The sequence below is a fragment of the Lepisosteus platostomus genome, chromosome 22 (assembly GCF_059453375.1).
Source record: "Lepisosteus platostomus isolate fLepPlt1 chromosome 22, fLepPlt1.hap1, whole genome shotgun sequence".
NCBI lineage: Eukaryota > Metazoa > Chordata > Actinopteri > Semionotiformes > Lepisosteidae > Lepisosteus > Lepisosteus platostomus.
The window spans coordinates 16,612,828-17,082,699 of NC_142632.1; the positions used below are offsets into that span (position 1 = coordinate 16,612,828).

The following is a 469,872-nucleotide window of genomic DNA, read 5'->3' on the forward strand; positions in this document are numbered from 1 at the left end:
CTGTAAATATGGTTTCCTCTAGAGGCAAATAGAAGTCACTTGGCATGTCATCTGCGAGAAAATATCTGTGGCTGTGGCTTTGCAGTTATTGGTTTTGAGATGTGCTGAGTATCCCTTTGCAATCTAGTGGAAACTACAAGAGTGGGCATTGGTTTCCTTCAACAAAGGAGTGAAAACTGCACTTTAATTATTTAATTATATATTCCCTTTCTTAAAGTTTATCATCAGGCACTGCTGAGGTATTGTCCTAGTCTTCTCTCTCATACTACTGTAAAGTTTTTGATCTAGTCTCAAAGGTTGCTGTTGTAGGGATGCATGAAGTCATAGTAGTTCAGTGCAGTTTGAAACAAGTTTATTATGAAGGTCTCTAGAGAGCTGAGCAGAAAGAAACCAGCACGTCTTTATTCCTTATCTCTAATGAGGAAGAGTGCATTTTATAAATGAGACACGGCACTGAACACAGCCATCTTCTGTTACCATAAATATTGCATTAGAAAACAAGACACACAAGACACCCTTTGTTAAGAACCTATGTATTTAAACATCAACACATAAAAAGAAAGGGATCATACAATAATGATAATATAAATTTAAATCCTAAGACAGAGTGTGAATTCGAATGTGCAGTTTCATAGTCAGCTAAATACAGGTCCCATGTTTTTTAAAGATAAAGGAATTAAGTACAGTATAACTGAATTCTACTTTCTGTATACAGTGGTATTGTCCACCACGTGAACTTTTAGAATATAAATCCAGATGTGACCCAGTGAGGAATTTAATAGAGTGTTGTTGCTTTAGGCAAATGCTTTATTTAAGTCTTGTCAGGATGAATCACACTGTGATTATTTACTGTGAACTGTGATCCTGGCATACAATCAAATCATGCTTGACACCAAAAGTAAAAGAATCAGTCTTTGTGAGATAGTTTCCCTGGCTCAGATTAATTTCAGATGCTGTATCTATAAGAGCAAACTTCACTGCCATATTTCGTGTTTTATATGATAATTTTGAAAATTAAAAGTGCTACAGTATGTGGGAGGTGTGAAAAACAGTACATTTTTCTGACACTTATTAAAGGTAGGTCAGAAAGAATAACTTTATAATACAGAATGCAATTGGATTGTTTTTGAACGTAGTAATTTGCAGTGTAAAGTACTTTAGTTTTTTTTTCTCCTGAAGGGATTGCTTGTCATTTCAAGATTATTAAGTCTCTGAACGTGACATTTTTGAGTTATGGTTTTGACTATTTTCAAGAAACAAGCACAAAAAAAACATTTTTAATATCTAAATGTATCCTTTTTCTTATTTTCATTTTAATTCATTTTCAGTTAAAGTCTCCATAATATATTTGAAAATGAAAATACGGAGTTTATAACTGAAGTTTTAGGAGGTTAGATCCCAATCTTGCACACTTCTGCTCACTGATGTATGTAAATCTCGCACCCGGAACATCCTTACGTGCATCTCTTTCTCATTCCCCCACCACCTCTGCATCTACACCCTCACAGCAGCTCCCTAGTTCATTCCTTGCAATGGAGGGGGGTTTGGGCAGCATTATCCTCATAACTAGGCTGCCATTCCCTAAGCTAGCAGAGTCTCACTAAATACTTTTATTGTGTTCATTAAGATACAACTAAACTACTGAAATTAACATTAGCAAAATATTTGTGTCAATGGGGTTAGATAAATATTTAGTCTTTTCTTGAAAGCTTAAGTTTTTTCAACGCGTGCTTATACACAGTGTGTAGTCAGATTTTCTGTATAGAATGTTTAACCATTATATTGAAGGAAGACTTCAATGAGATTCTCTGTGGGACATTGGGATCATTCCTTTTTTTTAGAGAACAGCCCAAGAAATACATTTCAGAAAGCATCAGCTTTTATTTTTATAACATGCATATCTTTGTTGCATTGTGTCAAAAAAGCTTTCTTATTTGTTTTCAAAATGACTGCAGAAGCAGGATTTGCAAATGCCTGGAACTATTTATAATATATGACACAAAGTTAGTGCCAACAAAACAGCTGAAATACTCAAGGGCAGAAGCTTGGTCACTGACAGTAGAGTCTGATCTAAAAAAAACACAGATACAATCATGTCTGTCAGATAAATATCATTCACCACCTGTGTTGGGAAAATGTTACAGATGGGCTTTATTTTAAACTTTTTATGTCAGTTTTACAATATGAAAAAAAATTAAAAAAGATTAACATGAATGTCAGATTTTCATTTCTTTTGCATACAAACATGATAAAAGTAGAAGTTAATTGTCAAGGGAGAGCAATTATCTAGGCCAGGCTAAGGTTACCCTATTTCAATTAATTTGAATGTAATGCAGCATTTACTTATCCAGTATGAAATGTCTTTAAAGTGCAGGGGAGTTATTGGCTAGCAATTGGTCTTCTCTGCAACCTGAACCACAATTATTTTTACTTCAAAAAAATCTGGAGGCGTATTCAGATTGTTTTTGTACCCTTTTTTATTTTCCCTATAACCTTATGTTACAATGAAATCAGGTTTCTACATATTAGGGGGCACCGGCCCTGATGAAGGCACGTTCTCCCTGTATAAATTGGTTGGTATCCATACAAACATTGGTGGTGCCTGATTGTGCATTTTGTCATCTGCAGAGTTTGTTAGAACATAAGAACAAAAGAAAGTTGCAAACAAGAGGCGATCATTAGACCTTGGCTTCTCCTTCACTGTGGTTCGGTGTCAGAGTTTATCTCAAATGTCTTGTTTCATCTCTGTGTCTGGAGTGATGTCCTTGGTTGACCATAACTATCCCCCTTAGAATTTTATATACCTGGACAAATTCATCTGTGAATCTCTCCAGCCTCCTCTAATAACAGGAATCAAACTTGTTGGCCTTCTTTGAACTCTTCATAAAGCTACTGTATAAAATCTAAAATAGTATTGACAATGTGTATGACAGAAATAGTTTAATAATAATAATAATAATAATAATAATAATAATAATAATAATGAAATAATAAATACATATTAAATGGAAGCCAGTCTGGACTACAGAAAATCTTCACTTGTTTTAATTAAATAAAATTCCACTCTGTAACTTATAGTCATTTTTCTTACATGCAATTTCCTCCTCTGATTGTTTTTTACTTTACAGAGTAAAAATAAACGTATTTACATCTTGCAGTACAGCCAAAATTAAGTGTACAGTCTTCATTTTTCACATGTGGCTTCACTCTAAACTCTGTGCAGTCATGCAATGGTGCATTAAAGATTTGTCTGTACAAACGAATTGCTTGCAGTTCTTGTCTCTCCATACTTCTTTGCTGCTGCAAACAAAGTTAACACCTTCTGCTGGGTTCATCCCTGAGGATCGAACTTCAGACAGAGTAAAACATTTGGCTTTCTATTAGGAGTACGTCTTGCAGCATGAGAATCTCCTTTATTGTCCACATACAGTGAATACGTTCCTTTGGCTTTACTGAGAGAGCAAATGCAGAATACATAAAACATCCAATGGAAACCACACTGCTTATAAATGGGATAGTGTTTACTCTCAGATCATTGCCTATATCTTATGAATGCAACCTGGTCTTAATAAAGAGTCTGGGTAGTTAGAATTTAGCAAGGGCAGCAGTGATACAGAGCCCATAAAATTATATAGGAGTACTTGGCGTGTACAGTCTTGCTTTTAAAATATCTGTCTTCTGACTAGTGTGGAAAAAAAGTACCAATGCCCTTGTAATTTTCTGTGCTCTATGGGTTTGTTCTGAACAAATTATAAAACTGCAAGTGTATCAACATTTTTGAATAGTGAAACAACAATACAGGACAGAACAGAAGGGGCAAGCATATAGGTATTAGTGCTCCTTATACAGTATATAGTAGTGCTTGAGACAGTTGCATTGATCATTTGTAAGTCATTTAGTATTGCTCCAAAATGTGAAAACTTGAAAAAGCAACACGGGCAGGGATGCAAGAATTCACACTTGAATATAAGTTTATTACGAAGGCCTTCAGAGGGCAAAATCAACTGTCAAGTGTTTTTCGAGATCAGCTGTAGTTAAACAACAATTTGTGTCACCATATAAAGAAGAGAATGCTGGTAAAGAATATTCGCAGAATGATGAACTACACAAAATGGATATGTTGACACACTGCCCAAAATGGACACTAGGATGCATGCTTCACTGACTGTCCGTCTGTCAGAATGGGAGGTCTGGCCCCCAGAGTTACTGTACAAAACGCAACACATACGCTACACATAGAACAGTAGCAGAAAATGGATTTAAGTGGTTAAAAATTCAATAATAATATTTAAAAACCTTGCTGGTTAAACACTATTGATTACTTTTAGCCCATTTTCATTTTCTCCTGACTGGTTCCCAGCAGGTATTTGCCTTTAAGGTGTCAATTCACCATAGTGACTATCTGCAGTGAAGTCCTTCTGAACTTCGTAACTTAGCAACATGGTCTGATTCATTTCACATGGTAAGAAAATGTTTAATATAATTTTACTTCTTGTGCTCTAGATAAGCTCCCAAAAATATTTATTTTAATTATTTTGCATGATTATTTTATTTTATTTTAGCAGGACCTAAATCTAAAATAAGTCTCTGTCTAATATTATGTGTTTATATTACAGTAGATTCAAATGATGATAGAAATAGCTTTAGAGAACTAAATAATAAGTAATTATATTTAGTTTCTGTGAGGTAAATTATCACGAATTCAGAGGTCAGGTGCAGTTTTAAATAAAAATAAAAAATGAGTTATTTTTGAGGGAACGAACATGAAGGAAATGTGAAATGGATGTTATTTTTAGATGTATTTATATGTTAATGTGCACTAACATTTGACCAGAGGTCACACAGCTAATGCTCAGAATATTTATTGGTCAGTGCATATGATTTCAGATCCAGGGTGATGATAATATAGCACTTTTAGGTATGTAATGAAACTAGGGTGTACCGCTCTAGTCCTGGAGAACAAGCAGGAAAGTAGGGGACTGACATATACAAATTCGTTGACAAAGATGTTCAAGTCTGAAAGTTCAGTAGGAAAAATCATGCCGATGATATTTGATCATCTTTTGGCTTCAATGGTTAAGAAGCTGTAACTATCTCTTCCTGAACGTAAAGACTTATTTTCTGCAGTTAATATGAAAGCTTTGTACTGAGGTGGAACACATCTGTACTGGACATAATGTTAAAAAGCAGACACAATGTCAAGACTGTGAATAAGTCCTTTGTGTCCCTCTTTACCTATATTACTCCATGCATTTGCAGCTTCAGAAAACAAGCACATTTGACGAACCATTGAGAGAGTCATCAAAGTTTTCTTGATTGCAAAGTTATTCTTTTGGAACATAAACTATTTGATATGTTTCCTTTCATTGCAGGAGGTTGGTAATTAAACTTGTCCAGCAGCTGTCATAAATCTCTCCCAAAGTGCTTGTTTTTTTTTAAATCTGATGGTAATGTGCTCAGTAAAGTATAAATCATTATTTTCCAATTACAGCTTCATTTTCTCTCCAGCTCTGGCTTGCAAGAGAGCCTTGCAAAAGGTTTTTTTTGGGGGGTTCTGTATTTCTAATTAGACTAACAATGAAATTTCCATCTTCAAATTCAACTATTCTGTCTGTAATATCGAGGTTTATACTGTATATAAAGAATTAACATTTAAAAAAATAGATCATTAGGTACGGTGTGCTTAATTGGACCTTTTCCACAAAGATCTAAATGTAGGATTTTATTTTATTTCACATATTTTGCTTTTTCGTAATTGTACTTTTTCCCTTTCTGAAGTCAGTCTCCAGGGAATGCAGTCTGACTTCTTGATTAGCAGTACTGTAGGCAAGTTTGTGTCCACATGACACTTGCACACCCTTGGAATTGTTTCAGCACCAAAAAGAGTATGCTGTTATATGAGTCTGTATCATTCTGTTATTTACACAGAAAATGAAGTATGTTAGAATATTTAAGGACTATAGGACAGGTTGGTGGAAAGACTGATCCAGAGAGCACAAGAGTAGAAGTGCTTTTAAAACTAAAAAAGGAGGCACTTCTTTACACAAGGGTTGTGGGAGTGTGGAACAAGATACCCAGACATGTTGTTGAAATGGCAGAGGATTTTAAATTTTAAATCCTAGATTATCTGAAATTTAATGTAATCATTTCAACCCTGAATGAATCCTGAGACTGGGCCAAATTGACCTCAATGAGAAGTGTGTTATAGACACTCTCCTCTCTTTCTGTGAAGAAGAGTTTCTTCTTCTCCATCCTAAAAAATCTCCTTTTAGCTTCCAATGGTGCTCTCACGTCCTTGTTCCTCTACTGAGTGTGAAATAGTGCCCAGGTTTACCCATTAGGATAGTATATACTTTGATCAAACCACCTCTCAATTGTATTGGTTCTCTGTTTTTTTTAAGAGGTTTAACCCTTTTAACAAAGAAGGTAAAATAGCATCATGTAAAATTGTTGAAAAAGGCTTAAAAATCTGCATTCATTAAATCATTCATTTACACTCATTAAATCTGTGATATAAATGAGTGTACATAGTCTACAGATCTTAATTCTCCTCAATGGGTTTTTTAGCTTTCCTTGGTGCCTCTCGTTTGCAATCATCACTGAGAAGCATTTTCCAGAAGTCACTCTTCCATGAACAGGCAGTTAGTGCAGTAAATTATATTCTAAGAGGATAATATACCAGAGAACAAGAGGGTCAAGGAATGTAGCAGGACTGAAAAAGGGAAACATAGACAAGGGAAACCACTTCTTTCAGAGCTAAAATGGCTTTGAAAGTCAGAGAGTTTCTGTGGGCGATAGGCTAAGTCTCTGATTCACTGTGGTAAATGTTTAAAAGATAGCAGATGTCAGGAAGACAAAACAGGAAAAAAAGAAAAACAAAAAAAGCTTAGCAAATTGAAATTTAGTTTAGGGGATAAAATGCACAACATTTACAAATTTAACTCTTCATTTTTTTCCCATTACAGACACTGACTGGGAAAAAGTCCCACTGGCTCTCTGCAATGAGTGATTCTGTGAGGCTCTAGCCAGCAGATGGAAGTAGGTGAGGCTCTTGCAGTGTCCACATGTTGTCCACCTGTCTCTACTCTGATCCCACCGTGCATGACCTGCGTGACTGCTCTGACACCAGTTCTGTACTGTTTCATCGGGGAGCTATTAGTAGTCTCTGAGTGCCAGAAAGACAGCATGTTGAAATGTAGAAAGATGATCTTTGGTCCTTGAAGTCGTTCAAGAGAGAGAGATGAGAAGATGGGAAAGGAAGGAGCCTTCCTATTATTGATTTATGAATCATGTTAATAAAATATCAAAACTATCAGGATCTTACATCATGCAAGACAGCTGTAGTATCCACTACATGGTCTGTCAATCCATCACTGTTCTCTTCACCACATGGAGAGGCTTTTAGAAATGAATAATACTTTCTCAGGATCACTCCGTCATGATATAATAGCTGGGAACTCTACCAAATGTCATTTTATGCATTAAATTAAAATTGGTATTCCTCTTGGTGCACATGAGTTTGTGGCATAGTTAGATCATTCTTTGAAAAAAAAACTGTTTTCTCCAACTTTGCTGATAGTGTTAATCCTTAAACATTAAAGATGGTGCATCTTTTATACCCAGTATTTTCAGCCTTTTGAACAAAAAGCTCATCGTAAACAGGAATCTAGAGCATGTATCACTAGAGGGAAAAGGAGAATTTTGAATTAGATTGCAAACCTGAACTTTGGCAAGTTACTTTTCAACTTGGAAATGGTTTGAAACTTGTTCATTTCAATGTTTTTTTATTGCCAACCAACAATGTGAACCACTGCAACACCGTGCCATCTCATAGTGTTATCAGCTAACCCAAAATGTATTATCACACACTTGAAGAAGGTTCCACATCTGAAATGTTGTATTTCTAAAACTTTATTTTTATTTCTCTTGGTGGAATTAATCTCCTTTGCACCTTGAACACGCAGTTCTGTAGTTTAATCGCTTAAGTATTAGTTGCTGAATCATGCTATTGATTCCCATTTAATTCTATACAGTAGGTTCTTGGCAAAGGTAGCATATTCTCAGTAATTTCAATAAATTCTCACTTTAACACAATCTTGGGATTGTAAAAAACATGACGTTGACTTGGTACTGACAGTACTGCACTGATCAGCCACAGTCATGCTGCTGTGCCTGATGTTCCTTGTGGAATCAATCTTGTTAAATATTGAATTACATCACATGAGGTGTACTTCTAGTAAATAGACAGGCATTTACTCAAACTAGGTAAATATAACAATCACTAAATCTAGCAGAACAACTCTCATGTTAATTCAGGAAGAAGTAATTGGTTTTGTAAATGAATGTGAAGAATCTTATAAAGCTTCCTCTTAGCCAATTTCCTATAAAATTTGATATCTAATCACCACTACACCACACTACCACTGCTTCCTGCTCTGCTGTCTGCAAATTAGCTACAGGCAGTTTGCCAATGTTTAGTCACAGATACTGTAGCTCTGCTTCAAGGAGCTTAACATGGAGAAGCAATACAAAGGAAAAAAAGAATCGGTGGTTAGCCATCAGTTAATTCACAGTAGTGCTGTGTCAAAATGGACTGGGGTAACAGAACTGCCTAAACCAACACCCTCCTCTCTCCCTACCCACTACAGATCACAGAAATACTTGCCTCAGGGATCTGTCATCGCATTCATGACAATGAGCTCACTTTTGAACCATGCTACACCTAAATAATCCACACAGACACCAGTCCATCGCAGATCACACACAGATACAGACACACACACTCACACCACAGCCAACTTCCTCAGACGCTAGTTAACCTACCAGTATGCCTTTGGACTGGGGAAGAAACCCAAGGTTCTCGTAAGGAGACGATCTCAGCAAGCAACAGGCTCAAGGTGGGATACGCCCTGGACGGGACACCTGTCCATCACAGGGCATTCACACACATACACACACACTTACACCAGGGCCAGTTAACTTAATCGTGAGTCTGTGGACTGTAGTAGAAAACTAAAGCATCTGGAGGAAACCCATGTGTAACGAACAGTTCTTTCCGGACCCTATGTGGACGACACAGTCCGACGGAGTGGGGGAACACTGGGGAAACGTCATGCAGGAAAACGGGGCTGAAGACAGGGGGGCGTGTCCAAGGTGCGCTGGTGCACGGGGGAGGCGTGGCCGAGGCGAACAATCCGAGAGAGTAGTCCTTAGGGAATATCCAAAAACACACGAGTAAGTCAAAAACCAGGAGATCCATCAGAACAAGAAATTAAAACCACGAAGGCCGGGTCGGAACCGGCGGAGAAGGAACAGGAACGGGAACAGAGATTAAAACCTTAACGGGACCAGGCGCTTCCTGGTCCCGGACTCGCACGATATGGAAATCAAATGCAGAGCCCGGATGAGCGTCAGCGCCTGGCTTTTAAGGTGGGCTGGGAATGGGAAACAGGTGCAGAGAATAAAGTGAAAGGGCTGGAGCACCCTTAAGGAGGGGGAACTATAATCGTGACACCATGTGAACAAGTCCACATGGATAGCACCTCAGGTCCAGAATTGAACCCAGGGCCCCAGTGCTGACAGGCAGCTATGCTGACCACTGTGCCACTATGCCCTTCAGATTCCATGTGTCTGTTCATTTTTTTTATGCCTGATCATGGTAGATAATAAATCATAAATACATAAATAATACAATAAATACAAATGAGCACTGCAATAAGGATGCACTTTCAAAAATGATTCTCCTTGGCAGCCAGGAGCAAAGTGAAGGGTTTTTGAAATGCCGTAAGGTGAGGAATTCTCAACCCATGACGGTGATATTTGAAACAAGCAAATCTGCAGTTTTACAACTACTGTACTGTGCTTATCCATAATGCTCAAAATTGATTCCCCTTTGTAACTAGTACAGAGAAAGCCACTGTCTCAGTATTTCAGAGGTCATTCATAAGTATGAGCATTATTTTCCAAAAAGAAAGTAGTTCTCTTCCCTGAAACTGTTTTGCCATTAGACGTTTCCTGATGATTCTCTCTCAATTTGTCTGACGCAGTAAGCTAGCAATCTGCCTCAGAAAATGTCAACAGGGTTTTTTTGGAAACGTTTTCACACAAGTCATTATACAATATTTACTGGTTGATGGAACTACTTTTTTACTTATTTTCATATGTGTGTTAAGCCCTGGAGATGACCTTATTTGGGAAAATTCTGGTGCAGGAATTTGCACTGTGATTCGGAGCATGTCATTTGCTACACCAAGGGTGTAAACATATTCAACAATGTCCTGCTTGTTTTCACAACAGTTGTCTTTTTTTAACATCTGCATTGTAGTTAGAATAATTCCTCTTGGGCTCATTCTAAGCACACATAGAACTGGTTCAATTAAAGTCTTGAATGAAAAGCCATTTTGTGTACATTTCGTAAAGCGGCTGTAACAGAGTGCAGTCTGCAACAGCTAAAAGCAGCATCTATGTTAGATAACAGGCCAGTTCTGCCTGGCTGCCACACATTGCCCAGTCTGCACATGGACAGAATTAATACCAATTGGAATGACACTGGATTGAAGCAATCATTGTAAGCTTGAGGTCCATTTATTTTTAAGTAGCAGCCTTTGGATTTAAGGAGCTTAATCTAATGTAAAAGTTATTTTTTGGCAGGTATTCCAGTTTTTCATTTTTAATGATCTAAAGAGCTGAGGTGCTAGCCGTTTCCTCACTGCACTTTGTAGTTATACTCTGTGTGTTTAAAAAAAAAAATAGTCCCAGAGATTTCTCAAAAGGATAATATATAGAGAATATAAGGTCTGGATATTGGCAGGGCTTATTCGTGGGATCCATTGAATAGGTTCCATTAAATTCTTGCATGAAAAGCCCTGTTTTTGTACATCCAGCACAGCGGGCATAGCAAATGGCTCTCTGCCAGAGCTAAAGGTGGCATTTTGACTATAACAGCTAGTGTTAAAATTCTTTCAGATGGCTGAGAAATTCATAGAGCCAGAGCTCATCCAGGTTCTAAAGCATTAATCAGACTGAGGTGCGGTACTGCACTTGGACAGGACACTAGTTCATCATAACCATTGTGACTATAATAGAATCTTTAAATATGCTGATTTAAAGATTTGAACAGACACATTTTGTAGACACAAAACTAGCCAAAATTAAATGAACGTCCACTTAGTTTCCTTTTATTCTTCTTTCACTGTTGATATTGAAGAGCTCTGACTTTTCAGAGTTCTGAGTACTTCAACCAAGAGGGGGTGAAAGAGTTATTTTGGGGTACCCAACATGAGCCCAGGTTCTTTTTGGAGGTCAAGTGAATTCAAAGTTGTGGGAGAACTGGAGCAGGCACACGGACAGATGCCAGCCCGTCTCAGAGCACACACTCACACAGGGTCCAATCTTCACAGAAGCCAATTAACCTACAGTATCAGCAAGGCTATGAACTGTGGGAGGAAACCAGAGCAACCAGAGAAAACCCATGCAACCACAGGCAGACCACACAAACTCCACACAGACAGTACAGTACAGACAGAACCAGAATTGAACCCAGGGCCCCAGCGCTACGAGGCAGCAATGCTCACGACTGTGCCACCAAGTCACCCTTATTTTTCACAATAAGTTATTTTTCTTAGCATCACATCATAGATAACTTTCTGCTGAAACTCATGTCACTTGTAGTCCAGGCTGGTGTTAATCAAAAGATGAAAAGAGTGAACACTGCTGGATTGAGCTTCTTTGCTGCTTGTTTAATTATTGATACCATGACTGCAGTTTGTAACTAAAGGCTGAGGAATCCACAGACATTACCCTTCACTGTTTTGCAGGAGGTGTAGTTACACCGTAGAATCGCTAATTAGACTGTGGTCATCCACCTTTTAGCTACAGTGCTGTGGGCTGCAGTGCTTGTTTAGAGCTAACCAAGAGGGAACTTGTGAAAGCAGGGATGGCACCAGCAGAATTTTTCTTTTTTTCTAAAAAAAAGTTATCTTTGATGCTTAGTGTCGCTCTCAGGAAATTTCCCCAGGCTGACTCTGAGTTGCATAACTTCAATCATGAACTCTAAATAGCTTTAAAGTCAACATATTCATTTTTTATGAGCCACGCTTTCCAAAGTTAAATGTCCACCCCCACCCCACTCCCATCACCCCACTGAACGCTCTGTTCAGGTTTCAGGTCAGGGCTTTGAAGTCACGCTTAAGTGAGGAAGCTGGAAGGCAGATGAGGGCAATTTCTACCTGTTTTCCCTCGGTACCTGTTCCTGCAAGTGCTTGAGGCATGATAAGGAGAATTAAATGTAGCCGTGTTTTTTTTTTCCCAAAGGATTACAAGTGCTTCTTTTTGCTCAGCAGACATTGCCAGTCAGCAGTGAAACACAAACCACAGGATGAAAGAAGTTACATTGGGAAAGTGCTTTTATAACTAAATACTGTTAAACACAAAGCATTGTGGGAGCTTGGAACAAGCAGTGCGGCCATGTTGTGGAAGCCCATGTTCTGGATTCTTCAAGAGACAGCTGGATGAGATCGTCAAGTCCATTAGCTACTAGCAGCTACACACACGACATGAACAGAATGGCCCGCTCCAATTTGTAACTTTTCGGAAGTTCTGCCCATGCTCTCAGAACTAGTGCTTACACAGGAAAACCAGGAAAGGTGCAATTGAACAAAAACACCTCTTGAATGAATTGCAAGCAGGCGATTTCACTCAAATGAAATTGGTGCGCAGCACCATAGTTTGGGCCACAATGGACGAGAAACCACTGAGACCAGGCTAGTAACTGCTGTAATCATACCATGTCTCAATGCTGCTTACATTATGTATAGGCAGTTACCTACAAACATGAAATACCACAGATTTCAGATAAAAATACTTCCCTGTCCTCCCTCTTTTCTTTTTCCAGGATCCTCATTTAATCTAATATATATCATTAATATAACATCACTTGCTTAGAGAGAGATATACAGAAGAGCTTCCACCAAAGACAAGCATGTTGTGCAAAAATAGCAAAGTTACTATAAAATTAAGTTCAGAATAGCAGGAGTAACAATCACTGGAAACCAGAAATAGAACGCCCCATTTAAGTTTGGCCACAACATCAGCACCAGACAAGAGGCCTCCCCCTGTACATCACAGGGTGGTCTAACCCCATTTCTCTGTCAATACTCTGTCAAAAAATTGGTCTTGGTGTATGCTGCCTTGTGCCTGTTGCTTGCTGGAAGGTCACTCAAAAGCCAGTATTGGATGAAAAGGTTAGAAAACGAACGAATGAATGGATGGATGGATTATTGCATGCAGAATGCAAGATCACATCACTTGGGAAATCTCAATGCATTACAACTTTCGTTGTGAAGGTACCTTGTTTATGTATTTCTTATGGATTATTTTTACTATTTAGCTCTGCCGGCATATTATATGCCCAAAGGGGGAAACTAGTGGAAATGAGAAGCTGAACAAAATGGGCCTAAGAAAATGAACAAAAATACAAAATTCTTGTAGCTTACCTAGCAACAGGAATTTTCTGGCTGTAGGTTATTTCATCCAAAAATTGGCATTTTCCCTGCCTGCTAATGCTAATTAAAGATGTCGTCTCTACTAAAAGTTTCAGGTCTGCCAGCACCAACAAATTAAGCCCTCCAGCAGTGCAAGTTTGGGATTGATTAGTGGCTGAGATGGGAACAGCTGTTCACTGTGGAATGCACCTGTCACCCTGTCATTACTGATTCACATGCCGTATTCACGCCGTGTGAAGTGGGGGTGCTGGGCAGGGAGAGAGGGGGTCAGAAAGGTGAGTTAACTTGCGATGCTTTTAAACGCCAGCCATGGAATAGATTATTGCATTAATTAGGCTGTCTGTTAACGACTGACCCATAGTGTTCTGCCATCTGGGTTGCATGCAGTTGACAGGTTTGCACAGTACAGAAGTAGCCATTGGGGCCAAAAGATCACTCGCCCAAACATGCTTTTTTCATCGTGCTCACAGAGTACTCTTGCATGAGCAAATGACCTGTGCTGATTTAGACTAATGGGCTCATCTCGAGGAACAGCCTCTTCCAAGTAAGTGGAAGACAAGTGGATGCTCTATAGGGAATCATTGCAGCTCCAAAGCAAAATTAGGTTGGTAATTAAGTTTTGCTGGTTGCTAACTATGTCAGCTGTCATCTTCCATTTGATTTAATTTAATATTTTTGTTTTCAGCTGAGAAATGTTTATCATTGTGTTGTTCAGAACATGAAAGAGAACAACATGAGAAACAGCATGTACAAATAATGAATTGTCAAACAAACAAGAGATCTGTTTTATACCAATATTTAATGATGACTTTAGGCTAATTAAGGCAGCACAGTGGTATAGCTGTAAGCAGTGATGCCTCACAGAGCTGGAGCCCTGGGTTCGATTCCGGAGCTGGTGTGCTATCTGAGTGGCGTTTATATGTTCTCCCTGTGTTTGTGTGGGTTTCATCCAGGTGCTCCAGTTTCCTTCCACATTCCAAAAATATACTGCTAGGTTAACTCCCTCTGGGAAAATTGGCCCTGGTGTGAGTGTGTGCCCTGCGATGGACTGGCGTCCTGTGTAGGGTGTTTCCTGCGATGGACTGGCGTCCTGTGTAGCATGTTTCCTGCGATAGACTGGCGATGGACTTCTCTTCCTAATGTGACTGAGGTGTTTCAGCCTATTGCAAGTTTTCCTTTGTCGTTCCATTGTGCTCTGGGCCTACTGCTTGCTCTCTCTCCATGATGAGTGAGGGTGTTAGTGCCTGCAGAAACCTCCCAGGCTTTTCCTGCTGTCTTTATGCAAGTTCAACTCTGTGTGGAGTGTGGAACCAGCTGTTTGTCTCTATCTCTCTTTTTGCAAACATTGCAAATTAGTTTCCAGTCTTTCAATAAGGTCTGGCCCACTGGTTAATTCCTTACACTCTATTACACTTGTTCACCTTCTTTTAGCCTGGAGTTTTAAGGAGGCCAGCTTTTCTACACCCACAGTGTAATTTTTCCAGGACACCAGGGTTAACACCCCAACTCTTCTGATCAGGGCCATGGGATCTTTATTGACCGCACTGCCTTGGTTTAGTGTTTCATCTGAGAACGGTGCCCCCTGCAGCACAGTCACTCTGAGGCATTTGTTTAAAGTGGGTCCAGAAGGCAGAGCAAGATCTACTGCTGCAACTACGCCACTAACACCTACTGTACAGCACTTACCTGCCAGGCCTGTTTAAGTCCAGCCTTGATAGGCTATCCTGATAAAATCAAGGTGGTAATACTGCTGCCGCAGTGGAGTTCACTGAAAGATTTCAAATCTTCCTTCTAATATTTAAGACTGATAAGCATATCTTTACATCTCTTTAGCACCTGTACTATGGAACTGCCCTTCAAAGATAAGAGACAGTGAGACTGTGAGCACCTTCCACTGTAAGCTGAACACCTGCTTTTGTATGGTGGTTTTTATTAACTGACCTGTTAATGTTTGTTGTTATCCTGTTATTTATTGTTGCACAGTATGTGTCACTTTTGTTATACTGAGCTCAATTGCATTGTGTTTTATCTGGTATTTTCAGGTGTTGCACATGAAAGGTCCTATATAATATGAACACTATCATTATATAAACTACAAATCCAGCTCATTTAAAGACACAAGTGGAGGGGTTTATTGTTAATAAGTGTGCGTCTACAGAATAAGGTTATAATTATCTAATAGCATTGCCATAGTCTCACACTCTGTGCTTACATTTTTTTCACTCCCAGCATGACATGATTTACCTGATTAAGCATTTTAATGATTTTGAGACAATTCTCAGATGTAATTGGTTTTTCATGCAGGTCTGTAGTTTATTCTGTATTTTCCACACAATCCTGGACTGTTTGTCAGCATGAGCTCACAGTATATTAGGTGTTTTTTTTTCTCTTTATAGTTGGTGCTTCACTTTCAGGCACAAGCTAAGCCTGAAAGATTAACTCCCCCGGACAGCAAGGTATTTTATCTTCTGCCACATTGCTTCTGTGCTGGTAATTACCTCCATCTGTAAACACTGTTCCCAAGAGTATGTCCATCGCCCTGTTGTTGAACTCTTTCCTAAACAAATGGCTTCCAGAATACCAGGCAATATTGTGTAGCAGCACACTGGCTAACCACTTCATTAGAACTGCTTGACTAAGTGATTGGTCACTCTTCTCTTCTTCAACTGGTCTTGAAGATGATTTCTCCTCTCGGCAGGTTAAAGCCTGTGGAAGCAGGAGTGGTTACAGGAAGTGATGGAAGTGAGAGAACTGAGGATTTAAAAGGAATCTTGAAATGGGGAAGGTATGGGGTAGACCTCCCTATTTGCTTTAAGCACATCTGTCAAGTACACTACTCACATGGAGCGATTTGAGACGCCATGTCCCTGCCCTCTCCTTTCTTCTTGCCTCTAGCTACAGTACATGACAAACCGATGACTAATGGAGAACAGTTGAGGCTGATCATTCACTTGAGCATCCGAACCACAGCAGCAACTGGCCAGTGATGCAAAGCATGCTAGAGTTAAACAGATTGTTTCTCTGGATCAGGCCTTGTTCCTCTAGCTTGCACATGGAGATGTTTTCTGGCCAGAAACCATCAAGTGTTTCAATGTAGAATGGTAATTGAAATTCCTTGATAGATTTACTTAATAATATTTCCTTGCCTTTATATAGCTCCCTTCATCCCAAATGATATCAAACTATTTACACTTATTTTACAACACAAAAACTTAATTTAGCCAGGCTTTAACATCCCTACAGTATGTACACTATCAGTGATCCATTGAAACCTCAGGCTGAGAATTTTTACACTCTTAAAACACTGTCCGCCTTGATTACAAGAAGATTAGCTTTTGTATTATGGTGGCCAGCTCCTAATTCCTAACCCTATTCCTGCTCAACCAGGCCTGTTAATGTGAACGAATTCAGACAACTTTATGGAATAATTGTACCAATAAACACAGATATAAAAGATTCAGAAATACATCTGTCCTTTAGCTATGCAAAATATACCATTTTTAATGTGAGCAGGAAAAAATAATGAAAAATAAAGTAAACCTAAAAAATATGTTTGTTCTTTGTACTGTATATTCCAAAGCATGATGTGGATAAGGGCATTGTTATTTGGTTTAAACAGGGTCACATCAGTTTTAATTGGACCTTGAGGCAATAGGATAGACTTACTTTATTTGCTGAGGTCTCTCTCAAATGAATTATTTGAATTTCAATGTCATCCTAGCCACCAAGCCATACAAGAAAGCATAAAATGAATGATACAAAATTTGACAGCATGCCGCCATTTATAATGATATCCCAGAGTTCTTAATAGCATGTCTTGGGAAACATAATAACACTCCACAGTTATAGCGGTAATGTGGACTCCAAAGTGTTTAGAAATTGAACACATGAAGTATGAGTGATAATTGTAGCAGAGTGTCCTGGGTGTCTGTCATGAAATGTGCTGTCAGTGTAACTCTGGGGACCTAGACTGAATCATTCTCCATTCTGCAGGAAGTATATGGAAATCTCAAGCCAGTCAGTACTGAAAAAGACAGACTTGGCTACAGTTGCAATATATCTTAGCAAATTCAATCATTCCTCATCTTTCAGCAGTGCATAAAATACATAAAAGGGTTGCTTCTCGGTTTTCTCCTGCTTTAAAATGACCTTGTAAAAGTTCTTGTAAAATTGCTCTTCAGTCTCTCACCTTTTAAGAACATGGTCCCACTGAATATTGTATTCTATAATAATACAATTTTATTTATGAGAGCTCTTTTAAAGAATTTCAAGGTGCAGTACAATAGCACACATACGATGCACAACAGAAGCGGAACGAAAGTGGGAGGCTGTCAAGCAAATTGATTCACTGAAACATTTAAAGCTGTGGTGAAAAGACAGCTTTGACATTGCCAACAGATGCCAAGTCTCTAATGTGTCTGGTCAGTGCGTTTAGAAGTACATGAAAGCTGAATATACAGTAAGAAGGCACTATCACTATCTGTGGGACGCCTGGGCTTCAGCACAAGAAGGTATGAATCACAAGATTAAGAGTTGGATTATATTCCAATATATTATATATATATTAAACATATAGTGCTGTTATATAGAATTATTTATTGAATTCTGGACTTTCTTATTGGGCACTGTGGAAGAGATCCTGGTAAGTAAGGGATTACACTCTTTTCATCTTGACAAAAAAAGGCATGTATCAATATTTCTCCAGCAAATCCTTCATCAGGGGTACTTTGAATAATGTTATGCCCATGGAAGACAGGCACCCCTGTGGTGTTCCAATCTAGTACTTTAATCATAAAAAAGGGTAAAAAGTAACAACACTTTTTCTGCTTCCATCAGACATGTCGCTTCAGCACTGTCAACAGCACTAAAGTCACAAACTTTGCAAGACTGATGCTGGGTGCCTATGACCAGTACTCCAGTCTTCTTACAGTGTGTCCAGATCTTTATAGTACCTGTTTTGGTCAACGAACTAATTTGGGTGTTATCAGAGTCGTGGGGCCTGTTTTTTATTTGTAGTATGCTTGGGCCCTCTGCAAAAATACCTCTGGCGTACAGTAAGGTACAGGTTTCAATTTTCCTTCCCGTGCTGGAAGGACAAGAAAGAGTTTACTACTTCTAAATGGTTTAGGAGTTGCCCTTTTATTTTGATAGCTACTCCCCTTTGTCAGCACTATGAAAGGGAAACTTTTGCATACATTTGCAGCTAACAATGAAATTGCAATTGACTAATCACTTTCCTCACCAATAATGCATACAGTATATAATGTTTTTGTGTGTCTTATATTTTCTTGAAAGATTCGATTAAGCAAATATTTTTATTTATGGATAAAGGTTTTACACCAGTGTATTTAACTAAATGGCAAGACCACCCCCCTCCAGGCCAGAAGAGGGCAGTATGAAAGCACTGTGGTTCCTGCTTCCCAGACTATATCTTTGGGCCAGACCTTGTGTGTGGTTTTGGCCTAAAGTCCAGGTGAGTGAAATGTTTGCTGCAGTCTTAGAAACCAGAATAAAAAAAATATCTTAAGTTTTTTGTTTTATGATTTTGTGTTAAAACAGTTTATTTATTTCCTTTAACCTCCCCCATTGAGGACTGCATCCTGTAAGTGCATGGATCTCCTGGTAACAGGTAAAAGCATTTTTTTAATCACTTGCTTCGGTTTATGTTTTGGCCTGTGGAGAAGACCATGTGAGGCTCCCCATTAGTATAATCGTACAATTGTCCACGGTCCTGAGTGATGTCATCAAAAGACAAGATTTATACAGTACAAAGTAAAGGTCCTGCACAGAACCCTGTGGAACATTCTGAGAAAGTGGGTGGCATTACAATTAAAACACCCAGTAGTTACAGATTGACCCTGGTAATCAGTTAGGAGCTAAACCAACAAAGGGATCCCTAGATCATTTTCCAGGGTATCCAGAAGGATGCAGTTATTCAGTATGAAAAGCTACACTTAGAACTTGAAGAAAACTGCTATTAAGGGACCCCGAATCAGACACTAACTAATCATTAACTTAACAAGGGCTGTTTTCAGTGTGTTGTCTCTGTCTTGGAGCTCCTGGTTTTTAAAACACAGGTCTAATAATGGAAGATCAAGCCTTTATAAGCCTACAAGTACCATCCAATAACATACAGAGACAGACCAGTAAACTTTGGGTAAGGGCTGTAAAAGAGAGGTTCTTGCCTCAGTTGCATTCTCCAGACATCAGTGAGGAATTACCTGTTTACCTTTGTCATATGACTAGTCAGATGAAGACAAATGGCCAGGTGACAATTTAAAAACCACGGTGCAGAGGCTTTCAGTTCTATGCATCTGCCATTGGGAAACACTGAGACAAACTGCATTAGTGGATGAAAGAACAGATCAAGAAACCGCTGAACAAGCTGTACAAGGAACTGAGCAAATCTGTGTGCACTGGGCTGTGAACTTTAGGATTACAAACTGGACTGTGACAGCATTGGATTGGTTATAGCCTTAAGCAGCTTAGTTGTCTAGCACTAAGTAGAAGAAAGAGTTCAGTCTGCACACTTAAAACTTAAGTTTTTGACTTTCTGATCTGTATTCTCCAAAATCACTGTAAAATAAGCATTTTCCATGCTAGTTTTCTGGTTGTGTGATGCAACATCTAGGGTCCAGAACAAAAGGAGTAGGTCTCATTTTAGCTTCAGTTACACTGGCAGCTTTCATGGCATTGAAATGAGAGAAACTCACACCTGTAAAAGAAGGATAGATCATGGTTACCTGTCTGCAGGAGGTGAGGTCTGCAACTTGTTATGGATATATATATATATTACTAATATGGCTTTTCCTGTGATAAAATTGTATGAATTTAATATTCATTTGCAGAGCTAGGGTAAACAGACTTATCGACTTTCTTCAATCATTTTAACGATGGGTGAACAAAGACTGAAACACCTGCACCTAAAATGGTGCTACAAATAGCGCCTGCTGCTGTAGGTACATTTAGCAAATCTCTCACCCTGTTTCCCTCTTCCTTTTCTGTGTGTGTGTGTATATATATACTGTATATACAAAAAATACAATCCTAGATTGTCTTATTTGTTTCAGCCCCTTATGCTAAAGAGAATAAGGGAGAGAATTCTTTAGAAATGTGTATCATAGTACAGAGCATGAACAATATTGTATACTTGTGTAAAAAGCTTTTGTTTAATAATTGTTGATGCGCAAATATGCACTTTCATTTGGATAACGTTTGCAGTGACTGGAGCTCTGATCCAAAGAACAATGATTTCTTTGAATCACTTATTATTTGCTTAATATTGTATGCACAATGAGATAAATATTTGGATGCTGGTTTACAAATGCTTGCTAGATCCCTTATACATATGAATAAGATGATTTAAAAAGTCAGCTGGAATATGGAAATTATTTTAAGATTTCTAAGTATGCAGTGTGTATATGGTGCTATGACTATCTCAGATAAACGTATAGACCAGAGCCAGGGTAATTTTCTTTGTTAACACATTTAGCATCCAAGCTATGACATGTGAATCATTACCCTCTCATTAAGCACAACTTTAGTTTGTTCAAAAACTAGGTCACTGTATAACTTAAATTTTTTAGCCTGTGATGTGGAGTATCAGAAGTGAACTGTCAAACCCCACTGAGGGAAACTCTATGATCTTTATCTTGAATATGTTCAGCAGGGAGAAAGAGGAAAAAATAAAAAGGCAAGAATAATTTCCACAAAAATCCAGCTCAGCACCCCATTGGGCTACTGGCTCAATGTGTTGTCTGTTTCAGTAAGCTGCAAATCATGCTGAAGGCTGGCGTTTTACATTCCAAAGACCCAGATCAATTGTTACTTAATTAAAATGCTCAATTAAGGTGGATTTAGAAAAGGATAAAGGGAAAGATCTTTCAAGTAGGAGGCCTTGGAGAATAAAAAAGGCTAAGCTTAGAGGCCTGCAAGTCTGGATTTTAAATGCACACTGCATCAGCTACTAAATGATGGATCTTCTTTAGCTAATGTTTAGAGATGGAGAGTCTGGCTTGTAGGTAGGAGTTGTTCAGGCTTTTAAATTCCAAACCCATAATCTGAAGCACCTCAGGAAGGAAATAAGGAGATTATATCAGATGAGATGGAACTAAAAGACTTTGGTTTGCTAATTCCCTCTTTCATTTGACTCTCCTCTTTGGTATTTCACAAGAACTGGAATGTCATTCTGCATGACCTTTGCCATGTCTTCAGTGAAATTATATATTGTTAGCCTACAGCAAAGTTCAATATGCATCAGTGTTTTTCATACCTGATTTCTCTTCTCCTTCAGCATAAGCGTAACATGCATCTTAAGCTTCCTAAATGCATTTTTTCAATTGGTTACGTACTGGTTTTCAAAGAACATGCAAAATGTTTGACTTTCAGCAGAGTGTCATTAAAACAAGCCTTTAGCAGTCTCCTGCTGTGACCATGGTTTAACTAATCATCAGTGTCCTTGGGCATACACCTTTCCACTGAAAATCCATGACAACTAGAGAGTCAGAATAGCAGTCAGCCAATGCCTCTGCTCTTCCTGCCATTTTTCATGCAAAGAGAAGGATATGTTTCCACTTGTTCCTTCCTTATCATCCTTGAAAGGATCTCACTGAAGAACAGGATTATTATTCCCTTCCTTCGAAGAAGTAAACTGAAATGGCACTGCTTCCTAACCAGAAGACAAATTGCCTGATTCCTTGGACAGGACAGGAGAGGTGATAATTGAAGAGCAGCCAAGTTTCTTTCGGGACAATTAATCAATGGAGGCTGATGGGAGGAGAAGGCTGCATTGATTTTTGTAGTCTCACTTGGGAAACGCCACTAGCCAGAGAGGAAAGCAACAGCCATTCAGATCGTTGGCTCAAAGACATCACACAATAATAGAATCCTTCTATCATTCCTGCTGCAATGGAGAGAAAACTAAACAGAAACAAAATAATTTTGTTTAATGAACTGGACATTCACCTCTGAATCTCATGTCCAAGCTCAAACTATACTGTATATTGATGTACTTTCTGCCTTGATCTCACACCCATTACAGGACAAACACACACTCACACCAAGGTCAATTTGCCAGAAAGTGGCATCCCACTAAATCTTCTAGTTTTTTTTCCAGCGGTGTTGCCTTTAAAACGGGCATCGTGAAAACTGTTTCAGGAGAGCCCATATCCTGCAAGCTTTATTGGAGGCCATTAAATCATTACTTTCTAAAGATCTAAGACAATTTAACACTGATAAGTGCTGATTTTTTAAATAAAGCAATTAAGAGATCACTTAAGACCAAATTCTGAAGACCATTCAACTCTTAAGGCCCATAGTTTCCTTAACCAAACTATATTGCTGGGATTGTAGTTGCAAGATGGGGAAACAGATAGATGTCAATGTCCAATGTAGCACCATCCCTGGAATTTTCCATTCTGAGGTTCCTGTAGTCATTTTTAGGACTATTTTGCATCCAGAAATATTTGATTATTCCATTCCTGACCATAATCATAAATCCAATAAATGCCATTTTGAACACTTAAACAATGAATGAAAGGAAAATTTGTATAGACGTTCCTGTGAATAATAAGGTATAATGCACATACTCTAGGCTGATGGCTAGAGATTGATTGGCTGTGGGTTAATTGACACATGTTGTCTTCAAACGTAAAAATATGTGAATTGTGAAAATAGCATGATGAAATACAGATACTTAAGCAATGAAGAAAGCAGCAGCATATGTTGAGAAAGCTGGACTGACATAATCTCTGAGTCATCTTATTTTCTGATTCCAATAGTGATGCGTAAACATAACAGTCAAAGTTTTACATCAATAGCTCATTGGGTATGATACATAATGTGACATTTTAAATAGAGATTAAAAGAGGTTTGTTTATTGCCTGAGTAGTATTCTTCCTTGGGATAACAAATAACTAAGTTCATGACAGATGCAGAGTTCATTAAGTGTCAGATGTTTGCAAGTTGAGTTAAAATTGCCACAATTCCTCCTGCCCCTCCTCTCTCCCAGATTTTGTTCTCATCTTCCTCATACCTGAAGAAGGCTCCACGACCAAAACGTTGTGTTTCCTTTCTTCTCTTTTCAGCGTGGAATAAATCTATTACTTGTTCCTTTACAACATCATATGCTCATTTTTTGTCTTTCACTGCAGTTTCCTGTTCAAAACGTCCTGCTTCTTGTCTAAATTGGTTAGGGAAGGCCTACTGTACCTTTTCTTAAACCATGTTAATTTTCCTCTAAAATATAAACACGAAGCTGTAGTTCAGCTCTAATGATCACTTCTATCACAGGGTAAACCAAAACTTTTTTCTCTTTAACCTCTCTCTCATACAAATAAAAGAAAACACACAAACTTCCACAACATGACAATTTTCTCTTTTTTTTGCGAACTAAACAGTTCTATACACATATAATACCGGTGTGGCTCTGTTACTGTGGCTCTGTTGCACTATACTTACGGCTTATCAGTGTATAATTACTAGATTCAGTTTTGTCATCCTTTTGGATGGATGGGTGTTAAATCTGCAGTTATACTGTCAATGGGTATTAACACTGTCTTGCCTGACTAATGGAAGAGTTTTTCTATCAGAAAATAAATAAGAATAATCTTGATTCTTGAGCCGATCATTGCATTTGTTTTGAGAGGGCTTTAATAAAGACAAAATTGCAATCACGTAGTGTTCTATAAATAGCTTAGTTTGAAGTGCACGGCTCTACAGCAAATAAATAATACGCAGATGCAGTCAAGCCAAATAATGTTTCAGCCTTTGCAGGGGTTGACTGCAGATTGTTCTATAATTCAGAGCAGCTCAAGCAAACCCCCTGGGGAGATTAACAAAAAAAGTAATTAAATATTCTTCATGGAAGGAGATTGTAAGGTCAAATGATAATTTCTCGTTTTGTCTTTTGTTAACTTTTAAATTTTGTTTTATTTCTTGTTGTTGTTTTAATATCTCCTTTAAATAGTGTTGAATCATTTACTGAATTTATAGAACAATGTAAAAAAGTAGATACTTAATTAGCTTTTTCTGGAGAAAAGTATCTTTTTGATCTTAGTACCTCAACAAGCCTACTTCAGAGTCTGTTTATGAGAACATTTTTTCTTGTAAGGAATGTTCATTTTCAAGAGCCTCTACTTTTTCCATCCCAAATCTGCCACATTTCAGAAATGCAAACAGGCATTCGAGCCACTGTAACAGGAAACAGAACAAGACTGATCACTTTGAAATGCATTTTTTTCTTAAAGGAAACGGCAAATGAACAAATATTAGTGGAGTGCCCTCCTTGGGCTATGAAAGATTTGACATACCTAAATTCAGCTTCACCTACAAGAAAATCCTCCCATCGCTCCCATAATAAAATTCTTGAGCTAGGGAAAGTCTGGAGTTTGATACTGTCTGTAAAGAGTGCGTAGTGCAGTGCGTTCATGAATGCATACATGAATAGTGTGGCGTAAGAGTAGCGCAGACCACCTGCACCCAGCTGGCCTCTTTATGCTCAGCTTTGTTCTCACTCATGTGTGGTATCCTTGGTGTATTGTCTCTTTCTCCAAAGTTTCATTTAGTATTTCCTGTTTATTTTATTCTTATTTCTGGTGATTTATGCTATATGTACAGTTTAACTATTTCTTATGACAGGGTTTTTAAACTCTTTGTATTACTCAACTGGTTTATTATAATGAATGGTAATTCATATAACGGGCAGCATGGTGGCAAACTGGTTTGCATTGCAGCCTCCCAGCCGAGGAATTGGGTTCAGTTCCAGACCCGGGGTCCGGTCTGCGTGGAGTTTGTATGTTCTCCCTGTGTCTTTGTGGGTTAGCTCTTGGTGCTCGTTTCCTCCAGCCATCCAAAGACTTACCGGTGGGTTAATTGGCTTCTGGGTGAGTTGGCCCTGGTGTGAGTGTGTGCGTCTCTGTGTTTCTGTCTGTCTGCGCTGCAGTGGGCTGGTGTCCTGTCCACGGTAATCCTGGTTGCAGCCATTGCTTGCTGGGGCAGTCTCTGGCTCCCCCATCGGCCTGTATTGGATACACCGGTTACAAAATGGATAGATGGTAATTCATGTACAGTATGTGTTCACAGAACTTCTAAGAAAGATTGCTTCTGACTTGTGTATGTTAAACTCGAGTTGCATACAAATTGGAAAGCTGAACCTTTGCAGAATCAGGGAGTGGGTGTATCTTTATGTGTTACAGTGTGTACAATCTACAGTAGCTCCAATAAGTATTTACAGTATTGCTCTGTTGTTCGGGGTTTATTAGAGTAGGTGTATGCCATTAAAATAATACTAGGTTTAGCTTTATGTGTGCCATCTTAAATGAATATTTCAAACGTATCTTCTGTACTGAAAAGGTTTAAATCTTTAATTAATACTTCTACTTTTATGGATTATTCTTTTATTTAGTATAAATGCAAGAGTCAGGATATTCATCATTATGCCTAAAATGTCACGTTTTAGTTTGGATCATATAAGGACATCCAACCTTGAAGGAACAGCTGTTCCTTAAAATAACTTCTTCAAATTTAGATGATAAATGACTTGCTCATGTTTTTGGTCCTTTTCTAGATAATCCCCAGAGTTACCAACCCATAATATGGTCCTGAAAATCTCCATATCTTGACAATAAATCAATCATAGTCTCTCAACACCTTTCACTTGTTGCTCTGAAGATCTGGTTTTTATGTAGTGGTTTGTGGAATTTGCTACCTACAATAAGCTGGTGTTGCAATACAAGAAAATGTCCCAAGAAACTTGCCTGACATCTCATGCTGTGATAAAATACCGAAGAATTCAGAATGAGTATCTCCATGTTATTGTTTGCATCATATCTCTGCAGAGAAAAAAATAAAACTAGAACTATGGTATTTCGAGAGTAATAACTAAACATTAAACAGAGTGTAATTAAAAGATAAACTCTGGAGGACTCTGAAGACTGCCTCTGCTATTCATACACTCAGGTCTTTAATAGATCATTATCATTGTTTTCATAAAAGACCACATTCCTTGTGAAAAACGTATTAATACTAAAATATTTAATCCCCACAGCAACACAATCTATCAATGACAGTTTTACACAACAGATTACCGGCGGGTGATGATAAAGAGTGATATAAAATGATGAATAAATTAACATTTTGAAAAAACAGAGATCTGGGAGATGGATTTTAGAGTGAGTGTACAATTCCTGGAAGCTGCCAGCTACAGTATATCTGTTTATCTAAGGAAATAACTGAAGGGCATCAGGGGGCTTTTGTTTACAAAGCAGGTGAATGGATATTCAAGTTGCCAGTCTATTCAAATGTTCAATTTGAAAGTATTTATTCCATCATGTGGCAGGCATGGTGGCAAAATGGTTAGCATTGCGGTCTCCAAGAACTGGAGCCCTGAGAACAATTGCTGGGGTGCCAGGAGTCTCACCCCATGTTTGCATGGGTTTCCTCCAGATCCTCTGGTTTCCTCCTACAGTACAAACTCTGGTGTGTGTTTATTTGTGCCCGGAGATGGTTTGGCGTCCCATCTAGGGTGTACCCCGCCTGGCACCTCTTGCTTTCCGAAAGCTCATCTTCGACCACGAGTTGGATGAAGTGGTTAGAAAATGGATCGATGAAATCACTTCATTTACATTCCGTCATGCTCACCCCACTGGAGCTCTGTGAAGCAGGCTAGCTTCTCTTCTTACCTGACAGTCAGTACTAGTTGCTGATCAAACAAGAAGCCTGTACCACCTGCCTGTGCACAATTTACTGCCTTCACTGATGGAACAGAGAACTTGGCAGTGCTCCGGGCTCTGTTGTAAAAAGTGTTTGCTCTGGGCCTCCTCCTGCCCCTTAGTTCTCTTTTTCCCTGCCTTCTGTTTTGCCTTGGATTCTCTACCTTTGCTTTGTCTCCTGGAATTTCCCTTGTACCTCTGAACTGTGATTGACTTGGCTACGTACCAGGCTGGCTTGTCTCGACCCTGCTTTTGGATAACCTTTATTGCTTTCTAGTGTGATGCTCCTGGCTTGCAGACCTCCTGGCGATGACTACGAAGCTGGACTGTGTCTTGTTTGTTATTGCTTGTGCTTGCTCGTTTGCCTATTCTGCTCAGCACTGGGGTTCTTCTCATGACCCCTGGACTGCTGCTTTACTCCAGCTTATTCAGTGGCCATTATGGTACGACAGAGCACTGCCAAAGCATACTTACAGTAAGTGGCCCATTCCACCTGAGATGAGAGTGGAAGTAAGTCGAGTACAGGTGGAATAGGCTTCCTGTCTAATCATGTAACCACCAGAACCAGTGCTGACAGACGGGCAAGAAGAGGTGTGACCAGCAGCCATGGCGGCCATTGCTCTGCAGCACTCCAGCAGGGGTGAGCATGACATGTTCATTAGATCTTGAGAGAGTTACAATTTTCTGTAACAGGTCTGTAAAGTAAGATCTGATTAGTACAGTTACTCCAAAGGGTCCCGAAACTTTCCTCAGCCTAGAAACAAGCCTTTTGGCTTTATGGGTTTCCCTGCTGTTTGTTTGGACTTTGTGGATCAGGGTAATTACTTTACTTTACACTAAGGCTTCTAAAACTGTACACCTTTTGATTAATCACCCCATCAATCTGGATGAGCACAGCATATTTGTGGGATTGCTGAAATATAATAACAATTGCTATAATCTCTCTAAGTTTAAGTTTATTTTGTTATGTTAGGATGTCAGAGAAAATTAAGTTTAAATACTGTTTTCTTTGCATGTTTGGTACAAAAGCAAATTCTCTAGGGCTTGCCTGGCAGACTGTACTCTGCTCAGCTTGTGTTATTACAGAGCCAATACACAGTCACTGCACTCTGTTCAAAGACTTGTGCATGTTTGAAGTGCACAGCACGAGGGGGCAAAATTTTCTTCTCTCCCGGTGACTTACTTTGTTTATCTGTGTTAGCCTGTTTACTCCCTAACAGCAGAATCTTTTGTTTGATGTTGTCTGTTTCAGTTGCTGTGCACTGACGCGCTGCCACAATTCTGCCATTTCAAGTGTGCTCACAGTGCACAGCTGGCTTTTTTGTAGGCTCTTTAAAGACTTCATCTCTTTTTTTTCACTCCCTTTTTACAACCTTCAACTGACTTTCACATCATGATGTGGCTCACACCATTGACTAATGGCTCAGCTCATCTGAGCCTTTGTGTATGTTTTGCTCAAAGGCATGGGAAGAAGAAAAACAAAAGGTAGTGACCACCTTTGCCAGTTCTTTGTTTGTTTGTTTGTTTGTTTGTTTGTTTGTTTGTTTTTACTGGATAAAGTTGCATTCTAATTTTAGTCTAAATTTAGACATTTTTTAACAGATGGTGTTTTTAAACAGATGTCCAAGAGAAGGTGAAATGATAATTTCTCACTTCTGGATCTCCTATAAAACACTCGCTGGCTCCTCACAACACATCCCCACAACACATCTTTTTTACCCCTCCCTCCTCCTTATCTGCACCTTTGGAGCAGCTCCCTGGTTCATTCCTCTAAATGAGGAGGGTTGTGACAGTCTTCACTTCAAAACAGAGGTCAAGAGAAGATGCTGATTGGGGTGGACGAAGGATGCATGGTGAAGGGTGACTCTTAAACTGTGTTTGAAAAGAAAATTGAAAAGTTTTGGGCTGGTGCAGTACCCAAAAGTGAGACAGACGGCAGAGACCCTGAAGAGGACGTTTGCATCAATGTGCATAACCTTAAAAGCATTAGGATTATTGGTTTTTCAGGCCAAGTGTTTTTATCTATCATTTTTGAGCAGGTGCATACAGTAGCATGCTCTAAAAGCATATACTGTAACATGAAGTAGAGAGAATCTGGAAGTAGGGATTAAGCTATTCGTGCAAGGAGTGAAAGAATTATGTGGAGTTGAGAGATCAAAGACAAGATCCTCTTTCTCTGAATATTTTCAGATGGCTATACCAAAGGCTAATTCAGAACTGGGCAAAGGGAGGAAGGAGAATGAGAGAATAAACTGGTCAGGAAACCCTGTTTAGCTTCTTTAAGGAGTCAAGAGTCCAGGGTAGAGAGATTGCAGTTTGCTGATTGCAGATTATTGCAGGTAACTGAAGAGGAGTAAAGTTTGATCAGATCCAGAGAAAATTTTAAAGAGCAGCTGTTTAAAAGAAAACAAATGGAAGGGGTGTAAGGGTGTGAGGACAGCTTGAAATCCAATATAAGAATATTTCTGGGTGTGTAGAGGAAATGCAGTACTCATTTTGGGGTAGAGCTAAAGAGGTATAAATGAAAGATGATCATTGGGGGCATATGGAGCAAGCATGAGCACTTCTGAAAAAGCTGCGGATTGTGAAGGTACCTGCAGCTGGGACTTCTGCATCCTATGGAACTGAAATGAATGCAGATCTGTCTTGTTCCTGCAAAAATAGAGCAACCCCTGGAATTCTGCCGAAGATGCAAAAACCAGATTTGGGGAAGGGATGAAGAGCTCTGTAGGAGAGGCTGGAGGCTAGTGGAGTCGAAGATTCAGAGAGCGAATGCTGCAGAGATGAATGTAAATGGAAGCCAAAAGTAATGCAAGTTGCCAAATAAGCATGTTTATGAAGCACCCTCCAGTACTGTAGATACAGGGGTTCCACTGGTACAACCGCTTGGCTGCATGAGCAGTTACAGTAGGTCTAGGATGGTATGCAAACAATCATCCGATTTGTGTCTTCGGTCAGGGAATGCAGACATAAGATATCCCTACGATATATTTGGGAAAAAGAATTCAATATAGTAAGGCACAGATGAGAGTGCTAATCTTGTGAGGCTGGAAGCCATTGAGAAGCCATTGCTGATTGCAACACTCAAGGGAGGAGATAGAAGTCTGTCTCTTGCTCATCAAGACAGTTGATTGGACTGGGGAAATCCTAATACCTTGGTCAGTATGTGTTTTTATGCATATGCAAAAGGTACCTCTTTGTTACTTGTTTTGTTACATACAGTACTATTTGGAGTTGAAAGGTTTTCAGTTCTTTTGATCCCGATCCTATAATCTCTAAAATAATATATGGAATTTTCAAGGTTCAAAAATGCATACACTCCTTAAGATTGTACTTAAGGGTATTCTTTAATAGAAACACGTTTGATTTCACTGTAATGTCATATTTTTATCTAATCTTGCAGTAAAAGATCAGTTCAATCTAATACGTCTGCTGAATCAGATATATTCATTTGAAAGATGAAGCCAATTAGAGGAAAATATTACTGGAACAAATTATAGGTTCCCTCCAGCCCTGATTGTATCCTAATCTTTCTTCAGTCGTTTTCCCAGATTCCCAGATGTTTTTTTTCCTGTTTTCACTGGTGATGCACAACATGCTGTGGTTTCCTTTTTCAATCTTCCTTTTTATTTTTTTTCTGTGTGTTTGGTTTTTCACACTCTGTTGCATCAGTGATTTACTGAAAATCCTCTCTTCTGGTTGTTTCATGTTGAAACAACAAATTACAAGGTAAAACAATGAAGAGCACACAAAGAAAGTAAGCAATTGAACACAAGGTGTGTACTCGTCTTTGAACTCCTCGAAGACAGGTCATCTTCGCAAGTGGGAGACCATAGCTTTAAAGTGTATTCCAAAAGTTTTAATTTAGTCTTTAGTCAGCCTTTTAGTCTTTAGTCTTAGTCTTGCAGGTCTTGTGTTAAAAAAATGTGATTGAAATTTGGGCACAGTTTTGAGACAGAAGAGGAAGGAAGGCTTTTTTCTAAGAATTCTGAGATTCAAATTTATTTGTGGAGGCTGTGTGGGGTGTCTAGAGAAAACAGTGCAGAGTCTGGTACACCCTGGGTTATTAGATTTGCCTTATACATATTTTATGAGTCTGACACTAAAGAGTGGAATGTTTTGCATTAAAACATAGAAGCTGAGCACATCAATTTTTAATGTTGAGTTGAACAAACCAGGCTTGTTTGTATTGTCTTTTGTCATTAACAACTTGCTGTAAGATGGTTGAGAACAGAGATGAATCTTTAAGTGCTTGTCAGGCCTTGTGTTAATCATGGTGCAAGGATGGGTCTGCTCTTAGTCCTGGCATTCCCAATTCCCCACCCCATGCCCAGGGATTCATTATAGCCCCCACCACCACCATCCTGGTAGATGAGAAAATAGTTAAAATTGCTTCATCCATCTGCTTGCTAACTGCACCTTCCAATGCAGACTAGCGGGGAAGTCCGAGCCTATCCTGGCAAGCAACAGGCACAAGGCAGGGTACACACCCAGAGCACACAGCAGCAAGGCAGACAGGCATCCACACCCTGGCCAGTTCTGCCAGAAGCTAATTATCCTACCAGTATGTTATTGGACTGTGGGAGGAAACAGGAGAATCCAGAGAAAACCCGCATTAACTCAGGAGCAACATACAAACTTTGCACAGACAGCACCCCAGGAATTAAACCCAGGGCCTCAGAGCTGCAAGGTAGCAGTGCTACCCACCACACCACAAATAGTGTAAACTTACCCTCTCTCTTTGAGTCTGGAAGACCCTGCCCCCTTAAAAAGAAAGTGTGCTCACCTGGTCAGCCCTCTTAGCAAATCAACTGTATGGCGCTGTAGCTCTTACAGAACTGCAGCCTCACAGTCTACTCAGCATGTGCAGCTCTGTTAATCACATAACACTCATCATTTCTCAAGATTTTGCACTATTTATATCAGCTGTTATTTAATTCTTTATTGTAAAATGGGGTGCTTTTAACAGACTCCAGACATTTCTGCCATTCTTTTTAAAAGCTAAGCTCTTTTTTCTTTTGTCTGAAACACAAGATGTGTAAAACAAGTTGCTGTAAGGAAGACAGAGCAGCAGGTGTAACTGTTTGAAGAGGTATAATATGCCATTATCCCAAGGTTACAGAGACCTGAAGAAACTCATTCTCACTCATTCAAACTGGCATTTACTGTATGTTAGACACTGTTTTTACTGCATTGCACTGACCTTGCATTTTATAATGGTGCTAATATGTTTAATACATATTACAGGGTCATTTTATTCAACCTTTCCTATTCAAAAGGTTATTAGTATTATAGTATTAGTGGTTATTAGTATTTATTTGATGTTCTTCACATCAAATAAATAATGAAAGTATGCACTGGTGGGACGTGAATGGCCTCCTTTATCTGCAGAGAGTCCTGTCTGTGAAGCAGCTCTGTTCAGGACACGATGCATGTGTGAGAAGAGCTCAGTAGAATCAAGTGTGGCTCTTTTCTTGATGTTTATATTAAAGGTTTAAGGCAGACTCCACGGGTATTTCTGGGATGTTGAAATGCATCTGCAGTTCTTTGTCAAAGTTTAGGTTAATCAGGACCTGTCATGAATTACCCATTTTCTAAAAATGAGAAAGATTACCTTATAGATTTTTACCTAATCTCTGGAGTCGCAACCAGAGTTCCCTTCTGAATACAGATTAATTTTCCTATTTTATTACCGTGGATGTTTCTGTCTGGAGCATGCTGGCTGCTGCTCAGAGGGACTCAATGAGTGCTCAGTTACCCAAGTATCAATTTGTCTCTTGCTGCAGTGAGTCAGGGCTCGGTGCATGATGACCCTTTTGAGGAAAGTTTTCAGGTTTTGAACGCACAATAGTTTAAAAAAATGTTTAAGCTTCCAAGAATATATCATTCTAAAGAGCAGACTGTGGAGTTCCTTGTCAGCAATCCTGCTCAGTTCCCAGTTTTTTTTAATTAGTTTAATTTTTTTTCATTTTTAAAAAAAGTTTTGAAACAATAGTGTCAAAATCGATTTTTGCTTCATCTGGTTCTGTTCCAGATCTGTTAAAAGAGAGCTGGTATTTCCATACAGCTCACTCCCTTTGTTTCTTGTATCATAGCTTTCCAGACAATTTCCATGTGATACATTACAGTAACAGACTGCAGTAGCTGAGAGGGAAGATGGAGTGTGACTCTTGCTTTCTCCGTTTGGTTAATAATTTCTGAATTTTAAAATATAAAAGAAAGCATAAGACTTTTTTCAGGATTAAAAACTGCTCTAAAATAATAAATTGGTAACTGGAAAATGTTACCAATCCATACTGACAGAACGTAGAACCTAAACCAAAAACAAGACCACACATTTTGAAAAAACATGATTAGAATGGTAAGTGCATCTTTCCTATTCTGGAGACTTTCAGTTAACTGGAATCAGGAGAAAAAAAAATAGCTTAAACTTTAACCCCATAATGTGCTCATGATATCCATTGTATATTGTACCCATTGTACCCAATGTACAAAATTCACACAATATTCCTAATGTTCCCAATGTAGTTTCACACCTGGTGGCACAAAGGCATCTCTCAGATGGGAGAAAGCCTTTTGTTATTAGAGGATATTTAAGTTCATTTGCCCCTGTTATTTTGCTACTTATTTTCACTAATTTTTCCAACCTATTACAGTAAATAGTTTTTCCGAGATCTACTTCGGCACGTAGAAATATGGTGGTGAAATTGCCCATGTTGAGCAAGCAAACCCAATAGGACATAACTCTTACAGGAAATAATCTAAAGTCATTTGGATTTGAAGTTCTTTTCTGTTTTGAAGGCCAAATATGATTATTTTCTAAGCAGCTGCTACACAACCCCAGAGGCTCGATCAGTCCCCTCAAAAAAACAGAACCTGTGTACGAATTACCAAAGTAGACCTTTAATCATCGAAAAAACCTGCACGACAATTAGCAAAAACAATCCTCTCAAGTCCATGGTGACAGATTTCCCGTTTGCTGAACGCTGAGGCCTGGAGCATCAGAGATTGCATCCATGAAAAATTCATACAAATGAGTTGAGCGAGCGTTCTTTGTAAAAGCAAGGTGATTAAACTAATGCCAAGGGTGCCTTTATGATAGAAATGGTACACACACTTTTTTTGTTAACTGACAGCTCTAGATTGAGTTCAATTTTCTTTCTTTTTCCTGTTATTTGATGTCAAGAGTGTAAATCTCACTACGGCTTTCAAAATAGCCTGGGATGAGAATAAATGGGAGAAACAATTTGAAGGCTTGCTTGTGTAATTAGGGAAAAATATTCTAGTTCACTGTGTCTTTAAAAAATTAAACTAATCATCAATATGCTGACCTGACTCATCCCGTCATCTTGGGGACTTGAGTCGGGCTAGAACCCGTGATTCCAGAGCTCGGCCTGGGCTCAGCTGAGCACGTTTATTGCATGAATCCTGAGACAACCCCTGACACTAACAGAAATGCCATTAATGTTGTGAGCAGGAACGAAGAGAGGAGCAGAGCCAGCAGCGGTTAATACCCTTCTGAACACAACTTTCTTTCTGCTTTTCAGCATGGAACTGGCAAGAATCGTTGCCAGGCAAGGAGGACATTGAGCTCATGTACAGCATTGTGTTCATTCGCAGCTAGCTTGCTGATCCAAGGACTTTTCTCTTGGTGTAAACACCTACTCCCTTATGTGTACTTCTAAATTTGCTAGCCCTTTATTTCTCTCCTTGTCCTCTGGGCCAGGCTTTAGTGTTGAGATTAAAGTACATCACTCTGTGCTGACTTTGCAAACCACTTTCAGAGTTTTTGAGCACTTCAGTCAAATCTCCACACTCTCTGTATTGGTTCTGTACCAAAGGTTATCTCAGAGGGAGAAGCACTATTCACATTTTTCATAATCAGGCAAAAGTAATTTTAAAAAAGGGGAGTCTGGATCCCAGGCTTTGGAAATTCAAGGAATTCCGAAATGCAAAAAATACATTTGCTTAAAAAATTAATAAAATGAATGCTAAATCAGTTAATTAGGCACTGCACACGAATTAACACAGCCTCCAGTCCAGTTTTGCTTTTCTGGACATAAAATGGCACATTTAATTTGCTCATATTAAAATGTGTTGAATGCAGATGATTTATCTCTCTCAAACTCAGCCAACTAATGATAATGGGTTCCTAATCTTGCTAGAGATAAATATTCATAGGTGCCAAAAAAAGACAATGAATAACATTAGAAGGTAAAAGACTTGAAATGCATTTTTTTTTGTTCCAGCTGGAAAAGTACAGAGAAAAAGTTAATAAAACTAAGTAAAGGGCAAAAGGGACAGAAGGATAAAGCATTAACAAGAGATCGCTGAGAAGAAGCTGGGTCCTGTTTATCTTAGATGGTAATTAGGATAGCACAATGGTGCAAAGGTTAGCTTTGCTGCCTTTCAGAGTAGGGGTCTGGACCTGGGTGCAGTCTGTATGGAGTTTGCATGTTTTCCCCTTATTCACATGGGTTTCGGGTCTCTGGTTTTCTCCCACCGTCCAAAGACATACTGGAAAGTTAAATATGCGTCTGGGAAAACTGGCCCTGTGTCTGTCCTCCCTGCGTCTCGTCCAGGGTGTACCCTGCTCTGAGCCCCTTGCTAGCTGAGATAGGCTCTGGCTCTCCCACAATGCTGAAATAGATTAAGCTGTTAGAAAATTGATGGATGCTTATTAATTATTCAAGGGAATTTAAGCAGTTCTGCATACAATTACAATTTGCAATGATACTGGCCAGATACGCACTATTGCATACAAAGTAGATCTATAGTATCTCATTGTTTGATCCGCTAATTGGTGGCGTTTTCTACTTCTGTGGTCTTAATTGCAGTAACTGAATATCAACAGTGCAAAATCAACACCTTCATTGGTGTACAGTTAATCACAAAGTAACATGTTTCTTACTTGGAGCTCATCTGGAACTTGTACAAAGCAAAAAATCTCGTCCCGTTGTTCAGCACTTGGCCCTCCAAGCGAAGACTGGCCAGTCCATAGTCTGGAACAAAAGTAACAAAACATAACTAGTCATAGTCACTGCTACAATGTCAAGAAATCAATCATTTGCATTTAAAGGGAAAATTCTGCTTTCTGAACAAGGAATCGGAACTCCTAACTTGTTCAGTCAATGTGAAAACCCTCATCAAACCCTTAGAAACCAGCCTATAGCAGAAGGACTCAGAAGAATACGAGTGCTGTTTCATATCATCTTGATTATTAGGTTCTTAAGTGGATACCAGCAAAATAGTGTGGTAAACATTTGCTTTAAACTGGGCATAAGGTGTGTGGGTGTGCGTGTCAGCATGTGGAGGTGCGTGCATGCCTGTACATGTGTATGTTTGGATGTGTGCGTACACACAGTATCTGCATGTATGCGAGTACGAGTGCATACTCATACCCACTGTTTAAGTGTGTGTAACTATAGGTGTGGTGGGGGGCCCCCTTTCTTACAAATCGCATCACCCTATCACTTTCACCTCTTGAGGTGGTAAACCAGTATGTGATTACACGTTCTGAAATACATTTTGAAACAGTTAAAATGCCTGCATACCACTTACAGTACACAAGGCACTGAAAACCCTGAAAATCTTTCATCCCCACTGCAATATCTCCCTCACGCAATGTAAAATAACTCTCTCAATTCCTGTAACACTATTTTACCATCTTCTCTGCTGGTAATGTGTGTCTTGATTGCTGCATTGTTGTACTGGGCTGTTTTGTAAAACACATTTCCCCCAGAGAATAATAAAGCCCTAATTGAAACGAATGAAATAGAAGGCAAAGTTAAACTTTCATGTGCAGCTCAATGCAGATTTGAATTCCTAACCCCACTTCAAGAGGCACAGCAGACCGAAGGGTTTATGGCTTTCTGAATCCCCGGTCAGTAGGAAGGCAGGAGAAGAAGGAGACATTCTCCAACGCCGAGGGGACAGTTGCAAATGAACTGAGAACAATGGGGAGTCAGCAGTTTCTTCCCCGCACAGCATCCAAACTGACACAAAGCTGGCAAGGAACAGCAATTAAGGAGCCCAGGCGTGCCGCGGATCTCATCACCTTGCCACGGTGTTGCCCACTCCTGCCAGGCTGCCACCTGCCCTGGGAGGAGATGGATGACTGGATCTCGGGCTCCAGGCGTGAGGGGCTCCTGCCCTCCCCTCGCGGCCAGCTGGCTGGGTCACAGAGAGACCAGGGAGTCCGCTGTGAGCCCAGCTGTGGGAAGGCAGCTCGAGCATCGGAGAGGAGCGACTCACCGGCTGCCCCGAAGGGCTTTTCCCATTTGTTTTATACTGTGTTTGTGGTTCTCACCACAGCATTTTCTTCTGGATCTTCAGATGTTGCAAGGAGCCCCGTGTGGATGCACTTTACTTAACCGGGCAAAACGTCAGAATCTTAATTAAAGGCATGTTATTTTTTTTTGTATTTCTTAATGAAATACATTTTCTTTAAAAAAGTGATTAAACTTAAGTCTGACTTGAAAGATAGATGTAATTAATCAAAACCCCACAAATAAAGACATTTTAAATTGGTAGGTATGGAGTAATAAATTGAGATCGGGTCCCTAAAATTCCAAGAAGTACCAGACAATTTTTTTTTATCCTGCCAAGGATTTATAAGCTTTTTGCTCCCGGAATTAAATGGTGCAATGCAGGCGAAGAAACATCTGACTGGAAGTGCCGTACTGTATGTGTGGAAGCTGCTTGGCAAGGACTTGCTGGTTTGATACAGTTTTAATTGCTAAAACTGAAATATTTATTTCAAATAAAAGTTGAACTGGAGACAGTCCAACCCCAAGGATTAGAAATGTAATTAAATCATGCATGGTTACTAATTTGTAAAGAAGTTTGCTTAAAGAGGTCTTCTTATTATTCCATGCTTGGTCTAATGCCTTATTCTCACTGGGGTATTATGTCTTGCTCTTTCCCATGGGCTACAGTCTTGATTTTAAAAACAGGGATGGTGTGCAAAAATTAGTTTAAGCTCTGTCAGAGGGCTAGCAGGAAATAAACTGAAGCACACTTTTTTTTTATTTTGAATCCTGGTATTAATCTGGCTGTGCTTGAGCAGACATTTCCAGTGCAATGGTGTGTGACTGTTCCAGAGTCTAGCCATGCCATCCTGTTTCAATATTCTTTAGAGTTGAAACCTGTGTACAAGCTAAGCCTCCCTCCTTTGGATCTGATTTCACAAAAACAAAAGAATCTTGACTTCAAAGCAAACTCTCCCTTGCAAAACAGCAAACCATTAGTTATTCTTGACAGATTCAACTTGTCTCGAAAGCAGAAAATTTTATTTTCCTGTTTTTTTCTTCCAATCACAACCCCTCGCTTTTCGTCCAGATGAGCTTCTTCGAAAATCTAAGTTGTTGTGTGTTTCTGTTCTTCACTTAATGAAATATTCTGTGAGAGCCCAGCTTGGAGGGATTTTAATATAAGAATGTGTGTGTCTGGGGGAGACAGATAAATAAAATATATATAAAAAAAAAACAGATGACTGTTATGACGGGATGATTTATCTTCTGAATTTATGAAGCCGAACGTAAAAAGGGAATAAAAATTTAACGGACAGGAACAGATTTGGAAGAGTTTGGAGAGAACTGGCAGAACCTGCTGAGACTAGCAGATCAGCTTTCAAGCATTGAGTAAACAATAGACTTCAAGCACAGCAATCAATGGAGTAAGGAGTCTGAAGGAGTCAATTGTGCTGTATGTGCAGCACAGGCTAAACTGGGAGCTCACATAAAACATCAGGATTAACTCCTGTTTAACAGAGCCCTGTCCTGAGCTCCCTAATGTTTGGTAAGGTAACCCTAGATCTGTCATAGCATGTGGGCTCATTCAACAAACACTGAAGGTTTGAGCCTCAATGGGTTTATTCAGACTGGACAGGAAGACAGAAATCAGATGGCATACAGTAAATGGAAACACTGTGGAAGTGCATTAAAAACCAAGAACACAGAAACACGTCCTGGGCTCCCTGTAAACGTCCACATCTCCCGAAGATGTGATCAGCAACGCTACACTCCAGTGCGGAGCGAAGAATGGAGCTGCAAGCGTCTCCTCACAATCATTGGAATGTGCTCCATGCAGGAAAGTTAAAAAAAAGAAAAATTCTTCTTGTTTCACATTCCCCTCCAGAATTATTCTCGCGTTCGATGCTTTATTTTCCTATGTGTGGACTGAGCTTCGAACAACAAGCAAGCAGAAGAAAAGCAGAGAGAACAAAGAAAAAGAAATATGTCACTGTTCTCTGGCTTCTCACAAACCTGTTTAATTGAAATGCTCTTAAAGCTTTTTTTACTCTCTGTGACGTTCATAAATAAACTGTGGTTATTCAGCATGCTTCTGCATCTGCTGATGTAGTCGCTCAGCAGACAGCAAGACAGAAGGACCCTTGAGCCACCATCGCTGCAAATCCCAGGACCATCTGTTCTACCTGCTCCCTGTGTTTTTTCTTCTTTCAGCATTCCTGCTCAGTCTCTATCCGTTCTTCTTCGTTCTGCTTCCCCTTGTTATCTTTATTACCCTGTCTAAACCCACTGCCCTGAATCTCAGGCCTCACGGTGCCCCTTTTCTCCTCCGCTCTCTCATGTCTCTATCCCTGACATCCGATTCCGCCCCGGAATCATTCTTCTTGTCCTCTGCTGCTCCTGGTGCCTCTCCTCGACGACGGTTCTGCTTTCGTTTGACCTGATTTCATGCATGGAGCTCCAAGTCAGTGCAGCACCTTCTCATTTACAGCTTTGCAGCTTGAGCCCAGAACCAGTGCCCATACTTGATAAAATGCCCAGCTACCTGGAGGCGGGCATCCATTGTGTCAGGACCCCGAGAGGTTTATCTCCTCCCAATGGGACTTCCTGTTTTCCTCCCCACAGTGCCCACATGGTCATAGTCCTACACTGTCAACTTCTCAATAATTCGTAATGTGTTCAGTCCAGGTTAGCCATCAGCCAAGTGGGTTTGACTAAACATTCCATAATCTTTTAAGTACACTTAATTCCTGGATGTTGTTTGTCTCAGAGAAGTGTTTTTTTTTTATATTGGAACAGGTGTACTAAACTTTATACCACATTAAAATTTAGCCTTTTTTGTAATGGCCATTAAAACCTTACAATTTTCAATTGCATCATAAGTACAGCAATGCATCTGGTGTAAACCATGCTCAGACCTGCCAACAGCAAGCAGGTTTGTATTAATAAAACAAATGAATGTTTAACATTTTACAGTATATCACTCCACACAATATGTGTTTTTTTTTTTTGCTTGGCCTTGTCCTCATCTTACCTGCATGAACTTAATCTAAGTCTGGAAAAATTTAATTAAATCCATTTCAATCAGCACATTTTCTGAAACATACAAGGAATGTTTGAATGTGTTTGCAGATTTCTTGAAGTATTCTGACCTTGGTAATTCTGTGAAGATGACACTGGATGTCAGACACCCTCATGAAAAATTTTGCTTTTACGTTTTTGCTATTTCAGTGTCTATAACATTAAGGTTGATGGATTGTATATTCCTGTTTCTGTTGTTGTTTAAAGAAATTGAGCGAAAAAACTCTTCTTTACGATGAGCTCATTCAGTCTAGAATTATGGCCACACACAGTGGCAGAGACATCAAATGTAGACAAGAAAGGATAAGACAATACTATCTGAAAATAGATTTAAATCTCATATACAGGTCAGAGGTAACTTTAAAGCAGCCTTAATTGAAATCATAGCTTAGATTGTTTCTCGTTTCTGAACCTTTTTTTGTGTAAGGTTTTTTTCTCATTTTCGATTCAATGTCATGTAACATAACTCTGAGACACAAAAACAACTCCTGTAAACACTTCTCAAAGCTAATTTGAAGGAATTTTTTAATCCAATTTGCTTGCATTTCTTTGTGTTTTTGAACACAGTGTAGTCTCTGGAGGCTATGAGTGGGCTACACTGATTAGTTCAGGTGGGTAGCTGCGTCAGCATGTGTAGGTTGCAAAGGAACAAGAAATAAGTTTATTCCGTGCTGAAAAGAGAAGAAAGAAAGCACAACGTTTGGGCTGTGGAGCCTTCTTCGGCTCATGGTTATTAATGGTTATTAGTTCAACTCCTCATAGAAACATTCTCTGATGGCAGCCTTTCCCATCCTGTCACTTCCGATCCAACCTTGTAAAGACAATTTTGCAGGCTGTTTTGTGAGGCAGTGGTGACTAAACAAGACAGATAATAGATAAAATATCTAACTCACGTTGTCCCACTCTAAACTTCAAATCCAAAGAATTTTCTTTTTTATTCTAATTCTCTCATCAGATCTGAAATAATTTAAATTACAACTGAAGCCACAAAAAGACATTTACTCTGCACCAAAACTTCATACAGGCATGGCAATTATATTGCATTCAACGTGGGAATAAAATCTGTAAAAAAATACATTCAAAGCAAATTTTGAATACCATTGATGATAACGGACTTTTAAAATATTTTTTTATTTAAAAACAATGGAAGGTATAGCAATCCGCTTAGCATAATAAAAAGCACTCTGCTCTCTTTGAGTCAAAATAATAAAACAATGTAGTTGGCATGCAAGAAAAATAACTTCAAGATAATTACTCATTTTGCCATAAAATACATAAACTTACAGAGGAGTCTGCGTGGAGTTTGTATGGTCTTTCTATGTTTATGTGTGTTTCCTCCAGGTACTCTGGCTAACTCCCACAGTTCCAAAGACATACTGGCAGGTTAATTGGCTAATGGGAAAAATGGCCCTGGTGTGAGTGTGTGTCTGTGTCCACCCTGTGATGGACTGGTGTCCCGTCCATGGTGTGTCCTGCCTCTTCCTGTTGCTTGCTGGGATAGGCTCTGGCTCAGTGCTGTATTGGATAAAACGGTTAGAGAATGGATGGATGGTTGAGATTAGAAAGAACGTAACCTAGACAAAGAAGAAGGAAATAGAGATACAGAGTGTTTGTTTGATCGGTGTCAATTGCTTTAAGAAGGAAAAGTCTTGCAGGAAGACAAGGAAAATCAGACAAGTAATCAAGATTAGAATGGACGTGTGTTGGATCCTACCTATTTTTAAATAAAAATATTGTTTTCAGTTTTACACAGATACCTGGCAAATATAAGTTCTGTGCAGTTTTCCATAGAGGCCTCTAAATTCTCATTTTGACATATTCTATCAGTTGAAAGCTAAAAGCGAGATGATTTTCAGTTTAAAAAAGTCACCATTGCTGCACGGTTCTATGGAAACTGTGGCCAATTTTCTTCTTTCACTGTTAAGAAGTCAATTTACAGAAGCAATTCTAACATAATAACTCCATTTGAAATTAACTGCTTTTCTGTGTGGGCAGTTATAATCAGTAATCGACCTAAAAGCTGTTCAGCAGTCTTCCATCGGCAAGTCTGGGGCGTGAATTTTTCTGTATTTTTAGCAGCACGTATCAAATGTGCACAAATCCCTAAGTGAAATTTTCACTTCAATTGAAATCTAAATTTTACTTTCAAACGAGGTGATTTTTTTCAACTGGAGATCTGTGAAGGCACTTAATCGAGACTGGCAGGAAGGCTGCATGACACTGCCTGACGCAATAGGCTCTTGTGAAATGAAAGAGGTGGAATGAGGATGGCTGAGATTTTTTATATGATTCTGACGCAGTTCTTAGATGCAATGTGAAGGTTCATCCACGGCTTTAAAATAAACAAGCATATCATAATAATGGTGGTGTATTTAGAGTGCTAGTGATAGATGATAAGTCCAGGGTTCGATAGTGGCCCGGGGCACCTCCAGTGTGGCGTTTTCATCTCATCCCCTCAGCCTCATGGATGTTCTCTGGGTGCTTCTAGTTTTCTCCCACAGTCTGAGCTGGTGTCTGTTCATCCAGGAAGAAACTATGTCCTCGAGCGCCATTACATTACATTGACCAGGGTGAGATCAGGACTGGTATGGACTTGACCTTCAGCTGTGCTTAGTGCCTGCAAATTGCCCCTTCAGCAGTGAGGCTGAACTTCATATTTCACCTTCAATCAACGCAGCTGTCCTGAGCTTCTCTTTACCCAATGCTGGCAAGGGACACGTTCACTTGACCTCGTCCAAAACATGACATCTGAGTGCTTATCAATCTCCCGAGTGTTCCGGATTGCAAAAACGGAATGGTTTTTCAATAATAAAGACTGAACTAACAAAACTAGGAGAATCAGACAGACCTATTGTCCCCAGTCACTCTTTCTTATGTTCTCTGCTCTCTCACTTAAAATACCTGGGCCAGATGCCCAAAGCCGAACTTAGTGTCCCTGTTTCATCCTGTCCATCCCACCATTCATCCACTGTTTGGGTAATCATCATTCATGATGGCAGAAACTGAACCAACAGGGGTGACTTCTGAATGAGACTGAAAGTATTTAATTAGACAATCACACCTACAAATAAAACCTTCAAAACTAATAATTTGGTAGTGTAAGCAAGCCAAATTACACTTTAACACACATCAAACCATTATACATAACATTTAAAAGGAGAGAAAATTAGAATAAAACTAAATTAAAACACCGAGTCATGACAGCAGCACTGTGAATCAAATGGTACATAGATGAGAATTCCAAGAGAATAGTAGGATCAATTTCAGCAAAACCCTTCTGAAGGAGAAAGGCTGTATATCAGATGGAGCTACTGCAATATACATGAGAGAGAAAAGGTGACAGAAGGTGGTAGGATCCAGCGTCTTTTAACAATTAACAAGAAGAGGGGTGGGCGGAAGATGTTAATGGTGATCTCAGTCAGATTAATTCCACTGTCATGCCTTTTAATTGGTTTTTAATTGATCTTTTTCCTCTCCCTCTTCTTCTTCTATGGGTCGTTGTGGTTCTCACAGCCTTCGGCTACTGGTTTCTGGAAATGTTGAGTCTCACTCCTGGTCCTAGAGCGCTATCAGCCTGTAGGTTTTATGGGTAGTGTAATGTCCTCTGGTGCTCAACACTTGGAAATAGTCTAACATATAGATCAATAAAATTACTGATCAACTTAAATAAGTCATTAAGAGCTCAGGTGGATTAAAACCAGAAGTCCCTTTGTCCCCACAGGATGAGAAATGAGCAACACATCTTAGAAATACTAAAATTATTGTAGCTCAAGGGTGTCATAGTAATGAACAACAATAGGGCAATTCTCAGAAAAGTTCAGATCCCTGAACTCTATTCTATCTTATTTATTCAATAGACAAACCCTGTAGGTTTCTTTGAAAAAGTCAGCTAATACATTAACAACATGATACGAAACATTATTCTGTTGGCTGAATATGTGCAATTCATGTTTGTTGATTCCTATTTCTTTTGTCAATAGATATTTCATGAGTACTAGAATATTTTCCACAATTAATGTTTTCCATGCCTTTTTCCCTTCCTGTTTTTGCCAGGAAATACAGTAAAGATACCATGTTCATTTGGAACAGAATAATAATGTTGCTGCAGGATTGTGGTGTTACTGTCAGACTTGAGCCTCTGTGTGGATTCTCTCAGCTGCCCTCTCAAGCTTAATTACTATTCCCAAGGAAAGAGACACCTCTTCCCCTGCTAAGTGAGGAATGCAGCTCTCCCACAGATAGGCTTTTTGCAGGATTGCAGCAATTAAATGTGTGTAATTGCTCATTAAATGGCCAACGCAGTCACCAGCACCAGTGAATTATGTATCCCCTGATAAGAATTGCGGCCATTCTAAGGAACGGACAAAATATTTCTCTGAGAGCACAGTTGCACGATTGGTTTTTGGGGTTTTGTTTAGCCTTCGGTTTGGTTATTTAATACTAATGAAATAGTTGCAAAACCTCTCCTGACAATAACCAACCTAATCCTTGAAACAGAAAAGAACGAGGCTCTTCCAAAATATATAATTACATAGTTACATTATAAATGTTGATATACAATGATGTAAAATTGTGTACTATAAAGCAGAATAAAACAAGCTTCATCATATTCTTACTTCCTGGCATTTTATCCCTATTGATCTTGTTCTGAACTGATCAGTCACTGATCAGTGTATTTTCTTTATTCTAGATGTAGTTTCTGCTTCCCCTCCCATTCTTTCTTTTTATTTGATAGTCAAGGTCTTGTCTAGATGTCTATACATTGCGTTCTCAATGATAATGTCATCCATCTAGTCATTTTCTAACTCCTTCCATCAATTCACGGTTGTGGGGGAGCCTGAGCCTTTCCCAGCAAGCAACAGGCACAAGGCAGGATACACCCTGGAAGGGACACCAGTCAATCACAGGGCAGACAAAGACACACACACACTCACACCACGGTCAGTTTTCACAGAAACAGATTAACCAACCGGCATGTTTTTGGACTCTGGGAGGAAGCTGAAGCACCCAGAGGAAACCCATGTGAAAATAAGGAGCACATGCAAACTCCATGCAGACAGCATCCTGGTTCTGGAATTGAAGGGCCCCCAATGCTGTGCAGCAGCAAGGCTAACCTCTGCGCCACTATGCAGCCCTGGATGATGTCAGTACACATGAAACACAATAAACAGATGGCTTTTTATTAGCTTTGAGTAATATTTATTGAATTTGTAACATATCACTGAAACGAGGAGGGTAAGGAACAAATCAAATATCTTGATATCTACATGTTTCTTTGCAAAACTGAGACGGGCAGAGCATAAATTTACTTCTGGGGACCTGGGAGAGAATTTTTATGGCCTGCTGCTACGTGAGGAATTTTATGCTTTACAAATTAACTACATAAACTTTTATTAAATATTTGTGACTCGTTTGCTGCTAATGATAACTGATTTGCAGTCATGTTAATATCTTCTCATTTCCAGATTATTTATTGCTCTTCAAAGACTTTGTATTTTGTAAACATACAACAGAAGTCTTCTTAACATATATTTAAATAACACATATAATGAGCTGTTCCTGAACTGTTTGTATGACCTTCGACGTGTTAGCTTGAGCAGTTCCAAGGAGTTATTTTTTTGCTGTAAATAACCAAAGAGGCTTTGTATTATGTTAACAGACACACTTAAATCCACTCAATCAGTTTATCAGTATTACAGCTCATAGTCTTTATCATTATAGTTGTGGAATTTTATATTCTGTTGTATTATTATGTCATCATCCATCATAATTATCTTTATCATTGTTGTTGTCACTAGTCTGAAATGTAACCCGTAGAGTCCAAATATATGCATGTTGTCAATAACTGAAAGTAAAAAAATAAAGTTAAAATAACACACTATTCAATCACCGGCTTCAATTTTACCCACTGTCAGATTTCCTGCACACCCTAATCACAGAGGAAAGATTAAACTGAGCACAGAAACTATAAGTATAATGCAAAACACCACTGACTGAAAGTTCTGCAAAATACAACAAAGGTCACTAGTAAATAATGAGGTGGCTTGAGCTTCAGGATTTTCCCAAATCACTGCAGAGTTGGATGACAGAGTGTGGGCACACAGATACTTCAGGGGGCTCCTCTAGGACATGGTGGCCAATTTGAATTCCTGAAATCTGGTCTGAGTTGTTCTGAGTGGCCTGAGGAACCTTGGGGTTGCAGTTCTCAGAGCTGCTACCAGCCACACCAAAGCAAAACATCGTTTAAAAAAATCATCAAAGACGAACAGGTAAATAAATTTTCGGAGTTACTGAACGCAAGTCACGTCCACAGCTGCCCTCGATGCACAATCAAACGATTTCAGCTCAGAGAAACCAATTTAATGCATGGATGCCTCCCAACTCATGGGTTTTTAGGGGAGAGCAGAAAATCGCTTTTCTCGAGGGGAGACCGGAGCCTAAATAATTTAAGTTAAGAGAGCACGCTCAAGCCCATCTTGTGTTTCCGTGCTGCTCGTTAATTGGTGCACATGATCGAGGTAGTGCAGCCCAGCCTGCCCCTTCACCTGGCTCCTTGTAGATGACAGGGGCACCTGGGAACAGTGCAGACGAGCAGGGAGATCGGAGTATCCTGCAGCTGTGGGTCACTGGCTTTTTAATCCATCGCCACACAAACGCACAAAGCAGAGAACCAGAAGAAAGGAGCTGCGTGAGTAGAAGCCATCAGGCCCACAAAAGTCCTCTTTTTCTCATTAATTTATTGATCCTTCAGCTCACTGCCTTGAAAAATTAGCACATAATGAATTTTATCTATCACAATTTCAAGACAAGAAAACAAGAGTAGTTGTATTATTGGTGCAGTAACATGTCTGCACTCTTTTACATTTTGAGTAACATTTTCAGAGCATACAGTACACTAGGTTTCTTAAGTGAAGAAAGAAGCAGTTGGAGGAATGCAATCATGCAAAGGGTTTTTACTAACAATTTGAAACAGATCTGGATGTGGCTAAATGTTTTGTCCTCACCCCTCACATAGTGGGAAGATTCCTTATTGTTTGTTTGTTTAGGCCATAAAAGCAATAATAAATGGAGGGCTTTCATAAATTGATAGCCAGAGGCAGCTGCCCCTTCAGCTATCAGTTCCGAAGAACCCAATTACAGAACATGCCAGATAACTTGAAGTGGTGTGTTTTGAAGAGCCATTAGCTGACATGCAGAGAAAACAGAATGCAGAGGATAAAAGGGAAAAAAAGACCTTGGATCGATAAGCTACCACCAGCAGGATGAATATGATGGGTCAAATTGCATTCTGTCATTCATGACTCGTTTGTTATTACTGTTGTTATTTTCTGTCTTCTTCTCGTGCAAGTAGAGAAATGTGGCAGGAAGTTAAAAAAAAAACACCCCTGAAGGAAAATAAAGGAGAAAACACAGACTGGAGTCAGTTCAGAGCACCTGCAACAAAAATGGAAGGAGTTATAACAGCTTCATCTCCTATCTCTGTCACTTTTTTCTCTAACATATCCATCCAAACATGCTGCTCCTTCCTCAGAAAATAAAAATGTGGTGTCCTTAACTTTTTAGGGAAGTAAAAAAAGAAATCCAAATCCATTTCAGTGTTTATGAGCTCCTGTTGATGTCAACACAAGATGCTAGATATTTCAAACTCATACTCTTCCATCCATCCATTTTCTAAACCTCTTTATCCAAAACTGGAGGGAGTCAGAGCCCGAACTTGCTGAACGCACACTCGCACCAGGGCCAGTTTTCTAGTGGTGTAGGGATGCAGTGGTTAGCATTGCTTCCTCAAGGCACAGGGCTGGGGCCCCAGGTTCAGTTCCTTGGGTGCTAACTGTGTGGAGCTTGTTCGTTTGTGGGTTTCTCTCCAGGCGCTCTGGTTTCCTCTCACAGTCCAAAGACATGCTAGTTGATTCATTGGCTTCTGGGAAATGTGGTGCCGGTATGAGTGATGTCTGTATCCGCCCTACAATGAACTGGCATCTCGTGCAGTGTGCGTCCTGCCTTGTGCCCATTTTGTGCCGGAATTGGCTGTGACTCCCCCTGCACTCCTGTGTTGGTGAGAAAAGGGGTGGGTGATCCTACAGCAAGAACTCTGCAACTTGAGCCTGGTTTTCTTCCCTTGTGTTCCCTTGAAGACGCAGCCCCAACGGCCGGTGCTGTCTATTTCCTCCTGCCCTTTACCCATGCTACTGTAGCTCCTGCCCATGCTTCACTAAGTATGAACGTGAGAGAACATTAATATAAAGAAGAAGGCTTTTTGATTTCATCTCACACCCACGTTATTGCAGTTTCCTTTGCAGCTCATCTGTGAAAAACTTCTTCAGAAGGTCAGTATCACACAAATAAATCTACCTTTCATTAACGTTTCGGCGTTTTCACCTCTTTGTGAGTCTGATAGGTTCAATTGGCCTTAGATGAGCAAAACTGGTACAGTATAATATTATTATTATTGTTGTTTAAACTGCAACTGGTTTATTTCCCCATTCTGTCATCTGGTCCTGAGCAGGCGTAATGTTAGCTTGGCTGTGTCTTTTTGTTCTGTTTTCTTCCAAATTGCAAACCCCAGCAGCCCACTTTTGGATCATGGGTATCTGGTGCCCTCGAGTGGCTAGTAAAAGAAGAACAGGAAATACAGAAGACGATCTGAGGTGAAAAGACACAAGCTTGCAAGGTGGCAATTCAGTTCCCATTCCTATCCACCCATTCATTTTGTAACACCTTTACCCAGTACAGGTCACAGGGGAGCCGGAGTCTATCCAAGCAAGCAGTGAGTGCATGGCACAATACAGCCCAGACAGGGAGCCAGTCTATCACAGGGCACACACAGACACTCACACCAGGGCCAGTTTTCCCCAAAAGCCAATTAACCTGCCAGTATGTCTTTGGACTGTGGGAGGAAACTGGACTTGTCTTTGGCTTTTGCTTTCCCCCTCTCCACCTGTACATCCACACCTTCCACTATCTTCTCTTTCTGTCCTGATCAATCCCTTTTTTCTCTCCATCTTTTTCACCTTGATGTTTCCCTCTGTCTCTCATACTTTCTGCCCTGTTCCTGTCTCTACTGTGCTCCATCTTTCCTCAGCCACATTTTTCTCTTTGTCCTCTAACAGTCTTTCTTGTTATCTGACACAGTCTCTGCAAATTCGAGTCTATCTCCTGCTCTTTAGTCTTTCTCTCCCCTTGCTGTCGATTCTTTCTCACTGCGCTCATTTCACTTGCTGTTTCAGGCCATCTGTACTTCACCCTGCCTCTCTCCGACTCTCTTTCAGCTGCTCTCACAGTCTGACAGTTCCCAATGTATTCTGCTGTGCTCTGGCAGAGATGTGTCATTTCCTGTTAATTGAAGCTGATCGGATCTAAAACAGCAATGGAACGCTCCATTCTCCATCACTGCCTGCCAACCTAGACACCCTGGAGAGCACTCTTCTGGTAAAAGTTTGCTCTAATCAGCTAATTGAGTGACTCCTTTTACAACAACAAAGTAATATTTTTCAGGCTAGGTCGAACAGCATAAAATGAATGTAGTTGCAGACATACAGTAAGAACTGTGTATATGAAAAAGGCTGCTCTCAAATGAAGCATAATTAAGTGTATGCTTTGTCTAAGTAAAATAAAGCTACTGCTGTCAGTGGTATTGACTGACCGGTAGAAGGCATTCTTCTTTCTGGACCAGAGTTTCCAAACTAATATCCTGCTGTGGTGACAAGAGTCCCTTTACTGTAGATTTTCTGTCCTCTGGATGAGACACTAAACCAAGATCCTGACTACTTGGTCATTAAAGTTCTCATGGCTCTTTTCATAATAGTAGGGATGTTACCACAGTGCTCTGGCTAAATTATACACATTGTTTGTGCAATTTGATCTCCCTAAAGTTCTTTATTAAATTGTTTTCGGTGCTGTCTTGATTTGCTTCTTTGTTTTAGATTTTCACAAACTGTCCTGGACTGTATTGTCCCCTAGTCAGAGCAGTGAGGTTGTCTCTGCTAAAACATAGATAAGTGATCTGCTGAAGCACTCAGGCTTTGATGTCTGTTGCGAGGAATTACTGCAGTGCTTCTCTGTGCACTTCCTCTCGTTTTGCACTGCGAAGTGATTACCTACAGTAAGCATGTGTTTGCTACAATGGTAAAAAAATAAGAGGCAAATAACAGTACAAACAGATATGACATTGATATTCATTGAAAATAACCTGCCTTGGGTGAGAGATGAAATAACAGACAATGTCATGCACTTCGTTAATGTTCTTCTTCCGAAATGTTTAAGACTCTCAGTGGGGAGGAGAGAGGAGTGATGAAGCCAGTTCAGAGATAGGGATTATTAGGAGGCCATGACTGGTAAAGGCAGGGGGGAGATTTGGCCAGGACACTCTTTTCGAGAACCACCCTGGGATTTTTAATGACCACGGACAATCAGGATGGGGCTTTTTTTTACAGTAGAGTGTCCCCAACACAATACTGGGGGATTAGGACCTACAGACTGCAGGGTGAGTGCCCCCTATCCAGGTACTGACCAGCCTCACACCTGCTTTGCTTCAGTGGGCTGCCATTTGTGAGTCACAGAGTGATATAGCTGCTGGCTATATCTTTGTATACTTTAATGAAGTGGTAGGTTTTTATACTGGTTAAGGGAATCTCTTAATCTGTCTCTGGAGACATCTGCAGTGCCATTTGTAATGGTGCTCAGGAGATCAGACGACACCCACTAATCTGCAGTCCCAACCAGGATGGAATACAGCCATGACAAGGCAGTACAAAGCTTGACAAGGCAGCCGGGTATTCAGAACCAGGGCGAGTGAGAGCATATATTGCTTCCAGTGTTGCTGGGAAAGAAGCAAATAAACTGTAATGACCTGTACTACCTGTGCAAAACTAATTAGAGCTGACATTTCTGAGCGCTCTCGGCAGATGTTGTGCTGTAATTTTAAAGTGTACTTTCTGCCCAATGCCAAATACAAGCTGCGCCTTCCTCTGTTAATAACCTCTTAAAAAAACACATTAACAAGATCGAAAGAACGGGCCCAGATGAAACAAACTTGTTAGCCTTTCACTCTGCTGAACCAGGGAGTGTCAGCTTGCTTAGGCGTTGCAGCCTTCACCAATGTGTGCCTGCATACAAACCAGGGTAATATATTAAGATTCCCCATGACTTATTAATAATGAGGCCTGCTGATATGGTACAAGTCATCTGTGCATACTCACAGGACAACAGAGCTTGTTAACGCGGTATAGCCTTTCATCTAATGAGTATTTTCTTCAACCTCTCATGCTGACACTGTGGTCTTGCTGATGTCATCATGCTAGACTACCACATCCACTGGGGATCTCAGAGGAATCTTATCTGCTGCCTACAGCCTGCTTTTATTAAGTTGCCTTCTTATTCTATGCGTCATTCTTAATGATCTGTCTCTGCTGGAGCTTAGTTGCCATTAGAGGTATTAGAGATAGTCACCTCTGCTGTGTTTTTCGGACCTTGGGTTTCGATGGTACTTCCAGCTAATATATGGAGACTTTTACCTTCTTTCACCTAGTAATCACAAAATTATATTTGAGTCATGATGCTTTGATTCTAGATGCATCTTTCAGGCTGAAATGTACTGCATGTGTGTAAGTAGTTCAAGTGGGGAGCTGTGTCAGCATGCATAGGCTGCGAAGGAACAAGTAGAGGTTTAATCCATGCTGAAAAGAGAAGAAAAGAAGCACAACGTTTTGGCTGTGGAGCCTTCCTGGGGTGTGAGAGAGGGGAGAATGGGCAGTTGGAACTGGGAGTGGAAGGGAGGTGGGAGCAGGACAGACGCAGAGTGGACACTCAGGTGGTGTGAAGTCAAAAGCTGCAGAGGAATAGAGACGATTAGAGGGAAACGAGTCTGTCGTTGAGAGAATAGGGAAGGTGTGATCCTAGTTCCAGGATGATTTTGGTTTTGGATGTCTTATGCGGGTATGCAGGTACTGTATGCATGTACAGTATGTGTATATACTGTGCCTATAGAAAATCTACACAACCTTTCCAAAGTAACACATTTAGTGGCCTCAAGGCCTGCTTATTTTCTTGTTTCTACTCCATTAGCAAGAGCAGGGAGGATGCATACAACTTGAAGTTTTAATGCAGCTCTTCTAAAATCCGAGGGATGGTGAAAACTTAGTAACAAAATAAAGCTTTTCAAATATTTTATGTAGGACTGATTTTAGCAATTTTTTTATTCATGACATGCTTGCCAAGTGCATAACAGTTCACAAGCTGTTTTCTTTGTTTCCTAGCTTTTCCAGCAAAACAGAAGTGCTTGGACAATGAGCACTCAGCTATGGAGTGTACAGCAATTACATTTTAATTAATGTACACATGCTTAGAAATAGATGCAAAAGTACAGGCAGGTAGTTATTCACAACAGTCAGAGCATCTGGTCTCTGAATATATCAGAGAGCAATTCTTATTTGCTTTCTATCTTCTGTTTCTGATGTCTCTAAAAGAAAAGTATGCTTTGATCGTTTGTGTGGGCTCAGGTGGTGAGGTCAGGTGGATGGAGAGATGCAGTTTGTACTCCCAGGGCCCTATAAAGAGCGAACATGTCAGTGTTTACAGAGCCAAGTGTTTACTGGCTGGTTAATGGAGTGCCCACACCAGCCCTTCAGTGACCTCTGCATTTTCCCTCAGCATAAGCCTCATTGATGTCAGCATTTCTTGCATGGCAGTAGATGAAAATTCACAGTCTCATAGGGTTTACATAATATCAGGCAGACCACTTTTCTGTATGTCATTTCCTTCTGCCTAGCGAGTTACCCCCAGTAAAGCTCCCTAATTGAATCACACACCTTCTCCACCTTCGTTAGGGTTTGACCAAACTACTGAAATGAGTTTTAAGCAGAAGTTCAGGAGTAGGTCAAACTCTGATCTCACCCACTTCCATCTACCTTCGAACTATATAAATATCATGTTTCTTTCCTCACACCACATCTTCCCTCTTTCAGTAGCTACCTGGCTTATTCCTCCTTAACAGATGGGAGGTCAGACAGCCCTTTCCTTACAGACCGGTTGCCGGTCTCCTCAGTCACCCCAAAAAAGCTCACTGTGCAGATCATGCTTCTTCTCCACCTTGATTAGGACTTGACTGATCTACTGAAATACAATTGTTGTGAATCATTTGGTGATCTGAGTATTTACTGGCATACTGAATATTATTTCATATGTGTTCCTGCCAGTATGTCTTTGGACTAGAACACCTGGAAGAAACCAATGTGAGCACAGGGAGAACATACTGTACAAACTCCACACCTATAGCACCCCAGGTTTGGAAATGAACACTGGGCTCCAGTACTGTGAGGCAGCAATGCTAACCACTGCATTACTGTGCTGCCCACAAGATGAAGCTTATCCTGATTAATTACTCCTATACAGGACATAATATAGAGTGTGGGAATTGAGCAGTATGCCTCGAGGAACTCCATGGGCTCACATCCGTAGATAAATGAATAAGGAAGAGCTTGGAATGTCTGAAGCGCACACAGCTGTTTGCTTACTGAGATAACCACAGTGGTGTGTATTCCCTGCGGTGACCATTGTGCGGAAACAAGTGATTGCTGGTTAAATGAGAAACATTATGAAAACTGTGTAAAAACAAATCGGTTTGAGTTTGATATGTTGCTCTGTGAAATGCCGGAGCATAAATACATAAGGGAAAAGAGAACTGAAGCACAGGTGTACTGCCTCATACTAGCAATAAACTGGTACATCACGATTGCAGTTATAGGGTCAGACAGAGGGCTTCTGGAGAACCCAGTAATTGCTTTGTGTGACCTGTAGCAGGTGCATTTTCCAGCAGCTTATCACAACTATGTTAATTTAAATTATTGTTCTGATTTTTGCTACTAATGACCTAAAGCTATTGATGGGTTCAGGGAAGGATGAAAAGTTGCATTATGACCACCAGGACACGGCCTTCATCCCTCCTAGCTCCATGAAGGTTTTAAACGGTCCTTCGATTAAGAGAAACTGGGGCTTCTGAAATCCTCCCTGGTGGATTGGTGAAATCCTCCCTGGTGTCAGAAACCCAGTCGTTTTCCGACAGTTCCTGTCGTTTTTGTGAATGGTCCCAGTCTCTTCATGCTGGCTTTGTTTTCATGACCCGTGTTGCTTTTGTTAGAAGGCCGTGCTGTGTGGAACAGGTCTGAGCGATCGCCAAGGCCAGATGGCATCTTTGCATGAGCAAAAGTTTGAGGAAACCCAGCAGAACCAATGGCTGCCGAAATGCGATACCAACAGAAAAACCCTTCGGAATTCCGTGCAAATAAAAGAAATATTCCAGCTGCATATTCCAGCTAAGGGCATTTTGATTTGAAATATCGTACTGTAGCTTGTTGTTAAATTGTACATCTTCTGAGTCTGAGGTTTGAAAGGAAACATCGAAATGTCAAAGTACTACTAGGGAAAGACAAGGAAGCACAGCAGTAAGTTACCAGTGACAGAGGATTAGTGAGAAATCTATACAGTATATACTGTACAGTATGTGTTTTATGGCTGTATATTATAATTAACAATGCTTAATGATGTGTAACACTGTTGTTATTTCATTAAAGTACCGATTCATTTCATGCAACTCATTTCACATTTGATAATTTCCTTTCTGTACTTAAATTTAGTTTCAGTGCATGACTTGCAGAAAACAAAGTCATGCTTTGAAAAATCTTGACAGTTCTGTTTAGTTCTGCACAGATGTCGCCTCCTTTCCAGCTGTGATGAATTCATGCTGGTTACTGTATGTCCATTTGGAAATGTCACATCCTGCTTAATTTGACCCTGAAGGAGTGTTTGCTGAATGTGTACCACACAGGCCAAAACCTGAAAGCCGATGGGCCAAAATGGATTTTGAAGCTTGTGTTACTTTCCTGGGGTGGCATTATGACTTGTTGAACAGTTAAGGGACATTTCTCCTCTAAAGTAAACATAACTTAAAAGGGCATAGCAGAGGACTGTACATATTAACAAATAACAAAAAGTATTTATCAATCCTTAGGCCACAGACTATATAATATAGACATAAAATTGATTAGTATCCTAAATGTTAAAGACATAAATTTACAAGACAGGTAACCTAACACATACAGAGTGGCACCCCACACAGAACCCCAATAAATCATGAGGTACATGGCAGGACAGCACCCCGATCATGGCGCCCGTACCCCATGGGGCACGCTGAAGAACAATGCCCTAGGCAGGGTGCCATGGGGGATAGTGAAAGTTGCAGTGAAAAAAAATTGTTGAAAACAAGAATAACCTTCCAAAAAGGAATGAGAAAAGGTTCTCCATCACCTGATGGAGGGGAAAGTTTATAAGTATATAACAGCAATATTAATACTGTGATTTAATGCATTTTGTCTTGTTAGGTGACCATTTTCCTAGGTTTTACATTTGGTTGGCTTTGAAAAACCTTTGCAGGCTGCACTTTCAAGACCTGCCTGCCTCAGCCCGGCCCCAGAGCAGCAGTAAATTCTGCAAGACAGCGAAGAAAGTGAGGAGATTGCTTGTTGCCACAGCGGCTCATCACAGAGTTAATCAGCAGGACGGAGTCTCAGGGGGGCTCTGTGGATGCCAGGTGTGCTAAATTGGAAATCAAACGATTTAAACACAACCTTGTGGCGCCAGAGCTTCATTCCAATTTTCAGACGCTGGTTTTTGGAAAGCCTCCACCAGATTCTTCACTGAGTCACTGCTGTTGATCAATGGCGGGAGAGAAAAAAAGAGACAGAGGCAGCACAAAAAATTTCAGATTAAATGCCTTGACATTTTGGTGGGCGGCAATTGAGGGCAATAACAATGATGCAATATGTATTTCTGTCAGCTGAAAACAGAGATATGTGCATCCGCCTTACGGCCAAATGAATTAGGAAAGCCAACATGTTCATTATTCAGAGACTTACCAGGTGAGTGTAATGTTCCAATGAGTATTATTTATTAATACACTCCAGGAGAGTGGCTTTCTAGGAAATTTAATTTTTCTTATCTTAAAAATTAGAAAAAAAATATATTTGCAGATAAAGAGAATTGTTGTTAGGGGCAACAGGATTGGATCACTAAACAACATTCTTCACTGTAGCTTTCAAACATTTTGAATTAAAATGGACTTAAAGGGACTAAAGACCACTTTTCATAAGTCTGTTTTTTCTCTAGTAGTGAACTTGTGTGACAAAACCAGTCACTACAGCACTGTGAATTAATATATTAATATATTTTGCCTAAGTGTGTGTCTATTGCATAACCAAATGAAGTCTGTAAACCTGCACAACTCAAAGATTTGTATTTGAACAGCAACCCCCAAAACTATTTTTAAAGCAAGGGGATGTTCTGTAGGGCTGCTGCAGATCATAACTGACATATTTTCTTTTTATCATAAGTGTTTGCTTCTCCTCCTGCTTTCTGTTGCTCTATTTGTTGAAATGAAGGGCTCACACCAAGGTCTTTGAGTAGAATTCTTAATGGTACTGGAGAGACAGATTCTATTTTTACTCTAGGCCTTATCAGCAGAGCTGGTCATTAAATTAATTAGTCATTTACATAGCAACCCTGTCACTTGCTCAATTATTACATCTGTCTTCATCTGACTTGAGATGACATTTGGAGAATGGATCATTAAAATGAATTACATACTGTACATAGCCACCCATTGTGTGTGGGGAGAACAGGGTTAGGATTAGAGCCATCAAAGATAGTTAGGACAATTGTCCAGGGCTGCAAGCTACAAAGAGCACAGAATATGAGAAAAAGAATACTGTACATGTACAAATGTAATAGAACTGGCGCACTACTGCAGCTGTTCATAACCTTTAAAAGTCATACTGAAAATTCTCTCTCTTCTTTCATCTACAGGGCCACACAGCATATCCTGTAGTATAAGGTGAAGCTCATTACTAAACCATCCATCCATGTTCGAACCACAGTACAATACAGGGCCATGGGGGAGACAGAACCAGACCTGACAAGCAACAGGCACAAGATGAGATACACCCTGGGTGGTCTGCCAGTCCATTGCAGGGGACACACACACACAGACACAAACACTCACACTCACACCAAGGCCAATTTCATAGAAGCCAATTAACTTCCAAATACACCATTGGACAGCAGGAGGAAACCCACACAAACACACGACTACTGCTTTTTCTTACGTCTCCTGGGAGCAGAAGCACCTAGAACGTACAGTGTTTACTAACAGAGAAAGAAGCTGAAACAACTCTCCCAGCACTGCAAGTTTTCTAAACCTTTGAACAATTAGTTCAGCTTGTATTTTATGAGTGCAAAGAAGCACTGAAAGTGATCAGTGATGTAGATGAAGTGGCATTTTAACCTCTTTAATTAATGCTGCAAAATAAAACAAAGAACTTTACTAGCAAAGAAAAGAATATTGCTCTTGTGCCTGGGAAAGTGATCTGTGTCCTGGGCACTTTGACAGATTTCCAAATCAAATCTGGCTTCAATTTGCCGTGTGAGGGCTTTTGGAGTCACGTTTCTTCAAGTAATGGGGCTCAAACAACTGCAAGACTTCATTTTCTTGTGTTTAACTGTTAATCGTGGAGCAGCAACCATTGAATGCCAGGTTACTTAATTAAGTTTCCCCACCTCGTGGGACCACTACCTCATTGGCAGGCTCTCTAATTGAGTTTGGAAATGTATCACAGTCTTTTCACTTCCTTCAAAGAGAGGAGAGTGAAAGTGAGACATGGTCAAAATCAATTCGCCTTTTGTGTCTTTGGTAAACTTATTTCTGGAATTTTTCCTTGAAGGAGTTACTTGTAAACGTGAGAAAAATATGAATCTAGTCAAGTCAAGTCAAGTTCAGGTATTCAGGTAGGTGACTGAAAAAAAAAGTGTTCCTCTGAGATGCATCCTGTTACAGTGGTTGTGATATCTGTTAGCCACTCACATCTTGAAAGTTCACATCTCAGAAAAATGTTTGCAGTTCTCTGCAAATGGATTAATTGCTCTTTCACCAGGACTGTGCCAGAGAATAAACAAAGCATGTGCCAAAACTCATGTGCCACAACTGCGTACTCCTTGTGTTAATGTATTTTATTTTAATTATTTTATTGCCCACTTTCTATTATCTATACCTCCTATCTGTAACAATAGCAAAATTATGACGTTTTTTTTTCAGTTTCTGCACATAAATATATCATTTAAAAGGTTCCTTCCCACATCATCAGAAAGCCACTTATTCCTGGTAATGCCCAGAGTCTTTTCTGCAAGTATAGGGCACTTGCCCGGAGACACTCATTCATACACAGATAAATCAAAGACATAAATGAATCTCTAGGAGGTGGGAGGAAACCAGGGAGCTCAGAAAAAAACCTTTTTTAAAACATCTCCCTCTAAACCAAAATTTAATTGCTTGTCTATGTGAAGCGAGACAGGCTATCAGTGACCTGATTGATCTTCTACTTTAATCTGACCTGACATAGAGATACAGTAGATAGGATGAAGAAAGGAGTTATCCTGATGGCAGGCTATTGCGTATCTCCAAAAAATAATAAATTCAATTAGACTAGCATTTGAATTGTTAAATCCCCATATATCAACTGATGCACATGCTATCATCTGTGAATTGAGGCCTTTGTCATTACATTTCCTGAGCGACTGCTGAAGAAGAATTGTGGCAGGTGGCAGCAAAACTCCTTGCTGAACACCAGAGGGCGTGCAGTGCACTAGAAAAGGCCTTGTTGTTCCAAACTCAAATAAGACCTAATAACTTGCTTATGTTCAGTCCCCCCACAAGTAATTTCCAGAAAACAAACTGCAGCTTTAGGTGTTAATTGTTACCTGTAACCCTGGATTTTTTTCTCTCTGTGTAGCATATGAATACATACCATGGCCTGGTGTGTTACGTATAGTTACATTCTCTGCTTCTTGAGATGAGGAATGACAGGTAACGAACCTGGCTTAGCTTTTCTACAAGGACTTCAGTGATAAAACCTCACTTTTTGATATTTCCCTCATTGCAATGTAACAGAAGCAGGTATACTGTTGCCAAATGAAAGCACTGACATTTAATACTGTTAGGAAACAATAAAAGTTTTTATATCTGATCTGTAACTTAAGAGTCCATGGTGCAGAAAAAAAGCCCCATAACAGAAGTCTTCCTGGGGCAAAATAAATCGAGGGCTTCTGTATAAAGGAGTGGGGAAGATAATGCCCTCAGTCAGGATTTCAGATGGATGGATATCGGAGGTATCGTCTGACTGGCTTCTTGAAGCTTGGTTTCTTTTTCTACGTTTAGGGCACATGCTTTCTTCAATGTGGGCTTAGCCAGTTCTTCAGTCTCTTGGGTCCAATCACATTGGAAAAGGCAATAGACAGTCACTGTTTGGTTGTGTGATGGTGGGGTGCATGTAGAAAAGAAATACAATGCCAGTTTCTTTTTTGGATCATGAAGAAGCGTGCTTCTGTGGAGTCTTATGACAAAACAGATCTCCAGTGAAAGAGCGATGCTTCCATCTAGAGGACAAGGCGAATATTGAAACCTCACCGCTGACCAAACCTGAAAAAAGGCTTTCATAAAAAAACAAAAGTCTCAGACCTTTACACAGATATCTGGGAGGATCTGGAGTAAACTGCTCAAACACATTGCGGCTAGCTTCTTTCAAAAAAAGCCTGAATGATCCTTTGATCAATGACCTACCCGTAATCACATGAGCTAGCCTAGATAAATAGCCCCATTTCGATTATAAACCTTCTTATGTTATATTCGCTGTATGCTGTAACTATGGCAGTCATAATTACAGCAGCTTTGCGACAGTGTAGTAATAATTAAAGAAACAAGATTTATAGTTCACTGTTTAATAGCTTTACAGTTATTTTTAAAGATATACCCCGGCACGGCTTACACCTGAATTTCTGTCGGCATAAAACTTTTAACTGTCGCACATGCGCACTGTGGGATATGACAGGAAACAAAAGGGGAACGTGGCTGGTGTTTAAAGGGGAAATCTCACATTGAAAATAACACACTACAGTGGAGAAAATGATAAGTACAAAAATAGCACAAACACATCTGTAACAAACGAATAACACCGGTAAGCATGGTCTTAAGCATTTTTATTGTAAAGTGCATTTTACATAAGGTTCCTGATTTTTTCCGTGGCGTTGGGAAATTAAAATGTCTGTTTTAGCTGTGGTCGAGCACGGCACAGTGGATTCTAAAAGCGAAAGACATTTTACTGGGAACTTGTGCGTTACAGCAAACAGCAAACTCGAAGTGGTGGGAAATTAAGGCCATCTATAATCTATCTGTTCTTTAATTAAGCCATTTTTGTGTTTTCACACAATACTAAAATCGGTCAAGTTGAAGAAAGTGTGCTTTGCACTACGAATTTTATTTTTTAATTTAAAAGCCGAATAGAGTGGACAAAAATGTTGATGACATAACTATTTCAGCTTGAAACCACGTAAAGTGTATATGATTATTAGCCATGAAGGGTGATAATCTTAGAATATCTTCATTTGCCTGGTACAGTATAATATCATAATTTAAGACTATCCTGCATGGTGCAACATTGTAGTCATACAGAGATTAAGGAAACAGGCTGCCTTCTGTTAGAATGTTGCTTAATGAAAAAAAAACATCTGTTCTCGCGGAGCCGATTTCTTTTGCCACAAGATATTTTGTAGAATAGCATCTGCATTTAAGGGGACTTTGCCGAGTTTTTTTTTAATCAACTGCACCCAATTCACAACTTCGGTCAAAAAGCCCAGGCTCACGCTGAAACTAAACTCATGAAGGAAAAGCGTTGTTTTCTGGGCACTCTTCTTGATAAAGACAGAAAAAAACTAGTTAATCGAATCCGCTATGGCGCGACCTGGAAATAGCTCCAGGAGAAGTTCTCCATTGCTCACTTTTCTGTGAAAGGCGTTTATCTGCTGATTCTCCATGCTTTCTTCCCCCTCAGGTGTTAAAGTGATGAGCTAGGTATGCTTCATGCTTAAACTCTGCACCCACCAAACAAGCAGAGCACTTTTCAGCACACTGCTGCTCAAACTGTTCCAGAATCGGGCTTCTGCCAGCGAATCCGCTCAGTCCTTCAACTTCCACCGGAGTGCCACGTGTGCGGCCTATAGCTCCCGGTCCCAGGCCTTCCTCGGCAAGCCTTGGCACGCCTGTGCCCGGACCCCAGCGTCTCGAGCTTTCCACCTGTCCTGGTCCCCGTGTGGCGGCGGCGGCGGCGAGCGCGAGGCCATGCCCGAGCAACGGTACTGCGTGGAGTACGCCAAGCGCGGCACAGCCGGCTGCAAGAAGTGCAAGGAGAAGATCGTCAAGGGGCTGGTGCGCATCGGCAAGATCGTGCCCAACCCCTTCAGCGAGTCCGCGGGCGACATGAAGGAGTGGTACCACGTCAAGTGCATGTTCGAGAAGCTGGAGCGCGCCCGGATCACCACCCGGAGGATCGAGGACATAACGGACCTGGAGGGCTGGGAGGAGGTGCAGGATGAGGATAAGGAGCTCATCAACAAGCACATTGCAGGTGGGGAGGGGGGGGGGGGGTGCTTCTGTTTCAGTTAGTCAATGTGGGAATGGGAGTTCTGAATCCATGACACTGGCTCCCCAGTCCTGCTGGTCCTGATTCTGGACCGCGGGTTGCCCAAGTCTCTTCAGAGCCATGATTCCCAATGCTGGCCCTGGAGAAACACTGTCTCGTCTGTTTTCCTTCTTGTAGTTGAGTTATTCAGCACTGGCTAATTGATTTCAGTTTTCTAATGGGGCGTGTTAGAAAAATTTCCTCTCAGCTCACCAATGGGATTTGCAATTGGTATTGGCCTGGAATGTAACCAGTTGGACATCTGCAAAATCTTAATTTGGGTGTGTCTGATACAGTGCCACTCCTACCTAAGTCTGTTCATTGCCAGGTGATGAATTTGTAAGAGCTGTTTACTCTAAAATAAAGGAAAGGTTATGTGTGTAAGTTCTATATGATGATGCAGTACCCTTGTCACTCAGGACTGACCTAAACAAGTAAAAACAAGCAAGAATAAGTCAGCATTAAACATTTGAGATTTAGAGCTCAGCTGGACTGACATATAGGATCATATAGTGTTCCTCCAGGACCAAGACTGGGAACCACAGCCTTAGAGCAGCAGCTGAAGAGCCAGGAGAAGATGCTAAACTGGTCTAATAAAGACAAGAATGTTCTGATTTAGGTTATTATGAGCTCAGCTGTAGTGAAAACCTATAGACACACCGACCCTTCAGGTCCAAGATTGGGAACCAGTGTGCTTTTATATGACTGAAAAAGAAAAAAAGTTGGGAACCATTAATTCTTGAGATGGATAATGCTTAAGAAGACAGCAGGCAAAACACTTATTCATGAATCATTCTCACAGATTTTACCATGAGAATGTTTATTAAAATTAATCTGGAAACATATCTTTCTGTTATGTATTGTCCACTTATTCTTTAGGAATTTTGAAATTGGGATTTATTGTAACTCTTATGTTGCTATGCGTAATTAAAAATGTATTTCTTAAAGGGGCAGGGTACAAACTAACAGGACACTGTTTTTTGTGTGTGGTTGCTTGGCTAGATCTGGCTGCGAAGACTAACCACAGCCCTAAGAAGAAGGTTCAGACTGGCCTGGCTGACCTGTCCCCTGTGACGCCACGCAAGTTCTCTGGATTCACTGGTAAGAAGGTGCTGCCGCTCTCTCAGCCTTCTTCATTGTCACAGTTTGCTCTTTCCTGTCCTGTACTGTAGCCGACTGAAAGCCACGAGCAGCAGGAAGAAATAGTCAAAGTTTCTCCAATCTGCCTAAGTCAACCTTTTTTAGAGCACAGTTTTAATCAGTTGATGTGTAAACTGAAGTAAAGAGAACAGGCAAAATGATCCACTAAAAGATCACGTGACATCGCGGGAGTATTTCCAGTTAATAAAAATGGGGATGACTGCGATGGACTGGCGTCCTGTCCAGGGTGTATCCTGCCTTGCGTCTATTGCCTTCTGGGATTGGCTCCAGCTACCCCATGGCCTTGGATGGTATTGGTTAAGATGGTTAGAAACTGGATGACTGGTCATTTCTTCTGCGCCCATGGGTAACCCTGTCGATTGTGACTGACAGCCGCCAAGCCTGGCACCTCCAGCTCTCCTGGGGGCTCCAGCAGCCTGTCGGCCCAGCTGTCTGACCCCAGCCACAAGGACTGCCTGTTGCGGGAGTTCCGCAAGCTGTGCGCCATGGTGGCGGAGAAGGCCAGTTACAACGTCAAGACGCAGATAATCCAGGACTTCCTGAAGAAGGGCTCCAGTGGGGGTGAGTGCCCGCCCGTGAACAAAGGGTCAGTTAATACAGGCTAATGTTGCATTCGGCAGCTCACGTCAGCAAAGTCTCGAGCTGATCGTAGGTAAAAATTGTCGTGCCTTTGTCTTCCGCATGAAGGAGAACTCATTTAAAATAATTCAGGTGGGTAGCTGCGTTGGCATGTGTACGCTGTGAAGGAACAAGTTATAGGTTTATTCCATGCTGAAAAGAGAAGAAAACACAACGTTTCGGCTGTGGAGCCCTCTTCAGATGTCATACCTGAAGAACCCACCTGAAGAAGGCTCCATGGCCGAAACGATGTGTTTTCTTCTCTTTTCAGCATGGAATCAACCTATTACTTGTTCATTTAAACAAATGTGACCATTTGAAAATCATCGCCAGCCGTAAACGTTTTTACAGTTTTCTATTGCTTGCAGGCTATATGCAAAACACGTAACACTCTGAAGCTCAAAGTGATAAAATCACACACAGTTTGATTTTAACCATTGTGCATTGACGCTTAGAAATCGAGGGTTTTACTTTATCTTATTAAAACAGCAATTCGCTGTTTCAGAACACCATTGATGCTTTGAGTCGAAAAGAAAGGCCTGTGGTTTTATTGAGTTGCTCGGTGTTTATGCAGTTTTTAAGTGTAGAATGCAGAATTTTCATCCTTAATTTATGCAGAACAGTGAACAGACCCCTTCCGTTTTTGAATCCAGGTGACGGCAGGCCTGGGCACAGTTGTTCGTACTCCGAGACCCCACCCCTGGAAAAGGCCGCTGCCCCAGTGTTAACCCCCTTGTATCTGTGTTCCCGCCCCCCGGCTCGTTGCAGACGGTTTCCGCGGAGACCTGTACCTGACCGTGAAGCTGCTGCTCCCGGGGGTGATCAAGAGCGTGTACAACCTGAACGACAAGCAGATCGTCAAGCTGTTCAGCCGCATCTTCAACAGCAGCCAGGACGACATGGTGCGGGACCTTGAGCAGGTCAGGCCCTCCTCCTCCTCCTCCTCCTCCTCCTCGTGTCTCCGCCGCTCCGCCTGCACGCTGATCTCGGCAGCAGGCCCTGGATTGGGAGGCACTGGCGAAAATATTTTATCAGGAAAAACGGGAAGATTTGTGCTCTGTGTCGAGCAATTGTTTTCGAAACAAGGTACGGGGCTTGCTGATCTTCCACAGAACTAGATCCTGGGTAAACGGAATAGAAGGGGGGAGGATTTATTCTGCTGTGGAAAAGATTTTCAGTGAGTTTTGCAAATGCTTCACCAAATTCAGCACAGACCTTTTGTATTGCGGTACAGTTTCTGATATGTATTAGCGTTATATACTATTTTTCGCTTCTAACATGAGATACAAACTGAGAAAAAAGTCATTTGTGCTGTACAGTATTTCTGCTCCAGCCTTTCTTAGTATGCGCTTGAAATGCAGTCTTAATTTGTTACATTTTGGTGTATTAATTTCTGTGTCAGATGAAGCATTCATGTTATTTCAGTGTTAACACATTTTAAATAAAATATGTAGAGGAAAACTGAAGGATGATTAGTTTCTAAGAGCATTATGCTTTGAAGTATGTAGCCTGATGTAGCCAGCATTTTCAAACTTAATCTGTATTTTCCCAACATGCATTATAATACTTCTCAAACCTGTTAGAGGTAACTTATTTTGCTAGTTATTATACCTGTATACACTTGATGTATGAGTAAATAATGATGAAATTGCAGTTTGCTTGTCCTTTGCTTCAATTTAAACCCCCTGAGGTGTGGAAGGACATAATAAAAATAAAAATAATAAAAGCAGAGTTCAAATCCAAACACCTGCGTGAGAGGTTGAACAGTGCTTCAAGGTCAAGTGATGTTTGTGGCTTGTCTGTAAGCCCTTCCTGCTCCCCTTTTATCCCAAACCAAACTGTAACATCCCTGACATCTCTGTTGCAATTTAGAAAAATGTAATATTGTTTTTTTCTCTTCTTGGTGAACAGGGTGATGTCTCGGAGACAGTGCGGATATTTTTTGAGGCAAGCAAATCTTTCCCCCCAGCGGCCAAGAGTTTGCTGACAATCCAGGAGGTGGATGGCTTCCTGACCCGCATGTCGTGGCTGACCAGAGAGGACGAGCAGCAGAAAGCGCTGGAGGAGATATCAAAAAAGTAAGATGCTGTCAAGAAGTTAGCTGGTCTCTGGCTTACTTCTTTTTGACAGAGTCACAGTTGTCTGCAGCATTGTTATCATGTATTCCAATCTCATAAAACCTTAGGATCTCTTATACGGTTGTATGTGGCAGCACTGGGACGGGAGAACTTTTAAAGGTTGCTGCTGTATGGTATTGGAGGCAAGGCGCTGTGCTTCAGAAGAGATGATAAACTCAGGCAGTGATTAGGTCATCAAGTGTATGCAGCAGTGTGGAGCAGTGATCAAGTTTGTGGGTTCACATCCCAGGTGAGACTGGTGTTGTGCTTCACCTGAATCGTTTCAGTAAAGTATTCTGCTATATACGAGGGTGCAATTATAATTCTCTTTGGATAAAAGTGCCAGCCAAAAAAATATAATAAATTATGTGAGGATCAGGTCAGTACTGGGATGGGTGGTGGAAAGAGAAGGAATTAGGAATTGGAAGGAATATTCAAAAACATGCTCTGACGTGGTGTTTTGCTGCTGTAAAATGACTGAATTCATTTTTATAGTGTCTCCTATCCAGATTGTGATAAAACCCAAGTGTGGTTTATAGGAGGGAGCTATGTGATAACGTTCTTGTTTTTGTTCTAGGTCTACAGCTAACGACCTGAAGTGTATCATTAGGCTCATCAAACACGACTTGAAAATGAATGCCGGTGCCAAACATGTGTAAGTGTTTTTGAAAAAACACGTGAAGTGTCAAAACAAAATTGAAACTTGCATTTAACTTTAAAGTTCTTCACAAATAACTTTGTTGTTCCACAGTTTGCTCTGTTTGTTTATTTTTTTTCTACCTAAGAAACAATAGAAGAGAATTAGTGGGAAAGAACTCACATATTTCTTTATTTTCCATTAGGAGTGATTAAAGGAATCTTCAGTCGTTAGAATTAAGTCATTGTAGTATGTCAGTTTAGTGCATTAGACCGCTTGAAATATCCTTTATGGCTTCTAAAGATTTTAGTAAGAATATGCAAACATTCTCCAAGTTACTTACAAGGTCTTAATACAATATGATATTTGCAGCATAGCAGAGCTATTAACTTAGCAAATACAATAAAATAAATTTAATGAAGCTGAACACATTTTAAAGATCTTTATATTTACACAAAGCTGCTGTAAATGCTGTTCAGTAAGTGCCATACAAAACCAGCTGTGAAGGAAGATTACAACCACAATTAGTTTTCTCGTTTGCACATACCATTTTAATAAAAAGAACAAATGTCAGATAGAATGAGCTTTGTGACTTTAAAACCTGTAGCGGCAGTCAACTGGCAGAACCCAGTGTAAACTGAAAAGGCTAAATGACTAAGTAAATGCCCAACAGTTTTTAATTATTTTTTGGGGGGTTTCTTAACATTTTTCAAAAACATGCAGGAGATAACTAGGGTCAAGTCTTTCAGACTGAATACAAGGCATTCAGAAAAAGTTGTTTTCCTCCTTAAGTAAGTCTGCGTGTTTTTTTTTATATTTTGAAAGCTTTCAACCCAAGTATGGACATGAATATTGCAATATTACAATGTAGTTAGAGCCTTTGAAGGGTGTTTAGAACATCCATCCACCCATCCAGGCTTTTTTCAGAAGCCAGTTAACCTGCCAGTATGCTTTTGGACTGTGAGAGGAAACCCACTCAAACGCAGGGAGAACATGCAAACTCCATGCAGATAGCAACCTCTGGCCCAGATCTGAACAGCATTGCAAGGCAACAATGCTAACCACTGTGCCACCCTGCTTCCCCCTTCTGAGAATATGAACCGCACCTAACTGTAACTGCAAAGACATAATTCTTTCTGTTTTTATGCGTCTTGCGTATAAAGAGCGTGTTTCTTGTCCCTGTACAGCCTGGATGCTGTGGATCCCAATGCCTACGATGCCTTCAAGGCCTCGCGGAACCTCGCCGATGTCATCGAGAGGGTGCTCCGCAACCAGCAGGACTCGGCCAATGGCTCCGGCCCCAGGAAGACCCTGAGCGTAGAAGCCTCCCTCATGACCCCCGTGCAGCCCATGCTGGTGAGTAACCCACACCAGACAGCCTGCAGCGACTGAGGCGCTTTGACAATGTGCTGCATGTATTCCAAAACCAGGTTCCCCGAGCTGCCTACAGTATGACCTCGGTGTTCGCAAGGATCCGGTATCTTGAAGTCTCCACTAACGGTGAATTTGCTAGCACGGGACTTAATACGCTGTGACTGTGAAACAAGCATTTACAAGATTAAAAATGCAGCTCGTGTAGATCGGCTTTAAGACTGAACTGGGGCTCTCCGGGTTCAAGGCGGTAAGGAGCCAGTTCAGCGTTGCATCGAAGGGGAGGTGGGGGTTAGCTTGTTTTGAAGATGGTGTGCTGTGTCGCTCGCAGGCAGAGGCATGCAAGTCCGTGGAGTACGCCATGAAGAAGTGCCCCAATGGGATGTACTCCGAGATCAAGTACGACGGGGAGAGGGTGCAGGTCCACAAGAACGGAGACCACTTCAGCTACTTCAGTCGCAGCCTCAAGCCTGTGCTGCCACACAAGGTGAGGGGCCGCACAGAGAGACCGGCCTTCCTGAGGAATCACAGCTGAGATCAGTGCTGAATGGCACCTCAGACCAACTTCTACCGTTCTTTAAGATTTCAGATTTCCATATTGTATCCACCTAAACCATGTTTACTATTCCATGAGTTTATTTAACTCAATCTAGTTCTTGTTTGGAAATATTTACTGTCCGAGGTTTTATTTTTGACCAGTCTTATTTATTCCAAATACTGGATCTAACTTTAAAGACACAATTCTTTGTTTTTTATCTGTCTTGTATATAAAGAGCTAGTTTTAAAGTTAATTTTCTTGCACGTTGCATTTTTAAAAAACGTCTAAATTACGTTTAGACATGGGCTAACCACTAACCACTCCATCTCTGATGCCTCTTTGTTTAGGTGGCCCATTTCAAAGAGTATATTCCCCAGGCTTTTCCTGGAGGCCACAGCATGATTCTGGATGCGGAGGTATTGCTGATTGATACCAAAACCAGCAAACCCTTGCCCTTCGGGACCCTGGGGGTACACAAGGTGGGGATCCCTATCTTACACCATGTACTAGTATGGTTTCAGCTTGCACCTGAGTGAAGCATTGCTGTCAGGTCTACTGAAGACAGACGTCACTCCTCCATTTAACTAAAAATCACCATCTGAAATCCCGTCACATCCAGGTCAAATGGTTTAATACCTTGTGTTTTTTTTATCTTGACTGAAGATTAAGAAAGTGGGAAGTGAAAGTGAAAACCTGATCATTTTCAGCAGCTCTCCTAATTGACCACAGCAACCTAGGAGAGACAATTAAGAGAGTCCAGATGTAGAACTGAAAATAGTCCAGTTGTCTTAGTGAAGAAATCACAGGCACCTCTATGAAATGAGAGAATAATGGATTGGGAAATAGGAAGAAGTAGTTTCCTAGATCAGCACGTTTTCTGAAATATACGAAGTTGATTCCTTTTAAACTTGTTAGATTTAAATATTCTACAATTCTGGTACAGTATGACCTGGAGAAAATGACCGGTTCTCTTTGATTTTAGCAGCACCTGCTGCTGAAATGCTGAAACAAGGAGGCTCAGCTCACCCGATCTCTTTCTGACCTCATTTGGTGTCTGCTCTGTGGGCTGTTTCTGTGGCGCTTTTACGGAAAGTGTTCAGCATAGACTCTAAATCTTCACACTCGTGTCACTTGTATGAATTACATGGTTTTTCTTCTAAGGGCTCCAATGTTTTCATTTCAGAAAGCGGCCTTCCAAGATGCCAAGGTCTGCTTGTTTGTGTTTGACTGTATTTACTTCAATGGAGTGAGTCTCATGGAGAGGTATGTTTATTTTTATCATCTCAAAAATGTTTTCCAGAAAGTAGAATCCAATCTACAAGTGAACTAGAAATTCAGAACATATATTTTTTAAATTAAGAATACAAATTAGAACAAAAGTTGCTCAAATTCCTCTTTAGTTAGAAACATTCAGATGTGTAAAGCAAGGCTGAGCTCTTCTGTACTGAGATGCCACTCTTCCTTCTGCACTGGACTTTCACACCAGTGCCCCAGTGTGGTAACCAGGACCTGCTGCAGAAGCTGTCATCCTTTGAATAGCACACTAAACCGAGGTCCTGACTACATGGTCATGAAATAGTTCATGGCCCACTGCAAGAGTAATGGTGCTAACCCTGGTGTCCTGGCTAAATTCTCTTCTGGGTTTCTCCTGTCTGTCCTTTTCAAAGTTCCCCTTTAATTCAGTGAAGAATATTCTGTCTTCCACATGATCGTCTCTATTTTGCTGGTGCCGCAAAATAAAAAAAAGTGCCGCACTTAAAGAAGTGCTTTGCCATCCATTCAGATGAAAAGAGCATTATTATTATTAGTTTCTGTGATTTATCTTATGTGGTTTTTAGTTTATTGTGAGAAATTTAAAAATAAAATTTAAAAATGCTTTTTACTTCCAGCAGTATTCGTAAATCAGTGTACCTTAATTTCGGTTGTAAATGCATTTTTCTCCTGAATGATGGATGAATTTGAATTTGCGATCTTTGAATAATGTTTTTCGTTTTTTTTTTCTCATGGTATTATAGATGTACAGTAGGAAGCAGGCTGCACTTTATTTTAATTTCATGCCTTTTCTGGCTGGATGTGTTTTCCAGGCCACTGTGTGAGCGAAAGAAATTCCTCCAAGATAATATGGTTGAGGTCCCCAACAGGATCCTCCTCTCTGAAATGAAGCACGTCACTGTAAGTGAATACGTCTTAAAAAAATTCAGAGGTATCCCCAGAGGTGGGGGATATTGAAGCAAATGGCTTCTTTGGAAAAGCCCACAACCAGAGTGTAGGAGTTGGACAACCTGCTGTTGTAAAGGGACCTGCTGTATGCTTGCAGCAACGTTTTTAATTTCCTGGCTGGTACGAGCTTGAGCTTGCAGTGCAAAAAAATTAACAGCTCATTAAGAAGGCTGCTCAGCCCTGTGATGACATTAATGTTCCTCTGTCAGTGCGGGAGTGCAGTAAAGTGTGAGAGAAATAGAGAAATTGGTGATCCTGAAACATTGGATAAGGGATCACACTAAGTAATTCCTTGTTGGTACACAGGGTACATTACATATTGTAGATGCACACTTTTTGGAGCACTAAATGAGAACAACCTCTGCAGTTAATACTGATTAATACTGAAAATGCCTGCATACACTGGACAAAACTATATGTCTACCTTTAATGATACACTAACAAATCCTGTTTTTTTGGCTTGCTGTGGAGTTTAAGCTTAGTCATAGGTGTGTGCACACCCTTAGAAAATGCTCTGAACATTTACAGACATTGTCATAAACATCATTCTTGGACAAAGCAGAATGTGTCATATGTTGCTCCCTTTGGTAAAATGCAGTAAAAAATGTTGTTCTTTGCCTTTCTTTTTGTGTTTACTTGTGGTATTCTTTGTTTGCAGAAAGCAGCTGACCTGGCAGATATGATCACCCGCGTGATCAGAGAGGGGTTGGAGGGCCTGGTGCTGAAAGATTTGAAGGTCAGTCTTTTTTAAAAGGTGCTGAACTGCTGTAGAGTAAAAGTCTCTCCAAGCATCTTACATATGAATAATATACAGTGTTGCAAAGACAGAATGACTTCAGTAGCAAGACATTGCTGTCTCCAGAATCAAATTTTCCTTTTCTTTTGAAAACACTTAAGACCTCATATTACATCTTGTCCTAGAGGAGGTTCGATTATAAATGGCTAAAAGCTGATGTGTGAAAGATAATGCTAAGCACCATGTGTGGTAGCCTGTGGTTACCTGTGATGGTTGTGTTCATTATGAAACAGAAGATTTTCTGCTTTCAGTTACAGTGTAACTGTTTACATCCACATTTAAAAGAACTTTAAAAAATACACCCCAAAATGTATTATGTAGAAACAATTCCTTTTAATACTTAAACTTGTGCAATAATGTTTAATGCTGTGCAAAAGTGTAAGTATTTAATGTGGACATTTCAGGAAACATTATGCAGGTGCCTGCGTTGAAAGTGTTTGTTTCTCTGTGTCATTCAGAGCCACTATGAGCCAGGAAAGCGCCACTGGCTGAAGGTGAAGAAGGATTATCTGAACGAAGGGGCCATGGCCGACACTGCAGACCTGGTGGTTTTGGGGGCGTACTACGGGAAAGGGTCAAATGGTCAGGATGCATGAAATCACTATCTCCCTGAGGGGTTACATGGTGGTGTGGTGGTTTGCACTGTTTCGCCATTTTCCCTGGGTGCTCCAGTTCTCTCCCACACTACAGCACATGCAGGCTGGATCTCCTAAGTGCTCCCGTGTGTTTGTCCATGAAGAGCTGTGGTTCTGTCCATGTTGGATTCCTCCATTATACTCTGGGCTTCCAGGATAGGCTCCAATTTGTCCCAGCCCTTATGACAGATGTACGGCAGGAAAAATCCCCTTGAAATAACCTTTTTCGCCATTAACTTATTATTTCTTAATCAAACAATAAAGTGCTTGTATTATTGTGATGTACTATTCAGTTCCAATAGAATATATTGATGTATTTCATGAAGTTGAATGACTAAGTTTAAGAATGACGTATCCTTGATGTTATTTACTAGTTTGAATTGCTTGTTCTAGCCTTCATCCTGAAACGGGGTCTTGGTCAGGATGCGTGTGAACTGTTACTGCACCTGGGCTTGTCTTTGCATTTGCAGGTGGGATGATGTCTAGTTTCCTCATGGGCTGCTATGACCCGGAGTCGAAGCAGTGGTGCACCGTGACTAAGTGTTCTGGCGGGTACGACGATGCCACACTGGCGAGGCTGCAGAATGAGCTGGATGTGGTCAAAATCAGCAAGGTACACGCACAAAGGTGCACAACACCTGAGCAGAACGGAGGCCTGGGGCCTGAGGCTTATTCTCATAGCATCTCATTCTGTCTGGTGCAGTTCCTGCCAAAACAGAATCAGGCAGCATGCATACAGAGAAGAGTCCGTGGGGGAAATCCAGATCCCTTTAATGCACCTGTCTTTATTTTCCAAAACACAATTGATTGCAGTTTCTGACGTGGGCGTTGCAAGTTTCTGCTTTAAACCTTTGTTCAGGAGGAATTTGGTCTTCTCGATTGTTACTTGTTTGCAACTCCACTCCCTCAGGCGTGCTGTGGCCTTTCTTTGGAGTGAATCAGAGATTGTTATTTCAGCTGTTTTTGGAGTTGGCAAAACAATGAGTTTGTCTGAAAAATGTGTTTATTAGATGTGACTTTCCCTAAAAGAGCAGCATCCAATTACTGTGAGACATAACAAAGGCTGCACAACTAAGTAGGCTTTTTAAACTCAGTTCAAATCAGTTATATAATATGATTAGGTTCACAAAAGTCAGATGCGTAACATTGAAATAACATTGTTTATCTTTACTTAAAAAATGAAAATGAGAAATTCTTATGTGCTGAGACTAAAACAAAAATGTATAAAGTAAGCGCATTGTCTTTTTCTGTTCATGTGCTGCCTGTATGTTATCGGTTTATTAAAATGTGAAGAATTTCTTTTTTGCTTACAGGATCCAAGCAAAATCCCCAGCTGGCTGAAAATCAACAAGATCTACCACCCTGATTTTATTGCCCGAGATCCAGAAGTGAGTTTCTAGTGTCGTGTGAAAACTATTAAAAAAATAATAGAACATATTATTATAGTAATAAAAATAATACAAACAGAAATCCAGGCCGAACGATCGGTTTTCCAGCTTAACCTGACAAATTTGGTTTTGTGAAAGTCCTAGGTTTGTGTAACGCAGTTTTTGGCAAGTTTATAATGACAAAAGTGTTGTCTGCTCTTGCATAGTTATCGACAGTGATCATGTGAAATCTTTTTTCCAGAAGAGCAGTGTGTACTTGGTGAAATAAAGATTAATGCTTAAATATGATGACTGTGATCACTGTGGTGAAAACCGAGTGCTGGTGAGGCCCAGGCCTGGCAGCAAGGCTGATCCAGTCCGTGTGCGTCCGTGTGTGTGCGCGCGTGTCACTGACCTCGCTCTGTGTCCTGGCAGAAAGCGCCGGTGTGGGAGATCACCGGCGCGGAGTTCTCCAAGGCCGAGGCCCACACCGCGGATGGCATCTCCATCCGTTTCCCCCGCTGCACCCGTATCCGTGACGACAAGGACTGGCAGACGGCCACCAACCTGCCCCAGCTGAGGGTACGCTGCCCGTTTCACTCTGCTTCCCCCAGCTCGCGTCCTGGCTGCTGCATGTGCTCAGCGCCGCACGCCAATCAAGAGAGTAAAGACCTGGAGCGCCTCAGTGCGTGAATCACCTTAATAGTTTTCCCACGCAGGTGGAACCTCCATTCTCTGTTGTAACATTTCCTTTTTCGCTTTCCCCGTGCGGAAGGAGCTGTTTCGGATATCGAAGGAGCGGTGCGATTTTGAGTTGACTGCCGGGCTCTCGAAGTTCAGCAGCGATAAGGGCTCCTCGGGGGGAGACAGCGGGAGTAACTCCCCGTCCTCGACTCCGCGCAGGCCGTCCACCCCCAGCAAGCCCAGCACAGCCAGTGAGTGACGAGCTGTCGGCCTTCACCACAGTCGCCAGGCCGCCACGGCCATCAGCAGGGTCCAGGCTGATCTTATAACAAGTCTCTGGAACTTCTGTCTAATGATGTATAGTTATTACACCAAGCAATTCAAATTTAGTGTTCAGATCTTGTACCGTTGACCTGCAGGACGGTGGCTGTGGATGTGTCATACTTGTGTTGCATTGTTTAAGAGAAAGTGCTGCTCAGCATTAGTTTGAATTATCTCTTCCTCACTGCAGCTTGGAACAAACTGAGCTCTGTTTGGCTTTAATTCATTGCCACATCAAGCTAGTCTGATTCCCTGGGTGTTTTAAAAGCACAATGGGAATTAAGGAAGCCAGCTGGGGGATTTCATACCTCCTTCATCCTGGGTCTGGTGGCAAGTGTTCTGTAAGCCCTGATTTTCCTTTGAAATGTTCATTTTGTGCAGATTTACAATATGTATAAACGCCTGTGAAAAACGCCTATATAATTGTTGTGTATGTCCAGAAACAACAAAAAATGGTTGTTTAGCATATCCCCTGGTACTATCTACAGGCAGTAGCAGTGCATCCAAAGCCTCCTGCCTGCCCAAGACTGAGACGCCTTCTCCAGGAAAGGCTGTGAAGAGGAGACTGCCAGCAGATGAGCATGGTGGGAAAAAAGTAAGTCCCCAGTCCTTTTCCACACACCATTACTTTTCATGTGCTGCTTGCAAGCATGACTCCTTGGGGACCTGCTTAGAAGAAGCAGGAGTCAGAACCATTCAGCAGAGGGCTATATTCCCTCACGGAGAAAGTATTGACAGCTGTTAGTGAAACTATTGGAACGTCCGTATCCCCAGTTAGAACAAAACTGATCTTTTCTAGAAGAACTCTAAATATTTCCTTAGAGGTTTCTCTGTGAAGAAGTATCTTTGAAATCTGCGATCCTTGCCAAAAACTCAGCATAGGTTTTTTTCCTCTGCTTTAGAAGTCACTCCTTTCTGTTTAAAGCTTGTTCCATCATTTTGTCGTTTTGCCACATCAAAATGTTTCCTAGCAGAAAAAGGCCGAAGCTGTGCACAGTAACGGGGAGAGCAAACTGAAAACGGTTTCTTCTCAACCAGCAGAGCCCAAGCAAGACAAGGTTAGTATTTCTCTGACCTTTGTTTTGGGAAGCTTATATCGTTCCTTATACTGTAACAGTTGCAGTGTGCTAAATTCACAGCCTCAGTAGATAAAGCTCCACTTTGCCACGTTAAACACATAACGGCTTGTCTAGTCTTCTGATGCTTCCACATCTAGTTCATTCCATCTCTATTAATAAGGCATGTGCATCCTGCGGTGAAAGGGGAAGCATCAGAAATTCCAAACCTGTGAAGGACAAAAGCTGTTTGTTTCTGGGGGTGTGTCATCATTCCACAAAGCATGGCTTTCACATGATGTTGGCAGGTCGAAATGAAATTTGAACAGTGACGTGTCTGCTCCGTTAGACGCTGCTGGACATATTCACTGGTGTGAAGCTGTACCTTCCTGAGACCGTCCAGGATTACGGCAAGCTCCGGCGCTACTTCATCGCTTACGACGGAGACCTCGTCCCGAAGTATGATGTCGCCACAGCAACGCACGCCATCGGAGATCTGGAAGAAGAGAGCCAGGCCCAGCGCGTGTCCGCGGAGTGGATCTGGAAGTGCATACGAAAACGGAGGGTTGTCCCTCCGTGCTGAAGTTCCAGGAGCTCAGAGCAGTGGCACACTGACAGCACAGCTGCAGACTTACAGGGGACCGGGGGTACCATGTGTGAACACTATTCCGCAGAGACGTTTGCATGATGAAGGCACAGTAAATCCATTCGTATAGGCATGAGAAATTGTAAAAATAGCATAGTTTAGGTTTGGACAGTTACATTTGCCAGACAAATAGATGAAATGTCTTGCATTCACAAGTAAAGGTCGTATGACCGCTTACAAATTTCCAGCAGTGTTTATATGAAAATGGTGAATACCGGATGATTATGATTCTTAGGTGGGGAACATGCTGTGTGGTATGTTGTGATTTGCATACTTTTGACTTTTTTAACATTTTAACTACATTTACTCACTGTTTTGCATATCAAAATGCTTATGTCACAGCACTGTATTTAGTACAGTGCCCATTAACTTTGCATACGTGCATATTAACTTGTCTGTTACTGTTTTCAGTTGAAGCAGAGGTGGTAATAGGTAGCTGTACATATAGCTCACCATATTCCATGAAGTTTCTTGTGTGCCAAACTGAAAAATAAGATAATGACTCTTAAATCATACCAGAATCAGTTGTCTAGACACATTTTATTGAACAACTGTAACATTTTTAAATAATATTCTTTGCTCCTAGGATAAATAATTGAAACCAGCAAAGTTAGGCTATGAAATTTGGTAGGTCTTTCAAATCTCCTGTATATTTGTTTCTGTATCTAATGTTTAACATTTCCTTGTTCTTTCTTTACAGAACCCTATTAGCTCTCATTTATACTTTGGTTACCACTACTACTTCACAGAATAAGCTTGGTAAAACTCCAGAATCACAAGACTAAGTTTTTTTTAATTGAAAAGTTACTGATTTACATAAAGAAAAGAGTTGTTGCTGTATAAACTTATCAGAAAAAATGTGTATGAACATAGAATGTCGGGGTTGAAGAACATAGTACAGATTAGCAACTATGCTTTATGTTTAGATTATTTGGAAAAATGTATTTTTGTTTCTTGTCAGGGGGGCGATTTGAAGTTTGGTCAGTGTCTCAAAGTAAAAAAAAATTGGAAAAAAATCAGAATCCTGTTTTTTTAACCTGAGTAAAATGTTTTGCTGTGATATAAATCATTTCTTGCATTTCCTCAACTGGTTCGCACTCGCTTGTGATTCCGAAGAAATCTTCAGGTTCTTGCTTGTAATGCTTGTAAGTGAAGGAAAAGCGAGCAATGGGACAAACCTATGTACTTCATAAATGGCTGTAATTGAGCATCTGCCGCTGGGAGAAAAGTTTGCACACTTGGGTATCTAGGGTTAAGGGTTAAGGGTTAAGGGTTATGCCTGTGGGTTAAGTGCATGCCTTTGCACAGATGAGAAGCTCAGTATCTTGCTGGAGCTGGAACTCTTCTCCAGAAGATAGTAGAAGGTTAAAAGCCATCCCTGCCCTAATGTTGCAAGGGGGTTAGCTGGGTTAAGTTTGTTTTAAGCAACACCCACAGAGCAGTCTGAGCAGTCTGGTGGGCACTGAAAGTGAAGACCGGGAGCGGTGAATCCTGGCTCTGGAAGACCCCCGGTTTTGTTTCAACCGAGCTTAATCTCAAACTCGTTTATTACAATTTTCTGTTTGAGACCCTTTTTTAAAAAAAATGCTTTCAGGTCCTAGGAAGCTCTATTAGCCCTGTGCTAATTAGTGAGTTTCCATACTGTCCTCATTGGGGTGTGCTAGCTGAAATATAGCTAACTGTACTTAATAATAAGTGAAAATAGAAGAAAACAAAATGACTCTTTCTCACCTGTCTGTGCATTATAACATGGTCTCCTACTAAGAGTGGTTTAGCTAGAAATAGAAAATAAAATTAATTAGCGAGTTGAGGAGAAACTGCATAAAGTTCTGTGTGCTGGTGTTCCTGGAAATAATGCATTTTAACAAGGGTCTTTTTCACAACCAAGGTCTGAGTGCAGAAAAAAGTCTCAACCAGCAAACAGATGGGTTATACGCCTCAATTAGCGCTGGTGATTAAGGGTCCATTTGGAACAAAAGAACTAGCTAGCAGGTATTCAGAACAAGGACTGAGAGCCACTGGCCTAAGATGCTCATTGAAAAAATCTAAGCTTATGTTGTACTTTTGTGGGTAAATCGTTCTTTTTAAATTTATTGTGGGGCTGCATGCCAGGAGCGGGGTTTCTGGCCGCTGCCTGAGACGAACACCACTTCTCTACTCATACTGCAGGTCTGCAACGTGCTCTCTGATGAAGGACATCAAGTGGGGAACGCTGGAGTAATAGCCCATAAAATTGCCTTCGCCGCATTTATCATTCCTGCCAAAACTGACAATGCCAACCTGGTAAAGAGAGAACAGCCATGAAACAGGAGGAGGACACCGCTGTGTCCCGAGGAACAAAACCTCAGGACTATCACCCTCGGTAAAATACATTCACTGCCTGCCGCGTTTAAAATCTGGAGTGATTGTTCTGGTTTCTTTGCCACTGTCACACAATCCGTTAAAGCACAGAGAAGAAACATGTTTCTCTAGGTTAAAAGATGATGTAGCTCTACACATACTTCTTTATCATAGTCTTATTACTCAACTGGAACTGTAAACAGAAAGCTTAACAGTCCTGTAGTGGAAAAATTGAGGCAGATGTAAAAGTGCACGCACTACAAAGTTTTCAGTCTTCCGTTCACTCTCCTTACTAAATTCTGGAAATGTTCAAGCCTTTCACTGTATTTTTTCTTCTGTTATTGAAGCAAAACATCATTAATGAGAATTGTTGTGGAATAAATGAAAAGAGAATTTCAGTGAGATCGGTTAGTAGGATTATTAGAGCGTGAGAATGAGTGATGGAGGTGATTTTCACGGAAGAGAAAAATTAAACCTGTCAGGCATGCAGACAGCGAGGCTGAGGACTCGAACGTCTATATATAAGAAGGGTGGAGAAAGAGCTTCGGAGACCAAGTTGAATCAAATAATATAATGGAGGGAGGGGAAGCCATCAATATGGCTAGCTTAATGGGAAAAAAATACTAGCATCTCCGTTAGAAATGCAGCCTAATTTAAGTATTAGGTTCAGAAGGCCTGGGCCTTGTTTTGGTTAACAAAGAAATATAGCGCTGGTTTCTCAGCAGGTAGCTGGGCGCTGTAGCCCTGGTACCTCGGCAGGTGGCAGAGTATTATCCTAAAGGGGCGAAGCTATACTGCATTTAACCTGAGAAGAGGTTAGGGAAGCCAGGACCAAGAACAGCCAGGTAGTGGACAAGGAGACGGCTTCGTTCTTTAAAGGGCTGCAAATTTAACGTCTGGTCACTGAGCCTGGTGAAACTGCAAGCAAAGGAATTAGAGATTGAACAATGAGTTAACACTCAGGTGGAGTGAATTGGGTTGCTAACGAATCTTCCCTGCTTGGTCAACTGTTGCCACACGAGCCTAGTTTTATTGGTAGCCGAAATCTCTCCTTGGAGGGGAACTATACCGACACAACTCTCAGGGGAGAGTCACACGGTCATGTAGACAGGATACCATCTCCCAGAGCACCATACAGTACGTGCACAGGTTAGGGTGAAGCTGGGTGTCCAGTCCTGGAGAACGCAGACTCCAGGGAAGGCACAGTGACTTTAGGTATAGTTTCACCAGAGCTGCACAAACTACCCTGCCTTGCGCCCGTTGTTTGCTGGGATAGGCTCCGGCTTTGGTGTGACCCTGAATCGGTTAGTAAATGGATGGCCTGATAACGACGAGGACAGGATAAAAGTGATCAAGTCTATTTTACTTCAAATAAGCAATGAACCCACCTGTATCCACTGTTCCTTTCTGTTCATAACGAGTGGTCCCCCTGAGTCCCCTAACATGAACAGAAGAGCATCGTCAGTCATTTCAAAACCAGAAAGTCAACAAGGTATGGAAACTCGTTATTGAATTTAAAAACTTTTTAAAAAGGGCCTTGATTTCCAATACCATTATTATTTATGGATTGGCATAAATTATTTTGAACTTCCCATATAGCATGAGGCAAAAATATAGCACAAATCTATTAATATGATAAAAACAAAGTAGTTCTTTAAACTTGATCAACAGTTGAATCATCATGGGGTTTTTTCATTAAGTGAACTATAAGAAATGAATGGGGTAATTTTTTTCAGCTCTCTTTGGAAGACAGCAGGAATATGGCAACATTAGTAAATAACAGAATCAGTCTGTTTGATGGGGATAATCATATCATCAGAATACATACACACAGTATTATGGATAACGGCTGATTGCAAAACAAATTGCACAGGAAGCATTTTCTAGATTTCTGCACCGCGTGTGGGTGCCCATCTGTCAGTGAGGTTTGGTGGCACACTCACCACGGCAAGAATCACTTTCTTCTCCCCTGGCACAGAACATGCGGTCAGTGAACACAATATTCGGCAACGAGATGCCCAGGCATTCCCTGCGGCGCTGAGGTAAAGAAGACAAGCTCATCGGGTGTCCTTTCACACTGCCTCCCAGTACATTTCCCATGCAGTGTGAGAGCCATTTTGTTATGAGGCACAACTGTGTGGAATACAGTCCCTTGGGACAGGCGAGGTAGAGAAGATTTATGTGGTGAATGGGATCTCAGCAGAACAGCCCAGTAGCTCTAGTGGCAGAGCTTCAGTCGGGCATGTACACTATGTGAGCTCATCTTCTAGTGATTGTAATGACAATGTCATTCTCCATTACACCCTGCTCACAGGATCACTGAGCACCACTCAGATTTCAGCTCCAAAATGCCCTTTAGTAGGAGAAGCTAACAAATTTGCCCACATGAGACATGTAAATGAGAATCAGATATATCATGTTTTAGGAGCCTAAAAAAGCAGAGGTCATTAAATGCCTTTCACAGAAGAATAAGTGTAGTTTAATTTAACCATCGCACCATTTCTAATCGCTTATTCCAATTTGGGGTCAAGGGAAGCCAGAGCCTATCCCAGCAAGGAACGGGCCCGGGTTCAAGATTGAACCACAGTCAATCTTGTAGCACTGCAAGGCAGAAATGCTAACCACTGTGGTGCCGTGTTGCCTGCTTATTGTAACCAAATGTTTTAATGTAAAATGTTTCAAAGCAAATCATTTGCAGTCTATACTTATTCACAGACACTGTACAAGCACAAGCAATTAGTTACTGGGCTTATAATTAGTAAAGGGGAGTGTTATGCATGTTAGTACAGAAGGTTCATGCTATGTTCTGCACTCTGTTTGGTAACTATGGTTACAATTTCTCTTTATAATTTTACAGTTTACAGTTGCATATAATGCAATAATTGTTCACTTTCAATCCACATTGAACAAAAATGTCATCCAGACATTTTATAAAGGCACATTACAATGACAATCGTATGCAATTTACAGCGGTTTGATTAGACAGCATCTTACACTGTCTTGCCAAAACTTTCCACCCCTGCATCAAAATGTTGCATCAAAATGAATGTGAGCTTCTCCCCCAGCCATAGAGAACAAGCATGCTAGGACATGGAGCAGGTAAACATTTATGCATCAGGGTAATGGAGATACCAAGTAGTCTTTTATGAAACCTAAGCATCATCTATCAGATATTTCCAGTTTAACCGTAGCAATTTACCGCAATGCTGACGCGAGTATGTTGCAGTGAAACGCTTCCGATTCTTTTATTTTTATCATAGTATCCCCATCCTGCCACGTAGCCTGACAGAAGTCTCCCACTGTCATCGCCCCCTGCGTAGGTCAGCCTGGTCTCTGAAATGAACAAGAACAGCAGCTGCGTGACTGAGATTTCAGGAAAGACACAGCCCTTGTCCTGGGCTGCGGGTGTACAGCACAGTACCTTGGTAGCTGCAAGTCTGTGCCCAGTTCTCCATCGGCGAGGGGATCAGGTCTTGTACATCTTTGGTGCAAGGCAGGCACACCCGCCTGAGCCAAGACATTGGGAGGAGATCAGAAACTCAGTCTAATACTGCCATGCATTGTTTTGTGTTTAATTTAATGAAATATGAAGACAACACTGAGACCCTGGCTCAGCTCAAACAATGGAAGGCCGTGCTTTTGTTTTTCATTTAGTCAGCCTTTTCCTTTAAATGCACGTTGTTTGCTGATGTTTGGGAGGGATACCAACGACGTCTATCTCACCCAGCTGTACCTAATTGCCATCATAATAAAATAAGCTATAGTGTAAACACCAAACTCAAGCGCCTCCCAGCATTGCTCCTGCTCCCCATCACCTCACAGCTGCCCGTGGTCACTCTTTCTGGCTGGGGTCCGAGCCTCCTCGTTCTGTGGCCTGGAGGCTGCCTCTTAACCAAGCAGGACAGGCCATACCTGCCTCACCAAGTACTCCAAACACTCGCAATGCATTCAGCTCTTTGACGTTTTTGTCCACAGTGAAATATGTTTTGTATCTACTAAGGTCACAGCTTGCCTTTAACATGAGAAAACACAAAGTACACAAGCTAATGATGTCTCTCCCAGAAGGAATTTTAACTGACAAATTACTTCTTTATTTTTTGTTAGAAATGCAAAGGTTTTAATTTGTTTTTTTCAAATAACATGACTTAGTTTATAAAGACCCGTTCTGTTACCTCACTGTTTCTCGGTACTGGATGTCTTTCCTCAGCTTCAGCAAGGCAATGTCATAGTCGAAATACTTATTGTACTCTGGATGAACTATCACCTTCTCCACCATAACTTTCTCTCCTTCAATTCTTGTGTTGGATCCTAATGGGAAAACATTGAAAGTTTCTATAAAACACTGGAATGTTCCTGAGGGAATATCAAAAGAAAGTAAAAATATAAAAAGGGCTAGACGTGTTGACGTTGTTGGAAAGAATAAATTCACAGTGAATAATGTCTTAAGTCCAGACATGGAATTAAAGTAAGCATGCAAACACAAATGCCTTGGTCAAAAAATACACAGTCCTACAGCAAATAAATCATTAAAATTGCACTGGGGTTTGAACATTAATACACAACTCCAATCCTCATGAGTGGTAGTCTGACATAACCCACAGTACTTAGAAGCAGGTTTTCTAGATTTGTTTCAATCAGAAGCATGTGAAATGTGACATTGTTCCAGTTAAGCTCAGAATGAGCTCCGTTGCATCATTAACAGCTGAATGAAAATATCAACACACGGCAGCATTCTAGCAGTGGAGCTGTGTGCTACTGCTTTGAAGTTCTAAGCATTTTTATTAACATTTACGCTAGTTATCACTTTATTTTAAATTAAATAAGTTTAAGAACACATAGCAAAAATCATGGCAGAGACACACTGTACCAGTTTACTAGCAGTCGACTAGCTGAGATCAGTCTATATTCTAAGCAAGTGAAAGTACATAGAAATTGCTGTTATCTCACTTAACGGCATGCATCGTACTTAAGATAAAAACATGTTTGCAAGGTTGGATTTGAGACTCAGGAACTGTGCTTGTCAAACTGTCCTTATTCCTCTGATTGTTAGGGAAAGAGAGTGGTGCTCACCTATTACTACATGGACTTCAGTGTCTTCTGTGGTATCACTGAAGCAGTGGGCTGCAGTTAAAATCCACCTTCGAGAAATGATGGAGCCGCCACAAGTCTCTTTATCTGTGTTTCTGGTCTGAGGTAGAAAGCAAAGGCAAAAGACATTGAAAGGGGCTGCAATCCAGAGTAACCCATGCAAGAGCATGAATGGACATTGCTGCTGTAGTTATGCCATATGTGTTGTATTTCAATCAAACCCTTGAGGATTGCTTGCACCTGTTAGGAGTGGTTGATCAATCACATCTGCCCTCCCTCTCTTACTGTTGGCATACTGTATGCATTACTTCTGTTCCTTAGGGGGAGCTTAGGTTTATGTCCCTGTGGCCACTTTGTAAAGCAAGCCTAAGTGGCAGACACACTCACCTTGCTGTTTCTGACGATGTTCACCTGCCAGGGCCAGTCTCCTTTGTTAGACTCCTTCCCTCTGAAGACGCGAAGTACCACACGCTGCGTCGGTCTGCTTTTCATCCGCACGCCGCATAGCGAGAACGCTTTGTCGTCTGCCCCAAAGAATAATATCTGTAATGGCCTTCCTCTGCAGCGCGCACCCTATACAGCTAACTGCATACTTCACAGCAGTGGTTCCCAGCAGTCCTGGTCCTGGTGACCTTCACACCTGCTGGGGTTTTTCTAGCTGAGCCCCCAGTTACATAAACAAACCTTCATTGACTTAATATCAATAATAAGATTAGTTTGAACTGTTCGTTCCCCACTCTTAAACATGTTGGAGCTTTAAGTGTTGTATTTTATAAGTGAAATAAAATTGCAAACTTGTGACCAGAAACTAAATGCAAATATTACATTGAAGCAAAATCCTGGATCTAACAAAGGTGGGGTGGAGTGCAAACTAGCAGGTGTGTGGGTCACCAGGACCAGGATTGGGAACCACTGCTTCACTTTCAGGGTGAAAAAAATGGAGTTACAAAATTAAATTTCAAGAGACAAAACCCCCTTCCACTGCCGGATCTCCCTCCTCTGGCCTAAACGATCCCTTCTGTCACTGGGTGTTGGTACCCTTACATCTCAGCCCCTGTCCTGATAGCAGCCCAGCGGAACGCTCCCCTCTCGAACAAGCAGGTTCAAGTCAAAGAATAATGGAATCATTCTTGCCCATTCTCCCTCTACCCATTCTCTTAACACCAGTGTCTGCCTGTGTATGAGCGCAGACAGGTAAGGAAGATGTTCTTGAATTAAGAGGGCAACTTAATTAGCAGGTCGAGATAATGAAGCTGAAGAGATCTCCTCATGTCTCGAGTTAGGATACGACTGGAGCAGTGCAAATGTGTCAGTTCAATTAAGCGAAGCAAATCTAATTCATCCATCCATTTTCTAACCGCCTCTTCCAACGCAGTTGTGAGGGAGCCGGAGCCTGTCCCAACAAGTAATGGGCACAAGTCAGGCTACTCTCTGGATGGGACGTCAGTCCTTCACAGGGCAGACAGACATAAACACACACACACTCTCACATCTGAGCCAATTTTCCCAGAAGCCAAAACTAGTATATCTCTGGATGGCAGGAGGAAACCTAAGCAAACAAAGGGAGAACATACAAACTCCTAACAGATAGCACCCTAGGCCCAGAAGTGACCCCAGAGCCCCAGCACTGCAAGTCACTTATCTAATTAAGGGCCTTAATTAGGAGCTCACTTACCTTCCCAGTCAGGCACATCGTCAACCTCTTTCAGCGAGTCATAGCTTGGTAAGAGGAATGTGTAGTGGCGCCCACTTTCAGGCACATGTTTCTTGGGCACGATGCGTTCCAGTTGTTCTCTCTGCACAGAACCTAGACCTACTGCAAAAACATCTGGAGACAAAGAGGAGCAAATGTATCTAAGAGCAAGTACCGCAAAATATGACCTAAATAAAAAAAACACTGTTAAGTCTGTTAAGACAGTAGAATCTCAGTGCAACTTCACTGCTTTAAAGCATCAATTGAACTCTCAATGTCTTTACTAGTACCTCAGATATAATAAAGTGATATTTTAAAAATAAGTATTCACCCACTTTTATGTACTCACAACATGCAGCTACAACAAAATAGGTCCCAGGAAAGATCCTGGATGAATTATCATAACAAAAAAAAAACAGTCTAGCTATGAAAATATATGATTGATTAGCAAACTAATCCATTACAAAGTATCTCATATAACTCAAGAGCTATCAACCAGTATTTACAGTAGTTAATATTCCAGAAGAATCGGATCACTCCACAGTGTTAGGAAAACAGAAAGTACAAATCGTAACTGGTCTGAATGAAACACGTCCACATTGCTGAGCCCTTTTCAGAAAAACCCATCACTATAGTGTGCCTGGGTAGCTTTCATAATAAATTGTTAAATTTATAAACACATCAACATAACAGGAAAGAAAAAAAAACTAAAAACCAGAAATAAACAAAATGGAAAAGCAAAGCCTTTACTTTTTAAAAAAATAAACAAAACATATTCTTCAAATAAGTAGTTCAGGTGGGTATCTGCGTCAGCATGCGTAGGCTGCAAAGGAACAAGTAATAGGTTTATTCCATGCTGAAAAGAGAAGAAAAAAAAAAGAAAAAAAATCTTCAAATAACCTACCAAAGTAAATGTCTGCATCATGGATGTGTTCTTCTATCTCCTTTATTGAATTGGGTAGGGAGAAACCTCCAAATTTTCTCCCTGACAATACCAAGCATACAATAATACAAATAATTAGATGACTGTTTTTTTACCATTTTGAAAGATCTAGATCTAACATGTTTAAATAAATCCAAAATGTTTACTTATGAAAAGGTGCTCTAGATACAACAGGTCTGTCTGTATGAAAGTGTACCACTATAAATATAAATATAAGTTATGTTTTGTAGACTCCCTGTGTTTTTAAAATGCTCAAACTTTGCACTTTCATCATAATAAGATCAATTTCACCATAATGAACTTACGTTTTGCACGTTAAGAACAAGAATCACAAATTGCTTTACCATTCCTCTTCATGCCTTAATTACTACGATTTCACTAGATTCTATTACCAGAATCAACTTTGACCTTGCCTTTCACAATGCTCTGTGTCAAAATGACATGCTCACCCATTACAAAGAGTGTCCACTTTGCTGCTTCCTTTTCAGCAAAAATCATCTTCTTTGCCTCTGCAAGACCTTCCTCCAGGTTCGCTTCTGTGTGCTGGGAAAAGTCTGCAGCACAAACCACAGACAACTGCAAGTCACTCCATGAGGCACTTGAGCCCCCCCAAGCTACCCCTCTGGCATGGCGATGGGATAGCACTGTCGTGTGGGCTCCGCCGGGCTCCGCTGGGCTCAGACTAATCGACTTAAACTCTCCTGAGGTCACTCCACGCTTGCATTGTGTGAAACCACAAATAGCTCTGATAAGTGCACAGTTCAGAAAGAGGGGTATGTTGTCCATCCCTTCATTTTCTAACTACCTTACCCGATTCAGGGTCGAGGGCTGCCGGGGCCAATACCGGCAGGCAATAAGCACAAGATGGGACACCAATCCATCCCGGGGCAGACACACACACTCACAAGAAGGCAACTGACCTACAAGTATGTTTTTGTACCATGGGAGGAAACCCATGGAAACACAGGGAGAACATGCAGACTCCACACAGACAGCACGCCATGTCTGGAATTGAACCCAGGGCCCCGGGACTGTGTGGCAGCAATGCTGAACACTGAGCCACCCTGATACCCCCCAGGTGTGCTCACCTCAGCCCCTATATGCTCTTATCATAAGTTTGAACCGTTAGAAGAAAAAAATTAAATGGCGATGCCAAATTTAGGAAAAGGAAAAGTCAGACATTCCGCTGCTTCTAAAGCCAAGAGCTTTCGATGAGTCACTGCTTACCATCTGAGCTTGTAGAAAAATAGCTATCACCTTTACAATCTACAGTCTGGGCCAGAAGTCTGGGCTCGTCTTTATTGGGGTCCGCAGTGATGTTTATGGTCTTCACATGAGAGTAGTCAAAGAAAAGCACTTTGACTGACACTTTCGGGACCTTCCAAATCTAGGAGAGAGGAAGAACCCTTTATAACAAAAAAGACTGGCTAAATTTAAAAAAGAAAACAAACTATAGGAAAACATCCAATAATCGCAAGGCAGAGCCTCTCTAACCCGCTTGACGAAGCTGTCAATGAACTCCAGCCCCTTCTGGAAGTTGTAACAGCCAACACTCCCAGAGGAGTCCATCAGAAAGAAGATGTGCTGTCTTCTCTGGCTCTGAGGATTCAAGTCTGCTTCAGAGGCAGGGAGCACTGAGGTCGGGGAGACAAACTGAAATTAAGAAGCTGCAGAACAAAGGTCATATTTAATTGGATAGGTAAGTTTGGATATTGCTACCATACCAATGATAATGTGTTGGTCATTTTCACTCCTTCATTATAAGAACACAGGAAAAAAGGAGTGCCCTTTGAAAGGTTTGATGGGTTAATAAACCCAGAAATGTGCTGAGTAATTATTTGCAAAAGGTGTCACCCATGTATTTAACGAGTTCCACTCCAGAGGCCCTAAATCTGATCCTGTTGTACACAAGAACATGAGAATTTAAGAAAGGCTCCAAATGAAACACCCATTTCAGCTTCAATAACAGAGCTGGGCAGTTTGTTCTAGACCCCACAACTCTTTGTGTAAACAGAGTGCTTCCTGATGTAAGTCCACAGTGCATTCCCTCTTATTTCCTGCTGTTGCCTGTGGTACATAATCCACTGTTGGTAATGAAATAGCTCAGCGATTTGACCTATAGTAAGTATTAAAATGATCAACAGGGGCATTAATGACACAGATATAAAAAAACTATTCTTACCAAATGCAGTGTATTTTCAGTTTTTTTATTTGTTCACAGTAGTACATGCACAGGATAATACAGTGTCTGACCTACTGCTTTCCTTCCTGTAGAAAGTATACAAGAGTATTCTACTTACCTGCCATTTCGATTTGAGATTTCACAATCATCATTTCACTGGCAAGGTCCTCTACATCATCAAAGGTGTATCTAGCTGTGGGCAAGTAAATGTATTAAAACCCAAAGCAGATAATAGAATCGACACAGTTGCTGAGGTCAGATTCACAGTTCATGTTCAGGCCCATGTCTGTAGGCCATAATGATCACGTCTGATGTATTTACTGATTCCTAGTTGACAAATTAATGATTCACTAAACCCTTTCTGATATCAACCTCAATGTTAAACCAAAATGATAAATAGATTACAATTAATCTGAAGTTATAAAGTTTCAGCATATACCACTGTTAAGGAACAAGTAATAGGTTAATTCCATGCTGAAAAAAAGAAGAAAGAGAACACAACGTTTCGGCCGTGGAGCCTGAACCAACATACACCAATGTTGTCTATTATATGAATCTTTTTGAAATCTTGAAGACCTGAATCTTCCCATCAGACAACATTTGAAAGCTACTTCTTTTTTTATAGTGGAGAAAACTATCTTTCCTTCTTAAGAGTTTCTAATAAAGCTCTGTGTCCTTTTTCAACAAGTACAAAGCAGTACAGTGCAGTATTCTCTATAACCTGCAAACTAATGTATACAGCTCCTGGACTTTCTGTGTATAAATAAAAATTAAATCAATAAATGTCCTTTTTCATCTGATTTGCAACAGCTCCTATGTTATAACATGAACCCCCTTTAATTCACAAAACCCCCACACTTCATATTAATCCTCAGCCTACCCTGAACTGCATTTGCATTACACTTTCCAAGCACCTTTTGAGATGAACAAACACTCCCTTATAACACAGTCTGAAGATAAACAGACTCTTCACATTTATCAAACCAATGCAGACACAGGTACTGGCACCCTGTATGTTCAGCTACTTAATTTACCAAATAATCATAACTACCACTAACTAGGATGAATGAATGATCAATAAACTTAGAAGGAGTTTCACTGACAATCACTGACTATACATATTAAAGGGTTTGTCCTTTATAAGAGGGTGTTCCACAGAAAAACAACAACTTTTTAATCTGCCCCTGAGCTCATAGCAGAGAAAGTCTAGGTGGAAATGCATACTTTCACACGTGGGCTCCTCTCCCGACCACACGCCCGTCTGCAGACACAGGCGCTCCGACGAGCCGCGCAGCACCAGGTTACTCTGGCAACTGTATTTCACCGTGAACCCATTGCCGAAGAAGTCGCCGTATCTTGCGCCCCCAAATGGGATGCCAGGGTTTGGGCAATAGTTTTCTGCAATAGAAATGTGTACCACTTACCAAGCGTGCCCTGACTAATTCACTCTCAGTCTGTCCTGTTCCTTCCCAACATTGTAAACGCAGGGGAGTTTACTGCAAGCAGGCTCATTGTGATTGGACATATCAGGCTCGGCAGAGGCCCTTGTGCATGGACAATTAACAGCATCAATCACACTAAACCCCTCATTACTGGAACATCCATCCCTCTGTCGTCTAGCCACTTTATCCATTCCTGGGTCTCCGGGGAGCTGGAGCCTATCCTGGCGAGCCACGGACACAAGGCAGGATACACCCTGGATTGGACACCAGACATCACAGACACTCACACCAGGGCCAGTTTACCCAGACCCAGCATGTCTTTGGATTGTCACACAAAGAGGGAACAAGAAAACTCCACACCGACATCACCCCAGGTCCAGCGGCAAGCCTAACTGCTGCTCCACTGTCTCCCACTTAAATTACTGGAATACACACTGTAACTCAGAATTCCTATCATATTCTTGCGCTTGTAGGAGAACCACTCATTGTAAAAACTACTTTACAATGAAACCATTTTACCTATCTGGAAACATAATAATATATAATACTATCGGCATGACTAATTATATCATAGCCTTCAGTGTCCGGAATGGTACCGCTCCCGAGTGTGATAAATGGGCGATGAGCGATGCGCATTTTAGGAAAACATGCCGTTAGTGTTGATTTAAAAGTTTTGTAGGCAAAGTGTGACCGCTGTGACAGCGGGTTTAAAAATCATCCCCAAAAAAACGGAGAGAGAATGAGAGGGCAAGAAGAAGCAGCGGGCGAGAGAGTACAGAGCAGGCCGCGGCGGTCGCTGGCGCCGAGCGAGGCAGAGCAGGAAGGGGAGGGGAGGGGAGGAAGAGGACGGCCCGCACCTGCGCTGTCGCACACTGGCAGCCTGCCGCTCCACTGGCCGTTGGCCAGGCAGGTGCGCCGGGCGGACCCCAGCAGCAGGAAGCCCGAGTAGCAGGAGAAGCTGACGGTGTCGTTCCAGCCGTACTTCTGGAGTATGGGAATCATGGATCCGAAGGCGGGGGCCGAGGGGGGCACACATGTGACTGCTGCAGAGGCACGGCGCAAGATCAGAGCCACAGGATTAGCCGATCTACCAAAGGGCCATCAAGATATTACATTTACTGCGCCAAGCAGCGCACTTCTAATCTTCATTTGGCCCCCTAATCTAGACAGCTCCATTGTTTATCCTCTGCAATCTTAGCATTTTCTTTGAAGCACAGTATCTCTGCTGGTTATCTAACGTCATTTAGCATTACTGATAACCATGAAATACCAAAGGATGATCGGCCTTTACAGTTCATCTGACATTTTAGAGTCCCTTTTACTTGAAGGACAGTTACCCGTTTGTTGACTTATTACAGTTTGGCTTAGGCGGTGTCCTAGAAACCTTAGAAGCACAGCAGGAACAGAAGAAATAATTTAGTGGGACCTCATTCATAGTTAATGTCTTGCACTCATGAATAACAGTCATGCATTTCGGTCTTGGTTTATGAAATCTGCGTGGTCATTGTACACAATTCTAAAAGTCTTATTTTAAAAAGTCAGTTTTCATTGGAATCTAGTTACCGTCACACCTAGTAGAAATGTCGTGGTTTTCGAGATCTGCGTCTACTTACGTCTGCAGGTAACCTTTTTGGCACTCTCTCCATAGGAGTTCCTCAGCAGGCTCCATCGCCCCCGAAAGCAAACCCTCCAGGCCACCGGATAGGCGTAGCTGCCCAGCGGACACTGGTAGTGCATCACGCTCCCGGCAACACGCTGCTCCGGCCACCGGATGGTGCCCCCCTCAACCTCCTCCTTGTCGCTACAGACTGCGTCCGCCAGACGGTTGCGGACCCTCTGGTCAGCCTTCCCTTCTGCCGCTGCTGGACCACCTGAGTCAGCCAGAGAAACGGCACCCCTGGGAGTTTGCAAGGGTGAGCCTAACGAGACAAGAGCAGTCAGAATGAGCTTTGAGAAGCGGAACACCGACAGGACAGCTCCATGGGTCCCACTGGCTCGAGATCTGCATTACACCATCATCTGGGTCACGAGACTTGACGTGACAGGGAAGATGGCGCAGTGTAGATAGGGAGAGGTTGAATTTGTGTCTGGCTTAGCAATCTCTAAAGATTGTGGGTATTGTCCAGTGGCATTCTGGACTTTGTTCTGATAGATTTAGTCCTAAATTGATATGGTGTATGCAGACAGTACGGTGGCACAGTGGTTAGCGGTACTATCAAATACAGGGTTGTGGGGCAGCCCATCCTTGCAAGCAAGAGTCCATCATAGGGCACACACAGACAAACACACTCACACCTGGGCCAATTTTCCTAGAAGCAAATTAACCTACCAGCCTGGGCTGTGGGAGGAAACCAGAATACCAAGAGGGAAACCCATGCAAACGGGAGGAGAACATGCAACCTCCACACAGATAGCAACCCAGGTCTGAAATTGCACCCTAGGCCCCAGAACTGTGAGGCAACAATGCTAACCACTGCACCACCCTGATAGCCAGAGCCTATCCTTGCAAGCAGAAGTCCATCATAGGACACACACAGACACTCACACCTGGGCCAATCTACCAATTCAATCATTAATAATGATTACTGGATGAACTCATGATCTTACACAGTACTTGCTATACTTTAAAGCTAACATTGTTCAACACATAATCCCTTTTCCTGTATTTTGGATTTTACTGATCTTTATCCAGCAGCGTTGGTCGACGCACAGTCCTCGTTGTGTTGTACTGTGCTGGCTGCTCAAGTAGCAGTAGTTGTATTTTGACATCTGATGTTTTTACAGCAAGCCGCTGTTATCATGGATATCTGATATCTGAAACAAGAGGCACTGCCCCTTACTAACCATTGAGGCTCCTGTCTGTTGCTGTGATAAAACTAGTTAACAAGTGACTGTCAAAGATAACAATCCTGAGGCAAAATACTGTATTACACAAAACATGCTTGACATACTGTAAACAGAATCATATTCCCCAAAGAATGCTTACCTTCCAGGAGTCTCAGGTGCACCAGGATCACAACTAAAAAAACAGCAAAATCCATCTGCTAACCTACAGAAGTTGCCTGTTATCCACCGATCACTTTCTGATCTGTTCAACACAGAGTGGAGGTTTCGCCAACACAAAGGTGTTCCAAAACGTGCTCTTGTCTCTCACGGGCCTAGACAAAAGTCAGAAAAACAAGAAGAATGAAATCCCAGCTTGTTCAAGGAAAAGAAAAATGAAATAGAACAAAAGGAAATTTAACAATACAGTACATAAAACACTGATCAATTGTGAAACAAGCTGGGTAAAGTCCAAAACAGTGGCGGTTTTCCCGGCACAGCCAGTCTGAGTTCATCGTAAACAACATGAGGTCAAAGACTACCGACACAGAAGCAAGACTCTGCAGGCACATGTCCAATGACAGGGAACACTCTTCATCTCACTCTTTACAAGGTAAACAAACTGGCAGTTTAAGGGATTACAATATTTTTCAGCATTCCAAAGGTTAAAATGATTATTTTATTATTAAATATACAGTAATTAATGTATTTAATTCTTATTAATTAGGTAAAAAAGGCAGACAACATCATTGCAAAAACAAATGACTTGGCACGGGTGCAAGTATGTAGTGTACTGTGCACCGTGCCCAAACATACTCCGTCCTCCACACGATGTGCAGCCAAGCAGTGCTGAAAATGTACAGCAATACAAATACATTTTTATTCTGTGTCTCCTTGCTTTTACAAACCTTTTACAAAAACAAGTCTTTTGATACAAGCCTTCTTCGGGTGTGTTGTGTTTTCTTTCTTCTCTTTTCAGCATGAAATAGACCTATTGTTCCTTTGCAAACGGTATATGCTTTATATACTGTACAGTTATCTGATAGTTTAACCAGTGAAAAGCTTATTGTGAAAAGCCAAGTTCTCAGCATGTCTTATGCCTCCAGGACCTCCAGACAGAGAACAGCTTGATCTTATGCTTGTTCTTCGTTCTTCCAATTGCATCGTAACGTAGGTTTCTTCTCACTTTCATTCTGATTTAGGGGAAGTCTCGTATTATCCAATATCAGCAAAGCCCTCCTTCCTCTCAGTGAATCACATTTGAACCATGCATGTACAGGGAGCCAGGGTAGGGTAGCTTGCTTACCCAAGTAAGTAAAAGATCAAGACCTACTTCAAGATAAGATCAAGGTTCTAAGCATGATTATTAGAATTAAAAAACATTTTTTCAAAAAAAATTACTTTAAATTCTTTGTCCCACAAACTACGTGTCAGGATTCATTCACAAGATTTTAGCTTTCATTTCTTCTGGTTATACATTAACGCTGCCCTCCATAAGTATTGGGACAGTGAAGTAAAAAAAGTTAAGATAAAAAAGAGACATACTTTAAAGTTATAGAATACCACTTTTTGTGTTCAATTCCACCATTTTAGGTGAGCTTACGTATTGGGGAAAAATTAACTTAAACGTAAATTAAAGTAGTATAAAACTCAATAACTACATCAATCCCAAGACCCACTGACATCACCAAGCTCCTGGTTTGTTCTGGTGAAATGCTTTGCCAAGCCTTTTCTAGAGCTATTTTTAGTTCCTGGAGAGTTTCTGACTTCAGTCTCCTTTTTAACAAATGAAACACATTTTCAATTAGATTTAAATCAGAAGGTTGACTTTTTTTCCCCCCCCTTGATGAACTCCTTGATTGCGCTGGCAGTCAGTTTTGCTGCTTGATGAAACCCCAGCCAATAAGTCTGGAGGCATTTTCTTGTAACACAGGCAGACAAGATGTTTCTGTGCACTTCTGAAGTCATTCTACTGACTCCAAACACAGACACCAAAGGGAAGAGCAAAAACTAAATCCAACACTACCCACTAATACTGTAGCTCTTTCACGTTAGTACTGTAGCAGGAAAACACCTGACCAACAAGAAACACCTGGCAGCGAATTGTCCCAATAGTTATCCTCACCTGAAATGTGGGGATTGAACACAAAAATGTTATTATTCTACACAGCACAAAATCTAAGTATAAAATTACTCCGAAACAGAAGTGATATTCTGTACTTTTGCTTCATATTCATCTTTTCATCTGAAACCACACACAAATATATAGGACTATGTAACACAGGGCTTTTAGCGTTCCTATTCGTACAGTACAGGACTTGAATTCGCATCACATCTACAACTCACATTATAATTCTCTTCCTAACTTATGTGAATGCTCTAGATTCTGGCACCAGTAGTAAATTAGTCAAGGAATGCCATTTTAAAATTGTACAATGCACTTGTAAGACCCCATTTAGAATATTATTAAAACTTTTAGTCACCGCATTATAAAAATATATTGCTTCTCTGAAATCAGTCCAAATAATCATATTCTTCCCACATTTAAAGAAATGTTAAGACAGACTACAAAAACCTGCAACATCTATAAAGAAAAGGTTGTGGAAGTCTTAAATAAGCGACCTAGCTATGTTTAGAAGTCGATATCCTGACTTACTTCACAAAAAAGCTGGATGAGATCAATTAGCTACTGGCAATCAAAAGAGGTAGATCAGCCAAAAGACTTTAATCCTTTTTATTTCCTTACAGTCAGCACAGTTAAATAAATGATTCACATCCAGCGTTCCTGAACAATTAACAGACAAAAGGAGAGACAAATGATCTCCTTCAGGAGTTGGACTGTCACAGAAAAGGAATTTCCAAAAGGAACATCTTGGTGAAAATCCTGTTTCTGTTCACAATCAAGGGTGGAGGAAAGTCACAGCATTATCAGTTGTTTTTTTTTTGTGTGAGGTTCTGTGCCACTCCTGAAGCTTAGACTCGAAGCCTGAAGCCCAGACCTCAGTCAGAACATTCTTCACAAGCTTGCACAGTGCTTGCAATACATCTCCCAGTGTACCCTCCTCAGGAGTCATGCTTAAAAACATCCTCCTGCTCCCTTCGCTGCAGATGATCAGGATGGGAATCTGCAGGCTGTCCCCCAGATCCCAAGTCAAACTGCTGTTTCTGATGGCAAGGCTGCAACACACAACGACAACAACACTGTTACATCCCAGCAAATGCAGCTGACTGACAGCCTTTACTAACACTTCTCCCTGTGTCTGCATGGGTTTCCTCTGAGTGCTCTGGTTTCCTCCCAGAGTCCAAGGACTGGCTTCTGGGAAAACTGGCCCTGCTACAGTATGTAGCCTATGTGTGCCCTGCCTTGGACTGGTGTCCCGTCCAGGGTGTATCCTGCCTTGCACCTACTGCTGGGTGGTATAGGCTCCAGCATCTCAGTGACCCAGTACTGGATGAAGAGGTTGGAAAGTGGATGGATATGCGCAATATATTTTTTACATTAAATAAAGTGGTTTTCAAAATCAACTGAAACAGTGAAAGTTTCAACCAGGCTAAGTGATTAGCCTGAATTTGTACTGCAGTCTGCTTTACTGTTTACAATTCAAGGTCATTCTGAAAATAAACCCCACTGGTCTTGTCCTGTGGCTGATGAAAGCTGGCACCACTCCAGAGGCACAGGTCACCCAAAACAGGTCATTTTGCTCGTTAACTCTGTGATTAACATTGCTAAAGTTCAGTTTCAGAAAAGGATAAAGCAGTGGGGCTCGTGGTCTTTGCATCGATCATTTCATACTGGAGTGTTTGGCTCCCAGGTGTGTACTGTAGAAGAAGACTGCAGAAGTAAATAAGATCACAATAAAGGTTACAGACAGTGAGAGACCATACGGCACATCTAGCCCATTCTGCAGTTAATTAATCAAAGGGAGCTCATCCAGCTGTTTCTTGAAAAAGATCAGGGTATCGGCCTCAACAACATGGCTGGGCTAAAATGAAAACCTCACTTAAGCAACTTGAAGATTCATGTATACAGAAGAACATTTACAAGGAGAAGCTGAATGAAGTACAAGTCAAGGAAACGTCAGCATTCTGCCTGGGATTTAAACCCATTGCCCTCTGTCTGGAGTCCAGAGCCCTAACCGCTGTGCTACACTTACACTGTCTGTACTGCACGTTTGTGAACCCACCTTTAAAGCACAGATAAAGCACGTGGCACAAAATGAAACACCTGACAAATAATAAGTTACCCCTGTAACTGAGGTTTGTCATGCTCCCCAAAATCGAGTAATTAAGCGATTTTCTTCTTCAGCAGTTCCTCCAATCTCAATGCGCTGCTTGAAATTACAGGTCAGTCAGGTGCACATTATGGTAGTCATCTATCATGCCAGTGAATTATTTTTCTCACTTGCACAACTCTTCAGCCTTCCATAACCCTCTCCTGTGTCCTTCGAAATTGCAACCTAGGACCCTGTATTTCATAAAAGGCAACAAGCTACACAATGACCACATGAAAAATATCATCCAGCAGGGCTGAGCCCAGGGGCTGAGAGGCCTCTAAGGACAACCAGAGATGCTGGTGGACCAGTAGGTGGTGCTCTTCTCCTGGGACCAGAATGTCCAAATCAGTGTCCTAATATGGTGACCAGGCACACTGTGCTGTAGGAGGTGCTGTCCATTGCATGAGAGGGTAAACACAGGTCCATGACAGATCGCATGGCACTAATCAAAAGAGTAGTGGTGTTAACCCCTGTTTCCTGGCTAAATTCTCCTCCAGGAGAAAAGTTGCCTTTAATTCAACTAATGAAGCACCCAAGTGGGTCCCGTCCTATATGAAAAGAGCTTTGGGATCCTTCAGGATGTAAAGTGCTGTATCAACGCAATAAATTGTAATAATTAATATTTCACTGCTTCCACCTGGTAGCTGGTTGCCCATTAAGGTATCCATGATAGAACAGAAATCACACAGAGAGGATCGAGAGGCAGATCTGATGTCGGCATTCAAAGGCAGCGCGAAAGCCGTACCTGTCGTGAGGACTTGAGCAGGGTCGCCCAGCGCAGTCCGCTGTGCCGCGCCTGGGGCCCGTCCACACGCTGCAGGAGCACCCGGGTGCGGGGCACATGGCTCCACGACTGCCCCAGCCCAGCTTTCAGCACCCCGTTTCCATCTCTCGTCACGTGATTGGTCACCTGGCAAAAGAACAGCATGAATCTGTACAGCACAGATCCTACTGCGCACAGCTTTCGGATGCAGCACACACAAGGATCTCAGAGTACACGCTGTTGCAGCAAGGGATGAAATTGTGTTTTCTACTCCTGGCAAGAAATCCTACAAAGTTGCCCAATCGAGGTGCAAACCTTAAAGATTGCTAAATTATCAGTGCATGCATATCCCATCCAGAGCACCATTTTGATTTATTGCCTACATCCTTTATTGCTTTATGCCTGGAATAGTCTAGATTGCCACACCCCTTAACAAGAAAACATGGCTTTCTGCTTAACAACCATAAGGGTAATGATAATAGCTAAGGCTTTTTCCACCTGTTCTTCCACATGAAGCCCACAGTTACAGCAATGTTCGTGGATGCATTTTAGCCCTACTCACCAGAACGGCAACATTGAGATCTTTGGCTATCAACCTGAGTGCCCCTGCCACCTGCATCATGAGAGACATACCTGCAGCAGCACAGAAGCACACTGAAATAAGTCAAGGCTGAATGTGTCAGTGGTTTCCCAGAGAGACTTCATCTGCATTCATCTGAAGACTATTCTTCATCAACTACAATCCTTATAAGATCACTACCTAGCTTCTTTATTAAAGCACTTTAGAGCAACTGACGGGTTAAGCACAGCAGATTACTGTCTGTTCTCTATTAGTCAATTTTTTTTAGTTGCAGTATGAACATAACTCCAGCACACAGCACATGGACCAGATGGGGTACGAAAGCTAAGCTGTTTTTTGAAAATGAGGGTAAGTCTGGCTGCTCCCAGGCAGAACAGAACAGATATTAGGAAACTTCCTCTCAGATTGCTGATTAATTCAAAGAATTAACAAGCTCCCTACCCTCCGTCTGCCTGCCTCCCAGCATGTGAGAGAGGACTGCAGTCACCGAGTCCACTAGAACCGCTCTGATTGGGCCATTCCTCACAGAAGCCTTAGAGGAGACAAGAAACAAAGTACTATTGGCAGGTGTTACTTGCTTCCTCAAGGCAGCTGGGAAAGAAAGAGCGTGGAGTTTCCTACAAGTACTATTTCTTCATCTTTTTCATGCTGGACCCTCTGTGAAATCCAAAGCATTATGTTATACAGTATAACAGCACTGAACTACTGACATGCATAGCATGGTGCAGCAGGCTATTGTAACCGGATACACAGCCTATAAAATTGGAATTTTATTCACTTCCTGCAAAACTGTAGGCATACTGTGTGAGTAATCTATGGGTAATTTGCCCAGATGGTAAATTGTGTTTTATTCGGATGTAAACATTGTTAAAAACATTTGTAAAAACTATTCAAAAAGACATGGTTTTCATTTCTCTGTTGAAATCATTTATCTGTTGCTTTAACGTGCCAACACTGGGAAACAATGAAGTATCTCTAACTGTTTAAAAGGATAGATTGGGAAAGTACACAGCACGTCTTTGAATGTCTCAGATAAACCCACTGATGTAAAAACTAGTGTCAGTGTGCTTTCAGCTGATTGTACAAAGTCTGAATATTTCAAAAAGTTGGAAGCACAAAAAATATTGGCATCTCTTGTTTTGGTCAAGGAGAATGTTCTTTAATACAACTAGCAATTTTAATACAGTCTGTCACAAAATGTGCAAAAGGGCTCCGTTAACACAAAGTGGCATCTGTGGACGTCCTACCCTCCATGGAAAAGAAAACCTCACCTGCTCCAATCCACCACTTCTCAGACTGTGGAGAGTTTCCAGCAAGGAGAAGACATCAAACACCCGGCACACCAGGATCCTGTTTAGAGCTTCCACCTGGAACACGCACACATGCTCGAGTCAGCCTTTATCGTTATTATTCACTCAGCAGACACCTTTCTAAAGTAAATTATTACATAAAGTAAATACAAAATAATTCAAAGAAACAAATGTAAAAATGGCAAAAAGAGTGAGGCAGGCGCATGTTAGAAATGTCATTACGGTGCAGCACATGTCCATTGATCCATAATAACGTGCAGATAAGGAATCAATAATTACAGTTAAGAAGGACGGCTGCTGAGGAGAGTATGGGTAGCAGGTAAAAGTACACGATAATGTGAGAGAGATCACAGTTTCTTCCTTTCTGTCAGCTCAGAACACAAACAAGTACAGTATGCTTTGTGTTTAAAACGCATTAAATCAAACTAAAAATAGAAGCATCCCAAATAATAAGAGGGCTGTGATTTAAGGTAGAATAGATTTAAGCATTAAGAAAGGCAATATCTGATGTTGGAAACAGATTGATTTGCAGTTGAAGGACCGTAATTTAAAAATGTAACAGAGAGACCATGACTGAAGAGCCACAATGTAGAATACTGAATTGAAGAGACCTAGCATGGAGATGGATATGCACATATTCTATTTAGATGGATTACTCATAAAATAAATGGTTTACTCATATCAGAAACCCAGACAGGACTGTTCTACCTGCTCCTCCATATTGCTGGTCTTGGACTGCACCATCTGGAGCAGGCGAGAGGCAGACAGGCCCCCATTCGTGTCAATATATAGGACAGTCCGCTTCAGAACACAGGATATGTTCACTGCCACACCCAGGCAAACCTGATGGAGAAGGCAATGCAGTGAAAAACTAACGAGGGATTATGTGCACATGCCATGAAAAAGACAATTCACTTCCTATGCTTAATAGTGTAACTATTTACAGCTGACATATTTTACCCTGGGAATATACTCTTCCCAAATAAGCGGTAGGGCCATCAGATAGCAGGAACTGCTGGTTTGCTCTTAGCTATACTAAAAGGTCCTCCTCATCCATGCCCCAAACAAATGAGAAGTGAGGAAAGCGGGCCGTGTGCCTGTCAGAAGCTGTAGCCAGCTCACCTGTGTCTTCCCACTGCCCGGGCCCCCAGCCAGCTCTGTCACCTCCCCTGTGTACAGCCCAGCGTCCAGCAGCACGTCCAGACTGAAACAAGAGGACAGCGCAGCCACAGAAACTTGGTGAAAGATGGGCCGGAGCTGGGACTGTCCAGCGACTGTCTCATAGGGACATAAGAAAGGTAACAAACAACTGGAGACTGTTCAGACTGAGTGATTGTTAGCAGCTAATTGATTCAAGGGTCTCTTCTTAAAAGAAGCCATCGGCTCCAATAGTCCAGTGCATAGCTCAGCTATTACTCAGCAATGTTATTTTTGCAAACTCATAAGCTTATATTCATTTCTTGCTAACTGAATATATATGAGGCAATACCTTATGAAAATTGGGAGTAACAGGCTGTGCTAGATGCCAGGTGACCCCCCCTGGCATTGTCGTCTGGCTGGTATGTAACCTGGGTGAATCCCCTCGCTGTTGAAATTCTCCACTGGGTAAAAGCCGCGGAGAAAGGGCCCAGAAAGAGAAAGGGCCCCTCACCTCTCATTTCCTGTGGACAGGATCGCCATGGAGCTCAGCAGCTCCTCGTAGAGATCAGCTCCCGAGACAGGAAAGCCAGTGTGCTGAGTAAGGAGGACACGGCGTATAGCTGCCAGCGCCTAAAACACAAGGGGAAGAGCCATGTAAAATGAGGTTATAAAGCCACATTGATTTTACCACGGACACGTAACACACTTAAAAAAGCAGTGATTAACCATATGTGCAGCATGGCGGTGCAGTAGTTAACATTTGCTCCAGATGTTTTTGCAGTAGGCCTAGGTGCTGTGCAGGGAGAACAACTGGAACGCATCATGCCCAAGAAACATGTGCCTGAAAGTGGGCGCCACTACACATTCGTCCTAGCAAGCTACGACTCGCTGAAAGAGGTTGACGATGTGCCTGACTAGGAAGGTAAATTAGCTCCTAATTAAGGCACTTAATTAGATAAGCAGACGGCCCAGTGGCACAGTGGTTAGCATTGTTCGTGTTCAATTCCTGGGGTGCTATTTGCCTGAGGCTTGTATGTTCTCCCCATGTTTGCGTAGTTTGCGTATTTTTTGCTGGGTGCTTCGCTTTCCTCCCACAGTTCAAAGACAAGCTGCCAGGTTCACTGGCCCCTGGGAAAACTGGCCCTGGTGTGAGCGTGTGCACAGCTCTGCACAATTAAGCAGCACTGGCGGGAAATAAACCTGTAGGTTATAGGTTTTGAGGAGAAACATGTTTTTTCCTACCTTGTAGGATATGGAGCACTTCTGAGCAAGTTCCTCAAGTTCTGATGAGACCAGGTCTTCCACTGAATGTAAATTGTGTCAACTTAGATTCGGTTGCTAATACATATTCAAAATAAATATACTCTGTTGACTGATCCCCAAGACTATTTAAAAAGCTTTTATCGGTCTGGACATATACAATGCATGTTTTGGTTGTCTGTGGGAGTCACAAAGATCTACCTGCTCCACTAGTATAGCTAGCACAGATACCTTAATATCAAAATGTGCTTTTTACAAGTGTAGGATCTACTTTTTCATTGCAGTATAAAATGTTTTTAAGGTTTATTAAACACGAAACAATACAAAGGAGAAAAGGCGGCCAAAAAGATCAAACAAAAAAATACAATGATACAGATAATAACAAATCTGAACACAATAAGTTAATATTTTTACATACATCAGTTGTGTTTTTTTCCTGGTTATATTCCAGGTTTTTAATGGAATTTAAACTCAATGTTGCATTTTCACCTTATAATCATTAAAGGAAGGGATATAATTATATAATTATACATATATATATTTGTGTATGTGATATTTACCCATTATGAATAACAGATTAATTATAAATAAAAGTTCCTTTCCATGATACTGTACATCTTGCAAAGGACAGTATAACATAACATCAGTTAAAATGTTCCTGGCAATACTGTCTCAGTGCCCAGCCATGTGATCAATATCCTGACCTGTCCTGATCTCTTGGGTCCGCAGTGCCTGTATCACTTCTTCAGTCAAGCCAGGACACAGGCCCTCTCTGAGGAAGACCATGGCTCCTGGCAGCTGTGCATGAGTTAGAAGCCATTAAAAAGATTAATTTGTACAAATCATTAAATAGATGACACATTGCATCCACTGCAAGTTCAGAGCTGTTCCATAATATGGTTTATAAAGTGAAGCGTAAAAAAAACACAGTACCATTAGGTTATCGAAACTGTGGATATTTTTGTTAATGAAAAATCATGGTAATATTAGTACTCTTTTCAGCGAGGTTCTTGAAAAGAGAATCGACATCAGGCTAGATGCAGAACCAGATTCACAGCGTTTCAAACTTTTCAAGTTTCAAACTTCCCATGTGCCACAGGCGGAGAGGGGAATGCTTTCTGAAATGCAGGCTCGTACTACTGTACCGTGAATATAAACTCATAACTTTAAATTGTCTAAAGCTGTTTGCAGAGTGGGTCAAGGGATGTTGTTTTGCGAAGCACAAAAGATTGAACGTGGTCTGTCTGCTATCCTTACCAACTGGGCAACGTCCGGCTTTGCGCTTCACCCTCTAGCAGAGAAAAGAGAGTTTCCCTCCCAGAAGAATTCAGGTTTTAATGGCAGTTTAGTGTGCTAATGCCTTTAGCGCTTTAATTCCCTGTGTCGATGTCAGTACCAGTTAAGTCGACATGCCCTCCTAAGCGTTTCTCCTGCTTGAAAGTGAGAGTTTGACGTCATCCCGGAAAGAAAAACTCCGTAAACAAGAGGGGCGTGTGTAATCGACTAAAGCGGCGCGGGTTTGGCGTAGCGGTGCGGGGGACGACGACAAGGGACGATTCCTACGTAGAGTCCGCAGGGGCGTTTCGCGAATAGGGCCGGAGATGGCGTACGCCTGCGCAGTGGCGACGAAGCCGTCAGCTCAGTAAATAGAGGCAAGGCTCGGCAGGCAGTAGGTGCGAGAAGAGTAAAAACAACATCCTTGAGTAATAAAGGAAAGTGAACTGGGAACCGAGGCTGGCAGGGACGGGCAGATAATGGGACAGGAGGCAAGCGGCCCTTCCAGTGCTATAAGCTCCGACTGTCCCGTGAGGCCGAAATTTACTCTCCGGATCTAATATCGACTCGCAAGCCGCGGCTCACAAGGAAAGAAAAATGGTGAGTAATTGTCTTCATGGCAAATCAGCAATCCGCCTCCGACAGGTATTTGAGGTTGCGAGCTGTTCGCTTTGAAACGCGCTGCTCGAATAAGCCCACCAATTGGGAGGGGGGGGAAAAACTTTTTTTTTCCCTCCCTTCCCCACGGTTGTTGAAACGCATTAAAGGAGTAAATAAGGCCGGGCTGCTGTGTGTTCGCCAGCAAGCTGGCTGGAAGTGCAGGATGTTGTAGATAATAAATATGACGTATTTCACTGATGCACAAATAACAACAACTGACTGTGGCGCTTTACAAATACCCGTCATAATGCCCGTAGTCGTAAATTGATCGAGAAACTTCATGGATAAACTGATATCGTGTTGTTGTTGTTTTTTGGTGGCGTCGCACTCCCTCGAAAACAACCCCTAAGCGTGACATTCACATACGTGCTCATTCCTCACAGAGGAAGAAAACCATACGTGTCTTCACTGGGGTCTCCGTCTGTGTATTGACGTGTTAATGGTGATGTGCGCAGTGGTTTGACTGTGCTCACTTTTGTCTTGAGCTTTAACGTTGTTGACAGCATTGGTTGCGTCAGGGTCGCACCTTGCCGGTGTACATGAGCAGAGGTTGTTTAGATCACCTAGGATTTAAATGCAGGCAGGTACGCCACACTTAGTGAGCAGCCTGGCCATTTTGTAGTTGTGCCTTTGTAAACGGTAGTTATCGTCAGCTGTCGGGAGACCTTTTGACCAGGTGGCGCTCAGAGGAAGGTACTGCGAGATCTGCGTGGTTTGTTTTTAGAAAACGTGGGGGGAAAATGTATTATTTAGCTTTGAATTGTCATTAGGAAGAAAATATCGCAAGACAGACTAAAAGGCAAGTCCACGGGTGTTATGACAGTTGACTTTTAATTGTAGGCTCTTGACAGGAGCCAACACATCGGTGTCAGTCTTTTTTATTTACTGTGAACGAAAGACACGCGTGGAAGTTTGCACTCAGTGCCTAGTGTGTGGAAATTATGACTGTGAACGAAGGATTTTGTATTTTTTTTTAATACAAAGCTATTTCTGTTAAAATCTTTGGCCCTCCGGTGTTACAGTGCAAGACGGAATGACCTGTAATCTAGGAAGTACGACTGCCTGCTATTGTGTTTTACAGTTGTTATTGGGCATTTGTTTTATTGTGATGGCAGTCTTTCTTCTGTAATGCCTATACCCATTTTTTCTATTTTTCAAGGGTTCTTTTATTTCTCTATATAAAGATGTGTGGACCCGTGTCTTCATGTTCTTGCGTAGTTTTAGTTGTTCTCTATTTCCTGCGTCTAGCGTACCTTTCTGCTGTAGCTTTGCCACTGTACTGACCAGACAGCTCTGCAGGGCGGTTCAGTTGCTGTTGCAGGTGAAAGCTTTCTTTTTCAAAGAATGCATTCTGTGGCTGCTTAATTGTTTTGTTATTTTTAGCATTGTTTCCTCAGCATTTGCTTACAAATGCTTAGGAACGTCTATTAGTCTAAAGCCATCCTCCATTTGCAGAGATATGAGTTAAAATAGTCTCTTCAGTACCAGATTAAGAGTCAACTACCACTGGACAGAAAATCTGACATTTAAAGCTTCTGTGGTTTCTTCAATGTCCACCACACACTTGTATGTTCAGTCATGTAGGTGCATTTCCTTTCCTTTGAAAAGTGTTTTTTTCTTCAGCAGAGCAGGCCCCTTAAGTAAATGTTTGTGCAGTGGAGCTCTGTAGGTCTTCAGTGAATTTTGTCACCATCCAGTATATCTTAGCAGTAAATAGTTCATTTTAGTTGGTCCAGTCAGTTTACAATAGACAACAGTCAAAGAAGCTCTCATGTAATAACATGTAAATTAAGTGCAAATTCTGAATTTTGTGGAATCTGTCCTTGTAGGCAGTAAAGGAACAGGTTTCATTGCATGGCGAAAGGTAAAGAAATGAAGCACAAGGTTTCGACTGAGGAGCCTTCATCAGGTGTAACAGAGAGAGGGGAACTAGCAGATAAATAAGGCAGAGAAGAAAAGACAGAGTAGTTAAGTAGGGGTGGTTGTGAAGCAGGTGAGAATGAGTGTCCAAACTCAGTGAGAACAGGAGGAGAGGTGTGAAAAGCCGAATTCTGCAAATGGATTTAGAAGGAGATGAGTCTGTCGTTAAGAAAAGGGGGAAGAAGTGGTCCATGTTTCTGGATCATTTGGGTTTCAGATGTCGTTCTGCAATACGAGTTCCGAAACCCCTCTGTGAGGATGCAGATAGAGCGTGGCCATTAGTGATAGAATTGGGAACTATCGGGTTGGAAAGATCTTTGATCCTCACAAGCAGCAGTTTATTTTGCTGCTTTGCTTTGGTGAGCACTGGTGTGAACTGACTGTCTTTGTGTTTGCAGGTGTATTTGACAGGAGCAATGCTCAGCATCAATCCCCTGGAGAATCTGAAGACCTACATCAGTAGCCGGCCTCCACTGGTCATTTTTATGGTCAGTGTAAGTGCTGTGGCCATTGCCTTCCTCACTATCGGCTACTTCTTCAAAATTAAGGAGATCAAATCCCCAGAGATGACTGAGGTGGGAGGATTCCCCGTTGCTTCTTCAGTAAAACATTCATTGGCATATTTAGCAATAAATGATTCACTGTCAGTTTTATTTTAATTGGTTGCATACTCTTGTCTAAGTTCACTTGTTACTGAGCTCCTCTTGCTAAAGGTAGATGCTAGACATCTTTTCAGATGAAATAAAAGGATGTAAAAGTGGTTTGCAGGGATTCTCACTGGTTCTTTTGGCATGGGCCTGTGCCTGGGAGTACAAAACAGGGCCCAGAGCTGGGAGATTGCCAGATCAGACCCAGGCAGCACCACTTGTACTAGCACATTCTGGCTCAAGTAATGGATTGTTTTTTTTTTCTCCTTTGGAATTCACAGAATTCTTGACGGCAATCTTAAAGAGCTTTCAAGCTGAAAGTGTCAAAAAACGGTTACAAAACCACGTTACCTCACTGATGTGATGCACACTCAAGAAACCGGCTGCAGAGTGATTTCTGTAACTAATCAGCCCCCAGATTGGCCCTTCTAGTTTTTGTTTTTCAGAACGTTAACATTTGAACCTTGGAAGTTATCAGTTATCATCCAACATTTGACAGATCCACTATACACGAATTATTCTGAGCTTTAAAAGATACATAACCTTTGAAAAAAAATGCAAAGCACTACCAGCTTTTTGTCGTTGGTGCACTTCCAGTTTGATATAGGCAAATTTGCTATGCTTATTAACGTTTGTCATTAACATAGCGGGAAGCTCGTGGAGCAGGGGTTAACATTGTTTCCTTACAGCGTTGGGGCCCTTAGTTCAATTCCTGGGGTGTTATTTCTGTGGAGTTTGTGTGAAAATAGGCCCTGGTATGAGTGTGCGTGTTTGTGTCTGGGTGTGCCCTGTGATAGACTGGCGTCCCATCCAGGGTGTATCCTGCCTTGTCCCTGTTGCTTGCCAGGATAGGCTCCAGCTCCACCGCAAACATGAATTGGATGAAGTGGTTAGGACATGGATGCATGGATTAACACATGGTGTACTCTGAAATCCACAGGCTAGTAGTATGACCACAGTCAGAAGCAATACAAGCTTGTATGTCTGTCTTGCATGTTTTGCACTATGTTGCATATACTGTCTTGTGGGATTCTGCTCCATTCCTCTTACAGCCTTAAGAACATGCCTGTTGATTGCTCTTTGTACCCTTGATGCCACATATTGTCCCAGCTTGTCCACAGATGTTCAGTCGTACTGAAGTCTGGCAAGAAGATATCCACAGCATAACTGTCACATTCTCATCTTCCAATTCTGCTGTCGCTACAGGAGCAGCATGAGAGCGTGCCTTTGTGCTGCTGGCATGTTGTCCCATCAGGGTGAGCCCACAGGATGGGCTTCAAGTGAGGTTCCCAGTCTTGATCAGTGTAACGATGTCCTGTTAGGTCATCTTCAATCAGCTGTGGCTACCTGGCGTTCCTGATGCGGCGGAATGTGAAAAAGTGACTCAGAGCGTGGAAATGTCAATCTCGGCAGAGTGTTGCGACATCTCGTATAGTTTAACTGCTAGACCTTATTTGGCTGTAACATGTTGCAATGATAGAAATTGCTGGCTTGGAGTATGCCAGTGGTGCTCCTACTTATTCCAACCCCCAGCATTCCAATGGCATAAAGATATTGTTCTCTTGATAAGCCAGGCATGTGGATTGCTTTCTGTATTGATCCAGAATGCTTGAAGTTCAACAGGTTAATTCATTTCATTACATGGCCCCAATCAGCTTTCACTAATGAGGTTGTTAATTGCTTATTCAAAGTCACTCAAGTTAGTCGTGAGTGATCAGTTAATCCAAATGACACTTGATCCATTGATTCAGTATCCAAAATTTGTCTGCTCTATTTTTCGGAAAGCATGCATGCAGAAATTGAGTATTTATTTTGATGCTCCGTATACTTTTTGCTGAGCCGGATTGTTCATTTCCACGTATGTTTAAAACCTTTTATGCGTGTATAGAAAGTGAGACGTTTTAGGAGGAAAAGCATTGATTTAAATTTTAAGTTTCAATTGAAAGTAAAAATCAAAACATCATGCCCTTTAAAACTGTGACAGTGAGAGCGTTGTTGAACTGTGATCTGCGTGGATTGAAAAGCAGGCATGCACTAGCATTTATGCCTTTAAAATTTGCAAGGACTGGAACACCTTCCTGCTGCGCTTCAACGAGCTGGATTTCTGTATCTCGGAGAACGAGACCCTGAAGCATGGGCTGAATGAGTCGACTACGCCGGAGAGCACCGTGACCAGCGGCCAGGCCCGGCTCAACACTCAGGCCCCCCCCCTGCTGGAGGACTCGGGTCCCATCAACATCTCCGTCCCCATCACCCTCACGCTTGACCCCCTGCGCCCGTTCGGGGGTTACTCCCGCAACATCACCCATCTCTACGCCACAGTGCTGGGCCAGCAGGTCGGCCTTTCAGGTGAGCCCCAGAGTGTGCACCTGTGTTAAAATACAACAGTGTACTAGGAGGATCGCAGCTAGAACTGTGTGCAGTTTTGGTTTGCACCTTACAAAAAAAAATACACTCCTGTTCTAGAATCAGGCTGAGGAAAATTGAGCAAATACATTCCTGGGCTCAAAGAAACGCCCCACCTTGACAAGCTGAAAGAACTCTTTTGGTCTTGATTACAAGATTACGAGATCTGATCCGAGTATTCAGATTCCTCAAAGGCATTAACAAAGTCAGCCCTGCAGACGTCTCCAGAATCAACAGTGAATGCAGACCAGAGGACCCAGTTGGACACTATGAAGAAGTGCTTTTAAAACTGAGACCAAGAGGCCCTTTTTTGCACAAAGGGCTTCAGGGGTCTGGAGCTAGCAGTGCTGTTAAAAGCGCATCTTCAGCTTTTTTTTTTTTTGAGAAACTGCTGGAGGAGTTAGGTAACAAACACACTGGATGAACTGAATTGCCTCTTCTTTGTAACCTTTCTTATATTTAAGCTTTTGGTGAGTACTAAAATAATTTGGGCAATTTCATAAGCTGCTGCTTTTTTCTTGGCAAACATCTGGACTAATTGGTATTTGCAGCCTCTCGTAGTCATTTCTGTGTTGTGAATATTATCTTGGAGTGTGTGAGTTGGTGTAGTTCCCTGACAAGTTTCTCTCTTGTCTTGTCTGGTTAGGCAGGGAAGCCCATGAAGAGATGAACATCACCTTCACCCTTCCTGCGTCCTGGAATTCGGATGACTGCGTTCTGCATGGGCACTGTGAGCAGATGGTGTTCATCAGCTGCATGACCATCACAGCAGCCAGCAACGTCTTCCCAGTCACAGTGTGAGTCCTCACGGTGCTCTGCGGAGGCCGCCTGCACTCCCACGCAGACACAGCAGGCTGAGATTGTAACATATTTGGTTGGAGGCTGCATGCTTTTGCTCAAAGATCTTTTTTTTTTTTTCCAAAGAAAGAAAGCTTTCCTTAAAACCCTTTTAATTACTGGCTTGTAGCCAGCTGGTACAATGTTTTATAAACCTTTCTTAGGGCACCGAACAATGCTTAGCATTCATGTGCTTTTATGCTGTTATTTATCAACCGTTTGCTAACCATGTTTGCACAGTAAATTGGCGTGGTGTGAGTGGGCGTGTCTGTCTGTGTGTGCCCTGCGATGGACTGGCGGCCCATCCAGCGTCTGCCCTGCCTTGCGCCCATTGCTTGCTGGGATAGGTCCTGGCTCTCCTGTGATCCTGCATTGGATAAAGCTGTTAGAAAATGGAAGGATGTTTAAACTCCTAATTTCCTAATCCATCAAATGCATATCTGTGTAATGGTCATCTACAAATCGGTTATCACGCTGTTTCTTTTCCTGTTTTTAAGTAATTGTTATCCTTGCTTTGCAGGCAGCCACCACACTGTGTTCCTGAGACCTACACCAATGCCACATCCTGGTACAAGATCTTCACCACAGCCAGAGACTCCAACACCAAATACTCGCAGGACTACAACCCCTTCTGGTGTTACAAAGGAGCTGTGGGCAAGGTGTATCATGCTTTAAACCCCAAGCTCACTGTCATTGTCCCAGACGTGAGTATATCAGTTTGCATTAAAGAAACACTATTTTATTCAGTGCCACACACCAGGGGGTAGACTATTAAGAGACACCAGAGCAGTATGAGCTGTTTTTGTACTGTGATTTCTAATGTTTCCCGAGGATCGTCCTCTCCTCGTGTTTTAACTAGTAGTTGAAGTGTTCTTGAACCACACTGAAATTATCAAAACATCCTGTAATCAGCTTTCCCTGTGCAGCAGAAAGGGCAGTGATTCAATTAGGAAAGGGGCAGCACCTGACAGTCTTACTGTTTTTTTTTTTTACTGGTGCAGTCCAGTAAATAAATGAAATCTGCCCCCCTTTCAAGAAAGCTGCAGCAGTAATAACAGCGAAAACCTTCACTTTCAGTCAACTACGTTTTGGACTAGCAGAATATATTTTCCATCAGTGTCAACGTGATTAAAACCCATGCGTCTTTCTTTATAAATTCAATTCCTTTTCAGTGTGAGGGGCCACACGTTTTATTACAGTGGTAAGCTTCTTTTATTTAATAAGATTTTGGCTGTGGCAGAAGCGCGTTATTGAATGGGAGTTTAAACAAATGGAATACTGTGTGATGAAAGTGAAGAGCTGACAACACAGTAGCTTTCTACGTGTTGTCTGATCATCAGAGTGTCAGTCAGTATTAGCTGAACATCTGGGTGAGAATGGTTAGATGACCTTGCAGTCAGTTGAATCTAGTTTATGGTTGTAGATTGATGTACATATGTAAAGCAGATAAAACTGTAGAGCATATTTTAAGTAATTAATAAGCAGCACATTGGCACAGTGGTTGGCATTGCTGCCTAACAGCACCGGGGCCCTGGGTTCAATTCCGGACCTGGGGTGCTGTCTGTTCGGAGTTTGCGTCTTCTGCCCAGTGTTCCTTTGGATTTTCTCTGGGTGCCCTGGTTTCCTTCCACAATACAAAGACGTAGTGGTAGGTTAATTGGCTCTGGTGTGAGAGTGCGTGTCTGTTTGTCCGGCAGGGGACTCTTGTCCTGTCCGGGGTCTGTGCTGCTTTGCTCCCTGAATTGCACATTAAGTGGACAGAAAATGGATGGATATTTTAATTATTGTATATCAATATATTTGTTGTTGAAGGCATGCTAAAGTGCTTTTTATTACTCACACCCACCATAAAATATCAAATCTATATACTCGACTATAATTCCTAATATATCAAACTAATTTGCCACAAGATGTTGCAATATTCAAGCAGTCATGTCATTACATGTTGTTACTTTTTTGTAAATAAACTTTAAGTACAGGTATGTGTAGTTTATTGAACGTACTGTAAATCTGTGTTAAAAAAACATTTTTTATGTAAAGTTTTACATAATTGCATATTGATCATTATTGTAGCAAGTTAAAAGATAGTCTGTTTCTATTGGATTAGGCCCTGTGTGTATTTGCTTTTCAATCCAAAGTTTGTTTGATGCCTGCTTGAAGATGACTAGTATTGCTTTTAAGTGTATATTGTTTTGAGACTAATATACCTGAAACAAAGGCTCAGGTTTGACCATTGTCAAAATGTAAGCTTATTTATTGTCCATGACTTCCACAGTCAGTTACAAAGTTGACAGTCTTTGTGTTTTGGAAATTTTAGAGGTGCTGAATAATGTTTTAATGATTCATTTTTGTGGCAGTGAACTTCTTAAATTTGTTGCTAGAGAGGAATCACTCACTGCTTCATTCTCTGCTGCTTGTGTCATGAACTTAAGCTGTTGTCGGCTGTTCCCATAGAGCTTCAGTTCTTTATGTTTGTCTCTTCTCAGGATGATCGCTCGCTGATAAACCTGCATCTCATGCACACCAGTTACTTCCTGTTCGTGATGGTGATCACGATGTTCTGCTATGCAGTCATCAAAGGCCGGCCAGGAAAATTACGTCCGAATAGTGCAGACTTCTGCCCTGAAAAGGTAATTGCGATTAAATGTCTTCCTTGAATATTCTGCCTCTTTTGGTTTGTGCTTCTTCACGCATCAAGGACAATAAACAGTGTGGGAAGGGTTGTGACTGTGAGCTTACATGTTAATGTGAAGTATGGACTTCTGCTTTTCACTGTAACAACAGTGCATCAAGTTCCCAAGCATACGTGTGCTTTAACTTAGACAGTCTTTAACTAAGATTGTTAGCTCTGTACAGCAATATCCTGGTGCCATGAGATAAAAAAAATAAAACATTTAAAACTTATACGTAGGACTTTTTTTCTCCAAATTAGGATCTTTCATCTCCTAATTTTTAACAAATTAAAAAAAACAAAAAATAGCATTATGCGGTGGTGTTCACCATACCACAGATTTGTCCAAGCGTCATTGGACTAGCTGCCTATCAAGTTTTGAGTTGACTTTGAAATCCTCATGCTCACTTATAAGGAGGCTCTACATGGCTTGGCACTTCAGCACCTGTCTGACTTATCTTCCTACTCACCATCTCTGGTTTCCTGTTTGTCCCCCAAGCCCGTCTACATGCTGTTGGTGACAGGGCATTCTCTTATTATACCCCAAACCATATCAGAGAGTCGCCTTCGCTGAGCACTTTCAAACCCAGACGTTTTCAGAAAGGCTTTGAATAAATTGATGTCTGTGTCTGCCCCTTTGCATCTTCTACGGCATTGGAAAGCTTCGGTTTTAATTGTTCAAATTCTCCTCCTTTTTTCCTTACTGTAAAACGCTGTGAGAGGCGCTCTATGAAATAAAGATTCTTCTTCTTCTTATTATTATTATTTATTATAAATCTTATACAGCTCACACGTTTTAAATGGCTGCATCAGTCGTGCTGCTGAATGGCTTCCTCTTGTTTGTAACCCTTCTTATGTAACATCTCGGAGAAATCAACTTTATCTCTAAGGTTATATTCCGATCTATAGAGTCTTTTGCACAGGCAATGTTTACAATGCACTATGAGGGTATTGCTGAAGCCTTGAAAAAGCACATTCCTCAAATGCTTTCACTCCTGTTACATAATCTTGTTATGCCTGTTTGAGAATTTCTTTTATTTAGATCTGATTTCACACTGGGCTTTGAGCCACCCTCATGCAAAGACTTTCTGAAGTTTCAAATACAAAGAAGAAGATTACCCAGGAGCTAAAATGCCTGAGGAACTGAGTATTTCCAGTGTCAGTCCAGACCTTTTAAAAATGGACTGAGTGTAGAGGCTGAGCTCTCTATTCTGATTGGTGAAAATGTTGCACATCTTTTGACGTGACTTTCAACAAACAAGGCTGTTCTTATTATGTAGCTTCATTTGGGTGTTCTTTAATATTTAAATATTTTAATATCGCTATATGTGAATTTATCTTGGCTTCAGTAATATCACCTTTTGCTCACTCACGTGCAGTGCTTTTCCAACGTGTGGCAAGCAAAGCTCAACCTGTGAGAAAAGGCCTTGCCTTGCTTGAAAGAGCCCAGCGTGTGGAAGCAGTGAACAGGCCTTTGTACCCACGCCTTCTTTCCCCTAATCAGTTTCCAGATGTCTTGCTATGAATGAATGATGTACAGATAACACAGTCTTTTAAAAGAGGATTAAATCTTACCCCCATGATACCAGTGATAGATATATAATATCTTATGTATTTTCAGACATGCATTATTTAGAAGATTTTGTTTGACTAATGATTACCACCTAGATGTTGTTGAAGCCCATACTGTTCAACATAATGTGCTACAAAAGTGTGTTTCTTACATTTGATTTGGGGGGGGACCTGTTTCTGATTTTAAAAGAACACTTTATATACACCCTTATCACTAAAAGTGCTGCATTTGTTTAAGAAGCTTCTACATTATTAAGGTTCATTTCCAAGTGATTCTGTTTGTCACTCATGTGAGCTTCTATAATGCTTTTAACTGTGTTAATGTTAACTGTGATATGATTGCTTTGAACTCACTAGGTCTTCTGTCTTGCTTATGAGAGTAAACTAAGTAGAAGTCAAATAAGTAGGACAAAGTGACTTCTCTTCAACGAGATGAATAACGTTGTTCCTTTTTGTTCATTCATTTTAGGTGGCTCTGTCTGAAGGATAAGAAGTATTGGAAATCTGAAATGAGAATGAACCTTAAAAAGAAAAATAATTAAAAAAAACTGATAACTGATTTTACTAGTTGCCTACTGAACCCAGACAAGGGTGAAAAGCTCTGTGAATGCATTTTTCTGCAACGTTGGGTTACTCCAACCAAAGACATTTTAAGTGCCTGTATCTACTGTGTAAATATTTGTAGGGTTCTTTAATTCAATGCAGAAGTTGTCAGCTGGTGCGCCGGTGCCATCTTTGATGAAGCCTGACTTGACGTTGGACAGCTGTGGATATTCCAGAGGTGGTGAATGGGAATTGCACTTCTACATACTTCTCTTCTTTTTTAATTGTTGTTGTCTAAAGAAACTGAGCCCTGGGAAACTGAAGAATGCATCCTGAAAAAAAATCTGGGACAGTTCTGCCCTTGTCTGATACTGAAGTTGTGCAATGTGAATATCAGGATTTGGGTTTCTCCAAGACAACATTATCCAAGTTTATCCCACAGCAGCCTTTGGGTTAGAATTAATATTTACATTTTCTTTTTTTAAAGTCCTCAAACAGGAGTTTTCTGCTGTTTAATCATGTGAAGATCCTTGCTCCCTGATCCTATGAAGCTGCTCTGTGGATCAAACCGGAGCTGCAATGTTTGCTAACAGACTAGGCCTCACCCAGACAGTCTGAGTTAAGCATCCCCACCATGCAGCTAAATGCTACAAGCCTTCTGACAGACTTATAAATCAATTCAGCATGGATATCCAAACACTTCTGAACGTCTCTGAAAAAGACTGCCTGCTGAATTCTTCCCATTCGTGAGATGGGCTCAAGTCCTCCTTATAGCAAAGAAGACACAAACCTAATTTTGATCTATGTTGGTTTGATAAAAAAGTCCATATCTTTGAGAGCTTGACCTAGAAGACCATTTATTTTAATTTGAATCCCCCATACACATACAAACTGTGCTGTAAATTGTTCTTAACCTCCTGGTGCTTCCATAAAATAGTTGTGTACTGTGCAAAGATGCTTGTATGGTGCAACTTCCATAGGCCTTTCTGCAGACCTGAAAAGAATTGCCAGTTGAACTCCATCCATTCATAGGCAGGTTGAAAGTATAACATTGGTAACTTTTTTCGTAATAAGGTTTTGCATTAACTGTCTAGCCTGCAAGGGACTGTTGGCTTATCGCTTGGTTCCATTAAGGAAATCATTTTTTACAAATCCAAATATGACTTCAACACTGATCTAAATTTTAAACGGGTTGCTGCGTATGATTCCAAGAAGGTGACATATTACAGCAAAAACAAGTTTGATTGAATGTACTATTCTGAGGTAGTAGCTGCAGATGATTGACACAAGCTCTTAAAGAGAAAATGTGAGAATCCAGTGTATGTGTGTCGGTTCCAGTTTAAAATATTCTAAATTTAATATTTTGAGTGAAACAATATACTTGTCCTCAATGTAGACCTTTGTGTTTTTTCATATTTGAGCTTTCTTAAACTCTTAAACTCTTAAGAATGCTGCCTGTCATTCTTTTGATGTCTCTTGCTTCTCCATAGTTTCCAGAATTAGTTAACTAAACGCCCTTTTTTCCCAAAACTTTCTTATCCTCATCAGACTATTTACTTACCTTTTATTTCTGTTAACAATATAATAATATGGAAGTAATTCTGTCATTTTGTCCAGCTGTGATACGACATTACTTTTAGAACTTACGTTAGGAACTTGAGACCTTGTTAGCTAATACAACAATCTTCTCTTTGTAGTGTGAGAAACTGGCACAGCTGCCCTGCTCTGCTCACTCCTGTGAGATGGTGTTACCCACCTGCTAGATATTTTTATATTTGCCCCCTCGCTTCTGTCTTCTGTATTTTAATGAATGCTTTTGTGTGAAACTGTTAGTACATTGGAAACTGACATTTTTGTGTATGTCCCTAGGACAGGTGTCGAAGGGAGTAGTATAACACTACCTAACCAGCGTGCCTCAGTCTTCCTCCACCTGGAGACTGTATTTTTGACTCTTTGCCTTTTGTCTTGAAAGTAAGATGTTTTTTTTTTATTACACAGTCAAATGTGTCAGAACAGTTAAATTGAGTTTCCTCATTAGAGGACTGTCTTGGTTTAAAATATGTGTATCATTTTTGTCTGTATTGTCTTCTATTTGATTTACATTTATTGCAGTCCTCACAGTCAGCAATTTTTAGCTGTAAAGGTGGTTTTATCAGAAACAGTATAGGCACTTCAGATGAATTATTTTTTTCTGCACAATCCCTTAATGGACTGTGGTAGTTTTTACTCTTAAGACATGACTGAGTGTAATTTTTAAAGCAAACATCTCTTGTGTTGTGCTATATACCATATAATTGAAGATGGTGATTTCTTTTCAAAATTAAGTTTTGGGGCAGATTCTTCTTTCCATGTTAGGTTTGGCTTTTAGCTTGCTAGACCTTTACCTCCTGCAATTTAGAGCCTTACATCGGTTAAGAAATCCAGACTAATCTAATAGGTTGTGACAAGACATCCCAGACACATTAATTTACATTTCTAGAATCTGCAGTTCTCGGAGAGTTCTGCTTCTGTTGCTGGCAGAATTTAATTTGCTTGCGATTGCTGTACGTTTGAGTGAGGATCCAGGGCTGGTGCTTGAAGTTTTTGCACCAGATTTGGGTATGATTTTAAAGAGGGGTGTCAAACTGGAGGGCCTCAGCGTCTGATAACTTTGTTGTACTTAGTTGCTTAATTAATGTTAAGTTTTTAGGATGTGTATATATATTTATTTTAACAGTTGATTACAATGCATTTGATTTAATTTTCAGTATCAGTATCCTTAGAACCTGAAGCATGACGAGAGAAACAGCACTATTATACCTATTAAGTTTATTACATAATTGGCCTCAAACCCAGACTCTCAACCCCCATCCCCATGTTTTAAAACGTAAATAAAACTTTGTGCTGGAACGGCTGTTTAAGACCAACAAACAAGTTGGCTGTGATAGTTTGTCAAACAGGTCATGTAAGGAAATTACCATAAAACAAGGTGTTGGAAGTTTTAACTTCTCTTTCAAGAGACCGTTGATGAGATGTGGGCAGAAGTTGTATCATTTATTCATGAAGTTGTGAATTGAGTGTTGCAGTTCCTTCATTTTATTAAAACAAAAATGATGTATTCCTTTAAAGTTGCACCAAGCTTTTAAGTCTAATTGTTCAAAGAGTGCCATCAGGAACCTGGCATTTGTCATTGCTTTGTTTGGGAACCAGCTGGGGTGCTGGTTTGTGCACCCTACAGCTGAGAAGCTCCAATGCCTTGCACGCTAAACAGCAATGTTCTGGCCTTGTAAATAGCCCTTTAGTTTGAAAAGTGTTTGCAAGTCAGAGAAGCTGACCGAATATCTTCCTCAATAAAACATTAATTATCCAATGTGAGAGAAATGCCTCCTTTTGTTTACCTGCTTCAAGTGTATTTATAAAAAACATTTCTCTACTACATTAAATTGGATAAACCCGTGGTTCCAGAGTGCAATATGAAAGCTGAACTTTTTGTGGGTACTTTAGTAATTACAGTAACTCCACAAATGGGCAAAATGTTTGAAGATGCAAAATTCTACATTGTGTAAAGCTGGGCTGCTTTTTGGATGGTGTACAAGATCACAATAACTGCAAAAATTAAAAAATAATAGCAGCTTTTTAAATTTGTATGTTTTTTTCCACTTAATCTCATGCTTTATATACAAAGGTAGACAAGGTTTCTTCGATAGAAACTGCAATTTAATATTTGTTTGCTTGGATTTGATGACATGGGTGCCTGATTCTCTTAAAGATTTTTATTACATCAGTTTTAGTTCAGAAGTTTCAACTTCAGCAAATGAACTTTTAATGGAATGTTTCTTACATAGATCTTCATTTTATATCCTTTCTCTTTTCCTCCTCGGAATACACATTGCAATCAATCCAGCTCCAGGCTGCAGGAGACAGGTCTGTAATTGATAGTAATAGGCAATAGCTAACACTTTCATTCTTTGTCACAGCTTCTAATTATACAATGTCAAGAATACCTTATAGAGACGCTGTTTGCTTTCATTATTCAGATGAGTGAATATGTTCTCATTATCCAGTAACATAAACTTATGCAGAATGACCATAAGATGGAGAAAACCTATTACAAAACATACCTAGTCACTGGTGTTCAATAAGTGGATAGGACATTTTGAAACCACAGTACATGCTGTCTTAACTGGGACAATTTAAGAAAAATGCTAGTCTCTTTCTATTATTACCACTCATTCCTGATTTAAAAGCACCTTTAAAATTTAAACTTTAATGCAAATTCAGTGCATTCAAATGCAATACATTTTTCCTCTAAATCTTTTGGTCACTTTTTTTTCTTCTGTTCTCAGTTTTCCCCCATCGTTCCCACTCCCCAAAATCCACATTTCTTTTCATTGTCGCCCAAGTATAGTACTGTGTGCTCTGTCCAGCTCTCCAGTACTGCCTGTTTTCCATATGTGAACAATGCTTAATCAAAACAATACTTAATCAGCCTGACATGATGATCACTCAGTTATCCCAGGATAAGATAAGAGCGGGGTTTTGTACAGGAGAGCATTGAGTGTTTCATTTAAAGGTGGTGTTGATAAAAAAACAAAACCTAATGAGTAGTGGAGACATTAAAATAGACGACCCGTATGGATGTGTTGACCTTCTCCTGTTTGCATCAGCTCTGTCTGCTCAAGCAGTAAACAGCTTGAAAGCGAGAGTTTGACATCTAGAGGTGCTGTAAACATTAGGAGCTAAACACGACTCATTTCTAAGTCTGCAAACCTAGTTTACCACTAGCAGCCCACAATGTGATTCTTGATTCCACAGGGCTGTCATTTCAGTTTTTCCACCCTACAAGATTTGTTGAATGTGAAGTATGATTTCTGACAGCAAGATCGTTCGGTGTTACATAAGTCAAAATGATTCTAAATAACGTAAATCTTGGCATGCAGCTCACATTCAGATCACATTGATCTTTTATTTTTCTATTTTAGTTTGATTTGAATATTTGGTGTAAATGCTGTTTCACCATTGAAGGGTGTGATGGGTCGGGTGTGTTTTGCTGTGTTTATTTAGGGGAGGCCTGACCTGTGTTCTTTAAATTAATCCAGACAGGCAGAGGAAGAAGGAGTGCGAGAGAGAGAGCTCTGTCATAGTTGCTGTTTCACTTGTCTTGTTGCATGATTGTAAATGTTAATAACAGCTGATCTGTTCCAATAATGACAATCTCTCGCCGATTGGGTTTCTGTGCAGTTTGTAAAATGTGCATATGCTTTGCTGAATAAAAAAATATAGATATTCAGTGGTTCTCCCTTTTATTACCCCTTTTTTTCTGTTTTCATTGTGTGCAATCATATCATTCAGTAAAGAACTCGCATTTCTGACTTGTGAATCCTTAACAGACCTACAGAATTTGTACTTTGTGCTTGGATGGGGAAAACACTTGTTAATTCTGTGGACACTTTACACTCAAAATATAGTTATAATCTGTTTCTGTGCGTTTTTATACTGTTTTGACATATCAGTCAAGAATTATACACTGTTGGTCAAATGTGAAAGCAGCAAAAAATGAAGACAGGGACACTTAATTCAATTGAACGCTGATGAATTACACTCATTAATGTAATGCATTTCTTTGTTGTCCTTTAACCCATACCTATCTCTCCTTTCAGATTCTTATTTAGTGCATTGATGGAGAAATTAAAACTAAATGGCAACTCTATTCCTTTATTGTTCCATGAAGAATGCAGCTGGAAGGCATTAATATGTACTGAGACAGACTTCAAGTACAAATTAAATATATTTCTGTCAACAAGTGTTTCCTCCTTTAATTTAAGTATAAAATCCCTGGACATCATGCTTTTTCCAAGAGAAAGTGAAACATATTGATCTGCCATTTAGTTTGAGGCAACATTAGTGGTTTGAGTTTCTCACTAAACAGTATTCTTGTGATCTGAAAAATGAGAGGATAATTTTCCAAGTAAGCACATCCTCTGTGTATTGATGAAGTGCCTTATTCTGATGCCATGGAGATCATGTGAACCCCCATGCATTCGCTCTGCTCTGCACAGGATTAGAGTTGACCTACTGAGACAAAAGAGACATAGGAAAGCCTTGTGGAAGCAGAAATTGCCAGACCATCTGAACAAGCCAATAGGAGAAGAGCCAACGTCTACCCACAGGTATCAAAATGCATCCTGAGCCACCCAGAGCCTATTATTTAGAATTTAATCATTTCCAATCACAGGTAAAAAGGGTGTGGTAAAAGACCAATAAGACAGAGGCTAAATCTAATAATAAAATGTTCTTTCAGTATTACAAATGTAAAGAAACAGGCAAGGATGAAGTTAAATCTGGGATAACAACAGAAACATGCTAGACACTGAAAAAGAAATGGCTGATATATTGTAGGACTATAACGCTCAGATGTTTACCAAGAAAGAACTCAACCGCATGTCTCAGGCAGCGGTGAATAACTTTGGCATAGAAGTGACAGACAGTTTCCGAATGTTAGAAGCACTTAAGAATTAAAAAAATAAACATGGCTGTTTACCAATTATACTTGGGGAAACGAGATGATATTCATAGGCTATCAAGACTATCACCACCATTGAAAAGATTGAAAACTGATCCAACAAATTACCAACAGTAAGTGTGACAATAACATAATATTATGGAAAGAATAAAACTAGAAGAATAAGATCCCTTGAAGACAGTCACACTTGCCTTACTTGTTAGAGTTTTTTTTAACAAACTCCAAGAGTAATGGACATACTGTAGCATTTGTTCTTGCCCTCATTTAAAATGTATGTTTTTGAATGTACTGAAAATGATTGCTGGGCAGCAGAATCTCAGACAGAGAGAAGCACTGGTTTAAAATCATCAGAGTTCGGAATAATGAAAAGAGCAGGGGGGCTGTGAACTCACAGGGAAACTTTATGTTTTAGTCAGCTGAGCATGGCTAATTCTCTTTCCAGTCAATAAGGATTTCCAAGGCTGTCTGAACCGGTTTACCTGAGAAACAGGAGATCTGACATTCTCCCCCCGTTTCCCGATTTTGTCAGCTGCAATGAATTATACAGCAGGCAGATCCACTCACAGGCCTGACAGCGCTGGCAATCAGAAGCACAGATTAGAAGCACCTGCATGAAGGTGTTTGCAACAACAAATACAAAGAGATTAGTAAGGTGCTATTGAAGGGCTTTATCTATTTAATTACTTCCTTGCAATACATACATTTTTTTCTCTTCATCATAAATCATTAATCTCACAGCTCGATGTGTTTTTATCTGTTCTTTGGTTCAAACACATAAGAGCAGCTGTACGCAGGTCCTTGTGAGGATTTCAGAGAAAATTGTTTGAAAAAGCAAATGTTTAAGGTCTTTATTACTATTACTCCCCTTCCTACAGCCTCAAATATTTTGTGTAATTTTGTATTTTGTATTTAAAACAACTTGAGAGATATCCCCAAATTGTATTTTTAGTTACATTGTAAGCTCATGAACGTCCTGCAGACACTTTGAATCCTCTGTTTTGTGAGCTTCCTGTAGGTCCCAAAACCTGTTGATCCTGTCTTGTTTGTTTTTTTTTAATTGTTTTCAAGTAAAGGCGACAGTACTCATTACAGAAAGAAAGTTAAGAACAAAAAGGTACCGTAACTGGTACAAGATCAATACTCGATAAATCCATACTATAACCCCACATTTTTTGAGAGCACAGGCTGGTAAATCAGGAATGAAAATACCTATAAATGTTGAATTTCTTTCTCCAGCAGTGATGTGCTTCCAGTTTTTGCAGATGTATAAGATATAACATTCAGGAGCACTTTTTTTCTGGGTTTGAACATTCCTTGATAATGTCTTTTGTTGGCTGTGAACCAGGATATCCTATCCATGTGCAAGATTTTATTACTGAGAGTTCCACCTAAAAGCTTAAAGATGATTCCCTTTGAACTTTGATTTCTTTTTCATTAAGGTGTTATCTATTCTTCTATGAAAACCCCCTCAGACCTCCTGCAACACCAGTGCACAAAAATATCAGGTGTGCCCAATGGCTTGCTCACAAGCCTCAAAGGCTTTAGCCCATACACATTTTTAAAAAGCACTTCACTCTAGAATTTAGTTTTGTTGTTGATATACAGTATGTGTTTTCATAGCATCCATGAAAAAAAAAATCTATCGACTAATAGAACGTGGTAAATAAGGAAAGAAAAGCATGGGTATGTCTGTATTGTTACATTGTACTGTAGCGGTGATATCAAACACAATCCCCTCATTCAAACTGTTTTTTCTTTGTGTGTCAAGTGGCACAGATGTAAAGCAGACTGGAAAACGACCTTCGCAGGATTCTAGTCCCTTTTGAAGAGCAGCGCTCCAGCGAACCGCAGGTTGCTAAGGAATGGGTGAAAAAAAGAAGCCGAAGGCCACCGCGTAATTATTGCGCACCAGGGCCGCCTGGCCTCTCCAGCTGCCTTGAATGAACTGACGCACTTCAAATTTCTTGTCGGTGACAAAGTAATATAACAAGACAAAAAGGGACGAAGGGCCGGGTCAAATAAACTCAAGTTGGGTTTTTATTTTTCCCCAATTCGTCTTCCATCAGCTACAAGAGACGAGAGAGTTAAAGGTTGAAAACATAATGTGAAAAGGGCTCTCTCTTCTTTTTTGTAGGCAAGGGAGACCTGGTCACTTGTGTTTCGCAATATGACAGGCAACCATAGCGAATTATCGATGTCAGGTCGAGGAGGACTGTTTCTACTGTCATTATAAATTGGACATTTTTAGATAAACGAAACAATTCCCTTCGGGAGGCTGCGGGTGCCTTTGACGTTTGATGTGATCCATTACTGTTTTTCAGCACCACACCCCTCACTAATATGTGACCCTGTGTAATCTAATATGTGACCCTGAGTGTTGACCTTTCGTTACCTCTCGACTCGCCCTGGACAGGTGATGCCAATAAGCGAAGATGATGTTGTTGATGCTTCACGTACGACGAAATCGAATCTTAAATAGTTTGGCTACTTGGGCATTATTGAGAGCTCCATTCAAAAAGGATCTATATACATTATCGTCAGAAATCGCTTGTTCCTGGTAAGAGTCGTGGCGCTCACATTATATGCTTATACTTCCTAAAAATTAGACTTCATGTTGTAATATTGTACCGGTTAAGTTCCGTAATTATTCCCCATGTATACAGTACAGATGCATTTGCTTTATAGAAGTCTAACGTTTGCATGTACGCTGCAAATTTTAAGTTTTTTCAGCACAATCTAGAGTTCCATTCAAACCAAAGACCTTATCGTCATGTAAACAGATTTTTAATTTCAGAGGAGAATGAAACTTTAAAAGATGCTGAACCGTACAGAGTATCGTTAATTTCGGGGAAACATGATTCATGAATTATTTAATAGGGGTATTACATATTCAAAGTAGCGTGCCGCTCTAATTTACAAATATACGAAACGCACTACCGATCAAACCGAGATTAAATATGATCTTTTTTTTTTGCTGAAGTACAGTTCCCAAATCTTAATGCCCAGTAGCCATGAAAACTCTGGTTGTTATGCTGTGGGAATAGCTATTGATTCCAGAGGTCCAGACCTCAAAGCAGCTGAGCATGACAGATGTTCTTGCGACGGATCCTCTGATGCACAGTGACAGCAATAGGCTGCTCTTTTAACTCTCAGCTCAGTGTTTAGAGACCTGCCGTTTGCGCCTTTTACTTGTGTGTGGGCGCTGTTATTTTATTGCTGTTTTATTAGTATTTAAAGGGGTAGGTGGGTAGGATCGTATACAGTATATCTAAATTTAAAAACGTGCTGCATTCAGAACTGAAGCCACCGAGCCTCGGAGCTATAGCTTTTGTGTGGTGTTGCTAAGAGACTTCTGAAAGCAGAACACGTTAACCTTTTTGTGTCGAGGTAGTTAAGAGCCTGGCATTTAATATGCCAGTAAGATAAACACAGGTTACTTGGCTGGGGTACTGTAAGCATCATGGTGCGTAAAGTTACCTGTATTACTTTTTTATTACTTTTAATACAGCTTTTTCATTTATTTTTTCTCACCCAATCTAAAATACTTTGAAAGTAACTAATTGGGTTTCTGCTTATAAGTTTTAAGAAAATCACTAGGTTTGTATATGTATCATTGTTTCAGAATTTCTCCTTGCAGAAGGAAAACTGATGCTTTTCTAATATTACCTTGCATTCCTCATAGGGAAGCCCATCGATTAGGGGAACTAATTTCAATCACCCTTAGAACCATTTGTTTTTTACTTTCCAAGCAATGTATTACACCTGCATAAAAAATACTAAAATTAGCATTACTGTTGTTGCATACATACAGTAGGTGAGCGTTCTCGTTTGTGTCTGTAGCAACGAGGGTTCTGGGAAAAAGAATCACCGGACCCGTGGAACACTGTCATGTGGACTGACTTGTTCTTCACGAAATGTTCGGTTAGTTTGTATCCTTGGTGATACTGGCTCCTATGCTTTACATGTTGGTCCGGCAATGTAGGCTTGCCAATTGGTGTAGTAGTTTCTTTTTAATAATTTGGGAAATGCCCCAGGATCTGGAACTTTAAAAAACGCATCCCTTCAGCTCAAGGGTGGTCCGGTTCTGGTGCTGGAGAGTTGGGTCCTGTTTTAACTCAGCTCTGAACCAGTATTGGGTCAGTAATGGCTTAATTGGATCAATTTATCAACTTTGGAGCGCTCGCCCTGCAGTCTGTGTGGGTCCTAATGTCCCAGTATGGTGACAGGTACGCTATACTGTAAAAAGGTGCCATCCTTCAAACCGAGGTCCTAACTTTCTGTGGTCATTAAAAATCCCAGGGCGTTTCTCGAAAAGAGTAGGGGTGTTACCCCGGCATTCTGGCCAAATTTAGCCCTGGCCTTTACCAATCATAGCCTCCTAATAATCCCCATCTCTGAATTGGCTTCATCACTCTGTTCTCCTCCCCACTGAGAGCTGGTGTGTGGGGAGAGTACTGGCGCATCATCCAGGTGGGACTGCACACTGGTGGTGGAGGAGGAGAGTCCAGAGTTTCCGGAGTGTCCAGAAAAGCACTATATAAGTGTAAGGAATCATCATTATTAAAATGTTGATTGATACTTCCTAGCAATAATGAACTTGTCCATTTAAACCACTAAACAAATATCTCCCACTACATTGCGTCATTCAGTCTTGCAGCTGATGCTGGGAAAACTAGAACAAAGACTATTTTGCTGCTTCTGGAGTTTGTTTTTTTTTTCAGAAAAGAGGGTCTGTCACTGGCTGTTGCCTGGTATTGTGAAGCTGAATCTGGTCACTCTTCAGAGCCTCATCCCCGCAGAGCACTGCCAAGACAGCAGCAGTGTTCAGCTTGGAGAAGCCTTGTGTTGTGGAGGGACTGTCAGTGGACCGGGCTGTTTGTCTCTCAGAGAGCACGTGGGGAGCACAGCTTCTGAAAAGTCAACAATGAATGACCTCAGCCTTATGCTTATCCACAAAGCCAAGATAATAAGAGGGGGAGGGTAAAAGCATTAAACTACAGTGCGGCTGTTTGCTCTGGGAAATGAGAGCTCACTTTGTTCTGGCAAAGACGACTGAGAGGATCTTTCACTGCTTCTTTGCCACAGTGACACACGGGGCTGCAAACTACGCTGTGAGGGTTATTTTTCAAACTGAGGTGCACAATACGGAAGTCCTTGTAGAATGTTTTTCTTTTTTTTTCTGGGAGGGACTTATGCAGGTGCCCTTAATGATTACAGCTGCTAAAGAAGAGTGCTTGCAGATGTGAATACAAAGGTAGGCACCACTGACTTATTTAATATTATCTCGTCTGTGACGTTCCAAATAACGGGCAGTATTTGAACACCACTGAGAGACTGTGAAACTGCAAAATGCTGGTTTAATTTAACCATAGACTTGGCTCTATACAGTTGCCAGTAATATTTATTTAAAAAGAACAGTGTTGTGAAAAAAATGTAGCTTTTTGTTGTCTCAGATTCAAATAGTTTTGGAGAGGCAGTACATTTATTCACTGAGTTTTTCCTTTCCGATTACTTACATCTTTCCGCATGATGGAAAGAGTATGTTTTTCCTTTAGTTTTTAGTTTAGTTTTTTTTCCTTTTATCATTGGGTTTAGCTGTCTATGTTTTAATGAGCTGTTCTTTCAATATGTGCTGAAAATATGCAATGTGGAGCTGCAGAAGGTGTTCTTTATATATCCATCCAACATGCATTTCCTGGTAATAACGTTATAATGCACAATATTTCTTTGTGTCGAGGTTAACTCACTTTGTGCACTTTAGAACTGAATGTAGCTGAAACTTTTTTTTCCCAGTTCCATCTCTAAGCTGGGGCTTTGCTGACCCTAGCATCTGCTGGTTTTCTTCCCATTGAGGTCCTGATTGTTTAATTGACCCCTTAAGTGAACGAAATTCAATTAAGCAAACAGGGGTCTAGCTGGAAAGAAACCCAAAAGACAATGATGAGGTTCAGAATCTAGAGCCTTGTTTTAGATTATAGAACACAGAAAAATACTCTTGCTGTGTAATCTGTCTTAACACTTGCTCGACAACTTTCTGATCCTCTAAAATACTTTTTAAGGTGACAGAAGATCGCAAAAAGAATGTGTATTTGCATAAATCTTTTGCAACCTCACATCCCATACTAATGGTCACCTAATGACATGATTGATTGAAATGACCCATCTTGAGGTCATTTCATGAATGCATCCAGGTCCTGCAGGACTGCTAAACACTGGAGAGCAGTTTGCTCAGGTAGGAAGGTAAAACCATACAAATTGGAACATTAGCAGCTTCATGTATCGTCTAAACCCAGGTCAGCAGGTCGCTCTAGTGACTCACTGTCATGCCTTCTCCTGTTCAGAGCAGCAGGAGTAGGCATGCTGTGCTGACAAAGTGGATGATTCTTTCTCCCTGCAACAGCATACTTTGAAGATGCACCCTACTAAAAATGTACAGTGATGCATGGACAAGCTGAGCATCCGTAGACACAAGACTCTTCTCCATAAAACAAGAAAAGCTAAGTGCCTAGAGTAATGCAAAAATCTACATAGGCAAGCCTTTTAAGTTCTTTGACAATATTCTATGTTCTCATGAGTCATAAATTGATTAGTTTTCTAAGCAAAAGCCAAAGGTCATGTCAAGAAGAGAAGCCTACAATGAAAAGGTTATCTGCTGTACATCATGAAAAGGGATGGCTTTATCTCCAGGACTGGTAACAGCCATGGGATTTAAGGAAATATAAAGTGAGCAAAATAGAATAAAAAAGAACAGACTATAGAAGGTGGCGGGTGTCTGGAACAAACTACATAGCTGTGTGGTTGATGCTTTCATGAAACCATTGAATGAGTTGCTCAGATTAAATGTAATCAATCAAGCCAGGAAGCATGAATGTTCTCATTTCGAAGCATTCAATCAGTGTTTTATAAGCTTAATGTCTGAAGCTTCATCTGTGACTCAACTGGCATTAAGGGAGGCCACAGGAGTCATAGAAATAATCAGGAAGCAATAATAAAGTGCAAAACCAGTGTCCATTTGCTTAAGTGCTCTCGGTGCAAAACAAATATTTACAAAAGAAGAAAGCAACTCTGATTATGGAAAAACGGGCAAACTGTACTGTACCTTTCTGAGGAATTCCTCCCTAACAGGGTTTTAAGTATAGATGGTTTATTATTATTAATATTAATATTAATAATAATAATTAATAATATTTATTTATTTAGATCAGTCAAATACATATTCTTTCATTTGAATGTGTTCTGGCATGATGGAGGATTGTGAACTCGGTCAGTGACGATGATGAACGAGTGTGTGAATTGTGAACATGAAAGTCCTGGTACGAGGTCATCAGAGGAAGGCGTACAACAGAGGAGAGTATTGCCAAGACAGCCAGGTGATGTCCACAGGAGTGATCAAACTGCTGGGCTGCTCAGCCCTGTCACCTGTCCTGCAGTATTATGGTTGGGTGGGATATGTGCCAGTATGCCAATGCACTCGTGGTACAAGAGATAAGTATTCAAAAAAGGGAAAACATTTTCTAGGACAGATGCAAACTTCTACAGAGCCAGTGAAAGCTATAATACATCAGCCTGTTATAGAGGTAAAGGCAGAACACACTTACATTAAAATGATTAACCGTAAGGAGAGGGTTTTTGGAAGTAAAAGGAAGAAACTTAGAAAAACTCAGAGAGCATAGAAACGGCATCAATCCAAGAATTTTGTTTATTGTGGCAAAAACATCACTGACTGTTATTCAAGTCATTATTAAAAATGGTAACTAAGTTTATTTTTGGTTTGTGCTTTGCATTAAATTCAATTTCAGCTAGGTAATTATTCGAATCTGAGTTCAGCATCTCAAGTGCTCCTGATGCATAACACTGCTGCCTTCTGTACCCATGAATGTGACTCATAAGAAATGTATCAGATAACATGAACAGAGCACTGCATGGAGTATTCGGAGCAGTGTGAGGACTCCATAATGTCCCAACATTCTCACTTTTCCTTTAAAAAATCCAGGCAGCTTCCCCTTGAGGAACAGGATGTTTCAGAAAGAATTGTTTCTAGTCACGTGAGCAGCCTGCCTGCTAGCCAGCAGACAGAATCCACTAGCTTAGCCAGAGTTCTGTACAGTAGCTCACTTTATCAGGACTTATCTGACATTATCGCTTCTTACTTGTTGTTTTCAGGTTCAGCCCAAAGCAACAGCAGTGTTTATATTCCCTCCACACTTGGAGTTTCTGAAGGTAAGCACTGCCTTTATTTCTTCTGTTTGCCTCACACACACTGGCTTTTGTGTGGTTTCTTCCTCCTTGATGACTCTTGAACTGGAGCCAAAGTCTGTTTCACGGTTTAAAGAAGAGGAATGACTGGTCAGCACACCTTTTTTTTTTTGTCATGGTAACTACCATAACAGGTACAGGGTTTTTTTTTTTTGGAATGGCAATGAAAATGAAAAGGTGGGACAGTGGAAGAATCTAATCCTGGGAAACAGAGCTGTAATGTCTGGCAGCTCGCAGGTCTCAGGTCATGTCTTTTCCAGTCTGTTAATGACATGCCACCTGACAGAAGGGCTTAAAATAAGAAAGTGAATCATGCCACAGTGAGCCTCTGCATCTTAATGTGTAAAGACCTTTTTGAACCATTTTAAATTAAATCTGTTGACAAAGCAAGTAAAGCCCCACTCCAAGAGGCATGATTCAAGAACAGAATGAAATTTATTCCTAGAAAAGGAAAGGTTGACTGTGATGACTTTTTTTGACATTGGGATACAAGAGTGTATGTGGAAAACAATTGTTAATGGAGGTGATTTTTATTTTTTTTTAGTTTTTGCTTAGCTTGTTTAAACTGTGATTAAAATCTTCTACTGTACATAAAGATGACACAAACTTGGCAATAATTAGCATTATAGTCCGTTTGTCCTTGACACCAGTTTTTCACACCACTCCTGAGTTTGATTGTGGGATGTGTCATGAGAAATTGTAAATGACTAAAATTAGACGTTATCTTTTGATTTATTGTGGAATGTTGATGCTGTCATCTGTGACAATGCAAAAGCCATGTTGTTTTTTTGTTTATTTTATTACGCTGTGCAGTCCAGATTAGCTACAGTACATCCTTCCTTAGTAGATTGTCAGCAGCCGACTTTGTCCCTTTATTTTGGATGAAATTTGTTTTAATAAAATATCACCGCTGCTTTTACAGTATTACCAGTACATATGGCTCTCATGGCCTGTTTCCATGAAAATGTGATTAGAGTTCTATGATTCATTAAAGCATGCATCTCAAAAAGGACAAAACGATACATTTCTGGTATAACTATGAGATGCTTAAAACATTTAGAAGGTCCTAAAAATGCATCCACAATCTGAAATCTTTCTGTCCAGACATGTAATAAACTTGGTGTGATTTAGTTTTGCAGTGCGGTTACCTTGTCAAGTTCACATTTGTGCATATGATGTGATTTTCATGAAACACTTTCTTATGGCTGCAAGCGCATGGCTGGTGCCCTGGAAGCCATCGGCTCGACTGTGACGGGGGAGGACACTCGTGTCTTGTCTGTAATGCAGAGCATCTGGCTTCACATTGGTTCTGGAGCACTTGGGTGTGACGTCTGTCCCTGTGCAAGTCATAGCCATTAAAACACTTGGTGTCGGGGATCTCTGACAGCAGACACCTCATGTTGATGAACACCAGCTTTTACAAGACCCATCCTTCCCCTCGCTCCTATCAGAGCACTGCTGATGCTGTGAACACCAGTGACATGATCTTGTAAGAGCAATAAACCCCATTTTTTATGCGCTTTGTAATTTATAACCTCAGTTATACAAATGCACGCCTTACTCTGTAAGCTTTCTCTTTGGCATTGTACTGTGTTTGCTATTGCTAGATTCAAATATTATAGTACTTTAGTTGCTTCCTTAGAGATTGTCAGGCAACAGAGCATTTATATTAGCTTAAGCCTCTGAATATTGACAAAATATCATCTGTAAAAGAGGGGATTATTAATTACTTCTTTCAGAATGGCTGACAGACCGACATCTGCATTCTCTACTAATTACATGTACGTGTAGGAATTGCTTAAATAAACCTCACCAATTGCAAGAGTAAGTCTGGCTCTTGAATTCTGTGCGGTTAATGCTGTCACTTGTCGAAGGGGTGTTAGTTAATAAAGACAGCAGTGCGCAAAACTAGAGTTCAACAGGTCTAATTAAAACACCAAGGTAGTGCTATAAAGATATACAAGTATGTGGTATATATAAAAGTCAGTTGCATGGGTACAAATTGACACATTTGGGTGAGAAGAAACTGGTCCTATGCTATGCTCCTGCTTCTAACCATTAAATCCCACAGGGACTGTCTGGTTCTGAATAAAGGTGTGTACTTCATTCAGTTTTTTTTTTGCTTTAGTACAAAGTGATACTGTATTTAAAGCTGCTCTTTCCATTTCCTTTCAGTTTGAGGGGTTTTCTTTGATGCTGTTAACACCCAATTTCTCAATTTGACACTTATGAGAACACTTTTCTCATTTTGTCTTATCTTTCATGGGACTGCCTCATTGCATTTGACTGAATGATGGTTTTATATCCTGACTATACTGCAACAGATTCTGCTCCTCTGCTTCTGGTGTTCCCTGGGCTTGGTCAGATATTTTAATGGTGTTTCTGGACTGATAGCTTTGCCTATCATGTTTCATTCCCTTCACGTCATAAAATGAACATGCCTCATTGTTTATTTCTGTGATTTGTACGTTAAGATGAGTGGTGAAACAGTGTGTAACCCATTGACCGTTTCATTTTTCTGTGGGTACATAATTAAAACACAATCCGCCTCTTCAGTGTTTGGAGTGGTGAAGCCTTAATGCTGTGTTATATTGTACCTGCATGTAAATGAGCCTTTATGTTTGGCTTTGTGTATTTGCTGTCCCTTCTGTATCGGTGCCGCCACGCTGTTGCCATGCCATCTTCCTGATTTTGCCCTTAATCCTGCTGATTAAATGTTTTTGTTTTTAAGCAAGCAGGAAAAATTAACAATATACTTTTAATGTGCAGATAAAAAATGTAAAGAGCACAAAGCCACTGTTGTAAATAGAAGAAGATGGGTAGGAGGAGGGGTGAGAGTGGGAACTAGTTTAGGGAAAGTGTGTGTTGAGGGCACATATGGGCATTTAGTGTCACGGCCTTAGAGATCCCTAAACGTTCAGATCAGCATGTCTTGAACTTCACACACCAGTTCACCCTATTTATCAAGATTCAGGAAGATGTGACTCTTAAAGAGGAAATAGGCCTGTGTTAATTAGGAGTCACAGACCTCTCTCATATTACACTTTGTAATTTACAAGTAAATGCAAGGTTTTCCACTGCTCAAAGTAGTTCCTGGAGGACCTAGTATATCCTGGTTCTTAATCCAACCTGAGCTCTCAGGTAGTAAGTCCAATTCATTAATTTAATTAATGGCATAATTTTAATACTTGTTACTTGGCTCTTAGATGTATAAGGAACTGTACCTTTAATGAAGTGAGTATTTTATGTACTTAGCTGTAAAAGGTTTTTAAAATCTTTTAAAAATATTTATCCCTGGAAAAAAGAAAATAATCGGGTTAATTGTTTTATTGAGAAGAGTCTTATTAAGTTTTATTAAGAAGAGTCTTATGGCTTTATTCAATTCAGGAAGTGACCTTTACACCTCTGCTTTAAACCCATTCTGTAAATCACTGTGTGTTTTTGGAACCAGGCTGATTTGGTATAATACTTAACTCCCTACAACCCTGCTGAGCTGTAAAGATGTTAAATAACCTCTGGTCTTTTGGCTCACTGGATGTGCTCACTAGCCTTTGCATCATATGGCTTTGAGGGTCTAGGAGATAATGGTTAAAAATCCCCCCAAAAAAACCCTATTGATACTTAACTTGTATTGAGATCAGAATTCTGTCTTGGGGAAAAGTCTTGAGCATTACTACCTAGTAGCTTTGGCGGTATATTTCTAGGTCTGAGCTCCTGAAATGTGGTGTCTATTATCTTTTGGCAGTGTTTCTGAATGTTGTATTCGTGCACATACGCTGTACAGCCTTCAGATCAGTGCTCTGCAGGAGGAACAGCTATCCTCTGCATGTCAGGGGACAGGGAGCGAGGGATTCAGCATGGATTCCTGGAATGATTCACTGAGGAGTGCGGCTGTGGCAGCTGTTTTTTCTAAGCTAAGTGTATATTTACAGGCCAGGCACATTACTGCATCTAAACAAGAACGTCTGCTGCAGGGTGTAGGTGGCTTTTAGCTTCAGTCTCCTTTTGATCACTGCTATTTGAGATAATGGGATTTTATTGATTCGAAGCAGAAATCCTGCTCCATAAAACTCAGTTTTCAGAGAACATGAGGATGTTCTGTTCTTTACCTAGTGTCAATTAGCTTTTCCATCAGAAGATCTACACAGAGGACATCTTGTTGCTGTAGAGATTTTGTAATAGCTGCTTAAGCATGACTAATAAGACACCTTGTAGCTCTACCTACAGTACATGACATTTGGACACAGTTACATTTTCCAAATTATATTCTTCAACCTGTTAATTTATTAACTCATTACAGTTCTTCCCTATATAACTGTTATAACTTTGTACTTTATTTTGTAATGTTGTGAAATGCTCCAGCTTCTCTCTTGGTTCTGTTCTAGTGAAAAAGCTAGTGTTTCCAGTTAAGTTCAGGATATTACCATACAAAAAACTGTTATTTTCTCTGGTAGATGTCGTTTTATGCTTCTATCTGATTTTCAGTAAAATGAGTCTCTGAGTAGTGTCAGCAGTTTTGAACAGTAGCATGCAGAAGGATAGAAAGAGAGTCTGTCACATCATAACTGTGACAAAAAATTAATAATTTGCACAATTTTGCTCTTTTAATGTACTGAAAATTTGAATCCTGATACAATCTATTCACAGATATAATAGAGCATTTCACCGGTCAGACATGGGGTCAGATGTATTAAAATGCAAATTATGCAATGTTTTTTTTAGAAAAGAATTTGCAAATGTGATGCATTCACTACCAAAACTAAATATAAATGCTAATCGGTACCTATACAAAATGCATTTCAAATGCTCTTCCATGCCACAGACCTAAACTGGGCTAACACAAGTATAGTTTGTTTTATTAATTTAGCAGATGCTTTTATGCAAGGTAAACACTGTCAATGTAATCATAGCTGATGGTAACTGCCAGGTACTGTATCTACCAAGAAAGGACTCAAGTTATAGAATGATACCGCATTGCTCTGCTGTATTGCTATACAAGTGAGCCTTCTAACATTGTTCAGAGCTGGTGATTTGCAATGAAGAGCAAAGGTAATTGAACATTTGCAATCGCATACTTTTGCTGAACTGTCTACCCTCATACGTTACATAGCAGGCTGAGACGTTTGTGCACAGGTGACTTTGAACTGAGTTTACATCAACCAAGAGAGACTGGAAATTCTGATCTCATTTTAGCGCTTTCAGGTTTTAACTATTGAATGGGATCTCAACTGTGGGTTTTCTCTTGCCCTCCAAAGACTGGTGATGTGATCCCACTGTCATAGCCAGTTTTGTGATAACGTGAGAGCGATCAGCCGCAGCTGGTCTCTGCACAGAACATGAGGCCTTCATTTTTTCCCTCATGTTACTGTATTTCAGATATGCAGCACTTAATCTTCTTCTGATGGTTTTAGAAATGTTTTAAGATGGACATCTTTACGAGGTCTTGAAACCAGGTGCATTGCCTTCATTTGGTATACCGTTCAGGCCTGAAATATAGTAGACCTTTTTGAGGTAGTTTTGATTAGGATTAATTAATAAGATGTTTATATGCTGATTCCAGGCCATACAAAGCACGATGACCCTCCAGATAGCTGTATTGTTGTGTAGGAAGCATGTTCCTCAAAGGGTTGAGGTCACACTGTCCTGATTTTTGTTTGCCAAGGCCATGCAACTATTCAGAACCGATTCTGCTCTTTCACTCGAATGCTAAACATTACTGGTAAAATAGAATAAAAATAAACTACTACATGTTTAATCAGAGTTCTAACAGAGGTAGTAGTTCTTAAATAGTCCACATCCTACCCTTATTCCTGCTGTCCTCACCCATGCTCCTTTCTCTGTACTTATAATACAATATATAGCTAAAATATATATATATATCTAAAAACTGCTGCTCTTTTCAATAAAGATTCAAGCTTCTTCCTTTTTAGGAACTGATGCACAGTCTGCTATGATGTCAAGTCCACATTACATCTGAGACATTGCCAGTTCTAACAAGCATGTCCTTACTCCCTAGCCTCCATACGCAATAGCCCTTTCTGTTTCAGGGGGCATTGTATCAGATCAACAAGACTGTAACATCAGATCTGTCAGTTCAGTTCATTTGTGAAGTGAGCTTTATACAATAAAGCACAGCTATCTTAAAGGCTGGTTTAAACCATGCTTACATTGAGTCCCCCTCGAGAATAATTTAATTTTGCCTTGCCTGAGCTTTCAAGTATAACAAGGGTTCATCTTTGTCCAAAAGCTCAAAAAGCTTAACACTGGCAGGCTTCTTTATTTTTACCGACAAAAGTTGCTGCTGATTCTACCTGTAGTAAAGGTGGCAGCTGCTCACATTAGTCAGTTCCACAAGCTGTGTGTTGCCTCAGGCTTCAGGATGTATGCAGGCTGTCACCAGGAAACACGGGTATTTTTATTCTAGCTTTCACCAGAGAAGCATACAGGTTTATTTTTTAATTAGCTCTTTTGTTTAGTCTGCTGAGCGCCTGTTCAAGCCTAAGGGAGGGGGAATGAGGGGAGCCGAGACTGAGCTTGATGGACAGAAAGCCATTCACATGCAGGGGAGAAACGAATGGTTTGATGCAAAGGAGAAAGCCTAGACAAAAATAGGGTATTTATTTATTTTTTGGTGGGGAAAATATATACAGTAAGCTAGTCGCTGGAATAGATTTCAATAATACTTCTTTAGAAACTAAAATAAGACATGTTCGTTCCTGTACAAATTTCTGGTAAAGGTTTTGGAACTTTGTTTTGCGGTTAACTTATTTAAATGTCACAGGATTTCAAATCCGTTAAAAAGAAATGTTCATATTCCTATTATATGTAGATAAAAAGGGAGATGTGTCCCAGTTTAGACACGAGTATTCTGGTCCAAATGTCAAAATTCCCTTTCAAGATAAAAGTTTAATTTAAAATGACAAAGCGTCACATGAACCCTGATTGTATATGTTTGGGGTTTCATTAATAAACACTGGATATCCCTCCTGAACTGAAAAGCTGTAAATGAAACTTCAAAGAAAGATTTTCTGATTTCCTATTGCTCTCATATCCTTAAGTTCTCATAGGCCATATAAATGCTAAATCAGAAGCAATACTTTTCAATTCTTTTAATTTTTTTTTTACTCATCACTGATGGATCACATAGCTGTTATTATGTAGTAGGTAGTTTTGTGATTGCAGGCAATTCTATGGAGTTTCTGCTAGATACTGTAATACCTAATGTACAAAGCATATGCAGCTGCATTAATACTGTGGAGTTTATGAGGAGGTTTCAGTTCCAGGGTGTGGTTGAGAAACAGTGATGAAATATTTTGGTTGGCATGGGCAGTAAAAGAAACTGTGAGAAATAGTTTTTACAATTTTCTACATCCTAGGCCTCCCATCTTCATTTCTCTCTTTATAGGCCTCCCTGAAGCCCTGTTCTCATCCGAGATGACAGAAGCTATATTTAGCAATGGAACGGACCAGTGGGTCTGTCCCAATGACAGACAGCTTGCTCTCAGAGCCAAGTAAGTATCAGCGACTGAGGTTAACTGTCTTCTGTGAGGTTGGCATGCATGTTTTACCAGGACAGACACAACTGGTTCATGTTATCTTAATGAGCAGGCACCCTTCAGTTTCGCCTCGTTTAGCCTTCCAACACCTGCAGATTTTGTTTCAGACGGCCTAAGATGACAACATGGAGTACAACCCCATTTCAGATTACATGGTTATTACGAACTGTGAAAAGGCAGTTTTTCCATGAATGAGTCAACTTTGTCACGCTCCTTTACAGAAGCTTTAATTTAAAAAAGATTAATCCATTCACCTAATTAAACCAATTAAAATCTCTTCAAGATCCAATTAACTTCTTTAAGTGAAAGTCAACTTTAAGCAATTCAACCCATCTGCACCAGACCAAATGCTGTTCCATTGCAGAAAAACATGCAAATATTGCTTTGGGTCTGCTTAGAACATTTGGATAATGTAATATAACTGGAAAAAATCACATTTATGGAACTTATTGCAGAATATATAAATATTTCAGTACATTATCATTGTATTAGTATTAAACACATAGGCTTCGAGTTTTTACAAAGCTGTATTCTGTTTAAATTCATTTATAATTTATATTTCTAGTTGATTTAAATCTGTTTTTGTCTGAATAATGGTTAGTTGATTGCATTTATTTCTGCATTCATGAATGCCCAATGTGGCTCAAGCAATGATTAAGTAAAAATGCACAGAATAAAGTAAAAGAGTAAATACCCTCTGTGGCCATTTTAAATGGGGTATTTTTGTACTATTTTCAGGTAGCAGAAAAATAGAAAAAAAAACAGTTGTGGATGTTCCTGCTGGTTTTGTTGATCTTGGTTTGTAAGTGAAGATGTCGGCAACCGTACCCACACAGTCTGTGATTGCGTTTCCAGGCTGCAGACGGGTTGGTCAGTCCACACGTTCCGCACAGACAAGCAGCGCAAGAGCCAGGCCCTGAGCGAAGGCGAGATGGAAGTCATCCTCGGCGTCATCCGCCGGGCTGAGCTGCTGGAGCAGGCGGAGCAGCGCAGGATCGGGTACGAGAGCCAAGGGTTACTGGGCGCCGACAGCGATGGCTGCCGTCATTCCTAGAATATGGAAAGTGGTTGCATCATGCTTTTGATCTGTAACGTGGCAATTTTCACAAAAGGTGTTGCAGATATAGTAAATCAAGGTAACCGCAGTTATTAAATGTAGTTATTATTACATTCCCTGGTTTTACAGTATCTATCAACAGGTTAGATGATTGTCTGTTTGTCCTGTGCATTGGCTTAGCATATTTATAGCATATGTAGAATATTTGTTAGTTTCCCATATCAAAAAAATTAATAAAACAACTGAGCAATGCCATGTAACAGTCTCATCACTTTTGTATACCTCAAGAGGATGCTCAGAGATGAAAGACTGGTAATTCTTGCTCAGAACTGAGAAATGTAGTACACAGCCATGCACCAATGGCAAAAGCAAAAGCAAGTGCCAAGATAGTCTGGTTGTTTTCCATTATTAGGTGTTTATTGTAAAGATTTTCAGATGCAACAATTTGTGCAATAACAGTAGAACATTTTTCAGAGCTGCAGATAACCTCTCTTCCCCAGGGAATTCATACTGTAACTCGCAGGCTCTCCTGTGTAAAAGCGTGTTTGCTGTGTCGCAGGAGGCTTGTGGAGCGCCTGGAGAACATGAGGAAGAGTGCGATGGGGAACGGCCTGTCCCAGTGCCTGCTGTGTGGGGAGCTGCTGGGGCTGCTGGGCACCTCCTCTGTCTTCTGCCAGGACTGCCGCAAGGTAGGTCCACACAGCAGGCTAGCGAGCTGGGCCAAGAGCCTCGGGGCCTCTTAGAGCACTTACGGCCCCTTCAGCCAGTGGTTCAGGCCGGTGGGGGAAGAATGACCACCCTCCCACCAGGGTGTGAGATAAACCTGCACTGAGGTGCCCTTTCTCGTTCAAAACTCGCTAACAAGGCTGTTTGTAGTTGGCTGATTTGACTTCTTCTGGTTCTTTCCCTTAACTATTAGAGAACTGTGCTGCTGGTTAAAGTTAAAGGTACTGTCATCTCTCCAGCAGAGCCCAGAGTGTCTTTCTCACACCCCTCCTGAAGGGAGCCCCAGTAGCTGTTGGCTGTCACGGCAGTAACTATCGATAGCTCTGTCCTCTCGGGCGATCCTGAGCTGACAGCCCGTCACATCCATCTTTATTCAATTTTTTATTACCCACCCAGTCTGGAATCTCCAGTCATTTTAAGACTCGGCTCACTGCCAGTAGCACCAGCGCCCACCTGGGAGTGAATGAGACCTGGAGAGATACTCCTTTAACTTGAACAGGTACAGACACAGCATTTCTAATTTGACACATTGTAAGCTCCACGACACCTCGCAATAGACATGGAGTAGCACTGGTTGGAGCAGCTGGGTGTCTCTAACTGATTTGTAGGCACCTGTCAAGTCACTGGAGTCGCTGTGTGTTGATAAATCACTATTCCCACCCCTGCCCCTGGTAGCAATCAGTCAATTATGTGCCACCTCTTAGAGTATCCAGGCTAGGAATATGACCTGATTTCCATTTAGCAATATCTGCATAATAGACATTATCCAACACCTATACTGGTTAGGTATTACTCTTATTCTCTTTTTGCTTTAAGGCCAAGTAGATATTTGCCATCGCAGTGTGTGGGTTAGATTTAGCTGCAGGTGGGTGGGATGCAGCACTGTTAAATTCATAGTTTACAATTTTGATATGAAGACTTTTTTACCAATAAAGAAGGTGCTGTTGTAATCCGCAATGAAACACTCTTTTTTAGCCAATGAAGCGTTATAAAAAATTCTCAACAAGAATTTATCCCACAGCCTTTAAAAAGTTTTTAATATACTGAGAGACCTTCCAAAACAAAATGAGTATCAAAACCAATATCGTCTGTTGCGTTTTTAATGCCTTTCAATACAGTATAATGGCCATTTAATTCTAAACTAAATGTGCTTTGATTTGTTTAGAAGTTTATCTTCATGTGAAACTGTATATTAAAACCTGAAATTAGCTTAACTAATTTAGGTTTACTGGCTGCTGTGGCATTAATTGTGAACTGAAATGTAAGTTGTTTTACTAAAACAATATTTCACATTCTATCTGATAAAATCAATAACCACTAATAATGTACATGCAATACGGAATTAAAACTTCAAAAATAATACTGAAAAATATATAGATTGAATCACGATTGATAAAATTCAAGTCTTTGTATCTTCTTTTTCAACCAGAGTGTAGCATTAATTAGCACTTTTACAGTAGCTTGCTAAACTGACAATGAAATATTTAGGTGTCTTGGTGATTTAGAATTTGGATAAACAATCTGGACCTTCCTGTAGTCATTAGTCATTGTGTTTTGAACAAAGTCTGGAGACACGGGAAGACAGATTGCTTACAGCTTAGTCCATCGGATTTGTCACTTTTAGACCTGCCTCAGGATGGCTGTATAGCAACAGGATATAGGAACAGATTGCAATGAAAACTTAAAATCATTTGAAAGATTGGTTTAACTGAGTTTTTTTTAGACTGAAAAACATCTGTGCAGAGCTTAAACATTTTTCTTATGCCTTGCAATTTCCATTAGTTTTCTTTGTGCTGCTAAGTGCATGCTGTAACCTTGTCCGAAGTTCATGACCATACCTCTTCTTTAATTTGTAGCAAAACAAACTGTTTTGAACTCAGATTATTTTAAAAAGTGCAGCCTTTAAGAACTATAACTTTTTCAAATTCTATATATTTCCAGAGCTGCTTCTAAAGATCCTTTCAGTGTGTGTCAATGACATACTTCCAAAATTCTTCAGATAGGTTGGAGAATCGACATTTGCAGAGAAACAGGGTTGCAGTGCACAGGCTTTGCCAGAAGGTTGCAGCAAAGCCCTGTGACAACCGGATTAACGTTAGTCACAGAGGCTACGTGTGCAATAAAAGCAGAGTTGCTGCAGAACAAATAAAGATTGACAGCCAGGGAATCTGCATTTTAAATATCAGACTCTTCTTTTTAAAGATATATTATTCTAAACGAGTCTGAAATGTTAGTATAATACATGTACTGTAATAGTCAATAGTGTGAAACAAGGAATTTACTGTAACCTGCAGAGAAGCACTTGAATCTTTCATTATCTAAACTCTCTTGAGGGTTACAGGACCAGCTACCTTGCCATGTTGTGGCTACTTACACATTTCTGGGTGGTTTTGACATAAGTTTATTTCTGAAAGGCTTTCGAGAGAGCAAGTACAGAGAGACATTGTGTTCTACAGCTGAGGAATGAGAACACGATCACTTCGACGTGTATTTTATAAACCAGGCACTGCCTCATCAGCCTCTTATGTTTTCATAAATTGTACATTTAAGAACAAGAACACAAAAGTTTTAATCATAGAATGCAAAAGGGCAGACACAGTATTGAAATATTTTTAAATGCCAACACGGAATGTACAGTATGTTGAGAACATCACACGTTCATACATTGTCACTGCCAGAGTCACACAACAGGTGTGCTACCTGTTGTAACAGTTTAACTGAATTCTACAGAATATTCTCCTCTTGTTTGTACCTGTCCTTGTGTTGTGTGTCCTCTCTACCTTCATTCCCACAGCTCCCTGGCTAACAGCTCATTGCCAGTCTGAAACAAAAGTTATTAAGCTTCGCTTAAAAAAGGATGTTCAAAATCTATTTGACAAATCTGCTTCAAAAACACACCATTGTTTTACCCATGAGTGCAACTGTGGATTTTCAAAAATATTTGTTGAAAAATCTGTGCTGTCATCCTTACTTTAAAACCCCAAAGCTGTTTTTTTGTAAGTATCAAACATGCAGAATTTGCATTGTAGTGTCCAGTTATATTAAGTTATGTGGTAAAAAATGAGGTTATTAGCATTCTTGACAGTATTAATAATTAAGCACAGGAGCTATCCTAACTAGCGGAGTGGTTCCATTTATTCTCTGGCTGTCCTTATAGCTACCTCCAGAGGGCAGTGCACTCTCTTTGACAAAAGGACAGAGGGAAGTGAAATTCTACTGTTCATCTAAAGAAAAATGCACTTCTTTAATGCAATTAAAGATTTATGAAAGCTAAGAATCAATCTTAGGGTTTCCAACACATATCCATTAAAGACATCAAGTAGAGGAATTTTAACTGAAGAAATAACATTAAATGTTTATTGTGCAGGCGGAACAGGGACAGTGGCTGGACAGTTGATGGTTGATAGCATAGTGTTGTCCTGACTGACTTGTTAGATCAGCTGACAGGTGGTGAGGGAGAGGCTGTGACACAGCACAGACCAGTGACACTGCCCATGTGCTGAGTAAGGGATGGACAGTTTGAGAAAAAAACATGTTCTATACGAATATTACTGAGGATGTAAGCTTACATTCAGTTCCCACTGAGTTTACTGTAGTTCAGAGTGCTCTAAGTAAACACATTTCAGGGGGTACTCTGAAATATTTTCTTACTTTTTGTTAGGGGAAGTAACTAATGCTTATTGCACAAGCAGCTGCTGTATTTGTTTCATTGATCAGTTTTACTTTAAATGTAGAGTTTTTGCTCATGGTTTGGGCCTGGGCCATGTCACTAGCTGACCATGACTGGGATTGCTGGTTTACAGTATTTGGCTGACTGTCAAAGCGACTTACTTTTGCACCTATTTAAACAGGTGAGTACTGAAGCAAATTAGGGTTAAGTGCCTTGCTCAAGAGTCCAACAGCAGTGACCTACAGTAACTGGGATTTAAATCAACAGCCGTTCCACACTGCTGTCCCAAATCCCCTGTAGGATTGCCCTAGCAGCTGAGCATGACTGGCGGGACACAGCCACATAAAACGTGTGTCAACTCCCTATGGGCCTTGGTGAAGTGGTGAATCCTTGGACCTGCCAGGCACCTGCAAACCTGCAGTGACTGAGAGATGTACTGTACTACTTCTACTGCAAAGCATTGTGGGTTTGTACCTGACTGTCTTCAGTGGAGCATGTCTTTATAATTCTCATAACAGCACTACAGCAGATGTAGCCATGCAGTAAATCCAAATCTTAAATGAAGATTCCACATCTATTTGGGTGGGGGCATATTACAACATTTCTAGTGAGTTCAAATTTAAGGAAGTGCTTCTTCTCCCATTGTCTTACTCTGATAAGGAGGCCCTCGCTGAATATTATGTTAACGTCAGTCCAGGAGAGCTCCCTTTTCATCCTGCATCACTGTTCTAGCTGTTCAAATTATTCCTTGAATTGAATTGCAGCAAAGAGTTATTCCGCAAACCTATGTTCCATAAACTAGAGACAGAGTCGCACAGCAGTTGAAATTGTGGCAATTTACAACAGGATCCTGCTGTGGGGTGCTTAGAAGTAACAGGGAAATGACTGAATTGCTGTAGTGAAGTGTAGTGCTGTATTTCAGGCTAAATATAAAACTCACTCTGCAGTCAAAGAGGTAATTACAACTACTTTCTTCAGACTTTAATGATTTTTTATTTACAGCAGGGCAATTGACTGTCACTTCCTTTGCCTTTTTATAGTGTTATCCTGAACTCAAGTAAATTATGTAAATTGTTGCTTTTAAAGTTTTTTTTCTTTTTTTTTGGCTGCTTTTAAGTATAAATGTTCGTGCATGGGCAGCGTAGGCTTAAGATTATTGAAAGTGCTTTGAGCTTCCTATATTTTACTTTTTTTTTAAATTGCTCTCCATGACTGATGTTGACCTTTTTACATTTGTGAAGTTTTCATCTTTAAAATTGGGTATTGTGAGATGTTCTGAAAAGAAGGTGAACTTTGATAAGCCATCTCCGACACATCTGACAGCTCTGTAAGCTTGCATAAGGTGCAATAGAAATACCACATCACCTCTGGCTCTTGTGGCAAAACTGGCAAACACTGAGGATGCATATGAGAATGAGTGTGCATGATCTAATGTAAGCGATGTGCATTTGTGTGTGTACAGTATATGTACTATATAACATCAGAGGTTTTGCTTGGCCCAGGAGATGCATAAACAAGTATGAAATGATGAAATGATGTGCCCCAGGGAAGAAGTTGGGAATCTTTGATGAAAGCAAGGAAATGTCGGAGGTATTATGGTAAATTTGAAAGTTTACCAAGGAAGGGAAAGGCAATGTGCCTCAGGTTGAGGAAAGACAATGTAAATAATAACAATATTAAATAACATTGGCAATAAACAAATCTCCAGGGGCCGATGGCATTTTAGCAGTGGAAACATGATGCTATTTATAGGCCAATCAAAAAGCTCTTCCAGTGGTCTCTTGATGGAAGGGTTCATCCACACAAGGGGTGACGAAACAGGACCCTGTAATAATAGTCCATAAACTCTTACTTCTATTACATGGCAGTCTATGAAAACCATAATTAATACTAACTTCGATGCCCATCGCTGTGGTAGTAAGATTGATTTATAATGTTTAAAACCTTTAACAATACTGTAACATCAGGCCAGAGCGGCGTGCTTTAATTATGCACATTTCAGTATTTGCCAGATACTTAAATCCTTCTCCTGCAGATGGGTGAACAGCCACCACAATTAACTACGAAGGTCCCAGTGGCAGGGAAGCACATGTCCTGAGGCCGTTTGGCTGCATTTTACTCTTCTTTGTCTCTTTTCAGAAAGTGTGCACAAAGTGTGGGATAGAAACTCTGTGCAGTCAGAAGAGATCGCTGTGGCTGTGCAAGATCTGCAGTGAGCAGAGAGAGGTAGGCTGGCACTGGGTTTTGTAGCACATTAATGGCGTGTGGGATACCTGTGTTTTACAGCGGAATGAAGTCTCACATCCTCATATCTCATTTCTTTAGGCTATCACTGCCCTATCTAACATCCAGTTTCTATCTGAGAATGTAGCACGCTAGATTTAGGTTCTTAGCATGATGGCTTTGTCTCTAAACTAACAGTCCTTTAAATTATTATAATCTGCCGACTATTTACAGAAATTGGTCAACTTAGTGTCTGACGTGCAATTTAAAGCCTAATAAAATGTGGGCTCTCCTAATTTGTAGAGTTTAGAAGAAGTATTTGACGTCTGTGGAATTTGTTGTGCAAATGTTTCATATGATACAATGTCCTTGGTCACAAGCCAGTCCCATTTCCTGACGCTTCAATGAAGGAAGCTGTTGATTGGCAGGGGTGTTGGCTGAACTGGCTGCCAAGGTGGGCAGTGAACATACAGTATGTGGTTTCAGGGTTCAATTGCTGTAATAAAACCTGATTTTTTAACAAATGTATATACTTTTTTAAAACAGTTCAGGTAGGTACAGTAGCTGTGTCTTCATGTGTAGGCTGGAAAGGAACAAATAAAGGTTTATTCCATGCTGAAGAGAAAAAGAGTTTCATGTGTGGTAAAGTGTGACACTTAAAGGAGGCTGCACAGCCAAAACCTTTACGTATTTCTTTTTAAAACATACTGTTGCTGCAAGACATCAAAATCAATTTCCTGTCAATTCTGTAATTTTCACTATGGATCTCGTCTTAATGAAATCGGGAGCTTGATTCCGATCCCCAAAGTTTGCATGTGTGCAAATTCCTGTTTGACAAAGGTGGAATGTTAGACCTGATTGCAGAGATGAGTGGGCTCCGTGTTAATTTAATAAACTCTCAACTAATCTCCCAGATACATTAAAACCATCTGGAATCTGCCAGCAATTCTGGGAATTAATATTCCCTTCACATACAGTAGCTACAAAAAACTGCTTGTACTGTGTATCATAGACTGAAATGAGATATGTGCATCTCTGTTGTCCGAAGTGGAATTGAATATCTGTAAGGAATTAAGAGTTATTAAATTAAAAAAGAAGGGTAACTTCCATTAGGCTAGCCATGTATATAAAATCAAAAAGTCAGCCTTGTGTAATTGTGTGTCAGTGGTCTCTGGCTTCCAGTTCTTCTGGTTATTCAGAACTCCAGATGTTGCTTACACATAATTTTTTATTGTACATGCACACTTTGCTGTTTTTTGTATTTATTCATACTGAAAACATTTCAGTTGTTTGATGGATGACATGATGAAGTACTGTCCCAGCCCTTTCAACTATTCTGAGATATATTCTTATTCATTTTTTTTTAAATCAATCTGCTAGCAGAGATCTTTTTTAGCATTCTGCAGAATGGATAGTGCATCTGAAATTACTTGGGTTCAAGGCTGTTTGGTTGTTTATGAAAGTCTCAAATGAGAAAACAGGCTCTAGGGTTAAAGTCAGCTTGCTATTATTTCATGTTCTTGCTGTATTGCTGTTTCGATTAAAATACTGTTTTGGGAGACAGAGTAGTTTGCAATATTTGCATATGAACAGAGAGAGCAGGAAGGAGGTCCGATGAAGAAATAATTTAGGTAGGTTCTGTTGGTAAGCATAGGGCACCATGTACTGTAAATGATTTAGAAATATTTTCAAAACGGCCTTCGCACAAAATATATAATGTGGGCTTGTCTTGATCTTTGTGAAATAAGAGTTTTAAAATGGCTTACTGCAGGGAAAGGAATTATAAATGCTCCTTATCAAACATTTATGCTGATGAAAGTATTTCTGTCTAAAACAGTGTCTTGTCATGGCTTGGGGAAAAAAACAACTGGCAGACATTTGTGTCTGCTTTAGTGGAACTTTCTGGTGCTGTGTGAAATTTCTTCTGGACTTAAGGTGCCTTTATGAGCATTTTGGTATAGACTATGAAGACTGGGCATTAGTAAGAGAAATACTGTAGTACTATAAAAAGATAGCAAGGTAAAGTTAAACGTGCTCTTCGTGTTAGAAAATGTCTCTTTTGCCTAAATGTCTATAGACAACTGTCAGGTTATTCAGATCTTTTTTTTTCATGACCTGAATAGCTTTGAAAGTGAATTAAAAATGTTTTACTTAATGTTATATCTTGTCTTGGTCACTCCTGCCGAATGAAAGATTATTCTCAGCTAGCCTGTTGATGTTAAAGGTTTATGTGTTGTTGCCCTGTGTGGCTTTTGACAAGAAAACGGCATTGATTCAGATTCTGTCGTATGAAAGGTGCTGTGCCAGTAGAAATTGCTGTTGTCGGGAAGTGAATAGGCAGCCGGCTGGAAGATCAGAAGCTTGGAGAATCGACAGTCCTTTCATTGGAAATGCTTTGTGCAGCTGAATTGGCTTTTTCTAGCCTAGAGTCCACACTGAAATGTAGGCGTGCGGTATGGCCATAAGGCTTTCTTCAATTTGACCTCGATACGTGTGGGTACAACAAATCCCAGACGGATCTGGATTCATGCTTCAAATTACATTAAGCAAATGCATTTACTGAATAAAAGCTCCAGCCTATCAAATATTCTTATTTTCTTGATTTTTTTTGTCCATTTTTGAATCTGGGACTGCTGTTTTCTACATTATTTTTTCTCTTGAATGTTGTTGCTTATGTTCAGTGGGTAATGCATATCTCAATTACATAATAACATATATCTTGTGGCTATGAACAGCAACTAAGCAGTATTAATGTGTTTCAGGTATAAGGCTAAATAAACCCAAATAATTCTCTAGTGGGTCCAGGTTCTGAATGAGGATTTTGCTGTTGCTTACGTAGTGTCGAATTTACATGAAAGTGTTTTTTCTTCAGTGATCGTAAACAGTCGAGTCCTGGAACAGCACAGCATCAGTTCATCTACCACTCTGAGGCCAGTAGAAACAATGTTGTTTTTGAGTTTTGTTTCTTATTACACGTAGAATGTACTACTTTGATAAATTGTAGGGTGCTGAGCAAAAATTTCACAACATTGCTTGCTGCCTGATTCCTCAGATGTACTGTATAAAACAGGAATGCAAGCTGCAGTTTCTAAACAATAGTGTATGATCATGTACAAACCCTCAAAATTAGGTCTTCTATTGATCTGTGTGGTGCAGTGTAGGCATGGTGCATGACCACAGATTTCTTGTAAATGAAAGTTTGAGCCAGTGACTTTCAAACAAGCTTATTTTTTTTTGCCTAGTCTAGATTGCTACCATTCCCAAAACAGCACAGAATAATTGCAGTGTGCAACATATGGGTCCTAAGATGGTATGAAATAATTTTTCCCACCCTTGGTTTATTTTTCTTTGAAGGACTTTCCTAGAAATAACATTACGGTAGTCCAAGATTACAGCTGATTGAGACCTGCTGGGATTAAAGCCCTTGTTTAATTCAGCTACTGTGTGATGATCAGAGAAATCTCTGCTGCACATCAGAGAAGTGATTCCATTTCAGTATGAGCCCCTGCAGCCATGAACTGGGAGAAATGTGCCTTGTAATTGGTTATCGTACTTCCAGACTGTTGTACTGTACTGTCCTTCTGCTCTGTTTCTGTCTTAGGTTGCAATGGTACTGAAGCTATCAAGTCACTTCTGACTCACCGGTTTGAAAAGCCCTAACTAGATATTATTACCAAAGAGGAAGATTTTATTAAATATACAAAATAGCTTTAAAAGTGCAACTAATGAGTATTAGAATTAACTTACATTTTAATGTCTCTTAGTTTATCTTTAATAATCATCCTTGTGAAAATCTGTCCTCAATATCACTGTTTGCAAAATTTAAAACAGTATGAAAATTGCTTATGAATGTATCCAAATCATCGGATTTTAAATATCAGTTCATGACGAGGTTTAGAGTTAAAATTAGGAACAGAAATCTTTTATGATGCGGCTAGCCGATGAGACAGCCGTGTCTTGCTGACAGGCTGGAGAAGCCAAGCGCTATACTGTAGCTCATTGAGGGCTTGGAGAAAGCCCACATGGATAGGCTGATGCACATTGCTGGGCAGACAATCTTTTGGTGATGTGGGTTAGTATTGCTCAGTGCCCTATCTAGGTCAGAAGGCAGCTCAATGACAGAGCGTTGGATCAGTGGCGGTGCAGGATTTAATGCAGGGCTGATGAATGCAGCAACCATTAATTGGTGAAAGGAGGCTGGGACAATTGGCCTGCATGAGCCTGAATACCCATGGAAAACTGGGAGCTGCGAGCACTGGCCTGGCCAGGCATAACATGATTTTGGCACGAGTTTCTCACTTTCACTTTTTCATTTTAAAGGGCACAAGGAAGAGAAAGTTGTAAATTGCATTTAACAATGAAGGCAGCTCTTCAAAGTTTAATTGTTTTTTATGGAGTGTTGGGACTACAATACTTTGCTCTGCTTTCACCCTAAAACCCTTCAGGAGCTACACAGTGCTTTTCTTTACACGTGACACAATAGCTCCCCTGGTCCTTTTGAGTACATTAATCCATTACTGTGCTGAAGAATTCTTGTTCTCTTTAAACAACAGCGAAATAAGTCGTCATTCTGTTCCCTGAAGTTTCTACATGACATGACATAAAACTGTACAGTGAGTGACTTGATGCAAGTTTCCCTGGAATTGGCAAAAGAGAACTATACAGTACAATGTTTCTTAAAAGGTTACCTCAGAATTATTAAATATTTTATCTGTAGCTATGAGCAGGTGGCTGCAGGATAGGATATTAGTAGTGTTATACAGGAATGTCTCTGATATACTGTAAAATAGTCTTAACTCTACTCTTGTACATTTTCAAGACCTGCATTAATTTCAATATTAAGACCACAACTCTATTGTTGCATGAAAAGCTGGTATAATGTAATGCTGGGAAAATATGGTTTGACCTCAGCCATTTGATTTCTCATACACCCTGATGTGCACCCCCTGTATTCAAAGGCATTCAATTAAATGGGGGGGAAAACAGTCGTACTCATCTGTTAAGAGTAACAGTAGGTCATTAAGTGCCTCTGTGGACAGGAAAGCCGCTCGAAGCGGAGGTGTAAATGACTGTGATGGCTTCGGCTGCCTCTGCTTCTCCTCGTGTGGCTGTTTCCCATCCCACACCTTCCTTAGAAATGTTACAATTTCCATACATTACCATAATCACCCTCTGCGGGGCCCTGTCTCCGGTAGAGCCTGCACTGCGGAGGGAAAGTCATTTTTTTTAATTCCGTTTTTTTGCCGTTCTGATACTTGTGCCAGATGTGAAGGCGAGCAATGTTGGCGCCAGCAGGCACCGGCGCTCCCAGAGCTGCCATTGTCTTTACCTGCAATGCCCGCTGACACTGTGGGGGGCGCTGGCACATGGTCTCGGGTTACAGCACACATGGGCCTCACCAGTGGGCATCCGTGGATCCTCACGTGAGAAGACTGTTCTGAAATTGTTTGATAATAGGAAGGGTAGGGATTTCATTAAACGGCGATTATATTGGATGGATTAGGCAGTTCTAGAACTAAGAAAGCTATGAGGAAAACTGAGGAATGAACGATACCTGAAAATTACAGATGATATAAATGATTCTATTTAAATATTCCTTTTTTGTTTTATGCATAAAACAGCAGTTAAAACTTAGTTTTTACTGTGAGTTTTGACAGATGTTTGAGGACTGCGGGGATTCTTTTTAACCCCTTGCCATTACCTTTAACGCATGTTCTTGGTGCTTCTGTTATTTATAATTGTAGTATTAAATGTGTGTATTACACTCATGTCTGGGGACTGGAAATTGGAAATTATGATTGGAAAGCTGATGTTTTAGCTATTTTATACAATATCCACAGACACCGTAGTTTACAAAATGGTATCTTGTTTAAAAAAAGGGATTCGGTTAAGTTTAACATCCTTTTCCCCACTGCCAAGATGGAAAGAGAAACATCTCGTGTGATTTTATACCTGGCTGTGCTTTTGTCACTAAAATCTGATTACTTGTATCAGTTACTTAGGTCACTGTAGTACTGAACAAAATGAAATTTTTCCTGTTGTAGGATTTAAACCTTTTCGTGAAATGGGGAAAGGCGGAATGCATGAAGTGACACTTCAGAAAAGGATTATGAACAGACGATGAATGGGTTAACTCTCCTGTGCTGCATTCTGGTTTCATCCCAACAGAGCCCTGGGCAGCCTGGAGAGGGTCTTCTTCTTTCCCCTGTAGTTTAACAGATGTAAGGTTCAGCTCAGAAGAAAAATTGGCAAAAAGCTGTGTTGCAGAACAACATGTGTGCAGAAGTCCTGTCCTGGCTGGAAGCTCTGGGCACGCCCCCTGTGTCTTATCTCTGCTCTCTAAGCCTACAGCATCAGCTGTGGGACCCAATTGTCTCCTGTTTCAGGAGGCTTGCAAACACATTCAGCTGGCGTTCGCTATCTAGTGTGATACAGTGTTCCCACTTGATAAAAGAAGAGTCCAGGGCTTATTTGTTTAGCATGACAAACCGCACTGTGTGTGCGTTTATCTCTGGTCCTCAGTGCTGATCTGCTGGGCTGGCAGTTTCGGTCCCTTGCCCATCTATCCCAGGGCATCTGGAGCTCCTAACTACGACCCGAGGTCAGCTTCTTCAAGGAGACCAGCATCTCTACAGGCTGGTCCCTTTTTTGTCAGTTTAAAAAGCAAACAAATTACGATAGGAACATTAGAACGGTTACAGACTAGTGGCGGATATTCAGTCGGTTTGGTGGTTAGCAGGCAATTGATCCAAGGAGCTCGTCCAGATGTTCCTGGAAAGAAATTGGGGTTTTGACTTCAAGACATGGCTGTGTTGCCTGTCCTATTATCCTGCATCCCCGAGAATTGCTAGGTTTTCCTTTTTTCCTTTGTCGCCTGCAACACAGTAACTGAGGCTTCAAGCAGCAAAGGCTCAAGCCGTCATCTACGATCGCGAGGTCATACGCAGGTCATGGCACTGGCCGACTGTGACCACTATCCCCCCAGTGGTGACGCTCACGCGCGCTGGGGTGGGATGAGCCCTCCAGGGCTCCCCTGGCCCTTGCAGCCCCCCAGGCATGTGGCGCTGGCAGTGAGGGTCTTGCCTCTCCCCCAGTTGGCGCTGGCCCTACGGCACAGAGCTGTACTGTCTGGGATGTGGTAAAAGACAAGGAGCTTGAAGGTGGGCTGCTGGGAGGAGTTCTTCATTCCCCTCTGGTGTGGGGGGGGGCTGTGATGGGGTTCTGAGAGGTGCAGGCTGTGACTTGAAAAACACACAATCGGGTACTGGATGTATAACACAAATTCTATGTCATAATAGCATCTGATGGAGTGACACCTACTGTATATCCACCATCTCACTTTTGAGTTGCTTATTTTTAAGTACCACAGTTAGTACCACAGTGGTGTTGGAACCTTCCCACTGTAAAGGAAGCAACGGGTGTTCTTGCAATCCAAACTGTGCACTCTGCAGTCTGCATGTCTCTGCAGTCATACCTATTAAGAGGCAATATTAGGAAAACCCACTTTGCATAACTATGTAGCTGTGCAGGCTTTATCCTAACTGCAGCTCTGTGTAAATATCCTCTAATCATGCTAACAGGCCTGAAAATTGCAGGGGGAGTTTTAGTATTCCAGTTGAGATCTTCCTAATGAAGTTGCAGTTATATAATTCATTGCTACATTATTCCCAATAGCCTTTAGGACTTTAAATTGAGTCTTTTCGACAATCTAATTTGGATTTCTAAATAGTATGGATGCAAAAAAAGGCTTTTTAAAGGAACAGTAACACAGCACTGCAGTGCTTCTTATTTAAAAATACAAAATGTTGCTCTATGTGTATATATATATATGCATCTTTGCATGTTTCTTAAAAGATAACATGTACAGTAGGAATTCAGCTCTGTATTTCCTATTCATTTAGAATTTTATTTAATTTCTATGATACAGTTAATACAAATATTTGTGTAACATCAGAATGAAGCATCCCACTAACAACAATACAGTTATTTTTAATGGAGTACGGTGAAAGAGGTTATTAGTTGTAGGCAGAGTTGTGCTTCATCAGTAGGACTCTAAACTTATTCTTTAAGGTATTCATTGTAAATGAGGGCACCGTAAATGGACTGGCAGCATTAATACAATAATTAGCCTTTCTGCTCTTCAGAAAGCATTTCTAACTGTGAAGTGTGTGACCTATCTCCAGGGCTCTAATTATGATTCATAAGAAAAATCAAATGCAGATACATATGCATGTCTGTTAGTCTCTCATGTATTATTTTCCATATATAGGTGTATTTCCTTTCATAATGTAAAACAAGAAACCAATCTTTTATTGAGACCATAATGATCCATACAGCAGTTGCCCAGAGAGACCGAGGGCAGTTTGTCAAAACTTGCTGCTGTTTTTTTCTTATTTCATATTTTATAAAATGTGTATATAGTCCCAGGTTCAAATCCTACCTACTGTAGGAGATGCTGCCTCTCACACGTCCATTTCTTCACATGGAAATGCTGTATTTAAAATTTTTCTTCAGTTGGATTCTTCAGGATGCTTGTGGATTACACTGTGTACTCTCTTCTTGCCTGTATTCTCTGACAAGGTGTCACATGAGATTCAAATGGATTTTAATTAACTTCCAAAGCCAGCCATCATTTTTGCTCTTCATTCTACTGCTTTTTAAATTATTATTATTATTATTAATTGCTTACACTTATATAGCGCTTTTCTGGACACTCCACTCAAAGCGCTTTACAGGTAATGGGGACTCCCCTCCACCACCACCAATGTGCAGCATCCACCTGGATGAATTAACCAATTAAAGGTGGTTTCACAAAACATTCCAACTTAAGAGTTAATGCCTTTAATCTTGTTTCTAATTCTAAGTGCCTTTGAAACTAACATATCAATGTACCGTTTTATTGTTGAAATCAGGCAATTATGCCCCTATCCTCCCCAAGACACTCCAAGACTTGGCTTGTGACACATGGTTCTGTTTGGAAATGTACAGGTATTGAGTTAGGAACCAAGGACATCTCCATAGTGATTTCACGTCCCTTCCCAGAAAAGGGGATCTGTTCATTCATTACCAGATTGAACTACTGTAAGTACTGACCAGCTATGGGATCCAGAATGTGCAGTATTTCACCATGCTGCTGTTGAAGTGATCTCAGATGTGGCGTTGAATTAGTCTTCGTGGCATTTCAGTAGTTCTGTCTCTGTTGCAGCTGACACTTTACCCTCAGCTGGCTTCCTCTGAGCCGGCAGACCTGGTTCTGACCCGTTTCCCTCCCAGAATGACTTCTGTCTTTGATGACCCTGCAGTCTACTTTCTAGCGCTGATGGTGGCCCTAATTCTCCAGTCCCCTGTCGCCTGGATTTCAGACAAAAGCCAGCCTCCAACGGTCTTGCCCGCAGCCCCGGAAAACCAATTTCACGAGACGCTGCCTCTCGCATGTAAATTAGCAATGCTATCATTGCGCTAATTAAAACGCCAAAGGAAATGTTACTGTAGAGATTTGCAATTCGGTTGACGCGTCCAGATCTGTCAAGGAGGCAGCTAGGGGTCCTACAATAGTGCAAGGGGTCTGAGGGTTAGTATTGGAGACCAGAATGCTGTGTAATCTGTAGAAGAGCTGGGTTAAATGGTCTTAGTTTACTTTGTTTTATTTAATTTGGCTTTTAAAATGTTGTTCATTACCTGCATGGAATGGCTTAATGTGTTTTAAAGTACTCCAAAAACGGCTGGCTGAGTTTGCTGGAAAGGGAAAAAAGAAACATTTAGTAATACCATCTGTACTGCTTCCTTTGTCTTAAGTATTAATTGGGAGCATTTGGAAAAAGAACTCGGGAATGTAAGGAAATTTGTTAATGGGAGATACGTGGGCTTTGAAAATACACAGTGGAAACTTCAGATGTAAACATTTTTTACTATACTTGTGGTTCCCTGTCCAAAACAAAGAGAGGGAACCATTTTAATCTTAACTTAATGAAATATTTAAGATGGGAAAGCTGTGGGCAGGTTGACTGTAGAACGGAGAAAGGGAACTTACTCGAAGAGATCATAGCCAGGTCAGATTCCATCAGCCTGTACTGGATTTGTCTGTGATACTAATAGAGAAGGTGAACTAAAATGATACTTTTTTAAAAAATACAGAGAGTTCTGGCAGCTGAGAAGGAGGTCATTAAGATAAACGCTGCAGGAGGTTCATATGGAAGTGGGATGATAACCTCAGAGTTTAGTATCGGCCACCAACGTTAACTTCCAGCCCTGCTTCTGAGACTTGGTCTATAAGCTGCAGTAGTCATTTGCTTCTTTCTCTGGAATTCCTCCTTTGTGGATGGGTTTTGCCCTCATTAATAGTGACTGACGTTCAGGGATCACTTCCCAAGTTAAAGAACTTCTGTGGAACGTCTTTGCATGGTGATCTGACAGTTCCAAGTGACAATCCTCTAAAGCAGTTTAGGATGAACTGTCTGTGTGTCTCCACGGGCTAAAGTGTCAAAATTACCTCCATCAAGCTCCATGGCTTTATCTTTATTAGATTGAGTGAGGAAGAGGGCTGCTAAAGACATCCATCTTGGCCTTAACAACCCGGTTAAAGGAACAACAGAAGTGGTCCTTAAAACAACAAAATGGTGGGAATTGGTACAGAGGAGAGTACCTTTGGGAAATACCGGGACTCATAGATCTATGTACCGTATTACAAGGTGTAAATCTCAATAGAAATGACGGAGTCTACACGACTATCTTTTTTGTGTTATTTCATTTCCTACAGTATGTTTTAATATCTTTCTGTATGGTCTTAAAGGTTCTCTATCATTTCTCTTCTATAACTGTCTGTATACAGTATAACTGTACCAATGTTAGTGACCTGAATGTAGTAAGATTTCTTAAAAACATTAATCCAAAGCAACAGCAGGATATCATGTACAAGTTTTGCTTATTGTGAAAATGCACAGGAAAAAAAAGAAGGAAACGGTGTCTCGGAAAAGCTTTTGCTCGCTCCTGGTCCTGGTCCAGTTGAAAACTCAGTGAGCCATGTTTAAAAAAAAAAAAGCTTTTGCTGTATAACTTAAGGGGTTTCTAAAAGCAGTTGTTGCAGGTTTCTGGATAGCTGAGGCCTTTTGCCATTTCATGTTGGGATGAACACTGCCCAGTGTCCCATGCAGAGCAGCTCCCTTGCCTGATAGAAAACCTTTCCTTTGGACCCAAGTTCAAATCCTACCGACGGATAAGGAGCCAGTTCTTAACAAGTAGCATTTCTCTAGGTGGCCAACAGCCTTAGGGATATGACCTTCCACGAGCCCCCGGCTGAGTGTGAGAGTAACGATGAATCAGACCAAGATTCATAGCTGAGGAAAGCAACGTTTCTCTTTAGCATTGAGACATTCTACTCAATTTTCTATTACAAACAAGAATAAACCTTTTTGAGAACTTATCTGCCAGTAAGACCCTTTTTAGGATTCAGAAAGGCTTCCTAAATTAGATCTTTTGTATCTCAGGATGATACAGAATGGCTGAACCATGCACTTATTTTGTGTACACAAGATTATTGTATTGCTTTGTTTGCAGATATTCAGTCAAGTTTGTGAAGAAAAGATGTTTTAACGAGAAGGGAAAAAAATTCTCGTCACCAGTTTTAGCTTGATTCATCTGACCGAAAGTTTGCCTTGATGAAAACTTTACTTAATTTCTCTATGAAGTTCTCTTTTGTTTTGGATTGTTTACTTTGTCCTGGGTCTAAATGTTCCTAAGAAGCAGTTGCAAAGCAGTCTTTGTGAACAGAGACATTTAAAGCTGTCACCTGAGTCATATTGTAGAATCCTATGTAAGCTGTGATTAAACACTAACTTGAAAACCTTTCTGAGTTTGTCTAAGCAAAGTTTCAAAGCAAACTTTAAAAAAAATTATGAGTTACCTAATTTAACATTTTTCTAATTGTGTGAATTAAGTTGCTCAGAGCACTGAGCCCTCATCGATACAATTAAAACCTAAAGTATATCAAACATAGTAAAGTAATAAAACATGGAAATCCGGTTGAATGTCAGATGAGCTCAGTGACATTTTTATCAGGTCGCATGAGTATTAGTTTTTGTACACATTATATTATAAAGGGCTTTAGGAGCTTCTTCTCAGTATACTTTATCAGAGAAGGGTTTTTTAATTGAGGTTTGTAGCTGCGGTTACTTATATTTTGTAAGAGGGTAGTACTGTAGGTAGAGACGGGATGGCAGATCTTGTTGAATCCACGTTCCCCAGATAACTGTGGGGAATGACCAGCCATCCTCTGTCAACTGACCGATTGGAGTGAAGACAACTGGGTGGGTGACCGTTAAAAAGCAGGAATTTCTTAATTAGGGCACATTTCAACTGTACTCTTTTTAGCTGATACTTGTCTCATGGGTGAAAACGTCTGTGTTGTACCATAACTGTTTAGATTCATTAATTGTTCATCACGGGTACCACTACTGCTCCTGAGCTGGTACGGAGTGAAGGGGAATCTTCCGACATGTTCACTGGGCTCGCCACTCACTCTTTGATAGGCTGAGTCTCATGGCCGGTTGGTGGAACAAGGCGTCTCACTGACTACAAGCTCATGGGTACCTGGCAAGTCCCAGAGGTTGATGTTGCACAGCAAGATGAGGTTGTAGGGTGCTCTTTAGGAACTCACAGTCACCATCATCATGAACCAGTGATACCTGATGTGATGGGCAGAGCCACTTATCATTTGCAGTCTTCCGACATGTTCACTGGGCTTTTTTTTTTAAATTCTGGTGTTGTCAAGGAATGTTCGCTTTGGACTTGCTTGATGATAAAATTCTAAAACTAAAACTCTACCAGCACTCTACTGGTACATCACATCATGATCACTAAAAATAACTCCTAGAAAGCCCCAGTCCAGCAGGTTTTGTAAATCATCATTAAATGTCTAAAGATATTGAACATACCGAGATCTGTTAAAGAAGTGATTTGTTCCATTGAGTAATTTAGAGATCATACAGGACAAAAATCTAAGTACTTGTCTGTCCTCAAGGACCAGTGTTCTCTTAAATGCTTGATTCATAATTTGGATACAGTTTTTTTCCCAATCTTATTACCTATAACACTAACTGGACTGGAGCTCTCCAGGACCAGGGTTGGAGATACCTGATTTAGATTACTATAACTATTTTCTTGTTCTTTATAATCTAGTATTTTTTATTATTTTATAGTATCTTTATTTGTGGTTATATTGTATACTGTAGGTGACAGTGATTCATGCAAATGACATGGCTGCAGAACTTGCAATTTGCCTGTTAACATTTTGAATTCCGTGAAGTGCACCACTGAAGTCAGCAGGAAAAATGAAAACCAGACAATTAACTTCCATTTCAGAGAGCAGAATGATCATTTCCTCAGATGCCTGTTTTAAGCAGATTGACAAGCCTCTTCTGCTCTTCATTACGCTGTAGGCCTACTTGTTCAAGCTCCATCTATTAAAAACAACAAGCAAACAAAAGAGGGAAGCGCATTTTTCCATGTTTACATAAGTAGCCGAGCAAAAGGCATCAAATTACATGGTGCAATGGACACAATACAAATTGAAGCTCTTGAATATAAATGAAGCTCGCAGGCAAAATGAGACAAAATCATGTTCTGCTCAGGCATTTTCTCTTTGGAGTTCTAGTGTGCTTCTTGTTTTTTGTGACTCACAGCACAGTGGCTGGATTGTTCTGACTCAGCATACCCACAGGTGTCAAAAGTGGAACTTTCTCATCCCCAGTTCTTTGTGGCGTCCAGGGTTTTGTTAAACTGTGGAAATTAGTCAGTGGCAAAAGCAGCCTCACAACTCTCTTGAAACAAGAAATATTGGGGGTTTTGTTTATACCCTTGAAATACAATGAAGAGACCTACAGTAACTGCACTCCTGTGTAGATCTGAGAAGGCACAATGTTACCTTCCTCAGAGCAATTTAAAGAATTTTATTTGAGTGCTTTTCGGGCAGCTCCAAGGACTGTGTTACAAGACACACGATACACATAACAGAAGTGATCTGAAAGGGGGAAAAGCACAGCAATTCGTTTTGTAAAACCAAGTTGAAAATGAAATTATACCTCTGAAGATTCCATATTTATTCTAACGAAGAATGAGTCTGAGACGGAAGTTGAGTGACATTTCTGGGGCTTACGACCTCACTGAACCAGATGAGAGCCTGACTCTTCAAAGATAAAGCTTTGAAGGGGCAAGTGGAAGCTTACTTTTTCACTTAAGCTTTTCTTTTTTGTTTTTCAAATACTGTATAAATTTGTATACAAACAAACCACATGCAAAAGTGCTTGTTCTGCAAAAATAAAGCATCGGGTTGTGTTGGCCATGAACCCTAAAACTGTAAGGCAGCAGGTTTGTGAGGGTCACTGAGAAACTATCTGTGTGCTCTTGTTTGTGTCCTTGAATATAATAAAGGTGCTGTCTTGGTGCTGTTCCAAGTGGCTTTTTTTTCCCCTTAGGCCTTCATTACACTTTAACAATCTCATCTCTCGCAAGCACAGTTTTCCCTGTTCTTTTTTTGCTTCTTCACAATTATTTTTCCCCCTTTTTGTACCAAATTGGTAATTGAGATTTACACCTGAGTTGTCACTGTTACTTCCCGCTGCCCTCCTGACAAATGAGCCCTTCAGAACACATTGCTGGCCAGGCAGATCTCCCTGCATCTGGAAAAGTATTTATGAACCTTTGGGTATTTAGCCTGTTTAGTCAGAAACTGCTAGTAAGCACCAGCTAGCTCTGCGGGTCCTGCTGGCCCTCCATGAGCCTCAGGAATAAGGATTTGAAATCCCTCTTGATCCTGGTGGTGCCCAGCCAATCCACCACTGGTGCTTGGCTGCCTGTGCAGCCTGGACTCCATCACTCCGATTCCAGGCTTCATCGTTCAGCACCAGAACCTCATGCACCACTAGAAATGGAGAATGAGAATGAAAATGAAGGCATGTCATTTCTTTTTTTAGTTTTTAGCCAGTGTTACAAAATTTCCACCATGGGAACAGATCATTCAATCTGAGTGAGAGTCAGATGGATTAAAAAAAAAAACAACATTTTTGTTTTTGGTGACCTTGCAGTGCTGTTAATGCTGTTCTGAGTGAGAGTCCATGTGATAGCATGGGGCTGAATACCACCAATATGGGCAGTCAAAAAAGCTTCAAATTCCTGCACTTATGTGCAGTATGATGCAGAAGCATAACGCATTTAATGAAGCTCTCAGCCTTGAATGCTGTGGTCTTCCTGACAACATACTTTCACAGTGCTATTTGAAACCAGTTTGAATGGGTCTAATACAAACCTAAGACCACAAATTACTGAAGGTCAGTATTTAGGATCCTGACCTATTTATTTTCTGTACATTTCCCCCCTCAACCCAAATTGATGTTTCTGACACATAGTATGTTCTGCCTTTGCTGCAAACCTTTCTGTTTCAGACATGGCAGGTATTTTCTGTCTTTCGAAGTGGATTTCCTGTGATTTTCTTTCACGGAACATTGAAAAAACACCCAGCTCCAGCCTTGTTATCTCTCTCATCCTTGCTCCTCAGAAGACAGAGTGGGATGTATTTTTTAGCAGTAAACTACACAGGATCTCACCAGAGCTTCCTGGCAGATTTAGATAACATTCAGTTGTTAGGCTTTTATCCACTGTCATCCCCTTCATTATTAATTTCACTTGTATGGTATATTCAAGAGAGCTGCTTTCAAATCATTGCAGGAATGGCAGAGTTAGACTGTGCTTTTGTTATCATTGTTCTTTAAAGAACACAGCTTTAAAGGGTGTTAAATGAGAAAATGGTTTTGGTTCTGTTAAATATTATTATTGACTTAATTACTAGTTCAGCTGAGCATTGTCAAATCTCTTTTTAATTGGAGGTATTGAACATCTCTAACCCCCATCTAACATTTACAAGCATACAGTAAATTGCTGCTCTGGAAGGTTAATTCACCAGAATTCAATCAAGCCTGCTTTGTCATCACAGACGTACTGTAGGTGCTGCACTGTCTTTAAGCGTTAAAAACCAAACTAGTGTATTTTGGATCATTCCTTATGCTCTTCTATTTAGGTAGCCCATTATGCTCAGTTGGTTCCCAGTAGTGGATTGATCTGAGAATCTTGTCCAAACAGTTCTTAAAGGATCCCAGGATCTGTTTGGCAGGAGCAATAGCACAGTGGGACAGTTCTTTTCCCATCCCCCTTTTATTCTTTGGGTGAAGAAGCTCTTCCTGAATTAGCCCTAAGTACACACTCGCTGCAGTTCAGAAGGAAAAGATTTGTGATTTTAATGTAAAGTCCCTAATACTCACATATTCTGTTTCTTATGATTTGAAAAGCAGTGATGACTGTTTGGTTTGCATATTGAGGGTTTTCACTATCCATATTTATTTAGTATTCAGATGTGTTTCTTTTTCATTTGCATTTTATTCACCTGCAAATTGATAAAAAAAAATGTTTGCACAGCTATTGCTAGATATCTCATACTATTGACAAGTATTTGCATAATGAAAGTGCTTTTTTGCAAACGTGGAGACAAGCACGAGCTTTATGATAGACTGCCTGTCGCACTTGAGTACATTGTAATGACTTCTTGAAACTTGTCTTCTTAGTCTCGTTCTTTCCTGTGGCAGCGAAGAAGGAACAGAACTTGAACTGAGTTCCTTGTACAGCTAATTTCCTTTTGTGTTAAACCACCCAGGCGTGAAGTGTGTGCTATCAAGGAAATCGTCTGACAATTAATTTGCTCTCCTACAAAATCGTGGAGCACAGCAGAAGCTGTGTTTGGAAGAGAATTATTTTTTAGTGTGTGGGGCTTCGTGGTGCGCTCTGTGTTCATCTCACTGACACACACTTCAGCAACTTTTCATCATTAGTCAATCCAAGCAGACTAATTTGAAATGACTTTCTCTATTTCCACACTTATCTTTTTAAAAATGGACAGAAATACATTCTTTTTTGCATTTCCACTTTGCTTGTTGGCCAAATGCAAATGAAACTCCTTCTCACTCATTTTAATAGAAGCTAATCCTTTCATTAATTCGTTTGAAAGCACAATCATTTGGTATTATTTTTGTGTGCCTTCTGTTGCATGACAGTATGTAAGACACTAATTCACCATGCCTTTTACCAGCTAGAACAGATGGCCAGCTATACTAAAATAGGACATTGCAATACTGAAGAAGACATGCTAGTGGATAAAATGTTATCACAGTAATTTTAAACAATACAAATATTCAAATTTATAATAGTTGCTAGAGGATATAACAGGTATCTCCAGTGCAAGACCTGGAGAACCCCAATCCTGATAGTCTCATACTGTAGGTCACCTGCTTACAGTATATTTTCAATACCTGTAAGCCATTGATAAATCACTCTTCAGTTAAGGGAACATAAATGCAAAATAGTCCATCATTTTTAGTTCTAAATGATATCTTAATTACTTACCAAATCACCTGTTCGACTGATCACAATGGAATTATCCCAGATGTTTGATATTGATAATTTACATGATAATGTAGAAAACCTGCTGCATGGGTGCTCCATCTGCTGTACAGGGGTTAAACAGATACTGCCAACTGAAATTAACTTCAGACAAATACCGGAGACTGATTTCTTCAGTTTCCCCAGGCTAACCAAAGCTGAGCCTGGTTACTACTGGGACTACAGTAACACAAAAATTGGGTTGTGCCGATATTTAATAAGTTCGGTGCCCTGCCATAATGAAAAAGAGCCCCCCCCCCACACACAAACAAATAGAGTGGGGTCATCCAGGTTTCCCAAAGCCCTCTATTGCCCAAGGTACAATATAAGGCTGCAGCAAAGCAAAGCTGCAAGGTACTCTTGTGTGCCTGCCTGCTGTTTTATTCTGTGCTTGGTTTCAGAAATCCTTATCCTCTGCCTGGCGCATCATCACAGTTTGATATGGCAGGCCTCTGTGTGATCCCCGCAAGCTTGCTGATGTCCGCGCCAATGCATCTTTTTCTTCATTTCAGGTGTGGAAGCGTTCGGGGGCCTGGTTCTACAAAGCCCTGCCCAAGTTTGTGCGTCCGGTGAAGGAAGCAAGCAGGGCACTGGAAACGAACCCGCCAGTGACCGAACGGGGTGTGCTGCAGCTGAGCAGGAGTGTGCCGGCGGGCCGCACCTACAGCTGGGCGCGTAGCAAAGGTCAGTCACTTGCCTGCCTCTGATGCGATGACCCTCGTCTTCACCTGTACCAACAATTGCTTCAAATGGACATGGTAGTAATTCGGGCGGCTCAGTGGTCAGCATTACTGTCTCGCAGTGCTGGGGCCCTGGGTTCAATTCCTGGAGTTTTGCCTACAGTACATGGAGTTTGTATGTTCTCCCGTGCTCATGTGGGTTTCTTCTAGGTGCTCTGGTTTCCTCCCACAATCCAGAGGCATACTGGTAGGTTAATTGGCTTCAGGGAACATTGGCCCTGGTGTGTGTGTGTGTGTGTGTGTGTGTGTGTGTGTGTGTGTGTGTGTGTGTGTGTGTGTGTGTGTGTGTGTGTGTGTGTGTGTGTGTGTGTGTGTGTGTGTGTGTTTTCAAACACTTGGAAAATGGATGGATATGCCTCACAGCTGACCAGGGGAAGAAACTGCTTCACCAGTTTTAATTTGAGGGTGAGGTCAGATTGAGTAATCCTTACAAAGAATTTCACCACATCACCGAGGTTAACAATCTAACTTTTTATTAGTAAGAGTGCAAAGGGATCTTTAATCACAGTGTAGTCAGGACCTAAATTTAACATCAGATTTTTAAATGACAGCACTTACTGCAGCACTGTTTCCTCTGTCCCCACGGTAAAGCATTGGTTTGAAATTTTGCTCCAAAGCGAAGTGTGACACCAACTGGTCCATCAGCAGCAAGCTGGTTGTTCTGACCAGGCCCAACCTTGCTAAGAACTGAGAGATTTCATGAGAACGTTTCATATCTATGAGAGTTTTCGGACTGCTCCACCCTACATTTCTGTGTGGTTTGAACACAGCGGTTAGAAAATGATGGATGGGTAGAATGAAATAAAAGAAAATGTTTGTTGCGGTTTTTAAAGAGCTCCACTGTTATTTTTTAGAGAATAGAACAGTAGGTACAGTAGGAAACAGTTCCTTCTTCATGTAATCTTGACAGAATGAACTTTTCAAATCTCTGGTGTATTTTTAAGGTTTAGTCACAAAGGAGGTTTTAATGCTGCAGGTCAGGTACTTTTGTAACATGCTCTAGCACTGAATGAAAATACTGTATAACAAGAGCACCCTGTTCTTAATCCAAACCACTTGAGTTGCCTGGTGTGAACTTTACTTTCTGCTTGAGTCCACTGTTTGATCACAAGTATGTAAATCATTCATTATTATTTAATCCTACAGTATCTTAAAAAATTCACATGCGCTCTGAATTCCTTAAGCCCACATCCTGTAAAGATACTGTGTGTGAGTCTTTTTCCTCATCTGCCTTCTCTGTTGAATCCATTATTATTCTGTTAATAATTATCCTTAAACAGGGTGTTTCTGCTGAACAGGTCAGTTTTGTAGTTTCGTGCCTCACCAGGTAGATCTGAGTTTCTTCCTTGTAAGTTTTTATGCGAAGACTCTTATCTAATTCCTTCAGTCAGTCGTGTTAAAAGTGCACAGTGTCAAAATAGTATAACATTAATAAACTCCCATTGCAGCCCATCCCTGATTCATTTCTTGTACAGGTTGTGTCTGTATAAACACTGCCGTAACATGGTCATCATTCACAGATAATCATATACAGTATATTCATAAATCATATACATTGTAAATTTAGTAGGGGTGTAAGTTCGGTCTCCAGATTTTTCCCCTGGATCAGAATATCAGAATTGCAGAAAGGCCATAGGTAGTTCCAGGCAAGTAGTCTTCTGGTTCTCAGTCTTGGTCTTGGGGAGCACTGTGTCCACTGGTGTTCATCCCAGAGCTCTTAAAGCATTGGTTTTAATAGATGCCTATGATTGTGCAAACTTCTGCATTTTTATAATAGGTGATCATTTTATGAAATTTCTCACCTATAAGATATCAATTCATTGTGATGAATCAGTCAGTTGATGGTGATCATATATTGATTACCATAAGAGATGGATGAAATCACCTCTTGTGGATGAAACTTTTCTATAAAGATGGTACTTTTTTCTTTTTTCCTGAAGTCCCATTGGTGACATTTGAGACAACGCACCTGAATCTGAAACTGGCTCAGGGCTGATACCAATTACAAATCCCAATCAGCTTTTTAGCTACCGAAAGCAATTTTATACACATGCCATTTAATGAATTACTTCGTGAAATTAATGAGCTTTTGATTAAGTTGCATTACAAACACGATAATGTGAATAATCGGATGAATCCACCATGCTGTCATTTGTAGGTTGAAAGATACGAGTAAAAAGTCTCAGAATACCTTCTTGTAGATTTGATTTCAGTCATGTGGGCATGACACATGAGACCAACATCCCTGAAGTCATTTCATTTGTAAGGGATCAATAAAGCAATCGAGATACAAGTGACTGCTTTTGCGCAACTTCGATGTTTTAGATGTTAATACAATAAGAGCCCATCTTGCAACCTAGATCTTTAGACCCTTTTCCTTGGGGAAAGGAAAAAACCCAGAGCTATTTTCCATTTTTTAAGAAGCACCTTGCTCTTTGAACCCTCTCTCCCCTGCCTCCCATTCAGTGCTTTTTAGAAGATGAAAGGTCAATGTCCTTTATCTAAGTATCCCAGGTGAGTATCCAAAATGCTTCTCTCCCCTGCACAGCAAGAGTTCGGGACAGAGCATATTGTGTTCAGTTCTCTGATTCCTGGCGCTTTGTTTAGTCAGTGTTTCCTGATTTATTTACAGCAGTGCTTTGTGATGATCTTATGCTGTATAAACCAAGCACGCAAGTGGCTTATTAAAATGTCTATTTGTGCGTTTCTCTCACTTATGCAATCCCTCCAGTTTATGTTTGTTCCACTAATCCAGAAGTGATGCCTTAGTCCTTAGCTATTCTGTGCCCTGTGTGAGGTTTATGCAATGAAGGCAATTATGTAAACATTTTTGAACCTTTACTATGATAATCAAAAAAATCTAAGAATGTTATATTTTAAGATGGCAAAATAGATTAGCAGAGCTTTTGGACAAGAGAGCCTTTACTCTCACATGCTAGGGCTAACACAAGCAATTATAATACAAATCATTTCACTTTATTTTGTTTTATTCATTGTGGAAGTAAAAAGTGTTCTCCATTCACAGAGCAAAGCTATGGATTATAGGGCTTTGCATGATGGGTCCATCTTTGTATGATGAAACTGTGCTTTGCATTTTTCGTGTTTGTAGTTTTTCTCGTTCCTGTTTCAGTAGTAGGTAATCGTTTTTTGGTATTGTTCTTTATGATTGTTTATTTTAGAAAACTTCCACGCCTCTGCCTCAGATCAACTGAATTTAGAAATAATTTGGATTTTGAATTTGCTCACTCTGGATTACTCTGTGCTGGTGGCTGATTCACAGTGGAACATTTATTCAAAGCACCTCTTCAGTTGTCTTTCCCAAGCAGAGCTCAGATTGCACGCACAGCTGTGCACCTGCAGGGCTGGTGTTAATCTTGTTCGATGACTTTTTCATTTCTATACATTTAAGATAATCGGTATTGATGTGTTATAAATTCTCTTTTAATGTGTGCCAGTCTGTCCTGATCATATTATTATTTACTGCTGGTGTGCCAGTGGATGTATGCAATCCTTGTCTCATAATACACAATTAAATTTGGATTACTGTGGCTGTAAGGCTGGTACTCTGCAGAATCTGCACGTGCTTCATCAGATTCATGTGGATGCTTTCACTGCAATACAAGATTTGAAACCGGACGCAACATAGAGCATGTTATTGCTTAAACTTGTTTACAAGATAAAATCATCACTTGTGTTAGTGTGGTGTGACGCACCAGGTGAATTAAGAATCAAATTGAATTGTTGGTCGAAAACCTTTTAATTGTAAAATTTCTAATTGCTTTCTTCTTTATATTGGTATCCATTTTCTTTGCAATACACTGCATCCTGAAACTGAATTGTTGCAATTCCACAAAACCAGGAAAAGTTCTTCAATTCACCTAGAACTGCTTTTGTTACTAGTTACGTGTCTTTGCATCCCTCCAGAGTCTACCTAGGAAGGCAATATCAATGATTCAGTAACATCACCAGAAGCATTTCTGATGTCACTTCTGTGATTTCTGGACGTTGCTCACTTTTGTCAGTGTGATCTCGTTGCTTTTTGTCATCGGTTCTGGTTTGTTACACAAATTCCAATTTATAAGGTAGAGCTAGAGCACGTGGTTTAACAGAAGCAGTATCATGAAAGTTGTTTTAATGTCCGTGAGCTCTAAAAATAGTTTTCCCTTTTGGTCTTAATATCAGAGAAAATATTTGCTTGCATTTCTAAAACATCACAGGAGTCACTGAACTCTGAATAAGCAAGTCATTCATTGTTGAACTATTGAGAAGATATTCTTTTTTATTCATAAGATGTAAATAGCTTTACTATCAATGCAGGCTACATAACCCAAAATAGCAAGCATAATGGAACAAGAAAACCAAGACAGTCTGAAGTGATTTATTACCGTCTTTACAAATATGTAGAGCAGTGCTGATATAACAGTTTTGCTCAGGCAATAACTTTGCTTTGAATTTGCATACGTAAATCTGTTCATGACTTCATTTGTTTTTAATACTGATTTGACATGTGATGCTGAAAGATGAACCATCCTTCATTGTGTATTCAGAACCAACAGTCACATTAATCCATCTCACGCTAAGAACATTGCATTTTCTTTTCTATTAACGAAGCTGTTGAGTGTGTTGTGCTGGATTTTCTGCTGTTTTTTGTGTTTTATTTACTTGGCTTAATGACAGTTACAGGATGTATACTTTGCCACATATTAGGAGGGCCCTGGTGAGTATCTGTCTATTCAAACTGTATTTTGAGACAGAAAAGGTGATCACTTTTCGGTGTTTAACATTTACCCTCATTGTATCATTTGCTTTTCCTGCATAAATACCAGGAATTCAGATTTGTGAAGTACCTACAAAATGTGCTTCACAGGTGGAGGAATCAATATTATCCTCTGACACAGCTCCAGAAGGTCATAGATGTCCTGGTTCGTTAGATGACGTTAGATGCTGTGACACAGCAACTGATGTATGTGGGGCCTGTGTGTCACCCATGGAAGATATGGTTAAGGTTCTGGTACAGTCAGTGGCAACTCAGCAGGAGGCTATTTGAGTGCAATAACTGGCACAGCAGAATAGATTACTGCCCACCACAAGTGTGCCTATATTCGCCAGAGGGCAATGAAGGTCCAGACCCAATATCTGCAAACCCAGATTGAGTTGGTGCTGGCTGTTTGACAGATTTGTGGAATGCTTGGGCAGTGCTGGGCAGTCTACTGTAGTTCCATGAAGAGTTTCAGCAGTGGTGTGCAGGGACCGACTGCACATAGCCTGTTGTACAGAAGATAGCACCTCAAGATTATGTGGAAACGTACTTAAAAGCTTTTGAAAAAAAAACAGCGGAACACCTACAGGTACATTTGGATTGCTGCAACTTTTCATCATTGAGTAACTTCCCCAGCTCCTGGATGCCTGGTGACAGGATCCCTCTGAAGTACTGTAATTGAGCAGACAGGTCCTGTCAGTTACACATCTCCCAACCAGGTTGGAAGAAGAAGGGGCAAATGTATGATGCAGATCTCTAACAAACAGCGAGATGAACGTGTTCCTGCCGACGTGGGCTGTTGTTCCCTTTCTTGCAGTAGACGGTACAAGATTTGTTAAAGCAGTGGGAGAGAGAGAGAGCTTATCACTGATGGTTTTTCAGATTTACATGGGAGACATTGGGACACCCCCCCATCGGTGTTGTTATTCACGAACCACCAGACGGAGTACCAGAGACAGACAAGGAGGCATTTGATATCGCTGCGGAAAGTATCAGCCCCTCTTCCTGCTACATTATACTTAATCCCAAAACCAGATGGGACTTGGAGCTTTTGTAAGACTTTTGTAAGACTTCACATGGTCTCTACATTTAATGCTTGTTCAAGCACCTTATGATGATCCTGTACTAACGGGGTCCAATTGTAATGAGTGCCTCTTTTTGAAGACTGATGCTTCAGAAAAAGGAATGGAAGCAGTTTTTTCACAGAGAAAAAAAGCACAGATCATTCTCTTCCCTACCTCAGCAGGAAAGTGTTGCCAAGAGAATACAGCTATGCAGTGGTTGATAAAGAATATCTTGAGAATTTACCTTGTTAACTGACCGCAGCCCTTTATCACACATGAAATCGAAGAGGGGGAAAAATGCCTGCATTACAAGATGGATGATCTGGTCATTCTTTTCATTTTCCAATAGTGGTGGCACTAAGATAGCACTATGAAAAATAATACTTGAAACTTCTTTTCCTGAGTTCCAAACCTTGGAGCTGCCCTACTGAAAAAGTTCTGATCCTTCACCTACAGAGGGAAGCTATATTGAACACTTAGAGAGAAGGGGGCTCATCTTCATTATCACCATCATCATGTCTTTTTTGGTCACCCAATCCATGTGTCTCAACTGTTCCCTCAGTTCTCTCAGCTGTACCCCTCAGCTGATCTCTGTTTGCAAGTTCTTGGATCTACATGATCACAGCGAATGTGTTTGTCTGGGTAATTTCAGATGGGATGATTAATCATCAGGAATTGACAGGCTGAGAAAGGAAAGCGATGTGGCCATAACCCTGGTCCCAAGCTTTATAATGGTACTGGCCATGATTAAAACAACTGCTAGAAGTACGAGCTAGGGCTTGACAAAATATAATTGTTGGGCAAAGCATGATGGCAACATGCCCAGATTCTCTTTCATAATAAAAGCAAAATTAAAATCATCCTTTCCTATATGTTTCGCCCAATACAGAGCAGCTGGAAGCAGTTTGCTGAACCTCGCAAAAAGCATTTTTGAACAAAGGGAAGATTTGTGTAAAATAAATTCAGTGTGACAAGACTAAAGCTTAACCATCTGCTATTTATGATAAGTATTTAACTGGAGAGCAAAGAGCACTTCTGCTGTGCTGCATATATAGGCGTCTCCTGCTTGACAGCCATTCTGCTCAAGTGTGCTGCACATCTCCAAAAAGACACCTAACGAGCAGGAAACAGTTGTGGGACTTGAGCTCTCTGTTAATGATCATCTTTGTATTTGATGTGAATTGTCAATTATCGCTCTCTTTTACTGCCTTGTAAATGATTCTCTATTTAAGGTGATTCATAAGCTACTGCAAAATTGGCCGCGTCCTATGTGAAGTGCCATCCGTGTACGTTTTCTTGCTGTTTGTCATCATGCCGGTAATTTGTTTGAATCAGCAGGTTTATGCAACTGATCTGACCACGCTTTCAAAAGCTTTACCAAAAGCTTCTCTAATTCAGCAGCAGCCCCGACTCCCTATTTGTTTCCACTCCCTAGACTTGGATTCCTTGTAAGGAATCCAAATGGACAGAGCGTATCATTAGCAGTCCATTTGTTGGTTCATTATTCTGCCCACGATGTCCGTATTGTTACCGAACACATAAAGTTTGAAGGATGAATAAAGAAAGTGCTTGATATTGAGCAATTTCCACAGCAGTTATGGCTATATTCAATGTTCACATTTTATCCATTTCCTTTCAGATTCAGGGCTTCTCTGTTGATCGGTGCGCTGTCAGAAAAATTGAACCGATTGGCACATTCAGAATTCTTTTTTTTTTCCATAACCACAGGAAATGCATTCATTGTTTGGACATCTGTATGTGTCAGAATATGAAGGAGAAATTAGTGTTTGAGAAATGGTGTTGTCACTGCCCAGCCTGTTTCCAGTGTGCCTGCGAAAGGAATGACTCATATAGCAAGCCACTCAGCCAAGGTTGTTCAGCACAGCTGTAACCTCCAGGTTCCATGTGCTTTTCTGGAGCTGACAAATCTATTGCCCAAGGGGCACATGTCATGCTTGGAGCCAGATGACTTTTCCAATCACCCCAATCTCGGCTCTTCTAAGTTTCAGAATACTAAAAGGTCCTGGAGGGTCAAGGCTTGGTGCTCGGATACATTGATGAGATCTCTGTGGCTATTAAAGCAGTCAAGATAAGACAAAGGCTTGGTAAAAGCCTGTAGCAGTCGTGCTTGCGGACATGGAGGCTGCTGGGCTGCAGGTTTTGTTCGTTGTGGTGTGATGTTTCGCGTCCGGCTCCTCTAGAAGTTCCCTCTCCTGTTGTGCATTGCCCCCTCCTCCGAGGAGGTCTGTAAAACAGGGATGCCCGTGTTTTTTCAGATGATGTCCATTGCTGTGGATCTCTGTTCAAGCCATCCTTTGTGCAGGTAGTTTCAAGAGATTCTGTTCCTTTAACCTGTATTTGACATTACAGTACAGTTACAGTATGCTGGTTGCTTTTTGAGCTCTGTGTCATTGCATGTGGTGTCCTTTTAGTAGTGTGGTGACCTACTAAAGCATACGTAGTATTCTAAGCAATTGGTGTCTTAATAATTTTAAGATTAAATCATTTGATTTGTATTCTTGTCTTTTCATTATATGGTCTAGCATTTAGGTGGCAAATAACAGTTCTTCCACAAATGTCCACCTGTGGATGTTTGTTATTTGCACTACTAGACTATGCTCAGAAGAAAGTTTTTTGTGAAACAGAATTGAGATGGGAATGTATTTTAAGAGCATAGTCAGCATTTTTCCCATGTATGAGAAATGTTTTAAGACTTTATAACCTAATATAACAATTCATGATTTACCATGCTGTTTATTAAAAACCAATTTAATATGTTGCATATTTTTCCCAGATTGCACTTACAGGCCTGCTTGTTTAGGAAGTAATTTTATTGTATCTGAGTACCAAAGTTAATTTCATCCAAGTGTTTGTTCTGCAGGTGAAACAGGTCCAGTACAAAGAGGCCACTCCACTTTTCATTGTCAGTTGTATCTGGTGAAAAGGAGTGTTGATCATAAATGAACTGGCACTGAAAATTGCAAGGTAAATATAGACTGCTTTTCCTGTGCTCCATAGGGTCTGGTTAAACTCTTAACAAGACAAATAGTGGAATTATTCTTGGCAATCAGCCATTTACTGGTTCTCACCTGTCCTGTTTTACTTTGTTTTATTCTCCTGTTTCCTACAAATATGCAGGTAGTACATTATTTTTAAAATATATATGTAATACTGATATAATTGGGAAGGAGTGAGCTTCTGTTGCCTGTCTCCTGTGATCTGTCTAATGGTTCAATCAATCAATCAAAGTCTATTTATCAAATGCACAAGAATACAGCGTGCAGCAGTAATTGCTGGCAATGCAATGTCTTTTCTGAGAGTAAAAATAAAAATCACAAAATTAAAAGTTACAGTATAAAGTTGCATAATAATAGTGCCATAAAAAATAAATAAAAAAAACTTAAACTCAATATAAATAGAACTGCTACATGTCCAGGGTGTATGCAATACATTATGTCTAAATAGTGCAATATGCAATGTGCCAAATACAATGAAAACTGTATGTCCATGTAACCTAACCATTTCACAAAGACCCTTGGGGTGGTTGCTGAAAGTGGCAGCAGCTTGGCTGTTTAGCAGTGTTATTGCCTGGAGGTAGAAATGTACTGTAGTCTGTTGGTCTTTGACTGAATGCTTCGATACGGTTTACCGGACTGTAGGAGAGAAAACAGTTTATGACTTGGATGACTGGGGTCCTTAAGAATAGACCTTGCCTTCTTAAGACATCTAGCTGAGTAGATATTTTGGATGTTTGGTAGCTCACAGATGGCGATGAGCTGCGCTGACTTCACCACCCTCTGCGGTACTTTGTGATCCCGGGCGGAGCAGCTCCCATACCAGGGAGTGATGCAGCCAGTCAGGAAACAGTCATTAGTGCACCTGTAGAAGCTGGTCTGGATATGTGATGGCATGCCAAACTTCTTTAGCCTGCGGAGAAAGAATAGGCGCTGCTGTGCTGTTTTAACCACGATGTTGGTGTGATGAGACCAGGTTAAGTCCTCTGAGATGTTAACTCCCAGGAACTTAAAACTGCTGACCCTCTCCACTGCAGTCCCGTTGATCTACAGTAGATAGGTGTGTGACCTCCTCCCTGATGTTTCCTATAATCCACAATCATCTCTTTAGTCTTTCTGATGTTTAGAGAGAGGTTTGTAAAGAGCAAAACACTTTTGTAATTCTTATTGCAGTCTGGCATTTGTGCATTATTTTAAATGGGCACAAATTGAACATTTATAGCACAAAACAACATAACACAAGCAGGAAGTAACCCTTATTACTGTACATGCCAGAGTTATGCATTAATAAATTCAGACACTATTTGACTGTTTGTCAGGAGCAGTAATGAATCCAATCAGCTTAGCCAATGGTAAAGCATATAGATTTGTTAATGATGGAAGATAGTTTCAGGAGTAATTATGTCATAAACTGCATTTATCATCCTAATAAGATTAAGATTAAGATCACTTTATTGGCCATATAGAATTTCTTGCATTTTGAATTTGTCTTTTCACATACCCCAACTTGCTCTCCATGAGACACACAGACAGGGAAAGAGGCCTGGGGTCAGAGCGCAGGGTCAGCCATTTATATGCACCCCTGGAGCAGTTGGGGTTAAGGGCCTTACTCAGGGGCCTAACGGAGTAGGATTCCTCTGCCGGCTGCGGGATATGAACCAGCAACCTTCCAGCCACAGGTGCAGATCCTTAGCCACAGACATATTTGCAGTGACCATGCATCATAAGGCGAAAAAAGTGTTGAGTGCTTCTGCTCACTAATGCCTGCTAATCCACACCACAGTGGGAAAGGGATTTGGCAGCTGTTCTCTGTTGTACACACTTGTACAAATTCATAGAAACAAACACAAAACAAAAGCACATGTTTAACTGCACTGGGGAAATTAGCTTTTAGGAAGTCAAGCAAATAAATAAGTACAGTTTCAGCTTGCTTGGCTGGGAGTTTGTCTCAATACATTTTGTAAGCTTGTCAAGCTTGGAAAAAACATACTGTACAGAGACATACTGCTAGTAATTAACACTGTTGTAACATTAATGTTCTTGAGATGTTCAGTACATTGGCTCTTATGAATGTCTTTTAAAGTTTTTGTAAATATTAAACACGTTTGCTATTGGAATATCCTAAGACATGTACAGTATAGACGTTTTAGGCCTTCTGCTGTGACCTTGGTTCTCCTGTGGGTCCTTCTCCCCATAATCATTTTATTCCAAAACTGACATAAAATACTGGCCTCTGGGAGCACCTGACTGACACAAGCAATTAAGAGGCTCACTCAGAGTGCAGGTGGAGTGCTATAGCCCTCACAGTGGTAGTTTAAAGCAGGTCATTTCACAAGCTGACTGTGACCAGTACAGAATATAAGTGGCAAACACACAGTGGCTGAGTGCCTCAGAAGTGGCATTGTGAGAGTCAGCCAAGGCTTGCAGTGTTGTCAGTGAGGGAGGTGTCATTCATCCAGATGGCACTAACTCTCCTGTAAGAAACTGTGGAGCTTGCAGACGAGCATGACAGACTAAACTTGTGTGTCTAAAGGTCACCAAAGCAAGCAGCCCAGGAGCTACAGTTACTGTATAGAAGCCAAACTGCACTTCAAATCAATAGGCATATTAAAATAAAAAGAATTGGGAATGTCATTTGTTAAAATGGAGTGCAGGACCTTGTGGCCTCTACACTGTCATCACTTTGGCAGTATATCAGCCACGACAGGAGCATTTCCTTGGAGTACAAACAAATCAGCCCATTCTGTGAGTGCAGCCCTCAGCACAGGCCTCAGTGGTCTTTGGAAATGCAGTGTTCTGAAGCCTATCAGTTAGCTTTCAAGCCCTGAGCCTCACAAAGATGATCCATAAAAATATCAGAAACTGCTTACTGTTTGCTGATCTGTCAGTGAGTACTGATTGAAAATGCAGTATAGTGTCTTATAGAAAGTGCTTACTTTTGAGGATTTTGGTCAGAATTCCCCCAACACAGGGCAACTATGCAGTAGATTCTGTTTGCATTTACTACAGTATATCTGTAAGTTCACTGAGCTCTGGGAGCGTGTTTTTGCAGTTTCAGCAGGTTTTGACATCTGATAAAGAGCATTTAACTCTATGGGGAAGTCCCTCAGAACCTTTATTTATTGCCTATTCTTCGGTTTGCTTAGCTTTTGAATTTATACTGGCATAATTGTAAAAGACGCTTCACAGCTTAATGTCTTTTTTCTCAAAATCAGGCATAAGCATCCAAAATTAAGTGTAAAATAAGCAAATCAACAAAATAAAACTGCATAGCCTCATACTTTTTATTCCTAGGTACTCAACAAAAAAATCAAGGTTTTATGCCTATGCACTTTAAAAGTCTGGTCTTAGAGCTTAACAGCTTAGCAGCACTTAAGGCTTGTATTTAAAATCTCAATCTGCAGCATTGTTGTGTGTTTTGTGTCTGTTGTCTTCCAGGATGCTTTGTTGGGTATTTCCAGACAAGTGGACAAAGATTGAATGATTTGAGTTCATAACAAAAGTGCAGTAAGAGGACAAACCAAAGATCCTGCTATTCATTGGGTCTAGGGTAACAGGTCACTAGGCCGATATTTCCCAAAATGTCTCAAAAAGTTGCACCAGTCAGTTCTCCACTGTCCCCTTCTTCCTGGGATTTGATAATCCAATTTGCTGATACAAACTTGCAAAACTGCAGGTGTCCTTAATCTGACGGAAGGCAATGTTGTTTTTAGAGAGCAGTGGTTTCTTCCTGGCCATCCTACCTTGAAAACCTTACCCATCCTTTTCCTAATGGTTGAGGCATGAGCACTGACATTAGCCTGTGAGATTGTTAAATGCTGCTCTGGGATTCTTTGTGACTTCCTTTCCAAAATCAATCAAGCCTAACCACCGAAATCTAATTGCCTCCTTAGTCGTGCTAAGTAAACGAGGGATTGTATTATTATTTCAGATACAATGATTGTTATTTTTAGAGGCATGGCAGTCATTGTGTGCCAACAGACCCACAGCACAGCAGATCACGAGAGAAAGTAAGAAATTGTCTCACCAAGTGAATGAAGGATGAAGTTAAGGGAGGCCACCACCATCCCCAACTCCTCTCTATTAATTGATTAGGGGTGAGCTTTCTGATTTCATCATCTATAGAGTCCCCTGGACTGTGCAGTTTTGTCCAAATTTGAGTACTCATTTTGTAATCACCATTGTGGAGTTTGAATCTTCTGGACAGAATTTGAGAGAGTGTATTTTCTGTAGTCACAGGCATCTGTATGTGAAACAGCAGTGAGAAAGAAACAATGGGAAAAGTTGTAATGTTGTAATATTGATCAAATAAGAATAAAATCACAATTACATTGCTTTTATGATATTGAGAAGATGTACAATATACAATGACCAAATAAATAAATTACCTCAAAAACAGATTGTTGAGTACATGTAGGAAACCATTTTTGTTTTAAAATATTAGCAGAAAACTCAAACCACACAAAAATACAGAAGATAAAATGTTGATAAAAGTCAGTGTGATATGTCTTTCACAGTCTTGTTCTTAAATGCAATTAGATGTTCCTTAATAAGCTAGATTTGAGCTGCAGAACTGGTACTTGTGATTAAGACAATACACGAGGCAGATGTGCAGTGCCCTGAGTCAGCTGGATCCTCTCACAAAAGGTGATGGGAAATGAATTGGTGGTTTCTGACAGGATCTGCTTTAAACACATATCAATTTTGGGGGGAATTAATATTCCTGGGTTAATAAGGAGCGATTTATGTTAATTTCTGGAAAGAGATTATAAATAATATGGGAAATGCTGTATTCAACGGTTGTAGTGGATTATGTGCAGTAATCCCAGAGGCAGCTCTGAGAGAGACAATAAGGTCAATTGGAGATTATTCCCTGCTGGGGGTGGAGGGGGTGGGTGAGGGTGCCTATTCCCAGGACAATTGGCTATGTTTATCTTCCAGCTACAGCAGACTTCTGGCATGCAGTGGATATTATTCTGCTGCTGTTCAGGTCTTGTGTTGGACTGCCCTTCACTTATATCTTAGCAGGCTATTAAGCAGGCCTTGTCTTTTTTTGATGAGGAGTCTCTTAATTGTTTCACCAAACCAAAAAATTTGCTATGAGTTGTGAGCAATGGGGGTCAGCAATATAACTTAATTTTAATTCTATGATTGTCTGAATTTAATTTAGCAAATAAATGTGGTTACTATGTTATAAACAATTCACATCTTAGCTTTTTCTTAACTTTTCTTTATTGCTCTTGGTTTAATTTGACAGAATTATATTTTAATAACTACAATAAACCCACCCATCAAAAACCCTTATTCCTGGTGAGTAGGTGACACGCCTACCCTGGATGATTAGGGTTAAGGTTGTACTGCAGTGCAGACAAGATGCCAGATCATTACAGGGCATGAACACAGACACACACACCAGCACGCAGACACACACACCAGCACGCAGACACACAAACCAGCACGCAGACACACACACCAGCACGCAGAAGCATCAACATGCAGTGGATGAGAATTATTTAGCACACCTGAATTGAAGCAGAACAGTTTTTATTGACACTCTACCCTAGAATGTAATTCTCTGTAATGCAATAATACCGATTTATATCCTCCTTGAGGGAGTAAAGAAAGGGTGGCCAATAGCGATGGAGGCTTTAATAGAGCAAGTTGACCCTCTCTGGGAAGTGACTGAAAGGGTCGGCACATTTCTTTAATGTTCTAGAACAGCAGAGGATTCCCTTTCGTTGAGAACGAAATAGCTACAGTAGCTCTAGGTTATTGAATTCTGCAATAAGTGACTCAAAACATTCCCCAACTGTTAGATGACTTGTTTTTTTTTGTGCTGACAAATCAAATCACAAGTGTTCGCACACAAAAACATTCCTCGCGAGAATAATCATTGATTATTTTTTCTTTGAACATGTACTCAATTGTGTGGTCCTAAAAATTGTATTTTTGTTAGAAACAAATGAATACCCAGTTAACTTTTTCCCATTTGTAATCTCAGTTTGGCATTGGCTAAACTAGGCTAGGGCCACACAAGACAGATGAAACTGCAGCTTAATATGTATTTCAGCTTCACAAAGCACTCAGCATTTTTGGAAGTCCTGTCTCAGCTTTCTGGTCACAGCATTGATGTCCTCCTAATCATTAAATCAAAGTTTGCCACCCAGCCTTGTGGAACATTCTGTCAATGCATGGAAAGTACTGTACTTGTTTATTGCCTAAATGACCTCAGAATGGTCTTTTACACTACTGCAGTGGAAGAGTGCCATAATTTGGAAAAATTACAGGAAATTCACAAAAGTACATTGTGTAATTAAAATATGTCAGTGTATATTTTGAGCCCTTCATATTGCCATGCAAAACTCATTATAGCTGTGTGCAACATAAAAAATCACTACAATTACATTCTACACATTGTATAATGGTCTATGACACAAAATAATTAAGTACCCTTTACTCTCACTCAGTGTGCACTTTATTGTTTTTTGTCCAGTGTAGCAGTCACGGATATTAAAACTCATTAGCATTGCTTCACTGTGGCTTAAGAGGTTGTCATAGATACTAAGTAGTTTATGTCCAAATTCCAGGAGTCTTGGTGGCAATTTGTGAATAATTAGAAATGCTTGAAAACATTAGGACAAAAAGCCCTGGGACTTCTAAAGCATTCTTGGCACTGAGAAAGGTTATTGTCAGTTCTTTGGGAAGAATATTACCTTATGTGGAACATAACCACTGTCAGTGTTGAGAAACAATTTTTCCAGGCTTTTTCCATGTAAATTAGAACATTAAATCAAAAAGTCTAAAAGATTATTTTGTAAAACCTTGATTGCTTTTTTCAATTCTCATGCTTTATTTCTCATTTCAGTTGTTGGATATGCTTGTTGGATGCCCAACACAGGCATAGCAGGCTTTTAATTCTCCTGTAATTTAGTCTGAATTCGTATACCATAATTTGAAAGAGTCACAGTCAAAGTATTTCATGCTCTTGGGTGGCTATAAAATGGTACAAGCCTTCCCTCTGAGAGCAGAATGAGTTTTCATAGCCCTGAGATAGTCAGCTTAAATCCTAGCTAGGCCATTGGCTAAATGGGGTCATATATTCTCAGGGTGCAGCACACAACTGACCTAGTGAATATCAGTTTTTCAGTCTGTATTGTTATTGATATTTTGCATGAATCCTAACAGTCTTTACTATTTTCAATCCCTCTTAAATGCAGAAGTTTCCAAAGTGGTTTCCTTACAGGTTTCACTGTCAACATCAAACAGTGCTTGAAACCTAAGAACAGGAAGTGGAGAGACAGCTTGACAGATCATTTGTACGTTCAAGAGCAAGAATTAAATTAATAAATGGTGCATTGCCACTGCAGATTTGAGGATTGGGAGTTTAGAGTTAATAGACAGAAGGAATAGCATGATATAATCTGCTCTGATAGTGAAAAATGGGAAGAAACTTGGAATCTTTCAAGAATGGCAATTATGTAAATTGCCCTTTTGAAAGCACAGTTCCCGTTTTAAAATGATTAATAAAACACAGAGAAGAGGTCCCCAATGATATTTGTCGTTAAACCCATAGCTGGCTGTCTACTAAATTTGTGTGGACAGAAACAGGTCTAGATTAAAAACTGTCCCCGATGAGGTTTAAGCGATTTCGTTCTCATTGGCACATGAAATAAAAATCTGAAGATGGCCTATAATTCATAAAGCTAGCACCACTGCAGTCCTTGTGGGAAAACGACCATTTGAAAATGTTTATTTGCCTCAGTGTCTTTTAATGTTGTTTTGATGGCTGAGTGTTTGAAATGGATAATGACTTCGTACCCACAGTCTGACCTGTTTTATTGCTCCGTAGAGTGCCTGAACAGACATTGATTCACAAATTAAGCATTATTGCTAAACTGTGCCAGAAAAGTAACTTTGGAAATGAAAGCACTTCCTGAGGGATCTGAGAAGCTGTGCTCCTCAGTCAACTCTGGTAAAGGGAGAAGGCCACAGGACTTGGCAGCAATCAAATTGAAGGCAAGGGCAATAAATCAGTATCTTATGGATACTTCTGAATAGCATTATACTGTTTTTGAAATATTATTTATGGACCTGATAGTTAATACCGTGATTGACCAAATGTAGATGCACTCATGTTCTTTTTTAACATTTTTGTAACTTAACGTTAGAACCAAGTAATGAAATAAAACAAATATACCCAGGATGGCGGGCATCAGGCCTCTCACAGTGCAAGCTCTGATTGTTTGTTTTGCACTTTTGCCTTTTGACCTTATGCTTACAAAAATATGATCGTCTGGAATGGCTATCCATATTTACAATTGTGTTTACTACATGTCCGTTAAGGTTAATATTTCCGTATGCATGTGATCATGATTGTGTCCTGTTTCTCTTTTCATTTCAATTTGTTTTTAATGTTGTATGTTGTTGTATATCTGCTCCGTCAGTGTTCTCTTGCCATACTGAAAGCACATCCCACCAACTATTGTTGTGTGCCAATAAAAAATAAAGAATAAAATGTTTTACACACTGTAACACTGAGGAGTGCGTCACCTGTGTTCTTCTAGGGAGATGGATGGTCTTGGGGTACAAAACATGGGGGCCCAGCATTTTTTTACACAGCCAAGCTCAACACAGTTGAAAAAGGAAAGGCCTCTGGAGATCTAACTGAACTTCTTGTAGTTCTAACTACAGTCGTGCAGCAACAGTAAGTTGCTTAACCATTTTAAAAGGTTTTTTAAAAGTATTCAAAGTGTACCCATACTATTCAGAAGAAGTTCATCATCCACCCTTTTCTTCTTGAAAGTCAGTTCTAGGTCTATAGCTCCTGCATGCTCTGTTAGCACGTCCCCCTATCCATTGCCTCTGCCATTGCTTGTGCTTGTCTAAAGCAGGCCCAGTGAATAAACTCAGGTGCACCTAATTACATTGAATACAGCCATTCCATGTTGCCAAGCATTGTTTGATCTTGATAGCTTTCCCCTGTGTTCTGACACTTAACTTATATTGTCCTTTGTTGATGAATAAGGCATGTAGGTTTCTTACTTCAATCTGTTTTAGTTTTTGCACTTCTCTAATAGATTTAAGAAAAGAAAGGAGAGACTGGTTGCATTGTTTTGGAACTGCCAGGGCTGTTAAACATGATTGAGATGGTGAAATTAAGACTCAAATGAAGCACAAATTTCAACCCATCTGTATTCCCAACAGTACTTGATATTGTGTGCTTGTTTGGATCCAGATTTTAGTTTCATTTCAGTCTAATGGTATTAGATTAATACTTCCTGTTGTTTGATTTTGGGGCAGAAGTCATCCTGGCTTTGGAATAAAAAGGATTGAAAGAGTTGTACAGTACAGTACGTCCACAATTTTCTCGGTACTGATATTTTGCTGCCCGTTATTAGAATCCCTAACTCAAAAAAAGCATCGCTCTTCCTTGCATCGTCATGATCAGATCCCAAACCAGCTGTAGTTGCCATCTGGTTAAATAATTAAGGGAAAAAATGACACAAGCCAGGCTTTGCAGTTCATTACAAATCAACAATTTTAATTGTTTGTAATCCGATCAATGCAGTGACTGTTAGCACTTTTACTCTTTTATAAGCAGGACATTAACCTAATAAAAGTGTACTCATTGAATACGGTATTAACAAAATACAGTAGCTGCTCGTCAATTTTTGTTTTTTAAAGAATGAGTGTAGACATTTTTCTGACTTAATTTTTCATTTCTTTTACTTTCCTGGTGAAAATAAATAGCAAAAAAATGTTTTCTCTCTCTTCAATATAGGGTGTGGGTCATTGAAACTTGATGGAAACGAGTTTCAGAGGATAATTTTCTCTAGCAGTTTGAGGATACATCCTGACCAGGATGCAGGCAGGCAGACAGACAGACACAGACAGACGCGCTCACACTACGGCCAGTTTTCACAGTGGCCAGTTAACTGACCGCTATGTCTTTGGACTGAGGGACTGAGGAAGGAAACTGGAGCACCTGGCAAACAGCTATGCAAACATAGGGAGAACATGGCAACTCCACACAGATAGCACCCCAAGTCCAGAATTGAAGCCAGGACCCCAGTACTGTGAGGCAGCAGTTCTAGCCGTGCTGCCCAGTGCTTATCTAATAAAATGAAAAGTTATTGATCAATAGAAAGTAAGCACATTGGAAGGGACATTTGCTGGTGCATGCCTTGCTAATATTACCTCTATTCAATCATCTCAAGCTGCTCCAATACCAGACCAAGCAAACCAACTCGAGAGGCAGAAACGAATGCCAGTGGCAACCGTCATTTTCTTGTGTGGGTTTTAATGTTACATTTGTAAACTTGTGGGCTTAAAGTTTAAAAAAGCACACATTTAAACAAAATGCCCACAGGCAGTCCTGGAAGATTGAAATGTCTGTCAAGGCAAGTAATTTATGATGAAAAGGATGTGTGGAAATTGGCCACATGGTAGACAAGAATAAGTTAAAGAACATGAAAATACAACTAAAAAAAATCTTCTAACTGTGTTACATTACAATATAGACTGGGGGCTTCTTTTTAATTATCCTCAATTTCCTCTCCCCTTTCAGTTCAGCTTCTGCAGTTTTGTATTTAATTAATTGTAAGAAAAAAAAATCCCAAACAAACCTGCAAGAGAGATGGTGTAGATCAATGCAGAAGTTGACTAACTGAACTAGGATTTATTTTTAGCTTTGATTTTTTTGCAGAGTGGAGAATTAGTGAGTTTTCAGAGATAATGGAGCTCAATAGTATTGGACCTCCCCTTTCTCAGGATAAGAGGATGTGTTTGGGATCATTATTTTCTGTTCGTGTATCTTGTCTGAATCTGCAACTGTAGGAAATACAGTAAAAGTACCAATTCGTGTAACATGGCATGTATTCTAAATCTTCCAATGCTACCTAAATCAACATTTTAGAAGTATTAAATTGAGACTGTTAGGATTAGTTCTGGATGATTTTTTAACATCTAAAAATGTTTTATATATGTTGTCATCCAGCTGTTATAATAACAAGAATTGGATATTGTGCATAAAAGCTTTTAACTGAACTGTTCAGTTGTTTTTTTAACACCAATATACTCATATAATAAAAAAAATACAAAGATATTGCAGAACGTTCAGATAATCTACTTGGACATCATAGCTGGGTAATGTGTTGTTCCAGACATTTTATTTTATCTAAAGTAATGCCACAGGTTTTCAGATCTAAATACTCCCTTTCGTACTTTAATTTGTGTCCACAGATCCTTATTTCACTGTTGGTTCGAAGCATTTCTCTGGGTTGACTTCACCTGTGTCTTTTAAGACTAGACATATTTGGTGTGGATGACAGAATTGGGGGGAGCTGTGTGTGACTAGTACTGTGTTTCATTACAGAGCACTGGTCTTCATCTATAGTGCCATCACTACAGATCTTTCATAGGAAAGCTCAGTTCTATCAAAGCAAAGTTACCTGCGCACTAATAAATTATTAAGAGCATGTAATCTTTCCCAAAAATTGTGTTTATTGAATAATAATAATGCTCTATATTCTATTTTCTTCCACTTGCTAGATATAAAACAGTGCTATTCCTATAAAAGTGATTTACTGTAGTTTACTTTTAGCTGCATGTCTCCAGAAATGTTCATTTGTTTTAGAAATGCATCCAGTAATGTTAATATCTACTGTATTAACAGTGCTTTTTTTTTCTGGGCAGCATACTACTAACTAGAAAATAAAACCACACGCCTGATTTAAAAGAGAACATGTTCACAAAATTGAAACATTGAAAAAACACACAGATGATACCCTGATGCTAGCAGGCCAGTTAAAACCCCTTTGTCCTGACAGGATGACTTGGAACAGTGATGTAGAGAAAGTGGGGAATGTGGTGTGTGATTAGGGTAAGGAATAGCACGGCGGATGTGAAATACCTGAGTAACAAGATAAAGAGGTTGAGGCTTCTGTGGTGTCAGCAATTTCTTTTTCAAGTAGTTTGGGTTTTTTTTCCTTTTTTCTATTCAGTAGATTCTTGCGATTCCAGAGGCTGGATTGGACATGACAAGCACTTACTGTGCCCTTGACAGGCCGAGAAGATGCGGAATTGGTTTGCATTTCGCTGAGACGCTCCACTTGTTCTTGCGTCGCTTCCAATCGCCTGTAAATCCCACCAGCGGTGAGCGGTGCAATCCATCTGCTCTCCCCCGGGATCGAGCTGGGGCTGGGCCCTTTTCAAGTCTAGCCCTGCTCTTACCTTGCTGAGGGCACAGGATCAACTCCGAATGGACTGCAGGGCGGAAGGAACGCACAGACTCAAGCAAAGCAGCGGAAATGAGTATCGTTGATTCAGTTCCTTCTCGCTGTTAAAGATTCCGAATGGTAATTCTTAAGATGAAGCAAAGTAAATCCAGCCATCCCTTTTCCAACTGCATTATCCGCTACAGGGCTGAGGGAAGCCAGAATTCCAACATGCAGCAGGTGCAAGGCGGGATGTATCCTGGACAGGATGTGTTCCGTCCCAGAACACACACAAACACAAACACTCCCGTCAGGGCCAAATTCCCTAGATGCCAGTTAACCTACCAGTGTGTCTTTGGACTGTTGGAGGAAACAGGAGCATCCAGAGGAAACCCATGAAAATATGGGGAGAACATGCAAGCTCCACAGGGTAGATAGATCCCCAGGAACTGAACCCAGGGCTCCAGCACTGTGAGGCAGCAATGCTGGCCACTGCGCCACCTTTGTGCCCGTGCAAGGTCAATAAGAATATGACTTCAATCACCGTGAATTTCAGTGTAACAAAGACATCTGCCACTTTGGAGAGTAATTGTGAATTACTGTAGCTAAAAATTGCAAAGATTAACAGTAAAAGCCTTTACCCAGAGACTTGTGTGCAAGGTGATCATTGACTTACAATAATCCATCAGCGAAAGAACTAGAATTAATATATTGTATTGTTGTATCAGCAGAACCAGTTAATACAATACTGTAGTTCAACATAAAACAATAATGTGAAACAAACCATGCGTCGTACAGAGATATTGCAATTGAATTGGAAGCTCTGTAGGTACAGTTTACAGTAAATGAATTGAAAGTGATACGATATGAGAGCGGATTTAGCAGCAATACAGAGGTTGCAGCACTGCAGGATTTAAAGGTGCAGCCGGAACAGGTGGTTTTGGAGTAGGTGCGTGTTATCCAGATAGTGTTGGGCAACGGGAACCTGGTCAGACCCTGTGGGATAGTTCAGCGTAGCCAATCAGACCTGACCTGCATGTCATGGGGGGAAAACTGAGCATCTGGACAAACCCCATGTGGACCCAAGGGTTTAATTAGTATTAATTAGTTGGTAGCGGAGGAGAAACTCCACACAAAATGTTCGCCAGCGCTGTGAAGCAGCTGCTCTGCCACACCACCATGTCTCCCACAGACATTATGAAGCTTAGTTGTTCAACCAAAGAAATGAATGTAAAACTCTACGGCATGTAAAGCAAAAGACAATTTACAGAAATGTATTTATTTTCTCCTTCTGCTAAATGAAAAGGAACATTCATTATGACAGTAATGAAGTAGGAGTTTTTGTCAGAAAATCTTGCCGCTTTCACTTTCTGCTTGTTTAGGGGAAGGAGCTTGAAGGTTGGTCAAACTTCAGTCTGTTTATAAAATGTTAACTGCTTCCCCAAGGGTTTGCTGGAGAATTCGCAATATTGTATTGTATAAACATCTACCTCATGTACAATAATATGAGTATTTGGGCTCCTGATAAAAATCCACTCTTCAGACCTTTCACCTGTTTTGTATCGTGCAAACCCAAGAGTTTTCCTATCACCTGTTGAACAGTTTATTTCTTTAAATCTTTCTCCAGAAGTTAAGGGAGAGAAAATGGAGAGAAGGATATGAAAAACTGATAAGCATTATGGATTTCTTTTAAGCTTTGGACCCATGTAACAGTGTGCAAACGTGCGGGCAGCATAGTGATCCTATAAGATAAAAAGAATTGAAATAGTTTATCTGTCATTTCATGAGGCAGCAGAGAATGTGCAGTCTTAGTCTTGTCAGAGAATATCCTCAAGACTTTCAAGCCTTAGTGTGTGAAACCACACTTTAAAATTGTCAGAGGACACATCCCACATGCATTATTTATGTGGACAAAGAAAGTTAGCAAATTGTAGGTGTTTTGTCTGCCGCTGTTGATCAGCAGTAAACTCGTAAGACATGATTCACATTTCAGAGAAGTTTAATCAAAACTCAAAGTCAGCAAAAGCTCCACAGCCCTACACTTGACATGTGACAGTTCTCCACACCATTGATGCAATGTAGCTGAAAAATAATTTTAGCAAAACAAAAGACAACATTGAAAAATTATAAGACTGGAGTTTATAAAAATTAAATTATTAAAAACAATTGCAGATTTTTCTAAATATACGGTGATCACAATTTCTCACATCCCAGCAATCAGTATTTCATTAATCCTGCTTTGATTTTGATAACACAGAGAAGGCATTTCCTGTAGCCTAGTAGTAAGCAAACCCACCCTTCACAGAAGAGATTACATTATTATTTTTTTTTAAATCATGCAGCTGATAAAACTGCCCAAAAACTCAATTTTGTTTCATCCATATTGGACGAGTTGACCTGGGAGTCGATTTGTTGCTGCTTGGAAGACTCGTGTCTATTCCTGTGATGTTGTCATGGAGCCGCAGACACCAGGTTCATGAGGTCAACCTTGGCCTGTAGCATTGGAGCCAGTGGGACCTGACTCTGCCAGAATTTGTGAAGATTGCTGAGCAATAAGTTTGAATCAGCCTCCTAATTCTGACTGCACGTGATTGAAACATACAGTATGTCCTCTTCCTGGTCCAGTGGCAACTGTTCAAATAGCCTAGAGCTTCTGGGCAATGGATGCAAAGCCATCACTAGAGTCACGGAGGTAAAGCTTTTACCATAGATCTGGAGATATTTCTCCAACTTGTTCCATTGTGACATATTTCTGAGTGTTTTACCTCTGTGCTCAGCCTCCTTTGATATCTAGTGGATATCACAGTTGCTTTCAGTTGTTTCTGTAAACATTACAATGTGACTAGAAAACATGAGTACTGTAGATAAACAGCCATTATTTTCAACATATTATACATGCTATAAACGGATTTGATCATTGTGTATTCAGTACAATATTCCGTTATTTGGATGTTTATTTGCACTGCTGATAGTCTTAGTTTTTTTTTTGTTTTTGTATATGCAACAAATTCAGAATGTACACTTTCATACTTTTTCGGTTGTTTTGCACTTTTAGTTTCATTGTATCGGAAGGCTGAATGCATTTGAAATCGTTCAAACCCTCTGAGGTGCTGGATTTCTTTCTCCAGCTCAAGTCGAATTTTCATTTGATTTGATTTTCATCTGTGATGTGTTGACAGGTTTAAATTATTAACGGACTGTGAATTAACGTTAAAGCATAATGTATGTTGTTCCTTAGGGAGCTGGCAACACAAGGAAAAAAACTAATGAAACATAATCAATGAGAAGCTAGAGAAACAAGAAACGTATGGTTCTAATACTAATATATAACAATGGAAAACAATGGAGCAGCCTGGGGAAATGAGTGACATCAAGCTTACTGAAACAAGGGCTTCCACACAGGTGTGGCTCATGTGTTAATGAGGTCTAAAAATGCTGGGCAGGCCTGGATGCCTACTGTATAATTACGATGAGCATGCCTACTGGAGACTTCAGTGAGTGTGAAAGACAGCCCTGAGTGCTTGGTTCGGTCAGTGAAGGATTCTGGTGGGCCTGTAATATGGTGGAGTGCTTGGGTACACTCATTCCCCCAGAATTAATTACTTTTTTCAATTATAGTGGTGTTAAGAAACAGAATTTCTGGAATTACACACCCTTATCAATTGGGCATTACAGATTGGATTCCCTAACCTACAGTAAGTGGTTGACTTGATTTTGAAATGTGGTGTTATACTGTAATTACTGTAAAATGGTGATCTGGCCACAGATCACTTCATCCCAGCTGGACAAAGCAGTTGTGCAATGTTAACATTTCCTTAGGTGCATGAGTCATGTAACAAGTGAACTGCGGAAGTGATCCTTTAAGCAAGACGAGCATCCAGATGCATCCCCGTGCTTAAGAGTTGGCATTATTTTACACAATAAGAGATCTAAATTACTTTAATCTTGAATAGAGACTGTAAGGAGACCTGAATTAAGTATTCATAAACTCAAAGTCATTGTACTTCTTCAGAATCAGAAACAGCCAGAAATGAAAAAATAAGTCCCAGCCATGAGGGTGAAGCTCATATCCTGGCTTCTCTCAAGAACCAGATGAAAGATATCCTCAGATCAATCAGGTGTTAGCAACTGAAGGAGCTACATAGATGAGTCAAGTGGACTGCTATTGCTTGTAACGATTTGATGCTCTGTGTCTCTCTGTCCAGTGGTTTCCAGCGACAGTGACAGCGACTCTGAGCGGAGCTCCTCCAGCCTGGAGGACAAGGCCTCCACCAGCTCCAAGGGCACCCAGAGTGGCAGGCAGCCTGACGACCCAGGTGAGCCGACCTGCAGCAGAGGCTGTTCTGCGACACAGTGGGCCTCAGGCAGTAACACAGTGCCTGTGTACAGCGGGCCCTTTCAAACAAGGTTTCATTTACAGCTAATTCATTTTAATTAAATAATTACAGTGAAGAGGATACCGCAAATCTTTTTGAGGTCAGGATATATACCCTCCGTTCGGACCTTAAAGGTGTATTTATCTTTTCCCTGCATTGTCTGTTCCTTTTCATAAGCTAGAGTATTTACCGATTTCCTTCTGTGTTCCTGTTTCCTGCATAAATGTGATATATTTAGTCACATATACTTATCAGTTTATCTGTTGGGCTCTCAGTGCAACTGAAACCATTTGTCATTTTTGGCATCACACTCTCCAGCCCACACAGAGAACTCTGTATCATGTACATACTGTACTGTATATACAGTAGCAAATGTTTTTAAATTAAACCAGCGAGCTATATGGACTTAATTGTCTCCTCTTGTTTGTAGACTTTATTTTACTGCAATGTACTATTTACTACATAAATATTTGCAGGGTGAGAGCTAACAGGTTGTTTCATTGCAGTGTCCAGTGGAGGTGTGACCGCAACACCCACTAGCTTGACCGGCAAGTTGCTGGGCAGCCTCCTCTCCAGCCACACCCTCTCTGAGAGCCGCTCCAGCCTGGCGAGTGACCGCAGTGGGATCCTGGGAAGCACAGACACTGGCCAAAGAGACACCTGTCCTGAAGACTATGACACGGACTACAGCAGGCCCTCTCTGAGTGAGTGCAGCTTCCTGTCTTCATTCCAGCTTCCTGTCTTCATTCCAGCATGAGCTCTGACGCCTGTTTAACGAACATGCTCAAGTTTTATTGATGGAAATTAGAGGAGTAAACTCAGAGGAGTAAGCCTCTTTGCCTTAAATCTGATCTTTCTGCCAGACGTATTTTGAGCAATGAATGTGCACAGGCACACCAGATTCAGGTAATCAATTCACCAGTGGGTTTGCAGTTTCAGTTTTCTTCAATGAAACAATAAAGCATTTCTAGGTTGTACCTTTGTTTACTTAAGTCTTCTAACAGTGTGATCATTTTTGTGAATGGTTGATTCTGAAGTTAAAGTTATGATACCATATTTAGGTGGTAATTTATTCTGTTGTGGATTTGGTGTTACAATTCTCAGTCCTTTTTTAATATAATGTGATAATTCACATCAATGGATCCTCATGTCACTAAACAGTGTATACTATTCTCTCCCAGCCATCCACAATTATAGGAATAGCTGCAGAGCAAATACCTTTCCTCACATGCATTCATTTCCACATGACATAGCTTGTGTCATGTTACTTCCCTTAACATATCTGTTCCAATTGAACTGCTCTTCATCAGGTTCCTCCAGGAGTAAAAGCACTTTAAACCTGTGAAAGCCAAGTTGTACATGTTTTGGAGAGACACAGACATGTGTACTGATTCAATCTTTCCCACTTGCTCTTTAAGTACCTCATTGATTCTGACCTTCCTTAAGAGTTTGTATGTCCTTTCCAAACGTATTATGCAATGCTATAGCTTCCCAGTTTTCTTTGGCTTCCAAGATGCTCATAGTATTTGTCAGAGAGACCTGAGGACAATCAGTTTTAGGAAGGTCAAAGCTCTGTTCTATAGTGTCGTGACCTTGTATGCCAAGCGTCCACGGTCAGTAAATACAGGCTGCTATATTCTCTGTCCTGTGGTCATTTTGTGTACATTAGGCTTTTGTTAAGAGGTTCTCACCCTAATTAATGTCCTGTAAAGCCACTCAAAAGCTCATTTGTAATCTGTGAAGTCTTGTTATTCATTAATGGTCACTCCTGAAGCCCTACAGGTCTCCTACTCCCACTCCTGAAGGAGTGAATTCCTTGGCACTCACTCACAGACAATACAGACCACAGCAGAAGCCTTTTAAATCTACAGACCTCTCTCAGTAGTATTGCACCTGTCTGTGGTTCATGTAATCTGTGCTGCAGGTGCTTCAGAACCGAAAGAAAACTATTTTCAGCACAATTTTGTTTGGCCTGGATAGCACAAACCTGGCTGTGCTGGGTACCAGAGTTCTTAATTACAGCCTCCCTGTCAGTGTTGACAAGCCTTCTGATTACAGGCTATCACAGGGAGGTTGTATTTTTAAATATTGCGCTTCCTCAGCTGTGTTTTCCGCAGACCCTCTTTTCACAGCTTTCAGGAGAGAAGGCTCTGTCTGCCACCCAGACGGCCAATTAGTCCTCATTTGCACAGTCAGAGCTGGTGAACCAGGGCGCCTGTGCCCAATTTGTTCAGTTTGTCTTTTGATAGGTGCCTTGACATGCTTGTTTTAAGGAAATATTTCTTACCTGTGACCAGAATCTTTATTACTTTACTGGGAATGTCAGTTTGACTTTTTATTCTTTGTTTCTTTATTGTCTTCTCAGTCACAATAAAATGGGCACTTGCACCAGCACATCCATCTTCTAAGCATAGTTTTTCCTTATTTTTTATTAATATTATAATATATAAGTTAATCATCTGTTTTTTTATGGTCGAACCACTTGATTGATAGTATCAGACTGTCCTCTGAGCCCAGAGCAGTTCTTCTGAGAGATGCAGTGTTCTGTTTAATATTATAGTGTGGAGGTACTGTAAGTTAATGTACTTTACTTTTGGTACCTAATGATAAACATCAGTATTGAATTTTATTATCTTTTTACTTTATTTTCCATGGTTTCTGCTTAGAACATTATGCTCAGTGTGCTCTAACTGCTCAAAGAAAACCTGCTTCTCTGTGAAACGGTGAATTGATAACGAAATAAGAAAGGTTAACCCTTACCAGCCTGCGTACGAACCAATACAGATTGGTTTAGGGCAGTGCACACATCCAAAGAATGAAGTTTTGTTCTGTTCTTTCAAAATTAGCCAATGTGATCTGTGAAAATTACCTATGAAAAACTTAATATAAATGTCTTTTGTTACACTATAAGCATTACAGCCTCCTATTTAAACAAATGGTAACTGTGTGCCGTTTTTGAGTATAAAACCAAAGACCGGCCGTCAGTTGACTGTATAATTATACAGAACAAAGAGGGGAAACAGGTTTCTTGTAGTTCTAAATGATTTATTACACTTATAGCTATAGCCTGTTATTAATCAACAGATAATGAGGTTTGCCCTGCTCCTAGGTGATGTCTCACTGGTCAATAATTTATTTTCAATATGCTGTTTTTCCCCTAACCTTTGGAGATTAATCACGGCGCTCATTTATTTAGTTCTAATATTTTTCTTTTCCTTTTTCGACATGTGAACCACTTAAATTGACATGTTGCTTGTACATTTGGGATGTGTCTTGATGGTATTTAATTCCAGTCATGCAGTTTAGTTCATACACTTAGTATAAGCTACTATAACAATACTAAATAAAACACCTGAGAATGGATCTTGATTTTCATAGAAAACAAATAATTATGCAGCTTCTTAACTAATCATTGATCACTGGTTAACGGCTCTGTCTTGGTTTTCGAGTGCTGCTCTCACAATTTAGGTGATTTAGCTTCTCATAAACTGTCAAAAACCAATTACTGTTTTGAAGAGGACTGGTACATTTAGCTGTCCATCAACATGGCAATGTAACTGAATTTTATACACTGTATATTCTAATATGCATTTACATTTTACAGTCCCAACAGAGAAAATGATAGCAGAACAATGGAATACACAAGTGTTTCCATCCCTCAATCCTGCAATAATAAACTGGTAGAGGAACGTTTTTATTTGCTCCAGGTAGAGAACTCCAGTGTTGCTTTTGCACCGGGAAACACATTCTCCATTGAAAACATGTGAGTCATGCAAGGTTATCTGACATGATTAAAACTAAAAAAAACAAGGTTGAAGGGCTGCTGAGCGAGCCATGAAACTTGAAATATTAACACCGACTTCTCTGTTTCCTTGTTAGTGTAAATAGCCTGCATCATTTGCTGCATTTTGAGATACACAATACGAATATAAACCCTGGAGTCTTAACATTAATGTTTTATGGTGCAGTGCTCAAATACCTCTTTAATATTGCCAGGATGACTGAATTTTTGTACGGGGGAAAATACTGTGCTAAAGCATTTGAGCTCCTTTACAACATTGTTTTCCACACTGCCTAAGCTTATCCTGATTTCTGTATCATCAAGTGGACTCATTAAAAGTCTTATTAACGCCGGTGTTCTGATTAGTACTAACTATACAGCTGGCATGACTGAAATAATCAGAGTACAGTATCACGTTCAAGGATACAGTGGTGGTGGCTGTTGAAGGTTTTTTCATGTTATACCCACTCAGTGTGGAATTGCCCATTGTTTCCTTACACCCCAGCTCACAGCAATGACTGTGTCCCGCAGGGAGGATGAGAAGAAGCAGATCTCTGGCCCGCCTGTCCATCCAGCTATTCACATTTTGACACATTGCCAGCCTCACAGGGCCTGGCTGAGGAGATCACACTGATTGGAGGAGCGCTTTTTCGATAAAGCAGCCAAGCCTGTGTTGTGCACCTTCCTTAATTGGTATGCATTCGTTAATTGTTCCCAAAATGTACAGCTGGGTGTAGTTTACACCTTGTGTAACGTCTCTCCCTGGCTGTCATTTGTAAGGATATGCAGGGTAGGAATGGCTCTTCCTGTATTGCTCTCCGTTTGGTATCATACAGGCCAAGGTCATGTATACAGAGAGTTTGGCACTCCAAGACAATCTTCCAAATGAAAATCGCTGCCTACCATTGACGTAACTCAGAGCTCTGCTATAACACATCTTTGTATTTGTTCTGTTTCCAAAGCTTTTTTTTTTCTCTGCTCTTTCTCTCTGCGGCACTGCAGAGTTCCAGCTCAGTTGCAACTGTCATAATTGAGGGAAAGATTGAAAGGCACTTAGTGGCTTTCATTTTTCTATTGATTTCACTGAAAGACAGCAAGTTGCTGCGCTGTGTGGCTGCGATGAATCACCTTGATTTCCTCTAACGGACCCTGCAGAATGCACTCCTTGCCCATTCCAGCCCCCTCTCCAGCTGTTTGTTTCTTTTAACCAAGGCTACCTTGACATTAGGAGATATGTTATTTGTACGTTTATGTAATCATGCTTATCTACAGTTCTTCTGATCCCTTACTTTGCCCCTATGAGTACAGTTTGGCGGTTCATCAAATCCATTAGCAGTTTTCTCCACAAGTGCCCTGTGCAGGGGCATGAACTCTTCCATGCATCGCACCGTGAAGTGAAGACTTTAAGGGGAGACTTTAAAAGGAGGGCTGTGCAGGTAGATTCTAGTTTTTGTGTTTTGAGCTTCGAGGAGGAGTGAGGTGTCATGTATTCTAATGAGCCTTTATCTGTTTTTGTCTGTTAGCCATTTGCTAACACGAATTCCTAATGCAAGAAATTGTATATGGCTAATAAAGTGATCTCTCTTGCTTTTCCCCCAAATAATGTGCTAATTGGGATTGACAGGTACAGTAAGCTTGGTTTCCATTTTGGTTTCTCTTAAATGCCCTCTAGGGAGCTACCCCAAGGGTGCAAACGTAGCACATGACTGTGAGTGGGAAGGAAAAGGCAACAAAATACACAAGTGGGTTTGTTAGAACCACAAAATCCATTTCTCCTTTGCCTGTTGTGATCAACACGTTGAGGTCGTTGAGGGGGCTGAGCAGAAGCAATGGGATGAGGATTCTGAGGGCACGGCTGTGTGGGAGCACAGTCGCTTGTTCGGACCTTCGACACAGTGCGAGGCCCTTGCTGGTGGTGCTTGACTTCCATCTCCTCACCATCGCAAACCACAGCCAATCAACCCTCCCTGATTGATGGCAGATTCCGGATGCACAGTTCAGATTTCAGACCTCGCTTCACCTGCCCCTTGGCTAACCTCTGTTGGTGTGCTGGTCCTAACTTGCATATCTTGATCATTTTGTGAGAATGTAAAGTTAAAGAACTACAGTAAAAGCCATTTAATACAAGTGAATTCAAATTGGCCATAGAAGCTTTTTATCATAGTGATGTTTTTTTGGAGCAAAAAGTACATTCTGAAACTATAATAGCTGAGTCTTCTAAATAGTACCTTATCTCACCCTAACACTTAACGCTGTATAAAATATTGAAATTGTTACCTCCTACTTACAATATGGCTCTCGTACATTTTTAGGTATTCGGTTTGGTAGGACATATTGTTGTATGACTAATTGTGTGTCCAGTCGTCAAGGAAAATAAAAAGAAAAGAGAAAACATTTTTATTGTTAATGCAGCATTTTCATGTGTAATATATTATTTAAATAGTGTTATATTTTAAGTAAAATATCCTGAATGTACATTTAGAGGTTAAAGTGAAATTCCTGAAGGACTAACTGAATTTGACTTTGTGGCTACAATGATATCCTGAGCTCTTGTTTCAAGCTTTCCAGTAGAAGTGTCATTAATTACATGCGGTCCTCAGGTACACATGTACCTTTGTGGCCAGGCTGTCAATTTATCATGAGCAAATCACAGATATGGGCATTAAAATTGCTATACTAACTTTCTAATGTGGATCTGTTAAAGTGGAAAATCTGCATCTGTGCATATTGGTGTAAGTTATATTAAGTAAGAAGTTCTAAGATGAAAAAGATAACTTATTGTGAACCAGGACATGTTCTTAAAGTGTGATTATTTCTGGGTATGAGTGCACTTATTGTTGGAGCACTTTACCTTTAAGAACAGCCATTACAACAGACATTAACTTATGATATTCCCTTGTGCTTTTTCCCAGTTAATGTGCGGAGAACAAATATTCACCCATAATGACCACTTCTATTTTTACACGAATATGTGAATTAGATGATCTGTAGCATACCCCTAACAGTATGCCTTCTTGTCCTGGCTGCTGCTGTTTCTGGATCACTCTGCGGGTCCCACCTCAGTAGCACATCATTACAGAACGTGGGAGAACCCACTTGCTGGATGAGAAGCAGTCAAGCAAGCAGCACGCAGGGAACAGCACAGAGCTCTGCATATTGGAACTAGAGGAAGCAGGGAGCGCAGACAGTGGGGTCGAGAAGCAGGTTTCTTCCTGACAGAGAGCTGCTGCAGGTGTGGTACTGTGGGTAGCAAGCTCAGTCTGCAGGACGGGAGAATCCAGTCAAGAACATTCTACGTCTAAAGCCAGGAAAACACTGGAATGTAACAAGCCATAGGGAATCTGAGAAACAAGTTGAAGACATGAGCAGGGGCCAGAGCTGAGGAACACACAGTAAGCAATGAAGTCAAGCGGTGACCCAAGAGACGAGGTTGTTAGCAAGCAAGCAGAGGTCAGTGTCCCAACGAGGTGTAGCTCTGGAACAAGTAGAGGGAAACACAGAGGCAAAGCTCGTAGGGCTCAGTGTTGAAACTCAGGACCAAGTATTTATTCTCAAGAACACCAGGTACAGACATGGTTGTAATCTGACTCCAGGTGCTCCAAGTCTCCGCAGCAACTGGTGCAGGATGATGATTATGTGACGATTATGCAGAGCAGCAGCCGGGGGAACATGACTCCTTCTAGACGTTTTTTTGTAAGTCTTGTTTAACCGGATTATGAGATCTTTGATGCATCTACTGTACATCAAGTTCTTGTGCTTTGAAGCTCTTTTTCAAGTATAGTGCCACATCCTAACACTTTCCATCTTTCCTATTTCTCTGGAGCACAAATGCTCCTAGTGCTGAGTTTTTCATCTTCACTATCTGTAAGTTTTCTGTAGTTTCCATACAGCATAGTCAAATGGTAATAGTGCATTAGCTGTTATTTTCTTGAATTTTATTCCTGACACTACTAACATTTACAGTAGGTGGACATGGTTACTTGCTTGGTCCATTAACATATGAAGATTGGCAGTTTTTATTCTGTACTCCCTTCCATTCTGATTGAAATGTGTTTGAATGTCTCTGTATATCCTTGCCCCAGGCCAGCTGATATTCTTCTTGTTAGGCGTAGTCAAACACATGAAGCCTTCTTAAGCACACCATCACCTCAGCTGTGAATTGTTCACAGATTAATGTTAGCTGTTTTTCACCTTTGCATTGTGCTGACAGAAGCCCTCAGAACACCACTAATTTGATTCTATTTATCAGCTTGTTTTCAAGGTTGTTAAATTTGTTTTGTTCTTTCCTCCGTTATTTGTTGGATGATGTCAGCAACTTTGGCTCCGGGGACAACAGATGACTGTTTTTGACTCAAGTTCTCTGCTGCTCATCTTCTTTGCACTGTTCTAGATAATTGAGTCTCCAATATCTCCTCTTCTCTGTATTATGTGCTTTTGGCAAATATTGATCCTGACTGAAGCTGTTGTATATGTGAAGCTGCAGCCTTGAGTTCCCAGGTCTTGACTGTCTTTTTCTAGGTTCTGGAGGGCAACAGAGGTGTTTGTGGTGCCAGGATAGATGTCTTTATACAGAATGGGACCAGCTTCTCTCTGTCATTGGCTGTGATGGTGCTCTGTGTATTTAGGGGTGCACATGTCAGTGAACCACCCAGCTCCTCCATCTCACAGTGCTCTCTCAATCCTATAAGCAGTAAATGATTTTGTTTCAAAGAGGATCTGGATTCTCTGCCAGTTTTAACAGATAAAATGTAGCTCTGGAATGTCTTCCAAGATGCTCAACATGTTCCATACAGTACATTGCAAACCACAGGCTTGAAAACCATTTTTGTATTTGTCATTTGATAGGGTTAGAGAGAAATAAAGTTTAGTTTGTTCTGACCACTCTTTAGTGGCCTTCTTGTCCCTTTGGTGTGGCCCCCTTCAGATGTGGGGTCCTTGTGGGTATTCCTGGCACTGTAAGAAACCATCTTTGATATACAGTATAGCAAATTGAGAGCATTCATCTGGCCAATCAACACTTCCCAGGCAGTTAAATTTCAGAATATTATATTTGTTCTCTGAATCCTTAAAGTAGTACACCTATTTTCAAGCTAAATTCTTCCTCCAATTTCCAGCTAACAGTCTGAACTAAATACAACTCAGTAACAGACCTAAACTCCTCAACTTCTACTGCCAGATCGCTAACAAGCAACAGCTATTATATCAACCACACTCACAGTCATTTCACTCCAGGAAGGAATGCTAAAAGAAACCTACTTGCATCTGAGTCACTCCTTTTCTGATGGAAAAAATCCAATATTGAAGCCCTCCAGCCCCTCCGGTTCACTCCTGAATTATATATATTTCATATAGAAAAATGCTTAAAATAACCCCAGAAGGGGAAGTGAGCTATGTAATCATAATAGAATTCAAATACCACGTAGCATTCCCTGAAAACCTGTGTGTGTTTTTTCCTGGCTTTGTCAACCAGTCTCTCAGTGCCACTGATAAACTACCATTGCACTTTCTCAATGGTCCAGGAACATGGAACATGTAATTACAATTTTTCTGCTATTACCTGTTCCTGTTGGATTTTCAATCCATCATTCCAGTCAACATTTTTATGGTGTTTGCATTTTAGCATCCCGATTTATTTTATTTTAAAGCCTGGTTGGTTGAACATATTCTCCATGAAACTTGGGACTCAAATTAATTGTGATGAATTAAGCAGGTGATTTGTTAAATTAAGTAATTTAGAGATCATCTGGAACAGCACTGTGAAGGCCCTTAATTCATCATGGACTTCAGACCCCTTAATTGAACAATGTACTGGTTTCATTGATCAATAACTTATGAGCATTCCTAATCTTTCCAAACAGGTGATTTAAGATGACCTGCTAAGTATTTTTTGCTGGACAGGGCCGTTATTCTGTAGGACCAGGACTGTTTAACCCAGCCTCTTCCTGTCAGTCTTGTCTTATTTTCTCATGAACTGGACAAAGGAAATCACCTGACATCAGCTCTCAGTTCTCATTCCTGTACCCCAAAGACTACCACTGAACCTGACGGCAGCTGGCGTCTAGGCAGGTACAGGTACAGCAGGTGGTGACCGCCTGAGACAGACCCCATGGCTGTGGGGACAAACTGTAAATCATTCATGTTTCTCTCCAGGTTTATTTTATCCAGTTATTTTTCTATGCACAGTGGAAGATTCAATCCTCTCACTAAATCAAAATGAAGGATCCTGTGAGACTGAAATTCAAGGACTTGCCATTTTATTAGCCATCACCACTAATAAGACAAGAAATCAATCCTTTCTTTTATCCAGTGTGTCAGCGTAACCGAGTTTTCTCATCGGCCTCTGACAAGAACTCTCCTTTACCAAGAATAGTCCAGGTATATTAAGAGAGGGCTCAAAGTGAACTTTCTGTTTTAGTGCTGTAATGGCCATGACAACATCAGCATTATTGTATTGACTCCTTTTGTGTTTTACCATATCCATATGTCTTTGATTCCACTTAATGGTGCAAACAGAGGATGGTCTGTTGAAGGCTTACACACTGTGTTATATTTAATGTATAAACGAATGTTGAGAACATCAGGTCTCATGAGGTCAGGTCGGGGTATTGTCTTGTTTTCATTTAACTGTACTGTACCAGCCAGTACATGGTAGGATAAACTCAGAACCAGAACACTCAGTTCTACTGCATCTGTTATTAATCATGCTTAATTGCACTACAGCCACTCTCAAACCTAACAATATAAATACCATCACATTTATGAGAAGGCTACAGTGCTCTGAGGCTGCACTTGATATTACATGATCCTTTAAAGTCACACAAAACTTTCATAATGTGAACTGAACTATATTGGTTCTGGATGCTCTATTGTTCCACTTGAGCTTCTAGTATGTGAGACAAACAAGGGCTTAAAGTCACCTGTGTTTCTTCTATTATTTTTTTCATAGTTGTGTGTGTCGCGGGTGACCTCCAGCACTGAGAACTACAGTATACAACACAACCCATGAAAAACAAAAAGTCAAGGAAAAGTTAGAATTAGTATATTTCTAAATATATACAGTACAGTCTCTCTATCCACAATACGACACAAGAGCTTGTGTTCAGTTATTTGGCAAATGTCAGATAATATCTTTAATGGCATTAAGCCTTTTCCTCTTGTTGGAAACATTCCATATTCTAGTGTTTATTTTAATGAATGGAAAGAAAAAGAGCATAAATCACCAAAGACGGGCTAACAAAGCAGCATGCGGCTGTAGGGATGTGTGACAGTCCGACTGCCCCCAGTTTGAATTTCTAATGCTGCATTTTAATCTGGGGAGCATGAATTGTGACAACGACGAGGTACAGATTTATAAAATATTGGATGCTCTGAAATGTCAGCTGCAGAGAGAGGCGTTTCTCACTCCCTTCTTCATGTCTATATTCACATCCCCCATCTATGACAGATGTCCTTTGCAATCACTGTATAGTGTTGTCCGGTCATAATTAATTTTGCAGGACACTGTGCATTGTGCTAACGAACCTTTTCAATATTAGCCCACCGTTCTGCACACACACACGCAATGCCAAAAAAGCATTTTTAACCCTAAGAGATCAAGAATGTGAATATGACCAGGACATATTAATATGACAAGTCTGTGAGTGAAAGGTCACATCAGGAAATAAGAAAAGTTACAGGTCAGAGGAGGCCTTTCGGACATCTTATTCATTGCTTTTTTATGCCTTAGTGATTCTCTCCTTGAATGCTCAGCTTTACGATGTTTCTGTGTCTGTGTAATGTTGATTTACAGTAACTTCCCCACTGCTCTGTTTCCTTTACAGTCAAAAGTAAATTAAGCTCAGTTTATTTACAAATTTTACTCAGTATAGATCATTACAGCAGTGTTATGTATGCTTTTTATGGTTCAGTTGCATATAACAAGCTGTTGCTTAGCAGCAATCAAGATGATACACTTGCTAAATAATAATTCTGAAAAGAATGCAAAATCAAGGAGTCCTAATGATGAGGTTGGGAGATCAATTAATTCTGCTGTAAGTTGCACCTGTTCATGTTTTTGTTTCAGAACATTGCAATGATGCAATCACAATGAGCATGATCTGCTGACCCTGTGCAGTTCATCCCATTTAATAACAGAGAGCTCACTAGTCCTGAGATAGAAATCTCGTCAAATAGAAACAAAGTGCATGTGTTTTATTTAGGGTGTTGCAGCTCAGGGATGACCATCAATAGGATTCACCTGTTTCAGCTCTTGAAGTTAGCCCCTGCAGTGCATTCATTCTGAGCCCTGATCGGTGTGAAAACCTGCACACTTTCTGCAACTTCTCTGCTTAGCTGTGTAACCTAAGATACAGAAACAATACAAAGAAGCCACAAGGAAGTTGTAAAAGGCACAACAGTCTGTTCTGGAGCTATGAACCTTTGGAGTCCCTTTACACACATGGTCCCTACTGTAGGTCCTTAGGTACCCATGCAATTTAATTTGATAATTAAAAAGGTTATAGAAATAATTTTTAAAGACCCTCCCCCTTGCCAAAACAGGTTGCTGATCATGTCTATGTACTGTATGTACAAGTTGCTATTCATAAGTGGTGAGCTTCCCACAGGACACACATGGGCAGTGGAAACTGGTCAGTGTGTGTGGCAGTACTGATGTTCACTCTCCAAGGTTTAGTGGATATTGTGGCTTTGCAAAAAAATTGTCAATCTTGTAAAAGGGCACCTGAAAATGAGTTTGCCTGTCCTCAACCACGTACGAATTTTAACAGAGCAACAATGCCAAAGGCATTCAGATCCGAAATGACAAAGAGCGGGTTCCCGCTAACACTCTAAATAATTCCAACAGGCTGAGCTGTCTTATTTTACATCACAAAGGCTAAAGAAATGCCCCTTTAAGGCATAGTGTTCTGTTATTTTATCAGAGTGGACAATTATACACACTGACAGTGGGTGTCAAGGTCAAGTTACTCTTTAACATGCTTTGGGGGGGGTTATGGATTGCTTTGTGCATGCACATCTTGCAAAAGAAACACTTACAATCTGATTTTTATTCAGTACATGTTTTTATCTCATCAGCACATAAAAGCATTAGAAATAAAAATAAATATGGTCAGGCAAACTCTAAAAGTATAATATTGTTGCGCGAGATGCAGTGTGGGCACTAAGCATTTTAATGAGCACAGAGCTAAGGGTGAAATGTGGCTAATATGTCCACATCGATGTGAAAGTTCTTTAAAATTTCATTAAAATAATTAACCATTTAGCAGCAAAGACCAGACGGTGATATTCCATCTGAGATTTATTAATGATCCTCTTTATTATTCACACCAATGTGAATGCAGAACAAACTGCTGATCAGAATGTAAATGAAATTAAAAGCAAGAGAAACTGTGAGCACTCCATCAGACGAAAGAACCATTAGAGAAAAAAGCAGTCATTTTATAAGTGCCATTAGAGAATTGTGGCCTGTTCTCTGATTATACTTAAGAAGAGCACAATTCACAGGGCTATGGCAGAGTAGGGTGTGAAGCAGATTGAAAAATCATTTTTTGTGAGCCCGTTGTGTGCCTGTAAAGCAGTTACTTTGATTCTCAAAACAAAACTGTGGTTGTGTTACTCTAGAATGAAAGATTTAAAGCATCACCATGGGATTAAATGCATTAATTGATTAGATGAGCCACACCCACTTCCAGGTATTTGTATCTTGTTTTCTACTCCGTATCAAGGCATGCTTGAAGTAGAACTACAGAAGATTTTCCCTATTCTGCCAGTGCCAGATATTATGCACTGACAAGAGAGCCACCACTTCCCCAACACTCCTATTCCTCTTATTCCAAATCTGGGTGATATTATTGTTCAGAGCTACTACACAAGCCCAAGCCTCACTGTGTACCATTTACAGTATATGTACATGTAGTCTTTGCACAAAATGAGTAAAGAGATTGGTTTCTGACTGAGTAGGATGTTCTTCTGGATTATCTTGATTTTCCAGTACAAAAGTAGTCCATTTTAACGATGCAAGTGATATGCCTTTCCCCTAATTTACACAAATCTTTATTTTTAATTCAGTTGATAATGGACTGAATTTGAAATGGAGAGCTGAATGTTGCTGACAGAAACATGCATTTCTGTTTGACCAGACATATCAAAACTGAGACATACATACAGTAATAACCTCACCATATAATATGCATACTGTACTTTCAGGTATAGAATTACTTATTCATATATAGTGTGTGATAAAAGACAGGGTTCATCCTTACTGATTAAAGTTAGTGCATCCATCAATAAATATTTATTGTATCCCTAAAATAATATTTGGTATAAAACCTAAAGAACTGAAAAATAATTGGTGTCGTTACAGTTTTGATCAGTGTTGTGGAACAGGACATGATACGGCCCTGCAGATTAAAATGATATAGTTAATTCAAAATAACTTTAAAGCAGCTTTGCAATAAATCCGTGATCCCTCCAGTTGTTTTGAAAGCACATGTACCGTGCGTTCGAGCTCTCTTGGAGCCAGAACGAGCAGAGTAATGGGGTTGTGCAGCTTCTCAATGGTTGAATGAGGGCGGTAAATACTGTAGGTTCACGAGCCTGTCATGACATAACGACTTTGTAATGATCTGCTGGAATGAAATGCAAATGAGAAATCAGACATTTAACCGTTATCCTCCAGCCTCTTATACAAGTTGCCCTGTGGTGAACTCTGAGCTTTAGCGCGTGGCCTCTGTGGGTCCATAGAGATCTGGTGTCAGTCACCCTGCAACTGCAATGATATTTAAAGCTTCTGCCTTGACAATGTGGATTCAATTAATTTGATTTTCTGTCCAAACTATGGGTCTGCTCACTCATTTTAAAGCTCGGCATTTACTGAAGGGATAACGTTTGCAAGAACAGCTATTAGGCCTTTTGTCTGCTTGTTGTTTTATCAATTGGTACTCAAGTAGGAATGATTCCTTTTCTGTGTTTCATCCATTAAACACAAGCTACAATGGGATAGGAACCTTGAACCGCAACACCTAGAAGACCAAACCAAACGATCATGTGTTTCGAGTCATGACTTTTAAACCTATAAGAAGCCTTAACTGGTAGCTAGTGTATTTAAAATTTGCAAGGGCAGTATTTTGGTTTTAAACAGCTACAAGTACCTAAGGACCCAAGCTAAGAGAACTGACCTATTAAATGCTTGTGAATGTGTGAGTGAAGATATTTTAAATATCAAATAGAAGAGTTCACACATTTTTTATCTGTCTGATTCACTATAATGCAGCAAAATTGAACTGAATGAGATCTGAAGAGCAATTTTTATGTGTTGATCTCACCCTGTAGATTTTCATGTTGTGTTTCTTTCAACTGCGGTGCGATGAAGACAAATCCCGTGTCTTCATTTCACGTCAAGACCTCTTCTGAAAATCCAACATGAACAATACACCCTTACACAAGTTTATACTCACAACGTTAAACACACACATGTTCCTACTCACCAGTTTCCCTTCTACTGCAGTTGTCATTTTGTGTGTCTTCTATATACTGTGCTACAGTATGTGATCGCATTGTTTTGTCCTCCTTTGTACATGTCTGTGATCTTGTGTGAGGCTACAGGCTCTGACTCTGCCTGGGTTGAAATGCAGTCTTGTCATGCTGTGAGGGGAAGAGTTCATATCCCAGCACTCATGCTCCTGGGTGGCACTGTGGCAAATTGGTTAGCATTGCTGGGGCCCTGGGCTCAATTCTTGGGGTGCTATCTGTGTTAAATATGTATGTTCTCCTTTGCTCACTTAGGTCTTCAACCAAGTTTAATCTTTTTTGTTGCAACACAAACATGAACAACCACCAATACAGTTTGTACTTAGTTTAGCCTCAGGAATGAAAGATATTTTTAATAAGCAGAGCTGTTTGCAGGATAAAAAAATAAATCAGGTGATTGCAGTGAAAGCCTTCTAATTCAATGTAAACCCAGAGAGTGTACTTTTTGAGCCAAAGAGAGCACATAAATACCTAATCCCTAGAAGCAGACATTTATTAAAAACTGTGGAAAAAAAAGACTCTAATTAGGTTACAGGATTTGGACACCTTTGATAAGATCTGTCAAAATCAGTTTCATTTTCCAGCCTTTATTGTGCCTATAGAATCTACAGTAGTCCAGTCCTTGGTGAGCCAGTTAAAATGGATGAATTAGAACGGATGTTGTGAAGGCACTTTTTAAATCATAAATAAGGGTAAAAAGATTCACCTTTATTTCACTTTTTCTGACCTTCAACCTTTTTTTACCTTTAGTTTGTCTTGTAATGCAAAATTGCATAGTTTGCAAAATTCTTGCAAGTCGAGGTTTTTGATGCATTGCACAGCAAGAGCATTGCAACCCACAAGATGACAAGATCTGACTCCTTTATGATTTAGTTCAGAGTAGCGTGCTGCATGTGTGGTGCAGGAGTGTGCTGAGAGCTCCTTCTCGAACGAAACACTGCCTTCGAACATCTTAGTATCTCACATTCTCTGGGCATTTATGTGAATCACCCTTTAGCTTGAAAGGCTACACTTTTTTCATGGATCCAGAGCCTGCAGTTTACTGTTTAGAGAAATGTATCAAAGTACAAAGCATAGCCTGCATTTTGCAGCCTTATTAAATAATGCAAATTTCTGAATCATCCTGTAATTCCGTCGTGTCCCCTTCTTTATTGCAGTGTTTAAATTGGGATATTGACCTTTCTAAGCTTTTAATGCAATGCAAATACAGTTCTTTCAAATCTTTTAAATTGCCTTGCAGTAGAAGACACATGGCAGTACGTGAGACCTAATAAAGACTGGTTCCCAGACCTGTGCTGCACTCTACAGTATATATCTGAGACACAGCCACTCTGAGCCCATATAAGACATCAGCCCAGGGAAGATTCTGTTTGTTTTGAGGGCAGTTTAAAGTACTTATTCAGCAAACAATATGTCCATAGATCTGGGGTCCATTCACATATCTAGCTTATCCCTCAGGGCTCATTCAAATCTGCATACTGTATGTGTGATTGGGCCAGCTGCTCAGCAAAGCAAAATGTACAAATGGCACAATACCACTACTCAGGGTTACTGAAAGAACAGAATCTTGGTGTTCTGTAATGGGACAAAATAAGGCAGCACTTTCAGCTGTCTAACATAGTAGAGTAACTCTTCAGAGTCTCTTGATCACCATCAAACCTTACTTTGTTAAAGCTTACTTTGAAAACAAAATCAACGTATGATGAGTAGTTCACATTACAGGAACAAACAGAACCACATGAGGGACCCACCGGGACGCCGTTCTGTCCTGAAATATTCTAATGGTACTTCATATTTTGATTTATGTGTAATGAAGACAAAATTGAAACAGTAAATTTGCTTGTTTTCAATGTGAGAGGACGCAGCCTCGTAAACGTTTGTCTTCAGGGTGGAAATCTGCTGGAAAGATTGTTTACATAAATACTGACTGTTGCAATTTGGACACAAAATAAGAACTGTTTGTAAAACACATCTCAGCAGGATTTCCTTTTCCAATCATCATCTCTTTTGACTCCAGAAATGTGTGTAATTGAATTTGTGCTTATGGATATGCCAGTCCATGGCACAGGCAATGCAAGACCAGTAAAATGAATGAACCAGCATGAAATATGTCATCTCTGTATTTATTTCACTAGTTTTTCTATGGCCCTGAGGCGTGACATTCTCTCACGATGATATGAGCATTTAGCACAAAATGTGGAAGCCACTTACGAAAGATAGCTGACAGCTGCAAACGTCAGAGACCACTGAAACACATCAGTCTTGAGCAGCGAATGCACTCAGGCAGTGAATGCAGGAATGCAGCTCATGAGCCAGTTCAATCACCTGGAACCGGGAGCTGAAAGGCTCTTGTTTGGGGCTGGGTGGGTGTCACGCCCTGTACTCCTAGAGGGTGCTCTACTTCTGTCCTGTTCCTAGTTCCCAGTGATTATTCATGTCTTGTTCCTGGTGCTCTCTGATACACTAATGAGACATGAAGCCCTTCAGAGGACAACAAAAGAGTTTCCAGAGCCAACCCAAAGCACAGCAGCATGGGCTAAACTGAACTGAACCAATCTGATCTATTTGCATCCTTTCTAATACTGGTTGTGTAGAAGCATATCAGTAGAAACCAAAAGGGGCTTAGAAAATAAATTTCCACATCCCAGAATTTACAAGACTTTAAAAGCCAGAAGTCATTGGTTTGTATAGAGTGTTCCCCTAAATTTGTAGCTTCAGGTGGAGGTACAGTAAGTCAGTTGTACAGCATGCTCAGTTCCTGGAAGGGTTGGTTTTACACCTGGGGTTTCCTATCTAGTAAGAACGTGAGCTGATGGACCCAGTGCAGCATCTCAGTGCTCAGATTTGGTTTATTTTTCTTTAGTTTGTTGTTTATTGAACAGGGACAGCACACAGCTCTTGAGCTGCACCAGAGTTTGCTGAAAAGCTCATTTACATCTGTAGTCCTTGTGCAGGATGCAACATACAAGATACAAAGCATAGACATATAAAAAAAAACATATCAAGACATACTGTTAGAAAAATACAAGATGAATTGTAACATATGAGAATAGATATTACAAATGGTTAAGTGTACAAAAACAATGGTGTGTTAAATTAATAAATATATCAAAGGTTGCATGAGTTACGTTAGAAGACAATCACTTTAGATTGGTTTGCAGAAGAATTTCTAGAATGAAATTCCATTTCTTTCTGATGTCACCTTGCTGGAAGGCACTCATATTTGGGTTTCCCTTCACTTGCTGTGAACCAGTGGGTATTGTGGCGTGGGTGGTGATGGGCACATGCCAGTTGGCAATGATACTAGTCGTGTGTTGATGCCTTTGCAGTCCCCTTGGGAGCACTGTTGCCTCCTCTCCAGACAGCCCAGTGTGTTGGAAGAAAGATGAAAGTGCCAGACGGTTCTCTGAAGACACTCCTTCAAACATTTTCCCTGCTTCTTGGATTTTTAAAAGGAATTTGCAATTCATTTTCAGTCTGTGTACTTCTGTTCTCCATTCATCCTTCCGTGTTTTGAAAACAGCTTATCCTGGTGAGGGTTTTGGCCTCTCACTTTGGATGGGATGCCTGGCCATTAGAGAGTCACAGACAAAGAACAATTTAGAAAAGCCATTTAAAGGGAAACCTAAAAAACACAGACCACAAAGTGGGACTACACCCTGATTGGGACCCCAGTTGAACACAGAGGACACGCACACAAATGCACATGGATAATGTACAGACTCTAATTAACCTAACCAGCATGTCTTTGCGATGTGGGAAGTCATCGGCGCACCTTTTAAAAACCCTCAAGGAGTAACGGTACATGCAAAGTCCACACAGACAAATGGCCCAAGGCCAGAGCTGCACACAGAAACAGCAGTGCCAGCCATCACTCCATCATGCTGGCCCTGCCGCTGTTTCATCAATTTTGAATTTCACAAAACCTTGGCAGCTCATATTTGAGGACTGCCATTGGATAATGGACTTACAGTCAAGTGCAATCTTAGCTGCAGAGGCCCAGATTACTGGGGAGGCAATACTGTGGGTTTCACCTTCAGGCATGATATTTTGTCAAACTGTGATCTATAGAAAATAACAATCATGGTTTATTCACATCTCACATCAAGGTGAGATTGTTGGACAAGGTGCTTGCAGCAGCTCCAAGAACCTTTTGCCGGAGCTTTCAAACATGATCACAGAAAAAGTCTTTCAAAGCAGTTTCTAGGAGTTACACGAGGCATGTTAAATTTGACTTTCAACCTTTTGGAAAGATTAAAGCATTACAGAGTTAAGCGTAGTTCTTACTCTGAGCAAACCACTGAAGTGTGCCTGTTGGATGCACCTACAGTATCTCTGCACTGCCCAGACTGATAAAATCCTCACTGTTTGGGCATCTGTATATACATTTGCTGAGACAACTTTGTCACAGCTTCTCTATCACTTCCTGGTGTTGTCTGTGCTGTGTGTCTGAGGAAGCTTTCAGCAGTGTGTTCATATATCCATCCATACAATTTTTAACTAGTTCATCCCAGTCAGGGTCGCTGGGGAGCCGGAACCAATCCTGCCAAGCGACAGGGGCAAGTTCTGATTCATACAGCATATTCTTTCCCTCTCAATCCAAGCTGTTACCCCAGTGGGATGTAAAGACAGGTTTGTCTATCCCTGTTCAAGAAAGTAATGTAATGAAATGTTGTAAGGCAGGTGGCAGGTGATAAATTGTTTGGTAGGTGCTGATAAAAAAAAACAGAATCCTTTTCGTAATACAGATTGCAGTTTTTTTTCTTCATTATTTGCTTCATTAAGATCACAGTCAACTTACAGTATATTATTAGTTTATTATTATGATTCTACAAATATTCACAGAAATTTACAGCTCCAAGGCCAGTCAAAAATCCAAAATTTTCCTATCAAAATTCCCAAGTCAGCTCCCTATACCTAGAGAAAATCTTCCAGCACACTCTAAAGAAAAAAAATCTCCTCCCCAACTTGCTGTCTAACAAAAGGAATAGACCAGCAGTATATCTTACAAATAATTGGAAGTCATGACAGATTTTGTCTATTTCAAAATCGAAGAGAAGGTAGTGGAAAGTCTAAGGAATGACCAGAGGAGTATGATGCCTTGAACAAAGAGTTAGTGTGTAGTCACCAGTGGTTTAAAATGTATTTCAAGATGTCAAAAACAGCTTAGAGATGCTAGTGGAACTGGTCAGAAAAAAACCTGACATTGGGCATCACACATTGCCACTAATGATCAAGACCTCAGCTGCCTGCCAAGTGACACTTCAGAACTTTGTTCTGTGCTGCTCCTGGACATGAAACAAGGAGATGCTCCAGTGTGTTAGGGCTCGTAGGATCCCGTCACATCAGAAAATGACACTAGGTGAGGTGAAGCAATGCTCTGTGCTAAATGTGTCCCTGATGTAAGTAGTCTATACAGTATTGGTCTGTGCTCTAGGGTGACAACACTGTGGACAGTGGAAAGAATCTGTCTTGTACAAAAACAGTAACATGCCAAATACAGACACATACAGTGCCCTCCCAAAGCATAAAGCATAGGGACTAGAGCTGGGAGTTCACAACCTGTGATCCCAGACGCTGTCATAGCTGTTTGTCATTTTTATCTTTGTGATGCACTTGCACATAGGAACCCTTACAAAAAAGATAAGGTCTTTGGGTCTGTCAAGCTCGTTTAGTAATTATTAGCTAATTGATTATTCTGTCAGATCTTGAATGAAACCAGAAGGTATGAGCTTCACCAACGTGTTTAGGTACTGTAGCTTGTTCCATGGTCCCACAGCTCTTACTGTATGTGAAGAAGGCCCTCCTGTTTGCAGTTTTCTGTTACAAACATATACTGTACTCACAAAGAAAACTTCCAGACTTTCCAGTAAAAGAAAATCACACTCTCAGTTGAAATCACACTTTCTGCTTGGTGAAACTGTCATGATCACTTCGCTGAGGCCAAACGAACCAAAAGAATGTCAGTTCGGAAGGTCAGTTTGGCGTGATTGCTCAGTACAAGTGTGCCTTGATCCACACTTGCTGTACTAGTATCTGGTGGAACAACTCATGAAAGAGTCTTACTTGTTATTGAAGGTGATTTGAGAGCATTAAACCAGTAGCCTTCCGGCTCCCAGGTTAGAGCCTGATATCATATTTATTTCTTCCATTTCCTTTCAGAAAAGTCTATTGAATTATCTTAATGTGTTATGTGAATTCTGTAGCTATTCCTAAGGTCTTATACTTGCTTCGGTAATTGTGTACGATGCGCAATCAAAGTCGGTTTTTAATGGAAGTGGAAGGCATTCATAAAAAATCTTTCACCACAAAGCTAATGCACCTCCTCATTCACATTTTAAATTAAACCTTGGGAAACAAAGGCATTGAATAGCACTAAAAAACAAATCATTTTATCTGAAAATGGGAAAGTTATGAAGTATAGCTTTCACTAAAATGCCCTTGACTTCTGTAGCTTTATTAATGCACAGATTTTTAGAGATGAACTGTGAATTAAATCGACCATCCCAGTTCAGCAGTCCATACATTTCCCACTATCTAGCCTTAATTAAAAGCTTTTCTTTAAAAAATGATTAGTATTTTTTAATCATATTATGAAATTGTAAGGGCGTTAAATTTGCACAAGCTTTCCACTTTCAATCCAAAACTATAAATTGCTGTACCACTTAATTATAACTCATCTCCTGGGAGAAACTTGATTTTGAATTGGAAATGGAAAATTAAAATTGTTCCACGAGTCAGGGATTAGTTTCTATTTATTTGAACAGTTTCTAGATATTTCTTTGTGCTTAAGGAAACTGTTCAAGTATTTTTTACAGGAGAAAATGGTTCTCGGAAAGCAAAGATTTATACAAGTGATGTTTCAGAAATAGTATTAACAATCAGGTTTGTAAAGGTAATACAGTCCATATAATCTAGTTAATACTATGAATTTGAAACAAAAATACAGCAGTCCTTCAATTTATTACATTCTCATTAATGTATACATTAAATAAGGGACGTACAGTAATTCTTAATCAAAAATGGTAAAAAAACTGTATGAAGTTTTGTATGCTAAAGCTGCTGGAAATAATATACTTTAGCTATTTTTGAAACCAAAGACAGAGTGTAGAAAAATTCTATACCAGCAAGCAGATCATTTACAAGCACCAATTTGCACTGGTGGGTCCAGTTGGATCAAAACCTAGTAAACACTGGTACTCCAGAATTGAGACGAAGAACCACTGAGGTGAGGAGTTTCAGGTAGAATCACTGTCAGGAGGGAATAGCGTCATACATCAGAAAAAAGTAAAAGCTCTCTCTCTTCCTTCACATTGCGTGTAACTGTGACTGGAAAATATATATTTTTTAAAAGATATGTATTCACAGTTGTGTTTTGTTAGAAGGCCGGGGGCTCGAGGAGTTGAGTTTACCTTGCATTTCATTTTTCTTTCCGTTTCAAGTTGCTTTGTTGTTGATAATGTTCTCTGTGGGTTTATTGAGTTTTTTGTCCTACCAGTCTCTGGGGAAATAAATACTGCAATCTCTCTTGACGTTGAATGCATCTAGCCTCTAGTGACAAATGCTTGAGTCATTTATTTTAGGCAAGCTTTTACAGAATGCCTTGATAAGCTTAATAAATACTCCCATTTGTGAAACTTTGGCATGCTATTACTTTCTTGGACAAAAGTTTAATTAGTGGCAAACTCAATTTGAAGACCTAGTTTCATTGCACAGGTCTCCCAAAGATGATCATTAATTTTCCATTCCTGTTTTTTTTAACATAAAGATTTAATTACCCTTTACCCTGTTGAAAATCGGATTTCAAAAACAATAGTAAAAACTGCACATTTCTCCTTTGAAACTTAGGCCCTTTTGAATGAGATGTAAAATCTAGGCCCTTACGAATTAGACATGAGTTTGCTTTGCATATGTAAAAAACAGCATTAAAATAGCAATAATCAATCACTTGTGGGTTATTTTGTTGGACAGAAACTGGGGAAGAAGCACTTTTAAAATGGTTAAATAATACTGAAATATATGTTTGTATTAACAAAATAGTGGACATACAGTATATTTTTTTACTTGTTTTTATGTGAGTACTATAGATGTTGTTTGGCTTTTGCTGTTGAACTGATGGGACAGTTTAAATTTACTGCGACAATCAGAAATTGTAACAGTAAATTACGAGAGTACTTGATGACTTTAGGAATCAAACATCATAATTTACAGTCTCACACACTGTAAGAAACAACAAACATAATAGAATATAACTATGAAACGTTCTGTTGTGATACAAAAAACTGGTCCTTCACACAGGGATTGCAAGAAGAAAAGTCAATAACTTTAGAGTTAAAATGCATATATTATAATGTGTTATGATGTTCTTCGTTGGTTTTATCAGTCTTATTTAATTACATCATATTTATATTCTCAAATACAAGTGAATAGGCATTTACTATCATGAGCTAAACACACTGAACATCAAACATGCTTTGAATAATAGTTCAACAATTGAGAATTATAATGCGAATAAAGAAGTTTTATACTTAAAGATTAGTTGGCCAAATGTCCTTGATAAGTACAGACGTCCCATTGAGAAGACGGACCTTAGTTGGCTTGGTTGTGGCTCAACATAGCAGGTGCTCGCTCTGTGCGGGGAGTGTCTCAGTGCCAGAGAGAAAGAAAAAAGAGCTTTGTCTAGCTTTGAGCCTCGGAGGCTAGCTTTGTCCTTCAAGCAGCTCTGACAGAAGTTAGCGTGGCTGAACATCGCTCTTTAAAAACAAAAACAAAAACAAAAACAAAAACAAAAACAGTCTTCACACAGTTGTCTTCTTGGGTTTGGCCAGAAGGAGAACACAGTTTGGTAAGGAATAGGCTCGGATATCCAGAATGTTGACAAAAAAAAATCCAGTTGTCTTATTTTGTTGATCAGGTGAAAATATCAGTGGACAGAGTTTGCTAACTCACCCTGGCATTTTGGTGACAAGTTTGCATCCTGACTCTGATTGCTTGCAGTCACGTGTTTGGAAAATCAGATTGCCAATTTATTTGGAGAGAGAAGAAGAGTCAGTAAGTTAACCAACGAAAATGAGTTGGGTGCTAGTCTTTAAGATGGTGATTGGCTAAGATGCTATCAAGTATAGTTCTGACATCCACCCTACAGTCTCCCCATTGGTGGGTCTTTTTGGTGATGAATAGTGACCTTGGACCTGTGGCCTTGGTAAGAAACAGACTGCAGACTTGCTGAAGCCCATCTGCGCTGTACAATATATCACCACATTGTATGACACTGGTTACAGCCTTAAGATGCTTCTAACCAGAGGGGTCTCTTTAGCCACATTGCTCAGCATTTACAAAGAGGCACCCAGTTGCTTGGTCAAGGCAACACAAAGATTATTCGAAATGTTTAATAACACTAGATTCTAAGTGAAATAATATGCCCTTCTGGTACAATATTTAGTTAAATTGTTTTGTGTTTAGCAATGCTACAATTCATTTGCAATTTTTGAAATTCAGGTTAGGAAAGCTGTACATCTTGAAAGTGAACTATGAATATTGTTGCAGTCATGTAATAAATACATACTTTCCCCCTATCAAATTATTCAGAGGTGGTCAGGAGATTGGTGCATTATGGCATATTGGGTTAGGAGTTTGGAGGTTTGCCTACAGTCGAGGTTTGAATATATGTCTCAAAACATCCTGTTTTGCTGATTTGCCTAGAAGAATACATGATTAGTAATCTGGATAATATTGGATACTCCAAATTCAATCACTATATCACTATATCATGATTCCTCAGTTTGCTGTTCAATGTCTGAAGGCAGCTGGAGAATCTGCAGTTTGTGGGGTCGGTCATGTATACATTAATCACATTTACTTTCTGCCTGCTCTCCAATTTCAAGCAGCTCAGTGCACTGATAGCTGTTTAATGTACATCACCACTTTATCTGTGGCTGCAAGTAAATGTAGCCTGAGCTGACAGCTCCAGCTATACAAATTGTGAACAGTTACACTGCATAATTGCATTTTGTTGCTCTACTGCTTAAAAGCTAAATAAGTTGTGGGGAAACAAAACTTCCAGTTACTATATTGTAGCTGCTGAAGGCTTGTATTTTGGTTGCTGTTTACAGAAGATATTTTTAAGCTGTAGATTCTGCGGATGGTTGACAAACATAGCACCTGGTGGGAAACCTGTTGGGTGATGAGTCAGTGCTGTGCACAGTGGCTGAGTGTCCCAGTGCTTCATGAATATAGACTAGAATTAAGCACTTCCACTATGCCAGAGGTGTGATACTGTAAGTTAAAGAAAATGACCAGCTTGTTATTTTCAAAGCAGGAGTAACCCCTTATCCCTTATTGTTCATTAATCCCTTGTTATTGTTTAAAGTGGAACTGGTAAACAATTTTGTAGAAAAGGTAATGCCACCTAGCTTCCAAAGTTAGAGTGTACCTCCCCTTTACACACAAATACCTTTTGATCAACTATTTTGAAATTCTCATTGTATGAGAGGAGATATATATTCTAACTCCGCATTAAGGTTATATGAATAAAAAAAAATATTTTTTGTCAGTTGCATTTCACAAGGTCATGAGAGAAGAGTTCTGTATTTTAGTATTTGTTCATTGCCATCTGGGTACTCTCAATCCAGAATGCACTTTAATTTAATTTCTGTAGACTAGTCTGAAGGCATGTCTTCACTCTTAGCTGATATATTCATTTAAAGCAACAGGTGCAAGACAGTGCACACCCTAGACAGGGCAATGGTCCATCACAGAGCAGGCAGACACTCCCACACTCACACCAGGGCCGGAGCCAATTAACATACCAGAATGTCCTTGGACTGTGGGAGGACATCCATGCAAACGCTGGTAAAACATACAGACTCTTTGCACACAGCACCCCAGGTCCAGAATTGAGCCAATTCCCCCTCAACCGTGAGACGGCAAAATCATAATCAGCCGCTTTTTTGCTTGATGAAGTTCTATGCTTGATTAAGCTCTAAGCTTGATAAAGTTCTATAACAGTCAATCCATCAAATGGCCTCCTCACGTTTGTATCCCTTGCTCTGTGTGTATAGTAAGGGTACAAGGGGGAGATTTGACAGAGGTTTTTTATTTAGCCACCTGAACCGCCAGCAATTGAACCATTTCCAGTTCAAAGAGTACGCCAGTGAAGGTGAAAATGACAGCGCTCTCTGAATGGTCCAGATAATAAGGCTCGTGCACACCAGCCCTCGTTCTCGGCGGTCTCTAAGCTCCAGTCATGTCTTAAATGGGGCTCCTCACCAAAACCCGTCAAGCCCTCTTCACCCTAATCAGCCTCTTGCACTTTGCACCTCAGTTTCTCTCGCACTCAGTCATTGCATTGTTCAGTTCTAAATGAGTTCCATGTTCTCAAGAGAGAACCAGATTTCTTCCATTGCTTTTACCCAGTAGCCCTTTGAACCAGTACCATAGGTGATCTTCATAGAAATATTTTATGTTAGTTTTTTTCCCAACATCCCTTTGTTTTTGTTAACATATTGGACTACTCCATCACGTCAAAAGATAACCACAATTAAGAATTTCTCAAATTTCTCCTATAAAATATATCTTCATAAATATATCTTTCATTATGTAAAATTAAAAAATGTTGAGTTGCCTGATTCATTTTTAAGGTGCCTGGGTGCCTGTTCCCTCCACTGTTTAAGTTATATTATTAGCATGTGCTCATTAGTTGAGTATATGGAGGGTTTAATTAAACACTACAACATCTGTATCTGTTTCATGTAATCCTCAGATTCACCTCTAGAGAACCAATATTTGTTACAGATGCCATTAATTTTTCTGTCATATTAAGGAGGTTTAATTTAGGTGAGGCAGAGCACATGCAAATTCTGTGTACCTTAATGAAGGATGTAAGATGAAAATTAATCAGGATATGAAAAAAGAGACCCTGAGATACACACTGGTGCTCAGATCTCCACTTGTTAGAGATCATGGCGAAAGATCAAATGGGCTTTTCAAAGTATGAAAAAAGGCACAGAAATGGAATATGAAAACCTGCATCAGTATTTATTAAAAATCCTGTCTACAACAAGCCGAGAAAGAGATGGCTGGGGGATTGATTAAACATGCTGGAGACTATTTAGAATAATAATCAGTTGTTTTACAGTAAATACCAAATGTACCAAACACTAAACGTAACCACCAGGTGATGATAAATTGAACTTCACATAATGCAAATACAGAGTGAAGCTCTGATGCCCCAGCAGAGCTGAAGATGCACATCAACACACATGCCCTGTATTCAGAGTTGTGAAACTGCACAGACAACACAAGCACGTCAGCTACTTAACATTTTTACAAACAGACCCGTTAACAGGCAGAACGTCCTGTATTAATATTTAAGCTTTGTGCAGTACAGTAAATGAATACATATAATTTAATGGATTTTTCAGATCTCTTGCATGTGTTTTTTGCTACATGTTACATCCATATTTAAGTACTACAGTAATAGGCCTTTTAACCATCGATGTATGTTTTGTCTTATCCTTAGCATGTTCATAATCATTTCATATACCATATGCATGTTTTGGGTAGCCTGTAAGGGTTTGATTTCAAGGCTGTAATGTTCAGATTTGGAAGTTACTGGTAATTTAAAATTTTATCAGAGAACATTATGTGAAACAGGCGGGTGTATCAAGCAAACAAGGTTCCTTACAGTTGTCAGTTCTGTAAGAGTTTCCCTGCTGTCTTTTCTTTCTTTTTGTGGAAAATGCTGTCTCCATTTTTTAGACATACAGTATCACAACTCAAATATTCAAGCCCCCAAATAGGATGGACTTACAATGGTCCAAATCCCAAATAATTCAATCAGTTCCTTTAGTCCCAACACACAAGGACATACAGTACCGTTCACACAAAAAGAGAGTCTATATGGATTCATGTTTCTGCAGCTTTGGCCTAAACAATTGTTCTTCATATGCCTTCCCTAAATCAGCTTTACTGTCTAATTTGTGTTTGAATGGCCCTGTGTGTATTTCTCTTTCTTCTAAACACATCTGAAGAAATCCCAGTTCTAATGTCTTTTTGGATGCCGTTAATGTCATTCTCTTATCAATTGACGTGAAACGAAAATAAACATAGACAATCTGCAGTCAAGGGATTGTTTGAGTGTTTTCTGCGGAGAAAACCTAATCCTCTTAGAAGCTCAGGCATCTTGCTAACAAATTATTTTCACACACAGGTCTAATGTGTGGCGTTTTAAAGATTCAGATCAGCTTCCATTTGTCCTGACTGTAAAAGCAATCTGTGAAAAATTCATATCGGCCAGTCCGAGGGGGTGTCCATTTGACCAGCACCAGTTTCCAGGCTGTGATGGCTGGTGCAAAATCCAACTGAGTAGTCCATGTGTGATCTGCAACACACATTTAAAAGGACTCCCTGTGTTATAATCCAGCCTGATCCTGAAATTGAAAGCATAATTTCTATGAACACAAGCATCATAGCTTACATCAGGGAATAATATATTCTGTTTGTTTAGCTGTATGAAACACCAATATTATTTTTAGTTGAAGAGGGAATGTTGGATTATTTATTTGTTGTTTTTCTTGTTCTCTTTACATGACACTCCAGCAATCATTTGGGCTTGCTCTCTGACGTTCACCCTCTGACACCCTCTGAAGATGCTGACAGATCTTCAAAAGAACAGAATTTTTAGGAATAAAATATTTTTTGACAGAAGAGTCTGGATTCCACCAGGCTAGGTTCTGGCACCTTATTTTCACCTGAGTTGAACTGCCTGCTTACTTTCCTCTGTCTTCCACACTGTACATTTACAGTACAGTCATAGTAATGCTCAAAGACTGCTCAGCATCGAAGTCTCTCTTATACTTGAACATGTTGACAAGTGGTCTCGTTACATTAGTAATGCCAAATTGATGGAATTCAAAATTCGACATTTCTGATTCAGTGTACCTTTACTTCCATGAATTCCCTGGGTGAGACAGCAGTGTTCGTTCTATACTAAAAGTTAAAAATGCTCATTTCCTTTCAAGCAGTGCAAAGTCATCTACCAGATTCAGATTGCATGAACAGGAGAACTGGAATCTCTTCCCCCAGAAACGAGACTTTGGTTGAAAGCAGTGCCCTTTCTGAATCTAAAGATTGGATAAAACACAGATTAAAGAAACTAATCATTTCTAATCAGTGGCGTAAAGGTAAGATTTCTGCCTGCACCCATAAAACTGAAAAGACAATTGTCGCAAGGTGACAAGTAACAAAAGCATGATTCCCTACTGCATTAATTATGCAGTTTTTAAAAACTTTATTCTACGGAGTAGTGGTGGGACATAGAATCTTGTAGTGTTTATTCCAGCTGAATTCATTATTACAGAAAAGAGACAATTATTTTGTGAAGTGAACCAGCTAAGCATTGTTTTAAGGGTTTCTTCAGATGGATTTGTTTTTTAAAAAAGTTGGAACGGCCAATTATTTTCCACCTGTCTGGTTTGCTATCACCCATTGTATAAGGCTTAGCTTTACAGCTGAACCTCCTACTCCTCATGGGGAGAATGAGATCCCATGGACATGCTGCTCTGACACACCCACATTTCATTTGACCCCCTGCAAGTGCCTTAAGGAGGAGTCGCTAGCACCTGGAGGAGCAGCACATCTCTTACTAACTGCTCAGCAAGCTGGCAGGTGCCAGGTACAGTAGGTTCCAGCAGTTTTCTGTCTCACCACAAGCCAGGAGGAAGTCTGGCTGACTAAATCTCATCCAGTCCTGGAGCAACCTAGCTGATCAAGCCACACTTAGCAGAGTGGGCTGCTCTGATCTGACAATCATTTCAAGACAAGGGTATTCTGACCACATCAAGTCTTTGCAAACCTGATGTAAACTTGATTGCAAACTAGGCCGGTTGGATTTGAATCTCTTGATTTTCAACAGCAAATCAGGGATGTGGGACAAACCAGATACATGTATCTGCATGTTTGCTGTGATGTTAGTGAGTGGTATACCACTCCTTCAGTCACTGGTTGGTCTTCTATAAGGCACTGTAAAGCTTGCAGTGATGCAAGATGGGCAAAATGAAGGGCAAGGCTTAGGCTTGAACCTGTGATATCTGGACTGCTGGGCCTAGCCTACACTCTGAAAGATTACCTTCACTGGTTGAGCCATTTGGGAACCCAAATGAAAATGTAAAATCCAACCAAGAAGACATTTGTCCTGTTGCAGTAGTGCTCTATCAGAGACTTAGCTGCTGGCGAAGTTGTGTTATTCCAGTGGTACTGAATGACCACTAATACTATGTTTGAGCCTTATGTCAGAACTTGGCTCTCATTGATCACCAGTCCTCTTCCTTTACTTTCTGGGATAGAGGAGACGCCGAAATTCCAAATATAAACAGTAAGAAAAGAGAGGAGGTGTTTTGGAAATCTAAAAATTAACAACTTAATCTTAAATAAATGTGTTGCTTTTTAGTTTGCTTTAATTCTGCGCAGTAGCTGAACTATCTTTGTGCTTTTTTAGAAATGTATATCTCGAATGTTCCTGTACTGCATTATATTTCAAGCCTGCATCTTTTGAAAGTCAGCGTGACACACTGTTTGCATTTTGTTTTCCAACTGTTTCAATGCTCACTCTCCTCCAGATCATTCCATTAATCAAACATCTATCAAAGTGCAATTTGAAAAGCCTCAGGCTGTGTGGGATGAATTGCTTTATGTGCCCAGTACAAAAGGCAGCATTAAACAAAGGTATCTAAAGGCATGGTGTGCAAAAACAGTAGCCTGGCCTTGCACTCCTGTACAGAACAATGAAGCAGTTGGATTGTTAATGTTCCACGTTTCTGCATTTATTCTCTCAGAGGCTCAACGTGTTTCCTGGAAACTCGACAGTCCTCTACCACATCTATTGATCAAGGATTTAAAAACAATATACAAGCTTTGAAGGTAGAATGGACATTTTTTTTTGCTGCAAAGTAAAACTTCTAGAACTATTTTGCACTTGTTCTCAAGGATTTCAAGATCTTCAGAACCAGTAACAGATAAAACAGAAGAACTGAAACACAAGAAGCTAGGTCCAGTTACCCCAGCATATCATTTCCAACACTCTGCATGTTGTCTGATGCACTAGGTAGAGTTGATCAACATGTTTTACATTCGAACAAGTAATAGGTTTATTCCATGCTGAAAAAAAGAAGAAAGAGAACACAACGTTTCGGCCGTGGAGCCTTCTTCAGGTGTGAGAGAGACAGGGCAGTAGGCAAAGGTAAAGTAGCGGGAGAACAAAGGTTGAGAGGGAGGAGGAGTGAGAGGCGGGAGCAGGGGACAGAAAGAGAGGCCAATCAAGAGGTGTGAGGTCAGAATGGGTGCAGAGAGGTGTGAAATGAAACTTCCAATGAATGGAGAAAATTTAAAAGAACAGTAATCTGTCGTTAAGGGAAGGGAGAATGTGTGATCCTAGCTGCAGAATAATTTTAGTTTCGGTGGTCTTTCTGATGTATGAGTTCGGAAAACCGTCTTTGAGAACACAGACGGAGAGATTAGAGTGGTCGTGGCCGTCAGAGGTGAAATGAGAAACAATGGGCTTGGAGAGATCTTTAATCTTCACAGCCCTGACGTGTTCTCTGAAGCGGTCTCCGAGTCTCCTTCCTGTTTCCCCAATGTAGATGGCTGGGCATTTACTGCAAGAGATACAGTAAATAAGGTTGCTGGAGGTACAAGATGCTGTCTGGGTGATCCGGAATTGTCCTGAGGGGCCTTGAATGAGTGTGGTGGTGGCTGTGTACTTGCAGGTGATACAGCGAGCTCTTTTGCAAGGGAAAGTGCCTGGTGTGGATGGTTGCTGAGGGCGGTCAAGGGAGCTGTGGACAAGGAGGTTACGCAGATTAGGTGGTCGGCGATATGAGATGATAGGGCGATCAGAAAAGAGGGCCCCAATGGAGGGATCATCATGTTTTACATTCTACTTGCTGTTTGGGTTCTTAACAGGGGAAGCATGGTGGTTAACAGCAGTAGGACAATGAATTGAGGGGGAATTGAGTCAATGCAGTAAGAGTCTTTTATTTGAATATTTGAATAAATATTTTGAACATGTGTAATAGATATTATGGCTAAACACAGAGGCATCAAGAACTCTGTGACTCTTGGGTGGCTCCTTTATTTGTATTTTTTTTTGTTATATCACTATGAAAAAGCTATTTGATTTGTTTCATTTACCAATTTCTATTTTACCTCTTCTCTCTTTTTCTTGTAGAGTTTGATACTATTGGTGAAACATTATCAGCCTTTTCTCTCTTGTACCTGTCCTTTTGAGATACGTACTATACAATACAGTGTGGTTTTGCAGTTTATCTATTTTTTCAAGACAATATCAGAGTTAAGTTAAGCAGAGAACTACAGACAATATGGTGCTGTTTAGGTTGTCTAAGAGTCCTCCTATAATATAAAATGTGGGTTATAAGTATGCTGCTTTTTAGAAATATCCCCTGTTGACATTTTTGAGATGACTTATTAGTTTTGGTACCAAATGTAAAGGAACAGAAATATTGTACTACATTTGAAAATGTTTAAAGTGTCTTAATTTTCCAATGGTTTTGAAAGAAACAGGTCACTAGCAAGAGGTGATTATAAAGCCTGTAGGACCTAGTAGCCAGCCCTATAGATCTGAGGTACTAGGATTACCTGCTGTTATAGCATGCAGCCCATTTCTTTATTGAAAATGAAATGCCTAAGTACAGTATAATAGTATGAACAAAATGCTTGGAGATACATGGCTTCGCAGATGCACTGTAAGCCTGGAATGCATCCAGTACATCAAGAAGATGTTCACACATGTCTTCCAAATCCTGTTGCTGGCAGCAGAAGCACTGAAATGGAAACTTTCATCCTTCTAGGACAACTCTGTAAAGTCCATGGCAGAAAAAAACAGGCACCAAGATTGTCTAAAAGACAAGCTATCTGTAAGACATCACATGCCTGCTCACATCCACCTGAAAGCAGCAGTTTTGCACTGCAGAATGATAAATTCATCTGTTGAAGGACTTGGTTGGTGTGTCTTGTCGTGCTTTTCAGCTGTGCCTCCCCTGTTTGAAGGTAAACCACCGGATTAGCAGGCCTGCGGGGTTTGGCTTCACCATTTGAAAGATGTTCTGAAGATATTATGCGACGAAGGTGTGAAACGGGGGGCCTTCAAGAAACTGATGCTTAGATGAGCCTCTGGAATGAACTCCTGCCAAAGGGTTCTGGCTCTGAGTCACCGTTGATCGTCAGGCAAACAGCAGATAAAACCAGAGCCATGTGCAGGGCTCACTGAGGGAAGGTATTTACATAAGCAGGCAGCTGAGATGAAACAGCTACCGAGTAAAATTGCACAGGAGTACGGAATGTGTGAGTCAAGCAATTGTTTTTTTTTACATGCGCCCTCTTACCCTTATTTTAATTTGCATTTCTAATGAGCAAATTGTTAGCCCTGTTATGCATTTCTCACAAATTAAATCACACTGTAAGTTCCACTTAAAATCAGGGATTGTTATTGTGTGGCTATCTGAACTAAAAACATCTAGAAGACTATTTTTCTGTAGCTTTTTCTCAGCTCAGACACTCAGTTCTAAGTGCTGTGACCAGCTTTGATAATTCCACGAGGGCAGTAAAGCTCTACTCCAGGATCACACGTAACTTTCAGGAAACTTGGGCCAATTTGAAAATATTGACAGCACTTTTGATAATGCAGAACTCCTCCGACCTTGCAAAGACAGGCTGGTTAAGGTAATTGGTTTGTCTGAATTGTCCATATCCATGTGCGCATCCAGTATATATGTGACCTTTGATGGACCACATTCTGCCTAGTGTTTCCAGGAGGGGCTCTATGTTGCCAAGACCTTCACTGCAAATAAGCAGCTTTCTTATAATGGATGGATCATGAGCTATTCACTGCTCCCATACATTGACATTAACACTGACTATGACAGTGCAGCTGTCAGTATCCTTATGGAAGGCCTCTAATAAACATTTGTATTGAACAGGATATCCATCCTTTTCCTAACCGTTTCTTCCATTTCAGGGTCATTGTGACAATTGAGCCAGAGCCTATCCCAGAAATCAATGGGCACAAGGCAGAATACACCCTGGACAGGCCACCACAGGGCATACAGACACAAACAGACACACCAGGGTGCAAATTCTAGCCGATTCTAACCACTGAGCTACTGAGCCCTTAAAAAGGATATTCCTTATCAAGAACAGAACAGAGCCTCTTCAAACATTTTTCTAAGAAGGTGTTGAATAGTTAACAGCTACTGTGTATGCTTTTATTGGTCCAGAAATTGATTTAAAAAGTAGCCTGTTTTTTTGCAAGAAAAGCAAATGTAACTTTGGAATTCGAGGGCACTGAGGCATAAAGATAAGAATTAAGTTTCAGTGGGTGATCAGCAGCATGATGTTCAGCTGCAGGTTGGGGATTAGAATGCCTTCACTTAGCTTTCAGAAAGGTAGCATTCAGATTCATGGAACTTTTCTAACTTGCTGAGATTCATCATGCATTACAGGCCGGATTTAGCTGTCTTGCTTCTGAGTACCGTGTGAAATTGAACAAGAAACAGTAGCTTTTACAGTTTCAGCCTGCGGACCTGCACGTTCCAAAGTTGCACATGTTATTGTAGTGGTCTGAGTATGAAAAAAAATACATAAAAGACAGCTATGAATATGTATTGATTTCATAGAAAACCTCAAAGGAGACAAAAGTCATTACTTTTCAGTAGGTGACCTTTCTCCTGTTGGTGCTCAATATGCTCAGTGTGAAATGTTCCACTTTCGAGTGAATGAGATATTCTCTTTGCAGTTGGGCGGGGTAATTCAACGGTCTCTAGGGCCTTTAGATTCAGTGAAAAACCTCAAAAGACTTACATTCAATGTTTCCCTTAGAAGACATAATACGAAATGAGAAACCTCTCACCTTCCTCAGGCACTCCAACTGAATTACAAGGAAATGTAGCATATAGATTTTTAGCAGCGCCGTTTTATTAGAAATGCATGAAACCTGTTTGTGTGTCTATTGTAAAGGCTAAAAATATATGCAGTATATTAATCCCAGCTAGTACCTCACCTATTTGAGGACAGTATTAACCAAACGGATATGGAGTATAAATGGTGTAATTGTAAGCAGCTACACTAGACAAACTTGAGTGACACGGCCGTGTGGTCAGATGGCAGACATTCCTGCCAGTAAGTAAAAAGCTCTTAAGGGTTTTCAGGAGATGTTTGCGGGCTTTGTTGTGTCCTGAGTGAAAATACCCGAGACAATCAATAGAAGTTATAAAAGTGCTCTTAAATTAACATTTCTGGTATGGATTAGCAGTCCCGAAAACCATTTGCAGATATTTTGTGTGTGTGACAGTGGTGAAAGAGCCCTAACAAGTTCTTCAGTTCAGCCAAACTGAACAAGGAACTTCTGAGCATTTTAAACGGAGCATAAGTATCTTGGGTATCTATTAGAATTTAGGTGAAGGATTTGGAATTATATGCAAAGAACTCAAAAGAAACCTTTTAATCAATTTATGCTGGTGTATTTTTAGAAAAATAAATGACAATTTTAAGATATTGAATAGTTATTTTTGCATCACTCATGACTGAATGTTATTGTCCGACAGTACCTGTGCGTTGATCAAGTGCTGAGACCTCACTTGCTGCCCTTCCCTTGGGCTCATCCTGATGTGACAACACATGCCCTCATGCTGCTCCTGTAACAGTGACTGTGTTCCGTTCACATCTTTCACAACTTACACAGTGAACGACTCACTAGCCTCCAGTCCCATTGATCATATGCGGAATGAGCTAGGATGTTGTATGGCATCAAGGTCTCAGGGATCAGTGAACAGGTATGAAGTATCCATTTGTCAAAATTCACTGAAATCTGAATTATTTTGCAGTGTTTTTATATCAATTTGATTATGCATAGGTTGAGTGTTACAGTACATGGAGAGTGCCTGCATTAAGGGTTATGCACTGTACTGTACAGTACCTACTGTTTCACTGCTATTTTGGTATAGCAGCAGAATATGTGTGAACGTGGCTTGGCTTAGCACAGTCGTATTGTGTGGTGACCCTTGTGCGCTTGAGTTTTGTGATCAGTCTTTTGAGGCTAATGCCTTAGTAAACATTGATTTAGCTGTCCATACCACTGTACACATCAATCAATAGGTGCAAGTCAGTCCTGGTAAAGATGCCATGGGTCTTCACTTACTGTAAGAAGATCATTAAGAGGCTATTTATTGGGTGAAAAGATGCATGATTTACAGTATGCAAGTGCTGAGATCAGCAAGGCACTCTTTGATGTTCAGACCTAAGTCACTCATAGATTGCAGAAGTGGAATAATCAAGCCAGGCTTTCTTAACAACAAAGAGAACTTGAACAACTAAAATCTGTGGACGCACCCACAGTCCTTGGTGTGTTAGCTGAGCAGATGTAGTGTACAGTAACAGGAGTGGTTCAGTTGTTGGGATGAATACTTAAGTCCTCAGTCTATACCATGGTCTTTTAATAGTCACATTCTAGATCAGTTTAATATCACTATTTTGTGTGCGCTGTGCTGTTATTTAGAATTAAACCCTAGCTCTACTTTACACAATTAGCAAAAGCTTGCATTGGAAAGCTGTGACACAGGCTGTTGTACACTTTGTCTCTGACTTGAAATCTCCCGATTTCCCATTTTGACATGTTGTTGCTACTGTAAATGGTTACACACAGTGGTCCACGTGTTACAGTTTTGGCCTTGAAATACTACGGTAACAAGACTTCCTTATCATTCCTCACTCAGATGTTTTGTGGAAAGATCTGAAAAAAGGCAAACAATTAAAATAACAAGCAAATCGGGTTTATGTCGACTGTTTCCAGAAGGCTTTATAAATGTTTACGTATCTAAAATGTCATTCGTGCTCACTTTTACATTTCTGAACCCCACGCAAGACATTTGAAATACAGAAAATATTCTGTTTTCCACCCAACCCTAATTCATCACAAAGCAGTTGTCATTAAACCTCTTAATCCCTTCACTCTGCCTTTACTGTATACAGCATTAACAAGGCATGGTTCCAGATTTTCACTGCAAACTTATTTTTGCTGTTTCACATTTTTCTGTTGCATATTTTCAACCCACATAATAGCGCCCAGAAAAAAAACTGGTTTATCGTCTTCCTACCTTTTCTTAAATTGACGTCATTCAGGGGTGACTTTGAAAAAGTTCTCTTTACACAAGGGAAAGTGCATTTTGAAGTGGTGCGGAGCACAGAGGAAAATAACAGCACAGGACAAGAGTGGTGGATAGTGAGGCATGATGGGATATATCCCCAGTCATCTACTGTTACTGTTCAGCTGCACACCCTTTGTTTCAGTATACAGAACAGTGGGATAGAACAGCCTTTCAATATATTGCGATGTTACCAGCCATCATTATTGTAAATGACTTTATCAGCACCACCCCTTTACTACAATATGTTAATGCCATTCAAAAATCATTTGCATATCACCTCAAAATAACAAGTTTACTGTGTTGTGAAATGTGTATCCTTTTTGCTGTGCACTGAACTGATGTATTTGTATTCCCTTGTTGTGTATAATCTTTTAGGAAATAGAAGTGAAATTAACGTAATTTAACAAATGTGAAAGATTTCCATCATGCCTAAAGCTGATGTGTGGGGAGCGTTCTGGCGCACAATGGCTGCCGTCGCATCATCCAGGTGGGGCTGCACATTGGTGGAGGTGGAAGGGAGTCCCCATTACCATTACAGTACCTGTAAAGCGCTTTGAGTGGAGTGTCCAGAAAAGTGCTATGTGTAAGCAATTAATTAATTAAACAAGTAAGTAATTGTGTTTCACATTTAAGTAATATCACATTTGAAACCCCTTCTGTTTTTATTGCAATGGGCAGTCCATGTCACAGTGAAAAAAGAAAAAGTAGAGTTCCTTTACTGTTATCAGCGGCAGCATTTTTCAACCATTTAACCCATCCAGTTTATGGTTGGAATTGTACTTGAAAAGCAGATGTGGGTATTTCGGTTTTCCCTTTACTTTGAGTTCCCTTTGATGTCTGGGGTGTGGATGGGGGTGATTAGATTAACTAACTGTGTTTGACGGAGTAGCTGATAAAAGTAATCCTTTAGTTTTGCAGCTCATTTTGCTGTAAAGCTCCTCTCTGGAAGCTGGCTGCCATCGCCATGGCAACAGCAGCGCTGCAGAGAGCTGGAGGGGCTACAGGAGAACTCTGCGATAAGGGTGCCGTTTATTTGGTTCCTCTTTCTGGAGATGTCTGACACATTATTCCTCGCACAGCTTTACTTCATGAAGCTGGAATTGAAATTTTGCATCATCTTTTGCTTTTTTAAGAGCAACACTTGTCCCATTAACTCTGTACCTTCATTGTGATACTGTAAACTGGACTGTTTGGCATCATTCTGAATGCCTTTATAGATACCAAAGCAATTCACAGCTTAAAACTCAGACATAATATCAGCTAGCTCAATTTATCAGGCTCTTGTTTTATTGATTGGAGCAGCGGAGTCTCGCCTCAGTTTCCTGGTTTCCTGGTTTCCCAGTGCTGAGTGGCTTTATGTGCATGTAGGCTTTGGTACTTTTTATTTAGAAATAGAAATTGAATTGCTCCAGACCTGAATTTTTTCTTTTTATGAACGATTTGGAAAGCCCTGTTCAGACTTCGCACTGTGTGGTGTGTGAGCTGAAGACTCTTTTCACCTGAAATTGGTTTGCAAACAATTCCATAGCAAAGTGTTGGCCTGTGCCTCGGGGATGTTAATATTTTCGTCGTTTGGTTCACAGTCATGGATCAAACACTGCAGATACAGGCTCGTCTTGCTTGGAGCAAGAGTCCCCTCCACAGGATATAATGACATAGAGAGACACCAGACCTTTTTACCAAGGATCGCTTAAGGATAAGAACCAGCAATAACCCATCAGATCACATGTGTGATTTCTTTATTTTCTGGAACAGTTTAATAATTAAGTCATAAATAGGCAGTAAACTTAAACAGCAAAAAAAAAAACATATTTACAGACACCCACAACATTTCATGGTTAGATATTTACAGTTCTGTGAGTACTAGAGCCTTGTCCTCAAGAGACATAGAAAATTCAGAATTCTAGTTAATTTAATTTAAAACAGCAAAGTGGAGGAACTGTGTTTTAAAAATCTTGCCCAGGACAAACTTTCTGTTAAACAAATCCTGTTTCCCCATTCAAAATAATGCATTCCTAAATAAGCAGAGACCTCAGTCTGTGGACAATTTCCCGTTTCCTGTGGGTTGAAACCGATGGTTGAGTTCACAAAGCTGTCCCATCTCTTTGATTCAGTACACATGGCCAAAGCCAAGAGTGGTATTCCTTAATTCAGCCTAAACTACATTTCTGTTAAATTATTATGTCAGTCATATTCGAACATAATATTTAACAGTGACGAGATCATTCCTAGTGAAGTCATTAAGCCAGTCTTCATGAGGAAGAGAGCTGTACTCTCAGGAGAAGGACATGGTGTCTAATTTGTGGGAGTTCTGTGAGAGTTGGCCTTTGTTGGCACGGACGTGCTGAGCTTCAGGCATTGATATACTGTAGCACATCTTGGCATCTGACACATCTGACATCTAACTGGAACTAAAAACTGACACCAGGTTGAGTTTGTGTTTTTTCTCAAAGTTTTTTTGTCTAGATTTTTCTGACCTACAGGATCTAAAAAAGTGTTGACGACCTCCAACTTTTTGCATATATCCCTTTATTAGATATATGGAGAGGCCGATAGCTTTAAGGAAGAGAAGTGTAAAATTAAGAAACAGGTATAGTAATTAACAAAAGCCCTGGATTGTGGTTTGGAAAGTATTTTTCTCTTACCCTGCATCTGTCAAAGACTTCTGGCAAGCTGGTCTTCTGTCACAACTCCAGAATGAGATACATTTCCACTTGTACACCTACTGCCAAATGGGTTTAGAGGAAGATTGCTCATAATGGACAGACTTACACACTTGACAGAAAGAGTTCAAATTAATATTAGGAAATTCAGAAAAAAGTTGTTGGTAGTTTTCTGCAGTACCTTGGTTATTACACTTGCCTATTGATATACAGTACCCAGTACCTAATCTTTGTGCAGCTTATTGAGCACTAGGCTGGCATGAACACAGTAGACAGCAAACACACTTGAAACAGAGCTCAATCACTTGACTATTATTGAAATTCCTTGAATTCATAAAGCAAATATTGCCTGAAGGATCTCAAAGCACTTTAGACATACTGTAGGAAAGGACCCACTTTAACGAACCCTGTGATGCAGCTCCCACAGGGATGACACAAAGCAACAGCCCTCTGTGCCAACAGTCAGTCTCTACTGCATATTAGGCGAACAAATGAGAAATTGTTTCCCTGATTAACAGGAAACTTTAGGGAACTCAGACTGTGCGATCCTGGAGTGGAATTTAGCCAGGACACCGGGAGTAACACCTTGTAGTGTAAACAACGTCAAAGTACACAGGACCTTGGTTTTCCTGTAGCATAGAGTGTCCAGTCACCATCTGGGGCATTGGACTGGAAATTCCTGTCCTGAGGGAAGAGCACCTGGTTTCCCTCAGGGGTTTCCCACTACAGTGCTGTCTAGATCAAACCTTACTTAATGTCTGAGTCCTGAACAGTTCAGACAACAAGTTGGGAACTCTACTCTACCACAAAGTCCTTGTTTCTGTCTTCCAGTGGACTCCCCTTTTTCTATTTCCTTTCCACATCCCTGCTTTTGCTCTTTGGGTTAATAAGGATAATAGTGATTTATCCAACTCAGAGTGGTTTAAAGAGACCTTAGAGTGAGCTTTTGTTTACTTCTCACCTGAAGAGTGGAGTGAAGCAGGTTGCAGATGTTGCCCTGGGTGGTCTGACAGTTGCCTTTGAGGTGTGGAGCTCTATTCAGAGCCCTTACTTACTGCTATGCTAGAAATCGCAAGCTGATCGCTCTCCCAAAAAAACAAAAAACGTACCATGGCAAGAACTGGTTTCATTGCTCAGAGGAAAAAAAGAAGAAATGCCGTGATTCATTTTTCAGGGATGTGTAGTGATGGCACACAGGAAGCACAGATGGGCTTGTGTCAGGCAGCGGAACTGAGCAGGGCTGAAGTGCTGGGTGACTTTGTTTTGCCTGCTGCTGACATACTTGATCCACAGTGGCTCTGTTAGACCAACACCTCTCTGGTTTGGCCTCTCTGTAGGTTACAGAACTCCAGCACAAACACTGTAAAAATGCCCCTGACTACAGTGTTGCACAGGTCATTTAGGAATTAGTCCTTGGTATTTACAGCTTATGAATGCAGTTGCACCTGATTGCACCTGTCACTTGGAGAAAGCTGAAAGTGAAGACACCTTTACCTTGATTATATAGTGAAATGAGTGAGGAAAGCTTTCGCATTTTTGTTTTTGAAAGTTGTGTGACATTGTTCTGCTTCAGGCACTCTGGAGATTTCCAAATCTAAAGCCTTAAACTGTTATAGCCTTCAGTAAATTAAATAGATTAATGAAAGACATTACTGTAATGATGCATCCATTACCTTGTTTGTCACAGAAAGCATGTACAGAAGTTCGACTTTAAATAATTAATTAATGCAGTTTATAAATTAACCTTTATAAGGTCGGGCTGTACAATTGAAGTAGCAAGGCACCAGGAGATAGAGATGATGCTAAATCATCATGTTTACCCTGTTCTGAGGTGGTTTCTGCATTATGCTAATCTAATATTTTCAGTTCTTAAATGTTAAGCATTTGTCACTTCAAGAGAATTTACTAAAGAAAGTCACCTTGTAATTATGAAGTACTGTAGGTTGTACCCTCGGCACATTTGTGAATTTTTGTATTCTGTGTTATATACAACACTTTGGTTTTGGATTAATACAACTTTCAACAAGCTAAATGTCCCCCTAAAAATAGATTCTGAGTTTGCGTCTCCAAAATGAGTCCCACTTTCTGTTTTACAGAAAATGTTAAAGTATTTTTAAAAATATAGCAATGCATCCCCATCTGGTGTGCCAGAATGGCAAATCATGTAGTTTTTTCATAGTGGGTGTGCAGTACGTGTTGCTTGGACACAGTATTTATATCTGTTGCATTAGAAGAGCTTTTGGCAGGAACTCCTCCACACGATCTGATAGTCATTCTGTAGTGGGAATGAACATGGAGGGGATTCCAGTATACAGAATTGAAGACAAATCAGAAAACGTCAACTAGTATTGAAAGAAGATTTAGGATTTTATGTCAAAATCATAGCTTTCTTGTCTCTGTCGTGTACATCCATCTGGAAGTCTATCCAGCCCTTTGAAATGTTTTAATTATGGACCTTTTTTTTAGATATTCTTATCTTAAATGTTTTCTTTCTTCCGTATCACTGACTAACAACACTTATTTTCTGTTTTGTTTTTCTGTTTGTTTGTCTGAGGTTGTTTTAAAGTATTAGAAACTAAGTTTCTGTTCCAGAAAAGTTGAAAAGTTTCCAATGATGTTAATATTATGTGATGACGATGCATTCTGCTTAAACAAATACGTTTTGATCAGGCGGAGAATGCCATTTCATGGTGTTTTCTAGCTATCCAGATAATTAAAAATCAGAAGGTGGAATGACCCGTAACAATTACATCACAAGCCAAACAACAGTAATTGCATCTTGATTATTGAAAATTACAGCATTTTTTCAGCCTTCTTTTATAGTTATGAGTGACTCATGCAGAAACCAGAGCACCTCCATACTTGCTTTGTGAATTATTTAAATGACCTTGGCTCAGGTATTTAAGCAATCAAGCTGCTGTTAATTGAGCCTCAAGAGTCTTAAGAAAGTAACAAGTCTCTCCCAATTCATGGGTCATTAATTAGGTACCTGTATTGGGTTGTCTTGGAAGCTACAGTGTATTTAACCTTGAGAGGAAGAGTGTGGTGATTGACTGGAAAAACAATGATATCTTGCTAATTTACAGACTAATGTTTATTAGCTGTGCTATCAGTTTGTTCTAATTGCACTCCTGTTTGACTCACGTAGAACAAGGCCAGAATACTGCAGAATGTAAATCTGGTCCTTTTTTAGCCTCAGATTATCGTAACATTCAATTAGTTTCACCAGACGATTCCAGTTTAAAAAAAAGAATGAAACAAAAATTATGCATTACATTGCAAAGAGCACAAACAAGTGTTCTTTGTGTTCCTGTGTATGCATCTAAGAGCAGATGTCTGTCTTCAGGCTTTTTGTTTCTCTTTCAAAATCTATCAGGCTTTCAGATTGCTATGATGGCCCAGGCGCAATCATTAATACTACGTGTGTAGCTTGATTTTGGCTTTCGGTTTTTGCATCTGGTACAGTATCTGGTAATAGTATTGCATTCTAGCAGAATGCCAGTGTGGTTCTGGAACCTGCAGCTGGCCAGTGGGTGTGATTCGCACCACTGTTCATCATGAACAGATGGTGGTGGGAAAGCCTTTCCTATTATCACCTCTTTGTGGCTCAGACGAAGCTGGAGTATGAGCCTGTCATTAAATCATCACAGGAAGGGATAAAAGCACCTTCTTCTACATTGCTACCAACACAAAAAATACATTTTGAGGTTCAAATGCTGCTTATGACTTTCCCTTTACATTTGGAAATTGTGATTCCCTGTAGCATTTGCAACATCCGGATTTCTGCAAAGAATTTGCAAATTGTTCTTATTTGAGTACATACGGTACATTAAATACTCCAATTGTTGTTGTTTTTTAGTTTTTCTAAAACGAATAGCTTTTTCATGCTGCTAAAACTGTTTGAAACATACAGTATGTTCTGTATTTTTGCATGGAAACTTGCAGTTCACACCTCTTTTGCACTTCGAGGGATTTGTTTTTTGAATGGCAGATTTGAAGAAAGACAAGGTGTATGGACTATGTAAGAGTAGTGAATTTTAAATAGATGCATAGGAAAACACAGGAAGCATACACTGTCACTACACATAGAATAAGTTGGCTGATCGTATGCAGTAAATTCTACGTTGGTTACACAAACTAATATGGAGAATCAGAAAATGCAGACAATATCACTAATGCAAAACCTATCAAATTTAGCTTGGTACCATATTCATAGAACACCTGTAACCAGCTCCTAGCTGTGGATTAAGTTGCTTTTGTGCCATCTTTCTGAGTGACCCAGAGCTGTGGTTGCCTGTGGCTTTATTGCACATGACTTAGATTAATCTAAATCACCATTCAGATCCTCCCCCTTGCTGAGAGTTGAGAGCTGATGTCTCTGCCCCTTGTGTAGAAAACAAGATCTCACTACGGTGAGACACAATCTTACTGGCTGCCTCTCCCCTCACACGCTCTTCTATCTCAGCTGCAACTGGAACACAACCGTCAGCTAGCACACCTGATGAGCAAGAAGGTTAAATTAATTGCTAAAGGTGCCATAGTAAGGGCTAGGGTTCAATCTGTTATCTTAGTGAGAGTATCCTCTGAGTCATAAACAGCTAATTTTCAAATACCCACAACCCCCAACAGTGTCGTTCCAGTGGTTTATAGAACACCTGTCCACATTTTTGCTGTTCCAAGAGTGGCAAGGGATAAAAGATGAGGACATTTGTGCATGTTTTTAAGTGGTCCAGTAGAATTTCAAAGTCATCTGAGGTGCAGTTTATTGTTCATATTCTAAGCTTGCCTGGTTTGGTTTCCACAGCCTTCCTCTTTACCTTGAATATACTTGTAATCTCTTGTCATTTTGATTTTGATGATTTTTTATTCCAAACATGGTGACCTGCACCAGTTTAGCATCATATAAAAGACTGAACGTCTGACAGTAATTACTTGACACTAAAGAAAGCAGTGATTAACTGGGCGACATGGCCCAGTGATGTGTACAGCAGTACTGTGTACCCCTCACTTTTCTATGAGTGAAAAGTTTGCAATGAAAAGAAACTGAAATGAAGGATTGTAAGAGACCAGCAGAGCAATGGGAAGGGAGCTGTGAATGAGTCACTGTGACTCAGGCTCTCTCTCAGTGTGGATCGCTGCTCTCCTGCATGACTGGCACACTCCACTGCTGCTCCCCGCTCGCCGTGTGGCTGATGAGCCCCCTTCTGATGGGGGAGGGGCCGTGGGCCAGGCTGGTGATGCCTCCTTTGCGCATTTTACATGATCCACTTGCCAGCTGCTCTCATAAACCCCTATTACTCCCTTTGGTTAACAGCAGAACCACTTCTGAAGCATGCAGAACTATGCAAGTCTAGCAAAGTGTGACAGTGGTAGCAGGTCTTTTAATTTCATGGAACTTGAATGAAAGCTCCTCAGTAGCCCCTCCTACCACTACATTTCTGAAAGGTGATTTTTTTGAAGTTGTATGACATTGTACAGATGTGAACCTATCCTAACCAGCTGGCATTAGGCTGGCATTTAAAAACAAATATTGAACAGGGAATTGTATGCTCAACCAGAAAAAGCCACTCCTTCCGAGCTCAGGATAAGATCTATCATCCAAGTTGGAGGTTGGGTCATGTCAGTATCTAGCTCTTACTTAATTTTTTAACTGTGCTGTGCAGAGTTGTCCAGGCACCACTAGGGCAAGGTTGGGATTAGCCAGTCAGGCATCTCCCACCTGCAGGCCTGTAGTGACATCAGTGAAAGATGTGTCAGCTCTCCAATCAGCACTAACTCTCCTGTCAGGTACTGTGGAGCTCAAAGAACTTAAAATGACAAATGGCTCCATAAGTGGGTGTGTTGAAAGAGCATGTCCAGATAACTCGTTGTCTCCTGAGCAATACATCTGTCATAACCAGAGTCTTATCAGCAAGTCAAGCCAAGTGAGAAAGAGATTATACTTTATTTTGAAAGACTTTGCCAAGGATACATACTGTACTTTTTAAATTGTTCCAGATTAATTTATATGGTAGATCTGATTGAGTTAAATTGCAATAATTGTATGAATTTTATATAATAGTATTGCCTTTAAGAATTCATACTCTTTATTTTTATTATAATATCAAGTAGCTACAAAATGTACTGCCAGAAATTAGAAATAATGATGACATATGGCACTGTTAACTTCAAGAACAAATCAAGCAATTGGATTAGCTATTTATGGTTTTGAAAAGCGAATTTGGTAGCCCGCTATTATTAAAGGTCTGTCAATTACATAACGCAACAGGGTACCACTTCTTAATATGATTTTTTAATAAAATTGTCGGTGCACCTTTTAGAGTAATGTTTTTGGCATCCTTGGAGCTTATAAAAGGCGTTTTGACATTCAGTTCAAAGGTTTTGATCAAAGGGAGTGGGTTGCTGTTCAGTTCTTACAAACATATTTTTCAAGTGCAGTTTTCATCTCCTTAGAAAGTGAATCAATATAGCTATAGCTTTGTCCAGGATGGGCAAGAGTCCTCTTGTGTGGTTAAAGATTACACCTTTATTATTAATCATCATGATAAGGGAGGAAACAGAAGAAGTTAATGAGGAGATCCTTTCCTGATAGGCATCACAAGAGGTCCAATGCCCAGTGTTTTGAAATGGGCATCGATCAAGCCTTCAACTAGATGAGAACAAGAAGTTTATCGATACTGCATGCTGGCTATAGGGAACTTTGTGTCTGACTGAATCAATTTTCAGATACTCATTTCGTCACAAAGGTTAGAAGGAAGAAAGAGCCATTCTGGCTCATCAGGACTCATTTAATGTCGAAAGAGGTGGTCTGTCCCAATAATGTCTATTGATCTGAAATTGATTAATTGGGAGTAACATCTTGCTCCTCAAGACTCACCCTTGAAGTGAGATGGGGTACAGGACCAGGATTGTTACATTTTATATTCACTACTGTTAATGACATTTTCAGACACTAAAACATGTATGAATCTTCATACATAGTATTGGTCAGTGTTACAGAAGGAAATTGCTGCTGCAAAATAAGTTTCTGAGATCCCCAGCTACAGTAATGAGGTCAATACTAATGTATCTAATGTATGTTTTTATTATTATTCCTTGCTGTTCTTAGATACTAAAACAAAAAAAAACTATGCAGGAGATGAATTTCATGATCGAACAATGTTTGTATAATGAGACTTTTATGACTGGTGTTCTGAGTATTAATTATAGATAAAGTTGTTAAATAAATAATTCAGTATTGGGGCTTTTTGAACCCACAGCAGTATCATTTGTATGTGCTGAACCATTTATTTTCTTCTTACTGCCATGAAGACATTCTGTTTGCTGTTGCCTAGATTCTCACTGTGTATCAGATAACACCTTTCCGAAGGTGCTGAACTTTGCTGACTAATTTACTAACAGCTTGTGTTTGTCTGATTAATTAGCTCATTTTATTCACTCAATCTTTTGTAGCAAACTGTTCAGTTTTGTAAACCTGCTTTCTGCCTGGGAAACAGGTATGACGTCAGAGAATAAAATCAATTTAACTGAAATTTGTTTAAGCATTACAACAGCAAAAGAACCCACAAGGATCAAGTAAAATGTATCCAGGACACAAATGTGAAACTTCATTAGTTTCATTAGACCGTGAAAATGGAATGGCTGAGGTACTAAACAAGTTTTTCACTTAGGTATTCACCTAGGAAGGAGTCAAACACATGCCACAGGCACCAGCAGAACAAAGTTATTTATTAAAAAATATTAGCATAGAAGACGCGGAAGAGTTTTGGGTAGTAGAAGCTCTCAAAATTAATGAATCCCCAGGGCCCAGTGGTGTCTTACCAGTTGTACTCAAGGAAACCAGAGATTATTCAGAAAGCAATGATGCAAATCTTCTAACAGATGTTCAAAACAGAGGTAGTACCCAGGGACTGGAGAATTGCTAATGTGTTTCCCCATCACAAGAAAGGTGAGAAAAATGAAATATTGAATTATGGACCAGACAGTCTGACTTACTTTTAAATGTTAAGTTTTGAAAACAATTATGAGCACAAAATATGAGGATCATGAGGAACATGGAAACTAAACCTTTTTAATCTTGAACAGAGATGATTATGAGAGGGCTTGATACAAGTATTCAAATCCTGAAAGGCATGGGCAAAATCAGTCCGGCAGACTTCTTCAGAACAAACACAGAAACCCAAAGTAGGAGTGCATTTGAAACAGAGAGCAGGTTGCAGGCCTATTTCGCATCCTATGCTTCTAGGAAAGGATGATAAAATCCTTAACAGAAATAAGAGGCTTTCTCACAATGGATAGAACATCAGTTGATTTCCTATCGGTTTCTTATTCATATACTTATTATTCGAATACATTATTCGTGTTCTGTGTTGAGTTTTCTTTTTTCAGTCGTGATTATATTAGTTGCTATGCAATTCAGGTTCTCCAAAAACTAAAGACACTGAAGTTATGCATATCCATTTGTTAAATTCAGCACAGGCTGTAGAGCAGTAAATCTCAACCCCGGTCCTCAGGGACCTCTGTGTCTCCTGGTTGTTGTTCTAAATGGGCCTTTAATCATTGGTGCTAAATGATACATGTAATTGATCTGCTTGCTCATATATACTTTTTTTCTGCATTCAGTCCTTGGTTTCAAAAGAGCTCTAGTTCAAATATATTAATTCCAAACAACTTTAGCATACCGAACTTTATACATTCTTTTCTCAACTTGCTAATTAAGAATTTGCTCCTGTATTTCTGACTAAACCAAATGAGAGGAGTTCTGGAACACAAGGGCTGATACCAATTACAACCCCCACAAAGCTTTTTCAGACCTGAAAGAAAAATTCTAAACACACATACAATATTAAATTGAATAAATTTGCCTGCAATTAAGAACGTGGCTTGTGCAAAGACAAGAAGACACTGCTGTCCCCCAGGACCAGAGTTGAGAACCAGTGTTGGAGAGAACAAAATTAATTACAGATAGAGCGAGCAGTGTACAGTTGAGTGGACAGTGGGTACATGAAGCCCCAATTTGTGTATGTCAGTGTTTCCCAGTCCTGGTCCTGGGTGACCCACACAGCTGCTGGTTTTCACTCCAGCCCACCTTAACTAGATGACTGAAGTCTTGCTTGATCTAAGAAGTTCATTGGAATATTTGCATTTTGTTTGAAATTTTATTTCACTTACAAAATTTCTCTCACTTACAAAATGTATTTCTCTCTTACCAAAACTCAAACACACATTGAAATCTACCTCTACCTCGCATGTCAAGAAGCTCACTCCCCATAATTTTCTATCCTTTATTTAATTCTGTTGATGTATGATTTTGCACATCTGATGTTGTTTTGCACATTTCCTGTTACCTGTTGTTGTTTTGCACATTGCCTGTTGTTTCTGTCTTTCTTTTCTTATACAATTGTATTGTTGTTGTTGTTTTTTGTACTGCTTACCATCTGAGAGCTACAGTAGCTTAATAGCATCCTGTATATGAGTGTAACGACAATAAACTTGAACTTGAACTTGAAAATATCATAGTTAAAACACCGACATGTTTAAGGGCTGGGAACAAATTGTTCACATTAATCTTATTATGATGGGTTTGATTGTGTAACTGAGGGCTTGGCAGGAGCATAATCCAACAGGTGTGTGGGTCAGCAAAGTCAGGTTTGGAAATCACTGCTGTATGTGTAGCCCTGACAGAAACTGACAACTAATTAATGTTTCTGGAATCATTATCCGAGCAGAAGGATTTGCCAACACTAAGAAGGCTATGGCTTCCAGGTCGTGCAGCCAGTCCGCAAACAGATTGATCTCCAAGGCCCAGTCGTCTCAAGGGTACTCCAGGGTCGTGTCACTAGGGATTCCTTGGGAACAGACAAAAGGGTTGGCATGGGTCAGCCAGAGTTCTCTCATCTCTTGGAAAAACTGCAGGTTCTTGGGCACCTACAGCCAGCGCTAAGCCTCCTGTGAGCTACTGTGGCCTTACAGCATGTCAACAGATGGGCAGCTCTGAAGGGCGGGCAGGCCAGAGGATCTTGTCTGCCATTCCTCATCCTCCCTGTGCAGGACAGGAGCAGGCATTGCTGTTGTGAGCTGAAAGACAAAGAAACCATTGGTGATTCTGTTTGGTATAAAGTCAGTCAAATAGTTCAAAGATAAAGAACAGAATGCAATGACAGGAGAAAACACATTTTGCATTTACAGTAGTCATTTTTTGTTCATAATGCAAAGCTTTATTGGCTCTGTAAAAGTGTGTGTTGATACTTTATCAGACCCATATTAAACCTCATCTCTTCCTTCAGTTGTCTTCATATCTCTGTGACTACAAAGAGGCACCTCAGGGCCATACGGCTGAGTGTCTGACTCACTGAACGCACACTTGTAGGTAAAATCAGATTTTCCTGAACTACTGATTAGGTTTGACACTTACAAACCCACTGCATCATCTGTGAAGGCACTAATAAGTATAATTACAGCAGGCACAGAAGTGCTTATTGGAGTCGCTCTGTGCTTATGCTTGACTGCTCTCGCTATATCTCACCTTTCTCAAAGTGTATAATTCTCAAGCATTTGCTCAAGACAAAATGAAAAACAGTTAGTGCCTCTATACTGAATAAGACTAGAATTGTTCCTTCTCAGAACAGCAACACCATGTTATTCTGAGGAGAAGCTGTGCAGAGTTCATTCAGTTAAGATTTGAATTTGTCGATTGACTATACTGCTGGAAACTACAAGTAATTGTGGTCAATTCCAAAACTGGTTTTGGAATTGACCTGTGGTTTTGTGGTTTCACTGAGATTTTAGAAAAAGTCGTGTTTGATTTCAAAAGCACACATTCCTGCTCAGCAACTAGTCAGAAGTTATCTGAAAACAAAATACATTTGTGAAAATATATGTTCATATTCACAAAGGCTCTATCTGGAAATTGAGCTTGTCAGGGGTTAAACATGTGGTTTACCAGGTATGGAAGAAAAATAAGCTAAAAAACAGCAACAAGATAAAGACTTACTTAATTCCCCAGTAGCAGAGCAGTTTTAATTTGAAGGCTGAATTGCCTTCTAATTCCTTAATCTCAAGGCAGTGTCTGAGCTAGCGTTGCGCTGGGAGACAGGTGAGCTTGTAGGAGGTTTAAATTTATATGTATTTGCCCTAGCTGCTGAAAAGCAGTAGACTGGCGTGGGGATGTGCTTGGCTCAGTTTGCTGCGTATCCTCGGCACATGCCAATGAGTCAGTGCCAGACCAGTGCTGCTGTCCCTTCCTTACTGCGCTCAAGGGGTCTGTCCGCACCGCGGCTCGCAGCAGAGCTGTCTGCCTCCTTCCACACATGAAAGCCATTCTTCCCTTCACAGATCGGGATTTCCCTGCCAGCCTCCTGATAGGAGCGATGTGCTAATGGCATGCAGGCGACATCAGGGTTTAATGGAGCACACACAGACACAGAGGCTGCTTTATCGGTGTTTGTGTTTGTGTGTGTGTGTATGTATGCATTCACCTTTTTGGTTATGTATTCATTTTGCCAAATTAACTTGCTGGTGTAGTAAAGCGTTGAATTATTTGGCATGTGTCAAGCTCGTTAATTAGAAGTATTGTACCATAATTTGTTTTTTTATCTGCCGTGGTTAGTGTGGAGTTGTTCTCCACATGTTCGTGTGGGTTTCCTCTGAATTTTCTGGGAAAACGTGGCCCTGGTGTGAGTGTGTGTGTGCGCTGCGATGGACTGGCGTCCTGTCCAGGGTGAACCCTGCCTGCCTTGTGCCCGTCGCCTCCAGCTCTCCTGCCACCATGTATTAGATAAAGCAGTTAGAAAATGGATTGAGATGCAGCTGTTTTCATGGTATCTCTATTTGCTCAAATATATACCATGAATGAGAAGCTTGTTGAGACTCTCACAATTCTTTGTGTGAAGAAGTGCCCCAAGCTCTGATAGTGTAGATCTACAGTACATTAGGATGCGTGTGTTGTATTCGTATATGTATATTAGTTTACCATGAACAGAACAGCTTCCAGCCCTTAATTTATTCATTCTTTCTCTCAATCTCATGAAAGATTTTGTCTTTTGTCTGAGAATGAGGTCTTGTCACGGGAAATAAATACTGTAAAATGAGACATGAACTAAAATCCAATATTAGGTTTAATAACATTACGCTTCTATGGCCTCATGCCTCTTTCGTGCTTTAAGACCTGGTCTTAGTATTGGTTTTCTTTTTTTTGTCTTTAGTTGTTTATATTAACACGGAAAAGGTTCCCCATATGTTTCATGGTTTTCACAGTCCACAAACCACAAAGTACCTTCTTCTCTTTCACACTTCAGTACAGATGTGTGCAAGTGTACAGGACTTTGCAATAGAAAGACATAAAAGAACACATTATTATCTTTCTGAAGATATTCTCCCTCACTGATTTTCACTGATTTTCTAAGCCTTGACTACAGTACATAAAATTTTAAAACAGCTCCGTCTATTACACAGTTTACACTTAACTTTATTATTTTAAAAATCCATTGTTCTAAATGAATTAGGCTTTAGAATGAGCTCTGGTTATTTTGATAAAAAACTTAAACTTTTCTTAAAATCATTAGAAAAACCGTGCTAACTTCATCATTTTTATTGTTTTAGCTTCTTAGTAATTATAAATTAAGCTTGAAATATAAAATTAATGGTGCAGCACTCTTGCCTTTTTAGAATTACTATTAGATAGAATCTCTTTTGTATACCTGTGTTTAGAATTTAATTAGGAGACATTTTTGGTGTAAATGTAAATAATGATAGAGCAGGTATGAGGTTTCAAACTTTGCAGAATATATTTTACGTGTATTTGTAGCTTGATACCAGTTTTAGATCAAACAAATTGGTATATCAAATCAAAGCAATAATGGGCTATTCTGCGCGGACCAGCTCACAGATGAGCAGTAAAATATCTACAGTGTCTGACATTTCATCAATGAGGGACTGAAGTTTTTGAAGTCAGACTGTATCACTTTTTAATGGTATGTATTCCTTGACCCCAGGAGTGCAATGACTATGTTTTATTGATTTCAGCTTTCATTTCACTGATATGATTACAAGGTATCCAATCAGATTCCCATTGAAAAAGATTTGGGAAATGTTAAGCCAGTTATTTTATCCAAGCACATACTTTGCTTTTCAGCATAATCTGAGCAGCTTGTTCAAGAGGCTGCACTCTGTGAAAGCAAGTCTTGGTTTTCTAGTTCCATAGGAGTTTGCGTGTGGATGGAGGAATGTCCTGTTGAGTAGTCCACTGCACATCCAGCCATTCCTGGGCCCATTTCTCACAACCCACGTAAGCACTTGTTTGGATGGGATGTATGAGAATATCACAGTGATGAATGCTGAGCAGGCGATCCACAGGAATTCGAAGGGAGCTACAATAACAAATGTCAGGTTGAAAAAGGGCAGTGGAGTGAGATTGATGTTTGCGGTGTCACCACCGTGTCTTCCTTATCAACAGGTGCGACACGAATGCAATGTGACAAGGAGAAAGAAATCCCATCTGGGAGAATTCTGCAGATTACAAAACATCCTGGAATACAGAACAGCCACTCATCAGACATGTCATCTAAATATGACCAGCTCTTTCTCGTGTTCCAGCACACTGCTCCAGTCTCTTTTGCTATCTGGGTTCACAGTCTTACCCTTTGGTCCTGCGTATTTGCAGCAAATAAAGCAGGTTTTCCTCTTGGTTTGCCCAGGTGAGTGTCATGCTTTCAGAGGGGCATTTGTAGCTTATTTCCTTACTTTCAAAACATAGTATTAGACCTTGAATGTGCACTGGGCCTTTACTTTGATAAAACCTTCATGTGCTGTACTTCATCCAAATTAACAAAGGATCCATCCATATCTTTTTTATAATTACTGTACATTATGAATTAGAGGTGTGTGGAATTCAGGTCTCGTTTGAAATGGTATCAACAAAGGGAGGCACAGTGGCGCAGTGGTGAGCATTGCTGCCTCACAGCACTGGGGCCCTGGGTTCGATTCTGTTTGTCTGTTCCGCCCTCAGACTGTGGTCCCACAGTCTAAAGGAATACTGGGAGGGTAATTACCTTCTGGAAAAAAGTCTGTGTGAGTGTGTGCGTGCGTGTCTGTGTTTGTGTCTGTCTGACCTGCACAGTTTATTTGAATTCTTACTATTTAAAAATATTACTGTTTAATAAATATTAAAAAATAAATATTTTGATTTTTGGTATTTTTTATTATTTTTTATTGTAGTTCCTGTTTTGGACTCTATACAAAAATCATCATTTTTTTTAATCATATGCCCTGAAACATTTTTAAAACTTTTAAAACTCTGATTAGCTGTTGAACCTGAATTTTAGAGACAACATCAGCTGTCCTAATATTGTAGTGTTTTAGGATTGTCTTGTGTTCTGACACTTTCAGTATGTGGTAAGAATGCAGAATATAACATAACAGAACAGAATGCAGTTATGTGAAGAATCCCAATCATTGTGTCGATCAATACTAGTACTGTCCTCTTAGTTAGTAATAAATAACATAAATATATATGAAGTGTGCTGGTGGTTAAATCTCTATCCCCATCTCTTCCATAGCAAAGGCTTCTGATTATTGATCCTGCCTGTTGATTAATCCAGAGCCTTTGCCGTGAAGAAACCCTTATTGATTCCATGTGTTTTTCAGACACAGTAACCCACAGTAGCACAAGGTTTTTCCTTAATGGGTTACAGATTTATTCTCCTAGTAAAATACGTGTCAGTTCCTGTGATTAATTGTCTTTATGTTTTACAGTTTTATCCATTGTATATCATTGTGTTTACAGCTTTTTGCAATTTTTAATTATTTGTTTGTCTGAATCCTTTGCTTTAACATTCATGTAGTTAATGCCTCATGTTTAAAGAGGCAGGGAACAGGGTCTGATCATGCCATGTTGAGTCAGTGATTTAAACTGATTACTTCTTTTGGGATTTGGAATAAATCTGTTTCATGATCTGCAAATTAGCATATTTCAGAAAGGACTGTGAGCGAACCAGACAGCACAAGTACAATCAACATGGTAGAGCCTTGAAACAGGTAAACAGGAGACACTTCTTTACCCAGAGTGTGGTGGGAGTATGGAACAGGGTGCCAAGCTGCGTTGTTGAAGCCAGTACACTGGCTTTCTTCAAGAAACAGCTGGATTGCATCCTTGAATCAGTTGACCACTAACAACCAAATGGCCTCCTCTCATGTCTAACCTTCCTCATATTCTCCCGAACATCGTGCACTTTCAACTAATCAACAGAACATGTGCAGCTCCTTACTGGGGTTTTCTAATGTACAGTTCTAATTAGATGTCCTTTGTCATGGATGCTCCTTGGAGCAGACACATGTCCCTGTGATTTGGGAAAGCAGAAGAACGCATGTGGAGATGTGCAGGTACTGTGCGCTCTACTCTCTCTAGTCTCATTGGCATGGATGTTCTCTAGACCAGAGCTCTCCGGCTCCAGTCCGTGTAGTATTATAAGTAAGTCATTGAGCACTTTAGCAAGTAATTTATTCCATTCAGGTAATTGTTCCTAGAGGCCTGAGAGATATTCAGGTTTTGGTCCCACGTGCACTCTAAATTATTTAATTGTAAACACCACTTGCTTAATTGATCATGATTAGCTTGTTCCAAGTCTTTAGAAATTGATTACTCAATGGTTATAAAGCCTGGAGTCCTGGAGGACGGGGATACTGGAGTTAGAGGTCCCTGTTTTTGCACAGGCAGGAGAAGTTCATAAGTTACTAAGCAGTACTATAAGTCCTTTGTCTGCTGAAGCTTCTGCAATGCTTGACTGGGCGTGACTCCCTTATTAATTCTGCATTGCTTTTTGCTTATAGTAAGTCCACAGCCATCCACTCATTACATGTGAGTTCTGTGACTTCAGTTTTGTGTGAATTGATGTTCAAAATAATCTAGTAAAAAATTGCTGAAAAATATATATTGCATAGTGTGTAATCTTTCATGACAATTCACAGAATGTATGGGCATTTTGTCCACAGAATGAGTAATTCAGCCCTTAATGGTAACTACAAATGACAACTTTACATGTAAACCCGAAAGTAATACATTTCAAGCCATTGAGGTTGTTTCTGCTGGAGGCCAGTATATCAATTTTGTTTTTTATTACTTCATCTCACAGCTTATTCCACCTTCTGCTCTGTGTCTTTCTCAGTCTTTTCATTTTTAGTCTTTGTTTTTATTTTGCTAAGCTGTGTTCATAAATGCGGGATTTATTAGCTACAGTCAGATATGCTGTCAGTCAGGAATTTGACAGCTTCCTTTCATTGTGGGTTGTTGTACAATACTCCTTGGCTCTCATGTGAAACAGTGCAGTAGTTAGCACTGCAAGCACGATCCGGTTAGTTTTGTTTTTAATTTTCTGATGCCTCTTCCCTATTCTGTTGGATGTCCTCACTAAAAACTTTTTCCACATGCTTAAGCAAAAAGATGCTGGTGAGGAGATTAGCACTCGCTCTGTAATGTAAAAGTGATAAAAACATTGGTTCCTAATTTTTGCTTTGGTACCCAGAGTTTTAAACCATTATCGAAAAGAAATATAAAATCTTGTGTGCCATGAGCCATAATCCCACTACAGCTGCACAGGACAAACTAAAGGATTGTGTATTAAAAGCTGTCACAGTCTGAAACAGTTATCTTTATTGTTAATTGACTGTATTTAGCGGGTGACTTTATCCATAGTGGCCACTGCTTACCCATTGTGTCATCTCATCTGCTTGGTGAGGGCCAGGTGATGAGTAACAGGCTGAGCAGGGCAGACCAGACTTCCTCTCTCCAGCAAGTCTCCAGCTCCTCCTGGGGGACTCCCACGCACCCCCAGGCTAGCGGAGAGGTACAGTATAATCCCCCAGCATGTCCTGGGTCTACCCCGGGGTCACCTCCCAGTAAAGGTGTCAATAAAACCGCCCACTGTTTTTTGCACGTCGATATGCATTCTTACAGCTGGGTTTACTACAGCAGCATATTGCTCAAAGGTCCAGCAGGAGTGTTCCTGTCTGAGTACTCCCATTTGACCCTGCAGCTCTCTAGAGTCAGGAGTCCGGAGTTCAACCGTCTGGCAGATGCAGGTACACCTTTACAAGACAATTGCTAAGGCACCAAGGATTAGATATGTACTGTTCGATATACTTTCCCAGCATTTTTCCCAATCTTTTTGCTGAATGTCTGGGAACTATCAGTGTCCTCTAATCTGACAAAAGGAAAAAAAAACATTTTAATAATTTCTGCATTTTCCTGGTTCATTAGGTAATGTTATTTCTACTAGAAATGTAATAAAATCTGTGTTATAAAGCAATCAATTCACTAACACAGACATTTACACCCTTAGACACAGTTCAAACCATTTCATTAACATATATATTAAACTCATACAAAGCAGCAAATCAGTCCTTAAATAGTTCTTGAAATACCCAAATTGTACCTTATTCATGTACACTAAATCATCATAAATCAGTGCATTTTCTTTTTTATTTCAAATTGTTAATAAGAAATGTGGTGCATCTAAAAGGCAAATTAGTGGAACGTAATTATTAATCATATATGTTAACTGGTGAGTGGGAATCAGAATGATGAGTCTGAGAATAATTCATCATAACAGATTAAGTCATTTGTAAAATATATTATCGTTTTTTATTGATGGAGTCTAGTTTTTTATCAATATTGTGTATAATTCATCCTGAAACAGACCTCTGTCAAATACAAATGACTTTTCCCTTCATTTTCAGTACATTTTCCAGGCTGGTTAAATTGGACTCTTCAAAATGGGAGAAATTAATTATTGTGAAAAACTTAATGAGGATGTGTGTCCCTTTAAATTTGAGTGTTCAGTATCTGCACAGCTTTGAGAATATGCCTATACTACCATTCAGAATAAACCTCCAAACTAAATCAGATTAGAAAATTAGATTAATAACGGTTTATGGTTTGCACTAAGTTCATTTTTTTCTCTGTTGATTTTTTTTCTACTGTCTACGCTTTTCTTTTATTGGTGATTGCAGCCTGTGGTCTTGGTGTATAAACATCGATAGATAGCATACAGATAGTTCTGGTAACACCATTGATTGATATAACACCCAAAACTTGTTGCAAGTGTTTGTTTGTTCTGTGAGGGCAGAGAACTGGTGTATCTGGTGTCTTTTCCTTTTGGTTATTTAGCTCTTGTTTTGATTGTATTTTTGTCATTTATTCCCCTGCTTGTTACTGTAGTTCTCTTTTCTGAAAAACAGACACATTTTTAACAGACTTCTGAGTGGGTGTTTGCCAGGAAATGAGTAGACAAAACAAATTTGTGTGAAAACGTGCTGAAAAGTCCAGGGAAGACTTGTAGTGAGAAACGCTGAATTTGACCATCTTCATTTCACAGAATCAAAATTGTTTTCGTTTTTTTTTTCTGGATTCATTTAAATTAGCATTACCCAGAACTGCTCTGGGTGTCCTTGCCAGCTCGCAGGAGAATATTTTATGTCCCATGGTTGTACCTCAAAGCAATGACTTTGCCACTTCAAACCAACAGATGCTTTAAATTAAAAGAGAGACAGCAGAGGGGAGACAAGAGAGGGACCCATGCTTTCCAGGCACGCTGTCCAGATAGATGTGTCTGATATCGCAGGTCACCATCTGAGCTGCTTCTCATTATATCGGGGTTTCCATAGCAACCACTCAGGGGCACTGGGGAGAACATGTCCTCTCCTTCACTGTGTGCTCTGGCTGTAGAGGGGATGGACACCGTGTCCAGAACACAGCTGTGTGCCCTGGACTGTACCAGCAGGACTCCGACACAGCAGATTCCTACAGAATCCTAAGTTAAGCACGGACAGTTGTTCCGACGAAATGGGAAAACATAGTTAGAGATCTGGATAGGAAAAAAAATACATCATAAAGCTGTGCTGCTCTTGACGATAGGAACAAGAGAATGTCAACAAACGGGAATAAAGCATTCAGTGTAATGGGAGCCAGTCCAGGCCACCGTGAAGCATAGATCAGGACCCTGTGCAGACGGTATAATCTGGAAGTAAGAGGAGTAGGACAACGGGGGAGGAGACGACGAGGATCAGGGCCAGTTGACAGACAGGGGGGTGTGACGACAGTGAACTGGTGCTCAGGGGGCGTGGCCAAGGCAGACAAGTCCAAGGAGTCCAGGGGGGAAATCCGGGGAGAAGTCTGAGGTCCAAGATCGGGTGATCCATTCAAGACTAAACAAGACAAGTTTAAAAACCAGAACAGGATCCGATAAAGAGGATGGGGAATAAAAACAGGATGACGAGGCCAGGCGCTCCGAGCCCCAGTCTCAGACGGTCAGGACACCGTGAGGAAGCCTGCTGTATGCTGTCGGGTCTCTCCTGGACCCGCTGGTAGACGGGCTTCCGGGCGTCCATCTCCCAGTGCTGAGCCAGGAATAGCGAGAGCTCCAGGCTTGAATAAGGAGGGGCAGGACTGGGGGCAAGTGCATGTAGTCAGCAAAATGTGAAAGAGCCGGAGCACCATTAAGAGGAGGGATTACGATCGTGACATTCAGCCCATCTTGCCTGCCTGTGATGGTGGAACCTAATTGATCCAAGAATCTCATCCAGCTCTGGATGGTTTGTTTTAGGCAAACAGAATGCTGGTAGGAAGGAAATGCTTCCCATCTTTGATCCTCTTGATTTCCCTTTGTGTCCTTAGGTCCATGTTTCCTTGTTGATTCTGATGTACTCCATTGTTTGACTGTGGCATGTGTCTGTATATACTGTACTGTACTGTACTGTACTGTATGTTGTTGTGAAGTTGGGCTTCCGTGGACATGAATACTATAAAGGCTGAAACCAGGCTGTGAGGAAGCTGTTCTGCGTATTCCTTGCTCTTGACAATTACTGTTACTCTTTCTCTGTTCTAGTTAGTGTTATTTTGCATGCTTGTACTGTCTGAGACTCAATCACAAAGAAATTAATTGGCATGACTGATGAGTTACAGTGTTCCAGGAGCCATAACAGTTAGCAAAACATTTACAAACATTTAAAATAATAACATAATTTGTGAGAGGCTTACTCTCTGTTCCTCAGGCTGTAGGCTGACATCACATCCGGTGCTACCAGCAATACTCAGTTTCCTCTCCTCCAGTAGGACTGATAGCTGTTCTGATTCTGAGGTGTGGGAGTTCTGGGATTTGATTGATTATTGCAGGAAAGAATGTGTGTTCAGTCCCTAACTATTTCTTGCTGTGGAGCAGAAAACACATCTCTGTCTCCGATTCTGTCCTTTCTTGGTGGCCAGGTCTGCTTGTGTCTCTCAGTTACAATAGGCAGGTTGTGGTCAATGAGTCTTTACTTCTTCCAGTTGTCTCTATCTCCTGGTCAGATATACGGTCAGTATGTATTAAAGGCCACCCTAAACAGGCTTATGGGGGAGGTTGAGTGGGGAGAGACCTGAGACACATTGTTCTGTGAGCATGAGAGCAAATATTCCACCTCCTCATTCCTCTGTACCTACACAAGCACTTTTAAGTGTTACACTATATGCAGTACATATAGATTTTTTCAAGTTTGTCTTGTTTCAGAAGATATGGCTTCAATAATGCCTCCATAGCCCGCTAAGCATGTTAACTCTTTTGGAGTAGCTGAAGAAAGTGTTCGAAATCTTGGGCCCTGTTCACTTTGCAGTACACAGATGAGGACTTTCGCTATATCTGGCACCCTACTGGGAGCGAATTAATTGCCAGTATGATCAATGCCACTTAAATCAAAAACCACGAATTGGACAATTATCTGGCTTCAGTCTCTCTCAGGACTTTCCAGTCTCATCCTCGAATGTTTCTGCATTCCCCTTCTCGCACAGTTTCAATTTTGAACCTGACAAACAAAGCCATGCAGAGTCAAAGAATCTGTTATAATTCTGGAGGATGAGTGCCAATTGATTTTCTCATAACTGTTTTTGATGGACAGGGTTATTATGCAGGTACTGGAGATATTTTGGCATTTTACCCAGACAGAAATGTTCTGTGTCCAGACAGAGACCATTATCAGAAAGCCACCAACACTTTGTAATGTCATGGCAACTGAGTGTCAACCCTACAAGCACAACTGTGTGATGGGTGAGTCCTGAGCCAAGTGCAGGACACACACACAAGGAAATATAGTACCTGGGGCAGAAAGTGGAAAGTTTAAAATCCTCACTAGGGCACAACAAGGTCAAATGTATTTATTGACTGTAGCACTAGACATGAGAATAAAGATGCAGTTACAGACTAAGGACACTTACACACATTGATCTGTATGTCCTGACTAATTTTAGCTGATGGACTTTGTTCCGATACATTTGGATGTCCACGGGTGATAGACATAGATAGGGTTTGGTATCACAGCACCCAACCATCTCGTCCAGCAACTCATTGTGTAATAGCCAGATAAAGGGATGTGAGAAGAGTGCAGTTGTTATACACTATTCCTTTAATCCTTTCCCATTGGCTGAAACCATTAATCTCCAACTGCAGTGTTTAAGCTGCTGAGTACAAGTTCAATTCAATCTGTCGGCCTTGGATTTTTTCAAATCTCCCCTATTTGATTAATATAATACCAGGCGAATCTGTTTATAATTGCATTTCTGTGAAACCTTTTGAAAATACGGCCTTGCAGATGTCTAGCAAGAGTGAGCCGTGCCTGTTGTCTAGCTCACACCGATTCAGGCTCTGAGAAGAGCCCTGCACGCTGCCTCAGAAACTTTTTTCCAAAATACTGTGTGCAGCTGTCAGCGCATCCAGTGAACAAATCCAGACTTTTGCTACTTTAAAATCATGAAATGTTTAAGAACTCTAGATTATTTTTAGTGGAATATAGAGCTTGTAAACACCATTGTTGTGTTTTTTTCAGAGTGTTTCGCTTAACAAGCTTTGGGCACCTGTTATGACAGAAAAAAGGTGGGAGGTAGAGGTGATGAGGGGGTGGGAGAGAGAAGACAGCTACACATGGAAAATCCCTGTCAGGATCCAGTTTTCTACTTCCGTCACCGAGCAACAGGAAAGCACGGCCCTTTAATTTGTCAGCCACTTGTGTTTAGATACTGGGACAGGCTTCTTTTTGTTTGTACCCACAATACAGTATTGCAGCAGAACGATTCTATGGCTACCTCTATGGAAATCGAAGATGCCCAGAAAGGCCATTTAGACTTTGACTCCGCTGCTGCAATGGAAAGCAACGTCACAAACACAAACTTTAAACTTTGTTTTTCCCCACTCAGCTAATCCCGTGGCATTAACATTGGCGTCGATATATTCAGTGCACGGTGCTTCCCGATGTGGGAGCGATTATCTTCGGCTGCGATCTCCATAATCCCGTCTGTCTTTCCCTGCATTGACAATACAAAATTAGAAACAGAGGCAATGGCAGGATGAAAACACCGGGGCTCTGGGTACAAGTCAGAGGTTACAGAACCAGTGTTTCTGATCCCGCCTGCTTTCTTCCCCTGGACACAATCTGCTTTATCACAGCAGCACAGATGACACACAGATGGGATTTGACTGATGGTAAATACATGCCTGCTGTTTTTCCTAATTTACAGGAAAACTTCCCCAAATATCACAGTTGCCTGAGCGTATATGAAATCGCGCTCTGTGATGATTCAGTGACCCTGAGTTTGAAGGTATTTGAAGGCAAGATAATGCTTCAGAAGATTCAAGCGGAGCAATATTTGCTGTTTAACAGAAAACCTGCTTTGACAGGGAGCTGCTCAAAAACAGAAGTGCAATAAAAAAGCTAAAGCAAAGAGTGAAATTAATTGTTTTTTGAAATGCAGGAGCAGTGCCTGTGCTGTTGGCACCACTTCATGAAGAATGGTGTCCAAGAAAAAGCGCCACTTCAAAAATAAGATGTTTAATCTTCATGAGGGTTTTCTGGTTAAAATAAATGCGCAAGATGCATATGTCTGAATTTCAGCTTGGCTGTGGACTGTAGAAGGATATTGGAAATGCAGATATTGAATGGAAAGTGTAAAGATTAAAATATATTTAAAAAGGGAATTAAGTCCTGCTCAATACTTGTACATACTGTATAACATAATTACCAGAATTGTCCATTGTGACGATCACAATTCACGCATATAATGTTATAAAACATGATTTTGCATACTTCACATTTTTTTCAGATTCACCTTATACATTTTTCAAATTAACACTTATGTGGGGAAGAAAAATCTTCAGGTGTTTTGTGGTGAGAAGGATTTTTTATTCTTGGTGATGTGACCACTCTGGACATGCTATGGATCCCTGACAACATCTGCTGTTATATTTCTCTACCTGGACTCTGGCCAGATCAGGCTGGCTTTTTGGCTGTTTCCTTCTTTCACCTCAGGCAGCGATCCAGGATATTTCAGGGTGCTTAGCTTGGATATAAATGGAAACTAAGGGCTGACTGCTGTTGGTATGGTGGTGGTATGACAAGGTGCAGTTCTGTGCTAACAGTCTCCTGGTCCTTAATCATTGAAATCTATCCTGTAGACCAACAGATCTTTAAACCTGTACTTGTTAAAGTGTCAGTTATACACTGACAAAGATCAGAATTTATTCAGTGCACTTTTACAAAAGTTTCTGAGCATGTAGGTCCATTGAAAACTTGTGTCAGGGGCTGGAGTTGAGATAACAGTGATATCTTTTTGTCGAATGTAGCCACTTGACATGATGCCTACACAGATATATCAAAGAAAGCAAGAGGAATGTCAACCTGAATTTGGGAAAATCCCTGTTTAAGAGTTAATTTGTATAGTTGCAAACCACAAAGTGCTGGAAGGTGGGAAGTTTTCACAGTCAGTGTTACATACATTGGGTTAGCTTAGAACATAATGGAAGTGAAGTTGAAAAAAGTCACAAAGCAAATTTATGGTTTTGCGTGGAAAAACCATGCAAGAGTTTTTAAAAATAACTGGGTCTGTTTCACACAACCCTGTTCTCCACTCAGAATAATTGTTACTGTGGCACTCAATCTTCTCAATTTGGACTGGGTACAGTGACGAAAAGGTTTGCCTAGCTTTTAGAGATGTAATTGGTTTGGAGTATGGAAACTTGGCTGAAAATGCAGCCAAGGTCAAGGCTATCAGCAATCCAAGAGGACAGACGCTGTGCTAGTATGGATAATGCCAATTATATCTGTCCCGTTTCTGCAAGCATCCCGAGTACAGCAGACAGAGAAGCTTCTGCCTTGGTCTGGCTAGAAACAAAAAATAGTGTTTTTGCTCTTATATGAGAAGAAGTAACATGCTATTAAGAAACACAGTTTGCTCTATTCATGGCACAGACATTTACAGGTTACATAGCACTGTTTTCTTTTTGTGTCAGAGGTGTTTTAAGGTGAGGATTACAGGTAGACAACCCCTGTGCACACCTTTACACAGATTGACAAATCACTGATGATGACGTTTTCCTCATCATTCCGTCGTTCCAAGTCAGTGGTTTGCCAGTGTTGATTTATTTAGACAGAAATCTACACTTGAGGAGCCTATGCCAGCAAGCAACAGGTGCAAGGCAGGATACCCTCTGAGTGAGACATCAGTCCATTGCAGGGCACACACACTCACACCTGGGGCAGGCCAATTTTCCCAGAAGACAAGTAACCAGTGTGTCATCTGAGATACTGAGTGACAGGAAACTGAAGCACCTGGAGGAAACCCACATGAGCATGGGGAGAACACCCTGATAGGACCCCAGGTCTGGAATTGAACCAGGTCCCCAGCACTGCAAGGAAGCAGTGCTTTCCATTGCTCCACCATGCCATCAAGTAATATTGCAATTCCCACTGTAATGCTGTGGGATTGCTTGTGGAGCCAGGGCCATATTCCTATTGTGGTTTATAATGTACTGTATGTGGTTCTGATGTCAATTGCTAATTCATTTTCCGGACATGTGGATTATAAATACGGTGTCTTCTCAGGAATATTATGCTGTACTAAATCTTGTCTGATCCGTCCACCATGCCAGCTCAGGGGCTCAGTGGCCATTTTCTCTGCCCTTCAGAGTCCTTTAGTTTAATCTGAGTCCAATTAACATGATCAAGGTTAGTCATTTCTGAGCTATTGCTTTTTAAGGGTGAAATGGTGTTATGACCTTTTCTTCCCCTATGGGAAGACTTTGCAGTCTTAACAGAATGTAATCATTACTGTAACTGTTTTCAGTCTTTTTTTTTCTTGGAAAGCCTTTTGTCGTTAGAAGTGCCCACAATGCATACTGTAGTAAGTGTGCTGACAGCTGTGCCTAATTGCAGAAGTGTCAAAGGCCTGGGCAGTTTGAGCACTGCTGCTGGTTCTGTCTTGCTGAACCTTAGGAGCCTAAAGAGCTCTTAGATGTAATTGCGTGTTTGACTTGACTTGTTGTCAATGAACTGACCCAAACGGGTTGTGATACTGTATGCAGGGTTTACTCCTTGCAGGCATGAGCATTATGCTGCTGAGGCGGTTTAGTCCGCTGCAGATTCTTGTATTTGGGTGCCCAAAGTCCCCCATTGGAATTCTCTTTAAAATGATAACATTACTCATCTGTTGTTAATTAGCATTATGTTACATTTGCTTATTTAATGGTTAATTGCTCAAAGAATAGTGAAGGTCTAAAGAAAACTGTTAATCAATTTCTTGAATCCAGACCGAAACATGCAAGTATGATCTTAGAACTGATTAGCTACTGGCATTCAAAGCAAGATGGGCATTATGGGCTTCTCTTGTAACTTAACTTATATTTCTGTGTCTTATTCAATTCCTAGTCCAATAATGAAATGTTTCAGGTGATCCTGGCATTGCTTCAGATGAGGATGATGTTTGCTGTACAAAAGAAACTCCTTCTGAAGAGGCTGATTATAACCTTCTTGTTGCGTGTCCCATTGTGTCATTCTGAATGCTTCACTGTTGTTGTTTTTGGTCATGCTACTGTTTGCCAAAAGGCTTAGATTGTTATTATATCCTTTTTCTCCACAGGTTTGAAAAGAAGGTTTGGTAGATGAGGGCATGTGAGAGCACCGTGAGAGCATGATGATGCCTGGGTTTGGGAAAGAGTGTGTCTCTGATTGTCTCCTAGCAAGCCCTGCAGCTCTTTACAGTTCAGTAGTTATACAGACTCGTTTCCTTTCATTGCAAACACACACATTCATGCACAATAAGATGGTACGGGAGTCACACGTTTGTTCAAGGGCTTAGTTAAGCACTCCTGTCACCAGATGCATTCACCATGTTTAGTCTAATCCTCTATTTGGACTCATTCTCTTTTGTCCTCTTTGTACTGTTTTGTCAGAGCAAGTTAAGACTTTAAGTCAGCCATGTCAGTATAGCATGTGCTGCTGTGCCAATTCTGGCCCTGAAGAAAGTTTTCCACCTCAGCTTTACACAAAAGCTGTGTGGGGGGTGTGGTACCCAGTTATGTTGTAGAAGATGATACCCTGGCTTTTTTTCAAGAATTGGCTAGATAAGATCCTTGGATCAGTTAACCATTCCTCCTCTTGTTTGTAACCAAGCTTATGGTCTCAACTCCCAAGACACTGTCAGCAGGAACATCGCTGCGCCTTGACTAGCAAGGACACCACAAGCTCCGTCTGTGAGCTCTTGTGTACAGTAGTTCCCCATCCACTGAAAAAAAGAGATGAGAACGCTCAGGACCCAATCACTGCTGTTACAAGATATTCAAATTCACTATTTCATTTGATCAGTTTTAAGATTTGCATCACAATAATACAGTATGTGCACTAGATTGCTCTAAATCCTGTTGAATAAAGCCACGAGAAAAAGTACTGTAAAATTGCTAAAGGACTAGTACACTTATATTAGTGTTGGTGCCAATGATAACAATCTATTGTTTCAAGCATGGTAGTTAACAGGAGCTTATTGTCTGTGACAAGCTACTTAATGATAGAGGATCCTACAGGAGGACCGGATTATAGTTTGTCTGCTTGATGAGCTTCAAGACAAAGCGAGTGTCAGATAGGAGTGATTCTGGATCCCTTAGCACAAAGGAATCTGAGAAGCATCAAATTAATACACGGAACCTGTGTTCCAACTCCACATTGACCAGGTCCGATGCTGAAGGTATAGGTATATGACCCCCCTTTTATTCCCCGCCCCTCCGCTGGATCCTGCTTCGGCCTTTTAACTCTCCCAATTTTGGACATTGGAAGATTCTCGGATTTGCCTCAGACTCCTTCAGACTGTTTGCCTTGGACACCCCCCCCCACTACAGCCCACCTTGGACATGCCCCCTGTTTTCCTTCCAGCCCCTTTGCATGCTTTTTTCCCCGTGTTTTCCTCACTCCTCCCTCCTCCCCAGATTGTGCTGTCTGAATAGGGTCCTGAAAGATTAGTACTGTTTATAACTGGTTCCGTTCATATCTGACTGGCACGCACTGCATTGCTTTTAATAATTTATATGCTTCCTCTCAGTTAGATTATATGTAAACATGATCTACAGTTACATTGTTAAGCAGATACTCAGATAGATTTACCTTACAACATCTCCCTCCTGTGATCTCTGCTTCTGTCACTTATCTCTTCTCTGCGTAAAGCCAAGCTCTGGTTGACATCAAATTCCTTAAAGCTAAATAGTGACAAAACAGACATTTTACTGGTGGGCAGGTAATGTCAGCTGGAAAAGGCTTCCCCATTCACACGTCAGCCATAGGCAGGAATCTGGACTCACACTTGATCCACTCCTGTATTTTCAACACCATGTAAAAAATTTGACCTCTTTTTTCACTTTAGAAATATTGCCCACATTAGGCAATTTCTATTACTGTCTGATGCTGAATGCTTGATTCAGGCATTTATAACACATCAAGGTTTGATTTCTGCAACTCATTGCTCCATGGGCTCCCTAACACTCTTCTCAGCAAGTTGCAATATGTGCAAAACTTTGCAGCTAGACTTCTGACTCACACCAGACCCTGGCAGCATATTACTCCTACACTGAAACTTCTACATTGATTGCCTATAAAGTTACGCATCTCTGAACTCCTCCATGTCTACACTCCCTGCTGTAGGCTCCAGTCAGTTGAGGCTGGTCCTCTGCCACCGTACCTGCGACCATGTTTCGGACTTGTGGTGACTGAGCGCCTTCTGTCACGTCTCCATTGTTATGGAATGTCCTTACCCAGACCGTACGAGAGACCTGTTCTGTGACTCTTCAAACCGAGACTTAACACTTGCTTTTTATTAGGGCCTACATCTGATGGCTCTACAGTTTAGTCTTTATGTTCTTTGACCCATAAATGTTATTAGTTTGAGTATACGGTACATTTTAAAAAGTGTGTATACTGTACATTTGTAATTCAATCAAATGGAAAAACATTGGATGGCAATGAATACATTTGCAAGGTGATGTATTTATTCATTTAATTTATGGTAAACTATATAATACATCAAATCAGAAAATATGTGCTTAGTGAAAAAACGCTTAGTAATGTCACTCGTTGTTTCTTTTATTTCAAGTAGGACTCGAGTAGTAAGGGAAGGCATATATCTGAAATTTACTCACACCTAACTTTTACTTAAAATCACTCTAGTGGCAACAAGTTCTGCTTGTTACACATACCTGATATTCTGTCTCGCATCTAAGGAGGTATCATTTCCCCAGAGCTACAGAGTGAAACTGGTGCAAAGAAAGAATCAATACAGACACAGAGCAAATAAAGACAGCATCTCACAAATGTTCAGATACAGTACTTTGTTCTCTGATTCAGTCCAAATGCAAATTTAGAGATTGTAATCAAGCGTTAAGAGTAACAGGGTAGGGGTGCAAACACTTCACTTTAGTTCAGCTGTAGAGTCCAATTCAGTCAAACACTTTCATTCAAAATGAACTTGATAGCCATTCATGTGATCTGGTATAATTACACTGGAATTGCAGCCACTTGTTATAAATTGTTACCAGTAATGATGATGACGATAACCCTACCTAATCTGGTAAAAGCATTGCAAAAATGTTCCCACTTTTTGTAAGCTGTAAAGTGAAAACTGAGCCAATGTGGAAAAGTTAGCTCTCCCCAGCACTCAGGTTAACATGACCATCACCTCACTGCCTGTTTTCTCAGCTTTCCTGAAAAGGCTGTTTACCTTTCTGATTGCCTCTCCACTGTTATTTTGAAAGTGGTAACTATTTACTCGCTATGCACCCTGACCCCTCTTCCTTCAGAAATATCCATGCAGTCAAAAGTTTACAACAATTTTCATCAAGGCTTAAGTCAACAAAGGATACCATTTACTACACTGTATTTAATCTGAGTCAAAGGGGACTGCTGTCCCATTTTCTTAGACTGGTTATTAAATCTTGGTAACAAAATACATTCTTGACAGTATAGAGAAATTTTAAAACTTTCTCATTTAGAATCATGATTGTGATCTTTGTGAAAGTACTGTATGGTTGCCGTTGGGAATTCCTGGTCTCACTGTGAGATTTGTGACATGAAGCGCCCCTTTTTGATCACTATTACAGTAACTGTAATGACTAATGTGATGCAATGTACATGTATGAGCGAATAAGTACAGGTACAGGTTTTGCAGCAGACATTTCACCACAGAAATGTTCCAACGTGATCTGCATGCAGAGTTATCAAGTAGTATTTGTCAGCACATCTCTAAGTTGAGAGCAATATTTCTATTTCTAAAGAGATGTATCCACAAGTCTTCTTGTTTACGATGCAATAGGGCTACAAGCTTTTTGTTGCCTCATTCTAAATCAAATTCTGAAGATGGTGCTACGTATACCTGGAAATTTTGTCTATTTTGCTATCTAAATTGGAGGTTTTACACATTAGTTTGTAAATTATACTTTTTTGGGGGGGTTTGAAATGCACTTATCAATGCTGATTCTTTCCAACCCCAAAATATAAAAAAGTGTTGCAGTTTCCCTTTAAATGTTTTCCACAGAATGCATTGTCATTATTCAGTATGTCCTACTAGAATATTCAGTCTGGTAGCACAGTTCAAATTCAGCAATACATGCAAGCTGGAGATACTGTATGTAACATTCTGAAATGCTTTGCCACCGCTTTGTGGATTTGCAAATGTAAGCCAGTAGTATTGTAATATTTAGATGACTCTGCCGAAAAGCCATATAGCCTCCACTGGATCGAATTCCTATAAATCCCAATGTGTTTCTGTCTGCAGCTTGAGATTTCCTGTTTCAATCCACCTGTTGATTTTCATTTACAAGGTGGCAGGAATTTATCCCCATGTGACTTTTTGAAGCACAGAATGTTCTAATATAAAATCAGATACGGTAGAATTTTGTATAATTGGAGTTACTGTGGAGATAATGGGATAAGCCTTTAAATACATGCTATCAGTGGGGTATGCAACTTATTTTTAGAAAAATTGGTACCTTAAAACACAACTATTGCTAAGTGAGCGAAGGTGTTTGTGAAATGGTACCTGAAACCTGATTTTGAGTTGGCTTTTGGCTTGTGGAGAATAGATGCAGAGAGTTATTGTGCAGAGAGTACAAAGATATTAACTTGTCTTTGAAGAATGAAGCGCTCTAGCCTGTGGCGAAGGAAGGCGTTTGATTAAATGTGAACTGCGCAGGAACGCGAAGCAATTTGCGAAGAATTTGTTCTGAGGAATTCAAAGACTTCACATTATTCTCCCATTAACCTCATGGCTTCCTTTCCAAAGGATCTTTCATTCACCTTTATTTGCTCTGGGGTAGGTTCTCATCTGAACACTTCCAGTGCCACAATCAAAGCGCCTGTCAATTTACAGGGTTGCTCCAAGCAGTAGATGCTTTGAATATCATCTGTTTCCTGACGGCTAAAAGGGATATGGGTTTTGAGCACCCCTTGAATGGGTTAACACATATATCTAAGCCTTTCTGTTTCTGTGAGTCTGTGAGTGTTCTTATACAGGGCTTGGACTGCATGGGAGTGGTCTGCATGAGATGGCTCTTTGGTGCAAAAATAGAGAGATACTACTTAGTATATATCCAATATGCATTAAATTGGTGTTTTGTCAATTTGTTACTGTGTTAAGTTAAAAGAAAGAATTGTATAGACTTCATCTGTTTAGCACAATGTTTATAAGTGTTGTCTTGGCTTTTAAATTCAAATTTGCAGAGAAAATCCCTGCTGAAATAGCAGGAACCAGGGTGAAAAGAGCTGCTAGGACTATCTTTGTAACTGTTGCAGAAGAATTCAGTTCTCTTTGACTTTGTCTCCTTGTGTCAGGGGAAATGTCCTTTGTTACACTCTTCTTTAAAATGTCACCTTACACTGCTATTTTTATCAATGCACTTTTAACATATACATCTTTTAATGAAACATACAGTACATTTCATCCATCCTCCCTCATGAGTGGTTTCAGATTATAATATTACACTTACCGACTGCTCAGATCCCAAAACAACCACACATGGTTTGTCATCCCTACACACCTCCCTTTGTTCTGCAGTGGGTACAGGAGCACTTTGACCTGGCACTGGAGTAGGTCCACTCAGGAAATCCCCTTCTCTTTCTGTCCTTTCAGTGACCCCTGCCCCCTCCTCTGTCCTCTGTCCGAATGGCTGCGCTCATAATACGAAGCTTCCAGTCTAAATCCTGCCTTTCCTGTGGCTGACAGTTAGGCATGCCTGCCGTTAACATAAACCTGCCATCTGTGGTCAGACCCGCCGGGCTGGCTGACACATGGACTCGGTGAAGGAGAGACCTTTGGCCACCAGCAAGCCGCGGAGTGACCCCTGCAGCGCTGGGCCACTGGTCAGCTTGCTTCAGGATGTGTGCTGAAAGGATCAGCTAACTCCTAGAGGCTGCGGCCAGACCTGAACACATGCTATTACAATAAATGACCTTGCTCAATCGCTGCTTTTATGTGCTTATGCCTTACTGGCAGCTGAAAAAAAAAACAATTTTCAGATCAATTTTCAGAATCAGTTTACAAAATCAATTGTGTTGCTTTTCTTTACCTTTCAGCAGGGAATGAGCCTTTACCTGTTCCTTTGCAGCCTACGCATGCTGACACAGCTGCCCACAACAGAGGTCCTGTTTAATTAATTCTATTTCTGCAAAGTTGTACATTTTAAGCAAAAACAAAACAATGAAGCAGAACCTAACTGTCTTTTTGGAGTCCCGTCTGTTCTTGAGTTCAGTCTTTGTGTCTGCTATAGTGTTGGCTGAACTCTGTCGCAGGCAGGGCAGGGACTGACCACACCATATAAAGCAGAGCCTCACACAGATTGTGGGTGATCTTTTTTCACTAAAACTCCTCTGCCTTTTTGGGTCTTTTCCAGAAAACATTGTTGAACAGCTTTACAGGGTTTATAGATTCTGTATGTGTATATACTGTATATGTCAGCTGGGTGTTAATTATCCTTGCCTGCACCTGAGCTAAATTATTGGGCTATCATTGGCTCAGTGATTAATCTTGGCCCACAGGAGAGCCTCCGGAGGCCTCTCAACCGTACCTCAGGTGAGATCACTATCATTCACCCATATGGACCCCCTTAAACTTTCCATGTGCATACAGTAATAATGTCATGTCATGTCACTTACCAAACCACTTTATACCATACTGTGTCGCAGGAAACCCGGGGCCTACCCAGCAAGCAACGAGCGCTAAAGACAGCGTCCACTACAGTATAGTGTCCCCGCCACTATACCAGGGCATTAGGACCCACATAGAGTGGGCGCCCCCCACTGATCCCACTAACACCTCTTCCAGCAGCAACCTTAGCTTTTCCCAGGAGGTCTCCCACCCAGGTACTGACCAGGCTCAACCCTGCTGAGCTTCGGTGGGCTGACAGCTGAGAGCTGCAGGGGGATATGGCTGCTGGCTTATAGTAATAATATTATACATTAAGTTATGAGCTTACTGACATCAGGAGGAGGTGCTGTTGCTGGAAAGCTTAGAGAGTCCTGGCAGGCTAGTCCCAACCCCACCTGATCAGCAGTGTGCCAGTGTGCATCGCTGTTAAGGGATTCCCAGTCACTGATGAGATGACACTGTCTCGAACCTGCAACCTCTAGATCATACATTTCCCAGAAAGAGCCTGTATCTAGATAATGAATTTCAACCTTGCTCACAGAAAGAGCCCGTACCTTTACCAGGCGGCTCTGCCACCTGGGAGCCCCGCATAGCTGATCTTAAGTCAGAGGTTTCCTTGGTGACTGCAGAGTACAAGAACAAAGCAGGGAAGAGGCACTCTTGAGAATCAAGCACCATGCATGGAAATGGAGAAAAAATCAAACATGCTGACATTCCAGTGGGCTTCCAACACGCGTCTGTAAAACTGATATCGTTTACTACCGCACAAAAGTATGAATATGGAACATGATCAACTAAAAAAATGCAGCATTTAGACTTTAAAAATGAAATGTCATATGAAAGGGTTCAGAGCAAAGACCAATGGATCTTACTGAGGGAAATTGTCCATTGTGCTATTTTGCAAAGAGCAGTTTTTATTTGTGTTAATCAGCCTTTAACTAGTAAGTTAAAGTGAAACGTAAGTTCGGGTATGCTCAACACAGTCGCTCCAACAGCAGCACTGTAGTTTTATTCTAACATTGGGCTCAGAGTTTGATTAACTTTATTAAGCTTGTGCTTGAAAGGTACTGCATATGGAGATACTGTAGGTGAGTGGACGTTGTCTAAATATTGCATTTGAAAAGTTAAACTTATGACTGCGTCCTTACAGCGGTCATCTGGGGCAAAAGCTGATTAACATGCAAATCCCTCTTTGAATAAGTACCCTGCTGTGAACACATTTGCTTCAGTAGGTTCTCAGTGGGCTTCATTGGTCACCGTTTTTAAGAGGCATTAGGAATCTTAATGCAGTAATTAGTTTCTTAGTCCACCCAATAAGGAAAAACATGCAGTAACTTGTAACAATACTGGCATGTTAATTGCAACATTAGAGGAATAAATTAATCGTGTAACACCTGGGACAGTTCAGTGGTTAATGGGATTTGCATCTTTGTGCTTTTGTGCACAATTTGATGAACTGCTTGATTTTTCAATTAAGGGAAAGGGCACTTCCCACTTGATACATATAGCCTAGATGAGGAATATATTTCATTTGAAACTGTTTTTCACAACCTACAAATTGGTTTTATTTTTTATTTTTTAATTGAATTTGAATTTTGCTTAACATTTTCTATTTGTGAAATGTACTTGATAAGACTACACTGAGATAGAGGCCTGGAACACAAGTACTGCAATCTAAGGCCATTCATCAGTCAGAATGAAATCAGAAGATTTCAAAGCCTCCTCAGCAATCTTATATTACAGTCTTTATTCTCCTTGAAACATGTTTTGACCATTTCTCTGCTTTCTAACTTAAAAATCTGAAATAAAGATATGAATAAAAAGTTTTACTCAGTGCGTTTGAATATTATGATGTCCAGCACCTGTTGCTTGATGGGTGTAAAGGATGACATGGAGAGGGAAGGAATCTGACCAGTGTGTTTACACCACTAGGCTGTAGGAACTGGACCTGATCCGATCCTGGGTTCTGAGGCATGTCCTTAAGCACTGATGGGTTTCTGGAGCCGAAAACAGGGAATGTGGTGAATTGTGGTCTACTGTACCTCCTGGTAGATCAGTATCCTGTTTTCTAGTTTAGAAAGAAGATGATAATTGCAGCAAGACTCTTTACTTTAGTCCAAACCAGAGGGTTGTGGGATTCAGTTGTGAAATAAATTGACTGGTGTTTTTATTTAGAAAACCTTCAGAGAATTCAACAAATACTTTTGCTCTTGCAACAACAGGCTGCATGATGTTCTGGGATCAATTAGCTTCCAGAAAACCCGGCAAACTGAGGAAGGACTCCTCTCATGCATGACTTTTTTCTTGTGTTCCCACGTTCCGTGCACTTTCACTTGAATAACAGGGAGACGCATTGATCCCTTACTGCAGTCCACCCCTCCGGGTGCGTATTCTCCCTGCCTCCCCAACTATTCCTGAATCGTTTCTTCTCAGTTCAAAGTGAAACTGATGTGCACAGCGCCATGGCTCACATGATGCTGTGGATTTCTGTTGCGGTATTTATACTGATGACTAAAATACCCTGCAGCAACATAGAGAAGGAGCAGAATGATATTACCCCCAAAGAAATGTCTTTCAATGCATTATGAAGTATCACTGATGAATTAAAGTTCATACTGAAATTGCTTTGGGTTTTTTTTTTTACGTGATCGTCGTCAAAATGACTTTAGTGCTGCATTGTGGATACTCCAATAGCACTATTGTAGAAGTCTTTTAAACCACAGTTCGATTCTTAGCCAGAGATATTATTGCCTTTTCAAAAGTGTACAATTTTATCATGATCCTGCTCTATGATTCTGTATGTATGATTCAGAATGTACTGCAGAGTTTTGTAAAATTGATATGCAAAAGGCTTTGCATATTTTGCATTGATTATAGTTTTGGCAACTAATACACAGAGTATATACAGTACAGCTACATGAAGGAAATGTTAGTCTTAGAAAAATCTTCACTGCTTTAATATGCTGGCTTGCTTTGCTGCCAGTAAGACCCACACCAAACAGATTGTTTTGGGTTTACATTTCTGAGAAAAATGTACTTAATTAGACAGTAATTTGCTGATCCTCCATTCCCTCGACCAGTCTGTCCCATATTACAGTTTAGTTGGCATTCAAATTTATAGTCCATGTTTTTTTTTCCTCTAGACACACTAACACAAAGTAGAGCTACAGTATGAGAAACTCATCAATTGTCTTATGTTGCAGAGCAAGGAGAGGAGGGTGTTGTGTGGAGAATCTTACAAATAATATTATAGCTTTTAATCTAAGACTGTAGGTGAATTCTTTTTGTATTTATGTGTTTATTTCAGAGGAAATGTTTTGAAACTCTTGCACAAGTCTTCATCAGGAATGGTTAAGATATTTAGTAATGCCAAAATCTCAATTCAAAATGCATGATACCATGCATATCTCTCTAATGGGCTTGTCAGTGGTGCTCCACTGCGAATTGCTTTTCTATACTGTTGCTTTGTGCTATAAAATTGCCCCTACTATAGAACAAAAATAAAGCCTGAGAGGCACTAAGTCAAGTATGAAATTAGTGCAGATTAGATAATGGCGGAGATGAATACTGTACATCCCTATTAAAGAATCTAGTTTCATCCTTTCAGCCTTAAGAGACAACAATTTGTTTTCTCAGGTATTGTTCTTAATTTAAAAGCTCTCAGGTCTGTCCAGATACCAAACAGCTTCTTTTCCAAATGGTTTTTCCACAACAGCTCCTCTTTAACTCTAGAAACCGTTCTCCTATATTCCTGCTGGGGTTTTTTAAAGGAAAGAATTCTTTCCTCAGCCTTTAAGGAAACAAGGCTATGTTGGCTAAAACAGATCACCTCTGAAAAAACTGGGAATTCTGCCTGCCAATCAATCAGAATAGTTTCTCCTCAGCTGAGTGTTGTGTCACCGCTAAGTAGCTGTTAAAGTGTTTTCTGACGCCTTTAGTAGCCTTTTCCTATTTATCAGCCTTATTCCATGCTCCAAAATGCAATTTGCTTCAGAGTGGTATACAATAGTTTTGCATTTCGTCTGTGAGTATGTTTTATACATGTGCATGTAAGCATCTGTTCCAGCTGCTCATTTGTCATGTGCAGACTTGATGGGTTTTGAGTAAGTGATGTGAGTTTTTGTGTTTAGTGACTTCAGACGATGGTGAGGCTAATGGGTTTTTAATAAGATAGAGGTTTAACTGTACTTTGCTGTAGAAGCTGAATATTTGTGCTATACACTGTGACTAGCCAGACTGTCATAGTCAATTCATCATGTCCAGTATGTGTTCTATGGCTTCACTTTCTTTATTTCTTGATCATATGTTAAGGGACATTTATTTGTCCCTTTCCTGCACTGGTCTTTTTTGCCTTTCCTTGCTTTTCCATTGTTTTCCTAGTGTGCTAGCCACAACCCTTGTAACGATTCTGTTTTCCAAATGTCTCAGTACTTTTGCTCAGCCTGACACTATTCAGCTCCCTTGTGCTCTGTTCCCCATATTTCCCCATTTTCTCATGTGATTTATCATATTGGCATAGTCCCGTAGATAAGGTTTGACAGGGAGGGGATCTCATATTTAGCCAGCCAGTCTATATGCACTGTACACGCAAATTTGTATTTAGTTGTTAATTACAAACTTGCTCAACTGGCCTACAGTTTTTGATACATTAATATTGAAAGTGACATATATGATTTGATTCGTTTTAAGGAAAAGTTTTGAAGTCATTTGGGTTTTTTGCGGCTTGAAACCCCACAGTAAGTAATTTATTACTTTGCTAGATCTTTAATAGATTGCAGTACTTCTGTACTAGTATACATAAGAGACATAAGCAACAGCGCAGCATGACCAAAATCATTGTGTAGCAACTTGATGGGTGCTGAAGTCAGAACAGAATGTGCTCTTCCGGCCCCTTTTTAACAAACAGTCCTTCGTTAATGATCATGAGATGTGCTTGACTTGCTCTTTCTCCACCCTCACTCACTATGCTATGACTGAAGTGTACCATAGCGTCCTGCACATTTAACTTCAGCAAAGCTAAAGTTCAAGAGCTTATCGGTTATTTAAATTCATTTATCTTTGTAGCTTTTCAATGTTGTGGGCTCCCCTGTGGCTCACTGCCATCAGAGGTCGAGCTCGATGATCCAGCTGTCACACGGTTGAACGTGGGTTACAGTGTGTCCTGATTGAGCTATGAGCAGGTTTCTCTGAGTGGAGTGCAGAACTGACTCAGCTTCACTGGGCGTGTAGGTTGGCAATAGTTAGCTAGTGCTGTCTTGAATTCAGCAACACTTCCTGTTTACCTACGTTTCCAGTGACATCACTGCCCTCCGACTGACATGAAACCTGCTGTATGTCTCTATAGCACTTGTAGCATGTCAGACATTACATATATTAATGGAAGTGTGGGTCAGAAGTGGCTGTTTGCCCCTCTTCATTTTCCCCATGTGGGTACTGTCAATTCAAAATAATTAAAAAGTGGTGAAAATAAACCACTTCTCCATCTGTGTCCTCTTCATGAAACACAGCGAGCAATCTAAGAACCATTTAAAATTTTGTGTCTTTAAAGAAACTGATGGTGGTGCTATTTCTATTGCTATTGGTGCTGAATTGTTGTTTTTCTCTTCCCCTCTTAAAGTGCCTCTGCACATCATGGTAGTGACTGAAGGGCTGTTGGTGTTTCATTCCTTCTGTTGACCTTTGTGAGCAATTTCTAAAAGCTCAGGGAGTTCTCCCAAGTTGTCATACATACTGTATCCAGTCAGATCCAGGGTGTTCTTGGTACATTTTTACGCAGTCTGCATGAACATGTATTTATTCCTTCAGCTATTTATTTTCGGCTTTATGCAGTATAGGGTCAAGAGAGAGCTGGAACCTATCCTTTCAAGTAATGGGCATAAGGCAGGATACACCCTGGAGGGGACGCCAGTCCATCACAGGAAACACATTACAGACACACACACTCATGATCACACCAGGGCCATTTTTCCCAGAAGCCTTTTAACCTACCAGTATGTTTTTGTACTGTGGGAGGAAAGCAGACTATCTGGAGGAAACCGATACAATATCCACACACCCAGTAAGCACCCTGGGGATTAAACCCAGGACCCAGTGCTGCGAGGCAATAATGCTGTCCATTGCAGCACTGTGCCACCCACACGTATTTATATCACAGGTGCAGAAAAAAGGACGATGCCACTAGTTTTTGGAGGGTTGGTGCTCTTTTTAAAATGTTATTATATGCATTTTAAAGTTACAGTCCTGTAAAGTCAAGACCATGTGTCCATCAAGAGAAGGGCTATTGGATGAGGAGACTGGGAGTGATCATGACCTCAGCTCTTCTGCCCTCCCAGAGGTAGTTCTTGACTTTTCTGTATTCACATGTTTATTGACAACCATCGTCAGTTCTACTTCTACTGTATATCAGTGGTTCCCAGTCTTGGTCTTCGTGACCTGCACACCTGATGATTTTCATTCCAGCCCACCTTAATTAGGTAACTGAAGCCTCACTTGATCTAAGAAGTTGCTTCATTGCATTTGGTCTCTAGTCACAAGTTTGGGAATGCATTTCACTTTCAAAATATAATGATTAAAGATCCAACGTGCTTAAGAGCTGGGAACAAACAGGTCAAATTAATCTCCTTATTATTAAATCGATGAAGGTTCTGATTGTGTAATTGAGGGCTGAGCTGGAAAAAAAACAACAGGTGTGTGTGTCACCAGGACTGGGAACCACTGTTCTAGATGAAGGTCATGTTCCACGATCCATTTGGTTTGTCCAAGCAGGTTAGTAAGGTGGCACCTGTGCTGATTTGACTCCTGATTTTTGCATTACTAGTGTTGTGCTGTGTTAAGTGGCTATGCGAGTTTCCTTGTTAAAAAGCAATAAATTCTAATTCCAAACGGCACGGCTCTTTCTTTATGGCAATTCAGCTGATCGGCAAAGTTCTGCCAAGTAATGCTGTCAAATAAAAAGGTCACAAATGAGAGATACTTTTACAATATATCATGTTTATCTGAATTCTAGTGGGCTGTGAGTCTGTGAGCCTGAGCAGGCCTGTTTTTCATGGTTTCTGATGAGTCACATTCCTCACTGTGACTTTGGCAGTCTGGGCATTGTGTAAAGATCAACATTGTTTCTGACTTCTGAATCTCCGCTGTCACTGGGGTCCTGTGTTCTTGGTGTCTGTGACTGAAACTTTCGTATAAAAAACAAGAGATAGAAAAATCTGCTCACTAGACACTTACCCACCTCGGCTTCTGTAGTATTCCCCTCTGCATAATTCAAAGTATACATCCAAATTCTACTACAGCCACATCAAATAAACTTTTCAATTAAAAACTGCTGCTCAGTTCCAGAATCAATATACTGAATTAATAAAGAAATCTTGGCTGTGGTTTTAGTATACTGATTTTTTTTTCCCAAGTGGAACACCTGTTGCTGTTTTGCTTCAGTTTTAGACGAGACATTGTGGTAGACCGCTCAGAGTATCTTGTCATCTGAATTTTGTGTAATTTGTAGTCACGCTGCATAGAGAAATAGCATTTGCCTGGTTAAGATGTGCTGTGACTGACCGCCCTGGTTCATCATCCCTTCACCGGCTTGGACACTCCTGAAGAAGGCAGATCCTCTGGCAGACAGATGGGGGAGAGACTAATAGTATAATTAAGCACCCATGCCTGCGGTTCCTGTTTACTGCTCGGTTGCTAAGCAGTGACATCACCTGGTCCCCTCCTCCTTCACCCTAATCCCCACCCTCCCTCTCTCTCTCCCTCACTCACACACTCAGACACACTCCCGCTCACATACACACTCCCTGCCAGTGTCTGGAGTAGTGGGGAAGAGAGCTCTTGGAGCAGCCAGCACTGTGCGAGGCAGACAGCATGGTTCCAGTCATCAGGAGCAGAGCACAGTGTCTCTTGATGTAGCCCAATTCGGCTGGCTTGTGGGGGGGTGTCAGAGGAGCTATAGTGGCAGACGGAGTGAATTCAGGACTGGCCTTTTTTTTTTGCAGGAAGGGTGTACGAGAGAAGAAAAAAAAGACTAAGTTTGGCCTGTCCAGCATTTCAATTTTTTTTTATTTTTTTGAAACCCCTTTTTTTTTCGCGGTGGGTTTTGGGGTTGTGTGGCTGAAAGGGTCGCATGCATGACACTCCGCAAAGGTGAGAAGACCACCATTAGCATCCAGGAGCACATGGCCATCGACGTCTGTCCCGGCCCCATCCAGCCCATCAAACAGATCTCTGACTATTTTCCCCGCTTTCCGCGGGGTCTGCCGCCCACAGCGCCCCCCGCCCTGAGCCGCAGCGGCTCCCTGCGCTCCTCCGCAAGCCCGCCCGCCGGGGGCCTGCCCTCGGACCCGTCCCGGGACGACGACGACTTGGACCGGGCGTTCGGGGCCGCCGCGGCGCCGCCGCCTGCCCCCAGGAAGGACGAGGAGCCGGACGTGGAAGGCTATGACTCGGACGACTCCAGTAAGTAGCCCCCTCCCCGTCCTGTGGTGTCGGTGCTCCGGTCTGTGTCAGAGGGGCAGCTCTGTCGCGTCGCGCTTTCTGTGTGTGCAGCAGCCCGTCTCCCCGCTGGTGCTGGCTCTCTGTAGTGGAGGGGTCATGCGCCCGCTCTCTGGGAGGGGGGCGAGGTCACCTCGTCCCTCACCTGCCCGTCGCTGCTCATTAGAAGGGTTTGAAACGAGGAATCGGAAACACTCAGGCTGCGTTCTATCATCCCCGCCAGCATCTGCTCGAAATCTCACAGGTGCTACTGCTGCTGAAAAGAGCTTGGCTCTGTTTGACTCCTCGCAGGGAATTTTCTTCCTGTCTGCTGTTATCGGTGGATAATCGCAAACAGCAAAGTCTAACTGGATGATCTAAATCCAGTCCCAAATATTTTATAACGAGAAGGGTTATGAAAGCTTTAAGACAAGGTGATTGATAAAGAAAGCTACTGAACAAATAGATGACTGCTGTTCTTTTTAAATCAACTTAATTTCTTCAGGCATTTCCATGGATTCCAGGACTGATGCTAAAGACAGCAGTGTCTTAGATGCACCTGCAAGAAGCAACAGTTCTTTTTCTCAGAGATAAAGGAATCCACCTAAGTTTCTTCATTTTGAACATAAGAAACAGGCTGCAGGCAGTCAAGCTGTAGCCATTTCAACGATATACTGTATGTTTTCCAGCCTCTGGCTTGACTCATGCACAACAATGTGCATATCCTCATCAGCTCAGTTCATGTGCCTCCTTTCAGATCTCACTGCAAAAAATCAACTCGTGTCCAAACTATCTCAAGGTATTTTCGAGAATGTCCGTGATTAAAACTCCCTTGTTTTTCTCTGTAGAGGCGAACACAGACCGGTGATAAATGCGCTTGGAATACAGCCCATTTGTTTGGAGGCTCCCTGATTGTTAATTACAAAAGCCAGCAATCATTTTTGCCAGCCCAAGATCAGGGTTTGAGTTACGATGTGCGTTAGTAGTCTGAGCAGGCCCGTATTTCTAGGAGTCTGTGTTAATTCTTACCCCTATCCGCCTTAGGAATATAGAGCAAATTAAGTTTTAAATTTCAACAAGAACAAATCATATTCATGCTCAATATTTAGAGCCTTTATTAGGCAGAAACAGATAGGCAAGAGCCCATTACCTTTCCTGGTAACAGAATCAGCAATGTTCAGCCATCAATACTCAGGCCTTCTGCTTACAATTGAGCTCCACTGTCTCTATTTATACAAGGACTCCACATTATGCCATCTAATAAGGAGATAATCTGTTTTGTCAATCTGTGCTCCTGCAGAATGTTTTCTCACAATGTTGTGCCATTGCAGTGTAACAGCTCTGTACAGCGACTGATGACACCTCAGATTGTAGCCATTTGTCCGCTATCCTTATGCTGAATGTAAAAACTCAACAGAATAAGGTGTCAGAGGTTTCTACTGAAAACCACCAGGGAGACACCCTGCATTTTCTGCTCCCGAGAAAAGCATCAGCCCATGTCACTGTGTAGAATCAACTCTGACATTGGTATTTCTGATAGCCAGACCATTGATGAGGAAGAGCTCTCTTCCAGTTTTGCAAGCACCAGTGATTAGCACCTCTATTCACTATTTACATAATAAACAGGCAGGTTTGTGTCTGTATGTGTTATTATATGTCTTCTTTATTTTGTATGAACTTGTCAAGTGCCCAGTGTAACCATGCTGGTTATTCCTCTTGTCAGGGAGGGTACTGGGTGTTGGTGTTGTTCTGTGCTCTGATGCACTGTTCACAGGCACACATCCTATAGGACTTAGCCATCTCCCTGCTATTTCTCTTCCATCAGCACTGGGGGGTGTCTGCATGGGCAGATACTTCTTTAATACTGTAGCCAATAATTATGACACTTGTCATCACAAACCGGCAGTGGAGAACCACTAAAATCCATCATTAACAGTTGTAATAGTCGCTGTGTATCAGCTGAGAAATGAAGCAGTCAGACCAATTCTTAAAGATGTAAAGTACAGAGCTACAACCACAACAATGCAGCTAGGAAAAAAATGGAAGCAGGGAGGAATGTAAGGAAGCAGATTTTTGCAGATTAATATCGACCATTTAAACCCCTGACTAAACACTCATTAGTGTTGAATAAACAGATTCCACAGTTCTGTATGATAACCATGATACTGTATGATAGAATGTGGCTTGTGGGCTCTGGAGAAGACTTGACTCTGGAGAAGCTCTGGAGAAGACTTTCGGTGTACAGGTTTACTATGATGAACCATATCATTTTTCTCAAAGAGTAGTTGCTAAACTGAAGTGGTCTGCATTTTCTATTTCAGTCAATAGCAGCTTGAGGATTCCTAGATTCCTATTTACTGGTATAAGTTTGTAGGCAGTGGAGCCTCAGGTTGAAAGGTGTCTGGTGTTGAAAGTAGGTGTGAATGGTATTGGAGAGAGTTAGTTTAATTATTATCTTATTTAAGTGAGTATTCTCCTTTTAACCCATGTTAAAACAATTGACAATCCCTGTTTCTCAACACATTATATACTGCTACATTTATGGGTCACCAAAGCAGGAACAAAACAATTGATGTTGATTGTAAAGCTTGCGTGTGGCTGTTGTGACATAATATCTCCAATTGCAGGAATCAAACATTAAAGACTGAGGTTCACTTGGTGTATCTCCTGCCTCTTCCTTCAATAGTTGATGACAATATATAAAGTTGCATTTCTGGAGCACAAGGATCACAGCCAAGAAACTACTGTACTGTAACTCTCAGTGCTCAGCTTCTACGTATGGGTGGGATTGTCCACTGTCAGTGTCTTATAATATTTAAAATCCCTTGTCAGTATGTCCGGATATCGTCATCTGGGACCTTTTTCCAGTATAATTAAGCTCTTGATTATACTTGATTTGTTGAGCCTTCTGATCAGCACTACATAAATCCATTTGTGTTGAGAGATATGCATGTGTGCATATACACTGTATAGAGAGACAGACATACACTTCCAGCAAAACTTTAGTTGCCAGAATGGAAAGATCACTTCTATCTTTGCCTACAACTCCGATTGGAACGGTCACCGAGAGCGACACACTGTTTAATATTACCAACTGAAGCATGCCAAATGCAACATAATGGATGAGATTGTTTTTGGAAATGGTGCAAAGAGGGATTGTTCTACTGGGAACAGAACAAAACTACATACAGTAAGTCCAGGGCAATTACAAACGAGATTAGGTCAGTTAGCTGGTCAAAACACCACAATTTTAAGCAAATGTGATATAAGAGTAAGTTATGGACTACTTGGTAAGCAAGGGTCATAGAGGTCAAGGCTGAAAAGATTACAGTAGTCGGCTTGAAGGTGAATTATGAGCACTAATAAAAAAATGTTGTTACAAGCCAAAAAATAAATAATTGTGATATAAAAGAACAAATAATATAGACATTTCCTGCCAAAATGATTCTCATATCTGATTCTCACATGGTGGAACTTTCTTCTGGATTAATGGATTTTCTGAGACTGTTATACCTTTTTTTAAACCAAAATGACATTTCTTGATTGGAAAATAATCTTCTCCATTTGTAGGAATTCTCAAAGTACTTTTTTTTACTTCTAATCATTAAGGTCCTCTGCAATCCAGTTATGAGTTTGCAAAAAATGTTTTAATTGAAACAAATCAAGATGAAGCAGTAAGTATGATCAAATTCTTAGGAATGTGCAAAAGGCATACTAAAAGATGTATTTCTGACTTTTTTCTATCTTGTTACTAAAGTATAGATTTAGAAGCACCAATAACATTTAAAGGGTTAAACAATTACTCAGAAAGAGCAGAACGTGGTGTTTAATACTGATACATTAAAATGTTTTAAAATGTCAACCGTACTACTGGTACAACTATGAATATAATACACAATAAACACTAACACAGAGATTACCAAGATTATTTTAATAAGAGTGTGTGCTTAGATGTTTGAATTGTGGTGGCTTCTCGATGCTGTGCTGCTCAGTGGGTGAATGATTTCACTGGGTGACAGTTTGAAGGTTCTGTGAAGATGAGCTATAACTGGGCTGACTGCTCCTCAGGGACAGAAAGCTAATAGAAAATGTTGCCCAGTGAGCCTAGACCCTTCCCTGTGCTAGCCCATGTGAGTTTGTCATTAAAATGTTGCAAAATGTGCATCACAGCATAATTGGAACAACATTTTTCTGCTCTCTTTTTGCCAAGCCAATTTTTAATTGCAAAAGAAAATGGTATCACCTACTGAGCACCTCCACAGGGCTCACACAGCGCTTGGTGTTTGACAAAAGTGGACTAATGAACCACACGCACACACTTGTTTGTTTTCATCTCTGTGGAGACACCCATCCTGTGTTTTGTTTTGTCTGTAAACGAAATTAAATTTGACATGTGGCGAAAGGCAGCCCACACAAAAAGTTATGGGCATTTATACAGTACGTGTTCCCAAACTGTTTGTTTGTCAAGAACTACTCGTCTATCTTTGGATGGAAAATGTCTTCAATTTTGTCTTTGCATTGACACATAAACATCCCCTCACACAACTTCATTCCTGCACCCCTCCCTTTTGATAAGGTGATAATATGTATGTGACATAATACCAAACAGAAAATGGAGCATGCACAAACCCAGCAGGACCTGGCAGCACAGGCTCATCCCGCAGTCAGCACCTGGCACAGGCGCTCATACAGAAGTATGATATTGACACAGGTGAGAAAGTCAAGATGATTTCACCCTTTGGCATTTGGTCATTTTAAAATTCCGGTTTTTATATATTATTTGCATATACAGTGTATATCTGTGTTAAGCCGTTGAGAGATATACTTTCATTCTATATGTGTAAAGAAGTACAATGAATAGCATAAGCAGTTCCTGTAGTTTATTTCACTCTTTAGAAATGTAGTAATACATTGAGGATACATGTTATAATGCAGTGTAAGCCAGCAACCATTTTATTAAAATATACAATTTATTTACAGACTGCTTTTCATAAATGTAGTAAAAACCTTAGAAAAAAGTATCCTTTTTATCTGTTATACTGTATGTAACGTTTTCCATATTCCATTATACATAAGAAACAAAGGAAGCCTGTTCTTGGGGAGAAATGTTCATCTACATTCCTCTGTGGGATGGCATCATGATCATAGGAGAGAAGATAACATACTCTGCTTTCCCTTTCCTCCAGCTAGCAACAGCAGTCACATTCTGCTGTGGGACAGCTATACCGTATTTTTTTTCTAACACGTGAAAGCATTTAATCTCTCATTTCAATTACCACCTTGGTACGGAAATTACAGAATACGGATGTTTGCTTACAACAGTTGCTTGCCTTAATGACCATTTGGTAGTGCTGATCAGCACTTAACACAATTTAAATGTGGGTTGTTTATTTTTAATTGGCAAAGAGTCACTAGCATGCTATAAGCTGCAGTAAGAGCAGCATAGTTTTATTTTGTGTTGTTTCTGAAAGATCCTTTTCCAAAATGAAACCCTTTTTTCTAATTTAGTCTGCTTTGTGAAGAATTAAACACCTACGGTAAAAATGTTAGTATTGCATTTCAAAAGAAAATACATTTTTTTAAAAACCTGCTGGAAAATCAGCAAACCACTTTTTTAAGTATGCGATGAAAGAATACTGTCTGCATTGATTTGTATTTATTCTTTTCTGCTTTTGCTTTTGAATATTCTGTGCAAAACTCTGCTCATTGTCTTTAAAATGACCAGCATGGTGTTTTCTTGTTCCATTCCTTTAACACGGCTGTCACCTGCTGAGTCTGTGGTAGTAAACTTCATCTGCTGATGTTGTATGTACTAACATTATTTTGCACATCATGGTCATAGACTTGTTACTACAGCATTTTCTCTTTCATTTCCAAAGCTGGTGTTTATTGAAATATATCTATTTATTTAATAGATGTTAAATAAATTAGAGTGCTGTTATACGTTCAAAACAATGCGCTTTAAATTCCTAGACTTTTACAGAGGCATGGTGCACTCTTCAAATGTCCAGGTTCTATTCTGACTCTTGCTGTCCTAATGTCCTTGTCCTTTTTTCACTTATTGGGGGTTTTATTGACCTGGTCATCCTTGATCCTATAGATCCACAATCTAGCAGGTTTTAAAGGACCTCTTATTAAAATCTCTGATTTAGATTAGATGGGCAACAATTTATTGCTTTAGCTAGTCATTTGGATGCTCATTGAATATGAAGATGCTTTGAAAAACACCTTCAAGCCTTCAAAAACTGACTAAGTTAGGTGCCAAGTTCATGAACAAAAACATATTTCAGGTCGATCATTATTGTTTATCTAGTATAGGTCCTCCCTTTTGATTTTAAACTCTAGAATATTTATTAATTCATTCACTGTACAGTATAGTGCAACTGTTATGGTAATCCAGGAATACAATCCATGATATTAGTTGTCTTGATCACCTTAAAATACAGTTTATTCAGTTTGTATTCAGAATAATGAAGGCTTGCTAGATGGAAAATGATTCCAGACTGCTGTTTTATTTGTAGGCTTTGCTTGGACAACTTTAGTTGCCTTCTGAGTTTAATTTCTTCCTCTGTGTTCTGATGCATGTCCAGACAGAGTGGTGCTCAGCATGTTGAGTCATTACCACTCTCGTTCTGCTCTGTCACTCTTCTGCGGCCCTCTTCCTTGTCATCAGGTCACATGATCACTGACGCTCAAACACAAGAAAACATTTTCACTAACATCAAAGTTTCAGAGAAGGCGACTTTCATTTTACCTGTCTCCTGCATTGTAATTCTGCCCAAAGGATTCAGCAGTAAACAGTTCTGTCACTTTGTCTCCAAAGATGTCTTCATATTAGACTTTTGGAGCCTTGGATATCAGTTTTCATAAAGCCGTCTGAATAAAAAATCTCATCAAAGGCAAAAAAAGTGAGTTCAGCTTTGGGTACCCACATCTTCAGTGCTGAAAAGGTGAACATACAGAATTCTAAAGGATAGACAGCTTGATTCAGCCTTACAGATTAATGCAGTCTGTATAAGCTGAAGTCACGAGTGTTGCTTTTCAGAACCTTGGACAGCTCTAACACTATGCGTTTCATTAATAGTTCCTTATGGAGCAACTACCTAACTTTTTCATTTTTTTACCACTAAACTTGCTAAGTGAAGTTTGAAGCAGAATAAGGCCTTTTAATAAAAGAAATTTTATTGTGTTAAGATGTGACATTTTGATACGAAAGCTCATTTACTGTTACCTAATAGTCCCAAAGAACTGAAGCCCTTGGTAAGTTTTAAATTAGATCTGAAAAAGTGCCATTTATTTTACAGCAGTGAATGCCTATAAAAAATCTACAGATCTGCAACTCAAAAAGAGGTAAAAGAAATGTTCCTTTCAACAGATAAATTAATTAGATGCAAATAATAATATTTTGTTCCTGATTTCTCAGAAATGTGTTTTGCATCCAAGCAGCTATATTTTACATGCAGAGAGCTGTACAAAAACATGCAAACAGTACATGTGAACATTACATTAAGAGTTAACATAACATTACATAAAAGACCTAAAACCCATCCGTAGTCATTAAACCCGACTCAGGAATCGGCATACTGTAAATGATCAGAACCTGTACGTTTCCTTCCTCACAATCACCATGAGCCCCTATAATTGCACACAATACCCCTTCATTTTTGTACATGCCCATGTTTCATTGAATGAAAATATGAATATAGAAACCAAGATTGAAACAATACACAACAAAATGCTGTAGATCATTTCAGATCAAATCTACTGCTATACAAGATCTTGTCATTTCTGGCATGCTTTTGATATGCAGCACTGTCTTGTTTCTTACTTTGTCAGTCGATAAGTGACCCCTATGCACTGTACACTGCACAAAATAACTCATCCACTGTTTTGTTTTTTTTTTCCTTACGACACCAGTTGTTTCAAAACAAATCACAACAACATAGATGAAAGGACTGCTTGCGATTCTCTGAAGCTATTCAATTTATTGTCCCCCAGCTTTGGCTGCACAAGCATTAGGCATGATAACATTTTCTTTGTTTGAATAAATGCTTAACTGCAACTGTAAATTGCTTTGCATGTGCTTATAAACCCTTACTGTGTGTTGTGGCCCCCAAAATAAACTAGAACAATGTCTTCACTTGGAAGTGGACACAGTGGAAGTTTATTTCCTGATGTTAGCTAATGAATTCAGCCACAGAGGCTGTTGTGGCTCCTTGCAGAGATTTATGCAACTGGATAGTCTGGGCCCTTCACAGACATTATCACATCATAAGACAGTAGGGAAAATGAGATTTGTTATAACAAGAATGTCTGGCGAATCTACACTGGTTCTCTCTCACTCACCCTGTCATATCAGTCTGCAATGACTATTTTCTCTCTGCTAGCCTGTGTTTTCTTTTTTCCTCTATTTTCAAATGTACAGTTCCTAGTTGTTTCCCGTCTTGTACTACAATTGCCAGTTGCCAGTCATCCCAGATCATTGTTGCAGTCTCACTAGGCCCTGGGAGAACAGTTGTCAGGCTGATTCTTCTCTCCACAGTGTCATTCTGAGCGTAGTTAGGCACCAGGTGTCACACAGAGCATGTGTTCAGCTCCAGGTGATGTCTCCTAGGTGTGTGACCTGTGTGAACAAGCACACCACTACTCCGCTGCCTGCAGATCACACTCCACAATGCCTAGCTAGAGTTGCACTTAATTTGCAAATACTTGGTCTATTGAAGGACTGAAGGCTCCAGCCTAAAGTCCACAAGCAGCACAGAGGATTCAAATCCTAACCTTCAGGTAGTGGATTTTACCAAATAGACCACTTGATTCTTTCAGGGCCCTGATCTCACCCAGGCCCTGAAAGGGCTTTCTAGTGTTTCCACACTTCGTCTTTTTCATCTTCATGCTCAGTGCTTTATTTGAAAGAAGAGAATATACATACACATATTTTTCAAAGCAATTGGAATTACACCACACCTGTCAAATGAAGTCATGGGGTTGTGATTCAATTTTTCAGCACCAAACCATTAGAAAACTTGCTTCAGGCATGTTGACTTAATAATTGTATGCCATTTTAGTGAGAAAGACAAAGTGAAAAAATACTCATTTGTTTTTTGGTTATTTTCCTTTAGAATTAGTATCGTTCCAAGTGTATTGAAAAAAGAAGCTGAAACAAGTTTTTCACAGAGCGATAACCTTGATGCAAAACAGCAATGCAAACCCCTGTGCAGCCGTGCCTCCCCTCCTCTGACATGTCTGTGATAATATGAATGTTTTTGTTACTTTCGATCAATAAATTTAATTTTAAAATCAAACCTACAATCAATAGAGATAAATATTATAACTCTAAGGCTATCGAAAAGACAGATACAAGATGAGAATACACAAAACAAGATGTGAAAAGCACAATAAAAGGTTTTTTATATGGTTACATCTGCCATGAGGAGATAAGTGCTGAAATACTAATTTCCTTCCTAATAGCTCAGTTTCTACACCTGGACAGAAGGAATTCAGACTCAAGAGGGCTGTGGATTACATGAAGTGGTACATTACATTGGCCAACTGCAGTGCATACAAACTCGTTTTAAATGTGGCAATCTTTTAAATTACTGGCACCCAACCCGAGCTTTTTGAAGTGTACTGAAAAGCAGCTATTTTGAGAATCAAGTTATTCCACCTCCCCTCCCCAAAACTGGTGAGAACATTTCTTACCATTAAGATTTGTGTGGGCCATCTCTGCTCAGCTATTTCCATAGCTTGTGCGGTATTGCTGGGATCGCTGTGAATGTGAGGGAGGCAGTAGGATGTGCACGTTCCGTTGAAGAGCGATAAAGATAACACATGTTCAGTGTTGTGTAAAGGTGGGTTTGCCAATCAAAATATTATTACACATTTATGCTGCCAGTTTCATGCTTGTTTTTCTTCTTGAAATTCTTTTCTAACTGCTTGCACAGGAACTAGCCAAAATATTAGGAATTCCAACTTAGTCGATGCTGAATAACAAGCAGCAAGAATGGTTTGAACATTTTGAAACACTTACAGACTGATTTCATCACATTCTTCCAGCATAATCTCTTTCAGTTCTGCTAGTAATATGATATTTTGGTACTGAACTGAACATTTACAGTAACTGACTACCAGATTTTGGAAGGATTAAGAGCTTGGAACTTGATTTGGTTAAAGAATTGCTTTGGTCAGGGAAGATGATGGAAGTCTGGCTTAAACTTCTCATGTTACTCCCATTATTGTCTGCCTCTGAGAATAAACTGTTCACTGTCCACAGGGTGTCTATTATTTTGGACACAGACTGTAGCAAAAGCTGACGTTCTGTGTTTTCACATCTAATCAGATGCAATGTGTCCCCTGCTTTACCCTGCTCTTCTACCAGTGAGTCTCCACAGACCAACTACGCAAAGACAACCTGCTTAAAGAATAGTAAAATTATGGGATTATTATATTAGGAACAAACTACTCAGCTATGCTTCTGAAGCTGGCATTCTGGGATCCTTCATGAACTGACTAGAACAGAATCCTATCAATTTGCCACTCACTGTCAAATCGCCAGGATGGGTCAAATTCCTTTCTCTTTTTTGCAACAGTTTTTATCAAAGAATAGTTAAGATGTTAGTCTTTTACCTCTTGTTTCCAAAGTGACATTACCTCCAGGGGTGTCCAGTTAGTTGGTGTCCAGCGTTGCTTGATTATTTCTAGGATTCAGTCCTGGATGCTCACAGGCTCAGAACACGCCACAAAACCAGGCTTCTCCATCAAAACCACTCCCCCACACCACTAACACTGATCCTCTGTCAAAACACAATTGTCATTTTGTAACACCTGAAGTGCACTGAGCCTGTTACAATCTAATCAATAGAGCTCTAAAGGTTTGAACACTGTGGTTGAAGTTAGTATGACTTTCTTGTTTGCAAGTATTTGAATTTTTTCTTAGAAGAACCTGCTATCTAGGCTACTGGGCTCTCAAACCAAATCCTCAGTGAACACAACGACAAAGATCATGAAGATCGACCCCACGCTCAGTCCTCTCATGATGTGGGCTCTACAGTGTTTAGAGTAAGGGCCAGCTGTGTCTCTGAGACCAGTATATCAGAGCACATGCCAGAGGTTTTTTTTTTTATTCCGAGCTACTTTGGGTAGTCTTCAACAGTGAGTTACTGTTGAAATATTTTAAAATGTACTGTTCAAGTTACTTGCAAGTTAAAGCCACCTTTGGTGTACTTCTTCTGCTATACAACCCTTAGGACTGAGTTCATTCACACAGTTCTATAATTGGAGTTGCACGGGAGGACTGTATATATATACTGTATACTGAACATGTTTTCTGCAGCAGGAGCAACTACTGAGGAAATACCTGCATAGAAAACAGGTGGTGCCCTATTAAGAAATCAAGCATGGTGAAGGTCCTTACACCTGAGATATGTTCTTGTTAATCATCCATATTACTGGAGCTTTTGTTATCATGCTTGGTGTTGCCAGTCCTGTCCCGTGATGTGAATGACAGGGTTGTCAAGCTTTCTCGTGAAAGAGCTGTAGACTCCTTGTGCTCCTGCTGGCTTTCAACAGGGGGAAATGAACAAGGATCCTTTCTTTTCAATCTGACAAAAGCTGCCTAAATAACGCTGTGGCAAATTTGCCAAGTAAAAGTGTCAATTTTTCCACAGAAACATTGTAGCAATGCAAATCTCTCATCTCCAAATGTTAGTGTTAAAGCTCTCTTTGCAGTGTTTGTTGTCGCTGTGTTCAGCTGTCAGCTTTAAATTTTGTAACATTGTGATGGGCTGATAATGTGTCTCAAAAGTCCTCAGGTAGTGTCTTCTATGAACACATTGAGCAGACGACATAAATATCTAGTCTACTGTCAAAAATCTTAAGTGTTTGTATTGTTTGTATAGTGTGACATAAACAAAGTCCAGCTTTTACATTCTGTTTAGTATCATACTCCATTGTTCCAGCAAGCCTTTGGAAGTGTTCTTTCCTGACTCTGTTTGTATTCGCTGAGAGACAGGTTGGTGTAATTAGGATTTTATTATGGAATTTTTTTTCTTCGCATCAGAATATCTTGAATATCTTTACAAAACGAATAGAAATATAATCTGTGGCTCATTTTAAGTCACTGAAACTTATAAATTAATACTGAGAATTAGCCCCAAAGAACATGAGTTGAATAAAATAGGTCCAAAACCAAATTATTCAAGATGTCAAATTTGGTCAATATCCTGACAGAAACAGAAAACATATTGGTTCTGTTTGCATTTTTGCATCTCATTTGTGCAACTTGTGTTAGTGTGTGTTGGCATAAGAGACATTCAGAGCTCTCTCTGACAGCAGAACCCACATTTCCCTGCTGGCTTAGCGGCTGATTAAGGCTAATACTATTATGAGGAAGCTAGGATTTGGACCAGATGTGTAAATTAAACACGGGGAACGAAAAGATCTGCCTCCCGTAAGAACACTGTACTGGGCAGAGTGAGGGGACTCCCAGCCACTGACACAGGGGAGAGCTAATGAAAAATATTATTTTTTTTACGTAGATGCTTGTAAACAGACCTGTTAGTTCACTCAGACACAAACAGTTGAAGTCAGCAATTCTTAACAAGGTACCTGCGCCTCTGTGGCTGTCAATCTACTCGCAGTTACAGTCATCTTGGGAAAATGGTACCCTCATCCCTGCTCATATTAATCACTGTCGATTCCTGCATGCTGCTTATTCGTCAGGGCTTCAGCTGTCTCCTTTCCACAGATCCACTGCCTTACCTCAATATTAGGGGACATTATGTTTCCTTTAGAGTGACTCACACTGTGTAAACTGTGGGAATGGCCATGTAAATGGTTATTGGCCCTATGATTCCTGAGGGCTGGAAAGAAGTAATAATAATTCCTGGCTTTTCTAAAAGACTTTTCATGCCAAACGATCATTAAACACTTAACAGAGAGGAGGGGAAGAAATCTGCTGCTGACATTTCTCCACCCCACTGCATAGGACATCAGGTGGAGACGTGAGAAATTGCTTCACCACCTGAATTGAGAGGGAACTTTAGGAATCCAGACTGTACAAGTCCAGCATCTTAGTTAGCCATTAACAACCCTACTTTTTCATAGTGTCAGGGGATCCTCAATGAGCAAACAGTCATGACCTCAGTTTAACGTCTCTTCCTGCAGGCCAGGTCTTCCTGTCAGTGGACCGTGCCATTGAAAAGAAAGATAATGTCATGCCAAGGGACGTGACTCTGGTGCATCACTAAAGCCAAAAGCAGACCTGGCTAATTTGCTATTTCAGCCTGTCTCAAGAGCTGCAGCACTGAGCATGTTTGTGATGTTCTACAATATTGCCTCACATGCAGTTCACTGCTAACCCACATCTCTCGTCTGACTTGTCCCATATCCCCACTGACATCTAGTGTAATTGGTGCTGCAAAGTGCCGCAAGTGCAGTTGCTACTGGAAGTGGACTAATTTGCTGTTAGAAGCGTTCTTCAATAATTTGTATGGAAGTTCATATTGCTGCATATTCCAGTAATGTATGCAAACGTAACTGGTCAGTTCTGGGACTGCAGAGTGCTTAGGACTGCACATCCTTGCAAACATTTGTCCAAATGCTTGATCCTTATTAGAAAACTGAATAATCATGTAATGGAACCTATAAGGCTGAGCCTGTTAAATATTCATAAGCTTTTCTGATGCTATTGCTGTGGATGGTGAACTATGTTTTATTTACTTTCAATCAGTATTTTCACAGTGGTTTCTGTGCTGTTCGCAAGCCTTGGTCTTTGAGTAGATTTGATAGGATCTTGGACAGTTAATAAGAACAGCTTTCTTCTTTCGTTCTGAAGTACCAGGTTTGTGTGCAAGGGAGGAAGTGAACTATTTGTGTTATTAAGAGCAGCTTAGCTTTGGGAAGAGGCAGTTACATTGTTTAGCGCCGTATTACTGTGACAGGGTTATGCTGTTTTTTCTTTCAAAGGCTTTTCCCTTGTAATAATTGCTTAAATTTACTCATACAACTCAGAGTGTTTTATATCTGAGATTTATTTTGTGTAAAAAGTTACGTTAAGTGTGTCCTGAACAATGTTCTAAAATTGCTGTAAAGCAATGGTAATTATTTACAGTAGGTGTTACAGTCTGGAGGATTTTTCAAACACTTTTTCAAACAGATATCAGTGAATTCTGATATGAACACACTCTGCCAAATCTCTAATAATGTGGAAAACATGAAGGTTTCTCTGTAATTGGAACTAGGCAGAAAAGTTCCAATTCCTTTGCAATTTGATGAAAATGTACAGTAACACCAGACTTTTCTTCAGGTCATTAATGAGAGGGTGTCTTTCATCTGTGGGCTAAAGCAGACCTTGGATTGTCTTCTGGTCTAAAGCTCTAGGCTTATGCAGAGGCACGATTGAGTTTAGGAAAGAGTACAGAAATGTTGTGGACAATAGTGATTTATATGATAATAAGAAACTACCAGTTTGTGACTAAATCACAGTGTGTGGGGGCGTAAGGTGAGGGGCAAATGTTTTCATGACAGCATGTTTCCAGTTGTTTTTACGATAATTAGGAATCATAACTCCAAAGGTAAAAACATTCTACTTTATGTCCCACAAGCACATAAGTATTATTTGCCCGCATAATTCACAGCATGGTTGTGCTGAGCTGTGAGCATTTTTTCTTGCCACTGTATTACAGTAAAAAGAATGAGTTTCAGATTCCATTACCAGATCAAATGAGAAAAAGCGAGTACATGGGAAAGGACAGGGGAGGCCCGGGGTACAGATTTCTTTCCCAGTCCTGGTATTGTCCTTCTAAATGAATCAAATAGTAAGACTCCCCTTCAAATCAGTTCCCTTATCTTCCCCTTCTGTTGCCTGTCTGTTGATCAAGAGCCTGTTCCTTCAGTGGTGTATCTTGGTCAGAAGCTGTCAGCTTAACCTCCCTGCCTGACAGCTCGTGCCGAAACCTTTCTCCCTGCAGAAGCCAGATAAACTGCGACTGTCAGGCTCTTAGAGGACAAGGCTTTACCGGATTCCCCAGACAGACACGTCCAGCTTTGCACTTATGTTATTAGGTCTGCTTTTCTTGGCCTGGCAGACTTCCTCGAGAGTGAGCGAGTGTCTGTTGATTGATTTTTGCAAGTAAAATAAGGATGATTGTCTAGTTTGGCTGCTCCGATGTGCCAAATTAGAAAAGAAATTAGAGGTGTTTGTTTCTTTCACTTTTTTTATCCTTTTATCCATTTCATGTTAATCCTCACTGTAAGCCTTTGAGTCTCTCCCTCAGGGCTGACCTGTAGCCACTGGGAAACTAATCTTCCAGCACGTCTTTTTTGGTTCCTGCTTTGCATGGGCCAAACTTTGGATTCCTCTGCCAAACTCTGGCAGTCCCACTAAAACCACCGAGAGTTGTTTATTCTGTAGCTTCTATATCCAGATCAATAAAGGAAAAGTAATGAGTAAATGGGTAAAAGATTAAACAACCGTTGTCTTCCTGAGAGATAAAAAAGTAAAGGCAATCAAAGTTCACACTGAGCTGTATGGCCCACGTTACAAGCAAGCGTGTGAGTCATGTCACTGGCCCACTGCAATGGGGATATTGAAGTGTTAGTCAAAACAAGTCGAGTGCCGCCAGAGTAGGGCGACCGGGGCTGCGGTGATGTCAGTCAGGTGCTGTGGAGCTCCTAACAAGTGGATCAGGTAACCCGCATGTCAGAGCGGCTTTTGCATGTGTCTGATTCTTTCCCGAGCAGGTAATGGAGTGTTTGCTGGGGAATTCCAGAAGTGCATAGAATAACTTGATAGGTGGTTGTATATTTAAATAGAAATGAACAACAAAATCAGCAGTTCAGTGGATGCTTAGGAGACTTCTACCCGTGAATTGTACACCGTGTTGTAAATGGTGGTTCATATACTTACATGTGAGGTTTTATGTCCCCCTGCCACCTGACTGCACCAGAACAGTAGATTGTAGACTTCAAGTCACAGAGCCTGCTGTGCTCCACAGCTGCTCTTATTTTCACCCTGATGTCCTGGATACCCTGACATCCCTGTGGCAGCCCGCACCGTCTCAATGTGGGCAAGGGTTTGAGGTTCTGTTCCTACCCCCTGGATGAACCCCCTTCCCTTCATGCAACTTGTTCCTGATGACACACTTTTTTTTAAAAAAAAGGGAAAGAGAAAATATTAATCTCGTTGTGAAGTCTAAAAACTGAGAAATGAACAGGTAACATCTTTTACCTGTAAAATAAACGTATTGCAAATGTCTTAAAGAAGACTTGCAAAGCTGTAGGACATCAAACATGCCTGAATTTGGGATCATCAGTAATGGCTTACAAAAAATACCACAAAGACAAAGCTACTTAAAACTGGATTTCTTTTCAAATGTCTGAAGCAATTCAAAGTATCTTAAATTACACTTTTTAATCCACCTTTTTCTTGTATATTGTTTTGTCGTAAAAGAATAAGAAGTAATTCTCAGAGGCTGTAGTGAACATTTTTAGCTGCTTAAACAGAAGCGCCTCACTCTGTGGGTTGGTGTACACTCTAGTTTTGGGTGAACCAGTCCGACCCAGAGACAGAGCTGCGACTGCTGGGTCTGGACATCAAGTGACTTGTTCTGTGACAGAGACCTGCTGCTCAGCGCTGTCGTGCAGCAGCTCCATACCAAGCAAAGCAGCTAATCCTGTCAGTTCTCCAGCTGTCGTTTCTCTGTGATTTCTGATTTCCTTGGCACAAAATCCATGAGTGGATTATCTAGAGGCTGTAACACTAATAAGAACAGGGAATAAAAGCTCCCTGGATGTACTTTAATTAGGCTTCCTGCATACACTGACAGGGAAGGTCCAGACACTCCTTTCTATACAGCAGAGAAGCCCAGAATTAGCCCTCTCACCTTGTCAGACAGGCCTCATTTCCCATCCTCTGTTTCTGTGAGGATGTTTAAAAGGGTCAACGCTGAGCTTCAGTATCTTACAGACAGAAACAACCAGCATTCTCACAGGGACAGCAGCTCTTCCGGCTGTGGGACATGGAGGCTGCAAGATGAGCAAGTAGGGGTTGTGTGCTTACTGTCACTCATGTTGCCAAATGCAGTCAACCTCACAGCCCAAAATTAAAACTGAGTGTGAAAATATATTCAGACCCCTCAAGAAATCATTGCTCTTTAATGGTTGTTACAAACAGCATAGAAATCCAGAAGACTCATTTATATTCCCCTGCGTTTGCAGACGTATGGTTTTGTTTAGCACATCGGGTGAAATTTATTATAGAAGCTTCTGTGTTTGAAACAAAATGAACTGTCCCTATTCCATAACTGGAATGCACGAGAGCCATTCATTTCCAGACAGTTGAAAAGTAAATTTTCAAAGCATCCAGGCCTTGGTTGTTCTGTGACATGTTCGCTGCTGGGGTGTGGCTCTGCTAGGTTGAGTCTGCCCTCCCTGCTGGCTCACTTTCACCGCGATCTTCCAGAAAGTGCTCGCTTTCAATCTGCGGGGTCCATTTTACCAATGGGGGACGCTCACTGCTCTTAGATTATTTATACTTTTAAAAGTATTATTTACACCTTTTCACAGAAGGTGATGAGCTTGAAGCATACAATGAAGGCCCCTGTCCACCCCACCCCCCCAAAAAAACTTGGCCAAAGAGCTAACAAACCAGGCTGGGTGAAAAGGGTGAGAAGCGCTGATGTTGAAAGCGTGGAGATGAGACAGGTCTGTGGCAGAGACGCACAGAGAGGGGGAGGGGGGGGGGGGCAGTTTGGAAAGGTCACAAGAGAGTATTGGACCTTTGTGAATCAACCATCAATACTATCTAACTTATTATTTATTATGACTAAACAATTGATTTTGGCGAGTGCTTGTGAAAGAAATCTAGTGGCACGGATGTTTTGTTGTTGTTTTTTTTGCCAACAGATGGCTTAACAATTTGCCTAATTCCCTAATTGTCTTTTACATTTTGTGTGGTTGGCTCCATTTCAGAATATCTGAATAAGCGGGAAGATACCATCAGACCCTCTGAAAGTGCACCTGCTGTTGCTGTGAAGCACCTTCCAGCATTTTTCAGCTTCGCAAACTAATCCCTGTGTTTGTTAAATCCTGGTTTTTCCCACTTAGAAAGACCCCTCAAGTGCCTGACTGTTTGACTCCCAAAATCCTTCCCTCCTGAGAGGGGTTACAGTCCTAATGGGATATTGAAGACCTTAAATCTCAGCCCATCTTGGCTTCCATTTCTCTGAATAATCAATCTGCTCCATGTAGATGAGCTAAATCCTGCGTTTGCTCTGTGATTTAAACACATCTACTGTGTCCCATTTCACAAATTCCCAGACACAGGCTATACCCTGAAAAATAACAATAATCTCCATCGGAAATTACCCTTTTCATATTACAAAATTGTAAATTCATTCCAAACATTGGCAATAGGTCGTATTGCAGCACTGGCATTTATCAAAACATGTAATCTGTAGCACTATTTGTAGTTTAAGCAGTTTTTCTCTGAAAGTGCAAAATACATTAATGCAGAAAATGCCATATACATGTAACCTGTATTTATTGATTTTTTTCTTTAAAGATTTTTCCTTACCTTTTGTGACAGAGCATTCGAATTTTTCAGAACAATTTGACTTCATTCAATTTTTCCATTTCTCTACCTATTTCAGAAGATCCCATTTCTTGTGTTTATGACAGGTAGTGATAGCACGCTCTTTGAGGGTGAGACTGAGCACAGTTACAAGAGCTGTCATACTGACAATCGCATGGCACAGCCAGACTTGCGAGAAGAATTAGGTCAAGTGAGTTAAATACCACATAAATGGCACACCTTGCTCGAAGCACCTGCATAAATACTCTGAGTGCAGCATCTTGTGCAGTCAGTCAGCTGTTAAGAGACCTGAACCATCCTGACATTCCTTTATTCAACACTCTGGGGCCCCAGCCCTTAACAATACCCTGTGGCAAGTCCCCAGGGGCCACGGGAACAGTGAGGCAATGGAAAGGTCATAGATCTGGACCCCCAATTAGCAGAACATCACGTTTGACACCTCACAGGACTTCCAGATTTGTCCTTTAAACCAAGCTCCTTCAGCACAATTAATATTTGAATAAAGATTAAATGCTTTCGTGCTGTTGGCCATCATACCACGCTTCAGTTCTATTTGAGGTGTCCGGCAAAACAATTCTGTGGACCCTCGTTCTGCTCAGACAGGTGATCAGAATGTCCAGAAGGAGTCACTCCTTCAGGAAGAGCCAGGGATCTGTTCTGGTACCTAGACCACCCTTTTTTTAAACTGACCTCAAGGTGAATTTCTCAGTTCTCAGTAGAATCGTGGTGATTTGTGTAAGGGAAGTCCTGATGTGGTTAGCTGCAGCCCAGCACTGTAAACATGCTTGTGGACCACTCTCAACTCATGTCACTGGCCTGATCTGCAGGCTGGGTATACAGAGAAGGATCACCTTTTTGGTTGCCTTGTATTCCTCTGTCCTCTGACTTTCTGACTGCACAACAGGCTTGTGGATTCTTTCTGAGTGTCATATACAGTACCTGGACCTTATGGCCTGGCTGCCTTCCTAAAGCCAAGTACCTTTCAACCAGGAAAGCCTGTAGTAATTTTTTATCATGTAAATATCAAAACATTACTAACAATGCATAAAGTATTTGGCGTGTCCTAAACCATAATGGTCTATAAAGAGAAAATCCACTTTTTCTATATAGGGTCATTTTTACAAATATTTGTACAGATGGTACACAGATGTCCAATAGTTTAAGATATGATATGCACTTGATTGGACTCTTATAGATACATGTCTGCTGTGTTTTTTGCATGCTTACATCTTACTTAAGAAATATATATATATATTTACGGTATATATTAGTGTTTACTTATTATTATTCAGGCCTATGTTCCACTCAGTTGTGAAGTGATTAAGTACATGCTGGTGCCTTCAGATTTAATTTATTACTTTCCTCAGGTAAGAGGTTGCCTCGCCATTAACATTTGTATAAAAGGCTGTTCACCTTTCTGTCTGTTTTTTTCCATCATTGCCTTTTTCAGACACATTCTAACTTTGCTGCCCAGCTGGAAACCTGTGTTGTGCAACGCGAGTTTAAAATAGACAACTCTCAGAGTGGCATCCGATGTAGAAAATGACAGACCTGGTTCCCTGATTGTACATGGTGGTTGCATGTACCGGAATAATTGATGTTTCGTACGAAACGAGGCGCAAAGCCTTCGACTTCACAGGAATACCTGCAGGGCTACTGAGCCACTTGTCTGTGGTTTCAATCTGTGAAGGCATCAGGATGTAATATCTCTGGTTAGGAGTTGCACTCTACAGTGTTATCTTCTCTACAAATTGCTCCTTTCACAAACATGAAATAACCTCTGGCTGCAAGATGATTGACAGCATTCGATTTTTAAGTTGTGTACAAATTAGCAAGCCTTAAGATCTATGATTTACTGAGCTTTGGTTTTTACAGTAATTTACTGGATTTACATTTTCAAACACTACATGAAAGTAATTCAAAGCTGCATAACAGCAGCTGTGTCTAAAAAGTACCATTTGTACTGCTCTTTGGCGTAACCTCTGTGGTATAAATTCTTTTTGACAAGATGTTTTTTTTTAAATTCTGAAACAACGTGCTACAGGTTTTCTCAAAGTTTTAATTATTCATCTTTAGCAAGTGTCTAAAAAGTCTAATGTATTTTACAGCTTCGTGCCAGTGTTTCCTTTTTCTGTCTTTATAATTGCTTCCGGTGCTCGTTAATGCAGCCTAAAGTTCAGAGATCTGCCTGATTGGAAGTCTTTCTAAGGCTTTCAGTAGTGGAGATTTGATAATGTTCACCAAAAAAATCAAATAATGAGATGGTAAAATAAAATGTGCACTGCTGCATGCTGTAGAATGCAATTCTAGGTTAAAATACAAATTCTATAAAACCAGCGAGCTCATTAGTAAAGTATTATATACATTATATTAAGCTCATACAAAGCATTCCAGTCAAGGCAGTGCCTTCTTCTTGTATTGCTTTATATTTAATACATTGTTCCCTCTGTAAATTACAGATAATGATATCCACTGGAAGTGGATGAATGACTTGGAAGCTTTTTTGAAAGATAGCCTCATTAGAAAAATGCCAAAGATAAGGGGAAATAAAAGCTATCTGGTCAGAACCAGATCTTTACTATATACTGGTGCTCAAAAGAAACGCAACACATAGGTCTAATGAATTTCAACAATTAACAATAATTTTACACATAGGAATCAGACAAGACCACAAAAAATGAAAAGCTACAAATGAAAAAATCATAATCGTATTTTCAAAATGGTAACATTGCAAAGTTAGTCTCAGATTGGGCCTCCCTGAGCACTAATATATTCCAGGTGGTGTTGATGCACAGACCTGATCTGCCTCTGCACAGACTGCTGTGGGATGTGGGATGACGGTCACCTTTGTCTCCTGTTCATGGCTTTGACAAGCTGGTCCCTCAGATTTTCTTTTGAACGCAAGTCAGGAGAAAAAGCTGGTCATGCCAAGACCTTAGTTTTGTTTTCTTGATGTTGTCCTTGATGTTGTAATCTCACCACTATGTCCTAAATTACGCTGGAACTCTCTGGCACAGGGTCTAGTCAGTATTTCCAAAACCTGGACTCCAGCCTCATGCTATTCAGGTATAGAACCAATGCTGCATGCAGTTTCAGTGCAAGTAATTGTGCCACAATCTCTTTTGTGAGCACTATACGAATTTATTTTTATTGTAATTGTGGCAAATTTAAGTTCTGAAGAAAAAAGCACAACAATACAAGGATCTCAGTAAAATTATATCTTAGTGTATTAGTACCGCCCCTTATAGTATTAAGTGAGCATTAAGTGAATATCATGAGAATGGAAAGTCTTGCACAGAAGATCGTTTCTACACAGACGACCAGTCACTAATCCAGTGTTAGCAGGTCTGTTGTAACTGGACCTATTAAAAGTGACAGGCAACAGGAACCACATTCTGTTTCATCCAAGCTGAAAAAGGATCAACCAGATACTTTTTACTGGAGTATTTCAAATATCCAGCTACATCGTAGATTTATAAAAAAAATGTGTATATATATTTTTGACAGATTTGTTTCTGTGAAAACTCAGTACTGGCAGCTGTACATTTTTTTAACATTTCAACAAGAAATACTCTCACTTCCTTCTTTTTTATTTAAAACCATCTTTCAGTTATGGTTTATCAAAGGTATGAATACGTTTGGAGCTAACTGCATACCAGCAGAGCTCAGCTTTGTCACAATCAGGATTCCAGACTCCTAATCTGAGACAAAGATCTGAGAGTGGTGCTCAGTTTTCTCCTAACACACACCAACTCAGGCACAGACTTGGTTTAACATCTCATCTAAAAGATGACACTTCTGTAGCACTTATGTGGCTGTCACCATGCTTGGGCATTGCTTTCAGAAAGTCATGTCCACAGGGAAGAATACTGTTTCCTGGCCTAAGAATACTCTCTTTTCACAGCAAATCAATTTTTCTTCAGTGCCTCCCAACTAAGTACAGATTCAGCATTGCCAGTCAGCCCTGAACTACCTACATGAATACACCCTAATCTAGCCAGTATAGCACAGTGGAGTCTGGTGTGATTAAAGAATACTTGTTTCAGCCCACCTTCTTATCATGGTTACATCGCATGGAGATTCGTCTTAATTTCCTCACAAAATCTCAGTCGGCACAGAAACTCCTGGAGGGATGACATATCATCTCGCAGTATTTTACTGATAAGCTCCAGGCATTCGGTTTAATTGAAAATAAAGCATTTTGAATACCTTCAGGCTGTGAAAGATGGACTACAAAAATGCAGTTTTCAAAAACTGTGGCTGTTTCAGGTTATTTGCACACTACCTCTCTGGGATGTATACTGTTTCCTGTGGTATTCACTTTAGGTTACAAAATCTGTTAATGTCATTATTAGATCATGTTTATCTGATATTTTCATATACTGTTTTTTGCAATGGTAATTCTGTATGTCTTTCCAACTTCAATCTTGAAATAAAGTGCATGTGTTATAAAGCATAGCCTGTCTCTCTCAACGTGTCAGTGCTCCTTAAATGGACACCACCACTGACACCAATCAAACTGGGACTTGCAATTTAATGAACATCTAGCTAAACAACTCTGTAAAAAAGGCTGTTAGTTATCCTCAATCACAGTGCTGAGCAATTTAAAGCTTGCAAATTTGAGTACAATACCAATAAAGTATTTGAAACCTAGAACTTACACTGTTTCACTGTGAAACACAAAGGCACCCTGTCAGGTCAGGATTCATTTAATGAGAAGCTGCAGCAAACTGTGAGCCAGTTGTCATTCTGTCCTCTCTTAATCAAATAAAATAAAAATCTTGGGCTAGCTGAGACCTCATTATGCAGATTGACTGCATGCCAAACAAATGTTAGTCCATTTTCGTTTTGTTCACTGCAGATAAAGGTGATTGATTTGAGTGAAAATGCCAACCCACGCTGTTTCTCTGTGACTGGTGACAGTTCACTACCACTGTTAAGCTTCTAAATCCGAGATTGGAAGGGCAGTGGCCAGTTAGCTGCCTTGTGATAATGCCATTAGCATAGAACAGCTGGATAGAATCCATCAAAGTCAGGATCCATGTAGTAAATGTCTGGACAACGATGGGATTTGAGCTCAAAACATAACCTTTTTTCTGGGTCTTTATAGTTTTGACATTTCCAGTTCTCTATATACCCAACAAGGCTGCTCTCCTGAGGCAAAAATCCTGGGCTTTTGTGGATTAACAGGGGGATATTACCACCTACAATGGAAAAGGTCATTCCTGGTTTCAGGAAAAAGAGGGGAAGCACCAAGCAAAATTGTGTTATCAAGTTTCCCTCAAACCTCTTCAGTGAAAAAAAAACTATATACAGCCTATGTACCATACTGTCCTGTGTTCTTTTACTGGTTGTGCTATACTCCCTAATAATAGTTATCCTTGCATAGCATTTATTCAAATATTGTCAGTTTTCAGTTTTTGTCCTTTAGCTTTTTCAGTTTTGCATCTTTTATATTTTGATAAGTGACTTTTTTTTAGTTTTATTTAGAATTATTTAACAATGCTAACCAGATATCTCAGAAAAAACAACTTCCACAACTCTTAAATTCCAGAACATAACGAGGGGAAATACATCTGCGTTGCACGCATCACGTGTTATGATACTGTTCAATGAAGCCTGTTGCTTTTAAGCCTTTGTGACACCCGCATGTCACCTCTCCCCATTCTCTGGTGAGGTTTCAAAATGCTGGTTTCTGCTGTCTCATGCAGAATCGAATCCCAGTATGCTCTGATCACTACTGTAGCAGTTAGCACACTGAAAAGTGGATGTGAGCTTTTTGTTTTGCACATGTTTTTGCATAAGTCTACATCTGTCTGATATAAACATTCTCACTGCGGAGCAGGTTGGCACATAAACCTATAATGAGTATCTGTGTGGATCTTGAGTGTCTCATCATTATGACCTTTGTTTAATTTCTGCTAGGTGTCTATTGTCTGTTTTCTGATTACTGCCTCCTGTCATGAATGAGTTTTCCCTGTGATTTGTAATTTCTATATTTAGAGCAATTTTGCATTGCTGAAGTTAATCTAAGCAGGGTGTAACAAAGTGTGCACTTCAAAGCAATCACCAATCAGGCTCATTGTTACTTTAGTCTTGCCCAAGTCTTTTTCCAGTATGTATTTCTTTAGAAGATATTGTAGGACCTCAACAGTAACATAACCTTTGTTTCCTTGCAATTTTCTTCTTTAGCTATGCTTCCAAAACAAGTTACCATTATTTAGGTCCTTGTTACAGACGTGATGTAAAGTAGTCAGCTTGGTGAATATGACAAGATTTGACAGTCACACAGCACAAACACATTCTGGTTGACTGCTAGCTGGCTCTCTGAGTATCACTGCTCTCTGGTAGGGTTTTGCGTTTTTAGAGTAGAGTCATACTAAGAAGGTGCAGTGATGGAGATTGAATCAAATGAACAAAGATATACAACTTGAGTCAGCATCATTACCCCTGCGCACAGGGTCTTTATTGCTCTCCTGGCCATTCCACGGCATGCCCCTCCGACATCCGTGACGGAAAGCTGAGCCAATCTTTGACCTCGCCAGCGGCGCCTTGTGTTCTCCCACACCGCTTTGGGCCTTTTTTTTCTGTTCTCCTATTCTAACCGCGGGATGCCACTCCCGACATCCGTGCCTGTGAGCGGGTCACTCAGCAGTATTCCTGGCTTTCCATGGGAAGTCACTCCCGGCATCCGTGACAGAACGCTGAACTTGTTTTTTGCCCTGTGTGCGGTGTTTCTCTGTTTTTTGTTCCCGGGTTTTTTTTGTTGTTTCTTTTTCTTACTCTTGGTGTTTGGTTTACTCACTTCCTGGTTTCCGAGTTCCCTGGTCTCCCTGACCCCTGTTTCCCTGGACCCTTGGTTCCTATCTGTTGTTTCTCTTTCCTGTGTTTCTTGTCCTGGTCTCCCAGGTTTATTTTTGTTGTGTGTGCTTTTTTACGTGTGATTGTATTTAACTTCAAAGAATATGCTTTACTGGAATATGCAACTTCTTGGTTATGTCAAAGCAAACGTGGTATGTATTCCAATAAAAGTATTAACATGAACTCTGTGGAATCTGCATGTCATTGTAATAATGAATAGCTTTGTATGAATTTACTAAGTAATTACTTTGTAAATACTCTGTAATTGGAAGTACTTTGAAGTCAGATGTTACTAAACAGTCACAGCTCCTTCAATAACAGTAATTGAAACACAACCTTGTTTAATCCCAGAGGTGTCTGTTAATGCTGTTACAAGACGCTACAGCCTTTCTGTACCCAAAGCTGTTAAGGAGACGTGCTAGAGTATTTATTGAATTAATGCCATCTTCAGTTCAAAGCAGAAAACAAAATACAAAATAAATTATATTGAGTATATTGAGCTTGGAATCATGGCAGTGAAAGTGTGAAACAGACAGTTTGACAATTAAATCTATACATACAGTATATTGTGTTTTTCTTAAGGTTTGATATTCTGCAAATTGAACACTGCAGCAAAGCATTGTGAGCATGAAAGAAAAAGAAATCATCCTTAAACAAGACTGAGTTTTACTGTGGTTCATCCAGGCTTTCTTTAAAAAATCTCCAGTTTCCACAGTGGCTGAATGACAGCTCGAGAAGCCTTCCGTTCGCTCTTTTCTAATTGAGATAGATCCCTTATCTCCTCTCTTTGTCTTTTACAGCAACCCTGGGGACTTTGGACTTCAGTCTGCTGTATGACCAAGAAAACAATGCCCTTCACTGCAGCATCAACAAGGCCAAGGTACAGTAGGCATGAAATTGAAATTGTGTTGACCCAGAATGAGGCCAACACTGTGGATTTTGAGCATGGGCGTTACTGGGGGCCCATACAGTGTTCTTTGCTTTACCTTGCTACTGTATGTGACATGTATCCAAGTTGACATTAGGCTGCTGGATCCATATGTTGCTGTCTGAGCTGCTCTTGGTCTAGTCTGGCCAGCTGTAGGTAGTTAGGGCTGTTATTGAACCACACAATATTACCCAGTCACATGAGTAGTGTGTGAGTATTCCACTATTTTGGACCACTGCCCTTTTTAAGGAGAGAGATCTTCTAAGTCATATTACCTGATACAAACTATGTGCCGTTTACTATAGCTGTACCTTTGTATTATTTTACAAGTTTGAAGAGCTCTGTGCTAGATGGTCTGAAAACTGTAGACTATTCATAAAAATGTATGAGCATGTTGCCTAGTTAGAACACGAGCAATTTTCCTAAAGTCTGACCGAGATGCAGATAGAAAGGCTACAAACACAAACCGATGTGTTTGAATAAAATGCTGATATCTGCATTAGCCACTGTGTGATAATCAATAGAATAACTGTTCCCATTTGTCACTGTAGTCAAATGCAGCACTAGTAGTAGGGCAAGCTCTTTCTTCTCCACAGACTTACAAACACACCTTTAAAAAAACATGGTTCCCAGAATCTCTTTTCATCACCTTGTTGCTGCTTCAGAAAAATGTATAATGATGCAGTGCTTTTCAGTCCACTGAAAGGAAATCTTTTTTTTCAGTTCATTTTGTTTGCCATTTCTCAGCAGCAGACAATTTTCTCAGACAATGAAAAGACGCTTACAGGACACATTTGTGAGCTCCATTTAAACATCGTCCTGTTCTACTGTGATAAAATTGTGAAGATTTTTTAGACTCACCTAACTGCCTTCCTTGTGAATCATACAAACCACAATACCATTTATGAATAAAAAAAGTTAAATAGTTCACATTCTTTTTGAAATAATTTAGTTGTGTTGCTGACTATTTGGAAACCTCAGTGAGTTAGGCTTGAAGGAACAAATATGATCAATGTGTTTAATTGCTCACTTTAAATATAAACTCACAAATAATAAAATAAGATCATTTTTAGTGCTGACCTACTGTATATAATAAAAATGTAAATTTTGTTAGTTTTTTTATTTCAAATCTTTTCATTTCTGGTAAATTTTAGTATAATCTGTAAGATTAAAAAATCAAATCAAAATATCAAGAATAATTGACCCCAGAGAGCCGGGTTTGGAGAAAGCAGCTGAGCTGTGGGAGGGGAGTTTTCCACCCTGGTCCTCCTCACACAGCGCAATACTGCGGCTCCGTGCTGCTGCAGCCCTTGCACTCGAGACTAATGAAGTGTGCCAGTCAGTCTCCCGGTGCGCAGTCATGTGGCAGATTCAGTTCAGCCAACAAAAAAACAGGTTTCTGCTGCAGGTAGACAGACCCCTGACATGGCTGTGTGGTTCTTGCATGTTTCTCGCAGACCTGCGTCATCATCGCCACCTGTTCAGCTCAGCTCCTTTCGCCAGCCTTAGGACTGCGATGTGACTATAGTATCAGAGGCACTGACTGATTCTCCCCCTGTCCACCATTCTAACACTGAGGGGCTTTCAGTTCACAGATTGTAAGCCTCGCCCTCTGTTTATGTTTTTACACAATGAGAAGCAATTAGTGGACCCGTTTTAAAATAATATTACCTACATCTGTGTGTTTGTTTCTTTCTCCCAGGCACTGATGTTTTTCTAAAGCAGAAATACACTTCTTTTGAAGGAAAAGAAAAAAAAACAATTGCAACTCAATCCAGACATCAAAACCATCAAAAAAACAAATTGTCAAAATAATTGATTATTGAACATGCCCCAAGAAAACAGCTGCAGTTCCCACCTTGATTTTATTTAGCTATTGAAATAACAGTGGCATCGCCAGCTGAGGAGAACCCCTTGGAGTTTCTCTCTTGGGGAGTTGGTGATTGCTCGCTGTCACCTCTGCCTGACAGGGTTGGCTGTGCATTAACGAACAGGCTGGCTGGAGGGGGTGTCTGCAGGGAAGAACACATATAAATCACAGGGTGGAGAATCTGGCTCTGCTGATACTGGTCAGCCATTAGAAAACTGCCCATATTCTGAATTATCCTCCCCATCGGTGTTAACTGAAATCCAAGATTTGCAAACTGTGGTCATCTCTAAATTTCTAAACAGAAGAACCTTCTCCTGTGTGTCACTTTTCCCTATCTGTGGTCATTCCCTCAGTGTCCACTCCTTGCTGGTTATGTCCTATTCAAACCACAGTGCAGGACTGTAAGTGTCTGTAGGCTAGGGGTCTGCAGCTACAATCCCAATGAGTAACAGTCCTGTACACCTTATAGAGATTCTCAGTGTCCAATTTGTTACAGAAAAGACAAAAAAAATGTGTACTAATTAAACCACAATCAAATGTGATGTTTAAAATAATATGCAGTCGTTGCATCAGTGCTTGGTTTTTATTTAATTTAATATATGAAAGTCATGTAGAATAAAAACATAGTCTTTCTGCACTATGTTTTGAAACAGAACACATAAGCTCTTGATCTCTATTTGAGTGGGACAGGCTCTTCAGTGAGGACTTTTAAGACTTACTGTGTTGAATCCAAACAAAACGCACTTTCAGAGTGCTGCCTGTTCAGAAGGAAATGAGTGACCTGTCCAAGCCAGCTCCTAAAGCAGTGGTATATTCCATAGGCAGAGGGCTGGGACTAGTCTGTCTTGGCCCTGGCAGTGATGTCATTGAGGGACTTGCTTCTCCTCCAATCAGTACTAACTCTCCAGCAAGGCACCGTTGAGCTTGGAAAGTGTCAAAAGACTAATGTTTTCATTGATTGGTGGGTGAGAGGAGCATGCCTACCAATCCTCTCCCTGTACAGTAAGTGAGAGCGTGTGTGAGCTGAGATGTGAAAGAACACATTGGTGATTCCACATTGCGTGCAAAATAAAATTAAAAATGCCTTAAAACGTCAATAAGTTGCAGGATCCCCCACCATCTCCATGTTCTTTGTATTTTCTTGCTTCTCAGAAACTGCATGCACACACATCATATTCTCTGTCCTCTTTTGGGGGTGAAACGTATTCGCTAAACCAGGATAGCAATCACAACAGCTGTCAGTTCTGCTGAAGCAACTTATCTTCCACGATTCATCACAGCTTTTCAAAGCCCAGCATCGATCCCTCGCTCCAGACTTGATGGAGCTCCCCATCAATAGCAGCACTGTGAGAGGCGGCAAATGAAGATTACATGCAGTGGCTTGCAGATTATACTGAGGGCAAAGTGCGCCAGACAGATACAAGCCTTTCACCAGGACCACTTGTTTAGAAACACCTCTGTCAATAGTACGTTTACCTTGCACAGCAGATAGAGGGTGGCAGCCGTGATTTCGTTTTTGCAGATTCATTTTTGTGGCAGGCTTGACAAATGCTGGGATATGTATGGTACATTTTCTTTAAATACCATGTTGAAGGCATTATGTCTTTGGTTGCTGAGCAAAGCTGCCTTGTCCTCTACATGTGAAGGTTCTCATATGTCAGTAGAGACAAATTTATTTGCCCTCCAGCATAACATATGTAAATGAGGCCTTGGACAAAAAGGTGGGAATGGAAAATTGGGAGAAAAAAACATTTCTATAGCGCTGACTGTCAGCTTCTCAGTTGTGCTGTATTCATTTTGTTAGTACATTTTGTCATATGAGCAACCAAGTGTAAATTCAAGAAAAAAATATTTTTTATTTAAGAAAATGTCTTGTTTTAGGAAACTGACCGTTTCCTCTTTTCTTCCCAACATGTTACAAAGTTCAAATCCAATTTAAAATGCATTCGGGATCTGACGTAGGCCAATGATTCTGAAACCAGTCTCTCTCTACCTAGCTAGATCGTACAGTATGTTCGGCCATTTGATTCGAGTCCACCCACTGAAAGAGAAAACCCTAAGATGTGGCAGGAGATCCCAAAGGATATCCGTCTGGGCATCAATCCTCACAGGACTGGAAAAACAGGACTGAAGCCCAAACTGACGTCTCTTGTTTGCCTCTTGGAGCTCAGATTTAAATGCCTTGTGGGGGTTTTGTTAACATTTATATTTATAAGAAGATTGCAAAGAGATTGTATGCTTTTATAAGGAACACAAAAAACATATTTTCCCTCCCACTCTTTATTCCACCCAAAATCTACATTCGGTACACATCCCAGATAACAGCAGTAACGACAGGGTGCGTGGAGTGTAAACTCTCTGATACAAGTCCTACCTGCAGATGATTTAAGCAGCTGCAGGGAACTCAGAGTGTACTCCAACTCCAGTGTGTATGGCCTTAGAGGATACCCGTCTGTAATTTAGTTCACTCGGTCTTCTGCCCGCCCTGCAATTACTACTAAACTAATCTGCTGATGGGACATCTACCTAATAAGTCTGTAAGTAATAACAGTAACCACCACTTGAGTGAATACGTTATTTTGTCTGTGCTGCCTGGATGAAGCTTTAGAAGACAGAAAAGAAAAGAAATCTGCCTGCGAGACGCGATTATCAGTGGTTGCTGACCCTTTTCCACAAAATAGTACATTTTTTGATAGAGCGCATGGGGTTTCCTATATAGCAGTTATTCCAACATAATAACCCTATGGCCACTCTGTAGGGATTTTTCATTTGACCTTTCGGGAAAAGATCAGAGGTCAAGGGTTGATTAAGTTTCAGACCTCTGCAATATTCAATTTTAGAGAAAACTTCCAAATTTTGCGACAAATCCAATACAGCACCCAAGCCAAGCACTGACGCTGCTGCCCGTAGACCTTATAAATCCTGTTAGATTTCAGGAGTTTTCATTCCGGGGGGTTTGCATATTCTGTTTTTTTATAACGAAAACAACATTGTCCTAAGAAACATTAGCCCCCTAAATTTGCAGGGATCACAACACTGGGGGGGATGGGGGACTCCAATAGATTATGATAATACTCATAACAATCAGCCATCCTCCTTCGTACTGTGTCCCAGATTGTCTAATGGGTTTTATTACATACTCTGTCATAACTGAGACTCTTTGGACTGTAAGTTAGAAGGCACTGATAAGATTTAATTATTTTCCACATTTGTTGCACAGAAGTCCCGCTACATTTACTGTGCCATGGAGGCATTTAAACTAATTGTGACACACAGGAGGGACTGAGGAAGATATATTGTAGCCGGCATGCCAGACACAGACGGTAATCGTTTTCATCTTCGGCTAATGGGTGTACGAGGAGGAGGGGATGAGCAGCAGTCATCCTGATCAAAGGCACATGTCAGCATCTTTGTGTCTACACACTCTTCACCTCTTGATATTTTTTGATGCGTTTATTTATCACACCTCTTTCTCTCTCCTTTCTGACGGTGCCGGCTGTCCCCAGCACCGCACAGACAGCGCAGCTACATGTCACCTTTACTGCTGCAAGCAGAGATCTCCCGAATATAAATCAGAATTAGCACAGCCCCGAGGCTCTCTCCCGTTAATATTTCATTAAACTATATGAGAATTTGCGCTTCTCTGCTGACAGCAGTTGGCAGGTTGGTGGGGGCTGCTGAATTATGAAGCTGTCATCCATGGCGATTATTTTAAATTAAAATATAAATAAGTGAATAAATGTTGTTTGTTCAGTGAGAACTTGGGTGCCCGTTTGTCTTGTACCTTTATCCAAAGTGCCTCAGCTTTTAGAGAATATAATCTGTGACTTCTGCATTGTCCAAGACAAATAGACTGGATACATGAAGAAAGTGGCAGTGATCCATTCCTGTGTGCTGTGATTACCATTTTACGGTGCCCGTAAGAGACTCACGTATACACAAGTCCAACTTTTCAGACACGCATGTTTCAGAGCACATTAAGGCATTTTATTACATTAGTTGTTTTTAACTGTCAAAACCAGTGCTGGTTGTTTGTGTCTTTGATGATTTTGAACGGTAGTATCAAATCCCTTCGTAGTCTTATTTGTTAAAGACTTAAAAGGTTTGGTTCCTTAAGCTGGTCAGTGTAGAACTTTACTTTAAGATCCATAGTGTTTCTAGTTGCTATTCTCTAGACTGATTCCAGAGCTGCTATATCTGTTCTTCAACTTAGTGACCATTTTATTGTATACCTAGTGAAAAATCCAAATATATATTCAAATCTTAATAATATCCAGTTTTGTTTTAATTGCTCCCCCACATTGTCTAGCATATGTAAATATGCTTTGCCAATGTAAGCACCTCAGTGTTTTGCATAAGTAGCTTTTTCACCTGTGATAATTGCAGCCAGTAAATGATCTGTACTTTGGCTTCCATTCATGCCTATTGATGGCATCAGGCGACACAATGCTGGCATACATGGGAAAAATATTCAGAATTGATTTATATGACAGTATAAGTCTGTTTTTCCCCCCAGTGGCCATGCAAAGCACATCTTTTGAGCTCCGTCTATGAGCTCTCTGTGTTCATAGATGGTTTTCGACATATGTTCTTTTCCAAGTCATCTGAACGACAGGGACCTCAGCCTGATCTTCCAGGTAGTTTCCTGCTTTCCCATTGAGGTATTAGTGCTGCAAGTAGTAGTATGACAATATGCTGAGCTACAGTTTCTCTCTGTGAAGATTGTAGACACTCCAATGCTGTCACCTCCCTGGAGTATCAATTCACCTGGCGATTGACTGAGGTCTGAGTTACATCTGTAAGTGTTTCAAAATGAAGTAACCAGCAATTTAAAGTACAAAATTGGAAGCTGTGAAACATCTAATATGAGCCACTTTTGGCAATGTCTGCATGTGACATCAATTACAATCCGGCAGAAAAATGAGTTATCCCATATTTTCCACAAGAAACTTAAAAACATCCACCCATTTTCTAAATGCTTCATCCAATTCAGTGTCATGGGGGAGCCAGTGCCTATATCTGTAAGCTATGGGAGCAGTGCAGGGTCAACCCTGGATGGGATGCCAGTCCATTCCAAAATCTTGGAGACTGGTCAAGGATTATATCACTGTATATGGATTTCACTGTCAAGAAAAGTTTTTTAAATCATCTCACCGATATAGATATGCTAGACCTTTTTTAAGATATACTATATATATAAAATATTATATATTTTTTTATTTCAGGAGGCAGATTGGGTTCAATTCCAGACCTGGGGTGCAGTCTGTGTGGAGTTTGCATGTTCTCTCTGTGTTTGTTTCTTTATTAGCCCTATACAATTTCTTGCATTAGGAATTTTTCTTTTCACATACCCCAGCTTTTCTCCATGGAGACACAGACACACAGGCAGGGAGAGAAGCTTGGGGTCAGAGCGCAGGGTCTGCCATTGTACGGCGCCCCTGGAGCAGTTGGGGTTAAGGGCCTTGCTCAGGGGCCCAACGGAGTAGGATTCCTCTGCCGGCCGCGGGATTTGAACCGGCAACCTTCCAGTCACAGGCACAGATCCTTAGTCACAGCCCGTCCGTTTGTGTGAGTTTCCTCTGGATACTCCAGATTCCTCCCCAAAGACATACTGGTAGATGAATTGGCTTCTGGGGAAACTGGCCCTCGTGTGGGTGTGTGCCTTGTGATGGACTGATGTCCCACCTTGCACCTGTTGCTTGCCAGGATAGGCTCCGGCTTCCTTGCGATTCTGTATAGGATGAAACAGTTTGAGGACGGATGGATGTTTTCATTCAATCCTCTATTTAAGCAGATAAATTAAGAATGATTTCTCATTTACTATGACAACTGGAATTTATATCCCCACAGGATATTTTTGACAAATGTGATTAAAAAATCTTTATTTTATAAATCAGATAAATAATGATAGTAATGTGCTTATGAACAGTTAGACTGTAATAGTAGCTAAGCATTCTACAATGCTTTTTCCTTTATAAAATTACACTTTCTCAAGATGATTATAATGCAGAGCTCTTTCCTGGGGCTTGAGAGCTATAACAGGGGAGCACAGTGTGTGGTGTGAACTTTTAAAAGCATGGCTCTCTGCAGTGCTTGTTCCTCTCCCACAGACTCACACAGTGTTATACGATTACATGTTAGAAATGTTAAAAGCCGTAAAGAAAGAAATACCACCTGCATAAATGCTCAATTGTGCCGTTTGACCATGTACAGTATGTAGGGGATCAGTGATTGATGTGGGGCTTTTTATAGACACACAGCCTCAAAATGTCACTTGGAGAAAAGTCAATTGTAGTAAAATATGTTTGCTCAAAATCAGAATCTGCAACCCTTACAAAATTATACCATAATGCAGGAGAATTATTCCTTTTTCTGATGTGCAAAAACACAACTTGGATGGTTAACAAAGCCACTACTAACATGAAACATGATGAATGCTTGCACTGAGATTACCCGACATGCAGTAAACCAGCCTATTAACAGATAATACGACTACATTTAGCTCAACGACCTTCTGAGAATCTCGCCCCAGTTATTTAATTAAGTGGCAGAAGAAAATAGCACAGATGACTAAAATTAGGCAATGGGACCTTTTGTATTCATTACCAATTGATTTCAGCTGTGTCCATGCTGGACCTATCTGAACCACTGAAAGGGCCTTTCCAGTGTAAAGACTGAAGAGCTCCTGGCTCTGTGAGCAAATATGTTTCAGCTTCCATTTGGGGAATTATTCTAGTTGTGCTGAATTCAGCCAGTGAGAAGGTCTGCATTAATAAAGATTCCTTCAGTCATACGGCTGTTCAGTCCTGCTGCTGGAGGTCCTGTGTGTCCGTGGGTTTTCTAGATTTCTTTAAAGCAGTGGTCCCTGGAGATCTGGGAAAAGCTCTTAAATTGGTCCTACTAAGCCAGTAACCAGCTAGTTTTATTGTGAAGAGCTGTATTGAAATGAACTCCTGAAACACTGGCTCTCCAGTAACAGGATTGGACAGCCAAGGCATTGGATATCCCAGTGTTACTGGCAAATATTAGTGTTGATGGCTATAACATGATGATTAAAGACTCAAAACCCTGAAGCATGGACAGATACAGATGATGAAGAGTAGTGCAAAGCTGCACACTGCATGTCAGGTATTAATTTACAGTTTATTTTGTGCCTAAGCTTTATAGACTCATAGCAAAACACACATCTTATTTCAGCTTCTAAATAAAAATCAAACATAAAACAGAAATCGACCAGGCCTACATATGTTCTGGTTAAGGTAGAAACTACTTTCCACTCCACCCCCCATCCCCCAGTTAACAAACATGTCACTCAAAGTATTTGCAAGAATACCTATGATTAATATTCTCAGGCACTCCTGGTTGCTTGGTTTTATTTTCATAACAAGGATAAGTCCCACTTTTTAACTCAGCAGGATATTTAGATCTTTTACTATATGTTACCACTCAGACATTCTCAAATATTTAAGGCCTGCCTGTGGCATTAACCTTCCACCATAACCCACTGGGCTGTATCCCACATTCAGTAAGTGTTTCTCAAATGGGCTTCAGCAAGGTCACACTTAAACACAGCTTTAGGATATGAATCACTCAAAAGAAAGCTCTTAACTTTGAAGGTGGAAATGATCAGATCAGCGTGCTTCCCAATGCATAGCCAATTGCAGAATCTATTAGGTAAATCTACAGCAAAGGCTCTCCACTCACTGTGATTCCTTGTCTCCTAGATAGAGACCTAAGCAAGGGTTTACCTGGTGTATCTGATCACTTGTAAAGGCTCAAACAAAGTTTGAGGGAAGGTATTGTAGATCACAGAGGCACCATGCAAAAAGACAAGTTTCTACAAATTGCTGTATCACCATAGTGGCGCAATGGGAGAGCAACCGCACAGTGCACTCAAATCCTTGTAACAATAACAGCTCTAGTGACATACATTCCCGTTTAAACCTCATCTAGCTCCCACACTCTTCAGGTGTTTAAATGAACCTTGTGTCTGAGACTGCAGCACCCGGAGGAAACCCACACAAACAAGGGGAGAACATACAGGCTCCACACAGACAGCACCCCAGATCTGGAATTGAACCCAGGGTCCCGGTGGTGCGAGGCAGTGCCTGCTGACCACTGCGCCACCATGTCGCCCGTCTGTATATCTATATAAATACTTGCAAGTTGCCATTTTCTTCTGAGTACATCAGGTATACTGTACTTTGAACATGAATCTCTTCATGCTGCATTAAGCTTCCTTTGAAATGCCCTCGACTTCTCTAACTTCACGGGTGTAGCAGACAGTGGAGTGACTGCTCTCTGCGTGTGTGCCCTTGCTCGCTTGTCCCGATCGGGCAGCATGCCAAACCAGCCCCCACCCCCCTTCCAGGGCAGGGCTGAGAGCCACACGCCACTCTCTCTGGTGTTCGCTAGCACTTGATTGTAACATCTCACACTGTTTTCTTTTTCCTCTGTTTATTCTCTCTCCATCTGCTCGCCCCCCTCTCTCTCTCTTTCTCGCACGCACTCTCCCTGCATGGCTGGGCGGAGAACAGCTCCCAAAACCCAGGTACAGGAAGGTAAGAGGCTCAGACACACAGCCTCCCGTAGTCAAACCCAGCCCCCCTCCTCCCAGTCCTCCTCCAGATTATCATCCTCAGTCAAACCTGCTGCCCCCATGAGACCCCAGCTGACTGCCAAAAGCTTTAAAGTGCATACATTTAACCCCAAAGAGCTTTTACAAAAGATGCACACCTGTTATTTCTATATACTGTATGTTTGGCTTGTGCGTCTAAAGGAAAATCTTAGTAATCTCATTTCAAATTCCTTTAAAGATTGACAACCATGTGGGTGGAATTTACACTTTAAAGCCTGTAGCCCTTCAGAAACTTGACATCTCAAAGTGATTTAGTTTAACTCTATATAATAGGGGTGGCTAAACCTGGTAGCAGAAAGAGACAATCATGCAGGTTTTATTTATTCCCCTTAATCATTAATTTATTAAGATTTGGAACAATTTTGTTTTAACTGCTTACACAGACTATTTGTTGAGGTTTAGAGATTATTTTAAATAAAACTGCCAACACCCTGTAGCTCACAGGATCCACAGTTGGCCATTCCTGGCTTAATTGAACTAATTAACTTACTAAATTGATCAAGGAGTTTCAGGTCTTTACAGATTGATGACAGCATGAACTGTAAGACCCTATAATGACCAGGGTTGGCCCACCCCTTTATAGATTATTCCCACCACCAATTGGTTGTGTTATTCAATTGGGTTTCCCCACTTGTACACTGTCATCTGACCTAAACATTATATATTTTCTCTTCCCTTTTTTAGCAATGTGCTCATTTTAAAATCCAGTTTCTCCCATCCTTAGGTTGTGTGTATGTACAGTAAGTTCAAGCCTGATGTTTTCAAGTTAATGTCATCTTAGTTTCAGGCAAAAACAAAACGATGCTATTTCTTTTCTAGACGTGTCATTAAGATCAACGCTTCTGTAAAAGACAGAATTTGGTTTTATTAAAGTAAGACAGAGGTAACACCAACTCATAGCTGTGCTATGTCCCAACGCAGAACTCACTTTGAAAGGCTTTAAGCAGCTAACAAGGTTTTAAGGTCCTTTGGGCTGTTTAGTTCACCGCATTTCCAATCATTTTTTATTTTGATGGAAGTTTAAACAAGAAAGGAAAACAACAAAACTAACCTCTGTGTTAATAGGTTAATAGGGCTTGAGCTAACTCAGCTGGTACAGTAATTAAACCCCAGATCCAGAAACATATCAAAAACATAATTTTAGTAAACGATATATGGAAATACAAATTATGAACACTCAGCAGTTTCTGTGAGTGACATCACAGCAGGCCAGGCCACAGGTGTCAGCCCATACATCTGCATGGGATTAATGTCCAAGACAAGGAAACCGTCCCGCAAGTAAGAGGTAATAATCTCAGAATTTATCTACAAAGTAATGAAACAGAACAGCTTTAGTTTTATTAGTTCTTTCACATACTGTAATGTCACTAAATGCTCCTATTGAAAACAAACTGATCATCATAGATAAAATAAATCTCTTTGTTCCCACACATCAAACAATACATTATTTTGTATAACTAAAATGTACATAGATGTATTTGTCATAAAGGCCATTTTCTGATGACAAATTTTAGATATTGCTAAAAGCATAGTAATATGCAAGCCTAGATAAATATAGGCTCTGTACTATATAGCGAACTACAGCTTATGAGAGCTACACACTGTTCTCATAACTCTTCATACCGTTAACAGTTTGCCGAAGGGGGTCAATTTTATACTGTATTATTGTTTCTGGGGATCAGCCCACGCTGTTCCCCTCGTCCTGCATTTGATGCCTTACCAAACTATTATTATAGATTTACACTTTGTCTATGTTCTTTCACTCCAGCCATAAAATATCTGCTTCTACTATTTATCCATATAGTGTACATGTTGGCCAGCATTATTGAGGCTGCTGATTCTGCTATGTGATTTATACAGAGAGTTCTTAGATAATATTGGCTGTGACTGTGCTGGTTCGACTGTCCCCTGCAGGATTTACTGAGCTGGTTTACCTGGACTGTTGAACAGGTTTGGCATCACACATGTATGCAGTTTCTGCTAGAGAGTTTCAATAAGCTGTCTTACCATAAATGTGCACTTTGTCACCTTATAAGCAACAAGTAAACTTGCAGGCATGTTTACAAAGAGTAATTCCACCCCACAGAAGGACTGTTGCAGTCACTGCACACCATGTTCAAGCAATGCATTCATTCAGGAGACATCTGGCACTCAATTTCAGTAATCCATCTCACCATCCCGTTTTTGCTAAAAATCTGATTCAAAATCTTTATTTAAAACAAACTATGGATTGAGGTGTTGCACGGATCATTAAATGCTAATTCAAGTGTAGTGTAACAAATGCTATTGGTTCCAGTACTTATTTGTTGTGTTTTTAATATCTCCCAGTATATTAACTAAGCCTTAACTGGATACATTTAACCATCTTTATTGGGCCTTTAATTACTCAGAATGTAAAGAGACCCAAAACATTTGCTGATCTGCACCCTAAAAGACTAGTATTAGGGATTCCTAATTAAAATCACTTACACATTTTTAAAAGACATGATTTCTAAATGCATTAACAGTTAAATAATAAGAGCATCACATCATTTTCAATTTTTATTTCTCTCCTGATTCTGAGAACATCCCCCCCCCATAAAAAGGCAAGTGATGAAATTAAAATTCAAGCAACATGCCGAAGAGGTAAGATAATTATCTTGACAAGACTGATTGCGTTTCCGATTTTTTAATAGAATATTTATTTGCTTATTACAGTCATTGCTGAAGGTGCTGTTCACCAAAAACACTCGCTTTCCCTCCTCCCTCCCTCGCGAACGCACCCTGAACATTTCCTCACGCTCGCTCATCCCTCTGCTCCCAGGACAGAGCTAAATGTCTCCATCAATCACCTGTCGCAAACGCTGCAGAATTAACTCCTTCCTGCCCAGCTTGGGGAGACCAAGCTTGTACAGTGTGGGCAGGTCTCTCCTGTCCAAGTGATTAGCCCATGAATATCCACACACAGCCTTGCCATGGATCATTGATTTCTCGAGCCATTGAGCAGGACAGCAAGGCACAAGACCCCGTGTCAAATTCTCGGAGGGCTGTTAAGTGTGGGGCGGGGGAATTCAAATTAAACACCATGGTTGCTGTGATACTCAGAGCTCAGCCACTATGGCAGCCGTCTCCTTCAGGCTAAGAAGACATCCATGTCATTATTGTCAATAATGCATTTTGTTTTGTTTGGATTTTATTTTAAGTGTCTAGCCTCCCCAGCTGGCGTGTCTATCCCCAGACAGAATTATGAGAAGAGTCATATTTATAATTGAATAAAAAAACTGAAAGATGAGCCGGGAGACCTACGGTCCATATGATAGTGCCTGTCTAATACAGGTTGCGCACAGGCTGGGAGAACTGAAGGCTTGTGGGTGTCCCTTTTAACCCCTGCCCTAGCCAGTCATCTATTTGTGCAGGCTTATATGTGATTTTTTAGCACAAGGGTGAAGAGTTTCCATTCAACCTCACAGCAGAATTGTGAGTGGTGACATTATCTGTTGTTTTGCACTGACATCCTTCATTTTCTAACCACTTCTTCCAGTTCAGGGTCGTGGGGGTACTGGAGCCTATCCCAGTGAGCACCTGGTACAAGGCAGGGTACGCCCTGGATGGGATGCCAGTCCATGACAGGGCACTCATTCAGACACCCAATCATATCAGGGTCATAGCTGGTGATGGAGAAGGCTATACCAGGGTTCGAGCCCCGATGCTGCCCATGTTTTTTGTCGTACTTTACAACCGGAAAAAGATCAAGGCAAACTAACCTTCTTTGGGGTCTTTGCCCAGTTTAAGTGGACGTGAGCCATTTGGGTCTGTGCGGCAGCACCATGTTTTCTTCAAGCCTAGGCAGCTGGTTGTCAGAGAAATGGACAATTTCAGAGATAAAAGGATTTAAATTTGATCAGCAGCTTTTGTCGGGGAGCTCAGGGGGAAATACACAGAGGAAACGCAGGCACCAGAAGAGCCAGCGCTGGGTAAATTGGTATGGATGACTAGGTATGTGAGGCGGGCATTGAGACATCCTGATGTAAGGCACCCATCTGCACTCACACATGCCGTTTCTTCTTCCTCCCTAATTATGATCAACTGCCTATTCAACAGCAAGATGGCAATCAGGAGAGCATTACAGCAGGCTGCTACTCTGGGCCTGTGCTCCCCTTGTGAAATTAGTGCTGTCTTCTCAGTGGATTTCCTACACACTTGCAGTTGCTGGGTTTGATTTTGAATGTCTGTCTAATAGACAGTTATCTGGTTTGACTTGAGGGGTATCGTGTTGGATTATTTTTAATCCAGATAGATTTCATTACGTAAACAATGGTCACTTGTCTGGCTTGTTTCTTCCAAGATGGGGCCAGGTGTTACCTGTCTAATGATTTCTTTCTATGTTACTGCATCTTCTTGGTCTTAAAACCTCCAATCCACTTGTTTTTCGACACATTCAGGAAACACAGACCCCGTACCGGATGTTCAGTTTTAAAAGAGGTGCGTCTTCTACTGAAAGCAACGCCAGTGTGGTCCCTGAGAGCCCAGACAGTTCTGGCCAGTATAGTGCCACACTGTCCTATTTGAAACTTCAGCCATCAACACTGGAACTCACAACAGCCAGGAGAAGAATAGCGTTGCAGTTCCCCTTTAAGATGCTGTGTGGAAACTTCTCGCATGATGCAAAACAGTCATTTCCTCCATACAGCCTTCCACTATCTTTCACTTATGTCCCATTTTGTTTAATTACAAGTTATGTGCAATTCATCAAAGCTTGAATGAATGAAACTGAACACACTGAACAGTGGCATTAGTAGTTCAAGGGAAGTAAGTAAATAATTACAGTGAGTTATAGTCTTTTGCCAGAAACTATTGTTTCATTTAGTATTTATTAATAATTATTAATTGTTCATAATTATTCAAGAAGAACTGTTGCACAATTCAAGGTACAGAACAATTTTCATTTTTGGTAGATCTGAGAATGTTTTTTAAGAAATTGTGACATTTTTGAGAGACAGCGCCTCAGGCAGTACAAATGGGTGTTAAGATAAGGCAGGCTTGGGAGAGAACTGCCTTCGTGTCTGCTTTCAGACAGTAAGCTGCTGTTTGCTGTCTGTATTCATTGCTACTGATTGCCCCTGCAGTTTTCATCATTAGTCTACATAGCAAACAGAAAATTAAAAACAAAAGATAATTCTCAGTTACGTTCATAATTATGCATTTAAAAATTGACATGAAACCTGTGCCACTTCTTAATTACTAGGTTAGGCTATTTTTCTTTCCTCATCTGGAGAGGAAACTCTTAATTACTGCTTTTATCCTGACAAGTATTCCCATTGTTAGCCCTCCCTGACTTTAACTTCACAGTAAAGAAGCACAATTGGTCTGCAACTCAAGCTAATGGAGTCTCAAACGTTATAGTAGAAAAGGCTATTGCAAAAATACCCAAAGGTCAGCAGGAGATCAGCTGAACTGAGATGCAGAGGAAAATAATAATAAAGCAGCCCACTGTAGGCTTATACATCTCTCTCTGCATCTTGTGTTCTGTTGCCAAGACCAGCTCTGGCTGAGATACCCAATGCCTGCTAAAGTCTTAATGGGAGTAGGAGCTTATTTAAGTAGAGAAAATGAAGGTTTCCTCATTAAAAGATCATCCAATCACAGGGTTTGCAAGAAGCTCACGCAATACAGGTGCTTTCTCTAAGCGCAGATGGAGCTCTGTGTTTCATAGGCCACAGTTTTCACCCTGGTTCACGTCACTAGCTGAGTGTGTGCAGGCTAACCTGGAGCCAGACTACCCCAGCATGCAACAAGGGCAAGGCAGGTTACACCCTGGGCAAGACACCAGTCCGTCACAGGGCAGACACAGACACGCACACTTGCACCAGGTCCAGTTCTCCCAGAACCTACCTTAACCTGCCAGTTTGGCTTTGGACTGCGAAAGGAAACAAGAGCCCCTGGAGGAAACACACACTTGAACAAGGAGAACACTCCACACAGATAGCACCCCAGAAATTGAACCCAGGTCCCCAGCGCTGCGAGGTACCAATGCTGATGACTACAGCACCGTGCTGCTGTAACAGTTTGTATGAATTATATTTTGCTGGGAAACTAGCAAAGGTGTAATCATTGGAGGCACCAAGAGTGTGCTAAAGCACAACAAGGAAAGAGTCCACAGAAAATAAGTACATTCCAAAGAACTGCCAGGAGGATGCAGATTCAATATCTCATTGTCTGGGGACATCATTTCTGAATTCCTACCATCCTTTTCAACGTATTTCCCTGGGATTTCTATTGCTTTGGTGTTTTTTGTCTGTGTGTGTTTTAAGCGGAATGTAACAGTACTGAAGTGCCAAATAATTCCTCCTGGAAAACCACCGTGTCTTCACATCCCCATTCCATGGTGAATGGGATTGTATGGTGGAATGTTTTGTGCAGTTATCCGAACATAAGAACATAAAGGTTACAAACGAGAGGAGACTGCTTGGTAGTTAGTAATTGATTGACCAGGGATCCTGTCCTTTCTTGAAAGAAACCAATGTAGCGACTTCAACAACATGACTGGTTAGCTTGTTCCGTCCTCCCACAACCTTTGGACGAAGAGTTCCCCTGTTCTCCGAGTTATATGAACTTTCGTTTAGTTTCCACTTGTGTCCTCTCGTTTGTGTTTGACAGGTTAGTAAAAGTTCCTGAGTCAGGCGCCCTTGTAGTCTTCTGTGTTCAAGACTGCAAAGGTTCATTTCCTTTAGCCTGTCAGCACATTCCTTCAAGCCCCAGAATGGATCTTGAGTCTCCTCCCTGGACTGATTCAAGAACAGAGATATCTTTTAAGATCCTAACAGTATTCTCGTTAGGTAGAAAATGTTTTTTAAAAGTTTCACTTTTCTTCTCTGTAATAATGGGTTGTTAACTCCTGTGCAAGCTGTTGTCAAACCTCGTTGAAGAGCTTAATGGAATTAGGAAATTCCTGAGGGACTGCAAAGTCACTTTGTTTAATTCCCATAGGGAAATGTTAGACTGTGTTGTGAGCTGTGTACATGCACTGCATGACAGAACAACCACAACTGACAGCTGGCTCCAATCTATTAGAACAATTTGAGATGGATTTTCAAATTTACCCCCCCACCTGAAAATAATTAGTGCATTCAGTGAGTGAGGAAACTTCACTTCTATAGTTTATCCTATTGTTTATTTATCTAGAATTGACATTGCAATTCAGTTATCTTGTAAATCAGTTTAAATACAATTTGATGTTTGACTTAGTTACTTTATATAGCATAAGAAACATACATGTTGTTTTATGACTTCTCTTTATGTTTATATCAGACACCCATTTATGCTGTACGTTGGTGTCTATTTCCAGATATCAATATACATTGTCCTCAGTAAGACAAGTAAGGTTACTGGTTTGGTCTTATTGTAAGGAGCTTTAAAAGTTGACATCAACTCTGTGTTCTAATCAGTCTGCAAAAATACTTGTACTGTACCTTACAAGATTAAATTGTAGTTAAAATTCAGACTTAAGAACCATGAAGCATCACAAGGTAAGATAGAACTGCAGGATCTGATAGCACTCATAACAGGAAGGCTTGTTGTGTTAACACACAGGCATTGACTGTGCTGTGGTGCACCAGTGAAAAAAAGCGAAGATTAAATCAAGGTGTCTTATCAGTTTTAGGGAGCATGGGTTATTGATCCTATCCACACTGTTATTTTCTTCCATCAATCAGTTCTCTTAAGGAACCAGCTGAAACAGATTTTTATTTCTGCCTACACACTTGGGTATGTTTGCATAGCAACTGTTTTTTTTTCTGTTGGCTCAAGTAGCTGAAAGCCACACTTTTATTGACCCGCAGCTCTTAATAAACACAGGAGGAAACTCCTTAATAGATTGAACAGTGTTAGTGTGGACAGCTGTTCGATTTCCCATCTGAAAGAGTTAATTTTTCCCTCAGGGAGATCGACTGTATTGAAAGCCTTGAGGAGAAATTCAAGAATGCAGCTGAAAAAGTTATACATATATAAATGTATGTAAAATCGGAGTCCCTGGTGTCTGTGTGCTTGGGCCATCCTGTGGCTCTGCCTGACAGACCTTACACATCACAAGCAGCACGCTGTTCCTGTATGCAGCACCACACCTTGATGTTCTTTGACAAATGACCTTCAGATCTTGAGGTGGCGCATGGGGGAAGGGGGTTAATCTCGCACGAATCTAGGATTTACCAGAGAACTGGGAGATCCAGATACTGTACCAAAAACAAATCATTTCCTTGTCCAGACATTGGCCAGGAAAAGGCTGGGGGTCAGGACAGAGGAATTGACAACTTGATGCAGGCCTCATCCCCTTACCCACCTTAAGAAATGCAGCTTTGGCAAGAATACAGGGAAACATGGTGTATCCTTACTTACTTTCTGTCTTTTATTGGAAATTAAGGAAATTTGCTTTGCAGGCAGGTAAAAGACTTAAAACAATATGCAATACATTTAACACAGTATGGACAAATCAGAAACATAGATGTACTGTATGATGAGAAAGAAAAAATATATGAAGAAAAATATAACAATCACTTGTCCACATTTGTTGTGCGAGGCGTGGTCATGACAGTCCTTGGTTTTATTGTCCTTCTGCACTATGTGCTGGGCATTGATGACTGACAGCTGTTGCTGTCGTCCACCAATAATTCTGCTGGCTACCTTCACAATCCTGCTCAGTCCGTTTTTATTGCGTGTAGTAAGATTAATAAACCAGGCTACCCCAGTGAATGTCAGGACAGATTCAATGAATGTTCTGTAGAATAAGCTCATTATTGTAAGACACACATTGGAAGAGCACGGTTTTCTTAGGAAGAACAGTCGCTGTTGGCTCTTCTTACATAAGTCATCCATGTTTTCCTCAAAGGTAAATCTGTAATCAACAACACTCCCAAGATATGTAGACAATTGATTGTTGACATTTTCAGTTTCTTGCTCCTCAGTGACTGTTGCTTTTGCAACTGGTGGTAGCTTTCTGTAAGTTATCATGTCTTGGCAGTTTTGGATTGTATTTGACAAGTCGAAAGAAGGAGTTGTTAACATCATTCAGCACAATAATCACCTTATAGGCCCATGATGGAGGAGACTGACAATGACAGAGTCATCAGCAAACTTAACGATGTTTCTGTCTCCACAAGGGCTCCTAAAGCTGTCTGTGTTAAGGATATACAGTACAGGACAGGGGATAACACAGAGCCCTGAGGAGAGCCACTGGAAGAACAAGAGTGCTCTGATATAAGACCATTTACCCTCAGTCTTTGTGATCTGCTTGTCAAAAAGTCTAAGATCCAACCTACAATTTTAAAGTCTAGATTAAAATTTGACAGTAATCTTTCCACTAACAAGCGTGGTTGAATGGTGTTAAAGGTTGATGAGAAATCTATAAATAAAAGCCTGGCATGTGTCTTGGGACCTGCTAGATGTGAATATAAAAAATTCATACATGCATGTATGCCATGTATAAAAAAACGATTGTACTGCAGCAGTTCCAACAAGCTATAAAACTGTCATGTTTGGAGGCAGTTTGCCAGATAGTGATCTCTCCAAGTGAAGATGGAGAGTTCCAGTAAGCCTGCTTCTTTAAGGCGACTGAATAAAATCTTCCTAATTTCTATGTCTTGAGATTGATCGCCCTTTCTGCAGTATTCATCTCTGACATACACCAGTTCTAACAGATAACACCATTGGTTTATTTAAAACAGGAACATCAGCCATTTAAAATGACCCAGAGCCTTACACCTGTTTTCTCTGGTGTCGTTTTCTGAATTGAATATATGTATGAGGAGTCCAGACAAGGAAAAGGGCCTTTTTACCCTGAGATTCCCATTTCAAGTTCAGATACTTGCAGTAACTCATATCATTCAGTGTCTGGATACTTAAAGAAGGAGTGTGTATAATCTGCAGTACTAACTTGATCATCAAGGCCTTGAGACATAAAGGCTTTAAGGAGACTTAGTGATACATGCTTAGTGATATTAACACAATATCTCAATTACAACACCTAAGACCAAGACTGCCTGTGGTCAGGAAATGCACTAACTATCTGACAGGAACACTATTCCCTCTGCCCATGTGATGTGTCCCATTGACGCAGGTGAGCCTCAATGGCGTATGTGTTCTCCGTGGAGATCAGCAATCCCACCAGCTCTTTTTTAAGCACTTATGTATTTTAGTTGATTTAAATTAACCCACACAAGCGCTCCCACGCGTTGTTTAGTTCCTCAGAATGAATGGTATTAATAATGCAGAAAAAATGCTTCCAGGAGCCATAGCAGAATGACTGACAGGAGAGCTGATCCTGCAGCCATGCAGTTCCTGAAGGCAAATCAACAGCAGCACAAACTGTCAGTGTTTAGTTTCCCTGTTTTCTTTCTGATTACCCCGAAAGAAGAGTGAAATGCTATCAGAATCATAAAAATAGTTTTCTAAATCCCCTGTATTTAGATCAGCCAACAAACTATTTCTTAGATTAGATGAATCTACAAATATTAAAATGTGTTAAATGTTTTGCATGGCTATACATGTACAGTAACAGCAGGGTTGTGTATCGAAATCCCAAGTTGTTGAAACCTTAGGCATCCAGTATCCCAGTTGCTTAAGTCAGTTCAGCTGTATAAAGGAGCACTGGCATTGATGACAGAAGCTAACCAACAATGGATTGAAATCCCATCCAGGGTGTGTCCTATACTCTCTGTTCCCCACCTCTCGAAAAGATATGATGTGGTCCTACACCCAAGATCTCGTTCTGCAGGAAAGCATTTTCATAAAAAAAGCTGACACCCTCCTCCGACCCTCTCTTCCTTTCCCTTCTAGGGGCTCAAGCCAATGGACCACAATGGGCTTTCTGACCCCTATGTCAAGCTGCACTTGCTGCCTGGAGCGAGTAAGGTAACAGAGTTCTCTTCTTTGCACTTTTCATGGGATTTCACTCTTTCTTTTGACTTTCCTCCTCCTTTCCCAACAAACTCACGCAGCTGTCAGTAATGAATAAATTACCTTGTTAATCCCCAGTTGTATACTAATGACATGACCTGCTGAATTTACTCTCCTTCAGATGTTTATTAAATAATTCATTAAAAGTGGACACAGGCATATGGGCTCAATTGCACCACTTGCAAGATCATAAGCACATAGGCTTTGATGACTGTGTGTTTCAGTGCTACAGATGTCTTTCTGGCTCAATCGGTGTATACACCCAGAAAGCAAACATTCCTGCAGACTTTATGTCAAAACACTTTTTGTGGCCCCTGAAATAATAAGTTATGAATAAGGTTATTGCATGCTGTTGTTCTACCTGTATTTTGAAACCTGGGTATTAAATGGGTTTTTCTTAATATTCTGATTAATACAATGTATGCTGCTTAATGTAATTTGAATCATATTCCTATGAATTTTATATTTGGAATTGACCATTTGTTTTAGCATGTACTGCAGAATATAGAATCTCAATTTTTTTTTAAGCACTGAGTTTTTAAGCAGTGACTCCTCTACTGCACAGGAAAAATGAGGACTGACAGACATGCTCCTCCAACACACTCACTTGTCAGAGGCATTTGTCATTTGACACACCTACAGTATAGCTCCACAGTGCCAGACAGGAGAGTTTCCATCAACTGGAAGAGCAGTGTTTCTCCCACCCATGTCACTGGAAGCCTGCAGGCACCTGGCAGGAGCTGCAGCAGTCATGGTTTCAGGACCCAGATTCACTGCCGCCCAACTCCCCCTGCAGGAGCTGTGCCAATGTGGTGTCTGTAAAACTGGCCCTAGTGTGAGCGTGTGTGTCTTAGGCTCCATCTCCTCCACCCAGACTCCGTACTGGATAGGAGGATTAGAAATGGGATGGATGGGTGCAGCCTTACATGTGCACTATAGTTAATTAACTTATTATCAATAATTCAATTTAACAGCTCACGGCATACTTCTGCATCAGTCCAAAACTGATGGAGATATTTTGAATACCTCTCTTGAGTTTGTCTTCAGTGCCGTCTGTGTCTGAATGTAAGGAAGGAGCTCTCCTGCTTGAGCAGTGTAATACAACCACACTTTATCGACAGGACATTAAGCTACGTTTCCACACAATTTCACTTCACAGTTATTTTATGCACACAGTGAAATGCACATTGAAGGTTCAGAATACCATTCAAAATCTTTCAGAAAGTACTCAGTCACTAGGACTTGTCAGGCCTCAATGAAAACAACTGTTAGATTAAAAAGAGAAGGCAACATGTTTATTGACATCTGTGTTTGTGTATATTCTTCTATGTCTTTGTCAAGACCGTGTAAAGAAGCAATTAAACAAAAACAAACAGTTTTTGGGTATGGATTAAGCTATGTGGAATGCGTGTCAAGAAATATTAAAGAAATATGCTCAAGCTTAAGAAGTATTAGTAAGACCTCCTTTAGAATATTGTATTCAGTTTGGATCCCGACAACACCAAAAAGGAAATAAGGAGTTCAACAAGTACAACAAGAAAGATTCTTGGTCTCAGGGAATTATTGTACAGGGGCAGGATAAACGAGCCAAATCACTTCAATTTAGAGCAAAAGCAATTAAGAGTAAGTCAGATCCATGTATGTCCTCTAAGGAGAAGGATTCTAATAGATAAGCGTTAACTCATGGGACTGCTTCAAACTCTGTAGTGAAACAAGGACTTTGAATGTAGAATAGAAAACTCGTCTTTATATAGGGTTGTACACTAGGTACCTGGAATAGGGTTCTCGTGCAGTTGGCAGAGGCCCAAACCACAATTTTTGATTAACTAAACTACCTAGCTCAACTAAACTACCTAGCTTTATCGCATTTCTTCTATTCTTATTTTTTTAGCAATAGTAACTATCCATCCATCCATTTTCTAACCACTTTGTCCAATTCAGTGTCACGGGAAGGAGGGAGCCTATCCCAGCAAGCAACAAGGTCAAGGCAGGGTACGCCCTGGACAGGACGCTGGTCCATCACAGGGCAGACACACAGTCACAAACACACACACACCAGTTTCCCCAGAAGCAAAGTGACCTACAAGTGTGTAGAGTGGGAGGAAACCCACATGAACACAGTCCACGCTGATAGTACCCCAGGAATTGAACCCAAGGCCCTAGTGCTAATGAGTGAGCCACTGTGCCACCCAGCTAACAGCAGGTCTTATTTTTAAAAAAACATCACATGCATCATTGTGCTGGTCCAGTTCTTTAAAAACTTTTGAATAATCACAGCTGTACTCTGGTTTAGAAAGAGGGTTTGTTTGCTTGGCAAAAGTGATCAAAGCGTAAACAAGATAGAATTTTCAGATCAGGCAAACAGAGAATTAAACATTTATAACGCAGCTGTCCTTTTTTGGATTGAAAAAACATACGGATATCTACCATCACATATGAGTTGAGTTAAAGGACAGTGTTGATCTGAGGCAGGTACTGTATTTAGAGACCAAGTGAGATATATGTGGTGCAATTTGGACAGGTGTAAAGCAATCATTCTAGCAAGCGAGCACCTTCGTAAAATCCAAATCCAGTAGTAGTCAAGTTCAGACCTTGATTGTTTTTATTTTTGCCTTCATTTTTTAATAAAGTTTGCTCCTCTTCTCTGACTTCACTGATGTTCAGTGCCTTGTTGACCCTAGGCAGCTGATGTGCCACTGCCCCCCTATGTTCCAGAATGGAATGGCATCTTCCATTGCAGTTCATTTTCAGAAGCTGTGATTACACAGTGTTATTTAGCCTGCATTTCAGAATTTGTAGACATAAAAATGAATTACCAGAGTGGCATTTTCTTTTTTAGTCAATAAAAGCCAGGAACGTATGAGGGACTTTACATAAGGAAATATGTATATTCTAAAGGTAAATGTAACATAGCAAAGCTAATATTTTTTTCTAATTATTTTATTTAAATGAATATTTTGGCTTTTGCTGTTTAAAAACACATTTTTTTAATAACAAAAACCTACTGTTATTTTCTTGGTATACAATTTTTGATTTACAGTAAAATCAAAACCAAAGTGAATCAGGTGGAGAAATTAGGAAGATACAGTGCCTTGCGAAAGTATTCGGCCCCCTTGAACTTTTCAACCTTTTGCCACATTTCAGGCTTCAAACATAAAGATATAAATTTTTTATTTTATGTGAAGAATCACCAACAAGTGGGACACAATTGTGAAGTGGAACGAAATCTATTGGATTTTTGAAACTTTTTTAACTAATAAAAAAATGAAAAGTGGGGCGTGCAAAATTATTCGGCCCCTTTACTTTCAGTGCAGCAAACTCACTCCAGAAGTTCAGCGAGGATCTCTGAATGATCCAATGTTGTCCTAAATGACTGATGGTGATAAATAGAATCCACCTGTGTGTAATCAAGTCTCTGTATAAATGCACCTGCTCTGTGATAGTCTCAAGGTTCTGTTGAAAGCGCAGAGAGCATCATGAAGACCAAGGAACACACCAGGCAGGTCCGTAATACTGTTGTGGAGAAGTTTAAAGCCGGATTTGGATACAAAAAGATTTCCCAAGCTTCAAACATCCCAAGGAGCACTGTGCAAGCGATCATCTTGAAATGGAAGGAGTATCAGACCACTGCAAATCTACCAAGACCTGGCCGTCCCTCTAAACTTTCAGCTCAGACAAGGAGAAGACTGATCAGAGATGCAGCCAAGAGGCCCATGATCACTCTGGATGAACTGCAGAGAACTACAGCTGAGGTGGGAGAGTCTGTCCATAGGACAACAATCAGTCTTACACTGCACAAATCTGGCCTTTATGGAAGAGTGGCAAGAAGAAAGCCATTTCTCAAAGATATCCATAAAAAGTCTCGTCTAAAGTTTGCCACAAGCCACCTGGGAGACACCCCAAACATGTGGAAGAAGGTGCTCTGGTCAGATGAAACCAAAATCGAACTTTTTGGCCACAATGCAAAACGATATGTTTGGCGTAAAAGCAACACAGCTCATCACCCTCAACACACCATCCCCACTGTCAAACATGGTGGTGGCAGCATCATGGTTTGGGCCTGCTTTTCTTCAGCAGGGACAGGGAAGATGGTTAAAATTGAGGGGAAGATGGATGCAGCCAAATACAGGACCATTCTGGATGAAAACCTGTTGGAGTCTGCAAAAAACCTGAAACTGGGACGGAGATTTATCTTCCAACAAGACAATGATCCCAAACATACAGCAAAATCTACAAAGGAATGGTTCACAAATAAACGTATCCAGGTGTTTGAATGGCCAAGTCAAAGTCCAGACCTGAATCCAATCGAGAATCTGTGGAAAGAGCTGAAAACTGCTGTTCACAAACGCTCTCCATCCAACCTCACTGAGCTCGAGCTGTTTTGCAAGGAAGAATGGGCAAGAATTTCAGTCTCTCGATGTGCAAAACTGATAGAGACATACCCCAAGCGACTTGCAGCTGTAATCGCAGCAAAAGGTGGCTCTACAAAGTATTAACGCAAGGGGGCCGAATAATTTTGCACGCCCCACTTTTCATTTTTTTATTAGTTAAAAAAGTTTCAAAAATCCAATAGATTTCGTTCCACTTCACAATTGTGTCCCACTTGTTGGTGATTCTTCACATAAAATAAAAAATTTATATCTTTATGTTTGAAGCCTGAAATGTGGCAAAAGGTTGAAAAGTTCAAGGGGGCCGAATACTTTCGCAAGGCACTGTAAATCCTGAGCAATGAATGGGCTAATGAATGAAGAGCAGTGACTGTATCATCACTATTGGAAATCTGCCTCAATCACAGTACTGAGCACATAATATCATGTCTGAATTGAACTTAGAACAACAAGACATGTGCCTTTAAAGGCAATCACTTGTTTCAGATTACACCAGTCCAAACCTGGCAGCAATCATCTGGGATTTTGATCTCATACATGACCAGTTACCCTGGCTGTGGGATCCACGGTGATCCACAGTGGCACTGGTGTCTGGGCTGAGCTGCCTTTTTAACCATCTCTCCTGTCCCTCTCTCTCAGGCCAACAAACTCCGGACGAAGACCCTACGCAACACCCTGAATCCCATCTGGAATGAGACCCTCACATACTACGGAATCACAGATGAGGACATGGTCCGCAAAACACTCAGGTACCCCCTCCCTGTCCCCTGCCCTCTAAAGACAACCAAACTGCCTCCCAATGCGTCAGTCCATGACTGGCCTGAGGATTTCGGGGGTCCTTATTAAATATAAATATTTGCCACTGTGCTAAACATACATTCTTCCTCAACAGGAAAACAAAGAGTGAAGCTGTTAGACGTCACCCATAGGGAGTTAATTGAAGGGCAGGCATGTCATGTGTTCCTCTAGATACTGTAACATTGTTCTTCCTGCTTCATAGCAAAAAGGGTGCAGTAAATTTAAGCATGAAAGAAAATGCGTTATGAATTTGGTTCAGAGAATCCACTTCTGACCATACACCATAACTTTCTCTGTGCTGACAGGGAGCTGGACAGAAGTTTAAGTTTTGTTTTTTTTAATGACATTCTTTTAGTTTTCATGTTCAAAACTAGTGGTGAATTCTCTTGGGGGCCTATGTGACTCAGCTGCTAATTGCACTTGCTTAAAGCCCAGGTTGAGCGCTGTAATCCAGACGTTGCTAGTTTGAGCCTTGGTAATGTCCCTTGCTGAGCATGACCAGGCTTCCCCATGCAATGACACACAATGGGTTGAGCACCACTAGGGGGTAGTGTTAGGATTAGTTGATCAGGAGTCTCTGGACTTTCTGACAAACAGTGGCTCATGTTTGCTAGAAACCTGCAATCTTGCTGACTTGCTGGTGCCTGAGAAGTAACATGGGATCAGCTTTTTGGTGCAGAAAAGTGCTCTGTGCCTCAACACTGGAGGTATGTCTGATACATTCAAGGGGCTATGCACACTCTGTAGGCTGGCAGTGATGTCAGTGAGAGACGCACTTCAGAAAGGGGCCTGTCAGAGGAGCGTGCCCTTGTGTCTCTGAAGAATATATGAACTGTCGAGAGGAGGTCAATCTGTGGTAGCTAATCAATCCCATGCAGCTGTTTTTGAAAAAAGTCAGGGTTTCAGCTACAGAAATGTGGCCAGGTAGCTTGTTCCATACTCCCACAGCCCTTTAGGTAAAGAAGTGCCTCCTGTTTTCAATCCACTTCTGCATAGTGGCCGTTTCTGTCCTCTGGTTCATGTCGCACTGATCGCTGTAGTAGTCACAGCCGAGCCTTAAAGCAATTGACAGTTGCAAATAGGATGCGTATACAATAAAAGAAACAAATGCCCCTTTCAGTTTACTCAATTCACAGTCAATCCGTATTGAAATGTACTTTTCATTTTCCATCGTCATTCATAACTCCATAAAAATTGATGTGAAAACTATTTCACCATTAGTTTTGTAAGTGATCATAAGGATGGGTGTGAGAACAGACTAGGGCTTGAGTTGTTTAATTTCTCTCCCTGCTTTCTCAGCTGAAGAGATCTGGTTATGCTGATTACACTTACACTAATTAAAGATGGATTTGCTGCAAAAGGTAATCGTCTCTGCAGTTAAATCATCTTACTGCCTTTCAAAAGAGCAGAGCTTTATAAATGAAGAGGATTTGAGTTAGGGTGGTTTTATTGACAGTCTGCTGCAAGTAAAAACAAAAAAAACATTAGCTCCTGCTTTATAAACATAACCACACAGAAGTACGGATGATTTGCAGTATTACTTTTAAGTAGCTACTATGATGTTCCAGTAAACAATTATGAACCTGATCAGTATCACACATTAGGTTTTTAAAAATTCATTTTGGATTTTTATGCCACTTACAGAAGTAAATGTGCAAGTTAATTGCAAAATTAGGCCATTTATTTCAGTCATGCAGAACAATATGGAAATGAGGAATAATATTGGTAGGGCTTAAATATCTTAACAAAATAAGTACTTTTTTTTTTCAATTAAAAAACAATGGTGGCTCAGTGGCACAGCAGTTATCTTTGCTGCCTTGTAGCTCGGGAGCCCTGGGCTCAAATCCTGAGGTGTTATCTATGTAGAGTTTGTATGTTCAATTGTGGAGTTTCCTTCCACAATTGAAAAAACATACTGGTAGGTTAATTGGCTTTTATCTTTTACATCGTTATCATGCTTTCATCCTGGGACAATTAGCCCAGGTGTGAGTGTGTGCGTTCATATGTGGGTCGGTGTCTGCCCTATGATGCCCTGTGATGAACTGGTGTCCCAGCCAGGATGTACCCTCCCTTGTGCCCAGTGCTTGCTGGGAGAGGCCCCAGCTATCTTGCGACCCTGTATTGAATAAAGCAGTTAGAAAATGTATGGATGATAAAAGACAGTGTCTGAGACAGGTAAATCAATTTTACAGTAACAATCACCTGCTCTACTAACTCCACCATAGTGTGTGTGGATTCGCCACTGACCTTCTCAGCCACCTTCGGATTCATGCTAGACCATCATGCTCCACCGTGAGGGACAACCAGTGACTCATCAATGTGGCACACAGACACAGCTCAGGCGCTTAACGAGAAGTGGCTGATCACGGTCTGGAAAACATTTACTGTGCTTTAGAGTTCCTCTTTTCTGTAGTTTCAAGAAAAGCTGATGATTGCATTTAGCAGCTTCATCTCATACCCTAAGAAGAAACTCATTTTTGTGTTGTGCAGCAGTGAGAGCTAGGAAAGACCTCGGGTTGATTTTATTTGGGTGGCATGGTGGAGCAGTGGCCAGCATTGCTGCCTCACAGCGCTGGAGCCCTGGGTTCAACTCCTGGGGTGCTGTCTGTGTGGAGTCTGCATGTTCTCCCCATGTCCACGTGGGATTCCTCTGGATGGATTGTTTCTGTGTGACTAGCTTCATTTTTTAGGAATGAAGAAATCTAAAGTAAAGACCTAACAGAAACATTTTCTTTATTTTTCTTTCTGAAAAAATAGGCATGTGTCAGAATAAATATATGAAACCTAAGAAAAGCTTGCTCGATTGATAGCCATATAAACAGAAAATAATGAACATGTCCAAGTCAGCTGTTACATGGATTTTAATCTTTTATTAAATCAAATTAACATATACAGTAATTCCCCAGTTTATTCCAGTTTATTCCCCAGTATATTGTCAAACAGGGGTTTGAAAACCTACAGCACAGTGGTAAAATTACCAGTTTTCACCCTGGAAGATTCTTTTGTTAAAAAGCAGAGAAAAGAAGAAGAGTCTTTCCTTTTGTTTGTCGATTTTCAAGTGCCCACCTGATGATTTGTGTGAAGAGTTTACACTTGGTCCCTTTCTTTAGACCACCCTTTTCCGTTTCCATGGAAACAAAGAATTCCCGTTCGCTAGCCTTGCCTTGAAAACAATTTTATCCGCTGCACTAAAGAAATTAGGAAACTAGACCACCTGAAGCATCCGTTTTCCTTACTCAACGAAGGTGCAAAGGCTTCGGAATCCCAGAGTTATCCTTGGCGAAACCGGACACAGAGGAAGTATATAAATGAGGCCTGCCTCTGGGGCTTCTGTAGATATAAAAAAGGTGATAAAAACAGATTATTATGTCTGGCTTCCTCCTTCAAACAATCAGCTCTGTTGGCTTCCTACTGATTTGATCTGTGCAGATTGCAAATTAAGAGAAAAAAGTTGAAGAATTGCCATGCTGAGGCCATTGTCAGAACTGAAGAGCAGTACAACACTAAGGGCAGACAGCACAGCGCTCCAGAGGGAGCACTTTTGTGTGTCTATTAAAGAAAATAAAATGTTTGGCCCTGGCCTTCACCTCTGTAATTCAGCCCTTTTTTTGAGGTCTGCTGTCTTGGATCAAAGGTTTGAGTGAAAAGCTGAGCTGGAGAGATCACTGAAACTGCTGTAGTCTTTGTGTCTGGATAATTACAATGGAACTTCACAAAGAAAAAAGGAATTCTAGTAGTTTATTGTCTTCATGTTTGTTTAATGATTACTTCTCATCAAAAATAAGCAACAGTGCGGGCCTATAGTTAGGGTATTTTAATGAGTTAAAAAAGTAATCCGAGGGCTCACAATATGCAGAGAAATATACACTTGTGTTTCCACATTACCCATATAAACATATGAAGAAATACCGTATCAAGATGCATCAGTCCAGGAATAACTGATAACATGATCACACTCCTTACGCTATTTGTGATACCATGTAACTTACATTGTCAGGGGTCTGTATCTCCTAAAAAATGAATGAAGCAAAAAAAAGCTGTTTTCATTTGGAACTGAACACCTGATAAAACCTGAAGTGGAAAAAATAACTGTGCAAATGGGAGCCCAGTTCCCCTTCATCAGGAGTTCAACTAAAACAAAATAATTTATTTTTAAAAATGTTTTTCCACCGCTAGACTAAATAGAATGGATTTTCATCTGCAAGAAGCACGCAAGTTTCTTCAGGCAGTGAAGTTCAGTGCTTGAAGTAGCAGATAGTTGGTCATGGCCTGAATCCGAACGTGCTTTATCTTGCCCTGCACACCATCACTGGGAAGATTGCCTGCTGATACTCCGAGCAGCTTCGACTGCCAGAGAGGATCGAGCGCTCTGGGTAGCTCTCTGAGTGTGTGCTTTGCTGGCACAGTTGCTGAATCCTTGTCCATGAGCAAGCCAGGCTAATTGTTACAGACATATCGTTCTCTCCCAGCTCTACACAGACTCTTTGTGATTTCACAGATCTAAAGAGACTAAAGAGATCTTGATTTGTTTTCTTTGAAGCTCTGACTGAATGACTACAGTAACTAAAGAGTTAAAAGCGTGTTGTGTTGTTATATTGCTGTTAAAATTGAACTGGCTGGTTGAGCCTCTCCTGCTGTCAGTGGAACCAGGTTTTCAATTCAGCCTTGAATTTTTAAACCTTTTAAAATGCGTAACTGTGACACCTTAGACGTCCAGCCTGTGCAAGTGCCATGTTTTCTGACCTTTAATGGAAAACCCATCCAGACTTGAAATTAAGAAATTTTGGCTGAAGTTTTAGCCAGATCTGTTCACAGCCACCAGAGGTAGCGCATTGGAGAGCTACCAGCCCAAGTCTCCTGGGTAACTTATGATCTTACTGTCACAGATTTTTAATTTGTTTTGCTCTGCCGGTACAATAGCAGTGGAAATGTTACAGTCTTATTGTCTAACTTATTAACATGAGTCTTTTTGGGTCGCCTCTGTCTTTTTCTAGGAACAAACAAAACTGTTCCATCTTTTTTCTCCTTCCCCACCAGGGCACAGAGAGACTTCAAGTGCACATTGGAATGACAGTTTAATTGTGAGCTGTGCGTGACTCTGCAGAGATTTAAAAATGCTAATAACGTGAAGTGATTATTAAAAACACTGGCTTCTTTTTCACTCCACGAAACCAAATGCTTCGACGGCTGTAATAACTCCATTTTAAAGTGACATTGTCAAACGGGTGTCAGCCTAATTTCCTCTCTACAGCTGGTTCAAAGACTTCTAAATGATATCTTTTATATTAAAAATACATGAGACATTTAAAACGCTATTACTAATGTACTAGACCATCCACAAAGCCACCAACAAGACAAAAGGAATAAATTACGGAAAATGATGTCTTTTATTCTGGGGGTCTGGAGAAAAATTCAGACTATGTAGATTTACAAATGAAAATGGATCCTGAACTCTTCTTAAAAAAAGAAAATGCAAGTGAACAGATATACAAATGTCAAAATACAGATCAAATTCAGCTGTTACTTCATTGTTTTTAGCGTAATTGAAACTTGAAGATGAATTTTCCCATACAGTATATTTCCCAAGTGTTGATAATATCAGTGTAAACTAGAACATGCATTAAAAGATATGAGACTGTGTGACTATAGAATACATTACAAATAGGAAATGACACCTCAGAAAGAACAGATTACGAGAATGTTTTTTTGTTCCGAACTAGTGCAGTTGTGCAGTGGTCAACACTGTTACCACTTTAAATCCATCTTGCTTATACAGAATAGTGAAAAAAGCCACCTTAACATAGAGATGATGTAGGGTGCAATACCAAACCCAAATAGGAGCAGACACAAACAAATTAATATGTAAAACATTTTTACTTGTGTATCAAGCAGTGGGCCGAGGACAGATTCTATAGTAGAAATGTACATTTCCATCACCCTTTCTTTGTCACTCCAGTTCTTTTCAATGCTGGATTTCACGGCTATTCGTAGCTACAAAGCAGCAGCATTTTGGGTAGCACAAATGGTACAAATAAATGTTCTTACAGATAGAAATGTCACAGTAAAAAAAAAGTTACAGGGCAGGAAATGAAATGGTGCTCCATAGCAAAATGTCATCTTTAGCCACTGATTGAATACAATACAGAAAGTGCTTGTGCCCTGTGATGCTAACCCAGTTGTTCACTGCTATATTGCTGACAATCCTTGTGTAAACTTGCATTAGAATAAGGAATCCCAGTCCCAGACCTTAAATAAGGAAGAGATTAAACATTAGTCTGAGAGAAAAGTGACAGTGGTATTTTATTACAAGGTTGGTGAGAGAAGGGAGTAGCAGGAAAACCTGGGCTGTTTCAGAGAGCTCTAGAGACATATAGAAATAGTTTCTTTGCATTCGATTAAAAAGAGACTGACAGGTTCACATTGTATTAGAGAGCTTGGAAGTGAGTGGGGGAGCAGCCGTTTACTGTGTCAAGAGGGATGGAGAGAAATGCAGAGAGTGAGGGGGCTGTCGCCTGAAAGCCAGGAAGACTGGAGATACAGATAAGAGGCCGGTGGATGTCCATACAACCTGTACATGCTACTTTCAGACCTGCTGTAAATGGGCAGAGCTCTCCCAGCTGTCCATTAAACACTCTGCAGCACAGTGGTGACAGAGAGTGAGGCCTGGAAGTCATGGGAGCTGGGAAGGACAGGGATTCTTATCCCACCAGGGGGCTGAGCAAACGCCCGCATGACAGCTGGATCAGTGAGTCACAGAGTCTGCTGTTCCACCGGTGGGGCTTGCAGGCCGCTGTGCTGGGCAGAGTGCTCCCTGCTGGACACAGGAACATAGTTCAGGAGGCAGGAGAGCGAAAACAACTAAGCAGAGAAAATTAAAGGCGCCTCGAAAAAAATGATGAATAATTAAAACTACTTTCGGGGGGCTGCTGAGCTTACAGTCAGTTAGATGGACTGGAGCAACTGGGGCAAAGCTCCTCACTCAAAGGGACCTTCATCAAGATCAGATCTGTTGCAGAAGGAAGCCCAATTCCAGTGTGCCTTTGATCATATACCTTAAATAACCAGGTGAGCACAGGCTCCAGCCACACATCTTAATCAAATGACCAGAGGCTTCTCTTAACTCGCACAGAAATACTTCTAGGGGCAATTTAGCAGAACTTCAAACAGCTGTTCATTTTCAGACCTAAATTCTAACCAAATACCTCTATTTTAAATCCTCCTGAACATGTTTAGCTTTAAAAAGTTTTGAAGTTAAAGAGCGACAGGAAAAGTTCCAAATAAAGGGGAAAAACTGGCAGCTGCTATAGTGGCTACTTGAAACCCATACTGAGTATACCCACCAGCTCAATTACAATGCCCCCAGATTGCTTTCTATCATATCTAGATTTTACTTGATATCTTTCCCCAGCAATGAATGAGCTTTTGTGCTTTTGTTGAATTGGCAATGTTGGAGGTCACTGAACCGCAAGACATTTATGATTTATGCTGAGTGTTCTTTAGTGTCAGAAGGCAATTTGCAGCGTTTATTAAACTCTTAGTTAAAATAATTAAATTATTTTCACCCATTCCTTAGTTAAAGATTTAAAGAGGATCTTAACTTCTGGGGAATCATGGCTCATGATGAACCCATATGAAAAACCCTCCTGTAGGTACCGATAATCTTGAAATCATGAATTGAGTGTCTGTACTATATAGCACTGTGGAAGGACTTGTGTTGGTCAGAACAGTAAAACAGATCATCTTCTGGGAATAACAGATTGAATCTCTGCAGTGCAGAGGTGGGAAGCCTTAGGAAATTAGGAAACGACTTAAAGATTACAATGTGGAAGAGCTTTCAAACCTGAGAAGAGGAAAGTCTTCTTACGCAGAAGAGGGTAAATGAGAGTATGGAACAAGCTGCCCAGACTGTTTGCAATTTTTCTTATGTTCTTTATTTTGTATCACATGGCTTAAGTGTAAAAAATTTAAAGTAAATGTCTCTTCTAGCAAACTCCCTCTTGCTTTTGATGTCTTTCTTGATGTGTTTTGAATCATTCTCATCTTGTGACAAGATTTAATGGCTGTATTTTTCTCCCTCATGCATAAGTTCAATAACACAAACATCTCTGTGGCAGCAGGATCTCTAGTACAGTACGTTAGCAGCTGCAGTTTGGTTTCAACCTTGCAGGAAGCCAAATGCAGGCTACACTGTAGAACACAAACTGTTCACTACACAGAAAGGCTGTGAACAGTCCAAATCTGCCCTGTACATGGCTTAGTTCAGACTGGGGATATAAAACTATCAAACTCAACAGAGATCTGATAAAAAGAGATCATAGGATTACTGTCACAGTATTGCATCTGCTTCTAAAAACTCAACTGAATTCAATAGCACTGTAACACTGACCTTTTAGACACTAAAGAAGGCTTCAAATAATGGCTGAAGTGCACAGTGCCTTTCTGTTAGGTGAAATCTGTGTCTGAGCTACTTCATCTTTTCATCAGAACGCTATGAAAGATTTACAGTATGTCTGTCATCATCCAGAAATCACCACAATTGTGAAATGGGGAATGAAGAGATGCAAACCGTGGTGCAAAGAGTAAAGATTACACCTACAAAATCAGTTAAGAGCTCAGACTGCTTAATCTTCACTCCCCCTCCCTCTCCCTCCCTGTCTGTTCAGGATCTCAGTGTGCGATGAGGACAAGTTTCGGCACAATGAGTTCATCGGAGAGACCCGGATCCCCCTGAAGAAGCTAAAGCCCAACCAGACCAAGAACTTCAACATCTGTCTGGAGAAACAGCTGCCGGTGAGTAAGTTGGGAAGTTGACCTGGAGTTCCAGGAGGAAGTCTGAAGTTTGGAGCAGAACTTTAGGATAAGACAGGGCATCTCAGTGAACACATTCAAAGGTCAACATCGAAATCTGAAAGTTATTTCTAAAACTCACAGGCAGCCAGTGCAGAGATGCCAGAACAGGTGTAATATGTTTCTGCCTTTGCACCCTCAACAAAATGCAAGCAGCACACGTCTGAATGCACTGAAGGTTTTTAATGTACTTCGCTGGAACTCCTTGAAACAGTGCATTACAATTGTCCAGCCTCGAGGAATCAAAAGATGGACAAGTCTCTCTACAGTGGATTGAGAGAGAAGACTGGATCTTGGCAATATTTTGGAGGTGATAAAAATAATTTTTACAGATATAGTACTATCAACCATGAACTCCTGTTCATCTCCTGCCATGTCTTTGCTGAAGGGCTTTTTTAAGGAAGGTTTGGGAGGGATGGCAGGACTCATGTTCTGCTTCACCTCTGCTGCTCTGACCCATAATCCCTTTAAGTCTTCAGTACCATAGTAAGACCCTCTCTTCCTTGTACGTTTGTGCCTCCCTCCTCTGCATCTACCCTTTGGGTAACTCCTCACTCTGCATGGGGGTCCCAACTACTACATCGTGTGGCCAACCAGGTTATTAAGCAAAAGCTTCTCAATAAACATTCCTAAACTAATTTCCTTACTGGATGTTATTATTCCTCATGAATGACAAAATATCATACAGTCTGCATTTTTTTTAAATTAAACTCATCTTAATGAATTTCTCTGACATTGAAGAGACAGAGCAAGCAACCCTCTAGCAAATAATAGTAGGGCTCAGTTTCAAGGTTGTGTCCTGGTACTCAGTCATGAAATGACACAGCTCCCCGTCAGGCTGACATTGAATAAGCAGCTCTGTGTGAAAGCCACATGCTTCAGCAAGAGCAGACGAGACACAGAGTCCCTGCTGCTTAGGAAATACCTGGACTGGGAGGGGGCACAGGCAGGCTGGTGGTGTCTGTAAAGAGCTGAGCAGCAAGAAGACAGTGCGTGGGATACCTCTCCCAGCAGGCACTGGCCCACAGTGGGCAGCTGCTACAGACACAGGGCTTATGCTTTTAATGAAAGCAAGGAGGACGAGGCAGGCGCTGTCCACCCACGACCATTCCTCAGGTGGTTTTCTGTCCAGAAGCCAGTTCCACCACTGTGGTCCTTGTTCTCTCTTTGTGCTCGGCGCCTACAGTCCGGCTCAAAGTGTTTCAGCAGAGCACAAGGGGAAAAATAAATGCAATACATTCAAAGCAAAAAACATTGGCCAGCAGAAATAATTATATATATTTATAAAGACAAATAGAAAACCTGAAGATGTTTCTGAAAAGGTTTTTTTTTTTAAATGAAGATCTAAACAATTTCTGCATTCCTGTGTTTAGATAGCTTTTTCCGTCCCAAAGCATCAAACTAAAACCTCTGAGTGAATTAAGCTAACGTACCCAAAAAGGAAACCAGGGCTAAGGATCACTGAAACCCAGCTGAAATAGTTTCTGGGAGAGGCAGAAACAAGCAAGCGACTGGGAGATAGGGGAGGAAACTAGAAACTAGTATATCATTGAGAGACCAGCAACACAGCAACCCACTGTCATCAGCCCGACAGTGCTAAAAATACCAGCTCAGGCCCAGGATGAATCTGTGCCTTAACATGTCTTTAGAGGCTGTTGCAATAGAATTTCAGATTGATTGAAATTGGACTGAGCAACACCAGCATTTAAAGTTTACAGTTTTAATACAAATTCTGTTAGATGATAAAACGTACCTGCGAATAAGGCTGTTAGATCCACTCTGATCCTGTAATACCAGGCGGAAAGAACACCAGCCTGGACTTGCTTCTGAGCCTGAGAGGATGAGAGATATACACAGATATTCTAGGATACATGGATAAAAAATGTTGTATTTACCATCATAAAATTAAATTATTTAATTTCTATTAGATAAAAATAATAGTTAAAGATAAAATACACTAAGTGCCATCAGTTTTTTCAACCACCAGGGGGTTCAGTTCCTGGGGTGCTATCTGCATGGAGTTTGTATGTTCATGTGGGTTTCCTCCCACAGTCCAAAGACCTGCTGGCAGGTTAACTGGCTTCTGGGAAAAATGGCCCTGGTGTGAGTATGTCTGTGTCTGTCTGCCCTGTGATGGACCAGCGTCCCATCCAGGGTGTATCCTGCCTTGAGCCCATTGCTTTCTGGGATTGTCTCCAGCTCCTCTACAACTCTGAACTGGATAAAGGGGTCAGATATGGATGGATGGACTTCCATCATGTGATCATGATTCATGGATTCACTGTTGCCAATATTAAAATATTGTTTTCGTATTTCCACATGTTAAATATTTTAAATGGAGCTGTTCATATCATGGGGGGAATAGCCAATTTAAGTATGAGCTTTGACTGCACCCATGTTTAATAACTCACCTCACTTTCAGGAGCCAGTACCTGTTTCCCAGCAAACAGCAAACAGCATCCTTGCAGGCTCCTACACAGCCACTCCATTGTGTCTCTGTCTCATCAAAATGTGACCCAAAAGTATCTGATATTCTGCTCATACTTGAAAATAATGAGAGCGGCAGGAGTGAGCTGGTCTTGAGGAAGGACTGTTGTGCGAGCCGTGAAACTAGAAAAAGTAATTGAATTCAGAATTCGCTCAGCTGCCTCTGGGCTCCCTTCACTCATCCAGGGGAAAGTGGGTGCGCAGTAACATTCTGATACAGTTTATATCACATTTTGCTTCCTTTTAATATTATACCCTAACTGAGTGTTTGAAGTAATGGATACATGTGTAATGAACCAAACAATCTTCATTTCTAACCTGTTTCAAATCTTGCATAACCCACATATTTTTCCAGCACTTGTTAACAAATACAACGACCAAATTCCCTTTAACAAAAAAAAACAATATTCATCCTCAGAGCCCCAATCTGTAGGTCAGAGGGTGGTTGTCAAGTTAGGGGCTGGAAGACATTTAAATCCTACAAATCCGTCTTTGATGTACAAGTGAAATAAGGATAGACACTAAGAATCAATTCGGCTGCACTTGAAAAGCAAAAAAAGGATATTTTTTTACTTTCTTTTTCTCCTTTCCCCTCATCGAGCAGTGCTCTTTGTGCAGGTACAAAGTCAGCACTTTCCTGTAGCAGGCTGTGCCTGGCTGTGTGCCTCAGACGTGGTGTGAGGAGCCCGTCTGTAGGGGACAGTCAGAGCGTCCCTCTCCTTCACCCTGGCTCTTGCACTATGCTTCCACTCCAATCAAAGCCCCTTGGCTACACACAGCTACTTAAAAACAAGCTAATTGAGTTTGTTCAGAGTCTGCGACCTGATGTTCCGTAATGCTGTGCCGTTGCAGGTAATTGCATGCTGCACTGATCTTCCTGGGTCTGAACTGCCACCCCAAACTAACGTCATGCTGTCAGTGGGAGTGTGAGCTGGGGGTGGGCGCCCTTCAGATTGAGGACTTTGGTGTCCTCCATTAAGGAGCTTGAAAATTATTTTCCTTCCGAGGAGCTCTGTAGTGTCACCTCAATGTTCCTGCTGTCTGATTTCTCCTTGTGCGCCTCTCTCGGTGTTGTGTTTGTTTTGGTGATACACAAGCTGTTTGGGGCATAAAAGTGTCTTTGAAAGCCTTTGAAAGAAGTCGCCTGCAAGGAAGTTTAAAGGGAAGATTAATTATCATTGCACAGTCCTCTGAAACCCATCAGTTCAGGATTGTATAATGAAGTTTGTGCAGCATTGATTTAAATCCTCACCTGTTTGATTCACTTTAAAACTGCACTTTGAAGAAATGGAAAGTAATATAAGCAGTGACAGCCAGAGAAGGAAAAAACAGTCTCAAATGATTTTTGTCCGAAATACACTAATTTATCCAGTACAAGGTAGCAGTGGAGCAGGTGCCTATCCCAGCAAGCAATGGGCACAAGACAAGAAACATCCTGGACATGACACTAGTCCATCACAGGGCACAGACAGTCACACACACACACCAGTTGTTACAAAAGCCAGTAACCTACCAGTATGTCTTTGGACTGTGGGAGGAAACTGGAGCACCCAGAGGAAACTCATCAGAACACAGCGAGAACATACAGACTCCACACAGGCAGCACCACAGGTCCAGAACCGAGCCCAGCCCCATTGCTGTGAGACAGCAATGTTAACCATTGTGCCACCGTTCCTCCCTGCGACATTGAATTGAATAATGTAATTTTATAGTTTTATTCAATCAGAGTCAGCTCGGTCAGGTTCTGGACACTGCTATGACATGTTCGCCTGTACAGTGCCCTCAAAGATAAAAAAAAAAACAAGTGGCCGTGCTGTGTCTCGGGAGAACTGCCTGGTGCTGAGCGCCGGCCGTCTTGTTCCGACAGATCGACAAGACGGACGACAAGTCCCTGGAGGAGCGAGGGAGGATCATGATCTCGCTCAAGTACAGCTCCCAGAAGAGCGGCCTGGTGGTGGGCATCATCCGCTGCGCCCACCTGGCTGCCATGGACGCCAATGGCTTCTCAGATCCCTACGTCAAGACGTGAGTCCGCCTGCCCAGCCGCGTCCGCGCCCCGCGGGTGCCACACTCATTAATACAGCGGGCTGTGGGCTCTGCCGTGTAAGGACACAGTCACCCTGCACTGCTCTGGGGCTCGTCTGCCGTGTTTTCAGTGTTACCCTTCTCTGAAATGTGCGAATGCGACTAGTAACAGCCCACTGTGTCATGTTCTAATGCAGGTGGACTGTGTGACACATGCTTGCGTCTTGTGTAAAGCTGGGTAGCTTCTCCTCCGCGCTTGTTGTAAGACGTCATCCTTTCCGGGTTCTGTCTTTGCTGCAGCTAACGTCTTAGGAATTGTTATTTGCAATGAGAAAACTAAGGATCTGAACTTGTACTTGGTGTTGGCAAGAGAAGAATGACTCGTTAGATCCATTTGGAAAACAGATCTCCTTCTGTACAGTGATCCAGCTGCTTAAACTGTGGCCTGGGTCCTGTTGAGAACAGCTGTTTTACAGCTCTGAAATTGATTTTCCTAATGGATTGTCGGAGTAACCAGGAGACGAAATAATGCATTTTCAGTTGATTCAAATTTGTACTAAATACATTTTGCCTGGACCTGAGATCTCTGAGCGTTTTTCAGATTGTTCTCTATTTATTGCCTCACCTTTAAGAAGACTCTGACAAGCATTCTTTTGTTAGGCAGCAGAGACAGTATCACAACAAGGAATAATTCCTTTGCTGTGGAGTGTCTCTGCACTTGTCTCCATTTTGCGAATTTTACGTGCACGCAGCTCTACAAAGCAGCCTGGGGTGCCTGTTCCAGTTAATGTGTCTCTGCAGTACGAGCTCCAGTGATTACAGCTGACAGGGGTATAAGATTTAGTCCACCCTTGGGTTGCAATTAGCTTCTCTGTGCTGTTAATCCTTGTCTGATTATGAGTGGTGGTGTTCCCTGTCTCCCTGTTCATCTCAGGGTAGATAAAAACCACAGCACAGTGGCCCCAGAGAAGCAACAACTGTTTCCATTAAGAAAGAAGAATATTATTTCAGACAAGGGTGAACAACTACTGAGAAACCAGTACCCAAACATCAGTTAGAGGGTTTCTCCTACTACCTTGTTAACTGCATCCGCTATCTGCTGTATCCTTATTGAATCCTCAAGCTAAGAGTTCTTTGGGCTGCTTGTCCTATTTCTGGGAATCTCAGTGTAACCGTGTAATAGTGTGAGGGCTGCACACCAGACTGATCACAGGTTTACAGCTGGTTAACTCCTCCAGCAGGCCCCCAATTGTACAGCTGGGCTGACAGGACCAATCTCACTCAAGAATAGAATAGTGAAGATGCTTCTCCTCTGCTCGTGTCATTGCCTTCTTATTAAGCCCAGCTGTGTTATTGATGTACAGCTGCCTTCTCCAACATAAAAGCCAGGTGTTTATGCTAGAAAAACTGGGGTTGAGTGTTCGTTAGGCGTGGATTTCCATAGAGAGACCACTTACTCCATTTACATAAAACACTGACTTGATGCGTCACTTGTGTGCAGACCTGATGAGAGACTTTATCTCTCTTAAGACTGCAACAAAGTTTTAATGATGTAGTCTGCTTAAACCCTTATATTTATGTCAACTGAATCTTTCCTCAGTCCTTTTTTTTTACTAAATATTTATCTCTTACGCTTAAATCCTTAATTGGAGTAATATTGAATCTGCTTTAACATTCGCTGTAGTAGGTTTGGTGGTAGCTTGTCTGAATACATGCAAGAAAAACACACTGAGCAGGACAGTTAAGGCAGCCAGCGAAGTTATCAGTGCACAACAGCTACAGCTGGCAGACATCTACATATACAAGTAGTGCAGAAGGCCAATATAATCACTGACTGTCATGACCACCCCTTGCTCAGTGAATCTGAGCTCCTTCCATCTGGGTGTCGATTCAGACTGCCTAGATTCAAGAGCAATAGAACTAAGTCATCTTTTGCTCCTACAGCTATCAACCTGCTCAATTTGTGATTGAGCTGATTGTATATTTTACTTCCTCAATCGTGTATCTTATGTATCAAACTTACACACTGATGACCCAATTTCTTTTTTTTCTAATTGTGAAGACTATGTAAGCTGCTCTTATGCATGTATGTTTCTCATGTGTTAATGGGTTCATGTTGTGTTAAATGTTTTTTGTATTATGTTGTGTCTTTTACCTGCCTGCAAAGCAAATTGCCCATCTGGGACAATAAAGGAAGCAATTCATTGGGTGTGAGTTGAGCTCTGAAAATTTAGTATTTGCTGAAAGTTTTTAAAAGTCAAAAGTCTGAAGTGTTTGGCTGATCTGGATCTGTCTGATTTCAACAGAGCAAAAACACGGCAAAAAATTTGAAGGGAGAACTTTAAAATTAGGAAACAAAAATAATAATTTTGTGAGGTTTAAGAAATGTGTGGTTATCCTTTTGTCTGCAATGGATTCACAGCCCAAATCAAAACCTGACTGCCTCTATCTACTAGTGAGGTAAGAACTGCCCAGAGAAAATGTTTGCTGATGTGATATTCGCAGCTAGCTGTGTGTACACACGTATGCACGAGCTGCGTTTGAACCTGACCGCTTGTCAGAGCGGGCTAGAGACACTCCAGCAGACAGAGGGGCTGACTGGACTGATAAACAGGCCTGTTTCGTGTGATGCTGCTGAGGGGGAGTGGGCTTCTGGAGATCAGGCTTGTATTAGGAAGCCAGTCAGACAGCTGCTCAGTGCCCATCCCTCCCTGCATCTCCGCAGCCTGGAGGCCTGGGGGACCCGTCCTCTAATTGCAGCCTTATCCTCAGACCAAGTGCTGCTAGCATGCACTAAATGATTAATTACGCACAAGAGTCATTAGCTACGTGCAGATGCCTTTCTCCTGTTTCAGCCCAGTAAGTGCAATGGGTATTAGGAGCGTGCAATCCTGTCGCTGTGTTACACTTCATGTTCTGTCGGATTTACTGCTACTGTGTGCTCAGCGACACCAGGACTTTTATTTCACTGGTATTTGTTTTTTGCTTGTCAGTCTAGAAACACCGAAAAGGCATGATGATGAAAGAATTTGTAAGAAATTGTTGTCAGGAGCAGATGGTGAAGATGGTGGCATGAAAGCTCGTGTGTTGTTGTGGGCATTAGGGTGCCTTGTCTGAGTCAAGAGGGTAAAGGACACACCCCAGTGCTCTGATGAACCCCTAAACATCGGCAGTCACTAGAGACACAAGCCACACGTGACCCTGGACATTCACTCTTTGGCATCACCACATCTATTCTTTTTCTTCTTTCTGCCACTTCCTCTGTCCTCTGCTTAAATACCAAACTGTACAACGCCATATCAGTGCACAAGCACCGCACTAGGACGTAGCTAGGAAGCACACAAACAACACATTGTCTAAAGACTATCTGCAGTTAGTGCTCATTAATGGGTTCGCCTTGATGGTGCAATGCTTGTGACCCCTCCGGTGCTGGTCAGGAGAACGATACTCCCCAACCCATTTTAGAAGGAAGTTATGATGAACTTGCAAGATGCAAGATGAACAAGAGGAGTCTAGATTTCGTAAACCTGTTTTCTAAACGGGCAAGTGCAGTGCAAAACGATGCTGACAGAAATGCTTGTCGTGCATGCCATGTGTGTCGTTTTACAAATGCACATTGGGCCTGGGGTTGATTTTTCTCGAGCAAAGAGGCCCGCTCATACCTAGAAAGGCTGGAATTTCCTATGGGATTCCTCCAGGTGCTCCAGTTTCCCCCCACAGTTCAGACACACTGGCAGGTTGATTGGCTCCTGGTGTGAGTGTGTGTGAGCCCTGGAATGGCAGGGCAGCCCGTCCAGGGCGTTCTCTGCCTTGTGCCCATTGCTTGCCAGGATACGCTCCAGCTCCCCCACGACCCTGAATTGGAAGAAGAGGTTCATCAAACAAAACTAAAAATAAAGCAATAAAGAAGAAAGTGAAAAGTTAAAAGCGCTACGATACAGACATCAGATATATGACCTTGGGTGATGTCACCAGCTGACTGGGACTGGGACTGTGGGGACTCTCTTGGCTCTCTGCAAATACAGTGCCTCCTGTGGGCACCCTGCAGTATTGACAAGCATCTCCTCCAGTCAGTGCTGCCCCTCCTGCACAGCGCTGTGGTACAGGTGACATGGTCAAGAGAGGCTCGAAGGTGAGCTCAGTTTCACCTCCTTATTCCCCTCTGTTGTGGCTCTCTGCTCGTAGCCTTGAGCTGTGAAAAACACACAAGTGGTTGTACAGCTTTTAAAAAGGAAGAAGCTAATGTAGAAATATAGGTTTTCACAGAAAACAAAGAGATGCTATAGGCTGCTGACTCTGTCTTTAGTAACCATGATCCTTCCTGGTTCATTTAGACAATGGGATGCAACCACACACACCAGCACTTACAGACTTATTAAAAAGATTAATATATTACCTTCATTTTATTCATCTCTGACTCCTGCCTTTTCTTTGTCACCCTTTCTGTTAAAACTGAAAACCTCCTGATCTCTGGAATCACATCTCAGAAACATGACTGCCCCCCCCCTCCAAAACAATACAAGGATTCAGCCCATTAAAACTATCTCGCTGATTGTTGGTTTTAATGAGCTAATTATGAACCAACCCAGACTGCCAGCACAATCCTCTGTAGTCTTACAGTGCCCCCTGCTGGATGGATGTGATGCACATCTGTTCCGGTGAATCAGCGCATCTTTAGGTTTTTAACCCAGCTCAGCTCCCTAAACTAAATTGGCTAAAACACTAAACTGGCTAGTTACTCTTTGCTCATAACAAATTAATGACTTATTAATTGGCCTCACTAGCCCCAGTTTCCCAAATTTTACTACTCTTCAGGTGCTGCTGCTTTCACTAGACCTAGAAAACTTGCAGACACACCAGACCTCCAGCAAACGTACAGCATGCCTTGCCCTAACCTGCTCTCTGCTGTCCTTCACAGGTACCTGAAGCCTGACGAGAACAAGAAATCAAAGCACAAGACTGCGGTCAAGAAGAAGACTCTCAACCCAGAGTTTAACGAGGTACCACCTTTCTCTGCCATCCTTTTTGTCTGTTTCCCTCTCTCTTACTCTCTTACTTTGTGGCTTAATAGGTTTCAATACACTCATTAATTGGGAGAGACAGATACAGATGAGTGGGGCTGTGCAGGAAACCCAGCTGTCCACAGTCTAAAGACAAAGTGTGTTTGTTGACAGAATCGAAATCCAAGAATAATCTATTAGCCCAGTTTCGTCCCTGTGTGGCCCGGCGGAGCTCTGAACTAGACAGGGCTCTCCAGTAGCCCAGTTCGGTCCCTGTGTGGCCCAGCGGTGCTCTGAACTAGACAGGGCTCTCCTGTGGCCCAGTTCGGTCCCTGTGTAGCCCAGCGGTGCTCTGAACTGGACAGGGCTCTCCAGTAGCCCAGTTCGGTCCCTGTGTGGCCTGGCGGAGCTCTATGATTGAGAGAGATTTGAGTTGCACTTATTACCTGTTTTCGGAGATGTTCCCTGATGTGGTGGCAGGCATTATCTTTGTAACTCACTTTTCTCGAAAATATAAATAACGTGCACATGCTAAAAGCTTATTTTTCTCCCCTTTTAAAACTCAATTTTCTTATTTAGAAAGAGGTTAAAAGGTTTCTGCAGCTGTCTCTCCAACATTTCATTTCTCCTCCAGCCCTGTGCCGCTCCCTGCATGAGGGAACTGTAGAAGTGTGACTAATGAAGTAGCAAACGACTTTTCAGCAGCCAGCGGTAGACATTATTATCGGCGAGACTGGACCTTAACAAAATCTCTCCTCCTGTGTTTTATCTATTCTTCTCTAAAGCCTTAAGTGAGACAAGGCAAAGTGTTTAGAGCTTTTATGCCACACTAGAAATACAGAATCCCTGGGGATCCCTATGGGTAGTGCTGGGAGCTGTTAGATATGTTTAAGACTAAAATAAAAATCATGTTAATAAAATATATATGAAGACACTGCAGCTTTAGTTAAAGTGAGAAGGAATACCATTTGTAAGGCAAGAGAGATAGACCATATCAGAATTACCCAGGATGCACGATTGAGATCCGGATCTGGATTCATGTCATTTATTATCATTATCTAACAGAGGGTTGATCTTGACTGACTAAACTAAATGATGCAAGTAGAGGACAGGTCAAGCCCTGTATACCAGACATCACTGGTTCAAATAAGACCAGAAGAAAAGCTTCTTAACAAGAGAAGCCCATCTTGTTCATTCCCTTGGAAATAGCTTGTTCCTCTAAGAATGTGTAAGGGTGGTGGGAGTGTAGGACAAGCTCCCCAGCTATGTTATTGAAGCCAATACTCTGATTCCTTCATGCAAAGGCTGGATGAGATTCTGGGATCGATCACCTACTCACTAGCATATAGTCTGAATGGGCCGAATGACCTCCTCTCAGTTGTAACCTTTCAAATGTTCTTATATTTATATATTTATATATCTCCATCATTGATTTATGTTTCCTTAGACTGTGGAAATCACAGAAAATGAAGGAAAAATAAATTCTCAGAAGCCTACAGGTTCTGTAAGGGAGTGTCTTAAATAGCTCATAGCTGTTCATTTTATGTTGAAGGAATTCTTCTATGATATCAAGCATGCTGACCTCACCAAGAAGACACTGGAGGTGACTGTATGGGATTATGACATTGGAAAGTCCAATGACTTCATAGGTGAGTCCTCCTGTCTTGTTAAACACCACACTGTGAAGTGACAGAACCTGTCTCTCCAAACCCCTGACTGACTGACTGATCTTTCATTTGGATGTCAAAGGTTTATGTCATCTGCAGTGCTGCTCATTCTGTTATTTCTACTAAGTATAACTCTTTATTGCAGTCTCTGATTTTACTGTAAAAAAATAGTCAGGACCGGTGGATGTTCCATTACTTTAGGCCATAAGATTCTTTTTGAAGTTATCATTGGTCTGCTCACCCAGGTTGGCATAGCCAGTTGTATGTTTTTTCTTGTCTTGGCTCGGAGCCACGAACCACATGACCACAGACAGGGGAGGATGAAGCTGTGCGAACAGACTCCTCAGACCCGCCCACCTCTTAGTCAGAGGCAGCCCGCCCCGTGCAGCAGGGTCAGTGCTGATTGGACGAGAGGCGTGTCTGTCACTTACAGCACCACATGTCCGCAAGCCCACAACAGGGACAACTGGGCTCCATCACTTGAGGAATCATAGTCACAGGCGGCTCTTGACATGGTCCATGCTCAAACCCCAAGCCATATACTTGAATATGAGTGACGAGATGTACCCTGTCTAATACTGAGATTAGGCCTTACAGTAGATTTAATACCTCATTCAGCTCTAGTGGTTTCCTTTCTATACAGTGTCTGTCTGATTCCATAGACACCAGGTCTTTGATATGGTTTCTGTATACAACACCCTGCGATCTCTCTGGGAATCCTTAGGGAGCACTTTCAGATGTCAGGACTCTGGCCATTTCCAGGCTGCTGATAATCCAATCCCAGTCCGCAGCCTGCGGTAGCAGTGACCCCTGCAAACAGGTGGAAAGGACAATTCACTGTGTTTCCTTTGACAATGAAATCCATTACCAGCCCTTTCACTAACGACACCTGATGTTAGCCCTCTGCGAAGGTCTGCAGATGGTACACTGTCTCACCTGGTGCCAAGCTGTCAGGACAGAGTAAACTTGATTAAAAAACCTAAAACAGCTTATCAGAGGGATTTGATTCGGTAGAGCTACTTCATTTTGAGCTTAGTGACTTTAACCCATTCCATCCTGAAAATGACAGAAAAAAATGGAGCAGTTTTATTTTCTAACTAGCGACTGTTTCTTTTTTTTCTGTTCAGTCTCCTTGGATTCAGAATTCATTACATGTGGCTCAGGCTTGAAGGAGGTCCAGCTATCCTCGTTCCCATAACTAATGTGAACAGAATGAGCTACGTGCTGTTCCAAACCATCCTGTTTTCAAAAGGGATTGGAGTGTCTTTTCAGTGTTGTGCTTTAACCCTTTTGGTTTACTATAAACATCTCCAAAAATCCAAAACATTGCTGCAAAGTCCAAAAACATTTTCCCTTTCCTGAAACTGATCATCAGTTTGCAAATAACTGGTACATTGAGCACAATCATAGTGCACACTGAGCACAAACAAATAACCTGAAGACCATGAGCTCAGACTTCAGATAGATCCCACTTCTGCTAAGCCCTTGATCAAGATACTTTCTGGAAAATTGCTATTAACTGTATAATGTAGAACCTAATTTTAGAAGCAAAGATGGGTAATTATAATCTTTTAAAGCTGCTTTGAAAACATATGCCTGAAAAATAAAATCATAATTTCTTTTTTAAGCCATGGTAATAACCCGCCTTGTTCTGAATAACTATGCCTCAACCCTCATTGTTTCTGCAGGCGGAGTGTGTCTGGGAATCAATGCCAACGGCGAGAGACTGAAGCACTGGTTCGACTGCCTCAAAAACAAGGACAAGAAAATTGAGCGCTGGCACACACTGACCAATGAACTACCCGGCTCGATGTTCAGCGACTGAGGCCCCGCCCACAGCAGGAAGCCCCCCCACTCGCCAGGGGGCGTGGTCAGTTCTGGCTGCCTCCAGCGCCCCTGCAGTTTGCTGGCTGCTCCTTGCTTCAGCTGTGTTCTCCCTCCAGGCCCCCTGGTACCCAGCCATCCTCCTCCTTATTTCTAATACCATGAGATCATGTAGCCGGACCCTTCTGATTGCCAGTCACCCTATCAGTCCTGGCACCAGTGTCACATGTGGCCCGTTTTGTAAAGAAACCTTCGTCTCTTTCAGGGAAAAACCACAAGCTGCCACACATGGATGGAAAGAAGTAATCTGTTGTGCCTGTCGTTAGAATTAATTAGGAACCCAGGTTATAATACAGTGCAGGTATTTTCCAAAGAAAGTTCTTTTTTGATTAAATAAAGACAAAAAATTTAGGATCAATGCTTCTTGCCCAAATCCAAAGCCACTTTTTAATGTACTATATACGTCCACTCAAGAACCTAGCATTGTCACTCAGATAAAATAACAGGATTCCTAAATGTAGTCTAAATAAAGTGTTTTTTCATTGTTGCTAAAGTCCAGCACGATGCATGAGCATGAAGCAAGCTAAGCTCATAAAGCCCTCTGTTTTATTAGTTACCCAGTTACAGGCACAGAAAAACGCTTCATTTCGGGTCCTATAGGCACCAATGCAGTTGCCTGAAGTGATTCAGTCCTCTACAGAGGTTATGATACATGGTTTTGAGTGCAGAGTCATGATTAAGCCTTGGTTCACATGGGATTCACACCCCAGTTTTAGTTGTTTCATTCATGCACAAGCACTGTAAATCTCTCTTTGCAAGTATCTTCCTCTCATGTTCAGGGTCTGTGACACTGTACTCACTCTCAGCAAGGAGCTCAGTCTGTAACTATAGTTAATTCAGAAACCCGGCATAGAAAGGGCAGTGACCTCTGTGGATTAAAATATATTGTCTTAAAGCACCTTAAACATTAACTGCAGTGTCACTGACATTACATTTCCATTTACGATCCTTTGAATCATTTTCCTGCATAACCACAATTTACTGATTTTCCTAAATGTGGCAATCAACATACTAAACTTGACGCACTCAACCACAGGAATAATGTTAAATAACTAGTAAGGATTTTACTACTTAATCAATGTTTGAGTTGTTCTCAATGGTATGAAAATAATGGACTATTTACAAAGTATACATCAATAACAAAGATATCGATACAGTAGCTTTAATGGACTGTTCGCTCTTAAATAAGTAAAATGGATTAAGCATTTTAAAAACTATAGCAAATATACAGTACACTTAAACACTGCAAGCGATTGTAACGTATTGTCTAGGAGCAGAAATAACATAATAACCCAAAAATAGCTAAAGAGAAAAACAAATATATATGTAAGAACGTTCTGAAACACTTGGTGAATTCCACAGTGCTTTGTATTGTCAACAAGGTAAGGTCTGGAGTCTCAGGTGGTTGAGGGATTTATTACTAAAACATTCATTGCTTCACTTTTTTTATCATGATGAAGTGTTGAATGTGAAGCCAGGCATCTTGAGCTGATGGCCAGTTGGGCTCTGGCCTGTGATATTTGTCCATGGACAGAGGGTGTACCAGCATAGGGCTATAGTGGGGTTTGGCCAAGAAGCTTCTCAGTCAGCCTGACTGGGCAGTGTGAACTCCTTCTCTTTTGGAGTTGTAGTGGAAAGAGAAGAATCTGACCAGATAACGTGTACTGGAGGGCACGTGTGAGCTCGCCTTCCTGTCTCTTCACAAGGTGCAGACACACAGAACGTCAGGAAGGCCACAAAAAAGACACTGGGTCACAAAGGGTCATCTGTCTCATCAGGGTTCTGTTGTTCTGTAGTTCTGTAATCCCACTGTGCTCTCCATTCCACAAACAGACACAGGACAGCTATTCAAACCCAACCAGCAAGTGTTTGAAAATCGCAGAGACAAATCTCTGTGGACCTGGGGAGGACATGCAAACTTGAATCAAACCTGGGATCCTAATAAAGGTAGTGCCCTAATGCCCTCAGTCTGTTGGTCTGAGTAGCAGTTCTAAACTGGGGTGTATTAAAGCAGCTGATTCTGAATGTTCTTTTTAATATTGAGCTACATATATGTGTTAAATTATAAAACACAGGTAAACTGCAGGCCTTAATTTCACCACTTTTAAAAGCTCACTGCCCTGCTGTGGGTCTTACAGTCTTACTGGAAAAGATCATAAAACAAGGTAGAGTTCAATGATTTCTTTAAAATGTTGCTGTTTTTGTTCTGTATCGTTGTTCTTCGTGTTTCACTCCCAGTGAGTTCATTTCCACCTCCACCTCATTTCCAAACATGAAGGGGTGCACCAAAAACCGTTTTTATTGTACATTGGTCAGATATAGCACGTGTGCACTCAGCATTTGACACATCCTTGACACAAACATCATCACAGCACAGTCAAACAAAGGCAAGCAAACTAAAAAAGAACAGAGTGTCTCAATCAAGTCAGAGAAAGCAGGAAGAGTCATGTCCCCACTATTCCTCATCATCCCAAGGCACTGAAAGTCAGTTTAGCCTTCTGAACTCATAGCTTTGCCTCAGTAAAGTTTTACTCAAAGACTGAAGCCTGTTTTTAGTTTGTTGCAGTGCTGTTGCTCTGCAAACTCTTTTTACAGTCAGGAGCCCCAGGAAGATCGCCTCTCTCTCTCAGGCCGAACGAGCTGCGCTGATCTGGGTTGGATGGGCTGGGTCTGGGAGTCTGGGCCGAGTGTGAGGTTAAAGTACAGTGAAGTGTGACAGACGTCCCTGTTTATTTGTCATGTCGTCGCCCTCTCCTGCCCGTGAAGGGAGCTGTGGACTTCTCTGATGATTGACACTCCCGCACCACGAGCGGAGAGACTGTCACAGTTACTGGATCATGAGGCGGTGTTTGCACTCCTTTGCCACGTTTTGAAAACCACTGTTTGTCAGCTCCAGTTCAGGGCAGTCTGGGGGGAGGGTTTGGTCCATCACAAAGCATGCTGTTCCCTCAGCACCTTTCTGCTCATAATTCTCACCCAAAATGAATAATTCTCAAATCTGGACATGGAGATCCTTGTCCCTTAGCTGAAATACTTTGTTATAGATTATTATTTTATTTACCAAATAAATTTAATTAAAAGAAGAAAATGCTTGAAATTTTCTGGGTCTCTTGGGCTCAAGGCCCAAAGCCAGCTGTGCCAATTGGTCCTGTGGCCTGTGCTATGAACCAGACAGGTGTTCAGTCCAACCAGCAGCTCACTGTTCACTCAGGAGCCCTGAAACATCTGTCACATGTTGGGGCTCCCGAGTGGCTGAACACGTAGAGAGCTGATTGAGCTCTTCAAGCTGGATGCCATGTGTTTTAGCCATGGCACTATGCCACTGTGACCTGGACTCTCCAGGTGACAGCACATTATTGGCAAAACAATTTCATGACCAGGCATTCTGAAAAACAGTCAATCCTGCGAGTTTCTGGGAGGCTGCAGGCTTGCATTGACATCGGTGTTGGACTGCTTCTCCTCCGGTCACCCCCAGATCTCCTTAGAGGGCTAGCTCCTAAAAACTGTCAACGTGTCCGATGACGAATGGCCCTGCAGGTGGGCGTGTCCAAGGAGCACATCCCAAGTGTCTCCTCCGGTCCTGTGTGGGTACAGATGTCTTAAAACACTTGGCAAACCTAGAGCGAACACCAAATCTGCATTGGTTCCCACTCCCTCTGCTTGCAGCAGTAAGGCAGGCTGTGGCTGAATCAAAGCAGGAGATGTTGGAGGAACTGCCCGGCCTGGAGCTGGAAAACCGTCCCCTTGCCCAGCCACGGAACTGCAGGAGGTGCTTCAGTCAGACCAGCTAGCCAAGCCAAGGTCATGCCCTCTGCCAATATTGTGAAATTCTTTTGGAATCTGTTTGCCTTTGTACTCGACTTCTATATTCCGAAAATGCATGCAGATGTATCGGTTTGTCATGCAATGAAACTTTGCTAAATGTTTGATACTGCTGTTTTTTTTCTGTGAAAAAACAAAAATCTTATTCTGGACGCAACGGGAATGTCAGTCTTTTCTTCACAGACGAACCTTTTGTACCTCTGAACGCTATCGCATTGCCTGTCAGGCTGTCGTATTGACTGGAGATGTGACTGCATGTGAAAACTAATGAAAACAAAAACACAAAACACTGTCTGTGTCTTCTTTATTTTACTGCGCAGGCCGTGATATATCAACACGGGGGTTCTAAAAAGAAGAAAGGGACATGGATCCTATGATATTAACGAGAAACCTAATTTTCTGTTAAAATCACACTGGTACAGTGGAAATAGACATCACGTTTTCTGTTCTCCAAGTAATACTCTGGTCACTGGCTAGGTTTGTCCGAAGGTAACACTGCCACTTACTGTTCAACAAGGGAACTTCAGTCATTGTCCTGGAGAGCCCTAACCTTGTATGTCAGGGGTCTCAAATTACTTTGTTGGAGGGCCTGATGTCTTCATATTTGAATCCTAGCATGAAATGTCAGTTAAATAATTAACCAAATATTTTTCTTAGATATCCATCCATCTGTTTTCAAACAGCTTTTTCCAATTCAGGGTCACCAGGAAGCTGAAACTTATCCCGGCGAGCAACGGGCGCAAAGCTGCAGACACCCTCACTAGCCAAATTGATCACACTTCCATTGTTTCAAAAAATGCTAATTAATCATTACTCTCGTAACAGCTGAACCAGCATGAGCTACTAAGAATTACAATAGTGGGTAAATTAATTAGAACACTCCCCATTCACTTCAGCAGTTGTGATTTGGTGGGGAAGTGAGATGAAACCACTTCAAGTGAATGTTCTGGAAGGCCGTCAAAATAGGCAGACAAATGGCTAGTTTGACCAAAAACCTTAACATGTCACTGTGAGGTGGTGAGATCTAGCGTTTGTTAATTAGAAAAACCTGCGGGATGAGGCACAGCTGGGCTGATTGAGGAATTAGCTCTGTCTGATCAAAAAGGAGCTGTCAGGAGGGGCTCTGAGTGAAACCAACCTCTCCTCTGGGCTCATTCAGAAGCCTAGATCAGCTGAGGGGAGGAGGGAGAGCAGAGGCTCCAGAGGCTCGGGCTCGGGCTCGGGCTCGGGCTCGGGCTCGGGCTCCTCGACAGCAGGCCTGAGAGACTCGGAGCTGGGGATACCTGAGAAAGCACACTGCGGGCTGCCCTGGAGGCTGTCGGGTGCTGGCCAGGTGGGCTGTGGGGCAGTTTGCCAATGGGGCTGGTGTGCTCCTAGGCAAGGCGATGGGGTCCCTGCTCCTCCACAGTGGAGAGAGGGGCTGAGCCTGTGTCCTACTCCCAGACACTTAACATCAGCGGACAGACTGGTGGTGGGATTGGAGAGGAAAGACCAAGCAGGCTGAGGTATTTAACTGTCCATTATTCTGTTCCATCTGGAAAAACCTGACGAGGTTCATGCTGTAAAAATTCTATATTCAATGGTTCTCATACAGTTTTGACAGTCTAATCAATTTGTTTTATTAGTTTAAAACAAATCTTATCAGCAATTTATTTTGCATACTACCATAACTTTTGAAGGTGTTTTGGTCAATATTGACCTATTCTTTGTGGAGCTGCAAAGATAAATTCCTCCTGATTAGATTACTCTTACTCTGCCTGCATACTGCAGTATTACTATGGGCCTGTTTTAATGGAGCTGTTTAAGAAGCTCAGCCTTTTTTGCCTTAACTAGGTTTTGCTGGGGCTTAGTGCAAGAGGTGGTCTGCTTTTAATCTCCCTGATTAATGCTCTTCAGAGCTGATTAGAACCACTGGCTCTGCCCTTTAGCCCAGAGCCTTTGAACTTGTCCCTTGACAGTTACTTAGCCTGATAAACCTCCAAATAGCAAGACAGATTTGCATCAATGCTAAAGTGATTGGGGTTTATTGCAACAGTGCATATTGTATGTCTATATATTAGCTCTGTATTAATTATAGCCATCAATACTTATTCCCCTGTTCACAGGGCATATTGCACACAAACACATTTGGCTTATTAGCCCCATTCAAAGTACTTTCAAATGTTAAATTCCCTTCATAATGTATGTTGAAGTGATTAATTTGGTGGCCACATTTTTACAAAAATAGACCCCGTCTCAATAATACTAAATAATATATTTACAAAAAAATAAACCCAAATGGTAAGTAGATAGAAAGGTAGATGCATGCAGAAATGAAATAAATATAATATAATGTAATGTTTAAGAGCTCCGAAAGCTTGTTAATAATGGAGTTCATTCACAGTTACAGTACAACAACCATGAATAGAGACCATAACTGATCACATTTTCCCTGAATCTACATTTGCACCTGCAACTGTTCACAACCTTGACCTCATCCCCATGTCTGTCTTGCACGCATCACTCAGCCATGCAATGCCAAAGCTTTTAGGGGGATTCTGTGCCCAACGTATGAAGGGAAATATAAGCGCTTTAGAATTAATGCCCTCTAAACTCCTGCTTATTCCAGATCATGCGAGATTGTACTCACACCTGGTTTAGCCTCAGACCCACCCTCCGAAAGGTTTCCACCCATGTGCGCAGGGAGTAGTGAGGTTTCAGGGCACTAATTCCTCCTCCCTATATAAAGGGACCCCATGCCACGCTTGAGAAAGATTGATCGGCATCCCTCATTCTGCCTCTCCCTCCTGCACTCTCTCTGCATCTCACGATGCCCATCCTGGTGAACTCCAGCACGGCCGCTTTCCCTCTTGAGAAGAACAGCACGCCGGGGCCCTTCGATGGGCCCCAGTGGCCTCACCAGGCCCCCCGCAGCACCTACCTCATGGTGGCCGTGCTGATGGGCACGGTTGTGGTGCTGGCCTCCTTCGTCAACGGCCTCGTCATCCTGGTCTCCCTGCGCTACAAGAAACTGCGCTCCCCTCTCAACTACATCCTGGTCAACTTGGCGGTGGCCGACCTCCTGGTGACCTTCTTTGGGAGCACGGTCAGCTTTTCTAACAACGTCAACGGCTATTTCATCCTGGGCAAGTCTGTGTGCGAGTTCGAAGGCTTCATGGTCTCTCTCACAGGTAGGACTGATTCCCTCCATGACCAGTCATTCCACCTCAACCCAGGGCTGCTGTGGGAGAGAATTGTGAACAAGATTACCTGATACAATATTCAGGACTGGGGCCCTGGGTTCAATTCCCTGGGGTGCTGTCTGTTTGGAGTTTGTATGTTCACATGGGTTTTCTCTGGGTGCTCTGGTTTCCTCTCGCAGTCTGAAGACATGCTGGAGGGTTAACTGGCTTCTAGGAGAACTGGCCTTGGTGTGAGTTTGAGTGATGGCCTGGCACACCATGCAGGGTGTAGCCTGCCTTGTGCCCACTGCTTACCAGGATGGGCTTCGACTCCCCTGTGACCGAGTATTGGATACAGCAGGTAGTAAATGCATGGATGGAGTATTCTGAACCTCTTTAATTTGCCGAAATGTTCGTGGTCTAATACGGAAGAATGCATCAAAGACAATTGCTTCTGCCAGTACTTACAAGTCCATCTTGAGCAGACTCGAGCAGACTCGAACAGCCAAGTCAGAGTATTATTTTTAGCTTTATTCCAAAAGCGTCAAGCACCGTGTTGTTACTGAATGCTTTTTGTTCTAGAGAACAGGCTTTACATGAGTCTGAGCACCAAATTTTGAAACTTTGTTGTTTGAGTTTTAAGAAGATGCAGCAGCAATAGTCTCTAATTTCCTTTATGTTAGGAATTGTAAAGAAACTATAACACTAACAACAGATGACTCGGAGGTGTGAATTAAACAGAATGTACTCGCAAACACATCTTTGCTCACTTCCAACTATACAAGCGCGAGAAAACATCTGTCTCGAAAAGAGAGATAGTTACATTTATTTTTGGAAATATAGCATAAGGAAATTTTGCTATAATCCAAAGGCTTAAAATGTTGTGGTTCATTTGGCAACAGACTCTATTTGAAAATAGTCTGTCCAAATACTGTAACGGGAGCCGGTGCAGAGCCTCGTGTAGTGCGGATTTCGGACCCTACGCAGACAGTAAAATCCGGAAGAGACTGGAGAAGGGCAACTGGGAAACACGACGGGATGACTGACAGGGGGGCGTGGCGCCGGCAAGCAAGTCCAAAACAATCTGGAAGGGGAAACCTGGAAGCAGTCCAAAAGTCCATAGCCGGGAGATCCATCCAAACCAAGTCAGGAACGGGAACGAGGAATCAGGAACTAGAAAGTTAAAATCATAATGGAGCCGGGCGCTCCAAGCCCCGGACTCAGATGGTCAGGACGCCGGGCTGCCCGCGAGCCTTGTGGCGTTCATCTTCCACTGCTGAGCACAGAGGCACAGGGTTTAAATAATACACACAGAACAAGGGACAGGTGTACGTAATGAAACTAAAATACAAAAAAGGGGTCGAGTGCCCTCTAGAGGAGGGATGACGATCGTGACAAAAACATTCATCCATCTATACAGATGCATGGAAAATGACTCCAGACTCTTTTTATCATTTCAGGGATTGTAGGACTCTGGTCCCTGGCGATCCTAGCATTTGAACGCTACATTGTCATCTGTAAGCCAATGGGAGACTTCCGCTTCCAACAGAGGCACGCTGTAATTGGCTGTGGGTTCACATGGGTGTGGTCTCTGATTTGGACAGCACCTCCCCTTTTTGGATGGAGCAGCTATGTCCCAGAAGGTATGTACAGAAGTATGAGCATACAGTAAGTACTCACCATGGAGTGCAGCACTAGGTATTGGCGTGTTGATAATCACTAGAAAGCAATTTGCCTGTTGGAATACAGAGAGCGAGATCCCTTACAGTGCTGGTTAGAATGCCACTAGTTTTTATTATGTCTGTAGCATGGCAAGAGGAAGAGGTCTCAGTGGTTCTAACCCTGTTACAGAAGGTGACATCACTCCCTTGAAACCTAAGCAGTGCAGGATTCTCCTGCAGAACCTGTGGTCTTTGGGCACACCATAGTTTGCTATTGTGCAAGGAGTGGCACTGTCTGTTCTGGGCCTGTCATTGACCATGAATCGCAAATCGCAGCAGGGGCAGAACCCCTCTCTCTGTTAGGGAATACCAAGTGTAGAACCACAACAGAAAAAAACTGTCTGGTCTCTCTGCAGGGCTTCGGACGTCTTGCGGGCCAAACTGGTACACTGGCGGTTCCAACAACAACTCCTACATCATGATGCTGTTCATCACCTGTTTCATTATGCCTCTAAGCATGATCCTCTTCTCCTACGCCACCCTGCTGATCACCCTCCGAGCTGTGAGTACTGAGCCCTACACCATCGCTCGCTCACAATCGGAGCTGTGAGAACTGGGCCCTACACCAGGGCTCGCTCACAATCGGAGCTGTGAGTACTCACCCTTTCCTGCCACTGACCTCTACACCAGTGCTCAATTACACTCGGAGCCATGCAAGTCAGAAAGAGCTGCAGTAATACTCTAGTCGTGTAGAACTGAAAACATTAGTTACTTTTAAAATCTGCAGGCCTGCAGCTCTCCAGGCGCACGAGTAAAGCTACTGCAATCCCAGTCCTTCTCACTCCTGCCATCCTCTGTTCCGTGAACAGGTGGCAGCACAACAAAAGGAGTCGGAGACCACCCAGCGGGCCGAGCGGGAGGTGACCCGCATGGTGATCGCCATGGTGATGGCCTTCCTCGTCTGCTGGTTGCCATATGCCACCTTTGCCATGGTCGTGGCCATCGACAAGAACATCGTGATCCAGCCCACGCTGGCGTCCATGCCCTCCTACTTCTCCAAAACCGCCACCGTCTACAACCCCGTCATCTACGTCTTCATGAATAAGCAGGTATGGGGCTGTGCCAGGCCTGTCACTGTCACCAGTGAGGATGCATTTTGGAGGAAAGTTTGAAAAGTTCTCATTCCCCATTTACTAGTACAAAGGACACATAAGTTAAGATTGTTGATAGCTGGTAATTCCTAATTATGAGGGTATAAAACAAAGGGCAGTGGCGAATACACCTAAGGATGGACCCCACACACACATTCACATCAGGGCCAGTTTTCCAAGAAGCCAATTAACATGCCAGTATGTAAGCAACGCCAACAAAGGGAGCAAATGCAAACTCCATGCAGATAGCACCCCAGGTCCTCCGTGCTGAGAGACCGCAATGTTAACCGCTGTGCATGCGTGCTGCCCAGTACCATCTATATGCATTTATAATACTTAAACACCATGGTTTTTCCTACGTCTAACACTGCTCCTTGCCCTCCTTCATCAGTTTCGAAACTGCATGCTGACGATGATGTGCTGTGGACGCAACCCTTTCGCCACTGAAGAGGACAGCTCAGTCACAGGCACCAGTACGGCTGGCAAGACCGAGATCTCCTCTGTCTCTTCAGGAGGGAGTAGCAAGGTCACCCCTGCTTAACATCCAGAAACTAACCACAACCCCTTTCAAAGGACAGAAGTCGGAGTGTGCCGCAGAGCTTAGGCGATTCCCTCATTCATATTTTCTGTAAACTAGTTTCGTTTACAGCTGTCCTACAAGCTGCCCACTCCCGCAACATAACCAGTCCACCCACTTTACTCTTAAACCCTTCTGCTAGAGCGTGCCTCCACACGCAGACAAGCTCAAGACAAGAGCACTGGCCCTGCTGCTTACTCAAGAGAGAAGTGTCCTGGTTTAAGAACTGTCTGAAAAGCTCTAACAAACTCCATAGTTTGTTACTCATAGCAAAAAAAAAAAAATACCAACTTAAAAACGGTTTGGGTTTTTACACAGGCGATGCACATAAGGTTTAACAAATATCTACTGTAGGTGCTTCCATTTCTGTGCATCACAATTTATTCACATAAATATAATTCCATGCAGTCCCAATCCTGCTGACCAAATATCTCTTCCAAATATTTATTAAAAGCAAAAATACACATTTAACGAAAAAGCAACCATCATTTTAACGTTATTGTTCTGTTTTCTTTTTTTTTCAAAACAACACATACTAATGACTACAGTAAAATGCTCTTGGGATATTTAAAGTACTATTTTTCCCTTCTTTAGCTTTTAGAATGCTATGAACAGCTTTGGCTTCTTTACATTTCAGATGCTGTCTCTCAATATTGAGTGACCTGTCACCCATTTCAGCTAAGGCATGGGTACACAGGCATAGGTACACGTGGGGAAAATGCCATTTCATTATCTTAACTGCGACAAGCAAACAGGTCAGCAAATGTCACATGTAATTCTGATGAACTGTGAGTTAGGAAACCTGACAAAGGCAGAACAGAGAGACACTACACCTTTTACACTGACTACAAGAGAGCATCTTTAGGGTTGTCCTAATCCTAGACATGGAAGAAGCATCATCCTTTCCCAAATGACTGACAGAATCACCATTTACAGCCAATAAAGATGTCAAAGACAAATGAATAACTCATCATTACCATTGTGCTGTATGTCCCCCTGTGTATCCAAAGAAAAGAGGAGTGCAGAACATGCTATTCTAAAACCTTAAATGTTTGATTGCTTCATCTGGGATGACATTTTTATCAAAAATGTTATGTAACCTGTTAATTACATGACAGGAACATAGGCCTTTGCCACAGGATTTATTATTTAGCAGTCTGCATATAATTTATTCTGCCAGCTTGGTCGAGGAAAAAATTGAAGTATTTTAATTTTAACCTAGTAATTATGAAAACGTAGTACTGTTATGACCTGGGTTCATAATGACCTGGGCCTTTCTTTCCATTCTTCTTATGTCAAGTTGATCACACGGTGATTACTGTGAAAGCTGAATTATAGCAAGCTCTGACAGTACATGCTGAGACTGGTAGTCATTACCTGGCACAGGTGTTTGTAGAAATTTTTATTTCAGTAAATGCGACAAAAGGAAATTGCTGTTTTGAAAGGAGAGGCGCAAAAGCTTGCATTCATCCTGCCTCTTATAAAATTCTGCTTTGACATAACCGTGAAGTACTTCTTAAGTGAAAGTTTTAATGTATTCTACATTCACCACCGCATGGACGGGAATATACATCTGCAATCGAGTGTGAAAGTCCTGTGCTAAGAGGAGGAGCTGGAGGCCGTTTCTGCCTTGAGGCCATCTTCTTCCAGCTTGAGCCTGGCCGCCTGCGCAGCAGCGTCCGCCGCCTCCTTTTCCAGCCGCTGCTTTTCCGCGCCGAGCAGGTCCACGATCCCCGGCAGCCCCAGCCGGCGGCCGTCGTCAATCGGCCTGTTGTTGAACCGGTCGCGGTGCTGCCGCGGAACCAGGAAAGGAAGGAATAACAGCGCTTGAAATTTAGCACACCCGCTCCTGGCTAATTATAAAGAACCTTCTAATATTGTACAACAATTGATACATTCAACAAATAAAGCTTAAGAGATCATATGTACTATGGTAAAAATTAAAAAGCTCAGAACCGAATCGGTTCCAATTTCATAGAGGTGTTTATGTGTCTTAAATCTCAAAGTATTGCAATATAGCAACGGCAGTGCCCTTGCGAAGTCTTTGACACCATCTTGGCTCAAAACCCAGGCCCTACGGTGTGGCCTTAAGCCAAGATGGCCGCCTGATACTTGAGAAGAACAGCAGAATTAGACACACCTGGCCTGATTGAGTCTTTAGCAAGGAGTGCAATTCCATGTGAGGGTAGCAAGGTGTCAGGATATGCTCACACCTTTGAGTAAACCCAGCTAAGAAGGGGAAGGAGAGAGAGTGAGAGCTCCAGCTGGGTGCGCTGGAGGACTGTGGGATTCAGTGGGCTTAAGGTAGGGTGATGAGGACACAGTGAAAGCCATATGAGGTGCATCACAGGTTCTAGACAGGTGGGCTGTGTGGATAACCTATTTGGCAGGTTCAATGGTATAGAATAGCGCTCTAGACTGGGGCAGACTAAGGGTGTTGGTACCTGAAGGAGTGGAGCATTGTCACACATAGGAAAGCTGGAGTGTAAATGGCTCAGAAGAACACACTGTTAGGGTGTGTGCAGGGAGGTGGAGTGAGGAAAGAGAGAAGGGGAAAGGGCAGCAAAGCTAGCAGCTAGTGGTTGTGGAGAAACAGGTCGAGCCTGGAGAAGAAAGAGATGAAGAGAATGTAAAGTGGGGTGTCAGAGTGAATACTCCAAGGACCAACATATCTGTCTGGTGACATCTATCAGTGACTAGTCTGAGCAGTGTCTTGTCAGGTGAAGATGTGTAGCATAAAGCACGTCTGGAGTGTGTCTGGTAGATGAGTGGATTGTCTACTGATGTAATGAGGAAGGAGGCGGAGGTGGAAGTAATACTGTAGGAGTTGTGCTTCTTGGAATAATTGTTTAAGAAAACCTGGCAAGACCTATAGAGGAGAGAGGGATAGCGTACAAGATCCAGAGCTTTTTATTTTTGTGTATTAATACAGTATTAACTTATTATGTTTTTAAGTTTTAAAGCTGCTTTGAGTCACTTATTACCAGTGGAATAGGTGTTTCTTTGTAGCCTTAAAAAATCTGCTTTCCATAGCACATACTTACCATTTTCTTCTACATTTAAGAGTAGCAGATTAATGAATAGCAGCTGTGTAATGAATTTTAAATGTGAACAGCATTTTAATTTGCTCACAATTCAAACAAATGCACAGATTAAAAGGCCAAGGTTTTATCATGGTATGTGCAGCAAAAATGTTAAACTTGAAAAAATGCCATTGTGCTGTTCACATTAAAAATGACTGATGGGTTCATCTAGTACTGAACAATTTACAAAGTATTTCAAAACTTTTTCTACCTCTAGGTTTGACCCATTCCTAGTGCAGAAAATAACCATCTCGGGCTGGTTGGTGCAGACAGCCTAAAAGAGGAAAAACAGGAGCTGTTTGTTAGGGTTGTTGGGGGAACATAACACATCTAGCAATATTAAGATAGCATATGCTGATTTTTAACAGAAATGTCCATTTTAAAATTGTTATTCTGAAAGTGTGCAAAAAATCTTGAAGAAAAATAGAGAAATGCAGTGAGGACATCACATACTGTAAAGCTCAATGAAAGGCAAGATAAATTATAGCAAGGAACACAATTAATCATAGAATCATATTGACCCTCCAGCATCAAATTGAACATGGTAGTGTAATTTATTACAGTGTACACTTTGTAAGCTCTGTGCAAGGGATCATATTTCTGTGACTGAAATGCAAGTCATCCAAACCTGCCAAAACAGAAATATGGAGAATTTAGTTATTAAATGTATACCTGTGTGAACTACATAAAACACATGGCTGCATTAATCCTTGTGACTTTTGAAAGTGAAAAACCTCAGGAGTCTCTTCAAGAAAACACCTCAAAGTCAAACTTACTGATCTGTTTCCAAGATTTTCTCAAGTTCATTTGTCCTTGTTGTGTCACTTTGCTGTTACTGCATTTACTCTTTTATATAACTGCTGACATACTCCTACACAAGCTATGTTCCTACAGGTAACCTGTAAGTTTAATCTTTGTAGTGAGAAGCACCATGGGAAAATATATGAAAAACTGGGGAAAGGACAGAATGACATTCCTAATGTTAACCAACCACATGAAGAGGAGTTCTCCCATCATAGTCTGCGTAGTTGAAGTGCACCCCTGCAGCCTTCCAAACCTCCATCTGCTTGGCATCACCCAGGTGTGCAAGGCTACAGAAGAAAACTCCATATAATCAGAAACCAGTTTTTAATAGACAGCCCCTTGAAGCATTTCTTGAAATTATTTGTTCAGTATATTGGGACTTAATGTGAGTTACTTGCTGACCATAAAAAAGATTAGAACTGTAAGAAAGGCTTCAGGTGATAAAAGTCTCTCTAAAATGCAACTCCTAATCTAATACTTATACACTATTCAACTCACCAGCACATTTCAGTCCCTAGCTCTGCAGGAGATGTATCTAAGTAGGCCCCCTCAGAAACCATATGTTCCACTACTTCTATACTCCTGCAAAAGGGGAAAAAACAGCTGTTAAGCACAGGTTTCACACATGACAAAATGCTATAAAAGTATAATATAGAAAAATTAGCATTCCAGTACCCAGTCCTCCATAAATTACTTGATATGTTGAAAGTTCTTGTCTGGTTGGCAATGTACACTGCACTCTACCGGCCACAGTCCAGCAGGTCTTAGAACAGAGCACCCTTAAACTGGCAATTTCTAAAGGCTCTGACCACTTGAGGTTTGATCAGTTTGGTATGATAAATCAAGAATGGGCAGCTGTGCTCCTGGAATTACAGGGTGCTGGTACCTTTATTTCAGATGATCTTAAAAACTACATCATTGAACAACTAACCTGCTTCATTGCTTAAACCAAACTATTCAGTTTTTCAGAAATTACTGCTTTAATAAGGATTGACTCATAAAACCAGCAGGTTTGTTGGCCACCCCTGCTCAAAACTGCACGTATAAACTGCACAGAAAGGTCTAGGTTTTCTACAGCAGCGCCTCAAGAACTAAGGAAGCATGAGACTTAGTTGAATTTTGAAATCAATCTAAACCAACTAAGGTTCTTTAATGAGCACTATCTGAGCCTGGGGAAGAATATTTAATCTAACTGGAACAAAGGGTCTTACAGTTTAAAGCGGGCTACCATCTCTTTTCTCAGATTATCAGACCTAAAGGCAGTGATGTTTGTACACATTGCTGGTAGGAGGATAAAAGCTCTGCAGTTTTCTCCTTTACAAAGCTGAAATTTGTTTTCATTTTATGAGTTTCTTCATTTTGTGTGAATCAAAAACATGTTCTCATTTTTTATAAAGGGTGGTGGAGTTCTGCCCAGTGTGGTGTGCTCACTTGCAGCGAATTGCGTCTCTGAGTGCCGAGTCCTTTGAGTTGTCGGTGCTGTTAATGTTGGCGCCGCTCTTTAACAGGAAGCGGACAGTCTCGATATCTCCTTCGCTAGCCGCCAAGTGGAGTGGTGTCCGTCTGTGACTGTCAACGATGGAGACATCAGCACCCTGACAAAACAAAGAAATAAAACCCTTAAAATGCACACAGAAGGTCCTCCTCACATTATATATTCATTAAATGTTGCCGTGACTGTTTTACTAAAATCTCCTTAAATGTTTCATTTTCTTATACATATCCCGACGCCCAGCTTGTGTTGAAATGTGCCACCGATGACAGAGGTTCCAGAGCACCCAAGATGCCCTTTCAAGGGGTGTGAGATGTGCCAGATTCTGTTTTTAGAAATTAAATCAGCAAAAATACAAATGACTTCAACGATTTGTGATCAGGGTGTGCAAGAACATAGTTTGGGGTGTGATTTTTATTACCTGCTGCAAGTGTGCTTCCAGAGCTACAATGTCCCCTTGCCTGGCAGAGGTGCACATCAACACAGGGAACAGTAACATCTGGATGACCTTCAGTTCCTGGGCAACCAATTAAAAATGGAAATGAAACACTTAGAAATGTACCCTGAAAGATGGTCAGAGCTTAGTGCTGGCAGTTCTCATTTCTCCTCCCGTGGGATGTGTCCGAGGCAATCTCTTTGTTTTGTGTTAAAAGATTACTTTAATCGATAAAATGTTATCACACGCAAGGAGAACACCCTGGAAGGACTAGTTGTATTGTATTACTTAATATTTATTCATAGTACCGGATTTCACGTCTCAAAGACTTTGGAATTCGAAGACTCATTAAAACATTCAGATTGACGAAATTAAATTCGGCTCATTACCTAGAGATTAATAATGAGTGGCCACCGGACAAAGCCAACAACACAAACCCTACCGCAATGCAGGACAGAATTGAACATTTTAAGTATTTTACAGGCCACACGGTGAGTGGAAAAAAAAAAAAAAACAAATCCCGGGCGATTTCTGCACATCACACAAAACGTTCATTTGAAAACGTTCGTGGATAACCACGCTCCGCCGTGTTAAAATGATTATCCCCTTATACTCCTCATCGGTGTTTTAAAAAACGTCCTGGGTGAGCTCTTTTTTTCCCCGCAGAAGGGCGCCACCTTGGCTCTGTCGTTGATGCCGATCCAGCCCGAGCGGATGGAGGACGCCACGGCGGCCCACAGCCGGGAGGTGGGCTCCGGGACCGCTCTCCTGGACTGCCGGGCGCCCATGGCGTCCTGATCCCAAGAAGGCAACGGGCGGGTTCCGAGCTTGGCCTCAGCTCTCGAATCGCGGGGCTGTGTCCTCAGGGCCGCCTGCGCTTTCAGCTCATACTGGTTTTGAAATGCCCCGCTCCCGGGAAGGGACCAGTTTGGAGGGGGGGCTCGGGGGTAACCGGGGCAACGGCCGCCACCGCGCGAGCCGTGGGTGCAGGGCTGCTTTACTGCTCGGAAGCCGCCGTGATGAACCGGAGCCTTTTCCTCTAATAATAATAATAATAATAATAATAATAATAAGGAACAAGTAATAGGTTTATTCCATGCTGAAAAAAAGAAGAAAGAGAACACAACGTTTCGGCCGTGGAGCTTTCTTCAGGTGTGGCTCCACGGCCGAAAAGCTGTGTTCTCTTTCTTGACACCTGAAGAAGGCTCCACGGCCGAAACGTTGTGTTCTCTTTCTTCTTTTTTTTTCAGCATGGAATAAACCTATTACTTGTTCCTTTGCAGCCTACGCATGCTGACGCAGCTACCCACCTATAATAATAATAGTATATGTAACAGAGCAACCATGACAATATAAGTGCCCGTGCCTGGAAATTGCATATTAAATATTACTGATTCTATCCATTCAATTTCAGCAACGGGTGTAGCCTCAGCAGCCCCCGATCCCGTGTGTCTGCAGGTTAACAGTCGAGCTGGGTTTGTAACGACCCGAATCAGCTCATTCTTGTTTGCACTGGACCCATGTCACAGTTTAACCCCGGTTCTTCGGGTGCTGGTGCTTTTAAAGAACCCCAGAAACCCTGTGTGCACATCGGCCGTCCAGAAGCCTGCTTATGCCACCGGATTCACTGCTTCGATTCTGAATCATATTGTGCTGTTTGTTCCACCCACCGGCTTGGTTGTGCTCCGGACAAGCATTTAACCGCCGACTACTGAAGTAATTACAGTCATTAGAGTTGTCTATCTGGGGCATTTTTAAACTAATTGGACCTCTGCAGGAGCAAACAAAAAACGGTTTATTGAGGGAATGTTTCCGAAAATACTGTAGCGCTCTCGGGGTCACGTGGGCGCTACAATACGTTTGTTATTTACAGGGATAGTACTACCGGGATAATAATGTTGCAAGCACGTTGAAGAGAGACTAAAGCTCGGAGTGCTTTCAGTATTGCATTTTAGAAAAAAAGGACTGAATGTAAAAAAAAAAACAAGCAAGCAGACAAAAAAAAAACATCAATTAGCAGGATCAACTAATCGGAACTAATGAGAACCGCTGGTTTCTAATCCCTCACCATCGTTTGTGTAAAAGAAATGCCTCTTGTTTTGTTTTAGTAGTGATCTGATAACACTCTTCGACCGAGATGTCCGGATTTTGTTTTTTATTTCAAAATAGAAATGTGAGTTTTGCATTCGTCAGGGTGCGGGAGTATTCATCTCATTTGATGGTACAGTACTCCGTTCCCCCATTGCTCCGCACGGGGTCGCTGTTGTACCATCCCGCTGACAGCTCCCAGCATTCCCCCTCTCCTTAAAGGGCATGGTGAACGGTGATTGGACGGCCGTGTGCCGTAAAGTGGTCGTGACTCTTCTCGACCTTCAAATGCGCGTGTGTCGTAGCTCCCCGTCTCTTAGTCCTTCTGGGCAGGCTGGGGAGGAGATGTGGCGCTTTGAGCGATGCGTCCTCAAGGCGAATAAGGTATGTTAATTGAAGGTTGGGTCTTTGCAGCATAATGCAAAGAAAAGAAAATGTTTCGCACTCCATTGTGTGAGTCTGTTGGCCTTTACCTTAATATTCGTGTTATTATTTTGCTTGGCTGCTATGTTAAAGCGGCGCTGAGGCCACGTGTGCGGGCAGCATTTACGTTTGGGCCTTCCGGGCTGAATTGGAGAAGATTGTATCGATTCGAGGCGTGTAGGAGAAATGTACAGCTACAGTACCACGCGTCGGATGAATATTTTAATTGCTTTTTAACTCCACCGTTTTCTGTGTTGCGGTACCGCCTTGTCGAAGTGCTATTTGGGAACTACCTGCCTCCAGTGGTAAATACCCAATTTTCGACATGGCCAGACCAAACGGCGGGTTTAGCTTCCATCGCTTTACGCTGAGGTTATAGCGATGACAATGAGGCCTGCTACACTGGTATTACTCGTGTGTGGTCGGTTGGAGTGGATTGAAATGCAGTTTTCAACAGACGATGTGAAATAAGTCCGTCATGACGGGTGTTGTAGGACCCAGGGTCGTCTGGACTGGATCTCTGGTGAGGCTAGGTTTCAACAGGAACATCTAGATCCATTTCCTGGGCTGAGCGTCAAAGTAATGTGGATGATTCATATCCTTCAACCGCTTCTGAAACTGTTTTTTAAATTCTCGAAAGCACGGTGCATATCCCCCTTTTTCGAAAGCAGCGCATCAGGATCGCTACAGTAGGCCTAGAGCATGACAAGTGAACACGTGTAAGCGTGTTCCAGTTGTCTGAAGTTTTTGCACCTGTAGGTATATGCCCTTTTTTAAAATAAAAGGCATGTGCTGCCTTTAGAATAACTGTCTAGTCTGTACTGTGCCCTAAAGCTCATTTATGTGATTGTTATGTGCTCTTGCACCTTTGCAGTTTGCCTGCTGTCCAGCTGAAGAGCAGAATGCCTTCCTGCGAGGCCTGCTGGGAGTGTCTCCTGCAGCAGGCTGCCTGGGGGCTTTGTGTGGGAGTGAGCTGTTCAGTGACAGGTAATACACGCCGCTTCACCTGGCATCTTGCTGGGCCCTGGCACCACACTAGTCCGTGTCTAGACACAGTGGGCATGGGCAGCTGTGGTGCAGAGATCAAACCTTCCTCCTGCAACCCACTGTTGCTCCCACCCAGCTCCAGTGTTACTGATGAGGACGGACATCTGACTTCCCCCTTGGGGTGTTATTTTTCTGTTAACTCTACGTTAAGTTCCACGGGTTACTGGCTGTCTGGGGGATTAAAATCATGCTTTTTCTCAGGCTGAGGTCATGCAACCAGCTCTGACTGCCACAGAAGGGGGCAGAGAGCTGCCAGGGGTCAGTCAGTCAGTCATTCAGGGTTCCTTGTGGCAGAAGGGGCATTCGTGTTGCCCTTGTTGGGCAGTCCTCTTGCAGTGCGAGGTGTGGGAGTCGTGCAGTTCCCCCTGTCGGAGCTGACCCCCCCTGTAAAACAGTGTGGCCTGTCAGAAGGGGATATCAGGGCACATGTCTCCGGGTCCCCCTGTTCTCTTGTAAGCCATGTCCACCACAGTACTGAATGACCTTCCAATGCTGTTTCTCTTCCAGGGCAAAGATGAGCGGAAGAGAGGAAGTCTTGGCACTCTGCAGCTCCAGGTTTGGCAACTTTCTTCAGATTATCCGCAAAGATTCCGTTACAGTAGCGTATTAGTGTGTTTACCCTCATGGAGCGGGCAGGCACATGTTGTGTAATGATGAATGGCATTATGTTCAACTGCTCTGAGAACAGAGTGAGTGACACTGAAGCCTTTCTGAACAAATCAGACTAGAGGGCGTGACCAGGCATTTCCTGCAACAAGGGAAACTCGTGATGTTGATTTTCTGGAGATGCATATGTGGCTCGTGAATCATAACATAGGATGTGTATTCCACCTTTGTGCTAGTTCAGTCTGATGACAAGATTTTCTTTCACTTGTGCTGCCTTATGCAGTTTGGATGGTACTGTTCCCTGCAGCTTGTGCTTGACGTATGTGGCAGGGGAATTGGGGTGTTGCTGCAAGCAATTATTGCTGCGGTGGCTGATGATGTAAAGTGTAGCGAAAAAACGTGCATTTTGTGCCAAAAAAGCTTATTTCCCCAAAATGCATAGATGGTCTTCCTCTTGATTGTTAGCTTTCCTGCATGTAGGAAGTTTATACCACTTGTTGCTTCTCTGCCTCCACTCTTCAGGATTCTCCACTTTGAGCACTGTACAGCCATGGCCTGATGGACTGTTCCCGAAGGTAAGGTCTTCATCCACACCCAGACCCTTACCACTTTGAATTTCTAAACCTCGTGAGCTGCTGTCCGGAGCCTCCTAGGTGTGATATAGTGTTGATAGCGCCATTTACTAACCAGAAATGTTATGTTCCCAGTCCCCCTAATCGCACACTCGCCTCTCCCACATTCATGTCGGCTCCTGGCTCTCTAGCATTTGCAAACAGCCACCGAGGCCTATCCCGACAGGCTCTTGGCCATAGGGCCTGGTCGTTGGAAATGCCTCGAAGATCATACCTGCGGTTATCGCTTTACCCATGGGTCTAGTTTGGTTAGACCTGTGGGATAAAACTGCAGAACACTTCTTATCTTCACACCTGTTAAGTGAGGAATGTGGATCTTGTGTGAGGTAAGGATTTGTTAGCATCAAGTTTGGGAGTCTTCATTTCATTCTTCTTAATCTAGGTGCACCTCCCCACTGTGACCACTAGGTGGTGCTGAGGACTGTTAGATTTGAGAGGTGAGTAGAGTTTTTATCATTACCCTTGGGTCCCGACATTTGAAATTGATACACCTTTTATTGCTATGATCTAACATGACATTGCAGACCTTTGGCTGGAAAACAGCTTTGCAGAGCTGTAGGTGGGGTTGTAAGGACTTTGTCACTTTGGTAAAGTATTTGATCATGCTGCACTGTATGGTATCTGCACTCGGCTGTTTCCCCTAGCCGGGCTGTTCATTACGCAGTGCGAGAGGAACTCTGCATCTGGCATCGTTGGCCTCTGTGCCGCTCCTGTGCCTGTGGCCTGGTATTTCTGCAGAGACAAGCATTTCACTGGGCCCGGCCAACAACTCAAGCTTTATTTTTAACCTGTGTACAAATGTGATAAAGCCAGCGTTTAAACTGATCGAGTGGAAATTGATTTACCATTTTGTGTCTTCAGGAGCTGGGAAGAATCTTCAGGGTTAAAAACGGGTGGACAGCACAGCATGACAGGTGGGTATCAAGGTTTGGGTGCACAGGAACCCTAAGAGGGTATGGAACTGCAATTTTTGACTGGTGTTCTATAATTAGAGGGGATCCCCTTTATAAGTTTCCTGGATACATTTCCCGGTACTAGTGTCATTGAGATATTAAATCCCCCCACACTTGAGTTTTGATTTGGTGGCTTTGGTTCAGAAAACGCCATCCATCTCAAGTTTTGCATGGCTGGTGGTGAATGTAAGCATCGGCTTAGAGCCCGTTTTATCTTGGCGTCAGGGCAGGAATGGTTTTGAAGCGTAGTGTGGGTGCCGAGTACAAGAGGAAGTGCTGTGGCCTTATCAGTCGGGCACAACTCCCAGACTTCTCAAGGTAAGATTATATAAGCTTGTGTCTGGTTGAGATAAGTTTAAAATGTCTCTTGGGGTTAGTAAGTCGAGATAAGAGTCGGTGACAGATTTGAATAAAAATGGTGTACATGTATTTGTGCAGCTTTGGGTAATGCCCACTTAGTCCAACTCATGATCCCCTTCCCTACTCTTGTGGGGAAAGCCACTCCACGTTATAAGTCACGTGGGGCTCAATTTATGCTCTTTATAGTCCCCAACCCCCCATGTTTGCATTGTTGTTACAGGGAGAAACTTTCCTATATGTGTTGTGACCTTGTAATCCCTAACCCAACCCCAATTTATACAGGGACCCCTTAAACAGATTTTCTGTAGTCCTGTAATTCATCTATAAAAAGGTAATTGATTTAGTAGACATCTGAAAGTAACTTTTGGATGATTACAATGGGAATTTTGTGTTGGATTGAATTTTGCACTATACATTTGGTTTAATCTAAAAACAATAGATGGGAGGCAGTTGGGTACTGTGCCTTGTGCCCATTGCCTACTGGGGTAGGCTCCTGCGACCCTGCATTGGTGAAAAGTTAGGAAATGAAGAGTTTGACATGAGCATGTGATTTAGTCTACAACTGTACTGAAGCCGTAAACTCTTCAAGTCTTAAAAGCTGTAAGTTTATAACTGGGTTATAAAGGCTCATGCAGTAGGACACCCTAAAGCTCTTTGTTTCACATGGCTTCTATGAAGTGTGACTTCAAGGACGTCCCTGGATGGTGTATTATTCCCAGAGGTCCCACTCTAGGCAGGCAACCATTCAGACACAAACTGGTAAATGATTAAAACGGTTTGAAGCAGGTCGTCAGCAACCAGATGTCTACACCCACACCGAGAGGTATGATTCAGGCAGCACAGTGTGGTCTGCAGTCGGCCGTTCCCCTGGCTGGGCTGTTAATTACACAGTGCGAGAGGAACTCTGCATCTGGCATCGTTGGCCTCCATGCTGCCCCCGTGCCTGAGAGGCCTGGTATTTCTGCAGAGACAAGCTCTTAACACATGCACACACGAGCCCTGCAGGTGGGCTGGGCGATGACGGGCTTCCCGGGTATGTGAGGGCTCCGGTGGTGTGCCACATCGCTGAGGAATTCGGCAGCATTCCTTTGTGAGCTGGTCCCAGTACAGGCCTCAGTCCTGTTCGATGGGACGGGCACTGGCATGGGGTCAGATATTTGTCAGGATTGCTGCACCACCGTGTAACAGGAGCCCGTTGAAGAGGCGCAAGTTCCCAGCTGTGTGCAGATCGGCATGCTGTAGGCAGGGATTTCTCTTTCCTCTTGGATGCTCCTTACATTTGAAGGGGTGACCCAGTGAAGTTATTTGAGATCGTTTTGTTTTCTTGCTCTTAAGGATTAATTGATCATGGTTTTTTTTTTTTTGCCTTTTTAGTGTTGACCCTCCAGGAATGATCTATTATCTGGGCCACCTGGGCTTGAACCAAGGATACTTGTAAGTCGACTGTCTTGCACATACAGAAAACAGATTTAAGTTTGATCACTTTTGTTTGTGGTTAGTATCCCTCCATCTTGAACTGTTGGCTTATCTGTGTGCTCTCGCTTGAGTGTTTACCTAAAGCCTCTGAGCCATGTGTGAGATGGTGCTTGGTCATATACCAAGGCTGCTGGGATGTGTGGTTCCTGGTCTGCTGTGGACATGACCAGAAAGTAAATTGCCAGCTGGGTCATTCTGATGCAATATTGGTTTGATCCACTGGGAACACTCATACTGCCATTACAGTGCCCTTTAGTGACCTGGGATCTTCAGCCCTGAGCTGTTGATTTAATTGGCTAGAATTGCCACAGCATTTAAGCTGCTCAACATTGAGAGGTTGCAGTTCCCTATAAACCTGTTAGGCTACACCGAGACTAGTTGTGTGACTCTTTGCCTTGGTCTGAGAATGCCCGCTCCTGGTGCTAGCAAGCTACCATTTAGCAGATTTAATGGGTAACCTTTTAAACTATCCGTTTTCCAGCACGTGAAACAACTCTGTTTTGACTGAAGCAATTGAGTTGTTCAGTTGGATAAGGGATAACTTAAAAATAGAAATGTCAACACCCTGTTACTCTACAAGAGCCATTTGGCCATTCCTGGCTCATTTGAAACGCTTACAGTGAGAAAAGTTATCATGCATTGTAGGTGTTTAAAAACCAAAAACCGATAAAGTGGGATTCTTGTAAAAATGGACTTTGAGAGCCCTGCCTTAGATCTATACCCCTGCAACCAAAGGATACGGCTTATTATTATTTTCTGAAAATCGACTTGTGTTTTGCAGGGTTGTCGAGGGAAATGTGGAGGCGGTCCCTGCGGCTGAAGTGAGATCAAGACCGGGTGAGGAGTTAGTGTTCATTGAGGGTCATTTTCAAAGGGGGTCAGCGAGGCCTTCCGTGCAGCGACCCTTCACGCAGTGACCCCACAGCACTGTCCCTGGGAGACTGACGCAGGCTCCATCATGCACTGGGAGCTCTGCTCTAGCTCTATCTAAGGCAACAATCTCCCCGATTTCACTTTGTCCAGATCCAGTGTGCTGTGCATCTTGTTTTTCACATTTCTATTGTGGGAAAAAGTTATAGTCAAGCTATGAATCAGAATCATTTCCATATCTTTTGCTTCCTAAGGTATGAAAATGTTGGCAGAATCAAATTAACTAGACGAGAACATCAGGATCTCTGTGCCTTTGCAATAGTTTTCAGTTTCTGAACTGCTAATAATGGGATTTAAAACTGCCGAAGTATTGTGCGTTTTGCTTAATACACGCTGTTTGTCTTTTAGCAGATTTTTGATGGCTGGCAAACATCTCTTTTGGTGTTCAGAGGAACATCCTGCTCCAGTCCAAGAGCATCAGGGTTTTCTCGGCATTGGGAAGGGACAGCGGTGTACAGAGTGACACGCTTGTTGCAGAATACCTTGCTTTCCTTTACAGTTACACCATTTCAGATCTTTGTGTATGTAACTGACCATGGCTGGATTTCTTTTAGATCCTTGTTTTCATTTGTCTAGTTATTGAAAGGAATGTCTAATAAAGTTGTTGTTCTTAATAGTGTTGTATTGATTAGTGTCAAATTCCCATGACGGCGCACAATCCAAACGGAGGTAATTGTAATTCTCTGGGCTTTTATCTATTGAACTATTGTACTCATGTACAAACATGTAAAAATGTTTGGACCCATGGCTAAGAAATTATTAACCCCATCTTAATTTGCAGATGGAACACTTTCATCAATTTAGAAGAATAATAATGTTGCTCACACTTAAATAGCACTTTTCTGGACACATCACTCAAAGTGCTCAACAGGTAATGGGGACTCCCCTCCACCACCACCAATGTGCAGCATAGCTCTTCCATTTACTGGGATGCCTTTTTCTCTCTTGTATCCCACCCGTCCGGTTCAGGAGCCTTTTTTTCTCTTTAGTGATCATATCCGTGCTGCCTAGAAAGAATGATCTGTACATTTGAAGCCATGTTTCTTCCATTTCTCCATTAACAATTGTTACGAAAACATCTGTAGGCTGGGAGTGACAGTTATGGCGCATTCACATTTTCCCTGAAGGAAGATTTGGTGGTGTAACTCTGGTATTGAGATGCACAGAAGGGAGTATTGATGTAAGAAGTAAAGAGCTCTTGTATTCTAAAGAACTGTCCCACATTTTCCTTGACCGAATTAGTAAATGCCCTGCTGTAAAAACGGGTATCCTTTCAGTTTTAACGTAAATGAGAATTCTGAATTGTTTTTGACTGCCTCCACATTAGGGGCAGAGTTTCTGTTCTGAACTAATAATGGGTTCTGTCTGAATTTCTACTTCAGATATTCCTCACTTAATTGAGCTAACAGTTGGAAGTCGTTGCCAAATGACTGTTCTTGGTCTTCAGCAGCTGCTACCTGTAACGGCAGCAGGAGTTGAGCTCTCTGGGGGCTGTGGCTGCCTTTACCTGGCCTGATCGGTCTGATTGAAAAGCTTGTGGCCCGTTGGAGAGCTTCTGTCCCGGAGTGGTTGGAACTCAAGCAGTTGGGAGTTTGGTGATCGTTTTAAGTTCTACTCCCCGGGCACACCCACCACGTTTCTCCGACACAGCTGTTGAAATTACACTGGCGCAGCTGAGGGGGTAGCTGCTTTAAGCCTGCATGCCTGGGCTGTGCTGGGCTGCAGTGATGTGGGGACCTACAGCCTTCAGTGGAGGCGGATGCCCAATTCAGGACTGATAAAACGTGGGGTTGTCGCTGCCGAGTTTGCAGCAGCAGCAGATAGGGTTGGTTAGCCCAGGACTGATTGCTCCCTCAAATTTCTACAGGCTGCAGCTGTTGAGTTGTTACTTCCCACCTAGTTCCCCTTTCATACTGTCCAATAGCAACATAGGGTCTCATAGAGCAGGTTTAGTTTCTGTGTGTATACTGTTTGTGTATAAGCTAGCGCATTCCTAGCTAGCTGAGGAATACTTGGACGATGGAGGTTTCAAGTGGACCGCATAGTGATGCGACATGATTGAGCGTTAAAATGGAGGAGAGAAATGGATCACAGCTGCCTTTCTGTCAACTGGTTCAAGAGGAGGAGGAGGGAGGGCTGTTCTGTGGAGGACGGTGTCGTCGTATGCAGGTCATGAGAACGGGATTATGAAGATCCACCCCTGTGCCCCCGTTCTGAGCGCAGAGCCAATGTGCTTCAGTCAGGTACTGTGAGACTGGCTGCCTGTCCCCAGTCATTACATCCAGCTGACTGGCCATCCTGTTGGGTCACGTTATTGCAGCCCCAGTCCTGCCGTCCCTAAACCCTCTCCAGGTTCTCATTTCAGCTCCACTCTCAAGTCACTTGGCTAAAACAGTCATTTGCTTAATTAGACCACTGTTGTTGTCTAGCCCTGAAACAATTTCCGGTTTAAAATATCCCAAGGGAGTCAATTTCTCTTGAAATTCTGCAACTGTGGGTAGAATTGGTAATTTAATCCAACGGCTCGTACTAGAAAACTGATTAGCCCCAAGGGTGGAATGATGCATTTAAGAGCTCGGTCTGAATTGGAAGATTTCATTAGGATATGGGGTACATACAGGGAGGGGCATCCCAAGTCCTGAACCTCAAGGGTCCTTGTAACTCATTAAGATCTAAAGGGTGGAGGGGGTGGGGATATCACTTTTTATTATTTTTATTGTACCACAGTAGGTAGGGTTACCAACAGAAGGAGGCTAATAGGCCTGTCCTTCCAACTTGGTAGTTTGAATCTGGAGTTTAGGGCTTAGCCACCTGGCTGCAAGGCCACAGCTCTTGATGTAAAGAGCTTTGCATTTCCTAGACTTTTTTGTTTCAAGTTGTGGCTCCGTGTCCATGCCTGAAACAGCCTCCTGGGCTTTTAGTTCCCTTTGTTCTGGACTGAAGGGAACAAAAGGCCATTGAAGAGCCCTGCCAGTCCGTTGTGAAGTGTTTCGGAGGGCGAGTGCCACGGGAGAGCCCGTAACGTACCCCAGACCAGCCCAGGAGGTGTTAATCTGTGACGCCTGCTCTGCAACAGCATCGGCAGTAGTGCTAATCCCGAGAGGGCGGGAGGCTGGGTATCGCAAGATGCCACACCAGCAAAGCAGGGGGACTCTTTTGAAGCAGACTTGTTTCAAGAGCGGCTCTGTCATTTGGAAAAACCCGAAATCAGATGCCTGTTCCAAGTGCTGTAGCAAACGATTAGCAGAAGTCATGTAGTTGAGAGAGATTCAAATCAATCTCCTTACTTGTGTCATCCCAGCCTAGCTTTTTAAAAAACCTTTTTTTATTTTGTATTTTTATTTAAACACAGAGTCTGTTGTTGACAACAAAGAAAAAATAGGCTTTGCACTCTTTTTAAGTCATTTGAAACTTCATGTATTGGCTACAGCCTTCAGCGCTGTCTTTGTTACATAATAGTTTCAAATAATCAGATTCATAAAAAAGAGTCAGATGTACAGATGAAATTGAAATGGCCTTTTGAATTTACTAGTGAAGTTGAATCACTGAAATTCAACTTCAACGGGAAAATGAACAGGCTGAATCTGGATGGAGAGAGTAAAAGAATAATTGAATAAAGATTTATAATCTGGTTACATGATTTTGATTTTGTCTGAGTAACTGACTACACTCTCCTAAGTAGTTGAAAAGCAGGGTCAGACTTGTTTTTGTTTGTCTGGCATTAGCATTTGACCATTTCAGGTTTACCTGACATTTCTCTGAGGATAAACTCAAGATTACACTTCTAGGTGTTGACGTTACCTGCTCCCGTTGGCCACTGATCAAGAACAGCCAAGCGCCCCCTGCTGGGAAGTGCCAAGACTGCACCAAGAGGTGAAAGAGCGTCGCACTTCATACTCTCAAAACATGATAAAAGATCCTTGGAATTTGTTTTGTCTTGAACTGAGAAGGTCAAATGGAATTATAACAGAGCTATAACAGAAATTCGGGAGGAAGGGCGGATCCTAATCTTGCACACTTCTGCTCGTCTCGCACTCTGCCGCCCCACTCCCAGCACCCCTGCAGCAGCTTCCTGGCTCACTCTTCGCAATGCAGAGAGGAGGTCTGGTTCGGTTCCTAGTTCAATTCCCCCTGCCCGTCAAGCTTCGCCAAATACACTGCATATTTCATCTCTCTCTCGCCGGACTAACTGCACTGATGAAGTTGGGATTGGTGTCGACTCAAAATCCTGAGAGGCACTGCGAATGTTAACTTCAAGGGCCACTACAGGCTCACCAATTAATCAGAAAATGGTTAAAAGTGGAAATTAAATAGTCTTTAAAGTCTTGATGAGCAATATGTTACCAGCAACCAAGCAAATGATGTGTGTCAAATTCTCTCTTCTCATTTACAGTTCTATCTGTTGTCATTCAGCCAGCCAGCACAGACAGTACCACAGACAGACCAGGTGCTCTCTTTTCTGCTTTCTTGCCTGTGCCATGTGACGTCGGAAGCCTAGTTCAAGAGATTAAAGACAAACCTAGAGGGTCAAATTGTGTCAGATCACTGTCAGACATTCCATCGTATACTGGGGAAATAATGAGTAGTTCTAGATTTATTTTTGAGAGAAACAAAGAAACAGACCAAATAAATTAACTTCTCGTGACAGCTTTAAACTTATACCCTGGCCTCCATTCTGAAATATTTTTCCATCAGAGGGGCGAGCTAAGCTACTTGGCCTGCGCAGGCAGAGGGCCATAGGACCATCAAATCAGAAAGCTCTGAAGCTGAAACTTCTAGGAATCTCTTGTGTCCTCTTAGCAGACCCTGAGTTCCACGAATCACACTTCCCGGAATATATTTCTGGAATACGGGCCACATGACATGGATTAAATGGATTTTTAATGGGCCCTCTCCTCTCCCTCCCATCTCACAAACACCTCCGTCTTGCTTTTTTTCTTTACTACTTCTTTAAAGAAAAAAAAAGATGTGTGTGTTAATTTCTAAAAATTAGAGTATAAGCCATAAACATATCTTTTTCTTTGCCTTTTATATATTGTAACTCCTGAAAGAGACAGAGGACATGAAAAAGAAGGTGCTTTATACAAAGGGCAAATGGGCCAGGTGGCACAACACACTTGTGCCCATTGAGGGCAACAAGGTCCGAGATTTTCTGTTTTTGTTAGAGACGTAAAGATCACAAAGTATTCCATGTGGACAGAGAGGAAACTCAAGAAAATTGTGCAAGATGCATTTAATATATATCAGAAGTAAGAAATACCATAAAACAAGGAAATGTAATACAGCCTTGTCCTCCAAGCCGGAGCTTATTTGAGGCTCCGTGTCAAAAACATTCCACAGATGATTACACCTCCCAAATATCCGAGGTCTTGGACATGTAGAACCTTGAAGGCGAAGGTGATCAGATCTCTGAAACTGAGGGGCAGAATCTGCCACTGTGAGGATGATATTGGATATTGGAATGGATATGCTCACATGAAGTCAGTGGCATCTGCTCGTGCAACACAAGGAAGAGCTAGGATCTTGTCTGGGAGACCCTTTATAGACCTTCCGGCACCCCTTAGTGTGAATGTGACCCGGTGCTGATGGGTTCATTTAACTGGTTCCCTCCGTTGCAATACGGATTATGCTTTAAAACATTCCTGTGTGTGTGGAGGTTGAGGAAGAGGGTAAACACAGGTGTTGGGAGTCTCCCTTCCATTAATTACAATGTGACCATGTGATTGGCAGTCCTTGGTGGGGCCCATGTCAATCAGCAGCTTCCCCACGTTGCCCCAGTATGAAGTGCTATTGGGGTATCAGTTTGACGGATGTTCCTCATCCCTCTGAATCTGCCAATCCCATTCCGTACTAATGCACAGGTAAGCAATAGGGAAGAGGTGCCCCTGACTCTCCTGTGGATCTTAAGAACCCCATGAAGCAAGCTCCTTTTCTGATAACCCCACCACCACCAAGAAAGCTCCCTGTGCTCCTGCCAATTGCCTGCTGATGTTATCAACAAGGAGACAAAAGTCTACTTGTTATTTTATGGCTCTGCACAGTGAGAGCCCTGGTAACCCCCAGCGATTGCTTGTAAATAATTAAACCACCTTCTGCTCTGTTGCAAAACTGATGCGTGGCCAATGCACCTAGACTGAGAGAAGAGAATATGGAAATGCACAGCGACAGTGACGCATCCTGGCCAGAACATCACGTACTGTACTTAGAAAGTCCCTGAAATACAAGTAAAAGAAAAGTATTAATAAAGAAGACAGTGTTCGAATTCGTTTTCATAGTGCAGTGTGAGATTACCGTAGCCATGAATTGGAAATGGACAAGTTCAGTAAAGAGCCCTGCCACGTGAAAAGTGAATCTGTCCCCAGCCGACAAACAAGTAAATAATGGAGTATTCTGAGTTTCCCATGGTGCTTTGATGGCTGTGGTTTGAGCAAAGTTTAGCCACCACCTGGTAATGGGGAAGGTCTTATTCACAGGAGGCTCCCAGTGCAAAGTCCAGCTCTCCCACCAAACCAGATCTCTTAAAAAGCCAGTGCTGCCCTGTGCTGTGCCTGCAGGTGAGGTGTCAAGTCCTGTTGTCAGTGACCCTGCTTCAGTAGAAGGTAATGCCATGGCTAACTCACAACAGCAGCTGGCGGTTCAAACATTGCCAAACCAAGTCACTGTGATATTACAGGGCGCAAGTGTGTCTGTTAAACTACCTGAACAGAAACAAGCCACAGCAGGGATGGCATCACAAAATCTCATCTGGGAGTCTTGGCACACTTTCATATAACCTCGTGTTTCGTAAAGATTCGTGCTGTACCCTTTTCACCGACCAAGGATATGAAAGAGAAGGATACTGCAGTGCCTGATGGCTTTCATAGTACAGCCCTCGGTTTTCCACTTGAGGTCTAAAACTCCCACCCAGAAATTCTTGCAGAGATTTAGCCACAGCGGTCAAAGGTCAGGCACTAGGGGATTAGACGAATGTGCTCAACCTCCACTGCCCTGTGCTTGGCAGATGTTTTTCAAAGCCACAATTTGTCCATCTCCACCCTGTAACCTCGACCCCACCCCACCCCCCCCCTCCGTTCTGTGTTGCCTGGCTGCTGTATCGCGTTGTCAGCTCTTCGTTGATCGAACAGGTGTGAAGGACTTTGCTCCTGAATTAGTAATACAGCACAGGCTGGCCTGTCAGGAAATCCAGAATCCAGGTGGACACTGCCGCTTTTGCCAGCATCTGGGCCATCAGTAGGATGGTTTCTGTTCTCTGATTCGCTGCTGAGCTCTGTAACCACAGAGAGATGATGAGAGCACCTGATGGCCGGTTTTCAAAGCGATTCGCTTGGCACCAGTACAGTTCCAACTAAAGTCGACCTTCAGCAAACGGGATTTGTTTAGGAAACAGAGCATCATGGACGTTTGCTCATCCAAACTCAGATGGTGCATATCAGACTTCTTTGTTTTTCCCTTTGCTAACCCAAGTAATTCTCAGGAATGAATCCTTTTCTATCAGAGCTGCATTGCTGTTGTTGTTTCCAGACATTTGTTGAGTGTTTTCCAGATGGATTAACCATTTATGTTGGTAACCTGCATTGCGTTTGCACAGAACAGATAACGTGGGGGGAGTTAACTTGCCATTCTCGAGTGTCCACACAATCTGTTTGCAGATGACATAGTTCCCCGGGGCAGTAGCAGTCCAGACCAGTCCAGTCCTGAAGGTCCTAGAGGAGTGCGTGGGGCTCTGGGCTCATGCGAGTCTCTGCTGCAGATGGTGCTCTAGGAACCTCGAGCCCGGTACTGTGCTCACGTTGCTCCATTGTGGCCGTACCAGTGTCACTGGGGTTAAGTCTGCAATGGATTAGCATGCATTCCTGGGGGGTGCTGTGGACACTCAGTCCAGTTAAAACTATAGGGAACAGAGACACTCTCTGGCCAGCTGAGCCTCTGGAACTCAAGTACAGACCTTTCTCTACTGTTATTGAGGAACAATTCCGTTACATCTGAGGAATGCGATTAGAATTCTGAAATACTAAGCGTAACCTGTTTAAGAAGAAAATCTAAAACATTGTAAATCTGCTGAGGGTGTTGTGCCAGCAGCACAGGCACATGGTTAAACAGGGCACAGTGACCCGTCTCAATTCGGTCTCCTCAGGTGCCTTGCAGAGTGAAACAATTTCATTGCAAGAAAGAGTACTACTCATCGTGGGAGCCAATAGGTACTTTGTATTTCCACTGTAACTTAGTGCACCAAAACATTAGTGGCCAATTTAGAGCATTTTACCTTCCCCTGCCCTCCTGGTGGTTGTGCCTGCCAGTTGTCTTCACTCCTCCATCGCTGAAGACCCCGGAAATAAAAACTGTACTAAGCCAATAATTCTGACGAGTTTAGCGAGGAGGAGCACAGAGCTGTTGGCTGGCAAGAGGGAAACTGACGAGGCAGGTCGTGACCCGGCTGACTGACAGGGGTGAACAGGCTGCCATTTCCGAGCCCCAATTTAGAAGGGGGCAGAAGGATTTCCGAGCTGATCGGATCTTTTACGGATGCGCACGGCGGCCTGAGTTCTTTCTTTCATGGTCTCGGCGGTATCGGTATCGGTAAGTAAAGTGTTTTGCTGCACCAGACCAGAAAAGCTCTGAATTTCAAAGAATGGAAGTTTGATGGCTCCATAAAGCTATGAAACGATGACGCTCAAGTGAACCAGTAATATGTTGGCTGAGATCCTTTCTGTTGTTGTTGTTATCTATTGGTGTCCAATATGTAAAACACTGTTTTGTGGACTAAGGTCTTTGCGCTTGAGCAATCATCCACACCTGTTTTAATCATCGCGAATGATAAAGAAAACAACATGGGTGGCGTCTTAACAACATGCGCACGGCCTCGGCCAAGCCCACGTTTGTGAACCTCTGACACTGCCCTGCAAGGCAGCCTGGCACTCCCGCCAAGACGCCAATTTAACAAGACATCTCAGAACGGAGCTAAGCCTTCCGACTGACAGTGCGCATATTTGCGTTATCAATCCGCTTTGCGTTTCCACACACACACACAACAGTCACAACAACCATTTTTTTTAATTCGGATGCAAGCTGCGCGTGTTTATGGTAGGGTCTGGGAGACAACGAGCGGGGCAGATCAAATCTGATGCACTTGATCGGATTGCAGTGGATGAAGACAGCGCTGCGGCAGCGTCCGTCCCGTTTTTCATGGAACGCCGCGAAAACTACAACTCCCGGCATGCCCCCGGGCATGAGGCCACGGCGGGGCCCCGCCCCCCCGGTCTTGAGTGGCAAGTTGTTTGTTTCAGCAGCTGGGTTATTCCGAGCTCCGCCGGAGAGAGTGAAGACGGGCACCGTCAGTCCGCCTCTCTCGTTTTTCTCCCCTCTTTCCCCCGTTTGTATCTCATTCTGCTTTCTTTTATTTCTCTCCGCTCCATTCTCTCCCCCTTTTCTGGAAACGGACAACTTTTTTTTTCCCTCTTTCTTTTCATTTCCAGGCTGCACCGTCACAAGGTTGTTTTTTTGGGGAGGGGGGCGGGCGGTATTATTTTTTTTTTTGGTGTTGCTTTTTTTTAATTTCTGTTCAAGAAAAGGGGCTCCTGGTTTTGCAGCGGCGTTTGCGAGTGGTGTTTTCCTGGGGGAGAGGGAAAGAAACGCTAAGAAGACCGTTCCTGATTTTTTTTTTTTTTGCCTCCCAGATGATCCACAAATAAGACAGAAAAGATGGAGTTGCATATTTTGGAGCACAGTCTGAAAGTAGCGAGCATAGCAAAAGAAGGCATTCAGCTCTGCACGTACGGACTGATCAAACTCGCCTTTTTGCCTTCTAAAACTAGGTAAGTGTGTACAAAGCTGTCCGCAGTAATTAAATACATCACCGATGGGGTCATATCCCCGCTATGGCAAACTACAGAGCAATCGCCTCTCTTTTCGGAAATTAAAAAAAAACAATGCTCAAGGCGTGCAGCCACTATTATAGACTGACCTATAGCTGCTTTTTTTAATTCCCACAAAGTTCTTTATGTAATTCCGCCGATTCGTGCGGTCTGTAAAAACGCAGAGAATGGGAGCTCCCCAAAAGTGCAGCCCTTTCTCCTCTCCTCGTCGTTTCCCTGCCTTTATGGAGAGAAAATGTCATTTGAAATATTACCTTCCTGCGTTCGCATTGGGGCTTTTTTTAAAATGAGGGGTGGAGGGGGGTGGACGTGCTGTAGCTGACAGTCGTGATGTTGTTGTTGTTGTTGTGGTGGTGGTGGTTTTTTTGTGCTTTTCCTTGTGTGCGACCCTGGAAAGGCTTGGGCAGGAATGAGGGGCAGTTTGAACCGTCTGCGGAGCCGCTCGCCGAGAAGTGACGCTCGAGTTGCACATCGGGGGTGCAGGGTGGGGGGGGTCTGTGGGGTCTCCGTCCTGCGCAGCACCGAACCGGGTCGGGGGGTTCGGGTCGTGTCGCGAATGGGTCAGGCAGCCCCACGCCTCCCTCTCCTCCCTCCTCGCCTTCCAGCCCCCCACCTCCTATTTTCTGACTTTGCAAAAACTTTTCATTATCTGGTTGTTTCACACACAGCTGGGGGGGGGGGGGGGCTCTTTGCCCCGAGGAAGACCAGCTGATTCCGCGCTTGTTCTCCAAGAACAACCAGTAAAATTACAGAGAAAATGACATAAACGAAGCCTCTTTATGATGCCTGGACTTGTAAAAATCTCTGTAGCGTCTCGTTGGCTCCGGTGGCGGTGCTGACCAGAGAGAGCCGCCCGTGATTGATGCGGTTCAGTAGAACAGTTCACGTTTTACAGACTCCGCTTCATTTCCGACTCCTGCCTTGGAAGCCCACGACGTCTGTGCTCATTAAGTTTCTGTTTCCTTTTTATATAGAGTAGCCAGATCACCTCGACAGTGATGTTTGGTTTTTATGGAGGAGAGAGCGGGTGTAGGAAGCACTCGGATCCATTTCTGCTCACCTCTGCTTGAGGAGTGTGATGGGTGAAGAAGACAGCCCTGTGATGAGTAAACAAAATGCCCTGGAGGCAGAGTCTGCCCTGCCTTTTGCAGTGTTGCCCCACAGTCAGTGTGTAGCCCAGGCCCACCATCTTGGTGAAGGTGCTGATTGTTCTGGAACACTCATCCCTGTGACCTTTGACCCACGACGCTGAGCTCCAGTGTGGCAGCAGGGTGAGATAGTGATGTTCAGTTGGCTGATAAGCAGAGATGTTTTGAGGTTGGTTTGTGTAGAAGTGTTGATCGGGCCCAAGGCCTTGTGAGCTCTTTCTCGCAGTTCACAGTTCAGCTTCCTGTTTGTAGCCCAAGGAAAACATCAAAGCCGTCAGCCCAGTGACGGAGCAGGAAAGGCCGAGAGCACTCGCAGGACTAGGTGATAACCGTGCCACCTCTCTCGCAAACCCGGACGGGTTTTTTGGGAGCTGTGGCTGAGGTTTACAGACTGGGCTGACCGCTGCGCTTGTGGGTCTCACGCCTGCTGGCTGCCTCCTGGCTTTTTCCTCCAGGAGGAAATGGCAGACTCGGAGAACGGGCCCCAGAGCTGCCCAGTAACCCTCACGTGGGAACGCACCGCTCCAACATCGCAGGGGTGTTGTTGGGGCATAATACCAGGCACAGAGCGGAGCAGGCACAAACACTGGAAAACTGGACCTGGAGTGAGTGTGTGTCAGCTCTGAGATGGACTGGCGTTGCATCCAGGGCGTATCCTGCCTTGCCCCAGTGCTTGTCGAGATAGGCTCCAGCTCCCCCGCAGCCCTGAATTGGATAAAGCGGAGAGAAAACGATTGAACGGAAACTTCAGCGGAGATCCAGTCCCCTTGTCAGTTGGGTCTTGCTGACAGAGAACAAGACACATTGCTTTCTGTAGCTGGGCAGAGGTGTTAGACTGTATACAAGTTGTGGAACCAGCAATTCAAAGAAACATTTGCTGCTATTTGAGACTGATGATTTTCCAATTTTTGTGTAGTTTAACCAAACAGGTTTTTCATTTTGTTGGTTTTGTTGTTGCTGGTGTTTTCCATTCCAAGGCTCGCACTCTGTTTGAACAAAGGGGGGTCTTTTTCGAGTGCCAGTGCTAAATTAGGGGATTATTAACGCAGCACTTGGACTGTTTCAAGTCTCCTGGGATTGTAGCTCATTTTAGCACCCACCGTTGGGCACCTGAGGTAGAAACCAAGGAGTCTTGTCTCCCAGCTCCAGCAGGATGTAGAAACTGGCATTTTTGATCGGACCTTGTCTGTGGTTTAAATGCATGTGGTACTATACAAGTTGATGATAATACAATTTATGTACTGCTGAATATAACTTTTCCACATTTCTTTGAATTGTTTACAGTGCTAGATACAGGTTTTCTTCATTTTTTTCTTTGTTTTCTTAAACATTGGGGAAAAAACGCTAATATCCTCTCTTTTTACCAGTAGCGGGATGATTTCTTACAGGAAAGATCTGTCCCGGTCCCAAAGATCGAGTGTGTCTGGTGGTTTGCGTTCCAGCTCAGCTCTTAAAAACCTAAATTGGACTGTTATTAAAGTCACTGATAATTAGAAATTGCCCCGTGTCTCAGAGGTTCCATTGTAAGATAAGAAAACTTTACTGTCCCCTAGGGACACTTTTGTTTTGGACAAGCAGCCCTTCTATACATCTGAATACATCACAAAACATTACATATCACATCTGTTACACAGGCATAATTTGTTACAAAATAGTCATGACATATAGCACATACATAGTGTATTACAGCATATTTGGCTTGTACTGACACAATTGCGTTTACCATTGCTATTTATTTTAATTTCGTTAAGAGAGATACAAATACTCATTTTCTTCTTTATGTTTGATCTATCGGGCACAGTTTGATTTTTGAGCACTCAGCAAATCACATCTAGAAAAGCAGGTGGTTTCTTTTAATATGGTGGCACACGTATGCGTCAGGCATCTCACCTGGGCATTAAAGTATTTTCCCCATCCCGACAGACCAATCTGTTCTTTCTTTTGTTGTTTTTCTCAAGGATTACCTTTATGACTTCAGCATTTCAGAAGGGTTGCATAACTGGTTTGTAGCGAGAGAGGGTTTATTGTTTTCAGCAAATACCGCCACATGCTGTTGGCGGAGTGCTGACCTGTACTGCCCCAGTAGCTGCCTGCGAAGTGTCTCGCGGTGGTGTAGAATGCACACAAGGGGAAAACTTCTGAGCACGGGGGGGTGGCCCTGGAAAGTCTATTAGAATATAATCGCACAGCGATCTGGTTTTTTCGCCTTGCACAGCCAGTGTAGAGGTGTCTGAGGAATACACTACAGGAGAAACGCAGCCATCTTCTGGAGGAGGTAACTCCGGTACCTGTGGAGTTGTGCTTTTGAGGTGTATCCGTAGCTCTAGCATTTAAGAGGAGTATAAGGGAGGGATAGATTTTCTTTATAAAGTCTGAAGCGATTTGCAACCCTTTTGAGAGAAAGAGTGATGCTTAAGACCACCTTTTTCTGCAGGCCACTGATCGGCAGTTTAGATGACGCAGGACAAGGAGGGATGTAACACTGAGCTCTTGTTAGGGCTGTATTCCTTTCCTGTAGCACGTGGAGGCTCTTTTCCAGTTTGTGCTGATGAAAACGAATATTTATGATCAGGTAAAACTTTTTCCCCAAGTCTGATCTACTGAATGCAGAGTTAAGTAATCTTAAGTGTCACACGTCCACTATGGTGTTTGCTTGCATTAAGGAGCTGGTAGCTGGTAACACCAGAAGTGGTTCAAAGTGCTGGATGGTTTTTCAGTTCTTTAAGAAGAAGCGGAAAATGGGTTGATGGATCAATTTTTCTACCAGTAACGAGCTTGGCAAGAGAGAGCCCCAGGTGAGCTCCAGCAGTCTGACAGAGGGATACGTCAAGCTCGAGTACAGCCTGCCATTGGGCAAGACGGAGCGCTCCTCACTCTTTGGATGGTGCAGCATTGACACACAGGATGTCGACAACACTCTGTGACGAACGGCTGCATTGATTTATGCAGTCCCTCTATTTCAAGCACTGCTCCATTTTCATGTTGGTTTCTCGGTTACCAAGTGCTGGTTCTGTGGACATGGTGGGCAGGGAGCATCATGACTGCTGGTTTTGTTTTTCTGCGCATTCCAGGCGCTATATTTACCTCCAGGGCAGATGGGACTTGTCTTTCACAAGTCGACGTGGGGGGGCGGGCAGTGTTGTGCAAGAAGCTGTTTTGCAATCGCCTCTTGATAAGAAAATAAAAGCGGTTCTTGTTTTTGAAGATAAATCGTGGCAGAAATTCAAGCCGGGCTGGATTAAGAAGTGCTTTCTAGGGGGAACGAACAGGTAGGCGAGGTTAGAGAGCTGCCCCATCGAAATGAGAAATACTGAAATAAGTTTCTGTCCTATTTCTCTCTGCGCTGTTTTTTTGGAAGCAATGTTAATCCATGGGTGTCATTTCATGAAGCAGTTCAGGGGGTAAAGACTGATTTTGGGGTCCCCCTAAGATAAACCATTACACTGCAACTGCCCTTTTAGCAGAAATGTGTGGAAGGCATTTCAGAATTTGGGAACACAGTTAAATGGCTGAGAAGCCCTGTCTTTTGTTTTGTTCCCCCCCAAAACAAAGCACCTGATCTTAATACTGATGTACTGTGAGCTGTCAGTCCAAAAGATCCTTCAAGGTCAGTTCTAAGACTCCCAGTGCAGAGCAGTTTGGTCCAGTTGGGGCTTCACAGACTCCAGGCTCTTGTGCCCACTTTCAAGTGGTGAAGCACAGAAACTCCACAACACATCCCCCTGTGCCAGTTTTCTCAAAATAAGGAGCTTAAAGTATCCCGAGCACCCATTAACTTACCAGTTTGCCTACAGCTCGTAAACCCTGAAAAGGGTGAAAGTGCTGTGTTGTGGAGGTTTTATCAGTTTCTCGACTGGCAGTAAAAAGCTGAGCGACACTGGTCTCGCCCTGCCTCGGATCCAGGGTCCTCGAAGTCCTCCTGGTTAGTGCTGTGGACACCCGCAGGGGCAGGGGCAGGGGCGACAGCGGTGACCGCTGTCAGTGTAAAGCGGACCAGAGCAAGGGCATGTGTCACAGTGATGAATTTTCTGAGCTGTAGTTCACCTTGTACCGAGAGAGAATTGTCTGTGGGTTTTAAAAAAGAGCTGTCAGTGGCTTTCACTCTGAAATTCATGCTGGATGTGCTGTGCGCTGCTGGAGCTGCTGGCCTGTGGCTCTACTCCAGTGCGTATTCACAGAGTGTTTGTTTTGTTGCCGTGCAGCAGCACAGGATTTCCTTTTCTTTCTTGTTCAGCTTTTTACATTTTGCCTACAAAAAGCATCGTACAGTTCTTCCCCAATGACACGGAATAAAGATTGAGCTTTATGTGTGTCAAAAGTGAAGGTGCAGCCTTTGTTCTGTGTTCAGAATCAGTTTGTGTTCTCTTGGGGTGTGTGTGTGTCTAGAGAGAATAGGCTCTTTATTTCTGTTTGTTGCTCGCAGACATGCTGGAGCCCATTCAAGCTTTTCCCTGTGGAGTCTAGCTGCATTCGGGTGACCAAGAGAAGCTAAATGGTCACCAGTGACATCGCTTGACGTGATGTGTGTTGTGATTTGAAAGACACCCCACAGAGTTCTCTGTAGTGCATCACCTGCTTTTAATTCAGCCCAGAATATTCACTTCAGTTCCTTTTAGAGACCCATGTCCATTACAGAAACAACGTTTTGGAGAGGTTGCTGTGGTACAGTCAGAACAATCTTGAGGAATTTAATTTTATTGCGGCCATACAGTGATCTAGTACCTTACACAATACTCTGAAATCTCTTCATTCCCAGCATGGTTTAAGGAAAGTTTGTGTTGTCACTGTTCCAGTACTGACAGCACATCCCTTCTCTCTGTTGCAGATGTAAATTCTTCAGCTTGACGGAGACACCAGAAGACTACACCATTATTGTGGATGAGGAGGGATATAAAGGTAAGTGTTTATCTTCCACTTATCAAAAGGAACAAGATGTCTCCCATATTTATGTTCTTCAGTCCTATTTAGGTTAAACTCATGCTGGAAATAGAATGTTTTTCCTTGGAAGTTGTTCCTTTTGTCATGTGACCTGGAGAGGTCATCTGTTGCTTTAAGAGGTTTGTGACCAGATTGATGTATTCCTGAATCTACTGTTCTGGTCTTGTTTGTCCAGCTGCTCATGGGGCTGGGCTGAGGCCTCCTCATTGCCTCACTCCTGGTTTCCTCAGCTCTAAATAGTAGACCCCGTGCCTCCCCATCGGCGACCGTCACGTACAGCCTCCTGGGTGAGGAACTGGACTGCTCTGCCTCGGTCTCCCCTCCCTTAATCAGCACACGGCTCAGCCTCAAGCCTCAATCGTCTCAGATTTATTCACTAGTCCTTCAGCTCCAACTGCCAAAGTAAACTCTAACAAGGGACTTAATGCCTTAGGACGTTTCACCGTCTGAACAGTGTCTCTGCTTAAGTCACGCAGCCCAACACCCCCAGTACATTATCCAGTGTGTCAACAGAAGGCCACACTGCCCAGTACCCCTGCTGTCACTGCAGGGGCTCTGAGTTAAGAGCTTTAGCGCTGTGGGTGAGTGAATCACTGCCATTACAGGTCGGTTGCCAGGGGACCCTCATTGGTCACCATGACTACTAGGAAGCCCTGTGTTGCAAAACAGGTGCAGGTACATTGAGCAGCCAGGAAGCTTAATTTTTTTTCCTGGGAATCATTTACGTAATCAGGAGAAACTCTTAGCTTATACTGAAACATACCAGGGCTGGTAAACGCAGTAACAAGCAGCCTGTCTCAGTTATAGTTATTAAATTGTGTGTGTAACATTTCCACACTCTTTTTTTACGAGGGGGGGTTAGTCTGTTAAAAGACAGGATGTTCTTCAACCGGTGCAGTTTTTTCATGAAAATAGTGGAGAAAGCTAAGGGATATCATCGAGTTCAGATGTTCAGAAACCATGGCTTAAAATCAGACATGTTTAATGAAGCTCCCAGAGAAAGTCTACACACCCTTGCCAAAGTAATGCATTTTGTGGCCTAAAAATGCACAGGTGGGACATTACACTGTGTAAATAAAGGTAAGATAAATTCTGATTTAATGCGTCTTATTCAGTGAAAAACTGCACCACCAGGTTAATATGAATGTTGGTGCGAAGGTTCAGAATGCGTCAGGAGTCGGCAGGTGTCCTTCTGTGGGGAGCTTTTGTGTTCCAGCCTGGTAGCAGCCCTGGCCCTGAAAGCCCCGGTCTCTACAGGCCATCAGTGTCCATGCAGAGGGCAGGACCCTGTGGTCTCTCCAGGTGCCAGGGTGGTGGACGCTAAAGAGCCATTCCTCTTTCCAGAGCTGCCCCAGTCCGAGTTCCTCAGCGTGGCCGAGGCCACATGGGTGGCGCTGAACGTGGTCTCTGGGGGAGGCAGCGCCTCGAGCTCCCAGCCGATCGGAGTCACCAAAATCGCTAAGTCGGTGATCGCACCCCTGGCCGACCACAACATCTCCGTGTTCATGCTGTCCACCTACCAGACGGACTTCATACTGGTGAGCATGCCACCACGCCTCTCAGTGCGCAGACTGGCCACCCTGTGCCAGCACGTGTGTCGTAAACAGCCGAGGTGAATGGATATGTAACAGATTAACTCTGCATTAAAAATCCAGAACTTTACTGCTCTTATTAATGTGCAGGAGGAGTGCACACTGTTGGGTAATCCATACTAAGTACTATATTCTGAAAATGTGAGTGCACACAGTGCCTTGTAAAAGTGTTTACCTCTTCCAGCGTTTACAGAGCTACATAATCTACTCCTGGCGGGACAGTGGCCCAGTAGTTAACATTGCTGCCTTGCAGCGCGGTGGCCCTGGGATCGATTCCTGGGGTGCTGTCGGCATGGCATTGGAATGCTCTCTCTGAGAGGAGACTGGTGCACCCAGAGGAAACCCAGGACACAGAGTTCAAAGAATAGTGGTGGGTTAATTGGCTTCTGGGTAAATTACTCCTGGTGTGTGTGTCTGTCAGTATGTGCCCTCTGATCGACTGGCGTTCTGTCCAGGGTGTATCCCACCCTGTGCCTTTTGCTTCCTGGGATTGGTTTTGGCTCACTTTGACTTTTTAATTTGAATTGGATAAAGCTGTCAGAAAATGGATGGATGTATAATCGACTCCAGACTCATAAAGATGAAAGAATGCTGATAGTATGCAAATGTCGTATTTTCAAAGACTTAAATATGATTCCTAATTGTATAAATATTCATTCCAATTATTTCAGCAACCCTGAATCAGTTCAGGTGCAAAAGATTAGCTTGAAAAAATTAGTGTAGGCTGTGTGTGGGTGATCAAGGAGGTGTAACATTTGCACAAATGCATCTGTTTCTGCAAGGCCACACAGATGGGTGTTTAATAAATCACAACTTACACAGTGTTACGACAAACCAACCATGAAGACCTAAGGAGCTTTGGAATAAACCTTCAGTGGTAAAGCGGTTGTGAGGCACAGATAAGAGAGAGGTTACAAGAAAACTCCAAGGTCTTGATTGTCTTGATTACAGCAAGGTCCATCAGAAAGACGTGGGATGTCCTAATGAGTTGAGGCCAGCTTTTTTTAAACTGAGCAGCTGGACAAGCAGGAAACTGCTTAGAGATGCAGCTGTGAAACCAACATTCTTTGAAACACGTGTAAAACTGTGCATTGACACAGTCCTGGTCCCACACAACACTGGCCTGTATGAGTAACAAGCAAGAAGCCATTATTGAACAAGAATCATCTCACATCTAGTGTGGAGTTTGTGACGGAACATGTAAGTGATACTGCCCACGTGTGAGATAAATCCACCTGGTGTTGTGGACAGATCAGAGTCTTCTCAAAGTGCTGACCGGTACGTCTGGCATTGGTGCCCATGAGTCCAACACGGCACTTCTGCCAGTCGGTACCAACCCAGCTGGCGCGTCTCCGTCAGCAGGATCCGGGAAGCTCGTGAGGTGTGGGGCAAGACTGGATGGCAAAAAGCACAGGCGAATCCTAAAGGCGAATTTCTAAACCTTTAATTGTTATAATTTTGAGAAAATTGGGAATATTTGCATTTTTTAATTTTAATTTAAAATAATCTTCATGTTTTTCAAAAGCATGTGATAGGGGTTGAAAGCTTTTGAAACCCCTATCGCCCCCTATCACTGATGCCACCTACCTATTAGTGGGTGTATGTGGTGAAAGGTTTATATATTGTTGAAGCCTGGCCTGACTGACAGTCTTCCTTCCCCACACAAACCCACCGGTCAGGCATGCGACTGTCCTGTTCAGATTGTCCCGCTTCAGCCACTGTCAGTCCGCAGAGGGAGGGGATGCAAACTGTAGAAAGAGCCTGGAATTGAAAACAAAATGTTCAGTTGATGTGCTTACATAAGGCGGATCAGCCCCGGATCAGTCGTTAATTCTTGCTGGAATTTGCTGTAACTTTCGTGGCTGTGTTAATACTCCAGGCCAGCTGCTCCTGGCCACAGAACAAGTCCCGAGCAGGCTTTTTAGAAACGGATGAGGAAATAACCTGCAGAGGTTATTTAGAGAAATGACTTAGAGGACTCTCAGACTGGGGGGCTGTTGGGAGTTGCAAACTGTGGAGCTTATCCTAAACTGATTAAGATTTAGGCCTCTAAATAAAATTAAAATTTTGACATTATTTGTTGATTTTTAGTGTTGCGTGTTCTGCGAGAAGGGATTTCAAATCAAGTTCCATTTACATCCATCTATTTTCTCACCACTTCTTCAAGTTTAGAGTCATGGGGGAGTCGGAGCCTGTCCCAGCAGGCAGTGAGCACAGGGCAGGGCACACCCTGGATGGTACACCAGGCCATTGCAGGGCAGAAACGGACACACTCAAACCAGGGCTAAATTTTTCAAGAAATCAGTTCAAATGCCAGTATGTCACTGGACTGTGAGAGGAAACTGGAGCACCCAAAGAAAATACATGCTAACACAGACTCCACACAGACAGCACTACAGTTCTGCAAGGCAGCAATACTAACAAGTTTGTCACCGTGCAGCCTGTTTCTTGTACAGAACAGTCTTTTACACAGACTGGTGGCACTGGTGGCGGTCTAGTTCAGCATTCAACTTCAACTCGAATCTGTTCGGAGCCTCCACTCGAAGCAGCGTCATTTCTTGCCAAAGAGATGATTGACAGGGGGCTGTTCATGGGCCCACAGGCCTGGAATTGAAAAACAGTAGCTTAGAAGTAAACAGGGCTGAGGCCAAAAGAAAGTGATGACCTCACAGTGTCTGTCTGTCTTCCGCAGGTTCGAGAACGGGACCTGCCCCTGGTCATGCACACCCTGTCCTCCGAGTTCACTCTGCTCAGGGTGGTCAATGGGGAGACTGTTGCAGCCAACAGTCTGGGGGTCACCAATGGCTTTGTCAAGCCCAAAATGGGTAGGTTCTTGTCTGACCTGACAAGTACATTAGAGTCTGTAGACACCTGTACATAACCATCCTTCATCAGCTGTGTGTCGCGTCGTAAGTACCCTTTGAATGTAGGAAAGGAAGCAAGTGAGAGGAGGTGATTTGGTTTCGGCTGCTGTTTTGTGTTGCAGCAGCAGGACTTTTAACTGGCAAGGTGTGGTCAGTTTTGAGTTTGAATGCATGTCCTCTAACAGTCTGCATTTGTGACCTTTTTTTAGTTTTTCCATTGTTGAGGTTGAACTACTCCCTGGGTTTGGGTATTAAAAATTTAAATCTGTTCTGATCAAGGCTAGAGCCACTTGCTGTGGCAGCTTTTTGAATCGATTCCTAACTCACTAGCCTCGGAAATCACTGCAAACATCTTAAAGGGAGAGCTCTTCTTGTCAAGCTTATTGCTCTTCATTGACTTCTAACATTGCTCATGGGTTTACAAAGCATTTCCTAGAGAGTCTGCATTTAATGTAAAATAGAAAAATTCCATAGAACACTGCTATTGCAGCTGATTCAAAGCACATACATTCATTTTAACCTGATTAAATTATTGGAAAAATTCCTTGGTTAATACACAAAGAAATTGGTGCACCAGCTTTCTTTCCAGTGAAATTTTAATTCCACATGGCACATGATTCAAATAATCAAGTGTCCATTTCACGCAGCTGTAGCCTTAGTAGCCTTAGCAGCTGGGATGCCTGTGCTGTGAGATGTTTCCTTAAGTATTTGCAAACCAGCCTCTTGTATGGAATTGTCATCTGAGGTGTCAAATTTCCAGAGTGGAGGAGATGCTAGTTGTGTGCCTGGCATATTAATTTAGTGACTCTTATCAAGGTCTCCTCTTGTTACAAGGAAGCCTGGCCTCGAGACTTCAGTTTGTGATAAGGTGCCAATCAGGCAAAAATTGTTGCCATCTATCTTGAAGATCTTGGCACTCGTCCCTCAGTAAATTTATGACCATGTGTTCAGAAGTGAGACTTGCTGGGCAGATATTTCAGGAAGTAATGAACAGTTCAGACCTGTTCTTCAAGGTTGGCTCTGAATACTACGCCTAGTTTTTTATTGCATCATAAGGACCAAATCTGTAAAAGGAATGAAGATAATGCTGGTTGGAGCCCTAAGGAAAGGCATGTTCCCAGTCCAGTTCCCACTAACCACTTTCGGCCCTGACCTGAAGCCTCTGTCTCCTCTGCAGTCCAGAGGCCCATCATCCACCCCCTCTCCAGCCCCAGCAACATGTTCTGCGTCACCAGCCTGGACCCCGACACCCTGCCTTCAGTGGCCACTCTGCTAATGGATGTCATGTTCTATTCCAGTGGGTAAGTGTTTCTTCAAAGTGCCCAATCCTAAACAAGTCCCACTCTGGAGGAATGTCAGTGGTCGGTAGGACCTCCCCTTGGTGAATTCCCATTGCTGAGCTTTCAGGGGATCTGAGGTTTGTAGCGGCCTGTGTTGTTGAGAGAGCAGCTCAGACCATTGCACTGGCACCCCCTTGTCCACCGGGTTTCCTGTGTGACTGAGGATCTCCAGCTGCAGCACATCAAAAAGATGCGAAAACACCTCTTGTCAGGGCCTGATGCAGACTGTCACACAGAAGGCAGATGTTTGCACTTACGGAATGGCTGCGGGGAAAATCCAAACCATATAACTAATGCAAAGATGATTTCTGTATTGGTTTGAGAAGGGGCTGCTCAGTTTAATACAACAGGACGTTCCGTGAGGCTGATCTTAACACTAATCCACAGATAGAGGCTCCTTCAAAAATGACAACATTGTATTGCAGCACGAAGGAGCCTTGTGCCACCGGCGAAGACTCCGGACACATCCGCTTCTTTTCCTTCTCTCTGATTGAGGGTTACGTCTCGCTGGTGATGGACGAGCAGACAACACAGAGGTAGGCAGCCGCAATTCATTAGCCTATAGAAGAGCCATCAGTCTCCGCATTCTCCACAAACACTCAAGACAGCATCCTGCTGGCTTCATAGAATGTGGATTACTTGGGTATTGATAGAATAGATATTGATACAGAATGACCCAGGTCCAATGTCTGCAGGTTAGAAATGTCCACTCCTCAAGAATTGACCAAGTCTCAATATATGGACACACAGGGACTGGGTTGTTGACATGAGGTCGAATCTGCATGTACTGTATATTGAAATTGCTAAGAAGTGATATTCTTGCAGAATTAGTATTTTTGGAAACTGACATCGAAAGCTGGCAGAAGATTTTGGGAGACAGTAAACTAGAAGAACTACCAGCAGTGTCTGAAGATCCCTGGTGTTAAAAACCCAGCACTCGTGACGGAAACGTCAGAGCAGAAATGACATTTAAACCAGCATCTAGCAGATGAATGACCACTAAACCATGACCTAGAGTTTTTCAACATGACTGTTTCAAATGGGAGTGACCCCATTCAGTTGGTCTCAAGTTTTCAGTTAGATCAAAGAAATCCACTTTCCGGTCAGTAATTAACGTGCAATGAATTAGCCTTGCTGATTGATTGGATATTAAAAAGAGCAAATCTAGTCTAAGATCAGCTTAGTCTAAGAGATGGCCCAAGTTTGTTTTGTGAAGGCATCACAGAGAACTATGGCCTAGAGTCCTCAGTTGAATACGGACACCAATGGGTTCAGATAGCACAAACATCACAGTGAGAATTATTAACCACAGTGGCACCAGGACCCATGTGGGAAATGATCATCTGTGCAAAACCTCCAGGCAGCTGCACCGCTTGTGCAACCTGCTCTGTTTAGGGAAATGGAAGCAAATTATTTAGATGAGAAGACAGATCACTTGGTTTTGTAGGTCTTGCCTCAATCAGTAGCTCACTGAAAAGTGCCGGCGCTGCCGACATCTGATGTCAGCTCAGAACCAAACGGGGCCCAACACAAGCCCGAAGGCGGAGCTGTCCTGTGGTGTAATGCATCTCTCTCTTGCCTCTCCTGTCAAGGTTTCCCAATAACGTGCTCTTCACTAGTGCCTCCGGGGAGCTGTGGAAGATGGTCCGGATTGGAGGGCAGCCGCTGGGATTTGGTTAGTGCTGGAGGGTGGGGATAGCTAGAGGATGTATGAGTCCGAGGCCAGTACTACAGTACATCATAGATTCATTATGCAAACATGCTCCGATGTTGTAACAGGGCCTTTTACCATCAGCTTATAATACTTTTCTGGTCTATCAAAGGGACTGACATAGGCCACTGATCAGGACTTAAATGGACCTGAGTACCGGTAGACTCCCAACACATTGAGCTGCAAATGCAGGGAACCTTATGTTAGGGATACTGTTTAACTGTTACTATTCGTAGAGAATTATAATACCAGATAACTACCAGATGCAGAGCAAGCATGTGTGATGTTCCTCATTCGTGCATTTTCTCTCCTGCAGATGAGTGCGGTATTGTGGCTCAGATATCTGAACCGCTGGCCACAGCAGACATTCCAGCCTACTACATCAGCACCTTCAAGTTTGACCACGCTCTGGTGAGTACGTCGCTGTTGCACCGACTGAAACAATTCCAGTGGGACCTGTTCCATTGTGCTCCCTGTCTCTTCAAAGTAAACTGCCATTGACGAGACCAAATCTAGAAAAAAAATGCACAATCCATTTAATGGAACAAGTAAAGGCTCATTCCATGCTGAAAAGAGAGGAAAAGAAACAACATTTCATCTGTGAGGCCTTTACACCCGAAGAAGACTCTAAGTTGTGTTTCTTTTCTTCTCTTTTTTTAGTATGGAATAAACTTTACTTGTTCCTTCCCAGCCTACGCATGCTGACGCAGCTACCTACTTGAACTAACCCATTTAATGACTGTACAAACAGAACTGAACAGAATTCTCTACTTTTCCCTTTGATGTAACTTCTACAAAGTTATCTCCATTCTAATCTTCTAATCTTTTGAAGTGACTTGCACTTCAAATCGACAACCACTTGTTTCATCAGACTTCAAACTGTGGTTCTTATCAAGCAAGAGTTGGGTTTCCCAGCAAGTGATGGATATTTGAGCACATGAGATAGTCCACCAAAAAGTCACGTGCTCTTTGCTGAAACATTGCTTTCTGTAGCTTTATAAAGACTCAGCACAGGCATGAATGTGGTTCTAGCAAAGCCGTGAAGTGTCTTGAGCCAACCACATGCAGACCAAATGATGCTTTATTTTCTTATTTCTCAATTCTCCATTGAGATGATGTTGAGCTGTAAAGGATTATTGCTCGTCACAGTCTCAAATGCTACTTTGGTCAAAGTTTTCCTATTCTATATTCTATACTGATAGTATGTAAAAGCCAGGTTTTTAGAGCCATAAATAAGAATCTTATTTACATAACGGTTCAATCCATTTGTTTCGGCAACCCTGAATCGGTTCAGGTGCAAAAGATTAGCTTGACAAAGTGGGCTTGATTAGGAAATGGTGAGAGATGGTACGCCAACTCGTACACGGCTGTTATGCAAGGCAAGTGAAATAATGAAATAGGCGCTCCATGAATAGATGTAGGAGGTGCTGTCTGTCTGCTGATCACGCTGTCTCACCCTGGAACTCCCCCTCTGCCCCCCCGTTTGCCACCCCAGGTCCCAGAGGAGAACATCCAGAGTGTGATTGGAGCCTTGCGGACCAATGAGAGCGCAGCGCAGTGAAGCGGGCGCAGTGCGTGATGGGAGGACGGGGGCGGGGAGGTGGGGCTCGGCTCTTGGCTGGCGCCGACCCCCGTCCTTAATTCTCCGGAGAGCTCCGAACTCTTCACGTGCCAAGAGCCACAGCAAGAGGACTGCTGGGAGAGGGGAGAAGGGGGACCAGGGACCTTTTTTTTTTTTTTTGGACTGGGGTGGAAAAATAACTGGGAGGCGGGGAGGGGAGGGGAGCCTCTCCCCAGCTTTGAGCCCCCTAACTCCCCTGCCCTGTTTCCTGATTTGTCAAAGACTGTGCCAACACACACACCCCTTTCCCCGCCACCACCACCGTACTGGCACCTCTGGAGGGATCCCCGGCTGGCGTGACGGCGGCCCGGTTTTCTCTTGCGCTGTCGCACTCCCTGCTCTCTTTGCACACCCTGTCACCACGGCAACGAGGCCTACTCAGGCCTGGGCCCTCATCTGCCGCCAGTCCCACCCTTCTCCGTGTGCTGCGCTTGAGGCCCTCGGCTGACAGCTGGCCTGAGCTTATGGGTGTGCTGGAACGATTTGCTAGGAGGGTTATTTTTATATATATACCGTATATATATTTACTTCTATTACTAGGCTCCTTTTCCCTAAGTGGGAACAGTTGGATGGCTTACACGTTGCCACACTCATTCTAAGAAGTATTTTATTCTTCGTTCAATCGCCATGGTTCCCGTTTTTTTTTTTCCTCCTTTCTTGGTGCCACGATCCCCTCCTTTTCCAGGAAGGGCTCCAGGCCTAAACTGATGCCTTGATAAAATGTCAGTATGTTCAGTATTTATGTTGTGGGGGGAGTAGAACAGAGCTGCGTTCACGCAGGGGCGCGGTGTGGTGTGAATTTGAAGAGCTGGAGTACTGTCTGTAAATTAGGTTCTTATCAATGGCAGCTGGCCTCTAAGATCACACAACATGGTTCGCTACTGTCCTTTAATATTCATTTATACAGAGATGGGATTAGCCTCTTCTGTAAGGAATTAGTTATATTCTATTCTATGATCTAGGTTTGAAAGAGACTGATTGCCAAGACTGTTAGGACAACACTTTATGCTTCAAGAACCAACATTAAATGGCAAGCAAATTGCTAGAAAGTGGAGATTGACTAAATGGCATTTTCCTTGTCTTGACAGCAGTGTGCATTCGGTCTCTCGAATATCCAGGGCTGCTTGACCTGGGCCAGGCTTTTCAGGCCTCGTCCCGGGACGGACAGAAAACCTGTCTGCAGCAGAGTACCCGACAGTGAGCTGACTTCCTGTGAACATGGGTCTTGAATTCCACGCATGAGCTTCAGATCAGTCCCTTCGCCTTCCAGGAGACCGAGAAGCATTGACAATTGGACTGTCCGTCAGCTATACATCACTAGTGATTTGTTTGTTTTTACTGGACAGGTTTTTTAATTCTGGGGAGCCCCAACGTGGAGATCCGTGCGGTGATTTTCCACATGTGTCTTGTTCACATGTCGCCCTTTGTTTCTTTGTGGTAAAAGACACCTCGGGGGCCACACCGCCTTATCACTGAGAAAGGCGGCCCTCTTGAGGCTGGCCGATTTCAGTGGTCCAGGCTGGAGAAAAGACCATTACTGAGAAGTAAACGCCACACCACGCCCTCTGCATTGTGACAGTCTTCACCTGAAGTGGGTTTGAAGTTCAGAGCTGGCTCGAGGAGTTTGTAAGTAGGGTGGGTGGTGGTCAGGGAGAGAATTAATGCAGCAGTGAATGCTCATTTCAAATGGGGGTGGGGGGGGTGGGGTGGACAAGCACTGGCTTCTGTTTAGGCCTCCAGGCCTTATGTCTGCACTTTATGACTGGTCTACCCCTGTACAGACCTGCACATGTGAAACGAGTTTTTTTTTTCTCACCTTGAAGGAAGCTCTGGTAACAGGAGTGTTAAAATGCAGTTAAAAACGTATTCATTTTCTTTGGAGTTTTCCACATGGTATTCATCAGTGTTAACAGAATTTGAGTATCATTTTGTCCGGGGCTTTATTTTTAACGTTTTGAGCTTGGAGTGTGTAGTTTTCAGAAACACTCTCACATCTCTCCATTCCCTGGAGCCCAACTTGGCCTCTACTTGTCATTTGGGCAGAGGCAGGAGGGAAAGTCCTCTTCAATGAAGAACGAGTGCATCTTCTCGGGGGTGTCAGTTCTAAGTTTTCAGAAGGCTGTATAAAGCACTTAACCAGCCTTTTGATCCACAACATTTCCAGTGGCCTTGCTGTTTAACTTCAGTTGTGTGTGGGCTTTTTCCAAGCCCTGTAAAAAAGATAATTTTAACCCTAGATTAGTGCTTCGTTATTCAGTATAATTTCAAAGCAGGGTTTTCTCCTTTAATGTTCGATAGATAGGTGTCCAATAAGATGGAGAGGAAATATTAGAATCGGCGCTTCAGGATTTTTTACGTGTCACTACCAATGACAGAGCATCTTGTTTGGTGGAAGGGTTGGTGCTCAGAGGGTGACAGACCACCTTTCTGGTCAATGTGACTTTTTATTTCACTATAGCTATTGTATTATTTCAAGTGCAGCTCGGACTTAACTTCAGCCTGCTTGATGAGGGCAGTATCTTGTCTCTCGGAGTCTCCTTGTCTCATGGAGAGTGCATACAGGCTGTCATCCAACACAGTCACTGGCACAACCGGAATTTGCCAAATGTACCCAAACCAGTGTAATTAGCATCTACAGATAGATTATGGATTATGGAGCAACATGGGTGCAAAGCTTTGGAAAGTTTATTCTAACAATAGGGTTTGGCTTCTGTTCTCAGTCGGTAGTTTGTGGTGATGGATCTTTAACTGCGTTGCAGGCTCTTTCTGCTCCCCTAGTAAAGCCAGCAGGAGCGGTCTTCATGATTCTCTTTCCCCATGGAGCTGGGTAACTTCAGGAACCTTCCCGCAGGGCTTTGACCTCAACCCTGCTCTCCCGAGTGGCGTTTTGGGAGCTTGGTGACACAGCAGATCCATTTCTCCGGTCGGTGTGCTTTGTGTTCTCCCTCGTCTCCGGTTCCGGGTCTCTCGATTGGCCTGGGTAAACGTTGCTCTGTAGCCCGCTGAAGCGAGCCGGCCTGCAGCTAGTGCGCAGGGGACAGCTGTGTCTTGTGGATGGAATTCCATCAGCGGAGTCACTTTTGCACTGGCGCCGCAGCGCTGCACTGTTGCACTGTGCTCGCGAGTGGCCACACAGCAGCGCAGACCGCTGTTCTGGAGCTGTGGCTGCCATCCTTAGATTTTTCACCTTCACCGACATCATAAAAACTTGAGACCTTGAAAGGCTGCATCACATACTAGGGGGTTACTTGCTGGTGTGTATCCACGCCCTGGAGCAGATCTGTACAGGAGCTGGCACACGCAGACAGCGCTGTGGTCCAGTCTTTCTGCTACGCCCCTGTTACCAGGGAAACCTCCTGATGCCTTGCTGTGCATTTCTGCCCCCACACAGGCCTCTGTGAGGTGCTTGGATCAGACTGATGCCACATAGCTTCTTTTTTTTTAGGAGACAACTCTATTATCCTTGCTCCAGATGGAAAGGAGGTTAACATGATGGCTGAGATACCCCTCTGGCTCCTCCAGTGCAGTACTTTTATGCAACCAGATCTTTAATTGCTAAGTGGAACCTGCTAATTATCAAGTCATTGAGGAGTTGGTTGTAGGAAAAGTGTGCAGTGGATTGGAAGGGCCACGTCTTAAGCCTTTCTCTGCACACAGTCCTCATTTTGCCAGCGTTTCTTGTGTTTGTATTTATCAGCATTCAGTGTTTCACCATTCATGAAACAAATCAAACTGTGACCTGTTGGGATTTCTGTCTTTTTCGGTCCAATTGAACTGGAGTCAGCAACTCTAAAATCTTTAAAGTCCTTAATTAAGGGACATGAGTGATTCAGAGCTTAGCTGGAATGAAGACTAGTAGGCTCTGCAGCGCCACAGATCCAGAGTTACTAATGCACAAATGCAAATGTGACCAGAACCAGATGCCAGTGAAAAGCAATAAGTCATTAACTAGTCCCTCCGTCGCAAATGGCAGTCTTGGATGTTAGACTGAAATGGAGAGTCTGTGTGGTTTAGCTTTTGGAGGAAGATGGGTGAAGCGTCACTGATGAAGAATACTGTCACGAGCTGAAGCTGATGAGGTCTCGGCTCATGAAAAACAAAGCATGTCCTTGGATTTATCTCCCACCTTTAGTTAATTATTAATATGAAAAATGAGATTTGATTGGCCATTATTTGGATACCAGCAACTTCATCACCAGTCTATATCTCACGCAGATAGAGCCAACATAGAGTTCTACACATTTTGGCAAATTGGCAATTATGCTGTCCACGCCCTCTGTTTAGGTGGCTATGCAGTGTTTTCTTTCCCTGTTTGGTATACTGTTGTGGCTATGACATGCTATAGATTAGGGGTCTCCAACCCTGGTCCTGTGGAACTTCAGTCCACATAGTCTTACATGACAACCAAAATCACCTTTTCAAACATTAGGGACGCTTGTAAGTGATCGATCAATTAAGCAAAGTATGCTTAAATGAAGTAAATGTCAAGGTTTTAAATTGATGAGTGACCTGTAAAAGATCTAGGCCTGGAGACCCCATTCTGCTATGAACTGGACCCGGTATAAAATATGCAAAGCTCACTGTAATACACTGATCGGGGTGCAAAGCGGAGGCCAGCATGTACAGAGCTGCTGAAGGGTGAAAAAACAGATTTACTGGTGACGGTAAACAGCCCACATGGGCTGTTCTTGCAGAATAAAATATCCCCGATATGTCAGTGCAGCAGTGTAATCCAGGGTCAGAGTGTGTTCAGCTCTGGAACGATTTTGCTTTTTTACTGGAGATGTTATAGCTGTATGGCCAGTTTAAGTTAATCCAATTTGATACATTTCTGTATAGATGGTTATCATTGGGTCCTAATGGCCACTTTTGTTGTTTGCTTTCCCTGTATTCATCTGAATTTTGTTCTTAATGATCAGTGATCAGTCACGAAGGGCAGGTGGTATTTGAATGTAAAGTCCTCCCATAAATTGTACCAAATAGGTTCTGGGCAGGCTGCAGCATTTGGCTTCAACTAAGGCAAAACACCCTGTAGTTCTGTAGCTGAAGGCTTGATGCTAAATGCTGCCTAGCCCTGCTGTTCTTACAGGTGTGTAATGACAGCAGGTCTCTGAGCACTGATGCACACGTAGTGTTGCTGCTAGATACTGAATGTACATTGAGAACAGCTCTCCCCTGTCGAAAGGTTCCAGATTTTATCCTCAATGGTACCTGCCTTGTGATATCTGAGCGAGTGGGAGGTGGGGAGGGTTGTTGATGTTTTCTGATTTTTTTTTTAAACCTGTTATTTTTTTGGGGGGGCTGAGTGTGTGTGTGTGTGTGGGGGGGGGGGATGGTTCCACCCGATTGTTAGACTCTCTGTAATTTTCCGATCCAGCAATAGCAGCATTGCAGAGATTGAGTGTGGATCATTCCAGCGAATGAAAAACATTGTGGCAAAGAAAAATAAAAAAATAATGATTAAACCCGTTTGTGAGCCTTGTGCTTTTGTAACTTGTTCCACTTTATCAGCTGCCTTAGTTTGGGTTCGTGCAGAGCAAGGCTGCTGGATTCCCTGTCCTGTTTTTCCTACCTCAGCCAGCTGCCCATCCTCTCCCTTGACCTGGAAACAAGGAGGCTGAGGTGCTGGTGATCGAGGTAGAACACAAGAATCACAATGTACGTCACCAGATTGAGGTCAGAGCTTTTGAAGTCCTATTTGGCAGGAAAGAAAGTGTCCTGGCACACCTACAATGTTGAGTGTGCCAGTAATGAGTAGAGATCTGGTTAACAATTTGATTTCAGTCTTGGATTTCATTTGTAAAACATAATGACCTTATTCTATTTTATGGTAATTAGACTTCCAGAAGCAGTCCAGGTGCAACTGTACAAAAGAGGACCCTTGAATGTCAGTGGAGTTTGCAATAGTCAGTCTTATTTAAAAACTAACCATCATGACAAAGTATTTTGGTTTTAATACCGATCGTGGCTCAGTATTACATGTCCTTACTTGGTTTAGCTGATGGCTTTCATAAATATTACTTAAACAGCACTGTCAGTTTGAACAGAGACCAGCAAGATAAAGACCGCCACCCTCTGCATTGCTATTGAACAGGTAAACAAGACTGCAGAATTTTACTGCTATCACAGATCAAAGGCCAATGAGAAAGGGAATTCCTCAGAGCCCTGCCATAACACTTTCATAACCTCTTTCATGAAGGGCCATTAGTCTATTGAACATTATAAATTTAGTTGGTAGATCCTTTCTTTAATGCAATGCCACTTGCATTCATACGCCTTTAAATAGCTTGACATGTTATCAAATAAGTTTGCCTTGTTCATGGGTCCAATAGTATTGCTCCACCTTGGCTTCGAACCCTCAACCCTCTGGCCTTGTTGCATTGCTTGCTTACCCAAATAAGGATCGCGGAGTCACATGTCACATTAGTATTTATTGAGGATTGAAAAAAACATATTTGAAATTGAAAGGCAGGACAGCTTCCTCCAGCCAGGTTGAGCGCGATTCAGTTCCCACCGTGACGTTTACGATGTCTCGCGATCAAGCTGAATGCCGCTTTGTAAGAGCTCCAGAAAAAAACCTGAGCTGAAATCTGCCTTTGTTTTTTTTCCCCATTATAATAATAATTATTATTATTATTTTTCCCCATTAGATGGAGGGGCCAGCCCAGGCTAAAACACTTCGACCCCTCCTTCTCGTTTAAATCCTAAACGTTGAGTGTCCTCTTCTGTCTCTGGGTTGCAGGGGGTGTAAGGGTGCCAGAAGCCACCCCCCCCCCCGGTGGGTGAGACGATAATGGCAGGTCGAGGAAAAGGCAGGCAAGCAAATCACGACAGCGACTTCACCAAGGCTACCATGTGATCCACGCCGCAGGCCACATCAACCACATGGCCGGGTACTGTCACCTGCAACACCACAGTGCGATGCGGTCATCATCATCATCATCATCATCGTTTAAACCCGCGTAAGTCCAACCAGAGCTCCCTGCCTGGGCACCGATCCCAGCTGCTGACCCCCTCCCCCCTGAACCACAGCAAGCTCGTGCCAGCCTGCTGTGGCTGCGCTGTGTCTTTCACAACCGCAGAATGGCCACAGGTCTCCCACAGGTGATGATAAGGCCCTTCTGGGACAGAGTCCCCCAGGTGAAGCCCAAACCACAAACCCCAAAACCAAACCTTCACCGGACCTCCCCACCTGGTAGGTGCAAGTGGTCAGACGGCCACACTGCTCCCACGATTTCAATACAGTGGGCAGCGAGTGTTGAGTTTAAAAAAACGGGATTAGAAACAAGGGAAGATATGGCTGGTTTAACATAGCTTTTTACTTTCCGGGGCTCATGGGAGCAGGAGGTGTCCCTGTTTCTTACCCGCCATGGGAAGTACTGGTCATCTCTCTTCCCGATGCCCAGACACCCTCTCACATTCTTGCCCCAGACGAAGAGCTCTCCCCGATCTGCAACACAAGGACGTGCGGCTCTCTTATAGGCATCCAGTAATGACCATTCCGTCTCCTGCGTTGTTTGGATCAGCTGATCTAAGCAGGATACGCTAATTTGACGTTGTGATTTTTTTCTATGTGGGCAGCACAGAGGCACAGTGGCCAGCATTGCTGCTGTGCAGCGCTGGGGTCCAGGGTTCAACTCCTGGGGTGCTGTCTGGGTGGAGTTTGTATGTTCTCCCTAAGTTTGCATAGGTTTCCTGCAGGTGCTCCAGATTTAATCCCACAATCAAAAGACTGCTGGTGGGTTAAATGGCTTCTGGAAAAATTGTCCCCAGTGTGAGTGTGTGTTTCTGTGTGTGTGCCCTGTGATGGACTGATGTCTGGAAGTCTTCAGTGGAAGCAACCATAATCAATTTTCATTCTTGTTTTGTTTTCAGGACCAACTCACTAGTGACGGAGCCATTTGGCCATTTTGTACTTATAACTCTTACCCCCCTCGAAACAACCTGAAGTATTTGCTTTGTTTTTTTTCTTGAGACCCTTACTTGTGATAGCGGCAAAGTGGTTGAGTCCACAGTGGATCTGTGCCACAGTCACCTCAGGGTTAAACTGCGTGCGTCCAAACAGCGTGGGCGGGATCATCTCTGGTGTCTTGGACTCTGATAGGTCAGGCCCCTTTCCCAGAATACCATATCCCCAAATGAACACCTCCCCCTTTTCTGAAAATTAAAGAGAAAGAAGAGTCCATAGCATCAGGCTGCCTACACACATAGGACATGTTTTTACCTTTTAGGTTCAGTAATCTCAGTAATGTACTGTTGACATAGAGCTTATGCTTAGTGACTGGACCTATGCACAGATTTCTTAGATAACTTCTCTGTCAATCCTGGCAAAATAAAAAAATCCCAAACAAAAAAAGCAGATATATAATTAATATGAATAAATAATTATTATTTAAGAAAATGATTGTATAAGTATTCAAAACTATTGCTGTGGCAAACCTAAATTAATTTAGGTGTCACAACATTACCTTACCTAACACAATACAGAATTAGTTGAGTGACCTCTGTCTGTGTCTAATCCTAGTGCTGACAATGATTACAGAACAAATACATCTGTCTCTGTAAGGTCCCTCAGTCAGGCAGTGAATTTCAAGCAAAGATTAAATAAATAGGACCATGGAGCTTTCAAAACAACTTGTGGATAAAATTGTCTAAAGGCACAAATTAGGAGCAGGATATAAAAACATTTTAAAAAGACTCTTAATATCTCTCTGAACATGATATATTCAATAATTAAGAAGTGCAAGGTGCCCAGACAGGCTGCGCTTCTAGACTGAACAGTGGGGCACAGAGGAACCTAGTGAGGGACGCCACCGTGTGGCCAACAGCAACACTGAAAGAGCTGGAAAGTATCCCAGTGCTTGACAACTGGGACTCGTACAGAACCCATCTCAAACTCCACACGACAGAGCATCCCAACAAAGCATGTAAGTGATACTGCAAACTGGTAGCAAAGGGCTCCCAGCAAAGGCCATGCTTGCATGAGAGGGAGCAGCGCCTCGCCTCACCATTGAGTACTGCCACCTGGGTCCCTCCGCAGGCTGCCTGCTGTACCTGCCCCACCCCGGGCAGGGGGAGGCGCTGTGGAGCGTTGATCTGAGGAAAAGAAAGCGGCGAAGTTAAAACGGCAGTTTTCAATCGGCCCCCTGCGAACAAACAGGCACGTTCCTGGACTTGAAGACATGTCCGACACTGACAGGTGAAAAGATGGCATCTTTTTTAGTCCAGTCAACAGTGCTAATCACTAGGTGAGCTCGTGGAAGTATTCAAAAAGACTCAAACATCTCAAAGTCCAGCCAGCAGATCCGATCAACAGCAAAACACAAACCGGAGGACACAAGCAGAAGCTAAGAACTGCGTTTAAAACTGACAACAGGAGTCGCCCCTTTACACAACGGGCTGTGAGAGTCTGGAACAAGCTGCCCAGCCGTGACTTCAAATCTGATATCTTGGATTCCTTCAAGAGCCTCAGATCAATTAGCTACTTGGAACAAAAGTTAACTACTGCTGCACTAATCTGTTGCTTAACCAGATCCATCTCTTTCCTTCCATCAGGGAGCGCGCGCTGCATGGCTTTCTGGAGCCAACTGATGACGGGGTTAACACTTACAAGAGGCTGCTGTGAGTACTGACCTTCAAATACACTGTTTTAATTCCTTTAGAGTTCGGTAATAATTCGGAACACACAATGCCTTGAAGAAGGTTGTGAGAAAAATAAAAAAAATCAGAAGAACAAAGAAAGGGCTTGCTTTGCTCTCTGGTAGCAGACTGATCTGTTTACTCAGCAGCAGAGAGCAGCTGGCTGAGATTGCTCAGTTACTCAACCCCACTTTAAGTGTGAAGACTGATAAACCCAGAGTTCCAATATGGTCTGAAAGTTGAGCAATCAGTCTTCGCAGGGACAGAGACTGGTCACCTGCCCACAGACTGCAGCTCATGTGCAGTGCTCTCTGCCTCCTGTTTGGCAAGAAGGGCAAAGGTCACTGTTGAGAATTAAAAAAAAACTTTTTAGTCGGGGTAACAGAAGAAATCAGCAGAATGGTATCTGTTAAATCATTGCTGTCACTTCAGTGCTAAGGTAGCAAAAAATATGGTTTTGGAGATTTCAGGTGTGTTACAATGAACTGCTCAGTGGCTGCGAAGCTAAATACTTCTGGGAGAGTATTTGCATGTCTCAGCTGTTTTTGCTTTTTCCAACACAGAACAACCAAGCTCTTGTCGTCTTTCTTATCCGTCCCTGCTCTCCTCCCTGTGCAGGATCACTAGTTCTTTGTAAACTCAGCCAACCCGCTATGGTGGACTCAGAAGAGATGGTGTCAAACCCCGTGTCCTCTGGCAATCTGAGTCTCTCTCTGGTCTGAAATCGTGGCTGAAGATGTATTTTTATGACACGGCCCGTCTCAATGCTTGTATTTTTCCTCCACTGCCTACAGCGATTTGGCTTTCATATAGTTACGAAAACGTTTTCAGAATAAATCTGACCTTATGAGTATTAATACATCACACCATGGGACATCCAGCTCTTGATCCGGAAGATTCAAACGAGAAATTCTGTTACGTAACCAGAAACATTCATCTGGAGGCAGATCTACTCCTGCGACTTAAACGGTGGCTCCGTCCCGGGACCCTTTATACTTGCCTGAGTGGCCTCGGTGACAGCCGAGAGCTGGAGGTACTCCGAGTTGCCCCAGCCGAAGAGCTCCCCGTCCTGGGACACAGCCAGGCTGCAGTCCCCATACGAGGTCACCTGCCTCACCCGCACCCCCTCCAGCTCCCCGCACACGCGCGCTGGCTGCGGGCTGACGGCGTGGTGCCCCAGTCCTGCCGGACATTTCAGGAAAGCTTTTGATGGATACAGATTGACCCTGCCGGGCATGAATATCTAGCAGACAGATCGCCAGGCCCTGCTGGTCCACACTTGCATCCATCCATTCAGTTCAAGGTGCTTAATTGGCATGACCGATGGGGACAATCAGTGTTGCCAAAGCAAGAAAGAATAAAATTAACATGAAAAAAAAAATCTACAGACATTTACAACAAAGACAAATCATAAAATATTTACATATACTGTAAACATATGGAGCATTATTGGGAGACAGACTCACTGTTCCTCAGGCTTTGACAGGGGATCACATATTGGGCTGCCAGTTCAACTGAGATGGATTCAAATGAATTGACCGATTCTCTAACTGCTTTATCCACTACAGTGTCACTGGGGAGGCAGTCCATCACAGGGCTGTCCACACACACAGACACACCACGGCCAGTTTTTCCAGAAGCCAATTAACCCACCAGCACGTCTTTGGACTGTGGGGGGGAAACCGGAGCACCTGGGGGAAACTCACACAAACACGGGGTGAACATGCAGACTCCACACAGACAGCACCCCAGGTCCGGAATTGGGCCCCAGCGCCAGGAGGCAACAACGCCAACCACTGCGCCACCGTGACGCCCTCAGTCAACGACTGCAGCAAACACCTCGAAAAGGGCACGCGCGGTCACAGACACTGACCTGTCTGACCATCTGCGCCCCAGCCACAGGCATGAACCTGGCCGTCTTCAGTCAGAAACAGGCTGTGATCCTGACCACAGGCCACCTGCCAGACAGGGAGACAATCCACTCTCGTTAAGATTCACCACTGAACTCAAGACAGAACTCTCCAGACCAAAAACAGGTCATTCTAATGTCCTTGAGGGTTTCATCATGCAATAGAGTTAACGGAACGACTCTGACACCTGTATAACCGATGACAGTAACTGGGGATTTAATCGAAACTTAATAGCACCCCAGACCAGGCCCCAGGTGCCAGGTTTTGTTGGCAGGGTCGGACAGCGGGACAAAGCAGGTGCCGAAAAGTGGGGGGGGGGTGCCCTTTCTGTGCTCTCCGGCAAACGCAGAAGGAGCGGACGTCCAGCTGACAGTGGGGAGAACAGGGCAATTCGGGTGATTGGAGATCCCAAATTTCAAACGTGCCACATAAAGACCACTTTATCTGCCCAATGGTAGAAATGACTGCGGGTTAAAGCCCGAGTCTTGTCAACAGGCCATGCTGATTCCTCAAGCAGGAGACAGAGAGGGATGAGCCAGGGCTTTCAGGGTGGGGCACTGTGCCGCCGACACGCAGACGACTTGCTCACACGCGCAGGTTGGAGGAGCCTGCCTGCACTTCCTCTTTCTCCCGTGTGCGGCTGCAGGGTCCGTTTCTGCGAGCCGCGGCGTGAAACAACGCACACGGCCGGCGATGACACCAGAAAATCAAGTGGGTATCGCTAAAGAAAAACGTAACTGGCGAGTGCATCAAGGTTTTGCACACGTCCCATGGTCTCACAACCCCACTCACCTGGATCACTCTGCTGTCGAAGCCCTGGATCCTGTGGACCACGTGACTGCCACTGTGTCCCAGAGGAGGGCGACACAAGCACAGACAGGTGGTTAAAGACAATCAGTATTCGGCTAAATACAGTACCACTCCAGCAGAGGCAGATTTCATTTCATCTGCTTGAAAAAAAACTTCCATATCGTAGACTTAATCCGACAATTTAAAAAAAACAATTAAAAAAAATAGCAACTCATTATTACTCCTTTAACAGGCAGTTATCTGTCCTAAAGGTCCAACACATGGTCATGGTCACAGCCTTGACACTACAAGCTTTCCAGTGCCCTACCAGAGGGTTAGTGCCAACTGCAAGGGTGGCACGTGCCTCACAGACGTCAATACAAGCCGGCTGGTACCCAGCACGACTCCTGCCAAGAGGATGCTGGCCACCCTTCCCTGGCAGTGCACTCCCCATCCTGCACCACCACTTTATCCAACACAACGTGCACGTCTGTTCTTCCTCCCCAAGCGTCACGCTTGCTGCTGCCTCCGTCTCTGCCTTGCATGAAGCGAGAGATGCTATTGCAGTGCACCTTAGGGACATCTGTCCGCTAAGCCAAATTTGAACATCAAGTGCAGGTTTTCATACCTGTAAACTTCGTCCTGCACGACCTTCCTCCCACACTGCCCGTACGCGTTGTTCCCCAGGCTGAACACTGCGATGGGAGGGAGAACGGACCAAGGGACAACATGAGAGACCAGACTAGAGAAAAAACTTGCTGTGCAGGTCTGCCGAGTGACTCATTCAGTAAACACTACCTGGAAAAGGAAAAGGCTACATGGTGCAGTTCCTGATCCAAGCCTTATGGCAATTGCTCAGTGTATGATAGGAATGTAGCGTAGGCACTACAGCACATACCACACTAGCCATGGTAACAACAGAGTAAAGCATTATGATAACCATGAGAACTGAACAGGGCAAAGTACATCGATAGTAACAGAAAGGCGATAACTTGCAAATTTACAGACGAACCTGAGGAGATGAAAAACACATTTGTAAAAAGAACTCTACCACACGATTTCCCACAGCCTGTAAAAAGCAAGCGTGCTGGGGTGTCTTTCTTTCAACTCTTTCTTTCCGCAAAGCGTCGAAGCACAGGGCCGCGCCTCCGCTCCCAGGGTGCGCGGCTGGGGACGGCGTCCGGCGCTTACCGCCCTCGTTGTCGGTGAGGACCAGCGAGTGGGCGCGGCCGCAGGCCACCTGCAGCACCCGGGTCTCCTGCGGCCTGCGCAGGGGCAGCGCGACGGGCGAGGGCTCCAGCACGTACTCGTAGCTGCTGTCTGGGGACGGAGAGAGAAGGCACAGTCACTCAGCGGAGGCTGACGCATCTCACCAGCCTCAGATCGGCTCTGCCCGGGTCTCACTGAGCCAGAGCTCGCCTCTACAGGACTCCAGCTACTGTGGATGTTACAGACTCATCCATTCTGACATTCAGCATGCATGACATAAAATAAGACTCCTGGAAACACTTCAGAAGCACCACCCACATCACACCACAGGTGTCCAGCTATAATCCAGCAAAAGACTGGCTGGCGAAACAAAGCCTTCTCCTCCTTAATGCTTTACAATCCTGTCCTCCTGCCTCAAACGTGTCCCCAGTGATTGTAATGCCAGATGGTACCCCCACACACAAGGCAAGACGACCAGCTAGCGCTGCGCTTCAGCCTAGAAACCTGAAAACTGGGCAGTGTTTTAAGGACATCATCACTTTTAAATGGCTTCAAACCCAAGTGAAATAACAGAAAACACAACTGGCCAAGCCGGTAGCTGACATGTGCTAAAAGACCGGTCCTGTTTCTAAATGGGAGAACAGCCTGGAATGAATTCGGAGGGAATGTCCCACTGACTGCTGTTGTGCTGGGTGCGCTGGAAACCGAGCTGCGAGTCCTTGTTGAGGCCCATGCCCCAGACTTTGGTCAGGTCCCGGGTCCGAGAGGACAGGAGAGTGAACCCATAGCCACAGGCAGCAGACGAGATCTGGAAGAGAAGCCCAGTGAACATCAGAATGGCCACCGCTGAGAGGAGGCTCTTCAACCCAGTGGGTTCATCTGGCTCGACTTGTCTACAGTCCTGGAGACAGTACAGTAGTAGTCAAATCTTCTAAAGTACAAGATCCTCTTGAAACCACCCCCCAAAAAGGGACTGTTTTAGACTGTCCATTTAACCCAAATCTGCCCAGCTGCAGCTGGAAGGAAACTGGAGCACACACAAACACCGGGAGACCATGCAGACTAAACACAGACAGGTGTGAGCTGTTTAGGTCAGAGCAGGGGCGAATCCGAGTCTTGGTGCTGAGGCAGTAATGCAAACAAACCACCACTCTAACCCTACAAGCTCACTGCCCACATCCCACCACAGGAATAGCAATGTTTGGCTGGATGCTGCAGTTTTGCACTTTCTTTCAACCCATTTTACTGCTCTGCTGGGAGAAATCAACCCTCGGCCCCCATGTCCTGAGGGGCAGGGTGGATCAAAGCTCTGCTTTAAACTGGGCCTCAGCTGCTAGTACTGCAGCCAGGCCAGTGTGTCTGGGTCACAGGCTGTCTCTTTGCCAGCCCGGTTATGAAGGCAGTAGTCAAGTACCTTCTCCTCCGTCTCCAGGCGGTAGGGGGTCAGCTGGTACTTCTTGGGTCTCTTCCTCCCACTGTCGGGCACCAGGAAACTGGGGATTCCCAGGGCGCCGGTGTAGCTGAACCCCCACACGAAGACCCTGTCCTTGGGACGGCTGTGCCGCCCCACATACTGGAACACCGGGCCGGCCCGGGCAGAGCTGTCCCTCAGCGCCCCCTCCCCCTCGGCCGGGCTGGAGGCGGTGTAGCAGCGGCAGCTCGGTGCCGCACCGCGCCGGGCGCACAGCCGCGCAGCCGCCAGGGCCACCGGCCAGACAGGCAGCATGCTGCACTGGACAAAGAGGACCGAGGAGCCTCAGCCAACGCTGGTGTTCAAACGGACGGGGGGGTCACGTGATTAGAGGTGATGTTCACCACCCAGCATCCTCAGAGCATCACCCAGGTGTTCACAGGCGGGGAATCTGTCAATTACCCAGCAAAGAACAACATCCGGGTTCATAATCTGCTGGCTGTGCTTAAAAGCATCAAAGGCTTTTAAACAAAACCTCAGTATTCCAAGAGACACAAACCCGAAAACCGGGATTTCTTGTAAGTATATCATGACTGAAATAACTCCAAAGGCATGTGCAACATATTTAAATGGCATATTTAAAAATGTAACGTGAGAACAGAAGTACAGCACCACACCTACCCGGTCCGGTTAAATTCCTTCAGCAGTAAACTCCTCTTCATGCAACAGAAATATCACGTATACCAATTTATTCATATTCTCTTAACTAGAATTCTAACTGAGACGACACGCATTCATTTTCAATAACGGGAGAGCGAAGTCGTGTTTCTATAAGGAGGCGGCCATGTCAGTGACCCCTGGGTGCCCTCTAACCTTTTACCTCCAAGTAGCGGCGCTAATGCAACACCTCCAGAAACCTCTAGGGGGCTCTAGGTACATTTCTAAAACATTTGAAATGTACTCATTAATTATAAAAACGATTTTTAAATCTGGATTAACCACAATACGGCCCAAAAAATACATTGCAAGTTACAGATTAATTTGATACTAAAATATTTGTAATTCTGGGGCTGCACAATAGTGTAGCAGTTGGATTTAGTGCTCTGGTGGAGGTTCGATTCCAGCTGGGAGCACCTTGTGTGTGGAGTTTGCATGCTCTCTGAGTGGGTTTTCTCTAGGTGGTCTTGCTTGCCTCCAAAGATCAAAAACATGCTGTCTAGATTCATCAATGTTATACTTTAAATAATAAATTCAACGAACAAGCAAAACAATCGTTTTTTTCTAATCCGTCATGGTCCATTTGACTCTACACAGCTCTGCTGTGTATCGAATCTCACTTCCAGTGTTCGTCACCATAAATCACAGGTGAACTATCCCGGCTTTGGGAATTTCTTTCCTTCTCCGGACCGTTAGAGTGAGTATCAGAAATTCGAAACAACAAACACTGTTTGCAGAAGACGACCAGTGTATTTACAAAAAAACAGCATGAGGCAGAAATGAGACACATCTTTTTTTAATACAGTGTGAGGGATATCTGGGGAAGAGACGGTTCACAACCTGTTGCTTACACACTTCACACAAAGCCTTGCGTAACAAAAAGATGATACAGAAGCCTTTCAAAATGAATGCTACAATCGTCACTTCTCCCTTTTTCTGTAAAGCAGTTGTGCTGAATAAATAGCAGGTGTACTTTGCAGGATGCTGCACTGCTAAGGTTTGTGAAGCAGGTGCAGTAAGGTTACAAAATAGCTTATCCTAACAAAGGAGAAAATGCTAAAAACAATCAACAATGCTGGATAATATTCTGCCAACACCTTGCATCTAAAAACAGGTCACTACCTGCCTCCTGCTCTGACAGACAGACTGGCTTTTTCTGTCTGTCAGAACAAGCTCCCACTTAAACAGGATACCCACAGTCTCGTTAAAAATAAACATTTATTTGTGCACAAATATGTCTGAGGATTGATGTTCAAAATCCTTATATCAGACACACACAGAGAATAAACACAAAATAATAACACAAGCTATGCTTCTCATACTTTACCAAGGAATTAAATTATCTGTAAACAGACATTCTGACATTGCAAAGCCTCAGTGGTGAAATGTCCTAGACATTGTGAACTTCTTAGCTCATTAAAATTTCATTTCATTAACTACAGACTGTTTTCTTGTACACTTAATTATGGAAGGAGCTGGACGGATCAGATTCTGAAAGGGGAGGAATTAGAATGCGTGAGGCCGGTGTGTCATTCCTCCCGCCTGCAGGGCGGCGCTGTTCGGACTTGCTCAGCTGGCGCTGCGGATGCTGACTTTCTTGCGGGTGTGCTCGGTGCAGCGCTCCAGGATGAGCTCTCTGCTGGGCCGGGGGGGCACAGTGGGCAGGCCTCCCTGGGGCTCCTGGGCTGGAGGAGGGGTGGGGTCGATGGTGCTGGGGCTGCCATTTCCTGCAACACGGGGCAAGGCAATGGAACGTCAGACCAGTCAGCGCTACATCATAGGAAGGACTACGGAAAGTGACAGCTCCACTGGGTCTCAGCAGATTCCCCTGCATGTGCTCCAGAACAGACATTCCCAACTCCTGCCACAATCGCAGCCCGATTGCTGAACCACAACCCTTTTGATGGCGTGCAGATCACTTGGCAACCCGTCCCATCATACAAGTGGCTAACTTCTACAATCATCCTCTGCGTAACCATTTGACTAATTCCCTGTCTGCACCTGCAAAAGCTGTGAGCAGGCTGCGTTCTCCTTGCAACCAGGTCTTGGCTCCCAGATTCCTTCCGGAACACCAACCAGAGGACACAAGTGGAGCCTATGTGGAAGAGCATTTCCCACCAAGAAACTGGAGGCACAGTCTGACAGCAAAGGTTGCTGGACTGTGGAACAAGCTGCCCAGCCTTGCTGTTGAAGCCAATAACCTGGCTTCTTTGCATAAACAGCTAGATGAGATCCTTGGATCAGTTAGCTGCTACCAACCAGACTAGCTGGGTGGGCTGAGTGACCTCCTTTTGTTTATAACCTTTTATATCTTCCCATAGTCCCTATGGTTATGTTCATGGTCTTTTATTTCGGTCTTCACCACTGCATAGGTGTTACTACTGGCGTGTTCCAATTGTGTTTCTTTGTCACTGTGTACCTTGCAACAAAGCTGCTGCTTAAATTGTATAATGGTTGGTTCACCCTGGAGGCCCAGATCTGACACCTTGCAAGGGGATCTTAATGTCATGCTGGAGGGACAAACGTTTTAGGACTGAGATTGAACCCGTGTTGTTGCAAAGTGCCTTACTGCATTAACAGAGGTCAAAAATCAGCCTCCTGGAAGGCTGTAGTGTATTGTCACAGAGTGACACATTGCACTGTGCTCCATTCAAATCCAGCTGTTCAGCCAAATGCAGATTTTTTCAAACAAAGCTTTTACAAAGCAATATGTTAACTAGGATCCTGTCCTCATTAAAATAAGTGCCCTCAGACAACAATGAATCACCCAGATGACCTGCAGCGACCCCATGCTGATGGTGTTAAGGTCATTCTCTGTGTGACTGTCTGCGTCAGGCCCTGCATGACACACCTGGGCTATGGCTGTCTGTTAGGGGGGTGCGTGCCTGGCTGCTCAGTTTGCTGCTCGATTGTCTTGTCACAGCTGTCAAGGCAGCTCGTTTAAAAAAAAAGTCAGCACTGTGCTTCCTGCGGGGCTCCAGCGGAGAGCTTTACCGTTGTTCATCTGTTTCTCCTGCGGGACAGGCTGCGTCTTGGCTGGGCTCTGTGGCGGGGACACCTCTGGTTGGGAAGCTCGTGGCTGGGACACCTCTGGCTGGGAAGCTTGTGGCTGGGACACCTCTGGCTGGGAAGCTCGTGGCTGGGACACCTCTGGCTGGGATGCCTCTGACTGGGAAGATTGTGGCTGGGAGGCCTCTGGCTGGGAAGATCGTGGCTGGGAGGCCTGTTGCCTGGGTCCCCGCGGGTCGCGATGCTGCAGGTACCGCCGGCTGTTCCTGCGGTAGGTGTCCTGGGTGATGCGCTGGCGCCCTCTAGAGTGGATACTCTGGGCATTCCGGATTGTGGACCTGTGGAAGAGAGAAGGAGGCCATTTGCTCTAATTGTGTCCACCCATCCCATTTCTAACCGCCTCTTCCAATTCAGGGTCGCTGGGGAGCTGGAGCCTGTCCCGGCAAGCAACGGGTGCAAGGCAGGCTACACCCTGGATGGGACACCAGGCCATCGCAGGGCAGACACACAGACACACAGACCAGGGCCAATATTCCCAGAAGCCAATCAATGTATCGGAATGTTTCTGGATTGTGGGAGGCAACTGGAGAACCCGGAAGCATGGGACTGCAAGCACGGGAAGAACGTGCAAACTCCACACAGACAGCACCTCACGTCTAGAATTGAACCCAGGGCCCCAGTGCTGCAAAGTACCAATTCTAACTACTGCACTACCATCCCGCCCTAGTTGTGTGTTTTTATTTGATTGTTTTTTGGTGTGTAATTGGTACAGTTGCCATGATTTTCCCAAAAGGGGCTTTAATTGGAAAATTGGTTCAATTTCTAGGTCTTGGAAAGGAACATTCGCAGTATCCAGACCGCTGGAAAGCTGTTCTTCCTGTTTTGCCTTACCTCCTGGGTGGAGGGGCTTTTCTCAGGTTCTCATTCCTCGTGGTGTCCAGCTTTTCTCCTTTCGCCCGCAGGAACATGGATGGGTAGTGTCCCGTCTCCTCACCCTTCCTGCCAGTGACCCAAATAGCAGTAGAAATCAGCAGCACTCATTTACAGAAATTCAAACTGAAAAACATGGGAATACGTGTGACTCTCCAAGCCAGCGGCACACAGCAGGGAGACATCATCAGCTTCCCTGACTTCAGGGCACAGGCATTTCTTCCAAAAGTGGAGAATATTTATTCAAGAATAGTTGCTGATCGTAAGCAAAGGTTCTTAAAACTAAACCTGAATATGACAATCAGCTAATGCATTGAAGCCAAAAGAAATGTGTCTGCGCACATAAGACTTCTTTAGGACTGATGCATCCCAGTTCTGAACAATCTTGTTCTCAGTATTAGAAAAGACTTAGTAGTTGTTAAATCAAAAATAAGTTTTAACCTTTAGTAGTCACCATCAGCACACTCACAAACTCCAAATTCTCTGTTTTTAACGGGGTCAATTTAAAACACTGTGAAGCACTCCTTTTCTTAAATTCATTCAATTTCCCGTGTTCCACTCATACTGTGCTGGTTTCCTTAAACATACAAACTAGGAAATATATTTGATTCCTCATTAAAACAGATATGTTTTGACTGAATGTCCGCTATCTGTGAACAGAATACCTTGGCGATGTTAGCAGTCTGAACTTCCAAACTAAGGCCACAGTCTAAGTCAACACCTTCGACCCCACTATGCAGATTGATCTCAGTGCATGTGCTGATCTGACACAGAGAGACAGCTGTCCCTCATGTTATACTCCAGAACGGAGAACTCACCTGACCACCCACCAACCGTCCAGCAGCTTGTGAATAACCTCTATGGTCTCTCCTTCCCCCAGAGTCAGTTCGTCATCCTCCACAGCAGTGTAGCTATTAGTGGTGATGTACAGCTCCCCTGAAGACACACAGACACTCTCATTGTCTACAACAGTTCAAAATCTCAGACCTGCATTTCATCCCTCTATAAATCCTGGTGTTGCAGTGGTATATACAGTAACATTTGATTGAAATAACTCAAGCAGCCTGAGCCTGTCCTTAACTCTGATATAAGCCCTGTCAAGTCAAGTTGGTACCAGTGCTAAAAAAACAATAAGACTTTGTGAGAAACTTAAAAGTTACAAAATGGCACAGGAGATTATGTAATTCAGCTTTTAGGGTCTAGTGTTAGTTCAGCAACAGTTACTGACACTATGGTTCACTCCCTTGTTTCTGCACATCAAGAGTTAAAAGCCTGAATAACAAATTCGTTCTTATAGATACTGCAGAGACAAGCCGAGCTCTGCCTCCAGCTCTCCGTAGATTCCAGATTATCCCAGGTCTCATTTCAGCAGAACTGGGGCTGAGGCTGACCTTCGTAGTTGGGCTCCGGCTCCTCTGTCTCATCGGGGCTCTCCAGAGGTTCCAGATAGGAGGCTGGCACCCAGCCGCGCCGAGACTCACACTGGCAGAACCACCAGCCTGCGGACATGTGGGCAGAGAGCCGAGTTAGCCCGACAGGAGACAACTGGCTCTGCTGGTGCTGATCCCAGCTCCCAGAGTTTTCTTGTTTCTGTAAACAAGCCCAGCTAGACCATCTGGTCTCCTAAGAACTTGATTTTGAATTGCTTGCAGATTTTCTAGATACCTTTAAATCTGAACTTGTTTTAAGACAGGCAGTTTGATCTGATGTTCTTTTATTTTATGCCGTATTTAATGAAGTCAAAGCTCAGTTTATAACCATACATTATTCACAACCTCTTCGTCCCATGTAGAGACAATCCAGAGCCCATGGCAGACACAGGGCCTAACACCAGACAGCGCCCAGGACAGGGTGCCAGTCATCTCAGAGCACACAGGCCATGCAAACTCCACACAGCAGTCCAGAATCAAACCCAGGACCCAAAAGTCATGAGGTTGTAGTGCAACAACACTGTCTACAGCAATGCCTGCTGGTGCACATTAAGAAGAGCAGGCACCTTTCAGGTCAAACTGTGTGACAAGATCATTGCCTGTTTTCCTGAAGAATCTCTGAATCTGATTTCAGATGTAAGCATTAGAACTTATCTTGGGTCTTAACTTGGGTTTTTTTCCTGTTATTTCAATTGTTGCTTGCTTCCTATTCTATGACTTGCAGACCCTAAGGTTCTGCCATGCTGTTCCGGGTTCTAGTTGATCAGTACCAGTACACGTAGCCTCTCCTGCTCCCTCTGTTACTCCAGGAACTTGGTTACAAACAAGCCATTTGGCTCTGGCTGGTTCGATGTAAAGACTTTACATTTTGAACAAGAGAAGTTGCATAGTGCATAGGGCATAGTGGAGCAGTGGTTAGCATTTCAGCCTCATAGCACTGGGGCCCTGGGTTCAGTTCCAGACCTGGGGCGTGGAGTGTGTATGTTCTCCCCATGTTTGCAGAGGACTTCTTCAGGTTTCCTTCTACAGTCTAAAAACATACTGGTAGGTTAATTGGATTCTGGGGAATTTGCTTTAGTGTGGGAGTGTTTGTGTCTGTGTGTTCCTGTCCTGTCCAGGTTGAATCCTGCCATGTGCCCATTGTTTGCTGGGATAGGCTCCGGCTTCCCGGTGACCCTAAATTGGATAAAGGTTAGAAAACTGATGGATGGATCTTGCCATGTTCACCGAGGCTCCTAATAACGACCCTCATGCTCGAAGCTGGCTGCTGTCCTCACCATTGTCGTTCTTCTCCACAATCTCCACATGATCCCCGGCCTGCAGGTCCAGCTCATACTTGGTGCTCTTGCTGTAATCTGCAATGGCTCTGTAGGTCTCCAGGATAATCGGGCCAGTTATCTCTGCAGCCACATGGGGAGGGACATGGTCAGTAATCGGGCTGCAGTGTTACAGTCCAGCATACTTAGTGGGGACAAGCAAGAGAGAGACAGGACTGCACTAAAAAGCCTGGGAAGTTTTGATGGAAAATGTGGGGATGGCACAGTTACAGGGAGTTTCAGAAAAAAATAAATGGTACAGAATAGTATCCCATACTGCTTTCAGATAACCTAGCCTGTGAAAGCAAGAGTTTCCCCAACATAACACACTGTAGTCCTCACTCAGTCCTTATACAGATAGTTAACCGTTGTTAACCAAGGACACATAACACAGGGATTAAGGAAATATCTCACCAGATGTGTTCGTTCTTGATTTGTCCTTTTGCATCAGGTACGTCTCATTCCTCTTAAACCTAAAGAAGAAATAAATCTCATTATCCTTGAAAAAGGGTACATTCTGTATTTTGCTGGTAGTTATTTAATGCAACAACATTTTCTTTGTGCGGTGGTGATACACTATGTTTGTGATAATCATGCATTGTACAGTATATATTTGTGCTGTAATGTACTGCTTGTCACATCCATTCACCCATTTTCTAACCACTTCTTCCAGTTCAGGGTCACAGGTATGTCTCTGGACTGTGGGAGGAAACTGGAGCAAACATTAAGCCCAGGGCCCCAGCACTGCAAGGCAGTAATGCTAACGACTGCGCCACTGTGCCACATGGTGGAAATGTACATTATGCAATTATCATATACTACAAAAAATCGTACAATATGTGATAATCATGTATTATACACAATTGTCATATACTGCATGAAATTGGAATAAGCTGTATGTAACCGTTTTCAACCAAGGACACATTCAGTACATTTCAGAGATCAGGAGTCCACTACCAACGGTGACTGAAGTGTGTATCGACCTATGTGGACCCACTGGAGGCCAGGGGTGCAAACGTACAGGGTGTTGAGTGATTACCGACAGGCGCACGTGGACAAAACCCAAGTCGGGTTCCAAGTCGCATCACAGCTATCCTGGACTGGGACCCGGGGCAGGGTGGCGTGATTCCAGTGAGCGTGGGCTGCCCGCCCGTGGGGGTGGGGGGTCATACTCACGGGAGTGAGGACGGGGGGCTCTCGTCCTCCTGCCGCACGCGGAAGAAGCTGCGGACCAGCTCGCAGCGCGAGATCTTGGGGGGCAGGCTGATGAGGGAGTGGCAGTACTCCGCCAGGGTCCCCTGCCGCGTCTCCGTCGCCTTCTGATTGTCAAACCATTTGGGAGCTGGAGAGAGAGGGAGACGGACAGGGGGAGTGTGTGTGTGTGTTGCTGTTTGCCAGTCGGGGGAGTTTTTCTCTGAAATGGCCAGGATCCCCCCTGGAACACACACTGCTCCAAGACTGGCGAGTGTCTGGGATTCAGGGCGCACCCCTCTTGCAAGCTGTCTCCCCCACTTTTCTCATGTTCAGAAATGGCTGTTGCAAGGAATTTAATAAAGGTTACAGAGCAGAGGAGGCCATATTTCCCATTGACCCCATCTCACTCAGTTGCTTGCTAGCACTTAATTAATACTGTCCTGTCCAGGACACTCCTGTAGTGTCGTAGGGAAAAAGGTTCAAAACATAACTGGGCAACTTGCTCCAGTCCAGACCCCCTCCACTCTTTGTGTAAAGAAGTGCCTTTTCTACAGACGTTATTTTTTACAGACCAAGCTGTTTTGATTACCCATGAAAATCTGAAGCAAAGTCGTTATTTCCAGGTTTGCACCATCCGTCCGTTACAGAATGCATAGCTTGTGTTAAAGGGGAAGCTAGGTTAGGTTTTGCTTTATCTCCATAGTGCTTAAACACAGATGCTGCAATTGCACAGCCTTCTCCTTTCTCTTCTTCTCCAAACCATGATGAAATAGTGACCACATTTGCCTAAGAGTTTCTTCATTCAGTGAGCAACATCATCTTATGCATCTACCTGCAGTAAGAAAAGGTTACTTGCCAAGGCTGTGAAAACTGTGCACATCTGTGTTAGAGTCATGGGAAGCATGCTTCTCTAGGTGATGAGTGACCGTCTGCACTTGTGTCATTGGTATTTAAATACAGTGCTGGTAATATTTATGGAAAAAAGGAATATAGGGGATACTCACTATAGGTACATCTTTTAGGTAAAAATGAAATGTCACCTAAAACGATATTGCACAGGCTATGTGATTGGTGCTTTATCAGAGGTTTCCTGACAATCAAACCAACTCAAGACATAAACAGTCTTGTAAAAGTATTCCCTGTTATAGATGATGGCTGAATTTCAGCAAAGCCTGTAAAGAAGATACGACGAGTGGGTTGTGCTGATCACTCCGCTCCCCTTAGCCCCCTTGGAGGAAAAGGCCTTTACAGAAATTACGGCTGTCATTATTTCTGGATGGGTTTTCTACCAGCTTTGCACTGTGGGATGGTCCTTTTTGCCCTTTTTGTGTCCACGAGTACTAATCACAAAGTATCCTAGCTACACCATGTTGTCCAGAGGGTACTGATGTTTTTTATAGACCAAGCACGTTTCAAACTGCAATTTCATAAAACAAGAAAATGTTATTACCAGGTCTGCACAACCCATCTATTCCAGAGGGCGTAACTTCAGATAAAGCAGAATGTGGAGATTCTACATATGATGTTTAAAGATTTCAAGCTCAGATGGCAGCAAAGTGTGCAGAACTGCAGTGGAATGTGTATTTTTGCAAGGGACTGTACTAGTGCAGGCCACGGACACTATGGATCCTGCAAAGGAAATCCCACACGAGGAATCTACAGAACTGAAAAACCTTTCGGACAACTAAGGCTACTCCTGTCAGCTGATGGCAGTCCAGCTCCGTGGTCACCCAGTAGTATGTACTTCTCTGGGGTGTGGTTTGTGATAGTGGTAATCTGGAGAATAGAAATGGTGGAGGAAGAAAATCCAGATTTTGCAAAATGGATGTTAAATTCCTCAGAGTATTTTTTCACTGGATAGAGAAGCTGCGAAGCATCTGTCTGCACATTTACACAGCAACGATGCTCTGAAACCATTGAGGGCAGAGTGGAGGCAGCCCAGCAAAGGGCTGAAGGTTAAAATTGGTAGCAGAAATAAAACAAGGAGAAACACCAAGATCTACCTGAACAATAGTTATCAGAAAATTCTAAAACAACCAGGAAATGTCCATGCTCACTGGTCACGGCTCAAAGTCTCCTCACTCTCAGCACAGAAAATAGAGAAGTAAACATCACAGACACAGAAAATGCATTGAATTAAAAGAAGGAAGTGCGGTAAATCTATCCACTCTATTTATTTCACTTTGGTGCTACCAATCACTATCTGATCGTGCACCCCACAGGTGCAGCCACAGATAATTTCACAAACCTGGCAGAAGTGGTTCAAACAGCTAGATAAATGCCTCTGGGGCAAAACATGTCGGAAAGGCTGCAAAGATAAAAACAAAGAGGCAGGAAGCCAAACTGCCTTGGGCAATGGCAAACAAGTGCAAAGTTCTGCAAGCCCCTTTCAGACTCAGATCTATAGGTGTGTTGTTGTTGATGTTTAAAAAAGTATGCTTCCTCTTTTTCAAGCCTGATTGGCTACAGATGTTTCCTCACTAAATGGACACATCTCTGGCTAAAATAGCTCTGTCTGCAGTCTTCAAACCACAGGCTTTCTATGCATGAGACTGGAAACCAAAAGCAGATTTAGTTTTGTTACTAAATGCTTACAACACAAAAAAAAGAAGCAGATCAGGACAAAGAAATACATAGGAAGACAAATGAATCTGACATAGAAATTTCTTCCAGTTGCGCTGAGTTGCAGATTCCTGACAGCCAGAAGGACTAGGCATTCAGCCTTTCTCACTTGTTGGGTTACTCATCAGCCAGGCCATCAGGTTTGACACTGTGGCTGAGTAGCCTGCTTCACACCCCCACAATCCTTTGCATACTGTGCCCCCTGCTCAAATGCACTGCCCCAACGGCACCCCTTGTGTCTGAAGAAATGTATTGGGTTGGCTTTGTCATTGCCTTGAGGATTCTGTCACGATCGCTACTGCTCCTCTTAAGGGCGCTCCAGCCCTTCCTTGTTCTGCCCATTACCTGCACCTGTTTCTGATTTCCGTTCCCCCTTAAAAGCCAGACGCAGACGTCAGCCGAGGTTCGTCCTTGAATCCCGTTTCGTGAGAATCCGGGGTCCTGCTGCGTCTGGCTCCATTATGGTTTTATCCCTTCGTTCCCGATTCCCCCCGCCGGTCCCGACCTGGCTCCTGGTTTTTAATTCCTTCAGATGGATCATCTGGCATTGGACTACTCTTCTTGGATTTCGTCTTTGATTGTTCGCCCTGGACTCACTTCCCCCGGACACCTGCTCACCTTGGACACGCCCCCCCGTCTCCTTACCCTTCTCCTGCATGATTTTCTCCCTACTGTGTCCTCACCAACCAGATCATGTTGTCTGCATAGGGCCCGGAAAGAATTGTTCTTGACAGATTCTAAATTCTGGAATCTGGTTCCCTAGAACTCTTCTCTGTTCAAGACTAAAACAGTTCATTTCTTTCAGCCTGTCTCACCACTCAACATCAAATACCATTTGCTAGGAGCTTCCCCAGTCCTGAACTTTGTCAAGCTTTAGGCTGGTACCTCAGTTTTTAACATGGTGATTGTTGCTCGCCTTGTCTTATACTGTAATTGTACATCTTCCCAGAACCCCATTTTCAATATAGACTTTGGCCTCAATGGTTTGAGGTCTCCGGGGCCAAAAATACACAGGCTCCTTTGACAACCGAGACTAGAACATCTCGTTATCAACACATATCATGTGACACTGCCTGGCACTTCAATTACATAAATGAGAAGATCTGAACCTCGTTCATATGAGGTTTTTGATGATGATTTTCTGATGAAGAGTTCTATGTGAAACCCCCGAGGGTTCAATAGAAGCACCACATGCATAGAAATGTCTTTACCTGGTAGGGCGGGAATGATCCGGTCTTTAGCATCAATTTCACCGGCCTCAATAGGAAAAAGCTCCTTCAGGGATCTCTGCAGCGTGCGACAAAGAGCAGTCAAGGACGTTTCACTACAGTTACTGGATCCCTTCTGATCCCTTCAGGAATCCACTCTCCTGAAAGAACCGCATAGGACGTGAACCAGACAGGCAGCCTTCCCACTCTGCCACTCTGCCAGCGTGAGATGGCATCACTCAGGCTCACACTTTCCTGCTCCTGATTGAAGACCCTCCTGGAGGATCAGAGACTGGGAGTCAGCGATATAATCTTGCCTGTGCTGCAAGCCATTTTGAGAAACCCCTGCAAAGGCTTGCATACTGTCCTTTTCCAAAACCAGCTTGCACAACGAGCCCTGTTGCACAAGAACAAGTAATAAGTTACAATGTGCTGAAGTAAACAGTATGTTAGTGCGTGGTGACACCCCAGGTTATTATTATGTTCTAGATTGTTCCTTTTTAAAGCACATCCGTTTCAGAAGCAGTCAGAAACAAACAGAATGTTTTGTTCTCATATTTAGTCCTACTGGTGGTATTGTGATTTGCTGACCTCATGATTCTCCTTGTCTTGGCAGCAATCCCCACACAAACTGGCACAGTGTCAATGGGAACTTGAACCTGGAATGTACATGATCCTTTCCCAGCTGACATGAGTAAGGGTGTGAACAGTGGTTAGAGTCCTGGGCCCATCAGTGGGAGGTGGTGGGTTCAAAATCCAGTTAAGACATTGCAGTCTTCAGTCAAATACTGCAGCTGAATCACAAAAATCCCAAGCTGTGCAAATCTAATTTGCTTTGAAGTAATGTTTCACACAAATAAATCTGTTATTAGTTGTAATAGTTAATGATGGGTCCTTAACACAAATGCGCCTATCACTCTCTACTTATTGACCTACAGTGCATACTGTAGGAGCGGTGGCACTGTGGCTAAGGATCTGTGCCTGTGGCTGGAAGGTTGCTGGTTCAAATCCTGTGGCTGGCAGAGGAATCCTACTCTGCTGGGCCCCTGAGCAAGGCCCTTAACCCCAGCTGCTCCAGGGGTGTTGTACAACAGCTGACCCTGTGCTCTGACCCCAAGCTTCTCTCCCTGCCTGCGTGTCTCATGGAGAGCAAGCTGGGGTATGCAAAAAGATGAATTCCTTTGCAAGAAATTGTATATGGCTAATAAAGTGATCCTATCTTATACTCTTTTCAAATAACCAAGACATAGTAAAAGGATTGCATGCGATTGAACCACTGGAGAATTATGACATTAAATATGTTCACTTTGTAAGTAAAGTCAAAGCATTGCTTAGGAATAATTGAAGACAACAGTGAACTGGTAATAGTGGAGACAGTGAACAGGAGAGTGGTCGTATTGTAACGTATGTGGCTTATTGGCTTAACAGCAAAATTCTGATAAAAGTCAAATGGAAGAGAGCTCTCTATAGATGACAACACGTAATTATTACTAGAAAGTGGAAAAATAGTAAACTTGATCAAAGAATACCCCATGCAGGTTATACTAAAGGAGATGTCAATATCATCCCACAGGCTTTAGAAGGAGCTTCCTTGCAGCTGAATAATTGTAACATGAGTGACAAGGACTAAGATGACTTGAAAGTAATAAATCACTGGAGTCTAGTGGTATTTTCCCAGCTGGACTGGAGGAATGTTGTTCCTAGAACTCTAACAGGACTATTGCAGCCAGTTAGCAGGATGGGAACTCATCAATTGAAAAACTGCAATTCTAACCCTAATTCATTAAAAACAGAACCACTAAATACCAATAAATACCAATAAAACCGTGGGTCTTGCTAAGGCCTGCCTGAGAGCAACACTGAAGAAAGTGTTGGCACTGAACATTCACTATAAAACGTTGCACAAGCTGCTGCAGGCAGCCAGCACCAGGGTTCACTTTAGGATGCTACTGGCATTTCTTGCTTCTTTAGACATTTCATTTCTGAACATGCAGAAGGTTCTTTTTCTGTAGTTGTCTAAATCAGCAAACATTAACAGCATGTACAGAAATAAACCCTGGTTCGTCACACAGATTTAATATGTTTAAGTATGTGCTAGGAATATACGTGCAAAAGTAAATTGCTTTATAACCCACTTTGGGGTGAGTATCCCAAAAGACTGGTGCACTTTTAAAATAAAGGGGCTATTTGATGAGCTTCTGTTTTCCCATATTAAATTACCACAGTTTTGTGCACATATATGTGCTTTTCTGCCATGTACAGTTATATATGTTGTGGTTACCAGTTTTGCTGTCATAAACTGCCCCTAAAAGACTCTCCTAACCGCTGGGTAGGAGAAAATATCCATGGTGTCTCTGTCTCACAGAAGTGCACAACAGGGCTCAGAACATTCCAAAAACCTGAATCAGCTGCACAGCCAACAGCAAACAAATTAACAAAATCGAGAAACACACTATAATCTCATACAATCCATCCAACAGTATCAAATAACAGAATCCAGCTTCATTGCCCAACCACTGCAACGATACTGCTGCTAGATACAAACCCAATATTATAAGACGAATGCCCAGTTACTCACATGGAAAGTGTAGATCTCTGGATATTTTCTATAGATCAGTTTTTCTGACTGATCACTCCATTTCACCAGTAGCATGTAAACCTGTGAGAAGAGGAATGCTTTAAGGTGGGTATTTAGAAGGAATAACACCTGTACTGAAGGGTTAACAGAGCACATGTGCCCTAATTTAGAAGCTTCCTTTCACGTGGAGATAATCACACCACCGTGTTCAGTGAGATTCTCACCACTGTCTCAGCGATATGGTGCCCCACAGTGCTATTCTCTTGTACAATGTTGGAGTAGCACTATAAGTGAAATAAACTGCTTCAGGTCTTTGGTTCCAAACAGATGTCATTATAGATTGTATCAAAAACATCACTTTCCTTCTCTTACATGTTGAACAAATGAATGGAACAGCTCTTTAAATTGAAGGTATAAACAAAACCTTACAACCAGCAATACTGTCTTACAGGTGAATCGTGTTCATTAATGAATGCTCTATACATTGGTTACAATTATCAGTTTATCCTTCTTAGCTTACTCCTCTTTTGCAAAATAGGCAAATCAAATTGCGTTTACACAGGACTTACATAGTGCTGACTGGGGATGAATCTCCTCTCGAAGCCCAACAGCTCCACATGACGGATGTAGATCTCCCCCATGTTGTAAACTTCAGGTCCACTGGGCAGTAATGAAGCAGCTCAGTGAAGCTGGGACTTCTTACACCAAGCAGTTTCCACCAGAGGGGTGTGGCTTCCCTGAAAGACCACTCCCCCGTCAGCTCTCCATAGAGGATTGTTAAGAATTCTACAGAAAGCATGCAATTGAATATGGGTGTGTAATGTTCCATTACAATGCACTCACTGGCTGTGACATATGTGTGAATCATACGAATTTATATGGCTGACACTGCATATCCAAAGTAACTTACATTTGCACCCATTTATGCAGGTGTATATTTTGCTGGAGCGATTTGACAAAAAATAATTTGCTGGAAAGGAAGGAAGGATCAAGTTAAACGTCAAAACAAGGAAGCAGGTCATTTAAATCATCAGTCAGCACTGGAGATTTGCAGCTCAGCTGGAATGAAAACCAGCAGACACAGCTGACAACCTGTAACAGACAACACACAGTTAGATATTGGCTTCTGCAGATATCACCTTCAAGTCCCTGGCGAGATATTCAAGAGATTTTAATCCTGTGCAGATCTTAGGGTGGGGAGGTGTGTCGGGGTAGAGGCTGTGAAGGAGCAAGGAGAGGCTGGGTGAGCCTGAAAAGGAAACAGAGAGAAGCAGGTGTGCGGGAGAGAGGCGCAGAGGGATGGGGTAGGGAAGAAAGAGTGGGAAAGGGCAGTGGGAGATATGAAGTGATATCAAGTCAATACATTTTGGCATCAGCAGAATTTAAAGGCAAATAGCCAAATTAATAACCAAATTAGTAAAAATGGGAGCATGATTGTGTGTGGAACGGGGTAATGGGATTGTTCCCAGTACCCACAAGAAATCTAGTTGTCTGGTACTGGTTCTCAGACAATAGTCTGGGCTGTCTTGAGATGCACTGTGTGGGTGAGTGTCGTGGAGGTGGTGGTGATAGTCCTGTTAAAGTCTTCCAAACTAGGGCACCGCAGAGTCTTCTGAAGAATCAGAAGGTTTTCCTGTTTATAATCCTAGATAAACCAATTTGAACAGTTTTATGTTACTTATTTGACTTATCTATTGAATTATCGACCCCAATGGGGATCGGTGTGATTGTTAATGAGGCTATTCCTATCTGTAACCACTGCTTGAGGACCTCAGATAGCCTCTTCACGCCCGAAGAAGGCTCCACAGCCGAAACATTGTGTTTCCTTTTTTCTGTTTTCAGCAGGGAATGAACCTTCAACTTGTTCCTTTGCAGCCTCATACAGAGACCACTGGGGTGACACATGAAGGCAGTGATGATGAATGACAGGGGGTGACAGCCACATATTAATTTGCTAACCTGAAATGGGTTGAGTTAAACTTTTAACACTTTTTAGAATCTTTTAATCTACAAGGGTTTTATCAGTACATGATTCAAAAAGATGCTCGGTCACTTCAGGATTGCAAATCAGAAAAGCCGAAACTGAACAAGATTCAAAGAAACAGCCTCTGCTAGCTTCTTGGAAATTATTGCACAGTTTCAAATGTTACATTTCTCCACCTGTTTACTGGTTTAATGTCCCATCAGAAGGATGGCCTTATTGGGGCACTAGATTGGACTTTCTGGTCCCAAGGGAGGTGCACTACCTACTGGGAAACCAACATCACTTATAGCAGCCTGATTCCTGATTCTCCTTAGAAGTCTGCCTCCCTGCATAGATCAGTCCCAGCCTTAATGTGTCATCTTGCACCAAGTTCAGGAATAGTGTAGCATGCTTGCACTTTGTGCATGCACTTGTAGTGTCAATCAAAAAATAATTATACTGCATTTCAAAGATTGGATTTCTCAGTTAGAATGCTGGGAGCTGTTGTACTGTACTGGGATTAGAATTTGTAACACGCCTACAGTGTACTGGAGTATCCCATTACCCTATCAGCAGACATAAAACAGAGGTACCACTGGGGTGCAAAGAATGTGATGTAGTCAAAGACACCACTTCAAGGGTCTTTAGGGGAGCTTGTAATGGAAAGAGAGGCCTTCTTCACTGACCTTAAGTCTTGCTCAGGTTATACGCAAAACCTGCGCTCGTGACAAGCTATGTTTTGAGGAAGAGAACAAAAAGATACCCTGGCCATCGATTTAGACACTGATTTTCTAACAGTCAGACAGAACTGTGTGCTTCTAACAGACAGAATATGGAATACTGTTTTCTGAAAAACTCCTGTTTCTCAGAATAGTTGGTGAGCTGTTTTTTGGGAGTTGGAAATGTCCTCAAATGGTTTCAGATAGTACCTACTGTATATCCATATACTCACACTTGTATGCAGTATTTTGGTTCAGTCTCACCATCATTTGAAACACAAGGTGGAATTAGCTGTCTATGGACTGTTAAACACCCTTTTATTCAATCATTTTACTGAAGAGAAGCAACTGCCAAAGAACCTAACCCTAGCCCTTACCCTGCCACAGTTGAAAAACTGGGCTCACTCTGCTTGTTGCGAGAACTGTCTGTAGAAATCCAGAGTGCCACTCTTACACAAGGGACATGACATGTACATGCTTACCAGCACGTTTGCGACAGTCGAGTGAAACTCAGTTTCCCAATGAAACGGCAAACTTCCCTGACAGGCTGAGAGATACAGGGGACACACTGAACATAGTCTAACGAACAACTGCTAGTTCCTTTATTTAAATAAATAATAATGTACAGAGTACACAGCGCCTACAGGAAGGTGAGACAAAGGTGAAAGAGGAGGTTAGGAGTGAAGAAGCACATACTGTTAACCAAGATTAACAGAGTATGAAGTCTTTGAAACTCACGTTTCTACCCTGATATTTCCAGATACACTGCTAGGGTTTCAAAGTTCTATAATGTCTATTGAATGCCTTGACTATAAAGTGTTCATATACACTTCTCAATGTGATATTAGTTATCTTTCTTTCTTATGAGAATCGCCAAATGATTCAATATGATCTGATTGTATTCCAGAGACCTTCATTTTTGTTTCTTTGGAAAGTATGCACTCATTTTCCATCCTGCAGACATGCCTTGTGGTTTTTTTATGGTCTCTCCCTCCGCCACCCCCCAAAAAAAACCCAAACCCCACCTCCTGTGATTTTTGGCAAGTGGTTTAAGACTGCAAAAACTCCTGTTGAAAGTACAAAGAGGAACTAAAACTGAAAAAAAAACCCAACACACATGAGGAAACAGGCCTCAGCTGGCCAGGCTGTCCAGGTGCCTTGTGGCCCATGGAGAAGCCCCGGCTCTGTGGCTGACAGCACCTGACAAGCACAGCCAGACCTCTGGACACTGCAGACACCCACACTGGCACCATGTCTGTGTGAAGTCTACACATGCAGCATGTGCAACCTACAGTATTGCTACAAGACGTTCGAATAGGGAGCTGTGACAGCATGCATAGGCCACAAAGGAATAGGTGAAGGCCCAGTCAAGGGTCTGCCTTATTTGCAGTAGTTTCTCAAAATAGCTGCAAAAGTCATTGTAAAACACTGTGTGGGTAAATAAGGATACAAACGAGATGAGGCCGTTCAGGGTTTCAGACCATCTAGCTCATTTAATTGCTAGTAGGTGGAAGATCAAAGGAGCTCATCCTTCAGGAGGAAGCCAAGGTCATGTTTCGACATGCAGCTTGGTAGCTTGCTCCACACCCCGAATGCCCTTTGTGTAAAGAAGTGCCTCTTGATCTCAGCCTTAAATGTACTTCCTAGTCCTTTCCACTTATGTCTTCTGGTTTGTGTTTCACTCTTGACCCTGAAGAAGTCCACTGGTTTGACTTTGTCAGCAGCTTTAAGTGTGATAGGTGATAGGATAAGTGTTTTAACCAAAGTAATGTGTGTATGATCCCCAACCATTCAGTTATCTTTGACTGCATCTATTTTGAGGCGTCACTTAACTGTGAATTAAGTGAATTGGTGCTATGGGTAAAATCTGGGTGAGTGCCGCTGTCTCAGTGCTCTCCCCCAGCTGCCTTTAAAAACAATTCTTTATTCTTCAGTGTGAAGTTAACCAAGGGAAAATAAACTTCTTAAAGGGCATTCTATTCTAAAGAAGATACTTAATGCGGACAAAACATTTTAAAACATTTAGCGAGGATTTCGTCACTGGGACACAGTCCTGCAGTCAGCGTGCTACAAGATGCCAGGGAAGAGGCTGATGCTGTTTATGGATTGGATGAGCCACCCACATGCAGCTGATTAGCAAAGGGCCTGTGTCCAGGCATGCAGGTGATCACAGCAAGCGCCCAGACCCAGACAAGGTCTCTGCATTGCCTTCCTTTAAAGAGGAGAGCAGCACAGAGCAGTGGGGAGAGAAGACGAGGGGGAAGTGGTAGAAAAACAGCTGCCGCACTGAACGTCTGAGGGGGAGCGAGGGAGGGGGGCTAGAGCCAACCCTGTGACTCTCAGCCACTCACTCCCCCCCCCTCACTCACCAGCAACGCAACACAACACAACACAACACAACACAACACAACACAACACAACACAACAGCTGGCTCCGCCTTTTTCATAACTCCAAACACACATCCAGTAAATTTTCCCAAAGCTCTGGTGAAGTGAAAGACAGGTACCATATACATCAATTTCATTTCTCTTTTCTAAGCCAGTTTAAAGTTTTGTAGTATTTTTGAAAAAATGGAGAGTCCCAGCCAAGGGAAGTGTTTTATAGCCTGGTTGCTAAAAGTTCCATAAAAACTCCTAGAATCCTTCTCAGCTTCATCAAACGCGCACTGCTTTCACAGTGGCCCCCTGACCTCCTTCCCTCCTCCCACACAGAAGAACGTCTCCGTGAAGCTTCCTTTTTCCTTCGTTTACATCAGCCTCAGCACATGCTTTCCATCACGTACCTCACACCGAAAAAACAGAAGAGAATCCACATCTTGCCACTGGCTGCTAGTGAATGTAAAAGCAGAAAAAAACTCTAAAACAGAAAGAAGAGATATATCTCGTCAATACTCAGCAATTAGGACACTCCTAAACTGCTACCGAGTCTGTGACAGCCTAGACTAGGCTGTAGAAATCAAGACCTCTGCCTCGTTAAATCAAAAACTCTCCAACCGTGCTTTGCTCTTTGCTACGGTGATTCTTGGCACCGATCTGAAGTTGCCCCAAACTCTCTGAAAGCATGTGAGACTCAAGAGTTTATAATGTATGCCTGTTGTACTTTCAGTCATGGTAGTGTTTAATCAATCAAATATATTATTTAGCACCTTCATTCTCAAGGCATCTTACATAAACTATACATAAAAAAGAAAAATGTACAGAAGCAACAATTTCTGCTGTTGTACAGTATATGTCACCATGACAGACCCATGGTCAAATATACAATGGTAGGAGGGTATTCCTATATCCAGGACACAACAGGTCATTGGGCCAGAGGCATACTGGTTTCCAAGGCATTAAACAAACAGAGCCCATGACTCCAGCCAGCTGGGTGGACTGGAGCTAATTGAGCTAATTGAGGCTGTGATCATTGAAGGGACACAGCAGGGTCTGTTGGGCCTTGAACCCACAATCCATCGGTTGTGAGTACAGAGACTCAAACACTACATGGCCCTAAGATATACAAGGCAGTATTCTAATATTATTAGTCTGTGTATATATACACACTGTTTCTTATTATTGCCTCTGTCAAGCCAAAGGACAATGTCCACTTATTTCTTGTGGACAATAAAATAGATTCTGATTGAGATGGTGCTGTTAATCTTTTACTGAAAGTATTATAACACATTTTTCACTGTGTTTACTATGATACTGTTAATAAGGATCATTAGAGTTACATGCAAACCTACAGTCACTTAAGAAGGACGGTTTGCCAAACTTCATAGTTACTCAACTGCCCAGTGTAGCAGTACAGTCATTTTTTCATCACAACGCAAAAAAAGGCATCTCTTTTTCGTAACTCTTCTAATTATATGCATTTCTCTCAAAAGAAAGGTTTTCATTTCGCATTCTTATTTATTATTGTTTATTTATGATCATACAACGCTGTGTTTAGTAGTCGTTGTAGTTTAGGGAGCTCGTCAGCAGACAGGTGTGTGCTGCCCCCTGGTGGCCGGACCCCAGGCCTGCCGCGGCCGCCATTGCTCTGTCCTAATTCCGCCGCGGCGCGTTTCTCCGGCTCCTTCTCAGGGACAACTTCCTTCAAGATGAATGCGCCGCCGGCATTCGAGTCCTTTCTGTTGTTCGAGGGAGAGAAAAAGTGAGTAGTACACGTTCATTAATCGTGTGTTTTTAATTTTGTGATGAGGTGTGCTAAATTATTCCGAAGAGATGCTGCGATAGCGCCTCGCTCATCGGCAGGAAGCTGTTCCTGGGTTGAAAACATATTATCTCCAGGCTTTTGGCCCAGTACGAGTAGACATAGATTTTAAATTATGAAACGTAAAATTTACTGGTCGTGGCTGCGTTTTAAATACCTGTGAAAGATTGTTTTGCTTTCTTTTCTTTTCGACCGAAGCGTTTGAGGGGAAAAGAGATCGATTGCTTCCGTCTGAAATTTGCTATCGATGTTTTCCGTTTTCTGCCAAACCGTTTATCATTATTCCCTCCAAAAAATCTCAACAAAACCCTATTTTGAGAAACCTTTGCCCCCCTTTTTTAGTGGTATGAACGGTTTTTAATAAGTCTTATCAGTGTATGTTGTTTTACGTCAGAAATACTTTGTATATATTGTGCGCAGCGAGCGGAAGGGTTCGGGTTTGTGTCCTTCGTAGTTTGTGAATGTTCAGATTTCTACCTAAATACATTATCGGAGTTGAATTGTATTAATCTAAATCCTCATAATCACCCGAGGTGACACCCGAAGAAGGCTCCTCGGCCGAAACGTTGTGTTTCTTTTCTTCTCTTGTCTAAAAGATTTAAATGTCATAATTACAACCGTAATATAAAGGGTGTGTGATATAAAAGCTGTGTATTATGTGATTACGTTCTAAGTTTCTTTCTGAGCACCCTTTTTTTGCCTTATATTTAAAGTCCTGAATTATGCCTGTTTTTTCACCAGTTTTAGAGCTCAGCCCCATTGCCACACTGTAATTGAAATGTAAAAGAAAATGCCTGTGATGCTTACTTTGTTTAAGGCTGGGGTAGCTCAGGCTCCCTCTGTCTGGTGACTGTACCTACAGTTTGTCTTTGCTTCTGTTGTTTCTTTAGAATTACAATAACCAAGGACACGAAGGTCCCCAATGCCTGTCTGTTCACTCTGAACAAAGAGGACCATACCCTTGGCAATATCATCCGATCGTAAGTCAGCAATTCATAGACTTGAGAGAATTTTCTTTTAGGCAAGGTAGTTTACACTGCACCAATTTATAACTGAATCTCATTTATAACCAAGTGTAAATCTCTATGGAGGGCCAAAAATGTTTGCATCGTTTTCATTAGGACAGGATGATTACATCACCTATTATTTTCACATATCAGATGCATCAGTGCTTAGTTCCCATGACCCCTCCGGGCCTGGAGCCCAGCAGAGATGATTTACAAGCTCCTTGTGCTCAATCCCCTTACCGCTGTGTCTGTGACCCACCTTCACATGTCCGCAGGCAGCTGCTGAAAGATCCCCAGGTGCTGTTTGCGGGATATAAGGTGCCCCACCCCCTGGAGCACAAGATTGTGATCCGTGTGCAGACCACCCCGGACTACAGCCCTCAGGAGGCCTTTACCAACGCCATCACTGACCTCATCAGCGAGCTGTCCCTGTTGGAGGAGAGGTTCAGGGTGAGTCTCGACCACCTGCCTGTCCGTAGGGAGATTACTGGGGCCAGAGGGTGGACAGTAGATGCCCGAGGCAAGGTGATGGTACACAATAAGAAACGATTTACATGCTGTACAGAATTATTTTACAGAGGAACATGCAACTCGCTTGGTGGTATAGCAGGAACAAAATAAAACCCTTTAGCTATTTTTTTCTATGGAAAATGAAATAGTCTAATCTTATTCATTAAACCTTCATGACACTGCTGTAAGCTGTGTGCCAGTTAAGAAGAGATGAAAGTATTTGCTGTTTATTATCAACTGTTCTAGTGATTTAAGAGTGACTTCAAACACCGTGATCTTCCAGGGTGCAGCCAGATTGAAGACATGCTGAATTCCAGCAGGAGTACTGGTTAGAAATTCACCTAACTGAGCAGGGATTGGAAACGGGCCTGTATTCATTAGTAGAATTCAACATCTCATAGGTGATAGGGCTGTACTATCACTAAAACCCAGACAGAAATGCTTGCGATTTCCTCCTGGTCTGTTGGAGACGTGCTCTGAGTCTGGGGCAGGAAGCCCTTCCTGGCTGGTGTGAGTTTCGCTCTTGGGAGATGCGGGTTGTTGGGGGGACTACTGACACATCTGTCTTGCAGGTGGCCATCAAGGACAAACAAGAAGGGATTGAATGAACGGTGTCTCCTGCTCAAGTGCTTCTCCCTCGACTTTGGATGCTGAAAGAGCTTTCCCCCCATCAGAGCCCTGTTCATCATGCATTTATATTAAACCCGAGTGTTTCGTGAGCAGGGCCTGTCCAACTGCTCCCATGGCAGGGCACACCCGTGTGGCAGCTCTCCCCGAGCCCAGTGGTGTGCCTTGCTGTATGTCCTACTGTGTCACATAGTATCAGTGTATTAGTTCACTGACTGTCTTCCTCTTCATTTCCAAAGCTGTTCTGTCAGAGCATTCAAGAAATTATTGTAGGAGCTGTAATGATTATGGCAGGTAATGTTCTAGTAGGTTTTGATTTCGTATTATGTAGGTTTATTCTATAAAGTTTGATTTAGTCATTATTTGAGATGTACAGGGTAAGCTTGTGAATTATGACGTCCCTGCCTGAATTTTCAGTACTGTTTGCGCATTATATAAATGCTTTAGCCCCAACAAAAGCAACCTGTTCAAATAAAGTCAGGTTTTTCAGCATCTTAATTGTGAAACATAAGGCAGCCAGTGTGTTTTTGAAAACTATCTTGTATTTAAGTACAAGACTAATTTACAAGGTGCAAATATATTATTGTTTCATGAGAAGGTCTGTCTTAAGAGGTCTGAATCATTCTGTCATCTAGCTGGTCTCAATTAATTGAATTTACTAGTCAGCAAGGAACATGTGTGTTTCCCACCCTTTTTGTAATTGTTTTTAATAATGTGCGTACATCCAGAGTATGTTGCTTTGTAGTCTGTAAACCCTGATTTACTTGTAAATAACTAGAATGTTACGTTTTGTAAAATATTTGATTAAAAAATTGAAAGTATACTGTTGTGTTTTGTTTTAACTGGATGTTGAGTGTGTAAATTGTAGAACTCCCAGTTTCAATTCATTTTCGTCATATGTCATTAAGCCGATGAGAAATTTATTTTAAAACTCTCCTGCCTGGACTTCTAAGGGTATCGATTTGTTAGATGTTCTTCACATGCTGTGGGTTAAAAAACAGTAAATGCTAATTTTTAGGATTTTATTTGCTGAAGCAAAGACTTTATCTGTCGGATAATGAAAAACGAATGGGAGCTTCCTGGACACTGAAGTAACAATCACTTATTGCAGAATATCTCAATTTTGTTTCTTAAACAATCACTGCTGCTGTTTTTTACGCATTAGATATTGTACTGTTAGGTATAGATACTGTTGCATGACGCCGGAGATCCAGGTTCGAGGGCACATGCCCAGAGAACCCGAATCCGTTACAATGTGGAACCATGTTTGGCGGAAAGAAGTTCCGGGGGGCACATTTGGATGTAACACTGGAGGGCTTTTGTGGTGGTGCTGTGTGATGATCGCTCCCTGTTGATGGTCGTGTTTACACCGTGGGATTGTCTACCTTTATGGCGGACAAAGAAGTGTTACAAGCCAACTGTGCCTGTAAAGGAATCCGCTCCTGTCTGATCTGTGAAAGTCGCAATGGGAAACTGGACAACCGGATTAATGTACAGCAGGTACGATGTCACACTGTACGTGTACTGAGAAGTTTCATACACCAGATTTTGCTCTTTGGGATTATTTAAACTGTAAAATCAAGTTTCAGAATCTCTACTTTGTTTTGATCATTACATTCGTCGCTACAAGGATACCTTAAAAAATGAGCTGTGGGATTGTATACAATTTATCCATTTAAGAATGCTTTCAGTCCGAATGGTAAAAAAATACTTTACCCCCTTTTTAATGTACTCGATACATTCATGACTAAATAATACACTCCATTATCAGTCATCTGAAAATATAGACCACCCATGGTAAATGCAGTTCACCCTACAGTTAAGAGCAGATCTGAAAAGTTATATTTGCACCGTTTTTCATTAATAAATGGAAACAGCAAACTGATGTACTGTATAATGCTTTGAGATGCAGCTTTTTTCCATGTGATTCTTTGTTTTCTATTCAGCATCATTATTGTTGGGATACTTGTATTTATTAAAAAAAATTTTGGACAGAATCCTGGGGAACTGGATTTGGACACAATCCCCAGCAGATGGGGCCATAAAATAGATCTTTATACTATAGTAGCTGGACAGTTCCTGACTGCAGAGTTTTAAAGCACTTTCTGAATTCTTTTTTTGCTGTTGTTTTCCCCTGATAAAAAAATGCCTGAAGAGATTGGATTGTTGGAGTGACCCTGTCCCCGACGGTCTCCAGCACTCTGTTGGTGCTTTTCTCAGATTACCTCTCTCCTCCTTCAGAATACTCTTAAATAGTCCTAAACATTCTTGTTTTACTCGTGAAGTTGTTAAGATGTATGGCACAGCATTAAAGGGGGCTTTGTGTTTGTCTGGGTTTTTATGCGCACGTGTCACGTGTCGCTGCGTGGCGGTAAGGCCCTGCGGCAGGTCGTGAGCGAGCCATGCAAGGTGTGAACATCATGGCGGTTTCTCTGGCCACACAGCCGCGCCGGGTCTTCGTGTACGAGCCGTCCTCGGGGCTGGCGGTGAGAGCGGAGGCTCCAGGAGTCCAGGAGTCCTTCCCGTTCCCCGGGGTCCTGCTGTGGGAGAACTTCGTGTCGGAGGCGGAGGAGCAGGAGCTGGTGAGCGCGATGGACCGGGACGCCTGGAGGGACTCGCAGTCCGGCCGCAGGAAACAGGTCCGGTAGCAGGAGAGGCGCTCGGTGACTCGTGTCTTTTCTCCGTGTGCTCTTTCCTCCAGCGACAAGTGCTTCTCTAAATGAACAGCACTCTCCAGGAAACGACATGCACAGCTGATTCATGGAAAAACCCTGCATCTGCTTTTTTACATCCTTTATTGTCATTATGCGGGGGCTAATGATATTATTTTTTCCCACATACATAAAAAAGAAGCAGACAGTGTTGAATTACTTTTTACATCATTTGTATAGTCTGTTGCATCTTTGTTCCTATCACATGACTGAGAGTCTCAACATAGCTTTCCAGTTTTGATGATCTTTTTACAAATTGATGGCTAATTCTGTGGGTATTTCTTTCCATGAGATAGATTTCGTTCCTAGAGATCTTCAACATCTGAACGCTAGGTCTGTCCAGCTTCGACTGGTTTCTGGTGATTTGGTTCAGGCCTGCGATTCAGACGTTACCCAAGGGGCACTTTTCTGCCTCTGCTGTTCGTTCAGAAGCACATTTCTAGGGTCCAGTTTAAATCTCAGAAAGTCGTTGATATTTCCGCAAGCATCTTTCCCCAGTCTCTGCGTCGTGTGGGGTTTTATAAGAGACGTGTATTTTCGCACCCAGTGACTGTGCTCCTCCCCCCCAGGACTTCGGGCCCAAGGTGAACTTCAAGAAGCGGCGGGTGAGACTGGGGGGCTTCAGCGGCCTGCCCCCGTGCAGCCGGGAGCTGGTGCGCAGGATGGGCCGGGCGCCGCTGCTGGGAGGGTTCCAGCCCGTGGAGCAGTGCAACCTGGACTACAGCCCCCAGCGCGGCTCCGCCATCGACCCCCACCTGGACGACGCCTGGCTGTGGGGCGAGCGCCTGGTCACCCTCAACCTGCTGTCCCCCACGGTGGTCACCATGAGCCGGGAGCAGCCGGGGGCGGGGGGCGTGTGGGTGCTGGTGCCCCTGCCCCGCCGGGCCCTGCTGGCGCTGTACGGGGAGGCGCGGCACCAGTGGGAGCACGCGGTCCGCAGGCAGGACATTCGGGACCGCCGGGTCTGCGTGACCTTCCGGGAGCTGTCTGCGGAGTTCCTGTCCGGGGGGGAGCAGGAGAACCTCGGCTCTCAGCTGCTGGACGTAGCCCTCAGCTTTCAGGGGATCCCAGTGTAGCAGGCCCTGGGAGTCCAGCTGGGGCGGAAACCTTCTGGCCTGGAGCCCAGGGGTGTGTGGCCCAGGTGTTCGGATCTCCCCGAGCAGATATTCCATGTGCTTAGCTGAGATCCCTCTCTTCTGTTGTCTCAGCTTGATTCTGAAAGAAATTGTGTTCAGCTGTTTGTACGTGCTTGACTGTATTTATTAAACTGTTGATTTGAGGTCCGAGATGAATCAGTGTTCTGTCTGAACGTCCCGTGGTGGATATGGAGCCTGCGTGCACGCGGCGGTTTGAGGGAGTCTTCGCCTTCTGAGGAATGTGGTATTTTGTTTGGTAAAACTAAACGTTGTAGAGGAACAGGATGCTGAATGGTGAAACACAGAAATTTCAAGTGTGGCTATGACCACTTCAATGCTGCATGAGGAGGTCAGATCTGGAGGGATTACTGCACAACAGACCATCAGATAGATCCCAGTTTTTTGTGCTGTGATGTTCATGCTACTGCTTTTGGAGGTGGCCTGAGGCTGTGTTCTCCATTATGTTCGTTGAGAAAGGTGTATAGTTCATGTGTAAGGTTGTACGTAGTTTAAGTAATTATATTAGTGGGTGTTGTAATTATTTTTAAGACGCACTGGCTCACAGATGGAAACTGAAAGGAAGTAGTTTAAGAAAAATACTAAATGCTTCTTTGCGTACAGAGTTGTCTGTGTCTGGAACAGATCTCCCAGCAGAGTGGTTGAAGCCCAAACTCTGGCTTCTTCAGGATGCAGGACAAATTTACGGTTGACGACCTCGTTTGCAGCTTTTCTTACGTTTAAACATTTTGTCGTTATTGAATATAATTAGAAAGAGAAGGAAAAGCAAATTAATTGCCGTCAATATTATGCAATCAAACAGAAAAACAAAGCACTGCAAATTATATGATAAAAAAGATTCGATTCTTATTTCATTTTCCCCCTCGGGTTAAACCATGTGACCTCATGTACCGTCTTTGCCACACACAAAATGGCGGAACTACTGTGCTATGTGTCGTCATCGGTCCGGGTCAAAGGTGAAAGTTTAATTTTCCCGGGAAACTTTTGCACGTCTACAGCTGGAAAGTAAGTTTATCACATTCCTGCAAAGCCTCTTGCCTTTTTTTAATTCGCTGCTTTAACCTTTGTAATAATCTAATCGTTCAACTGGTGTGTCTCTTATCCGGAATCTGACATTGTTAAACCAATCAATCATTTTTTGAAAGTATGAGTGACTGAAACGTGTTTGGTGATGGAATGGGCAGATGATACTCATTGTGTATTTTTTTTTCTTGGAATTGAAATCGTCGCCGGTGCTTAGGGGTATTCATGAAGTGCTACTGGCAAGTTTTGAGATGCCTATTTTTATGTATACACGCAAGTTAATGTTTCACGCACAGCACATTTGCTTCAAAGAAATGGGTCTTTCAGTATGTTCATAAAATCATGTGCATATCAATTAACTGTAAAGTGCATTAGATGTCTGACAGTTTAATGAAGATAACTTTAATATCGAGAAGTTTCTCGCAGATGCAGTAGTAATATATACAGTATGTGATCGGTCTCGCCATAGTCCTTTTGCGAGTTGCATCACAGCAGGGGCTAATTTTTGGGGTTGATTGCGAAAAGCCGTAGTCGAAACGAAACGACTAAGCGGTGCCTTTTGTAATTTAAAGTGAAGATAATGTCCCTGCATTCTTCTCATCGGGGGCGTGTTTCATTTCTTCTTCTTCTGCAGTCACATTTCCTACAGCTTGGGCACCCGGCTTTTGAGATGCAAAGTTGGTCGAGAGGTGTTCTTTTTTTAAGCACCCTGCGTTAGGGCTGACTTCAACGACTTTCGCGAAAAAGAAAAATATGGTTTCACGCCCCTTTTTTAAAGCCTTTAATTTAAACCTGAAAACACCTTTAGAGTTCCCTCTGGCTCTTTTGTTATGAGATGATCTCTCGCTTTGTCCCCACGTCTCTGGGGCCCCGCCCTAGCGCAGTGGTGCCCATAGGCGGAGGGGTGAGGACTCACACGGCCGTGCTGTCCGTGTCTGTGCAGGCGACTGCGAGCTGTGCTGGACCGGCCATGTCGAAGATCACGGAGAAGCTCCTGCTGGAGAGGGGCTCCCCCAAATGCGCCAAGCTGGAGCAGGTCAGGAGGCTGAAGTAAGTGTCTGCTCTGGCCAGGTGTCTGTTTCCCCCTCTCTCCAGCGCCCCCACTGCCAGGCAGTTTGGGCTGTTCCAGGGTTTTTTAAACCTGCGGGCCACAACGCTGTTTTGAGGGAAAACAAAAAAAGTATTTATGCATCTTACTACAAGTAGCACAGTGCTACTTGTTTAGAACAAAACTAAAATAGGGTAATTTACTGTAAGGTCACAGCCTTGAAATTCCCAACCTGTGGTCTAAGTTTTTACGGGATGATAATGTTTGATTCCATAAGCAGTTTAATTGCTCCATGTGATTTGTTTTGCAACAGTGGGGAGATCAATGCAGTTCCAGAGTAGCCCCACTCCTACCATTATTGGTCATTTTCTAAATTAGTAAACACTTGAAAATTGTTTACATACTTGTCTGATTGGGTCCAATAATTACTCCATTTGTTATTAAAAGATTTGTATAAGAGGAATAAAAAAGAGTCCTGTGGCCCAGTGAAGTGTTGCAGAAATGCTTTCAGACCCCACTGTGCGTATGGAGGTGTGGAAGTGTGTGTTCCCGGGCCTGACCCCCTGCTCGTCCCCACAGCCTTTCCGGGCTGGATCTGCGCAGTGCGGACCTGCCCCTGCCTCTGCTGTCCCGGCTGCGCAGCCTGGAGAAGCTGGACCTCTCCAGGAACCGTCTGCAGGAGCTGCCCGCCGGTCTGCAGCTGCCCCGCCTGTGCTCCCTCGACTGCTCCGACAATGAGATGGAGGACGTGCTGTCACTGCAGTCTCTCACTGCCCTGGAAGAGCTGAGGCTGGAGGGAAACCTGTACCTCACTGTAAGGCTCCGGCGCGGTCATGGTCACACACAGACACGTGCTCATACAAACCCGTTAAACAGCACTGCTTCTGCCGTACCCTGCAACTAATCTAAATCTCATTCAGTTAAATCTGAATCAGTAAAACATACTTTTTTATGTAGTATATTTCAGGAAAAGTAGGTAATGTAAATGTTGTGTGTTTTAAAACTATCTCCATTGCAAATGGGGGGTGAAAGCACACACCTCGGTGTATGGCCATGTCTGGATGAGAAAGCAGATTACCAGAGCCTGCTGTGTGTTTGTCTCAGGTCAGCGACAATTACAAACTGATGTTCCTGCTGCCCAAACTGCGCATGTTCAACGGCAAGGACGTCGCTTCCTCGGCCAGTCACCTGCGCCACGTCAACAGCGCGAATCTTCGGAAACGGGTAAGCGTCTCGAAGCACAACGGGGGAGTCTGAAATCAGCTCTCGGGAGGGAGGGTGTTGGGCAGTGTTAAGTCCTTACAGGTTCCTGCAAACCATACATGGATTCCTGGATGTTTCTGAAGGGCCGTTTGCAAGAATCGATCAGTTTGTTTGTCTGTCTGTGGAAAAGGTGTCTCAGGTCTTCTCCTCGCCTCAGGTGGAGGCACTGTGGGAGAGCAGCTTCCGGCCGCCGGAGCCTCCCACAGCCGAGAGGCTCCAGGCCCTGGAGAAGGAGTTTGTGAAGGCAGCCCGCTCGCAGATCAAATACGGCCCCAGCTCCCTCAGCGACTACACCACGTGGCGGGTGAGTGGCTTGCATTCGGCACAGCTTGGGTTTCCTGCCTTTTGTGAGCTCTAGCTTTGAAGGTGTAGAAGAGGTCTTGGAGATGCTGTGCAGTAAAACTACTGGGAATACTTTCGCTCTTACGAGATGACTGTGATCTTGCCAGATGTGAGGAGCTCAGGAAGGCTGGGCTGAAACGGGAGACCTCTAAGGTAAAGCAGACTGATGTTCTAAGTGGTGCTGTTGGAGGACAAGTGGTTGACGCACTTCCTCCTGGAATAGTAATTTTCCAGTCCAGTGCCCCAGTATGGAGACTGCGAACACTGGTCTTCAGAACCACAAGATCCCATGGCAAACGTTAAAAACTTTTAAGATCCCATGGCACTGTTCAAAAGAGCAAGAAACTTACAGGTGTGTAATTTGTGTTTGTTTTGTCCCCTCGCTCGTATGGCCAAATTCTGTTTTTTAGAAGCTAACTAAAATCATTCAACTTGAAAAACGTGGAAAATCAGGTCTTCCCTAAAGATCTGCCTTAACTCGTGTGGCAGTTTCTCCCTCCTCCCCTGGACCTGGCTGCTGTGTGTCACCCCTGTGTGTTGCCTTCGAAGTGAAAGGAGCTTTGTGATCGAGAGTTGGGCAAATGCAGTTACTCACAGCCAGGGGGTCCTGGGGGTTCATTCGTATCCGGATTTCTCAGTCCTCGCTGTGCCTGTTGTGTCTTCCAGCTGGAGGGGATTGCTAAAGAGCTGCTGGAGACGCTGGCACAGGGGGACAAGGAGGAGGGAACCGAGAAAAAGCAGGCCGAGCCAGACGCCGTAGAAGACAACACAGACGCTGTAAGAGTCTTGTTTTATGTCTTGTAAAAGTATTGTTTTATGCAGTACTTCTAACAGAGCAATTTACCCATCCATCCTTTTCTAAGCACTGATTCCCAGTCAGCAGAGCCTATCCCAGCAAGCAAGGGGTGAAAGACAGGACACACGGACACACGGACACACGGACACACGGACACACGGACACACGGACACACACACACCAGGGCCAATTCTCCCAGCATGGCTGTAGACTGTGGGAGGAAACTGGAGCACCCAGAGAGAACCCACACAAACCTTGGAAGAACATGCAAACTCCACACAGATAGCACCTCAGGTCTGGAATTGAACCCAGAGCCCCAGCACTGCGCAGCAGCAATGCTGACCACAGCAGCACTGTGCTTCCTTTTGTTCATCTGGGCGAATGTTCTTTAAGGCTGTAAACGCAAGAGAGAACTTCAGAGGGTTCCATTATTTTGGGATGACGCTTCTTTTAGGGTGTTGAAAATTGAACCCGTGTTTCATTGTGTGTTTGATCCAAGGGCCCCCGCACCCCTGCGAAGAGGAAGGGTGCTGCCTCCAGTCCCAGCGAGGGGGCCCTCAAAAAACAGCGACAGGCTGATGACGCCCCCCCCAAAGCCAGCCCCCAAAAACCATCCCGCTTGCAGACGGAGCCGGGCCGGCCCAAGAGGACGATGGAGAGTCCCGGGAAAGAGTCGGTTTCGGGAAGTCCGCGGAAGAGCCTTCGTACCGCCAACTGCCAAAAACCCTCAGCGCTTTCCCGGCATCCTGGGACCCCTACCAAAGCTCCCACAAACCCCCAGCCAGCGGAGAGCGAGAAGAGGACACCCCGAAAAAGCACAAACCCCAAGGTTGTTCAGAGTGGCCATTATTCCGGTCCCCTTACCTCCCACTGCTAGATGGAGTGGGGATAATGTAAGACTCCCATTGCGTAGCTGTCCGCTCCATTAAAGGTTTTGCAAGCTCTTGTACAAACTGTAGCAGTCGGTTTCAGAAATAAGGAAACACAAATTCCTGTTTGTCTTAATTAAGGAAATTTTATGCCCTGTACTTTGTAAAGTTTCAAAAGTTGCACTTAGAAACCTGAATAATTGACTTTTCCTTCTCTCTGTCCTTGTGCCGCCCATCACTTGGTATCTTTCCCAGAAGCCCGTGTGTCTGGAGCCCCTGCATGTCCTCCAGTGTCACAGCAAGCAGGACAGCCCTGAGGACTTCAGCACCCAGCTGTGGGCCTGTGCCTTTGAGCCCAGTGTGGACAGTGGGGGTAAGTGTGTGGGGTGGAGGAACTGTCAGTTGCCACCCAGTGATGGGTGGGACACGGAAACAAGAAGTTTGCTAGTGTACATTGAAGATGTTTGCATCCAGTTGGGTTATCTTGAAACGGCTTAAATGGGGAGTGCAGGTCAGTTGCAGTTTGACTGAGGCGTTCTTGAAGCCTGGTTCCTGTCACTAACTGGCATGTCCTGTCTACTAACTAACAGTAGAGCTCCTGGAGGTAAGGTCAGGATTGGTTGGCCAATGCTTCCTGATTCCTGACATGATTCCTGTAGCCTCCTGGGCACTTGTAGGCTTGCGGTGACATCGGAGAGAGTCCTGCCATTCCTCCAATCAGTGCTAACTCTCCTGTCGGCCGCTGTGGAGCTCAGGGCGTGTTAAAGTGTCTCAATGAGTGGGCAGGTGAGAGGCAGTTACCTTCGTTGATCACTCTTTGCGGTTTTGGAGCCAGTTCCATCCACCTTGAAGTAAAACACAATTGTTACAGGAAAAAAAAAGGCCAACAGAAATGGAAGATTTGCTGAAAGTAATACATCTGCAGTAAGCCGAGAGCTTTTTTGAACCTTCCTTGAAGAAAGGAGCTTGTGAGAGCATGCGCAGAGCTCCCAGTTTGTGTTGTGACTTGCCAGTGCTTCATGTCAAGAAGTGTCCTCTCTCGCAGAATCCGGCCAGCGGACGTCCCGCACCGTGGCCACCTGCGGGGGCGAGTCGGTGTGCCTGATCGACTGCGAGACGGGGCGGGTGCTCAAGAAGTACAAAGTCCCGGGAGAGGTGAGTCCTTCGCCGATGGCTGACCGTGTCCCTTCTGCCACGCTCCCTGCTGAAGAGACTGCAGAGCTCTGCCCTGGAGACCCCTCCCCGTCCGAGCCCTGCCCCTGAGCACTAGGCAGGCATGGGGGGGGATCAAGCATGGGGACAGAGGCAGCAAGCTGGGTGCTGGACTGGCCAAGGTGCAGGACTACTGTTGCTGACTAGAGGCCAGTAGAGTCTGTTTTCAAAGAGAAGCTCTAAGTTCTACACAGAGAGGATCCAGTGAGCACTATCTGTACGACAGTGCAGTAGCTAGCATTGGGGTCCTGGGTTCGGTTCCGGACCTGGGGTGCTTTCTGTGGGGAGTCTGTATTTTCTCCTTGTGTTTGTGTGGGTTTCTTTCCATAGTCCAAAGTCAAAGACATACTCTTAGCTTAATTGGCTTCTGGGAAAGCTTACCCTGGTGTGTCTGTATCTGTGTGTGTCACTCTGTGCCCTGTGGAGGACTGGCGACCCACCCAGGGTGTATCCTGCCTTACGCCTGTTGCTTGCTGGGATAGGCTCCAGCTCCCGATCAGGCCTGTATTGGAAGAAGCGGTCAGGAAATGGATGGCTGGAGACTGGTCATTATCCAGGCAGCTCTGTGAAAGCAAAGGCGTGAAATGAAACTATTTGTGCTCATTCTGTTCCCGCCTGCCGTCTCTCCTCTTCCACCCCCTCCCTCTCGTCCCGCCTCTGCTCTCCAGGAGTTCTTCTGCCTGGCGTGGTCCAGTGTGCCCATGTCCCGCGCCGGAGGGGGGGTGCGGCCGTGCGGCGTGTTGGCGGTGGGGGGCAGGAGGGGGGTGGTGCAGCTGATCCACGCCCGGGCCAACTGCGCCTACGGGGAGTTCCGGGCCAGCCGCCGGGCCCTGTCCGCCCTGCGGTTCTGCCCCCACCGGGGCAGCTTCCTGTTCAGTGAGTACCCGCCACGCGAGCCCCGGCCAGGCGCTCTGCTGGCGCAGCGAGACACTGTGAGAACATCGAAGCATCTTCCATATTTCAGAGTGTTGGTCCCATTGCTCCTTATTTTGGATTGTGACATTGCGGAGAAAAAACTTTGCCTCCGGAGTCTGCTAGTTGCCAACAGAGCCTTACCACTGGCCCCAAGCCTTCACATTAAAAGAGTCTGAGACGGAGCAACTTCACACCGGCTCTGTTCTGTCAGAGATGTTAGACCTGAGGCCAGTGAAAAGAGCAGAGCTGAAACCCACACACCGGCACAGGAGTTATTATTCCCACTGCTGCTTGTTTCAGAATACTGTTCCCTTCCCTTCTTTGTCCATCTTTCAGTCAGCTCTGGCTGTTTTTGGTATCTGTTAATTCAGGAGAGCCCTCATTCTGTTGTAAAGCACAGAACATGCGTGCAGATTCGGGACCGTGCATCTCCGACATTGATTCAGGGGACCAACCGCATAATTTCCAAACAGTTCCTCTGCGATAACTCTTTATGCGTATTTTTGAGTACTGAGAAAAAGGTTGTCTTCCAAAAGAAGAAAAGAAAATCCATTTGGTTTATGTGCTTATGAAAGAAAACTCTTATCCCTGTGGATTTGCGCTGTGACTGATGTTGATGAGTGAAGATGGCGAAATTATGTTGCACAGCTCTAAAAATGACAACTTTCCATCGATTGCTTGCTCGCAGCGGGAGCGTATGACAACAGGATCGTGCTGTGGGACATCGGTGGAGTGGACAGCGACTACAACTTCAAAGTCAGGTAAAGAAGAGGGTCAGAGGGCCTGGATTGTATAACGAGGTGTGGGCCTTCTGCCTAATTGCATCAGTCTTCAGTAATGCAGAATAAGTATGAATTCTCTGGCGTCGGTGATGAGGAGAGTACTGCCAGTCTGCAGCGTTCCATCATCAAGAATGTTTCTTACCATCTAAAACCAGACTCCAGAAAGCAACAAGGAAAACGTGGAGTGAGTAGTCACAATAACAGACAGAATAAGGAAAGGAACAGATAATTACAGGTCTCTGTAGATATTCGAAGACCTGAGGAAAGTGTGGCCATGTGGGAGAAGCAGAGGCAGTAGAGGCGTGGATCATTTCTATTGATGTATCCTCTCAGTGCAGATCCTCATGTGTGAGAATATGAGGGGAAAGAGGGCACGGTAGACTCTTCTGTTCACATTGTGCCCTCATGACATCAGCAGTTGCGCCTCCCAGTGTGTAGTACAGTGTGTATTATTGCATTGTCCCTTCCTGCAAAAGAACAGCTTTGTCCTTTGGGAATACCAGGGTTGTTATCAAAGTGTTTTTACAGTCAGTACTCGCATTCACTGAATGGACTGTGGCTTCTGGAAGTATGCTTGGAGCCTTGATTTTTTTTTGCAATGTGTTCATGCTTCCTTGACCTTGTAGACCTCATGAAAATAGGTCCATGTCTGAAAATGTACATACGTTGACTGTGCTGTGGTGGGACCTTTTTAAAAGAACGGCCAGAAGAACGCAAATAGTAATGATCTTGACAGGTGCTGGTCTCGCCGGTACCCCAGGAGAACCTTTACGGACATCTTGGACCAGACTGGACTCTGATGTTTCAGGATATAGTGTTGTGTCCACACTGCTGGCTAGCTTTAGAAGCTGTGTGTGTTCATCGCCTCGCTCCTTTGTTTCTCTGCAGCCAGTTACTGACACTGGACGCCAACACCATTCCCCTCCACCTGAATATGCCCCCCTCCTCACCAGAGCGCCACCTGCTGGCTGCGTGCGACAAGGGCCTGCACTGCTTTGACATCCAGCTCAGCAAGAGCCAGCTGAAGAGGTGAGCAAGCGCCGTCAGGATTGTCAAACCGACTCCAGACGAAGAGTTTTGAAATGCGTTGGGTCCGACCTGATCCGAAGAGATCGGCCTGAGTGTTTCATGAGTGTTGCAAATTCTACCTGTGTGAGCTGACTGCTGGGCTCCTGCTGGGATTGGGCAGCAAGGATGTACAGTGAAAAATCTCCCGCAGAGCACATTGGTTTGTGTGAGGGGTTGGAGAAGCCCGGTTGAGTACCTGATCTCAGAATGCAGTGCGCGTCCCTTTCACTCTCTGTCTCTCTGACAGGTCCAGTGAGTTTGAGATCCTGTTCCCTGTGTATGCAAAGGAAGACAAGGAAAATAATTACCGCACCATTGATGGGATGGCATTCCTCAGCGATGACGTCATAGGTATGTCCTGCTTCTTTTCTGCATTTCCATACAACCCTGAGGTGGAGAGAGAGAGAGAGAGCCCTGTGCCACTGTGTCAGTGGAAAAAAAACTTTGTTGTGCTCAGTGATAACGTTCTCTAAATAGTTCCCTTAATTGATTTTTTTCTTTTAGGATGCAAATAGCACTTTTTTAACTATAGTTCTGTATAGGATGACTTGTTTCCACAGAATCTTTCACGGGGCCCTTGTCGAGAGTCTTTTTCTAAGCACAGACCCACAGAGCCAGTGCTGTTGTAATGTTGGTGTGAGGATTCGCCTTCCCCAGAGTTTGTTTGACGTTGAGGAGCTATGCAAAGTCTGGCTGCTTCACGAGACCAATTCACGAGAGAGTCAGTGTTGTGAGGAAACGTAGCATTTGATTTCGTCCTACGAAGAAGCTGAGCTGTGCCTCCTGTGTCCCATCCTTTTGCGTCAGTCTCCAAGAGTCACATGCAGGGCTCCATCTACGTGTGGAGCTGGAGCAAGACCCTCGCCTCGCGGTCGGGCAGGAGCAGGAAGGAGGTGCGTGCTGTCCTCCTGGCCGAGCTGCAGTGGTCCGGCACTGACCTTCCGTACCTGTCCCTCAGCACCTGCCCAGGTGAGTGCGCACATACCACCGGCTGCCCTGAGGAGTGCTGGGTTTTCACCTATGAGAAGGAGGCCGAAGAACGGGGCACCTTTGAAACGAAAGAGTGACTCCGATTCCTCGAGGAACCACCTAGTCCTCTTATGTTGTTGAATCACTAAAAACCCAGGAAGTCTAATGGGTTGAAATTACTGTTGCCTTCTTTTACGATCTAATCGTGGTCCCCAATTCCTCTGCTTCAAGTTTTCTAGACCTTTTTAATTGAGCTATTGATTTATTTAAGACTCGGCCCTGGTTTTACAGAGCTCCAGTCCAGCAGATATTGTAGGTAACCATTCAATCAAAGATTTGATGAATTAATAAGGTGGTGTGTTCATTTGGTGATCTGACAGCACAAATAAGAAGACCCTTCATCTCTCAAATTACTTGAGACCAGTAACTTGCAAGTGTTCCTGCTGTTTAAAAAGCAGGTAATTTAGGGTGATCTACTTGGTTAGGGGCTGTCAAGCTGCAGAGTTAAAGAACTGGTCAGACTGGAGAGGCTGTAGCTGAGAGACAGCACGGTTCTGTATCCCTTACCTAGTACGTGATGCTTCTTAAATCCAAGAGCGTACATTAATTTGAATAAAAACACCCAAAGCAAATTATATATTTATAGGCTAGAAATACTGCCCAAGTGTGCTTGTGCTGAAACGCCCCATTGCACCACTGGGTGGAAAGCCCCTCAGTAAAATTACTGGCTAATTTAAACCTGAGAACAAGGGCCGACTTCATTTCAGCCATCTTCTCTAGCCTGCGTGCTGTCGCTTTGTGTCTACTTAACCATGTGGCCTTTAACTGACACATTCCTGTGACTCCTGCATCAGCTGGACTGTGCAGAGATTAGACTTGGGCCAGACCAGCCACCTCGGCTGGAGCTGAACATTATGCCCAGGGAGAACCTTCTCAACCGGAGCCCCGGGGGTTTGGGAACACCTGCTCTGACCGGATCACTTTCTAACAGCACAGCTCCCCTGAATATTGACAGGGCTGCACTTGTAGTTCCTGCCTTGTTTTCTTCCTGTTCTGTTCGCCTTCCTGCTGGTCTGTTTTCAACTGTCCCGCTGTGGAGGGTCGTCTGGGACTACTGTGTGTCTGGGGAGTCTTCCTCCCTGCCTGAGCTGTGTGTGCCTGTCCGCAGGTGAGGGGTACGTGGTGTGTGGGGACGAGAAGGGGGGTTTGTGGACGTACCACCTCGAAGACCAACTAGACAGCAGAGCTAAAGCTGGGAAACTCCTCTCCCCGACTCAGGTGAGAGTCATCGCAGACCGTCACAATTCCAGCCTGAACACACTCGCTCAGCCTTCCTTTGCTTTGTGCCTGTGTGTGTGCCATGCAGTGGGCTGCTGTCCCACCAGGGCGTTCCCTGCCCTGTGCCTGCTGCCAGCTAGGTTAGGCTCTGGCTCCCCTGCGGCCCTGATGTGGAAGAAGCTGTTAGGAAAGGGATGGGTGGAGGCAGACAAGTTACTTGGCGACAGCTGGGCAGGAGCCACCCTGTCATCGTACCCAGTTTCTCTCCTGGTCCGAATGTTCTGGCCCACACGCACACATCAGCTTCCGCTAAATCAGCCTTTCACTAAAGCCACCCTGAGCCAGCCAAGGTAAATGCCTTCTCATCCCTTGTAAGTGGTCAATTGGATCAGCTAATGAGCAGGTCAGATGATGAGCTCAGATCTGGGATCAGATATACCAGGAGCCCATTGCTTGCCAGGACAGGCTTCGTCTCCCCCTTGATCCTGCATGGATTAAGCTGTTAGAAAAGGGAAGAATGGAATAATCCCGGTATGAGGTTTCTGTGAGTGAATATGCAGTCCCTTACAGCACCAGGATCATCACCCCCCAGCGCTGGGAGGTCGAGCCTGTCCAGTGTCTCCCCAGGATGTCTGCATGCCACCTCCTCATGCGGGGGACATCGGTCCTCTGACATTTCATTTGTTATTTTGTTCGTGTTCGTGGCGCTTGCCCAGTGAGGACAAAAACGCCAGCTGTCTCCTTGTCGTGCCAGGTGCTGGAGTGGCCGGCCCCTGTCCGGAAGGGTCACGGCCCCGTACGGGGGCCCTCGGTTAACAGTGTGGCCCTGGACCCCAAGCTGCGGTACCTGGTGGCCCTGACGGACAAGAACATGGCGGTGATATGGAAGAGGGTCTGAGTGAGAGCTCCCTCCTTGCATCTGGCTTGCTGGGAGTCTTCTCGGTTCCTAGCTTCCTCGTTCCACTCCTCGTCTTCCTCTGCCTTTCCTAAGACCCCTCTCTTTCCCCCCCCGGCTCCAAGTCTTTCCCTCTGTGTCTTGTGTCCATTTCCCGACGCCCCGGGATGTCCTGTGTCATCTGGAGGTGTGGGCAAACTTGCGGTGTAGAAAGAAAGGATTTCCAGATCGGCAGGACCCGTGAGCCTTCGCTGTCTCCAGGTGAATTAGATCCTTGTGAAAAAATCCCACAGAGCTTTTCCGGATTCTGGGAAGGAGCCCAGAGTCCTGCTTCATGAGCTCCTCTCCCCAGCAGGAGTCCGGAAGAGCGGCTGTATCTGCTAACATCCCCATTGATCCAGTCATAACCTTCATTGGAGCAGTTTAACAGCTTTTCCCTGGTCTTAAGTTGCCCGGTGTCTGAAAGGTTTAAAAAGCCCAGTGGACACCTATGACTTTTCCAGGACTGGGATCAGGAGCCTCTGGTCTACAAGGTTAAGAAGCCGGCAGACTCCCCACCTTGGGCTGCTGTGGCCTCTGTGGGCTGCTTTAGGACTCTGAGGTCTGGATACACATCTTTACACTAAGGGTGGTGAGGGTCTGGAACAAGCTACCCAGGCATGCAGGCATGGGGTGGGTAGCCTGACAAACTACAGGTTACAGCAGGATTTAATCCTGGAATCGGTTATCTGATGGCACCCTAAGGAGTAAAGCAGACAAGCAGACTTGTAGCCTTTTTTTACATTCTTTAAAGGAGACCATGCCAGTAGTCCTCAATTAGTAAATCATTAGTGTACCAAATTTCTGTTTTTTTTTTTTTAACATGCTCACCTGTATTTTAAATAGTTGTAAGAGATGAATGCTCAGGGAATGCAGGAAATTGTGATTATGTGAAAAATGCATCTGGCTGTTCTTCTCTTGACTGATACCAGAGCAGCAGTGTCCCAAACTGCAGACAACAGCATGAATGAGGTAGTGTACCTAGTAGTTTTGTACAATTTTAACATAACCCCCTCTGATTAATATTTTACACTGTAACACTGCCTTTTAATTTGTTTCACATTGTGTAGAACATGTAAATGGTTTGTGTCAACAAGTGTCTTGTGTGTTGCTCCTACAAGCTCAGTGTTTCAAATCATATCTTTGTAGCTTTGTTTTTGCTACCTGCCTGTAACACTCTGCATTTGTCTACATTAAAAGACTTCAGAATTTTAAATAATTTCGAGTTTCTTTTAAAGCTTCTACTCTATTACCTAATCCTCCAATTTCGATAATAATCAAATTTGTTTTACTAGTGCAGGATGTAGAGCACTGATAACAATCTTGAAGGAGCAGTGAGTCTGGTACAGGCTCATGTGGTTCTTCACTAGTGACAAAACTCCTGTCCAGCTTCTAATCCTGAAGGGCTACTGTAGCTGCAGATCAGCTGCTCGCTAATATCCTTGTCCCAGTATCTCCACATACCGTGGAGCCCAGTCCTGCACCTGTTGCTTTCCGAGATGGGCTTCTGCTCCCCAGCCACCCCGAGTGCATGCAGCGGTTTGAAGATGGAAGGGATAGTGGAGGCTCAATGTGCGTTTATTACCAATCCCGGCCAAAGCGCCGGACGCCGTCGTGCTGTGGCAGGCAGTCACTCTGTCTGGGGCGCAAGGGCCATCCAGTTCAGCTCGACCCAGTTGCCGTGGCCGCCCAACCGCGCCGGCCCGTGTGCTATTGCCAGCGAGAAGGCGCTGGGGAAGCGGGGTGTGGCGGCGCCAGTCTCGCCCCACCTCCCGGCCCAGGATTGGACAAGTGCCGTCGTCCTGTGACAGGCGAGGGTTCCGGCTCGCCGGAGTCTATATAGGGCGCCGTGTGCGAGCTGTCGCACCAGGCGAGGCGCACTTCATGGGTCTTTGTAGCGAGTTGTGTAGCAGACAGAGGAGGGAGGCCCTGCCGTACGAGCAAGGCTGGGGGTGAACGAGGGAAGGACTGTAAATGCGAGAGGAAGAAAGCGCTTTCAGGGCAGCAAGCGGGGCTGGGGGGTCCCCGGGTCGGATTGTAAAGCCAGACGCAGGAGATAATAAACATGCGGCGCATCGTGAGAGCCGGCGCTCTGGAGCTGCTGGGCGCCTCGGGTATCGCCAGACCGGCGGTGGCTGGACCCTGGAGGTCCCTCATCTCCAGGACACCGCAGGTCGCCGCTGCTTCTGCAGACGGGGTTTCCCGGAGGTCGCGGTCCACTTCAATGCAAGGCTATTCGGAGCTGGCTCGGGAGCGGTCCAAAACCGTTACCTCCTTCTACAACCAGTCTGCTATTGATGTATCTGCAGAGAAGGTACACATGGGCTTTTATTCTCTCTCGTACAGTTTGTACCGAGGATGCATCTCTTTGTTGTGAGCAAATGCAAAGCGCACGCATGCTAGTAACTAATGAACCCCTGGTCCTGGTAACACGCTCTTCGCCAGCCTCTGCTTTTGTTTATTTTTTGGACGTTTTTGGGAGACGCACCCCAACATTGACAATAAACTTCCCCAAGTGGAGCCAGGAATGTTGTGACCTCCGCAGACGCTGACGGCTGCTAAAATTAAAAACAAAAACTACCACAGAGGTCGTCGTATTGAAAGTCTTTCAGAAGTCAGCAGATGCATTTCAGTTCTGCACCGAAAGCGTCAGTTTGCTCCGGTTCCCTGACATGTGGGGTCGATGCAGTGTTCAGTCTCATGTTGTGTAGGAAAGTGGTTCTGAACTTGAACTCGGGGCGAGAAGTGCACGGTTTCGGAGAAACGCAGACACCCCCCTTCCGCGCTGCGGCCCCCTCGGGTGGCCTTGAACTGTATACGAAATGAAAACCACGAAACGGGCTTGTTGATGTTCGGGTCCTGGGTCAAACCCGGACCGGCTTGTGTCCCGGAGAGAGCGGCGACATTTTCGCAGTCGGGTGGGAAGTAAACAGCCCCCTCCTGTCCGGAGAGGGGTATCGGGGTCCCGGCCTGTCGGCGCTGGACTGGCCGTGTTGGGGTGAAGTCAAGGTCGGGTCCGGGTTTTAGGGTTTATGGTCCTTGTCGTCATGCTATTCACGGGAGCTTCAAGGTTGACGTTTTCAGAAGAAAAATAAATACTTTCCTGGCACTTTCATCCATACAGTTGCAATTTACGGCAACAGTCTTGACGGTAAAATAGAAAAGTATTTATAAACGTAATATTTAAGAAAACACAGAATTGGTAGGAGTATCTGTTTTTGTTTTCTTTCGTGAAGAAATTGGCCGAAACGGTAAGTGTATCCTCGGTGACTTGAGAAGAGAGCTCCCAACCTGCTCAACGGTCCTAACCGGTAACATGACAGTTGTCTCAAGGTGACTTTTGTGTTTGGGTCGCTTTTTTTTTTAACTCCAGTTGTTGTTTGCAGACTTTTACATCTGTGGGTGGTGTAATGTCGGCCTCCCCTTTCTTTTTACATGCAGCAATATCCGGGTTTGATAGGGAATGTTTAATTTGGGGAAAAACAAATTCTACACAAGTGACCTTGTTCTTTCTGCAAATTAAGTGTTTCCATTTTTAAAACCCGTGCACTGTATTAGTCTCGGAGATAAGGATGTTTACTTACTAATGGGCGTCGGTAAAACATATGGCCGTTATGCAGTTTAGCCTTAGTCACATATTTTTGACGTTCTTAGCAAAATACATTTTATGGATCACGCCATGAAGGAATGTTGGCTCTGTAGTCACCACGCTGCAGTTCATCCATTTTCTCACCACAACTTCCAGTTCCAGCTGGGGAGCTGGAGTTTATCCCAGTGAGCAATGGGTACAACCTCCCAGTATGTCTTTGAACTGTGGGAGGAAACCAGAGCACTTGGGGGAAACCCATGTGATCACGGGGAGAACATTCAGACTCCACACAGACAGCACCCCAGGTCCAGAATTGATCCCTGGGCCCCAGCGCTGTGAGGCCGCACTGCTGATCACTGCGCTGTGTGAGTGAGGGTGAACTTGATCATTACAAGTAGGCAGCATGTGTAGGCTGCAAAGGAACAAGTAAAGGTTTATTCCACGCTGAAAAGAGAAGGAGAAAAAGCACAACGTTGCAGCTTTGACACCTGAAGAAGGCCCCCAAAAAATTTTTCAGCATGGAATTAAAATGTACTTGTTCCTTGATAGTTACAATTCAGCTTGGAAAAGAATGGGACTTTTGCTTATAAAAGTAGTTATTTGACGTGCTTGGTTAATGTGGCTTGTAGCATGGGTTTTGACTAGGCCTACTGCCCACCCGGGTGGTTCCTAAAAATTCAGACACCTCGCTCCTACCAGTCTTCTAACAAAAACGGTGCACAGTTCTGCTCGGACAGCACTCAAGGTTAACCCCTTGACTTGCAGTTCTGCTTTTAACGACATGAAAGATAATGGCACTCTTTCTGTGAATTGTAACCTCCTGCTCAACTGGAGGGCTGCAGGAAGTTAATGAATCCTCATGCTTAATGAACATTGTTTCTGTGTGACAAAGTATCCTCTTCTCTCCGGCTATAACTTTTAGTACTGTTCTCCAGATCTCTGAGTTTTTTTCTTGCTGTTGGTCTTCGGGAGGTGGGTGATGAAATGGAGGCCTGAAAGCCCGTGCCCACTCATGGTACCAGTGCCAGAGTTTCCACCTTGGCCTGGTTCAGTGGTGTCTTGGCGAACAGCCAGTGGAGTGCCGTGAATATTCCAGGCGCTTGGGGATCTTGGAGCCTGTGAGGGCCAGGGGACAGAGTGAATGTCAGTGGCCTGTGGGTCCTTTCTCTCTCTCCCTGTGTCCCCTGATCCCTTGCGTATTGTAACGTCTCTCTCTCTCTGCTCTGCAGGCCTCTGTCCGACTCACACCAGCTACCATGCTGTACTCCGGGAAGTCCCCAGATGGGAGCCACATTCTGGTAATTATTGCTCTTGGTCCTTGTTTTTTTATTTAGAAGTTCCATCCTTTTTGATTCTCCCCGGATTTGCACAGCCCATTGTTTTTTCAAGCAGGTATGTGTAGATAAGGTATGGACATATATGTACTGTAAGAGAGCTGTGGATGAGAGTACGCCACGTCTCCCGTCAGTGCCCAGCGTGCCTGGGGAAGCTAGTCATCCGATCGGCAGACTAAATCCTAAGAGAAGCAGCAGGAGAGGAACTTGAAGAATCCTTGTCTGTCCCAAAGTCAGGAAGATTGCTTGGCTCGGGGACACTCCCCTGACACAGGACAGAAACTTGAGGACGCTTGTTTTTAAACACAGTGCAGGCAGCACAGCCCTGTCCTGAGATTCAGGACACCCAGTGCTGGCTGGGGGGGGGGTCACAGGGGTGGTTGATAGTTGAGAGTGCCCTGTGTTATTAACCCCCCCCACGCCAGCTCCCCATGTGGGGACCAGTGGCATGACTGAGTTTCGAACCTGTGATCGGAGCTCAGGCTCCGGCAAGCACCTTGACCACAGGTGTTCCTTGGGGTGGTTGGGGGCTGTCCCTGTTTCTGTGAAGTCTTCTCCCATCGGAATTCCAGATGGGATAGTCAGGGAGTGTAAGGGTTGAGCACACCCCTCTTAAAGCTCTTTATCTTCTTCAAAGGAGTCTTTATTGTACATCAAATATCTCTGTTTAGGATTAAAACTCTTCATCATACAACTTTTCTTTTAATGCACATATTTTCAGTAGTATTTGGCATCTACGTAGTGCCCTAACGCTTTCAATGAATGCTGTATCAAACTTCAGATGTGGATGTGGTGACAGTGCCCTGCCACATGCACATGAGATCTTCAGCGTTACGCACACATCTTACCAAATTGAAACATACAGGATACTTAGAGGTTGTCCTGGTCGTCAGCATAAATCCTATGTAGTTGCAGATAGCGTGGACTTTGGAGAGGGTGTATGGGTCTTTTGGAGCTTTGCCACATGACTCCGTTTCTATATATATTGAATGTTTTATGGCCTGGCAGGACTTGAAAGTCTATGAACTCTGAATCGGGGCTTCAAAGAGGAGGAAGGGAAGATTTTCAGTGAGTTATGACATGAGACAAGATTCTGAAGTTTGTTTTTTACATAGCCAGATGTGCATAGTGGCTTATAGTATTTGAACACTTTTTTGCTCAAAAACAAACTCAGGCCATCAAGGGTTAAGGTAAAAGCCTCACTGAATTAAGGCATTGCTCAGTTTCATAAGTGATCGACAGGGCTTGTCATGTTTTAAAATTGGTTGCTTCCTGTTCTGTTGTAATCTTTGACTTTCTGTACATGACGGCATGCTGCAAAGTCGAACCATTATTCTCAAAAGTGTTTTGATTTTGAAGTCCATCTGCATAGCAGGTGAACAGTTTATCAATCATGCAGCAATACACTGGTGATCCAGTAGTCTAACCCCACTTTAACGATGCTTGATGTGTCCTGATCGCTGTCCATCTCTGTTTTCAGAGCAGTGCCAAGTACCTGCACAAGGAGCTGCCTGTACGCATTGCCCATCGCATCAAAGGGTTTCGGAGTTTGCCCTTCATCATCGGCTGCAACCCCACCATCCTGCAGGTGGTGAGTGTCTGCTGGACCTGTTGATCCAGTTAGAGAACGCAGAACTGGGTTTTAGGTTCCCCTGGTGCTGAGCTCCAGTTGAGGAGGTTTTCTCCAGACCTCATGAGTGGCAATCAGAAAGACAATCTCAACAGCAGCTGCATCCACTGATCGCTCCTGTGCAATGAAGCAATGAAGCACATTTGTTGACCAGTTAAACTGGTCATGCCAACATAGATTGTAAATTCTGGGTTGTCCCTGGTCTAGATCAGTGGCTGCAAATGCTGAGATCAAGCTAGGAGATGCTGTCAGTGCGTAGTCCATCCATCTGTTCTTGGGAATCTGCTTGATGCTGGCGCAGATTCTTTCGCTGCTGGACTGGCAGGTTATCCTTCAGCCTTCTCAGGTCTTGCACAGTGGGTTGCGGCAGTACGTCTGCAATGGCTCTTCTGTAATGGGAAATGAGAATTGCAACCCTCCCCCCCTTCCATTTGGTTTCTTGGGAAGAAAAGGCTTAAGTGGAAACAGTGGGAGGTTTTTCCACATCTGTCGTCAAGGGGATGATGACCGTGCAGAGCCTGAAAATAGATCCACTAGGGGCAGTAGCAGCAGCTCATTGTCCCGGGAATCGTGTGCTCTGTGCAGCTGGGGAGTTTCCCAACACCCTGGGATCCTAATCCCAGCTCAGGGGTGCAGGGCTGTTGACTCACTGAGCTGGGGGCATTAGTGGATGATAGAGGTGGGGAGTGGGGGCAGCGCCTCTCACCTGAAAAGGCTCTGCTGAGCTTAAATAATAGTAATTAATAATAATAATTCTTTATACTTATACAGTATAGTAGTATAGGATAGTGGACACTCCACCCATAGCTCCAGTATGCTCACCACACAGCAGCTCTCAGTGGGGAGGACAGCAGAGTGATGAAGCCAGTTCAGAGATGGGGATTATTAGGAGGCCATGATTGGTAAAGGCCAAGGGGGGATTTGGCCAGGATGCCAGGGTAACACCCCTACTCTTTTTAAGAAACACCCCGGGATTTTTAATGACCACGGAGAGTCAGGACCTCAGTCTTACTGTATGTCTCATCTGAAGGACGGTGCCTTTTTACAGTATAGTGTCCCTGTCACTATACTGGGGCATTAGGATGAAAACAGAGTAACGCCCCAGTAACACCACTTCCAGCTGCACCCTTAACTTTCCCAGGAGCTCTCCCCTCCAGGTACTGGCCAGGCTCACGCCTTGAAGTGATATGGCTCTGCTTTCTCCTGTGCACAGCCGTTATAGAGCTGTAACCTTGGCCAGCACTTCTCATGACCACAGAAGAATATGAACATCAAAAAGGTGACCATTCAAGACTGTTCCTAGTAAATCAGGGGTAAAGGACCTAAAACAACTTACAGAATTTTATAGCATTTCCAGCACATTCATGCCAAAGATCTAAAGTGCTTCACAGGAAGGAGACTAAGACCTCTTCCCTTGTCTGCTGGCCTCAATTTTCTCCTTTCTTGACCACAGGACTGTGATGTGAGAGCATGGCTGAATTCGGTCAGGCAGAGAGAATGGTCAAACGCTCCGAGCGCCGCGGTGTTGCATGAGTGTTTTGAGACGCGTGTTTAATACAGACGGGGGTCTTGAGATGTTTTTCCTTTCGAGCCTCGGTTCTGTTATCGCTCTCTTCTGGGTATTGCTGCTCCCTTCTCAGAAGGCCTCTCCCCCCTCCCTGTTCTCTGGGCTTGTTTACTTCCTCTCAGCGACTGCGGCTGACCTTTTACCTACTAAATCTGCAGGCCCAGGCTCCTTGGCTGGTTGGAACAACGGGCGTCTCCTGGGCGTTGCTTTTCGTTGCTCACGACATGAGGGAAAGTTGGGAGGGTGGAGAGACGAGAAGAGGGGGCTGGTTTTCGGATGCAGCCCTCCCTGGTTTTTCTTCCTCATTTTGCACAGGCCAGACCCCAGGCCTTACAACATCACAACCTTCTCTCTGAAACCGGTCGAGTTTTACAGTATCCTTTTGGGGAGGGGGGCACCCATACAGCCCAAATTGTATCTGTACTGTGCAGAAACCTGCATTAAATGCCCCAGGTTTTATTTTACCAAGCAGCTGTCTGGTAGGCAGTCCCTTTGCTAAGCAATAGGCTGTCTTTCAGGTAGTGGTGTTTTAGTTCATATTCAACGTTTTTCCCCCCCTCTGTCTTGTTGGTTTTATAATGCAAGAATACCTGCATTTGCTGTTCAGTATAACTAAGGGATTTTTCCACAGCAAGACACCAGCAGAGTAGATTCTTGACCAAGTCCAGCCTCACTGTACAGTTGTTAATGCTCCAAACTATAAATTCAGTATACATGAGGGTCAAGTGAATTGGAAATGACCAATGAAAGCTTACTTTGTACCAAGTGAATATTTTTCGTTACTATTTTGTATTTTCAAAATTGGGTCCGTCCATCAGCTGGAATACCTAAAACAAGGGAATCCTTTGAAAAGCTGTGTTCACAGTAAACTTTTAAGCCCAGTTGTTAATTTAGTTATTTACAGGTCTTGTTTTCATGTTACACCTTTTGCTTTTCACTGCAGTACTGAATCGTTGTTGTAGTTTGGCTTCTTGCACTCAACAGCTCTTTGGGATTCTGTGCGCTGAGGGCCGACTGTCACCCACACACTGTCGTAAACAGCTGCCCTGTGATGTGGGACTGTGAGGGTGGTGGTTGGCATCTTTGGGGCGACAGTTGGGAGATGTCTGCTGGTGTCCCCTGGGGCTCCAGTTACCAGAACTGGTTGGAGGGAGTTCTAGTAAGTAACGCGTGCTGTTTCTCTTTCAGCACGAGCTCTACATCCGTGCCTACCACATGCTGTCCGACTTCCCAGTGGTGAGTGAGCAGGAATCGGTGCTAAAAATGGAGCAGTCGGGGAGGAAGCCATGACTGAGTGCAGAGTCACAGGCACTGTGAAAGTTCAGCGCCTGCCATATCGAGCTGAGATGTGATCCCACCCAGCCCTTGTTTTGCTCTGTACTGTAAATGTGCTTCTGTTCTGTACTGGTGGAAATGGCCGTGTTTGTCAGCCATCCTGATAACGCAGATTAGCTTGTAGCTGATGAAGGGTTTGAAGCGTGCAGCAGTCTGCACGTGCTTTTGTTGTATCTTATTGTGCGTGATAGCCTTATCTGCGCAGATAAGACTGAGACACACTGGTCCATGCTGCAGGCACTTAGCAAGTTCTTTACTTTAGATTGTACAAATGGCAAGAGAAGCAAGGTGCTGGGTTCTTGCCCTAAACATAGTTCAGATGTCTGCAGTACAGAGAATGGCTGTCATGTGAAGTATGTATTGATGCTTGTAATCCTATCGGTGTCTTCAGGGATACTTGGTGAAGTTCAATAGAGGTGTTCTCCAGAGCTTGTAGTTAATTTGATCCACATCTGTTACCAGCAGTTTAAATTATTAATGGATGTGTCTGGGCAGATGCATATACTCAGTTTCTCGATTGCTCCTTTATGAATGATCTGACCTCTGCAGTGGATGCTGTCTCCACCGGGTTGACCAGGCAGTATTTTGCCATGAGTGTGCCTTTCGTGCTCACAGATCACTGACCACGAGATGGAGGCACGTTACAGCAAGCTGGTGCAGCAGCTGTTGGATGACCACAAGGACGTGGTGACCATGCTGGCCGAGGGCTTCCGCGAATGTCGCAAGCACATCCAGGTACATTAGCGCCTCCTTGTGGCCGCTGAGGGGAAATGACGCTTCACCCCATTTGTACACAGTGGAACAAGCCTGAACAAGACCTGTAATATCCACTGCACTGCCACTAGAAGCCAGGCTATAAAGTAGTAAGATAGCATGTGGGTTAGAATTTTCCCTATTTGATATTTTAATGTGTACTAGTGTGTAGGGATGTTTACATGTGGTTCTCCGATATTTTACCACGATCCTCCATTTCAGGATGAGGCTCTGATCCGCAACTTCCTGGACACCACACTGACCTCCCGCCTGGGCATCCGGATGTTGGCCACACACCATCTCACCTTGCACGAGGACAACGTAAGGGTCTTGGGTATAAAAGAGCTACTCGTACCGCTGTCCCTGGCTCTGCCCCAGGTTTTTCTGAAATGCCTTTACACAGTAAACATCTGCATGAGGTGGGATTGATTCTAGATACCAGGGCCGATTTTCCCAGAAGCCAGTAAACTTACCGGTATGTCTTTGGACTGTGGAAGGAAACCCATGCAAACATGCAGAGAACATAGACTCCACACAGACAGCACCCTAAGTCTGGAATTGAACCCAGGACCCCAGTATCTTCCAATAAAATGGAGGGGGGTTGGGTTCTTGGACTGATCAACTGCCAGCAAGCAAGAGGAGGCAGATTAGCTGTGCGTCTTCATTGTGCTGTTTCAGTAGAACAGAGCAGAGCAGAAGCCAGATGAGCCTCAGGCTCACCTTTGTCGAAAGCCCCCGTCCTTAACAGTTTTTTCTAGCCACGTGATCACTAGTGGATTAACTTCATATACCAGCATCTGTAAGGAGAGAAGTTACGGTACACTGACAAATGAAAAAACATCCCAACTAAGCCAAGTGTAAAAGAAACAGACAAACATCACCAGGTCAGGAATGTTTCTGGTAGATTTTCACTGATAAAAGGAAAAAGTGAAATACTGGAGTAAATGATAGTTTCGACCTTGCAGTCATAAGAAGGCAGTTTTACAGAGCTAATGAGGAGATCATCACAAGCTCCTTTGCAGATTTATGTTTTTTTATTGAAGTTTTGGGTCATCTCAATTGCTTGATGACTAATTGGGAGTTTCTTGAAGGATTTTGTGTAGTTGGTTACAACCGCATAGCTAGGAAGTTGGTTGTTTAAGTTTGTTACATTACGAATCATGAAGTCTGCAGCCTGGGAGTGGGTTTCCAGCTAACTAGCAGTTAACTATTTTTACACCTAGAGTCTGCGAGATAAGGGATTCAACTATCTGCATGTTAGACTCAATCCCAAGATATTCTTGGACTGTTTTACTGCACAGTGGAGACAAAAATAGTCCCAGAAGACTACAAGTGTGTTGTTTCAGCAGTAGGGGAAAAAATTGTCCACAGTGTCTGAGAGACATGCAAAGCTGACATTTGTGTGAAACCCCCATTAACTCCTGTTACATGCTTGTTTAGTATTCATGATGGAAATAAGGCTCCTCTTGAATGTCAGTGTGATCCATTTTGGGTTTTCAAGGTAGACTTTGAAAAGCAGACTTCCATGCTCTCACGACAGGTTATACATGAACCAGTTTGTCAACCTAGCCTTTAAAGCAAGCAGATATACGGCCCCCATGATAAGATGGGTGGGGATCTTTTTTCAGTGTTCTCTGCTTGCATGCTTTTTAAAAAAATGCTACTTGGTCAATCAGTCAATCTTCAGGGAAAAAAGCCTGCAAACTAGAATGCCAGTTAATGAGTTCTGGGATTAATGACCAGTGTCTCTTGTAATCTGCTTGAACAACTGTTAAGGCAAAATGGTCAGGAGGCCTGATGTGTGAAAAGCAGCTCATCTTATTTAGGAATTAGCAGATTCATAGTGTTTTTAAGGTGCCTGTTGTGTGTTGTCTTGTCTCCCTGCACAGCCTGACTTTGTGGGGATCATCTGCAGGCGTCTGTCCCCGAAGAAGATCATCGAGAAGTGGGTGGATTTTGCCCGGTGAGTGTAAAATGCTGGCTTGTAAGCTTGCTTTATCTTATGCCCGTCTCTGAACCTTGTTGTTGTTGACTTGACTGGAGCCTGTACTGCAGTGCTGATAGTAGGCGAACTGAATTCTTGTTGAAGTGCCTTTTCTTTCCTCAATGGCACTGGCAGCACGTACAGAATCTTCTCCCTTAAACAGTAGCCTCTTGTCATCGAGGTTATGAATGGCTCATGAGACGCGGTGCTGCTCCTACACAGGCGTCTGATACCGAATCGCATGATGCCATGTGAGAGGCGGTCAGCGGGAAGGCAGGAGCGCTGTGATCCCAGCAGGCCGACCCTGGGTCGTTCTTGCTCCGCACAAGTACAGCAGTGCCTTTGCACACTCGCGGAGTGTTGCTGGTGGAGACCTTGTACTCGGATATCCTGTAACGTGCAGCTGCTGCGTCTCTCTCGGCTGTGAATCTCAGGAGACCGCTGAGCCAGAACAATAAGCTCGGTCTTCAAAGGCCAAGTGCAGCCAACCTTGTCGGGAGGCCGAGATCTAGTCCAGCACAACCCCTCATCTACAATCATGTTCATGTTTGCACTTCCTAAATACACAGACCTATTCAGATACAAGAGCAAACAAATTACCAGGACCTGAGCCACAGCTGTGTGCTTATGTGCTGTATTTTAGAAAAGCTTTTGGTTGGATAGTGCCGATGTGGGCTTTATCATGCTCAATTTAACTCGGAATAAACTAATGGAGAGCAGATGTTGGAGTTTTTCGATCTGTGTTCCCTGAATACAGCAGGAGAATTGCTTGCCATCAACTTCATTTATTGGTTTGTTTTTTTTATTTTGGGCATGCTAGTTCCCTCTCATTTGTTTGGGGGATAAAAATGCGTTATTCCTGTTCATTTGAAGGTCGCAGCACACACACAGTGTGACTTTTTTATGATCTGCTTCATGAAGTGCGAGTAGCGTCATGCCCGCCCCCTGACTGCAGGAGGTGCAGGAGGTGCAGGCGCAGGGTAGCCCAGCCCCTCTCCGGTCAGAGGCCCGGGGTGTCGGGGTGCTCGGGCGGGTCTGGCGTTCTTGTTCTGATCGCTGCTGTTTCCCGTGCAGGCGTCTGTGCGAGCACCAGTATGGTGGCTCTCCGCGGGTCCGGATCAACGGCCACGTGGCGGCCCGGTTCCCCTTCATCCCCCTGCCGCTGGACTACATCCTGCCGGAGCTGCTGAAGAACGCCATGAGGTAGCAGAGCATGCACACTCCCCCCACACTGGTGTTCCTGACGGGAGGCTCTCAACACGGGCCGACTGCAGATCCCTGTAGAGGGTCTGAAGAGCAGTTTGTCAGTGAGGACTGGCTGTTTACACCCACTTCTGTCTTCAGGTGTTGCTGTGCTTATAGACTTTTTCTGTACAGGCCGCTGGTGCTGCTCGCCGGCCAGAGATTCCCTAAGTAACCAGGTGCCAAGTGCCTATTTTTTTCCTGCCTTCCTTCCCTTGAAGTCCTTAAAGACCAGTATTTGGGGGATGGGGAAGGGATTGTTGCCTTTAAATACCCAGTCCTCATGTCAGTCCTTCTGGTGGTGCGATGCAGTTCTGCAGCTTGGAGACACTTGGCAGATCATGACCTGCTTGTGTTAAATCTTCCTCAGCCATGGCGGGTTGTGCCATTATGGTGCTAATTACTTAAGACCCTGCTGCGACCCTGTGGCTGTATGGTTTTAATGGGCCAGCGTCCCCAGTTTCAGCTGGATGCTGTTAGACTGCCTGCTTATTGCTCTCTGCTGCTGCAGCCAGATTGTGAAAGTGTGTAAACAGACAGGCAGTTGGCTTCTCTCTGACAGAATACGCAGTGTTGAGATGTCGCTAATGCCTTGTTTCCACGTAAGTGTACAGATTATAAGTAGCTGTTTCTTAGTAGATAATTTACCAGGTTGTTGATAGATAATTTACCGGACTTGTTGACAGAACGTGAGACGGGAGCTTCCTGATAGTCAGTGCTCTCCCTGCTGGGCCTCTCTGTCTCCGATGTGGTGAATTCGGTGTGCTCCTGCCCCTTGTCCCGTCTGTATCGGGAGCCTGCCTTCCGCGGCCCCGCCCTGCTCCGCTGTATCCAGGGAAGGTTCTCAGGCTCCCCCTTTGTTTTGCCAGTGGCTGATGAACACTGTGTTCTTGGCAGGATGTCTTGGCCGGCAGTCAAGTGTTTTTTTCCCTCTGTCACAGCTCTGGCTGTCTGAGCTTCTCTCCGGCCCTCCGTGCTGAAGACTCAGCAAGAGCTTAAAACTTGAAGACTTGTCTCTTGTTATTTTTGTAAAGGAATCTTTTTTTTTTCCATAACAGTGGTAAATGAATCGACATCTTGTCTAAAATGGAGCCCTCAGCAGTTGCAATAAGCTCTGTGATAAATCTTAATTAATGTAATTTATTTTTCCTGTGCATTTTACTCACTAGTCTGGTTTGTTTTCCCTCTGTAACTGAGCTATTCTGTGAAAGTGATAGACAAGTTGAGGCTGATAGATGTTAGATTTCCAGCTGGTGGCCGAGTTTAGAAAATGCCCGGCTCGTGGACTTGACATTTCAAGAACCTGTCTGAGCGGGGAGCTAATTTTAACGTGTAAACATGTTGGCACGCGTGTTCCCAGAGTCAAAACCGATACGATAGAAACAGATTGTTTTTCTTCCGAAACATTTTCTGACTTCCAAGTGTTTTGTGCCCGTTCTGGACTTCAGTCCACTGCTGCCCACTTCCCTCCGAGGAGAGAACACCTCCCCCCGGTGTCTCGGCGTGCAGTTTTCCAGAATGCCATAAACAGGCATCACCGCCCAAGTGAGTGAGTTCATCTGAGGATCCTGGCACTGCAAGCCACTGCGTTCTTGCCCTGATTCTCCCTTCCTGCCCACAGTCCTGGCCACTCGATGACGTCTTGAGCTTTTCATGCTGGCTCTTGTGTGTTGAGTGCCTCACTGCATTCAGCGGAGCTCCCGCAGTTCTGCTAGGCAGGCAGTTAAGCCCTGACTAGGAGCACGGGCTGTACGTACACAGCACTTTGTTTCAGAAGACATTCGGTGAGATGGAAATGTTTGCGTTTGTCCTCGCACGGTGTTCTTCTACATGTGAAAGCGCTGTGCTGTGCCCCATTGTGCCCTTTGAGGTTTCTTGATTGCAAGGGAAGGCACTATGTAGTGAATTGATAAACATGGTGGATGCTTTCTTTAATTTCTTTAATGGTAATGCCAGTAGAAAAAGTATTACAGAGGTTAAATCCAGTGCCCCTCAGGCAGAGGGCTGGTCCAGCAGGCTCTAGCTGGATCGCCTCGCCCAGGGTTCTCGCTACCCCAGGACCTGCATATCTAAGCGGACATGAGGTAGCTCAAGATGGGTTGCTAATCCGGGTTGGTGAGTTCATTGTGATTGAACTGGATACAGGAGCTCACTGCTGAACTTGTGGTGTGGCCTCACCCTGAAAGGGTATAGAGCAGCTAACTATATTAAATATTATGTGGTCTGTTTCCAGGGCAACCATGGAGAGCCATCTGGACACCCCGTATAATGTGCCCGATCTGGTGGTGACCATTGCCAACAACGACACAGACTTCGTCATCAGGTGAGTGTGCCCAGGCGCCAGGAACTGAGGAGAGGGGTCCGTGGGAGCCCACCTCCGCACACGGGGAGAGGAGAGTTCAGTGTGGGGTTTCCATAAGGGTCCTGGACCCTCTGTCACAAGCACCTGAATATTTCTGCTGCAGGTGTTGTACTTACCGTCTTAGTGTAAAAAATGATCATTCTCCACTTCTGCAGTTTTACTTATCAGTGGTATTCTAGATGTTTAATTTTTTCATCTTTTATCTAACCAGAAAATTGAGGTGTTTGCATTAAAAGGCTCATTACTAAAGATATCTCTGGGAAATCTAAAAATTAGTTTCAAGTCAGTCTGTTTGTTTCAAGAGTGTATCAGAAGTAAAACTTATAAAAGCTCAGGTCCTGCAGTTTGTAGCAAGATGTACACTGTACTCAATAGCAGGGAGTGTAGTTTGTAGTGTCTCCATAGTTTTTCATTGTCCAGTCTGGGATTCCTCCGATTTTGCCATGGCAACGCCTGATCTGGATTACAGAAACAGGCTGCTCAGCACTTTGTCCTAATGGTCCATCTGAGAACATTAATTCATGTTTGCAGCTCACAGCAGGCTGCATTACAGAGATTGGAAATGTTTAAACAGAAGGAATGATTTAGCCTAACAACATGGAAATGTTTGGCTTGAGCAGCGAGGAGGAAAGCTCCTCATTTTTTCCTCCATAGATGAGCTCTTGTGTTGTAGCCATTAACATGCCATCAACTGCATGAGAGTTCTGGGGAAGAGTTCCAACTTAAAATGAAGTGGAAGACACCTTAATTGTTTTCATTATACAAAAAACGGTGCTTATTTTAATCTTGTTTTCGTGTTGCCATGGCTGCGTTTAGGCCTGGTTAGGATTAGCTGGGAGGACTCCTGTGGAGTCCTGAGCAGACCTTAAACCACCCAGATGACCTCAGTTTTGGAGGTGTGGAAGCTAATGCACAAAAGCTTTAATTTTAATTTGCAAACGGATAAATGCCTTCTTGTGCAACATTGTCAGAATGGCTTTTGAGGTTTTGCTCTAATGAAAGTTTTCCCAATGCCAAAAATACTTCCCAGCTCATTACCTCTTCCGGTGGAAAGATACCGCTCTTCTGAATATAAACTAAGGTTTATATTGAATATAAATATATGAATATAAGGTTAGATTTGTATTACAGTCCTTTTGTGCTGTGTATCGGAAGGCTTCTAAAACACCTTGTACTTGTCAAGAAGACCTGATTATATAGAGATCAAAACAGTTCTTTTCTGTTTTGATGTTTATGATGTGATTCTATAGGGCTGCAGGTGTAGCCAGGTCTTCCCTGAAGAATTAGGTGTTGAAATCACGCAAACTGAAAGCTGGGTGGCCCGGTGGCAGGGTGTCCGATTGCGGGAGGCAGTGGCCGTTCGTACAGTAGGTCTGCTCTGGGTGCTCTGGTTTTCTCCCTAATTATAAAGATGTACTGGCTGGTTAATTGGCTTCTGGGAAAGTGGGTCCTGGTGTGAGTGTGGGCGTGCTCTGCGATGGACTGGCGTCTTTGGGTTAAAGACCGCGCGTGCTCCTGCTTGCCGTTGCAGGATTTCGGACAGAGGTGGGGGGATCGCCCACAGCATCCTGGACAAGGTGCTGGACTATCACTTCAGCACGGCGGAGCAGAGCGCCCAGGACCCCCGCATGAGCAACTTCTTTGACACCATCACTAACAGCGGCCCCCAGTCCGGACCCATGCACGGGTATGAGCCGCCGCCGCCTCTGCCCGGACCTCCGCGCGCACAGGGAGAGGGGGAGCTGGGAACTGGGCGGCGCTGCAAGAGCTCGCTGGCTGCGTCAGTGGTGCCACCCTGTGGTGCAGCCGGAGACGTGATCCCAGCAGGGGGAAGCCACAGTGCTGTAGCTCACCCGCTGCACGAACGCAGCACTGTGCCTTTAGGACAGATTCTGGGTTCGGCGCATCCCCTCACACACAAGACTGGAGTTCATTTGTACTTACTGTACGCAACAGTGTTTTGTATTTTGCGTCCCACGGCACTGTGCGTGTGTCTGTACGTTCTTTACATCTTACAGTCTCGATCACCTCTTAAAATGCTCCGTTGTTCAATGCCCTTGCCCTAAATCCATCAGCCGGATGAAGAAAAGTACAAGGAGGAACTGGCAGGACTGGGGCGTGCAGTATTGGTGCTTGGGTCTCCGGGACACGTCTGTATCTCTGTGGTTGGTGCCGGGCCTCGGGGTGTGTTCCGGTTCTGGATCAGGGTCCGTGGGTGAATGGGCTGTTAGCGTGGGCTGTCGCTGAACCCCTAACCCCCCCCCCCCTCCGTGTGTGTCTGCTCTTCCTTCCAGGTTCGGCTTCGGCCTCCCCACCTCTCGGGCGTACGCCGAGTACCTGGGAGGCTCCCTCGCGCTGCAGTCCATGCAGGGCATCGGGACGGACGTGTATCTGCGGCTGCGCCACCTGGACGGGAAGGGGGAGAGCTTCCGTATCTGACTTCCCTCGCCTGCCCACTTCCCGCCCCTCCGGCCGCCGCCCCACGCCTCTGCGCCGGCCACCGGCCACCTGAGGCTGGGAGGAGCGGCCAGCCTGGCAGACTCCGCCCCCCGTGACCTTTTTTGGGTGGAGGAGGCGGAGCAACTGGTAGGCGTGGCCACGGAGTCGTCGCAATGGAAACCAGAAATCGGTGGCCACAACATATCGACTGTCAAAGCCCAGTCCGCGAGAATTTCCCCCTGACTTGGAAATCCCTCTGGGTTGCAGAAGCTCCTTATTGATCGTGTCTCACTGGCCGAGGTCCGGTGAGTGTTGGGGTGTGTCCCGTGTTTTTGCTTGTCTGAGGGAAGAGTCTGCAAAATTGCCGCCCCACCCCTCAGAACAAGCTCAAACGGGTCAAACACGCCCTTCATGACTGGTGACTTTCTGAACGTTCGGTTTTTCTTCAAGGACTGCAAAGCCATACAGATGTCTGTGTGCAAAGCATCAGTGTCCATGGAGAAGTGGGCAATCTGGGCTTCGCTCACACAGCTTCCTGAAATCTGCAAATGCAGCAGCATTTAAGACTTTCTGGGAACTCAGTCTGGTGGCCTGTTCACAGAAAAGAACCTTTTGAGGTCTTTTTCAGACCCGAAGAGCAGCCCAGTTTTCTGGTCAGTGGACAGTTCATTATGAGAGGTTGTCGGGGAAAGTATGACCTGTTTAAAAAAACATTTTTTTTAAATTGCTTGAGGTTTTCCGAGACAACTCGAGACTTCCCGTCAGTCCTTCTGTAAATAATGTTTTGAAGTCCTTTGGCATTACCAGAGCTGACTACAATGTAGCTGAGATGCAGATGATAAATGAAGAGGAATTAAGAATGTTCTGAGACAGTTTCTGTAGGAGGAATTTGATTGCGGGAGGTATTATGTTTTTCATGTTCCAATAGACAATCAACACTTAAAAAAATAAACATTTTTTAATGATTCTCCAGAGCAACACATTTCCTTATTTCCCTGAAAGTCTGTGAAAGCTTAAAATTTAAGACGGCATGACTCAGATTACATGTGTAAAGGGTGTTTTTGTTGCCTCATAATTCCAGAAGTGCTAAAAGCTCTAGAACTGGCCAGATAATCTAAGGATGACCTTTCCAGCGGAGATTTGTGGATAACATGACCACTGAAGCAGGTAATTTGAGCAAACGAATAGTTCAGCGATCATTTCAAATGGTAGAGCCATCAATTTATTGCTCTCAAGACCCACAGCAGGCCATGACTGAATAAACATGACCCAGCGAACATTTTAAACTGATCAAACCTCATGTGTCCCAAGTTGTAACAAACCTGCCGGACTGTAGCTCCTTGGAACCAGAGTTGGTCTCACTGGTTTACAATGTTATCCCGATTGATTGCTACTTATTCCCAGTAAGCGACATCCTGCTTTCATGGTTGTTTTAACTGGGACAGGCTCTGGCTTCCACTACCTTGAATTGGAAGCAGTGGTTAGAAAATGGATGGAAGGCGCTCTTGTTTGAATTGAAATACATGGTCACTCTTTGTGAAGGTGTCTGTATTAGAGGCTTCCTGTTGAAATGGTTTAACATCTGGGAACAAGCTCCCTTGCTTGTTATCCAATAGCTCGCCGGGGATGAAAGTTTTCCCTGCGAGTTTTGCGTGGCGGCATTTATTGTTGTTGTTAAGGTTTTCAATTTGCTTGAGCTTTTAGCATCTGTAATTCCAAGGCCAGAGCTAAAATAGTGTGTCCTTTATTTGTGTGATTTAATGGCACACACTGTAAAGAGTGCAGTTCTACAGAGGCTTTCAAGAAATTCTAGTGAAACATGACTAAAAGTTTTAGGGGATTGTAAGCTTTGTCAAACAAAACTAATGATGTTTTCACCTCTTTGTTTCTATATCCTTTTCCATCAGTAATTTCATAGGACTCCTTGTGATCAAGACTCTCATGTAAACATGAGTATATCAGAAGTGGTCATAATTAATTCCGCCTTGTTGCTCATTTTTAACCGTAAGGCACCCAAATGGGGCTCTTCACTTCCGTAATTGCCTGCCTTCGGTATTTAATTCTTAATTCTGAGCTTTTCTATTTGTCTGAGCTGTGGCTGAAAGGAAGACTAGAGCTAGTATTCTTCATCATAACAGGAAGTTCATCACAAAATGTGCTGGCAAATGTAATGTCTCTGCAACCTACATTAGTAACGCAAAAAC

General features: G+C 42.2%; 14 protein-coding genes, 2 long non-coding RNA genes and 3 other non-coding genes across 47 annotated transcripts; 14 read left to right on the forward strand and 5 right to left on the reverse strand.

The window, feature by feature from the left end:
- Positions 1–55,920: 55,920 nt before the first annotated feature.
- On the forward strand, positions 55,921–58,556 carry LOC148643651 (uncharacterized). Its single transcript, XR_015929073.1, has 2 exons — positions 55,921–56,453; positions 57,397–58,556. It is a non-coding gene; the product is annotated as an uncharacterized LOC148643651 (long non-coding RNA).
- A 1,911-nt stretch (positions 58,557–60,467) lies between these two features.
- lig3 (ligase III, DNA, ATP-dependent) lies at positions 60,468–77,349 on the forward strand. 3 transcript variants are annotated; one of them, XR_015929013.1, is made up of 21 exons: positions 60,468–60,596; positions 61,470–62,042; positions 63,099–63,197; positions 63,630–63,818; positions 64,644–64,795; positions 65,787–65,953; positions 66,570–66,647; positions 67,817–67,985; positions 68,332–68,487; positions 68,886–69,017; positions 69,722–69,801; positions 70,623–70,710; positions 71,417–71,494; positions 72,013–72,136; positions 72,660–72,802; positions 73,503–73,577; positions 73,992–74,138; positions 74,332–74,491; positions 75,050–75,160; positions 75,536–75,619; positions 75,966–76,104. XR_015929013.1 is itself a non-coding variant. In XM_088615758.1 (21 exons), exons 2-21 carry the CDS (start codon positions 61,499–61,501, stop codon positions 76,197–76,199), a joined length of 3,009 nt encoding a protein of 1,002 aa, XP_088471884.1. In that variant the 5' UTR covers positions 60,468–60,596; positions 61,470–61,498; the 3' UTR covers positions 76,200–77,349. The 3 variants fall into 3 exon arrangements, 2 of the variants coding, with proteins under 2 accessions (XP_088471884.1, XP_088471886.1); XM_088615758.1 differs by having other exon boundaries at positions 75,050–75,156; positions 75,533–75,619; positions 75,966–77,349; XM_088615760.1 differs by having other exon boundaries at positions 75,050–75,156; positions 75,966–77,349.
- On the reverse strand, positions 76,784–94,274 carry LOC148643653 (complement C2-like). 3 transcript variants are annotated; one of them, XM_088615762.1, is made up of 19 exons: positions 93,682–94,274; positions 92,937–93,108; positions 91,564–91,869; positions 90,808–90,993; positions 89,733–89,906; positions 88,627–88,701; positions 87,821–87,960; positions 87,554–87,713; positions 86,776–86,880; positions 86,288–86,368; positions 85,366–85,518; positions 84,078–84,214; positions 83,673–83,790; positions 82,775–82,910; positions 82,024–82,109; positions 81,802–81,935; positions 80,546–80,639; positions 79,991–80,040; positions 76,784–78,542 (listed from the first exon to the last, which is right to left on the reverse strand). In XM_088615762.1, the coding sequence occupies exons 2-19, from the start codon at positions 92,989–92,991 to the stop codon at positions 78,417–78,419; spliced, it is 2,316 nt and encodes a 771-aa protein (XP_088471888.1). In that variant the 5' UTR covers positions 92,992–93,108; positions 93,682–94,274; the 3' UTR covers positions 76,784–78,416. The 3 variants fall into 3 exon arrangements, with proteins under 3 accessions (XP_088471888.1, XP_088471887.1, XP_088471889.1); XM_088615761.1 differs by lacking the exon at positions 93,682–94,274 and adding an exon at positions 93,206–93,318; XM_088615763.1 differs by lacking the exon at positions 93,682–94,274 and having other exon boundaries at positions 87,584–87,713; positions 92,937–93,278.
- Positions 94,275–95,493: 1,219 nt separating this feature from the next.
- On the reverse strand, positions 95,494–103,602 carry rad51d (RAD51 paralog D). Of its 3 annotated transcripts, none has more exons than XM_088615777.1 (11): positions 103,497–103,602; positions 102,805–102,898; positions 102,083–102,144; positions 101,352–101,470; positions 100,823–100,904; positions 100,409–100,543; positions 99,662–99,757; positions 98,832–98,922; positions 98,373–98,443; positions 97,793–97,957; positions 95,494–95,950 (listed from the first exon to the last, which is right to left on the reverse strand). In XM_088615777.1, exons 2-11 carry the CDS (start codon positions 102,884–102,886, stop codon positions 95,837–95,839), a joined length of 1,017 nt encoding a protein of 338 aa, XP_088471903.1. In that variant the 5' UTR covers positions 102,887–102,898; positions 103,497–103,602; the 3' UTR covers positions 95,494–95,836. The 3 variants fall into 3 exon arrangements, with proteins under 3 accessions (XP_088471903.1, XP_088471902.1, XP_088471905.1); XM_088615776.1 differs by having other exon boundaries at positions 103,358–103,565; XM_088615779.1 differs by lacking the exon at positions 98,373–98,443 and having other exon boundaries at positions 103,358–103,569.
- Positions 103,603–103,731: 129 nt separating this feature from the next.
- tmem248 (transmembrane protein 248) lies at positions 103,732–119,900 on the forward strand. Of its 8 annotated transcripts, XM_088615772.1 has the most exons (9): positions 104,416–104,834; positions 105,284–105,356; positions 105,865–106,028; positions 106,354–106,530; positions 108,666–108,951; positions 109,655–109,805; positions 110,366–110,549; positions 112,332–112,475; positions 114,558–119,900. In XM_088615772.1, exons 4-9 carry the CDS (start codon positions 106,372–106,374, stop codon positions 114,576–114,578), a joined length of 945 nt encoding a protein of 314 aa, XP_088471898.1. In that variant the 5' UTR covers positions 104,416–104,834; positions 105,284–105,356; positions 105,865–106,028; positions 106,354–106,371; the 3' UTR covers positions 114,579–119,900. The 8 variants fall into 8 exon arrangements, with proteins under 8 accessions (XP_088471901.1, XP_088471896.1, XP_088471898.1 ...); XM_088615773.1 differs by lacking the exon at positions 105,865–106,028; XM_088615771.1 differs by lacking the exon at positions 104,416–104,834 and having other exon boundaries at positions 104,873–105,356.
- A 796-nt stretch (positions 119,901–120,696) lies between these two features.
- doc2b (double C2-like domains, beta) lies at positions 120,697–348,404 on the forward strand. 3 transcript variants are annotated; one of them, XM_088615766.1, is made up of 21 exons: positions 120,697–120,780; positions 122,902–123,690; positions 125,855–126,387; positions 129,297–129,353; positions 136,795–136,900; positions 137,801–137,944; positions 138,562–138,691; positions 144,538–144,624; positions 162,612–162,783; positions 188,097–188,207; positions 188,774–188,971; positions 269,184–269,372; positions 295,638–295,717; positions 306,173–306,196; positions 317,080–317,154; positions 322,227–322,336; positions 331,049–331,175; positions 335,587–335,744; positions 340,663–340,744; positions 342,297–342,393; positions 344,100–348,404. In XM_088615766.1, the coding sequence occupies exons 5-21, from the start codon at positions 136,824–136,826 to the stop codon at positions 344,234–344,236; spliced, it is 1,998 nt and encodes a 665-aa protein (XP_088471892.1). In that variant the 5' UTR covers positions 120,697–120,780; positions 122,902–123,690; positions 125,855–126,387; positions 129,297–129,353; positions 136,795–136,823; the 3' UTR covers positions 344,237–348,404. The 3 variants fall into 3 exon arrangements, with proteins under 3 accessions (XP_088471892.1, XP_088471890.1, XP_088471891.1); XM_088615764.1 differs by lacking the exons at positions 120,697–120,780; positions 122,902–123,690; positions 125,855–126,387 and adding an exon at positions 128,392–128,503; XM_088615765.1 differs by lacking the exons at positions 120,697–120,780; positions 122,902–123,690; positions 125,855–126,387; positions 306,173–306,196 and adding an exon at positions 128,392–128,503.
- Positions 348,405–349,515: 1,111 nt separating this feature from the next.
- On the forward strand, positions 349,516–356,642 carry LOC148643657 (pinopsin-like). 2 transcript variants are annotated; one of them, XM_088616245.1, is made up of 6 exons: positions 349,516–349,622; positions 350,950–351,287; positions 352,739–352,921; positions 353,356–353,501; positions 353,809–354,048; positions 354,482–356,642. In XM_088616245.1, exons 2-6 carry the CDS (start codon positions 351,041–351,043, stop codon positions 354,629–354,631), a joined length of 966 nt encoding a protein of 321 aa, XP_088472371.1. In that variant the 5' UTR covers positions 349,516–349,622; positions 350,950–351,040; the 3' UTR covers positions 354,632–356,642. The 2 variants fall into 2 exon arrangements, with proteins under 2 accessions (XP_088472371.1, XP_088472370.1); XM_088616244.1 differs by lacking the exon at positions 349,516–349,622 and having other exon boundaries at positions 350,749–351,287.
- LOC148643658 (L-asparaginase) lies at positions 356,055–361,438 on the reverse strand. Its single transcript, XM_088616246.1, has 7 exons — positions 361,160–361,438; positions 360,468–360,563; positions 359,986–360,149; positions 359,053–359,136; positions 358,742–358,841; positions 357,962–358,024; positions 356,055–356,458 (listed from the first exon to the last, which is right to left on the reverse strand). Exons 1-7 carry the CDS (start codon positions 361,268–361,270, stop codon positions 356,267–356,269), a joined length of 810 nt encoding a protein of 269 aa, XP_088472372.1. The 5' UTR covers positions 361,271–361,438; the 3' UTR covers positions 356,055–356,266.
- Positions 361,439–362,837: 1,399 nt separating this feature from the next.
- LOC148643659 (uncharacterized) lies at positions 362,838–369,611 on the forward strand. 2 transcript variants are annotated; one of them, XR_015929022.1, is made up of 9 exons: positions 362,838–362,954; positions 363,868–363,980; positions 364,548–364,595; positions 365,169–365,221; positions 365,661–365,715; positions 366,140–366,192; positions 367,966–368,025; positions 368,849–368,904; positions 369,346–369,611. It is a non-coding gene; the product is annotated as an uncharacterized LOC148643659 (long non-coding RNA). The 2 variants fall into 2 exon arrangements; XR_015929023.1 differs by having other exon boundaries at positions 369,349–369,611.
- On the forward strand, positions 365,425–365,559 carry LOC148643660 (small nucleolar RNA SNORA18). The gene has a single exon (XR_015929128.1). It is a non-coding gene; the product is annotated as a small nucleolar RNA SNORA18 (small nucleolar RNA).
- LOC148643661 (small nucleolar RNA SNORA8) lies at positions 365,885–366,024 on the forward strand. Its single transcript, XR_015929130.1, has one exon. It is a non-coding gene; the product is annotated as a small nucleolar RNA SNORA8 (small nucleolar RNA).
- On the forward strand, positions 367,428–367,566 carry LOC148643662 (small nucleolar RNA SNORA8). The gene has a single exon (XR_015929131.1). It is a non-coding gene; the product is annotated as a small nucleolar RNA SNORA8 (small nucleolar RNA).
- An 8,658-nt stretch (positions 369,612–378,269) lies between the features above and the next one.
- On the forward strand, positions 378,270–399,548 carry castor2 (cytosolic arginine sensor for mTORC1 subunit 2). The gene is made up of 9 exons (XM_088616561.1): positions 378,270–378,809; positions 384,843–384,913; positions 386,300–386,493; positions 389,240–389,372; positions 390,589–390,712; positions 391,177–391,287; positions 392,344–392,426; positions 392,779–392,873; positions 393,958–399,548. Exons 1-9 carry the CDS (start codon positions 378,697–378,699, stop codon positions 394,021–394,023), a joined length of 990 nt encoding a protein of 329 aa, XP_088472687.1. The 5' UTR covers positions 378,270–378,696; the 3' UTR covers positions 394,024–399,548.
- rcc1l (RCC1 like) lies at positions 387,342–409,908 on the reverse strand. Of its 6 annotated transcripts, none has more exons than XM_088616556.1 (14): positions 409,723–409,908; positions 409,045–409,362; positions 408,309–408,438; positions 407,613–407,741; positions 407,050–407,116; positions 406,425–406,476; positions 405,596–405,680; positions 404,723–404,925; positions 403,092–403,179; positions 402,067–402,240; positions 401,448–401,533; positions 388,220–388,308; positions 387,783–387,941; positions 387,342–387,670 (listed from the first exon to the last, which is right to left on the reverse strand). In XM_088616556.1, the coding sequence occupies exons 2-13, from the start codon at positions 409,354–409,356 to the stop codon at positions 387,800–387,802; spliced, it is 1,557 nt and encodes a 518-aa protein (XP_088472682.1). In that variant the 5' UTR covers positions 409,357–409,362; positions 409,723–409,908; the 3' UTR covers positions 387,342–387,670; positions 387,783–387,799. The 6 variants fall into 6 exon arrangements, with proteins under 6 accessions (XP_088472682.1, XP_088472681.1, XP_088472683.1 ...); XM_088616555.1 differs by having other exon boundaries at positions 387,343–387,670; positions 409,045–409,492; XM_088616557.1 differs by having other exon boundaries at positions 387,346–387,670; positions 404,723–404,904; positions 409,045–409,492.
- Positions 409,909–410,538: 630 nt separating this feature from the next.
- ncf1 (neutrophil cytosolic factor 1) lies at positions 410,539–424,764 on the reverse strand. 7 transcript variants are annotated; one of them, XM_088615700.1, is made up of 13 exons: positions 424,615–424,764; positions 424,046–424,126; positions 421,471–421,546; positions 417,620–417,785; positions 416,858–416,916; positions 416,405–416,527; positions 415,089–415,196; positions 414,516–414,633; positions 413,659–413,766; positions 412,907–413,105; positions 412,847–412,876; positions 412,753–412,816; positions 410,539–411,485 (listed from the first exon to the last, which is right to left on the reverse strand). In XM_088615700.1, exons 1-13 carry the CDS (start codon positions 424,684–424,686, stop codon positions 411,328–411,330), a joined length of 1,362 nt encoding a protein of 453 aa, XP_088471826.1. In that variant the 5' UTR covers positions 424,687–424,764; the 3' UTR covers positions 410,539–411,327. The 7 variants fall into 7 exon arrangements, with proteins under 7 accessions (XP_088471826.1, XP_088471827.1, XP_088471821.1 ...); XM_088615701.1 differs by lacking the exon at positions 412,847–412,876; XM_088615695.1 differs by having other exon boundaries at positions 412,753–412,876.
- Positions 424,765–430,692: 5,928 nt separating this feature from the next.
- polr2j (RNA polymerase II subunit J) lies at positions 430,693–433,887 on the forward strand. Its single transcript, XM_088616457.1, has 4 exons — positions 430,693–430,865; positions 431,816–431,905; positions 432,208–432,382; positions 433,015–433,887. The coding sequence occupies exons 1-4, from the start codon at positions 430,813–430,815 to the stop codon at positions 433,048–433,050; spliced, it is 354 nt and encodes a 117-aa protein (XP_088472583.1). The 5' UTR covers positions 430,693–430,812; the 3' UTR covers positions 433,051–433,887.
- A 470-nt stretch (positions 433,888–434,357) lies between these two features.
- On the forward strand, positions 434,358–437,063 carry alkbh4 (alkB homolog 4, lysine demethylase). The gene is made up of 3 exons (XM_088616453.1): positions 434,358–434,569; positions 435,514–435,708; positions 436,350–437,063. Exons 1-3 carry the CDS (start codon positions 434,459–434,461, stop codon positions 436,854–436,856), a joined length of 813 nt encoding a protein of 270 aa, XP_088472579.1. The 5' UTR covers positions 434,358–434,458; the 3' UTR covers positions 436,857–437,063.
- Positions 437,064–437,914: 851 nt separating this feature from the next.
- On the forward strand, positions 437,915–450,652 carry lrwd1 (leucine-rich repeats and WD repeat domain containing 1). The gene is made up of 16 exons (XM_088616445.1): positions 437,915–437,939; positions 438,901–439,007; positions 439,585–439,819; positions 440,110–440,229; positions 440,426–440,572; positions 441,277–441,387; positions 441,906–442,235; positions 442,531–442,648; positions 443,321–443,430; positions 444,156–444,363; positions 445,091–445,163; positions 446,073–446,213; positions 446,500–446,603; positions 447,060–447,221; positions 448,390–448,499; positions 449,254–450,652. Exons 2-16 carry the CDS (start codon positions 438,928–438,930, stop codon positions 449,395–449,397), a joined length of 2,193 nt encoding a protein of 730 aa, XP_088472571.1. The 5' UTR covers positions 437,915–437,939; positions 438,901–438,927; the 3' UTR covers positions 449,398–450,652.
- A 631-nt stretch (positions 450,653–451,283) lies between these two features.
- bckdk (branched chain keto acid dehydrogenase kinase) lies at positions 451,284–468,635 on the forward strand. Its single transcript, XM_088616446.1, has 11 exons — positions 451,284–451,747; positions 454,252–454,320; positions 455,837–455,947; positions 458,742–458,789; positions 459,504–459,623; positions 459,864–459,962; positions 461,531–461,604; positions 462,700–462,828; positions 465,101–465,190; positions 466,761–466,916; positions 467,524–468,635. The coding sequence occupies exons 1-11, from the start codon at positions 451,499–451,501 to the stop codon at positions 467,666–467,668; spliced, it is 1,290 nt and encodes a 429-aa protein (XP_088472572.1). The 5' UTR covers positions 451,284–451,498; the 3' UTR covers positions 467,669–468,635.
- The last annotated feature ends 1,237 nt before the right edge of the window (positions 468,636–469,872 follow it).

Bases quoted from the DNA above. Each gene is read 5' to 3' on its own strand.
- lig3 (XM_088615758.1), top strand. From the start codon at position 61,499: ATGCTTAAACTCTGCACCCACCAAACAAGCAGAGCACTTTTCAGCACA. The intron at 74,139-74,331 runs GTACGCTGCCCG...CCCGTGCGGAAG, and splicing joins CCAACCTGCCCCAGCTGAGG to GAGCTGTTTCGGATATCGAA. The intron at 75,620-75,965 runs GTTAGTATTTCT...CTGCTCCGTTAG, and splicing joins CAGAGCCCAAGCAAGACAAG to ACGCTGCTGGACATATTCAC.
- LOC148643653 (XM_088615762.1), bottom strand. From the start codon at position 92,991: ATGGATTTTGCTGTTTTTTTAGTTGTGATCCTGGTGCACCTGAGACTC. The intron at 81,936-82,023 runs GTACTGTGCTGT...TGTTCATTTCAG, and splicing joins ACAGACTTGCAGCTACCAAG to AGACCAGGCTGACCTACGCA. The intron at 80,041-80,545 runs GTGAGTGTGCCA...TGTTCATGTTAG, and splicing joins AGAAAGTGATTCTTGCCGTG to GGGACTCAGGGGGACCACTC.
- rad51d (XM_088615777.1), bottom strand. From the start codon at position 102,886: ATGGTCTTCCTCAGAGAGGGCCTGTGTCCTGGCTTGACTGAAGAAGTG. The intron at 100,544-100,822 runs GTGAGCTGGCTA...CTTCTCCATCAG, and splicing joins CGGGCAGTGGGAAGACACAG to GTTTGCCTGGGTGTGGCAGT. The intron at 98,444-98,831 runs GTAGGGAGCTTG...GTGCTGCTGCAG, and splicing joins GGGAGGCAGGCAGACGGAGG to GTATGTCTCTCATGATGCAG.
- tmem248 (XM_088615767.1), top strand. From the start codon at position 105,240: ATGTTCTTGCGTAGTTTTAGTTGTTCTCTATTTCCTGCGTCTAGCGTA. The intron at 105,357-106,353 runs GTGAAAGCTTTC...TTGTGTTTGCAG, and splicing joins CGGTTCAGTTGCTGTTGCAG to GTGTATTTGACAGGAGCAAT. The intron at 112,476-114,557 runs GTAATTGCGATT...CATTCATTTTAG, and splicing joins CAGACTTCTGCCCTGAAAAG to GTGGCTCTGTCTGAAGGATA.
- doc2b (XM_088615764.1), top strand. From the start codon at position 128,407: ATGATGAACGAGTGTGTGAATTGTGAACATGAAAGTCCTGGTACGAGG. The intron at 138,692-144,537 runs GTAGGTCCACAC...GTCTCTTTTCAG, and splicing joins TCTGCCAGGACTGCCGCAAG to AAAGTGTGCACAAAGTGTGG. The intron at 269,373-295,637 runs GTAAGTAGCCCC...TGTCTTTTACAG, and splicing joins CTATGACTCGGACGACTCCA to CAACCCTGGGGACTTTGGAC.
- LOC148643657 (XM_088616244.1), top strand. From the start codon at position 350,927: ATGCCCATCCTGGTGAACTCCAGCACGGCCGCTTTCCCTCTTGAGAAG. The intron at 351,288-352,738 runs GTAGGACTGATT...TTATCATTTCAG, and splicing joins CTTCATGGTCTCTCTCACAG to GGATTGTAGGACTCTGGTCC. The intron at 353,502-353,808 runs GTGAGTACTGAG...TTCCGTGAACAG, and splicing joins TGCTGATCACCCTCCGAGCT to GTGGCAGCACAACAAAAGGA.
- LOC148643658 (XM_088616246.1), bottom strand. From the start codon at position 361,270: ATGGGCGCCCGGCAGTCCAGGAGAGCGGTCCCGGAGCCCACCTCCCGG. The intron at 360,564-361,159 runs GTGGCGCCCTTC...TTGGTTGCCCAG, and splicing joins GCATCAACGACAGAGCCAAG to GAACTGAAGGTCATCCAGAT. The intron at 360,150-360,467 runs GTAATAAAAATC...TTGTTTTGTCAG, and splicing joins TGGAAGCACACTTGCAGCAG to GGTGCTGATGTCTCCATCGT.
- castor2 (XM_088616561.1), top strand. From the start codon at position 378,697: ATGGAGTTGCATATTTTGGAGCACAGTCTGAAAGTAGCGAGCATAGCA. The intron at 386,494-389,239 runs GTGAGCATGCCA...TGTCTTCCGCAG, and splicing joins ACCAGACGGACTTCATACTG to GTTCGAGAACGGGACCTGCC. The intron at 391,288-392,343 runs GTAGGCAGCCGC...TCTCCTGTCAAG, and splicing joins GACGAGCAGACAACACAGAG to GTTTCCCAATAACGTGCTCT.
- rcc1l (XM_088616556.1), bottom strand. From the start codon at position 409,356: ATGCTGCCTGTCTGGCCGGTGGCCCTGGCGGCTGCGCGGCTGTGCGCC. The intron at 408,439-409,044 runs GTACTTGACTAC...CTTCTCTTCCAG, and splicing joins GCCTGGAGACGGAGGAGAAG to ATCTCGTCTGCTGCCTGTGG. The intron at 401,534-402,066 runs GTAAGGGTCTCA...CTTGTGTTGCAG, and splicing joins CCACTTTGCCGCTATCACAA to ATCGGGGAGAGCTCTTCGTC.
- ncf1 (XM_088615694.1), bottom strand. From the start codon at position 424,686: ATGGGGGAGATCTACATCCGTCATGTGGAGCTGTTGGGCTTCGAGAGG. The intron at 416,917-417,619 runs GTGAGTATGACC...TTTCTTCTTTAG, and splicing joins AGCCCCCCGTCCTCACTCCC to GTTTAAGAGGAATGAGACGT. The intron at 413,106-413,658 runs GTAAGGCAAAAC...TCTCTTCCACAG, and splicing joins AAAGCCCCTCCACCCAGGAG to GTCCACAATCCGGAATGCCC.
- polr2j (XM_088616457.1), top strand. From the start codon at position 430,813: ATGAATGCGCCGCCGGCATTCGAGTCCTTTCTGTTGTTCGAGGGAGAG. The intron at 430,866-431,815 runs GTGAGTAGTACA...TTGTTTCTTTAG, and splicing joins TTGTTCGAGGGAGAGAAAAA to AATTACAATAACCAAGGACA. The intron at 431,906-432,207 runs GTAAGTCAGCAA...ACATGTCCGCAG, and splicing joins CTTGGCAATATCATCCGATC to GCAGCTGCTGAAAGATCCCC.
- alkbh4 (XM_088616453.1), top strand. From the start codon at position 434,459: ATGGCGGACAAAGAAGTGTTACAAGCCAACTGTGCCTGTAAAGGAATC. The intron at 434,570-435,513 runs GTACGATGTCAC...CTGGCCACACAG, and splicing joins ACCGGATTAATGTACAGCAG to CCGCGCCGGGTCTTCGTGTA. The intron at 435,709-436,349 runs GTCCGGTAGCAG...CCTCCCCCCCAG, and splicing joins AGTCCGGCCGCAGGAAACAG to GACTTCGGGCCCAAGGTGAA.
- lrwd1 (XM_088616445.1), top strand. From the start codon at position 438,928: ATGTCGAAGATCACGGAGAAGCTCCTGCTGGAGAGGGGCTCCCCCAAA. The intron at 446,214-446,499 runs GTGAGCAAGCGC...TCTCTCTGACAG, and splicing joins AGCAAGAGCCAGCTGAAGAG to GTCCAGTGAGTTTGAGATCC. The intron at 448,500-449,253 runs GTGAGAGTCATC...TTGTCGTGCCAG, and splicing joins AACTCCTCTCCCCGACTCAG to GTGCTGGAGTGGCCGGCCCC.
- bckdk (XM_088616446.1), top strand. From the start codon at position 451,499: ATGCGGCGCATCGTGAGAGCCGGCGCTCTGGAGCTGCTGGGCGCCTCG. The intron at 462,829-465,100 runs GTAGCAGAGCAT...GTCTGTTTCCAG, and splicing joins CTGCTGAAGAACGCCATGAG to GGCAACCATGGAGAGCCATC. The intron at 466,917-467,523 runs GTATGAGCCGCC...TCTTCCTTCCAG, and splicing joins CAGTCCGGACCCATGCACGG to GTTCGGCTTCGGCCTCCCCA.